The 493,453-nt window shown below is 39.2% G+C and overlaps 13 protein-coding genes and 3 long non-coding RNA genes across 56 annotated transcripts in view; 7 read left to right on the top strand and 9 right to left on the bottom strand.

The window, feature by feature from the left end:
* The first annotated feature begins 21,104 nt into the window (after positions 1-21,104).
* Positions 21,105-80,679, top strand: BRD10 (bromodomain containing 10). 3 transcript variants are annotated; one of them, XM_080574383.1, is made up of 8 exons: positions 21,106-21,776; positions 24,335-24,535; positions 31,128-32,560; positions 46,309-46,385; positions 53,032-53,121; positions 69,020-69,135; positions 72,881-73,068; positions 76,469-80,679. In XM_080574383.1, exons 1-8 carry the CDS (start codon positions 21,325-21,327, stop codon positions 80,104-80,106), a joined length of 6,195 nt encoding a protein of 2,064 aa, XP_080430509.1. In that variant the 5' UTR covers positions 21,106-21,324; the 3' UTR covers positions 80,107-80,679. The 3 variants fall into 3 exon arrangements, with proteins under 3 accessions (XP_080430510.1, XP_080430509.1, XP_080430511.1); XM_080574385.1 differs by lacking the exon at positions 21,106-21,776 and adding an exon at positions 30,424-30,456 and having other exon boundaries at positions 24,430-24,535; XM_080574384.1 differs by lacking the exon at positions 53,032-53,121 and having other exon boundaries at positions 21,105-21,776.
* Positions 80,680-92,307: 11,628 nt separating this feature from the next.
* MLANA (melan-A) lies at positions 92,308-98,054 on the bottom strand. The gene is made up of 5 exons (XM_080574469.1): positions 97,840-98,054; positions 96,894-97,013; positions 95,208-95,304; positions 93,681-93,782; positions 92,308-92,727 (listed from the first exon to the last, which is right to left on the bottom strand). Exons 2-5 carry the CDS (start codon positions 96,965-96,967, stop codon positions 92,659-92,661), a joined length of 342 nt encoding a protein of 113 aa, XP_080430595.1. The 5' UTR covers positions 96,968-97,013; positions 97,840-98,054; the 3' UTR covers positions 92,308-92,658.
* Positions 98,055-99,687: 1,633 nt separating this feature from the next.
* On the bottom strand, positions 99,688-106,978 carry LOC308186191 (monocarboxylate transporter 2-like). The gene is made up of 4 exons (XM_080575233.1): positions 106,223-106,978; positions 105,957-106,100; positions 104,016-104,816; positions 99,688-102,254 (listed from the first exon to the last, which is right to left on the bottom strand). The coding sequence occupies exons 1-4, from the start codon at positions 106,374-106,376 to the stop codon at positions 102,028-102,030; spliced, it is 1,326 nt and encodes a 441-aa protein (XP_080431359.1). The 5' UTR covers positions 106,377-106,978; the 3' UTR covers positions 99,688-102,027.
* A 187-nt stretch (positions 106,979-107,165) lies between these two features.
* Positions 107,166-113,740, bottom strand: LOC308185965. The gene is made up of 3 exons (XR_013943854.1): positions 113,219-113,740; positions 110,092-110,400; positions 107,166-108,313 (listed from the first exon to the last, which is right to left on the bottom strand). It is a non-coding gene; the product is annotated as an uncharacterized lncRNA (long non-coding RNA).
* Positions 113,741-124,004: 10,264 nt separating this feature from the next.
* On the top strand, positions 124,005-173,794 carry ERMP1 (endoplasmic reticulum metallopeptidase 1). Of its 8 annotated transcripts, none has more exons than XR_013943770.1 (18): positions 124,495-124,899; positions 125,213-125,514; positions 129,265-129,392; positions 129,737-129,842; positions 130,731-130,877; positions 132,392-132,484; positions 135,763-135,975; positions 136,912-137,132; positions 139,738-139,912; positions 140,141-140,331; positions 140,937-141,089; positions 141,659-141,861; positions 142,599-142,714; positions 143,203-143,366; positions 163,558-163,653; positions 166,503-166,607; positions 166,873-167,101; positions 173,780-173,794. XR_013943770.1 is itself a non-coding variant. In XM_080574430.1 (16 exons), the coding sequence occupies exons 1-16, from the start codon at positions 124,020-124,022 to the stop codon at positions 144,582-144,584; spliced, it is 2,589 nt and encodes an 862-aa protein (XP_080430556.1). In that variant the 5' UTR covers positions 124,005-124,019; the 3' UTR covers positions 144,585-147,285. The 8 variants fall into 8 exon arrangements, 3 of the variants coding, with proteins under 3 accessions (XP_080430556.1, XP_080430555.1, XP_080430554.1); XR_013943772.1 differs by lacking the exon at positions 173,780-173,794 and adding an exon at positions 167,212-167,382; XR_013943773.1 differs by lacking the exon at positions 173,780-173,794 and adding an exon at positions 167,182-167,382.
* On the bottom strand, positions 151,391-200,210 carry RIC1 (RIC1 homolog, RAB6A GEF complex partner 1). 7 transcript variants are annotated; one of them, XM_080574388.1, is made up of 26 exons: positions 199,804-200,209; positions 189,266-189,373; positions 184,099-184,175; positions 175,153-175,260; positions 174,316-174,458; positions 173,878-174,014; positions 172,696-172,784; positions 171,360-171,448; positions 170,264-170,408; positions 169,735-169,783; positions 168,466-168,618; positions 167,954-168,157; positions 166,584-166,622; positions 166,188-166,298; positions 165,594-165,683; positions 164,884-165,044; positions 163,728-163,866; positions 159,904-160,020; positions 158,320-159,048; positions 157,841-157,999; positions 157,597-157,730; positions 156,406-156,692; positions 155,416-155,610; positions 153,996-154,185; positions 153,662-153,850; positions 151,391-153,305 (listed from the first exon to the last, which is right to left on the bottom strand). In XM_080574388.1, the coding sequence occupies exons 1-26, from the start codon at positions 199,942-199,944 to the stop codon at positions 153,020-153,022; spliced, it is 4,269 nt and encodes a 1,422-aa protein (XP_080430514.1). In that variant the 5' UTR covers positions 199,945-200,209; the 3' UTR covers positions 151,391-153,019. The 7 variants fall into 7 exon arrangements, with proteins under 7 accessions (XP_080430514.1, XP_080430512.1, XP_080430513.1 ...); XM_080574386.1 differs by having other exon boundaries at positions 172,696-172,787; positions 199,804-200,208; XM_080574387.1 differs by having other exon boundaries at positions 172,696-172,787; positions 173,878-174,011; positions 199,804-200,208.
* Positions 200,211-200,352: 142 nt separating this feature from the next.
* LOC308185849 lies at positions 200,353-201,545 on the top strand. The gene is made up of 2 exons (XR_013943791.1): positions 200,353-201,067; positions 201,328-201,545. It is a non-coding gene; the product is annotated as an uncharacterized lncRNA (long non-coding RNA).
* Positions 201,546-220,118: 18,573 nt separating this feature from the next.
* Positions 220,119-235,803, bottom strand: LOC308186010 (programmed cell death 1 ligand 2-like). Of its 9 annotated transcripts, none has more exons than XM_080574808.1 (7): positions 234,094-235,803; positions 227,904-227,972; positions 225,690-226,052; positions 224,358-224,642; positions 223,628-223,770; positions 222,734-222,770; positions 220,119-220,545 (listed from the first exon to the last, which is right to left on the bottom strand). In XM_080574808.1, the coding sequence occupies exons 2-7, from the start codon at positions 227,956-227,958 to the stop codon at positions 220,463-220,465; spliced, it is 966 nt and encodes a 321-aa protein (XP_080430934.1). In that variant the 5' UTR covers positions 227,959-227,972; positions 234,094-235,803; the 3' UTR covers positions 220,119-220,462. The 9 variants fall into 9 exon arrangements, with proteins under 9 accessions (XP_080430934.1, XP_080430935.1, XP_080430932.1 ...); XM_080574809.1 differs by lacking the exon at positions 234,094-235,803 and adding an exon at positions 233,051-233,172; XM_080574806.1 differs by lacking the exon at positions 234,094-235,803 and adding an exon at positions 232,867-233,038.
* A 6,312-nt stretch (positions 235,804-242,115) lies between these two features.
* CD274 (CD274 molecule) lies at positions 242,116-261,823 on the bottom strand. Of its 6 annotated transcripts, XM_080574459.1 has the most exons (11): positions 261,602-261,823; positions 259,525-259,863; positions 256,842-256,943; positions 253,881-254,006; positions 250,776-250,844; positions 249,712-250,065; positions 248,944-249,225; positions 247,597-247,704; positions 245,119-245,175; positions 244,127-244,192; positions 242,116-243,160 (listed from the first exon to the last, which is right to left on the bottom strand). In XM_080574459.1, the coding sequence occupies exons 5-11, from the start codon at positions 250,828-250,830 to the stop codon at positions 243,138-243,140; spliced, it is 945 nt and encodes a 314-aa protein (XP_080430585.1). In that variant the 5' UTR covers positions 250,831-250,844; positions 253,881-254,006; positions 256,842-256,943; positions 259,525-259,863; positions 261,602-261,823; the 3' UTR covers positions 242,116-243,137. The 6 variants fall into 6 exon arrangements, with proteins under 6 accessions (XP_080430585.1, XP_080430584.1, XP_080430587.1 ...); XM_080574458.1 differs by lacking the exons at positions 259,525-259,863; positions 261,602-261,823 and adding an exon at positions 257,331-257,513; XM_080574461.1 differs by lacking the exons at positions 256,842-256,943; positions 259,525-259,863; positions 261,602-261,823 and adding an exon at positions 256,438-256,461.
* PLGRKT (plasminogen receptor with a C-terminal lysine) lies at positions 261,225-288,636 on the top strand. 2 transcript variants are annotated; one of them, XM_080574467.1, is made up of 5 exons: positions 261,225-261,408; positions 261,627-261,713; positions 281,685-281,815; positions 282,854-282,963; positions 287,482-288,636. In XM_080574467.1, the coding sequence occupies exons 2-5, from the start codon at positions 261,633-261,635 to the stop codon at positions 287,601-287,603; spliced, it is 444 nt and encodes a 147-aa protein (XP_080430593.1). In that variant the 5' UTR covers positions 261,225-261,408; positions 261,627-261,632; the 3' UTR covers positions 287,604-288,636. The 2 variants fall into 2 exon arrangements, with proteins under 2 accessions (XP_080430593.1, XP_080430594.1); XM_080574468.1 differs by having other exon boundaries at positions 261,394-261,452.
* LOC308185848 lies at positions 261,982-272,233 on the top strand. Its single transcript, XR_013943790.1, has 2 exons — positions 261,982-271,142; positions 271,319-272,233. It is a non-coding gene; the product is annotated as an uncharacterized lncRNA (long non-coding RNA).
* A 5,646-nt stretch (positions 288,637-294,282) lies between the features above and the next one.
* On the top strand, positions 294,283-297,176 carry LOC308185843 (relaxin-3-like). The gene is made up of 2 exons (XM_080574466.1): positions 294,283-294,691; positions 296,479-297,176. Exons 1-2 carry the CDS (start codon positions 294,466-294,468, stop codon positions 296,844-296,846), a joined length of 594 nt encoding a protein of 197 aa, XP_080430592.1. The 5' UTR covers positions 294,283-294,465; the 3' UTR covers positions 296,847-297,176.
* A 13,677-nt stretch (positions 297,177-310,853) lies between these two features.
* JAK2 (Janus kinase 2) lies at positions 310,854-403,763 on the bottom strand. 7 transcript variants are annotated; one of them, XM_080574397.1, is made up of 26 exons: positions 403,597-403,747; positions 368,443-368,504; positions 362,192-362,336; positions 358,848-359,098; positions 348,481-348,604; positions 347,572-347,689; positions 346,921-347,066; positions 345,332-345,653; positions 343,149-343,268; positions 340,388-340,545; positions 338,864-338,975; positions 337,086-337,272; positions 336,250-336,377; positions 335,638-335,772; positions 334,012-334,099; positions 331,884-332,011; positions 330,882-331,020; positions 329,541-329,692; positions 328,330-328,480; positions 327,515-327,651; positions 325,556-325,745; positions 324,684-324,808; positions 319,805-319,977; positions 318,739-318,856; positions 316,792-316,905; positions 310,854-314,959 (listed from the first exon to the last, which is right to left on the bottom strand). In XM_080574397.1, exons 4-26 carry the CDS (start codon positions 359,065-359,067, stop codon positions 314,852-314,854), a joined length of 3,393 nt encoding a protein of 1,130 aa, XP_080430523.1. In that variant the 5' UTR covers positions 359,068-359,098; positions 362,192-362,336; positions 368,443-368,504; positions 403,597-403,747; the 3' UTR covers positions 310,854-314,851. The 7 variants fall into 7 exon arrangements, with proteins under 7 accessions (XP_080430523.1, XP_080430520.1, XP_080430519.1 ...); XM_080574394.1 differs by lacking the exons at positions 368,443-368,504; positions 403,597-403,747 and adding exons at positions 362,420-362,539; positions 367,850-368,388; XM_080574393.1 differs by lacking the exon at positions 368,443-368,504 and having other exon boundaries at positions 403,597-403,763.
* Positions 403,764-416,759: 12,996 nt separating this feature from the next.
* On the bottom strand, positions 416,760-452,127 carry RCL1 (RNA terminal phosphate cyclase like 1). 4 transcript variants are annotated; one of them, XR_013943775.1, is made up of 11 exons: positions 451,874-452,126; positions 449,293-449,364; positions 448,324-448,499; positions 442,777-442,851; positions 441,342-441,466; positions 438,828-438,953; positions 432,719-432,875; positions 426,790-426,893; positions 421,363-421,445; positions 418,131-418,254; positions 416,760-418,051 (listed from the first exon to the last, which is right to left on the bottom strand). XR_013943775.1 is itself a non-coding variant. In XM_080574456.1 (10 exons), exons 1-10 carry the CDS (start codon positions 452,019-452,021, stop codon positions 418,238-418,240), a joined length of 1,083 nt encoding a protein of 360 aa, XP_080430582.1. In that variant the 5' UTR covers positions 452,022-452,126; the 3' UTR covers positions 416,760-418,237. The 4 variants fall into 4 exon arrangements, 2 of the variants coding, with proteins under 2 accessions (XP_080430582.1, XP_080430581.1); XR_013943776.1 differs by having other exon boundaries at positions 416,760-418,017; XM_080574456.1 differs by having other exon boundaries at positions 416,760-418,254.
* A 16,427-nt stretch (positions 452,128-468,554) lies between these two features.
* AK3 (adenylate kinase 3) lies at positions 468,555-483,581 on the top strand. 3 transcript variants are annotated; one of them, XM_080573630.1, is made up of 5 exons: positions 468,555-468,578; positions 473,084-473,203; positions 479,511-479,683; positions 481,637-481,755; positions 483,126-483,581. In XM_080573630.1, exons 1-5 carry the CDS (start codon positions 468,572-468,574, stop codon positions 483,247-483,249), a joined length of 543 nt encoding a protein of 180 aa, XP_080429756.1. In that variant the 5' UTR covers positions 468,555-468,571; the 3' UTR covers positions 483,250-483,581. The 3 variants fall into 3 exon arrangements, with proteins under 3 accessions (XP_080429756.1, XP_080429755.1, XP_080429757.1); XM_080573629.1 differs by lacking the exon at positions 468,555-468,578 and adding an exon at positions 469,070-469,301; XM_080573631.1 differs by lacking the exon at positions 468,555-468,578 and adding an exon at positions 469,528-469,663.
* Positions 483,582-487,858: 4,277 nt separating this feature from the next.
* Positions 487,859-493,453, bottom strand: part of CDC37L1 (cell division cycle 37 like 1, HSP90 cochaperone) — an 8,694-nt gene continuing 3,099 nt past the window's right edge. Inside the window, exons 3-7 of the mRNA XM_080573628.1 lie at positions 492,731-492,821; positions 490,499-490,614; positions 490,060-490,182; positions 489,337-489,492; positions 487,859-488,469 (exon numbers count right to left, since the gene is read on the bottom strand). Coding sequence (XP_080429754.1) covers positions 488,368-488,469; positions 489,337-489,492; positions 490,060-490,182; positions 490,499-490,614; positions 492,731-492,821 — 588 coding nt within the window. The 3' untranslated portion in view covers positions 487,859-488,367. The remainder of the gene's footprint in view (positions 488,470-489,336; positions 489,493-490,059; positions 490,183-490,498; positions 490,615-492,730; positions 492,822-493,453) is intronic.

The following is a 493,453-nucleotide window of genomic DNA, read 5'->3' as shown; positions in this document are numbered from 1 at the left end:
AAATAACTTTTCTAAGTTCTGAAGGACTGTACATAAGTTCAGTTATTTTGGGCTATTTTAACCAGCAGACACATCTAAAATGGAGAAAATATAAATGCTTATGTTAGACCTTCATGTTTGTTAGCTCTCTAGAAAAAATACAGCTCTCTACAGTAAATTAAAAACACACACTTCCAAGCTTCCTTAGTTTGAATTTCCTCACGTGACCCCTAAGATTGTGTGCAATATAAACACTCCCATTCTAATACCTTTCCTCTCCCACCATGTTCTTAGGTACATGTCACCTGCTCCTGCTTTTTACATTTTTACTTACAGTTGTTACTGTTGGGTGTTTCTCCCTGTGTCTGTTTCTTTGTTTTAATGTCTTTTCATGCCAATTTCTTCAGCTCATTTCTCTTCCTCTTCTGTAAGGTATATGCAGCTCGAAGAATGCTAGAAAGAACAGCATAGTGTTCTTGGCTGCAGACCTGGTTAATCACTGTTTGTTTTGGAGATTTCTGTTTCTTTCATTTTGTTTCACATCTATGCTAAGTGCAAGGGAAGTGGAAAAGTTGAGCTCTGGCTCTTTACACTGCTAAAATCAGATATACCTGAGTACGCTGCTGGTCAGTTGTAACAAGATCACCCTGAAAGCATACAAGGTCAGAAAATTTTTCCTGATCCATAGATCATATCAATTTATTTACATGAAAGCAGCAGAGAAAATCTGTTTTTTATATATATACATATACATATATAAAATCTGTATAACTTTTTTTGTTCCCTTAGTGCTCTCTTTTGTTCTTAGCCTTTATTCACTCTTCCAGCTGTCCCAGACACTTCTCAGTACATATAAACAGAACTTTAAAAATGTGGAGTTCATTCACACAGCAGTATGATCCATATATTATCCCATTCTGTATTGGTACATTCACAGCAAGCTATCTCTAAAAGATCAGATCTGTCTTTATTGAGTGTACTGGGTTGCAGCTGACAGTCCTGCTTCCAAACAATATAAGTAACTCCTCAAAGAGTCTTACATGTTCACAGTAGATTAAAAGGAACTGCTGCCATCCCATATAGCTAATAAATAACAGGATCATCATTTCTTTCAAATCAGCCAGTCTTAAAAAAAAATCTACAGACTATAAACTAGATATAGGAATATATGAAATAAGATGTAAAGCAGACTAAAGGAAGAGCCCTCAGAAGAAAAATTTAAAGTCAACTGAAAAAAAATCTGTATTTGCTGGACTCTAAACAAGCAGCATGATAAATAAATTCTTAATTTGAAGCATTGGAACCCATTTAAAAATCAGCTGCAATCTTCCACTCTTGCTTACCTTGTTGTGCCTGCTACCGTCTCTGTTGGGATACTTCCACCCAGCTGAATGCTAGAAGCAGCTCCGCTACAGCCAATTTATTGCCTGAACACATGGCAGGAAGCCAAACCTCATAATAAAAGAGAAGTCTGACGTAGACCCAATCTTTTAGATCTTTACATCCACTCAATTAAATCAATATTTTTTCTGTCTTTCACTGGAGAGGTAATTCTAGGACTCTGGAAAACAGCAAAAACAAATTTTTAAACTTTTATTTCTTTAAGGTGCTGTAGAAGCTGTCTTTGCTGAAACTTCATGCAATTTTTTAGCCAGTATTTCTGCATAGTGCTTGAATATCTCCATAAACACTGTTCAGATGTTCTATGTCACTGGTGTTGTTACTATCTACTGTTCCTTCAAGGGCTGACTGAAGGGCAGATGGTGGGTTTCTGACAATATTGACATATTAAAAGTAGGAGTGAAGCCTCAGTTTCAGGGAGCTTAAAACAAGTTAACTGCTTAAATATTTTCCCAGCTATTAAAACGGATTTGCAGTTCATTGTGCCAACTGCAATAACTGGACTGCTTCCAACATAGGAGTGAACTTGCTTAAAGCGGATGTGCTGTGTTTATTTGACCATAAAATCCAGATATTTTTTGTCATCAAAGAATTAGCTCTATCAATTGTCACATCAGTTACGTGCAGTAAGTTTATCTTTCTACATTCCTATCCCTTCACTCACCTATCAGTCCTCTCTATCCATGCACATATATTTTTCTTAATGTAATCCTTGCATTTATAAAGGAGTGAATCAGACATTTATATATGTCACTGAAGTAATGAAACTCGTCTAAAAGCAATTGCTACTTCCTTTTTGGCAGTTTTCTTAAAATCAAGATTGAGCAAATCTGAACAAAGCTACTCTTTTCATCTAGAATTTGTATACTGTGTCAAGAAAGTTCTCAATTTTACCTGTATTTGGTGTAGCAAATACCTTTCTTAGTTCATTAAGCCCCCACCAGACTCTGTAACTATACCAGGTCAGTAGAAAGAATTTGCTAGAAGATATACTTACAACAAAGCAATGTGAAAATTCAAAATCTCAGGTCTTTGTCTATCACTCAGGCAGACATAGAAATGTAGGAATGATTCTAAATGTTATCACGTAAGACCATCATTTCAGTGCAGGGTAAACACAACGAAAAATATAGTAAATGCATTTTTTTAAAAAATATGTTTTTTTCAGAGGCTGCATTGTGGCCGGATCTGATGAAGCTTGCAGCAGCTATGTTTGTTGTTATAGAGTAGATGGATCCAGGTTGCAAGATGCAGACTGTATGTCATGAGAGCTGTTCTGGCAGGCTGTGTCGGACTCTGGGCCCCAGGGAAACGTTATGGGTCCAAGTGAAGTGTTTATGCTCTCTACAGCCACGGAATTGCCAGAACAAATCTTAATTTTATACAAATGAACGTACAAACATCATCATGCAGTACACCAACACTATTGTAGAATAACTGAATAATAACATATGAGATCAGCAGCCACTAAAAGAAACTATTTTAAATTACTTGTAATTGATACAAGGTAGATTAAGTCATATAGATACTAAAGATGCATCAACATTGCAGCTGATCTTAGCCTTTGCAATTCATTTTAAACTTCTTTTTTCTTGTTTAGTCTGTAATTGGCAATGCTATTGATCATTTCTGGATCTGAAAGACTCTGAAGAGACTTGCTAAGTCCACATCAGTAAATGTGTTTAACAAGAAACTGAGGTTTTAGTTCGGTCTACCCCAGACCTTTTGCAACAGTATTTCTGCTGTGCTGTTCTTATGCTCTTGTTAATAATCTCAGAGACTTGCAACTGAAAACCCCAATACTGATGTTGTTACAGCAGGCCCCACAGAAAGCAATTGCCTTTCATGTTGGAAACACCCCTTCTTCTCCTCCCTTTACCTGTCATTTGGCTGCAGCTTCTGCTTTGCACTGCATGGCCCAAAAAAACACGTTTGCAGGAAGCTCAGCAACGAATCTGCCCTGCAGAACCTTTCCCACTCCACACATGCTTCCATCAGCAATGACTATCATATCATAACTACCATACCAAATGCAGAAACACCAACAGGGAATTTGTGCAGATCCTGATGAAAACTCTTGAGTTATTGTGGGGGAAGTACTACGAGGAGAAACACCTGCTCCAGTGGGAAGGGTGCATAGGGCAGGATCGTGCAGGATAGTGCAGAATGGTCCATAGGGCATCTGGGTAGCCCCTGGGGAGCATTTTTCTATTCTCTCTCTGCCCTTCCTCCATCTCTCCCTCTTTCTCCTCCTTGGTGCCCATGTCCCTCCCCCTTCCTTTCTGTCATTCCATCTCTCCCTCTTCTTTCTTGTTCTCTTATTTTCTCACAGCTGTAACTTCATCATTACAGTCAATGTGGTTCATCAGCTGTGGACCCCGCTAATAAATCTTCATTCACATGTACTAAGAACACTTTTTGTATCCCTACAGTTGCAATACTATGTCCAGTCCATCACTGGACATATCTTCAAATTCAAATGAATACTTCAAATTAAATTATATTTGAAAAAAATAACCTTTAGTAAACAGTTCATATTGAGGAAAAACTTCAACAAGATTACTATAGAGTCAATATGAGTCAGTATTAATACAGTTATTAGCCCTCCCCCCCCCCTTTTTTTTTAAAGTCTTTTAACAAAAGTTCTTATAAAAACCTGTTAAAACTTTTCACTATAATTTATGTTATTAGGCCAGGTAATGCTAACTTTTTTATGGTTGCCTAAGACAGCCCTGAAAACAATCTACTACTTTAGTTTTAGCTACATTAATGAGATAGAGGAAGACATAGGACGATAGTATGATTTATTTATTTATTAAGGTAAAAGGGCAATCATCTACAGAAAGTCAATATTTGCTGTAATAAAAAGGAGGAAAAAAATTCTTGCTACAACATGCTTGAATAATACTGAGCATAAAGTAAATATCAGCAACTACATTTTAACAGCCAATAAATTGCAAAGAATTTGCAGGTGAAATAACTCAAGGTCTCTCAAACAGCAACAAAACTGAAACATAGCCAGTGGACTGTACTAGAAAAAAAGATCAGATATAAAAACTTATTTTTAAACACGACTATAGTGTATTGACATATTTACACTGGGGAAAAGTTTGATGGCAAACAGTGCCATTCTAAATAAAGCCTATCCTAAATATTTTCAGTGAAAATGATTGAAAAATTCCAAATAGATGTGAAAGACAGCAATTTCAGATTTCGGAGACAAGAGGTTAAAAGTACTAGCTCTAGTTCTGAACATAGAATTTCTAATATAAAACTTAGTGACTTATCAGAGAATACAGGTTATATTTTCATTATACTAGGATTTATTAATATTTGTATCAAAAGTCCATGTTTTTCTTCACATTGAAGTCTTTTCTCCCCCAAAGTCATGAAGACACCAAATTCAATATATTTAGCAGCTTACTGAAACAAACTGACAGAAATGTAGAAGTACATTATTTTTTTCTTGGAAACTGTAGGTTTTTTTTAATATTCTAAGTACATCTTCGCATTAGCATGTAACAGTCAATTTTATCTTACTTCATATCCTGTTCACATGGCGTGCTAAAGACATATATAGGACTTAACTGAGTCTACTGTCTCCTATCTATTGGTTCCAGTACTTCCAAACTGTCATTAAGTAATTCTGTTTTACTCTACGGTGAAATTTTCTACTACTCAAAACTTTAGGCACTTATTTAAGCCTCTGTGTGTTTCTCAATAGAACAAAAGACTACTGACTTAGCAATGCCTACACTGAAAACTGCTACAGAGAAACCTCTGTTCTTAAAAACACACAAAAGTGAAAAACAGCATGGTATAAATGGAAGCTATTTTTGCTCCAACACCATTTGAATATTTTAAATATTTCTCAAAGTCTAGAGTCCTTGTACTGGATGTAATTGCAATTGATTTTTACTCATTATACATTATTATTACATCATTTTTGGTGCTTTCATGAGTTATAGAAGGCTGACATCGCTTGAATGAGAGATCATGAGAACTACACTCTAGTCAATCCTTAGGGACACACAGGTACACAGATGGGTTTGAGCAAAAGTGGTTCATTGCACAGTAATGTGCTGCAATACAGAGCAGCGAAAGAAGCCACATGCTTTCATTGCAAATAGAAAATGTGGAGGCTGTCAGGATATCTCCTTGGACCACAACAGGTTCTCTTTCATGAAGGCAAAATTGAGTAACATCAATTTTGGCTTTAGCCATTCTCTTCCTAAGAACGCTGAGAGTGGCAAAATATTAAGGGACTTTCCAAAATTTCGCATGTTCAAATTAAATGTTACACAAAGGGAGACCATGCTGCATCTTTAAAAAAGGTCAGTTCTTGTTTACATAGTTCTCTTGATTTCAATGAGGATTTTCAATGAGCAGCAATGAAGACTTCTCCTCAGTACAGAAGGAATCCAGCTGCGGTACTTTTAAAACAACAGGATATAAAAAAGACATTTGGGAGCCAACAGGATGCATCCAAGAGTGCTGAAGAAGCTTGCAGATATCATTGTGAGGCCATTCTTTATTCTCTCTGACAAGTCATGGCAACTGGGAGACGTTCCTGAGGACTGGAACAGAGCAAATACCACCTTATACCTCCAAGAAAGACATGAAGACAGATCCCATGAAGTAAAGAACAGTCAGCCCCATGTTTATCCCAGAGATACTGATGGAGCAAATAATACTAGAAACCATTTCTAAACTATGAAGGACAAGGAGATGATTGGGAGTAGTCAACATGCATTCATGAAGAATCACAGAAATCACAGAATGGCTGAGGTTGGAAGGGACCTCTGGAGATCATCTGGTCCAACCCCCCTGCTCCAGTAGGATCATGTGGAGCAGGTTGTCCAAGACCTTTCCAGGTGGCTTTTGAATATCTCCAAGGAGGGAGACTCCACAACCTCTCTGACCAACCTGTGCCAGTGTTCTGTCACCTAAACAGTAAAGTGCTTCCTGCAGACAGAACCCCTTGTGGTCCTGTTTGTGTCTGTTGCCTCTTGTCCTGGCACTGGGCACCACTGAAAAGAGCCTGGCTTCATCCTCTTTGCACCCTCCCTTCAGGTATTTGTATAGACTGGTGAGATTCCCCCTGAGCCTCCTCTTCTCCAGGCTGAACTATCACAGCTGTCTCATAAGGGAGATGCTCCAGTCCCTTGATCATCCTAGTGGCCCTCTGCTAGACTCTTTCCAGTATGTCCACGTCTTTCTTGTACTTGGGGACCCAGAACTAGTCATAGTACTCCAGGTGTGTCCACACCAACACCGAGCAGAGACCAAGGACCACCTCCCTCCACCTACTGGCAACACTTTGCCTAATGTAGCTCTCTTTGCTGCAAAGGCAAGCTGTGTCTTGTTCAGCTGGGTACCCAACAGGAACCTCAGGGCCTCTTCTGCTAAGCTGGTCTCCAGCTGGGTGCCTGGGATTGTTCCTGACCAGGTGCAGGTCTTTGCACTTCTCCTTGTTGAATTTCCTGAGGTTCCTGTCAGCCCATTTCTCCAGCTGTCAAGGTCCCTCTAGATGGCAGCGTGACCTCTGGCATGTTAACTGCGCCTCCCAGTTCTGAGAGGGTACACTGCAGCCATCATCCAGATCCTTAATGATGGTGTTGACCAGTATTGCCCCCAGCATTAACCTGTGGTGTGTACCACCAGTTACTGGCCCCCAAGTAGACTTCGTTCCGTTGGTCACCACCCACTGGGCCTGGCCATTCAGCCAGTTTTCAGTCCACCTCACTGTCTGCCCATCCACCCCACAAATCAGCAGCTTGTCTCTGAGGACCTTCTGGGAGGCAGTGTCGAAGGCCTTCCTGAAGTCCAGCTCGACAATATCCACTGCTCTCCCCTCATCTGTGAAGCTGGGCATTTTGTTGCAGAAGTTTATCAAGCTGGTCAAGCATGACTGCCCCCTAGTGAATGAATCGTTGCTGACTACTCCCAATGTTTTTTTTTTCCTTCATGTGCCTGGAAATGGTTTCCAGGATTAGCTTCTTCATTAGCTGCCCAGTGGCCAAGGTGAGGGTGACAGGCCTGTTATTCCCCAGGTCTTCCTTCTTGCTCTTCTCAAAGTTAGGAGTGACATTTGTTTTCCTCTCATCTTTGGGCACCTCTCCCAGCTGCCACTATAAATCAAAAATAATTGAGAATTGCCTTGCAGTGACATTTGCTAGCTACCTTAGCACTCACAGGTGCGTCCCATCAGGGCCCATGGACTTCTGTATATCTATTTAAGCATTCTCTGGCCTGATCCTCTTCCTCCAAGGGTACATATTTCTTGTTCCACTCTTTCCTCCCACATCTCTGGGACCTGGGATTCCTGAAGGCCAGTCTTGCTGGTAGACTGAGGCAGAGAAAGCACCCAGTATGTCAGCTTTTCCCCTGTCCTGTGTAACCAGGTCCCCTGTATCATTCAGCAATGGGCCCACTTTCTCCCTCGTCTTCCTTTCGCCATTGAGATACTTACGCAAGTAACTTTCCTATTGTCTTTGACATCCTTGGCTGGATTTAACTCCATTAGGGTTTTATCTTTCCCAGCTTCATCCCTGGATATTTGGGCAAAGTCTCTTTGTTCCACACAGGCCTCCTGGCATTTTTGCCTTACTTCCTCTTTGTTGGGATGGATCTCTTGATCTAGGAGATTATTCCTCAACATTAACCAACTTTCTCGGGCTTTATCCGATGGGAGTCTTCCAAGCAGATCCTTGAAGAGGCCACAGCCTGTTTTCCTGGAGTCCAGGGCTGTGAGCTTGCTTTTCACTCTCCTCACTACCCTCAGGATCCTGAACTCCATCATCTCATGTTGGAGGCAGCCAAGGCTGCCTTTGACCTTCACAGTCCCAACATGCCCCTCATTGTTGATGAGTATGAGGTTGGAACACTTCTCTTTGGCTCCTCTAGCACTCAGAGGTGGAAGTTACTGTCAATGCATTCCTAGATTGCTTGCACCCTGCTGTATTGACCCTCCAACAGATATCAAGGTGGTTGAAGTCCTGCATGAGGTCCAGAGCCTGTGAACTTGAGGCTGCTCCTATTTGTAGAGGGTCTCATTCACTTGTTCTTCCTGGTCAGGTGGCCTGTAGCAGACAACCACTATAATGTCACCTGTACCTGACCTCTCTTTAACGCTAAATTTTAAGCTTTCAATCAGCTCCTCATCCATCCCCAGGCAGAGTCCCATGTACTCCAGCTACACTCTCACATAGAGGGCAACTCCCCAGATCGTCCTTCCTAATGAGCCTACACATTGCAACACTTCAGTCATGGGAGCCACCTCACTAAGTCTCTGTGATCCCAACAAAATCCCCACACATACTCCAATACTGCTCAGGGGCAACCCAGCTGGAAAGCATCTTGGGAGAATTGGAACAGGTTGTCTAGAGAGGCTGAGGAGCCTGCATCCTTGAAGATACTCAAAACTCTATTGAACAAGGCCCTGAGCTGGCCCTGCTTTCAGCGTGGAGATGTTGGACTACAGACCTCCAGAAGTCTGTTTCAACCTCAGCTATGCAGTGGTCCTGTGAAATCAATATTCCAGAAATTTTTAATTGTTTTATTTATCTACTCGAGGATTTCTTTGGAAGTAACTGTATTTTTTCTCTAGATATAGAGTCAAAACAGATATACAGACAAGATGTGATTGGATGAGACTGAAGATTACTACCTTTTAAACAAATTTTACAGGTTGTTTCCTACAACTTTTAGAAAACACACCAGAACAAGCAGCAATAGTTGTACTTATTCAGAAATAAGTATCTTCATTTTAGTTCTTACCTTTCAAGCATTGTGAATTCTGTCCACAACCCTTCATTGACAGCCTGGTACAATAGGGATAGTGCCATCTTATACTGATTTTCAATGTGTCAGGTGCCTAAACACTGCCACAGCTTCTTTTGTTTGATACAAGCCACCAGATAGACACAGTGACGTAGAGTGCACACTGTATAATTGTTGATTTTGTGAACATTTTGGGAGTTCTCTTTTCCCCTAATTGAAGCAGACATTCATATCTAGGCACATGAAGTTTTAGCTCTGGTGCATAAGTGATATGTCGTCTCAAACACTGTAGAACGTGATCTTTATAGCTAATGATTAAAAACGAACGAAATGGCCAGTGAACAGATCAAATGTTTTAGTCATCTAAATATTACCTTTCTGTGCACATTTAATGTCCTTTCTACACTAAAAATTATATCTTTTCTTTTTTTTCCCGTTGTTCTGTTCTCTGCTCTTCTGCAATAGAAAAGGGAAATGACCGCCATTCCTATAATACCAGGACAAACAAATTTCAGCTCTGCAATAAGACATTGAAAGTAATAACTGTAAAAACTTGAATATAAATAAATGGTGTGTATGAAGCAATTTTGTAGCTACATTTCTCATATTGCACAGTTAGAGTGGAAAGATTCAAAATGTTGGAGATTACTATTAATAAATTCCCATTAGCCTGATTTCCTAAAGAACTGAGGATTAGGCAATTGTGCTGTCTGTCCTTCTGTGGTGGTTTTACCTTGCTAAGCAGCTGAACTCCACCAAACTGCTCTCTCACTCCTCCTCCTCCGAAGAGGAGGGGAAGAAGAAAAGGGAAGAAACAATTCACGAGTTGAGATAAGAATGATTTAATTAAAGGAAAAAAAATAAATATTAAGGAAGAATTATTATTAATTAAATAATTTAACTAAAGGGAAAAAAGGGAAAGCGGCAAAGGGAAACAAACAAACAACAAAAAAAAACCAACAACAATCAAAGGCCGTGTGGAAGTGCAGAGGAAAGAAATTACTCTATACTTCCCACCATTGAGCGATGCTTGACTGTGTCTTTGAAGCAGGGCCTCAATGCACGTAGCTGTTGTTCGGGAGGACAGACATTTTCACAACAAGAGCCCACCCCTCCCCTATTCTTTCTTTTTCTACCTTTTATTGCTGAGTGTGACACCACATGGTGTGGAATATCCCTTTGGTTGGTTTGGGTCAACTGCCCTGGTGATGTTCCTTCCTCACATTTTGCCCACCCCCAGCCTGCTGGCTCTGGAGGGGTTGGAGGAAGTCCTGATGTGGTGCCAGTATTGCTCAGCAGCAGGCACAACACTGGTGTGATACCACTGCTGTTCCAGCTACAGGTGCAGAGCACAGCACTGTATGGGCTCCTGCAGGGAAAGTTAACTCCATCCCAGCCAGACCCAGTACACCTCTCCAATCACTTTTGAAATGCCTGGATTATTTTGACCAGGTTTGGTGAGAGCACAGAAGAAGGAGCAAGCCTAACTGAAAAAAATGCACGTTCTTTCATATTTTATGAAAATTAGAAGCTGAATAGCTGAGAGGGAGAGTCTGAAATGTATTGCTGAATGAAAAACTGCAGTCTGATCTCAACAGGCCTTCTCTCTGACTAAGGAGTTAATTATTCAGCTTGTATGTACTGGCTGGCCAGGTGCAACAGTAAACGACAACCCACAGAGGACCTGAACAGTGAAGCTGATTTCAGAACCAAAGAGATTAGAGCTTCTATGTTACCTGATCATCTGACATACTGACTCACTTGCTCCCCTTCAGCATCACCATTCCTAGGTCTCAACTTGTTTTCTCCACAGAAAGGTCTCTGCCATTCCAGGATGATTTGGCAGAAAGTCATGTTGGTTCCTGCTGTTTTGTTTCTCACGGTTTTGGATGTCACTGCCCAAGGTTTAGTCCAGCTACTATCAAAATTTACAGCCAGCCTCTATCAACTGCAGTGAGCAAATAGCAGGCTTGTGCTTCAGAATTTCAAAGATCAGCCTCATATATTCACATACCCCCAGCACACAGACATTATCTTCTGCCTTTTAGCATGCACAACGTAAACTATTTTTTCATCTGTGATGCCAAGGCATGTACATGCCTGTACAAGTCACAGCACTGGGCCCTCCCTGTCAGTTGAAGGTATGGGAGGGAATGAGGATGCTGGAACAAACCAAAGATACTGTAGCAGAGTAACTGGGCACTGCTTACCAGTACACATCAGCACACATGAAACCAGCTGAGATTAGACTGACAGCTCAGAAGCCATTGTTAGAGCAACATGTCTGTTCTGCCCATCACACACTTGAAAAATAATTCTGCTACGCTGCTACGGAGAAAGAACAGCTGACACTAGGTAATTGAATTATAAAATGTAGAAGTATATAAAATTTTTATCTTTCATATAATATTTTGTATATTTATATAATTTTATAATTAATATTATACATTTTACTATATATATTAAAATTATGAAATTATAATATTTTAGCATAAAGATGACAAGTTCCATCACGCTGCTCTTCAGGAGGAGCCTGGTTTAGCAGTCTAACCAGAATTAGATAGCTCATGGAATAAGCTTCAAAGGTAATCTGGAATCAAGAAAAAAAAATATGAAAAACAATAAAGAAAAAAATTATTTTGTTCAAATGTTTTATTCTTTCTTTAGTTCTAGGAAGAGATCATAATGGAAACTTGAATCACAACACTTCATATTAATAAAATTAAATACTTATTCTTGATCTGTTTGTGAGATAATGGATCTTTGGTGTATTACAACACATAGTAAAATTCACTTCTGCTTTACTCTGAGTTGCTGAAAAAGACTTACTTTAAGGATAATTGTAGTTTTTCAGCCAAATATGCTGCATAACTTTGTGTGCAAAACAGCTTACAGCTTTGAGAACTCAGAAAAGGAGAATGTCTCTAAAGCTTAAAATTCAAGGACACATACTCTGTTTTCTGTCAGCTTATGTAACTAACTGGCAATGAGGATAGTATTAGCAATAGACAGCAGTACTGCATCCCTAAAACGTAAGGTCCCTAATGGTGGTGTGATGTGTGAGAGGATTAAAAATCAGGATTCGTCTGGAACATTTCAAAGATTGATTATTCTCCTCACGTGCCAGTTCCTCAATAATTCTTGCACAGCTGATGGAAAGAAAAACTCAGACGGCAGATCCTCAGAAGAAAAGACCTTTGAGAGTGCTTTCCAGAGTTTGGTGTTGTTTTTATTTACCATTATTTTATGTTAGTAAAAGGAGAATGTGATTATTTGGGCACACAGCTTAACTGTTTCTGCTGGTAGTGTTAATTCAGTCACCTCACCACGGACCCTTGGTGTGTGGGTTGTCATTTATGTCACTGTGGGGATCATCAGTAGCAGAAAATTTAATTTTTTGACCTCTGGATTTAATGTATGAACTAGAAGAAGCAGAATTAAAGTAACAGTAAGATAATCAGTCACTAGTTATGACACTGCCACTATAGAAGGAGAAGAAGAAAATGATTCACTCAGTGGACGTGTGCTATATGAAAAGTGGATTTTTTTTTTTTTTTGACATGTGGAGATTTTTATGTTCTGGCATAACATAAACTTGAAGGTGAGGGATAATTTTAGATTCTCCTTTCCTAGAAGCAAACAGCGTTATATCACAATTTGGAATGTCAAGGGATCGCTCAGAAAGAAATAGAAAACTTTACTCTTCTGCCTGACCCGTTTCTGTATTGCTACTGTAGAAATCACCCTTCTTTCTTCATCCCACGCCCTGACACAGGCAGCTTCTGACCTGCAGCACGATCTCCCGGTGTCCTTATACACGTATTTTAATTCTGCCAGCCTAAATGATGCTTTGACTGTGGTGGAACAGTGATATCATACAATCATGGAATCACAGAAAGGTTTGGGTTGGAAGGGACCCTTAAGGATCATCTCTTTCCAACCCCCCCGCCATGGGCAGGGACACCTCCCACCAGACCAGGTTGCTCAAAGCCCCATCCAGCCTGGCCTTGAACACCTTCAGGGATGGGGCATCCACAGCTTCTCTGGGCAACCTGCTCCAGTGCCTCACCACCCTCTGAGTGAAGAATTTCTTCCTTATATCTAATCTAAATCTTCCCTCTTTTAGTTTAAAACCATTCCCCCTTATCCTATCACTGCACTCCTTGACAAAGAGTCCCTCCCCAGCTTTCCTGTAGGCCACTTTAGGTACTGGAAGGCTACTGTAAGGTCTTCCCAGAGCCTTCTCTTCTTCAGGCTGAACAGCCCCAACTCCCTCAGCCTGTCTGCACAGCTGAGGTACTCCAGTCCTTTGATCATCCTCATGGCCTTTCTCTGGACTTGTTCTAATAGGTCCACGTCCTTCTTGTGCTGGTGCCCCAGAGCTGAATGCAGTGCTCCAGGTGGGGTCTCACAAGAGCAGGGCAGAGGGGAAGAATCACCTTCCTCACCCTGCTGGCCACTCTGCTTTTGAGCCCAGCATACAGTTGGCTTTCTGGGTTGCGAGCACACATGGCCAGGTCATATCCAGCTTCTTGTCAACCAACACCCCCAGGTCCTGCTCCTCAGGGCTGCTCTCAATCCATTCTCTGCCCATCCTGTATTCGTGTTTGGGATTGCCCCAGCCCAAATGCAGGACCTTGCACTTGGCCTTGTTGAATCTCATGAGGTTCGCACAGGCCCACCTCTCAGGCCTGTCCAGGTCCCTCTGGATGGCATCCCTTCCCTCCAGTGTGTTGACTGCACAACACAGCTTGGTGTCATCAGCAAACCTGCTGAGGGTGCACTCGATCCCACTGTCCGTATCACCAACAAAGATGTTAAACAGTGACAGTCCCAGTACTGACCCCTGAGGAACACCACTCGTCACTGATCTCCACTTGGACATAGAGCTGTTGACTGCAACTCTGTGAGTGTGACTATGCAGTCAATTCCTTACCCACCAAGTAATCCATCCATCAAATCCATGTCTCTCCAAATTTGAGACAAGGATATAATGCAGGACTGTGTCAAAGACTTTGCATAAGTCCAGGTAGATGATGTCAGTTGCTCTTCCCCTAGCCACCAATACTGTTACCCCATTGTAGAAGGCCACCAGATTTGTCAGGCACAATCTGCCCTTAGTGAAGCCATGTTGGCTGTCGACAGTCACATCCTTATTTTCCACGTGCATTAGCGTAGTTTCCAGGAGGATCTGATACACGATCTTGCCAGGTACAGAGGTAAGACTGTGAGAATAATTTTCTTCAGACAGGATCTTTTGTGAAGCTATTTTATTCATGATTGCAATGGCGGGTGTCCTGCAAATAGGAACACCTCATAGAAAGCATATCATAACCTTATATTCGCTATTACCCGACACTTGATTTCTCCTGTTTTCTCATTGGCTGAGTACTACAGGTTCACAACCTACTCGACACCCATCTATACCATACATGTACAATTTTATTTGACCAATCCTTTAATTTCTCCCTTTTCTTTTCTTTTTTCTTCTGTTTTCTTGTGATTAGAGAACTTGTGATTTTCGTTTTTTACTGTTCTTGCACTGCTCGTCCTGTTTTTCGCAGTCTTCCTCCTTACTTTGGAACAGTGAGGCCTTCTACTGTTCACTTATCTACTTAGCATTTCCCTTTGTTATGACTACACAACTACCTTTGAATACAGAAGGTTGGTTTTCTACTGCAGAAACACATTCTACTTCGAAAACCTGTTGTACTGCAAAAACACAATTTGGTTCCTCACAAGACTGGCCTACAGTTCCCTGGGTCCTCCTTTTTTCCTTTTTAAAAAATGGGATTTACATTTCTCCTCTTCCAGTCAGTGGGGACTTCACCAGACTGCCATGAGTTCTCAAATATGATGGATAGCGGCTTTGTAACTTCATCTGCCAGTTCCGTCAGGACCCACAGATACATCTCATCAGGTCCCATGGACCTGTGCACCTCCAGGTCGCTTAGATGGTCTCACACCTGATCTTCTTCTGCAGCAGGTGGTTCATCATTCTCTGCCTTTGCCTTCTGGGGCCCAGGCTATGCAGCTGGAGCTCTTGCTGGTGAAGACTGAAGCAAAAAAGTCATTGAGTACCTCAGCCTTCTCCATATCCCAGGTGACCAGGTCTCCCCTTTCCTTCCAGAGAGGGCCCACATTTTCCCTACTGTTCCTTTATCACTGGTGTACCTATAGAAGCCTTTCTTGTTGCCCTTGATGTCCCTCACCAGATTTAATTTTAGCAGAGCATTAGCTTTCCAACCTGATCTCTGGCTGCTTCGACAACTTCCCTGTGTTCCTCCCAGGCTATTTGTCCTTGCTTCTACCCTCTGTAAACTGATAACTTCTTTTATAAAAAGGCTATTGTCCATTAAAAAGGTTAGGACAGACAACAATTGGAGCTGGAGAGAGCCTGTGAATTCACAAGGTTTGGGGTAGTTTTTATAAACTATTTCACATATTTTCTGATAATTATGTATAGATCTGTGAGAGTGTATGTATTATCTGTCATTAAAGACAGACAATGCCAGCAAGTAAATTAGGGAGTTAAAACTTTTTTCTATGTGTCTTGCAATTCATCATATTGTACAATATTAATAGCCACTAGGTGTTCATTCAGTTTGAGACCAAATTTGAAAGCAAAATATCAGCTTAGGGCGCACAATGAATCTTTGTGATAACACCCAAATCAACTTGCAGAAAGTGCCCTTATTTCTAAAGAGACCAAGTATATACACTGTCAGTGGGTGTCTATAGAAGTTGTGGATCCTTTCACACTCTGCCTAAAATGCTCTCTTAAATTCAGATCCCTGAATTTGACCTACCTGACTTGCTATGGTTCCCTTACCCAACAGTTATACCACAGGTAGGGGACATGGTCACGTCTGATAGTTGCCTCTGTTCCTTTGCAAGATTATCCTATCCTTTGTGAACTGTGTATGGAAGATTATTCCTTCCCAAGCACATATCACATTTCTCCCTTTTATAGTATACCTTTATCCACCGAATATTTGAACTTTTCCATAACAACTTCATGCACTGTGGATAACATTGCAACTGCAAATGTTCTTGCCATCTTTGTATGCATGAAGGTAGACGGGCTCATTTAGTGTGCCATTCTGTCTTTTACAGATCATCCAAAGTCACATTTTCAGTTTTTTTAATTGTTAAAATTATGTAAATCTACATCACGATATATTACAAAAAATGTATATGTAATTGAGATGTTTTGGAAAGAAATCAGTATACAGCCCCTTCAAGTGTTCAATTTATAAGTGTTATTAAGTGTTATTAAGTGTTCAACTATATTTATTCTGAACTATGTTATTTTCTGTTATGTGGGTGATAGCCCTTATTCTTAATATTGGATGTGGCAAAACACAACTCCATTTTATCACTCTTACGTATTTTCTACAGTTTTTGTTTGCTTTTGCTGGAAATGGAGTCCCAAGTCTAACTTAAAGTAGACAGAGGGTGCGGTTTTTATACAACAGTGCACTCATGTGGCAAGATTTTCAAGTGCATTGATGGTCTATTTTGTGATTCTTTGAATGTAATATATTTTTAATTACAGAAGACAAAAACAACACATTAAAGTTGTTATGGGCAGATACTATAATCTGTTCTCCAGTATAATTCATTTCAGACAGCTTTTCACAGAATCACAGAATCACAGAATTGTAGGGATTGGAAGGCACCTCCGGAGATCATTGGGTCCAACCCCCCTGCCAAAGCAGGTTCCCTAGAGCAGGTTGCCAAGGTAGGCATCCAGACGGGCCTTGAATATCTCCAGAGAAGGAGACTCAACAACCACGCTGGGCAGCCTGTTCCAGTGCTCCGTTACCTTCACCATGAAGAAGTTCTTTCTCATGTTGGTGCGGAACATCTTGTGATCCGTTTTTTGGCCATTGCTCCTTGTCCGGTCCCCAAAAACCACTGAAAAGAGGTTGGCCAAATCTCTGTCTCCCACACTTAAGATATTGGTAAACATCGATAAGATCCCACCTCACTCTTCTCTTCTCCAGGCTGAAACGACTCAGGTCTCTCAGCCTTTCCTCATAGGGAAGATGCTCCAGGCCCCGTATCATCTTTGTGGCCCTCCACTGGACTCTTTCCAGGAGATCCCTGTCTTTTTTTGTACCGGGGAGCCCAGAACTGGACACAGAACTGGACACTTTGTCACTCTTTTATCCTACTATGATTGCTTACTTTGAAAAATTTCTCTTTTAAATGGTTTTGGTTATAAAAGTCACTGTTCCCAATAAAGGGTACTATCCTGATTTGTGATCTCTGCTTCCTTAATCTGCCTCCATTCTTTACATCCAATTTAACCTCAGACTGTAATCTTGACATTTATATTTCACTCACCACCACAGACTAAATATCAGTTTTCTAAGTGATACTTGACTATGGTTGAGATGTTATCACACCACAAATGAAGAAAATTACTTGTTGTGGCATGGTATTTGTTCATGAATTAAATGTGAAATTCTGACTACAAGTTCTCACAGCCTGAAGGCAAGGCCAAATGTGTAGCTACGAGCAATAACTTTTATTAGGTTACCTGGTATTGTTGGAGAATGTATAAAGGAGCTTCCAGGCAAAAAAGCCCTTCTTCAAATCCAAAAACAAAACAAAACAAAAAAACAACCAACCAACCAAAAAAAAAAAAAACTTACAAAGTTGAAAGCTAAACATACATTGAAAAAAACTGCTCTTATTTACTTAGACACACAGAATATGATATAACCACCCAATTTTGTCTCAGTCCTTACTCCCAGGAGAGACCTACCAAACACTTTGAGAGGAGAAGCATTGAATGAAAATTCATAACTTGTAGGAATACAAAAACAAACAAACAAACAAAAGTGGAAAATACTGAGTTTGTAGTTCATTACAGTCTCTCTTCCCAACACAAAGATGCATATTCCTTAGCCTAACAATTCTTTCTTATTTCATTAAGAGAGACAGCCACCTCAAAGAAATCATTATAGGCACCTGGGCACTGAGATGTTTTTGGCAGCTGGAGAGATGATCGCTGATTACCAGAAACAAGTCAAATTCACTTTATTTCTAGACAAGTTTATCTCCATTAGCTTTACTTCTAGTCTTTGTGAAGGCATTATCAAGCCAGGAAGAAAGTAGCCTTTTGGAGCACATCTGCCACACTTTGGGCAATCACAAGAGGATTGGTATAATGCAAGAGCCAGTGAGCAGCAGGAGTGGCAGCTCCACAGCAGAAAATTAGACAGGAGTCGAGACACTGCAAGGCACAAAGGGCAGAGCCCTCGCCAACAGGGGGTGCAGTCACACAGTACCCTAACAAGAGGAACATGATTCATAAATCCCATACTTTTACTTTTTTGCAGTTGATTTAATCTCCATGTATCTTGCCGGAAGACCTTTACCACTTCTGTCCTTGTGATGCTGACCCTGCACCTGCAGCTTGGAGTGGGAACTAGACGTGCTGAGCACTCTTACCAAGTTAAGTTATCAGAGAAAACATAAAACAGCATTCCCTCCATTTTTCACCGGGACATGCTGGTCCATTATGATATTTATTACAGTTAACACTATAAAGCAATAGAGAACAGTAATCTTGCAGCACTTCACATGCTGGGAACCGTGATTAGGGTAGCCCCAAATGGGTTCCCAGTTAGAGCACATCACACCATGCAGTCCCTGTCTGTGGAAGAGTTGCTCCATATTTGGTTATCCAGGTTATAACAGGATTTTCTTACAAGAAAATATCTCTATACAGCGTTTCTGTTCTGAAATAAGATACTGGCATGGGAACTTGTTGCTGCAGTTTTAGACAAAGGCAAGGACATGCAAGTGGCATAGCAACTGGTACAAAGTAGGAGCTGCCAGCCGTTCTCACAACGGGCTGTCTGGGTTTATCCTCAGGCGATGGGAAACGCACAGCACAATGCAGGCCCCAACACGGCACTGTGCATGGCTACGCTCACCTTATCTGATCTGTGGATTGCTAAATGCTTGATGAAAAAGGGTCTTCTTGTCAGGGTCACTGCATCGCCCTCCATGTTGGAGGTACGCCACTGCCTCAGCTCCACTACCACCTCCTGAATTTGGGGGTGTCTGATCTCATTCCATTCAAGTTTTTAATTCAAGAGGTTTTGGAGGATAAAGCTACATAGCTGTAATATCAGCTTCCATAAGCGCTAAGGAGAGATGGAAGGACCTAGGCAAATCAACCTCAGTGCACGGGTTGTACCAGAGCTTCACAGACTGGGGTTGGAAGACAAAGCTAGAGGGGGCTTTTGCTCATCTTCTCAGTCCGAAAGTCCCATCCTGTAGCCTAAACCTGCATGTAAAGTACATCAGCGTGAGCTGGGTGCCGTACCTACCGCTTCAGTCCTTCTAGAAAAACAGCCTGACAGGAACACTTACAAAAGCTGGCTCTGACCAAACAGGGGTGAACAGAGGGAAATTTCTTGGTGTCCTTAGAATGGAAAGGGCAATAATGATAGAGGAATGGTGCTGCATTACTTTGTCATATAGCATGATTTATTCCTGTCAAGAGTGTGTCATGAGCATGGTTTCTGCAATGACCTCTGCAGAAAGTTACCATTCGGAGAAGACAGTAATGCCCTAAAGGTGCAGTGGGCTGCACACAGTAAACATCCTTGATTTTTTTTTTATTTTTGTGCAGTCATTTTCTCTCATAACAAGGCACCCTAAGCTTTTCACATAACCATTTATGTTGGAGGGGATTATCCTGAAACTGCGAGTACAGTAAGTTTCTCACAAACGCTTGATAACAATACTGCAGGGCCCGCTGGAGCCCAGGCAATGTTCCTCAGTAAGTTGCTGCCCACTGTTGTGGTGGAGTAGGACTGGAAAGTGTCTAAGGGCGAATATGAAAAGATCATAGAATCATATACTCACTGAGGTTGGAAAAGACCTCAAGGATCACCTGGTCCAACCATCCCCCTGCCACCACTGTCACCCACTAAACCATGTTCCTAAGCACCAGGTCCAACCTTTCCTTGAACAGATCCAGGAATGGTGGTGACTCCACCACCACCCTGGGCAACCTGCTCCAGCGCCTGACTGCTCTTTCTGAGAAGAAATGTGTCCTAATTTCCAACCTAAACCTCCCCTGGCACAACTTGAGGCCATTCCCTCTAGACCTATCACTGGTTATCTGTGAAAAGAGGCTGACCCCCAGCTCCCGACACAGCAACCGGACCCTTGGGACAGTTCCATCTTTCCATTTATTGTTTCTAGCAGCCTCTGTTCCTGAAGCCGCAGCTGCTTCACATAGCATCTCTTCAAGTACTTCGACACGTGGAACCGAACGCTTTTACAAACTCCAGCTCGCTTCAGCTGCGGAACACCTTTAATGAGACAGACACAACGTTAACTCGGGACACGCGCTGGGAGGAGGTGGGGGGGCGTCCTCAGAGGGCGTCTCTGCACACCGCTCGCCGGGGAAGCCGCAACCTCTGGCAGAGCCCGGGGCTGCGAACCCAGCGGAGCGGCGACGCCCCCGCGCCGAGCCATCGCCACACGCCGGGACCCGCCCCTCCCCCCCTCCCCCTCCCCCTCCCCCCCCCCCCCGGCGCGAGCACGCGCACCAACCCCCGCCGCGCGCGGTCGCCCTCTGATGACGCCACCTCACCTGGCGCCCATAACACCCCCCCCCACCCCTCCCTTTTGCGGCTGGTTGCGCATGCGCGCTAGGCGAGGCGCCGCGTCCCTTTCTCTCGCCCCCCTCCCCCCCCCCCTCCCGCCCCCCCCCCAACGGCCGCGCGGGGCCGTTAACCGCCGGCGGTGCGCGCGCGGCCTCCCCTCACTCAGCGCGGGGCGGGGCCGGGGGAGCCCCCTCGGGGCGGGCGGGGGCGGCCGCCGAGGGCGAGGGAGCGGCCGCCGGGCGGGGCCGTGCGCGGGTCCGGGCACGGCAGGGGGAGGCCTCCCCCCCCCCTCCTCCTCCTCCTCCTGCTGCCGCCGCCCGGCCGCGGCTGGGGGCAGGGCTGAGGCCGCCGCCGCGGGGGAGCGTGGCGAGGGCCTGACGCGCGTCTCGGTGCCTCGGTGAGGCCCATGCCGCCCCTCCGCCCGGCCGGCGGCCCCTAGCTGCCCCCCGGAGCCGGCCCGGCGCTGGCGGCCCGCCCCGCCGCAGCCGCCCAGGCCCCGCGCGTGAGAGGAGCGGGAGACATGGACCCGGAGCGGCCCGCCGCCGAGGAGCGGGGCGAGGATGGAGACGGTGCGGGAGGGAAGAGCCTGGGCAGCGGCTGGGAGCAGAGCCTGAGCCCCGAGCTGCAGCAGGGGTACCGCATCCTGCGCGAGTTCCTCCTGGAGAAGTACCGGCCGCTGACAGCACCGTTTTTAAAGCCGCTCGCGGATCAGGCGTCCATAAAGGAGGAAGGAGGGGGTGGCTCCCTCTCGGGTCCTTGTAGCAGTCAGTCCTTGCCGCCGGCTGGAATGTGGCTGCTGAAGATGGAAGAGAAATTCCTCGGTGGGCAGTACGCAGGGATAGCAGATTTCGTGGGTGACTTCCGGCTCATGCTAGAGACATGTTACCGGCTGCATGGAGTGGATCACTGGCTCTCCAAACAGGCCCAGAAGCTGGAGATGATGCTGGAACAGAAACTGGCGCTGCTGTCCCGGTAGGTGTAGAAAACTCTATAGCGGCTCTGGCATCTGCCGTATGCATAAAGTAGAACAGGAGGGTATGGTGTTTCTTTTTTCTTTTTCTTTATTTTTTTTTTTGTAGAACATAACCCTCTGTTTCTCTTTATGTAAAAAAAAAAAATACTATTTGAATCGCTTATTTAAAAACAAACAAAAAACATTTGAATGGTTCCCGGTAGGATCAAACATTCAAGCTTTCAGCACTTCTACAAAGAGGAGTGGTGCCTACTGGGACCATTCAAATATTAAAAATGTTTTGGAAACACCAAAGCTGGACATGCTGAAATGCAAAATAGAGGTTAGCATTTCCTGACTAAGATTTTATTTCTGAAAGAAGCCTTTTAAGACTATGGAGACACAGTTGTTTGGACAAGATGTCAAATGCTCCTTTCTTTCCTTTATGCTGGTAAAAGCAAGTGACGCTGCCCAAATTCTGTATGACTGTCTCTTTAAAATTAATACCCTTCTCAATTTAAAGTAGATGATACATTTTGTATAGTTACTGTAGTCTGTGAATTTCTTACTGCCTTTGAGTAACAATAAAATGCTGAGCTGAAGCGCTTTCGTTGAAATAGGTAACTTAGTGTCAGAATATATTTTGGAAATATACATGATAAAACAGAAGGTAACACCTGGCATATTGTAGTTACAGGCTTACATGGCAAAATGGAAATTGTGATATGTTTAAGCATAAATGCCTGGCAGGAGCTTGTTTCTCAGCCAAAGCAGCTGACCATGGAAGGTTTTCAGGCCATATTGTACAAAGCCCAATTAAAGTCACAACTGAAATACACGTTTTCTCTTGAATTTGACATAAGCACAGCTTAGTCTCATTAAAAATATGGTGGCTTCTTACAGTGAAAGGTCCAGTAGTCTTGCATGTAACTTAATGTTTCTCACATTAAAGCTGAGATGTTTTTTTTTTTTTTGGGAGAGGGTGAAGGTGAACAAGAAGGAATGGTATTAGGAAGTACATAAAGCTGTCCATGTCCATCAAGCTTAAACTTGCTAGCAACACAGAGCCTTGCTGCCAGCTGGTAAGAAGAACCTTGTCTGTACAGTGGGAACACTTGAGTGCTGTGCAGAACTCAATTGAATAAGACTCTGTGAACATGTACTGTGCTGGTGTTTCAGCCACCATGCTTTTGCATAACAGTAGCTTTGGGACAATTTGGGAGTAGATGGGAAGAGCTGAACCTGTGATAGGATGTGAAGTTTTACCTGAGAAAATTAGCAATATCAATTTTTAAAATAAATAAATAAATCCTTGCTTAAAGGAATTACTGCTGGAAAATAAATAGCTAATCAAGCAGAGCTTGAAAGATTCGCCCGAAGTTCATTTCTGTGTTGCATGATGGCAGTGTCTCAGCTGTACTGAAGTGAAGGGTGTTTTGTGGAAGCCTTTGTTGAATGAAATGAATACTTACTGGACTTGATAGGACATGAGAGTGCTCAGTGCCTTTTTATTAGAAATCGCATAAGTCAATTTATGTGACGTGCCATCAAATAGCAATATGTATATTTACTGAAAGAAAATTGCTGTTGTCATTCTTTCACAAAGGCACATTCTTTTGTTTTAATCAACAAGAAATATTAAACAGCCTAAAGGTTATTCTACCTTGATATATAGTGAATCTTCTATTAACATTTCAGGGATTTGTAAGGAGTGCTTTTTTTTTTTTTTAAAGTCTGTGTATACTAGCTTGGAAAAAGTCTAAGAACTGTAGGAAATGGAAAGGATTCTGGAATCTAGAAGTCTCAAATTTTGTATCAGACAGATTTGTTTAACAGAATTGGTTTATTTGTAAAATGAAATACCAGAAGTAGTTCTTGTGATGATCATCTTTGCTTCCTTTCAGATCAGTGTTTCACTCAATGTTCCTTAACAGCAATAATGTTGATTGTATGATTCTCAGATATTACAAACCACAGAAAATTACCTCAGAGGGGAGGTTGATTTTGGGGGGCTGGATTTTATTTTTTTCCATCCTGTTTTCAGAGACTATGTGGTAGTGTCACTTCTCATAATGGCTGTGCTGCTGTACTTTGAAACATTGTATAAGATGAAGGGTAATTGCAGAACCAACTTTGTGGTGCGGTGGCCTACATCTTTAAATTTTCCAATTGAAATAAACTGTTTAAACAAAGCAACAACAATGAATGCATACATTTTCCTCAGTATTTTTAGGTATCTTCTGAAAATTCTAGTTTCTTATCTCAAGTCTTGCGGAAGTATTTTCTTTCCAAATATTTATGGCTTGAAGTGGGAAATCAATTTCCAAATAATATTTGGTTAATTGAGATAGGTATCCATCATTCTTAACAGATACGAAAATATCTTGTTAATTTATTCGTTTTAAGGTTTACAATTTCATAATGGAATTTTCAAAGTCAAAAAATGGCAACTCTGGTGAATGGCGGGTGAACAATAACTGTTTTAGTCCTGAGTAAATATGTTTGATCTATGGATGACGTTGAAGTACAGTTGGTAAGGGAAACAGTAATTGTGAATTGACTTGTATTTCTCTTGTAGGCATTTAAGAGAGAAAACATCAATAGCAGTAACATCTAGAGGATGCTATGGGCAGGAAGATGAGAAAGGAACACCATGCACTTCAACAAGACGTCGTTCCACACCTCGCAATTTAGTAGGCTTGTCAGCGGGCATGTTCGAGTCTGTGATGGTTCAGGTTCTAAGGCAAGAGGAACAGCTGAGAGCAAAAGAAGAAAAAAGGTAAAAGGGAAAACTATTTTGTTCCGTCTTGAAATAGCCATATCATCTTAATTCTCTAACAGAGGTAGCTCCTCAAGGCGCCTTTACATCACTAAACTTTGTAATGTTCTTTGTCTTTAATTCATGAATGAACCCAGACTTCAGCACAATGCATCCACAAATAAAGGAATTTGTTTTTGGTTTATTACCTTGTTGAAAAAAAAATAATAAAGCAATATAATCTTTAACGGTGCCATAATATAATCTTTAAGGGTGCTATTATTTTCAGATTTTGATACTTTAAATAGTAACTGAAAGCATCCACAGCAATATTTCTGGTTAGCTCAGTTGTGATTTATTGTAGTTCTTCAGCTGTTTTACATGCAAAAATTAGATTAAAAACTACCAAAATGATCACAGAACTAGACTGTAGCATGTCAGTGCTTCCCTCTCTGATAGCTGGAGGCAAATTATCTTTGCAAGTGCCATTCCTGTTATGTCACCAATGTGGCACTTCACCTTGCCAGTTAGGTAGCAAATTTACAGTGTGTACATAGTAAACTCTGTGGGATTTTGCAGTTTTCAAATCTCTTAAATTTAAGAGGTATGTAATTCAGGCAGTGTTTAAAGATGTTTGTGGCGTGCTTTGCTTTGAGAAGCTCATAAATGTGTATACCTTAATAGTAATTTGACAGACTGTTTCTGAATGTGGAGCGTGATGATAACTATTAGCTTTAGGAAGCAAAATGCTCCAACTATTTCAAACTTTACAGTTTTAGAGATTTTTCCCATATATAACCAACGCACGCTCATTTTGCAGGCAATCATCATTTTCAACAGATTTGAAGCAATACAGTTTGGCTGAGTTGAGTGTGAGACAGTACTTCTTTCCTAGATACGATAGTGTCTTTCTTCTAATCTACCTCATGCTTTGTGAAAAGCAAAGATCACTAGGGTTGTTATTTCTCTGGTAGAGTTCTCGTGAGCTGTGTTCAACTTTGTGTTCAAGATATCTGAATTTGGTCACACAGCAATGAAAGAGGACATCCTGATAGGATTTCAGTTAATCCATACAGTCAATAGAACCTATCTACTTAAGTTTTTTCCTTTCATACACCTGTTTTAAGCACATTCCTACAAAACTGTAATAATTACTGGTTACATCCACGGATCTGAATATACTCAAAAGTCCCAGATCCTGTGGGAAGGATGCTCCATGGCACTGATCTTACAGAATCTTCTACAAGAGCAGAAGAAGTTCATAACTAGCTTGCCTCCTTACGCCTTATGATTTTGCACTATGGCACTTACTAGTAAGTAAAAACAATGTGTCAGTAAATAGCTGGTTGGATATTACTTGGAGTATATTGATATACTCAAATAATCATGCTTTGGATATCTTTTTTTATTTACTAACAGGTTGACCCTGTAGTTACTTACACCTCTCTGTACCAGTTGCTTCTCAGCTCACCATAATGCTCACCATAATGCAGGTGTTCAGCAAGTACATTGTGAAAGTGTTTTATGAAAAAAGATTTGGAAATTGTAAGGCCTATAAAATTAGCAGTACATCATTTATATCCATGTACTATTGACAACATGTGCAATTTTCCTTAGTATTTTTTATATGTAGATGCACATTCTTGCAACACTAAGGTGAGGCACTGTTTTCCTTCAAAAATGTATTGCAACTTCCTAAGCGTATTTTGGATTATTGATAAAATAATGGATCATGTTGAATATATTTGTATCCGTTATAAGGAAAAAACGGTTAATCAGTTTATTTTTTAGAAATCTGATACACAAAGGTTAGTACAGAACAGGTACTTTTCAAAACAGCATGCAAGATTGCAGCCTTGGGTAGCTTACTGGAGTTTTCAGTGCCTTCCTTCTAGTTAACCCATGCCAGCATTCCATAGAGCTACAGAGTTCGTCGGTTGGCAGGTGCCCGTTTTCTTACTGAATTTGCCTTTCAGTCTCTCTTCATTTTTTGTAATGAAGTTGAAGTTTGCTGAGCTGAAGTTATTTTCATCTACTTAAAGCTTGTCCTAAATTAGCAATGAAAACTTAAGCAAAAATATGTGATAATTAACAATTATCCACCTGTTCTTCAGGCCACAAAATGTTAATGAAGAATTTATAGTTGTTTTAATGTATTGCAGTAATATTTATGGTGTAAACTATATTCTTAGAAGTAAAGCACTACTTGTTTGGATGCAGTTTATTTTATTGATTATTAGTATTGGTTGTTTCATTGAGTCTTTTATCACAGTTCCTAAAAAATGGAATGTCCAAATCTATTGCTGTAATATAGGCTATCCCATGTCTGAGTATAGTTATGAATGAATGTGATGCTCAACTCAGGTGGGTGAAGCATTTAAGTTTTTAATTTCTAATGTACTGAACTTTTCTTTCCTCCCAGTCTTCCTGTGTTGATAATTTTTTCCCATAATATTGTGTGTAATATGGTAGTATAACTTGTTTGTGTGTTGGCAAATTGGTTGTGTTTGGACAGGAACACCTGTTGTTTACCCCGTTTGAAAGTGGGCAGCTTGGCATACAAAAAAAGTACTTACTTTCTGGCTGTGCAGCTGACTTGTCAGCATACACATGCTTTTTAGCTAATAAGCGTCTTATTAGCTAAATAGCTTAGACTATTTAGCTGCCTGAGTTACATACTTCTAGCCCCAGGTAAGCAAGGTTGCTAATGCTGGAGCCTTGCTATAGAATTCAGCCTTGTTGGTAAAGAAATTGTCAATTGAGGTCCATATTAATATGTAATCCTTTGCTTTAGATACTTCCTCTCATAAGGCACAGGAATCTTATGATGGTTTCTGTTGTTGTTGGGTTGTGTTTTTTTATATAGCAAGCTTTTCTTCAGTTGCATGTTTTGGAAGAAAATCCCAAAGTGTGATTCTTCTGTTCTTTTCTGTAGTTAATTTTGTACAGATCCTGCTCTGAATCTTTTTGTTATTTCTTATATAGGTATACTTTGTAGATAATTTTTTTTTCTTGTTGTCTATCCACTTCTTGCACAGTTTTAGTTATTTATTTATTTATAACCTCCCCCAAATGATAAATTCATCATGGTAGATCCAACTTAGAAGATGCCTTTGCATTTCACTGTTTTGCAGCTGGTAGTTTCTATATGGCAGTAAAAGCACTTTTTTTCCAAGTACAATTATAAAAACATCTGATTTAGTTTTCTTGTCAATCTTACTTAGGAGCTATCTTTTTGGTAAATTGTTCTAATGATCAGAATATCAAATATCTTCTTTGAATTATTAGTTACATTTCTCTGAGGTTCTACTCAGCGGCTTAGTTACATGATACTTTAGTAGCATATTAATACAGATACTGACTTACATATTATTTAACAATAATTGAGGAATTACTACATAATTGGAAATGCTTGCCTCTTAAGGGGCACTTATATACCAAAGCATAGGTATGGATTCTTACTGAAATAGTTTAAAAACCCTAGTGAATAATAGAAAGTAAACTGGTTTATTTCAATGGGAATTAAGTTTCTGTTTGGCTTTGGATTGTTGAAAATTATATGAGGCACCTCATTGTCTTTATCACCTCTGAAAATGTTGTCCTTAAGTTTCACACGTTTGCTAAAACATTTGGAGAATGCAATTTAGGTTGCAGATCAATCATTTAAATTAGTAAATCTTTGAATTAGGTGTACTTATACAGTCTCAATTTTGCCTTTTATGAGGATGTTGTGAGCAAGGAATGAACTGGGTCCTGTGGAAAAATACTGAATATGTGATAATGTGATGGAAGACTTTACGGGTGTAGAATTAAAGTAACAAAGGCATCCCCGTATTTGCGTCCTCCTAACCATTAAATGTTAATTTAATTTAGAATAACGGCTAATATTACTATTTTGCTTTTAGCTTACTAGTTTGTTTTTTAAAAGAATGTTTGGAGAAACTAATTATTGTAGAATTAAAACAACTTCCTGTACCTTGCCATCCAAGTTTGAATGTGTTACCTTTTAGCATAAAGCAGTACGTTTACCGTGTTTGGAGCTGTCAGACAAATAATATGGATTCATAACCGAAAAGAGAGTTATGAAAAATGATTCAATTTCTTAGTGGTTTTAGGAGTAAGTGGGGGAAAAAGTGTATCTATAATCTTGCCTTCTTTCACATCCAAATGAAATTTGTTGCAGGTGAGAATTAATTAGCTGTTGAGATGTGTCCGCTGACTTAAGGTAGAAGATGGTAAGAAATGTGGGGAGTTGTATCTGGACTCTGTTATAGGTAATCCCTCTACTTAGGGAGCATGACTGCTGAGTTTTAAGGTCAGGTACTATGCTTTTATCCACTCAAGAGCTGCAAAACAACTGCTGCAGATGTGTTCCAAGAATATTTTGTCTTCTGTTCATCTGGAAATGTCAGCCTGACCTTAGGATGGTTTGTGTTATTATTATAAACACAGTGTAAGTCTGCAAACATATTCCTGATAAATGTAAATAAAACTAGGAAACAACAGTTTATTAACAATTGCTGTCAGCATAAAAGCCAAATGTTTGTCCAGAGGATTTTTCAATGTAAGGATGTTTATCCTGCTAAATATCAAATGTTTTTTTCTCTCTCCCCCCTCGCCTCCCCTTTTTTTTTTAAGGTGCTCACTTTACCGATGCAAGTAGTATTGTTGACTTTACTCGTTTATACACCTAAAATGGCAAGTGAGATTTCTGTCTTTAGGTCACATTCATTATATTTTTAAATCAGTACTGCAAAGTGGGATTTTGCCTTTAGATACCATTAGTTATATGGTTTGATTAGTAATGTATTGGGAGAGTGAAGGTGGGAATTTACTGACCTATTTGCATTTTAATTTTGTTTTACATGAATCCGTCTTAAGCATTTGATTGGTACATAAACAACAGGGATGCACATAATTCGTATTAAAAATTTCTGACCAAGTTTTGGTAACAAGTCACTTGAATTTTAATTATTTGTAGTAGATAAAACTGTTAGTGGAATCTTTCTATGTCACTTTAAACACACAGAGGATGAAAATTTTTATAGTTTGTGGTCATGGCATATTTCTCCTGCATGACACCAAAATGTACACCAAACTAGTTTTGTCACACTACTTGAGATTGACATGTTTAGATATTACTTTGAATGAGAATATGCTTATTCTTCATGCTAGAAAACCACTAGTAGGTTCACATCAAAAGAAGGATTTTAATATACCATTATTCTTTGGCTGAATTTGGAAAGCATTGCTGCTTTAAATGGTTACATGACATTTATTTGATACTTACCTATGAAGAGAAGTAATTGGAGGTTAGCAATCTGGAAATGAGGACGTGAATTCCAGTATTAGTTCACATCAGTGATGCATAGGTGACTGTTGCTAGCAGTGGACAGTGATAGAAGCTTTAGAGGAAAAGATATGAGAAGTTTTGGAATAGCTCTGAAAAAAAATATCCTGAAAGTACAGACGTATGCTAATCCTATCTGCTCTGGTCATGCCTTGGGGCAAAAATGTTTGTTTACCATTTAAACACGGAAGTAAAATTCCTCCTATTACTAGTAATCCTTGATACTGTTACAATTAATGCGGATGTCCTATTTGTCACTTTGGAACTAAATTAACATATCCTGTGTTCTAGTAAGTTAATTACCTTTAGCTTACTATCTGAAGTGGCAGCATTTTTTCCTCTTAAACTTGTTGCTTTTGAATGTCATGATGAATTTGCAAATAAAAGTAAATAGAAGTGCTCAATTAGTCTTTTCATATTAGTTTTGTATATTGCTGTCATGTTTCCTCTTGCTAGTGTTTTGTATAGAGTCCAAGATTTTTCAGAAGTTTTATGGGACTCTGATTACCGATAACCTCTTTTTCTGAATACCCACTATTTCTGCTCTATCCTTTTTTAGATAGGGGGACCAGAACTGAATACAGTTTTTCAGGTGAGGGCAAACCATTTATTAATGTAATGATGTTTTATTTCTAGTGTTATTTTCCATCACATTCTTCATGCATCCTAATATTTGTTTCCTTTTTGACCACCATTGCACACAAACTAGTAACAAGCCTATTCCTTGGAGAGAAATTCACATTCTTGTGTTTGAATGAAGCACTTAAGTTAGGCATTCATATTTGTATACTGAAGAAGGGAGTTAAAAGGTAGGTGACATGACACAAGCCATGGGGCAATAATTTGAAAGTAAGTTATCTGGCATTTGTTTTAAGAGATTTTTATATGGGTAGGTGACTACTAAAATACTGGTTTGTGGTGATACTGAATCCTGGCAAAAAGGAGAGATGTGGGGACTAAAGGGGATACATGTTAAAAATAGAAAAATGAATAAATAATTCAGCACATCCAAGCTGTTGCTATCTACCAGTTTTTTCTTATGTTTTCCCCTTTTTAAACTAGTGGTGATGAGAAATAAGGGTCTATAATTTCCCATTTTGGTGCAGTGGTGCATTGTGTAATACAAAACTAGATGAAAATTTTATGTATTGTGTTCTGTATTACTTTAAGATGTGTTTGTCATGCTGTAGTTCTGATCTGTTTTTCTTCCAGTTTCTTTTAATCCACCTGATACCTGAATTTTTGTTAACTTTCTCCTAATAGGATGAGAGAGCAAGAAAGAAAAGAAGCAGAAGAAGCTAGTCAGAAAGAAATAGAAGAATGGGAAAAGTCACTTTTAGCTCAAGCAGCACCTACAAGGATGGAAACAATGTGGGAGATTCCAGCTATTGGTCATTTCCTTTGTTTAGCACAACAGATTTTAAACCTACCTGAAATAGTGTTCTATGAATTGGAACGTTGTCTTCTGATGCCTCAGTGTAATGCTTTTTTATCTAAAATAATGACTTCTTTGTTAAGTCCTCCTCATCGCAGATCTACATTACATCGCAGGCCAACACTTTCTTACAGGACTTGGGAAGCAGCACTTAGACAGAAAGTTCAACACTGGTATAATGTTGTAGGGCAGACTGACAATCCTAATGGCTCTGCAGAAAAACTTGGATTGTGTCCCCAGTTTTTTAAAGTCCTTGGAGAAGTTAATCCCTTACAGGAAAAACCATTTCACGAACTACCATTCTACCAAAAAGTGTGGCTGCTAAAAGGTCTCTGTGATTTTGTGTATGAAACACAAAAGGATGTTCAGGATGCTGTTCTAGGACAGCCTATCCATGAATGCAGAGAAGTAATTCTTGGTTATGACTACTTGGAGAATGCTTATGTTCATTTTCCACAGTTCTGTGGTGCAGATGTTCGGATTTACAAACAAAAACCTTTTCGGGCTCCTGAATTCCCATCTCCTCCCATCAAAGTTAAAAGAGTGCCACGTATTAAAGTGGAGAAAGCAAAACATGAATATGTAAGGAAAAGCAACGGGGATGTCAGCTCTGGTGGTAGAGAAGAGCTGCTACCTCGTTCCAAGACAGAAGCAGGGAAATGTGTGGATTCCACTGTTAGCTGTCCAGAAAAAGATAAACGTTTAGATAGCTTTAGTGTCACTACAGAGATCAAGATTAACTGTGAAATGAAGACCTCAGGAGTCAGTGACATCAAAAAAACTGGTTGTTATAAAGAGAACTTGAGGAATTTAATTAGTTCAGGAGAGATTGTTGGCATGGCTGGTGACTTTAGTTCAGGAGAAAGAAAGCCTGCAGAGAATGGACAAGGTTGTGCTGAAATGGCCAGAGTAACAGTTGAGATCAGTCCATTCAAAGAGAACACGCTGAAAGCTTGCCAAATGCTTGTCAATGGCACTCATAATGACAACCAAGAAATAGATTACCACAAATCTGCTAAAGAAACAATGCTGGAGAACTCACTTCAAAAAAATAAGAAAATAAGTAAGTTGCGGGCAAAAAAGAAGAAAAAGAAAAAAAAGAAGTTGAAGGATATTCTAAATGAAAATCTACAGAAAAAAATTGATGATTTGCAAAGAAGGCGTGAAGTTCATCTTCATCCATTCAAATCTTACAAATCTGAGATCCAGAGCAAGTTGTTCATAATCAAAAAGAAAGCAAAACACAAGAAGCACAAGTCTGGTAAGTTGACACTTTTTACCCGTAATAAAAATTAGGGGGATACTGATTTGTTTTGAACTTTCCTTCTTAGCAGATTTGTCAGTATTTTGTTTTGTGAAATGGGACAGCATTATTGTGTGATGTTGTTCTGATATTAATTTTAGTGTGAATGCTTCCGTTCAATAACACAAGCATATAAAACAGGCTCATAAGGTAATTAAACCATGATTCATTTCTATAATTTATCTAGAGAGAACATAACTCATTGGAAGAGCTTCAGAGAGTAGTGTCAAGTTATTCTATATTATGTTATATCACATCAATTTTGGCAATGTTCTTCCCCTTTCTGATATTAGTACTTTATCCAAGTTACAGAGAAACGTAGAGTAATTGCATGAGATCATGATTCTAAAGTTGTTACTGCTAGAACTGTGCAGTCTTAGGTCACCAAACAACACTGCGTTGACTGTGGGCCTGATAATATTTCTGCTAAGTCAAACAATTGAGATTAAAATGCTATTTGCATAAATTCTCTATGACTGATGTGGACAGTATCTTGTTAAGTGTTTTAGGTGGGTGATACATAGTCCAGATTTCAGTTAACTTTAAAACAAATAGTAAAGTCATGAAGTTGTTGAGTCAGTTTAAATTGTCTGTTAGCTGCTGTGTTTTTGATGTCATGTGAACCACCATAAAGCTTCATCTGCTATCCTCTTGAGTCATGGTTTAAGCTACCTGTTTAAGGTTTTAGCAGACTGCTTCAAACACTGTATTTTAGGATGTAACAGTCCTGGTTTCAGAACAGTGTAGACTGGAAGGTGAAATACTGTTTCTAGCTGTAGAACAAAGAGACAAAAGCAAAAAACTGTACTTAAAAACCATCTTTTAAAGAATAAGATAATTCAGTGAACTGTTGCCAATGCATTTTAGCTAGAGCATGAGTGGAAATTTAAAGCTAAGAAAGCAGGTTATATTTTAGATGTCAAGTATTTGTGCAGAATACCCAAACAACTGTTTTACCATCTAAATCATGAATTCCTCCTTCCAGAAAATGTCAATGCCCACATCTAAACATAAATTTTAAGAGTTACAATTTATTTTCAAATATGTAGTATTTAGGAAAAGTAACGTATTTTGTATTCAATTTTGTGACTGTTAGCTCTCCAAATGTATTACTGTTTTCATCTTAAAAACAGACAGCAAAATAAGTAACGATCCAAATTGCAAGTAAGAACCTTTTCATTTAGAGAACTATTTAAAGGGGAAAAAAAGGGAGGGGCACCATTTTTTTTTTCTGAGGAAGTATTTAAATCATGTCACCTTCACTGGAGGCCTTATTATATGTTGCATGCTTAAAAGTCTACTTTCTATGAATTATGCAGTCCTGAGAACAAATGGAATGTTTATTTTTTTAATAGACTATGTTTTGAAAGACTACTACCGTTAGCAAAACAATGTCATATTTGGAAGGAGCTTTTGAAGTTAATTGTTAGAGGTGAGGTTTACTGTGATAACTGCTTTTCCTATGTCATTTACAAAAATATGGAAGGTTCAAAAAAGGTTCCTGTTTTCCTCAGTCTTGTTACCTGATATACTTAATAGCATGTTAGCAGAATTCTTTTATAGTTAAAAGGTTTTTTGTTATTAAGGATGAAGAGAAAAAAATTGAAGTGCTGTTGGATGAACTGTAAATGCTGACATGACTTTTTTTAAAGAAATGCATAATTAACAGTTCTCACAGAACAAATGTGTTTATATATCTGGTATATATTCGATGATGTAATTTCTGAATACTTTCTTATTTTAACTTCTAATTTGTGGTCTCTAACATTAAAGAATTCTTGGTCTTGAGTAGATCAAAAACTTAATCTTGCACTGCTGGTGGAAACTGTAATGCTAATTCTAATATAGTGAATAGCAATTCCTGAGTATAGACACGTCTTTCAGTTCTAATTTCTGTCTTTAACTGATACTCTCTCAAAAGAGAACCTTCTTCCAGTCAGTTTTCATTTTTGTATGTTGTGTTTGGTGCATTGGATAGTAAAAGTAAAGATGGAAATCCCTGGCTTTTCCTTAATCCTTACATATATTTACCAGTATAGCTAGAGCTTGGATTTTACAGTTTCTTAATTCCAAGACTTATCTAAAGTTGATCTAATACTGGCTTGTAATGGAGGTGATTTATCCAATTGTCATTTTTGAGCTTTGTGCTGAGTTTTATTAGAAAGTATTTTCATATTCGCATTTCACACACTTTACACCACAAAAACTGTGTGAGTTAAAACAGTTGTTCTTTCAATTGTAATGTGTGTCTTTCATGAATGAAGAGTAAATTCAGCGGTAGGATGCTATGTGCTTCGGTTTTTCCAATTCCATATTTTGTCATAAGGAGCTTAATGTCACCAGAGGTAACTTAATGCAGAAAACAATTCCTGTATATTTTAAAGTTTCTGTAACAGTAGACCAGTATCTACTGAGAAATAATGCAGTTAGTCATCTGAGCTTAGGTTTTAATTATATGTATTTTTGTTGTCAGAGAACACTGTGGTTGTAGAGTTACTCCCTTTGATTGTCACTTTCAGACAGGAAGAAAAGTGTGTTAGTACAGGAGGAAATCCAGAAGAGATGAGCAAAGCTTTCTGCCATGTGTTCTAACGGTGCTTGCTTGGAGTTTCGCAACCTTAACACAGAGCTCTTGTGTCATTGAATGACAAATGATGGAGATTCCTCTTCTCCACTTTGACTTTTCCTGTCTAACGACTTGATACACTGTATAGTCCCAAATTATGCTGACATGACATCTTTGTTTCCATTCCAAAGGAGAATGTGAGACATTGTTTGTCATCTGTAGGTGACAAGCAGTTCTGAGCATGATACGAAAGGTCCTACAAATTTGGTACTCATTTGTCTTTCCTCTCTTAATCTTCGGGGGATTTCCCTTGTTGTTCTGACCTTGCAGGAGGAAAGTTTTCTTAGAGGATTACGGATCTATGTGATAGTTTACCTTCCTATGCTTGCGAAATCTCCATTAGTCCTACATGTGTTCGGCTGAACTGGATAGGAGAGGATTAGATTGGAGGAAGGAACTCATGATAATGCCATGCAACAGAAATTGCTTCTTACTGTTTTGTCATTTTTAAGGTTAAATAGTATTCCTCAAAGCTCTTCTAAAACTTTTGTTTTCTTTGACAATATTCTTTCAGTGTAGAACAGTGAAAGTAACTTGGTAAAACCTCTTCTGAATTCACAAAAACACTGATTTAAATACACTCATAGCAATCATTGCTCTTTTTTCTCTCTTATACTTTTAAGGAATATAGTACAGATCATCAGGAATGGGGAAGTGAGTACCTTTCCTTAATTTTTGACAAGGTATTTTTTTTTCAGATGGATTTTCTAAGGCAGCTAAATTTGAATTACAGTTCATGTTTCAATTAACATGATTGCCAAATTACTGGCTTGCTGTAGCAGTGGTAAGGGGATACCCAAAACATGGTGTTTATGAATATAGATTGGCTGGGTAGTTTTTAGCTGAAAACTTTTCATAACTACTGTGAGCAAAACTTACTGGAGAATATGACCATGTTTTAACTGTTGCCACAGATATGGAACTTCTTTAGAAGTTATGAAATGGAAGATGTAATCATGTTATTGAATCCGTATCTTTGATACAAGGTTGTGATTATTACTGTGCCAGTGTTCTGAGTCAGTATTGCAGACAGTAGTACTGAATATGAGGGGATGTGTAATCAAGGTCTAACCTCAGCATAGATCAGAGTGTTTAGTGTTCTGAAGTCAGACTTTGACTTCCCACATCTTCACACCTAGAAGGTAATAACATTCTTCTGGGAAGCTCAATGTTTGTCTTGCTGTGCATGTAGACAAGGAGTGAAAAGGCATCTGAAGAGCAAACATTCTTATCTTTCAAGAAGGTGATGAGTTATAAACGGTTAAGAAGTGAATGTCTGTGATAGAAGGACAGACTCATGTGAGGGTAGTTCTGTAAGCAACTAGCATACTGGATATCCATTTAAAATAGATGTTATTACTGGATTTAGATGAACTAGGATGTAAAACCATGATTCGGATGGTGTCAATTGTAGTAGGCTTGATGGATCTTAACAGCTACACTGAAGTAGATCATGGGGAACAGCAAAGTTTGCAGTGCAAAGCACAATATAAAAGCACAAGAATTTTAACTGTGTACTTGAAACAGGGATTGGATGAAATTCAAAACATCCAGGGGGTTGAGAAAACAGGAGGGATGAGAGGCTGCTTTGATGTGCCTGAAGCAGATGTTGAAGTAAGTGTAATTTCAGTCTCTTATATTCCAGTTGGTGTAGAAAACCCCAATATAACACACATCTGCTGTAATTTCAGCAATTTCTTGAAAGATTATCCTTTAGAAGAACCTTAATGGAAATTCTATACCCTATACTTGTGCTCGAAAAGGTTAATAGCAATCTATCTGTTTAAACTTTATTTTACAGTATTTTTATTTCATCAGAGTATTTCTTTAAGTATTTGAGTATTTTTTTTTAATTTATTTTTTCAGTTTTGTGTATGAGATAGAGCTCTACCTGAATGTGAATGAATGAATTTAACAGCCTGGCAGCAGTTTTGTAGTATCTGGTATACTGTCCTTGGGGGTTTTGTCTTCACCTTTGTCTTCAGAGTGGAAAAAAATTTGTTCTAATGGTGTCTTGCCTCTGTATCTGGAACAGCCCATTAACAATGTTGAAAACTTTAAAGGAGGTATTCTACAAATATTTGTGGTTTCTTTTCTTTTGCAAGTTGTAACAGTGTTCTTGATGCATCAAGCCGCAGTGTCTGTCAACTTTAATAAACCTGGAAACATGTACAATTGGATTTAATTCCATTGTTCTGTAAGTCAGCATTGTTAATGCACTTGTTCAGACCTGCATTGCTGTTTTAACTATATAAAAGTGTATGCAAGGTCAATGTGGAAGATTCAAAAGTTTGTAGTAATGCTTCATTTTCCAGATCACTGCGTGTTATGTTTTATGAAAGGAGAGATGCTGGGTTCAAGATAGAAGATCAGGAAAGCAATAAGAAAGCAGGACATGTTCAGATCTTGCCAAACCTTTGAAAGACGTGATATTTATTACAAATTTGCAAAGAGGAAAACTCTTGCTGTTTTCTTGATTTGGGAACAGTGGAGTTGCATCTAGAATGCAATGAAGAAGCAGGAATTTTTGCAGTTTAATGTTAAAACCACCTTTCTTTTTCTGGGGAAATAAGGCTCTGCTGCATATGCTGCAAAAATTGAATTACTACTCTATGATATTGTCATTTTATAATTTGAAGCACTGATTGACGTCTTCAAACAGGAGCCATAAGGTCTTGAACATTCATAATGAAGTTCTACACAATCTTTAGAAATATTCCCATTTTCAAGGCAAGATGATTTACATTATGATAACTATAAATGGGTTGTATTGCTCTTGCTGAGGTAATTTACAAATGTCAAGAGCATTTCCAAGAATTTTCTCAGACCTGGTTAAAGGGCTCTTTTCTAATAAAATGTTGATTTCCAATAAATCTTAAAATAGAAGTGTTCAGACAGCATACTATTTAAAAGGAATAAATGTAAAGGGTCTGTGAACTCTTTTTTCACTCTCAGCAATGACTTTGTTAAACAAATGTCTTGATTAGAAATCATAAATCTGTAGAATCATAGAATGGTGGAGGTCGGAATGCTCCTGTGGAAGACGTCTTTTCCAACATCTGTGCTCAGGTAGGGTCACCCAGAGCAGGTTGTCCAGGACGTTATCCAGGCGGATTTTGAAGATCTACAAGAAGAGAGACTCCACAACCTCTCTGGCCAACCTGTGCAAGTACTTGGTCACCTGCACAGTTTAAAAAAAAAATAATTCACTGATGTTCAGGCGGAGTCTGCTGTGTTTCATTTTGTGCCCACTGCCTCTTGTCCTGTCACTGCACACTACTGAAATGAGCCTGGCTGTGTTTTTTTTTGCACTGTCACTTTAAGGATTTATATACATTGGTAAGATCTCCCCTTACCCTTCTCTTCTGTAGGCTGAACAGTCACAGCTTTCTCAGCTTTTCCTCATAGAAGAGGTGCTCCAGTCCCTCCATCTCTCTGGCCCTTAATTTGACTCTTCTCCACATCTGTGTGGCCAGCACTGGCTCCCACACTCCAGGTGCAGGTTCACCAATGCTGAGCAGAGAGGAAGGGTGATCTCCCACCACCTGCTGGCAACCATTTGCTGCAAAGGCAAGCTGTGTCTTGTTCAGCTGGGTATCCAACAGGAACCTCAGGGCCTCTTCTGCCAAGCTGGTCTCCAGCTGGGTGCCTGGGGTTGTTCCTGACCAGGTGCAGGTCTTTGCACTTCTCCTTGTTGAATTTCCTGAGGTTCCTGTCAGCCCATTTCTCCAGCTGTCAAGGTCCCTCTAGATGGCAGCATGACCTCTGGCATGTTAACTGCGCCTCCCAGTTCTGAGAGGGTACACTGCAGCCATCATCCAGATCCTTAATGATGATGTTGACCAGTATTGCCCCCAGCATTAACCTGTGGTGTGTACCACCAGTTACTGGCCCCCAAGTAGACTTCGTTCCGTTGGTCACCACCCACTGGGCTTGGCCATTCAGCCAGTTTTCAGTCCACCTCACTGTCTGCCCATCCACCCCACAAATCAGCAGCTTGTCTCTGAGGACCTTCTGGGAGGCAGTGTCGAAGGCCTTCCTGAAGTCCAGCTCGACAATATCCACTGCTCTCCCCTCATCTGTGAAGCTGGGCATTTTGTTGCAGAAGTTTATCAAGCTGGTCAAGTGTGGATCCCTGCTGACTGGATTGCTAGATGAGGAAAGTAGAAAGAAATGAGAAAGGTCAAGGGAGGTGATTGTCCCGCTCTACTCTGCCCTGGTGCGGCCTCACCTCGAGTACTGTGTGCAGTTCTGGGCACCACAGTATAAAAAGGACATGAAACTGTTGGAGAGTGTACAGAGGAGGGCTACGAAGATGGTGAAGGGCCTAGAGGGGAAGACGTACGAGGAACGGCTGAGGTCACTGGGCCTGTTCAGCCTGGAGAAGAGGAGGCTGAGGGGAGACCTCATCACAGTCTACAACTTCCTCGTAAGGGGGTGTCGAGAGGCAGGACACCTTTTCTCCATTAACACCAGTGACAGGACCCGCGGGAACGGGGTTAAGCTGAGGCAGGGGAAATTTAGGCTCGACATCAGGAGGGGGTTCTTCACAGAGAGGGTGGTTGCACACTGGAACAGGCTCCCCAGGGAAGTGGTCACTGCACCGAGCCTGTCTGAATTTAAGAAGAGATTGGACTGTGCACTTAGTCACATGGTCTGAACTTTTGGGTAGACCTGTGCGGTATCAAGAGTTGGACTTGATGATCCTTAAGGGTCCCTTCCAACTCAGGATATTCTATGATTCTATGATTCTATGAAGTAATGATGAAGGAAAATCAATAACAGTCAGCACTTAACTATCAGTTAGAAATCATCCTATCTATTGGAATTGAGAATAGAACAGATGATAGCTCAAAACAGAAGTAATTCACAGAAGTTGTATTTCTTCTGCTTCATTCACTCTGATGATCACCATTAATTTAGAATTTTAAATTAAAAAGCAGTGATGTAAAAATTGTTCACTTTTGAGTTATTTTTGTTCATTTATTCTGTTGGGGTTTTTTTGTTTGTTTATTAAATACTGTCTTTACCTAAGGGCTTGAGTGATACATGAAACCAGGAATACATTGTTTCAAGCAGTATTTCAATGAGTGCCCTCCCATAGAACATTCAGTTACTTTGAAATCTACTTTTCAGAGAACAGCATTTATTTCATATTTACTTTATTGCTTTCAGCTACCTCTGTTACTGGCTTATGCTGATACTCAATGTACAGGTTTCCTTCATCATCCTTCAAACTTCAAAACTTGTCTAGTGGGACAGGTATCTAGTATCCAAGTTAAGGTATCCAAGTTGTCCAGTATTCAAGTTAATGTTACTTGTGTGTGTTTAATACAGTTTGAAGCTTCTAGGGGTGAGCAGGGGCTTGCTCTGTGGGGAAAAAAAAAGTTATTTTCCTGCATTCCTGCTACAAGATGGAGTTTGTTTTTATTTAAAAAAAAAAAAAGGGGGGGTGTAATAGCTGAAGTGTTACACAACTGCACTGTCCTTTAACGTAGATTGAAAGCATATTGACAGTGTACTTGTTTCAGTTTGATATTCAAGTCGTCGTGTCAGCAGGTGAAGTCAGGAAATGTACCAATTCAGCTTTTGTGCTGTGATGCCACCAGCCCTGGATGTAGGTTGGTATCACATTATTGGAGAGAAATACTATCTCAAATTCCTAGAGTGTTTTTATTTTCTATCCATAGATAACTGAATTATAGTTTAATTTAGGTTAATATGTTGCAGTTTGCTTGAAAAATAAGATGTTTATTTTTCCCCTTTATTCTCTGGTAGAGAATGAAAGGAGCACTCATTTGTTGCACATTCTTGATGTGTTCACTGAACACGGAAGGGCACTTGCCTTAGATGTCTGTAGTTGTCCCTTCCCTAATCTCACAAATGGCTTAACTCTGGAAATGGAATACAAAGAGCTGATCCTCTGCTGCGGTATGGGAGGGGAAAAGAGATGAGAGTTGCAACTTCTGTCCAAGTAAGATGTCTCATATCCTCTTTTCGTCTGAACTGAAACCCAAGTGAGATATGGAGCCTGTTGGAAGAATCAGTGTGGAGACATACTTAGTAATCATGGCACACTTGAATCTTTGTAGTGGGTGAATAAAAGTTTATACAGGAATAATGTAGGCTGACATTTCCTAGCTTTAGAATACTTCCATTTGTAGCAAAGTAGAATTATTTTAACGTATTTTTGATCTGTATATATTTGAATACAAATCAGTCTTCCTTATTCAGTAATGTTATGGTATAATTCCATTAAGGGGAAATAATGCTTTTTTTTTTTTTAAAAAAAGGAAGTGCTGACTTTATCACAGAATCACAGAGTCATCTAGGTTGGAAGAGACCTCCAAGATCACTGAGTCCAACCTCTGACCTAACACTAACAAGTCTTCCACTAAACCATATCACTAAGGGCTACATCTAAACATCTTTTAAAGACCTCCAGGGATGGCGACTCAACCACTTCCTTGGGCAGCCCATTCCAATGCCTAACAACCCTTTCAGTAAAGAAGTTCTTCCTAACATCCAACCTACACCTCCCTGGCGCAACTTTAGCCCATTCCCCCTCGTCCTGTCACCAGGCACGTGGGAGAATAGACCAACCCCCACCTCATGAAAGCCTCCTTTAATGTACCTATCGAGAGCGATGAGGTCTCCCCTGAGCCTCCTCTTCTCCAGGCTGAACAACCCCAGCTCCCTCAGCTGCTCCTCTTAAGACTTGTTCTCCAGACCCCTCACCAGCTTCATTGCCCTTCTCTGGACTCTCTTGAGTGCCTTGATGTCCTTCTTGTAGCGAGGGGCCCCAAACTGAACACAGTACTCGAGGTGAAATTGAAATTGAAGTTGAACTTTATATAAAAGAAAAGTACAGTACAGTGTTAATCTTCATTATAAGTACTGCCATGTAGCAGAAACAGGAATAAGACTACACTAGTATCTAATTATTAATCTTTATAAAACATTTATTGAGTACTTGTCCAAATAAGTATTTCTCTACCAAACAAAAAATAACTTGTAACTATTGGAATGGAAGGCCATTGTTAGCGCCTCCAGATGGTAGGTGTAACAGTAACTTCCTTTATGTAGTTGCAACTACTGAAGGAGAAGACCTCCTCAGTATTTCAAGATCATCATCTTCTTCAGTCTTCTTGTTTTGGTTTGGGAAACTCTTGGTTTATTTTGATGGGCAGTGTTATCATTTCATTCTTATGTGATTAGGGAGGAGAAGCGTGAACAAATAGATTGGGTGAAAGCATTGTCTGATTTATGTTCCATCTCTGCAGTGCAGCCTAGAGTTACTGATTACTATGCGTTTGTTACTAATGTACGTATACCCTGCAAGGCAGTCTTTCAAAGAGCCCCGGGCATAGAAAAGTTGGTTGGAAGGAACCTCTGGAGGTCACGTAGTCTGGTTCCTTGTTTAAAGTACTACTGTCACAGATGCCAGATCATGTCAGCTGTGACTTTGTCTAGCTATGTCTTGAAGACCTCTAAAGATAGAAATCTATTTATTGAGCCACTGTTCCTCTGTTCCCCTATGAGAATTTTTGTACTGAAATGACTGGACATTCAGTGGCACAAACTGCCCAGAGAGGCTGTGTAGTCTCCCTCCTTGGAGATCGTCAAAATCTGCTTGGACACAGTAGTGGGCACCCCACTCTTGGTGTCACTGCTTGAGCCAGGGAGGTTGGACCAGATGACCTCCAGAGGTCCCTTCCAGCCTCAACCATTCTGTTATTTTGTGACTACTTTATCTCTGTGTAGAACTACTATTGAATGGTTTCTAAATTACAGTTAGTAAAAACAGGAGACTGAGAAATGGGAAACAGGCAGGGTATGTTGTGTCAGTACAAATAACATGAAGAAAGGATGCATATCAGCTTCTTTATTAGGATTTATTTTTTATTTATTTGATTATTATTTTTTGTTGTGTTTTTCTGGGTCTGATTTTTTTTCAGCAATTAAATGTGTACATTGAGTATGCTCTGAAAGGTACAGTGGGCTATGGTTCAAAATACATCTAGTTGCTCTCGGTAACGTCACTTTTTTTGTTAAGTGAGTCATTTAAGCCCTTTTAAACAGTCTCTTTACCTAGGTTTATGGGCAAGAAAGCTCTAGCAGATTTCAGTGGAGTGGTTTGAGAAATTGCCACTCACAGGGTGCCTGTTCAACCCCTTACTCTACATACAGGACTGGCGGTTTAGCTTAGTGACTGGGCTCTGTGGAGGTAGGGCTGACGTGTTCGCATGGCCGTGCTCTGTGTGACAGGGCCAGTACTAGGCAGCTGGTGGAGGCTGACACCCCTTGCCATTGCTGGTTTTGCTGAACGCGTCTGCTTGTCATTTTAGAATCTAAACTCCAAGATCTCAATAGATGTTTACTGTAGAAATCTAATTCTTCATAATTTTATTAAAAGACATTCCCACTTAAAACTATTCAAATTCACTTACTTGTAGGTACCAAAGTTAGTCTGGAAACTGGACACAGGTGAGTTTATCCCAGGAAGTACTAAGTAAAAGTTTCTTTAAATCATTCCTTTATCACCTTTGTTTTGTTTTGTTCTATTTTGAAGCAAAAGAACTTGGTGAATGAGGAAAACCATGAGGAAAAATAAAAAAAATACTTTTTTTTTAAGAGCTTATCAATACTATTGCTATAACTTTTCTTCTTTTGAATTTAAATGTGTTATTTTACAAGGATGTTATTAAGGTAGAAGATGAGTTTCCCAAAGTTAGTTTGCTATATATATATTAATTCTCTCTAGTAGTGCAAATACGTGTTGTTTTCTTTTGTTTTGTGATATGTGGTAGCACAGGACATAGGACATCTGGTGTGTGTATAGTCTTAAAGTGGGAATGAGACTGCAGTGCTACACTGTACACGTATATTATTAGTTCAAAGAGGATGTCAGCTAGGGAGCTAATTATGTGGGTCTTATGGTACATATATTCTATTAGCCATATTTTGATAATTCATAGATTGGGCTATATTTCATTTCTTTTTTTTACCACTTTCTTTTCTAAAAAGACTTTTTTTTTTTTTTAAATCTTGATTCAGATTACACTGTAGATTGGGCTCAATTTCCTTGTGCTTCTAATCAGTTTTTCTGTTCTTCTTGTTCTGTCTGTTACCCCGTATCTTTCCTACTGCATGTACTTTAGGTGTTGCTGCAAAGGAAGAAATATTTACTTAAGCTTTTGGCTATTAATTCTTCATTTTTCTGCTGTTTCAGAAGGGAGTACTGGGGCAAAGAGAGAACACGTGTCTGTTATCTACATTACATTTTTCAAACTACACTGCATCATACAGCACCTGAAGCTGAAAATATGAAATATTTGTTTTAAAATATGTTGAAAATACTGAAATAAAATTTTCATTTTAATTTTAATCATATTGAGATTAAAATTCTTTCTTTAAAGATGAAGCAGGATAGTATGGCAGTCCCATGTTTTTATTTCTTCATGTTCTTGCCAGATAACATTGTTTTATGGTTAAGTAACCACCATATGTCCAGACTTCTTTTTTAGTCAGTTTGTCAAGAAAGTTTGTATTAGATGTCTGCTTTAGTTCATTTATGAACAGCATTATTCTTAATCATAGCAAATACGTTTTGAATGCAGCTGATTCCTTAAAATATATAATAAAAATGTTGATAATTCATTTTTTTCATGTTGTCAAAATGTTTGGGTCATTGTTTTAGTAAAACATGTTTCTTTATTTTTATCACTTTTCCTGTAATGTGAAGTCTGTGATCACTTATTTTTGGTAGTTGAGAGCTCTTTAAATTTTGTTACGTGTTCAGTATATGGAGTTTCAAATCAGGGTTGACACCAGCAGTCCATCTATCCCTGTGCCCTGTCTTAACAGTGTTTTATTTCAGATTCAGGTACAATGTTCAGGAAACCTCACAATGTAATAAGTGGAAAATAAAAATTTGATTCCTCCCCTCCACCCAATATTGGTTAATGATTGATTTTCTATCTTGAGATATGAAGAATTTCTCAATGTGTTTTGTTTAATTATACATGTATAATTGTGTGTGTGTGTATGTACGCACATCTTTGCACACACAAACAAGCATCTATTAGGAAAAAATGCAATCCATGCCTATTTTTCATAAATACAAATACCAAATCTGACTTTATTTGTGTTAAAGCAAGTAGTCTGTGATGATTCTATTTGACAATTAAATCAGCATAGTTTGTATGACTCCTTAGGTTTTTAATTACTGCTTAGGACTCCAGAATGTGAGTACTGGAATAATCTCATGGTGATGGTTTTAATCTAAATGAATAGGTCAAAGTTTGCCATAAGAATGTAGAAATAACTATAAGAATCTCCATTATCTTGAGTTTATATAAGACTGGGTGATGCAGCCGCTTGTTTTGAGAAATGTGTGTAATCTGTTAATCCTGGTACTTTAGGCAGTTGACCACTTGCTTTGTCTTCAGGAAGTTTTGTTGTTACATCCATATACAGCATAATATAGCATAGCTAAGTTGGAAGGACCTTAGTAGGAAGGTGTTTTCTTCTGAAAACTTTAGGCTTTGCCACTACCAGAGTAACCATATCAGTAATCCGATTTCATTGGTAACTAGCATATCCGTTTAGTGATTTCTAGATATTGCTTGTGCTTTGAGGGTATTTTTTACTGTAACATAAAGAGGTCCCAGACCCTAATACGTAGTTCACTTTGCAGTGTCAGAGAACATACCTTGCAGGTAAGATACTGTATTTCTTAAGTTTGTGGCATTTTGCTTGTTCCAGAACACTGATGTGAATGTTTATTCTGTGAATTAAATTTCTTGCAGTGTTACCTTAATTTTTTGGTGGTGTATTATGAGCATTGTAATGGATTTGTTCTTTTTCTTTATTTTATTTTTTTTTGAGAAAAGACTTCCCCACAGATACTTGTAGTTTAATGTTTGCTATTGCTGCGTCTAGTTCTGATTCGTCATGTTTACGTGACTCACCGTCAGCCATCTGTTAGTTATAGTTTAACTTTAAAGTCTGTATGTAATTTGGTTTTATTAATGAAGTACAACAGCATTATGAAGCTTTTCTCTTTTAATCTTAAAAGGAAAAAAATCGGTATCTAAAAAAGCAATCACAAAGAAGAGGAAAGGTGTCACAAAGTCTGCCATACCAGAATTTCAGGTAAATGATTTTAATTTTTGTTTTAAATTCTTGAAAGCTGAATGCCTATATATTAAGTCCTTTACTGTCTTACACAACTTGGAAATCCTAATCAAAGGTAAATTTCCAGATTAAAAGGTTTAATTTAATAATGTTTTTAAACATGCATTTCACATTTTCTGAATAGAAAATATTTCAGCATTTTTTATTCTATGCAGCTTATGTAGTGTTTCGCAGTATTGTTTAAGGTCCCAGATAAATATGATGCAGGACAAAACATGGAAAAACAGTAGCTGTTCATGGAATTTATAAGGTAGATATAATTTTCCAGGATAAAATTACTTGTGTTATTTTTTTGTGTTGTCATTGTTTTTTGTTTTGTTGTTTGTTTGTTTTTTTTTTTTAGTGAGGTGTTTCATTGTGATCCTTGAATTGAATTCTAGCTTAACTTACTGAAGGCTTTGAAAAAAAATCTGTATGTCCATGTGTTCATCCTGTTTGTAACTTTTACCTCTTATCTGCACATGACCTTTAGACCAGAGAGCACTATGCAGAGAGTGGTAATTATAATAATGTGTTTTTTATGGTACTGTAACAGAAGTATTAACGTACGTAAGTTGTAAGTCACCATTTATGTATGCATACTTGCTTGAATTGAAGTTCTCCTTTGGTTTTAAGAATAAAACTTTTTTTTTTCAGAAAGCAGTCTGTGCTTTTCTGAGTCAATAGAATCTCATTAAGCTACGACTGTTCTGTAAAATCCTCACAATAAATTATTTTCATCCATTATGACAATGTGTTTCAGGTGGAGTTACTAGAATATCCGGTGATAAAATTGGTTAGTAGTCAATATTGATTAAGGACTGATATTTAAATGTATTCTGACTTTCCTCTGTGTATCTGTGGTAGTGGCTAAAATCATTCCAGAGAACTCCAAAAAGTAGGTAGTGTCTAAAAATTTCTGTTTTTTCTCAGCACATGTATTGCATGCCATGGATGTACATAGTTAAGTTAGAAATGGGTTTTACATTATTAAACTATTGCATTTAAATAGCCCATCTAAAGCATTATCTAAAACTTAACCTAACTTCTTGTCTAACCAAGGTAAAGTGTGTGTTTCTGTATCTATTTAAATGCAAAATTAACATTTTTACATTTACCTATGTAAAATGTTAATTAAAATTTAACAAAATAATCCCATCTCTTTTAATCAAATCTAGGCTTTAGATCTGGTTTAGGTGAAGGTAAGATCTGTCAGTATGAGCAGTTTAATCTTATTAGGGAACTTTTCAAACATTTAACTTTCCTTTTTCAAGAGGACAGGCAGGACTATTCTGACTGTGTTACAAACACTTGCAAATATTAAAACATTTCTATTTGCAATGCTCCTAAAACATTTAGAGCAGCGTAAAGCATGTGTCTTGATACTTTGCATACATAGATTGCCAAACTTCATAAGATCATGTAAATATTTGAAGATGAGACTATATTTTTAAATATTTGATAAGACAAGTCTTTACAGTGAAACATGTAAGGGAGGGTATAACCATAAAAGATGTTGCAATTCATATCTAAACGTTAGCTCTTTTAAGGAAGAAAGCAAAAAAATGAAACCTTTTTGAAAATTTATAAGCGGTTTTACGTGCCTGCAGTCTACAGATGTAAGAAAGAGAAAAAAGTAAAAGCCATAATGTACTTTATTTTGTAGGAATAGATCCCGCACCTTAGTGTAAATCCTTTAACTGAAAAATAAAAAAAAATCAAATCTGAGAAAATGAATCTTATTACATCTTTTAATATATGCAGTCACAGAGACCAAATGACCCAAGTTGTACAATAAAATTAACAACAACAAAGAAAATTAGGATATAAGTGTGTTTAATAATCCTAATGTTTATAATGCCAGTTTTAACCATCCTTTTGAGGAAACATCACACAGATTTTCTATTCTCTCATAGTTTGAATGTCATGGACAAAACAGTGAAAGCACAGATTAGTGAAGGTCAATGAACATCACTCCCTACTTATATGTAATTTCAGACCTTATACCAGGTTTTTAAGGCTGTTCTTAAAAAAGCAGTTGTCAATTAAATTCTCTTTACCAAATAAAAGCACACAAAACATACGCTGTTTTTAATATTTTGTTAATATTTTTAATGTTGTTGCACTTCTTTTAAAATAAATTCTGATTTACAAGGTTATAGTTACTGTTTCTTGTTAATGTTTTAAAGAAATGACAATAATTATACTCCTGTACAGCAAGGATACTAAGGTGGTTTTTTTTCTACCTCTGTCCCTGTTACAAAGTACCTTTATGTCCAGTAGTGTTTCCTCCCAGTCTTTTCCCATCCCTGTATACACATGTAGCTATATAGACCAGTGTGTACCATAACTAAAGAAGGAACACATGTTTCAGGGAACTGGGCTAACACTTTGGCTTTTCTGTAACTGTGTCTAACAGTTTCAGCTTTCATCAGCAGTGGTCTATATTAAATACAGAGCTCAAAAAGGAGGTATCTAGATATTTTCCACTTGGAAATTGTGGTAAGAAAAGAACAGTTTCATGGGAAAGTAACTTAAAATCATGCAGATAACCTGAATTTAGGCACAAAACCACACTGAAGTGTTCTATGTTTACAAAGCTTGGCTGAAGTTCCAACTGGTTAAATAGGGTCAAGGAGGGAGCATCCATGATCCAGGAGAGCACACTAGCTGTGTATTTATGAATAGATCCGCAGATTCCTTTTTTTTTTTATGACGACAAAATTCATGTATTAATTCTGAGGGATCACTGGAGAGTCCCAAGTTGGAATGGTGCTTGTCTTGCCTTAGAAAAATCTGGAGAGATTTCTTATTCCTGTCTTTCCTCCTTGGGGTTCTAGGAAGCAGTGAGGGTCTTTGAGAGATTACCAGGATCTGAGATTGTATCCTAATGGGAGAAGTTCAACACTGAATTTGAAAATTTACTGGAAAACTCAAAATGTGAAGCTTCCTTTGTGTTCAGTTGAAAAACAGAATGCTTATTGCCTGTGAAAGTTCAGCCCATATGTAGTAAGTCCCATGCCTGATCTGAAAATGCCTGTGTATAGTGAACATGTACATGACTGATGTACGTGACTTGTACATTTATGGAAATACTGACAACCCAGATATTTAAGTCACTGTGGAATGTTTTAGAGAGTAGGGAGTAATTTTTCACTCCCTTTAAGTCATGATGGAAATGTTTTTTTTCTCTTCAGATTCTTTTTCTCGTGATAGATAATTAGAACGCGTGTTCCTCAAGAGCAGTGTGTGAAACGACAGTGAACTATCAGAATGTGACAGGAACATTAGATTGTAACATCAATACCTTTCTTTTTGCATTCACTTTCACGTAACCTGTTTAAACATATAAACCAATTTACAAAGGGAGTATTGCTTGCAGAAAATTGAATTGCTAAGTTCATACAGTTAACAACCATAAGCAAAGAACCCTGAAACATATATTAGAGTCTCATTATGAGAAATACCTGCTAGATTATATATCAAGATGATCTAAAGAAAATTTTCTTTTATTGTGTTTACTGACAGTCCGTAGATGTAATGCAAAAGAAAAAGAAAGTTTTAAATTCTGTGCCTAAAACAATAATGATGTAAATAATTGAAAAGCATTATTTTTTCTCTTGCAATATATTGCAAAATAAATGAAGTCATAAGCTAAGCTTGTTGAAGTAAGATAGTAAATAAAGGCTTAAATAAGCTATTACTTATTCAACACAATTTTAGAAATTCTTGATAATTTTACTGATCTTAATACATCCTAATGGTTGAGTCATCCTAATGGCATCCTTAAAAGGCAGAGAGACCTGGGGCTGTTCAGCCTACAGAAGAAAAGGCTCCAGGGTGACCTCATTGCAACCTTTCAGTACTTGAAAGGGACTTATAAAAAAGATGGAGAGCGACTCTTTGCACAGTCAGGTAATGACAGGACAAGGGGGAATGGTTTTAAACTAAGAGAGGGGAGATTTAGATTAGACATTAGGAGGAAATTCTTCACTATAAGGGTGGTGAGGCACTGGAACAGGTTGCCCAGAGAGGTTGTGGATGCCCCATCCCTTGGAGGTGTTTAAGGCCAGGCTAGATGGAGCCTTAGCCAATTTGATCTAGTGGGTGGCGTCTCTGCCAGTGGCAGGTGGGTTGGAACTGGGTGATCTTTAAGGTCCCTTCCAACCCAAACTATTCTATGAGTCTATGATGAAAATTTGACCGTAAGTGCATTAGAATTTTTAGGCCAGTTGTCTAAAATTTGAGAAATTCCCGAACTACGTATCTTTGTAGGTTTAATTCCCTTCTGTTTTACATACAGAATGCACTCCACTCTTAAATCACTGTTCTTCTCATCTTTACTTCAAAACGCTGGCTTCATTATGTAAAAAATGTTGGCCAAATGATAGAATTTTCAGAAATAGCTCCTTCCCAAGCAGTGTATATCTTTAATATCTTATCTCAAATCCTGCTTTTTATAAACAAATACAGATTTCTTCATGAATGCTTTTGTAGTGTTTTTCAGCATAGTGTTGCAGTGTTTCAGACGCTAAACTCATTTTGACAATAAATCCTGTAATCTGAACTGGTGCCACCTTCATTGTTTTACCAGTGGATAAGTGGTACGCAGGTATTAGCCTTAAAGTACATCTGTTCTGATGCCAAATTGAGACATAGATTTGATTACTCTTCCCTGTCACTACCAGCCCCAAGACAACTAATTTTTATATATTAGCTGTGGTTTTTTTTTTAATGTTGATGTAATTTGGACTGATACACACTGACCATTTTGCAAATCGGATTCTTATGTCTCAAGTGACTGTTCTGAAAATGAGAAACAGGACTAGGACCTGTGACAAGTTTGGCAACCTGAATTGTCCGATGACATGTGGAAGCTGTATGGTAAAGATAAAATCGGTATTTCCAGGAAAGCATTCAACTAACATGATACTGAAGTCATCCTTCTTAAAAAACTCTTGCCTTACTACAAATGATCTTTTAGAGAGAAGTTCATACACTTCAGCAAATGAAGTACAGAGTTAAACGGATAGTATCTTTCTTTGGCTCATAGTTCTTGCTTTGTCTTTGATCACTGAATTAAACACATTTGATATGAGAAAATAAAAAGCAACAATACAATTCAAAAACTGAATTGTCAGTTACGTATGGAGTTGTATGTGGTTATAAAGGAGTGGGTTATAATTGTGTAAAGGGAAATCTCTACCTATGGCTTTTTTGAGTTACATCAAGGGCTTGATGTGACAAACTTGCACATTTTTGGATAATAATGCTGTATCATAGGTTTGTTTGCAGGCCAGATGGGAGAAGAAAAAACATTATTTGGCTTCTCTTTTATGTACTTGGAACTTCTTTACATGTAAAACAGATGTGCAATATTGAACCTCATAGAGTTGCCCATAGCAATAATATTTTCTGGATCAAGAGAGAAACGGTCTGGAAGTTAATTTTTACACACTTCGTCTACAGCAACACAGTGAAAATTTCCTTATTCATTCTCGATTTTGAACTTATGAATGTGAACACTGTAATCTTTTAGTTGAAGTTGCTCCATTTCCCTAATGCTCTTAAATGTACACAAATACTGTGAAAATAGTTACATGTATGATACTAGAGGCTTCTGAAATTTGTTTTGCTGAAATTGTCTGTTCTGTGTTAAAATAATGAAACAACTTAGTGTTTTTTGTATGAATTTACTCCAAATCTAGAACATCATGTGCAACTGAAGTAAAGATGTATTGTTGTGAATTACTGATTTGGCATAAAAAAATGATAGCAATTTTATCATAAGAGTGTATTTGTGGGCTTCTTGTGTTTAGTTTTTTTTTTTCCTACTTGGATTTAATTTTTTTTTTCTAAAGTTACTTCAACATGTTTTCAATAGTAATGAAAACATTTCCACCTAAGGGTGGAAAAGTCTTTAGATGCAGTGGCCTGAATGAATCTAATAGCTTAATCATTTCCAGGTTAGTAAGCCTGTAATTGCCCTAAGTGACAGTAAGCCAAAACTTAAAGGTCATTTGTGTTTCTTTGAAAATTTGTTCAAGCAAATAACATCCATATTGTGGAAGGAAAAATGTAAAAAGCTGTTTGCTAAGAACAGGAGTAAGAAGGAAGTCCAGTGCATTAAATATAGTACCTTTGCTAAAACAAAAGAGATTTGATAGACATAGATAAATTTTCTTTCTGGAATACTTCATATAAACCTACAAGGTTCTGTGCATAGAAAAGTTGTAACAAGTGCAATAATATTATAACCACAGCATAGTCCAAAGCTAGCACATATTAATTCACCAGGTTATTGTTTGATACTCAAGCCTGTTCTGACTCATTGCTATGCTTGAGATAAATTTGGTAATTTGTGTCATTCGCTGCAGTTTTGAGAAAATACCTACATTTTGGAATGGAAGCTCACATGCAGAAATACAATTTATATCTGAAGTGAAGTACTTTCTTAGTAATTTGATTTGAAGAGGTCCTGGTTTTTTTACATTAAATAATATAAGAAAATAAAAATCACATGGTTGGCACCAAGTAATAGCATGTGCTTTTAGATTTTATTTGACTTCATTGTGCATTTTCTAAGTCCCACATTACCAAGTGTTTATGTTCATTTGTTTTTTAGCTTATTTGCACTAATCTTGATGAACTCAGGGAATTAATCACAAAGATTGAGAATGAACTCAAAGATCTGGAGGACATTAAAAAGAAATCGGTATGTGACATAAAAAGTTTTCTCTTGTATGAGTATAAAACTATGCCAGTTATTTGCTGAGGCCTGTCGATTGAAGATTCTATGCCTTTTCAGTGATTGCATGAAACCTCATAAGGTTGGAGACCATAATCTTCATTTTTTCTGTGTGTAGTGCGCTGTTCACAATGTTCTTTTGATAAGTAAATTCGATAACTAATTGTTTGCACTTTTCACTGCCAGAATAAAATGTGAGTAGTGGTAATACCTTAGAAGGAGCAGTTCATTTCTGTTAAATATGTTCCTTGAGAACAAACTCTTGCCAACAGGCAAATACAGGGCAGGGTTCTCTTATCTGTCTATGCAGGACTGATCAGATCTTCTTGTGCCATGACTGTCAAGATGTTTATTAGGATTCCTAACTTTTATTTTGCAAATAAGTTACTAAAATTGGCTTTGCTTATGTTTTGTATTCAAGTAGGTTGTGCAGGAAAGCATGCTATCTGGGTTTAGATACAATATTGAGATAGAAATTTTCTGTGAAGTACCCTGAGAGTCTATGCAGCTGAAAAACTTAAAAGAGTAACCATTAGAAAGAGAATCCACTACGTTTGGGGTTTCATTAGGAGGCACTGATTCTCCCCAAGGTGCGGGCTGGCTTTAAATACATAAATTGTGCTCATTTAAATGTCCCTGAACAGCCAACTCTTGTTAGTAATGATTTTTTCACTGCAGTTTTCTTTATTAAACCTTTGGTGGGCATTTCTGTGTCTTTCCTATGAGCAGTAGTAGACAAAATTGTTGCTTTTTCTATACTTTAGAAATTAGGATGATAATTTATGTGAATATCCTTAGTCTCATGCAGAAACATTCTTTCTTTCTAATTTTTTAAATACAGGAGAGAGACACGGTATAGGAGAGGCACTGAAAGACAAATTTCAGTGAAGACACTTAACATAATAGTTATCTGTCTTTCTTTCTTTGGATATTGTGACTTCACTTGAAGTTATTTTGTAGTTGCTAAATTGCAGATTGGTTTTAAGATAAGAATGTCAAGAGGTTATCAGAAAGGCTATGTCAACAATAGAAGAAAAAGCCAAAAATGAGAGTACACATCAGCATATCAATAATCCTAGTATAGGTGAGACTTTTTGTACTAGTAAAACCATACCAAGACTTCTTCAAGGGTAGACAAATGCTAAATATGTCATAATTGCTCTTTGAACTGAAATCTGATAATGTCATTATGTAAATAAGTTGCATGACTTCAGCAGGAATACTATGTTTAGTTCTAATCACACCATCTTAAAAACCAGACAAACTCTCAAGTACGGGGGAGTTGAGATACAACTCAATCAGTGGTCAGAAGTTGTGAGGTAAGGACAATCTTTCTTTGTGCTTGTATAGCTCTATCTGATTATGATTCTGGGTCTTTAAACGCTTGTGATATAGAAGTACTACATAAAAAATAAAGACTAGGATTAATTGCTGAAGAAGTGATCATAAAGAAACAGTGAAGTATTGATTTAAAACATTGGGAAATTGCATACTTCTAAAAAATACAAATAAAAAGATGTTAAGTTAGCAAACTTGGCTAGACAAAATGTGGTTTTACTTTGCAAGGGAAGTTATTAGAGTTGCATTTTTGATGCCAGTAATGCCATGCATAATTAAGTTAGATAACTTTAGAAGAGAGGCAGACTTTTGTCTGTCAGCTCTGACACAAATGGCACTGGCAGTTCCAGAAGCATTCACAATTTCTTTCAGTTTTCTGTAGGGTCTCACATATTAAGTGAAACTGATTTGACAATGCAAATGTGGCCTAATGTGAAAGCTCATTTTAATATGATAAATGATGATAATTTTGAGGCTGTTCATGGCCTTTTCTTGTTTGGAACTGAAGGTGGTGGAGATGGTGGTGTTCTTACTACTTCATGGTATCTGTCTTGATGGCTTTTTTTTTTTCATGGTGAATCTTCTTCATGACTAGCTCTCTTGGTAATACCAGTTATAGTATTTGTTAACACATGTTACTGAGTTAAACTGTCATAGAAATCTTTAAAGCTCATGGTAAATACTAACATGTATTAAAACTATAGCTTTTCTAATTTACATTAAGACTTTCACATACAACCTTTTTCTTTATCCTAACTGTCCTTTGTTTCCAAGGAAATCATTCTAGACTACATAAAAGGAATTCCTTTTCCAGATTTTGGAAGTACTGGAGTCTATAATGAAAGAGCTGAACTATAAGACTTCTTTAACATGAGTAAACATACTGTTTGCTGGCATTTTTATAGATAGTTGGACTCATATCTGACACTTTTCAGAACATCATCTTCAGCCAGCAAATGACATGAGAGATATTTAGCTCAAACAAATTTCTTTGGCAAGTTAAAAGCAAATTAGAACAGGGTTATGTAAAGGAAAGACATGGATAATTTTAAATGTAGGCATTACTACCAATTCCTCCCACAACAGTGAAATAATAAACATATTTGAAAGAATTTTCACTACTCTTTTGTACATCTGCAATACCTTTTGAATTAGCTATGAATAGAACTTATCCATTTCACTTCTGCATCATTACTGTTGAGTTTTTTATAACAATGATGAGATTTGCATTAGTGCCAGTTTGCAGTAACTGTTTGGAGAAAAAAAATGAAATTTGACCTCAATTCTTTAATGCTAAACTAAAATTCAGTCTTAGTATTACTTCTTCCCAGACTGCTCTCCTGTTGAACGCTAGCCACAGTTCAGATGTGAGGCTGCATTTTCACACATGCTTTCAACTGACATAAGCAAAAACTGCTGCCAAAAAATAGTTCCTATTCTCCATCACTCCGGCAGCTTCTGTTTTCTCTGCCACTCCATAAGAGAGGGCAGCAAAATTCTTTGTTCAGCTGCATAGTGAGATTGAGTCTGCAATAAACCAAACATTCTTTTCTACAGCTGGTGAGGTGGTTTTAACCCAGATCATTTTCCTAGAGCAACTTATTGTGCACTTGCACAAATACCTCTCTGCTTGTCTTCTGCCACAGCTTGAAGGGTTGCTGTAAGGACAAGAGTGAGCATCTGGGAGCGAAAGAAATGGGACTGCTTTTGTCATGAGAATTGCTCTTTTGTGGCAGCTGAAGTTGTCAGGGATATTACAATCATCTGAGGCAGGGGTGCTCTAAAATTCTCTATCCGTTCAGCTACTAAATAATTCATATCCTCACGGCCTTATGAATTTCAAGATGGAGAAAAGAGAATAAGTTAGGCAGATTTGTTATTTATAGAATATTTAGATGGAAAAAAAGAAAGCTGGAGACGCATAAAGGGGAGTTGAGGGATTTGCATCAAGTGGAGGAAATCTCATCCCTGTGCACCATCTTGTAAAACGATGGTGGTTAGCTCCATCAAGAGTGTCTAATATAGAATGACTTCTGGCTCTGGTGCATGTCCTAAAGCATGTGTCCTGGCACATACATTGTGTGAGGAGCTGTAGAAGGAAAACCAAAGGGAATTTGGCATACTGTGACTCGAGAGGAGACTTCAGGAGGTGACATCGCCTTAGGTGAAGTCTCCTTTGTACCTTTGAAAGGGATGGAACCTTTCCACAAGGCACCTCCTGCAATCTGGGCAAAGAATCTATCGCCATTTTCTGAAATTACGTCATTGTAGCTGTAAAGAATTCTTTTTTTTGACTACTAAAGATATTAGTCTTTATTTCAGTCTGTCTTTACAGGAAAGTACACAGTGCTAAATCTCATTTTTTCCCCCTCATTATTCATGATTCTCAGAGAATGTCTTAAAGTTTTCGTCAGAAGGTCAAATGCAGCATACAGTGTGGAAGTGTCAGAAAGGTGCCAGCACTCAAATAGTACCTGCCTCTATTCAGTAGCCTTGTGTGCTGCTGAAATATAACTGTAATTTGCATCTGTCCTCTATTGCATTGAGTGCTGGGTATTGTCAGAATAGTATCTTAGATTTCTAGTTTGTAAACTGTTCTCTGATATTGCTCTATTTGACATCATGGAGCACTATGTTTTTTAATTATGGAGTTACAGTAGGCCAGACCCTGATGGATTGCCTTAAAATTGTCAGTGTAATCTGAAGGCTAAAGTTCTTGATTTTATTTTGCTATGTAGAAAATTTTATATCCTTAAAGGAAATCTAAGATCTAAAATCTGAGATAGGCTAATAGGAACCAAAAAGAAGCCAAGTAAAAAATGGCAGTTAACAAATGACACCTTTACAAATTAGCATATGTGAAGAGTCAGGAAGTAAGGAACTTGTTTTAAGTGAGGAACTTCCATTTTTTTAAATTAAAAAAAGTGTTACTCATTTTTGTGTATTTGTATGTGTGCACACTCATGTACATTGCACATATTTTTAAAAAGTATGTTTTGCTGTGCTTCTTAACGTTTCTGTGTATCACATTTGAAAAGTGATGTCCTTTCATTTTAAAGCAATATGAATAAAAAGTAGAGTAAAAATGGAATGAATATGAAAAGAAAATTTACAACAAGAAAAATTAGATTTTAATAAAAATTGTCTGTTTTGTTGCTAATACTATCATAGGTAAGATGCAGGGAAAGTCATCACTAGTCAGTAGACAACTGTGAATCTGAAATAGAGTGTTGGCTAAAAATCATTCTCTTGACATTTTACTCCATTTTTATTTCATGTTTGCTGAGAATTTGTATGTATAAGCATGACAGTTCATTTGAATGGGAGCTTTTAGACATTTGCTCTAACTAGTAAATTGATTAAGAAATGCAAAGTAGCACCTTTTATCCTGATCAGTATGCAAGATAACAACTAACAGTCTGAAATTTTTAATCAAATTTTTTTTTGTTTTCTGCTGTGTCAGGTAAAATGAGGGAGAGTTGCAGAGTGAATAGAAATTTCTTTACTGCCATCCAGATCATCACCTTCTTTAGTCATCTGAAGTCATTTTTGCATGAAACTGTTAATTGAGCTATTCTTTAAGTCAGTTGTATGTATTTAACTGTTGTATAGTACAGCAGAACTTGAGTATTTTTTAATCTCTTCTCGCCGTTGTGTAGTATGAAGCTGTGACAGGATTGTAGATGCTTGTATCAGATAGTAAATTTGGGGCTTTTCTGCAGATGTTATTTCTTAACCTGACTTTATAGTGAGCATGTTTGTTGTAAAGTGAACTGGGTTGCGACATGATTAGTTAACTCTAGACACTGTCCTATGTCTATGTTAGAGCTTAGGTCATCCGAAGAGAGCATAAACATTCAAAGATTCTTTGTTTATTGAAATGCAATACTTGGTTGTTAGTGCCATTGGATTTGAATCATTGCATGCAAGTCTGATTGGTAACTGCATAGATGTCTGCGGAGGGAGAAGAGAGACTGGAGCCCAGGATTCCTGAAGTTAAGTACACAAGGTTAAAATGATAAAGGGCAATATGTTCCAGAGTAGGAAGCCAGACTCTCCCTACAGGAAAAGTCAGACAAAGGTGAGGGGAAGGAGAGTTAGCTAGCTATTCAAAGGACACTAGCCAAGTTTACAACTAACTAGGGTTTGTAGGAAAAAGATTGAAAATTTAGCTGTTTTGCAAAGGTGTGTAACACTTTAATGTTCTTGACGTGATAATAAGAAAGATAAAAAACTCCTTCATAAAGGTTTTGGATTTTGCTGTTTTCTAATGTTGTTCCTGAAAGTTTAAATTAGGTAGCTGTGTTTCCCAACCCAGGTGAACATCTTGGTCTATTTTTAGGGGTGGATATATCTTCCAGGGCAGTATGATGGAACAGTGTCTTTTTGTTGTTGTTAAATTTGTTCATAGGAAATGGAAGTATCCAAAGTAAGAGAAGAGACTGACTTTTTTTCACTGCCACACATTAATTAAAAAAAAAAAAAAGAAATAATGCAAAATGGCTAATTCACTAAATATGTTTCTAAAATACTTCCTCTGTTTATAGTAAAGAAATGGGCAATATTGCCATCTGTTTGAAAATGTTTGGTAGGGGAACTGTGTTTGAACAAGACTGAACAAGTATTCCCAAGAATGCTTGGCAGAAACATATGCAACCACCAAAAATAGATTACAGCTTTTACTAATATTTCAGTGATTCAGACACCAGCTTTACAAATTGTAAACTGGAAAAAAATACAGTGTCTTCTCATTTGGGTTCTGTGGAAAATTTGTTGGTACCGGGTTAAATTTTCTTCACTTGTTAGCATGAGGTGGACTTCCTTCTCCCAATTCTTCTATTCCCTCCTCAGTGAAATATGCACTGTGCTTGACAATTTGGGATGTAAGGAGTTCTCTGTTATACATATTTGCATAGTATTAATATACATGCAAACAGATAATTCTACAGTCTGAGAAATCTGTGTATGCTTTTGATTTAAACTTTAGATGAGGAGATCCTTATCCTAAATCTTTAATGGAATAACATAATTTTAATAGATCTAGTCTTGCAGCTGAAACATAATATTTTAATTTCATCCCAGGTTCTGTATCACTATGCATCTTCTTCTGCAAAATATCTAACATACTCTTTTTCCATTCTTTGTCCTAAAAACTTGATTTGTGCTTTACTCACTTTCAAATAGTCTGTTATTGCTTCTTTCTGGCTTGTCTGCATCTTTAAAAATACTGCTATGATTCCAAAACATAGAATTTGGAGTCTGAAATAAGGTTTTGAAATTCACATTTATGTTTATGCTATTTCTTATACTCCTGAGGCAAGAATGAGCACATGGAGCTTTTGGAAATCCAAGCAGCTAATTAATTGCTTGCCATGAAGGAATATAGCCATTTATAGGCTTCAAATTTTGAAAGATTTCCTGCAACAATTACTTCTCTGCAATTTCTGTCTTGTGGTTATTTCATTAGCTTTTCATATTTTTGTCTCAGTCTTGAGTTTTTCATAGCTTCTCCAGTACTTCTTTTGCTTCCTATATCAGGTGTATTTTTTCACAGCTGTTTTCTCTTAACATCCCTTGATTTTTCATGCCTTTCCTAGTTTCTAGTCTAGTCCTCCAATAAATGTTTGCTAAGATGTTTCACCTAAGCCACTTCTATCATATATGTTTTAAAATTCTAGATGTGAAGGTGTGAGTTCTGCATCAAAGATATGAATAGATACTCATACATTTAATATGGAACGTTTTCATCAAAGAGTTACTGCTGTGTATTCGGGACATTTCACAGTGCTTTGGATTTTGGTCAGTTAGTATGTTATTTTGAAAAAGCATGCAAGGCATTCCTGTCAGCACACAGAGTTGAAATAAAACAGTTGATTTTAAGGTGTTAAGTTGAAGAATAGTGAAATATATATATGTATATATATATATCTCCAGAGTTAAGAAAGATGAAAAATTCAGCTATATGAAAGTCTGATGAGTTAATTAATTAAAAAGAACAACAGCTTTTTTAAACAGTTTAAGATACTGCATACATCCCATTTCTTCATGAGTTACAGAAGTATAAGTTAATTAATATCTTGAAGTTCTGATAATTAACAGCAAAATGTGACAGTTCAGTGGTATATAATTTGTCTTCTGAGTTAGTCTGGCAAAGATAGTAAGATAAATACTTAAAGGGGTCTTATAAAAAAGATGGAGGAGGACTCCTTACTCAGGTAGATAATGATTGGACAAGGGGGAATGGTCTTAAACTAAAAGAGGATAGATTTAGATCAGACATTAGGAGGAAATTCTTCACTATAAGGGTGGTGAGGCACTGAAACAGGTTGCCCAGAGAGGTTGTGGATGCCCCATCCCTTGGAGGTGTTTAAGGCCAGGCTAGATGGAGCCTTGGCCAATTTGATCTAGTGGGTGGCGTCTCTGCCAATGGCAGGTGGGTTGGAACTGGGTGATCTTTAAGGTCCCTTCCAACCCAAGCCAGTCTATGATTCTATGAACATGCTGATAATAAACTTTATCACGCATTTTTGTGTTTTATAGCTTTAAATGTGGGAAATAATCGATGCAATGATAATCATGTAGTAATTTTGCCCAAGGAAAATTAGGACATGGCTGAATGTCTGAAGAGTCATTTAATAGTAATGAGCTAAATCATGAGATAAAGACACATCCTGTAGCAAGAAACTTATTTTTGTGCTCTTGGGTTGTTGTGGGCTTTTTTTTTGTTTTGTTTTGGTTGTTTTTTGTGGTGGGGTGGTGGTTTTGTTTGTTTTTGCCAGTCCATTTGTTTGCAATGTTTAATAAGAGCTTGGGGTACCATTTCAGGATATAGCTTGGTTTGATTGGATTCATGTCATGGAAGTGCAAGTTGAAATCTTACCCAAAAAAAAGCCACAAAAGTTTGAGGGCTGACATAAGGTGTTCACCAGTCTTTTAATTAGTTACATGTAAATGCTCAAAAAGATAATTGATAAAGAGATGTCATGAGTGAATTTGCTTTATGATTTACTAGCAGTCATTCTTCCTGACTCCATCCCAGTTTTCTAATAAAATCAGAGGTTAGCAGATGATAGATAAAAAATTAAGAATGACATTGCTTAGGGTAAATACAAATTATTGGCTTGCAGGAACTTCAACCATAGAAAGTAACTCCAAGCTTTTTCAAAATGAAAGCACATTCAATTATAGATGAGTTTGTATAGTATGAGTGATCTCACTATTCATTCTTATTTAGTCAAAGCTTCCACTCAAGTGTCTGAAATTCTAGTAGTCGGCCCATAAGTTGGTTAATAACAGCATTCAATATCAATCCATCTCTGAATTGAAAAAGTTATTAATCTCTTTTCTTTAGGTATCTGATGTCCAAAGCAGCTGCAGATCATCAACTCCCTCTCCGTGTGACATCACTAGAAAACGGTAGACTGGTGATGTCACACATACCACAGAACCCCGCTGCAGAATGGAGCAGGCCTATTAAGGGTAAGGTAAGTTTTCTCCCTCCACCACCACCCCTTTTCAACAATATTGCATGGTTTTATAAGATTTCTAATTTCTTTATTTTATATCCCCAGGATATAAAGTAAAGACTAAAGAAAACCTTATAAAACTGCATAATATTGTGGTTGTGTGTGTGTGTGTTTATTTAAAAAACGAAACAAAAACTCCCTTACGAAGTTCAGTCCTTACCCCATATACCAATATCCTGGCTCCAGTCTGCTTTGGGGTTCCATGATGAATATGCCAGAATAGTGTATGTTGGGACATCACGGAGAGTGGAGTCAGCATTCCCTGGCTGCTCTGGATGTCAGAAACCTAATTTTAAAAGGTAAGTTTTCAGCCGAGAATGTGTTGAATGTCTCTCTTTGCTTACGTAGAAACATTCAACACATTTCTGATTTTTTTTTTGTTGTTTGCATTTTTAAAATTTAGTTGTAGCTTAACACAGCTTCAGGTAACATTTTGTACTCAGCCTCAGTCTAGGCCTTTTTATCTCATTTGCTTTGTTGTTAATACCATACGTTGTGTTTGCATAAAAAAATAGTGTTTTGTTCATCACTGCCTGAAACAAGACCATAACTAGCAGTCAGATAGTCAAATAGCAGTATAGAAGCAGTGCTATTGGGAATGTGAATTACCAGCAATGTAAGAATGTAATTCTGCACACATCCAAGTTAGTTACTGGATATTTCTGCATAAATAATCAGTTTGGAGTGTAGGCAGTAAAATCGTATCGAACATACAATTAGCTCAAGTAAATTGAAGGGGAACAACTCCTTTGTATATGTGTTAAGAGCAAGCCTTTCACTGATAATGAAAGACCTTTTTTCCAATAAAGACTGTCTTGGGTTGAGGTAGTTGTGTATTTTTATTCCATGTGTACTAATAAAATGCTGTTGAAGTTCGTATACACCGGAAGGTAGTACATCCAGATCTCCATCCCTACGTACCCCTCATTGATGAGAGGACTGAACTATGGAGCTGTAATAGCTACTCAGTTGTGTAAACCCTGCTGTTCGACTAAACCTCTCACCATGGATTTTCACGGGCAACTGTATTTTGATTACTCTGAGTAGAAAGGTCATGGCTATTCTGTGCTGATAGGCAACTTTTTTACCCCTGAGATCATAGAATCGTAGAATATCCTGAGTTGGATGGGACCCACAGTGATCATCAAGTCCGACTCCAAGAAAGTCAAGCAGAACCATGAAAGCAACACAATGCTGCATTCTATTCATCTGTTGATCCCGTTAGCACATCAGTTCATATTCAGAGGCTTTATCTTTCACCTTAAGAAATCCTCTAGTCCGACATTTGAAGAGATACCTTCAAATTTCATGGACCTTGAAGCAGCAGTACTGCTATTGCTGCAGTAAGTCAAGCGAGGCCTGCTGAGTTGAATTCTGAAAACATGAAGGAATGGCGACTCAACAGCTTTTCTGGACAACCTGTTCTAATGCCATTGGTTTCTGATAAAAATACATTTTCTAAAGTCCATCTTAAACCTCCTAAGCTTCAATTTGTGGCCATTTTCCTGAATTACACATAAATATTTGTAAAGGGAAGTTTATGTTGTATAGAAAGTAAGCTGCTACATATTGCTGAAGTAGGGAGCTAAGTCATAGCTTCATCAATCATTGATTTGCTTTTTTCTTGGAAAATCACAAGACTGTGTTGTAGTTTAACCCAGCAGGCAGCTAAGCACCACACAACCATTCACTCACTCATGCACACCAGAGGGAGAGAAGCATGGGAAAAAAAAAACAAAAACAAAACTCGTGAGTTAAGGGCAGTTTAATAGGAAAGAAAGAGGAGAGGAAAAAAAAGAAAAGAATACACAAAATAAGTGATATACAACACAACTGCTCACCACCAGCTAACTGATGCTCAGCCAGTCCCTGAGCAATGGTAGCGCCCTGCCCTCAGGCCACTACCCCAGTTTTATTGCTGATCACGATGTCATATGGTATGGAATATTCCTTTGGCTGGTTTGGGCACCTGTCCTGGCTGTGTCCCTTCCCAGCTCTTTGTGTCGCCTCAACCTCTTTGCTGGCAGGGCATCATGAGAAGCTGAAAAGTCCTTTTTCCAGTAAGCACTGCCCTGCAACATCTAAAACATCAGTGCTTTATCACCACTATTTTCATCATATATCCAAAACACAGCACCTTACCAGCTTCTATGAAGAAAATGTACTCTATCCCAGCTGAAACCAGGACACTATATTGGAGAATTAAATTGCGTAAAAAATGTAATGCTAAATTTTGTAGTGATGTGTCTCAAGCTCATAGACATTTTTTATTTCCCTTTTTATATTTTAAAATTTAAGGAACAATAGCTGATCGAACAGAACTACAAACATTGAAAAAATAAGGAACTTTTTTTCAAACTTTTTGGCCCCTATATGTTCTGTACTTTGGCTATTTCTGAGGGAAGAATATTCTTTCTGAGGAAAAGATATTCTAATTTGTGTGTGTTGTCACTACTAGATTTACTGCCAACTACTAAACCCCAGTAAAAAAGTGAGTAGTTGAAATACAGGAAAATAATTTACAAATTTGTAATTATGTAATTACATAATTGCGTAAAAATGGTTGGAAATCAAATTGGGTTTTCTAGAGATGGTAAGTAGAGGAGAATAATTTTCATTAGAAAACTATCACTAGAATTGTGTGTATTTTTTTCCTTTTTTTTTAAGCAAGGAGAAATGTGACCTGTTAAAAAAAAAAAAGAAAAAAAGAAAAAAAAAAGCTTTCCTTGAAATGATAATGAAGGCGGTAAAGTTCTGAGGTCTATTCTTGATTAAGCCTTCTACTTGTGTCCGGCTATTCGATGCATGATACAGGTATCACTTCAAAGTTTACTCAGTGATTCAGCTAGTATTTATCTGGCTCATAAATACAGCTTTTTTTCAGTGTAAACCAAATCTTATTTAACAATAAATGAGTTTCTTAGAAATTCACAATGTCTTGTTGTTTTTACTCTGTAGTCATTTTAATACTTTTTTTTCACACATCCCATTCTTTGCTATATCAGATCATGTACAGCATTTCTATATTCTGACAGTAATGATATAATTTATTTTTTGTTTTGACATAATCCACTGATACTATGTAGTATATAATCAATCACTTAAAACTCTGTAAAATGTTTTATATACTTTACAAGAAAGATAAATCTGTGCACATAATTCTCATAAATAAGCAATGAATTCTGTTGACTGCTAATATTAAGAGGTGATAATGATTGCCTTTGGTAGTCTGCAGTATACACAAAGGCTATTTCCTGTTGCAGTGCTCAGTGGCAGGTTTTATGCTGCAATGTGTTACATGTGCAAATATGACTGGTCACAAGTGGGGAAAATTAGAGCAGTTTCCTGGCTTGTCTGTGGGCTCAGCACTGTTATATGGTAATGTGGCATAATTTCCTAGTTAAAACCTTCTGATTTTTTTAATTTTAATTGAAGAATTTGAAGGAGTAGCTGCTCATTTTGCTGTGTAACGTATAAATGATTACTTATAAATAAGATATCTGGTCTTGAAACAAGCATTCAGCATGATTGGCCCTGCTGCACATTGGAGAGACCAGCTGAAATTTGTAGAAAGGAATTATTCCACAGTCCATAGAAAAGTCATTATTACAGACTGCTGGACAGCAGACGAGTTGAGCTTCATCCAGCCTTTCCTGCCGTAGGTTTCTTTGTGTGCTGGACCACAGGAAGCTGTTAAGTATATGAACTCTATCAAAAGCTGAAGATATGTATCAAATACATAGGTTCCCAAGTCTTGCTTCTTTTTCTTGCAGAACTGTAGTCTCTTTAGTTTCGTAACATCTCTGACAAGTCAACAGATGTAATTAATCCTCATTTATGTAAAATGCACTGAATTAGTTAGAATGGCAAAAGTACTATGGCATACCACATCTTTTTGTAGCTGTTCATATATCACTAAATCACAGAATGTTCTGCGTTGTAAGGCAACCACAAAGATCATTAAGTCTAAAATGGACTACCTAAAAGTTAAACCATACATCTGAGATCATTGTCCATATGCTTCTTGACCTCCAGCAGGCTCGGTGCCATGACCACTGCCCTGGGGAGCCCGTCCCAGTGCCCGACCACCCTCTGGGTGCAGAACCTTTCCCTAACCCCCAGCCTGACCCTCCCCTGTCCCAGCTCCATGCCGTCCCCTCGGGTCCTGTCGCTGTCCCCAGAGAGCAGAGCTCAGCGCCTGCCCCTCCGCTCCCCTCGTGAGGGAGCTGCAGGCCGCCATGAGGCCTCCCCTCAGCCTGCTCTGCTCGGGGCTGAGCAAACCGAGGGACCTCAGCTGCTCCTCACATGTCTTCCCCTCCGGACCATTCACCATCTTTGTAGCCCTCCTTTGGACACTCCTGGACACTCCGGTAGTTTTATGTCCATCTTAAATTGTGACACCCAAAACTGCACACTGTGGTTGAAGTAAGGCTTCACCAGCACAGAGTAGAGCAGGACAATCACTTCCCTTGACCAGTTAGCAGTACTGTGCTTGATACACCCCAGCTGACTCACATTCATTTTACCATTGACCAAAACCCCTAGATCCCTTGTATTGGGGCTGTTCGCTGGCCTCTCAACCTCCAGTCTGTATGTAATCAAGGATTGCCCCAGCACAGGTGCATAATTTGGCACTTGCTCTTAAGTTTCATACATTTGGTGATTGCCCAAATCTAATTTGTCAAAATCTCTCTGCAAGGCCTCTCAACAGGTCCTAGTTTATTATCATCTGGAACTTACTTAGTATGCATTTGAGTCCTGTGTCCAGATCATTCATAAAAGCAAACAAACAAACAAAAAAAAATGGCTCCAGAACAGAGCCCTGCAGAACCCCACTAGTGACTGTCCATCTGCCTGATGTAACCCATTTGAGCCCAACCTGTCAGCCAATTTTCATCCATCACATTATGTAATTGTCTAGGTGTATGCTGGACAGTTTATCCAGAAGGATACAGTGAGAGACAGTATCAAAAGCTGTGCTGAAATCCAAAAAGATCATGTCTACTGCTTCGATTGGTCAACTAAGTGGGTGATCTTGTAAAAGGAAATTAAGTTAGTTAAACAGAATTTTCCCGCTTGAACCTGTGTTGGCTATGAGAAATGACTGCGTTGTCTTTCAGGTGTTTTCAGTAACTCCTAGAATAATCTTCTCCATAATTTTACCTGGCACTGAACTGAGACTGACAAGCCTGTAATTACCTGAATCTTTTTTCTTACCCTTCTTAAAAACCAGGACCACACTTGCCAGCTTCCACTCAGCTGGGACCTCTCCAGATTCCCAGGACTATTGACAAATGATTGAAAGAGATTTTGTGATGACATCAGCCAGCTCTTTGAGTACCCTAGGTTGAATCCCATGGGGCCCCATAGACTTGGTGCATTCAGCCGGAGCAGCAAGTCCTGCAGAAGTTCAGAGTTAGCTGGGATGTTACTGTTCTGCAGTCATGGTCCTATAGCTCAGGGCTCCAGAGGTCCTAGGGCTCAGCATCAGCGCTAAAGAAGAGATGAAGGCATTAAGTGTCTCTCTGCCTTGCCTACATCCCTATTTGTGAGGTGACCAACCTCATCTGGTATGGGCTGATACTATCTCTGGTCATCCTTTTGCTGTTAACATACCTTAAAAAAGCCATTTTTGTTGTCCCCTGCACTACTGACCAACTTCAACTCCAGTTGAACTTCAGGTGTGCCAAATTTCTCCCCACAGTAGCAAACAGCATCTCTGTGTCTCTGTAGTCCTCCTGTGTCACTTGATCTTGCTTCCAATATCCGTACACTTTCCTTTTCCACCCAAGCTCTAGAAAAAGATCCCTCTTAGCTGAGCCAGCTTTCTGCCCTGCTTGCTTGACTTCCAGTACTTTGGAATTGCCTGCTCCTGTACTCTTAAGAGATGGCTGTTAAAAAGTGACCAACCCCAGTTGGTCCCCAACTTGTTGGACCCCAGTGCCTTCAAAAGCAGTTTCCCAGGGGACCTTAGTAACTAGTTTACTGAGCAGCCTCAAGTCTGCTCTCCCCATATCCAGGATTGAAATTTTAATGTCAAAATATGCATTGTTCATTTGCTTATGTAATAAACCAGAGAACTGCTACTTGGAAAAAATACTTAAGAGGAACATATATATATCTAAGACTGTTAAGAAAGATGTTTTGCCATATTGTGACCACTATGCAGGTTTTTTTCCCGTATCGTGTTTTGCCTACTTAAATGAGTAAAAACAAAGATAGTGCTGTGTATATACACTCTGATTGTTTTTTTACCATTATCTTTTATCCTCATTCAGCCTTTCCAGACTTAACAAACAATTCTTTATGGAAGATCATAAGATGACATATTTCAATTTGGATAAGAAAATAAGTTGTAATTACATGAGTTAAAAGCTTAAAGCTGTAGAGATAGGAAATTGCTGTCCATAGTCTGTTGTTTCATAAACAACCAATTTGCAATGCATTTCTATTAAAAATACTTTTATCTAAAACTTTGAATAAAATACAAAATTATAATGCAAAAACTGTGATTTTTCTCCCTGAAAGTTGTAGTAAATTGTTTTTGCAAATAATAATATAAATAGTATCATTTACTTTAAATGAAATTATTCTAAGATCTCCTGTAAGAATTTGGTTTCTACCTACTAAAAATGTAAATACATGTTTGGTATGAAATAGACTACTACATATATTAGTTAACAGCATGAATTAATTTAAAAACTTAGTGGTTTTGTAAGATGCTGCTTCGATTTTAAGTTTTGGCTATAAAAAAATAACATCTTTACAGTATTACTTTCTTAACTAGTATATTATCTCTCTGTAGCATAAAAAATGTGGAAATACTCGTTCGTCTTACATATGCTAAGGGTAGATAGACTAAGTGAAACTCACTAGTATTTTCTTTCAGTTGTTTTCTTTCTATATTGTATTAACATGTACCATGATTATTTTAGGATTAATACAAGAAAACAAGGTTCAAGTCTAATGCAATGATAAATAAATGGTGTTTATGTTTGCAGGGAAGATGGTACCACCGGAAGCAAGCAGTAAAGGAATTGCATGGTACGTTGATACGACTGCTTAATGAACTGTTACCATGGGAACCAAAGCTAATGAAAGCATTTCAAAGGAACAGGTAATTAGCTGCTCTTTTTTTAACAATAGTGCATGGGATGTGAAACAGAACAAAATGAATCTTTTTAAAGCTAATTAATATTAGTTCACTTCTCAAATAAACTAAGTGAATATACTTTGAGGATAGGAGGGAAGCATTGTCAATGCTTTAGATGAAAGGATTATTTTATGTTCCAGACTAAGTGTCTCTAAGTAAAGTTTAACTCCTAATTTTTTTCTTCTCTAAAATGGTCTAGAATCCTTAAGTATGCCTATCTCAATAGTTGTACCACAATCCGGCTAGGATTTGTATTGCTGTTTATTTTGCTAACAGATTCTGAAAACCTGTATCTACATAACTGGACCAGGACTTCTTATGACACTTTATGTCTGACTACATACTGTCTAAAGCTACCAAAACATGTTGCTTTTGAATTCTCCACAAAGCAATTCAAGTCAATTCTTAAAACATGGTTGTATCCCTGTGAATTTAGAATGCATCTACAATTATATTTGTCAGTATAGTGGAGACAGATAAGTAAAGGTGTTAATAGCAGTGAAGATTCTTTGAGATCTAGCACCCATATTCTAAGCCCTGGAGAGATCTGATACTGATTTTATGTCATTTGGTATTGAAGATTGGTGCCATTCTTGTCTGTTTTAGGTATAGGTGTTGACCTACAGACACACAGGTATTGCCCTATATATGTCCGTTTTGCCACATAGACACTGAAAGGGTAAATATAAGTGTGTGTTGAATTTTAGATATAGCTGCTTATATGTTGAGTGTGAAGGAAGCAACTTACACAGTTACATGGTGCAGAATTAATTCTGAAAAGCATAAAATATATTACATTAAAAAGAAACAAAACATATACACCAACGACAGTAAGAGGTGGTTCCTTAGTAGGTCACTTTATGGGTATCATTCATGAATGAAAGACCTTATTTCCTTATTAGGAAATTTAGGATATTTTTGAACACTTCACTTTAAACAATAGATCAAACTACAAGTTCTACTCATTTCTATTCTTTTCTGTTTGGGTTTCTATTCATTTTTGTCACTGTTCTTCCTGTCTGTAGCAATTCAGACTCATTTTGGAAAGTGACAGGTATACTGGTAGAAGGAATTTCAGTTTCCAGTATAGTGGCTCTCTAGTTTATCCTTTATCTATATTATCCTTTCTGTAAATTCTGCTGTAGAGTGGTTTTCTGCTTAGTACTTGTTTTTGTGTATTAACTCTGGCACTTATGGAAGTGGCTTCATAGTGTAAAGTGTCTTCACAGAAGTACTGTGTTTGAGGTAGGCCTAATATGAGGGGTTTTACTCGTGTTGGTGGTGATTTTACTCATACTGGTAGCTGAGGTCTGGCATATATGTGTGCTGGTAGAAGCATACATTTCAAGTAGAGGATAGTTTGTGAGGTGAACTTGTATTTGTCATATGTAAGCTCTGTATTGTAACCACAATTTCTGCAGCAATACTAGCCTTGGCATTTCTGTGACAGAACTTTTTGGACAGACTCACAGTACACCAGGGAAAGCTCAAGCTGAAAAACAGTCTTTACAAACTGGGGGTAAGGGAAAGAGAGATGTATGGGGGGATTCTATATCAGTGTCTCACTGTAGTTCATTATGCAGCTGCAAGACAGCTGTGTAGTACCAACGACAGTGGTAAAAAAAAGGTGTCATGAAAGGGAAAAAGCAATTGAGTGAAGACTGCTTATGATAATGTAAGCAGCAGCACTATCACAGTTCTAGCTGCAGTTGTAGTGTCCAAAGGGCATGTCAGCCAGTTAACTTCTGCTAATTGAATCACAGTGTTGGCCTGCTAGGTTTTCAATTGCTGGGCAGAGCTCTTTTCAGCACTGCAAGGCCTCAATATGGATTAAGAGTCTGGAGTTTTCCTTCCTTCCTTTTTGTTGTCTTTAATTAATAGAAGTACTCTTTATGACTGAAATGCTTTTTTCCCCTTCTGAGAGGTACTCTATTCCTTTCAAAATTGTAGAGTGTAGTGTTGAATGGTATTTGAATAGCAGCAAGGTTTAAAAGGAAAAGTCACTTGTACCTGCTGATCAGATTTGTTTACTGGCACCACGCCATAACTTCTGCTGAAGAAATGAAGGAAATTCCCATTCAGAAATGTTAATACATGTTAATACAGTAATGCTTGCCTAGTATCCTGCTGTAGTTCCCCAGTGTACTTCTGTAGTTCTTCCACACCTAGACTTAAAGCTCAAAATCCTAATGATAAGAGTTGATGAAGTATCACCACACTACATCTTCACACAGTCTTCAAGGTTGTTTTCGCTCAGTGAGTGTGTCAAAGCTGAGAGTACACAGATAGGTCTTACCGGTCCTGACGAACCTCACCCGGGTCTCCATCTACATCACATGCCTATGGGCCCAGGACCCCAACTTCAGGTCATTATGCAGCCTTCAACCTCTGCCATACAAATGTTAGTTTCCAGCTCAGCTACAGCACTGCCCCTGTCTGGTTATGGGTCTTGCAGATTTTGGCTGACCCTCAGACTGAGCTCAGTCCTGCGTCATCGTTGGGTCCAACAATGACTGGACTGGGTCTAACCCTGGCGGCCATCACTGGATCTGATCCTGACCTGAAGCTGTGAATTGACTTCCCAGCTTGACCTCAGACCTGCCTCATCACCAGGAACTTGCCTGTTGATTTGGGCTCATGGCTGAAACCAGATACCATCTCCAGGCCTGCCCTGTACCCCCACTCAGGGGCAATAGGGTGGTGTCCTGGCTTGTGAGTCTTCTGCCCTACCATCTTCAATACTCAGCTCAGCTCCTCCCTTCCCATCCCTTTGGGGACAGCTAGTCATTGCTGCACTCGATTCAAAAAATTATGTTTTTAACCTATAAGAATGGGTAAAATTAAGGTTTTATTCTTACTGTGACAAAGGCTTGAGTTTAGGTCCAGACTGGATTCTAGATTCTGTTCCACACAAGGTGCTGATTGCTATCACCTTATTCTTTTGCTAATTAATCCTCCTGAATATTGTATTGGTTACCACCAGCTGAATCATGCAGTTCACTGTATTTGTATGCTAAAATATCCCTCGATCTCATCTAAACAATTGCATAGAAGAAGGGACAATGCAAATACACAGCAGTTTAGGAGTGTCAAGATAAGTGTGCTATAAAATGGATGTGTTTCTGAAGAGTGTTCAAGTGAGTAAAGCAGCTGTGCAATTCCATCACATGCACGTTCTTAGTGGAGTGTGAACCTGTGGAAATGACAGTGGCAGCTGTTCTAATGGCCCAGAGAATAAGAAGTCCTCTTGAAGGAGAAAGGTACATTAAGGTCCCGTAGCTGGGCCAGAAGCATGATGCATTCAAGAAAATAAAATTTACTTAATTCTCTAGTTGACAGAGTTTTCAGAGGAGGAAGTAGACTTGTTACAGCTAATACTCAAGTTCATACAGATACGTTTGTCACAGTGCACAATGAAGTAAGAAGCAGAAAATTAATGCAGTTCAACATTAATAGTCATAATTGACTCAGTCTTTTTGCTTATAGTTAGAGGGCTTAATGGCATACAATTCATTTTTTTGGTGAGGAAAGAAATATTACTGTTACTTCATATTTATGGGGTTTAGAGACTTGCAGTGCTACCCTGAAAATTTTTGAAGGGCACAGGTGATTAGTTCTACACCAACTTCTTCTGTGGCAGCAAATACAAACAAAAGAATGTTAAAAGAAAGTGGTATTCTTTGGTAAAGTTAGTTTTGTTACTTTCAAGGTCTAGATTGAAGAAGGACTACGATGACTTTAAAAGACATCCAGACCATGATAAATTTACCAGAGAATTGTGGAGTAATGATGAAAGTGAGGTTGATGCTGGCAAAGATTCTTTTGCAATAGTAAGCAGTAAATCTTCAGAGTCTGCAGAACATGTGGAAATTCCCAGAAAAGATCACCCAGACAATGGTAAGCATTTAATGGAATTCGATAGCCTGAACTTGATCCATGAGCTGAATCAAGTTGATTAAGGAAATGAATTTCTCCATGTGAGCTTGCATCATAATTTTTACCTTAGCTAACATTTTGTTAATATTAAAATAGATTTAGACATACATCTGACAGGTGTAGGCTAGAAGGGGGCAGAACATGACCAACATGAGAGTTCTGATTCATGCAAGCTTTCGCCACTTTTAATGCTTAATTATTTCTGTGATCACATAATGTGCCTGCTCAGAATTTAATTTTGTGGTGGATTGACCTTGTCTGGCTACCAGATACCCACCCAGCTGCCCTCTCATTCCCTGTCCTTGGCAGGACAGAGAAGAAAATAAGATGGGAAAAGATAAAGATTGGTCGAGATAAAGGTGGGGAAATCATTTACCGATTAGTGTCACACACAGAACAGACTCAATGTGGGGAAAATTAATTTAATTGATTGCCAATTCAAGTAGGATGGTCAGAAACAAAGACAAAAACTAAACCACTTTCTCCCTACCCAGGCTGAAATTTACACCATTCCCAACTCCTCCACTTCCTTCCTGCACTGAGTGGCATGAGGTGGGTGGGGAATGGGGGTTGTGGTCAATTCATAGCAGTTTGTCTCTGCTGCTCCTTCATCTTCACACCTTTCCCCAGCTCTAGCATGGGTTGTTGCCGTAGGTAGCAGTCCTTCAAGAACTGCTTCAGTGTGGGTCCACAGGCTACACTCCTTCAGAGTAAGACTGGTCCAGTATCAGTGTTTTCCACAGCCCCTGGTACCTGTGAGGGGCCTGCTCCAGTGTAGGCACTCCACAGCCTGCAACTTCTTTCAGGCCGTGTACACCTGCTGTGGTGTAGGGTTCTCCATGGTCTGCAGTGTGGATATCCGCTCCAGCATGATCCTGTCCGTGGACTGCAGGAAAATATCTGCTCCATGCCTGGAACATCTCCTTCCCCTCCTTCTCTGACCTTGGTGTCTGCAGGATCAGTTGTTTCTCAGACATTGTTTTCTCACTTCTCTCTCACACACTTTGATGCAAAAGTTTTCACCCTTTCTTAAATATGTTTTCCCAGTGGTGCCACCAGCCTGGCTGATGGGCTCGCTAGTGTCTTGCCATGGGTCCATTTTGAAGCCACCTGGATCCAATTGTGTTTGGCACTGGGGCAGCCCCTGGTCTTTTCTCTGTTAAACCAGCCCTGCAGCTCCCCCACTGCCAACACTTCACTATGTAAAACCAATATAAAACTAAATTGGAAACAACTTGTTTAAAGAAAAATGAGAGGTGTAGTAAGGCTGATTAACAGTCATCACTTCAGAGACTGCTCTTCACAGTTGTCACAACAAATGCTTATTTATAAGGTTTAGGAACAGAGCCTCCTCCTTCAGCAACCCCAGCCCAGGAGTCCTTACCAGGCCACTGAAGCCCAGCTCAGTATTCCCAGGTGCCCGGGGTCTCTGATCAGGCTGAGGGGTGCAGCTACCGCTGTCCTTTAGCAGGTTCAGCCGGTGGCGAAGCTGAGCACGCATCCCAGAGAGAGAGATGCGTACACACACAACACTAACAGTGACACAGCCTGTCACGCAGGCTGCCACAGACAAGGTGCTGCCTTCAGCAGCACCTATGTTAAAGACTCGCGTAAAACATAATCACACAGCTGAGTCCACTTTCCTTTTTGGCTGGTAGAGATAGAAACCCACTGGTGAAGGTGCACACACAACACGCTCTAGGTTCACAAGCACGTGCAGATCCTCTCGGTACTAGTGTGGCCCTCTCTGTCCACCTGGTACCCCTGCCCAAATCCCGTGCTGCCTTACTTGCTTCACACATCCCCGTTACTCATTGCCTCGTCCAGCTTGGTGCTTGCTGCAAACACAAAGCACTCACACCCTCATCCCACAGGCACTCCACACTTGCAAATTCCCCTGGATGTACCAGCACAAACTGTCCACCCACCTGATACCCCAGCCAGGACCTCAGGCTCCCCTGCTCTACAGCTGGTCCAGCCTGAAGTTTGCCAGTGAATTATATGTGCACACCCCTACACACACCCAGTCTGGGGAAGATTAAGAGCCTTGGGCCCTCTTTTCTAGAGGCTGGCAGCAGGCACACTATCTGTGACCCACACTACTTCTCCAGCTGGCAGTGCTGAGTCCCTCATTCACACCAGTCCCCCCAGCAGCTGGTTTCAGGACACACACACCATTCCCACCCCACTGGCTGGAGGCAGAGACAACCTGCCGCATTCGCTCCAGTAGCTGGCACTGCAGACCAGGAACGCCTACACCCACAGTCTGACTCCTGTAGTTAGCCCCCAGTCTATCACCCAGTGTCCCCAGTAGCTGGCACTCCAGGTACAAAGTCTGCAGAACACCTCCTAGATTCAGGGCTCTGTGCCCCCTGCAGCTGCTGATGCTCAGGCCCCCACCCACCCCAGTAGCTGACACTGGGTCAGGGGCACCTACTGCCCTGTTTTGGTGCTAGTACTGGCACCAGATTTCACTCACCAACACAAGTCTCACCAGTAGCTAGCACTCATTCCTTGTAGCACAGACGCACATGGATGGGGTATGAGATTACACAGAGAGATCATTAGGAAAATATTTAATAAGAAGATGAAAGGTGAGACAGACTGTGGTGACCAGACAGAGCGCTCAGCCAAAAGAGAGAGTACTGACTGGCCCTGTTTTACAAGTTATGAGCCTCTTCTACTCCCTTTTCTGCCCACCCTTGCACCCCCACCCCATCTTTGTTACTCACAGCTGCCCCTTACCTTGCATATCCCTTCATGAATTTGTCTAGCTCTACTGAATCCCACACTTCCCACAAGCCCTCTGTCCATGATCCCCCTGGTTTACAGTCTAACCAGTTGCAAAGTCTGTAAAGTCCTTTTTCTCCTGAAAGTGGCACTTGTAGTTTCTTGATAGCCCATCAGTTGATGGGACCAGTGAGACTGTTTCTTGTCATTGTCTCCATGTCTCTTTTGTTAGGTCTGTGCCTCTGTATATTTTGTTTCTGGTACCCCCTTTTTCCATTAGTGTCCCAACTGGCCAGGTCCCTGATTAAGTAACTTTGCCTGAATCAATTCTCACGTGCCCTCATCAATTAGAATGTCTGACCAGGTTTGGTTTTCCTCACTTTCCCCAGTGCTGATCAGGTTTCTGTCCTTGTACGTTCTTGTTTATGGCTTCCTTCTTTTCTTGTTATCCCCTTTTTGCATTGAAAAAGGTCCTTGACCAGATACCCTTAAAGGAGCAGACATTCTGCTTCCCCATAGCCTTACACTTAAAAACTAGCATTTTACCTTCAGCTAAACACTATAAAATTGTTGTATAGAGATATCAATTGCAAACTTGTAAAACACTGTTTCTGTTTTAATATCCTTGCAGATGAAATGAAACTACTAGAGATGAATTTACCTGCAGGAAAAAGCAGACTTCTGAAAAAAGAATCAACTTCTAAAGAGATACAGAAGACACTGCCCAAATCTGTTAAACGACAGTCCAAGCAAAACAGTTGTCTGGATCAAAGCACTAATGAGCTTTCACCAAGGAAGAAAGCTAAGCTAAGCACTAGTGAGGCTGCGGTCCAGAGTTCAGAAAGTAGCCTACAGACAGACAGTTGTTTGACTGAGCTGAAACAGTTTGAAGGGTCACCTCCAGAATCATTTTCTTTGACAGATCCTGCAACATCGGTATCAAGCTTTCTGAAAGGGACCAAACCCATCCAGGCCTTGATTGCCAAGAATATTGGGAACAAAGTGACCTTAACAAATCAGGTGTCACCTTCACCAGGCATAAATGTATCTACTTCTGAAAAGCCAGTGTTATCACCTGTCGAATCATCACTGATAAAACCAGCATTGCCCTGTCAGACCAACTCAAAGACTCCTTTACAAGTGGTATACAAAATGCCAAATGGTCATTGTGTACCAATAGACCTTAACAACAGCTCTGTGAAAATTCAAATGCAACCCGTGATTGACCCTAAAACTGGAGAAAAAGTCATGCAACAAGTTCTTATTTTACCTAAGAATTTTCTTATTCAACAGAAAGAAGGAAAAATTGTGTCCAAGGACATGAATTCACTACAACAAAAGACTTCTGAGCTGCACTGTGCAACTTTACCAGAAATAACAAATGTCAGTGTTTCTTTAACACCTGTACTGGTAACAGCACCGGCAAATGTTGTCACTCACTCACCAAATACAATTTTTAACAAGAATACCACCAACTCGTCACAAGGGACTGGTCCCAAGAACAGCCTACAAACGTTGCCTGGTGTAACTTCAGCAAGTAACTTATTATCAACAGTTAAGGTTTGCCAAACTGAAACTGACAAAATCAAGACTACAGTTTCAACTACCACATTCCCTGTGTCTTTGACTTCACCTACTATTTCCACAGCTAGTCAGTCTTTGATATCAACAACAACATTAAGTACATCCACAAACACTGCTTCTGCCTTGCATTGTCTTGCCTCACAGCAGACAACTGAATCCTTTGAAACTAGGCAAGAATTGAAGACTGTGTGTATTAGAGAATCACAATCTATTCTGGTCACAACACGATGTGGAAACACAGGAATTGTAAAAGTACAGACAAACCCAGACCAGATTTCATCTACTAGTGTATCTTCTAGTTCAGTTTTCACATATGCACCTCAATTTCAGGCCTTTTTGGTGCCAAAAACTACAGCATTACCATCTTCTACTCTTCCATCTGTAGCAACAGCCACATCTGGTCTCCCACATTTTGGACAAACGTGTGTTTCTGGATTTACCCCCCCAACAGCTTCTTCTGTTAACATTCCATCTTTCCCAGTTGATTTTAACCAGGCAGTGGAGAAAAATGTCAAATTCACAGTACAGCAGCCTGCTGTTGGGGGCACTTTGGGTCAAGTAACAGAGAACACCAGCCAAGTGTGTCCTTTGTCCTGCATTTCATCAGCTAGCAGTTTAACATCAGCAACTCCAAAAAGTCCTGCTAGTGTGACTAGTGCTGGACAAAATAACACCATCATAACTCCAAATTCTTCCATGCAGCAGCAAGGTGATGCTAAAACTAAAACAAATTCTGTTATACAATATGAGTCTAGTTCTAGTTCAGCAACGAATGGGGATTTAATCAGTGGTACTCCAGTCCAGAAACTTGCCTTAGTCACAAACCCACCTATTTTATCTCCCTGTGGGGCATCAGGAGTCAATGTTATACCTTCTCTAGCATCCACTGGTATTAGTGCTCAGAAGTTAGTTTTCATTAACACTCAAATTCCCAATGGCCCATCAGTTACTAATATAGTTGCAGAGTCTCTGAAACATAACCTTCCTTCTTCCCTCAGCAAAACCTTTGATAACACCACAGAGCAACCACAGTTGGTTCTGATCCCGACTACAATGGGCGCACCAATAAGAATACATTCATCACCAACTATTGCTCAAGTAAAAGATGTGAAGATTGGACTTAATATAGGCCAAACCATTGTAAATACTAAAGGCAATGCACAGCAGACTCCACCAGTTAATATATTGCACTCTGCCATTTCTAAGGGAGAAGACAAAAAGAGCATGGGTTTGGCTTTATCTGTGACAACTAGTAGTAGTTTGGTTCCTGTGTGTTCAAGTTTTGTGAGTCAAAGTGCTGTGTCAGTTAATGAATCTGTATGTGTTGCAGCAAAAGCTGCAAATTCCTTTTCAGTAACAACAGCAAATGCATGTACAGAATCTGTTTCAGTAACACCAAGTGGGACTTCTTCTGGGACACGGCCTACTGTCTTAATTGGTGGAAATGATCCCTCAAGAATAAGGCCAATTCTGGGTAATCGACTGTGTACAGCAAATATTGGAAATACTGTGGGTATATCAACTGTGAAAACAGGACATCTTGCTTCATCTGTGCTGATTTCAACAACTCAGCCAGTGGTATCTCCTCAGAACTTAACACCTACTTTGCAGTTTCCAGTCATTAGCTTGTCTGGATCTGTAGCCACCCCACAGAAAGTGTTACATACAATTCCTCGTTTGGCAGCAGTTTCAGCTCCTCCTCCAGTACCAAAAAGCCAGCTGCCCACACTACTTCAGTTCCAGTCACCTGGAGTTTCAGCTGCTGTGCCAAGTAATGCAGGTATTCATAAACCTCCAAGTGTGTTGACCGCTGCATCTGCAAATACAGGTAAAGTCATTAGTTTTCCTACGTTTTCGTCACTACAGTGCCAGCAGGTGCCTCTCAGTATAGAGAAACAAAGTCGTGCTTACACTTCCACCATTCAGATGTGTGCAGCTTCACCGGCTGTAATGAGCAAGGCAGGAGGTCAGCCAAACGAACCTAGCATTCAACAGAAAATAGTCATTAACACCTGTATGCCTTTGGCACCCGGAACTCAGATAATGATTAATGGTACTTGTTTTGTTGTGCCACCACAAGGCCTTGGAGCTGGCAGCCACGTTCTTCTTCTGTCTTACAATACAAAACAGACTCCTCCTTTAAATATTAACCATGGCCAAGAGGCTCAAGGTATACCAATTGTTAATTCAATAACCTCGAAAATCATGCTAGCACCTAGTAATTCACTAAGTTGGCAAACATCAAAACATCCTTTGAAAAACTCTACAAAAATTGTGAACTCTTTTGGGTCTGCAGATGCTTTACCCGTTGTTCATGCAACACCCCAGGTATTAGCTACTCCAGCTAGTACATGTACTCCACTGTCCACAACAACACTGTCTGTGTCTTCAGTGATAAAATCTCCAGCTAATGTTCTAGCTCCATCTTCTGTAGTTTCTGCTGTTCATCCTCCAAATTCTCATTTACCAAGCAACACTTCAGTGTTTCACTTGGACACTTCTATCAAAAAACTGTTGGTTAGTCCAGAGGGAGCCATTCTGAATGCTATAAATACTCCAGCATCAAAAGTTTCTTCAGTGTCTTCATCACTGCCCCCTGTGGTTGTGTCCACAAGCAGAAATCCTACCGTCTTCCCAACATCTCAATCATCTTGCCTTGATAAACCTGACAAAGCTGCATCCTGAATTTAGAGCAAATGAGCCACTTTGAAGTTGCGGGGCATTCTTGACTTTGGAAGTTATAACTGTCAAATAATTTCTTACATTGTTCAAAACAGTTGATTACTCAAAATTACTCAAGATTACAATTCTTTACAGTTTACCTATGGGGATAAGAAGAAAAAATATATTTAGTTTGTCAGAGAGTTGTTTAGTAAAAAGGTCAGAAATGACCGATGATTTCATTAAACATTTTTGAAAAATCTAGCTTTTTGCACATGTTCCATCTTACAGTATGGACTGTTTGGCAGTGTGTTTATGACAGTATGTGTCTTCTTTTTATTTGTCAAATTTATTTTTGATTTGTTTCTGTATAAAATATTTATGCATTGTAAAAAAATGCAGTCTATGTTATAGAATTGTACATATTCACGAATTCCTAACAATCTGTACTAAACTGTATGTACAAAGAACTATGCTGTCTTATTTATGTTTTGTTTACATAATGTATAGTTTTTTAAGTATTTTAGTAACTTTGGACCAGTGTACTGTTTAGCAGCAATGCAGAAGAATCTGCATATAATAAATCAAGTTGCTGTACTGCATTGCGTTGGCAGTAGTTTAAAATGTGTCTATCTGTTAAACCATGGCAGAACACACACACATATATATGTGTGTCAAATCTTCCTAGTGCAGATGCATCTCAGTTTTTGGAATGTGGTCGAATGAAGTTATTTAATATCTTCTGCTGTTCTGTGTGGCTTTCATTTCACATGGGTTGGTGGGCGTTGGAAGGAAGGCCATCTTGTTGATCCACCGGGCACAGAGGCATAGCCCATACTTCATCCATTCCTGATAAATGTTTGATTAAATTGCCTAAAATCTCCAGTGAATGGGTAAGGCTAGAAATGGTTTCACAGACACCAGCCTAAATCACACTGTCTGCTGTTCAACACTACCTTGTTTTACATTGAGCTCTTGGATTTCTTGAAAATTCATTATTGCCTTTTTTGCAACCTTGTGTTAATTTTTGTATATGTGGTAACAGTAACAAGCACACTCATGGGTCTTCTTCAGTCTAGTGGAACTACCCATTTTTTTTCCACCAGTTTTGATGGTATGTATGTTTTCTTTAGCTTTTCATTAGTCCAAATCTTTATGAAAGGACAATGCTAAAACATCACATTAAAGGAGGCGTAAATGCTTTGGGCATAGTTCACCTATTGCATAAACCTTCCCTTTTTATGCACTATGTTCAATATGTTGGCTTAGGTTCAGCTTTTGGTCTGATAAAACCCTTGGGTTGTTCTCTGCAGATCAGCAGAGTTCATAAGTGCCTGCTGCAGTGCATACAGAAATGGAGAAGTTTTTTGTTAACTTTTGAGATTTTGGTGGGACAAAGAAAGGTTTCCTTTCATGAAGCACTTATTTTGTGGAAGATGATAATTTTAGAAGTGCTGTTTTTTTTCTGTTGATTGCTTGGAAGCCAGACTGAGGCCAAATATATTTGTATATGCAGGATTTTTTGATTTTATTTTATTGGGGGGAGGAGGGGAGGTGTTATTTGTTTATTTTTAGAAACTAGGAAACTAGAAGGGAAGATTCCAGCACTCATGAATGTCAGTTATCTTTTTAATTGTTGTAACTCCAAAGGGGGGGGATTAGATATCTGCCTTTAACAGCATTCTTAGACTTATTTTCGTAAAGATGAGGCTTAAGCTTTTGCTCCTTATCCTTTTGAGTTTTCTCCTTCCCCTCTCCATTTGCTGTATACAGTTTGGATCCCATCTTGGTTAGAAGAATAAAACTGCAGCTTACTTTCTTTGTGTCAGCTGCCCTTCATACTGTTCTGAAAAGCGGTTTGGTCACTAGTTTACTGGAGTTCTAGGGAAACAGCAGTAAGAAAAGCTTCTACCTTCCATAGGTATCTTCCCATTCTGCACTAATTTAAAAAAAAAAAAAAAAAAAAAAGCTTTTGTGGATCAGCAATCTCCATCTTATCTCAGGGCTGTGAAAGACAGAAATTGTCATTTTGGGGGGGTGTGTGAGAAGGTTTGCTTTTATTTTAGAAAAAGCTCTCTGATACACCTTACCTACTTGTCATTACAGGCATTCTGTAATCTATTTTGAAAATGCCTAATTGCAAATAGTGTCTGCATGCTGGAGTTTACAAAGGCGTTTTAAACATGACAACATTGTACAGTTGAATGCTATAGGTGACTTTCGTCTTTAAACAGAGGAGGGTGCTAGAGGGTGGCAGTTTCTTCATGGACAGATGAGGTACTCTAAAACCATGCATTCCAGCCATGCATTTTATTTATGTTTCATGGTAGAACCTTAGGACTGACTTTCATAGATTTTTCTTTTCTCTTAGAGTGTTGTTTTTTGTTGTTGTTAGTTTGTTTGTTTTCCTCTTACATTTGTAGTAGAGTGAATACCTACATTGTTAGGAAAACTTAAGAGTAAGTTCTACTATTGCAGGCTGTTTGGATGGAAAAACAAGTCTTGCCTGACATTTTTCTGTGCCAATGTCATAGAAAGATGTCTGCTATAATTCATGCTAAGGAAGAGCAAAATTACAAAAAGCTTTACTGTGGAACTGAGAACTCAAGTTACTTAGTGACTTGTTAGAAATTTTCTAGATGGTCTGATAAAGTTCTGTAATTTTTTTATAAATATTTTTTAATTTGACAAGTATAAACCTTACAACATGCAAAGTTTGACTCTGGAATTTTCATGGACATTTATTCTCTGTTGGGCACACATTCAGATTCCAAATACTATTGGGAAAAAGATGGATGCTACTGTATTTTGAATGGTTTGAATGATTATTTTGTAAAAAAAAAATCTGAGTCATTTTTTTGTGAATAAAATTCCTCATCCCAGCACTCTTCACTGATAATATATATGTTGGTCAGAGGAAGACTTTCTTTCAAACAAAAGTAAGTAGCCATTGAAAATTTGGAATATATCATGTCTTCATTGTACCAAGTGCATTGTGCTACTTACAGCACAAAAACAACTGTATAAAGGAAGACTGTATTCACAAGGGCAATGAAAAAGCAGAAGTGCATGCTTTTTTACTTGAAGAAAAAAAGACGTTCACTTACATATATAAACTAATAAATTATATAGAAATCAATCCGTGAAGAAAACATGTTCAGCTTTTCAGAGCTTGTAAAATGCCTTGCATTTAGACCACTTTAGACGCTCAGGTATTACATACAAAATTTTGTTTTTATTTATGACCTTCAATATTTTGGATGGTATCTTTGATTTTTAATTAAATGGACATATTTATACAATAATTTTGCTTTGCTGTGAGTAGAAAATTATATTCATTTTACCTCACTGTTCAATCCAAGTATTGATGTATACTTATCCATGCATGTGTGTGCTGCCATTTTCTTCTAGAGATTCTGCTTCTAGAAGCAATTAAATTTCACCAGTCTTGGCATTCACAGAAGTGTCTTTTGAAACTGAGTGTGTTACTGTCAAGTCATTCAAGCCCAGTCTGATTTGACTGTAATATAGGTAGGAGTTCAATGGGAAATGTAAATGCAAAAATTCTCCTGATAAGCAAGTGAAGAAAAAAAAAGGCCTCATTTAAGTAGGTCAGAAAATTACTGAATGCTGATATTTGAAGGGATGCCACAGGATCAAAGTATTCATCATAGAGATTGTTTCATAGCTGTTTTTGCTTATGTTTTGTGGTAGTGCAGAACAGTAGTAGTCCTAATTGGCTTTAAAGTAAACATATAATTGCTGATTAAAGTATGAGTGTTTGTTATAATGAGGCTGTTTTCTTTAAAGAGAACAGCAGAGGTGCTCACAAAGGCTAAAATTCCTGTAGCCTTTTCTCTGAAGCTGCACATGAAGTCCATGGAGAAGAGAGAGTCTTTGTCAAAGATGGTTTAGGTGAAGCAACTTGTGTCTTCTTTAACATCGTATTTCTGGAAGATCCTCAGTGTTCATTAGCAAGGCCAATTGTTCTTAGGGTACCCAACCCCCTGATTTGGAAGATGGAAATGAGGAGCGAGATGAAACTGGGAAACTGTAAGTGATCTCCTACGTTTTGAATATTCCTAAGTCTGTGGGGCCAGACAGGATTCATCCACTGAATGAGCTGGTAGAAGTGGTCACCAAGCCATTGTCAATAATTTACCAGCAGAAAGGCGGTGGATGTTGTCTGCCTGGATCTTAGAGAAGTGTTTGATGCTGCTTCCCGCAGTATTGTCCTGGAGAAACTCGCTATCCCTGGAGGTATTTAAGAGACATGGACGTGGCACAGGGTTTAGTGGTGGGACTTGGTGAGACAGCTTAGGTTGGCAGTTGGACTTGATGACCTGGAAGGTCTTCTCCATCCTAGATCATTCTACAGTTTTATGAAAATTCTTTTGCTCTGTATTGAAACACGGTGGCTAGCCACCCTAAGCAAACATGTGACTTTAGTGATGGCAACTAAGAGTGTTAGTGCTGGATCAAAGTAAAGGTCCATCTTTTCTCAGCATCATGTCTTTTGGAGCAGTCCAAATTAGTATAATAACAGGGCAAGCAGCTAGTGACATATTTCCTGAATAGTCTTCTAGTATCCAATAATTTGTGACCCAGCCTCTCCCTCAGCCAAATGTGTTTTTTTGGTTGGTTGGTTGTGGGTTTTTTTGTTTGTTTGTTTGTTTGTTTTTGTTTTATTTTTTATTTTTTTTATTTTATTCAATGGCTCTCAATGTACTTTTCATGATGAAATCGATCAATCCTTTCTAGAATTCTGCCTAAACACAGGTAAGCTATTACCATCCACAGCATCCTGTGGTAAAGAGCTTTCCACATAATGTGTAAATAATCAGTTTGTTTCTGAACATGACAGCAGCTAATTTCATTTGATGCTAGTAGTATTTCTAGTGGGAGACAATAAACCTTCACTCTTTATTAATTTTTCGATGCAGCTTATGTGGACCTTTGCCATGTCTCTTGATGTCTCTTTTCCAGAATAAAGAGGCATAGTCAATTCAGTTACTCTTGAGATGTGGGATCAGAATAGCGCACATTTCTAAAGATACAGGAGCACTATGAATCTGTCCTGTACTGACCTCTTCATAGAAATACCGGTTACAAACCAAACACACTTAATTGTCAAAGTAGATTTAGCTTATCCTATAAAACTACACTCACTTACAAAACATGATTTTAAAGACTTGACGTTTAAATGAGATTATTAAATCCAATGCACGTCTGGTGCTCTCCTCTCTCTCTGTAGTCCCTGCTTCCATTTGGTTTAGCTCCTTTGAAAATGTAGAACAAGCTAAATTCTGTAGTGATTTAGAACATGATGATTTTTGGACTCTGATGATTTTTGTGCTTAAGCTTTTGGACACAATACAAAGTTAAGTCTGTATATTAGGTGCATGATCACTCTATTCACTGGAACCCAAATAAAAGTTTTTGAGTTAAGAGGCTGCTTTTACAAATGTGACAGATTATGTTCTATTTGAAGTATTTGCCTTGAAACATACAATAATCTTTAAGATCTTGAAGATCTTTCTTCCTTTCTCAAAATACTAAATTTGCTTACAACTTTCTTTTTCACACTAGGGTATCTGGAAAACAGAATACTTTGTTGTTTCATATATGATTGGTTCAGAAACTGCAGGAAAGTGGTGTTCTTACAGTATCTTTTATTTCAGTCTCAGCTACACATTAAATGGAAATGTTATGTAAAAGCTAAGTAAAGGAAATGTAATGAATTAATTATATTGCTTATGATGAAATTTATTACACAGAAAGTATATTAAAATGTGCATAAATATAACTTTCCACCTTTTGCAAATGGTGAAAATTAAGTACAGATTTCTTCCTGACTCCTGTTCCACTATCCACTATTTTTACTATCCACAAGTAAATATTAGACAACTAGATTATTGCTCTGTTTTTCCCTATCCTTGCTTTTTTACCAAAGAAGAAAAATGAATTGGAAACTTAAATTGTTTTCAAGAATGTGAGTGGCACTGACAGTAGTATTTATAGAAAATAAAAAGTACAAGAAAACAAGGCAGGAAATGAGCCACTGTAACTGATTTTTGTGATTGTCCTTAAGCTTTAGAACTCTGCTTGTCACTATTGGTGTCATAGAAAGAAGACAAGATTCTTCACTAATTACTTGTTCACACTGGTTCCTTCTAGTAAATGTACAAGTGTAATATTAGAATATTTTTGCTATCTGTAGCCCATAGGCACCTACTGCCAAGATAGACATTGAGATCCTGTCCACTTATGTGCTGCTGTTGACACAATCGTTCCTCACTCCCCTTTTTTATAACTTGCAGCAGTAAAATAGAGTTTCAAAGAAGGATTAATGACTGGGTATAATGAAGAAGTCATAGGATGTCTTGGTTATAATGATAAGAAAAGCTGAATTGTGATGGAATCAGTTTATGCAGTATAATAAACATACAATTTTTAATTACTGGGGAGAAGGAATTGCTTACATCTGTTTAATAAAACAGACTTGTGAATTCACATCAGCAACATGTCAATACTAAAATTATGATAGTTTGAGGCTTGTCTAGCCAGTATGCTGCCGTTCAATTACACATTATGCCCTCAAAATACTGTTTTTACCTGTAGAGTGCGAAGTGGTCTTGGAATAATCTTTGATAGAGAGACTCAAAAAATGGAAGAGGCCTGTCCTAAAGATTTTCCCTTAGATGTCTGCATTTATTGGCCCAAAATGAAATGATAGTTCAGATCCCCCAAAACAAACAAACAAAACTCTTCAGTTGGTGTTTCTTTGAATTTCAGCTTGATTCCAAACCCGTGCATTTATGAGAGAGAGAGATCTTCAGTACCCAAATCTGGCAGCAGATTAGACAACTATCTCTTCCCCAAGTCATGAGAAAAGTACAGTGTAGGAAGGAGCTGTAAAAGCTCCTTCTAGAAAGTTTTCTTTCCCTCTTTGGCCTAGTAAATTGATGCAAAATCATAATTTTGTTCAAAGAACAGCTCACACTTAAACGTGAGTTTCTTACTTTGTTCCATGGAATACCAGCAACATGGCTGGTGCAGCAGCCCAGCCCTTGTGAAAGATGTGGTTTGGGCTGTGCATTTATCCCAGGATCCTCTCACTGTAGTGCCCAGTAGAGAATGCTTAGTGGAAAGGACCAAAAATAGATTAAGAATGAGTTAATTTTCCCCAGTATGCATACATAGCCTCCAGCAGTAATTCCAGCAAAATTATATGAAATCAACCTGGATCGATCTGTGTCATGAAAAAATAGACATTGCAGCCAGACAATTGGGGACTGGCAAAAGGTGTGTAGTAATTCAGAGAAGCAGAGCAGGAAAAAAAAGTAGGCATAAAAAGCTAAAACTGCTTCTTCAGCTAAAGCAATAGTGGGAGAGGCATATGAATGCCTGCTAAAAAGCACAAGTTCTAAAAAAGGAGTTGACTGTGAAACACTGTTGTTGCCCTTCTGTTGGTGAAGCCAAAAGCAAGAAATGTAGCGTACATGGAGTGCATATCCTGGGGATTACCAGTGCTGTAAGAAAGACAGCCTTCTTAAGCTGTGCTGACACCAGAAGAGTTCAGGAAAAGATTGCTGGAAATGCAGAAATATGAGTAACTTATTGCAAGACAGGCATCCTTTTAATCCTTGCAAGGATGACTCTATTGGAAATTAAAGTTGAGGGAATATTCACACATGCTATATGACTTTGCTGTTTTACCAAAAATTCTGAATTGGTTTAAAAGTTTTGTAAACAGGGTTACCAGATGAACAACAAGACTAAAGCTCCTACTGTAAATGACTCTAGACAGAAAATCTAGCACTGAGAACTGTTAGCCTGGACTTCAGTAAGGTCTTTGACACAGTCCACCAAAAGATCCTCAGGGAGAAGCTGTTGAAGTATGTGCAAGGTCAACACTGTGTCCAGTCTTGTTTAGCATCTTCATTAGTAACATAGATGATGAGGTAGAGTGCACCCTCAGTAAATTCGCTGGTGACACAAAAAGTGGTGGGAGCGGCAGATTCACCAGAGGACTGTGCAGCCACCCAGAGGGACCTCAACAGGCTGGAGAGGTGGGCTAAGAATCTCATGAAGTCCAACAAGGAGAAGTGCAGATACCTGCACCTGGGGAGGAACAAACACAGGCACCAGCACATGCTGGGGGCCACCCAGCTGGAAAGCAGCTTGGCAGAAAAGGATCTGGGACTCCTGGTGGACACCAAGCTGAACATGAGCCAGTAGGGTGCCCTTGCTGCTAAGAAAGCTAAAGGTATTCTTAGCTGAATTGGCAAAGTGGAAGCACCACTGGCAGGTTCTGTCTAAACACGGGGAAACACTTCTGTACTGTATTGGTGGTGGAGCAATGGCACAAGTTGGCCAGAGGAGGTTTGGAGTCTCCCTGCATGGAGATCTTCAAAACCTGACTGCACGTGGTTGTGGACAGCCTGCTGCGGATGTCCCTGCTTGAGCAGGGGGGATTCTGTGTCTAGGAGGGGCAGCTGTTTTTATTTTTTCCTGACGGTCAGTAAACTTACGTGGGGCATAAGTGATGGTATACAGAAACAGAAATCAATTATTTCTGCCACGGTAAATGGTAAAGGGCAAACTGACATATATTGAAAGATTAGACCTTTCATTTAAAAATACTCTCCATCAAATGTGAATGAGTTCTTTTCCAAAATAGCTACAAGAATGCAGCTGATGATTACAAGGTAAATTCAAATATAAATCAGGAAGGAGGAAGGCTGCTTTTCTGCGTAAGCAGAGAACACAGTGAACACGATGTTCAGCACAGAAGTCTGTTTCTCCCATCCTGAATTGAGAGCTAGCTGAGTTGAAAAGACCTGTCAAAATTAGTAGTAAAAGGCTAAAGTATTTGTATTAGGCCATCACTCCTGGTCCCATGATGTCATTTACTGATACAGTGTACCTCCCAGGGAAGGAACAAATAAAGCATGTGGTCTAGGCACATAATGGGGGCTGTACCTCTAAAATGGTTTAGAAATGTGAGAGCACATCTGATGCTCAAGCACTGATGCAGTTCTTGGGCCCTGTGAGCACAGAAAGAGTGGAGTGCATTGCTATCACCTGCTATCACTATTGCAGGGGAACAAGAGAAGTCAATAACTGTATCTTGTGGCTTAGATGTCAATAGTTAAAAACGCGTTGTTGGTGGATTCTGCATTGTGCCCTTTTTCTCTGCTTAAAAAAAAAAGGGGGGGGGCCTGCAGTCTCCAAGTCTCGTTTGCTGAAGGAATTTGAGAGGTGATTCAGACTTGCCATGAGCACAAGGCACCTGGGGACACGGCTGCCCCAGTGTTTTTTGCAACGTCTTTTGCACTGGCCCAAGAGTGGCACATATGTGGACAAAATTTCTTGAAGAACTACAATCTTGCAGTAAGAGAAGTAGTTCTTTCTGTTTGCTGGAAATCGAACCTTCTTTGAGCCATGGATTTTCTGGGGAAAGGAACTACAGTCAAATCAGATGATTGTGTAAGGGTGTGGAATACAGAGGGTCAATTCCAAAAAGCGCACAATGGCTGGATGTTAACTGTTAGACAGTAGCTGTAGACATCTTGTTTAACTTTTGCACTGCTACTAGTTGATCTTTTTTACTGTATGTAAAGTTCAGTGCAGAAGTAGGGCCAACGGCCAACACTGGAAGCACCTGTCAGTTCTACTGGACAAAAAATATGTTCAACGAAACAGTGTGAACAAGTCATTCTTCCAGCTTTGCTGCACAGCTCAGTGTGCAGTCAACAGAAATACACAACTTATTAAACACTGCTTCTCCGAAGCACAGACAAACTCACTAACCTTTCCCTTTACATACAAAGTGAAAATGTTTGCTTTTAAAGGCAAGAAAAAGTATGTTCCTTAATGGAAACGTTGTATGTTTTGTAAATATATGGACATGTATCAAGAGAGTGATGGATCTTTTACCAATATTAGGCATGAACATGAATCAAGATATGTTGACAATGTTTTACTTAACTGAAAAGTCACAGGCAATATGGTTGATGGCTGCAGCAGGTAATAAGCCAACGGAGATTACTGAGGTGAACATTCCTGTATTGTCCTGTCAACCGGCTGCATATGCCCCTCCTGTCCCCATAGATCTGTGAGACTCTCAGAAACCAAGTGCTTCCTGGTGAATGTCCTCGGTGCTTTCTTCTCCGGGCTCTCTGATGTATGTGGTATATATCCTCTGTCTCTTGGCACAAAGTCCATGTTTGTTGAGAATTATAGTTGTATTACAGGTGGTTTGTTTGCAGCCTGATTGCAAAAAGGATAAAAACACATGGAGCAGTAGATCTTTGACTTTTACACCCTCCCTCTGCATGACCATATCAGGGGAATTCTAAATCCAAATTTTGGAGACCAGTTATTACTAACACTGTGCAACTATTCGTCTCACATGAAAGTCTTTCCTGGACATTTGAAAACTCCATACCACAATCTCCATTTCTGCTAGTTGTGATGTTTCTATATATTTATCTTTCTCTATAAGGGTACAAACTTCTTAGAATGTTTCAGCTTGTCTTTGGGCAAGTGCAGAGCGTTTGGGTGCAATACAGAAAGCACATAACAGCTGGTTCTTGCAGCCTGCAACTTGGGCAGCTACAAGTCTCTTGCTTTTAAGTTCTGCCCTGTTCTTTACTGGTATTTTTTAATGGTTTGGCAGCCAGCCTCTTAATCTGTATATATTGAGTATAATCTTTCACAGCAATTACAGATATTTATTACATTTGAGCAAGTATATAATTTACTAATCTATATAAAAAATATTAAAAAAGAAACATTTCTAAAACTCTATGTCTTATTATGAGAAGAAGTTATTGAGAGCAGCCCTGCAGAGAAGGACTTGGGGTTTCTGGTGGACAAAAAGCTCAACATCAAGCCAGCAGTGTGTACTTGCAGCCCAGAAGGCCAGCTGCATCCTGGGCTGCATCAACAGAGGGATGGCCAGCAGGTCAAGGGGAGTGATTGTCCCCTTATACTCTGCCCTTGTGAGGCCCCACTTGGAGTGCTGCATCCAGGTCTGGGGCCCTTAGCACAAGAAGGATGTGGGGCTGTTAGAGTGGGGCCATGAAGATGATCAGAGGGCTGGAGCACCTCTCCTAATGAAAAAGCTCTGAGAGAGCTGGGGATGTTCATCCTAAAGAAGAGAAGGCTTCTGGGTGACCTTATTGCATCTTTTCAGTACTTAAAGATAGCCTAAAAAGAGATGTAGAGCAACGTTTGTTCAGTCGGATAATGACAGGACAAGGGGGAAAGGTTTTAAACTAAAAGAGGGGAGATTTAAATTAGAGGTTAGGAGGAGATTCTTCACTCAGAGGGTGGTGAGGCACTGGCACAGGCTGCCCAGAGAAGCTGTGGATGCCCCATCCCTGGAGGTGTTCAAGGCCAGGCTGGATGGGGCTTTGGGCAGCCTGGTCTGGTGGGAGGTGTCCCTGCCCATGGCAGGGGGTTTGGAACTGGGTGATCCTTAAGGGTCCCTTCCAACTCAAACCGTTCTGTGATTCTGTGATTCTCTATCATTATCACCATAGGCTTACTTGTGTTTAAAACTTTTGTTGTATTAAGGTGTTTGTGTTTGCCTGTTTATTTACTGAGAATGAATTGGGTTATTTACTAATTGCATTTAATAACTGTTCTGTTAAAATAGTTTTTTTCTGTAACTGCTTTCCTGTTTAATGAATATTGTACAGTTTTAGCTGCCTCCTATTGTAAGATATCAGGCCTTGGCTATAAACTTGCTGATCTGTGTATAATATTAAGTAATAATCTGGCAATTGTTTAGTTAAAGGCTAAGTAAGCAATAGCTGCCAAAGTAATGTACTTTAATTTACATGTATCACAATTCTTTTTTTTCTGTTATTGCTCTCCTTTCTTGCCAGGACACCGGTGCGATCATCTTTATACCCAATGACAGGTGTGAAATAATATGGCCTGTGAGCAGAAATTATTAAAATGCCTGTGTCATATTTTATGTTACATGAGGAATTGTTTCTTTCCAGATACCAGTGATGTGATGCTGCTGTACAAGGCTTCTGTAACATATAGTCTCCTTGGGCAGGTTAATTTTTAGAACTGCTGTTAGGGAAAATCATTTGTTTTTTTTTCAATAGGACATGTAGTCAAATATTTTTTTCCATCTTCTGACAGATTCTTGTACGTTACTTCCTAGGGAATAGTTTATTTATGTCTTTTTTAAAATAAAGGGGGAGTAAGTGGGGAAGATGTAAACAAAGTTGCCAGCACTTTCTATCTGGCTTATGGTGTGTATTTACTGTTGGTAGATCTGTGAAGGAGGCAAGATGCCCACAGTTCAGCACAGTGAATTAATCTGACCATAGGAAATGAAGAACTTAAAACAAAAGCACGTTCAGCTTTATTGAGGCATTTTAAGAACTAGTTCTGTAAACTATGCAGGAATAATTTTCAGCAGTTACTTTTGAAAGCATGTGATTTTTCTTACAGTTTTATCTTTAAGAAAGTTAAGCTTGTACAGGGAATTAAGAGGGAGCATGAAGAAATTGTACTGATGTTCTCAAAGTTTAAGGTCTGTTGCTATCATGGTGAATAAGGTGGTGGTAACTGATCTGCATCAATTTTTTCATAAGCTGGTGGAGCACCGGGTACCTATGGTAAGAAAAGTGGTGTGAAAGATTGAAAAAACAATTAGGGTACAAGAAAATGACATTAAATATGCAAGGAAGTATTTGCTTTCATATCAGGAGTTGTACTATAACTTAAAATAGCTGAGCTAATTCATTATGTCTTTATATTATTTAAGTTTATTTTTTTTTCTAACATGTTTTCTGGTTTTGCATCAGATTAAAATGATTTTGTTTGTATCATTCATCCTAATAAATAATTTTTAAATTTATTAAGTTAGAAATTTTATAAGGAAAGTGTTTTATATGTTAAGATTTCAGACTGATATATAAAACTTTAAGAGTCTCAACACATATATGTTATCTTATTTGCAATGTTAACAATTTGGGAAGCTTATTTAAAATTGGTTATAAATTACCCTTTTCACTATTCTCAAACTGTTTAAACACAACCATGACTTGACGCATAAATTTACCAATTAAGTTATTTTAACTTCTTAAAAATTATGTGTTTTTGAATGTTCTTCTTTCTTTCCACAGTGATTAGAGTAGCTAAAACCTTCAAGTGGTGCTCCCTGACAGGTTGTAGTGTACCAGAACAATCTACTTGCTGTCAGTCAGCACGGAGTAACATGTATTAGGAGTATCTATTATGTATATTTATTCAGCATATGTTAGCATTCACATGCTACATCATGCTATTAGATTGCATAATTATCAGACAACTTAGGAAAGGTAGGTGAAAGAGATTTTTCTTTAAAAAAGAAGAATTATTAATAGTATACTTTAAATCTAAATAGTAATTTAAAAATCACAGTAAAAATTTTACAAAATACTACTTAACAGTTATTGTAGTCATTGAAGACCCAACCTAGAGAGCACAACCAAAGAAAGAATTCTTTGAATGACTGTTTACCAAGATTGTCTTACCATATCTTACTATGTTTTAAGTAAATAAGGCCCCGAGTGGCAACTTACCACAGAATCAAAGTTTCTGTACTCCTGCAGAGCCATTTTGCAGTCCATTATTCTTCCTTCACCTACCACGGTTTGTATTGTGCCCATACTAGTGCTTTTGCTCTGTGACAGATCAAGAAGAAACATGGAGAAGGTGAAAGAAAAAAGAAAATGTGAAGCTGAAGTACACTAGTGAATGTGTCGTACGGTTGACTTGATGATCTAAAAGGTGTTTTCCAACCTAAATGACTGTGATTCTGTAATCCTTTAATATTTGACAGTATATTTACAGTATTTATTAGAATCTAGGATTAGGTACAACAACATAACAGCAGCAAGTAAGAGAGGCAATCTATCTAGTACTTCTGCTGTGTCTGCCAAGACATACTCTCCCTCCTATCTCACCAGTTATATTGCCAGCAAAAACGAGGATCTCGTTTTTAGGTCCACGGCCACTGCAGGGACCTTTTTTTCCACACATTTCTGTCTTTAATCTCAAACTTTTTTTTCCATTTTCCACCATGTTTTTTTTTAATTCTTTACAAGTTTTCCCCTTTCCAAAAATCCTAGCAAAAATAAGATTTCCAAAACCAGAAAGTATCTGCAGTGAAATGGAATTGAAAAAGACATTGTGTTTTTTACCATGATGTGCAGGCATGAAAGAAACCTGTTTATATGGCAGTTCATGTTTTATGTGTTCTTCTAGTTGATGTGCCTACTGGATAGGTCACTGGAAAGGTAATAGGGCAAAGTTGTTGGGAACATCAAGGAAATTGATTTGCTGACAAGAGTTATGTTTTTTAATTCAAAATGTTTGTCTTTTTAGAAATATTAGGGTAACTAAAAGATAGTTACCACTTACATGTTTAAAAACTGCCTCTTTCTCACAGGAGAGAGAACAGAGCTTCAAAGATAAAGCTTTGAGACTTTCAACAACAAATTTTGTGGGATGGATCAAATATAATTTTTTAAAAATATTTTTGAAGAAGATAGAAAATAAAATTTTAAAGTAGCTTTTACAAAGCAAATCTCAAACTCATCCTCCTTTTTTTTTTCAAAATCTGAAAATTGCAAGTCAGCTTTTATATAATTGTCTTCTTCATCATCTATATGAATGCAATACTAACTTAGTTCCTTAAAAGTGTCATTCGTCTTCTCTGCCTCCTAGACTTACTTTAATCATATCTGCCCTTACGTAGATGTAAATCTTATGAGTAGTGGAGATGTTACTTTTACTCAAACAAAAATTCCCAGAACACAACATGGTTTTATGTAAATTTAAATATAATGCTTCCTAGAGATCAGTTTTTCCACTGGTGGGTTGTGCAAAGCTGGGCAGTCGGCTTCACATCCCTGTGCTTCAGTTTCCTCTGCCTGACTTGCAAGTTCTGCAGGGTGGGTAGCGCTTCATATTGCATAGTATTACCCATGTATATGTTAGCCTGAAACAATGATGTCCTATGACAGGTTTGATGTTCTCTGCATTTATGTACTGCAAATAATGATAATATGTATTGAAAATAATAATATGCAAGCTGCCATACTTACCCGTAGACTTTTATAGCCACTACGTCTCTTGTAATACCAGCAGCCAAGGATAAATAGCATGGCCAGCACCAAAATGAAGATTCCAATACCCAGGGCTCTGTTGGGAAAGAAAACCAAAATAATTAACAGCAGAACTAGATGTATTATTTTGGGAGCAGGAATGGTTAGCACAAAAGCTTATATCTATATCACGTTATTAGAGGAAGGCATGAAGCAGGATTTGCCTTAGAAAACAGACAAAGTATCAGTAACTTCAGCCAGTGTCTGGAGATTGAGAAGTTTGTTCTCTGCCAAGATTGTAAACATTTTAAAAATGAGGAATATATAGCTTCAAAAATAATATACCTGTGACCAGTGCTTCTAAAAAAAGTCCATGCCTGTAAGTCCAGCAAACGGCATTGTGATATTGGAAGAGAATGAGAAATAATATAAATGCCATACGCGCAGAAACACATCTCATGTTTATTTGTTAAATTTCTCCAGGCGATAAGTATTGAGAAATGTATCCTAATTGCATCACTTTACAACAAATTCTGGTAGCAGAAGGTTGGCTTTTGTTGTTTGTTTGTTTGTTTGTTTTAGATACACAAAACACTACACAATCCCAAAAACGTTGTCAGAAACTTTAAATTTTTCATAAACAGCTCTGCAATTCTTTAGTTCTTGTTCCCTGTCGTACTAGGCGCAGTATTGATGTCAATGAGTCATTTTAGGGAAGGTAGTCTTTGCAAACTGTGCTGAGAGACATCTTTACCACTGCTTACCAGGACTTAGGATATTTGACATATTTCCACATAGTTCCACATCAGAAAGCAGGGTGACAAGGTAATTGCATATTTCCTTGTCATAAAAACCTCTTCCTCCTGTGCTAATTTGCTGTCTGTTAAGGCACAGAGCCTTCGATATGGAGTGAAGAGAGTGTCTTTCCCTTTGTTTATTCTCTGTGGATGCACATATAAAAACAAACATGTAGCAATACATGTGTGTATGGCACAAGTCACGAAGTTCGGAGTCCAGTGAACCACTACTAGAAGTACATTCCACATAAAGATATCCCAAGCACATTGGAAATATTTGTCTAAAGTAATAACACATCACCAGTGGGATAGTTTCTCTAGTAACCCAAGAAGCAACATATTTTATTGTAAGCCAAAGATCACAAAGTATTAGCTTGAATTAATTCTGCTTAACCAGAGCTTCAACCAGAAATGGTTTAATGAGAGACACATTTGTATGGCATTGATGTCTCTATCTGTTTTTTGATGGTGTTTTACCATTTCACTGGTGTTATTCTTTAGGGTGAGACGATGCCTTTTTGAGATTCTGAAGGGAGATGTGTAGACCTGGAGGTAAATCTTACTGTAAATATCACATTGCACCAGACTCAAAAGTGTAATTCTAAATGATCCTCAATAAGCCTGGCAATTTTATTGTAATGGCTGATTACCGGTGATCATATGATCAAACTCCATATTCTTGAGTTCTGCAGTTCTTATTTTTCTTAACCATTGAGTACACTTTTAGGTAATGCAATGACAAACGTTACAGAGAGCTATAAAACAGCCAAAATGCACTGCATCTATATACAACAGAGATTTTTTTTCTGTTACTATTTTGTAAATTTCTTTTCAATTTAAGTGTTTTTTTTCAGCTTACATGCTAAAATAGGTTTTGGTTTATGCTTACTCTTCTACTGCAAGATAGCTGTGTCCTTTTCCTCTGAAAAAGTTGCCATCTAGATGGTGGTTTCTTCTGGGCATTTTGAGAGTTTAGTCTTGTTCAAACCCACAGGACAGAACTATGGCCCTAAAGTGCAAGAAATAATTTGTTATCTTTAAGGTATAATATTATCAACTTTTTCATTGAGTATGATCATTTAAGAGAGATAGGACAGTCTGTTATTTTCAGAATGGAGTCCATATAGATCCATATATATTTGCAACTGTCCCGACTTAAGGCAAAACTCAAAACCGTAACTATGACCAGTTCCACCGTCACCAAGTTACTTGCATCTGAGTGCACCAGACAATGATTTGACATGGTCTCTTTAGGCACCAACTGATAACAGACTTCTGAATTAAAGTCTTTTAGGTATATAGGAAAAAGAAAAAAGGTATTTTGCCTGGACAGGAAGAAATATTTGGAAAAAATATACATATAGTATTATGCCTTCAGGGATGTGTTTCTTTATTTCTATTACTCTCTATAAATGTTCAAAGGCCAGATGTTCAGTCAACTTAAATTGTCAAAGAGCTGTTGATTTCAGATCATTACTAACTTATACCTGCTAACAAGCTGTATTTAGGCGTGCAGGGAAGTTATAATCTTAATTTTCAATTTTAAGAGAGTAATCTTCCAACTAAAAATAGTCTGAACAGTTACAAAGGAAAAATCCACAAGTAATCATGTTTCTGTCGTTTAAGCAGCACAACAGATCCTACTTGACAGTATCTACCACATCTACCTACCTTACTGGGGTAAGTATAAAAACTGGTGACCTTGCTGAAGAGAATTATAGCCAAGGAAGCAAAATATTTTTAAAATTCACTGAGTCAGTTAAGTCTCTGCTGAAACATAATTTTTAATCAAGATAGAAAAGTTTCAGTAGAATAAAAAAAAATGCAAATCTTACCTCCTTCAGACTTGTATTCTGTCTGTTGACTAAAAGCATGTACAGCTTTCTTTTCTTTGACTTGGTCTGTTTTTTTTTTCTTCTTTGATCTGTTCTCTTATGACTATCACGAGTTTAAATTCCTTTCAGTACAGCTTCTGAATGCATTAATTAGCGTGAAAGGGGCCAGTAGACAACTTTTCACTTTCTTCTCATAGTCTGTATCCTTCCCTCCTCACAAGCAGCTCAGAAGCCTGTTATTTCTTCAAGTTATTACATGCCTTCTTAGAAATGGCTCAACACTATTACTTGCCTAAGAAGAATGACTTCCTGAAGTGGGCAACATACTCCTAGATAAAGACACGTTTCGATTTTTGGCTGATTTTGTTGCTGAGGGTTGATGTAAACAGAGTTTTTTATCCATGCTTTTTGTACCATTGTAACACCAAGCAGAAAGTTCTGTGGAGCAGAATTCAAAGATGGATGCTCTTATGCCATGATCGAAGTGTCTTAGATTAGAGCAAGTAAGGTTTAATTCTGTACTGGCAAGCAAAGGCTGCAACAAGAAGAAACTGTCTTCCATAGGCTGCACAACTAATGGGGCCTGTTTCTCCATGGATTTTGTATGAATTATCATCGTCTCTGTTTTTATATGCACATACGCTAATTTTGTTCATAACATCAGACAAGAAACAACAGTCTTTAATTAATCCAAAGTTTCTGGGTTCTATGGTGGGCCAGAAGTGCTGGTAGCTGCCAAAACAAGATACAAAGACCACAAAGGTCCGTGTTCTGTTCACCCTTTTCCTCAGTGAAGCAATAATTTGGACCTCTCTCTTCTATCACAAATTTTTGCTTAAGTTTGAAGGACTTTGGTTATCTTTGAACGGATGAACTTCGCTCTAAATTTGGTTGACAAGTTCAAAAAACAATAGGAAAGAAGAGAGTGTGAAATTAACATCCATTTCCTTAGGAAATCAGATGAAAGTCTTAACATCAGTATTTTCAGTGAGCATGGAGCTGGGAAGAGCCAGATCATTTCTTCTGCTTATGTGTTCCCATGCTTTTTCCTAATGAAGGTAAAAATCTTATCTTGTTTAGATAGGATATTTGTTTGGATTATTTTCTGTGGTCGTGCCCAGTGCCAGGACAAGAGACAGTGGTCATGAACTGGAGCACAGGAGATTCCAGCTAAGCACCGGGAAGCACGTCTGTGCTGTGCAAGTGACCGAGCACTGGCACAGGTTGCCCAAAGAGGTTGTGGAGTCTTGGAGACCTTCAAAAGCCACCTGGACATGGCCTGTGACAACCTGCTCTGGGTGTCCCTGCTGGAGCTGGGGTTGGAGCAGGTGACCTTCAAAGGTCCCTTCCAACTTCAGCCATCTGGGTATTCTGTGATTAACACCACAAGACCCATTAAAGTCTGAAACAACCCTTTTTTTGCAGAGGGAGTAAAGGGAGGAAGAAAAACGAAAAACAGCGAGGAGCATAAATTTGCTTATTTACCTAAAATGATTTGGTGTTTCTTTTATAGTATTCCAGATGAATTTAGTGAGCGTTTCAAGTGTGAATGAGACACAGAGAAACTTTCTGTAGATACCTATGTAAAATGGTAAATATACACTATCAGTCTATCAAATTCCCAAAGAAACATGCTGGCCCTTGGGTAATACTTTAAAAATGTCACAGAGTTTCTTATCAAGCCATGTGTTTTGCTGAAGAAAACTTCACTTCTGGGAGGGAGTTCTGACTGAAGAGTATTCTTTGTTCCAGGATAAGCAAAGCTGACAGAGAAAATCCATGTGATACCAAAAGCAGTGGTTTCTGCTCCTTCCTTACCTCAAGCAGTGTTGGGGGGGGGGAATTTCAACTGATCAAATATTCTATGTCTGAAAGAATTTCTTGTTAACAGTAAAATAAAGGGGGTGGGAGGGTGGGATGGGGTGGGGTGAGGTGAGAGGACAACTTTGTCCTAAGTATGTGGTGCCGCTGGTATGTAAATGCACAATGCTGCTATTGAGAAATCGGATGGATGAGAAGGTGAAACACCATGTTCTAGTTCTGATCTTAGTTTCCTTACAAAACCCCATTTCTCTGAGGTGATGTTGCTGATGCCTTGAGTATACAGTCACTTGAATTTATGCAAGGATTTCACAGGTGTTACCTTTTAATACATAAAATTTCAGAGCAGAAGATGGAAGAGGAGGTATAATTACAAGAAACCCCAAAGAAATCCAGACCTTTTCTCAGAGCCAGCAGTCTGTGGCAAACCTATACACTGATGAATCTTGATGATAGGTATGGTAAATATGCTTCCACTGTAACTGAAAATAATATACTTGACCTTTTAAAAAGAATGGTGGTTGTTTTTATTCTGCTGACAGTGTGATTCCATCTTTCTAGATGAGATTTTTATTAATTTGTTTATTTCCCTTAATTGATAGTCTTTATTTTTCACTGGCATTTAAGGTTTTCTGTAGCAGGCAAAGCAAAGAAACATATGTACCTTGATAAAGGCTTTAGTTTTGTGTTTACCGGGAATTTCAGTAGAACCACTTCAGTATTTCAGTGCTGAATCTACTTCAGCAACAAATACAGTACATTAAGTGTGGGTAAGGGGACCTTTCAGTTATGATGAACATCCTCATCCTGATGGCTTGGGGGGGGGCAGAGGAAGCACCTCCTTTGATCTGACTGCCCCTGTGCCCACAGCCACAGATGCTGCTAGCTTTCTGTACTGCCCTTGGCAAATGTCAAGATGCCTCAAAACACAGAAATTGGAGACAGGGATTGTAAATAAAACATAGAATTTTAATTGAAAATGCAGAAGTTTAATAGAAAGGAAATGGCCTGTATTAAATGTTTCTCCATTCGTTCCCCCTCCAACAATTCCTCTTCCAATTTAAAAAACGAAGGGTTATTTTGAGTATCAGAACACTGCAGTGACTTAGACTTCTACAGAAAACTATGTTATTAAATTGAAATGACTGAAACATGTTTTGCCAGAAATTTCAAGTCCTTGCTACAAGTCTTCGCCTGGCCAGTTGTGTCTCTCCCACTGTGTGTTCTGTAATCCAGCCCTCACAGATAGTTAGTTTACTAGTAGCTCAGCTAATTTCCTGTAAAATAATTAAAATTTTGAAATTATTATTATTTCTATGTTATGAGAAATAATTATTGTAGATGAGTGATTGATGTTAAACTTGGCTACACAGATAAAATGTTTCAATGAAAAAACACTCTGAAGTTCATAAGTAAGGCAGCTATAACATTTGGTGTAGTTTGAAAGCCCTTAAGTGCTATGTTTTTTCCTTCTACTGTTTTTTTTTTTTTTTTAATGTGATCCAGTCCTTCCTCTCTTCTCTTCTATTACCTCTGCCGCAGATAAAATAAAATTACAAAAAAGATCTGATTTGGATACAGACTCTTTTTGTTCTCATAAATCAAATACGTGCTCAAAGAGCCTTAGGATAATTGCAATGTAGAACTAAAGAGGAACTCAGGAAATCATCTAGTCCATCCCACTATTCTGAGGCAGCACTGGGTATATTTAGATTCTCTCTCTTGTCTCATCTATTCTCTGATATCTCTATGCTATTTTATTCTCCCTATACTCTCTTTCTATGCTTAACTGTCTATAATGAGATTTATGTTTTTTTGTCATTGTTCTTTTTTTCCATGAGATAACACCGCCTTGCTGTAAATTATGCCATTTACTGATTGCCTAAATAAGAAAAAAAAAAATTTGTTTTCTTTATCTCAGACTATTACAGATTTGAAGGCTGTTTTCGTACTCTCTAAACCTTTTATTTTCTAAGCTGGACAGCCTTTATTTTTTACATTTTTTCTTTAAGCCTTTTTTTTTTTTAGCATTTCTCATTCTTGTTCCACTTTACACTTTTGCACTTTATGTATGTCTTCCAGTTAAAGCCTTGCAAGCATTTAGTTTAGATCATAGATTCTCTAGCTTGCTTATCACAGCCTTATGGGACTGTGCTGAAGACTTGTAAAGTTAAAATGGAACTTCAACATCAAAATAATATGGCAATGGTTACAGGGATTGTTTACTTGTAAATGACTGACTTTCTTCCTCTGTTTCAAACATTCCTACCCAAAACATCCACCATTTTAAAAATCCTACTAATATTGACTTTGGAGAAAATCAGACACTTTCATAAGTCCTGAAAAGTTGTAAGATGTCCAACGTAGTCACACCACTACATCATGTTCTTGATAACTTCTGTTCTGAAGTTTCAGGAAATGGAGAGAAGGGTATGGTAATGTTGACTTCTCTGGTTTAGTATTAGTCTGACTTCCTCTTTCACTTCTTTGTTGAAATTGATCTAAAATAACTAAAAATACAGCTGCTAGGACAAGAGTGGCTCCTGCCATGTAGAAGCCTGCTTTGTAATCTCCAGCCATGTCCACAATCAGACCTGGAAAGAAAAAAAAGACAGTAATGTGACTGATAGAAAATAGGCTAACGTGAATTAGCTCATCAGTGTGAACATATCCTCTCTTAAAGGGAGTATACTGGCTATATAACTGTGTTGCAGCTTTCTACACCATGAGTGCATAGAATATTGGTCCATTATAGCATTTTAAAACATAAAACACAATTCACTTCTCATTTACTTCATATGTGAACTTTAGCAAAACATAATGCTATACAGTTTGAAACACTTTCCAACCCAAAATATGATGGACAATAAAGGCAATGGCAGAAAAATAAACAAATCTTGCAGCTTTGTATCTTAGTAGCCCCATATTCTGAGGTGTAGCTATCATCAGATGCTGTAAATCAGACTTCAGCTGTAGACCAGGAGTTTAAAACAAGAAAGGATATGCCCTCTGCTGATAGGTTGCCTATAGTGCTGCTACTGACCTCTGCTCAACATTTTTCAGTCTTGGGCATTACTGAAACAAAAGACCCTGTTTTTTTAGGTAGCTTTAACCCAACTGAAACACCTAAGCCATTGTGCACCATGCAGAGGAAATAGTAGCAGTGCTGTAGCAGTGCATGCACTAATAATACTGGCTGCTTGGTGGGCACAATGGCAGTTCTCACTCCTATCTAACATCAGTCCTGCTAGGCAGAGGAACTCTGAAACCAAATCTTTGCGTTTTACTCTTAAAGTAAGAGAGAAGAGCTAGTAAAGCACTAATGGTTCCCTCTGCTCTTGTACCTTCTTTTTCGCTTGCTGCATATATGCGAAAGGGATCACACTGATCCCCAGGTAATCAGTGTTTGTGATCAGGCACAGTATCTGTAAGTCCTGTTATTGTTGTAGTTTTTTAAGATCTTCCTGGCATAACTTTGATACTATTTCTTCTGAAGTTCTCCTTAATCTTCCTTGTTTCTGTATCTTCAAAAGAAGATTAAAATGTTACAGTACTTACTCTGACCCACTTGCAGCCTTTTATGTGGTGTCATTACCACAGAAGTCATGGTAGTCTGTGAGCAGTGTCTCATTTTATTCAGCAGTCTTTGGATGAGGGCTCAGATCTACTTTTTAGATTGGTCATTTTTCTGCCATATCACTTCGTAAAGTCCCTACAGCCTGCAGCTGTTTTTCCTCACATTTTTCCAAGATGACTCTTGGTACTGCCAACCAATATCCTTGTGCTGTCTCATTGTCTGCTTTCTCTTCCCACTGTTTTTTTATGCTGCCTCCCCATTTATTATACTGATTACCTCAAATACTGCCTGAAAACAGCAGGCATCTCTGTGAATATTTCCTCGCGGTTCACATAATCTATTGTTTCAAGCTGTTAAATGTGACCTTCTGTATAAACCTTTCCAACAATACCAGCATTTATGCAACACCATTAGTATCAAAGTTCCAAAAATCCAACAGTATCTCCTCGGCAAGTATGGATCTGCTGCTTGCTCCAAAGGTACACTTTCATAACAAGAGAATGGGAGTCCATCAAGTGTGAATCAGGAAACAGGAACACCATATGAACCCTGCCATTCTTCCCTGCTTTCATGTTGAAGAGGTATCTCTAAAACCACAGAGAAGAAAGGAAGCAAGATATTTTTAGAGAAATTAAACTGACTCTTTGTTTTATTTACTTCTTGGTCCAGATACTCCTGAGCTAACAGAGGGCAAAATTTGGTCCAGATCCAGATTTTTCAGTCTGGGTTACCACTCCTCATATTCTTGTAAACTGTATTTAGCAAAGTATCAACTTACCAGCAAGAGGAGGCCCCAGAAAACCTCCAGTGCTTCGAATGAGCATGAAAAGCCCTAGAGCACTGTCAAAATCTGACATGCCCACAACATCCGCTAGCACTGTAATGTGAACGGCGACTGTTGTGCCAAAGAAGAATCCATAGAAGCCAGTGAATATTGCCAAGGACAAGTAATTGTTAGCCAGTGGCAACAGCATCAAGGAAGTGCTGATCAGTGTAATTGTCATTGTCAGTAAATGAATAGTTTTGGTAACATGGAGATTGGCATACCACCCACATAGCAGTCTGCCTGCAAAGTCCACCATAGCCAAAATGGATAGGAGGGAGGCAGTCCAAGATTCATCTATTCCCAGGCTGTAGCTAAGTGGAACTAAAAATAATGGAGGAACAAAAAAGCTCATAGCAGCTAATATGCCAAACATGGCATAAAGAACAAACTCCGGTCTCCTCACAAGCATCCAGTTGAAGGTTTTGTGGGTGGTAGAAGACTTTTCTTCTTTTTCTATCCTAGATGCACCACTGCCAGGTGGTGTTTCAGAATGGCTCGCCTCAAGGCAGCAGTTGCTTTTCAAGGGTCGCATCAGCACTCCACAGACACAGATATTGAGTTGGATGCCACCTATGATCAAGAGGGCACCTTTCCATCCATATTGGCCAATCAACCACTGGAAGAATGGCCCAAATGTAAATGCAAATGCACATTCTCCAGCACTGGCAATAGCATTAGCCAAAGCTCTTTTCTTGGAAAAATAATGGCTAACAATACTAATGGCTGGTGTCCATGAAAAGGAAATCCCAAGTCCTGAAAAACACCAATACAAATAGTGCCAGTTAGAATCTGATGAGGTATTCTGTGAAGCTGGAAATTAAAATAGTCAGCACTCTTACATTTGCAAAGTTTAAAAGTGGGAAAATAAAAATATTTTTTTTCCTAATGGGAGCATCAGTTCAGCTGTACTTTGTGTAAGAATGTATTTTTAGCATTTGTTCTGTAAGAATAGGTTTTAAGTTCAACTAAAAAAAAAAAACGAGTATAATGTATACACAACTGTATTCTCACCATGGGGGGGGGGGGGGGAATAAAAATAAAAAACCCACTGTTTTGACAAATTTGCCGTGAGATTAGAAATCATATGACTGTGGAGTTGAAACAAAATAGACTAATAGTGTTCATTCTGACCTAATTGAGGATGGTCCTAGATCAGATCTTTGGATTAAGTTGAGTTCTGTTCAGGGTTAGAAGCTGAAGGAGGATGTGAAGGAAGCTGGTGTATTACCTCTACTTTTCATTGTTTTGTCAGACTGCTTGGCTTCGATCCTGCTTTAATTTAATTTAATTTTAATGATTCTTTTGAAAGTACTTAGCAGGCTCAGGACTGCCAAAGGACTCAAATTCCAGACATTTTCTCAGCTATCCAGCATGGAACTGGGAATGGCTTATTTTATTCCCTGCCAGCCTTGCTTCCTGTTCCAGGAAAATCCTAGTTGAAAATAAATTTCTGGCCTGTTTTCACCTGGAGTGAAGCAAAGGATTTCAATCAACTGAAAGCCAGGAAAGGTGTTCAAAATGTAGTATTATGTGATAGAAAGTAAAAAATTTGGGATCTTTAGGTCTCTGTGCTTCAGCATTCATTAGGCTCTTCAGACCTTCACAGAGCTCTCAGCTCTGATTAAAAAGATAAAACACTTTTCATTTGCTGGTTGCATATAATTAGAAGGTAAAAATTACTAGCATCTAATTATTACTTTACCATGTCATTCAGTTTTCTAGCACGAATTCTAGAGTGGAACACGAGGGGAACAACTTTTAAGGATGGTTAAAGGTTCTAGATGTTTATAAAATCAGAATAGAAATCAGATCTTTAGAACTCCTACCATTAGCATCCACAGGTAAGGGCTCTGAGTTGCTAGTGAAAGAAACCTGTAAAGCCAAAAGTCATACCCTGTAGGAAGCCAGTTGTTGCATACATCCAGACCATGTTGAGCCCAAGAAATCCCAGTGCCATTCCTGAAAAAGCAAGGAGTCCTCCAGTGACCAGAACTGCCCGATGGGAGTATTTTACACATAGTGCGCTGGCAACGGGGGCTAGATCAGCAGCAAAACAGGAGCAAGACAAATACGTTAGGAACATTAAGCTGATTGACGTGACTGAGCAATCACATAAAGCACTCAAAAATGAAATAGCTTTCATTCAAAGAAGCAAATACCCAGTCTTCTGTTCTGTGGGGCCGTGGTGCATGTGTGAGACAATGCCACAGCCTGAATTCTGCTGTATTCTCCTGGACACGAGGGCTCATCAAGATCCTGCCTCATAGGGAAATGACAGCCCTGGCAACACAGATTCAAAAAGAAAACACACATATCTATTCAAAAAACATTAAGTGGATTTTTTTTTTTTTTAAATGGAAAGAACATTTCACTGTTTTCTTTGTGGAACGGTTCTACTGGATATAAAGACACAACCATGTGTCTTTTCTGCGTGACAGAAATTCGTGTAGCCTTTTAGCAGAAAGGGAAACCCCATCCTCAGAATCTCTAGGTTAATCTATAAAAATGTCTATCTTAATCTATAAAAATGTATTATTGTGAACATACAATTTATATGGCTGGCACAAAAGGTTTCTGGAGAACATCAGCTTTTTACCCTCTACACTTTGCAAAATCATCTGTTCATGAAATTGTGAGAAGTTTTATAAAGGACAAAAAGTTGAGGTTTATTTTTAGGTAATATTTTTCCAGGAATTATGCAGTTCATTTCTTAAATTTATATTTGACTGGTACAGTTCCTCTCAGCAGACTGTAGGAACTCTTCAACACAGAGAGGAAAAGGTGCGTGAAGTACAGATCTGAGGTTTTTTGCCTCAATCTCACAACTTGGTGCTGCAATTCCGAAAAAAAAAAAAATGCCAACAAAGAAATGTTAGGAATGTTTTTTGCTTAATCAAGGATCAGTTCTTGCCTAGTTGTTTTTCCACCAAGTTATAGTTGTATAGTATACTTTACGTGTATTTTAAAGGATACTTTATGGTACAGTATACATCATATAGAATATAGTATATGTAGTATATGGTATACCGTAAGGTATACTTTATGGTATACCTTAGTAAGACCATACCTGTCACCAAAAGGCACTCTCTGTTCTGTGCGGATGATGTCAAGTGCACGTAGTTATGAAATAATAATGGCCACTAGATGGAACCGAAGTAACACGGGACAAAACCCGTTGTTCGGTAGGGTTTCTTAGAGAACACAAGTAAGCTTCATGAGAGTTATAGGTATTTTGGACTCTGGAGTTCCGGGATGTAATGAAACTCAGTTAATGAAGGCTGTTGTTATAAACTGAAATAAGCGGTAAGACAATGAAGAGAGGGCAGTCAGCAAAAGAGGTTTTATAGTAGGTTGTAGGGGCAGGCTGTTTTCCATTCCCCCCATTAAGTAAGATACGAAGAGATTCCGGTAACTAAGACAAGTGAAGTAAACCTGACAGAGAGATATTAACAATCACAAAGGCTGCAGGATGCATGTTATCTGAGAGAAGCTGTACAAACCCAACATGTCCTATCAGCATTTACAACAAAAGTAAAATGATTTGATAAACACGTACGATTGATACTGGAATTCAGGTGTGGTTTGTAAGATGTAGTGGAAGGGATGAGATAGGATGAAGTGTATGCATTTGGAGAATCATACACATATGATGAGCAAAAGAAGAGAAAAGTAGGCTGAGGGTAACAAGAAAGATCCATAAAGTGCTTAATGATGAAAGATCTGCAATTGGAACAGAGCTACTACCACAGAGCAATTTTTTTAGTAGAGAAAGAGAAGAAACAGAAATTGAAGCCAGGATAGCAGGAAGAAGAAAGGAGCTAGTCACAGAACTGGGAGTGGAGAAGACACCAAGGGATCAGAGCTTGAAAGGATAAAGGGCAATGCTCAGAAAACTTACAAGCAACCACAGTGCCAAAGAGAAAGGTGGCAGGAGATACACATTACTACCAGGAAGAGGCCTATGCATGTGATGGAGAAATCCCTGCTCTGGTAAATTGAATGGCCTGTTGCAGACGCAAACCCCCAGGCAGAAATGTGCTCTCCTTCCATGAAAGACATGGAGATTCTGAAAAGATGTTGAAAAGATCCAAATGGGAAAAAATTAATAATTCACTGATCATCCTTCATACTGAGCCAAATGACACTGAAGGTTTCCCAGTGGGACATGTTAGGAAAGACTAAGCCAGGCCAGGAAAGATGCTCAAAGAACTGGAGGCTCAGATGATCTTCAGCAGAAAGTCTTCTGGTCCCTATAAATGAAGCAAAGGCAGGAGAAGAAGGAAAATTAATGAGTGATGCAAGAAATTGTGTAAAGCTATACAGAAAGGTTTCAGAATATTTGGCCATCAAGCTGTAAGAGGCTTATTTTAAAAGGATTTTGAAGGCTGAAAAACAATTTCTGCTGAAAATTACAGCTGCTTTCTTTGAAGTACACCAGCCTTACACCTGCTAGACAAATGTAATTTTGCTTGTTTATACATTGGCAATTTCATTTAATCTGTTCTATCCTTGAGACATTCCTATATAATGTAAATATATTTTAAAAATAAGCAAACAAACAAAAACAACAAAAAAAAACCAACATTTTTTTGAGTTCTTTTATCCTCCTTTTTTTTCCCTACACTAAATTCATATGCATGAATGACAAAATAGTATCACAATTAGGTCAGTGATAAGTGTAGTTTGTAAAACAAATTGTTAGATTCCCATTTATTTATTTCTGTAGACCATGAAATAGATGGAAAAGCAGAATTCTCATTGATTTTTCTACTTCAATTATTTCTGTCAGATTGAAACAATGCTGCGAATAAAGCAAGGATAGCAGTTTATGGAACTAACAAAATCCTGTCAATCCATATTTTGCTTTATCTTTTGACTTTGATTTTGAATTACTGTTTTGTTCTTCTTAATACACTTCACAAAGATAAATCAGTTGATCTTTGGAAGTAATGCAATGATAAGCAATAATATTTGCAAGTAGTATGATAATACTGGTAGGTGTGGACTGAGTAGGAGGTATATAATTGTACAGCATCTATGCAATGAAACCTCTTCACAATGAAAATTATGATAACATTTCTTACATAAGGATACTTACCTGTTGCAATTAGATACCCATTTGAGAATATGTATAGAGGACCTCACCAGTTCTATGCAGTTTCTGCCTGCCCATTTGTAATCTTCATTATAAAGGTGAAGGATGATCCAGTTTACAATGGCACAAAAGACTCTGTAAATGACTAAGTGAAGAGCCAAATGCAGTATATCTGATATTCTTCCTTCTTTACTTTGGTGAAAACAGGCATTTGGCCTGACCCAATAGCTCATTGACTGCATTTGACTGGTCTAGTTTACTCTCTCTTTCCTTACTGTTTGTATGGTCTTGTCTTCCCTTTCCTCTCTATAGGTAAGCTGATTTTTTATTTTTATTTTAACTTCATGAGCTTTCTCTCAGATCATTGACTTGGAACCAGTCTTGGCAAGGAGAGCCAGAACTGGCATTAGGCAAAAGGAAAGGGGAAGTTTGTGAAGTGAAAAAGGAGAAATGGGGAGGAAGCAGGGCTGAGAGTCACCATTTTGGCAGCAGATGGCTTATCTGATAGGCAGGGTCACAGTTCTTGTCATCAAGCACTTAGAAAAAGTGATAGTCACTGCAAAATCAGTGAATTTGCAAACTGGTTTAAGTGCTTGATCCAACAGGCTCTGAAGTTTTTAGGATTTCCTCCACTGAGTTTGATACGAAGCCTGTAGGAATGTTGAATCATGATTCTAGGTACATAAATTCTCTGAGGTCAACTGATTTCTTTGTATACACAAAGAGTCCTCACTAACATGGATACCTTTTTTTTTTTTTTTTTTTTGTAAGAGACAGAATAAGGTAGCATCATCTTTACATGCTTTGGTTTTGCATGTTTTGTTGTTGTTGTTGCTTTGTGTTTTGTTTTGTTTCGTTTTTAAAGAACCTCTTCAAAGTTTCTTGAGTAGTTAAGACCTTAAGACAAAGTGCTAGAAGATCACTTTTACCTACCTCCTAAATGAAAAGTGGCAATAGTTACTGACGTGATCCAGGAAATGGTGCTTGCAAGCTCATCAAAGTGCTCCTGGATTTCAACAAAGAATAGACCAAAAGTCTTGAGAACAGCAGCAGTCAGGCCCATCACCATGAAGGCTGACACCACCACAACCCATCCATAGCCGCCATCTGGCGGACTGCTCTCTTTGGCATGCACCTTTTCCATGTCTCAAATCTTCTCTCAGTTGTTGGTTGGTGGTTTTTTTGTGTGTGTGTTTGTTTGTTTGTTTGTTTCAGGAGTGGTGGTGAAGATTTTTAACAGATCTGCAAATTAGTAGAAGGCCCAGTGTTAAATAAATGAATTCAAATACTCTTGGAATGATTTATACAAGTAATTACCTAATGAAAATGCAATATGCATTTCAGTGGTTTGATTGAAAATATTAGCTGGGAAACAGATGCTCTAGGAGACAGAAAGAAAATTAGAAAGTAGAAGAAAGAAAGTAAAAGAGGAAAAGAAAAAAATGAGAAAAACATAGGCATGGGGGACAGAAGAAAAGAAGCAAGAAGAAATGAAAGTGAGAGGGAAGATGATCAGAAAAGAGATGGTTCTCAAAGACAGGTCCAGGATTCTTACTATTTTAGTTAACTTCAAGAGCCCTATCCCACACATTTTACAAACAAACACTTTACAGCAAGAAGGAGAAAAATTAACACCTGAGAGGATACCATGCTTCCTCATGTTCTCTGAGCAATGCAATAAACTTTACAAATTTTAAAATCATCTAGGCAGTTGTTTGTACACATCAGCCCCTGATCGTAAGTGTGTATATGGATGAAGCATAATTGTAATTTCTATGTTGCTCCTATGAGTCATACCTATGAGTCATATGAGACGTAAAAATGTGCTGCAGAAAACTTAAGGGTTACTAAATGCTTAAAAGTGGTCTCTGGCCCAGGAAGTCTCCAAGCTGCAAGTAGTCAGGAACTGGGAAGTATCACTTTATGCTTATTCTGTTCCTAATCGTAAAAATCCCCTTTGGGCCTAAACCAATATATTGACAGTGTGAGTAAACTTTCAGGGAACCATAGATAAGAACTTCACAGTGATCTTTGTAACACTTGAGCATTTATAAGTCTTGATGTTTCCAGCACTGCAAAGCATTTTTATCAGAATGCCTACTTGCGAAGGCATCTTTAAAGGTACAAGAATATCTTATTAAATGCAGTACTCAAAAAATGCGTTTCTCCTTAAAATTTTGTAACACACTTGGAGTAATCATGAAGTGCATGGAAGACGTGGGATCTGGCTGAGAGAAGGACATTCTTACTTTTTTCTTGCTTCTTCATGGACAGTATAAATGACTATGAGTGGGTATATTGTACTAAATGCAAGAGACCAAATAACACAGACATGGCATAGGAAGCAGCTTTGTTCTAAAAGTGAAAATGTGAGCTAAAAATGAGTTTAATATATTTATCTTCCATGTGTGCAGCTGAGAAAGATAAGGGTACCACTAGAAGCCATCCAGTACGAAGCAACAGTCACAAGTTCTGTGATTTGCTCCACTGAGGTACATGACCTCAGGGGGGCCTAAATAACTGAGAAAAGGAGGGGGAAAAGAAGCCATCAGACCCTTGTGGGGATCAGAAGCAAAATCATCCCACTGCCATGTGTCTGACTCAAACTTCTGGCTAACATATGGCACTGGATGCATTTACATGACAGACATAGCCAGACAGATTCATCAGTTGCAGAAGGTCTCAGACAACATCCTGAATATCTTAAAACTCAGACAGAAGAGAGGAAGGAATGCCTTGTGTTTGAGGTCTATATGAAGGAACCTGGTTTTCATTTTCACAGTTTGTGGGTGATCTCCAGCAAGTTATTTGATCTTGCTGTGGCTCTATTTTCTCAGTTGTCAAATGAAGCTAATACTTTCAAAGATCATGGATTTTGAAAATGTTACCACTTGTGTTAGTGCTCAGATACTGTAAGAAAATTCAGAAACTTGATCCAGCTGTAGCCATATCTTATATTCCTGGGCTCAAGTGCCGTGGTTGTAATTTGTTCTGAGGTAGTGAAGAACACTAAAAAAGGTGCAACACGCAGGCTAAATAAGCCTTCATGGGCAGAACAATACTGATATTTCTGCACTCTGCATGGATATGCTTGTGAAAGGGATTTTGATTTTTGCTGCAAGACAGATAGAAGAAATCCTGCTACTTACCAAGCAGCACACCAACTAAAACAAGCATGATAAAATCTACTTCCTGATACTACCCAGGACTCTTCACCTTCATTAAGCAAACTCTGCCCTAGGAGGAGTACAAATCAGGCCCCGCTGCTCACAAGACTTAAAGGAACTTTTTTTTTTTTTTTTCTGACTACAAATATTACTTCATGTCAAAGCTGAGAATTCATTCTCCGGACTGTTTTAATGATCACATTGCTACATGCATCTCCAAAGTGAAATGACTAAACTCAAAAGGGAAATGACTATTCCAGTAGCTTCCCAAATGAAACAACTATTTTAGTTGCTTGATTAATTAATGAAGTTATCATCTCCTGTGAGCCTTACAGATGTGAAAGCAGTGCAGCTACATACCGCAGGGAATTGCTGAAATGCCTGAGATGAGTAGAAGAAAGCTTAAATGTTGCAGTTGGTGGGCATGTTTCTGACACCATGCTCTGCTTTCTTCACTCCTTCACTTGTAAGTGAGAGCTGACTAAAAGCACGTAAATGAGACAAAACTCATCTGAGAAAAACATTAATGATGTCTTTTTACTCTTAACTATTAAGTAATGGCAAAAGGTATGTTTTTATGTCTTCACTTTTCCCCTTGCCCCAGAAAATGTGTTTTTAAGAGTAAGGGGGAAAAACCTGGAGGGAAACTGCTGCCGCACCTCCAAATACAGCAGTTGTGTTAGTTAATGCTCTTCAGACACAAATTCAAGAATATCTTTTAATAAATTATCCTTTTTTTACTTCATTAACATAATCTTAGTCAGAATATCTCTAATGAACATGATGTACAACACAACTTAATGACATATCATAACAGGATAGGAAAGAGCAGCTGAATGCTCTAAGCAGAGAGTTTGAAGTAATAAAAATGAAGCACTGCATAAAGAAATTACCTTATTCAGATAACCCAGATTTGTATGGGATATGAAGTTCCTCCTTTACCTTCTAGTGGTATGTAAGTTCTTGAGTTGTGCTGCAAACCACTGGGTCATCTCACTCATTGTTCCTTGTATGCACAGTCTAGATGAACAAGCCAATATCTCTCACTCAGGATGTGCAAATCGTCAGATTTTATAAGGATTCCCTCCCACCTCTACAAAAGTCATTTGACTCCACCTACACTCAGAAAACAAAGTTCTGTCCTGACTAGAGCTCAGAGAGAGCAAAATCAGGAATGGGTGAAAGGAATGGAGAAGGAAGGCAAATTTTATAATGTATCTGAATTGTACTGGTACTAGACTTGGATTACTCTCCAAAGTTTTTATTGAACTCAACTATTCAGCCAGTCAAAAAGTTAAGATGTATCAGTCAACTTCAAACTCCCTAGTATTTTGGGGCAGTTACTGCCAGTGAGTTCAACCATTAAATTAATTTGTCATTTCTCTTCCAGTTGTGCTGTTGGCCAGATGTTGGCTACTGCTGAGCATCACATAGCCTGCAGCAGCCACAGAAATGATAGGAAGCCTGAATATGCTGTCCAGATCTCAAGCCTGCAATATGCATGGTCAGAATGTTTTGCCATATCATTCAGGCATATTCCCCTTTGTTGTATGATTTTTTAAATTATTATTACTTTTTTATTTTTTTCAGGGATGTCATTTTCCTAAATACTGCACTTTTCTGCTAGATTTCGTACTGCTTTTATCTCCCAGATTCCACTGCTAGTTTATGGTGGCTGTTTCTGTATTTCCTAACCCTTGGCCTTGTACTATGCTCATGCTGGCTATAACCTGTTATTGTAATACCTTGTGGCAGGGAGCAGGGTGAGAGGTCTGTTGCAGTAGTTTGTCATTTTTTTGGTAATCTCTTTATTTACTTACCAGTGTACTTATCTTGTGACTTGACCAGTAATCTCTGAGTCAAGGGGCAGGACAAATGTATGGATTGGTTAGTTGACTTTGCATAATTAAGACAGAGATGAAAAATTTTGGTTTTATACTTTTTTATCCTCTGATGTACTGAATGAGAGAGAGCTATTGCCGTAGCTTTAGGACTGACTTTTGAGATGCTGAAGCAGTTCCAGCTTTTATCCAAGGATAAAACCTTCCAGCTGCCTTTGGACAGAACGGACAGCACAGAAAAGTTAATTTCTTGTAAGAAAGGATATGATGAGCTTCTAAGCGCTCAGTAGAAGAAAGAAGAAAAGAAGGGGCTACTATAGCCATTCACCCAATACAATTAATCTGAGTATATATTCAACTTAAGTTGTATCCTCTTGCTTATTTGGTTTTACAACTGAAATAAAAAAATAAGCTGCAAAATAGAGTGTAGTTCTATATGACAAGATTTCATGCAAGATATTGTTTGGTAGTATGTTCCTGTTGGTGCTGGAGAATCCTTATAACATGCTTCCAGCCATGAGGGATTAACTGCATCTCAGAAATGAATGATACTACTGGAAATTTCATATAGGGCAAGTAAATCGGGTGAGAGCTTATGTGCAGTTAAAGAGGTATGTCAACAGTATCACCTCACACTTGCTTCAGTCCAGCAGGAGAAACAAAGCCTAGGGTGTCTAATAAAAACTTCACAGCCTGACATTTAATTTCTTTACTTCATGATAGTTTCAATGCAAGTTGGTTGAAATATATAGAATGTAGGTTATCAAAGTAGACCTAGTAGTTAAATGTGTTAATTCACCTTGTGCTGTTCAAAGGCAGGATGGTGCCTAGCCTTTAGTGCCGTAAATTACTGAAAACTAAACTCAGTGACAGTCCTTTTTGTGTGAAATATTTTGAAATCTATGCAGCTGATGATCATTCTTTGATAAGCTCATATTTTCGGCCTTGGGATGTCAGCAAGTCCCTGTATATAGTGGTGACATTCTAATTTTCTTTCACTGGGATGATTCTCTATGACTGTTTTTTGGGGCTAGAGAAGTCAAAAGAATAGCAAAGAAAAATTATGTGTGTGTGTGTTAAGTGTGTGTAAGTGTCCATTGCTGACAGAAATGTTGCTACTATCCCTTCTTTGCCATGCTGCTGTCATGTGGTCTTTTGCACAGAGAACCACACTGGTAGATTGGTGAACTGATCCAGCTGGGCAAAACTCTCCACCGGGGTAGTTCTTCAATTTGGAGAAATTTATTCTGTGCCTTCAGAAGGCAGAAGACAGAAAAAAAGTGGACAAGAAGAAAACCTGAGAGATGAGGCTGCTTAATCCAGAGGAGAAAATCACATGAGAATTGTAGCACAATTAGTATATTCACACAACTTGGGAATCTATGATCCTGGAAACTCTGCTTAATAGGCAAAGAAAAGTATGTGACTCCAGAGGTATAGGTGTAGATTCCCAACTGAATTGCGGACTAATTTTAAGACAAAGTTTCAAAGTGACTTGTCAGGAATGATGTTGTTTATGCCTCCTTTCTCCTTCCTTCCCTTCCCATGTTGGAGGAAGCTATATATAATATTGCTGCACAGCTTCTGTCTGAAAAGCCTGAGAGGCCTTGAGCTGAAGACATCTTTATGCCAGATTTTCTTACAGCCTTATGTATATATATATATATAATATATATACATAAGGTTGTGTGTGTGTATATATATATATATAGTGGAGGACTTGTTAGTGTTAGGTCAGAGGTTGGCCTAGGTGATCTTGGAGGTCTCTTCCAACCTAGATGATTCTGTGATATATGTGCTAGATGAGTAGGTCTGGTTCTTACACAGAAGAATGTTCTTTCCATCCTAACTCTGTAGGCTTACGCTACCTTCTGGAGTCTCACTGTGATAAAATAAACCACCTGTATGTTTACAGGTGGGTGAAGCTAATCTGTGTTGTCCAGACAGCTATGCACATGATAGATGTTGGACCAGATGATCTGAGAGGTCTTTTCTAGCCTGAATGATTCTATGATTCTGCGGTGAGGACTGTGACAAACAAGACTGTATTTCTCGCTTAGAGCTATAATCCAAATGGAAACAAACAGCAGAACAAATGGATATTGTTCATCATAGCAGAGGCTAATATTCTGTAGTCTCTCTGGAAAATGCTTGCCAGTGTTTTACCACTCTCGTGATTTTGTTTTCCTCTGCATCTAATTTGAATTTCCCTTGTTGCAACTTATGACTTTGCCTGTTGTCCTTTTGCTGTGCCATTTAATACATGCCAGTCTGAGTCTGTTATTCCTGAAGAACTGTCCATTATCCCAATACTGTGTCATTTTTTAATCATGTAGGTTCAAGTCTATACACAAAATAGTGATCTCAGGAATAGTGCATCAGTCAGTCAGTCTGATTATTATTTTAATATTCTACTCACTGAAATTATAGGACGTTGTTGTGGCCTGTCATGACTGTGACTTAAAACCAGAATGTTCAACCTGACAGCACACTGAATACTCACTTTCTACATTCCATCTTACTCCATACTTTTCATCTTTAATCATAATCATGTAATTCGGGTTTCCCAAAACTGCTCTTACATATTTCTATCACAGTAAATTTTTGCTCAGTTGATCAGGATAAAAATCTATTTTCACAATTTTTTGTCAATATATGGAATGTTTATACTACATGTGCAGCTTTGTAAAGTACTTCTCCCTAATCGCCTATTTTTCCTCTTTTTCCTCTTTTTTTTTTTTTGAAATTCCAACATAAAATCTAAGCCTCCCTTATTTCCCCTTAAGAAATAAGAAAAAAAAAAATAGACTCCAGTTGTATAAACAATGTTTACACTTTTTCTTGTTTAGAATTTAAGAATGTAATAATACTCTAAGAGAGCTTTCAGGTTTCCATTCAAATATTGAAGAAAACACCTTTATTCCAGGTGGAAAGAAGATTCTCTTCTGTACAGATCTGGTTTGTCAGCTCAGATTTCACTAAGTCTGAGTACTAGTTTATACTTAAAGTGTTTGAGTAAGCACAAAATATGTTCATAGGTAGACTTCTACACAAAGTATTTGATGTGAAGTGAAATGAGAAACTGCCTGGAACATCTGTACTTCAGGAAATAATGGTGATTCATGATCAGAAGAGATTATGATTAAATTCTGCCCAATGAAGTCACAGAGAGTTATTTAACCATTCAGGAGCTAGCTGGTGTCTTGATTTTTACCATTAGACCTGTAGAACAAAATTAGCAATGATTTAATCATATGTGCCTTTCAAAACAAATTTTTCCTTCTAATCTGGAAACTGAGATAAGTGGCTTAATGGCTTTGCTGCTGTAAATGGTTGCCGTTCCGTCGATTTCAAAGATATTTAATCCCTTTCACCATCAGAAAAATTCTTCATTAATTTCTCTGTTGGAACAGGGCTGCTTTCATAGAGGATAGAACATACCTTTCTGTCTTTTTTATTATTATTATTATTATTGTAGTAAATGAGAGATGAGGTAAACAAGTCTCCAAATTGTAGTTCTTATTTAAATAAACTGGACAAACTTAAAAGGCCATCTTGCTATAAATACACAGAGATACACAGAGTCTGGCAAAGTCTCCTAACAGTCAGCTGTTCTCAGATGGAAGGGCTGACAGCTTATGAAAACGTTTCCTACGTTCAGCAGCCCTTGGTGATGATCATGCTCATCCCTCCAACTCTAACTACCAGCTCTTACCATGCACCCAGTCTTTTTTTTTTTTTTCCTGGCCAAAACCTTTATGAGAGCATTACATAAACAGACAGCAAGCCAAGATAAAATATTGCAAGGCCACATGATTTCTCAACTAAACACAATGTTTATCGAAATGATTGAATCAAAAAGCCTTTGCCTTTGGTTTGTGGTGTTAAGTGATTGCTGATGCAGTATGAGTAGCCTGAATATGAATTGTCTGAGGACTGTGTGTAGGGAGATGTTAGCATGGGAAAGGATTAGGAGACTATTATGGAATAAATAAATAGACTGACATTGCTGACAAAAACAGCTACGTGGGATGCAAAACCAAACTGGGTAAGAAATATAGGTGATCATGGAGTGGCCTGAAGCCTTGAAGGAAAAAAATGAGATAAATCTTGACGTGACTGAAGGAGAACCAGGGAGGTGATTTAGTTGCATAATGTTGTTAGGTTGATGGATGAAGGTGGCAATTTCTGTGCTTGTTTTCTTGTGTAGATAGGGTTGCTGGCAATGAGATTGTTGGAGAGGTGAACAGCAGAAAGAGGCAGCAATCAAGCTATTGAGTGAACAGGGCTTGATAGAAGCTGTCAGACTGTACAAGAAGGTGAGATACTTAATAGATACTGGAAGAAAAAAATACTTGTATTTAGAATGTGTTCAGGTTATCCTATTATCAGCTTCACAGAATCACAGTTTCATAGAATGGTTGATGTTGGAAGGGACCTCTGGAGGCCATCTTTTCCAAAACCTCTGCTCAAGAAGGGACACCCAGAGCAGGTTGCTTAGCTTATCAAATGATCATTAGCTTAAAATTGAACCTTTCCAGGCTGGGAGCAAAAGAAGCCTTCTGTCCTGAAATCAAGCAGAGGTGTCAACACTATTTCCCTGCCCCCGCCCCCTCTCCTCCAGCCATTCTCCTCCAAAGCCCTTGCCTCCCTTCAGTAACAAAGGGAATGCTGAGCCTGAATTAAAGAGTATCCTACTCACAGAGTGACACAGAGCCGTAACAGGTTATGAAGGGAGTATATGTCTATCTGAAGAAAGGTTGTTTGGGTTTTTGACAAGCAATAATCAGTTCATTTTCTCTAATTATTGGTTATGATTACAGCTCCCATTACAAAATAACAGAGTAAGGGAGAGATGGAGCACAGAAAATATGTATCTTTACACAAGAGGGAAAAACACTATTTAAGTCTATCAAAACAAAATGGCTAGGTACAGTGCTAATGCAAACAACAATCCACCTGTGCCCTATCAGTCTGGAAGCTATGGATGGTTCTTCTACTTGTAGTTGCTGAAATGTGTGACATGGATTCATCTCTTCAAAGTACAGGATGATTGTAGAAATGCCCAGTTCCTGGGGGTGTCTCGGGGGTTAATGAAGCATCTGCTGTTCTCATATCTTGGGAAAGAGATGGACATATTTAGTTAAATGAGCTCTGAATGACCTCTGGGTGATGTCTGGGAAAGATTTTTACACGGATTCAGCTGAGACCACAAACATCAAGGGATACAGGCTCATCTTCTTAAACTACACTGCCATACTCAACGCCATCTATGGACTAGATGTGGAGCTGTGTGATACAGTGAGACAATAAAGACTAAGAAGAAGAAATGCAGACTTCCTTGATGGCATGAAGTGTGCCTCTGAAGAAGACTTCTTAAAGTGAAGAACATCTGAGTTCAAAAATTTACCAGCAGTTCTGGCTAACTGGGGAGGTCCCAGTTGACCGGAGGTTAGCAAATGTGACTCCAATCTACAAGAAGGGCAGGAAGGAGGATCCAAGGAATTACAGGCCTGTCTTCCCTGACCTTGGCACCAGGGAAGGTTATGGAGCAGATCATCTCGAGTGCCATCACACAGCACACACAAGATAACTGAGTGGTATGAAATTTCCAGCATGGGCATGAAGGGCAGGTCCTCCCTGACTAACCTGATCTCCTTCTATGATAAGGTGATTGCCTCAGTAGGTGAGGGAAAGGCGGTGGTTGTTGTCTACCTGGATCTTAGTGAAGTGTTTGACACTGGTTCCCATGGCATTCTCCTGGAGAAACTGGCTGCTCATGGCTTGGACAGGTGTACAGTTTGCTGGGTGAAGAACTGGCTGGATGGCTGGGCTCAAAGAGTGGTTGCAGATGGAGTTCAGCCCTAGACTGATGGGCTGAGTCCAGTCATACAGCATTCAACAGAGCCCAGTGCCAGGTCCTGCACTTGGGTCACAACCCCATGCAGTGGTACAGGCTGGGGGAAGAGTGGCTGGGAAGTTGCCCAGCAGAAGAGGACCTGGAGGTGCTGGTTGACAGGTGGCTGAACATGAGCCAGCAGGGTGCCCAGGTGGCCAAGAAGGCCAATGGCATCCTGGCCTGCATCAGAAATGACGTGGCCAGCAGGACTAGGGAAGGGATTGTCCCCTTGTATGTGGCACTGGTGAGACCACACCATGAATATTGCATTCGGACTGGGGCTCCTCACAAGAGGGACATTGAGTTGTTTGAGTGGGTGCAAAGGAGAGCAACAAAGCTGGTGAAGGGACTAAAGAACAAGACATGTGAGGATCAGCTGAGGAAACGGGGGTTGTCTAGTCTGGAGAAGAGGCTGAGGGGAGACCTCATTTCTCTCTACAGCTACCTGAATGGTGCTTGTGGTATAGAGGGTGTTAGTTGCTTTTCTCAGGTAAGAAGTGGTAGGATGAAAGTAAATGGTCTCAGGTTGTGCCACTGGAGGTTTAGACTGGACTTTAGGAAGAATTTCTTCACAGAGATGGAGGTCAATCTTTGGAATGGGCTGCCCAGGGCAGTGGTGGAGTCCCCATCCCTGAAGGTATTTAAGAGATGTGTGGATGTGGTGCTTAGGGACATGGTTTAGTGATGGGACATGGTAGATCAGGTTGGCAGTTGGACCTGATGATCTGGAAGGTCTTTTCCAACCTAGGTAATTCTATGATTCTATAATTCAATACAGGCTACACAGGACTGCCCTGTACTATCACTAATGTAGATTTTTACAATATTATTTCTGGTTTCAAGACTAGGATAGGTACAGAAGAAGACCACTTATCAATTGAGTGCAATGCTAAATGTTTACTGAGTTTCCCAGATGAGCATTTTCAAGATTACAGTACACAGAGACAGAGGCAGGCCATAGTTTAGGAATGGGGATTGAACAGCAGGAGGTAATGACCAAAAAACTTGAAGCCATGGTAGAAAATTGATCCCGTATGAGCTTCCAGCTACAGCACTGTGGCTATATGAGTAATGTAACTAATGGATGTATATGATCAAAAAGAGGATAGATCCAATGCCTGAGGTGTGGTGGAGGAGAGAAGAGCTAGCTCTGTCATATGTGGGCAGAGACACTGTGTGAGATCAGCAGTGGTCCAACGCTGGCTGCAGCACAGGGAAGTAAGATTTTTCCAAACCCACAGCTCTCACTGGGAAGGGCTGACATCATAGTCCTTGTAAACTCGGGATGTTAGATCTAGTTTCTCCTCTCTGTGGGATTCCCTGCTTCCTGCTGAGTTCCATTTTCACTCAAATCTGATCTGGGGGATCCTGTCTGTCAAGCCATGTAACACTGAGTGGCTGACTGGGATATGCTGCTGTGACAGAAGCAGATTCCCAAGCCAGCTGGACAGAATCAACATTTGGACACCATGACCGTGTGCCCATGTTAAAGCAAACAAACAGCTCTGCCTCCCTGCAGAATGATGATTTTACCTTTATATTTGACACAGGTGCAGGTGCTGGAATATCACTTCTACTCTTGGTTCATCAATGCAGGAAAGTTAATGAAAAATTGAAAATAGCCAGACAACACTTAGGAGGATGGAAGAACTGGAAAGGTAACAGATTGAAGAGAAGTGTAGAAGGACACTTCATTGTGATGTGCTAATACATACACATACATACAAGATCAAAAATCTTGTAACAAAGGGATTTTCAATTTATCAGTCAAACATCCAATGGATGGAAAATTGAAGCTAAGAGATTAGTGATACAAATAAGTCACACTTTAATGAGGAGGATGTCTGATTATGGGAACAATTTACCAATTATTTGATGTATGGTTCATCATTGCTTATTTTTAGTCAATACTAAATGCTTTTCTGAGGACAGTGTTCTTGATCTCTTTTCCCTAAATAGGTGATTATGGCCTTAACCTATAAAACATTTGCATTTGTATTTATTTGTTCGGAAGAAAAAGTAATCCTGCTACTGTCTAACTTGGTTTTGCAAGTTAGAAAACAAAGCAGGCTCTAAGTCCCTGCAGATGAGATACTGGGTTTTTAATTTTTCTGCTTGTAAGCAGAAAAAAAAAATCTGCCTTTTTAGCTTATAAGTCATGCCCAGTGAACAAGGGATTTCCCTCTGTTTTGAGGTGAGAAAATGAAGCAGTGTCATTTACAAGAACTAGGTTAAGCATCAGTCTTCTTGACATAAAATCAAACTGAATATATGCTGAATCATTCGTTTGGAAATTAGATCCAATTATCTTAAATCGGTCATTCCAGACTAACAGAGCAATGACAGGCACTATATTTGTTGATGTATTTGACTCTGACGCTTCATTCATGTCAAAACGTGTATGCACTATACTTCCAGCTTAATTCATATTGCACACTGCCCTCCCAAATGCTGTGCTCAGAACAGATCATAAGAGGGCTGTCACCACTCCAACTATCAGAAGACTTTCCAATCTAAATGATAAAATTACTTCTGAATTTTGCATTGATGGAGCATTAAAAAATGTTATGTATCTGGGGAGTGTGACTGTCACTAAAGTCGGTAGAGTCCGGCCTGCTTCTTAACTGAGGGTTCTCAATACCCAGATGTTGCCCAAACAATGAAAGAAAAAATGACCACTGGGGAAAGAACGAAGTTCTTTTACAGCTCTAATCCTGAAATATACATAGAAACAAAATAAATGAATAATGCTTAGCTGCTGTTTTCTCACAGTGTGCATTACCCCTGAAATAAAGAATGCAGAGCCTGTTCTAACACAGTCAAATTGAGATTCAGCAACAGTTGTTCCTGGAGAAGAACAGTCCCTGCATAAAGCTGCCTAGGTGAGTTTTTCAGGACTGGTGGCCCCCCGTGCTTTAGCACTGATGGTATTTTACATGAAATGAAAATACAAGATGAAAGTCCATACTTAATTCCTTGTCTGATTTCTCTAAACAGATTTAGGACTTACTTAAGAATTTCAAATGAGAAGTGCAGATCTACACTGAATACCTGGCCACATCTTTCTTTAACATCACATCTTTTTCTTTATATTAGTATCTTATCATCATGCAGGTTATTAAGATGACATTTTCAAAGGGCAGCTTGAATATTTGTGTTGCAAGCATTTCCCTGGACTGATTACACACTTGCGTGCTTGAGAAAACATTTACATTGGAACTTTTCAGAGTAGAGCTGTTTCTAGTGTAAAATCTTCTTCTGAGAGCCACGTTTGGGCGTTTGTTTTTCCTCATCACGTCTAGTTGTGAAGAGAGAGGTAGCAAGATAAGTGAAAAAAATGAAGCAGGAAGAAAAACTGAACAAAAAAACTGAACAAAACAGAAATCAAACCTCTCGGCCCAGAACTATATTACTGGGTCTCAAATGTAGTAACAATCTAGGGTTGTAAGCAATATCCTTGTCCTTGATGAATTTGCAATGAAGCGAAGGAGAAAGCTCAGTAAACCAGAATATGGAAATTTACAAAAGCACCTGAAGACAGCAAAGAGCATAGTCATCACATTTTAATGCACCACTCCTTCAGACTTTTTTTTTTTTTTTCTGTCCCGAAGGGTATCACTACTGCTAGGAAGCTCCCTCCACGCAGCAGCGAGGAGGCAGCGCAGAAGACGGCAATGCTCAGAGTTTATCCGTACACCCAAACAGCCGTGCTCTGCTTCCTGAGCGCACCACACGGCACAAGAGACACATCTTTCCCTTTAGTGCCAGCCAGGTGAGGGGCTACGAGGCTATGACTGAAAAAAACGGCCATCCGCCCGCTGTTTCACGGCTCGGAGCGGGGCACGGCGGACCGCTCCCCACAGGTGCTCATCCCTCGGCGTTTCACGGAAAACCTGACAGAAGACCGTGTCATTTCACCCCGGGCTCCGAGCAGTGCGGTGCCAGGGCCACGGCATGCAGTTAGTTAGTAACACACTGAGGGACAAAGCGATGCGCAGCAAGGCTTCGTGGCGCCGCCCCTCACCGGTTCGTGAGGGGACCGAGCCCGCGCGTGTGGGGACCGAGCCTCCCCTCGCGTCCCGGTTTTACCGTCGCTGTTCTTAATGTTGTTATTGTTCTTAGTGTTTTTATTGTTCTCAATGATTTTATTGATTTAATTTTTTTTTTAGTGCTTTTAATGCAAGACTTCCACAGCTCCGCCTCCACCCCCGCCTGGGACAGCCGGCCCCACCGCTACGGGACGGACACCACCTCAGAAGCCGGTGCCGGGGCGAGCAGCTCGGCGACCGCCCGCCGCCGCCGACATAACGGCCCCAGCTGCCCGTCCCCTGCCGGGAGCCTCCGCTCCTCCCCGCGGAGGGTGGGCGCCGCGCGCTCCGCCCCCCACGTGAGTCCCTCCCGGCCCGCGGCTCCGTGTCCCGGCCGCCCTCCCCCGGCGCCGGTCGGGGCGGGCGTTGGGGTGCCGCCGCGCTTTTTGACCCTCGGCCTCTCCCGTACCGCAGCGAGCGCGCGGGGCCATGGAGCGGAGCGCGGCGGCGGCGGTGCGGCGGCTCCGTGCGGCCGGCGGGGAGCGCGATCGCGACCGGGAGCGCGATCGCGACCGGCGCCCTCCGGCACCGCCGCGAGAGGCCGGCGGCGACGGCGCCGCCGCCCCGCCGGGGAAGACTCGGGACGGGTCGCGGCGGCGGCCGCAGGCGCTGTCGGAGCGGCGGGCGGCGGCGCTGGTGCTGCTGTACCTGCTGGCGCTGCGGGGCCTGGCGCACGTCGCGCACCGGCACCTGCTGAGCCGCCCGCCGCGCGGCGGGCACCCGCACTTCAGCGCGCACCGCGCCAGGTACCGGCCGGGACACCCCCGGGGCCGGGACACCCCCGGGGCCGGGACACCCCCGGGGCCGGGACACCCCCGGGGCCGGGACACCCCCGGGGCCGGGACACCCCCGGGGCCGGGACACCCCCGGGGCCGGGCCAGGGGTTCTTGTTTCTCTGTGGGTCCACGCTGTGGAGGCGTAGTTGGGCGTAATTGGCATCTTTAGCCCTTTCTGCTTGTTGCGAGCCTTGAAGATGTACAAAAATGTTTAAAGTTTTAGGTAAGCTGTGCACTGAGTATCAAATGCGTTGGCTCTGAATGTGTAATTTCTCTCTTACAGGGGATATCTCGACAACATAACGGCGATTGGGCCCAGGACTGTTGGAAGTCCAGAGAATGAAGTTCTTGCAGTTAACTACCTCCTAGAACAAATTAGGGCAATAGAAACTGAAAGCACAGATGCTCACAAGATAACGGTAGACGTACAGAGACCGACAGGCTCCTTCAGCATTGACTTTTTAGGAGGCTTTACTAGTTACTATGCAAACATAACCAATGTGGTAGTGAAGCTGGAACCCCGAAACGGAGCTGAGCATGCAGTCTTATCCAATTGTCACTTTGATTCCGTACCGAATACCCCAGGTAGGTCCACATGCTCCTTTTCCATTCCTCTGTGTTACGTGAGCCACTGAGCTTGGCTCAGTGTTGTCTTATACCAAGTGCTGTCATAGCCACATGCTAGGACACTCTGTGTGTCAATTACTCTGTGCTTGATTTCAGTAAAATTCAGTATTTAGAATGGCAGGTTGGCCCTGTTAAGTCAGCATGTTTCAGGTTTTAACTCTTGTTTTCTGGTAGGCTTCAAATTGCAGATGTTATGTTTGGATTTCTAGGAAGTTCGGTTAAATCTACCTTTTTCTGTAGTTCATTTTCTAGGCCTGTGCTCCTGCTGCCTGTTGTTCAGGTCTTTCCGTACTTCTGTACTGATTAAACCTGGCTTTCCTTTAATAGGATACTTTGTGCTGAGGACAGTTCCGACCCCCACTAACCAATCTATTATATTCTCCTTTTTCCTGTGTCAGCTGGTATCACACTTATCTCAGATTTTTATTTTTGTACCCTTATGATATACATTTTCTGCATTCAAAGCTTCTGACTAAAAAATCACTGCAGTGGTCAAAAGTTAAGTTGATATGTATGCTTCTCACTGCTACTTTCATTGTTGTGTGTTTTCTCGTTCTTGTCCTACTGCATTTTTATAAATCTAATCATGGTAAATAATTATTGCAACATGGGTGTAAACAGCTTGGTAAATACATGGTTTAACATTGCCAGGAAGGTATGGAACTGGAAACCACACAAAAACATTTGTTGTAACTCATAGCCACAGGTATATGCCAATTATTGCAGCTGAAAAATATGTATAGGTTTCAGTCACTGACAGTGCTGTTTTTACTTATGATTTTTCATTTACAGCCTGCACTGCATTTTTATTTTGGAAGGCAAACTTTCTGGTCTTTAGCACACAAAAGTAATCACTATTAAGGAGAAAACTTGAGAATTAATGAGTTGAGTGTTAGAGAAACAACATTTGCTATACTCTTTGTGCCTTTTTTCTGTTAACAAGTAGTATACAGGACTTCTCTTTCTCCTCCGGTCATGTTTAGGCAAGATGGAGTTCCAATTAAGTATAAAAACTGTGTGATTGTTACACATTCACTGTGATTCAGGAACTGCATTGGTGGTAATTACTGCACTTACGGTCTAAATATGACTACCTAGACTTAAAGAATACTTCACAAGTGTAATGTAATGATGAATGAAAACTGTTTTCAGATTGATGCCTTGTATAAGTGGCATGTCTGTTTCTTTGGGTTGTTGCACAGGGTTATATGTCCATCAATTACTTTCGTTCAGGCAATGAAATATTTCAGTAGTCTTGCACAGAAATGCCAGAATATTAGTGATTTGTATAGTATTGGGTTGTACAGAATATGTGGAGGAGATAGAAAACAACCTGTGTGCTTGCCCTCAACCAAAAGCAGCCCCTTACCACAGCAGTGAGGAAATGCTCTTTCATTTTCCTTCAGTAAAACTTTTATATAGTATGAGCAAGAACCTTTTGTTTTCTATTTCTATTTTGTTTTCTATTCTCCTGTATTTCTATAAGTTCTTTGCTTACAGCTTTTTTTTTTAATTACTAAATATGTGTAGTTTAACCAGAATCAGTATGACTCATTGATACTTCAATGAGTAGCATACATGACAAATCAGATAGAAATAGATAATCTGATGTTGATGCTTATAGATGTGCTTTCCTGGCATGATTAATGGCCAATGAGCCCAATTGTGTGCTGATGGAATAGATATCAAGTCTGTATAAAATTTTTTGTTTCCTTTGGGTGTTAGTATTCACACCCTTACATTAGTTTGGGCGTTAGTATTCACAAACTTATCCCCCAATTGTTTTAAAGTGTTACCAAGTATTTTGGTATTCAGACATTTAAATTATCTTTGTTACCTTGAACTGATGTTCTTGTGTACTTGTTTCTTGGCAAGCAAGGCAAATACTTTTCACTTCTGCTAATAGTACAGCACAGTGCAGTATTAGGGAAACAGTTTAAACAACAAACAAAAAAAAGGAGTAAAGATAGCTCAGTAAACTATCTGAGCTTCAATGTTAGAAAGCTTTTGTCTCTTTTTAGCTAAAGAAGCAGGTGAGGAAAAAAGCTTGTGAAGGAAACATGTAAGCTATAAGCTCCTAATACATTTCTCTTGTTCTGATAGGCCATCTAAATGGAAATTAGTACTATTTGATTCTTCTCTAATAAACCTGGAGGTGGAAACACCCTTGCAAGTATTGGTATAGATGTAGCTTGTGGCATGGGTTTTTTGTATTACTGATATTTTCCATAAAATCTGTTTTAAGTATGACTATGGAGCTGCTTCAGTCTGATGTAAGCGTGTGTGTGTATTTTGAAACCAGTAAGTCCTTTACTTTTCCCAGCTTCACAGTAAGGTAGACAAGTGATTACTTTTCAGCAAGGCTTATCACTTCCTTGTTGAGTTCTCATCACAGTACCAGTTAGATAAAGAAGAACTTGGTGAGGCTAAGAGTAGGCTACAGATAAACTTTGGGAGTAATATAATGAGGGGTTTAAATCCAACATTTTTTTGGAGCTTTTTGGAAAGCCTTTGGCAGAATGAAGTATTCTGAGAACTAGATTAAAGAACAGTGTATTGGAAACATTTTCTTTGTGTATGTGTTTGTTTATTCTAAAGTACATATATATAATAGACTAAGGCTGAAATTTTGATTGAGGTTTGTGTTTATATCAGGAATACTCACTTCTTTTTTGGAAGGGGCAAATGTCTTTTTCCAGGTTATGAGCTCCAGAAAAGCTACTTTTTTATATATACCTTAAACAGTTTCAGCAGCTAATGAGCCTTCCTAATATCATGCTGGAACGTACCGTGGCAAATAATGCTGAACAAACCGTAGTCATCATCTCAGTGCAAACTGGCGTTACGTATGCAGCCCAGGCCAACAGGAATGATGTTAAAGTTCTCTGTTTGCTCCCAAGTTTGATTGGTTGGAGTGGGGTAGGGGTATGCTATGGCTTGCACCAGAGTGAGGGAAATGGGGCAAGGGAGACCTAGGCTAAAAGATGGATACTTAATCATGATGAAAAACTGGTGGGCGGTGTGTTGGGGGAGGTGTGAGGAACTGGGTGCAAGTCTAGGGTAGTGTTGGATGAGGAATGTGAACAAACCACTGAGGTCAAAGCAAAAAAGGTCTTTCTACAAAGAAACCAGAAAGGTGGCAGACAGCATCCGGTCATGAAACTACTGCATTGCAATGTATACTTTCACTTTAAGAATGTTTTAAAGGTGTGAATTCTGATATATGCTTTAATTTGCGATCTTCTCCTTACGTTACTTGGAGGATTTGTCCAGTTACTGAACTGCATTGTAGCAGCGTAGAATTCCTTTGTGTGAGTAGTGTGGGAATGTTCAATTTTTGTAACTGGAGTATGCTGTAAGTGAAAGTTATGTCCTTGTTTATTCATACTGATCTTAAGCAAAGTGATCATTATCTATTTTTCTGTTTAGCACTTAGCCTAGTTTTTTGAAGTGTAGTACTGAATTTGATACCCTGTACATCACTTGTTCATCTTTTGAACATTAGTTTTCTTTCCACATTGCTTCTACCTAGCATAAGTACCAGGTACAGGCTGTAGCAGAAAATATGCTAAAGTTTGACGTAATCATGCCATGGTTAGATTAAATGATTGAGAGGACACAAAGCTTTTTTTTTTTTTTTCTCCTCAGGTGTTAGTTGCAATTCTGTGCATTTGTTGTAAACCATGCTGTTCTGCTGGTTGTTTTTAGGTGCCAGTGATGATGCTGTTAGCTGCTCAGTGATGCTTGAAATACTTTACACTCTCTCAAAATCATCAGAACCCTTGCAGCATGCTGTCATATTCCTGTTTAATGGAGCAGAAGAAAATATTTTGCAGGTAAGAATATACCAGAATTATAAAATGTGTGTCAAAGCTGTTAATTAAGACTCTGTCAAAAGAAAGAGTAACTGCAGGTATGGCATTTATTTAATCTGTTGCTGTATTAGTTAAATGCCAGTGTTAACATTCTGAGAAAAATATATTTTCTATAAAAGGGAAAAATAGATTAAGACTGTTTTCTATGTTAATTTAATTAGAATACTTTGATGTTCTGTTTTGTTTGTGCTGTGAGTGATCTGGCTGCCTTGTCTAACCTTGATTTATAATCATACATGATGGAAAATAACTCTTAGATTGGTATGGAAAGGATTTGACCTGTATTTTCTTTGTTTCTCGTCAAGGCTAGTCACGGCTTCATTACACAACATGAGTGGGCCAAGTCAATTAGAGCTTTTATTAACCTGGAGGCAGCAGGTGTAGGAGGAAAAGAACTTGTTTTTCAAACAGGTAGGAGCACGTATTGTGTCCAGTTTCTACACTGTGATAATTTGATCATGAGCAACGTAGACTTGAAAGAGTATTGAAAGTCGCTCTCAAACAAAAGATAGAACTGCTATGCCTCTTTATCAACCCTCCGTAGCAAGTAAGTTGCTCTGCATCTTTACATGCATGTAGGGTAAAGCACTGCAGCAGAAGTTCCCTTGTAGATGGGAAACCTGTGTAGAACAGAACTAAGGAAGTTTTATTTCTCTCCTACATCAGGGTAATAAGGAAAAAACATTTCTTTATCTCTTACATACTCATACTTTCATATGCTTTTTTTTTTTAATTTTCACATGGCTCTTCCAAAATCTTTGCAGAGAGATGTTGGCAGTAGAACTCCATTTGCTGCTTGGAGAGCAGCAAAACTTACCACATACACTGCTGTTAAACTTCTGCTCCATCCTAGTTGGACTGCAGACTTCCTTCTACTAGTGCGGCTGCTTAATTTTTTACTTGCATTGAATGCTTTGATGGAGAGACTGTTCAGTAAAGAATTTTTATCTATGATAAAGAATGTTGTGTTTAATTGGATTTATCATCCAATTTTGATGATAAACTGGAAATTCTGCTAAAGGCTGTGGTTTCTGCTTGGTCTTCGGTAGATGGTGTATCTACCTTGCCACTGAACACTCAAAGCATTAATGTTTTTCCCCTCAAAGTGTGACTGATTATCTCAAGTATGCGAGTGCTTCAACTGACACAAATGAACTTAGTACACCTTGTGGGGCAACAGCATTACAACTCTAGTGAGTTCCTATGTGTTTTTTTTGTTGTTGTTGTTGTTACAATAAAGTTATTGTAATTGAAGTTCAAAAAATAATTGTTCTGAGCTTTCTGCTCATCTTTTATTAGGACCTGAAAATCCTTGGTTGGTACAGGCATATGTATTTGCAGCCAAACATCCTTTTGCCTCTGTAGTGGCACAGGAAATCTTTCAGAGTGGTATTATCCCAGCAGATACAGACTTCCGGATCTACAGGGACTTTGGTAATGTTCCAGGTATGTTATCAGAAGGCATGTCCATTTACCTGAGTATATAACAAGTAGACTGTTCTGTTGTTCACTACTGTTCTGTTGTTCACTATGTGAAGGTCCTCAAATTTGGTTTGGGTTGTAGTCTGGGAGCAAACTTTCCTGTCTTTTTCCTAAGGCAATAGCCTTCAGCTTTCCTGTGTCATGTAGTTTTTAAGAATGTTTTCGGAGACTGCTGTTTTCCAGAAAGAAACTACATGGTAGAAAATTAGTCTAAAAATTAGGGAAATGCTCCAGGAAATAGCAGTACACTTAAATACTTTGTTTTTAAACACTTTAGTAATGGTGCTAATAACTTGCTTGCAGGAATTAAATAACTAATGAAAAAAAATCTAATGAATAAACCAAAAGCAGCTTGTTTAAGACAGTGACTTAGTAAGTAATGCATTTTCATTATTTGGGGGGGAAGGAGGGAGTGGAAGGCCAGGGGATAATTAAGCACAAGACAGTGAAGGAAAGTTTTTTGGTTTTGCGGTGTGGTTTATAGAGTCTTATTCATTCTGCAGAGAATTGCCAGTGGAAAAAATGTGGAACACAAAATGATACCTGAACAAACGTAATTTAAAAAGAAAGTAAATGTCTGTTCCTCACTATCTGGCATGAGTTGCCATTGGAGTTACTTCCAAGAAAAGTGATCTTTCTGAACTGGTTCTCAGAGAAAAACTTATTCTAAACTGTTCTGAAGTACATTTGTAGCCTGAAAATAAAATAGCTAATTTTCTACAATTTGTTCTGTTACTTGTTTGGAATTGTACCTGGATCATAAATGGTAAATGAATTCTCACTAACCTCGTCTTTTTCTAAACTCACAAAAATAATTGAGCTAGAAAAGTAATTTGTAACACTTTATCCACTGGCAGAATTGAGGTGTGATTTGTTAAACCAGTGCAAAATCTTGAGGAGTCAGATTGCTGACAGGAGTTTTTTGCATATGCAACTGAGCGTGTGCGTGCTTTGGATGTGCTGAATATATATATACTTTTTTATCTTTACAAATTATTTGGTCATCTGTAGAGCTTTCGGACTGGCCATCTGAAAAGCTGTTTACAAATCCATAGTAAAAAGAATACACCTGGCATTTTGAGAAAGTGTTCCACAGTACTGCTTTTTATTGTTTTTCACAGTGGATCCCTACTGATGTTTTAATAGTAAATATTTGGAAAACAAACATGTTGTTTCTTCTGAAGCTGACATGACTAAGAATTTCCATGTGTTTCTCCAGTAAAGAGATGTAAATTTGAGTACGGATGTCATGTAATCAATAAATTAGTAAGGACACATTTTTAATTTGCCTTTTTTTAAAAGTAGGTGGAATTCTGGTTAGTCCTGCTTCCATAAAGCGGACTGTTTTGTTCATTTATGAGGAAAGTACATGTGTTACAAAGTAGACCAGTATTTACGTGAAATTTATCTTGAGTGTTTCACATTTGCTTTGTGTTTTTAGGTTTACATAATTTCTCATGCTTTTCCTCTTTCTGTAGGAATAGACCTGGCTTTTATTGAAAATGGCTATATTTATCATACAAAATATGACACATCAGACAGAATTTTAACAGATTCCATTCAGAGAGCAGGTTGGTATTTCTAAGATTTCAATAACTTACTTGTTTCAATGACTCACTTGTTACTTTCAAGAATTCAGTAATAGTTACTAAGTCTTAAAAAAGGACTACATAGTTTTGTCTTCATTTTGATGTATGGCTACCATCAATAAATTTATAATGTTAAGAACTGCTTGACCATCTTGGTAAGAACAATGTTAACTGAACTCATGCCTTTAAAATACATAGGGAATATGTTTGAGGAGCTCTGAAAAGTAAACTTTACCACCATCCAATGATGTTGATTTGAGAGTAATTGTGGAATCTAATTAAGGTTATAATCTAGCCATTTGTGTAATTTACATTCATTGATACCTGCTTGTTCAGCATTTGACATTCCTTTTCTCTTGGTAATTCCCCTTATTGATTAATGTTCGTCATGAGAGGCTTATGGTTAAGTAAATAGCATAGAGATCAACTTGCCAGTAGAGATTTTTCTTTCAGAATAAGTCTCAATTGACCTAACATGGCAGTATGCTGACTGGATTGTTGGCAAATAACATTCATTTTCTACTAACAGATTGGATGTGTAACAGGTTATTTCACAGATTTCAGTAAAGAAAATTACAGTAAGACTCTACCTAAGTAAGTTTCTCAGAAAAACTAACACAATCCTAAGCAGCTCCAGGTTTTTGACCACTGTCTTCTTTAAGCTAATAGAAGTCCACTTAGTGGACCAGCATCAGTAAGAGCTTTAAATGCTTATTTGCACCAACACAGCTGTAAGACAAAAAATAACAGTTTCCTCAAAATTCCTGTTGGAAAGTGGATTTTACTGCTCATAGTGGTTAGGTAGACCATTTCTTGGTAAATATTTCACAGTTTAAAAAAAAAAAAGACAAACAACAACAAAAAAAAACACAAACATGTGGTTTGGGCTGTATTATGAGAGACAGAAAGGTGGTTCGTACCTGTACAAAAGAAAACAACTTCCTTGTTTACTTACATTACTGTCATCAAGGGAAAGGAAGGCAGGTAATTCATAATGAAACATGGAGTCAACTACTGGGGGCAGGGACAAGAGGAAGAAGGTAAACAGAAAATTAAACTCCTCTCCTGGTGAGGCCTGAAGTCTACTGCTTATGGGCTGAAAGAGACATTGTCCGAGCAGCCAGGGATCAAGATAGGAAAGCCAAAGCCCTTTTGGAATTAAATTTGTCCAGGGACATCAAGGGCAACAACAAAGGCTTCTGTGGGTACATCGCTGGTAAGACTAGGGAAATTGTGGGTCCTCTCTGGAAGGAAAAGGGAGACCTGGTTACCCGGGATAAGGAGAAGGCTGAGGTACTCAATGACTTTTTTGGCTCAGTCTTCACTGGCAAGAGTGAAGACACATAGCCTTGGGCCCCAGAAGGCGAAGGCAGGGACTGTAAGAATGATGAACCACCTGCTGTAGGAGATCAGGTTCAAGACCATCTAAGGAACCTGAAGGTGCACAAGTCCATGGGACCTGATGAGGTGCATCCATGTGTCCTGAGGGAACCGTCTGATGTAGTTGCTAAGCCGCTATCCATCATACTTGAGAAGCCATGGCATTCTGGTGGTGCTCTCACTGACTGGAAGAGGGGAAACATAACCCCCATTTTTAAAAAGGGTAAAGAGGAACACATGGGGAACTACAGGCCAGTCAGTCTCACCTCTGTACCTGGCAAGATCATGGAGATGATCCTTCTTCAAAAAAATATGCTATGGCACGTGGTAAACAAGGGTGTGACTGTTGATAGCCAACATGGCTTCACTAAGGGCAGATTGTGCCTGATAAATCTGGTGGCCTTCTCCAGTAGGGTTATAGCACTGGTGGATAGGGTAAGAGCAACTGACGTCATCTGCCTGGATTTGTGCAAAGCACTGGACACTGTCCCACATAATATCCTTGTTTCTGTATTGGACAAACATGGTTTTTATGGATGGACCAATTGGTGGGTAAGGAGTTGGCTGGATGGTCACACTCAAAGAGTTGTGGTCAATGGCTCAGTGCCCAGGTGGAGATCAGTAATGAGCGGTGTTCCTCAGGGGTCAGTACTGGGACTGGCACTGTTTAACATCTTTGTTGGTGACATGGACAGTGGGATCGAGTGCACCCTCAGCAAGTTTGATGAAGACACCAGGCTGTGTTGTGCGGTTGACACACTGGAGGGAAGGGATGCCATCCAGAGGGACCTGGACAGGCCTGAGAGGTGGGCCTGTGCGAACCTCATGAGGTTCAACAAGGCCAAGTGCAACACCCTGCACCTGGGCTGGGGTACCTCTAAGCACAAATACAGGTTGGGCAGAGGATGAATTGAGAGCATCCCTGAGGAGAAGGGCCTGGGGTGTTGGCTGATGAGAAGCTCGACATGAGCTGGCCATGTGCACTGGCAGCCCAGAAATCCAACCGTATGCTGGGCTGCATCAAAAGAAGCATGGCCAGCAGGTTGACAGAGGCGATTCTCCCCCTGTTCTGCTCTTGTGGCACCCCACCTGGAGTCCTGCATTCAGCTCTGAGGCCCCCAGCACGAGAAGGACATGGATGTATTAGAACAAGTCCAGGGGAGGGCCATGAAGATGATCAGAGGGCTGGAGCACCTCTCCTGTGAAGACAGGTTGAGGGAGCTGGGGTTGTTCAGCCTGGAGAAGAGAAGGCTCGAGGGAGACCTTACAGTGGCCTTCCAGTACCTAAAAGGGGCATACAGGAAAGCTGGGGAGGGACTCTTTGTCAGGGAATATAGTGACTGTACAAGGAGTAATGGTTTTAAACCAAAAGAGGGCGGATTTAGATTAGATATTAAGAAGAAATTGTTTACTGTGAGGGTGGTGGGGCACTGGACAGGTTGCCCAGAGAAGACGTGGATGCCTCATCCCCAGAAGTGTTCAAGGCCAGGTTAGACGGGGCTTTAAGCAACCTGGTCTGGTGGGAGGTGTCCCTGCCCATGGAGGGGGGTTGGAATGAGATGATTCCTAAGGTCCCTTCCATTCCAAACCATTTTATGATTCTCTGATTCTGAAGATCCGCTTCCTCCCTTCATTGATGCAGTATTTACATATATGAAGCTTTCCAAGTATACTTACTTTAGGGACAGCTGTGTAGATTACCTCATGAAAATGCTGTGCAGTGCTTACGATCAAATTGATATTCAGAATAATCAGTTGCATGTTCATTTTTCATGTTAAGGATGTTTCAATACAATTTTGTTTTTAAGTACATAGAAGAATGCTATGTGCTAATTCATCAACCCTGGTATAGTTATGTTGTGTATCTGCTTTTTTAACAGGTGACAATATTCTAGCTGTCCTAAAATACCTAGCAACATCAGATAAGCTGGCTAAATCTTTTGAGTATAGACATGGAAATGTTGTATTTTTTGATGTACTTGGCTTATTTGTCCTGGCTTATCCTGCTCGTGTTGGCACCATCATGAACTACATAATAGCAGCAATTGCTTTTCTTTACTTAAGCAAAAAAGTATTACAGCCCAAAACCAGAGGTAAGTCTAGTGTTTTGTTTTGTTTTTGTTTTTAAGAAATCAATCACATTATTATTTAATAACAATTAGTAGATCAAGAAGTACTCAGGAGATGATGGCAAATGATCTCCATAGGTCCGTTCCAACCATAACCTTCTGTGATAGTTCTCTGATGTGATAAACTTAAGGAATAAATTTCAGGTGTGCAGGAATTGTTTTTTAAGATATTAAAATTCTGTTGTGAATATTTATGATGATGGAATTACAGGCCTAGATGTCTAGCATTTATGAATTACAACTATGTCTTTTATCCTTTCTTGAAGATTTAAACTAAATCTTTTAAAGATTTGAATATGGAAAAAAAAAGTTTACCTACCATCTGTATAAACTCTTTGTTCTATTAATACGGGTAGGGCTTCAGAAACGTGGTTCTTGAACTCCTGGCCATAGGCAGGAGCAAATAACAAAACAAACAGGAAAAATTGTATCAATACTTAATAAAGGGTGTAAAAACTTAAATCCTCTAGTTACACATTTTCATTTGAAGCATAGGAACATACCTTAAAATAAAATAAAAAATCCAGAAAACATTTTTAGAGTACGAAAAAGTTACAAGAAAAGCAACTCTGACATTTGTTGAGACTTTCTAGATTGTAGTCTCTTCACTGATTCCTTAGACAAATTTTTATTATCAGGAATATGATAACCTAGGAAATAGACTAGTTCTCTGGGAATTAATCCTGTAGTGAGGAAGACTGAAAAGGACTTACAAGGGGAGTAGGCTAAGTGATACAAAGACCATTCTGTAAAGAAATCTGCAGAGTGCACTTCTCATCCAGACTTCATTTGGTCATTACAGCCATTATACAGAGGGTGGTTTTAATATTGATGATAATATGCAGAAGAATAGATATGACTGTTGAATTAAACTTTTTTTTTTTTTTTTCATCTTCACAGCTATTAATAACCTGAAGAAATTCTTTACTGCATTTGGCTTAATACTATTAAGTTGGATCTCCACACTAGTAACTGTGCTTATTGTGGCAGTGTTCATCTCTCTCATTGGACGGTCTCTTTCTTGGTATACCCATTTCTATGTTTCTGTGTTTCTGTATGGCACTGCAGCTGTAGCTAAACTCATCCTTGTGCATACTCTAGCCAAGAAGTTTTACTACAAGGTAAGCCTAACTTCATTGCCAGTTTTGAGGGGTGGTGAGTGTAGTGTTTAATCTCATTTAAACATAAAGATTACTGCTGTGTTAAATGAGAGTTAACAGCCCCATGATTTAAGTCTTTGGCCTTGGTAATGATTTGTAGCAATTCCTTTTTGGGGCTGGGGGTGACAGACGAGCTTTGTAGAAGACAATGTAAGGTATTGTTTCTTTCCTTCTTTTCACCCTCCCTTTCTCCTATCGCTTCATTGATAAGAGATCAAAGTAACAGCTGGATAATTGAGTTTTTTGGTATCTTCCAGTGTTCTTGATACTTACAGAATCCACATCTGTTCTTTGAATCTGAACAGATGCTTGTTTCTGAATGTACATGTATAACTGAATGTCCCTCAGTTTGTTTATTTTGGTACTTTTAATGAATGTTTGAATATTTTTGTTCTTTATTTCATCTAATGTGCCATGTAAACTTTTATCATGAAACCTGGGATACCTGCTCTGTGTTGTATTCTACCCTGTTATTGTGCACGTTTGTTTGGTAGGGCCATTAGTATTCATTGCCTTCTAAGCAAAATTTTTTCAGATTGTTCATGTGAAAGCTTTTTTCTTACAATCATCAGAATCTCTCATTCTGTAATACCTTCTTGTAATGCAATAATTTGTGCTGTGTACAGCTTTCTAAATGAAGCTTATGTAAAAATTTGAGTTTTCAGCCTGCCATCTATGGTTATTCTGTATGATTATTCTGATATTTGTTACTTGTTTTGACCACAACTGGACCTGAAAGAGAACTCTTTATGTTCCACATTCTTTTCTGCCGTAGATAAAGGTCCTTTAGGCCCCTACAAAGTTTGATTTAGGTTTTGTTATGTTACCTTTTCATTGCTCACATTTGTCATAATTACTGCATATCTATCTTTTTTGTGCAAAATTCTTCTGTGTGGACTAACCAACACAATGTAACTTGCGTACTAATGTCATAATTATAGTTCATAATAATCCCAAATGCCTAGATGATGGTTAAATTGTTTTGTATTTCTGTTGTGCCTTGAGGTATCTGGCAGATGGTGCTCTTAAAAGGTGGAAGTCAACTGCTTGAGCCTGTTTTAGATTTACAGGTTTTAGACATTATGGTGTTTAGTCATTCAGCTTACCATTACTTATCCTTCTCAGCCGTTTGTACAAGCCTACGGTGGTGGAATTTAGGAAACCTAAGTTGTCAGTCAAATTCAACTTCATCCAAGTACTTAAGTTTAAAAACTTACTGATGTTTTGCTTGACTGGTGTACATTCTGAGTGTATCCATCATTTCTTCATCTGGAAGTTGATTGTTTGTTTTGTGGAGGGGATATTGTGTATGAATACTTAAAAATAATAAAGCTAGTGACTTTTTATTGAAAAGATGAAACATAAAATAGATGGGACATTACCTTATTCTAGTCTTTTGGAATAGAGGTTCATACTGACAGGAGAGCTTACTTTGCCTAATCATTCAGCTGTTTCAGGTGCTGTATCTAGTTCTTACCTGCTGATTGTCTGAAGAACAGATCAGATGACTAGATACCATGCATCTCTTAATTTTCTTGGCGCGCTATAACTTGCAGTATTCCCCACTTTATGCTGCCTCAGTAATTTACATTGTCCCTAAGAAGTGTTGCATAAAAATTTTGGAAGCTAATCTGTTACTTGGCTATTACAGGCAATGCCTAGGTGTTGATGAAGCAGCATGTTTTCTGTTACTGGCTCAAGAACTTGTGACGTAATAGCTTTTTGTTTTGAAATATGTTTGGTAACCCAAAAGTTTCTTATCCCTACTGCCCAACTTTTTTCACAGCCCAAAACTCAACTAAGTGCTTTCTGATAGCTGTTATAGCTGTTCAGGGAGGCAGTCCTTCTTGCTGTTAACAGCATTCACGATTAAAAATCTTGTACTGCAAACAGTGCAACACTACATTTAACTAAAAAAAAAAAAAAAACACATTTTTAAGGGTAAACTTTTTTTTTTTTTAAACTTATCTGGTATTAACTCAACCATGCATGTCCTCTTCAAAACAAATAATGTGTTAAAAGAGCCGAATTCTGAAGTGACAGCTGTGGTGTGACATAAAAAAGCACCAGTGTAGTATTTATCCAGTAATAACAGTACTTGCTTAAGTAGTAGTATATTAACAGCTGCTATTCAAAAGCAGTTCAGAATTTCAGGAGGTATATGTAATTCTTTTCACACATAAGTACATAACTTGTTGATATGCTTCACAAATACCAGTGCTTTTTATAAAAAGACCTTACTGCATATGTACCTGAAACATTAGCCTGCCATCTTCTTGGTATTGTAATTTGTACTCCACTCCTACTCTGTCCATCCCATGCCATGTAATCTCTTTTTCAAACTAAGTCAGAGCAGACGGTTAAGAAAAGGAAAACACCTGCAAATGAAAACTGTCATGAGTAACTCTAAATGGCAGAGAGAATCGTGAGATGGTAAATGTTAAAATTGCTTTGTCCACGTCGAACAATTACATACAAGAAATCGGAATTTTTGTGTGTGTTCTTATGAAACGTGATACACAAAATATTTCTGCTCGGCAATAATTGATTCCCTTTTTTGTTACAGAATATGAATGACCTGAACCTGGGAGATGTGTTTTTTGATGCCTCATTGCTGATTTGGACTATAGCATTGGCTGTGATTACTCAGATGGGCCTTTGTTCAGCATTCATTTGTACATTGTGGGTGGCATTTCCATTACTCACTAAACTGATGATCCATAAGGAATTCAGACAAAAAGGTATGAGTTTGTCGGGGGAGGTAATTGCAGTGTTTGGAGCAGAAAACCTGTTAATTTCTCTTGTAAGAGTAGTTTCGCAGTGGTTTTGGAACAGTTATATTGGCATCAGCTATGTAAAATGGGGTCCTTTTTCCCTATCCATCTCAGGGGTGAGGACCAGTATTGTACATTGGGCCTTGCAGCAGTGTTTGGATATATTATTAATGCTATGTGTTTTATGTCTTGTAGGTGCCACAATTAAGTTTGTTGTCATGTACATGCTGGGAATGTTTGTTCCCTATCTATATATGCTGTATCTTAGTTGGACTATATTTGAAATGTTTACCCCTATCATGGGACGAAGTGGTTCAGAAATTCCACCAGATGTAGTGTTGGCAGGATTTATTGTGGCCATCACTATGATTCTGTCATCTTATTTTGTAAGTAGAATTTTTAAACGTTGTTTAAAACTTCTAAGCTTTCTCTAGAGTTGAAAAAAAAAGGTTTTTCCATACTGCTGTTTGAAATTAATGTTATTGTACAATATCTCAAGTGTTAATAACAGGAAATTCTAGGAAATATGAAGGATCCCATGTTTTATGTTAGAGAGAAGTAATTAAAGCAGGGATTACAAAAATTTATCTGCTCAGTAGTGATGTAGTAATAATTGCTGTAAAATACAAAAAATTGGTGATGGCATTTGAACAGGTATCCATTTTAGGTGAAGTGTGGTATGTGGCTGAATGAAAAAATGTACTACATTTCCAAAGAAGAAAAAAATGTGATTTTTTTATGCTGCCCTTGCTGCAAAGTTTTTAGGACTTTTTTTGGCAGATGTTTTTTAAAAATTAATTTTTTGAAAGTTTTGGAAAGTAGTCACTTTTTTTTTCCGTTTGGTTTTAAATATTGAGATTGTGAAGTTTTCCTGTGTCATGTAGCATTTGTAATATACCTTCAATTTCATAAGTGAATTTTAGAGTTACACATGTGTCTTTCGTTTCTCAGTCTTGTAGTTTTATAACTGGACTGTCTCTTTGTTCTCTAGATTAACTTCATTTACCTTGTCAAAAGTACAAAAATGACGCTAGTAAGTTCAACTGCTGTGTTTGTAGTCACTCTGATTCTCGTTTGCAGTGGAATCTTCTTTCCTTACAGTTCTGATATGGCTAATCCAAAGCCTAAGCGAGTCTTTCTCCAGGTAAGAAGAGTCTTGCATGTCTAATTAACTCTGTGCTGCATGCAAGAGGGTTCTTTAGTTGTTTGGTTTTCTTTGTTTTGTTTCTTGCTCGTTGTTACTGTTTTTAAAAAACTTAAGCCCTTAAGTAGTCAATTCTCCATTGCTTGCTTGATTTAAATTCTAACATTTTTTTCTGGATTTGAAAGAATTGCTGTTGTTCCCCGTGTTTAATTTGTGTGTTTAGTTTTCTCAGAAGAATAGGTATTTTTAGGTGTATTTAAGTATGAGAGTATTCAGTTGTATTTAAGTATGAGCAGCGATCGTTACAGAAGTGAATGCAATGGGAGATATCTAAATATTTACAGGCACAGACATCTTTTCAATTTATATGTTTTTATGGTGTTCTGTTTAATCTGTGTAATTGTATTCATAAATGTTTACATCTATGTTGAGTGCATACTGAGAATGCATTAGACATCAAGGGTTGATATGGTGGATATCTCAGAATTACGTCTGACTTGTAAACTGCACAGGAATAGAGGTTCCTTAGCATCTTTCTGTGTATCTTCTTTTTCTACTTCTACTTCCAGCACACGAGCAGAAGATTTCATGATCTAGATGGAAACCTGGTTAAAAGTGACTCTGGTATATGGATTAATGGATTTGATTATAATGGAATATCTCACATAACTCCCCATGTACCTGAAATCAATGACACCATTAGAACTCCGTGTGAGGAGTGGGCTCCTTTTTGTGGCCTGCCTTGGATACTACCAGTGCATTTCATGTTCCGGTTGGTGCTTAATTTGAGCATTTGCTACAAAGCCCATTGATTATGCAGTTTATGCAATCTTACTTGCATAAGGGACAAAAATAAGGCTAATCTTGGCCCAAAAGTAAATCATCCTTCGCCTTCAGCAGATGCTTGTGAACTTCTGTGTAGGTATAGTGTCATCTGCCACAATCTATGAGAGAGGTTGCTGGGTGTGCTGGAGGACTTCTGGATGTTGATGTGTGGGAAAACAGATGTTGGCACCAGTGGAGAAAAAAGTGAGGGGGAGCTTCTAAAGGGCACTTCATAGTAGGAGTACATGTGTTTCTTCCCTTCTTCCTTCCACCTCACCCCAGCTGATAACAGAGGAAATCTAGAGTAGCTAGTTTCCCCAGAAGAAAACTAGCTGCCGTGCCTAATTCTCATACTTCAGGAGTCTTGTGAACAGAAATGTAGAGTTTTATATTTTTTACTTCTTAGTTATTTTTTTACTTATTGTTTTGTAAAGTAAGGCAGATCAAGGTAACGGATAAAAACACCGGTGACTTGTTCTGTTACTGTGTCCTTTAAATATTTGACTGGCTGCAAGCTGTTAATTTTTAACTGCTTTCTGCTACCATAAATAGCTTTTGAGTATTTTATTTATTAACAATGCAGTCAGCTAAGCTATACAAAAACTTATTCTTCTCATATTTTAGTACCTCTGGTTGTTGCATTGAGATAAAGTTATAATCTTATTTATTTATTTATTTAAACAGGAAAAACTGGTATCTTCCTGCTCCAGAAATTTTTCCAAGAAGTCCCATTCACTTCAAAGTTCTGGCCAAAGAGCTAATGCCCTGGAACTCTGTGAGGTTAAGCTTTGAAGTATCTGGTGAGTGACTGAAGCTTCTATTTTGTGATTTATTTTCATGCCCATAATAGATCAGGTTTTAACTCCAGTACTGCAGGTTACAGTGCCATTCCTAAGATGGTGAGCTTTGTGTGATTGGCATGAATTAATTCAGTTTCATAACACACTAGAAGCTGTGGGTGTTGTGTTGCAGTTGTTATTTGGGGGACTGATATCTTGTCTATTTTAAGTAAGCTTTGATCATTTTTAGCAAGTCCCTTCTTAAGGTTCATTTTACACCTCTGTCCATTCGTTACATCATCATCTAATTGGTCTCACTACTTAGAAATAATTGAAGCTTCTCTAGAGAAGACAGTATAGCTCTATCTTGTTTTGGAAGATATGGGTAGTAATACATACGTTACGTGTTACTATTCAGGGAAATATGTTATTGGAATGAAAGGAAGCAGGGCAAACGTTTTTTCCCCTTTCAGCTGTTCATACATCTTGATACGTTTCCCTGTCTACAGGTCCAAGTCACATGTCACTGTATATTCGGCCACACGAAGGGTCAGCTCTGTCCACCTGGTCTCTTGGAGACGGAACGCCAGTTGCTAGCATAGGAGGAGACTACTTTGTATTTTACTCCCATGGGCTGCACGCTACGCCATGGAACTTCTGGATAGAGCTTACAGTAAGTATGCTGCTGTTGGAAATGTGGTGACCCCTTGGTCTTCTAATTTGTCCCTCTACTTTATGTATCAGCTCACACATACTTTGATGCTTTGTCTTCTAACTTGCCATTAAGTCAAAAGGAGAACGTTTTCCTTGTTTACACAGGCTTAGGCCTTAAGCTTGGATTTCTCTCATTTGAACTCATAGTTCTTGAAGTTTTGTCTTTATTGCTGTTATTTCACAGATCTTTTTCCTTTTGTAAACAGTTTCCATGTCGTATACTTAGTCAGGGGGAAATTACAGGGAGTCCTTGGTGGGAAAGTTACCCGTCTTGATGCTGAAGAAAATCATAAAAATTTTGTCTTCTGTACTTTACTTCTGTTTGGAAGCAAGGCTTCCAGCATTCCTGTTCCAGTGGGATTTATGATCCCTCGTTCCCACTGTTAAATTGCCAGTGAAGATTTTTTTTTTGCAGATCTGTGAGTTACTATCATGGTTTTAACAATGAGGCTTATTATAGGTTTAATTTTGAGGAAATATTACCAGAACCTGTGGAAGTTCTGAAAGTTTGTTGTTCCTTCCTAGGTCATACATTATAAACACGTAACCAGATAATCCTTATGAGGGTACTTGGTAAGGGCAGACAGGAATCTACAGCATAACAAGTTTTGCAAGATCGATAAGAACAAAGCCTAGGCATAAAAGGCTTTTCATTCTAAGGGTAAACAGTAGAAAGATCAGTGAAAATACCATGTTAGTGTCCATGTCTTGATTTATATGTTAGCAAAACATATAAATACAAATGTTGAATTTAGAACATGCAAGTTTAACATGTCATAGGCCCTGCGATGTAAATACCTAGTTGCGATTTCCATTTAAATTTAACTTCTCATGATACTGACACACTATCATGATAGGAAGATAGGAAATGCTTTAACTTACAGAACAATAACCTGTGGGATGTAGTTTGTTGCATAGATAATAAGTCTGTAGAAAAGTATATCTGGACTGGATTTACGTTTTAAACTCCATGAACAGTCATAAATACCATGTTGCCCTTTCTCACTTGCAGGCCTCAGAAAAGCATTCTGATGGAATAGTCTCCCTTGCCATAGCAGCACACTATTTTTTTGGGGAAGATCAAAAATCACCTCAACTCTATGCCTTACTGGAGAGATTTCCAAACTGGACGTTTTCTTCTGGTTGGTCCTGCACTTACGACCTTTTTGTATTTTAATGTTAACAGTAATGCAACGCTGATAGGGTGATCTCTCCAACATAGGATGCTGTCATAGCAAACATCCTAACAAGATAGCACAGACTTTCACAGTAATTTAAAATACGTTGGCTGAAAATGGTGTTTCTTTGGCAGTTGGGCTATTTAAAGGCTACAGCTGTCTTCGGGAAAAGGTGATACCCTGTCAATATAAATACAATTGAGCTGGTTCTTCCACTGAAATAGCAGTTTGACTAGTGTGTTTCTGAACATGAAAACTGCATTTTAGGAAGTAACGTTAACATAATACAATGGGAACTGTAATGAAAGGGCCTCATTAAATTATTTTGATGTAACATAACATATGACTGTACTTCACACACACCCTTCGTCCACTCAGGGGAGGTTCAGACTGGACATTAGGAAAAATTTCTTTCTTGTGAGTGTGGTCGAACCCTGGAACAGGCTTCCTAGAAAGATGGGCGATGCTTCATTCCTGTCAACGTTCAAGAGACATTTGGATAATGCCCTTAATATGCTTTAACTTCTGATTAGCATGGTCAGGCAGTTGGACTCAATGGTCTTTACAGGTCCCTTCCGACTGAAATACCCTTCTGTATGGGTAGTATCATGTGCCAGTCCTATCCGTCCTATTAAAGTAAGGCCTTCAGACTTACTTACAGGTGGTTGTTTACGTGATGGGGGAAAGAGGCAGCAAAGTCCTAAACACTACTTCTGTCACTGGATGAAGTCACTGAAAGCTCTGATGCCTGTAAAGGTTGCAAACGTACAATGCAGAAAAGCCCATATTCTGGAATACGGTAATTATTTATCCAGATTAACTTTTCCAATTAATACGTTTATTTTAAAAATTTGGTTCCTACCTTTTGCCTGTCTTTTCGGTGTTGAAACTTGGGTGGGTAAGTTTGACCTGTCTCCTTGTGCAGGTGTTCTTTTAGGATCTTTTAGTATCAGCATACAAGCATATGACTTGCTCTTGTATGTAAGACTGCCAAGAAACCACTCCTTTGAGTGGATGTCTTATAATTAATCCAATCTAAATTTCAAGTTATCTTCTAATTTATTAGAATTAGCGAACTTTTGGTATCTCCTTTGGAGAGACTTTTACTAACGTGACAGTATTGCACTTTGCTGATACATATAACTGTTTCTTTCGAATATGGTTTGCTTTCCATGAGGAATAATAGCAACGGTCATCTTTAAAAGAATGTGTGATATCTCTGGGTTGCTTTTCTTGTTTTTATTTCCACAGGATGAGTTTATAAATGTCTAAGTGATCTAGAGTATCTTCCAGTTTTAACAAGCTTTGAATTCTGAAGCCACTTACCTGTTGTTGTTGTTTTTTTCCCTTTACACCCTACAGTGGTTTTTTTCAGTGCACTTAATAATTGATGCTAGTTTCTGAAATTCAAAGAGCTCTGTGCACTTGAAGAAACTTTATATTTTTTTTCCAAACTAAATATAAAACATTGTGACATCAACACCATGCTGTGAATTATACAGATTCATGTTTTGCCTCATGAGCATTGCCAAATAGCATGCAAAGCAGATTTTGTGCATGCATCAGCATTTCAAGTAGAAACATGCTAGTACTGGGAAGCTTACAGGGCATATGGAAGAAATTTGTGACACTTTAATTTGTGTGAGCTGTGATAGATAGCAGAGCAGTTGCCCATTCAGGTATCATCCCTTCAGATTGGCCTGTAGTTGTGTAGGTAAGTGGCAAGAAACAGTTATATTTATTGCAAGGTCCATTTGCAAAGATTGTTGACTGATTCATGGAGTAGGGGCAGAGGTTTAATTACTGTATTTATACTGAACTGGACATTGGTATCTTAAAACCAGTGTCATCCTACATTAACGTGAATTGATCATCACTCGCTTGATTGTATCTGATTTGAAAGTACAGTCTGTATACTATGCATTCATATGTAAAAAACAAACTCGTGCTATTAATGTTTTGGGGAAAAAAAAAAAGCTTCAGAACTGTTAAGTGTCTTGAATCTCAACAAATGTTGTGTGTTGTGCTGTAGCCAATGCACAGCTGGTTAACTAAAGGTGCACTGATATTTACTGTCTTCCCCTGATTTGATTTTTATTCTGTTTTGCATCTGATTTATAGCTTTTTAAAAAGTGCTGTGTGAAGAAGTCATACTGAGAGCCAAAAATGTCAAAATGCCTGTTAGCAATTTCTGGAACTTCCGTGAAGCAATAACTGTTGCTAACTCAGGATTTAACCTTTATTAAATAATTTAATTATGAGGGATGTCTAATTTGTTGTAAATCTCTGGATTTATAAATAAAAGTGAACCTTAATCAGTAAAACTTGATGGTAAGCATGATTGTTAAAGACATATTTGAGTTGTCTTTATTTTTTGTGCTAATGTATTTTTGTTTTGAGTGGAGGTATTCCTAAGTGATGCTGGAAACATCTAGAGTTAGAGCTATGTGGAATACGTGCATGGCCAAGGAATGTAAAAAATCATCTGAGCTGAGGACTCTGGCCCTAGTTGCTTGGACAGAAAAGTTTTCCTTGAAACAAGATACGTTTTGGAGGAGGAATTGGTAGCAGAGTTGCAAATACTTCTCAAAACTGGTAGTTGAGAACAAACTTCATGTTGTTGATCACAGGCAGAAAAACACTGGAGAAAATTCTGCTGTCTGTGTGTCTGTTTCCCCATTTAATAAAAGCAGATTAGCCTGCTGCTGCTGTGGTTTCTTAATTCTCATACAAAGAACTGCATGTCTTACTCCGTGAAATAAACACAAAGAAAGCAGGCGGTGATTTTAAGGATAGCAGGGCATAGGAATAGAAAAAGGTTTTATTCTGAGTGGGGCAATAAGCAGCTAGTTGACTGGAATTCATCTATATTAATCTGAGATAGTTTACATGCACAGCCTTTTCTAACCTGCTTTGCTTTATGTTAATACTGGTTCTCCCCTAATTTTGATGTCTTTAATAGTCTGTTACATTATTTATTAACATACATCATTCTCTGTTACGTATCTACAGGGAAAAGGGCTTCAGAAATAAGTTGCTTATCAATTTAAGCATGTGTTTGCAAAGGAGGCCTGTGTTTGTTGTGATTGTGCAATCTAATGCAGCATTAGAATGTGTCATGGTGCCTTCAGATTGCATGTCAAGTAAAAGTATGCATTTGGAGAAAAAATGTTGGGATAAGTGCAATGAACAGAAGAGTTTCAGGCACGATACATAAAAGAACAGGCGACTGAACTAGGTGGAGCTGTTCTGTATTAGCAATACCTCTTTTAATGTCTGTTCAATTTAGGTTGGGTTGTAAGCCTGCTGGAAAACGCTAATCAAATAGACAAGATCTAACAAGTCTGTACAGACCTAATTGTAGCATATAGGACAGAGCTGCTGAAGAGTGCTGGATGTGTTGTAATGTTGTTCAGTAATTTTTTTTTCCCCTTTTCCCTTGGGCATGGAGCCTAATTTGGTGCTTGATAATGATCTGGAAGGAGTTGGCAGGATGACCCATCTTAGAATCTGATATGCAGCAGTGAAGGATGGTTGTAAAAAAAAACAAACAAAAAAAACCCATGGAATATCAGTAGCCCTAAATTATGTCACAAAACTGTGTGGTTAGAGCATATGAAATTGCTTAACCAGGGCTTTTATTTTGAACTCAGAAATAGTCCTGAAGGTTTGTAGTAGTTAGCCTAGAAAGGAATCATTCTGTCAGTCTGGTCTGAAACTCTGGGACAAATACCAATAGGTTCAAACGACTTTTTAAGTAAGTTAATTACCCAGTAATAAATGAAGCTTCAAAGCCAATAGGTATGAATGGATTTAAGTAAGTGTTTTAGTTGTCCATGCATGTTTTGTTTGGGGATGTTGGTTTTGTGTGTGTGTGTTTTGTTCCGATAATTGATCAATATTAGAGAACTTTGTCATTTAGCTTCAACTTTCAGTTCTGGGTTTCTATAAAACCTCTTCTTGGTGTTACTAATTTCAGATGGTACATGGTACATAAAGAATTCAGTAAGATTTCAGGTTGCATCTTTCTTTCAGAGCTAACTTACAGTCATATGAGAAAGATGCTTGGAAGACAAAATTTAAGGTGTGTAGATACACAGTGGATTTACGGTCTCTGTTCTGGAGACTAAAAAGTAGCTTATTTAGTACTGAACTTTGATCTGTCACTTTCACCTTCTGCTCTTTTTGTTTGCTGCCTGACTTTGGCTACAGATGTGTTTGCTACAACAATGCTGGGGTTGAATTTTCCTTTTCTTAGTGTTTAATTTTCCTTTGCTTTTTTTTTTTTTTTGTCTTCCTTTGATTTGGTATGTCTATAAAGAAAAAAATCTTAGCTCTTCCTACCTGTTCTTGGATTGCATTTCCACATAGGTATTCGCATTATATTTGTTACATGCCCAACTTTCTCTTTACGTGATCAAGAGTTGCCTGCCAGGTACGGATGAGAGAGTATCCATTGGTATCTATTCCTAGTTCGAATAACCCATCTTTAGAGTTTTCTGCACTTTAACCTCATTTATGAAAATGTAGGTAATTAATAGTATACAAATACAGCAGCACAAAATCAGAAGGTCAATACATGGTCCTTCCCTACCTGTTACGCGTTCAAGCACTGGGGTTATTCTTGCCAGTCACTGTTAGCTAACATTCATCTCATTAACCACTAGAATCTTTCAACAGTCTTCAGCTCTCAGCGATAGGATAAACTATTATGAGACAGTAAGTAGTATCTGTGGCCTTTTTTTTTTTTTTTTTAAGGCTTTTTGTCCCTTTGGTTGTTGCAGCTTACTGCCCTAAACAGTGGGTGACTATCTATTGTTTTATAATCTTATTGTAGTGGTAGACAACTTTTTTTCCTCAATTTATAAGAAAAAAAAAGGCCTCTTTTGTACAGGTCCGAGCTAGATTATGGATTTATATATTCCTGTCTACTTAGCAGTGGATCTCAACCTATAGCTTATAGGAGCTTCAGCTTTAAAACCAGCTTTTTAAATTTGTTGCTTTGCAAGTGGCTAAAACAGTAGTAAAAAAAAAAATCAAAAAAAATTAATCTACTTTAGCTGACCAAAGTGATGGTGAAAACTTTCCAAAGAAATATTACTTGAATCATTCAGTTTTGCAAGTATACTATGTGAGATTTTCAGTGAGCAGCAAGGAACCTAGCACTGTTGCTCTTTTTCAGACACCATGAGTGCTGTACAGGATGAGACCCAGATCAAGAAAAGATGCTCATCTGCAAATGCTGATGAAGGATGAAATGAGTTATCCTTAAATATAGACATTAAATAGTTATGTAGGCCAAGCTGGCAAGAACTAAGGCAGCCTGCTTTATGTTAGCTGGGTAAACAAAGTGAGAGGCAAGACGGAATGCCACGGAAAATGTTAACGCTTAATGCGTTAAATAGGTATTTTCTCCCCTGTTTAGGTTGAGGTAATAGCTCTTATTTGCAGAAGACTAAATGTGTGGGGAGTTAACCTGGGCTGGCATTCAAGCTGCTTTCCCTCTCCTGAACAGGATGGGGGGAAGAACGTAAGATGAAAGGGCAGGGAGATCACTGCTGATTACCATCACAGGTAAAACAAACTCAACCTGGGAAAAATTGATTTAATTTATTCCACCCCCACCTTCTTCCCAGGCTCAGCTTCACAACTCCCTATTCCCAAGTCCTCTGCTTCCTTCCTGGCAGCACAAGCCAGGCTGGGGCAGTTGCTGCTGCTCCTTCCTCTTCAGACTTCTCTCTTTCTCCACTGTGGGGTCCCTCCCACAGGTCAGGAGAAGGAACAGCTCCAGTATGGGTCATATTCCTCCAAGAAAACTATCATTCCCCCCCGCCACCCCCATCTAGGCTGGCAGTCCTGCTGGGAGCTTGTGCCTTGCATGGGCTCGCAACGCACTGCAGCTTCCTGCAGGGTGTATCCACTGCAGTGGGGGTGTCTGCTCAGATATGGTCCCCCCAGCCTGCAGGAGAGAACCTGCTCCCCCATGGTCCGCTCCCCAGGCTGCAGGACACCTGCTGCTGTAGTGCCTTGGTGTCAGTGGGGCTATTTCTCATTTTTTCTTCTTCACACCTCCCTCTCGCTCACAGCTGCTGTGCAGTGCTTTTTACTCTGTTAAACGTTACCACAGTGGTGCTCCCAGCATCGCTGATGGGCTCAGCTTTGGCCAGCAGGGGTGCTGTTGGAGTTCGATGGAAGTGGCTGGCTGATAGTGCAAACAAGGGGCTCACCTCGTAACAGGGGCCACCTCTGCTACCACAATCTTGCCAAATACAGCTAACATCTCTTTTCAAAACAATGGGTGTATTTAACTTCCAAGATACACTAATAAAACAATTTTCAACTTAGAAGCCCAATACCTTCATTCTGTGAAACAGGTAGGCCGCATGGAGACAATGCAGCAAAGTAAAACAATTCATCTGGTATTTTCTGTGAGAGTTTAGTTTCTCCAGGACAACATGCAGGAATTCTGGTAAAGTTCACTACCACTGGCTTGAAGTGTGATCTTCCACAGCAGTAACTTCAAGTAAGGTTGAATACATTTGTCTTTTAATTACAACAGCAGTGGGATTGAAATACAAAATTAGCACATATAATTTGCATAGAGATAATTACTACTAAAGAAGTACAAACTTCTAAAATTTCAGAACTAAAAAGATTTAACTGCTAAACAACAGCACAGTAGTAAGATGTTTAATATCAAGAATCTTAGTATATCAGTTAATGCATGTGTTCACTTGTACAGATCCAACCCTGAACAGCAGGAAGATGGCTGGGCTTACAGCATTACCACAGAATCACAGAAAAATATTAACTTGGAAGCAGTTTTTATTTGTTTTAACATGAAAACTTATAGATTAAATATTTTTTTCCATAGAAAAGCTTTCTAAATATCCCCTTAAAACAATCGATTCTGAAGTCAGATCACAACAGGCTCGTAGGTACTAATTTGGAAGGAAGTATGATAGACATTATCTGTAACCAGTAGCTATAATGCATACTAAACTTAATGCTGGGACTCAAACTGGATTTCTTTGCTGTAAAACTTTGATATTAGTTTCAACGCTTAAGTGGAGATCTGAGCTCCATTCACTAAAATCTCCAGCTTTCCAAGTAATACTATTATTGCACTTGTACTGGTTGTATTGGCTTAATAAAGCCATTTTAAAGCAACCATTTAATATTTGTACATTTTAAAGCACTTGATCTTACCTGCAAAGGAAATAAAGACAATAAAACCACGATTTATTTTAACTTCATTGTGAATGTTGCTAATTTTTAGAGTTTAAATAGATGTGCGTTTTGTAACTACGCTATGAAAGCAACAGATGCTGTAACTACCTTTTGACGACTTGTTTGGTCCATGTCAGTAATCAAGTGATGTTATAAAAAATAAACTAGTTTATTTTGTATAAAATGAGCAATGTTGCATTTTTGTTCAGATTGCACAGTACAAACAAGCTAATATCTAAATTAATACTGTTACAGGTAGTTATTACATAGGGACAGCAGCTAGAAAAAATAAGGTACCTCAAAGCAACAGACTTTTGCAGCCAGCTTTCCATAACATTGTATGAAAGTTAAATAAGTCTTAGTTACATGTATATTATAAAATGTTTGAAAATTGTTTTAAGTATGAGCTGTTAAACTAATTTTTCATAGCAAGAGTATATGATGAGTATTTACATTTTAAAAATCCATTTTTTTTTTCAGAAAAGAATTTACAATGAAATAAATAACCTTCAGCAATCCCTTAAACCCAACTATAAGATCTGTAAGTGGCAGTTAAAAACAAAAGAAAACAAAAAAACAGATAAGCCACCTTGTGTCACTGCTAGGTCAGTAAAGTATGCCTCATACAGAAAGAAGTGCAACTCTGCTTTGTCTTTACTAGGAATCTAGAAACATGCACGTTACATATGGGTACCTTCAAATATGGTACAACCTTGAATATTTGTACAAGAGTATTCACAAAAACATACAATATATTTTACACTCCTTTCATACAAAATATTGATATCAAACCAATCTGCATTGATCAGACATTTCTTAGGCAGGCAAGGTGGGAAGGAGAACAACTTTTAGTCTCCACTTTACCTTTTAAACTCAAGCAAGAGATAAGATTGTAGCTTCTCCCGAGTATGCTGTGATGTAGAGGGACTGATGAACATTAGCTGAACCTGTATACATATGTATTTGCTGTCTCTCAGCACTATTAAGTATCAAAACCTAAAGCTGCAGTCTGAAGATTGCATCAAAAAAAATCTTGCCTTCTTCTGAAGTTGTTAGATGAAACTGCTTCTGAGTTACATTATCCCCAATATAGACTTGAAAGATTAAAATATAAAAAAAAGTTCAACTCCAAAACACGGAAGCATGTCTAGAGCTGGTTTGCTTCCTTTCACACCTGATGTTTGGGAAGTAGTTCATCTTTCATTTAAGACACAATACAGTCATAACTGCCCTCTTGGAATGAATCCTCATCCTCTGTCTTAGACTTGTCCTCTTCGTGTCTGCTAGCACTGCTGTTGCCAGCATCACTCTGAGGATTAGTGCCGTGGCTAATCAAAGTCCTGCTTTCTTCAACTCTGGTGTTTGCTTGTTCTGTAACTTTAGAAGGATTCACTGGCTGAAAAGCTTCAGGCTGTACTTGCTCTTCTGCTATTTCACTTAGCTTCTGGATCTGTGGTTTGATGATATTTAGAAATGGCTTGTACCCAGGGCTAGGAAAATAAAGGTATAGAACATCTTTAGTGAATTAGCAATGGTACTTTTGTCAAATGCCTGAAAAGCAGAATTTCTTGGGAGATACTTGGTATAAAGAGGTGTGTTCTAGCATCCTTCTTGTACAGAAGTTGTCTATTTTTTAAATTAAAAAAAGCAATCATAATTGAACAGTAGAAATTGGTGGTGTTTTTTTCAGGTTGACCCCAACTGTATTAAGTGACCGTCCATAAATTTCGTGCAAGTGTATTAAACGATTGTTTTAACTTGGGGCTGAGATGACTCCCAAGTTATTTCTGTGGGTAACTAAGTATCCACAACTGGAACAGAAAGGAAGGTGGAAAATAACACTTACCAGTCTGTAGAAGCCCATTTATCAACAGCATATAGGCCAGCCTTGATATTCTGACAGATTTCTCCATCAATATCAGAGGATTGCATTACACTGAAAACTTGGTTGATTACTGAAGATTCTCTGAGGATAAGACCTATGATAATACACCAGTCCAGACATCCTGCTTCCATGAAGATATGTAGCAAGTACCTGTATGAAAAAACACTACTTAGTTCTTTTCCCCCCATCGAGAGACAAAATCCCAAAGTGCAAGCAGTATAGAAACACTGCATACTGTTTCCTTCTCATAATGCTGGGTACTAGTCATTCCAAGTTTCAAATGCAAAATACTTACCGCAGCTGGACTTGTGACTTGTGTGGCCCTTTACTGGCCAGTTCTAGAGAGATATGTTCAAGCTCTGACTGAGTTAGACTTAGGCTGGAGAAGTTCTCGTCCACCATGGTCCAGTCACCATCCACCATAGAACTCGTTTCAGTCAGGTCTGTTGCTGAACCAATGCTGCATTCATCACCTATCAAAAACACTCAGAAACATAAGGGGAAAAAAACTACTCACTTTACTAAGACTCAGAATTTCTTAACTACTTCCTACAGAAATTGATTAAGTACACAGCAGTTACCCACTGTGATGAGTAATTAGATTAGTAATTAAATTATTATTAGAATTCACCTGGCAGTATTTCAAAGATTATTAATTCACTTTAAAAACAAACTGCTTCAAAATGCTTATCAAAGTCCATTGACCTCAAAGGTCTTCATTCAGCTCAGAAAAAGGTGAGATACTTGTCTATAGAAATAACAGTAGTGGCAGGCAGCAGTACAAGTGCAGAGAGATTTTTTTTCTCATTCTGTTTTTTTGAGAGTTGTGTGACAATTTAAGTCCAATACATTTTTGCAGTCTCAGAAGTAATAAATACAACAAATAGTAATGAAAGTAGGAAAAAAAAAAGGAAAGAAAGGCAGTGCCCAAGGAGAGGTACAGAACCTCATCCTTCATTTTTTAGAGCCCATCAACCTGTTAAATAGTAGCTCCAAGTGTTTTTTTCTCTTACAGGAGGCCCTAGCATCTTGGAGAGATTGTACTTCACACAGTCTTTGCCCTAGTAAAGAGGAAATCACAGGATATAGACACGGTTGAAAATGTTGCTCAGTGCTTGAGGACAAGAGGGAGTAGAAAAAAAGATGAGAAATCTTTCAGTCTTAACAGCTGTCTCTTACTGGTCAGAAAATGCACAGAGGATCTTATTTCCTCCTGTTTTCTCGAGCTCATTATACATTTGAACTTTTACAAAAGTGATAAAAACGAAAGTTCTTGGGAAAAAATGAACTATATCAGACCATAATTTCCTCAAATTCCTTATTAAAGAATGTATCTAACATCTTTCTAAAGAAATCCAAAAGCCCAAAGTTAATGCACTAAAACACTGCTGACCTGTGCAAGAGGCAAAAATAAACTTCAAACGCTCTTCTCAGACAGACCAAAAATATTAAATTGCAATTTACTATCAGGGATAGCAACACTTCAGGTATGAATTTCATATTCTACTTCAGGTACTCACAGATGTATGACATGAGTATATCTCTGTTGTAAAAATTTCAGGTCAATTTTCAACAGGTCCTCTATTTTTTCACCTGCATTATGGTATCAGCCGTCGAGAAGCAACGATACAGCAGTCACATGCAAATACCAGAACGCAGGTGCTTATTTCCAGGTGTATTTTTCCAATAGGCAAGTAGAGGGAAGAGTGACTAACCTTTACTTAGCAAAGGAGACAGGAATGCATCTTGCATGTGTGGTCCATGGGATGAAGCAGTGTCAATTTCTCTCTGAGAGGAGCCGATAGTGCCAAGCCAGCTGCGACTCCTAGGTGTGCTTGAAACCCCTGTGTCCACTTCCATATTTACAAAGGTGTCTGCAGACTGAGATTTTAGCAGCTGTTCCCCCATGGCTTAAAAACAAACAAAAAAAACACACCAAAGGACAGATCATGTAAACATCAAAAAGGAAGTTTGGAAAGTTCTCTCCAGGCATTTAGGAAAGCTAAAACTTGTAACTAAGTCAATAGTCAATTAATTTGTTGAGATCACCAAGAGCAAGGGAATGCAGTAAATTTTGGTATTTCAAGAACTTCTGGTCAGCTTTTTATGTCAGCACTAGCATCAACAAAACATCAGCTAATAAAGTATTAGCATCAATAAAACTAAGTAACAATGCTGCTACTACTAGGCAGAGGAAGACTTGGCAGCTACTATCAACTTTGCCCTAAGAAGGTAAACTAGAGACTAATAACGCAAAGAGGTTTACAGCAAGCTTTCAAAATTCTAGTCCTCTACCACATGGGAGAATTTCAAAGATTAGGAACATTATTTTTTTAATATAAAATAATTAAGCAAATTACTATCTAAAAACTGTACAAGTTTTGATTTTTTAATTTTCCATAGCTATACATCAACAAGCAGTATCCCAGTTCAACTTACTACCTGCACAAGTCATATCCACTCCAGTGCACCTAAGAAAGTAAGAAACCTCAGAAGAAACAGTAGTGTAGTCAGACTGTACAAGAGATGAGGTCTATGCTAAACAGAATCCCTTCAAAAAACACACCCTGTATGAGAAGGCTGTGCAGGTCATAAGCCTCAGCCTGTTCTTTGCTTGGCTGAATTGAGGAAGGAGATATTCAGACTGATGGGTGTAGGATTGCAGAAGAGAAACCTAGTCCAAATCAACTCAGATGTTACAGCACCTGTCTTGTACTTTCCGTTCTTGAAAGGTGAATTAATGGATGAAGCCGGTATGACTGGGAATGGCCAGAGGAAATCCTTGTGTAGCTTTTTCAAAGCGAACACAAAGTCTTCGACACGAGCAGCTCTGGCTCGCTCCTTGCACAGCCAGCCAATCAGCTCAAAGCCCAGCTGTGCAGCAAAACAACCAAGGTCTTTCAGCTTGATTTCTTCTAGCAGACGCCGAGCATGCCGCCAAAGCATCATGTCAATGTACATGTTCTCAGCACAGTCACTGTCTTTACTCCACCTATGGACAAATCAGGGAACAGTCACATCAGGTGCTGGACTGAGTTGTAAGGACTGTTGGCCACAGCCACAGTACAAGTGGCCAAAGCAGTTTCCACCATTCCTTCCTGCTTGTGTTCTCTAAAAGATCCCATTGCCACAACCGACAAGTGAAATAAAGGAAGAAAATTACAGCAGCAAAAGCATCCATAGAGTATCAAACCATTCAAAATGCAGAAAAAAATAAAGATAAGAAACCAATGCCATTGCAAAGTGACTTCTGAGATACAGGTTTAGAAAACAAGACTTGCATTAACCTCAGACACTTCCTTTCAAAACTCTTCTGATAGAACTATCTATGGAAAATTACTATCCAAAAGAATTACAGTTGGTAATGAGATTGTTTTGAAAGTCTTATATAGGAACAAAACAAAACCAAGATAATAATGAATCCTACCTCACTGCTTCTTCTAAACATTAATACTCATCAATATGAATTCTATGTACAGCAGTTTGAGACAGATCCACCCAAATGTATAAAAGCCTTCATGGCTCATCAACACACTGCTAGATCAAGATACACACAACAGCACTGTGCAGTGTATTTTATGAAACTGTGAGGTCTTAAAGACATTTTTCAGCAGAACAGATCCTCCTAATATGAGGCATGCGTTCTCACTAGCTATTTAAATTACTACAGGGGCATCCGCTGGATTTTGGTGAGCAATATCCATTTAAGTGTGTCACTATATAAATACACACATGCACACATGTGAATATATCTTCTCCGAGGAGCATAAGGCTGTGGAGGGAGGTGATGACAAATTTGTCTCTAGAATACAATACACTTCGATAGCTTAAACTGGGAAGAGAGCTAGTACATTACCAAACAAAGTAGGGAAGGAGAGAAAATTACTACCAGTTACCTTTTTCCAGATGGGCCAGAGGGCATACTCAGTGTTTTTGTCAAGTTAAATTTGCTGTGGAGATTCTCTGCTGATTGGGATAAACTAATGCTGCGATGTCTGAAGAATTCAAAGCCACTACTTGAACTGGGTTCCTAAAACCAAGAAAACGCAGACTTGAAGTCAACTGAGTAAGCATGCTACATGATAGCAAGATTAATCATGCAAGTTTTGATGCATAGTATTTACTACTTTCACCACAGACCTGAGTTGTTGGTGTAGCTGGAGGTGTCTCTGTTTCTCCAGAACCAATGGCTTTAAGAAATCTGATCATATGACGACAAAGATCCCACTTTCCCTGCTCTAAGGCAGTGTTAAACAGGAGAGTAGCATGTTGTCTGCTAACTGCTGGAACTTCCATATTCTGCAAATAACAAATAATAATTAAGTCACTTGCTTTTACCGTCCCATTGTTGAGCAACAGAAAGATCAGTAAGTCAAGTCATACCATGTCACATTCAAAAATAAGAGAGATTAGAGGAAAGACCTTGCTTTCTGCCCCCTTTTTTTTTTTCCAGCCATAAGCTAACTACTCACATTGCCTGATATTGCCCCCCTCTCAACTGGGCATAGTCATTGAACTTAAAATGTGTTTAACCTGTGTAACTTTGGAATGACAACAATTTTAAAATAATATAACCTCAGTGAATACCACCTCTCTTACAATATATGGGGTACCATTACCTGTAGGATAATAAGATAAGAGGCAGCTGTGTCCAAGTCCTGGGCCATTAAGCACTCTTCAAATAAGTCCTTTGGGTTTCCAACAGCAGCAAAAAGGTAATTCCACAGGGCATACTCTGTCTTCCTAGCACAATGAACTACTGTCTGCAGGAAGAGGGGGAACTCTGTAATGAACTTCGCCACAGTGGGAAGCAGAGGGTCGGGAATGGGTTCCCGCGAGGTAGCTTCTTCTTCCAGCACTTCATGAAGCATCAGTTCTAGTACATGAGGAAAGTATGGTAATGTGGCACAGGAGTGAGCCAAAAGCAAGGCTTGTTCACCAAGGTTCCTAACCAACAGCTGGCGTAAAATGTGATGGAGGTAGATCTGAGAGGTTCTCTCAACAATGGAGAAAGGAAAAAGAACCTCTAAATGTTCTCTAGCACTGGTTTGAGTGTATAAACAGTCATAGAGCACAGTGTCATTAACAGCACCAAGAACCAAGGCATCTTCAAACAAAACAGCCAGTGGGTATATGTTGATGTGGAAAGGCAGCATGATCCGTCTTGACAGAAAGGAATGTGGTTTTCGATGATCTCTGGGAAACAGGGGAAGCCAGACTTTCATACCTGCCCCACCACAGCTGAGCCAAAGAGCTTCCAATAAGTGGCGTTTCTGTTTGTTGATCCTGCAAGTAGTCCACACATTTTCAACAGACTGGGCTAGAACAACTGGAGCACAGAAAGGCAGCTATAAAAAAAAAAGTCATATTTCATTGTACCTTTTTTTTTTTAAAACCCTTCACAAGAGCTCTTCTTTCAGCTAAGAACCGTTCTCTCTCTGCAAAGCACCTGTAATATATTACTTATATTAACTCAATAGACACTTCTTTCCTTTTTCTAACCACCTTATAGTAGTCAGGAAACCTGAGGGGCGAGGATAAGGGAGTAAAGCAAAAACCTGCTCTCCGCTTCTTCAGTTACCGAGAAGTCCAATGAAGAAATGACAGAATTACTACAAAGAGAAAATCCGCTAGTGTTTGATTGAACTAACAAATGACTCTTCATCTAAACTTTTCAAATTTCACTTTCCTGAAGTCCTTGTTTCATGTAACCAAAGGGTTTTTCAACAGCACAGAAAAACTAGTACTTGAAAATTCAGTATGTGGTTTTTATTATTGTTGCTTCTAGAAATTTTGTAGATGTAGTCTGCAAAAACAACAACATTCCATAAACATATAAAACAGTTTCAGATAGACTGGACACTTTCTGTTATTACTGCATACCAAATGTTGCACAGGACCTTTACTCTTAAAAACTTACATCTTTCATTGCAACACAAGTAGTAAATACTTGTAGTAAAAACAAGTAGTGAGTACTTTAGTTAGATATTTACATAAGTAAGTAGTAACTTTTCATAAATTCTTAGAAAAACATCATGGGAATTGTAATGTATTTCCAGCTAGCAATTAAGCTTGTAAGTGTAGACACTGCCTTGTGTAAATACTTTTTTTTTTTTTAAACTCCTGTACTGCTTCCTTTCATAAATTCTCCAGTCATTGACATCTTTGAAGCCATACACAATATTACATATAAATTCACTCACATGCTTCCTTTGATTAGGATTATTATCCTTATCCCGTATCTGGGGGCCAGATCGATCCCGTTGCAACATGATGAGTTGTCCTGCTAAGTTTAGCATAATACTTTCAGCCTCACAAGCCTAAGGATAAAACAGTGTTATGCAAATCACTTGTTTAAGCTTTTTGCATGGATCATTTTATCCATAACCATAATATAAACCCAGAATAGAAAGAATAAATTAACTGCAAAGCCTCTGCAAAGAGAGCTCACAACTATTATCCATGGACTATAAGATGCTACATTTTTAGTTACCCTCCAAGAGGGATTCTGACCAGAAAGGGACTAGTACAGTGCTCAGCTTCTGCTTCTCAGGAAAAAAAAAAAAAGAACACCAAAAACAAACAAACAAAACCCTATCGAACAGGTTCCCTGCAGATTTGCTTTCCAGAACTTGCATGCATAAACAGGGCACGTCTGAACTCCACACACTGCTTTCCTTGGATGTTTTATACCGGGAGCTGACAAGTTACAAGACAAGTTGGTATGTAAACTTACAAGACATCAGTTACCTAGCTGTAACTATGTTAAAGCCAACAGCCACCCCCAGTAAACTTAGCACTCTGTTCATACATGCCCACAGTTGATCAGATACTTCACTAGGTAGATGTAGACATGTCTCAACAGTTCTTAATCTGAATTACATAATGCCCTATTTAAAAAAAATAAATTCATACAATTTTTTTTTTTTTTAAACACACATCGCACATAGGGATGCTGGCTTCAACCTAGACTGCAGCAAAGCCTTTGACAGGGTCTCCCACAGTATTCTCGTGGAGAAGCTGGCTGCCCATGGTGCTCTTTGCTGGGTTAAAAACTGGCTGGACGGCCGGACCCAGAGTGGTGGTGAATGGTGTGAAATCCAGCTGGTGACCGGTCACCAGTGGTGCTCCCCAGGGGTCAGTGTTGGGGCCCATCCTCTTTAGTATCTTTATTTATGATGACGATGAGGGAATTGAATGCACCCTCAGTATGTTTGCAACTGGGGAGAAGTGTTGATCTGCAGGAGGATCGGAAGGCCCTGCAGAGGGACCTGGACAGGATGGGTCAATGGGCAGAGGCCAATGGGATGAGGTTCAACATGGCTAAGTAACGGGTCCTGAGCTTTGGCCAGAACAACCCCATGCAGCACTACAGGCTTGTGGGAGAGTGGCTGGAAAGCTGTACAGAGGGAAAGGACCTGGGGGTGCTGGTTGATGCTCACCTGAACATGAGCCAGCAGTGTGCCCAGGTGGCCAACAAGGCCAACGGCATCCTGGCTTGTGTCAGGAATAGTGTAGCCAGCAGGACCAGGAGGTGATCATCCCCCTGTACTCTGCTCTGGTGAGGCCACACCTCAAGTACTGCGTTCAGCTTTGGGCCCCTCACTACAAGGAGGACATCAAGACCCTGGGGTGTGTCCAGAGAAGGGCTACAAAGCTGGTGAAGGGCCTGGAACACAAGTCCTGTGAGGAGCAGCTGAGAGAACTGGGGTTGTTTAGTCTGGAGAAGAGGAGGCTCAGGGGAGACCTTATTGCTCTCTACAACTGCCTGAAAGGAAGGCATGGGGAGCTGGGGGTCAGCCTCTTCTTGCAGGTAACTAGTGATAGGACTAGAGGGAATGGCCTCAAGTTGTGCCAGGGGAGGTTGAAGTTGGAAATGAGGAGACATTTCTTCTCAGAAAGAGCAGTCAGGCATTGGAACAGGTTTCCCAGGGAGGTGGTAGAGTCACCATTCCTGGATCTGTTCAAGGAAAGGTTGGACCTGGTGCTTAGGAACATGGTTTAGTGCGTGACAGTGGTGGCAGGGGGATGGTTGGACCAGATGATCTTGGAGGTCTTTTCCTCTAGGCAAACAACACTTGAAAGAACTGTTTTAATTGGTTTTGGTTTTCTGTTTGTTTTAACACTAGGCCTTTCTGCCCAAGTGAACTCAATAGCTTCTCAATCCATATAGAGATGGCTAAAAGTCTAATTCAATGCAGAAGGACTCAGAAGACTCAAGCACAACTAAGTACCTACAGGTATATTCATTTATACAGGTCTTGTGCCAAAGAGTAAATACTGGAGTTTCTGTTTACTAGAATCCATGTTTATTTTCTATTGCCTAAAAGTAAGAGGGTCTTATGATGTCAGCTAGGCCTGTTGACATGGGTAAGCCACCAGTATTTTAAGATAAATAAAGCTTTGCATTCTTATCAGTATCACCACTACATGCTAGCATCTTACAGCAGATTAACATTGGTAAATGTGCCAAAAGAAGTTTAGCCACAGTTGCACAGTATCTCGAACCTAAACCTTCTAAAAGCTACTGTTGAAGAAAAATATTTTTAATTAGGTGTATCAAGAAAGCAAAGTATTGTTTCTACAGATTTATTTACCTGTTTCATGTTAATCTTAAACCAAGTCACTGGAGCTTCTACTAGGCTATGCATTAAGTTTAATCTGCATGGATAGAGGGCCTGCATGGTAAATTTGCAGCACCAGGAAATAGGCTCACAAATTGTTAACAACACTGAAAAGGCTGACATATTAAGTCAGGCTCACTGCTTTGTCCAAAGGGCAGTGCAACTTCATATTCAGTGCTAACATTAATGCTTTTATTTTGATCAGTACCAACTTTTAATATTAGTCTCTGACATCATTTGCTGGTATAAATATGCTGTGTAACTACTGGCTTGACTGTGTACTTGCCAGTCTGGGTTGTTTAAATCTGACCATTTGACCACTCTGAGAGCTAGTAAGTCTTCCCAGGACTTACTAGACAACAGGTAAAGATAAAAATGAAACAATTTTGGCACAAGGACATAACCAAACAAGTGTAAGGACACACAGCAAAACAGACTAGAAAATCACAAGTATGTTGCCTTTTACACTCTTGTCCAAGATCACATGAAAGTCTTAGGATGCATGTTCAGCACACTCAATTAGAATACACTGGAGAAAGCAATGCAAACCTTTGGATTTTACATCTGTGCTAGTGCTTCGGTATCTGCCAATGGCTTTGCTATGTGAAGAAAAAATACATGTCTTACATATCCAGGGCCCTAGCTCACAGATAACACAACTTCAGAACTATCTTAGAGTAGCTGCTGTGAGGTTGTGAGGTAATATGCTTCATAATGCAGCTAACCAAAAAATTAAGCTTTATTTATTTATACCACAGACAACAAAAATCCAATTTCACTCTACACTGTGCTTTCCAGTGGCCTTAATTATTTCCTAGAGTTAAGACAGAGCATCAACTTCACACCGCAGACATCATTTGGCTGTTGACCTATCTCCTGACAACAAGTAGGAACAATTATCTTACTTATCTTAGTGTAGTATGAAATTGACTAGAAGTAACCTTAAGGTGATACGCAATCTTTTTTCTATGTATTCTCTTGCAGTTGACTTATTGCTGTAGAATAGGCACTTCCTAGTGCCATGCATAGCTCTGGTGTGCAGCGTTTAATACTTAACTAGTATGTTTTTTTGTGTATGTTTATTTATTATTAAGTTATTATATTTATTATTAAGTTGTTAAGTAAACATACTAGCATAGTTAATTTTTCCCCCAATATTTGGTCCCAAACTTTACAAGATGACAAGAGAAGACATGAAACAGAAATAAGAATTTACTTTTTTTCCTCTTGCAGCTCACGAAGTCTTCATAATAAGCACCAGGAAAAAAAAAACACATCTGGCATTTTACCACACAGAAGAACCACTGACTTATGATTTTCATCAGTCAGGTAAGTGTTGAGAACTAAGCTAACAAATCCAGGCAACAATTTCTTTTGAATTTTGAGCACTATAGTCTTTGTACCTGCTGAGGCATCTTCAAGCTGATGCCAGTCTCTGTCCTCACCGATGTCAACGTAACAGACACTACAAGAAAAGGATGGGGGATGTATCGAGACATGGACACTTCTTGAAGAACTTGGACACTGGCAGTAGGGTTAAGACTGAAATAAAAGATGACAATGGTTAGCAGTTGTTTAATAGTATTTAATATAAAATCAGTATTATGAAGCAAAATGAAAATAATCAACTTAACTTAGCAAACGATTTACTCTACAGATCACAGTTACTTCCCTTTAAGCAGAAATCTTATAGGCCCAGATACCAACACTACCTAAAGTTACCAAATAAACCTACCAAGCTAAGCTCCTGTATCTTAATAGTTTTGGGGAACGGAGCTGTATGCGCGGAGAGAAGACAACATCAGATAATTCAGAATAAGACTCTAGTCAACTTCCAGTTTTGAGTTTTTCTTTCAAAAACATTGCAAATATTTTCTTCTGAAGTGGGTCAATAGCTTACTTTCTGCTAAAAAAGTCCTTTCTTGCTGAAACCAAAATACCATATGGAAGAAAAATCACCTGTTTTGACACTCAAAAACTATCTGGGAATCTGTCTCTCGTCTATGGTCACTAATCTTACCTGTCTGAAAGTATCTGGCTCTTTATTGCTACTAAAATAGCTTCCCACAACCACAAAACAGGCCAAACTTTTTTTCTCTCTTCATCTTTGCTACTCCACCAATTCCTACTTCTAATGTTAGAAATATTTTCTTGTTAAAATATTCAGATACATGGGTGTCTTTCAGTACCTTTTTCTTCTGTTTACATTCAGTTTTCAAGTTATTATCAAGTAGAAGCAGCCACATGTTTCTGCATACATAGCTGGGAATATGCATGCCCCCATGCATACCCCCACACCTAACGTATGTATTTGCATATATCCGAGTGACAAGACTCATGAATTATCACTTGTGCATACGAGTAACACTTACTTCTCTGACGCTGTATTTAAAATTTTGACTCAACAAGTTGTCAAACAACTTTATATTGCTGAATATAAATACATATATATATTCATTTATATATATTTATAAATATATACATATATATATGAATTTCTCAGACTGAGAACCGATTTACAAAAACTTTACCAGAAAATGTTTAAATGCTAATACTCACCCTTCAGGCCTTCTCTCAATACTGTAAAGGCAAATGGAACAATCTGCTCTGAACAATATTACGATGTCCCGGAAGACACTCAGTAGTAACGTGTTTGCTTGCACTTTGGTGATGTGTGCAAATGCATTGTCAAGGTTAGATGTTCGCAGGTAGATTCTCAGCTACAAGGAAAACTAGTAGTGTAAATATAGGTTCTGTTTACTAACAAAGTAGTAGCACTTCCACGTTTTTTTTTGTGGGATAGTTGTCATGGATTTCTAGCAAGATACATTACTGTGTTTGTTTTAACAGATGTTTTACGCATTGCATTATACTATTGCATCCAAAGTTGTTGAAGAACAGTACAGCCAAGTCTGAAGTACTGAACAACAACCACAGGGGAGTTTCATTCATTAGTTTAAAAAGAATTTAAATATTACATAAACTCTCCCTCTTTCTGTAATGGAAACCTCAAAACAAGCTTTGTGTTAACATTTAAAAATACCATAAAGTTTTTATATCAATGAGCAGATTCACGGTTCTCAGCAGAAAACAGTTTCTAATAGCAATAATAAACTTATGTGCAAATAATTATTTAAGTATTAATATATAATTTTTGAAGATGACCTGAAGTCATCTATAACTCAAGTTACTCATATTTATACTACTGCTTTTGAACAATCTAATATTCTAAGCAAGATTTAATAATTTTGAAGAAAAAAATACCTCACCTCTTCCTGATGATCATTTAAATTGTAACATCCAAGAACAATGAAGTCATTCCACCATGCTAAGCCTCCTGTAACAATCATATTTTGCTCCTGAAAGAAAAAAAAACACAAGGCAAACTTTATTGATAAGAGTAAGGCAATCTGTTGATACGAAGTTTTGGCTGTTTGAAAATAACAAAGTACTAAAGAATAGTATGTGAAGGACAAGCTTCATCCTATGAGACACAGCTCTACTGTTCTCTAGTCTCCTGGCATCCCTGAACTCTCTCAACTTAGCTTTCTGCTTTGGGCCCGAATTTAAAGCTTAACATCCAAAGCTGGGTTTCACACAAACTCTCAGATAGTATGTATGGTAGCATCTGACTAAATGTAGTCATATTTAGAAACAATTAATAATCAGACATCAACTATTGCACCAAAACCACAAGACGTTTCAGCTATTTTATGGAAAATGTGGAAAATCAACTACCCTAATCCCAAGTGCATCATCAGGTTGTTTATCTGGAAAAGATACTTTTATTTTTTCTCCAAGAATCACATTCCAACAAATTTATTCTCCCCAGTATACCCAAATAAAATTCCATAGCCTCTCACCTGGGTAATGTTTCCGAACAGCTTCCATTTTTTGGTGAGTAAAGAATAATGTGCAAAACCAAACTTGCCAACAACAGCTACATTCTGCCCAAGCTTGTCAATAGCTGAAAACTGGTCAAAAGAAAACAAAACAAAAAAACAGAACCTCAGCAGAGAAATAATCTAAATGGTATATCTTATCCAAGTACATTACAATATGACAATAAAATGTCAGAGTCAAAACTTGTGAAGTATCTTGTTTTTATCAAGTTTTCTACTTTTCCTGCCCAACACATTCTTCTTACTGTAACTTAAAACAATGTTTTCATCTTTCAGAGGTCATCCAACCCTATAGGACAGTTGTTAAGAACCTCAATACCTTTAAGAAAGCGAGAATATAATCTTAAAATCACTCACCCTTATAGGCCAGTTGCTCTCTAGGTAAGTACTATGTATCTAAAAAAGAAAGAACACCAAAACAAAAAATTACCATACTCAGAACCATTGAAGTAGTGATATAACTTCTCAATGTTGTATTTCTTTTAACTACAATTACTTTTTTTTTTTCCAATTATGTTCCCGAATCATACATGTTAAATTGTTTTTAATACGAGAAGTGTATTAACAACATACAACAGGTAATACAACATCACAAATTAACAGTCAAAATTTGCTGCTTCCCCCCCCGATACGTCTCTTTCATCAGAAACTTTCATGGGAAAGTACAAGCTTTAACAAACACAGCCGCCAAGAAGGACTTCCAGCGTTGCAATGAAATTTCTAATCCAACCAGAAACACACACCAGCATGGTCAAGAGCCCTGTTAGGAGAACACTGTGATGTGTCAAATTAAATCTTGATCCTGGACTTGTCACGTAACATGGGATGATACAAATCCAGGATCAAACTTGAGTCCCTGGTCTAATACAAAACAGGTAAGCGCCTTCATTGTTCACACAGGTACGCTGATTCCCACAAAAATTCCAGTTGTCTTAATTTTTTTTTTCCAATACAGAAGGAAGACTTAGACCTTTCTCTGTTTCAGAGCACAGAAGTGGTATCTGGCCAGCTAAACTGGAAATTCAGCAGTATCCAGAACCTGATATACATGCCTACTGTAACATGCTGTTTAATAATACTAATTCATGCACTGTGAAAAACAAGATGTTGGTACATATTTTTCTGAATAAAGGTTTTTAGAAGGTCTAAAATTAAAGTGTGGAAGATTACAATTGCATTTCAGGTTAAACGTTATTTATTTTTTCATCTGTTGCAGAGAAAAGAGAATCTGTGCTATGATTACCCCTGTAAATAATTTCTTCTTCCCAAGCTTTATATTGTGATGTTTTAATTACATGCTTAGACAGATGCTGTCTAAGACTGCTTGAAAATACAGCCAAGGTCCTAAGGCTATATTCATCAGCTGAACATGCTTAAAGCAATCTGCAAAGAACAACAGAACTCATCCCTAAAGTGTTTCTTGCATGTCACACTTGCTTTCCCTTTCAAAGCACAGGAAAGGAAATTAATTACTCGTTCATACAGTCAAAAGACATTTTGATTTTCCTATTAGCTAGACTGCAACACAAGGTTGAGATGGTCAACATTCCTTTACCATTTGGCAATAAAAAGAAGCTGTACCAGTCAAAACCCAGAACGAAATAAAAAGGTAACAATTTCACCATCGAGAAAAAAGGTATGGCAGAGAGTGGTAAGATTAGCTGCAAATTCCAGCCCCATAAACTCCAGCAAGCTCAGAACACACAGAGGCAACCAGTAAGAATTACCTGTACGACATGCCAATGCCGGTGTCCTAGTAAAGTGCTTAAACCCTGAGAATCTAAATTGCCATCTGAAAATGGACCTCTTTCCCTGGTAGGCTTATGTTCAGAGTGTGCTGAAGTATTTCTGGGGTTCTGGGTCTGTGTTGCATCTCCACAGTTCAAATACAAGCGATCTTCTCCTTGCAGGAGGACTTGTTCCTGGTTACTCTTTTAAAAATAAAAGACCAAAAAATGCCAAATAAACCTTCACCTCCATGTACAGGGAAAAAAAAAAAAGAAATTATCACTGTATTAAAAGTTAATTTAAACAACATGAAAAATAGGTATTAAGGCAGTTTTTAATCTTTGTATCACTGTATACTGACTGATAGGTTTTATTACATTAGTGCATGCCAATATTTTCAAAGTACCATTTTAAGATTTTATGATAAAATCAATCTAACAAAAATAACTAAGAAAACCACCACTAACAACAACAGAAAGAAAACAAACAAACGAAAAAACAATACCCTTACCATACAAGGATTAACAGTGAGTGCACTCTTGATGAAATGAAACTGCAGAATACCAAACTGTTGAGGTTCATTTTTTGCATCTCTGTCAGGCTTAGTGTTTTGAGAAGAATTCCCATCAATGACCCACAGATGATACCCTTCTGAACCCCAGGTCTGAAAGCAAAATAATAAAAAAACAACAGCATTCATTCTTAGTATTACAAGCAAGGCCAAGAAAAGGCTTTGTGTGCATACTTGATGATCAGGCATAATACGTGTAAATCATCAGCTGTCCCCTCTTCCCTTAATACAATATTTGTGTTAGGAAGAATAGTAAAAGCATCTTACTCATTAAACGCAATAAAGCCAGTTTGCTTTTCTGAAAATCTTTCTTAGAATGGGTTGGCTTGGAAGGGAACTTAAAGACCATCTAATTCCAACCTCCTCCCATGGGCAGGGACACCTCCCACCAGACCAGGCTGCCCAAAGCCCCATCCAGCCTGGCCTTGAACACTTCCAGGGATGGGGCATCCACAGCTTCTCTGGGCAACCTGTTCCAGTGCCTCACCACCCTCTGAGTGAAGAATTTCCTCTTAATATCCCATCTTAAATTTCCCCTCCTTTAGTTTAAAGCCATTCCCCCTTGTACTATTACTATGCTCCCTGACAAAGAGTCCCTCCCCAGTTTTCCTGTAGACCCCCTTTAGGTCCCGGAAGGCCACTGTAAGGTCACCCCAGAACCTTCTCTTCTCCAGGCCGAACAACTCCCAACTCTCTCAGCCTGTCATCCTAGGAGAGATGCTCCAGCCCTTTGATCATCCTCATTGCCCTCCTCTGGTCTTGTTCTAGTAGGTCCATGTTCTTCTTGTGCTGGGACCCCCACGACTGAATGCAGAACTCTAGGTGGGGTCTCACAAGAACAGAGTAGAGGGGGAGAAGCACCTCCCTTGACCTGCTAGCAACACTGCCTTTGATGCAGACCAGGTTTTGGCTGACTTTCTGGGCTGCCACTGCACACTGCTAGCTCATGTTGAAATTTTCATCAACCAACACCCCATGCCCTTCTCCTCAGGGATGCTCTCAAGCCATCCTCTGCCCAACCTGCAATTGTGCTTGGGATTGTCCCAGTCCAGATGTGGGACCTTGCATTTGGCTCTGTCGAAAATCATGAGGTACACACAGGCCCACCTCCCAAGCCTGTCCAGGTCCCTCTAGAATTATTTTACTAAAAATAATTTAAAAAAATAACAGCTACTCTCCTATTACAGTATTTTTTACATTTATATTTACCATAGAACTGATCTTTAGAGGGTCCTTTTTAGTACCATCAGACTGATACCTTAAAAACAGAACAAAAGTTTGAGTTTAGTACTACTTCAAAATAAGAAATTATCTTCCTACCTTTCAATTGTCATTTGATGCCATATTTTTACCCAACCTCTAACTAAAAAGCATAAAAGGCAAAGCAATTGTCAGGTGTCTAGAGTAAACTGTCTGAATTTTGATTTGTGTGTTGGCAATTTTTCAACAAATACATACTGGTACTAAAGGAATTTTAATAATATTTGCCTGTAGAGGCCTAGCTTTAGGGTAGTTTACTTTTATGGCCAAAAGAGATCACTACAAAAAGAAGATAATACGATTTTGTTTATTTTCAAATGATCTCTTCCTAAATATCATTCATTGATTCATACATCTACAGAATTACAATAGAAAGAGATAAAAAATCAGTTAATTTCTAATTATGTATATTTTAATTAGAAAAATAACTTTTCCTAATAAAGCATTTTACAATTTCATTAGAGAAAGATATACTCACGCAAAATCACCTCCTAAAGTACAGATAAGCTGAGCACCAAAAACACTCCATAAAGACAAGCCTCCACATTCCCAGGTCACCATAACAACACAGCTATCAGGTGACCATCTGATTAGTTTAACAGGTCCTGTTTTATTCCAAATATCTGTTTAAAAACAGACAGTAAAATACCATGTGAAAAATGTCATGTCCTTCAACTGCGCTCATCTTAAGAGTAGAAACAAAAATATACAGAAATACTTGATTTTTCAATAACTTTTTGCTGCATTCATTGAAATGAATAAGCAGCAAAGTAAGAATTCACATTTTCTTTCAAATGTTTGGTTTCATAGAAAACTAAAAGCACATGAAAGCAGGCCAAAAATACACTGTGCTATAACAACTATGTAACTGCAATTCTGTCAGCACAGTATTTAGGGGAAAAATTTTATAGCCACTCTTGAAACCTCTTACTTTGGCAGTTTGCTGGACTATAAAACTTTTATTTACTGATTTTTATTTATTTATTGTTAAGTCACAGATTTTCAACTGAGGATGAAATTTACCCCTTTATACATTCCTTGCTCACAAGTCAGCAATACTTATCACTACACTACATGCAAAATTCACTGAATTTTTGTTCACTGCAGTTCAGGCAAGGGATTGATAGATTACTTTAAAACACTTGTAATTTTGGGACCCTATACATAAGTTGTTTCAAGTTGACTACTGCCTATTTTAAACCTCTATTACACTCATTATCAGTTTTGACAATCATTTTCCTTGATAAATCATAGAAAAGTAATCCAAAGACTATATGTGGGAACTACAGAGACCTGCAACATTTAAATAGGCACCACATGACAGCAGCATGACCTGTAACCTACTAACTCAGATACAGAATCAGACCAAACCAAAACACTCACACATGAAACACATCCAAATGACAGTTAAAAACAAGCAGCAAAAAGAGCAAATGTACAACACGTGCAAGAGTAAACAACTAATGCTGTCAGTGATAATAGAAACAACAAATAGTTGTTAACTAGTAAAAGAAAGTTGTTCTCTGTTCTTCCCCAAAAACAGCTGGAAAATTCTAGCAATAAAATTAGCTCACCAGGATATTGTTTTGGTGTCAGCTCCAATTTATGAGAAAATTGCATGGCTCCAGTGGTGGTATCTATTGTATAAACCTGCACAGAGCCACTGAAAGAGATTACACATGCTTCAGATTACAAACCATTTGGATTTCTCATCAGTTTCAAGATGTTAATAAAAGCTGTTACATATTATCTGAAAGCAGTGTTCCCACTCTCAGAACACAGTTCACTCTTTATATACACACACGTTATAAAAATAATTTTAAAAATTTATCAATGCAGATAACACAACTTTTAGGCTGGATTGATTTTGATAAAAGCCAAGGACTTTTATAAATATCCACTTGTCCTTCTAAAATAGGAATAAAAAAATTAATACCTTAATTTTTACGTCTGTTATTTTCTCACTTGTGCAAAACTCATCCAGAACAGACATACTATGCCAAGTAATACTCATAGCACTTTACAAAACATATTTATAAGATGTATTTAATAAGGCAGTGGAGGACCTGAAAAGCCAATCTTATGATAACCAAGACTATATTTTCTGAAAACATCCATGTATACACAAACCACATATTTCATAGCTTCCAACCACGACAATCCACATAAGCAAACTCATTTTTTACTAGGTGCTAAAGTTTCATCAGGAGCGTAGAAGTAAATAAAAAAATTATTACAGTAACTATTTTTCAAAGGCAAACACCAGCATACTGTGTTGTTACTATAACTGAGAATACTATTTCATCAGACAGTTGAAGACTAAACCACGTAGATCATCACATCTTATGAAATGCTCTGAAAAACAAATAATACTTTTTAAAAAGCTGCACTCAAAACTATCTGGAACAATATTATATAGGAGGAAGTGTCTTGAAGGAGCAGTAAATCAAACACTAAAACCACATTTTTTCAAGTTTAATTTATAAATATTCCTAGTTATTCAAATAGGCATAATTTTTCCTGACCAAAAGAGATCATTCTGTCAGCTGTGCACGAAGTGCTACTTTTTGTCCAGTATTATTATGATTAATGGCTTAAAATTGACTTATAATCCTGCTTTGAAATTAACTGGGACAGTAACACATTTCCAGTCCTCGCTACTGGTCCAACCACTTTTTTTTTCTCCTCCCCAGAGCAGAAAAAAGCATCAACTGCAATTTCAAGCAGGCATTTAAAAAAAAAAAAAACAACTTCCCTTCTAATTTCTTGGCACAGCATATCATCCTAGGAAGACTGACCATTTTCATCTTTAAAGCTTTTGCAACACAAGTTGGTAAGAATAAATTAGTACTTGTGTTTTACGAGGAAAGACTTTTTTACCCCCCATTGAACCAGCCTTGCAAAACTTACTTGGCACATCCAAATGCCATTAGTCTGTATTTGTTATTCACTGCCACACAAGTTCCATCAATCACATCTTGTGCCCAAACACCATGGAGCTGCTGTAAAGAAAGGAAGTCAAAAAATTTGGGGTTCAACAGTGCTTTTACTCATGCTAGCCACTTTCTATCCACATGCTACCTATGCACACGATATAACAGATGTGCCACTTGACCTTCATCACTGGGGTAAATTTAATTTCAGATAACAACATTAACTGACACACTTAAGAAGAACAGTTTACCTATGTACTCGCATCCTTCTCTTTTTTTTTTTAATTATTAGAAACAGTGAAACCAGTTTTATATGCAATAGTTTTTGTTCATCACAGCTCTGAATAACCAAAGCAAGTCAATATTTATAAGGCAAGTGTATCCTTGTACCATCTAAAAACCGGTAGGTGGTACCAAGGACAGAGGCAAAACAAAAACCAGAAAAATAAAATTCCCATCTCCAACAAATGAAACTGCAGCATTTTAAGAGTGTGAAGGAGTTTGGGACTGAGTACACAAATTCTTATGATTTTTTTTTTGTACTTAAAATAAATAGAATGGTTCAGTTGGAAGGGACCTCAAGAGATCATCTAGTCCAACTGCCTGACCACTTCGGGCGTAACCAAAAGTGGAAGAGATTGAATGCTAAAATGTAGTATGGTTTGTAGGCTGAATTACAGGTAAGAAAGTGCTTAGCTTAGAAAAGTTTCCATCAAAAAAAATCTGAAACATGCTTGTCACTATGAAAAGAGTAATTACAGCTTAATTACAGCTGAAAGCTAGAAATAGCACCTATGATACTTTGCCATAGGAGGAACCACTTTGTATAACTATACCAGTGGCTGGTAAACAGGAAGTCTGTCACAGAAATAGTAGTAAGACCTCAGAACTATGATGACATTCTGAGACAATGAACAATTAGAAATTAAATATACTACTAATTATGTTCTCCCATAGACATGTACTAGCCCTAAAAGAATCTAGTTCAAGCTATGGTATGAAATACAGTACTGTTTCTATGTTCTCTCAAAATTTTGTTATCTTTTTTTATTTCTTTGTAGCTGAACATAAGTTAAAATGGAAAGCTAACTGGAATGCAGAGACCAGGGGAAAAATATCTGTTGAAGAATGCATGCTAGAAATACTAAAGGAAATATACCTCAGCAGTGAATCTACTTGACATTGGTGTAATGAAACCAACTCTGCCATCATTAAAAACAACAGCAAAACCATCAAGTGTGGCACAGTATTCCATATCTCTGATGTAAACATCTTCAAAGCCCAAAAATGAACCTGCTGAGAAAATACCAGTAATTTAAAAATACATTAACATCGTGATATTGAAAGCCAACAGACTTTTGAGTTGTTTATATGCTACTTCACAGCAAAAGCTAATTTAAACTGGCTACTTTGTCCACATTTACAAAAGGCAATTTTTTCTCATCTCTGTTTGAGAACAGACTGGATTTTATATTACACAGTATTTGTCCAATAGCTTAAGATCACAAAAACAAACAAAAAGCCACAAACCACCAAAGAAACCACAAATGGCCACAAAACAAACAAACCAGAAAAAGCGAACAAAACACAAACCTACCTCGAGAAGACTGCAGATCCACAGAAAATGGAACTGTACACAGGTTGATGGCCTTCCTTCCATTGGTCATACCATCCCAGTGAACAAGATGGAGAAATCCATCAGCAGTAGCAACAAGTAGATCCTCTAACATGGACTGCAAACTAACAAATGTATTTGTCACTCTCTAAAAATCTCTATCTCAAACCCATATCATAGATTTATCAATTAGCGTAACAAACACTACACAACTGCCTTTTCTATAATGAATAACTTGAGAATTTACACCAAATAAGTTATAACTTAAGCGCGTAAACCCTTTATACAATAAGGTATCAAGCATATAAAATACAGTGCATCTCTGTTTTTCTCTAGGAATCAGAAAATCATGAACAGGTCTGTATTGTCAGAATAATTGTTCAGCTAGTACACAAACCACTGAAGATCATTTTCATGCTTTTGATAGGGAATAGGGAAGGCAATCACCACAAAAAAATGAAACTTTTTCAGAAAAAAATGGGGATCATCTGCAAACAGCTGGAGAAATGTTAAAATTCTGCCTACAGTTTCGCTCTGATGTACCTATATTTCCATGAAATCTCTAATCCATACTTTGAGCCCAAGTACAGTAACATTTATAGTAGTATAACGTAATACTGAATATAAACATAGCCTCTTCTTCATGCTTCTACATACAAACAGTACCAGCACAGGCAAACACAAAGAAATAATTCCTAAACAGCAATATACTTTCTCAACTTCTTAGGCTTATGAGAAGGTTTTTTCAATCCCCTTCCTGTTTTTAATGAGAAACTTCCGTAGGGAGATATATTCTAAACACATGATTATTGAGCATACCTTGTGATAGAAGCTTGCAGATCCAGCACTTTCTTCATTTCTAGATTTAAAGAAGGAGCACATTGCTCTTCTTTATAATGTGGTGTTCCCTTGAGATGCGGGCTTCCTCTAAAAACAAGGAAAATATTAAAATTGAAACAAGATGGCAGTCAAAAAAGGTAAGCGTTAGTTTTCCATTTCTCACTGACTGCTTACTTTATATTCACCTACAACCTGCCACAAGGAACACTTGATATATAAAACGTAATCATAGTGGAAAAAGCTTAATCATCCCAGATGCCTAAAAGGAGTAAGTAAGCAAAATAAGACAATGAACTAATCTAATGCCCACAGATGGTACACTTGCCTTAAACATTAAATTATTAAAATGTTTGGTTTGCATTTCAAAAGAAAATTCATTGCAAAATACAATTGACTTTAAAAAAAAAAAAGCCTTCATGGAAGCTAGCTATCATGGAGTGACAGAAGGCCTGAAATATACAAAAATTGAGTAGTTAATACCAGCACTGTGGGTCTTTTTCTAATGGCCCTACATTTCTTCTAGACTGAGTCCAGAGGAGGGCCATGAGGATTGCCAAAGGGCTGGAGCACCCCTCCTACAAAGACAGGCTGAGGGAGTTGGGGTTGTTCAGTCTGGAGAAGAGAAGGCTCTGGGGAGACATTACGGTGGCCTTCCAGGACCTAAAGGGGGCCTACAGGAAAGCTGGGGAGGGACTCTTTGTCAGGGAGTGGAGTGATAGGACAAGGGGGAATGGCTTTAAACTAAAAGAGGGGAGATTTAAATTGGATATTAAGAGGAAATTCTTCACTCAGAGGGTGGTGAGGCACTGGAGCAGGTTGCCCAGAGAAGCTGTGGATGCCCCATCCCTGGAAGCGTTCAAGGCCAGGCTGGATGGGGCTTTGGGTGACCTGGTCTGGTGGGAGGTGTCCCTGCCCATGGCAGTGGGTTAGAACTGGGTGGGCTTTTAAGGTCCTTTCCAAACCCAACCATTCTATGATTCTGTGATTCTTGTACATTTCTGAGACCAAACCCATCTGATCTGGCTTGGCATCTTCTAGAATCAAGAGCTTTCTCAGATTAAAAATATAGTATACAGAATTAATTTCTCCACATCTGTCACTATCTGCAGAGGTATCATCCTGAAGGTTGGAGAAGGGGACAGAACACACCCAGTAACCCCCAGGTACTTGAATGCATGCCTTTCAGTCTATGCAGACATACACGTCCAGACAGTATAGTCCCAAGCAACACAAAAGGACTGCAGCTTATCAAGAGTCATTGTTACAAATGAATTTTGTAATGAAACCAAAGAAGGTGAGAGAAAAGCGTTGTGTAATATTTCACTCTTACTGTTATGTATATGTAACACACCACGTAACATGAATCTTGTAACTCACTGAGGTACATAATGAAGTATAAACTCTGTTTCTGAAGAACACAAATTATAAAACCAGAATGGGAACACCACAGTTCAAGACATTTTTCGCTGAAAGAGAAACTTCCAGGGGGGCAGGGTTCTTTTTCTTTAAACACCTTTGATAAAAATAGTTTGTAAGACTATTTGAATGTTTTCAATTTCATGCGCTAGTTTCAGCCAATTTGTTACTAGCTGCAGAGAATATCTTTTGCCACTGTGCCCCTATTGTCAGGACTGAAACTCAGAATGTCAGCATTTTAGTTCATTACCTATGATTATGTCAAATTCATCAATTCAACCTAAACCCTTACTATGGGTTCAGGGTGTATACAATCCAAAGTACACTGTGTTCATATAGTTCACATCTGCATGAGTCAGCCTTACTAGTTAAGCTACTTTGACCTTTAAATGAAGAACGTGCTCTGCTGACGAAGGCAGGAAGGAATGTTTGGTCTGCATTGCCACATCAGCATCTGCTACCGTTGTATCCAAATTTTAAGTAACTCTTTTACACAAGAATTGAGAGGAATGGATACATCAGGGTGACCAACTAGCTGCATGTTGAAACAAATGTAATTATTTCACTTCTATTCTTATTTCAGTACCTAGGTAAAAACACTGTCATAAAGGTAATGAGATTGTACCTGAAACGACAGGGAAGAAATTTTAAGTGAAAAACCTTTTCTCTGTCCCTTAGGTTCAGAGTTCATTCTTAATTCCCATATGCAGCTGAAGGGTTGTCAAAACCTCATGTTTTGATACTTCATTCATTCAATTTAAAGATATTGGCCACATCTGTTAATGTAACTAAACCTTTGAATAAGTCTATTCTCAATTCTGAGTGCTAAGACTGTCCCATTGCACCCCGATCCAAAAAAAAATATTAAAAAAAAAAAAAAACAAAGATCATCAGTTCCTACTATTCAACTTAGAGATGCTTGGGAAATAATTGACACTCTTTATTGGAAAAGACGTTAACAGCTGAAAGCACATTAAAATATATTAAAAGATAAAAACATGAACAGTTCTGAAACAACTTTAAAAAAGTTGCACTATGAGCTCTGACTTCCTTACAACTTTAGCCTTCTGACCTCTAAACGTACGTATCTCCACCAGATATTGCAGCCAGCCACCAGCAGAAGATGAAATATGTCCAGCTTAATCCATAGCTATATGCACACAGATTACCAGAAGCTAGACAAAACTTTAGAGAGAGCATATGGAAACAGCTATAAAGAATGAGGAAGGGTTTAAAAAGGTAATTCTCTATACAGCCTTTTCTACCAAAATGAGTAATAATATGTTTCTGTGGTTTGAGAATAATAACCAGCTAGCATATTAATCAACTATTCATTTTCAAAAGTGAAATGGTTTAACAAATTATCCAGTTTCAAAGATTTCTTGATGACATTTTAATCCTCCTGAACCACATCCTGGGCTAGTAAGTGCCATAATGTTTAATAAAAATTCTGCAACTAATCTAGTTTTAAATATACATTATCCAACCAAAGCCAAAATCATCTTTGTTGTTTTAATAGGGAAAAACCACACAGTTAATTTTAGCACGAAGTTAACTCCCAAGAAAAATTATTTAGTAAGTTAATTAACTGTACACCTCATCAGTTACCCATGCAGAGTTGAAAGTTCAAAACATTTGTACACTCTAATCTTAAGTCCACTGAATCAGGAAAAAAAGTCCTCAACTGATGAGGTAATTTATGGCACCTATAAACAGACTTATTATAGGAAAGAAGAAAGGTTTGAAAAATGCCAAAAAAAAGTAGGACATGAATACTCTAACCAGACGCATAAGCAACAATACAAGAATGTAAACTGGCATATGAACACTAACTTGTTCAAGTACTCATGGTGGTTAGAATACAACATCTATTTTTAAGCTTATTAGCCACATAAAATTTGTGGTTTTTTGTCTCTTTGTTTTGATTTGTTTGTTTGTTTTACGACAAGAATATCCTCAGCATTAAGCGACTGCACACACTCTTCACTGAAAATCTTACATAAATCTCTTTGCCAAAATTCTAAACAGAAGTAATTAACAGATCAATACAGGGAAGCCTCTGTTGTGATGCTGTTGCATATCTCTTCCCTATGAAGCAATTTATGCAGTATCTGTACAAATTCCTTCAGGAACTCCTCGAAGAAATATTACCATACCTTGCCACAACTTAAAATGTTACAAACATCCTTGTGTGCACTGCCACTTTTCTTAAGTGTATCACATGTGGACATTAATGTCCACGTTATATTTTACCATTCTATTATTTTATACTTATATATTCTTCATGTTTTATTTTGTTGTAATTTTAGTAATATGGTGATAAAATTAGAGTGAACTAATTGAAGCAGGACTTTGTACTTGTGTTCACTGCAGGGAAGCATCCCAGGATGTGGGCTAATAGCCAATACTTGATTCTCTTCCAAGTCTGCTATGAACTGGAGCAAAGATTTTAAGAGTTGGAATAGTTGCAGACTATTCTGGCTCAATTTAAAAAACAATTATTGTTTTTTTATCTGTTTTTAGTGTCCTGCTTGATTTGTTAGTCTAAGTTTTCACTAAGCATTCACTCCAAGAACAAGCAAGTCCTAGCCAAATACAAGCAGAGTCAGAAATATTCCCTTCAAGAGAGCAATTTCAACTCCTAACACTCCTAAAAATCTTAGGATTTGACATACAAACAAACAAAACCAATAGTAACAAAAACAAAACTAACAAAAAAAATACAAATACCACCACTATCAAGTGACTCCATCTCAAGCGTAAAAAGCTTCCCTTTTAATCTGGAAAAAATACTCGGAATTCACGCAGAACTCTGCATTTCTGACATATTACTTTTAAGACATTAAACTAATTTTAGCTTTTATATAAAATGTGCATAACGTTGAACCAGTCAGTTCCTTAACCCTTACATCATCTACATCTAGATACAATACAATATCAAGTACATTTGAAACCAGTTAAACTTCAAAAGGTATAACACACCTAAAATTTAAAAAGAATTGCTCATTCAATCATCTTAAAGTATTTAATGAATTCTTAATTTCATAAGATTTATGCCCTCAGGTATTGACAGAATGAATTTAGAATGCTTTGTAGGCTCCAGCTTCTCTAATCTTGAATTCCAACACTTTCATTAAAATGCCAAATTTCAGAATATAAAGACCATTACAATAGGTTGATAAGAAAAGGAGGAAGTCATGCTAAATGGGCATTTTTCAACAGGAAATCAATTTTCCTAGATTCCAGTTCCTGTCTGGTTTTAAACAAACAGTAGCAGCAAGGAAGTTTTTTTTTCTCCCCAGTCTTACTTTCCAAAAATCTGGTTATTTTTACATGACTAAAAGACATGGGAAGGCAGAGATTCTTGCATTCATACACGAGATTTTAGTCCCAATTCACACTTTACCTCTTCTACTAAGCCTGTGTTGATTAAAGTGGAAGAGAGACTTGGCCCTAAAAAAAAAGTGTCATAATCAGATATACTGCAATGTGTATTGAGGTATAAGCAGCAGAAGTGTTTCTGTCACTTCCCACTACTTCCCATGCAGCTTTTTTTTTTTTTTTTAGGCATTTGTTCAAGCTGTACCAGCAAAAAAATTTTGCATGCATAATTATGGTTTACACAATAACTGTATGCTGGAGTAGTTCTGTTAACATTTCAATTACAGACAAACTCTTCTGGATTATCTTGATCAACAGCCATATATCATAACAATTTTACATATAAAAAAATTAAATTGTAAGGACTGTATCTCTCTCCCACAGGGATGAAAGAGGTGATTTTTATTTTCAGTGACTCTTTTGGTCCATTTCTTCAAGCGAAGGCTAAACCATTATTTGGACATTTCAACTATCAAGTAAATTCTTAAGCAATTCTTTCAAAACTACTAATGCTGTAACCTCACTGCACCTATCAGTGTCCTAAAACAGAGGAATGCAAAAACCTAAAGTTGAGAAGGTTTATCGTATATATTAGCACCTGTTTTTTGTTGTTTTTTTTTTTTTTAAATTCTTTATTTACTTTCAGTAAGATGTGCGGTTTTTTATATGAGAGCTAAGCTGACAGAATAATTTGAACACAACATTTCTTACTTTTTTTCATCTGTATGGGATCAAACGTAAACACAAGCTCAACTTCAGAATACTGCTTAAGCAAGAACATCTTGCTTCAGGATTCTGGTGAAGAGCTGAGGATGTTGCTGGTATGTATTTCCAGTACACCACAATCTCATTATGGTTAGCTGCAACACATAAGAGTTCTTTTCAACATGAAGGTGTGTTAAGAGAGTTTTGCTTTTAGCTTATTTTTTTTTTTTAGCCATGATGTTCATCCTCTATGACTCAGTCAGAACTGGCCATTATTACTTAAAGAAAGAATACTGAAAATCTGGCGTCATTCTGTTTACAAAATGTTAGTAGATATGGACAGATCATCAGCATTAATCAGATTTTCAGAATTTTACAAACTACAGCAAGTCCATCTTTTAGGAGCACTGACACAAGTGTGCCCATTAGCTAGAAACAAAACAGAACTGATAATATTCTGTAACATCACTTAACTTTCTAGTATGTTGTGGAGGTAGCCAAAGAGAAAATGGTAGAGGAAAAGGAAAAAAAAACACTTTACCTAATATATGCAAAGTGTGTGGACCTACAATTGAACCTGTTTTTCATCCATTTCACTGTTTCTAATGACTTGTTTCTAGCATCTGATAAGACACAGTCCTATCATACCCATAATATAAGGACAGCCTTAAATCTTCCTTATACTTTGCAAAAATCACCACCCTTCCACTCACAGATAACTTATATAGGTAACTATGTAAGACAGAGCTGGACAAGCCAGAATTAATATCTGCATGACAGATAAAACAAAACAAGCAATTCCTTCATCATGAACTAAAGAGAATCATCACTCAAGTATCACTGCTAAATCCTGCTAAAAAACAAAGCTGTAATGACTGCTTCCTTGCACTCATTGCTACTTCAAGGTCACCAGTTTCTAATACCAGCCCTCTATTATATTATATGAGAGCCTGTAAGCTAAGCTACTAGAATCTGGGGAAGGTAAAGAAAGGAGAGAGGCGGGTTTAGTTTCCCCATGGGGTCAGCAACCTAGCTTGCCTTAAGGCTCAGCGGCATTATGACTACTGCCAACATAAAGGAAGGAGCCAAGAACACCCTGCTACAGTGGGAGAAAACAGTAAGATGACCCCTTTCATACACCATGCAAGTCACGTATGAGCCCTTACAATGATTTTTCATCATTTCAAAGTTAACAGAATGCTTTTTTTTAATACTGTTTGGTCCAGTAGAAACAAAATCCAGTGTTTCAGTGAAATAATCTACTCTTTGGAAAACAAACGTATCCCAAAAGAAAGTTAGTTTCAATCCAGAGATTTTGGATTTGTTAGTCTGTTCTTTTTTTCTTCATTTGTTTAATATTTGATATACAAAAAAGAAACTATGAAGAACTACTGAAACTGTCTACAGACAAAGCAATGCAGCTGCACAGAAAATTCAACCCCTCATAAGAGTTTATAGAAATTTGAAGTTAATCACAGCAGATAATTTACACACAAACGCTATTGGGTTTGTGTCTTTCTTTTGATGAATATGACCAGAACAGTAGTAATGTTAAGTAGGTTTTCAAAATTGAGAACTAAATATAGACAGACTAGTAATCCCAGTAAATTCAGTGAGATCATTCATCTTCTTAAAGTTAAGTCCATGAATTAGTCTTAGGAGGTTGTGAGCAACCCATCATAAACACTCTAGGGACATTCACCTTGTTCTTTTCATCCATGGAAAAAGCCTTATATCCTTTTGGCTAGACAAACACATCTTAAATATATTGCCATTCAACACACAGCTCAGCTAACAGATACTTTTTCATAAAACATACACTTTTAGGTTTACAACAAAAAACACAATGTTTTTATATGAAAGTTAAAGTGGTTAGTCATTAAATGCTTAATAGGTATTTTGAAACCCGCCTTCATGTGGCATGTCTAAAATTTTCTAAAATTTCTTTCTTGCTTACTGTGTTTTTTATACAGACTTCCATTCAGTTTTAGATTTTAACAGTTAAAAATTACATTCCCAAGAGCATACCATCAATTATTGTTTAGTCTTCTGCTTTATGTGCAGCTGTAGATATACTACTATTCCTTTATTCATTTCAACAGGTTTTTATGAAGTTCAATTTCTCTTTTTTTCCTTCGTTTTTTTCTGATGACAGTAAGTCAGATGTGAAAAGTCAGCGTGAAAATTTGACCTACAGTGTCAACATTTGTCTCAGAAAAGGCAAGTAATGTAATATAACTTCTCTATATTAGTCCTAAATTTTTGGAAAACAGACAAATATGGAAAACAGTAAACTCCACTTAATTCCAGAGCTTTGAGGGCTGTTTCAGAGGCAAAAAGATGCATTACAGTATTGTCACACACACAATTTTCCACTTACTGAAGCAAGAACTAATTCAGTTTGAAATCATCTACTAGCTGCTAAGTCATTTCTTCCTATAAATACTTGTAAATGAATTAAGATTAAAAAACCCAGATCTTCACAAAAATTAAAATTTTAAACATTAATGATTTAACAGTTATTTTTAAACGTTTTCTTCTTATATGACATCATAAGTTACCCAACGCTCTTCACAAATCTCTACTTGCAGACACCTACCCATCAACTTCGTATATAACTTGTTATATAAATATGAAAACATACATAAACCATAAAAGAGCATTTTACTATTCCTCTGGGCAAATTTGATCCTATCAATGACTACAGATTCTGCCTATGTGAATATATAAAGACACACAAATACACCCCTTAAGGTTTTAATTTCTCCCAAACATTTTCCAATTTTGCCAAATCGTATTAGAACTCAAAGAAGTCAACCACAAACATATGCAATGTGATCTCACTTTACATTTTAACACAAGAAATGTATTATGTAGTTCAAAATAAGGAAAATAAGATAATGACAATATAACACATTACAGCTAAAATATTTGTATATTCTTACTATGAACAGTTCATACTCTTTCTCTGAGAATTCCTTCCCTCTTTGTTTCAAAAATCTCTAAATTATTACAAAGTTGGAGGGAGGACAGGAACTTTTAAAAACCCGTACCCAAGTAATTTCTAAGAAACATGATTTATTTAATTGACCTATTCTAAACTAACTATTAAGGCTTGTGACAAATCAGAAATTCAACAGACTGCTTTAAATCAATTACAAAATTAGGTGATTTCAACCATGCTATTTAGAATTTTGAGAGCTCATAAAATCAACCTAAGGAATCCTACCAGAGAACAGCAAATCAATTAAATCAGCTTCCTTCTGAATTGACTACAACTCGTGAGAATGATGCTCCGTATACTTATCAATGTTTAAAACACACACTGGAAGAATATGTTTTTAATCATATTGTCTGCCTACGACTTGTCTGGTTGTGTTTTTCCACATTGTGGGGATGCAAAAGAAAGTTTAAAATACTTACTTTGGATACATTGGCTCATAAAGATACTTGTCTCTTGCTGATGGGATTTCAAAAAATAAGATGTATCCATTTGCAGTCTGAAAGAGAAATACTGATAAAACATACATCTGGTCTAGAAGCATGAGTAAAGTCTATACAGATTCTTTTCATTTCTATGTATGTCTCACATATATTAGGCACAAACATACACTTGTATCAACTTTCAGACATATTGAAAAAATGGTACTTTGAAATTAATTCTAGTTAAAATCCATACTACCCCTTAAAATCCACTGAATGGATCACTCAGTAGAAAAAATATGAAAAAGACATTGTGGATGTATGTGTCCAACAGAGATTTTCCCCTGATTCATATAGATCTAAATACATAAGACTAGACAGCTACATCAGATATTCAGAACTGGGGCACCTAATTCTCAAAAGGAGAAATGAGCCTGTAGAAATGGCAACTTGTGCTTTGAATAGGAGAGAATGAATTATGCTTTTGCAAACGAGAGGGTTAATGCAGTAAGCATCTAGTAGTATGTATCAGGCCTGCAGAGCAAAACTTCCATCTACTTGAACGCACATGGACATTACAGAATCACAGAATGGCTGAGGTTGGAAGGGACCTCTGAAGATCATCTAGTCAAACCCCCTTGCTGAGCAGGATCACCTAGAGCACACTGTGCAGGACGGCGGGTTTTGAATGTCTCCAGAGAAGGAGACTCCACAACCCCTCTGGGCAACCTGTTCCAGTGCTCTGTCATCCCCACAGTGAAGAAGCCCTCTCATATTCAGCCAGAACCTCCTGTGCTTCAGTTTGTGCCTGTTGCCTCGTCCTGTCGCTGGGCACAACTGAAAAGAGACTGGCTCCATCTTCTTGATACGCTTCCCTCATAAATTTGGACACAACAATGAGGTAGGTCTCCCCTCAGTCTTCTATTTTCCAGGCTAAACAGGCCCAGCTCTCTCAGGCTGTCCTCATAGGACAGGTGCTCCAGTCCTCTAATCTTTGTAGCCCTCCTCTGGATTCGCTCCAGTAGCTTCATGTCGCTCTGGTCCTGTGGAGCCCAGAACCGGACACAACACTCCAGGCGAGGCCTCACCAGGACTGAGTAGAGGAGCAGGATCACCTCCCTCAGCCTGCTGGCAACACTTTCAAATGTAGCCCGGGGTACTGTTGGCCTTCTTGGCCACAAGGGCACATTGCCGGCTCATGGTTGCCCTGCTGCCCAACAGGACTCCCAGGTCCCTCTCTGCAGAAGACTGCAAAGAAGGTAGGCACAGCCTTTCATTGTTAGTCATCCAGGTAAGTTTTGAAAAATTCTCCTGTCAAATAGTATCTTTAGTCATCATAATGCCTTTTTAAAACCTTCCAGTGCCTGAAAAAAAGTTCTACTATAATCTAATACCAAGACATATTCTGTTATTCTGGAAGACTGACTTTAAACTACAATGCTATTCAGAGAACAAATATAAATCATTTAGTTATCAGATGTTCCAGTCATCAGTAGAAGCTGATCAAGTGTTTGTATAAGCACAAGACAAGCAGATGACCAGTAAGGTTAGTTGTTTGAAATTAATATATAAGATTTGTTTAAAGCACAAATTCGTCCTTCTGGCAAACACATTTCAGTTAACCGGTATTTCCATACAAACATTTTAATGAGCTAGGCATGTACCTAGTGCTTTAGCACTATTACTAAAAGACAAGACGCACTGAAATGCTTAGTTTCAAGTTGCTTTGCAAGGTTGGTTTCCTTTTCCGTGAATAAAGGAAACAGCAATACTTGTTAGCTTACTTTATCAGTTCACAGAAGCCACTTTTTACCCACCCAAATATTTTGCTTTATTGCAAAAGAAATTTGTCTTTCAGCTTCATCAAAGTCAAGAATATAGTTAAAACACAACTGTTTTCATTCAAAGCAAATATTTTTCTTATGCAAAACTAAAATCCAAATGATAATGGTCATCTTGAGACAGGTTGAAATTAAATGGAAGATTTTCCACATGCAGTAATATCATGTTCAAGCATTATGCAGTAAAGAAACATGCTCATTTCTAACATCTTTACAAGTTCTTTCCATTACATCATTAATTATTTAACCTGTAAGTTACCTTATACTGGAAGGTAAAGTAAAACAATACTCTGAAGTAATCTTTATACTGATATTAAGGGACAAAGGCCTTAGCTGAATCCCATTCAAAGCACAACTTGCTATTGTTACAGCTTCATTTCTAGATAGAACCTCAAATTCCATGAATAGTTGGCTGAAATGCAGAAGCATTCAACCATGCACTTGTTGCAAATTGATTAGGGAACGTGTGACAGTGCTGGTTACTTCAGTGAGTTTCACTGCAGCACAAACATTTCTAAAGCAATATAAAAACCTATCTGAATGAATATGATCAAAGTACAAACATTCAGTGCCTCGCAAGAGACTTCACTACACAGTTTCTCATGTGCTACAGTATTTAATAGAGCTCTGCTTTAGCTATGGGAATGGACCCTGAAGAGTAGCTTGTATCAGAGGACTGCCCACACCAGGGGAAAGACAAAATACCAGGCATTTTATCTCTACATTGAAGCATTTTGTTTCACTTCACAGGTTTATTAAGGTAGTAGAGTTAGCTACTATGGGTGTATATACTAATCTAGACAGAGTAACACTAGAAAAATTACAAATACACCAATATGAGAGAAGAAACTTCAAAATACTGGGGGGGGGGGGGGGGGGGGGGGGAGTTCAGAGTTTGATCCTAGTCACTTTCTACGAAAATCAACAATATATGAATAATGATAGTGAATATGTGATAGTTCAAAGCAAGACAGTCAGTTTAAAAATGTGCCAAGAGTTTAGCACTAAAAGATACTATTAGTAATAGAAGCTAGAATTTCTAGAGGATGATGACAGTGTGGGAACTGCTTAAGCTTGTTTAACTGCATACCATTAAAGCTACCTGAGGTATTTTATAATGCCTTACGTGTTAGATCAAAGTTTGCCTTTAGTACAAATAATAATCACCTCACAACAAACGCTATGAAGTAATTTTTTTTCCGAGACTCTCAGAACACTTTGGCAGAAAGAAAGAAATAGCACTGTGGATCACTGCTCCTGACTCCCAACTCCCCTGCTCAGCATTATGTCACTTAAAAAGCTTTCAAATTAATATTTTTAGCTATAGCATAGGACTACACTAATAACTTCAACAAAACTAGAAGTACAAAATTATTTATTAGCTAGCCTTGCTATCAGCTCCTTCATTTGTTCCTATTCCTGTTCTCCTTAAGGAAAAGTCACAAAGAATAGACACAGTACTTTTTCTGTTGGAAAGAAGTTCATAGTTTTACTTGGGGACAAGATTACCATGCATTAGCAGAAACACCTTCTTAATTAGGCCTCCCAATACTGCCTTTCATCCACTGTCTCTCTATAACAAAAATATCTGCATTTTCAAGAGTGGTCTTCTCTCTTTTAAATTAAACCTCATACGTGTTTCAACAGCTTATTAAAAAAACTTGATATCCAAAACTGGTGTTAAAACTAGCATAACAAACATGTTTGCCTACACTATTTGTGTGTGTAATATATATACACACACACACTCAGGAAATGCAATATTAACATAAGAAACATGAATATTAGAAAAGTCATGACAGTTATTTTTTAAACTGACCATTTTGAGTTCTATTTTGTGAAACTTAAGTTTACAAACAGACTTTAAAATACAGGCATGTACAACCTGATGTCATTTGCAGAAAAGAACACAATGCTTTTAGCTGCAGAAAAACTTAAAAAGTGCAGCAACTGAACGGGCAAAAAATAAAGCTCGTCTGAATGTTAGCTGAACAATAATGTCTCTTCAGCAAATTGATCCCAATATCGCAGAAAAAATAATATACAAGCTAATTAAATTTTAATATCTAAATCTCTTCTTAATTCCGGCATAAAGATGTAATTGAAATGGGTAGTTTACTTGTGATTATATTCTGTGTTTTAAAAATCAAAGAATTATTTGTTTATTCACTGTAAATGCTACAGAATTCTCATTTTTTCCCTTTAGTGGTAACTATTAGCATATAAGATCTGAGGATAAAATCTTACACTAATAGAAACACTTTCCTGCATTGGTTTCATCGGATCCTTTTAGGCAATTTAAACATTCTAAATCAACTACTGATAAAAGTCTACCCCAGCATTACATGCACAAAAATGTTATCACCAGAAGTTTAGTTGATTTAGAGTCATGAAGGTAATGGTAGAGGCAGGAGCTATTCCATAAACCATCTGATATTTTCCACTATAACAATGCCTGACTGATTTAAAAACTCCAAGACACTACAGGCATCATTTTAAGTACAAAGAGTGGTTTATATCAGGACATTAAGCTACTGTACCAAACAATTACAGTAGCTACTATCTGATTTGCAATTCCACATGCCCATCTTCTGATGGATCATTTTAATGATTTCAGTCTTCCACACCTTCTCACAACAATAGCCTTGATTTAAAAAGCTATTAAAATTAACACATCTAAACTTAAGATCTGGTACCAACAGAAGACCTGGCCAAAAGTTGCAAGATACTGTGTTCTGACTTCCAAAATTTCTGCTCCTACCTTTCCTGTGTCTACCTTGCACCTCAAAATTACTTCTGAATACTGGCGCTCAAATAGCCCACTGAACTTCTGTGAGCACAGCACTAGCAATGAAACATGACTAAATATATTTTCATATGCAAGACAAGATTTCATCTTTCCATGCACATTTTCATCCACTTAAGACCCATCTTTCCGAAATATCTGTAAATCCTATTTATCAAGCTACACATGCTTATGTCACCTAATTCCTTAGTTATTTCTTTTATTCACATGCCTGTAAATTCCCTTGTTATTTGTGATCAGTTTACTAAAATAAAGTGATGCTGTATCACCCCTAGCAAATACATCACACGTCATTTTAATACAAAGAACCGCAGTTCATTTTTCAGGGGAAAAAACGCACTAAAATTACTTAAGAAAGCTTCTATCATCCAAAAACCCATTTCGTACTATTACATATTTGCACACAATAAGTTATCAGTTAAATGCACATACCGTCTACAGATCTCTGAAAGGAAACTGGTAATACAGAACTCTCTTTGCAATAGTTTAACGCCAATAAAAAGACAAAAACCCTACTTACTGAAACAGCTATCATGGTGCTGTCAGGCCGCCATTCTGCTTGTTTGTATGGTCCAAACTGAGAAGCTGCTTTTGACAGTTCCTTGTAACTCACAATTAATACACTGGGCTGAAAGGAAAAAAAAGAAAGCAACACAATAGTAATTACATCTTCTGTCTAGAAGGAATGGAAACTATAAACAGTTGTTTCCTTATCAGTATATTTCTCTTGAAAAGGGAAGTTAAAAGATTAATGAGTATTTGACAATGCATAATACAGTAGCGGTTTCAAAGAGAATCTATGGTGAATTCTTGCCACACTGTCATTCCTAATCTCAGTCTTCTAAATAAAGGGTACTTGAATAAAATAGTTCATTTGCCCAGTCATTACAGAGTACAAAAGTAGATTCAAGTTACACAAAGCATAACTGATACATAAGATGAACAAAAGTGTCTCTAGTAGGTTCTAATAATGAAAAGGACTGTCAAATTAGCTAAGATGAAACATTCTACATAGAGGACTTGGTACAATCTATCTGTATTGTTTCTACTAAATGAATGGACCATTGTATTAAATAGAATGATAACCAGAGAATTTGTTTTATATCTCTTCAAGAAAAGGTTGCCAGAAATCATGCAGAAAAAACACATCTCAAGTTCATTGCAGAGATTTTGCATATGAGACGCAACTGTTGGCACCTTTCTTCTTGGGAATGGAGAAGAGCTCTGGAGTCAAGAGGCCCAAAAAATGCTACCAAAGGCACCAAGCCTTCATTCCCTTTCTTGAAAACGATTTGGAGCTGTGACGTAAAAACCTAATGGAAGGCTATCTTCTCTTGCTCCTATGCTTAGAAACAGATCTTAAATATATTTATGGAGGAAGAATGTTTGCACTTTCTTGCTCTTGAACCAATAACAACTTTCAGCTTAGATAGGTATTCCCGTCTGCTACACTCCACCACTGGGAAAGAGGGAAGCAGAAAGATATGTGCTTACACATTAGTCAGATCACAATTGTACATCCTCAACTTTCAGCTAAATTAAACAGGCCATGCTTTTCGTAAAAGAAACTCCTCCCCAGTGTTGCAGGAGATGAACTTTCCCTAACCATATGAATGCTGATTTTTCTTCAGAGCTTTAGCAGCAAGCTCTGTACCAACAGGAGCACACTTCTCCAGCTGCTGGAAGGGAAAGAAAAGGCTGAGTAACAAACACCCTTTTTGCCGAAAGGAGTCACAGATCCATCTGGCAACACTCATCACCTGCCATGAGGTCCAGAGATGATGGCAATTTACTACTGTTCTTCGTCTACTAGCTCAAATGGCAAAAGCTGGCACAACAAATCTAAAAAGATTAATTCTACCCCAAAATCATGTCTGTCTGCACCATACCCCAGAATTAGGGGAGTATCTTATACCATCACATTTGGAACCAATTGCTTCAGTTTCCCTTCAGAATATGCAGAGCTACAAACAAATTAGCGTGAAATTAAGTAATCAAATACTTTCACCATGCATATAAATTAGGAGTTTAATTAATGGTACATAGGCCTTGGTAAATTTACAGTATAACCTTGTTTTCTGTAAACAGTACCATCACTTAAATTTTAAAGCTACACAGAACCGAATTACCACAAATACAGTTCAGTATTTACACTGGAAAATATAACAAGCAAATTAAATCTTAACTAAGAACTATTTACACCGGCTTTTTCAATTCAGATGGCTTCTTTTGCCGCTAGTTGTGAATCAAGTAAACTAACGTTAAATAGACTACTCTTAGCAGAATCTTCTTGCTTGTTCTTCTAAGTACATAGCCTTTCACTTAAACCCAGGTCAAATGCCTTAGATAAAGTGCCTTGTGACAGCACAATCGTGGTAATCTGCTCTAGTGATTAAGACCAACCTCTGAGCACTCCTGTGCTTCAAGCATTTTAGCAGCAAGCAAAAAATATTTCAGAACCTCATTAATGCACAATGATTTTCTTCCTATATTCTTACTTTCACAAAACATAATGACAGTATTTATACTGTAATGTTCTTGTGACATTTATTTATGAGAAAGCTGCTATTATACCTCAGAATCTGGAAGAACATTCTACTTACATAGCAGCTGTAAAATTTATACAAAATAGACATCTAGATTGATTTCATTTTGTGTTTTGCAGATGAAGAGTAAAGGAGTTATCATTAGGAGTACATATAAGCATTTTGGATCTTTCTGCAGATTCAGTAGCCTTCTTTCTTATTAGCAAGCAGTTCCGTTTCTAATTCAATAGGTCCAAAAGTCTACCTAGCTAATGGTTAAACTGTAATTATTTCACTAATGCAATTTATTTCCACATACAGAAACTCAAAAAAAAAAAAAATCAATCTTCCTCTGTGAAGAAAACACCTGACTCATAGACTTTCACTCCACAGGTTTACAGCACAGCTACAGGGCAACCTGCTCTCCTGCTCTGCTCTTGCAGAAGAAATAGAAGCAGCCATTTTACATCTGAAGCCATTTCTTACTGAAAAAAAGAGTGACCTAACAGGTGTCAGAGCACAGAATTCTGTTTTATAAACAGGAGTCTATCGGCCTAACTTTAAGTATTTGCCTCAAGTGAAACAACCCATTCAACACACATTTAAACAAAAAAACCAGATGGGTCTAGTTAGTACAATGCCTTTCTCTGGTTAGTATTAGATAGTTAAGTCATAGTCTGTACAGAAGCAGTAGTTATTTAGATTTCATTACACAGAGTTTTTCCTAAATTTTAACATTTGTTTCTGTTGTGAAAACCAACTCCCTATAGCACCTTCATAACAAACCAAACCAAAAAAACACGTGGAGTTTTGTCCTCTTCACATTTCTGCACCACCTATTGAAAACTAAAACAAATCTAGTTAAGCACAACTGTAATGAAACAGTCTCAAATAAGTCAAGCCATTGATTCTCCTTCTTTGCAATGCTTAAAATTTCCTTTCACTGAAGTTTTAATGGCTGAGTCCCAACTTTTGAAGAAACTGATGTTTCAAGAAACACAGGAAGTGACCTAGCAAAAAAAACCACAGTTGTTCAAAAAAATTGTCTACTTATTGAAAATAAACACCTTTGGTTTTTAAGGAAGGAAAAACTGAAGACATTCTGTGCAAATATTAAGTAATTCTTTCACTCAAACTGCAACCTAAAGCTAGCAAAAGCTTTCCAAAATAGATGAGAAGCGTATCTGGCATTTCACAATCTGCTGCAGAGAATATCTAGCATTTTGATATAGCTTGCTTTGCCTCTCAGGAAGGAATATAAGGTCAGCCAAAACAGAAGCCGACACTCACTTATGAATAGAACAGCGTGGGTGGATGCTCAAAGGACAACGAAAATGAAGGAGGGGGAGGAGGAGGGAAAAAGATAACCTTAAAAAGAATATACTAATATCATCACCAAAGAGTAAACAAATTCTCCAGCGTGCTCCAGGATTAAAAAGATGGCAATACAATACAACTTCTTGTTCCCATAGTTCAATATATTTTATTTCCTTCCCTTCTTATCCACCGCTCATCTATCTTGCTTCCATCCTCCACCCTTTCCACAGGTCCCCTACTCTGAAATCTTTATGTTTCTCAATAAATACTTCCCAGCTTAAAAAATGCCTTTTTAAAATTACTTATGTCAGATTACGACAGCATTCATAGCAGGCAGATGAAAGCAAATATGATGACCAATTCTGAAATACAGGAGCTACATCATTTATAAAACAGTAATGTAGCAAACCAGCTTAACAGGCAAAGACACCTAATTCAAAAAACTACTTTAAAAACCCCCTTTTGTTTCATTGTAAGTTGCTGAAAGATTATTCAATAAGAATTCCTTTGGACTTCCAACTCAGAAATATGAACTCTTCGTCAACATCAGGCCAAAACAAAACAATACTACAACAAACACAAAGTGAAAGTATTTTAAAATTGATGGGTTTATTTAACTCTACCTGCCAGAATATACCATATTTTCCATATCCTTTCTTTAAGCAATAAATAGTCCCATAAGACTGCATCATATGAAGTGGCTTTTGCAAAGAGATCTATCAAGATATACAAACCCTACATCAAAATCTCTCTGCATGCTAGACGTGGGATATTCCTGGTCTACTTCTTCAAACACAAGCATTCCACAATATGTGATGTGAATGCACATTGAGCAGACATTTAAATCCCAAACTAAGATATGAATGCTGCTCTGAACTGGCTCTCTTTAAATAGCACAAGTAGCACAGACTTGAACAGCAACCCTCACAGGAACGAGCGACTGTCTTTAATCGAGGTGTTTAAAAGCATTAAAATATAATAATACATTAGGCAACTGGAGAGAGGTACAGTCATTGTTTGACAGAATATACTATAATGAAAACAAAGGTTTTCCTTAATTTAGATTCTGTGGTTTGACTGCTGCAGGCTAACAGCAAATTGTGCATGTAGTACATTTAACAAGTTAAGTAGGTCAGCAAATACAGTGTAAAACTACTGCACTAAGTCTGAGAATTAAACACCTAACAGCATCTTTGGATTCAGATCCTGAAGCCTGTTAGTGTTCCTTAATTTTCAGTCACTCTCTTAACACTAATTCACTTGAACCCAGAAGAAAAGAGAGAAAGAGCAGGACAGGAACATTGCCATTTATAGTCATCCCAAAAATTAATAAAACTATGAAGTAACACACTCTCTCAAGCTTGTAGATGTACCTGTCAGACACCAGCAGACTCTTAATTTTTACACAAAACAAAGAAGTAGTTATTACAGTTGTATTAAATATGAATAGCAACACTGTATCCTAGGCAAGGATAGCAATGTCTCAAGCAGTTTATAAACTTATGCATGGCAAAAAAGTTACATGAATTCTTAAAAATACTGATAAAGTTTTACAGAACTATGTAATTTCTGTCCAAATAATACTTAAGAACTTTGCAAAGTTCTGGATGTTTTGCCTAGCCTATACACATCCAACATGTTCAACTCCAAACCACATTTTTTTTCTGCCCTTTTTATTCTAAATATAAATCCAGAGGAACTTGAATTTTTTTTTTGAACACAAGTTATGCAATCCTTAATACCTCCTTTTCTTTCTTTTATAGGATTCTACTCATCAGTTCTCCTCCATCAATTCACTTCTACCGATTTACTTACGGAATAATTTTTTGCATTTAAATTATAGTTGCCAAACACCAAATATCTGGAAGACAATCAGTCTTCTCACAACTGCCATGTCTAGGAAGAAATTCTTACATGTGCTGAGAGCATGCAGTGGTATCAGCAGCTAACAACATAGTATTATGTACATTTTTTTTCTTCTTAACAGAACCAGTAAGAATCCTGCATGGCCACAGATAAATGTAAAAACCCTTACATTCTCATCCTTTAACAATTCAGTATTCTAAACATTAACATTTAATCTCACTCAGAACCAGGAGGCAATTTCTTTCAAAAAACACAGATGATCTGTTTTGTCTTACAAGACAAATCTTTCAATGCTGTGTTAGGCTGTAAGCACAAGACAAAAATCAAACGTACACTGTTCTGATGAGCTTACAGTCTAAGTGACAGGCTGCAAGAAAACAGACCCAAGGGCTGGTGAAATTGCACATTGTATTTTGTCACTAAATGGCTTGTGCTCCACTTTTAAGGTTGAAGCTTCATGGGTTTATAAAGTTATAAAAGGTTAAATCGAGAAAGAAAAAGTACACCAGCATAAGAAAGGAAAATTCATTGGTACGGACCACAAGAAGAAGAAAAGAACACAGAGTATGAATAGCTATTTTGTAGTTAACACAAATACAAGGTAGTGGTAAAAAAAAATTTCTTAAAATGTGCTTAATTAGAAAAATATCGCTTAAAGCTTTAATTGAGTTTTAAAAAACAGCAGAAAGTTTAGAATCAGCAGAGTATCCATCCAAGAAGCATAACACGCACAACTTCCAATGACATGCTTCACATAAGCTGCTGTGAAAGAGCAAAAAATGAAGTGCATCAGAACCATCTAGCAGATGACAGTCACTGCCTCTCACAAGCAAAGGTTTTCAGTTAATCTACTGCTCAGAAACGCTGACAATATGAAAGGTCATATTCTGTAGTTTTTTGCTGTTCCGCAGACCCATGAACTATAAAGTGCTTAAAGTTTAAGTTAAATAGAACTCCATGATGAAGACCAGATTCACGAAAGCTCTAACCTCATCTCTGATCTTGTACTGGCAAAAAACTTCATGAGCAACTGCTTGCAAAGTCAAAACCCACAGCTGAAGATGTTCTTCTCTTCATTCACGTAATTCTACAATGTTTTTGAAGGGTCATCTATTTGATATTAAGATAGGATAAACCAAAAACTGTAAAGATGTACTGAATATTAACATGAGAACTTTATATTTCATGTGACAAACTCATCCGTCTAATAGGTATTTTCTCTCTCTTTTTTGTTAGTTACCTAATCATAAATGCAACTTCATAATAGGTGCAACAGCACACCCAGTGCTCTTAGTAAAGTGCAGATAGAAATGGCCTTCTCAGACCAGTACCAGATGGGTATCTGTAAGAAGTCAGCATTTCAGAAGTTAAATTACCATGGAAAAAAAAAACACAACAGAAGAAGCAAGACACGGTAGTTTGCACTGATGCCGTCTGTGCCATACTGTTCACAATAAGCAACCACATGCGTCACTATGAAGATGTCTGTTGTCCATTTTCCAATCAAATTTCAGATAAAATGCTACAGATTGTATCTCATCCTACCTAGGAAAAGGCCACATACAGTAATTCAACAGTTATTTTGCTTAGAGTTTTGAGACGAATGCATGATCCTGAAAGCATAACCCTGGAAGCCTAGTTAGTTTTTTCTTTTAATAGCCACCTGTAATAAATAAGATTAGAAAAAAAGTGCAGTTGTTTCTTTGAAGCGTCTATTTACATATCACATTAACTATAAGCACTGGTATTACAAATAACCTCTTTTATACTGTGCCAAAATTCCAGGTTGGAGAGAGCATTTCTCTAAGGGAAGCACAGATCCCTGTTTTCAATTTGTTTCAAGCATGTAACAAGCTCTACTCTAACACTGAACCAGTTAGAGACTGAAAAGCACAAGAAGAGTGCATTAGAAGAGTTGCCTGAACATAAACTAATTCAGCATTCAAAACAAACAGATTATTCTGTCATCTAAGATTCTGATATGTACGTTTTCCCATAAGCTTATAGTTCATTTGAGTGATCTCATTCTATGTCAGATTACCACAAAAACCAGGAATATTTAAACACAAGGGTAGATATAAATACTAAGTTGGTAAACACCTAGGCAGTTAGGAAATTTTCCTCAAAATGAATAATTGAGCAAGCTATTTGGACACCAAGGAGCTTGCAAAACTGGTTATGACAGGCCGTCCAACCACCTCCAATAGTTTTCATTAAATATTCAGGGCCAGTACTTATTACTGTCAGGAGTCTGTTAAGATTAAAGAAAGGAAACACTGGACTATATTTGTACATACAAGTGTGCCATCAGACTATTTCTGTTCCACTTACTTTGCTGTTCAACATTTACAGGGGGAATTCATCTCCACACCTCTGTCACATCTCCTTCAGCTGCACACAGCTTCCCTCAGTATCTAGTGCCCTGTGGGTGAATATCTAGGATTCACTGAACTGCCTCAAGTTCTTACTTCATGAGATAACCAAACTGATCTAAAATTAAAGGCCACTGCTGTCAAAGGAGTAATGCTTTCAGTGAGCCAACTACAATGCTCCTTTGATCCCTCCATGAGCAGAAAAAAGCAGGTTTCTATTTGTTCAGCAAACTGAACAGCCTCATAAAAGCCAATACCAGCTCCAAAAATACAGGTCTAAGCAGGAAAGATGACGACCCTTCAGACTGCACAACTGCCTCATGAAACCCTCACCTGCAGTACCCAAGCCAATTAACTGCCTCCTTTTAACATTTCAGAAAGTTTCTTTCATGAACTGAAGTTTCGCATTTCAAACGCCCCAGTACTTAACATTAGCAGAATAAAAAACCCTCAACAAGCTTTCCACTTCTGTCAATGAAAACAGTTTCAGTGGCTTTCAATGTCAATTAATCTTCTAAGGTACCTAAGCCATAAATTTCTTATGAAATACTGAATAAAACCACTTAGATCAGCTGTCTCCAAACTGGGGCATGTGCCAGACAATACACTGGAGAGCAAGAAAAAAAAAAGTTTATGCCAACGACAAATAAAAATTAAAAGTATTGTTTATTTCATCTTTATCTCATTCTTTTTTAAATCCTGTTTTGTGTCTGTTTTATAACATACAAATAAGTATACTACTAAACATATACAGTTTGTAAGGAAATACACACACATTGGGGGTGCATGCCCAAACATCTTTTATCAGTATCAGCATGCAGTCAAGTAAGTTCACCGCTCATCAGTGGTCTTTGTATCCACAATCCAGTCTCCCCCTTCAAAACAAGTTAAATTGTCTATAACTTTTTGGCTCAAAGTCACCAGGAGAATTCCATCTGTTTTTACACACATCATGTAAATCAGCTTCTAAGCTTATCACCTATATGGCTTCCAAACCAGAAAACAATCCACACTTCGGCATAAACTTTCCCTAATGTTCGCTCTTAACACACAGTAGATGAAAAGGAGCTTTAAACATTACTACTTCACTTGAAAAACACACAACACTGAATATAAGTTCACAAGCCTGAACGTATTTCAAAGGGCCCCTTGTTCTTGAAAACCTCAAGACAGTTTCGCCAGCCTCACATCCTTATTCTTACAGGAAACCTTTCATATATATTTGAGACAGTAATAAGTCTTAACAAGGACATTAGCCTAAAGGCTTTTCCACTTCGCAAAACTGAATTAGTTCAACCTGACCAGAACTTAGCCTTGTTCTAAAGATACTTCTGACAAATGGTAACATTTTCTATAATGTAAAAATTTTTGTTTGTTTCACAGAAGTTCAACATATGACTTTAATATTCACCTGTTTAAAAAGAAGTAAAAAAAAGAAAAACAACACACTATGTTTAACAATAATGCAAAAGATTCTCATAAAGAGACTACCACATTTTATAGTCTAAACTCAGTTACTGACCAAGTCTGGCAAAGTCAGCATGTTCCTTAAAAACACCCATGACACACTGGAACCAAAACGTGTTGAGAAATTTTTAATGACCCGTAAGTTTGCTCAGCCTTTTTTTTGCAACAAGTGAATTCTTCCAGCGTTCTGCCTCCTGCCAATTATACCTTGTTTAACATTTCAAAACAAGTCCAAACTTGTAACGTAATGAAGGCAGTCCTCAGGAACGGACCATAAAGTAAACTGCCTTCTGGACAATAGTACGCATCTACAGAAGCATTCTACAAGCCTGTCCTCATTTATGCATTTTCCCAGAAAAGGCCATCAATTATGCTTTGTTGACAGCTACAACTACAGCTTTAACAGCTAGAAGACTGTGTAATTTACCTACAGTAGGTGCCGTGAAGCTAAGGGACCGCAGGCCATGCGATGCTGTTCACACAGCATAGTTACTGGGCTGACACTCCCTGGCTGGATACTTGTCGAAGTTAAAAAAGACAGCCACAGCAGCAACCCACCCAGGAACCAATTATCAGCCACACAGAGCAAAGCAGAAGGCAAAGTGATGAAACCTCCGCATAAATCAAAAGAGGATTTTAAGGCTGTGACTGTTGTTTGATACCTTTCTATACCGGCTTTCTAAAATTGGATTTTTACTTTTCTCTGTAATCCGAGATGAACTCTGAAAATTATCTGGAGTCGCAGATATTTTTATACAGAGAGGGAATCTAATTAAGGCAGTATTTAAGAAGATCCAGCATCAAAATTTAAAGTCAATACCCTAGTTGTTTCATAAGACTGCGTCAAACCAAATTGACATGCAGCACTTTTATGTCACCAAACTAATTCAAAGCTCATTTAAAGCAACGCATTTGATGTCAATTGTACACGGTTTCAAAACTGGATGTTGCTAGAGCAGCAACTTCCATTCAAAAGCCGTGTCAATTCTTATGTTCACGGTCACAACGTACCTGACTTGTAATGGTAAAAGGGAAAGTTATTTAACTTCTTATGGGTTATGTAATTGTGCAGTGTTACAGGCAGTTCTGCTTTGCAAAAGTAGGTGCTTCGTTATGTTTTGTTTGTATGATCTCTTACGTAAAACGCAAAACATACGAACACGAAATCCATGAAGCACACTTGCAAAACCTGCATTGCTACGAGCACCGTCCGCGTTAAGCTTGCCTGCCACTTAAAGTCGACGCTTAAAAAAAAAAAAAAAAAAAGTTGGGCAGAAGTCTCATTTTTGGGAAGAACCGATGCCAGCTCCGAGCAGATTTACCTTACGCGTCTTCCCAACGCCACAGTGCTACTGGTAAACACCTCGGGTTAACGGCACGGGTCCACCCCAGGGGAGGCCCACCCCCGGGGCCCTGGGGAGCTCTGCGGGCTCCAGCCCCAGGTTTCGCGACCCTTTTACCGACGAGGACGGAAGAGGGGGGCCGGGGCGGCCGGCCGGGGACGCACTCACCCTGCAGTACCAGACGCTGAGCTGGGACGGGGCCAGCACGGCGAAGAAGGCTCTCTGCGGGTCGGTGCGGATGTGGAGGGGCCGCTCGGGGCTCTCCAGCGGGCACAGCAGCCGTTTGGGCCAGCCGCTGAGGAAATACATGGCGACGGGCTCGCGGGGCGCGGCTCTCGGCGGGCTCTAGCCTAGGCGGGGGGCGGCGGCGGCGGCACCAACCGGGGGGCGACGGTCACCTGCAGCCGGTCACTGCTCGGAGCGCGGCCGGGGCGGCTGCGGGGCCCCCCGCTGCGGCTCCTCGCTGCCGCCGGTGCCTCGCCCGCCCGCTGCCGGCGTCGCTGCGGGGCCCGAGGCGGCCGCCGCCATGTCCGTGCCGCCCGCCCCCCGCTCCGGCGTCCGGGCGCAGCGCGGCGGAGGAAGGGGGAGGGGAGAGCAGGGGGCGGGGCCGGGCCGGCAGCCGCCCATTGGCCGCGGCGGCGGCACCGCGCGGAAGTGGCGTCAGAGGCGGGCGAGGCTCCCGCCCCCGGGGGGCTCCGTGTGGAGGTTCCGGGCGGAAAGGCGCGCGGGGAGGGGGCAGCGGGGGGTTGCGCAGGCGCCGAGAGGGGCGGTGTGTGCGCATGCGCGTGGGGCGGCGGCGGGGGCCCAGAGCAGAGCAGGCTGAGGGGGGGCATGATGGCGGCCTGCAGCTCCCTCACGAGGGGAGCGGAGGGGCAGGCGCTGAGCTCTGCTCTCTGGGGACAGCGACAGGACCCGAGGGAACGGCATGGAGCTGGGACAGGGGAGGGTCAGGCTGGGTGTTAGGGAAAGGTTCTGCACCCAGAGGGTGGTCGGGCACAGGGACAGGCTCCCCAGGGCAGTGGTCACGGCACCGAGCCTGACAGAGCTCAAAAAGCAATTGGACAGCGCTCTCAGACACATGGTCTGATTTTTTGGGTGGTTCTTTGGGGATCCAGGAGTTGGACTCGATGATCCTTGTGGGTTCCTTCCAACTCTGGAATCTATAATTCTGTGAATACATAAACGTGAAGGCATCAGTGCTGGGATGAGGCTTCTCTCCTGGTTCTGCCACTGACAGGAGGACAGGAGTACGGCTGCTTGCTTGCACTTCAGCCCTGCGAAGCTTTGGAGTGTCTCAGGACACTGAACTGCAAGACCCTTTGCAGAAAGTGGGTCCTTTCAAAGCAAGCCTGCAGCTTAGGAAATGAAAAAAATCATTTAGTGACAACGGAGATCCAAGAAAGATTGTAATTGCTGCTAAAGATAGATTTGGGTAAGAAAGACAGATCTGTGAGTTATCAGAGAAGGTGGTGTCATTGAAACTGTGTTTTGGGGTTTGTGGACAAGAGGAGTACAGGTGGAGGGAATAATCACACTTGCAGTGTGTGTGCAGCAGTGTGGTTTTGGCACTGAGTTTCTGCCAGGTGCTGTCACAAGTGTTTCTCCCACCAAGTGATGAGTTAGATTAAGGAACTAACCCATCTGGAAATTATATACATATATATTTATATATATATATTTTTTCCCCTCTAGGTTATTTTTCAGCCAACACCTGTTCCCTCTTCTTGTTTCCAAGATTGTCCAACTGTTTTTATTCACACGTTAAGGAGAGAGCAGGAGCATGTGGTGAGAAGAGTGAAAAGTAGAAACTGAGCGCAAGGCAGCCTTAGATGTAGTGACAGAGGCTGATTAGTCTCTTGTAATTGGAGGAAAAAAAAAAGACAAAGGAATATCATAGAGGATGGAAGAGAAGTGACAGCGTTTGTGCCATTGCAAGGTCAGGTCATGTGTTGCAAAGATACAGCTACAGATAGAAGTAATTAGGGAAACTTACTGAACAACTCTGTCTGTTCAGTAACTTACTGAACCACTCTCTCCTGTTGCAGCAATTCCTCTGGACTGTGGTGTACAGGTAAACATGTCTAACTGCCTCGGTATTACCTAGTTCCCTTTAAAGAATGTGGCTTGTCCCCACACCTAAGCTGTGTTCTCTCCTAACATCTTTTCTTGGTAATAAGTCATAGAATCACAGAATGGTTTGGTTTGGAATGGACCTTCAAGATCATCTCATTCCAACCCCCTGCCCCAGGCAGGGTCACCTCCCACCAGACCAGGTTGCCCAAAGCCCCATCCAGCCTGGCCTTGAACATTTCCAGGGATGGGGCATCCACAGCTTCTCCGGGCCCTCACCTCCAGTGCCTCACTATCCCCTGAGTAAAGAATTTCTTCCTTATATCCAACCTAAATTTCCCCTCCTTTAGTTTAAAGCCATTCCCCATTGTCCTATCACTACACTCCTGGACAAAGAGTCCCTCCCCAGCTTTTCTGTAGGCCTCCTTTAAGTATTGGAAAGTTGCTACAAGGTCCCACTGGAGCTTTCTGCAGGCTAAACAACCCCAACTCCCTCAGCCTGTCTGCATAGATGAGGTGCTCCAGCCTTTTGATCACCTTCATGGCCCTCCTCTGGACTTGTTCTAATACATCCATGTCCTCCTTGTGCTGGGGGCCTCAGAGCTGAATGCAGGACTCCAGGTGGGGTGCCACAAGAGCAGAACAGAGGGGGAGAATCGCCTCTGTCGACCTGCTGGCCACGCTGCTTTTGATGCAGCCCAGCATACGGTTGGATTTCTGGGCTGCCAGTGCACATGGCCAGCTCATGTTGAGCTTCTCATCAACCAACACCCCAGGCCCTGCTCCTCAGGGACGCTCTCGATTCATCCTCTGCCCAACCTGTATTTGTGCTTAGAGGTACCCCAGCCCAGATGCGGGCCCTTGCACTTGGCCTTGTTGAACCTCCTGAGGTTCGTACAGGCCCACCTCTCAGGCCTGTCCAGGTCCCTCTGGATGGCATCCCTTCCCTCCAGTGTGTCAACTGCACCACACAGCTTGGTGTAATCAGCAAACCTGCTGAGGGTGCACTTGATCCCACTGTCCGTGTCACCAACAAAGGTGTTAAACAGTGCCAGTCCCAGTACTGACCCCTGAGGAACACCACTCGTCACTGATCTCCACTTGGAAATTGACTGCAGCTCTTTGTGACCATCCAGCCAACTCCTTACCCACCGAGTTGTCCATCCATAAAAACAATGTTTGTCCAATTCAGAAACAAGGATATTATGCGAGACTGTGTCAAATGCTCTGCGCAAGTCCAGGTAGATGATGTCTGCTGCTCTTCCCCTATCCACCAGTGCTATAACCCAGTTGTAGAACTCCACCAGATTTGTCAGGCACAATCTGCTCTTACTGAAGCCTTGCTGACTCACCAATCACCTCCTTGTTTCCCATGTGCAAATGTTTGTTGTTCCCATACAAATACCATGTTCCAGCTGAAGTCAGTCTGAACGCAGACGTGAAGAGAAGTGAGTTTTCATGATGTATATTTTAGAGCCCAGAAAAAACTAACATCTGTTGAAAAAATATGTAGTAAGGAAGCAAAGCATCAAGATATTTCTTATCCTCGATCTCTGAGTAGGTAACCTGGAAATGTCTTATCATCAAATTCCCATCTCTCAGACAGATGCCAGTCAGTGCTTCTGCTACAAACATCTTCTTTGATATAGGTTCTTCTCTGAACCCCTTTTGGACTGCTTTTCTGATAACTAGCCTCCTAAATTAATAAATCGGATTAATTAGGAGCATAGCAGCAACTCATTTTTTAACTTCCTTTCTATTCCTTATATTAGGAAATAAATGCTATGAAATACACCCCGAAGAATAGGTATGACTTTTAGAATCATCTTTCTTCTGGATTAATTACATTTTTTCACCTTACTTAATGAAAGGAAAGTACAGATAAACTTGACAAAGAAAATTCAAAAAAAAAAAAAAAAGAAGAAGAGACCTGCATGTCTTCTGCAGCTCCTCGTAGCTTTCTTAGTTAATGCTACAGCGTTGTAACGCATATGTATGCATAGGAGGCAAACATGCCTCCAGATCATGCTGTTTCTGGTGAACAATACCAGGTTGTATGCTGAGAACAACATCAATGAAGGAAACTACTGCAGTCAACAGCAACTAGATTTTAGGATTTTGTTGTAACAGTGCAATGTCCCAAAAGTAAAGGCTGAAGTCTTCATAATGTTTGCGTGATTGCTGTTGTTGCTGTCTGTGGAAAGGCATGGGGCACACAATAAAATCATAAATAATGATGGTGCATTCACTGGCACAAATGGTGCAATGTTTCGTTCTAAGCTATGTCATTTTTGGTACAATTTGTGGGCTGAATCAAGAACATACTTTGATGCCTAGGATGGTAATTTGGTGACAAGGTAACAGACTTGTGAATCACAGGCTGTTTGTACTTGAAGGCAAATACGTAAGCACATTTCTCAGTGTTGCAGTACAGGAACATAAGTCATACTGCCCTGGGAGGTAAAAGATTCGTAGAAATGACAAGCGTGCAGACAAACAATCTCACAGAACTTCTTCAGCAGATCCGGCGACGGCTGCCAAAGCACAATGACAGGATGTAGCAGAGAGACTATGATAACACGGCTGGACGGAACTGTGAAAGCCCTTCGTGCACAGAGATCCAGTTGTCAGTTGTCATCAAGTTCACCTAGTTAAGATAAGATACACTTGCTTGCAGCTGCCTACACAATGACAGTCATGTAGTTTTGGAAACTGCACCCTTGAGATAACTGTCCTGAAAGGAAAGAGCACATGCAGAGGTGTGGGAGCATGCAGGGACGCTGAAATATCATAAGCCTAGATAGGTCTCCATACAAGCAGGCAAGGAAGGAGGGGACACTGCTGAGGCAGACCAAGGGTGAAAACACTGCAGTGGTGTAGGTGCTCTGCACAGCTGCCCCTGTTAGACTGTTAGACTCCTGGCATTGAGTTACCGCTGTTGCCACAAACCGTCATGTAGATTGTGCAGTGAGCTCTCACCTAAAGCTCTATCTGCAGCGGTTGTTACAGCATGCCTGCGTGAACATGGAGGGTCAGTCCTTGCATGTGGGGGGAAAAAAAACGCACCACAACCACCGCCAATATTACCACTACCAGCAGCATAGCTTAGGCCCAAGAAAGACTTACAGAAAGACTGGTAATGAAGTGTGGCCATAGTCAATGGCATGAAGCTTTTGCCAGTCTGCTTCGTGATGTCGCATAAACAACAGACGGCATGTGACAATGTGTGAGCATCTCTGTCATGTACATCAAAAGGTACTGGTTTATCTTGGCTTCTTAAAGCTATTCGTGGAACAAGTCGTTCACCTTGCAGGAATCTGGTGCAGAAATGTGAGAGCTGCCATAAGCTAGCCTGTCATTTAAACTGCCTGTTCTGTTAGTCATCCCTTGACCAACCAAAAATGTTTGTTGGTTTTTTTTTTTTGTTGTTTTTTTTCATTATCAGGAGATCCATATGAACAGAATGAAGCAGGGCAAGTATTCAACTCACTTGCCTGTAGAGCATCTACTGCGATGATTTCAAAGAGAGTTATCATGGTTGTTACCATCCTTAAAGACGTAATCTAAAGAAACATCAAAATGTTAAAATCAGAAATTTAAGGAAAAAAAAAACACGCTAAAAGGGAAGTTATTTGCTACAAAATGACAGGAAATTTTAATGTACTTTTAAGAGGAAAAGAAAGCTATCATAAATAGAGGGAGTTTCTTGTGAATTATTAGTGGCTCTTAACCTTAATTTCATCTTCCACATCTCTTCATTTTAGGCACTTTTCTGGACTGAGAAGTACACTAAATAATCTGTGACAGGGTATTAATTTGCACTTGGCATTGGCAGTGTCTTCTGCAGGCTTTTATCTAGTAAGCGAAAGGAGCTGTAGTAACCACGCTTTACTTTGATTACATATTTATTCTGGTTGAGCCAGTTCTTTTAAAATATTTTGCTAGTAGATCATCATAGGAACTTTGGAATTTTATTGCCAAGACTGCCCAGGAACAAACACAGTGTTTTAAGTGAACATCCATAAAGCATTAAGCAAACAAATTGCGGTCTTGTTTGAAGAGCCTGTTTTCCTATCAGTTTGTGTTTTACAACTTCACTGCACCCTGAACAACAGTAATTCCAGTTCCCGTCTCTTCTCCCTTTAGGAGCTTATTTCTGTCTATACTGAACTGGATGTGTCTGAAAGAAATGGCTAATCAATTCAATTTTTAGTTCCTTGTCAGTGACTACACTGAAAAAATAGTCATCTTTTTTTTATAAGGGCTTTGCATCAGATTCAGCTAAGTTGTTACTGAGGGATATCTGTCCCAACATTGCTAGAATACAGCTGCAAGTAAAACTGAAATTGTTTTTGTCACTGTCAGAGAGGGTATCAAATTTTAATCTGTTTCCTGTTCAAGTACAATGCAAAATAAATGATATTTGAACTCTGGTTTTTGCCGGTTTTTTTCCCCATTTATTACCCATCACAAACTTAAAATATCTTCCAGTTGCAGGAGAAAATTTAGAAATTGATTATCTCATGGTAAATTACATGAAAACGGATTGCTTATCCCATGCCATCATTGATTAAAAGTTAACCCAATCAACACAAGAATATCAGCAGCATAAAGTAAAGCCCTTTCATTATTGTAGTAAATTGTTCTTCTTTGTCCTTATCTCCTGCACATTAAACAAAATAAATAAGGAGGCTCAGAACAGTGAGGACAGTTATATGCCAAGAGTTCTGTCTTTTGCTCTAAAACCATACAGGGACATCTTTGTGGTCTTTAGGAAGTCACCTAGGCCTTTTTTATTAAAATCTTGCTAATAATGCACGCTGTATCAAACTGTACTGTATGCAAATTAATTAAAGAGCTAGGAGTCCAAGTTCTTCGTCAAGCAAAAGCTCACATTTGCTTCAGATGAAGATCTGAGGGGGCAAAAGACGCAGTATTATGCTTAGCTGGTAATATGCATACGCATGAGAAGAGTGAATGTTGTCACTTATATTCTTAGATGAACCTCGTAAATATTAAATAACCCATCAGAAAAATAAAACCATTAAAGAAGAATGCAACAGAAAAATTCTAGAGAGTTGTTTATCCTTATCCACGCTTAGAAAAATCTTCAGCGAACGATCCTGTGGCCTACCTAGAGGTTTGAAGTTATAAATAAACACTGGGTGGAGCTATAGAGCTTGTTCTTCTGGATTTGTAAATAGGCATCAGAACAGCAAACTAAAAGAGGAAGAGCTATCTGAACTTCTGCTTTTAGGCTACATGCCAGTAGTCACACTTTTTTTAATCACTGAACCATGCCACCCTTTCAGCAGTTCCTTGACAGAGTTAAATAGGCATTTTCCTAAATGTAATCACAGCATATGCTTTCAGTGCTATGATCTTAAAAAAAAAAAAAAAAAAAAAAAAAAGAGAGAGATGTTGTTTCAGTTTTGTAGGCCATGCCCACAAAACTATAAAGTGGGAAGCAAACTGGATGAAATGCTGGCAAAACAAAATACAGTACTTCATATCAACTCTTACTTATTTTGGTAACTGTTATGTATTGGTGGAAGCCGTATGTGAGTTGAGGGCATGCCTATGTTTCGCTATTACCCTTCAAGCATGATCAGCCGGAGAGAAGGAACTGGATCAGGTCACCTGCATTATCCATGCTTATGTGAGCATGGTTTGCATTTATGCAGCAAACATGGAAGGCGCTGTTTTCTGTCAGTGTTGATCTTTGTGGCTGGCCATGTTTGTATCGTGTGCGTGTGTTTGCAACTTCAGGTTACATGCTCAGCCTTGTTACCGGCTGGACCCAGGGCCTTGCCAGTCTGGTCTGGAGGACTTGGCAGCAAGCAATCCCCTACATCTTAAAAGTCCACTGCATTCAGCTCCGCTTAACATCAGATATGGAATGACTTCCTTACATGGAACAGCTGAACAAACTAGGATTATTTACCATTGAAAATAAATAAGGGGGGAAATGGCAGAATCTGTCAAATTGATTGGTGTGAGTAGGGATCTGTTTTTCATGTTCTCTCCCAGTATAATACCTAACGAGCATCCAATGAAGCTTCCCCTTTTGTAAGTACTGAACAAACAGGAGGAAGTCAGTGGATCCACTACATGTGTAGGCACAGCAAACACTGGTGCTGTTATGCTGCAGATTTGTTTTCTCCTCATTTTATGATTTTTCCATCAAAAGGGTCAGTCAATATCTATTGTTCCTTGAAGAGCAGGAAGAGCCTTTAATATAAGGGAAATGAATTATAATGCCATGAACCAAAATTACTGTCATTTCTGTGCCACCTCCATCTGGGCTGTGTAATACAGAGTCCAGGAACAGTCCCCAACATTAAATGAGAAAAAGCTCGCGTGCTGCATCCTCACTACCCAATGGTCTTCCTTCATTTATTTTTTTTTGTTTACTTGGTTTTGGGTGTTTTTTTTTTTTTCACACAACACATTTCAGCATGTCCTGTTTGTGTTCTTTGACAAATTAGCCTTTTTTTCCAGAAACCATGTACAAGTAGTAGAGAGCATTCAAATTAATCTCTGTTGAAATGAAAAAAGCAAACCTTAGTGATTCAGCAATTCCAAATTAATTTTTAATTTGCAAAATTTCATTTTCAGTTTAAAACTGAAAGACACCTGAGCATGTATGGGAAGGCACACAGACAAAACTGCTCTTGCAACACTTGCTTTTTCAACTGGAAAAAAGTCCAAGCTTGCAAGGCTTGTAAGCACAGAACAGGTATTACTGAAGTCAGTAGAAAAACTAAGCTTATAGACCTTGAAACTGTTCAGTTTTTGCAACTTCCACTGAACATATATGGTCTTGTAACTGCTCAGTGCCTCTCAGGATTCAGCTCTATGTATACATGAGAAAAACAGATAAGCCATTGCTCAGCAAAAGCTGGAGAAAATCTAGGTTCAATAGAAGTGCTTGGTCCTGTGCAAGTTCTGCCTTGTATCACATGACATGCTTGGCCTTGTGAGATTTGTCTTGTGATCCTCTTCCCTAAGTTATATAATAGACCTTGAAAGACTGACATTTCATACCACCTTCCTTCATACTCCCACAGATAATTTGTTTTCAAAATAATCTGCCCTTTACTGAGACAGCAAAATAAAATGTCCATGATACACACAGAGTCCTGAACTGTTGCAAGTGTGGCTGTATAGGTCTGAAAAGAAGTTTTCAGGTATTATGTGAAAATCTGAATTACAGAGCTGAAAACTGAGCTGCAGATTTTTGGCAACCTATTTCATAGTTTGGGGAGAACTAGCATCACAGTTACCCTCTGTCATTGTCTTTTTTTAACAGTACTTGCTTTGTTCTTGCATGTTGCCATGTTTTTTTTGTTTGTTGGTTTGTTTGTTTGTTTGTTTTTGTTTTTCTGTAAATGATATTATTATTATGGGATCTTACTTACAATTCTCAATTAGGTCTTTCTGTAATACTTGAGGTGATGATTTATTCAACTGAAAATCCCTTAGCTCTGTAACATAATACCCGTATAAACTTTTATTTAAGTTAAAAGGCCTTGACTGAGCACGGTTGTTGAGCAAAGGCAGAACTAGTGCAAGGAAGCTCTCTACCATCCACTATTATGTTATCAGTCCTACTGATGTTCTGGTCAACAGTGTTGTGGGAAGTTGCAAAGCTGCAAAGTCATGCTGTGTAGCTATCGGAAGCCACCCTGAGATGGCATCTTTTTAGAGAAATTTAACTAAGTTTGCCTTGAAAAAGACAGAAGTGAGTATGCCTATAAAGCATATAACCTATCTGCCTAATGTGAGATAAAATCTGTTAGTAACATTATAGACAGCTGAACAGAACTTAACTACACAGAGCTAGGTCTTCTTGACAACTTTTGTTGTCTTGATGACTTTAATATTTTCAGGGAAAAAAAGTCCATGTGAGTGGATACGGGGATCAAGTCTACAGCATTTCTTCTCAGATTTTCCAAATCTCTACTCAGAGATCAGGCTATTCCTGTTTTCCTCAGGAATCAATCATGCTGCTGTGCAAAGAAAAGCAACTGGAAGTTAATTGAGTTTTAATTTCTTGTAATGCCGGTTATATTTCAGTATGAATATAATAGTTTGGTGCATCATCCCCTATTGCAACAAACAAATGAACAAACAAACAAACAAAAAACTTCATATATGAAAATGGGAACATCCAGGACTGCAGTTAAATATCACAGTTAAAGCAGAAGGAGCATAGATATTGCAGAAGTGGTTGCTCTAAGAATAAGTGGCATGGGAGTTTTTCTGCTCTTGTGCAAAGATGATTTCTATAAAAACTAGTAATAACGAACATGTCTTACACAAGGCAACAGACTCCCTACCACCAGAGGCACGTTGTGCAGCAATAAGCTTCAGCTGCTCTGGCCAGCCTCATTGGTGAACACACCACGGGCCCAGGAGCCCCATTCGAGGTCATGCCCAGGCAGCTGAGCCTTGCTCGAGCTGAGCTGTATGAAGGTCTGCTCCCAGTACTGCTGTCCTGACTTACTCCCAGCTTTTCCTAGCTGCCCTGTCTCCAGGCCTGTCTGGCTGCACCTAACCAGATGCCCTGGGTGGTCCTCGGGCCTGTCTCATCGCCTGGCTTTGCATGGGGTTGTAGAGGAACTGTGTAAGCAGCCCAGCTCCTGCTCAGGCCCTGCGGGGCTGTGCCCTGCTGGGCAGGGCATGGTGCTGAGGATGCCATCTGTCCCTGGTAACTCTGTCACGGGGCAACCCCACTCTTGCAGCTTGCTGACACTTATTTTGCCTTGCAAAGATAGCTTAACTACCTATATGAGGGTGGGAGTGAAACATCAAGAGATGTGGGTTTCATTCCTTTGATGCCCTTCTGTCTGCTTTTTTTAGGCAATTTATTAGGCATTTTATTAGGTATGCCTTCTCCTCTCCATCAGTACAATTGCATAGTAGTGTTTACAGACACTTGGAAAACACTTGGAGATTCTCAGATTCTCAAATAGGAGATAGTGTATTGATGCTTTAGTAGCTTACACAACCATGAATTCAGCTAATTAAACCCCTTTCTCAGGAAATTCTATGCTTCTTACAAAACAGATCAGATAACAAATAGCAAAATATTGTGCAAAATCAAAAAATAGTCCCTATCTTGAGTCCTCTTTTGCAAACTCATACCCATGATAGAAAACAGGGCTAAAACAGACCTTCTTTATCCTTCTGAGAGCAGTTGTCTGAATTTTCGTTTGCTGTTACTCCTGCTTTTTCAGGAACAAAGTCAACCATTTTGCTACTGCTTTTAGCAGTGACTGTTTGTCAAAGCTGGAAGTTGATACTATGACCGTGGAGTGTACAGCCTACTATTCAGGCAGATACTTTATGAAAGCAGGTAAGTAATTCCTTACATTCAAGAATGTTTTCTGCGATAAGGTCTACCGTACTTCAGTGGGCTTCTGCAAATGTATCACACCTGCTTGTCCAAAGCAGCTTACAGCTCCAGCATCTCCAGCTGCTAGTTTCTGGAGGAAAACAAGCACCTTAACCTATTGGCCCAACCTTCTAAAAACCTGAGGACTTCTTTTTTTTTTTCATGAACAAAAGTGGATTTTTAGAAGATGCTGTATCCTGCTAAAACAATAATACAAACAGAACAAAGCAATTCAAACATCCCCCCCCCCCCCCCACTGAAATGGAGAAATTCAAAGAATGAAACTGAAAATACAAACCAGATCCTAACTTGTAGTGATTTTGTTTCTCTTAGCTCCCTGTCTTTCTGTCTTATATACATATATGCATATTTTATTTTATTTTTTCTGGGGGGAGAGGGGTGGGGAGGACAGAGAGGCAGGGAAAGAGATGGTATTTAATTTATTTAATTAACAATTTAATGAATTTAATAAAGTTCATTGCCACAATAAGGGTTTTAAACTGGGTTATGTCACTTTTACCCCCTACACAGAGCTGCACAGACTGTCTAGCACTATTTGTTCTGAGCTTATCTTCCTGGCCCAAAACTGAATTCTGCAGGAAGGCATGCTGCGTTGTCTGTCACTTGCATACATGAGTGTTAGCTGGCCAATGCCTGCAGAATGAGAGCAGTGAACAGGTCAGTTATTAACATTTCCTCTGTGCCAGTGCTCCTGCTGTCAGGCAGTTACGAAATGAAAAGCTGGCACACAGCAAGCCTGAGCGTCTGCCTGGACATGAGAGTTACTAGCTCACAGTGGTTGCAACATATGACAAAAGAGCAGTTTGCTTTGTTCCTTATTTCTGCTGTGAGACTTGCAGTTTCCCCACCTGCAGCATCATTCTTTACACGAGCATTTACTTTATGACGCTGCAAGACGAGCGCTGTTTCTCATGACAAATAGAGTTTCAATATATATCAAAACAGTGCACATGTTCTCGTTCTCCTGGGAAAAGCCCAGATTTGAACAAGTGTCTGGCCAGGCACCAAGGGCAATTTTTTAAATTAAAACAGGGCAATTTTTTATTGTTTATAGGCATAAGCAGTCAGGATCTCTGCGTAAGTACTCTGAAGTGGGTGACTGCAGCCCCTATAAAGCGCCTATATTTTGTTGTTGCTGTTGTTCTTCTTTGCCTTGAACAAAGGGAAATGAATACAGGCAACACTTACTGAGTGGGAAACAGTGTCTTGGAAGTTATAACTCCAGAAGACTCATGTCCTCACAAGTACGGACCTCAGCATGTAGCAAAAAAAAAAAGGATTCAATGATCTTTAAGTCAAGGGACACAGAATCAGGGAAGGTCTCTTCATTACCAGGTCCAGGAACCTGATGTCACAAGACCCAAGACCCCTTCCAAGAACTTACCGATCTCTAGCTGTAAACAGGTTTGGGTTTTCTCTACCACTTTCATTGAACAGCTTCTTCTGAAAAGTCAAATCTCTTCACTGTTTTTAGCACAGAACAACTTTATACCTTTGTTTCTGTGCCAATATGGGCTCTCCATCCTGGTAGACTATGCCTCCCATATCCTAAGTGAGATTTTTTTCTGAACAGCAATCGTGGCCTCCTTCTCAGTCACTACTTTGTTAGGCTAAACAAAAATATCTCTTCTGATTTTCTCCTGTGTATGTTTGTTCTCTCTTTTTCCACATCATCCCTATAGTGAATCTCAGTTTCTGTCCCACTTTGAGTTCAGCTTCACTGACAGAAACAGTTAAAACTGTGCACAGTGTGTCTGGGTGGATTGTAAACCAGCAGGCAAAGTCCAAAGAGTACTTCAAGGGCAATGATAAAAGTGACAGGCTTGGAAACAGGAAGCTTTACTATCACAGTAATAATCTTGTTTTGAAATAACAAATCAAGGAGCAAGTCATACATGTAGCCATCACTGGAGCTAAGTTATATATGCAGATATGCTGCTATAACTGACAGGATACCTGAGTCTGGTGAATTAAAGAATGAAGCTGAAAATGTGAAGGCAAACGAAGGACCTTATGTCAAGATCCAGCACAGAGAAGATGCATAGTTGAGGACCTTGACTTGAGAAAATCCTTGGCCTTCTCTACACGGGACTGTGAGCCCACCTGCCTAGTTAATCTTGCTAATCACTTCCTACAGTTCCTAATAATTTTCCCTAACTGAGTCTAGAACCTTTATGTTTCTGCCTCTTACTACTTCTTCTGTCAGGCAATATGCACAAAAAAAGTATCCACGTTTCCAACAGTAGTCAGTCTCCTGGAAGCACCAGGAATATTAAGCTACCTCAGTGCACAGTCTGGCTTCTAGCATAATAGTGCCTTCATCTGAAGGACCAGAGAATGGGCAAGGTCAGCAATGACTAACTAAGCAGAGCTGGCTCATGCCCTGAGATGTCTTCCAGAGTGTGTCTTGTTCAAGATTGTCTTGACTGGTGAGAGAAAATTTGTAATAGCCTTGGGTTTTTTCCACCTTCCTCTCCAGTGTGGGGTACAACTGAGCATCTCACTATAACGGAGATCCTGGGAATACCTGACCCAACCAACTTCCTCCCAGTAGAGGGGACTGTGACTGTGGTCTTCTGGTCTGTTGCAGCAATTGTCATACACTTTCAGTTTTGGAAAACTGAACAACTTTGTAGAGGTGAAGTTTGAAGGTTGTTATAAAGAACCTGAATAACACTTCATAAGTGGTAAAAAAGAGGCAATTAAAACCACTTGTCAGTGGTCTCTTCAGGATTTAAACTATGTTTAATCTATGTTGCTGATAGAATTTATGGAAATGTGCAAATAGTTCCCATTTGTAGCATATAATAATCTTCATCCATCTCCGTGAAATTTGCACACTCAAGTAAATAATCTTCTCAGCTGGGAATTCTCCAGAATCTCCATCTATAAATTCACTGAATCAGGTCCTGCTCCTGGCTTTGAGCATGTAACTAGTCCAGAAACAGGCTCTATGTCTTACACTTCTCTTTAAAAACAGTGTCTTGTTTTCTAAGGCCTAGAAATAGGAGCCTTCAGGAAGTCACTTAAATATCTCTGACATCTTCACTTATATCCCAGCAAAGGTCCACACTCTGTGGTTTACATTTCACTTCACAGCTCTTTAGGGGCATGAAAGGCATGCACTGTAAACACATAGAAATTCAATGATTTTGCAAGAAGATGTAAATATGTTGCTTTTGCTCAAATAAATTTCACAGGATCAGAGAATGACTGAGGTTGGAAGGGACCTCTGAAGATCATCCAGTCCAACCCCCTTGCTGAGCAGGATCACCTAGAGCACACTGTGCAGGATGGCATCCAGGCAGGTTTTGAATATCTCCAGAGAAGGAGACTCCACAACCTCTCTGGGCAACCTGTTCCAGTGCTCTGTCACCCTCACAGTAAAGAAGTGCCCTCTCATATTCAGCCAGAACCTCCTGTGCTTCAGTTTGTGCCCGTTGCCTCTTGTCCTCTTGCTGGGCACAACTGAGAAGACACTGGCTCCATTCTCTTGACACCCTCCCCTCAGATATGTATACACATTGATGAGGTCTCCCCTCATCTTCTCTTTTCCAGGCTAAACAGGCCCAGCTCTCTCAGCCTATCCTCATACGACGGGTGCTCCAGTCTTCTGAGCATTTACAGGTATGTTACTGCTTCAGGTTTCTTGCAAAGTGGAAACAGCTCCCTGGGCTAGGGCTGCAATATTTTGGGGATGTACAGGCACAATTCTCAGCAGTTCATGGCTTATGATATGAACCAGGAAATTCTTTGAGCTGAGAGTGCATCATACAACTTCAGTAGTTCTCACAAGTATTCTGTGTCCCTCTTGAAACAAAAATTGTTGACCTTCTCCTGTTCCCTCTTCCCACCTATAGCTTCTCCTTTCTCACTGATCATTGACATTTTCAAGTGTATGTCTCTTCACTGATATCTGATTTCTTTATTCTTTCAGGTTTTACTTTACTACTCCATGAAGAGAAGGTGGAAAGAGTTATTTCTCCTTTTTGCAGCTTTGCATGTTGGTACAGCTGTTACCAAGCTTTGCTAAGACTGACAACTGTCTATTTTTGGTCGGGGAAAAATATCTTCCTCACCTCATCTGAAAAAAAAGTTTTATTTCTTACACAAATGCAGTCATCTAGTAGCATAGGGACCTTCTTGATAGTAATGGTTCTGTTGCAATTAAAGTTCTAAATTTCTGACTAGATGGATTACTCGCATAATCACAGAAAGTCGTGTCTTCACCAGCTGAGACTCATTGTCATCTGGTCCTTCTACTTGAAAACCACATTTGTGTAAGAAATGCACTTAAACCCACTCTTCAATTTATTAATTTTCTACTGCATTTGCCTTGTTTTATTTCCTCAAGTAATGTGGTTTGTGACACAGATTTTGCATGAAAGACATTTCACTTCTCGCTTGGAAAAGCCCATTAAGTAAAGTGCGCTGTGAGTAAACAAACCTCAGCTGCAGGAAAAAAAAAAAAAGGCAGTAAACATAAAACCCAAAAGCAAATACATCTGAGTGTGATTGATGTTTCTTTGAAGTCAGTTCTTAGCAATGTTTGCACAGTACACTTACCTGTGTCAGCTGCCTTTTGCCATATGGCTACACATTCAAGTTGAGTGAAATATTACAGTGCGCTAGCTATAACAGTATTTCAGGGCACACTTGACAACATACTGAGGCAAACCAGGATGTCCTGTCAAAACAGATGGCAGTTTGATCTGGGGCTATTCTCTCAGGCCACTCTTTCATCAGAGATTAGGTCATCTAATTACAAAGTATACTGAACCTAATTTGAATTACAAATTTAAAAGTAAATATCACTCTAGGTTAGAAGAGACTTCTGCAAGTCACGTAGTTCGACCCCACCGCCACACGAAGGAAAGCCAACCTTCAGGTTAGATTTGTTCTGTTAACCGTGATTCTTTACAATACATAGATGGCTTGCAAAACTTTTCTCTTTGCTGTTTTGTGAAGTACAAGAATATTGGCTTTAGTGGTAAACAGCACGTTTCTGTCAGGTGAAGGAAGAAATTTGGTAAGAAAAAATAATTGCACCCTTTCTTTAGGCAAACTTAGGTTTTATTCACTGGCGATCTGTATATCTAAAAGGCATTTCCAACTGCTCCCACTTGGCCATGGTCGGAATTAGCTGGTAGAGTTTCCTTGCATGCAACCATAAGTCTTGTATGTTTCAAGTGCCAAAATAGAATTCCTCTCCTACCCACGGTCTTTTTCCAAAGATATTAACAGTCTTAATGTCAGCCATAGCTTGCAGCCATATCTGTGTTAATGCAAATCAACTACTTCAGTGATACTATGTCAGTGCCAGTACAAAAGTGAATGTGATAAAGAACGGAGAGCTGGTCTTACTCTCCTCTGTGCTTCTAATCACAGAACAAGCTGCAGCTCACAGACACTAAGACTGTTGCTGTGGTAGAAAAACCTATACCAACCTACTGCAAGTCCTACGAAAAACAGCAGGTGAAGAATGAGCAGGAACACTAGTCACCCAATATGTCATTCACTTCTGTGCTAAAATGGCTAACATCTCACAGTAAAACAATTCAGAGGATTGCAAAAGCAGTGTTCCTTAGCCAGGCAAGAAGAATTCAATAATTAAAAAATATTTTTTGCATACATGTTTGTGAAAAATGGTCATCATTAAAATTCAGTGAGCTATCTATGATTTGAGGAATTCAAACCAATGAGTGGTATTAACTTTCCACCAACTTTAACTGAACCCATACCTTTTTACAGTACACTATCATGCTATTGCTTATGGCATTTTCCTTGTTGGGACAAATTTATTTAGGGGAGTAGACAGGATATATATCAAGAAAGATAACGGAATTGTCCCATGCAAGGCATCCACTACACCACTTTAAGATACAAGCTGAGAGTAAGTTTTAAAGTCTATCCCTAGGGACCAATTCTTGCATAGTATCCAAAAATTTCGCGGTGTTGGTCTAATACCAGTTCTTTACACTGTAAACTTCAAAACTGTGGGGAAAAAAAAAAAAAAGAAAAACAACAAAAAACACCTCTTCAAACATTTTGCAGGCAGTTTATCTCTATCCAAAAACTCTTGCTTCAGCTGATTCAAGATAACAAGCTTGTAAAGTAGCAGCTGAAGCAGAAAGAACAGAGACTCATCATATCACATGCATATCATATGCTCAGTGGCTTACAGTAAAAAACAACTCATGCATGAGATTGTAGACGCATATAGATGGGTCAGGCAGCTGACAAGCTAACTTTCACTTATTAAGCTGTGAGAACCATCCTGATCTATTTTTCCTGTAGTTCATAGGTGTCCAGTGAGAGCTGGGCATTCTTAGGGGTATTACAGTAAGTAGTAATATTGCTCCTTTAATATGAAACGGAGTGGATACGATACCAGATTGTTGTGCAAAGCTGAGATGCCTCTGCCTAGGGATGTCAGATGAAACCATTCAGTGTTAAGAATGGTTCCCATTAAGAGGAAAAATAGGGTTGTGTTTGTTATGCCTGTAAAACGTGCAGGAAGTACTACCCATACATGTTATTCTGCACCCACCTCAAGGCAAAATTTATTCAGCAGAGTAACATGATATCAGGTTGACTTTCATTTCAAATAAGATCAATGGTTACCACCATAATGGTAATCACCATAATGGTTATCACCTCAGAGACAGAGGTGAGTGGAAGCAGGTTCCTGTGCAGCGCAGCAGGCAAATCCAGCAGGCGAGCCCTGGTGTCTTCAGCACCACCGATGGGCTCTGGGACCCCAGCTGCCCTGAGTTGGAGGACCATCACTGCGGGAATGATAAACTCCCAGTTAACCCTGAACTTGTGCAGGATTTCCTGGTCCACCTGGATGCGTACAAGTCCATGGGGCCTTGGATGTGTACAAGTCCATGGGATTCATCCCAGGCTGCTCAGAGAACTGGTAGATGTCATCACAGGACCTCTCTCAATTATTTTTCAACATTCTTGGGAATCCAGAGAGGTCCAAGATGACTGGAAGCTGGCAAATGTGGTCCTGGTTTTGAAGAAGGACAAGAAAAAAGATTCTGGCAATTACAGGCCTGTCAGTCTCACTTCTGTGCCTGGTAAAATCATGGAGAAGATTATTCTGGGAGTTATTGAAAAACACCTAAAGGACAATGCAGTCATTGGTCAGATCCAACACAGCTTCTCTAGCAGAAGGTCATGTCTAACAAACGTAATTTCCTTCTACAACAAGATCACCCAGCTAGATGACCAAAGGAAGCCAGTCGATGCTATCTTTCTGGATTTCAGTAAATCTTTCTATACTGTCTCTCACAGTATCTTTCTGGATGAAATGACCAGAATACCAGATAAAAGCATAGTAAGATGGGTGAACAATTGGCTGACAGGTCGGGTGCAGAGAGTTCCTGTAAATGGGGTTACATAAGGCTGGTGACCTGTCACTTGTGGCATTCCCCAGGGCTCCATTGTAGGACCAGTCCTCTTCATTGTTTTCATAAACAATTTGGGTGAAGGACTCGAAGGTTTTCTGAGTAAGTTTGCAGACGGTACCAAATTGGGTGGAGCTGACTCCATGCCTATGGGGAAAAAGCAAAAAAATGGAAAAATGTGAAAAAAAGCAGTCCTTCCAGGAGCACAACAGGCTAGAGTTTTCAGTGTGGCTAACAGAAGAGGTTTATACTTCCCAGCAGAGTACAAACCTGGCATGGGAAGAAATCACCTGATCTTAAGCACTTAATTTTTACTAGATGGTGCAAGTTAGGGCAGTCCCCAAGCTGCTATACATTGCATGTGAAGCTAAGCACTGCATCACAAAGCTGCTTCTGATTCTCTGACATCTATCTGATTTCGTATGTCAGCAAGGTCATGGCAAGCCTTGTGTGGATTCATCTTAGCTGAATCCAGTGGCTATAACTGTGTATTTGAAGGTACAATACATAGATACCCAAGTAGATGTGATGTTAGGGAGATACTTTGTTTTCTCTTTCTCAAGTAAAACCACTGGCAGCCTTGTTTTTATAAAATCACCTGTCACGGTGAAACAAAAGAGGTTATAAAAGGTTATAAATGCTGTACTTCAGATCTCTTAGCAGCAGTAAGTCCATTTTGTGCTGGGGGAATTAGCTGCAAGTGGCACTGGAGAGGCAACTCCCATCTATACCCAAAGTGCTATGATGAAAACCTTAACGTTACTGATAAGATGTTTTTTGCTGAAACAGCACTCTTCCAAGAGCAGAATAATGACAGAAATAGTTTCCATGTGGGCACCTCTCTTTAATCTTGTTATGCCTATCTTAGTAGAGAACACAGCTCACCAGAGCCAGTGCACTTTGAAAAGAATATGCCAAATTCAACCCTGTGCCATTACTTGGCTACGTGATGACTATCTCAGATGCGAAGTTGTTGCATTTTTTGAAAACTGGCATTGTAGAAGTTACACCCAGCATGCAATATATTCAGAGTTAAATAAGGTATTTTTAGGCATTCCTGTAATGGGAAGTAAAACAGATAAGTGCCTGGAATGGAAAAGGCTCATCTCTTCCTCTCAGAAAAGTTAAAATTACTGTTTAAATATAATCTGCAGGGAAATCTGGCTGAACTTCATTTTCACTTTTGCTTCTAAATTCCTCCTAAAGAAAATTCTGTTGAGTAATCAGCTCAGATGTAAAACTCCTTATTGTCTTGTAGCTACAGCATCACAGTTCATAGTTTTTCACCTGGCTTACTTATAGAGTTTTACATAAACTCTACATTAATATTTGCTTCCATGATATAATGTTGATTTACTGTTTATTTTTGTTTGTTTGTTTTGTTTTGTTTATTTGTTTTTAATGACCGTACTTTGATTTAACTTCAACCTCCCATTGGTTTTGTGAAATGAAATATGTTTCATATATTGCCTTGCTGGCGGGCACTTGTGTTAATTTCCAGTTTAATATGTTAGAAAGTTTGGAAATGAGATACTTGCATATAAATGTCTTCACATTAAAGATGTTTAGACACAGGACAGCATGTACAGCTTTTATTCAAATTCCCACATTCATGAGACCATACCAGTTAACAAAAGCACTCCTGAACAAAAATTCATTGAGCAACAATATGCCCAAACATAAAGTGAATCAAAGACACTCAGAAAACCTTTTCCCAGGAGTAAACCATATTTAATAACAGCACAATTCTCAGTAACTTCAGGATACTGTATCTGAAGAAGCACAGCTGTCCATTAATCTAGTGCAAACAAACTCCCACAAGTTCATTGTTCATCTGAAGCTAAAGTGCTGTAACATTCTTCTGAAGTCCTCAGAAACAGGTATAAAAAGTGCAAATTCCAGCATGTGAGATGAGGAGTTCTCACAGACTCACATTCCCACTGTCTCTAGAAAATGTGGCAGTTGACAAGTATGCAGCTTCAGTTTGAGGGCTATAGTCATCTCCTTAGAAAAAGAAGAAGAAAAAGCATTACTTTTAAAATCTACAATAATACAAGCAAATAAATCACTTTAATTTACAATTGAGTGATAAACACTGAGGACCCTATCTTCATTCTATCTTCATTACATGTGAGTTCCGGGTATGCTGAAGTACAGTGACTCCTTAAAGCTGCTGTTAACTCCAAAGACATCCAGTTGCAATCATTTTAGAGAGAAGAATTCTCTCTCTCTGTGATCCAAATTCTGAATTTTCTATTATGTCAAAGCTATCACTGACAATCAGTCATGCAAATGAAATAACAAAACTGAAATCTGGTTAGACAGCATCCACGGGAATGCTTGTTAGTAAAATCTGTGCAGCTGAAGAAACATTTGCAGAACTGGGACTTCAGTGATGAGGTAAAACGGTCTGCATCTTCAGTGCTGGTACAGCTCAAGCTGTAAGTTAAAATGATAACATGAACAATCCTTGTTCCTGTAACCAAGGCCATGTGGGTCATTTCCAAGGCTCTCTGGTAAAGTATCTGTGGCTTTTGTGCTTCAACTGCATACTCATCATGGAAAAAAGGTTCTTTCCAGTGTTTCTTAAAAATATATGGTGCTGAGAAATATAAATGTTTGTGCAACACGCAGTAAGTCATATGACAAAGATTTTCGGTCATTAAAATGAAGAAGTAAAACAAAACCACAAAAAGCAGCTACCTCTCCTTTAATTTCTTCATTTCAGTAAGTGCTAAGAGGAGACCAATGCTTACAAAGCGAAAAAAATCCTACAACAGTAACACAAAAAGCCACAGAAAGCCAGTCTGTGTTCAGACAACGTGCACTGAAATTATGTCTGGGCATGCACCAGAGCTGTACTCCAAAACACTGCCTGCCTCGAGCTTACATTCATTTGCACATGGCCTGGTTCCACTGTAGTTTCACACCACCATATGGAAAGTGAAAAAAGACCTTTGACTACAGCAAGTTATGATTTGTGAACAGGTGAAAGTGCTTTTCTGAAAGTGTCATTTTGTGTTTGAGATCTACTGATGCTGGTGGGTGGGATGGCTAGGGGTGAAAGGCATGCACCATGACCGGAGGTGAAGTGGAAGTCAGTGAAGATGTCATTCTCCATCTCCAATTCCCAGTTTTTATTTCTCCTACAAAGTTTTCTTTTTAACTTGGTGATTTTCCAATGCTTTTTTTTTTTTTTTTTTTTTAAGTAGTGAGAAACCAGAGTGGCTTCTCAAGTAAATCCTGTCCTTGGAAAAGCCCAAACCTCTCTGTGTGTCCAGAAAGCACTCTGTGCTATTTCCTCAGGTCCTCCATCAGATGTATCACAGTTTTGCTCCAGTTTTGCTCCTTGCACAGCGGTAGGGTAGTCTTTTGTCTTCCTGGAGTATATCAGGTAGCCTCGGGGCAGTCCTCAATAGACATCCCTGGCGGCTGCACCAGGGAATTACAGCTGTACCCGCTATCACTATACCTGACACTGACCACAGGCTCTCCCCTGACAATACAATAATCTATCAGACTTCTATTTATAGTTAATTAAAGTGATTTATATATGTAGGTGTTTTAAGAGCTGTCTTATATTGCTTTACAGATTTATTTTTCTCTTTTATTTTTTTTCTCCAGTTCAGTGTTAGTACAGGATAGTCACATGCATCCTGATGCTATTAGAAATTACCTTTCCATTGCCATGTAATAATTCCTGGGTGTCTAGGAAAGTCACATACTATGATGAGAAGTGGCTCAGAAGATCATCTAATGCTCCAGAGAAATCAGATGTCATTTTATTTACTGACAAAACTTGTGGCTTGAGCCAAAAACATAACAGACAATTGCTACAAAAAAGCTTTATGCCTTCCAAAACAACCAGTTGTCCCTGTGCATCCTACCCAACTGAGAATACTAGAACAGCAATTATTGTACAGGGGTGTACACAGAGATATATATGCAGGCTATCAGTGGCAGGGAATAAACATTCATTATTTTTACATAGAATGTGAGAAGGTCATTAAGTTAGATTTATAACTTAAATAGTATTGATACTAGAGTTTTAGAAAATTTAAGAAAAGTTTAAATTTAAAACTAGCCTCTATTTTGATGTAGCACTATTTAAGTTCCTGTTTATAGATTTACATAGCTCTTACCTGTAAGGAAGAAAAAGCTGTAACCATAAACATAAAAAGTTATGACTTACTGTTCTCATCTGTCAGGCTAGGGTTCAGTTTTCCTGTCTGTTAAAGTAAATATAAACAAATTTGTAAACAAAAAAACTTAAACATTTCAAAATTTGAAAGACTGTATAATTAAACTTTTATATTAATTAGGGTTTTAAACACATTTAAATTTTTATTGTTAATCCATAACTAAATATATATAATTCCCTACAGATTTTTTGTTTTACAAATTTTGGACCAATTCTGAAGAACTTAATAGCAAAGCTTCTGTCAATCTAATTTTGTTACAATAATTACATTTGCCTGAGTTTATTGTAGTCCATTCATATGCAAGAAAATACTAAAATAATTGCCTGTTTGCATTATTAAGTTTCAAGTATTGCACTTTCAAGACAGGAAAAAAAACAAACACTCTACATAATAGTTACACAACGTAGTACAGCTGGACACCATTTTAGCTAGACAGCCTTAATGAAGGCTGTAAATAAAAGTTCTATGTCAAGTGTTGTAGCTATGGTGCCTTTGTAGCCAAGATGAATAACAGCAAGACAAAGGCTGTAAGAAGAGCTAATGCCTTTTGTCAACTTGTTGGTATGGATGAAAAAAATATGTATCAGCAAACTATGTTTTTACAGCCATCCTCATCCAAGCTAAAACTTTCTTGTATCCTTTACAGATCTGTAGATGTCCAAATAAAAATATACATCCATACACCTTGCCTCACCTAAGTGAAAGGTGAGAAAAATAAAGCCCAGCTCATATAAGGCAAGATCTCATTTTGGAACAGAGTTCCTCTAGAAATAAAATGTGGCCAAAGTCCAAGAAGCATTCCTAGGGTTATTAAAACTTCCAAGACTTCATTCACAGGAAAATAAAAAATAAGAGAAAAATCCATTGTCTAAAGTAAAATGTACCTTTTTTTTGGCATGGCATTTCTTGAACGATTTTCTCTTTTGAAAGATTATTAATGCAGAGAGAAGGACTGTTACTATCACACACGTGGCGATGATAAATAAGATCAGGGATTTTTGTCCACTGTACAGTGTACTCAATAAAGCTGTCAAAATAAATAAAAAAACAAACATGAAAAGAAAGTTAATTTATAACTTACAAACAGGAATAGTTTATAAAGTTACCAATTCTGATTCTCCAAAGTCTTGCTCTGACTGAACATAGGATTCTTAACATTTATCAAAATGTGGTGTTTAACATTTTATGGATACTTTATTCTGCAATACTACTATAAGAATATCTGCAATACACGAGTCACGTCTTTCATTTTCATGGCATTTGAGCAAGCACTACTGCAATTTATCTGTATCCTATTTGAAGAGTGATTAATTAGAAGTCTAGGTCAGGAAAGACAGCCATGAAGATTAAAAAAATTAATCGGCAAAATAATGGGAGCCACCCTAAAACTAAAATACACCAGAAAATGACCGGCTGTTTTTTTGTGATGTGAGCTAGTCTAGGTTTCAAAGACATAAATAACACTGACTTGTTTCTTTTCCAGAGCATCAGTATTACATTGCTTGCTAGAATCAAATTCTGGTGATGGATAATAGGTCACGGTGTATATAGCAAAGCACATAATCATTTTCAACACTCCCTCTCTCTCTCATACAAGTTCAAGGTGATATGAACCTAAAGTGGAAAAGTGAGCTGAAGTTTCTTCATTCAGTTCTTTATTCCAGAAAATGCAGCTGTAGTTCTCACTCGTGTTTGGCTTGAACATGAGGATGCTGGTGACATTGTAGAGGCCATCTGCAGTCAGCATGTAGGTGGTATTTGCAGACCCAGTGAGACTGATGTTCTTCTCATTTTGCCAGAATACCTCTGCCAGAGGAAAGCCTTCTGACTGACATATAAAAACAAACTTTTCTTCATTCCCTTTTCTCATTACTTGAGTGTTTATTATCCTGTAGGATGCTGCATAAGAACAAGCGGAGTGAAATTATTTTATGCAATGATATTAATTTTTCCACTTCACTTTCCCACCTTCCCTTTATTGTCATACTACATCTGTGTCTGTAACTGAAATGGCAAAGGAAATTTTGCAGAACAACTCTGTAGTATTAGTTCAATCCTTCTCAGGCCCACAGTGACAGGGCTTACTCCACTACTCTATCCAAGGCAGCAAATAACACTGAATTTGTATTTCATCAGCACCGAAGAAATAAGTGAAATCTCATGGGGCTCTATTTCCCCATCCTGAATACACAAAATTGTAGTTGTAGTACAAAAGAAATCATTCAAGCCACTTTAAGAAAAAGGTTGTTTTTACTGTTTGTGTTTCCATGCTTTATAAACAAGCATATTTTCATCATATGAGAACAAAAAGGACTTAGAATTTATGTAAGATCAATTCAGAGGGACTGAGATAGGCCTTAAAAATGGCTGTGTCTCTTTTTGCGTTTGACAACGTTTGTTATTCAAATGCTTGCATGGGAAATAAATGCTGCCTCGTACCACACAGACATACAGCAATTGGTGGGAAATGCCAGAGGCCTTTCAAAGGACTGTTCTGCAATGCTATCCAGTCATGTATGCATTTATTGCTGATGTCCATTTGGCTTTGACAAACACATAAAATCACGTCCTTGTCCCGGGAGCTGCAGTCACTGTGGGAATTCCTAGCCACTTGGGTACTTGCAGCAGGGCTCATAGGTGAATTAAAGCACATCTGAAAAATGCTTGGGAATGGCCAGAGGTGGCCCAACAGGGCAGTGGGGTGGGGGGACCACAGAATAGGGTGTGGGGATAAGACGAAGGGGCCCCCAGAGAAGCTCAGCTGCCATTGAACCAAGGGCTAGCTGTCACTGAGACAAGTGCTTTGGTGCACCTGGGGGCTGAGCACAGCGTCTTGGTGAGAGACTTAGCCACGAATTCCTGCCAATTCTTGATTTCCTGCTAGTCTGTAGGAATTTAGTTGAGACATCTCAATGCGTATGCACGCACTGTCTTTCAACCACTAACCTGTTACTTCCAAAGTAATGTACTTGTAGTCGGCACCCTGGTAGTCAATAAGACAAAGGTATGATCCCGCATCTGTGACCTTTACGCGGGTGATTTGAAGGATAGCTCGTCCCGATTTCAGTTCGTCATGTAACAGTGCTGCTCTTCCCATGTAATCATGATGCTGGGATGGAGGGAGCGCTTGCCCCTTGTGAAGTGTGTACACGTCTCTTGATTCTGGCTGACCTTGCCTCTTCTGCTCCCAGACAACACTTAAGAGTCCCAGGTTCAATGAGCCATTCACAGGGAATCTGCATTCCATGGTCACATTGCTTCCATACACAGCAACGTACAGCTGCTGAGGAACTTCAACTGTAAATAAACCTAAGGTAGGAAAAGAAAACATGTTCTGTTTGCTGTACTAAAATACATTCTGATTTTTTTAAGCTTGGGCAAGCAGTTTTCATATAGTCGGGCATATAGTTACTAGTTTGACTGAAAGCTTTAAGCATTTCTATTCCCATTCACACTAGCATTTTTACCATGTCAGTCTTATCTATAGAAAATCATCTCTATTCTGTATTGCTTACAGAGTCTGAAAGATAAGGACAAGACAAGCAATTTTTTTTCCCACATTTTAGAATTAATTTAACACTGAGTCAGTGATTACATACTAAGCACTTTTCTGAAATTAAATCTGTATGTGTATGTTCTTTTAAGTTCTCATAAAAACGACAATTAATTATGCAAATAAAAAAGCTTAGTTTTGTTATTCTTTAATAAGTGAAAATCCAGTATAACTCCTGAGAAACACATACATTTGCATGAGGTAAGTAAGTGTAACATGCAAGAATTGCTACCCAGAAACTGTGGTCTTCCACAAGCATGAGACCATGTGAGTATCATTTGATCCCACACAACCTCAGAAATGTACAACACTATTACAAAAACATGCCAAAATAATCTTCCTAACCACTCACCAAACCTGAAATTCATATTGTTATGAATAGTTTATCATTTTAAAGCGTACTTGATAAAGGAAAGCTATTTATAATTCTTCATTCAATATACCTTGTTACTACCTTCTATATTGGATTTGCCATATATTGGTATATTTAATTCAGAATCACTTGGTCACACTGACAGTGGGAAAGCTATTTATAATTCTTCATTCAATATAACTTGTTACTACTTTCTATATTGGATTTGCCATATATTGGTATATTTAATTCAGAAACACTTGGTCATACTGACAGTGACATTCAAAAGAGAAGTTCATGCAACTGCTCATGCATTTATTGGTTTTTAATCATCTGTTTGTGAAATACTTACAGGGAAATTGCCAATTCCTATTAGCAATGTTTATTCATTATAATACAACAGTATTTAATACAGTTGATACACTGTTTAATACAACAGAAAAATCATATAAAGAACTGCCAAGCTTTACTCATTTATATTGTTATTTGTCATTTTGTGTCTGCACAGAACATATGAGTTCACTAACCTAAGATAAGTTAAATAAGGAGTCTACATTGCTATATATTTGTCTCAAGATCATTAGAAAAAAGAAAGAGGAAGACTTATCCCTAGCAATTATAATAATACCGAATTTTTGAAAGAATACAAAGTGTGCAGATGGGGAACAGAGCTGGCTCTTGCTGCTTACAGCTGGCCTTAGGCTGGGAACCTGCAGCTCTCTTCTTGCAATTCCTCATTTTGCACTGCCACATCACCAGGAATCCACTTCACTTCACAAGGAATCCAGTTTACTCTGCAAACTCCTTTGTGCACGGTGGCCACCCAGGGGCCAGGTACAGAATTATTGCAATTTTATGTGCAGTGCTCCTCACTTATTTTTCTCCCTCCATGGTCCCCTTGTGGGTTTTAGTCAAGCTGCTCCTGTACAGGGATAGATGGATAAGGTTGCTGTAGTTTGCAATTGGCTTACGATGTTTTCTCATTATCTTTCTCACAGACATGTAATTCAGGACACCTCCACTGCCAACACACCATGCTTTCTTCTTGAACGATCATGGAAAGTGATGGACATCTGTCCTGTGCTCAATGCTTACCCAATGCCTTCTATGAGACATTGCAAAGCACAGGCTCCAGATGCCACCAGCCATTCACGTAATTATCGCTGGAGATGCTGCAACCCACGCTCTGAGGGCACAGCAGTGTCTTTACATTGGTCCTAGTGATGAGATTGAAAGGCAGTCCAGTTCCTCTCACCTGAAACCACCCAGAGCTGCATTTCCAGCAACAGCATTGTCAGGATTTGGAACATTTTCTCGGGTGGATCTGAAATAAAAGAATTGCAACTTAACAACAGCTACCTTCTCTTGCAGAGGTGTACTAGAATGCTGTCATTAAAAGCCTTTCAACCCTACAGAACACCTCACAGCTATAAAAAAGTAAAAAACCAACCAAGCAAACAAAAAAAAACTACCACTAGAAACAAGGAAAATCCTGATTAAAACAACCCATTCTCATACACAGAATATGAACCACTGAGTTATATCAGTGAAGGGAGAAAAAGCGTTTCTACAATTTTATCCTTGAGGTTTTCAATATCTGAAACTTGCAGACAGACTTAAATAATCTGATGGGGGTATTACTTTTACAACAGCTTCACGAGCTTCACATAGATTCTGTACCTATGAATAATAGAAGCAATTGCATTTGGCTTCTCACATGTCAGGGCATTATAAACACACAAAAGCAGACTTCTTTAACTGCTTGCACTAATTCCTGATCTAGCTTACAGATCACCTGATCTAGCTTGAAAAACATCACTGATCCTGATTTTGTTTCATCTCAGTTTTGCATACTTCTTTGAGTATACCTGTTATCTGGGTTTATTATCTGAGTTCTTTAACCTCACAACCAGCAGATATCTGACACTCAACATGTGGTACTGGAAATCTCAGGGCGGGGTAAATTAAAGCAGGGCTGTGTGCTGCTGATTTTGCACATAGTAGTGCCTGGCACGTATGAAGTACCTTGCATTGCTGTCAGTAAACCAACAGCCTTTAAAGGAGAAAGTCCAGTCTTACAGTTAGTGTCTTCCTTTTCCAGTAACAAGGAAATACTGTTAGAACTTTTGTATACAAATCATCCTAACTAAAACAAAAACAATCAAACAAGAAAACCTAGGGATATTTGTTACTAAACAAAAGAGACAATAGATAAGAATGAAGAATTACTTTTAACAAACAAGCTCTCATATCATAGTCTGAAAAATCTCTCTTTTCTTCAGAAAAAAAAAAATAAAAAAATCTTTCTGGATATCTCTGAAACAGATCCAGAAATCAGCATAAGGAAGTAAAGAAGAGAAGGAACAATTTTAGACTTCCCCAGAGCTTACTGGAGAAGGTTTTAGATTTTACTTCCCTGTTCATTTGCAGCTCAGCTTGAAACACTCTGGCTCTGATTTTCTCAGGTGCTGCATTTCTCTGATTGCTTCCACCTTTGAGCTTTCAGTACCTCAAGGTTTTATCAAAGTTAGCAACTGATATTAGGGGACTTTTCCTGGAAATAGAGACTTTAAGCTGTTGATACCACACAGGTGGATGGACAGCTGTAGAGAGCAGGTTAATTACATGTAAATGAAAGCTAGTTACCTTTTTCAGAGGACTAAGATGACATTATTCAATGTGTGATAAATCATGATCATTTTAGTTGTATGAGAAAGGAGCTGATAAGTAGTATCAGCATTACTATTTCCATTTCTTGAATGCAGAAAGAAAGATCCTGCACTGCCCTTACAGCTGGGTTAAATTTCACTTATTTAGTACTACACAGAAATTTACCACCCTCGATCTCCTGCTATGCTCACACACAGCCTACCTAGAAGCAGGTGAACACAGGGGGAAGAAGTGAATGAAGAATGGAACAGTATCTCACACTAACACTTAGATCCTTGGCTTAGCCTTGTGTGGGATACTTGTGGTGAATCTACTCTCTTTTTATACCTCTGGGTACATCGAAAGTGCAAAGCACATATCTGGTATAAAATAGTGGATGGGGCTTTTTAAAATACCTGTTACTGAGAGTAGTAGAATAGAACAAAAAATACAGGAATACATAATTAAACACCAGCAGATGGAAATCATAATTAGTATTTATCAAATAAGTCTTGCCAGAGCAGAAGGATTAGTGTGAGAAGAGCATAAGACACACCACAGATAAGTAGAAGAATCCAAACAGAGAAATACGTTTTCATTTGTTATACTGAAAGCAGAGCCCTGGAATGTTTGTGGGAATCTGTAAGCATCTGCATTAATCTTTCGTTATTCCCATGATCTTACTAGCAGGCATCAACCCGCTGCACTTCCTCAGTGCAATCTACCTGTGCAAACTAATAATGTAGCTGCACCAGGCATCCTGACACATTCCCATAAAAGATAAATAGATAAATAAAAAATCTCCACCAGCAACTGGAAAGTATTTTTATCTGAGCTGACTGTATCAGCCACTCATTCTGTTACACAACAGCAATCAATTATTTCCTATCTTTTGTAAAACGTACAGCATGTCCTGTCATGCAATGGTCTCTGTACACAACTATCCTAACAGGTTCACGTGCAACACTTGTTCTCAGATGGTAACAGCATTTCCTTTCAGCAAAAGGCCATTTATAAAGCATATTCATCATCTGTCTGTTACAACTTCATAGAGATACAACAAATAAACATTGCGCCCTAAAAACCAGCAACTACTGGTTCTGGATTTGGAATCCACATATGAGAACATGAGGAAGTTGTGTGACATTTCAACAGCAATTCAGATCCTCTCAGTAAATGAATTTCCCAGACCAACCTGCAGAAGAAAAAGCAAGTTTTCACACAGTGCTGTGTGATTGTGAAAACACAGCTGAGGAAAGCTTTGAGTTTTGAGGTTATGTAAACCATAGCACCACACATCTAAAAACTATTATGGCTTTTTATGACTTGTAACAGTTCCAGTTGAGTGGGAACAGTGAAAACAAAGTCATGGCAATATGACTGGGAAAATGGAGAAATGTAATCTTTTTTTATATAGCTTTCTTATATTACTGAAAGTACTAAGTTGAAACCCATGCTTTACTTTTCTTGGTCCAAAAGGAACATATTCTGATAAATTTTCTTACTGAGTGCTGAGTGAAACCCTGAGGGAGGTGACAATAAATTGCTAAAATCCCACCACTAGGTCAAAAGTACAATAGGTATAGGTTTCCTCCTTTTGATTTGCTTGATCATGCCTATAAGTTGAGTCTTGGCCCCAGCTGACATACCCACAGGGTTCATAACACTTATCTGTAAAAACAGAAGTAATTTTTGGCCAAAGGAATGCACCAGATCACATAAAATCTGAAGCAGTTTCCCTAAATTTTCCAGGTAATGAGAAAGATGTTTCTTGTTCCTTCAAAAATTTTAGACCCAACATTCCTATTTCAAATAGCACAAGTTAGGTATTTTAGGCCACGATACTATTTTCAACATACTATTTCATTTTCTATATAGATTTCATTCATTTCTCTAGACAGGAAAAAAAAAAAAAAAAAAAAGAGGTGCTTATCCTAGCAGCTGTATGGTATGAAGATGCTCTTATGAGGCAGAAGAGGTGGCAAAAAGGGAACATCAAACTCTGATTCAGCCATGGAGCTACCAAGCAAAAGCTGGGATACTTGCTTAACGTAGCTATGCTTTGTATAGATTTACTTGGCACATGTATGCCTCCTGGATCTTATTCTGGGTGAACACTCAATGTTGCCAAGAATGAAGAATTTGCAAGAAGCTTGGTAAGCAAAGGAACATGGAAATCAAAGACTATTTTCACAGAATCACAGAATGTTCGATGTTGGAAGGTACATCTGGTACCCCCCTGCTCAAGCAGGGCCACCCAGAGCAGACATCTTTGCAATCTACTCCTAAGTAATAGAGATTGAGGTCTACTTCTGTGTGACGTGAACTGTGAATTTAGTTTTATTTCCTTCATCCATGCATCTGAAAGATCACAGTGTTTTTCTCAGATAAAAGGAACGTCTTAGTATAAGACCTCAGTAGAAGACCCCTGGCACCACCAATGCTTAGTAGCCTTGCTATGCTTGCTGCCACATTAAGAACAACAAAGGATCCTGGGAAGGACAGAGCCTGCTTTACGCTCTCCACTAAACAAACACAACCCGGGATACAGCCACTGATTCAGGACCCTTATAGTCTAACAAATCATGCATAACCCTTTCTTGGAAACACCATTTCAAATTTTGTTGTTGTTGTTGTATTCCAGAGAATGGATGATTAGTATGCACATTAAGCATTGATGTAATGACACTTTGCAGCACTAAGCAAGAAGAGTGTTATAGACCGAGGGCAGATCTTTCACTAGAAGAACCAGAACTGTTGGAGAACCTAAACATGTTTCCAAGCTCTTCTTCAGGTTTAAAGCAGAAGTCAAAAGTACTTGCAAGTTCAGAATAATAGCTGAGACTTCAGTCTGAAAGATTAAAGGATTAAAGAACTAAGAAACCATTACTCGGTACCTCTGAAGTAGGTACTGCAGACAGGTGGACCCTGTGGACCAGCCTAGCACATTGGTAGTGCCTGCAACGTTACTGCGTGCAGCTGTAGCCGGTAACACACAGTATTATTGTACTGCAAAGTTATGCCCATCACAAAGCAGAATGTAATGCACTCTAGAAATATCACAGAAAGACAAACGCAGCTGAACACCTGGGCTCCATTCAGCCAGAAGGAAGTATGAAATCAATACCAGGCTCATATGACTATACCACTTCTCATGCCTGTGCTCGTTTGTTTTGAGGTAATTCAGACCCTCCTGCATGAAACAGAGTTGCATGCTCCTTTTTTGTATGCTCATTTTGAAAAACATACTATTTTCTTATACATATAAGTAATACTGCATAAGATTGTGGGGTTCCAGTCATTGTTTGCTTTGTCTTTCTCTGCTACTGAAACTCTTTTGTCTTCTGTGTTTTTATATGCTTCAGAAATCTTTCTTCTAGCCTTCTCACATCTGCAAAAATTCACAAGCTTTTCCACGTCCTCATGAAATGACTAAACTAGTTTGTTTTTTTTTCCCATTCAGGGAAGGATCCAGCTTCTGTGTCTTTAAGCTTAAAATCTCATTTAAAATAATAATAATAAAATCATTATTAGATACTCATATAAACTACATCTGTTCTATATCTTACCAGCATACGGAATGTACTCTATTTCCATTTGAGGTATTTTATTTTAAAAAGAAAAATCTTAATAAAGTAAAAGCTAACATTTGTTCAAAGTCTATTTCTCAGGCCTTTGCTATTAAGTCTCCGTCCTGTGGACTCAGACATCTGCCCTCATTCTCTGTAACCCCTCACCCACATGCCCTCTCACCTGTTGTTTGCTCTCAGCTGTTGCACCCTTATTGCAGTCCCTTGTCTGCCTCACTATGCAGTCAAGCTAGTACTGGCCCATTGCTTCGTCTCTGAAGTTCACATCACCTGTGACAGCCTATTTGCATCATTTCAGTACGCTCTCCATCTCACTTCAGCTTTCAGGTGAGAGGATAACGTTTCTCAGTTCCTTCTTTGTTGTTTCTTGCTGTTACTTTTCACTCTCACTGCATTGTTTACCATGTGCCTATCACTACAATTGCAGTATACAAATTACAAATACAACTAGCGCCTATTTTATCTGTCATTTTTTTTCCAATGTAAAATATAGCAATACTAATAAAATCTCAAATTAAATAATGAATTGTCACAGAGGTTAGGATAAGATTGGACTGAAATCTTTGTTAAAGAAAATGTCATTAACTACATTAAAACTAATGCAGATGTGCATTCTAGAGAATATGTGCCTTCCAGTTATTAGCAACAGCACTGTACAATACAGGCTAACATTTCAGTGTGATTTCCAGCTTTACAAAAAGAGAGACTTTTCCTGGGGATGCAGAATGTGAAACTCCACAGACTTGTTGTATAATCAAAACAGCCCTGCAGATACTAAGGCATTAATAACAACCAAAGGAAAGTAACCAAAAACCTACAGACAGAAATATATACATTGTTTTGTTTTTTTTTCTCCTTACAGCTCTTCCCTGATATTCAGAATGAAAGATTTACAAACAGCAACATCCCAGTTCATAAGTTATAGATGTTCACTAGCACCACTGTTCTGTCTTTGCCTATGACAGTCACAAGACTGAGTTGGAGACTCAGGTTCAGTTTCTAAAACTCTTCCTTCTCCGAGATCTGAAGTTACATGGACCTGTGTTTTAGGATCTGGGACTTATCCAGTCTCTGGTTCAAAATCCACTCCCTGCAAATCATTTGAAAATAAAATTAATTTAAGCAAATGTTAAGAATCTAGAGCAAATCTGCAGTCCATCAGCTAGAAGTAAATATAGATCTGCATTTTATCAGTGTTATACTCACATGGGGTATTTATGCAACCATTGGAAGAATCAGAAGGTTCACATAACAGCGAAGACTGTCAAAGTTTTACAGACAAAGCAGCTGTATCCTATTTGCATGATAGCAACGGCTACTCATCCAGCTCTCATAACCAGTTTAACATAAGCATCAACAATGAAGCTTGTGTTCTTATTCAAGCTTTATGCCACAAAGCAAGTGACTGTGTTAAAAGGAAACCACCAAGTTTCTTAGGAATTTATGAGCAGTTCCAGTTTCATTTTGATGCTTCGTTATGAAAGTACTCTGAGTTCAATGCTGAGAACATGCATCCAAACAAGTTTATTCAAAGCATTATGCAGAGTTTATAGGCTCAAATTATGCTTTTAATTACACTCATAATTTTTTACCGGATTTATACCCACTTAGGGCAGTATACAGCCCTGGATTTTGAACTTGCATTTACTAGGATTGTTCTGCATTCCTGAAACCACCAAGTTATATCATCTTAATTTTTACCAGAATAATTTTTAAAAACTTCCTCAAGGGATTACCTAACATTTGCAGAATACATTTGCTGTTCATTTTCATCCATTTTCATCTATATCCCCATCTATAAGAAAGCATCCTTTCACAAAGAAGCTAAGCAAACATTGGTGTCCAGACGGGTTGTGGAACCTCCATCCTTGAAAATATACAAAACTTGACAGGACAAAGCCTGATCAATTGGATTTAAGAAGTCTTGTCTGTAGAGGGTTTATGTAGCAAGGTTTTGGTAATGGAAGGCTGTAGGGGTGGCCTCTGTGAGAAGAACCCAGAAGCTGCCCCATGTCAGTAAGGGCCATTTTCAGCTGGCTCCAAAGGGACCCGCCACTGCTCAGAGCAGAGCCAATAAGCAATGTTGTTTGTGCCTCTGTGAGAGCAGATTAAGAAAGGTAAAAAAAAAATAAAAATGTCACACAACAGCAGCTGAGAGAGCGAAGAGTAAGAAACAGCCCTACAGACCCCAAGGTCAGTGCAGGAGGGCAGGAGGTGCCCCAGGCACGCAGCAGCAGTTCCCCTGCGGCCTGTGGAGAGGCCCCTGGTGGAGCAGGCTGTCCCCCTGCAGCCCATGGGTCCCACACGGAGCAGATCTCCACACTGCAGCCCGTGGAGGAGCCCCCGGTGGAGCAGGTGGATGTGGCCTGGAGGAGGCTGCGGCCCATGGAGAGCCCCCGCAGGAGCAGGCCCCGGGCCGGAGCTGCAGCCCGTGGAGAGGAGCCCACGCAGGAGCAGGGGGTCTGGGGGGAGCTGCCGCCCGTGGGGGACCCGTGCTGGAGCAGTTTGCTCCTGGGGGATGGACCCCGTGGTACGGAGCCGTGTGGGAGCAGTTCTTGAAGAGCTGCTGCCTGTGGGCAGCTCCCTCAGGCTCAGTTCGGGAAGGACGGCATCCCGTGGGAGGGACCCCACGTGGAACAGGGGCAGGGAGTGACTGTGAAGGAGCAGCCACGATGAAGAGTTACAAGCTGACCACAGTCCCCACTTCCCCGTTCCCCTGAGCTGCTTGGGGGGAGGAGGTGGAATAGTGTGGATGAAGGGAAGGTGGTTTTAGTTTTTCTTCATTTCTCAGTTCTCTAGCTTGTTAGTAATAGGTAATGAATTTCTCTAACCTCCCTATGCTGAGTCTGTTTTGTTCGTCATGATAATTGTTGAGTGATCTCCCTGTCCTTATCTCAACCCTTGAGCCCTTTTCATGGTATTTTCTCCCCCTTTCCCTTTGAGGAGATGGTGTGAGAGAGCTTGGCTGCCCAGCTGGGTAAAACCAGCACACTGTCCAACATAAATTATTCTATAATTCTGTTAAACCTCATCAAACTCACTGGGTGTGCATTGTACAGTTACTTGGTACTATTTACCTCCATACAGCACTTCATCACTCTATCTTTTAATTTATGACCATATCATGAGCGGGAGACATAGAAGAGGATACAGTGGTCTCTTCCCAGGTTTCTCAGAAGCTTTGGTGCTACAGGTGTGGCACACATACTCCTTCATCTCCAGTTAGTTTCTCATCACTTGGAAGAATTCTACTCCAGGTCAACACAAATAATAGTTGTGGCTTTTGTCCCATGTCTCATACATTCAGCAGAGAAAAGGTGTTATCACTCATGAGATACAATAGGGTTAGAAAATAGGATCCTGTGGAGGTGGGATAGCACTTTTCCGGGGCCTATTTTCTTATATTGAGTAGCCATCTGAGACATTGGGGTGCCAGTGGTTCTGGTGGTTGGGGGAGGAAAGGCATTAGCAATCCCCCACCGGCCCCTTCTCAAGAAGGTCTTGGGACACAAGCTTGGAGTGATTAGCATACAAAGTGAGAGCTGGAGGTAGGGACTGACTCATAAATAGCAGAACTCAGAGGTGCCATGTGTGCACCCACCACCTCCGCAAGCACAGCAAGAACTCAACCAGAGAACTCACTGGAACCCAGGGTGATGATCTAGACCTCTCCTCTACTTCTACCTTTCTAACTTGCTCTCCCTCTCTCTCTTTCTTCATTGTATGTTATGGGCCATTCAGCCCTTGTAAAATAACAAGGTTCAAATATCTTCTGTTATAAACAACAAGGTTTAATCAGTTTCTGCCAGAAATAGCTTCCGCTATCAATAAAACCTTTCAATCAATTATTTGTTGTTATGTCACCTTAATTGTCACACCCAAGGATACTTCAAACATCAGGGGCCTCCAAGTGTGTCATCCAGGATGGCCCTCTCCAGGCTCCCAAAATGGATCCTGGCTGCTTTGGGAAGATATATGATGACTGCATCACAGTTCCAGTCTGACTGAGACCTCCTACCTGGTGCAGAGCAATCAATCTCAAAGAAATTTGGGTAGACCTGTGTGGTGCCAGGAGTTGGACTCAATGATCTTTATGGGTCCTTTCTAACTCGGGATATTCTATGATTCTATGATTCTATAAATTACTGATATCCAGTAGTAGTAGTAGTAGTAGTAGTAGTAGTAGTAGTAGTATCTCCTCAGTAAACATATCCTATGAAGCCCTATCACATAAAGTTATTCTTGGGTTGCCTGAACTTCTTCCAGAGAAACCCTAGTGACCTCTTTGGCAGCTGTCAGAAGTCAACAGTTTGGATGACTGGACACTTGAAAGATGGAGAGAAGTCCATAGGGCCAGAGTTGAACATGATCTATGATTTACAATCGAAATTAAGTTTGTCTGAAATCCTAACACTTTCAGTAAAAGCCAAGGGTAAAAGATATCAGAAAACTGAGGTCTGTGCTCTTTTTGCAAGTATGTGAAAGCAGTGGAAATTAATCTTTCTAAAACACTTCTTCCTGACTGATACTTTTGTCTATTGTTTCTCTTAATCATAGAATCATCAAATATCCTGAGTTGGAAGGGACCCACAAGGATCATGAAGTCTAACTGCTGGCTCCACACAGGACCACTGAAAAATCAGACCCTATGTCTGAGAGTGTAGTCCAAACACTTCTTGAACTCCCTCAGGCTCGGTGTTGTGACCACTTCCCTAGGGAGATTGTTCCAGTGCCTGACCACCCTCTTGGTGAAGAACCTTTTCCTAACACCCAGTCTGGACATCTCCTGTCACAGCTCCATTCTGTTCCCTCAGGTCCTATCACCATTCAACAGAGAGAAGAGATAGAACTATAGAATCAAGAATCACAGAGTCATGGAATGGTTTGGGGTGGAAGGGACCTTAAAGATCATCTAATTCCAACCTCTCTGCCATGGACAGGTACACCTCCCACTAGACCAGGTTGGTCAGGGCTTCATCTAAACTGGCCTTGAACACTTCCTGGGATGGGATATCCACAGCTTCTCTAGGCAACCTGTTCCAGTGCCTCACCACCCTCATAATACCACCCTCCGCTCCCCTGTTGAGGAAGCTGCAGGCTGCTTTGAGGCCACCCCTCATACTCCTCTGCTCTGGGCTGAAAAATCCAAGTGACTTCAGCTGCTCCCCATATGTCTTGCCCTCTAGACCCATCACCATCTTCATAGACCTCCTTTGGACGCTGTAATAGTTTTATGTCCTTCTAATAGTGTGGTGCCCAAAACTGCACATGGTACTTGAGGTGAGGCCATACCAGCAGGGGGGGGAGCAGGACAATCACTTCCTTTGACCAGCTAGCAATGCTGTGCTTGATGCATCCCAAGATCCAGCTGGCCTTTTTGGCTGCCAGAGCACCCTGTTGACTTGTATTCAACTTGCTGATTACCAAAACCCCCAGATCCCTTTCTGTGGGACTGCTGTCCAGACTTCTGTCCCCTATTTTGTACATATACCCAGGATTATCACTTCCTAGATGCAGAATCCAGTACTTGCTCTAGTTAAACTTCATATTGTTGGTGACTGACCAGCAGTCTAATTTGTCAAGATCTCTCTGTGAAGCCTCTATACCCTCAATGGAGTCAACAGATCCTCCCAATTTACTATCGTCTATATACGTCTTAGTATACCTTCATGTCCTGTGTCCAAGACATTTATGAAAACATTAAAGAGAACTGGCCCTAAAATGGAGCCCTGGGAAATCCACTAGTGATCAGCTGCCAGCCTGATGTAACGCCATCTACTATAACCCTTTAAGCCCAACCCATCAGCCAATTGTTCACCCATAGCATTATGGTTTTTATCTAGCTGTATGCTGAACATTTTGTCCAGAAGGACACTGTAAGAAACAGTATCTGAAGCTTTACTGAAATCCAAAAAGATTAAATCAACTGGCTTCCCTTGGTCAATTAAGTGGGTGACCTTGTCATAAAAGGAAATTAAGTTAATTAAGCAGGACCTTCCCTTTGTGAACCCATATTGGCTGTGACTAGCTGCTCCGTGGTCCTTCATGTGTTTTTCAATGAATCCGAGAACAATTTTCTCCATGATTTTACCAGGCACTGGTGTGAGACAGACAGGCTGTTAATTACCAGGGCCTTCTTTCTTGCCCTTCTTGAAAACTGAAACAATGTTTGCCTGCTTCCAGTTGACTGGGATCTCTTCAGATTCCCAAGACTATTAAAAATAATTAAGAGAGGTCTCATGATGATATCAGCCAACTCTTGGAATGCCCTCAGGTGAATCCCTTTGGACCCCATAGACTTATATGCATCAAAGTGGAGCACCAAATCCTGCACAAGTTCAGGTTTGACTGGGAGTTTATCATTCCCACGGTCATGGCCCTCCTACTCAGGGCACCTGGGGCCCCAGAGCCTAACCTCAGTATTGAAGACAGGTAAAGAAGGCACTAAATGTCTCTGCTTCGTCTATGTCTCTGAGGTGACCATCCTCATCAATTAACAATGGACCAAGGTTTTCTCTGGTTCTCCTCTTGCTGTTAACATATTTAAAAATAATAATAATAAAATATCTTTTTACTGTCCCCCACAGTACTGGGCAGCTTCATATATAATTGGGCTTTGGTGCACAAATTTTCTCCCTGCAATGGCAAACAGCAACTGTGTAGTCCTCCTATGTCACCCCAATGTGCTCCCAGCAGCCATACACTTCCTTTTTCCACCTAACCTCTAGAAAAAGACACCTGCTCAGGCAAGTTAACCTTCTGCCGTGCCTGCTTGACTTCCATCATTTTGGAATTGCCTGTTCCCATGCTCTTAAGAGGTGGTACTTAAAAATTGGCAGGCACTTAAAGACCCCAATGTCTTCAAAAGCCATTTCCTTACTAACTAGTTCCCTGAGCAGCCTGAAGCCTGCTCTCCCCATATCCGGGCACTTTCAAACTGGTTGTTCAAATTCCCCATGAGGACTAGAGCGCGTGAACATGAGGCTCCTTTTAGATGTCTTACAAAGGCTTTATCTACTTGTTCTTCCTGACCAAGAAGTCTATAGCAGACACCCACTACAGCATGATTATGTTGATCTGCTTGACCCCTAAGCTCTTGACTGGCTCCTGACCCATCTGAAGGCAGAGCTCCATACGTCGCCAGTGTTCACTCACTCAAAGGCTAGCTCCCTCTCTTTGTCTTCCCAGCCTGTGCTGCCTAAAGAGCCTGGATCCATCTGTTGCAGCACTCCAACTGTGTGAGCTATCCCACTATATCTCTGTGATCCCTGGGGGCACACAGCACAGTATCTGCACACAGTCTTTTGTAAGTCCTCCTGTTTGTTCCTCATGCTGCGTGCATTAGCATAGAGGCATTTCAAGGAGCCACCTGAATATCTGATTCAACAGAAAGAGCACAAGAGCTTTCCCCAGAAGGCTGTTCTGCTGGCAGTTCTTTCTTTACATGCCTGTGCTTGATGTGATTGCACTTCAGCATCGATTGCTTTGTTCCTTTTGTTCTGATCACGCCAGGCTCTTTTCTTGCCTACCCCATCCACGGTTTCTTCACTTATTTGATGAGGAACATCTCCCTCCCCTGCATTTAGGTGTCTAAGTTTTCCTTGATGGCATTGAGACTTCTGGAAAGAAAACAAAAGTGTTTCTTGTTCCCTTCCTACTGGACAGAAAAGTCCCAAAGTGATGCCATTGTCACCATCACAATCTTTTACTCGTTCTGAGCCAGCCCTGGCTACAATAGTTTTCATTCATGTGTTCCTCTTCTGTGACAGGAAGTCAGTGAGCTGACTTGGGCATCTCCTGGACCCAAAAGTACCTCGCAGGGTCTTCACAGGGACAATCACCTAGATTACCCGACCAGAGGAACAGGAGTGGGAGACAAGGAACTAGGAAGATATGCTGCACAAGCTGAGTCTCACTCCTAACATCCATGCCTTTTTGCTGGTTAACCCACGCTTGGATGATACATCATTGGGGCATGTCAGTGAAGGATATTTCCAGACAAAGAGAGGAAAGGGATACACATCCTGGATACAGCTTGTTGGAGCCCTGCAGGTCCAACAGCAATTATTCTATTTTCTTCATAGTAGTTATACTTTAATGTAAGTATTAGTAGTAGCTTTAGTAGCAGCCATATTTTACAAAATGAAATACTACGTTGCTAAACTGGTTCAAACTGGTACATAATTACATTTTTCAAATGAATGATTGAAAATCATTCAAATGCCAGTAAGACAATTTTGACTGTGCACACGGACCAGGCTTTTCTTAGCAATTCTGGACCTCTAAAAATGTTTGTCAGTGATAACTTATCTTTTCCCTTTCTAGGAAAAAGATAAATGTAGCAGTTCCTGATGATCTGTGGGGTTTGATAAGAAAGACATCAATTTCAGTTCATGACATCAAGCACGCACTAAAAGCACTGCCTTGTGAAGGGTGAAAATAATTTAAAGGAGTAGCTTTTTCACTTTTACTTCAGCACGCAAACAGCTGCTGCAGTCTCAAATAGGAAGTAGAAAACGAAGAGGTTTTCTGAGGGGCATTATTTATATGGTAATATGAAACCATATGTGTGTGTAGAGATGCAGTGCATTTTCTGCACATGGTCATAGCATTTCTAAAGCAATTCTTGCACTCCAGGAGTAATTGAAAATTGGTCATTGCCTTCAGTGACAACAGGATAGAGGCTTCAAAATACATTTTGGGAAGCCGAAGGGGATGTCCAAGATCACATTGCATTCTTGGAGTCAAACAGCATGAATCAGTATGAGAACATGCAAGCTCTGCAATGAATTAATCGCTTTATAGTAACTATTTCACTTAACTTAGACCTACCGTCTCAATTTTGATTATGAGAAGCATTTCTCTGTATACTCTGCTCTGTAAGGCAGCTTACTTAGACATACTAAATACAACTTTATATTAGCTAGATTGAATACCACTAGCAATGAAGACCTGGACTGAGGCCTGCATTTGCATCTCTAGGAATGCACAACAAACTAATTTATTTTAAACTGAAAAAATATAATTTGAGTCCAGTGAGATTCCAGATCGTCACTGTCTTGTCTTTCTGAGAGCCATCAGAGACTATATGTCTCTAATGAGACACATAGAGAACAGTGTGTGTCTACACCCTAATCTTAGGTACCTGAGTTTCCCAGAAACAGCATGAGTAGTCCTAATACCACATAATGACAAGTCAAAGATGGAAAGAAAAAAAAAAGCCACAAGAAAAATGAAACATTTTATTAAAAAAATATAATGGAATATAACTGTGAACAGCGTTGCAATAAATAATTTTAATCTGTGTATGACAAACAAACAAACAAACAAGCTATGCACCTTGAAAAATGTAACAAAGCAATAGCTTTAGGAAATGGGATCCAGGAGTACATTCAGTCAGCATTTCTGAACTAATCACAAGAACATACATTTCATGTCCTGACAGCAAGAAGGTTCCTCTTCTGTTTCCAGGATGAAAAAAAGGTAGTCCAAATCAAGAGCCTGTTCTTTCTGAAGGTCCAAAGAGTTGCATTATCCCCAAATAGTAAATCAGAAGAGTAACAAGCAGTAACCAAGTAGTGCCAGCTATATCAAAAGGAAATTAAATCCCCAAAACAACTTTTTCAGAGAAAGGAGCTTAGTATTATCTAATAGTTTCCCAATCACAGTTGTCAAGAAGGTTTCAATGCCCATTTCAGACTTAGCTCTGAGTAGCCAATATTTTAAGATCTACAGCTAAGACAGAAAATGCCTGGTATGTATGGCACCTTTTCCTGTTGCACCCATGATCTTTTATGTGGATCAAAGTATTGAAAACATTCTTTACAAGCTGGAAAAAAAATCTCTACACTGAACTGAGAGCTCAGGCAGGTAAAAAATAAAATAAAATAAAAAAAGTCCAGAACATGGACTATTTAAGAATTAGCTATGAAATTCCTTATGGTCATGGACCTAAAGTGCTTTACCTTAAAGATATTTTTAAATAGGATGTGTCCTTGAAAGTGCATAAAATTGAGAAAGCAGAAATGTGGACATTTAAATAAACACTTTCATACATATACAGAGGCCTGAATCTAAGGGCCTTTTATGCTATGATAATTCTATTAACTTCATTGCAGTTTTCCTGAGTTACAATGATATGGAAGAAGGTTGCAACCACAGAATAAAAACAAAATATTAGTATCTCCCTGAATACACAGAGCACAGAACAGCAGAACCATCAAACCTTCAGAAAGCTTCCCCTGCTTTCTCTAAGTCTTCTCAATCTGTATATCTGTAAAAGGAAAAATTACATAAAAAAAATTATCAAATCACAAAATGATAAAATAACAGAACATTTCGTGGCTTTGTGACTCTTTCATAGAGTTTAGTGGAACCAAGAAAAATTCCTTCATTGTCAAAATGAAAGATCTAAAATGAAATTAATATAAAGGTCACGCAGAGGTTGAACATAGCAGGAAGTAAAGTGGTAGTTCAAACACACCGGTGGAAAGTGCTCTCCTAATAAATACAGTGATATTTCTGCGGCTTAAGTCATTCTTTCCTTCAAAATCCAATACATTTTCCAGTGCCCTATTGTCAGTATCCCTAGCAGTGTATCCTTAAGCCCTAACATTTTGGCTCATAGATCTAGACCTGCTTGACCTTGTTTAGGTGTTCGTAAAGCTTAACAAGGAGGGATGTGGAATGTAATTTAAGTGCTTTAGAGGTCAGAAAGAAGGTGAAAGAAAAACTTCAATAATTTCACTCTTTTGTTTCATACCAGGATCTACTTCAGAGGTTTCAGAGATTCAGTTACTTATTTTCTTGCTTTGCTGTGACAGAATCTCATAGCCTGATACAGCTTGAGTGGTAGTGATCGGTTAAGGTCTCCCTCCCCACCATCATCATCATCACTCCTTTGGTTTTGCTAGCACAACTCTTTTTGTAGCAAAAATATGAGCTAGATACAAGACCAATTTGTATATTTATATACCGTATCTTCTTTTGCAGGGCTTTTTTATTTTTTTTTAAACTAGGTTAGTTATTTTTATATATCTCCCAGCAGACAAATAGTGCTGATGGTGAGTTTCTAAGAGGTAATAGGAGGCTATACTCTTGAAGACTCTGTCTGTTGAAACAAAGAACTAAATAAAGTAGCCATGAATCAAGACTCTTATGGTCATTAGACGTGATGACAACGAATGATTTATGCTGTGTGAAATTTGCCACTATTTTTAGCATTATCATTTATGCTTACATTTCAACTCTTCCTCTTCAAAAGGAGGACCTCTCCAGTCATGTGTATCCTTATCTTTTGGCAGCTCTTAAAACAAACCATAGACATACAGGTAACAGTCAGCACAAATTAAACTACTCATATAGTGATAAATCTTCATAAAAAGGTGCTGTCTCAGGCCTTCCAGGAAGCATGTGACTTAAACACAGGCCAGGGAAGAGACTAATAGCAAATATTGTGTCCATTTGGGGCAAGTATAGTTAAAAAAAGTTTTCTTAAAACAAAAAAACAAACAACAAAAAAACCAGCCTATATGAACTAACTTTCATAGAGTAGTATAGTTTAAAGCAGTTTCTAAATAAAACCAAACAACAAATAAAACACACACAAAAAAACACCGTAAGCCACCACAAGAGAAGGCTAAAGGATTTTAATCTCTTCTCTCCCTCTTTAAATATCAACTCTCTCCACTTTCACTTCCATTTCTAATTGTCATGGTGGTACTGGTCGTATAGTGAGCTTTACTAACTAGCAGCAGTATCTCAACAGGAGGAAAAAGAAGCTATTAGGGAACTTCTTTCTGTGATCCTCTCAACAGCCTCAAATGCACGTTATAATACTGGAGATAACATGATCAAATCAATGTAACTAAAACTCCAGTTCAGATTCTATGCACCAGGATGTGCTGCCATCCAACATACTGAGGTGTACGTTCCAGGCAGCAGGTCCCATCCTGTCACTGACTTCCTAAATCACAGACTGTACCTGCTCCTGGAACAGGTATGTTGGTTTTTTTTTTTCATGTTTTCCTTTCCAGAAGTTAACAGAGTAATCAAAACTGACTCTTCAATTTCTAGTTGTTACTTAAACAGAAAGTAGAAAGCAAAATGACAGCTGAATGTAGTTTTGCCTATTGTTGTCACCATGACAGAATGAATTCTCAATTACAGAATCATTTCTCAATTATTTCCCCAAGAGTCACACTGAGATAGATTTATGCCGTAAGTACATACTTGCTGTATTCACTGATGAGTTAGCCATGCACGTTCTCTTGTCCTTACTTGTACTAGCTGAAAAACAATAAGAGAGAAAAATCAAATCAAAAGCAAAATACTCATTTTAGATCTAGTAGGGTCTTAAGCACACTGGCAGGAAGGGTACTCTTAGCATAGTGTCATCATTGGTTCTCAAAACTCTCCGCTTCTTCAAAGGCTTTAAGATGTACTCTTTAGTGCCTGCAGTCTGCCAGTTCTCCTTCTCGTTTCCCTTCTAGTTGCAAAGACAGAACTCCATTGACATCATACACTAACATGACAGAAAAGTACTCGTTCAAAGGGTTTTTTCACCCAGAATTTGAACACACTGGGCAATAGAGAACAAGAAGGGAGTCAAAAGGGGGGAAAAGCACATCTTCCAGGGAGGTTCTGTTCTTAAACAATCACCTGGCTGATAATCTAGGATGGCTTGGGTTTTAAAAGAAAAACACTCTCATTAGTACTTTAGCTCAATCCATTTGTCGTTTATGACATATATATATGGCGTAATCATGTTAATCACATATATCATGTTAATCAAATATATCATGTATATATATATTATCATGTACACATGCACATGATAAAGAAAACTCAAGCAACCTAGGAAACTTCTGACCTTCACTGAAATCCCCAGATGGGAATCTTCAGAGAAGTCAAGGATTTTGCTGTCCCTTCTTCCACTTTCATGTTCTGCTCCTGTTCCTATCATGTTCCTAGCAGTATACTCTTAGACGTGTAGGGTTACGTACAGCCTTTCTGCAGCCTGTTAACATCTCCTGCAAGCCTGCTAAGCTTTACAAACACTTCTCCCAGGACATGTTTCTATAGCACCTATGCATGAGATGAGTTTGTAAAGTGAATATCCACATTAAATTCTACCATGTATTTCATGGATTTTGAACATGAAGACTCACTGTAGATGTTGTGTTTTTGTGCAATTTGCAGCCAGAAACTAGTGCTGTTTCTGACTTTCACTAGAAACGAGAGAGCTGGCAGACAGGAAAACCAGTTCAGATGCACATCCTGAGAAAGCACAGTTCTCTTAGTGTACAAAGTTTTGAGATAACACTTGAAAAGACATTGCAACTAGCCCTTGCATTAGTTTCAGCTTAATTTCATGGCAGCTACCCATTTACATCTACTACAAAATTGGGGAGTTTGAAGAGAAGAACTTAGGTTACTGTCTTGTTCATTTTCATCTGGTAACATTTAACTGAACCATGTGAGTATGGTATTACAATGCTAAGAGTACTGTACCAATGCCTCTAGTACTTTTTCTCTGCATGCAGCTTGACAAGAAAAAAAAAGCTCGAAAACTATTTGGAAAGAAAAAAAAAAGTAGCTATAGATAAGCTAAAAAAAAAAACCGCAAATGTATTATAATTTGAGGAAGAGTTCCAGCCAAAAACAGAACGTTCAGAAAAAGACACTTTCCTTCTGATATTTTCAATGGATGTTCTGAAATCTGCATGACTTTATTGTATGTGTTATAAAGTAAAAAAAGTATCACTGATTACAAAATCCTTGAACAAATCCATCATCCCATAAGGAAGGGATGTATGTGTGTGTGTGTGTCTGAAGTACTTACTTCAGGTTATGCAACACATTCCAAACTTTTTTTTTTTTAATCTTGGTGCATAAGTGTATTATTTTCATGCTTGAATACATTAAAATTAGTTCTCCAAGGTTTTCCTCTGGCTTGTAGCAAATTAAAACAAATTACTGCCAATGCTTTCAGCACAGTGTGATGCTGAAAATATCCAATTCCAGTCAGTCAAGTGAAATGAAAAACCTCAAAACTTAACAAAGAAATGAAACAAGTGGTATCAAGCTACAGTGGGAATCTCTTGTGAAAAAAAAAAAACTTTCAGACTCAAAATGTTGGACATATCACTTCATGTGTAATGTACCATTTTAATGGTATTTTAGCCAGAATGGAGATATATCTACAGTCCATAACAGATCACTTAAAAAAAAATGCACACAGTTCAGAGATTGCAGGAAAAAATCTTAAAAAAAATGGAAGTGCCCTATCTGCTCTGAGCATTCATATCCCCAGTTAAAAGGGAGGTCACAGAATAGCTTCCATTTCTGGCAGGTGCAAACTCTGCTTTGGTGTTTCAATAGATTAAATACTAATCATATTGCTCTACCTCATTACCTGTAAGAAAAAGTAATGGTAATTTAAAAAAAAAAAAAAAAAAGAAAAAAAAAAGAAAAATCCATGGTAAATGGTCTGTGAGGGGCTGACAACCTCTTCCACTCTGCTAACTTAACAGCTAGCATCTGATTAGGTCAGGTGAAGAAACAGAAATAAATTGTGGTAAAAACTGAGTGGTTTCAGGATGAAGGATCTAAGGCAGGCTTTTATTATTTCATCTCACCTCTGTGAGGGTGAATCAACAGAACAGACTGATAACAACTGCAATACGCCAAAATAAATAACTTGAATACCTTTTCTTATGCAGAGAATAAATAGCACTGATCCAACGAGAGCAGTCACAACGAGAATTGCCCCAACAAAGCGTCTGCTCTCAGTCCGCAGCACATCATCAGCTGAATCTTCAGGAAAAACGAGTAGGGGAAAGACATTGCAGAATTACATAAGCTTCTCCCTTTTTCTTTCATTTTCATCCAATTACTTTTGCTATGAGCATTTTAGATTGACGTGGTAACAGACTTTTAGATTGCATCTAAGGCCTGGTGCTGATGATGCACTTCAGTGTATCTCGTTACCCCGATAAAGGCAAAAGAGATAGAACATATTCATATCTGTCTTTTCTTCCTGCATTCCCTATGATAGTGCCTTTCCTTCCTGTCACAAATCCTGTTTATCACCAAGGTGCAAAGTCTACATCCAGCTTAATGTCCTTCTGTCAGGACTACAGGAAACAGCTGCTAGAGAAAGAGAGTCCCTTTGTTGTGTAAACCTATGATGCATACGGGTGTCTTCCTTGAAGCCCAGACGCATTTCTTGTCAGAACTGAACTCACCCTCTCACCACCCTTTGAAAGGTTGACTTAGCTTTCCTACTCTGAGCTGACTGTTTCCACCCTCGTCACTCCCAAAAAACGTGTCAGCACCATCATTTTTAAGACTGCACAAGGAAGTGGACCAGGGAAATGTCTGGAGTAACAGTCTGATAAACAGTAATATTGCTTGTGAGCTGGATCTCCAGCCTAGTTGAACCATATCACAGGTACAATGCAAAAAGGAAGAGCAAGCAAAAGCAGTAGGTGTGGTACCCAATTAAAAGGTCTAAAGGGAAATCGTATTCGTCTTTATACATCTTCCCTCAATCCACATTTTATCAGGAAAAATATTTGTGTAAAATTTGTTAAATTTAAATATGGCCACAGCAAAATCTGTATTAATAGGAAAAGACCAGTACGTTCAAATTCACTTGGCAATTCTCATCATCAAAACAGAATGGTTTTTGAAAGGTGTATTTAATTTACACGGAAGAGTCTTATTTCTAGACTTTTTTGAAAGCTTTAAAAGCTACAAGCTTTTCAAATAATTGAACATTTTTTAACAGGTTCACATGCAATTACCATTTAGGTGAAATTCATGTAGGTCATGCAACATTTTAACCATGGAACAACTAGATCCATCCACACAAGCATAATGAACATGTTGGTATGGGAGAAGTGTACATTAATAGCAAAATGTAACACACAGGTATTTCTTTTTAGCCTTTTCAAAATTATACAGGAAAAAGAAATAATGGCTGATCCAACTGGGACAAAATTACATAATATCTTAAAATGCATTACCTTAAATGTAATTTAGAAAAGTTACCTGCTATGTATAAAATTGCAGATGTATTTTTTTGAAGCTCCTTATTCCAGAAGATACAACGAAAATTCTCGTGAGTCCTGTTTTTGATTGTGAGTGTACTTGTCACACGATACAGCTGGTCACTTCCAGTTTCATAACTTGTATCTGCCTTATCAGTCAAATCCTCATATTCTCCATTTTGCCATATCACTTCAGCTTTAGGGTATCCTTCTGACTGACAGGTTAACTTCCATTCCTTGTCTCCTGTGCTCACCACTCCTTGGGTTATGTTTCTATAAGGAGCTAAAGAAATTAAATAAGATGATTACTAGGAGGAAGCTAAAAGAATAGCATATATAAGCAAGATACCTTTTGCTTATCCCCAAGGATAAGGCCCTTGGGCCAAGTTTCTGTGCTTGGGCCAAGTTTGTCCTTTGTAAATAATACCCCTGACAGAAAAAGTAAATATCACTATAGTGTGTCTCTATAGTAATTGAGGTACAGGGTTTATTACAGTGTTGACACTGTTCTGGAAATTGCAATAGCTTTCTGATCTTTGCTCTGTCTAAATGGCTTTTGCCACACTACACGTCTGGAAAATAAAGGACAGAACATGGATTACACATAGATTAAAACACACGGTTATACAGCTGTGCAATGGCCATGAGGCTTCTACTGTCTCCGGAGAGCTTTCTTGAAATGCCAGCGCAGACATGCCGTCCTTCCAGAATGACCCCAAAATCTTTCAACAGTATCATCTAGCAGTGAATGTCCTGTGGTAGAACTCACCCTGAACCTTCAGATTGATGGTCTTGTAGTCAGCTCCCCCATAGTCAATAAGACAGCGGTAAAACCCTGCATCTCTGAGCTTCACATCCATGATCTGAAGGAGAGACTGCCCCAGCTTCAGATTCTCTTTCAACAATTTTATTCTCCCCCTGAAGTCACTGTGCTGACTTTTGAAGTCTTCCTCCCCTTTGAGAAGTACATACACATCCTTTCCAAGTTCTTCTTTTTTTTCCCAGCTGACACTTAAATCTCCAAACTTTAGTTTCCCATTCACTGGAAATGTGCATTCCATGGTCACGTTGTTGCCTAGTTCCACGGTGTAGAGTGACTGGGGAGCTTCAACAGTGAATAAAGCTGAAAAACAAAATTTGAAAGAAAACTTAATTTTCCAATTATAAGCCTAATTTTGAAAGTCATGCTTTACCACACACACACACAGAGTATATATAAGTATAAATGACATTTTAAGGACTAGAAGTATCTGCCATGTTCTTAAAGTTGAACTTTTTTGCATGCATTTTCTCAAGTTTGGGACAAACAGGGTTATTTATACCTGCAGAAACCTGCTTTGTGCATAAATGCACAAAAAAGCAGTATGTGTATATTAAAAATAGCAGTATGAGTGTGCACACCCCCTCAGGTGTTGCTTTCAGAACACCACTATAGTAACAGGCAATTCTTAGTGCCTCTTACGAGAATGTTCTGTTCATATAAATGTCAATTCTTTTTACGTAGGATGTTCAAAAATACGTAACAATTCCCAAGCCTCACACTGCCACAAAAGAAAATTTTGTGTAATGCAAATAGTACCTTGTCTTAATTGGTGTCTGGGCTGAAACGCTGACAGGGATTTTAACCTGCCCCATAGCAAACCATCCATATTAAGCACATGGATCTAGTTTAATGTAAAAGCATATGATGACCTTTCTATGTAAAACAGTAAGCTAAACAACCCCAAACACCAGCACCTGCAGGAAAACTGAGAGGTTAACATTTCCATGCCTACACATAGAAAAGAAAGACACTTAAATAGTTCTGCTACTTCTTACAACTCAGCTTCTTACCATTTAGGAAATGCCAGTAGAATGAAAACATACACAGAAGCAAAGGCTTTTCCATGATGCAGGTAGAACCTAAAATGATAAAATAATCGAAGAACGTAAATATCTGCTTGTTTTCTAACTTTCACTGTAAAATATACTTCACAGTCACTCCACACAAAGAACTGAACACAAGGCACTGAATTCCGCTCTAGCAAAGGGATCACAAAATTGTGTGTAGGTCAGGCAGAAACCTTCCTGGATGGGTCCAGGAAGAGCAACTACGTTCATTTCCTTTAAACAAATTCCTTGCTTATGGTGAAACATGTATTTTATCAGTTCCATCAATTACTAAATGATTACTCACAAATTCCTAGATGTTCCCATAAACTGTAGAAGGAAGTGTCGTTCCTGCTCAAAGAGGAGGGAGGATTTTTTCTACACCCGTTCACTGGAGGAAACAGAACTCAGTTCCTCCCACCAGTTGGCCTTACTTTAATGTACTGTGAACACAACCCACTTTATGACACCTGGTTTCACAGTCCTGATCACAGGGCTTGTGAAGTTGCATATATTCTGAGGGGAATTTATGTGGTAAGTAACAACTTCATGAGCATTCACACAACAGTGCCTTTGTAAAACAGTGACACAGTCAGCCTACAAACTCTGCTTTCTTGAACTTCTGCTGCTTTACCTCTGAGCACACAAATTACATCAATTTTCCATGAGATTTCCTCCCCTCTTTACTGATATGGCTTTTATACTCCTAGACAACACTTAAACTTACAAAACACTGATTAATGTCAATTTTCACGCTCACCTTCAGGTGCCCACTGCACTTGCTAAGCGTGCATTTTCAGTCAGAGCAGTACTAGGATCAAACAGTGCCATCATTTTTCAAATCACTCTCAAGAAAAAATTAAACTGACTTTAACGGAAGTCTTTTGTGAGTATAGAAAACTCTAGGTTTTTATCTAAATAAAACTCACATTTTGGATACCCAAACAGCCACAGAAATAAGGAAAGATTGCATTCAACCGTTTTCTAGTGGTGGTTTCAGCATTTGCATAAGAAATTAGGCAACTGTGATAACCATCAAACTTCCTAACTCTTTAAATTCTCACTGGACTGCAAATCCTACCATTTTAACTGTTTGTCTTTCTTTGGTTTTCACCATTAAGATGATAAAAAATTAACAATATTGCCCTGAGTCATTACGACATGTGACTTTACAGTATCTTGGATTAAGAGGATTAGCCTCAAAAGAATTTGATTCAAGCTACTCTTTTCCTCTGACCGATGCTCCCTGATGCCTACAGGACATTTGTAGAAGGCAATGCAGATGGAGCTGAGAAAGGGATCCAATCTAACACATTGGATGTTCTCCTAAAAGGAACATGAAAAAACAGAGACCCTCATGATGAAAGATTTGTTCCGTTGATGAATAAATTCTTTATGTGGTTAGGTACCCAATTCATTCTTTAACCACAAATGATGTTCTCAAAAGCACTAGCAACTTGCTGCCTGTGGGTACCTAAGAGTTTCTGGTGATGCACATGCATCAGAATGCCTTTGTCATTATGCCTCTGCCTAAGAAACAAAGCAGGTCAGCACTCCAACTAAGCTCCAGAGCAAAGCTGCTCAAACAAGACAGTGAAATACTGGTCTCACAAGTGTGCCCTGACCATACTTACTCTGACACATCCTACAGCAGAGTGAGCCTCTGACACTGACCGAGTAACTGTGCAGGCGCTTCTGTGCCCCCGGTGGCAGGATGACCGGAGCTGCAGTATGCTCAGGCCCAAAACACAGTCCACTCTCCTCAAAGCAGAGAGAGACCAGAGCTGAGAGGCTGCCCAGAGAAAAACAGCATGTGGACTACTGTCATGGGATGATAACCATACCTGGGCATGCATCCCATACCCGCTTTTGTGTAGGCATTACCTCCAGGAGAGATGTTCTGCTTAACTGCTGGGAGAGGCATGATAATGATAGCAAGTAAGCTCTTCTATGGTTCTCAGACCTGCGATTCTATCCTGAAATTGCAAAACTCTAATTTTTATGCTTTCTCCCATTGCAGAGGAAGACAAGCCTTGCTACACACAAAAAATGTACAAGTATTACTTACAAAATTCCTCAAGACCAGGAAAGTATGCTGTTGTAATCAATTTTTCACTTCCAGTGAGAAGAAAAGTAGGTCCACGTCAAATCCAAATGCACGTGAAAAAACTTGCTGCAGTAACCATTACAGACCTTTCTTCTGTTTCACCCTGAGCAGAAGCAGACGCTAGCTGGCTCAGTTGAACCAGCTTGAGACCCAGATGCCAATCAAAGATCTTCACCAAAGCTCACTGTTTTTCTTACAGAACCTACCAAAATGCCCCTTCTTTCCTCCTGATGATTTCTGGTATCTATGGATAATACCGTTCTATAAAAGCAAAAAGATATTCACAGCGAAAAATAGTCTTCAGTGTTGCTGGCTGTTTGGTTCCCTCACAATCCAATGGAGATGACAGGAAGAACAAAACTATTTGCCCAAGTGTTCTTGCGACAGCACTTAAATGTTGATTAACTCCACCTACTCCTTCAGGAAACTTCCCCATGACGGGAAAATTCCCCACTGGGGAAAATTCTCTATTGCTACCACTGGTTCACAGTAACAAGACACTGTTGGGAAAATTAGTACATAAAATGCCATAGGCATTTTAAGAAACATATCATCTCATTAGAGCAACATGTGAGCAACAGCCCTTGGCATGTTAATACCAAGTGACAGTTTTTACCATGTGTGGTGCTGAACTAACAATGACTGGAAATTTCTGCACAACGTATCGCGTGAGTGAAGGTCATAAATAGGAATAAAATGAAGAGTACCATCTACCCTTCTCCGGGATAACAGATCTTTGCTCTACAAGATCAGACCATGGTAATGCCCCTTGCCGTGCCACTGTGTAGTACAAGACTTGTTAAGACTGTGTTTTAGTTTAGCAAAAAACAAACAAACAAAAAAAAAACCAAGCATGAAAAGCCAAAAGATGCTACTTACATTAACCTGCTCACTCTGGTGGGATAAACTTGTCAACAGCACAAAATATGACTTTAAATGTATTTCAGTGCAAGTTTACTCACCTGTGTTGCCTTCACTTATCTCAAAAAACGTTTAAAATTCTCAGAAGAGTTAAAATACTGTGAAATGACCACTTCAAAGTTTTCAGGAAATGTTTTCTTCTTTCCACCTGGCAGCCCACTCAGTACCTGTCATGGAAGCAAAAGCACATAATAGACAAAATTGGTAAGAGCTGGACTTTTTGCTTCAAGCGTGGGAGGAACATGACAGCAGTACGTGAAACAGCTGAATGTAACCTTTAGGTTCTGGTAACCTGAAACTACCTTAGCAGGCTGAGGGGGTGGATTTCCACAATAGGTGAGACCGATGAAGTCTTATTTCCACCGTTTTCGTCTGTGCTTAAAAACATTTACTGACATTTCATTTTTTTTTCAGAAACAAAGGCACAAAAAAAAAAAGAAACCCGAAGAAATCTGTAAAATTATGACTTTGAGACCACAAAAGCCATCGCTGTAGCCAGCTCTCAGAGTCATTAATTCAGTTTCCCCTTTTTCATTGCTTGCCTTGAGCTCACAGAGCTGGACTTTCCATCCAAGTGTTTAGTAGCAAGTAAAAGACCATGGAGGTTATTTTTACAGTTATATATATATATGTTTGTATAGGTAGATATGCAGATACAGATTTTTATATATTATTATATACAATGTATTAAAGCATAAATGATGTGTATATATGTGTGTGTGTATATGTATATATATATACACATTTTATAGCACAGATAACTACAGTGGTGACCTTTTTTTTCTTTTTTTTTTTTTGGGGGGGGGGGGGGGAGGCTTTTTTCTTTTTTCTTTTTTTTTTTTTGGGTGTTGCTTCTGCCCCACAGCACAGACGGAGACCTCCACCCTGTGTCCCATGGTGGCCGGGTGGTGGTCCCGGCCCCACCGCCGCGGCCCCACCGCCGCCTCCCGGCCCGGCTCCCCCCTACCTGCCGCGGCCGCCTCGCTCCCTCCCGGCCCCGTCGGCTGCTGCTGGGGCTCTGCGGGGCGGCTGCAGGCGGCTCCGGCCCGCCCCGGCCCGGCCCGGCCTCCCCGGGCAGCGGCAGCCCTCAGCCCCCGGCCGCCGGGAATCGCTGCGAGCTGCGGTCCTCGGCCGACGAGGAAGGGGCCTGAAAATCACCCCCGGGCGGCTGATGCATCGCGCCCTGAGTCAGGCAGCTGCCCCCGGAGGCTTTTCCATTCCTGAAAGCCCGGCGCTGACGGTAAATAAAACCGAAAGCGGAACGGCCTCGCCGGGCTGGGGCAGCTCCAACCTCGGCCCCCTCGGGGTGAAACCCCGGCACCCCTGCCGCCACGTCCTTCCCGGCCATAGGAAACACAACACCGGGTGCGTCGGTCCCGTAACTTTCCCAAAAGACATCAGCCCCAAAGTAAGAACGTTACTCGGGACACTCGTGAGTTAAAGAACGAAAGTATGTACTGAGACACTGCTGAGTGCTTCAGCACTGAGCACACGTACAGGGTAGGACACCAAGGAAATTCAAAAGTAATCCGCGGCATCATGCACGTGGCACAGAAGTGGGTACTGAAGTGTGGGTACTGAAGGATCCTGAGGGTGATCTCTGCTCCCTCTGCCATAAATGTCAGGCACTGCCATCTCCTGCACACAGTTAGCAATTATTTTTTTTTTTTTTTGCGGGGCTGTAAACCAGCAGATGGTTGACAGGTGAGCCACCCCTCCCAATCAGCCAGCAGGTTTTCTGTTGACACAGTGCTGCTGTGGAGATGTGCAAAGACCTGCTGCACTCGCTGACTGGCTGAAATCAGGTAAAGTGAACCCCTCTGACGTGCAGCACCAGCTCATACTACAAAAGCTCCTCTGCACCCCCACAGGGGGGCAATGTCGGGGGGAGCCCCAGCATACGCTGTCCCAGGCCCACCACAGGAGCCACCAGCCTGCCAGAAGCCCACCTCCACAGAGGAGCACAGAGGCACACAGGAGGGTGGGAAGCCAAGCTGAAGGCTCAGAGGAAGGGACACCCTGCCCGGGCCCCCCAGGGCTGTCCCAGAACCGTGGGACATTATCGGATGCTGGGGAGAACACTTCAGGGTTGCACTGGGCTTATTATGGAATATTAAGGGGAGGAAAAAGCACATATCAGGGTGGCTGAAGTCCCCCATATGAGGACCAGGGCTTGTGAACATGAGGCTGCTTCTACCTGTCTATGGAGGGCCTCATCTGCTTGGTCTTCCTGATCAGGTGGCCTGTACCAGACCCCTACTCTAAAGCCCCTTGCCCCTGCCATCCCTGTAATGCTGACCCATAAGCTCTCTGCCAGCTCCTCATACATCCCCAGGCAGAGTTCCAGGCACTCCGGCTGCTCATTGACAGAGAGGGCAACAACCCCTCCTCATCTCCTCTGTCTTTCCTTCCTAAAGAGCATGCATCCCTCCATTCCAACACTCCAGTCATAGGAGCCATCTCGCCATGTCTCTGTAATGCCGATGAGGTCATAGCCCTGCAGGCTTGCGTACATCTGTACCTACTTTTGTTCATTCCCCATGCTTTGTGCGTTAGCATGGAGACATTTAAGTTGGGCCCCTGATGAAACTGACTTACTGGCTGGAGTGGCTGGGATTCCTTTATGCTGCTCTTCAGGTGCTCTCCTGCTGACCCATGACCCTTCTCCAGGCTCTGTGCATCTATTGCTGACACTGCCATCAAACTGGGAGGAGCGGGATGCATTGAAGTTCCTGTCACCTGGCAACTGTAGTTTAAAGCCCTCTTCACAACCTTAGCAAGCCAATGACTGAAGATGCTTTTCCCTTTCTCTGACAGGTGGACCCCATCAGCCCCCAACAGACCAGGTTTCTCAAAGCAAGTCCCATGGTCTAAGTAGCCAAACCCCTATCCATGGCACCAGTCCTGTAACCATTTGTTGATTTGCCAGATTCGATTGGCCCTTTCAATCTCCTTGCCTTTGACTGGGAGGACTGATTAAAAAAAAAAAAAAAAAAACATACCTGTGCTCCAGAGTCCTTCACTGCTGCTCCCAGGGCTCTGTAATACCTCTTGATATTTCTCAAACTGCTCCTGGCTGCAACATTGGTGCCCACGTGAAACAGCTTAAGAAGAGTTGAGTAGAAACAAAAAATGAAATGATAAACAATTCTCTATTCTTACAGTGAAAAACTATTTTAAATTCAACTTGGAATGGAGAAGAGAATCAGACCTGGTTAACATATACAGCACTTGTCATATAAGAGTCCCAAATGGAAACCAAAATGAGCAAATATGAGCTAAGCAAACATTATTCCTGGGCAAACATTAAGCAGCAGCATATCTTTTTAGGAATGTCTTCACTTTGAAATTACAAGGTGAAGCAGATCTGTTCCATACTTCATTATCTGTTTTGTCCCCATCCAAATGTAGATTTTACCACCTAAATTAACAATGAAATTTGGATTTTGATTTAAAAGATCAGGAATTTGAGGAATTGGAATCATATTTACCCATTCAGTTTTGTCCTTTCAGTCCAGATTGGTGCCGGTCATGGAGGTAACTAGTGTAACTAATTAATCTAATATTTTCATACATTTAAAATTGCTTAGTAATAAATACATCGTTAAATGGCATATTTAAAAGTACTTAAAGAGATAGGTACTGTACCTAAAAATAAAGCTACACAAAAGCAGACAGGTCTGAGAAGTCTCTTTCCAGTCAGAACAAAAAATGACTATGAAAACATTCCCAGAATGAAGAGGAAGCTTCTCGTTTAAGTGCAACATTACTAGCTGATAAATTAACTTAGAGGATTAGATAACACTGGGACTTCCCTTATTGCGAACAAAAAAATTGCTGTGTCAAAGCCAAAGGTTTATATTCAGTCTGTGTACATGCTTGGATTTTCAAAGTTCATGTATCTATATACATTCATTTACTTCCTTTTCTCAAAAGACAAACCATAATAGGAAAACAAAAAAATCTTCAAGGACTGAAATATTTTTTTTCATTAACCTAAGATAGTAAAAATCTGGATTTTTTGCTGAACAATCCTTCCCAAAAGAGAAATAAGCAACTCCCACAAGCCAAAGAATTAATTACCATGGGATTAAAAAAAGTATTACAGTCATTCATGTTTGCAGTCAGTACATTTTTAGTTACCCTGAAATGAAATTAATTAAGCAGACTGACGCAGACACAAATCTCCTTTTCAAATATTTATACCACAGGCTATCTCTAGCGTGATTTGATTACTTCTTAATTTTGTTTATGAAGTCGAAATTGTTTTACAAATTATTACAGTAAAATTCTAATAGATTCTTCCCACTGCACTACATACAAAGATAAGAGAAAACATGCTTGCTTTCTTTCCATCATTTCATCTGGTTTTGTTTGTTTTGTTTTGTATTGTTTAGGCTCCTTTTCTTTCATGTCATGCAAAAATCACATTTAATTTATCCAATGAACATCTAAATTGGCACAAGTAACAATTATTTCCCCTTTATATCTGGTCAGAAGTATTTTATTCCTCATGTAATTTAGGGCAGATAACAAATCAGAGGAGAAAATTAAATATGTTTCATCCATGGTGTAGTTCCAGTGACTTTAATGGAATAATGGAGTAACAGAGACAAATCATCTGGGTGAATTTGGCCCAGCTATGGCTTTAGGAGTGTGTTGCATTAATCCATCTGCTTTGGCCCTAAAGCAAGTATTTCCAAATTATTACTGCTGCTAATTTACATGGAAGTCAAAATTAAAATTGCATTTGTATGTTAAACTGGTTATCAACAGGCCATAGCCTGGAGCATTTGAACAAGAGCCTTTGCTTAAACATAGGTTTTATACTGCTGTGATCCACAGGACAATTTTTCTTGGCTGATGATGTGCATAAATAAGGCACAGTACCAAAGTAGACTCGGCAGCATCACTTTGACCCAATCTCCGGCTCCCTGATTTTGCTTTTGAAGCACAGTAGTACCAAGGCAGTGATGGAGCGGTAGACAGGTTATCAATCAGCCCAGCAGGATAGAGATTCTGGATTTGATTGTGGCTCTTCAGAGTGTTTATGATTTCCTGTGAGCAATGTGCCTTAGGGAGGTGGAAGGTGAGAAATAGGACAGAACATGTCCCACACTGATCCCATGAATTCATAGGGTACCATGAATATTCACAGTATCAGTGAAATTGCTCAGCTTGTTTCTGGAGCAGCAAGCAGGTGTCAGTAAGGGAAGGCAGGAGCCGCTGTCTATGTTGCATATGGGCTCCTCTCCAGCAACTGGAGTCTGGCGTAGCTCAAACCTGCCTCCCCTCCACATGCATAAACCACAGTGGCTCTGTATGCCTCTTTCAAAACTAGTCTTCTTTCTCTCCACTTCTTCAATCTTCAACCCTTTCTTCAGAAACTAGCCCCATTTCTCTAGCATGCAGCTACAGTTTCTCCCTATTCTTTATTCTGGGAAATTGAAAGGTGCTGCCTCATCACGTTACCTCCTCCACAGAAACCAGACCTTTGCAATACAGAGGTCTACCATAATTGCAGCACAGTGGTTTACTGCACACTGGAATATCAGTCTGCTCAGGAAAAGAAGAAATATGGACAGACTGAAATGGTTTTCTTGGCTGAAAGGGGGTCGGTGAGTGGGGGTGGATGACATTTTTGGTAAACTGCTTGGAGGGAAATTGGCATTCTCTGAAATTTACCAGTGAGAGACCCCTCAACCATGATTGAGGCCCTGTGAAAGAGGTATCTGTCTCTGCCTTGCAAGGGGAGGACTGCCATCTTGCGTGGAGCTGGAGTATAGCAGGAAATTTCTCCCCGATATCGCTGCAGCACAGTAAGCACGACCTCAGAGAGTTGGTGCCACCTTCCTCTTCACTTGGAGGCTGTAGTCTCCTGCTCATGCCGAGGTGGGCCTCTATCTTTATGTCTGAGAACGTTTTGAATCTCGGTACAACCTTATGCACGTATATAGTGAAGTCTCAGTGAAGTCTGCCATAACAGGAGTTTTCGATGTAGAATTCCTTTCCTAAGACTGGCACCTAGCATTTTAGGAAAAAAAAAAAAAATCAGGTAAGCATTTTTGTTCAAGTGAGCACTACAACCACTCCCGTATAATTATTAGCTTTTGGTAAAAAACCTCGCTTTCAAGGGTGTATGCAGAATCTTGTGCTGTAGATCTTCATCCTTACAAGTGTTCACACCTATAAGCAGTTAAATCAACAGACTTATTCTATACTGTAAAATGACTTTGTGAATTAGGTGGACTACTCTGCCAAACATTGTGAGTTGAAAATACATCCTACCATCACCTTTTTAATGGCTGTATCTCCTCACAAACTGTGTATGTTCAAGAGATCAAACATTTTCAGAGGCATTTTCAAGATAGCACAAAAAGGGTACCTGCAAGTTTTTAGAAAGACCCGAAGTAAAAATGTTAAGTAATTTTTCATATTAGAAAAAATAAATATTTTTCTTCTTTATCTTTCTCCTATTTTTGCTTTGCCATTAAAAAATTAAAGGAGGGTCATCATGGAGATAACACAAAAAATAATCCTGTGAGAAAAAGATGCCTTCTTCTCAGACATTTAAAAAAAAAAAACTTGCAAAATATATGTATTTAGAAAACATACGAATACTGACAGCAAGAATCATTGTCAGGTTAAGACATTAGCAGATGCGAGAATTTTAAAATGACAGTCACTACACAGAATCAGATTCATAGGAAAGTCCAGGTTAGACAGGACGGTGGAGATTACCTGGTCCAAGCTTTCATGGTAAAAGCAGGCCCTATACAAGATTGTCTAAGACTTTGAACAGCCAGACCTTCAAAGTCTCCCTAAAAGTCTCTGTGAGGTTGAGTTTGAGGTGCTGCACAGTCCAACAGACCGGTGTTAGACTCCTTAATGAGATACTCTTCAGTTCTGAAAGAAGAGTCCTGGGGATCCTATCCAGTATTTCTATCACTGTGTAAAACCTTATTGGCAGGGCACATGTTTTACCTCTACACTTTTTTAAATTATGAAAATTTCACTTATTTGGATTTGAAAGTCAGCCTTTAATTGTGGTTGACGATGCCTTGAAAACATTCTGGTACTTTACGAAAGGCAGAGTACGACCAGAAGCCTACGTGTAGCTCGCGCTTTGCACCTGGACAGGTCACACCTGAGCTGCGGTCCTGCCACGGCGTGCGGGTGTGCTTAATGAAGGGACAAGGTCCGGGAGGTTCCCCTGGAGTGTTTCTATAGATTAAAGTGAGGGAAGGGAAGGGGAGGGGAGGAGAGGACGCAGGTGTCCGCCCCACCGGCTGAGGCCGATAGCGGCCGCCCTTTTTTCTGCCACCCGCTGTAAGACGCGGGGCGTTCACTTGAAGCCCGCTACGGAAGGCGGCCGCCCCGCTCCGCCCGCGGCGGCCATCAGCCGCCGAGCCGCGGCCCAGCCCCGCTCAGGCGGCGCAGCCCGGCCCAGCGCCGCGGCCCGCCCGGCTCCGGCGGCCAATCGGCGGCCGCAGAGGGCGGGGGCGGCGGGCGCTGACCTCCGGCGGCTCGGCGGCGCGGCCCGGGGACGACCGGCGCCTTCCCCGCGAGGTGAGCGGGGCGGGGCCCGGCCGGGCCCGCGGAGGCCTCCCCGGGTACGGGCGGCGGGGCCGGCCCCCAGCGAGGGGCGGGCGGGGCGGGATGGGTCCCGGTGCCCGGCACGGCGCCGGGCGGGGCGGCCGGGAGCCACGGGTAGGGTCAGGCCCGGTGGGGTCAGAGGTTTCCCCCCCGTGCTAGGTCTCACCTGCATTGTCTCTTCTGCGCTCCAGGACAACATGGGGTTCGTCTTCTCCAAGTCCATGAACGAAAACCTGAAAGCTCAGCAGGAGTTTATGCTTATGAACTCGCGGCTGCAGGTAAAGCACACACGCCTTTGGTGCCCACGAAGGTCACCGCTCAGAGGCTGGGCTGGGGGCTTCAGGCGTTGGGCATTGCCCTCCTTCCGGAGTTTAAGGTGCTCTCTTTAAAGTCAGCTAATTCAGATGTGTTCGTCTGCCACAGCCGATTCAGGTGCGTGAAGCACCACAGCCCTGGATCTCATAACTTTCTGGAAGTCTGTGTTAACAAGTTGCAGAGGTAGAAACCACGGTAGCCAGACCTTAAAAGTGCAGGTTTGGAAACTTCCCCTGAACAGACCCCTGAAGCCCAACTGAACTACTCCATTGTAAAGCTATGCGTACATGTTAAACCAAATCAGCAACAGCATGGTTAATAAAACACAGATACTATTCTTCTAAAATATGCGAATAAATTATGCTTCAATTCTCACACTATACAAACTCAAACAGCTCTCTCTGGGTTCAGTAGCTGCAGTTATTCCACATTACTGGGAAGCCACTATGTGGATTTTCATTTGTTCTAGAAACCAGAAAGTAAATAGGGATTAGGGGATCACTTACTCCTTTTCATAAAATAGTAAAATGTCAGGTGAAAAAGAGAAGGAAAAACAGTTGGACGAAGGTTCAGAAAGCTAAGCTGAATAGATGGTACAATGTAGCTGAAGTTACAGCTTTGTGATTTGTTGCCAGAATTTGTGCTCTGTAGCTTGTTCCTGTACTAGACTACAGTATTAGTAGTGCCATCCAAGTAGACTTAAGTAGAGTTTGTCGCTTTAGTTTTGCTTTTAAGTTGAATGCAGGTAAATTTAAAATGTTTAAAGTAGTGATGGTTGAATTTTCTATTCATTAAATTGTCAGTAGGTGGCATACCAGTTTTCAAAGCTGCTGAGGTACATGCTGATCGTAGGTTTTGTAAGGTTGCATTTAAACTGAACTCTGGAAGTGACACTAGAAATGTGGCTAGGAAAGAAAGCATAAAAAAATAGTATAACAAAATACTAGATAACTGACTTTTTGCAAGATTTGCAAAAATCACTTTTGTCTGTGCTGGATTATAGTTTTCTCAGATGCAACTGCAAGATTTGTGTGTATGGTTTGGGGCTGTTTTTTTTTTTTTTTTTTCATACAGAGGTAGGTCCTTCCACTCCTGAAGCTTTTGGAAATCCAAATGGTGGGAATGTGTTTAGTTTCAGAGAATGATGATGAAGTGGAGGCTTGTTTCGTGATCTGCTTCTCTGCTGTGCAGAATGAAAAATAGAGTTGAGAAAACAACTTGAATTCAGTCTAGCTTTTGTAAGGTGTTGGGGTCTTTGGCAAACACTATTTGGCCTTTTGACCCCAGGTGACTAACAACTCTAGTTCTAGCCCAAATGTTCAGACTAACATCAAAAATCAACTTCTTTCTCTTAGGAGAGTTACGAAAAAAAATCCCTTTCATGATCACACACAAAATCTTTGCAAGTCACTCTTTAGGAATTCTCTCTGTGCAGCATTTCATCTTTTTGAAAATACCATTAGGCAACGTAGTAGGTTTCTTTCTAACAGCAAGAATGCCTGAACACATAGTCCATGTTAGAAAACCTGCACCTATTACAAATGCATGAAACGGTCAGTTATGTCAGGTGCAAATGATGCAGTGGGCTCAAGGGGAGAACTAAATGTTGTGTCAAAAGGGATGGAAAAAAGTAGTTCTGCTCTGAGCTTAGGGAGGAAGAAGAGAAGACTGCCATTTGTTTTTTGCATATGTGAGTACAGTGTGAGTAAAACCTGTGGTCTCTCTGGAGTCCAGTGTTAGACAAACTGCTTTCAGGCTGTGTGTGGAAAACGGTGTATCCTGATATATTTACTTTTAGACAGAAATTTTAGCTAGGAATTCGCAGAGAAGTTAAGTCGTGTTAGGACCAGCATGAAATAGGTTACCTTAAAACATTAGATATTCTCTCATGTATTTGGATTTGAATGCTGTCAGTTCTCCCATCTTCCTCTGAAAACCTTCGTGTTTCTTAATAAAATAGAAGCTTTCACTTCAAGGAATATGATATATTTGCTATGAGAGGTTCAAAAATACTTGTTTGTTTTAAATGTGAAACTGTCCAAAAGCAAGATGTGGGGTCAGAACCTCATGGAGCTTTTCAGTTTCTGAATGTACTTTGGAGAGCCCTGTGATTACAGTGTTGGGGGGAAGGGACACTATTCTTACTCAAAGACAGCTGGGGTGGATCAGGAAGTCGCCAAAAACTGTCACAGAATACCCTACATAATAACAGTGATGGTGCGTCATTGCTCAGGAATGAACTATTCAAGTCATCGGGTTGACGTGGAGAAAAAAACACAGCGGGTGCTGGTGAAACAGAATCTGCAAAGGCTTCTTGTGTATGTGTTCCTTGCATGTCATCAGAGTCATAAAATTCCTGTAAATTGTTTGGAACGGGAATTCTGTGCTGTGAATCTCCATGAAGGAACAATTGGATTAAAAAAAAAAAAAAGCATATGCTCTCTTCCAAATGGAGAGAATAATAAAAAAAAAGCTGCTTAGTCATTAATACAGGAAGGTGAGTAACATGATAGAATTTGACAAAGAACTCTCCAAATCACAAGCCTTAGTGCATCCTAAATCTGGTCGATTTTAGAGTCAGTCTGGTGTGCTGAACACCCAAAACAGCTTGACTACGTTCAAGTAGGAGAATGTTAAAATGTATCATAAAGTCATGTGCACATTTCTCCCTTACACACTTTTTGGGGTAACTCTGCAAAAATAAGTGATTGTGGCCTTGTAAATTTTATCGTATGCTTCTGGGGAAAAAAAAATAAAAGCCAGACTGTCAGGTTGCCTTGATGTTGAAGGACTTACCAGTTGTTTGTATTGTGTCTTGGTGTGGCTCCAGAAAGAAATACCAGTCTCTATCAAGAGAAAACTGTTTGTGATAGAAGTTTGTTGAGACTTCATTTTTATCATAAGCCTGTTCCTTAAAGTGTAACTTGCAAAATTCTCTCTAAACACCTAATATATCAGATCTACAGCTCAAGCCTATCACATGGCCTTGCTAAATGCTTTTAACGTGGTTGAGTGCATAAGAGGAGGTTCCAAATCTCAGGGCATGTATATTGGAGTATTTATTGTCATGAGCTTGGTGAGTGCTCTTAACACAAAATGAGGTACATTCTTTATTTCTTTCTTTGAAGAACTATGTTCCGTACTTCCTGTTCTATTAGATATTTGTCCTATGCCATTTTTTGACAACAAAAATGTATACCCTCAAAAAGTAATTGAAATAACTAGTTAAATTATGAAGCTATTTTCACATGTACAAAGCAACCACAGAAAAAAGACATTTTGAAACTGACAGCTAGGAGTGCAGCAGTATTTGTAGTTGATTATACATTCCTCAGCACAGGTTGGAACACTTTAAATATAACTTTTTTTATTTGGTGTTTGTAGACAGTGACATTCCTTAACCATCAAATGGGTTTTGAAATAGGAAACTCTGAATTCACATACTTTGCTGAAGCTTGCTGAAGACTTAATTGTGATAAGACCAGCTTAAGTATGATTAGTGCATAATCTTAAGTACGTTATCTTCAAACAATTTTTAAAAAGTATAAGAAAACTTGTACACTATATAGTGATATTTAGAGTAATAAGAAGCAAAATGATGGTAGAAGGTTGTGGCACAGTACATATGAAAATTTTAAACTGAATCTCTTACTGTTAATGAACTTGATTCCTAGACTGTGCAGAGCAAAGCTTACTAAATTTATTTTGCACTACAGAGGAATATTTTTATGTTGATTTGTGAAAGAGATTTTAAATGTATATTAAAAGCTCTTAATTCAGGGAATACCTTAAGCTCTCCTGTGAATTTTTTGTTAAACTTTCCCTTGCATAGAGGAATCCAAAAGGCTTTATTTTGTTTTGAATGAAACCCCATCAACTCAATATTATGCCACTCCCTCTCTGTGTCACCCACCCACCCACCTAGTCTTAGCTTTTAGTTTATGCCCTTCTGGGGGCATATGTGTAAGCTGGAGGTAGGAACCACCTACAAAAACAGAACTCTAGGTATGTAGGGATGGTCTAACTCATCTAAAGTTGCTGCTTTTGAGGGATATCAAAGGGTAATAAGAGGAGCTTCAACCACTACTTTTGCAGTAAAATGCTGAGGAAGGAAGGTGTGGGCACATTGAATGTGACAGGCAGATTAGTTGCAGCAGACACAAATAAGGCTGAGGTGCTTTGTTGTTGTGGTCTTGCAGGCCTCGTTGTTGAACAAGGCCCGTTCAGCTTCTGCAGTTCATGACAAGAGTTCAAGGAGGAAAGGAAGTATCAGCAGTAGGTGAGAATGGAGACAGGGAATGCTTACTCAGTACGCAAAAGTCCGTGGGACCTGACAGGCTGCACCCAAAGGTGCTGTGCAAGCTGACCAATGTCACAGAAAGATTGCTTTCTATAATCTTTGAAAGGTCGTGGAGATCAGAAGAGGTCCCTGGTTACTAGCGAAAGTAAACTCTTACTTTCTAAGAAGGCTGAAGGGTGATCTGGGAACTGCAGGTCAGATGGCCTTTGGTGTCATGGGAAATCATGGAGCAGCTTGTCTTGGAATAGGGATCGGTACACAAGGAGAAGGTAATGACTGGGAATAGTCAGCGTGGGTTTACTGATAAGGGTATATTATACCTGGCTAGCTCGACTGCCTTTTCTGATGAAATCACTCAAGTTGTGGAGGGTAGGAGAGCAGCATCATTTACCTTGGCTTTAGCAAGGCTTTCAGCACTATCTCCCACAGTATCCAAGTCCCAACCGTTCAGTCTGGGTGAGTGGACAGCAACATCTGTAAAAAGTAATTGCTGGATGGTAGGTTAGGAGGATTTTAATTAGTGAACTGTAGTCTACCTGGAGGCTGGTAACAAGTTAGGTACTGACAGGGTCTGTCCTGGGACCTGACTAACATTTCTGTCAGTGCCATGGAGGAGATGATGTACACTCAAGGGCATGGTTGATATTCAGAAAAACAAGGACAGTTGGGAGGAAAGGGCTGACAGGATCCTGATGAAATTTTGTGAGGACAAATGCGGAGTCCTGTCCCTGGCCAGGCAACAATATAAGCTGGGTGCTAATGGGAGCAGCTCCGCGGAGAAGGCCAAGGGAACCCTGGAAGACAGAGACTGGAGCATAAGCCTGCAGTCTGCTTTGGCTGCAGGGGGAATCCAAAGGGGCAGCAATGAGGGCTTGATACAAATACTAGTGTAGCCAGAAAGTTGGGGGGAAACAAAATGGCTGTCAGCTTCTATTCAGTACTTTGTTAAATGCATTTAAATACTGAGTCCAGTTTTTGTCTTTTCCACACCTCCCCCTAGGAAAAATGTAGCTGACAAGGAGAACGCTCAGCACAGGACCATCAGGGTGGCCCAGGTCTGGAGCACTTCTTAGGAGGTGGTCCAGTGAGCTGGACTGATTTGATCAGTAGGAGGGTTCATTTCTGGTGTACAGGATCTAACAACAGCCCCACCAGTAACTTTTAGGAGGCTATCAAGGAAACAGAGCCGGGCTGTTCACAGTGGTGTGCACAGTGGCTGTTCAAAGGAGGGTGAGAGACAGTGGGCATAAAGTGAAACAAGGCTGGGGAGACTATGAATGTAAGGAGAGACCTTTTTCCCCACATGGACAGCCCAGCAGTGGAGCAAAAGCCGAGAGAACCTGTGCCACCTGCATCATTGGAGGTTTTCAAGACCTCCCTGAACAATGCCCTCAGCAGCCTGGTCTGATCATACAGCTAATACTGTTCTGAGCAGAACCTGCTGAGCTCTCTTCTGACTTGAGTTACTCTGTGATGCTCTGGCCACTGTTGAAGAAGGCTTAGGCTGTGGCCCACTGTATTTTGTGTATCCTGTGAGGAAGTATTTCCTCACGTCTGCTTCTTGCCAGACTGAAAATTGATGTCTGCTCTCTTCTTGAGTACCACATGCACGGTTCTGCAGTCTGTTGAAATGAGCTCTGACTGGCCTAACTTTTAACGGTGTATTAGGTAGACTTCCAGGTATATGTGATACCGATACAGAGATAGCATTGTAAGAAAAGGAATTCAGAATTAAAGCTTCAGCATGCCCTGCATGCCAGGTTGCCCGCCCAGCAAAAACTAAGCAAAAATCTAGTTTCTGTGGGAATCATTTTCTTGAAGAAGAATTGTACAACCTCCTTATATTTTGAAATACAATTGTTTTAATTCTAAAATATAAATTACAACAATTATAAAAGTTTAAAATAGAAAGTGATACTATAAAATTTGAAAATAAAAACATAATTATGAGACCTGTATAATACATATTGCTATATTAACAGTTAAGTTTCCCAGCACTGCTCTGTATTATGTGTCCAGCTGTAGCACATATATTAATTTGTCAAAATTGGCAATTGCAGTAAAAAGCTACAACCATTATTTAAATACAATTTACTATAAACGTTTTGTTTTAATGTTACAGCAGGTTGGCTCTGGCAGTCCTTCAGGGGCAGATCAGCCTGATAAGAGTGGAAGACTGGAGGGCTTGAAAAATCTAAGTTTTAGAAGAAAGTAATAAAGGCGAAAGGAAAAATCTCTGAAGGTGCTGGAAAGAGGAGGCTAGGTAGTGCTTAGGGCTTATCAGTGTTTCTGTAACTTACATTTTGTTTGTTTATATTGGGGGGGGAGCAGTTCAAAGTGATTTGGAGTTTTCTTTGGTTCAGTTTTGTTGTTTTTCTTTTCTAGCAAGAGAATTCCTTATCAGACAAAAGGATATAGTTTTCTCTGTGGGAAAGCTTAATTGCATTCAGGAGTCAGAGATAATCCTCCAAATTAATCTTTGATGGGAGCCACATAACCTTTGAGATAATAAACAGGCTAGGGAAATAATATACTTCTGACAAATCTTGTATTTACCCATAATAAAAATGTTTGATTATAACCTCCTGTCTGCAATATGAATCTCTGGATAGTCTCACTCCCCTTCTTCTGCCATCCCTTCTCCCTATTTTATTATGTCAGATTGTAAAGTGCATTCTTCTCCCCAGGTAATCTTGGATAGCCACGAAACAGCCACAGATCTGCTTTCATAGCAGTTAGTTTTGGGAAGTTATAGTTATTAAACTTTTTCCCTGTATGTTGCCTGTGTGGGCATGGAAAATATTCCATACTTTGTGGAGGAAAAAAAATGCCAATATCAAGTAAAGCTGGAAACGTGGGGGGTAGATAATCCAGTTCTGACAATGCAGTGACAATGTATCTTTTGAAAAACAAAAGAGAGGCTGATACAGTCTTTCAAAAATCTTTTCCACCTTTTGGGGTCCTGAACAACATAAGTTCATTTAAAGCCTTTGGAAGACTACAGTATTCTGTTCTAATCCTATTGTAATGTAGGCCAGCCAGTGTTACTGAAGCTCTCCTGCAGTTCTGTATTTAATCTGATATATTGATGTTCTTTTTCTTTTTTTTTCCATGCTTTATATTAACAGCTCCTTTGAAGATTTGGAAGTATTGCAAAGTTAAACAGGGAAATAGTGACATTATAAACAAACCATTTTTTCTAGTTATTAAAATTGTTAACTAGCTGGGCAGATAATTTAAAGCACTATTAGGTAAACGCATCCTCCAATGCAATGATGCATATTCTGAATTTTTAAAGATGAAAAAAAAATGTAGTAGGTAGTTCTGTAACTGAACTGTTCTTCTGGACATAACTCAGAAGTGTGAAAAACATACCAGACTCTTGCCAGTTCTGTACCTACAGAAATAACATAGTTCATTGAGTTACAGATCACAAGATACTTACTTCTGAAAAAGACTCTCAGATGTCCTTCAGTTCTTGCCTACAGAGAGAGGTGCGTGCGTTGTACACTGAATGTGTGAGCTATGGCACATACATAGCTAGAAGTGAAAATCCTGCTGGTTGCTTTCTGTGTGTGTAAACAGCTATAATGCTGTTAGTCTCATAAGAATACACTTTGGGACATTATTTCACTATAGCATGAATGTGTAAATGTTAATTTCATTAGATCGTGATCTGATATTCCAAAAGAAACACGGCAACGATATTTGTATGTGGAAAAACTGACAACAAATCAGCAGAAGCATAGAAACATGTAACTTTATATCACATATTTTCTTCACTCTAAGCTGTCAGCACTTGGCTGGAGGTAAAAGACAATGTGACTCCATTACTTTCCAGCCATGGTTGTGTTTTCTTAAGAAATTTGCATTGAGTGGCAATAAATGAAAGGAATGAGGCAGTTTTCTCAACAGTTCATGTTCAACATTTCATCCTTAAATAGGAAATGAAAGTATACCTGTACCCTATATAGGAAGCTTCTTGATAGACCATGTCTTAAGACCAAATGACATTGCATTTTTTTCTGAATTAAAGTAGTATTAATAGTAAAGTAAATAAATAGATAAAGTCAGGCCTATTATAAGAAGTGATGGAAGAGGACCAGAATATTTGAATTTATATCCAGACACTCAGCAGTTTCTCAAAATAAAATCGGGCCATCATTCAGTGAAATACTCATTGCATAAAATTGTAGATTGGAGGATTGGTTTAGAATTCAGGTTGTCATGATGAACTGCAAAATGCCTGAAATAATAGGAAATGGAATAGAATGAATGCTAGTCTGGAGCATTACATCCAGGAAGGAAAAGTTAAATAAATGAATCAGGTATAAGTGATTAGACTCCGGGAGCTTAAATAAAGAGCTGTATATTATATACTGTATAATATACTGATATATAAATATATATATAAACTGCGTCAACAACACAAATTTTCAGAAAAAGCAAATGTCATTGTGGATTTATTAACCAGGAGTTAAAATTACTAAGTTTTCACGGCTGATGACTTTGCTGGGAAAAAAAGATTTTAATGCTTCTTTTAATAAGCAGACAAGCTGTGAAAAGTTCAGAGAATGGTGGTAGAAATACGAAAGGACCTATGGGGAAATTTTGGAAAAATTATATTTGGATGATGCTATAAACACATCTGTTACGTATTTAAAGCATGTATGTGGTGGTGTTTTTATTTTAACCCCTCCCATATTCAAATGTGACTTTCTAGAGACCTTATTTTCCATCCATTTACTTTTCAAGAAGCAGAAGTTTCAGTGGTGAAGTTCGTGACAGTATATAGTGAAAGAGGCACCTTTTTTAAACATTTGTTCAAGTGAAATGAGATTGTTTGGATTGCTTGTTCAGCATAGATAAATACAAGCAGCGTTTTTATCTGTGTATTTATGAATCACAGAATCACAGAATGACCGAGGTTGGAAGGGACCTCTGAAGATCACCCAGTCCAACCCCCTTGCTGAGCAGGATCACCTAGAGCACATTGCAGAGGAGGGCATCCAGGCGAGTTTTGAGTATCTCCAGAGAAGGAGACTCCACAACCTCTCTGGGCAACCTGTGCCAGTGCTCTGTCACCCTCACGGTAAAGAAATGCCCCCTCATATTCATCCAGAACCTCCTGTGCTTCAGTTTGTGCCTGTTGCTTCTCATCCTCTCGCTGTGCGCAACTGAAAAGAGACTGGCTCCATCCTCTTGATACCCTCCCCTCATAAATTTGTACACAATGATGAGGTCTCCCCTCGGTCTTCTCTTTTCCAGGCTAAACAGGCCCAGCTCTCTCAGCCTATCCTCATGCAACAGGTGCTCCAGTCTTCTAGTCATCTTTGTAGCCCTCCTCTGGACTCACTCCAGTAGCTCCATGTCCCTCTTGTACTGGGGAGCCCCAAACCGGACACAGCACTCCAGGTGAGGCCTCACCAGGGCAGAGTAGAGGAGCAGGATCACCTCCCTTGACCTGCTGGCAACACTCTTCCTAATGCACCCCAAGATCCCATTGGCCTTCTTGGACACCAGGGCACAGTGCTGGCTCATGGTCAGCCTGCTGTCCACCAGGACGCCCAGGTCCCTCTCTGCAGAGCTGCTTTCCAGCAGGTCAGCCCCCAGCCTGTACTGGCGCTTGGGGTTATTTCTCCCTAGGTGCAGGACCCTGCACTTGTCCTTGTTGAACTTCATGAGGTTCCTCTCGGCGCAACCCTCCAGCCTGCTGAGGTCCACGAAAAATAATGTTTTTATATTTATATATATGCACCTTTCTTAAGTTATTGCTTTTGTGAGATTTGAATTGAATAATGGAATATACTGTTCTTAAGGTATATAAATATATAACTTTTTTCTCAACTTCCTTTACTAGTGCAGATACTGAGCATTTTGTGAGGGAGAGATGAGCAAGTCCTGACTTATTTATCAGGCAGCTCAATGATCTCTCCTGTTTCCCCTCTGCTCAGGTAGTTTTAAACTGGGAAAGAATTTGTATTTGAGGTGTAGGTCTTAATATGCACGATTTTTATTTCAGTTCAATACAAAATGCATTAAGAGTCTAAAGAAGCTGTTACAACATACGTCATTAGAAGTTTTAGGACAAACTAGACATTGGGTCCCATTCTGTTTTAGTCATTCTTCTTATGCAAAAGTGCAAAATATTAAATAAAACACCAGAGGAGGAAAAAAAAAAAACCAACTGTGGAAAGGAGAAAACATTCATGTCTGTCCTTTATGTGGTAGACTAAGAGTTTTTCAACTTAGACAGGTAAAATGAATTGACCTAATAAGCCTATTGTTTTATTCTTGGTAGGGACCTGTATGTTACACATGTTCTTAGCCTAGGACAAACTTAAAGCTTACTCCTATCATATTTGAGCAATGAGCTAAAAGTATGAATGCAAAAGAGGAGTATCAGAAGGGGCAGGGGGAACTGCTGTCTGTTTTATTTGAAGGTGAAGTATAGTGTTGTGTTCTTTTTTTCTTAATAAATTCAATTAACCTGTTAGTCAACATACTGTGGATGGTTATTCAACATACTGTGGATGGTTTATCAGCTGATGATAAAATAAGGTGGCTTTTAAAAGGCACACATGTAACTATGTTTTGGCTCTTAGCAGGAATTAAAATGGCTAATAATGGAATGGTTTGGGTTGGAGGGGACCCTTAAATATCATATAGTCCAACCCCCCCGTGTTAAAATGCTGTCAAGCTTCTGAACAATAAAACTCCTTATGCTTTATCACTTTCATTAATCAAAAAAAGGAAGAGAACTGAGATGTGCTTCTGCATAGGTGTCTTTATATAGACTCCTTCCTGTGACTAATGCAACTTTGTGTGATGACGTTCTTTCTATCTGCAGATTTGCCAATTTATCTTTGTTAGTTAAAAATGACTTATCACGATGATGATACCTGAAAAATTTAATTTTTCTTAATGTTTTAGATACGGAGTAATTTTCTGCCATTTTTTTTAGTTCCTTAGCCTTTTTCCACTCTAAAGTTTTCACTGAGAATTGGTCTAAAGGATTATAATTTTTTTTAAGTTCTATTACAATAAAAACAATTGTTCCCTTTCTTCCCTGCGAAGTAAAATGTAAGCAAACTTTCCCTTTCTTGACTACTACCATCCTTTTCCCTTTGGGGTGGGAAGTAGCTACATTTGTTTTCTATTGACAAGATACTAGTAGCATTTATGGCATTTCTAATGCATTTGTCTTGAAGCATTAGAAAAATTGTTTTGCCCTCTAGGTGATCTGGGCTTAATTCAGGAAATAAATGTTCTCTGGTAACAATTCTATATCCTTATTAGTTTGCGTGCATCAAATGGAACAGAACAAGATGAATGATATCTGTGTTGAGGAAGATTAGAGCAATCTGTCTCACAAGAAAAAAAAAGCCATTTTGTTTGGAATTAGCTGCAGTGATCAGGCAGAGTATACAATACTCTCAAAAAATAAATGCAGTGTTTTACAAAGAGCAAATATTAATTGATATTTCTAACATGCAAGCAGTACCAGCAAAAGATGCAGAACAGACCGATTGTTCCACCAGTAATGAGACAAGTGTTAAGTTCATCTCTTCAGTGGAATCAGTCTTGCCAGTCTTTTCTCTGAAGAATATCTGTGACTAGTACATCTTATTATGAATGCAGCTTATAATTTGTCTTGCTCAGAGGTGCACCTTCATCCAACCCTTACACATGTAAGGCTTAGGTCACTGGGGGGATTTACCTCGTTTCAAAGGAAAAACGCCTTCTGAAGCTGCTTCCTTTAGTGGTATGAGTTTTCTGAAGTTCCTTCCTTGTTAATAGAGCAAAGCTACCATTTCAGTCTTCAGTTACGTCCACTGAAGTCAAATCTGGCCATTTGCGTATTTTTCTATGAAAAAATATTTTATGAATGCTAAGTTTGAAAAAAAAAAAAAGGGGGGGGGAGCTCTATCAAGCAGAACTTGTTAAGAGCTCAGGATGTAAAATGGATAAATAAAGAGATCTTACATCTATTTTAATTCTGTAACAAAGTGCTGTAAAGAGAGCAGCAATGAGTGATTTTGCAAGAATCTGAAATGGATAGGAAGAAACATCATGTTTGTAGATTTTGTTGGTATTGTAACAGCCTTTCATACAACAGTATCATTTTGCAGCCATTTCTTCTGGTGTTCATTTTTGATTCAATACCAAATCTCCGTTTCTTTAAAAACTACAATGAAACAAGCTATAAGAGGCCACAATGACCATACTTAGAGAAATTACCGAGGAATGGATATAATAAATGGACTAGTTCCTACTTATTCAGCTATTAGTCAGATTTTTGAATTACTTGTAATGTTAACTGTCTTACATTGCTTTATCTATATTGCTATTTCAAGCTCTCTTTTGACGTAACTGTCTATCCAAAGACTTTGGGTTGTCTTTACAGCCCATGTATAAAACTCCTGAGATTTTTAAACACTGATACGGTGTCCAAAAACTTAGCTTACTCTGCTAAGATTCTTCAGTGCAGGTGGAAGACACCCTTCTACACTCACTGTGCGTTCTTTGCTCTAATGCCAAGAAGCAGAAGCACAGAAATACTAGGCTACTACCAAGAAACCTTACTTTTGTATAGCAGCCCATGGACTGGAGCATCTCCTTTGCACAGCCTAAAACTTCAGATAGATTTACATGCTTCTTAGGTTACTCTTTTTAAAAGGCATGTAATTCCGTTAAATTATTGACAATAACAGAAGCATATGGGGTATTTTTTCAGTGCAGGTTACATTCTGGCATCTGGCTGATGTTTTGAGACCCCTTTTTGCTTGTAAATATTTTGTGATGTCTTAGCAATTGGAAGCTTTAAAAATTGAGTTTGCTTTTTAGAGAGTTTAATTTCTTGCAGTGCTAATAATTTTAATTGCTCTGCGTACTATAAGTGAAATATATTTATAGGCAGGCTTTGAAGCTGCAGGATAAAACATTTAAGTCTGATTTATTTTAACTGTTTGATCTGGAGGCCTATTTCCTAATACTTCTATGTGCATGTTGGTCATAGAACTGAGCAAATGCTGTGTAATTATTACAAGTTATTATCTCTGTATTGCACTCTAGTGATTTACTACATAGGTGTAAATATAGGTATCACTATTCTATTTTCGATTTATTTTTGCTAAACAGGTATTTGTAGCAGCTTCTATTTTTGCACATTGATTAGGTAGGATGACACCTAGGACGAGTCACATAAGCCTTAATCTTTAGTCTGCCTAAGAAATGACTAGTGCATTTCTACTGTAAGGTGTTTATGCAGTTATTTAGCTAAACTACGTGTAGACCAACTTTTCTGTATGCTTTGTAAGCGGTTTGTAGGTTTTTATATGTGACCGTCATATATTTGAAAATTTGTCTCTCTTTTTCACCTTGCCCCTGAGTACTCAGAAATTAGAAGTCAGAAGTTGTTTAAAGAATGCTTTCAGACTCTCTGACCATGGAAAAGCTGTCAGTGGAAATAACCTTCTGTTACAGCCACAGTAGCCGTGGCCCCTACACCTCTAACGGATGTGCAAGGGATTAGGCTGTGACAGAGCTGTAAGTTCTTTTAAAATGACTGTAAGGATACTGCAGTTTCTTCATGTTTCTCTTTTGTTAAATTTATATTGTGAGTTGTAGAACTTAAGTGGAGGCGTGTGTATATTTACCTGGCTGATAATTCCTTCTAAGGTAGATTAATTACTTTCCTGTCTGAATATCTGTATACAGGACTGTCAGCATAATTGTGTCTTAATGATGGTGACATGAAATGCAGTTCCCTAAGTAGTTCAGCTGCCTTGGGCTGCTCTCAAGCTGACTCTTTGCTCTGCTCGCTCTTCTGGAGGGGTTGGGGAGAAGGGCATATCCGCCAGGAGAGCCATTAAATGTATTGCGTAATGGAGGCTTTATCAAGGGGTGGTTACTATGTCTTCCTCTCTCCAGATATATCAAGCAAGTGGTATTTAATGCACCTAGACAGCCAGGAGGGAGCATTTTGCACTGTCTGCGGCTTCCACTGTTGAACCTTTGTACACCACCTTGCATCCTATTCGTTTTGCTTTTGCACATCATCCTAATACAGGACCAAAGTAGTATTTGTTCCTTCCTACAGCATGTGAACGTGAAACTGAAAGGCATAAAGAAAGAGAGAAAATAAGCAGTCTAAAGCATCAGAAATTTCCAATCTTACCTACCAGTGCCGATGTAGCTTGCAATCCGAAGAGGGATGTTTATTTTATTTTATTTTTTTTTTTACAAGTTGTCAAAGTTGATTAAATTATTTCAGATGAGAATTTTCTCCCACTAGATTTTAATCAATGAAATGATGGCATACATGCTCTTTTCTATGGTTTGACATCATGGTGTGAAGAATAATCAATTGAAACGATAAGGCTGGCTACCACTGACTAGTGTATTAGCATTATCAGTTTCACAGTAACTGACCTTTTCCCTCTCCGCCTCACTTCTCTTCATCTGTCATGTTTCATTTTGTCAGATTGATTTCCTTTTACTATAACAGTAGGTATGTGTCAGACTTCAAATGCTAATCAGCTCTTACACAGTGTTGAGAAACCACTAACTGTATTTTTTTTTTAAATGGGAAAGTTAATTCTAATTTGGTCCTCCTGAGAGTGTTATAAAATATAAAATGTCACTTGCTACTAGAACCCATTTTATTTTGAAATACTGAACTTGATTTTTAAAATGATACCATCAATATTTGTTACCAATAAAGAAGTTGGTACTTTGATTTAAGAAAGCCTGTTTGCTATGGATTTAAACTCACAAAAAAGTGTCACTTTTTTTTTTTAATTATGATACTCACTTACTTTCATATGTGTCTTTAAAATGTGATCCGATTCTTGTAGGACACGATTTCCGAACAGTAATAAAAAAGCATACTTGGGTGTGTACCCATGCATCCACATCACAGCTTTAGCTCTCTTGTGCCGTGCAGAGCAACCTGAGCGGGAAGCTTAGAGCACCTCCCTTCTTCCCATAATAAATCTGCACCTGAGTCCCTTTAAGCTGTATTTTTTATACAAGTGCAGTGATATAAATAGTCCCTGTCAAAGGTTTTTGGCTATATCAGTGGGAAGCCTAAGTGTTTAAAGTTAAATATAATTTATACCCTGGGAAATGGCACTTGAACAGTGGAGTGTTGTTCACCTTTGTGCATGATACACCACTATAGCTTTTTTCCTCAGAAGTCAACTTAATCATGTCAGTGACATAATGCTAAGTAAGCCATAGCACAACTCCTCTAAGTATGAATAATAAACTTTTTTTTTTCCCCTTCTGATCTTCTGTAATGGGAAAAGAAATTATCTTAAACTTCATTGCAAAGTCTTAAGGGTGTGGGACCTGGCCTTTGTCATAAAATCTACATGTTAATAGGTCAAAAGTCTTCTCTATCCTTTCACTATGACAGCATGGCTGGCATTTTCAATAGAACACATGTGGAGGAAAATAAGACACAATTATTAAGAAATTAACAGGTGAAAATGGGATATTGATTTGAACTGCAGTCAAACACGATATGGTTTTGTATCTTTCATCTAATTTGGAATCATCTTTTGTGGTGGGTTCCTGAATCTTTCCCTATATAGATCTGCCGTCAAGTCCTGACTTGCTTTAGGTTAAAGTCACAGAATCAGAGAGTGGTTGAGGTTTTGCCTTATGATCTACCAATAGCTGTTTGCCACTGTAAAGTCAGCCTATCAGGCTATCCAATTCATGCAAAACTGTGGGAGCTTAAGATGTTCAATTAAGATTGGCGTATTGAATGGGCAAGCACCAAAGTATTATGCCTGAATGTCCTAAAGATTGAAGTACACAGGGACTGCTTGAGTTCCCTTGCAGATGCTTAAATTCTTAAATGAGAGCATCCAAAATGAATTTAAAATGTATTTACACTTTCACTGGCAAACATTGCTAATAGAAATCTGTTTTGTGAGCAGACGGTGGGTTATGCTCTTAGGACATGGTCATCTGTGTGGTGCTCTGCCTCCTATCTGCTTTGTCAGAGTCTGACAGAGGGGCATGCTCTGAATATGTGTTCCTGTGCTTGGAATGTGCCAGCGGCATTGGCCCATGTCATTCAGCAGCGCACTGGCTAGAGCACTTCCCAAGAGCTCAGACATTCTCCAAACTGATTTTCCTGCAATTATTCCAGGAAGTTGTGTGATGAAACTCTGTGTTCTGGGACAACTTTGGCCTTAGCTGTTGCTCGGTTTCCACTTTTCTTTTTACTTAAGTAAAGCTTGAAATCCGGTGAGGCCGTTGCAGAATTGCCATGGAACACTAAATCTCTCCATTACTCAGGTTTCCATTACAGTCCTACTGCTACAGTACTACAGCCCTTTGTTTTGGCAGGATAAAACTTTGCCAAGTGACATGACTGATATTGGTGTGGAAGAAATGGGAAGTAAGAATGAAGATGTGTAGAATAAAGGAGGACAGAACAAAGGGTATTTCTGGTGTTTGGGAGATGTATTCCTGGGTTTGGCATAACATTGCACAGATTCAAAAAGATAATAGAGCATCTTTAGTGATATTTGTGTATTTTTATTTGATTTTCTTCATATAACTTTTTACTAAATAAAAATCAGTTTAACTACTTACCATCTCCAAAAACATCTTCACACTTTCTTGGTACAAAATTTTGTGTACAAGAATAGATCTCATTTAATAAAATTTTCACTGTAACATTGTGCAACTTGAGTAATAGCAAAAATTAAATTATTAGTTTAGCTAAATGTCACTCGTTGAATAGAATGTAAACTTTTTGCAGCTTTCTGTACATGAAGATTCCTATGAAACATTTTCTTCCTGATTATGCCACATTTTCCTGCATACACATAAAATGCTTGTCTTAACATTCATCAGTCTAAACTTCCCCGCAAAAGCATCCTTTTTAAAGAAATGAATTTAAATACAATATTATGTTCCATAGAGGCAAGATGCTATGTCCACGATGAAGAAGTCTGCTCAGAGGAAAGGAATTACGAGGGTTTTTCTATGAAGTTTTCCTGCTTCTTTTTGGATGGGGCTACCGTGTAGAAAGTTGAAGGCTTTACAAATAGGGAAAAAAAATATTCTTCTGGTTAAAAAAGAATATGAAAAATTGTATGAGTATGTTATCTGACTGCTGCTCATAAGGTACAAAACAAGTTGTTTCCATTTATACTGTTATTTTCATAAATTACTTGTTATTTGTATTAAATATACATGAAAGTAGCCTTGGGCTTTTGAAATTTGATAGGAGAGGCTCCTACAGAAAGGTCTTTGTGTGACCTCAGTGTCTGTGACCTGGTAATTATCTTTTTTTAAAGTCTGGGGTTATAAAGGGCTGCTGAGCAGTAACTGAATTATTTTTTTAAAGAGGTCATATTTTAGTTTACTCTTGTAGATTTAAAATTAAAACTTTTATTTATATAAAAGTTATTTATATAAAAATTTTTATTCCATGTTTACTTCCCACTACTATCCATGCATAATAAACTGTCGAGTTTTGTTCTCCTGCTCCAGTAAGTTTCCTTTTGTCAAGACCTATATTTCATAAGCATAACCTCGTCCCACTTCCTCCCCATGTATGTCTTCAAATTGAAGCTTATTTACGGTACTGCTGTGCGTTTTGGAAGCGTAAACTCCTCATCTGTGCCAGCAAGCAAACAAAGGACCCTTAGTACTTTTCACACGTGTGCAAACTACATACATCATCAAATTGAAGGGAAAAATAGAGATCATTACACTGATATTACATGTCATTATTTTATCTTGTCACATCAACCCTCAGCAATTTACCAGGCTTAGGACATTTGGGTCCACAATGGGGCTAATTAACGGGCAGTGTGCTTGCTTACTTTAGAATTTCCAAGTCTCTCGTGGGTGACAAAATAAAATCTAATTATTTTGATATTTTATTAAGTGGTTTGTCAGCCGCTATGTAATTATTTGTTCTGGAAAAAAAGTGATCTGAAAATTATGGATGTCAGGAAACTAGAGCCTGTTGATGATATTTTTGTACAAACAACAATTGCAATGTAAGTCTTGAGGAAAGAGATGAAACAGTATTGTGAGACTACAGTGAATGTTGTTTTTCCTACTGTGTACAATTATATGTAATTAGATCTGTCCTTTTTTTATTATGCTGTCTAAAAAATTAATTCTACCTATCTAGATACTGAATGACCTTGTAAATAAGATAGCAAGATCAACATAGTCTGAAGAAATAATTAGTAACAATTTAACAGAAAGTGTTCTGTTCAGGCTAAATCAATAGTAATGGAGATGAATAAATGGTGGAAACCTTAAGTAATTACAAATCTTTTAAATTATTCTTGAATTAGAAAGCAGAAGAAAAGAACAGATTTAATTACTTACTTTACAGATGCATGAGAAGTGAACTTTCTGAATTCTCTCTTTCTTCTTTCTTTTCTAGAATACATTTCTTTAGGCAGCTGGTGTTCAGTTTCCTGTACCTTGCTGGACTTTTACGCAACTCACTTAGCTAAGCTAGGCATACCAAATCAGGTACTCTGCTTTTTCCCTAAACTGAGTTACAAATATTAACGGGAAGAAGCAGACTTCTTATTGTGTTAACTAACTTATATATTCAAGTTTCAGACTGCTGATTTTCGGCACAATTCCTATTTTTGGCAGCACTCTAAGGAGGAAAAATGATTGTGCTTTTTGGTGTACAGTAGAGAAGAACTTTTAAGAAATACTAAATTTTTAGTATTTATTTAATGGAAATAATAGAATGGCTCAGATTGAAAGGGACCTTGAAGATAATCTGGTTCTAACCCCCTGCCACGGGCAAGGATGCCAGCTGCCAGATCAGGTTGCCCAGGACCCCGTTCTGGTCTTGAACACCTCCAGGGATGGGGCATCCACAGCCTCTCTGGGCAAATATGAACCAATATATTTAGACAGAACATCTGTTTTTTAAAAAATAAATAGTCTGTGGTTTGGTTTTTTATGTTTCTGTACCATGGAAGGTTCTTTGATCTGTTAATATATTGTCCAGATGGTACTTTTTGCATTATTGTTTTTTATTTTGGTTCCAGAAGTATTTCCTCAGGGACTATTGTGATGTATTCCATTAGCTTTAAAAGGTGTGATATCTTCGCAGTCTTTTTCTGTATTTATAAACTGTGCTGTTTTGCAATATTATCCTGATGATGCATCATTAATGAGAAAAGAAATTCTCAAAGGGGAAAAAAGTGTCAAGGCTGACCCTAAAGACACATACTGACAGCTACAAGCAGAAAAAAAACGGAGAGCAGGATGGTACCCTATGGATCACTGTGGAAATGCAAAGGTCAGAGAACCTTAACCTAGGGAGTGCCAATGAGACTCAGGGAGCTCACAAAACCTAACGCTGGTATTTTGATTTTCTTGACCATGTGAAAGAGCGTTAGAAAGACTATACTAAAGCATTTGCTGGTTGACCTTAGTGTTTTCTTGGTGTAAACTCTTCATAGATCATTCTTAGTCAACACCTATGAATGACTGCAGTAAAAGAACAAAAAGGAAACCGTCTTACTTAACGGTTTGGATTATAGACCAATGAGAGATTGACTAATCTTTAAAATAAATGGATGACTTAATTTTGTTTAACCTCTCTCCTTTCTTTTAGCTGGAAAGGCAACTACTGATGCAGAATCAGATGAGAGAGAGACAAACAGCCATGCAGATTGCTTGGACACGGGAATTTCTTAAATACTTTGGGACATTCTTTGGACTTGCTGCTATAGGTTTAACAGCGGGGTATGAAGTTTATTTTCTAATAAAAAATGTAAATTGATTACAATTATATTTTTGTAGTGCTGGATCTTCCTTTTACATTTTATCTGGTAGTTATTTTTATCCAGTAACTGCTCAGAGGTTGATGGAATAACTAAGTGACTCTGTTGATTTCTGTCTGCTTCTGAATGTGATTTAGTTATGTCTGTACTACATATTTATATATTATGTCTGTACTACATACTTATATAAAAGCAGAGACCTGTGACCTGACAATAAAATGATATAGCTGAACTACTAAAAATTTGATGTAAAACAAAAATCGTGTATGTAACAGGAGGGATTTTTGAAAACCATACTATTTTCTTGTCTGAATTGTGATTTAATGAACTAGTCATTAGGTACAAATACTCCATCAGCTGAATTTTTTTAATGTCAGTGAACAAGTACATATATTCTGAAATCTGGTCACTTAAAATTTGAATGAAGAGTGCAGGTTTCTCGTGGGGAGAAAAATACTAGCTAAAAATGTGCATTGCATGTGGAAGAACTTACCTGATAGTACTCTTGTTAGGTAATACGTTTTTCTTGTGCTATGAAGTGATTAGAGGAAATGTAGGAATATTTGTAGTTTTGTGTACATACGACAGATAAAATGCATCTTATGCATTAAGCATTCTCTGTGCACTAAGATGCATTTGGAACAGATTGTAAGGTCTCAATTACAACATGTTGCATGAGGCTAGATGGATATATGCAATGCAACACTGGTTAGATTATCCCATTTCATGTTAAATGTATTAAAAACTCACTTGACACATTTTCTCTAATACCTTTGTGTTGATAGTTGAGCACAGAAGGTCACACAAGGTGACCAGAAGGCAACCAAATTCTTTCAAGGAAATTAAGATGACTTCTTCTTTGATTAAATAGTGTAGAAGGTTATGCAAGTCCTAGACTGTCAAGATCAACCTCAACTAACAGTGCTGATATGCTGAATGTCCTAAATAATTATGGATTTCCTTCTTCTTGTTTTTTTTTTTTTTTTTTTTTTTTAAACAGAGCAATAAAAAAGAAGAACCCAGGAGTTTTACTGCCAATAGTTCCCTTAAGCTTTATATTTGCCTATCAGTATGATATGGGCTATGGGACACTGTTGCAAAGGATAAAAGGTATGTGTGTATGAGTCTGTCTGGTTGATACATAGAACCAAACTTAATATTTCAGATAATCTCTTGCCTTTTTAGAATGACTGGGAGAGAACTTGAAATAGATTTTCTCTTTTTCAGACAAAAATCTCACCCTTTTTTTTCTTTTTTTTTCTTCTGTTACCGTCAGGTCCTTTCTCTGTCAAAGGTTTCTACTTTCATAGCCTTTCCCTGCAGTTCAAACTGTGTTCTGATTTCTCTTTCCCTGATTCAAAAAAAATAGAAAAAAAAGTTTGAAGTTCTAAATAATTCTAAAGTTGTAAATACAGCTGAAGTAAGCATTACATATTTGGAAGCAGTGACACATGTAGTGATTTCCTTCCATATTGCATTCAGATGCTGCTGTTTTGGCAGAGGATAGGGATGGTAAGAGCAGATAAAGGGATACAGACAGGAATCATGCCCTTACACCTTCACGATCAAGGACAGTCATCAGCTGATCATCTTGCCACAGTGCCCTGCTAAGATGGAAAAGAGAAAGGTGAGCCCCAGAAAGTGGGGTCTTGCCTCATGGTTGCCAGTGGTGGACCTGATTAAATGATCGATGTTGAGGATTATGGAAAATCTGATAGATGCTTTAATGTTCACTCTGATTCCTAGTGAGCGAGGCATGCTAAGACAGTGTTCACTGTATGTGAAGACAACACTGGGCCATGGCGTGTCACCTTTGTAAATCATTTTAATTAACTGGATTGACTTTGCATTCTGCTACTGAAACAGACTGCTCTTGGTCTTAACTTCCAGAGCTAAGAGCTAGGTTTCCTAGCTGTGTGCATGTACTTCATTGAAAATAATGATAGAGTAATTAGAAAAACTAAAATATTTACAGCTCTGACAGATGCAAATATATTTGGGCAACACAGCAATGTATATCTATGAACATTTTTAAAACCCCACCAAATACATTTCTTATTTTTTTTTAATATGAATAGGCAGCTAAGCATTGGGAGAAAAATTGTGTGGCTAATGAAATTAATGTTGAAAAATAAAGTAGTACACATTCAGTGGAGAAGCAAAACTTGGAATTTAGGATTTGTTAATTTTTTTTTGAAGAATGTAATTTTCATCCAAAATCTTATGATAATGCAGGTCCCTTGAAAATAGTATATGATATGTTTAGTGAGTTCATGCAGTCCTCTAAAGGGGTACCCCTCACTACCCTCTCAGATAGGTAATGTGATACCCTGTTCAGGTATCACAGTGGTGGAAAGTCATCTTCTTAACTTCAGATCGATTATGGCAACTTCAGTGGTATGCAAGGCATGTGACAAGGATTTTAGAGGAAAGAATAAGAAAAGATATAGAGCCAAATGGACAAGAAGATAAAATGAAGTTTGCCAAACTGCGTATGTCTTTTCCTGGAAAATCAGTTCCGTTTTCCAAAATAAATGTGGTAGATGTACTATAAACTCATGAAAGCATTTAGTGTGGTATGAAGATTAAGTTAGCATGAAGGACATTGAAATCAGTACAAAGGTGAGCACTGGGGTAAAGAGGAGATGTCAAAGGTTTGTGCTTAACATGGATCGCTTGGCTTTAGCAGGATTATAACGAAGATCCTCAAGATTTGGTCTGGATCTACTTTTGTTTCGTATTTGAAATTGTGAGTAGTTAATACTAATACAATTTGTGGATGACAAACTTGATTGATTTTGTCAAGGGAAAGCTGTAATACAAGAACTGATGACCTGAAGAACTGAGATGAATTAGAATTCAATTTGATAAGAAGGACAGCAAGAAGATAGAGACTAATAGGAATTTCTACAATCAGAGCTCACCAGCTGGAAGTAATGAAGAAAGGGTGAAAAACCCCAATGTATTAGGTAATCAGTGAATAATTATAACCCAGTAGTGTGATGAAAATGTAAGAGGATCAAGCAAAGTCTGGGAACATCAGGTGAGAGGTTTTCTAGTGTGGAATCATGGAACGGTTTAGGTTGGAAGGCACGCCTGGAGGTCATCTGGTCCAATCCCCACACTGCTTAAGCAGGGCCAGCTAGAACCAGTTGTCTAGGGCCATGTCCAGTTGGCTTTTTGAGTATCTCCAGGGTTGGAGATTCCACAACTGTAGTACAAATAAAGAATACAGACAGGAAAGTATTGATGCAGAAAAGAGTAATACGTCCTTGGTATTTTCTACATAATTCGGATCACTTCTGTATGAGGAATCTAGAATTAGTGAAGAGTTAAAATTATCAGGGAATGACAAGCTGCCTTGTGAGAGAATTTGAAGTCTGCTTAGCCTTGTAAAAAGACAACAGAGATTTGGGGCTACAGGCCCTGCTTACAGGGTAGGGTAGAATAAAGTAAGGGAGGGAAGTTAATTAAACTTATGACTAATATCAGCAGCAGAATAAAAGGGAATGAGCTAGCTTGAATGAATCTAAGTTGAAAATCAGAAAAAGGTTTATAATTACGTAGAAATCTGGTTCATGAGTTTATTTTTATTTCAAGGTAAAAATTAAGTAGCTGAAGAGAAGGCCTTATGACACAATTGACCTACAGCCACAATGCTTGTTCTTATTACTCAGCTGATACCTGTGCTCATGCCCAGGCTCCTTTCTCAGCTACTTCTCTACTTGCCCATGTGTTCTGTTGGTTCGTGCCGTGCTTCATCTCTGTGATGTTACAAGGGTATACACCATTCCTTTTACTGTTGCCTCTTTAACTGGTCTCTTCCCTCTAGGGTATGCCTGTGTTCAGCCTTAGAGTCAATTCCCCTCTCCTAAACTAACTGCAATTCTTTCAGTATCTCCACAGTTTTCCATTTATCTGTACCACCTTGATCAATAGCCCTGCATCTGCTATCCTTCATTATTTGGAATCAGTCTATGCCCCTAGAAAGTTCCTCTATTTCTGTTTCACCAAGCACTTTTGTCTTTGACCTTGCTTATATTTAATTTACTCTGTCTCTGGTCTACTTGTTCACGTATTTCCTCATGACGTGCCTTTTCAACCACATTGAATTTAGAGGTGTTGGGGTTTTTTTCTGTTGTATAGCTTGGAGTAACTAAAGGTAAAGCTGAGTATATAGGAGGAAGTACTTGTTTTGAGTTCTGTATATGCTGTTGAAAAGTTGTTAGGGTGCCAGGGCCATATCAGACTCACACTGTCGTTTTAGCAGTCACTGGAAGTGGTAACTAGTGTCGTCCTTTTGGATAGTACTGATATGGAGATCCCAAGCACTGTAATACTAACCAAAATTGCAGCTGGAGATTTCAGCATTCAGATTTGTTTTATGGAATGGCTGCAGTCTAGACTGCATGACAGTATTCAGTCAGGTTCATTGCACGGAAGTAGAGCTTCAAGTCACATCTGTAATGATCAAGCTAGGAGATAAGGCATAGGTAAACAAGATTTTTGGCATTGTACCAAATGGCATCAGCCAAAACACATTCTTTGCCTTATCTTCATCCTTTATTATATCACAGTGGACCACCACAACTGATGTATAATGTTCAGACTATATCTTTGTTTTTTGGATTCTCTGTCCTAGATGTTTTCATTCTAACCTTACCCAGAGCGTTCTGCACCCTACAACTTTTCCCTGCTATGCTGCTTAGACTGTATGTTTGGGTAACTGTCTTAGCAAACATTTTTTGTGAGTAGTATGCTTTGGCCAGTGCTTCTTCAAGTCCTGTATTATGCACTTTGTGCCTGTAGACTAACGTTGCTTAGCCTAGATGTGCGACAAGAGAAAGGGCGCCCAAATATGGCTTATCTGGGATAGCGTGTACAGGAAATTTCCTTCTTAAACCATATATACTCTTTCACGTGCATGTGTGACCCACCCTTTTCCCAGACTCACCGAATTCGTGAAATACAGTACAGGGCTGGTGTAAAGTACACCTTTTCCAAAGCGTGTGTTTCATACACCTCTAGGAGACAAATGGCGATAACTCAGTGTAGTTTTTAGGAGAAAGGGGCTAACACAGACAGCAGCAACAGCATAATGGATTGTTTTGGCTGAAGTTCTTTCAAACAAATGCAGCCTGAGGCAGACACTCATTTCAGATCAAACACTTCTGTGTATAGTTATTCCACTAGTCCAAAATTCCTTAAAGACATCTTTGATACTATGATGTCATCAGCTCCTTTGTAAAGTACATAGCTGCAACATGGTATTTTGTTATTCTTGCCCAAAAAAGAATAGCTAAATCAGCTTTTTTTCTCTCTCCCTCTTTCTCTCCCTCTTTCTCTCCCTCTTTCTCTCCCTCTTTCTCTCCCTCTTTCTCTCCCTCTTTCTCTCCCTCTTTCTCTCCCTCTTTCTCTCCCTCTTTCTCTCCCTCTTTCTCTCCCTCTTTCTCTCCCTCTTTCTCTCCCTCTTTCTCTCCCTCTTTCTCTCCCTCTTTCTCTCCCTCTTTCTCTCCCTCTTTCTCTCCCTCTTTCTCTCCCTCTTTCTCTTCTTCCCACTTCATTTGCTTTCTCACAGTATGGGTGAAGAACTATATTTATGTATTTAATTTTTTATTTTTTTCTAAGGTGAAGCAGAAAACATATTGGACACGCAGAACGCTTTGCTAGAACCACCAAAGGGACCACTCACTTTTGAAGACCTGGAAAAAATCAGAAGATCTCAGAGCAAGTTCTTCATAGAAAAATAGGAGGATGGTGTTGAAGTTTAGTATCTGAATTGTAATTGTAATGGTGTTTTGGGACTTAGATGGATCATTAAAATATTGAGAAAATTAAGTGTTTTAAGTGAAAAGTAAATCATTTTTAAAAAATCAGTACATTCTAAAGCAATGATTTTCATACCGGATGTATCTCTTGAAAATATCCATTGTTACGGTAGGATATTTTTCTTGTTCAGAGTGAAATACTGAATTTCCAGTGTCTATTGAGTCTGAAAATAACTTTCACCTGTAGTAAAAATGTGTGGTGCTGACCAAACTGACTATAATCGACAAAAATAAGTTAATTGGTAGTTACAAATTTGTAAAAATATTATTATAATTTTCAAATATATTTGAAGATGCAGAGATCAATTTGAAGTCAGGAATAGACAGTCAACTTCTTTGAAAAACAAGACACTTTTTAGTTGCTGTTCTTTAGGCAGTGAACTCACCATCTCTGCTTCAAATTCTGGAATAAACAGCTTTTATCAGAAGTAGGTTCAGAAGTAAACACGTCACTCACTAACTGTGTGTTTTACTCTTATGAAAAACTGTATTAAAGTATAAGCAGAGATAATTTCTGAAAAAGAGAAAACAAATTATGTAGCTATTTCCTGAATCTTTTTCATGCTTGTTTGACATTCTGAAACTCAGGATAATTTGTTTACATGAAATCAGAGTTTCACTACTAAGATGAATATTAACACAGACTAGCAGCAAGCAAAACTATTAATGTATGTTTTTGTAATGGGTACATCCAAGGGGCCTTACAAGTACTGAAAAACTGAGGGAGTTTTGCATGCCTTTACTGTAGCATGAAATACACTGAGAGAGAATATAATTTTAGTGTATTTTAGTATTCTGATGTTATACTTGGTAAAAAATGCAACTTTCTGTATTGGAAATCATGTTTAAAAATGGATTTTGCTGTGTGTTTTGGATGGAAACTCTTCTAGCATTAATCTAATTGTGGGGATTAAAACAAATGTCCAAAAAGTATCCAGTAAAGAATTAAGCCAAAGTCTTCTGGTGATGTTTTTTTAAACTGCAATTTTAGTATTGACAATTTTATTTTAGTTAAAAATTAAATTCCAGCTGGAGATAATGCCCCAAATCTGTTTTGGAAGATGACTGAGATTAGGATATTGGTACAGTAAGACAGGTGAATATATCATGTAACAAGAGCTTTTCAAAGTAGACGAAATTAATACCACAGTTTTCATAGCTGTATACGATGATTCCTGAAAGTGCATTCACTTCTACATTCAGTCGCTTTTGTAATTGGTTCTGCGTTCCTCTCTCATATTCATGTTAACAAACTGCATACACTTTCAAAAGTGATACATTTCATTGTGCAGAGCAGTAAAATGGGTTATAATAGCTTTGGTTTCAAGAGCTTGGTCTACACTTTTGCCACACCGGATTTCAGGCAGTGATTTTAATCACCTTGGAAGGTATGCCTCAGCTCAGCCTGTGGTGCTTTCAGGTGTGTTCTGCCAGTCAGTGCACTTCTGCACACGCACAAAAAGCAGCTCAAGACCACCTCACGTTTTCTGCCTATCCTATAATACAATCTCTCACCACAAAAACATGTCCTAACTTGCTGCTATAATCTGTTCTATTCTTGGGACATAGGCATCCCTGCTTACTTGTTTTTATCTAGGTAGCATATCCTCTGCTACCTTTCCTCCAGGGGCTGAAGTAGGCCTAGCTTTAATTCTGGAGATGTTCTAACAAGCTTTTATGTTTTGATCTCTATCATCTCTTGATACTCTTTCTTCCAAGAAAGAAAAAAACAATTACACAGTTTGCATTGGTATTTGTGTGTCTCCACCAGTGCGTTTTAATCTACCTTTTAATCCTATGGAAGACATTCTACAAGAGAGCAGTTTTAATAGTCCATATTGTAGTTTTACTTACAAGTGTTAGAAAATTAGGAAATATCCTAATCCTACCCACTGAGAATTATAAATTAGTATCTGTGTGTTTGTGATAGATTGCTGGCTATGGTGTTTGATCAAAAAGCAGTGTTAAATGAAGCAGACAGGTTAAGCAAAATAATGACCAAGATAGCAGTTTTAAGAGGGAGTCGGAAAGCTACTTATTACTTCATCCTAGCTAAATTTGATTTATTTATTTTTTCTCTCCAGGGTTAAACTTAAGATCATTGCAAGAGTGTGTCCCCAACTCCCCCCCCACACACACACACAAAAGTAAGATAAGGCAAGTTTCATTCAGTGTTATCCAGTTGGTATCAGTGAAAGTTACTAAATTTATAGGGGAAAAGGATGAACATGCTAACGTGCTCTAAACAGGACAGTCTAATGCCAAACCCAGAAATGCATTTAAATGGGCTACATAGAATGTGCCAAAGATTGTCAAGATTTTAATGGTTTATTCACCTTTCTTTCCTGATATTAGCTTTATTCTGGTTTTGTTTGTTTGTTGTTTTCTGGGTAAATTATGGCTTTGTTTTGAAGATCCTCGTTCTGTGGTACTGAATATTTATTTCACTGCCAGTGCACTAAAGGAAATGCTTGTGTATGCCAAACGCAGCCATATCTGTCACATAGCTATCCAGCTATAGAGTGGCTGAACTGTATAATTCTCTTCAGAGAATAATGAAGGAAAGTAGAGAAGCTTACCTTTGACAGAACCTACTTCGGGGAAATATATGTTTACAGCACAAGTTGCCCATAATCATCATATCAGCTGTATTCAGAAACAAATACATGAAACATAAAACATCCTGATCTCTTCTGTCATGGGTGCTCAGCTGGCTTCAGCTCTAAGACTTCCTTTAATGTATCACAGCAACTGTCTCTGTTTTCAAGAATCATTGGGGGAAGAGAAGGAGAATAACTGCAGGGAGAACTTGTTCTAACCCGAGAGCTACTCTTATCACCGTAATCCTGTTGTCATTCCGGGCCATAATGTCTTGATAGCCATGAAACCTGAATCAATGTCACTCAGAACAGGATTTTTCAGAGAAAGTGAGAGGTAAGTCATGATTAGGTTGTCAAAATTAAACTATTTATGTTCTTGTTATGGATATGTCTCATTTAGAATCCAAGGAAGTACATGCTACTTGTGAGCCACAACTGCTCATCCCGCACTTCTGTTGTTAATCTGATTTTGATAGGACACATAAGTACTGCTGAGAAAGAAGTAAAGTTATGTCGGGGGGTCCAGTCTGCTTAGATGAATGATTTATCTTTTCCAAACCCTCCCTTATAATAGGAAAAGACGGTTCTTACAAGCTTCTTCCTAAGTGTTTTGAGGTTATTTGCTGACTGTGACTGCATCTCGCTGCTCTTAAAAGTAGTGGGGTGGAAAGCACGTATGTGGACAATATACAAGCAAGATATGTTCTGCATTATTATTGAGTCATTTAATCAGTCTTGGAATGTATTATCTAAAACACTTGGATTTCTTCATTTTTGAACTATTAGCTTCCTTAAAGGTGAACTGCTGTTTTCTAAAACCCAGTCATTTTATGATGAAGCTCTACATAGATACCTGGATAACACTAACACATAATCACCAGTCACATGCATAAAGTGACATTTCTCATTTGTTACAGAATTCTGTCTGGTACAATCTTAAGAAATATTTAAAGTTCATGTTTGAGCAACTTCCAAAAACTAAGTAGTTCTTGCAGCACTGGACTCCATGAATTTGAAATGAAGTCTCTGAAAAGAAACCAATGAAATCTATGCATTTTTGTCCTGACCTTCTGTGTAGGCTGTCTGATATTCGTCAGGGGAATAAACATTTTGTTCGAAGTACTGAAGGTTATCAAGGTACTGTTGAAGGGTATATCTTTTATTAGCCACCTGTTTTCATGAATCACACTACCCTCTGTACAATTTGATTGCTATTGGCCAACAGATTCAAAATCTAGTACAAGGGAGAGAAATGGTACAATCATCTTTACCTTATTTTAGGAAATAGAAAATGAAAAAATACTTGCATTGAGACAGTATCTATATTGCAAGATCCTGTAGATTTCATTTCTTTGCTGTGCCGTTGTCTGTTCTTCATTATAATTCATTATAATTCAGACAGTAAGAAGGTGGATAGTTACTTCAGATTGGTTGAGCTACTATGTAAATGTTCAAATTAGTTATTTTCTTCTGTGTGTATTAGTTTGAACAGAGGTAGTTTTTCTCGCTATGATAAACAGCTAAACCAGCTTAGCCTCTGACTTGATTTAAATTCATGGCAAATCACTGAAGGATTGCCAGTTAGACTTTTCTATATAAAATCCTGTATGATTTAAAGTTATATGACTTACCTAGTAAGTTTCTTTATAACCTACTATTCAAATCACAATAGATCTAGTCAAAAGCCCTAGGTGCAAAGGCAGCGTTATTAAAATATGGCTGGAGGAAAAATACTGAGTAGTACACCCTACTGGTGAAACAGCACCGAGCGTAGTGACATTAAGCAATGTCAAACTACTGCTGGCTCATTCAGATATGATCCTTTATCAAACTCATTAAATCACTGACTTTTGTTGCGGTCTTTACTCCTAGTAAAAGAGGATTTGTAGCCTGTGCTTTTCAACAAGGAGTGATGAAGAGTGCTGCAGTGTGAGCTCCCCCTGAGGAATTATGGATGTCTCAAAAAGACATACCCTCCGAGGCCTCTTTGACAACCTATGCTCGATCACCTACCAAAAAGCACAACAGAAAACATAGACGGTATTCTTTTGCATTCGGTAGCCTTGAAGGAGAAATGTGTGAGGTCAGAAAACTTGTTTTGAACTTTTTGTTTTCCAGTCTTTGGAGTGGTTGCTTTTAGCAGCTGTAGTCAGAGGGTACATGCTTCAGACAGTTGCAAAAATTAGGTTCTTGTGAAAAAAATGAAGATAGTCACCCTAAACCCTACCTTTGATAAGGGAGAGTTAGATGTGGTATCACAATAGCAGATGTTCTAGTTAAATTTGAAACTAGAACACGTGGAGAGTCAGAGGCTTTACAGCTAGGTTGACCAACCAGTGTGATAGTACCTGCCTCAAAATTCCCCAGGGAAAAACTGAGAAAGACACGTCCTAGATTTTACTGCTTTTACAGACTGGATCCGATATAGGATATGGGCATCAGGGTATAAAATAAATTGTATTAGTTTACAGATTAAATAAGTCACTGTGGTCAGTCACTGCCTAACTCAGGAGATACCTTCCTTAATTGCCCTGAAAATGCACTTGTAGATGATGACAGCTCTCCAGCCACACTAACTGAATTCAGTTCCCCTGCCTAAAGGCTTCTTGCAGTCCAGAAATAAGTTCACCTGATGTGATGTATATATTCAGGAAAAGTCTACTACACCAACAAGATCAAGCTGTTGCTTCCTTTAAAAATGCATGCTGTGATTACCCCTCTTCAACTTCTGTGTAACAGAATAGCAATTAAGACTTTAACCAAAAGATAAACAGATGGATGTTTAGCCCTTGGGAAATTTCAGAGTGTCAGCTTCCACTCCTGAGGACTGCATCCTAGTAACAGCCTAGATAATAGTTTGTGTCTGCTGTTGAAGGTACACTGGTCCAAAATGTTTCAGACTTGGCCAAAAAGAAAGTCCAGGTATACACAACGTTGTAGCTTCCATACTTTCGAGATCCAGCTAGGTGTAAAACACGAAAGTCCTCCTTGAAAATGTAATCCAGTCTGTGTCTTCTCTTCCAGTGCAAGTGAATCATTCTCCTTTATACATTAGTCTGTAGACATGTTTTCTAGGTGTTTTCCTTCTAGATTGAGTTTTGAGGCTTTTCTATATGCAAACAGTTCTCAAGGAATAGAAAGCATAGCCCTCACACAAAAAGATCCACAGAACACTGCCTTACTCTGTTTTTTGACAGATGAACTTTTTCTGTTTTTCCATAGTATGGCTTTTTAGAAAAGCGGATGGCAGCTATTTCTTGTCCAGTTGTGCTGGGTGGAAAAAAAAAAAAAAAAGTTTACTTTCACAAGGAGTGTAGCCTACAAGGTGAGTCCAAAGAACCCTTATCAGCAAGAGGCTGCAGGGGCCTGATGGTGGAACACACAGACCCAGAGCTTCAGAGCCCTGGGAGGCCGCTATCAGAGCCAAGGTGGCCCTGAAGCTGGGCTGCCCGCGGCCACGTCTGAGCCTCGGCCTTGAGAATGACTAACTCGGGAGGAATTCGAGCTCTCCAATCGCACCTCAAGAGTCTGGTGCTCAAACAGTTCCGAGGAGCTGCCTGTGTTCTACTTTACTTCCTTTAACATCTTTGCAAAATACACCTTAGTCAGGCACTGGGACGGGTTGCCCAGGGAGGTGGTGGAGTCACCGCCTCTGGGGGTGTTCAAGGAAAGGTTTGGATGTGGTGCTTGGGGACATGGTTTAGTGGGTGACAGTGGTGGTAGGGGGACGCTTGGACCAGATGATCCTGGAGGTCTCTTCCAACCGTCAGGATTCTGTGGTTTTGTGATCTTTGCTTCAACCAAAGCGTTTAGGACGACCTTCTGCAGGAGGGGCGCGGCGCCCCCAACCAAACGGGGCGAGCTCGCCCTGTCCTTCACGCCTCCCCGCTGCTCCCTGGGGGCCCAGAGGGGCGGCGGACGCCAATTTCAGAAGCGGGGCCGTGAGCGGCGGGGGCAGGGGGGGGAGCCTCGGGGGCGACCGGGGCGGGGTAGGAGCTCGCCCCGGCCCGAGCCTCGTCGGCGGGGCCGGTGCCGAGGCGGTGACTCAGCGCCGCCCTCAGCCGATAAAAAGGCGGGAGGCGGGCGAGGAGCGGCGGCGCGGTCGGTCGGCCGGCACGCGGGGCGGCGGCGGTCAGGCTCGAGGCCGCGAGTGGCCGGCGGTCGGGCGGCCGTTGGGGGCCGCCATGGGGGCCAGGCTGCGACTCGCGTGCGCCGCGGCGGCGCTGCTGCTGTGCTGCGCCCCGCCGGGGCAGCCCGGAGCCCGGGGCGCGCTGCTGTCGGCGGGCGACGGCGACGGCTACGGGGTGAAGCTGTGCGGCCGGGAGTTCATCCGCGCCGTCATCTTCACCTGCGGCGGGTCCCGCTGGAAGCGGCTCTCCCTGCTGGCCGCGGAGCCGGCGCCCGCCGTCGGTGAGTGCCCGAAGGAGAGGGGAGGGCTCTGGGGGCGCCTCGACGCCTCCGGGTGGGGGCTGCCCGCGGAGCCCCCCGCCGGGAGCCCTCCCTCCGCGTCCCGTCAGGCTTTCCCCTCGGTCAGGAGGTGTGGAGCGGTGCTCCTGAGCTTTCCGAGCTGGGGCATGGGGGCTATAGAATATGGAGTTTTATCTTTTTTTTTTTTTTTTTTTTTTTTCCCTTACTGCTCAGCTTGCGCGGTTCTGTGCGACTTGCACGTTGAGGAACTGGGGGTCTCTCGCTTGGCGCTTCGGGTTCCGATCTAAACACAAAAACTCAATTTTAAGGGTCTTTGGTGGAGTTCCTGGCGGGTAAAATACTCCTTAGGGTTTCCTATCACAGGTTCTAAGACAAATATATTAAGAAAGGGTAAGCAGGTATTTTTTGACTGTTTGCAAAATACAGTAACGCAATAGTAATTCTAGGCACTGGGTCTCATTTATATATTTCAAAAAGTGGAAATAACACTTTTAAGCAGGAAAGAAGATGGAATTACAGCTAGTACTTGCAAAGAAAGAGGTTTTTTCTTCCATAAGCATACTGTTAATGAAGTAACATTTTACTTGTGCTATAAATGAAGCCAGTATTTTGGGTTTATTTTACCTTTTTCTTTAACAAATAGAGTAATACTATGTAACTTGTTACAATTCTAAAGGTAAGACCTCATGAACGGCCACCAAAGTTCACAGGAAACTTTTTCTTTCTATTCTTGAGCAGTAGCGTCTACGAGCATCAGTCACAAAGGAGACCCCACTGTGCTCTGTACTATCTAACTGGAAGTCTTTCTCTGCCCCAAGTGACTACTGAATATTAGTAACTGTTTGACTAGTAAAGTAGCTACAACTATTTTTTATTTTTTTTTACATATCTGGGTAGCTGTTCTATCTGAAAGTTAGCTTGTATATGTTGATTGGCTATATTAAAGTAAATCTAATGTTCACTTGATGTTCTCATGTTCTTTCAGCTTTCTGAAACAAAAATACGAAACCAAATTAACAGCATGCAGACCACATGGCAAACACCTATTTCAGATTTTTTTTAACTTAAGAACTAAAAAAGCTGCTTTTCCTCACGTCAGCTGAAATATGCAGTGCCACTTGCCTTGCAGAAGCAAAAACAAGAGAAACAGCATGAGGTGAATGGAAGTAGTGCTGGATTTTTGAGAAGTCTAGGGTCAGTGAGACCAAGTGTGTTTCTAAGTAAATTCTGCAAGTCTTGAGAAACGAGTGGCAAGTATCAGCTGAAATAGCTGTAGAAAAATACCATCTATAAGAGTATACATAAAATATTTGCTTACTGAGTCTAATACTCAGTCCTTCTCCCCCCATTTGTTCTTCTTATGGTACTGGTTTGTGTGCATGGGAAAGGAGTGGTCTAATCTGATTTGTGAATTGCATGACACAATTTTATGCAGTCTCTGGATACATCACTTTACAATTTTCTTTACAGAAGGGCTGACACATCTCCATATGTAACAGTGCAGGCGTAATAGGATGTGTATACGTCAGTGACAGCTGTCACAGCATACTTCCCATGTCTAATAGGCAGCATAGCCTTCAAAACAAAGATTGCCCGAGAAGTAATCTATAAGTAAATCATGAGCGGAGGCTCTGCAGCACCAGTAGCTGTCCTAAATAAAAATGCTTTGCTTATTGCTAGCCAAATAGGCTTTTTATTGATGATTTTTAGAATTCTGTGCTCTTTTTGATATTCCTGAAGTCTTACCTTTAAGTCTTTTCTTTAAATAGATTCCTCTCAAGCAGAAAGCAACAAACTTCTGGGAAACTTCAAGTTGCAATCAATGTTGGGTCCTGAACTGGAACAGATGCAGAGAAGCAGCCCATTTCTTGGATGGGAGATACTGAAGGACTTGTATAGTTTAAATGACTATAATGAATATGAGCCTGTGGCAGATGACTTCAAAGAATTTCTTCAACAGGTGGAAGAAGCTGCTCAGAAGGACAGGGGAGGAAAAGGAATTGCAAATCCTGTGGGATCAAACAGTTATCCTTGGGCCAGATATCCCAGAAGAAAACGTGAATCTCTGGGTCTGGCAGGAATGTGTTGCAAATGGGGCTGTACGAAAGCTGAAATTAGTACTATATGCAGAGTTTAAAATACTATCTGCACTTATGCATGAAATCTATGTTAGTTGCAGTGCTACTTGGTTGAATGCTGTATGGAGGAATAAAACTCTTACTGTATTTTATTTTGTCTGTAAGTGCCAGTCAGTACTGCTGGTTTTCTTTAAACAACAAAAAAAAAATCCTCAAGTGTAACTGTAATAACTTTGTTTTGCTGCAGTAACTTTTAATCTATATTTTTTTAATAAGTCTTTACAGTTCATTTTAATGTCCAGCCTTTACTCTTATATTACAAATGTAATATATCTTTGTAACATGTAAGGAAAAAATCAAGTGTTTAATTAAAATGTAATTATACTAAGTGTTACAGAGTTATTCTTTCTCTGACAGAAAGAACACCTGGAGATATTCTTGAGATGAGATTCATGCTACAGAGCTGTACAAAAAGGACATTCTGCATGAAGCTCCACTAAACACCTACTCAGCTTGCTGATTATTTTGAACGCACTTTCCCCCTCCCTTACAGTTGCAGAATTGTTTTATGCAATACCCTTCTGCATTTTTACCTCAATAGAATACTTGCAGCCTAAATATTTCTTCATATTCATAGAAGAACCTAATTAGTTAGGAGCTGAAGTATTAACCCTTGTGTTAGTTCTTATTTACCTTTCTCATTTTTTTTTCTACTATTGCTTAGTGAGACTGTTGGATGTGCTTCAAATGACTCATTATATAGACACTTTCCCATGTCTTCCTACACTATGGTGTTCTACACTACTTCAGGCGTGTTCCTAAATTGATAATAGCTACTGCATTTAATAGCTGCTTTAATCTTTGTAGTTCCTAAACTTTTTGTTTTTCACTAAATTCTCAGCTGTGACAAGTAGCACTTCTAGCTACGTTGTTGATGCCTTAAGGTGTTTGTTTGTTTGTTTGTTTTTTCTTTACCTTAATGATGCTCATGGCAACTTCACTTCTCTGTGTAGCAGTAGTTTACTCAGTATACTTCATAGCTTAGACTCATTACCTTTGGCTGATGGTGCTTCATTCTTCAGATTGTCTTTTGAAAAGTGTTCTTTGATCAAAATACTGCTTAATGAGATTGTAGCCTCACTTCTTTATCCCTTTTCCTAAGGTACTGTTATTCCAGCACTTAGGCATCTATTGATCCTTTTTATTATTTTTTTCAAACCATGTCAATTTTAGTCAGTAAAGACTGCGCAGAATGTGCATTCATTACAAATGTTACCCTCCCGCTGAAAAGCACCACCTCTTTAGTCATAGGGATAATGCTGAGCAAGAATTGAGGTATCTTCTCCCACACCTCTGTTTTAGTGAATGTAAGATGCTTCTTATCAGTTTGAGTGAGGAAGGTAGCTGGGTAAAGTTCTGCTGTAGTATTTTTTGCAACAGCCTAGTTACACTTCTGTAGCTTCTGTAGCTTATCTTCCAGCTTCCACAAATAGTTTTGGTGCTAGAGATTCCCTAGTTCAGCTAACGATTTCCTAGAAGAATACAGGAGGAGTCTGAGGGGAAGCATTCCTTATTTTTGAGTAGGATCAAGGTTTTTGGGAGTTAATTTTGTTTGTTTGTTTGTTTTTTATTAAGGTAGAGGCTAAGCAGTACATAGAATCCCTGATAAAAGGGAAAATGTGAAAATGAAAATTAGCCATTGCTTTTCTCATTTTGCCAGAAAACCTCCTGCTAAACTTTCAAATAGAAATATGGGGAAAAAGGAATATGCTGCTTGTTCTACTTTGTTTCCACAGATCTGTCCAGGTACACAGCTTGTAGGCCAGCCATAACAGATATCAAATAAGTTGGATTAAGTTGAAATTCAGTCCGTATTTTGCAGTGATGAAGTAGCTGTGTATGCGTGTGAATACTCAAAGGTTTTGTTTTAAAGAAAATGTAGTCCTGAAAGACATCTGTGTGGTAGGTCACATCTTATAGCAGCTTCTTTACAGTGAAGCCAAGTGTGACCATTAGGTGTCACTTGGTTGCAACAGGACTAGCCATGCAGTAGGATGCCATCTGCTGCTGATTGTATGACTTGGTGACCAAACACAAAAACATTAAAGCTTTTTTTAAGACCAGAAGCAAACCTGCCCCATAAAATGACATGTCTGACCAGCCACACAGGGGAAATTATCATGTTTTAAAGCAGACATCTCATAAAATCTTTATACGCTCATATAAAATCATTATTGAGTTAGCATATTGATCCAAATGGCAAACCTGAAGGACCTTGTCTCTGCCAAAAGCTCCCCTGGGAGTACTGCCATACATATATAGCAGCATAAATATGAGCACAACATTTCAAAGCAACACATTGTGCTTATCATTATAGCTGTTCAAAAACACACCTCCTGAAATCAGCTTTTTTTTTTTTTTTTTTTTTTTCTCTTTTTCACATTTCACTCAGTGAGCAATTAGCTATGGAGAACACCATTGTTTTAGCATCTCACTGCTTACAGAAATTGCAGTCCCATTGACGTGGTCTTAACTCACAGGAAGTGGCCAATTTCTGAGTAAACTATTAACAAGTGTGAGCCATCTTCTATACAGTTATTTCGAGTTTGTGAGTAAAAAATGATACATTATCATGTTGCCATATTAGCACTGCTATTTGTGTCTGCAAGGGTTTATTCTGGGGAAGTTCAGGATTTTTTTCACTGTGGGTGAAGTCTGAATCAGGTCTGATTATGAACTCATTAAAAAACTGACCAAATGAGGATAATCTGTAGCACTATATACAACAGGTTTTCCAGCTCTATTCCCTGTTTTCACCTTGTTCAAAACCTGCTAGAATTCTTTGTGTAAATTCTTAAATAATATGAATCAGTATGAATTGTGATATATCTACAGTCAAGTACCTCAGGTAATGATATAAGTCTGATGACACCCTGGAACAGAATTTAGTGATTCCCTAATTTTCAATGTGAGAGTTAGAGTTTGGGTGATGGTTGAATGGGAATTTTCAGGACTGCGTTTTCTCATACCAAGAAACCCCCAATGTCCTGTTTAGGAGCTTCAGTATCTTTTTAGCTTAGATTGTGATTTGTCCAAAGATTGCATTCCATGTCTGTAACAAAGAGGGGCTTTGTGCCTGTCTCTCAATTCCTAGACGGTACCTGCTCACCAGACAACCTTGCACATCATCTCATTCTCTATGTCACTGAATTAAAAGGGACACAACTGAAGACTTTACTAGCATCAAGATGTGCAGATGTTTCTGAAACATGCACTGCTTAACTGTGCTGCAGAGAGCAATCTTAAGTCCTAGAGACCTGGAAGACAGCAGTTCCTTCTACATCTAGTCCTATTTGGTCAGCTGCTTACCTCACCCAATCTTTAAGTAAAACATACAGAAAATTCTAGTCTTATGAGTTACCGGAGTATTTCTACAAGCTGACAAAGTCAGAAACAGACCTCAGGTTAACACACTGAGTTACTGAAAAACTTTCTGAGACTACAGTCTCTTCTCCTCAGCAAACAGCAGAGACAAAACAGGAAACAAACTCCTTTCCTCCTCAGAAGAACGTGGATAGATTTGTACCCGTGTTGCTGCTCTGCAGCCGCTCACTATTATCATCAAGTAGCTGAAAGAAGCTCTTTTTCTCATTTATGCCACGAATTGCCATCATATGCTGAATCACTTTTCTGTCACACAGCTCTTCTATATCCTGGGAAGCTGGGAGCTGTTGGCTCCTTTCCGTGGACTTTCACTCCAACAGAGTTACTTGACTGTTACAGCCACCCACTTTGTGGTCAAGACTTGGTATCACATACTGTGCCTCCACAGTGTGTTTGTCCAGGACTATTTTCTGACCAGACCTGCTAAGAAAGAAAGCAAATTAGGCAGTCTGTGCAAACTCCTTTTTCTTCCACCTAACCTCCCTTACACCTATATTTCTCCTGCCCTGGAATTTTCCTGTACTTGATATGCAATACTTAAATTCCTTCAACTGCAGCCTTCTCCCATGTTTTAACCTTGAAATGCTTAAAGCCAAATCTGTACCCATGAAGCGTCAAGGTGTTTCACTGTTAACACAACTGCACAAGGTAGCAAATATCACATAGAGAAACTCATAAGAGAAACAAAAACTGGCTTCCAGCCTTTGTACTTCAAAAAATACTGAGAGCTGTCCTTCCAAATGGGCCAAAAGAACAGCCCCCAGCAGGATGTGTACCTTCTCTGGATTATGCTGCTTGTCCCAAGACTTTCCAGGTACTTGCAGTTTCTGTGAAATCTCAGCTGGCGAGTGATGGATCCTTTCTGGCACCAAGGAGTGCCTCTTCAGGAATTGTTTTGTCCCGATGAGCTGAAAGCAAAGTACAGTAAGATGACAGTTTCTGCCTCTGCACCTGAGTTGAATCACACTGGTTTCAGCTCTCCGGTTACTGTTCTTCAGTGGGTTATTCAATACTAGCATGAAGTTGTTCCCTGCGTCAGCAATCTGGTGTAAAGCGCTTGCCTATGACTGTGCTTCTGGCACTGCAGAAATCTTTGGGCTCAGCACCAACCAGTCTTGGTATTAGAGGCCATCACTGAAGTGTTTCTTTGTCTCTGTCGTTTTACATCTTTTGTCCCTGTGCCAAGAGATGAAGTCCCTTCTAAATGGGGTTTTTCCCATGCAACAGCACCATGTGACAGCGCACATTTCACCCCCACCCTTTTTCATTTGAGATCAAAACAGTGGGCTGAAGGTTACAGTGCAGTGCCAGGTTGACCCCAGCTGTCTCGTGCCCTCTCTGCAGAGCTCCTGAGGGACTGAGACTTCAGTAGTCTGGTCGACCTTTCCCTGCTGATAAAATGTGATAGTTTTGGTATAGAACTTTTTTTTCCAATAACAGGCTGCTGTGTTCTACCATGTGTGTAGGCCAAGTTATCTGACCAACTAGACAACTTTCCAGAACCTCTTAAGGTTTGTAGCAGTGTTGATACACTTAGAGGAAAGTTGGATACTTTTCACTGTTTTGTCAGTTTTCACAGAATCACAGAATGGTTGAGGTTTACAAGGGACCTCTGGAGATCATCTAGTCCAACTTCCCTGCTCAAGCAGGGTTCCCTGCAGCACATTATCTGGGATTGTGTCCAGATGGCTTTTGAATATCTCCAGAGCAGGGGACTCCACAGCCTCTCTGGGCAACCTGTTCCTGTGCTCAGTCACCCTCACAGTAAAGAAGTTTTTCCTCATGTTCAGACAGAGCCTCCTGTGTTTCAGTTTGTGCCCATTGCGTCTTGTCCTATCCCAGGGGACCACTAAGAAGAGCCTGGCTCCATCCTCTTGACATCATCCGTTCACATACTTATATACATTGATAAGATCCCTATGAGTGTTCTCTTCTCCAGGATGAACAGGCCCAGCTCCTTCAACCTTTCCTCATCCAACAGATGTTCCAGTCCCTTGGAGCTCCAATTCCCTCAGGGCCTTCTGCTGCACTCTCCAGTAGCTTTATGACCCTCTTGTACTGGGGGACCCCAAATCAGACACACAGCACTCCTGGTGTGGCCACACCAGAGGTGAGCAGAGGGACAAGATCACCTCCCTCGACCTGCTGGCAACACTCTTCCTAATGCACCCCGGGACAGCATTGGCCTTTTTGGCCACAAGGGCACATTGCTGGCTCATGGTTACCTTGAAGTTCACCAGGATGCCCAGGTACTTCTCCAGAGAGCTACATTTCATCAGGTCAGCCCCTAGCCTGTACTGGTGCATGGAGTCATTCTTCCCCAGGTGAAGGACCTCGCACTTGCCTTTGTTGAATTTCAAGAGGTTCCTCTCTGCCCAGCTCTCCAGCCTGTTGAGATCCTTCTGAATGGCAGCACAGCACTTTGGGGTGTCATCTACTCCTCCTAGTTTTGTATCATCAGCAAACTTGCTGAGGAGGCACTCTGCCCCTTCATCCAAGTCATAGATGAATTAATTTAAACAATACTAGCTCCAGTGCGGACCCCTGGGGGACACAGACAGCTACAGGCCTCCAGCCGGGCTCTGTGTCCTTGATTACAACCCTCTGGGACCTGGCATTCAGCCAGTTCTCAATCCACCTCACTGTCCACTTACGCAGCCCACACACCTTGAGCTTGCCTATGAGGTTATCATGGGAGACAGTGTCAGAAGTCTTGCTGAAGTCCAGGTAGACAACATTTTTCCCATCATAGAAGGCAATCTGCTTAGTTAAGCATGATTTCCCTTTGGTGAATCCATGTGACTACTCCCGACCACCTTCTTGTCTTCCACATGTTTAGAGGTGGCCTGCAGGATAAGCTGTTCCATCACCTTTCCAGGGATGGAGGTGAAGCTGACTGGCCTGTAGTTCCCTGCGTTCTTCTTGCCCTTTTGAAGAGTGGTGAGACATCTGCTTTCTTCCAGTCCTCAGCAACCTCTCCCATTCTCCATGATCTTTATAAATATGATTAAGAGTGGCCTAGCTATGATGTCCACCAGGACCCTCACCTCTTGTGGGTGCAATCCCATTAGGGCCCATGGACTTGTGGATGTCAGTTTTGCCTAAATGATTTCTAACCTGATCCTTCTCAACAAAGGGAAAGTCTTCCTTTCTCCAGATGGTCTCCCTGGTCTCCAGTGTCAGGGATTCCCAAAAGCTAATCTTGGCAGTAAAAGTCAACCCAAGTCAGCAAAAATCAAGAAAAGTCAGCATAGAAATGTCCATACTGTCCATATGAGCAACAAGGGAACCAATAGATATAGATTATGGGCTAAGCCACCCTAAACTGACACAATAAAAAGCAAACATACTAATAACCATATGGAAAATTCATAGTACATTTAACTGGACAATTTGTATGTAGCTTCCCTGACCAGCAGGGGTACAATGTTAGAACAGAGAGGAGCAGAAAATACTTAGAGACCAGTGAGTGAGTTGTTATAGCTGTAAAATAACATAGGACAGTGTAAGACGTTTAAGTTTACTAATGTTTACAAACTAAGTACAGGAAAAATAATTAATTTACTTTAGAAGAATTGTGTGGTGATCTGTATACTTCATTGGAGGAGGCAAAAAACTACAACACAGACACTCCCTAACTGTAGGGAGATCATCAAGGGACAAGGCTCTTCACACTGGTCCATGGCAAGTGAGTTCTCCATTCTTATCTCAATTAATGAGTTTTGCATTTTACTTTCTCCCTACATCTTGCTGAGGATGGGGAGTGAGAGAACAGCTGGGTGGGTTTCTGGTGGCCAGCCAAGGTCAACCCATCATAATCCCCCAGGCTGAAGCCTTAAATTCACTGATACGTATCTGTGGGAATTCAAAGTGGGAATTCAAATATAAGGTCTGTTTAAAAATTAGACAAAGAATTACAGAACAATCAGTCTGACTGCAATTCAAGGGGCAAGCAGAAACATAGCAAAGAGTCAAACAAACAATATGCTGGTACACAGAAGGTGATGAACAACCACCATCACGGATTTGTGGGAAAAAAATAATCTTCCAAATCTTGTGGTTAGGTAAGTTGTCTCATATGTTGGCAGCAAAAATTTTTACACAGACTTATCTGACAATCTTTGCAAGTAATCCAGGGTAACAAAAACTGAACTAAACCTTTAAGAAGAAAAACACTGTCAGAGTCTCTCAGTATTGTATTCCAGCCATTTATCAAAGGTGTACTGACAAGGAAGAGAGACTACTGACAAAGAAGATCTTCTAGGTCTGGTACTATTTGACATTTTCGTTAATTGACTGCATGAAGGGAAACAATAAATATGCAGAAAGAACTAGAGAAATGCTACAAAAGAATTCACAGATGGCATTTAGAAGTAAGGGACTGGAATTATTTTAGAAGATAAAGAGTTGAGACTGGTTTTCAAAAATTAGGGAAACTATTCCCTACATTTAGAAATAATTGAAAACATAAATACAAGCAATTTCTGTCTATAGATAAGAATCTTGGGTTATGGATGATCACAAAATGAGATAATGGTATCGTATTGTTGCAAAAACAGGCAAATGTCATAGAGGGACATATAAATGAGAATTTTATCTTTAAGATATGTGAAATAATTCTTCTATTGTGAACAAGTAAGGCCTGCAGTACTGTGCCCAGTTTTGGACACTACCAACTGGCAAGGAGACAGCCTGTCAAAGAGTAACAAGAAGTATCAAAGATGTAGGAAACATGGCTATAATGAAGAAAAAATGTGGAAATGGCTGTTGTTTTATACAGAGAAAAGAAGACTGAAGCAAGAACACACAAAGTTTTTAGATATGTAAAGACAACAATAAAAATGAAAGAAAGAAAATTTACATAAGCAGTGTAGGTCAAAGAGTGATGTGTGTAGACTATAGAAAGGTGTTTTAGAACCAGGAAAGAGTTTTGAAGAGTTAGGAAAAGTAATCACTGGAACAGATTTCCTGTAGAGGTTATGGGATCCTCACTGATGAAATGTTTCTGCAACATGCTAGAGAAGTACCTGTCAAGGAATAACTTCACTATAGCAAGAGAAGTAGGTCTGCAAAGAAACAATTAAAAAGAAAAAAAAAATCAAGGAAAAAAAAAGACCTCATCTCTTTAATGCCAACTTCTTTATAAATACTAGAAAATAATTAGTTCAGGATACATTCTTCATAAGTGGCTTGTGGTATGAAAAAAGGACTTGATTGTGATACTCTCTTTCAATATCCCCATCCATTAGTCTGAAATACACCTTAAAATTTAAGTGCTGCCTATGTTAGTTCATTTAAAATTCACTTGACAGTCCTCCCATTTAATGAATTTGGTGTTCTCCCATCTTGGGAACTCTCCCTGGATTTCTGAAATTATCCAAATTTTTTCCCATCTCACCCTGTTTAAGGATTTGGTTTGCAATGGGATTCCAACCTGTTTGGTTCTTTTTTTTTTTTTTTTTTTTTTTTTTGAGTTGCTCTGAAAAAGATAGCCGTATCTTTCACTAACGGAGGAATTCATGTCCTTATGGCAGATACTCTTCTACTGAAGGCTGAAGCCAAGCTTAGACTCAGCCTTAAATTTTATTTGAGGTCTTTTGAGAGCTCTATTCAGTTGTAGGTGAAATCCTCTGTGTTTTTTTTTTTTTGTTTTGTTTTGTTTTTTTGATAAGTCATGTGCTTCAGATATGGAAGCTGCTGTACACAGACTCGGTATTAAGTTTGATTTACCTTTTTAATTGTTTAATTTACCTTTCTAGATCAGCATTTCTGAGGAAGAGCCACTTCTATTAGCGAACTGAGAGCTTCTAATGACATAGCCAGCAAAGACCAGAGATTTGGCTAGAGCTCAGTCAGCTGTGGCTCAGGCAACACATTTACCATCCACTTTTAATAGCTGCTCTTCTCTACTCCTCTTGATGTAATTGTCTAACTTTAGTTGTTCCGTTGTTGAAATCAGATGCGTTCATTAACACACAAAATGGTAGTTGCTAACTAGAGTTCATGTTGAGGGGAAGTTACTGCAATTTTATATGAATTGCAATATGCTTAGGCTATATACTCAGCTATACTTAATTAACTAATTTAAATGACTGATTTACTAATATTTATTTTCTTAATGACATTTTACTCTGTAAAATTTGTTACAGAGATATGAAGATTACAGTTAAAATAGTTTGTCTAAGTTTAGTAAAAAAGTAGATGGTTATAGTGGCAAAACAAAATCACTAATAGATATTACATTTGTAGGACTATTTTATTATTATTATTATTTAGGAAATCAGTAATAAGACAACTTACAGAGAGAATGAAATACAGCGTTAATTCTCTCCCACCATGCAGTATTCAAACATACACCACCAAGCTAAAATTGGTTGTATGTACCTAAAATATATCCTGATCACACACTTGAACTTGAGCATGACTTTTATTTTTGCTGTCCTCATCTAGGTAGTCTGTAGCCCCAGGTCCCCAGGGGCCCAACAGTTCCAGTACAGAAGGCTAAAGCTCCTTTAGGGCAGCTTCTTTTTTCCACACCATTTTGTTCCCGTAACTGCGTATTTGTCTAGACACTTGCATCACGGGATGTCCCAAATGTCTTGTAAGGATGTCATGGTATTACCATATCAACTTCACATAGTGTTATTAGCCTTAGGGTTGTACAGTTCACAAAAAAGTAATAAAACCTTTCTTAAGCCCATGAAATGAAGGCTCATACCTTGCTGACATACAAGTATTATTTACCTTGATCTTCCCCACAGATTTGAAATTTGTTTTGTCTTGCACAGACCTTTCAATATTGGATGCCATTCTGCTAAGAAAAAAACCACTATTACAAATTAAGAGATCACGAATACAGAAGCAAAAAAAAAAAGAGAAGACCACTTCCAGCTGCCCATTTATTAACCTGTGCATTCACATTCTAAATACAAGCTCCTGCTCCTGAATTCTTGTTCATTTTGTTCACTCTCCAGTAACCTGCATTCTTGGGTTAGAAGCTCAGATGTGCTTTCTATAACTTTTGCTGTGGTTCCCCTGGCAGTTGCCATTTAGCTCAATTAGTATTATTTGTTCATTTATCTATTTAATGATAGCATTACAAAAAATGTGACATATTCCCCCTGCTCCAATAGGCACCATGGCCATGGTACAGAAGGACACACTCCTGAGGGCTCACAGAGGCCTCACGGAAGTCCTCTGCACAACATCCCTGCAAACACCTGGCTGTCACACAGCTGCTTGGAGATTCAGGGGTCCCCAGCCTGGAGCTTGTCCCTAGGGACGTGTGTGTGCATTGCCCTGGTGGCAACAAACTGTGAATCACAACTGCTAGGAATGCAAAGTTCTCCAAAACCCCCTTGAAGTGCCCGGCACAGAGCACCCTGCTAGAAGGGGATCCCATGCAGCGGGGGATCCCTGCCCCTCTGGCTGCTCCAGCGGCTCTTGCATGACGAGGCAATGCCAGCAAGCACTGAAGTGCCCGGTCCTCCTTTGCTCTGCTTTGTGTTTCTTAAGTCCTGTAAAGTCTCTGTGTCAGCAGCACTTCAAACCATAGCTCAAACACTTCTTTGAAGGGGTTTAAGTGATACAATCGTTTATCAGCTAGATACTATCCTCTAGAAAGGAAGAATTAAACATGACTTGGTTCATGAGTGACTCATGTCTCTGCTCTTACCACTTATTGCAGCATTTTTCAGATTTAATTCTTCAGGTCCTCTTGCTTTTTTACCTGTTTGCAACAGCAGCATCTGGCTTTGTGAATTGTATCCATAGGATTATTATACACCAGGATTTTTCCAAGTTTTACTTCTTAGTCCAATTTTCTTTGGCTTTAATAAGGTAATTGTTACCTTCTAGGCTGCTATTTGCCATCAAATTCCAGTTTTCTAAAGTTAATACTGTAGCATATCACACACTTCACAAAAGTGTGATACTGATGTGGAGCGCCATCAGAAACACTGTATGCCCTCATGAAAGCAGATAATCCCTGCAGTTGTACAGGAAGTAACAAGAACAGAAATCCCACTTTTTCTTTGTAGTCTCAGAATAACCTTGACAAAGGGAAGAAAGATACATTGGCTGAAGAATTCCAAGTATCTCACTACAGAAATAGCACAATTCAGAGGAGAGGCAGCAGGGCATTTAACAAAAAAAAAGAGGGGGGGGGAGGGAGGAGGAGGGGCTTTACATGTCTTCAGTAAAACTTATGCAGAATGAAAAGACCAAAAATGGATCCTAAAATAATGGCTCCATTACTACACAGACTTTCAGTAGTGATCTCATGTTGTTGCAGAAATGACTATTTCACTCCTTTTTTTTTCAGTCAACTTACATGAATGTGAATGTATTTTTATAAATTCACTAAAAGTTTCACATCTTTGTAACACTAGAGGGAAAATTACTAGCAGGAAACAAGTGATATAGAGGTATTTTTACAGATGCATTTTTATTTTTAATAGATATTTCTCACTGAGTTGAAGTTTTATGGCATGGCACCATACAGCAAATGCAACCAAACACAGATAAAGCAAACAAACAAAACCACAGTTCTATAAATTTTATCAGAATTCAGTACTTGCTGTGCTATATAGTATTATCTGCCTACAAGTTCTGGAATCCTTTCTATTCCTGATGCTTCCATATTGCTCAAAACAATTAGTCACCTAAAACTTCAAGCATTTTCAACTTCATCTTGTTCTACTTTTACGAGCATTTCTTAGTTAATACCTTAAAATTTAATGTTTCTGTACTTCCTCCTACCTTATGTGGTGGTTTCATGCCAAAGAGCAGCTCAGCACCACCATCACACCATTTCTCACTCCTCCTCAAAGGAAAAGGGGGAGAAAATATGAAAAAAACTCATGGCTTGAGATATCATCAACTACTGTCACAGGCAAAACAGACTCAGCATAGGGAGATTAATACAATTTACTGCCTATTACTAACAGCCTGAAACAGTGAGACACTAAAAGAAAACTAAAAACACCTTCACCTCCACCCACCCTCTTCTGTGTCCTCCCACCAAGTGGTGCATAGGAACAGGGAATGGGGGCTGCGGTCAGTCCCTGACGCTTCGTCTCCGCCGCTCCCTCACGGTCCCTCTCTGCCCCTGCTCCCCGTGGGGTCCCTCCCACGGGATGCCGTCCTTCCCGAACTGAGCCTGCGGGGGCTGCCCACAGGCAGCAGCTCTTCAGGAACTGCCCCAACATAGGTCTGTACCACTGCAGCACACTGGTCCAACACGGGTCCCCCGTGGTCAGCAGCTCCCACCAGACCTCCCGCTCCACCGGGGGCTCCTCCACGGGCTGCAGCGTGGAGATCTGCTCCGTGTGGGACCCGTGGGCTGCAGGGGGACAGCCTGCTCCACCAGGGGCCTCTCCACAGGCCGCAGGGGAACTGCTGCTGCATGCCTGGAGCACCTCCTGCCCTCCTGCTGCACTCACCTGGGGGCTGCAAGGGTTGTGTGCAGGTCTCGTGCTTTCCCACCACCCTTCCTTCAACCTGCTCTCCCAGAGGCCCACCCAGCACCGCTCCCTGTCCCGGCTCTGGCCAGCAGCAGGTCCCTTTTGGAGCCATCAGGAGCTGGCTCTGATGTGACATGGGGCAGCTGCTGGGCTCTGCTCACAGAGGCCACCCTGCAGCACCTCCCGAACCCCCCACCCCAGTTACCCAAACCTTGCCAAGTAAGCCCCAAATCATTATATTTATCACAAAGTACAGGCAGAACATCACACTATTTCAAGAGCATGAAGAGGAACTGAAGGCTATATCGTGCCACACTTACTACCATGCAATATATAATAATCACATGAGAACATCAGTATTTTCTTCTAACTTTTTGCTTAGCTAAAATTTGTTTCCTATAACAATTAAAGATCCTCAATGATCTTTAGTAGTTGTCAGGAGGAATGCTGCCTACAATAACCTTTAAAACTTCATTAGGGTGCTGTGAGTTGGAAGTGGTGACTGAAAAATGTTTTACTTCCACCACAGTATACCAGCTTAAGCATATATTTGTGTATTTATCTGCAGATTCTGTGTATTTATGTGTGTATTTTGTGTTTTGTCCATGCACTTCTCAAAATGTAATTAAAAAAAAATCTGCATCAGCTCTTTCCAAGATTAACTGGTGATAATCTTCATGTATCTCAGCAATTCAAAATTACAGGAAAATCCTATGATAAAGACAGTAAATTAATGAAACAATTTCTTGATTTGCATATTTGCATAATAGTTTACCAGTGTTAGAAATCCTGAAGAACTATACTCTGGTACCAGTCAGTCCGTTAGTTCTTCTTGGCTTACAGACTTGCCTCTCACTAAGTACTGAAGGTAAAGGGAAGTGCTTCTTCATCCCAAAATAACCAGTTTAATAAGAATTAGATAAGATCAGTCTTGTTTAAAGGGCGCACCCAAAAGTCAGCTTTTTCTTTGGTACATAAAGATTCCTTACAAAAACATAAACACTACAAACACTACATATAGCTAATTCTGCGAAAGTCACAAAGTTGTGTGTGCTCTATTATACCCCTTTAAACAGAGCAGTTCTCTTCAATAGCAACTTAAACACCAGAAAATAATTTTAAGTATTATATAAATGAAAATCTTGGCAGGCATATGCCTTTCATTGTATTTAGTTATTTTATTTTTACTAACCATACTCAAAAGAAATGCACAGTTTTCAGTTATTAATACACAGTTTGCTAGAAAATATCCCCTTCACGTTCTCTTCAATAAGCCATGTGCTCAAATGTTTGCAGTCCAACTACAAGTAGCACGTGTTTTCTTCTCCCTTCCCCCAAAGGGACTTTTTCTACTTTAATATAAAGTATTGTAAACCTCTTATTCAGAAAGCAAAATTCAGAAAAAAACCCTTCTTAGTCAAACATCTTTCAAAATTGCTGTCTGGCGTTGCATAACTTTATGCAGTTTCTTTTGGTATAGCAACCCTTGCATTTTTTCCAACAAGTTAGGTCTCTGTGAGTATTTTACATTTAAGGCAGACAATACACAGCCAAGAAATACATCATCAAATATTTGTCGTGATATGGCATTTTCAGTAGACGTTATCAGTTTTTCATAAATCATCGTGCATTTCTTATTTCAGAAAGCTTCTTTGTTGTGTAACATCAGCCTTTTTCTAACAGTCTTCTTGTTCTTCCGAACTTCCATTCTTAATCTCAGAAGTCTGTCCTCCAGGTCTATCCTCCAGATCATACATTCCTGAAAAGCTTGCTTTCTTTACACAAGAGTTACATTTCTTCATACCTTATGCAGCAACATCTTTTTTCACACATATCAAGACAGTTGGCCATATCTCAACCAAATGTAAAAATCAAAAACTTGATTTCTAAAAATAATTTTACATTTTTTTACAGTTATTTGTCTGTACATATAATAATTATAATCTCAATTATGGAAGCTTTTAATCAATACCATGACTTGACAAAATTTGGGTTTCTTTTCTTGAAAATCCATTCCTCATCTGCCTTATTACATGACTGTTGCAAGGTTGTGGAATATGTTTAAAATGGATTTTGAAGCTTAGCATATTTATACCGATAGGCAACAAACCAATATTAGACAATACTTGTTTGCAGAGATTTTTTAAGATACATTGTGCACTTACTGAAAAATTCTTTCACTTCAAATATAAGTGCAAAGCAGTAGTTAGGATTTTAATTCTACATCATAGCAGCAGTCATGTATGCATAAAACAGCACTTTTCCTACAACAAATCACAGCATTTTGAGTAGCATATTGATTACACTAAAGTGTGACAAATGCAATGCCAACTGAAGAAAGATTCTAAAACAAAAACTGATGCCATTAATACAAAGACTATACAAAAATATGGCATTATACAACTCTACTGTAGATCTGAGAGCTTCTGAATTGCAGGGTTTTTTTTGTTTTTTGGTTTTTTTAAAAGGTTACATTTGGCGTTAGCAAATTCAGCAAATCACTGCATTTACATCTTCAACAGCTTTTTGAGAAAAACCATGATTCTGTCTGCACCAGGACCTAAACATTGACACTGCAGGTGATCACACATCCCCTGAGTCCTAAGCACTACTTGGTCCTATTCACCCAGCTGAGAATACTCATCCTGAATGATCAAGCCCTTTGCACAGACTTGTTACAATGGACTAAATATGTTCCTGACCAACAGCACACAATTATACTGCAGTGTAAAGATATGGCTTTCTCTAAAATTATAAAGTATTTAAGTAAAAAATCCACAAAAACACTTAAAAATTATCCTTGAGTTCCACACTATATCTAAGCAATCAAATAGACTATGTAATCAGTCATACTGTAGTAGAACAAGCAAAAGACTTTTTATTCACTTGAAAAAAGAGCAGACTGGAAGATCTCTTCATTGCATTACACAAACCTCCCTGAGATTTTTACATAAATTATGTTTAGTCTACTATATATTGGAAACCAATTGGCTATTCAGTGTCATACACTGCAAATTTTAGATAGTTCCTGCATATGTTATCCCAGCTAAAATGCTGTTTCAATGCTTTAAAGCTTCTTCTCTTGCTACCAAAAAAAAAAAAAACCACCACATACACACAACTGAGACTAAAAATTCAAAGACATTTCTTGCATGAAATTTTTAAATCATCTTGAAAGCAATGTATAGAAATAGAGAAAACATGTTAAATTGAACAAAGCACTTTAAAATTATTTGCAGCTTGAAAACTGCTTGTGAAATTAGTTTAAAAATTATCTATGCAAGTGTTTGGTGGCAAGAAAACCAACAGAAAATTTTATTAAATGCAATGGGCAGAAAGAGGGTTGATGTTGCCCCTTCACTACTTAGCAATCTCCCATATTATACAATCAGAATTTGGAACGAGTGATTGTGGGAGAGAAACATCATAGTGGTACAAAACTTTGCAATACTGGCACAATGTTAATTGAATAAGGAATTTTTACTTTTTCTTTTTAATTGAGGTACTTAAACTTCTGATAAGATGGATGTATTTAAATCATAAATCTTAAGGAGGCCTCACAGTGAAGTAACTCCTCTATTTCACATATTCACTGCCACAAATTTCAGAAATGAACACTTCATTTTAAATACAAATGTGCATTTCAAGAGTTTGCCAAGTTGTGTAGCTTTGATTGAGCCTCTCTCAGCAAACATCCAAGAAGAACCAGCATTGTTCTTTGCAACAATATCTAAGTAAAAAAAAAAAAAGATTATTTGAATTTAAAATAAACAAAACCTGATGCCTTTACTGCTTTGAGATACGAAATTATTCCCCAAGTTTTATGCTTGGAGGCAAAAACCAAACAGTTGCCTTGTCTATAAATTTGTTAACTTATTTCAAAAGTGGAATTACACACAGTAATCTGTTCAAGTAGCTTTAACCTCCTTCCAGTTATCAATAACTGGGATCATGTTCTTGCCCCTAGCTGATTGTGGAGCAACTGCGCTTACATTTCCACCTTCCAAATGGTCTTACGTTGGGTTTCACCACAGAAGAAAAATGAGATAACTTTGGGTCAATTCACTGGAAAATTGACCTAAGGTGTTTGCAACTGGCCATATCAAATACTGCGACATAAGCATTATTTTAGGGTACTGGAAGGAATGTATAAGATGATGATCATGACATCAAAGTGAGCAACTGGGAAAAGGAGGGCATTTTCTATATTTTTAATTCTGTTTTAAAGTTTCCAATTTATAGATACACTGAGAACTACATGAAAATTACAAAGATGGAAGGAATAAAAGAAGTATTTAAAAGCAATATGTTTGGCTTTTTAATACTCAGAAACAAACTGAAGACACTGTCTTGTATAAAATGGCTTCAGTTCTACTTGCTATATTACATCTTCAGATATGTAAAGGGTATCCAATATTTAATCAAGACAGGAAAAGAAGAGTAAGAAAAAAGAAGAATATTTGCTTTTTCATTTTAAATTAAAATTTTCATATGGATAAGTTTTCTGGCTGTCCAAATGAAAAACAATTTGCTCCCTTCCCCTAAAAATACTTACATCACACAGCCTATTCTGTCTCTTTGCATATATTGCTGACCAACAACTGATTCAGACAGGCACAGTAAAAGTTGCCAGATTACATAACCACTTCCATTTCATTATACAGAGAAGCCATTTCTGCATCAACAATGAAAGTTATAAAAGTGTATTAACAAACACAAGCCCTTGTGCAACACACAAAACAGGGTGCCAAGTCACTACAGACTCGTAGTGAGAAGACTAGGAGTCTTTTCTGTGCATCTCCGTTTCAACAAGGAAATACACTGTCTCTTCATTTCTTACTCACACCATATTTTCAGTCACCTCTTTTTTGCACTGCCAAGTAAGGCAAATAATGGTGTTGTAGACTGACCATATATTAGATTATTTTGTTTAGAAAAATAATTTCTCTCCCTATTGTTCTCATAGTAACAAATATATCCTGATAAAGAAAACCAGCAGGATTCCTCAGTTTGCAGATTCAGATAGGATATTTGCCACACAGATTTTACTCCCAGGAAAGATAGATGCACAAGTGCACATATGTCAATTATACACAGCAGACCAAGTACATTTTGTTCTGCATCACAATGCATCCTCTTAAGGAGGGACAGTTTTCTTATCCACCCATGTTGTCCCTTATATGATCCACTCGTTGAGCAAGATCCCTAAAGGTGGGGCGCTGGGTAACATTGTTGTTCCAGCATTCTTTCATGATAGCATAAATCTGGAGGAGAAACAAAGAAAATCAGTATTAGGCAAACAGACATTACAGTTAATAGTTACTCTGAACTGGTCCAAGAACTTTAACGTACATTTCTCCACATTCTTATATTAAATTCTTCATTATCCTTGATATCTAATCAGAAAGACAGAACAAACTGAACCTACTTCTGGTAAAAATGGATTTGAGTGAACTTTTTAAAGATATTTCTATTACAACAGGCATTTGGCCACACTCTTTTCCTACATATGCAATTGATACCTGATCACAGAACAGGGTTTCTATGCCAGCCTCTTTATCTATACTCTTCTCACTAATTTAACCCAGATCATTACCAACTTCTCATACTTCCAACACTTTCTCAAGTATTGCTGAGGAACTCCCTGCAAGGCTCGCAAGACAAATGTAGCTTTCAGTTCTTTCGTTTTGAGCAAATCTGGAATTCCTGCATTGACCTGAAACTAAAGCAGCTTGTATGTTACAGACATCCAGAAGATTTAAGATCTGTTATGACTACCCTCTTAGGATCAAAATGGGAAGAGCAGTTTCTGACAGAAGAGAGGCATTTCCATCTTGCTTTGATACCTGAAGTATTGCAAAGATTCCAGCGTCTGATATTTAGAGTATCAATAAAACACATTCTGTATTATCATATAAATACAACATTCAGGTTATCTATGAAAAGCTAAACAATTCAATAATTGTGATTCAACAATTGTTGTACTCATATGTATAATACAAGAAAGGTTACTTCAGAGACTTCTCCTTTAATTTTCTGTATACTAGTTCTTTCCCAATGGCTTCTCTGCCCCACTTGAACCATTCTTTTTCTTCTAGATAACTTGACACTGATCTCTCTCCTGTCTCTAGGTTTGAATGAATTATTTCAGGACTTACTGCCAAGCGTGTCTGATCTTAAAGGGATGCAGGATTTGGTCTGAGCTAGAAGTTACACAAATAAAACATTCTTTCCTTACTGATTCACTTACCCAGCCCTACTAGTTTGACTCAAGCTGAAGTGCCCCCTCCTCTAAAGAACGGAGAATTAAAAGACTTAGAAATAGTAAGTATTTTTTAAAAATACCTGGAGTATTAGCAAAATAAAAGAACACTGAATTAATGTGTGTGCTGAAGATGACTTTACAGGCATATAAAATTCAATATCTATGAAAAACTTGCATACAAATCTAAAGGCCCTGACCATATAAAATCTGATTCATATACTTCATTGTGCCTACAGACTTCAGGTAGCTCCTGGCTGAGAAAGCTTGACAATGAATAATATACATGATAAACACGGGTTGTTTTCCTCTGCTTGAGGAGGAAAGAGCAAGAGAAAGAAAATAATCAAGATAAAGATTTTTTTAAATCTTGGAATTAAAAGTGATTAATTAAATCTGAAGAAGCTTTTTTTTTTTTTTTTTGCTAAACTTTAAACATGTCAAAAAATCCACTGTGCACAATTTTCAACAAGAATGTTTATATGGAACTTCTATGGAACAAATTCCATATGCTAGCTTCATTGCTTTAATAAATTTACATTTTTGCAGTAGAAGCCTGAGTGCTCCACTATAGCAGTCAGCCACAATAATCCTATTTTGTATATTTAGAAGGACTACATACTAGGCTCCTGAGGGAATACAATCTAAAGAATCATAAAAGAAATGTGATTATACTCATCATGTAACTGATAAAATAACAGCACAACCATTCAGGCTGTATAAATATTTCAGTAATCCGTGCAGAAGGAAACACAAGGTTCGCATTTACCATGTACTCACCCTTACTGAGCACCTTTCAGACTATAGTAATGCATTACTATAATAATACTTCACCTCATCAGGGCATCCATCTGGTCTTGGCAGTCGTCCATTATTCTTCAAAAGCTCTATCAAATGAAATACAATCATCTGCCCTTGTTTATCATTGCCAATCATGCGCATGAATTCCTGAAACAGAAGGCCAACTATTGTAAATAATATTTGAAGGGAAAAAAACAAGATCCTGAAAAATCATTACCAAGGCAAAACTCTTCATAAGAAAAAACTTAGAAATTCTATAAGTAGCATAGTATATAGCAATGATAAAATTATAAGTCCAGACAAATATTAATAATCACCACTTTTTTTGTGTGGAAGAAAATAGGTTTTACATGATACATGACTTAAAGCAATAAATGATACATGATTTAAAGCAATAAATTAAAATCTTCTTTAAAATATTGATCATCAACTGATGATTACCTACTTTTAAAAGGATAAATCTTACTGCTAATTTTAAAGAGCTTCCTGAAACATTAAAACAAAATCTTGATGCTTTAAAAATCCTTAACAAACAGAAAACAGGCAATAACTTACTGATGTACTTAAAAAAAAAAGACAAACTGGATTAATCAGTAACTACAGGCCAGAAAGAATGGCATAATTAAAGCCAGCCAAAATGGTTTAGATAAATCTTGCTAGCCAAAATGAACGTAATCCTGAAAGTAGATAAAAATATTTCTCAGAATGTCAGAGATCAAAAGTAAATAAGCAAGTATATATAATATATATTATATAATTTCTAAATATTCTGAAAATAATTTCTAAGTATAATGTAATGGAACTGTTACTCATCCAGTGCTACATATATTTCTTTAATTATGCTTGATATGAAAGTGTGAAATAACTGTTCGTAGAACATGCAAACAGACAACGTCAATAACACAATGAATAATCATAAAGATGATGAAAGACTGCTTTGGCTAATTGGTACAAATGATTTTTTGTTGATGCATAACAGAGCAACATAACCCAAAAAGTTGATTTATTCAAAGTACATTCCACCTGAGCCCATGACTTACTCCATTACTTTCCATCTCATAGTCCCTTTGAAGAACTCCAGATGTCTGCAATGTTTGTTCCTACCCAGGGAGAGCTGTCCTTGTTTTGAGAGCTCTTCCTTGATAGTTTAGTAATTGTATCAAATTACTGACAGGTCTGCTGAGGTCAATGCAGCAGTCTTCCAAGTACATTTTTACCTATAATCATTGTTGAGCTCTCAAAATTACATTTGCCATGACTGAGGCACTAGCCAACAGTGAGGACAGCTCCACTACATATATAATACTCAACTCTCCTCTGTAATGCCTGCAGAGCAATGCTAGGTATAAGTAACATTGTGAATCTCACTTCCAACTGGAGAACTGTTCTGCAGCGCAGAAGTAATATTTTTCTGTTTAGTGTAAACTTGTCTTTAAAAGCATCTGTAAAGAGTCTGCAAAAATTATTCCCTTTCTTTCCTGAAATTCAATATATTATTAGCTTGGGTTTGAGTAACATAACAAAATAACTTTAAGAGTAACTACATTTAAAACAACTTAATGTTTAAGTAATTGTTTGGCTTAGCCTTCAATTAAAAAGCCTTTCATTAAAAATACTTGTCATGTTGCAAAGAAACAGTTGCATCTGGGATCACTCTCCATGATGGATAAGAAAGATGAATCTATACTTATGAGACTTTAAAATCTTTCCCAAACAGTTGGGAGTTACAGTGTGGATAAAATTTGCACAGACTATCAGGTGACTTTCCAGATCTCTTTTGCTTCTTATGCCTTGATAGTAACGTTTCTCAGCATGCTACTGCTTCTGATTGGATGTGGTCTCAAACATGAAGGCGTCATCTGAAAAGGATCAGTAACTCTCAAGCTATTTAAGTACAGCAAAAATCTATATCTTTCATCTATATCTTTCTGAAAAATTAAATAAACAAAAACCTCTGAGAACCATTCATTATGTACTTACAGCTGGTGGGCTTTTGCTCTTTTCAATATAAGTGAAGAGTTCATATAAGACTACACCAAAACTCCAAACATCTGAGGCCACAGAAAATTTGCTCTCTGTCAGAGATTCTGGAGCATACCTGCAATACATAGTAAAAAAAGAATATATATATATACATATATATATATACTGTTCTGTGTGACTTGTGGCTTTTTAGTTTTGAAGGTATTTCTTTTACTAAGACCAGTATTTTTCACAAGTATGTACCCTTTTTACACAGGCATTAGCATATTCTCGTTTCTTTCCATTACTTTCACTAGTAACTATACTGTTAATAGTAACTAAATGGTACTGAAAAACACAAACCAGCTTAAACTAACACAGCTAGTGATTACTATATCCAAGGCTGTTTTTTTGTTTGTTGAACAAGATTTTAATATGAAAAGGACTGGAAAGAAAGACAATTCTAGCCAGTAAGCACCCTTCCATCACTTTCAATAAGCTTTGAATTGTGTCCCAGGTACTTCTGAACTCTCAAAAACATCGACTGTGATGCCATTTTATATTATTTTATTCATCCTTTAAATATTACATTTTGACAGTGCCTACAGCAGCTACATAGACAAAAATCACAGGTATGAGATTGCATTTTCTTTCATTGTCAAGACAGAAGATGGTTTTATCACAATTATCTGTGAGAATATTTTCTAAGGTACTCCTGTGTCTTCAGTATATGTTCCGTATTCTGAATGTAGTTGTATAGGATTTACATGGCAAGGTTTTAGTAGCAGGGGGGTTGCAAGGGTGGCCTCTGTGAGAACAGTCCAGAAGCTTCCCCTTGTTAGATAAGAGTCAGCTCCTAAGGCATCTTTTAAATAACTGTTTAAGTATTTTTTTTTTCATGAAAATATGTTGAGAATTCCTACATTTATATGCTGTAGAGTCATATATCATGAGTGGGACCTTCGCAGTGCTTTCACAACTGACTTGGAGTTTGCGCTTCATAAGTCTACAATATGCAAAACTATTTGCTGAAAATACGAAGCTGAAAATGTGCCATTATTTCATATATCAAAAGGAAACTTACCAAAATATAGGGCTTTCACCAGGTTCTTTCACTTTGTAGTACTCCTTATCTTGTGGCAAGACTTTAGTCAATCCAAAGTCTCCAATTTTAACTCTGTTCTCATTCTCCACTAAGATATTTCTTGTTGCTAAATCCCGGTGAACGTATCTTTTTGTACCCAGATACTCCATACCCTAAGCATAAAGTTCACAGACACAATAGAAAAGAAAGTTACTTTTAGCATTAAGTGACTGCACTTCCCCTAAAGGGATGAATTAAGGACAAAGTTAAAACCAAAGACTGTTGAATATTTGTCCTCTCTAGTGAGTTACTCTTCCAAATGCAGGGTTGTTACTTAACTGATGGCAGCTACATAGAGTACCTCTCAGAGACAATAGTTTATGATTACATAGCTAGATAGCTGTTACAGCTCCTTTCCATGTCCAAATGCAATTTGCCAGTAATAGGTAAAAGGGAACAAAATTTGGGCTAAGCTACATAATACAGGGCATATGAAAAGCCTTTGCTATTTCATTACCCATTTCTATTAATCTTCTTTCTTCGTTTTCCACATCCTGATTGCTTTATCAAACTTTATGATTCCTTGGATCTGACACCTGTTCTCTGGCTATATTTGCAGTTGCCTGAAGCCATGTCTTCTTTTACTGCTGTTGCTGTTCCCTTCTTACCAATACACATTCTTATTTTTGCTATCAATGAAGTGTAGAAGGCGGCAGTGAGTGAAGTGACTACCAGGCTAAAGTATTAGAGCATTACAAAAAAGAAAATCTTGCTTACACAGCTATAAATGGTGGACAGAGCACAGTGTTAAAAATGCCTGACTCTCACATGTGAAATAAAACACCAAGCAGACTGTCAATTTTACAAGACGACACGTCACTCCAGCAACCAAAAAGCAATAAATGATGCTGTAGTATTGCTAAACTCAAGTGTTTTGGACATCAATATTATAGATTTATTCTCTCCAAAAGATTTACCTCCCTTTTTGTTTTTTAAGTGAAAAACCTCAGAAAAATCATGAATCCAAACTCTTAACTTTTCTCAGATTCTTGTACCTAGTACCTAGCCTAGTACCGCTAGATGGCATTGCTGTTTATTTAGAACATCTCATTCCAAAACAGGGTTCAAAACTGCCCTGTTCCCCATTAATCACCTATCTGCTGCCATCCTGAAAAATACCAAATCTAGCTTTTTTTCAAAGCCAGACTCCTGGGTTTCATATACAGTCAACGGAAATGCTATACCTTTTTATTACTATTAAATACTGCCCTGAAAACAGTCCTAAAATTTATCTGATACTAATAAGTTTCCTGTTACAACAGGTATTTTCCAGGCTCACAGAGATGGTTACTTGAAATGATGCAAATTTTGAGTGGTAGTCATAATCCTGTGGCATTACAGGAGTTGAGTTTAATTACACTGTTTCAAATGCTTCCATCTTTATTGTTTAAGAGCTAGCTGTGGGGCTCTTCAGTAAAGACACATGAAGTACTTTAAGCATTATGAGACGGAAAAATAAATTTATTCTTAGCTTCTTCCCCTATCAGCAAACATTAAAAAAAATGTGGGGCCAACAGAGCAAAAAAAAACCATCCCAAAAATCAGATGTACTGAGGGGAAAATATATATATATATATATATATATATATATATATATTTGCTGTTCTGTTGCCAAGATTCTTTGAAAATTTGACTGTAGAACCCTATTGCTTGCCATCAGACAAACAGCACTGCTGACACAAGCCACACCCAACGATAGCTGTACTGATTTACATCTACAGAAATGTCACTACTAGCAAATGCCATCTCTGAAAACGCTGCTTTTCACAGTATGAGATGTGTACAAAAAATGTCATCTGTAAGTCAGGACAATTCTCACAGATTAGTAGTAAGGAACCAAAAATAAGCAACTACACTCAACTCAACCCTCAGGTATGGGCCATGCCTTCATTTCTCTCTCACATATTTGAGGCAAGAGCAACAAAGAAGAAGGAGAAACATTTTTATACAACAAAAAAAATGTAACAAATTCACAGCAGGAAAAATAGATTTGAGATTCTGATAGTACCAAACATTGCAAAAGAAACAAATACCTAAAGGAAACAGGAAAAGATGTTAAGCTAAAAGAAGAAAAAGTATTCAGATTCCATTTTTGTAATATTAGGCACTCACTACATTTTTAATATATTGTCATAAATCATAACTTGAGTACTTTTGTCACAGTTCAACAACCAGCTTTGAAGATCCTTTTTTTTTAATTCAGGATTCCAAATTAAGCACAGAACCACTAGCCCTCTAGATTTTATCGACAGTAAAATTTTGCATTAGATCCTATGAGGAAAAAGTTAAGATGTTTTGAATCACAGAATCATAGAACTGCCTGGGTTGGAAGGGACCTTAAAGATCACGCAGTTCCAGCCCCCCTGCCATGGGCAGGGACACCACCCACTAGATCAGGTTGCTCAGGGCCACATTCAACCTGGCCTTGAGCACCTCCAGGGATGGGGCATCCACAACCTCTCTGGGCTACCTGCTCTAGTGCCTCGCCACCCTCTGAGTGAAGAATTTGAGGCAACAGAATACTGCAGAAATATTAGAGCAATCGATATAACCTCTGCTTTACAGGTAGAACAGTGAAAAGAGGTCAAAGCAAAGTACATCCATTTTAACTCTTGGGCTTTGCCTCCCTTAGATGTTAGCTGCAGATACTTCTTTAAGAGTAAAAACTGCATGCGAACTTCCCACTTTCTGGTACTGTGTGCACCCATGCTTTGTCACACGAAAGCAGGAAGTTCTCACACTTAAGTATCTGCACAATGCATATTCTAGCTCCCTTCCTCCTGGTGTCTGCTACTTAGAAAAAAGTCATTCCATCTCCTTTCTGATTTTTCAGCACCATCCTGCAGACCTGTAGTACTTTAATGTTTCTCTTACGTATGTATTTATATATGCATACGTATATGTATGTACACACACACACAATGTTTTTCTTTATACCTTCTTGACCTTAATTCCTTTTCCAAAGTTTCCTGCCATACTTGCACTGCCTGCAAAAGCCAAAATCTACTTTTCAATCCACCTGTCTGATACATCTGTCTAAGAGGCCAGGGTCCCAAAAACTGTTGCTACTGTGGCGCTTTATTAAAAGCCTGAAGGCTTGCAAAATACAAGCTTTCACAGCTTCTTCTGGGAATGAACAGTGCAGATATCTTCTGATCCCTCAGGGTCTGCTGAGATGGCTACAGAATAAAACAAGTAAGCGGCTGCTGCCTTTGCCTGTTCAAAGATCCCTGATTATTCTATGAAAAATTCAGTCACCTTCTTCCTAGGTGGTGCTGAGTTTTAGACTTTTCCAGATCTTTGCTTGAAGGACGGTTGTTTAAGGTGATTTACCAGCACTGATACCAAGCTATTTTGTGGCAGAAATAGCGAGAGAATTTCTAATGCTTGAGACCTTTTACTAGAGAAAAACTTATTGTTTTGGACCCCTTGATCAGAGGACTTTTTGAACCCTCTTTCTGTGGGTGGTCACATGTTCAACACTTCCTCTTTGTGAGAAGACTGACACTTGCCATAGACCAGAAAACATTTCCTGTTTTCAGCTATGCTGCAGACTGCTTGCCCATCTAGGAGGCTTTGCTAGTGACAACCCACCTAGCTTTATTTCAGTGAATACACGAATAGGTAGAATCGGCTGCTAAAGAAGCATGCAGCATCCACCTGTACATGCTCCAGGTTCAGTAGCTAAAAGGTTTACCAAGTCAGTCCAGTTACAAGACGGAAACTATCAAGCTGTGTTCACCAGATGAAAAGTTTGAATGCCTGGAGAAGATCTTGCTTTTTGCAGAGACTCTCCTGCCTCGTTCTTGTCAGGCCTATTCTAGGGATAGTGCAGACAGAAGATGCCCTGAATGTGGCAGGATGCAAGTTTACTGTATGTAAAAATAGGTAGGGGCTACGTACCCTGAAGAATACTCACTAAATAACCTACTCTTTCCATGCTTGATGTGGAAAACAGGGAAAGGAAGTTTAAAAATATTTGTTACACACCTTGGGGAAGGGAAACAGGGAGGAGAAGAGTGTGTGTGGTGTGTGTGTGTGCACGCATGTCTATCTATTTGTCTGCTTTGCTCTTCTTTCTTTCTTCAAGCTACTGAACATGCAGAGAAATCTATAGTGTCCATAGTTCCTCATATCTCAAGCACAACAACAGAATAAAGCTAGGGCAGGTATATGCCCTGCTTCTGAGGAAACAAGGCATCTACAATGGAGATCAGATTTTTGCCTCCCTTTTCAGAATTTTATGAAGGATTTTCAGGGGCAATCTGTAAGACTAATTTATTACAGCTCTGGGGACTTCCATGGACTCTATTTCTTCACATAAAAATCATATATTTTTGCTCCAGTAGATTAATAAGGTAATAGTATTTGCATTTTAAAGTAAATTCCTTAAGCGTATGCATGCTCTTAATAGTGGTTTTATAGCTGAATATCTAAGTCCTGAAAAATCAGTTACAGTATATCAAGAAGTGTTTGCTTGGACAAGTATACTAACTCTTTCAAAATTCTATTCCAGCTCTCATTAGGGATAAAAGAGTTTTTAATTCTTCTGAATGAAAATATGAACTAAACAAACAGTAAAATAAACAAAAGTAAATGGCAAATATTCTCCCTCAGTTAGCAGATGGATGAGCCAATACCACTGAGATACTCAGAAATTTGTAAAGTTCTTGAATATATGAATGTGCATTGCTATTTTTTAGGGATATGTTTTGCTAGCAGCCCAACACTATTATAAGGGATACACCAAAACAATTAATTTCTGTACAAAATGGAGAGATATTGTTGAAAAATATTAATCATCTGAAAGCCCTCTTACTTTGCATATCTGAGATGCATACAGCAAAAGCTTCTTGTGGTCCAGTCTTTCCTTGTGTTTCTGCAGATAATCTCGTAAACTTCCATACGGTAAATATTCCATAATTAATCTCAGATTCCTACGACCTTTGACAACAGCAAAGAAAACATATAATTTTTCTGTCATTTTCCAATACAAAGTTTTTATTTCAGTGTGTTTACAAATGAATAAAAGTAATAGAGACGTCTTACTACCAAAACACACAATTTATTGTGTTCATCACTAAGCAATTTTTCATCTGTTAGTTAACTGCATTTGTTAAAGAAATGCCATTTATTTAAACATAGCAATTATGTGGATACACATCACCTCATCAGGACTTCATCTTCTATTGCTAAAGCTAAGCAGAAGTGCCACCCATATATGTCTGTGTTTTATATCATTCCTCTTCATTGCTGAGGTAAAACTCAGAATAGTAACTGACATCATCTGTTCAGCAATTTTGCCATCTTTAAAACTTAGTCAGATTTTGAACACAAGATTTTTTTTTCTTATAGTAAGACCTTGGGCAAAAAAAACACGTTATCACTCATTTTCAACACCATAAACAATTAACTCAAATACATCTGTTTCTGAAATTTCTTCCCGTCTTCTGTTATACAGGCTGTATGAGAAGTGGTATTATCCACTCTGGAACATCACATTAAGTGACAAAAAAGCAACCATTAAAAAATGGTTACATTTTCCTACTTAACCCCAAATTCACTTCTAGGAAGACTTTTGTACTTTAAGATAAAGAAAATGGGTTACTTTCATAAACAATTCTCTCTCTGAATTTCTCACAGTATGCATGCTTAGGTGCATAGCTGAAGGTGTATTCAGTAAGCACATACCTGCACTGTAGCATACTCCTTTGTATTTAACAATGTTATCATGCTGCAGAGATTTAAGTATTTCAATTTCTCTTTCGAAGTCCCTAAGGTGCTCTTCTGTGCTATGTTGCAGCTTTTTCACAGCCACCACCTCTCCAGTATTATCCTGTAGGGGGTCATATCGGCACATCTCAACACTGCCAAAATTTCCCTAGATCAGAAGTAGAAATACTTGAATTAAAAATGAGTCCACACCATTCTCTTTCTAATAGCCTCGGTGCTCAATGTACTAGCATTAAGTAATGCAATTATGTAATAAATTTCTTGTAATACCAGACAATTACTTAAGTGAAATACCACAAACCCTACCCGAAAAAAGGTAGGAGTGCAGGATCACAGGTCACAGCTCTGTAACAACTGTCTATAAGAAACATGCTCTATAAAAGGAAGCAAACAGCACTGGAGGAAAGGAGGGTGACCTACATGCATTTTCTCCCCCTTCTCCACAGATTTCTACCTACAATTCCATGATACCTTCTGAGATAGCTCTTTTCCTGAACTTGCAAAACCACATCAGATTAAGGCTTCTCCTGGCTGTTTTCTTTTTCTTTTTCTTTTTTTTTGTAGTTCTTCCCCAAGCTGTTTCTCTGTTTTACTTTCTTTCCTCTCTCTCTTCGTATTTTCTTTACCTTCTTTTTTGCAGTCATTACCTACAACTATGTTCCTCTCCCTCTGCCATGTTGTTGTTTAAAGTCAACAATTACCCGCAAATAAAAGTAGTTCTGCTACTTTGCTTTCAGACTTCTTTTCTCTAGTACTTGGAGTTAAATGATATGTAGCTATCATGTCAATAGCAATACAAAAAAGCAAGAGACCATTCCGGAAAAATGATACTTGGGTAACGCCGTCAGCTCCACTAAGTCATCTGTCTAGGCATGCTTTCCACAGCCAGCCTGCAATGACTTGCAAAACTAGCAATGAAATGATGATTTCTAAAGTCTAAAATGTTCAAGGTCTACGTATATCAAAGACACTACTCAAAGACACTACTGAGTTCAGAGACTGCATATGCAGATATCCCAGAATATGCACGTACAAAAAAAAAATCTCACTAGTTCTATGCAAGAGTACTCTGGAACAATTTCAAATGAATCTCATCTGACAAAAAACAAGTTTCAGATGCAGCTGTCCTGGTTTGGGCTGGGATAGAGTTAATTTTTTTCCTAGTAGCTGATAGGGTGCCATGTTTTGGGTTTAGGACAAGAATAATGCTGATGTTTTAGTTATTGCAGAACAGTGCTTACACAGAGCCAAGGATTTTTCTGCTTCTCATGATGCCCTGCCAACAAGGATGCTGGGGGTGCATAAAAACACGGGAGAGGACACAGCCAGGACAGCTGGCCCCAACTGGCCAGAGGGATAGTCCATACCGTATGGTGTCATACTGAACAATAAGCTGAAGTGGTTGGCCAGGGGCTGGGGGCTGCTGCTCAGAGACAGGCTGTACATCAGTCAGTGGGTGGTAAGCAATTGCATTGTGCATCACCTGCCTTGTATATTATTATCATAATTATTTTCCTTTTCTGCTCTAATAAACTGTCTTTATCAGTTTTTCACACACATACACTCCACTTGTCTCCCCCATCCCACTGCAGGGGTGTGGAGTACACAAAAAGATGTATAGTGCTTAGCTGCCTGATGAGTTAAACCACAACAGTTCAGCATTATTAAGAAATAATTGGAGAAATTAGCCTTTCAGTGTGACTGGATTCATTGTAGAAGCCAGCCACATTTTTTCTATCTAATTACCTTGTGAAACTGAAAAAAAGACCTGAAAGGAACTTGAAAATTGCGTTGTGACTCAAAATTATTAATTTCTGTAATTGGAGTGTTCAACGTCACATGTATATGGGGTCATTAGAAGATAACTGAAAAAGATATCTCTTTTCTAGGCATTTAGAGAATTTCCAAACAACCTACCTTGCCAAGTTGCTGTAAAAACTTAAGATGTCTTTCTTCAAATTGTGTTGGGTCCCGATCTTCAAAAGCCCCAGAAAATCCAAGTGCTCCAATTCGCATATTTGGCAACATATCGTTTTCTGTCAATAACTCATAATCTGAGGGGAAGGAGGAAGAGAGAAAGGGAGAAGGAAGCACAGAGAAGCAAACAGGAGAATGAAAAAAGATATTACAATGCTGGCATGTTCTACCTCTGCTAGGCATACCCTGAGCTTAGTGGAATATTAACAATTCCCTTAATTTCTACATAGTAATTTCCAGTCATAAAGACAAAGAGCTATTACCAAACAGCCAAATAACTTCTCTTAACACATAATGAGTGTTGCTGTAATTTCCAAATACAATTTTTTACAGGCCCATTGTACTTCAAAGTTAGCAGCTATTGTGCAGTGACCCCACAGCTGTGGAGGAGAGAAATGAAAACCTTACAAGAGCTTGTGAGAATGCGCATCTTTCTCTTAGTAAAATAAAAAATGTCTATCTATTTTCAGAGACAAAACAGCTTCACAAGTATTCTTGGTTAGGAGATTAAACATTTATGATAGACACTAATCAAACCAAAAAAACTGTTTTGAATAATAATGCTAACTTTTAATGTATTCTCTTAGAGCAAACTAAACAGTAGTAATATAATATTGTTAACTTAATGTGTTTGTGTTTGAAAGAGGTTGTAGATTAACATCCCAAAACTGAAGGCACTATGTGAAAATGAAACAACAGAAAGCAGGGTTCTTTTTCTCTAGTGCATTCTTGTTGTATCACAGACTTGGACTCACCTGGAGTGAACAAACTATTCAAGTCACGTATAATTGCTCTAAATGAAGGCCTGAAATCTGGCTCGTAATCCATACAGTTGTTTATAAGGTTTGCTAGCTCTGTCCAGTTTGGTGCAGGAAGTTGGTGTCTATCCTCATAAAACTGTAGTTTCTGGAATTAAAGAGATAAAAATCACTTTAATATATCACCACAAAGAGTTGCAGTAGCCATAACATTCTGACCAAAGCAGCCAAAAAATACAGCTCTCAACCTAGGCTTTTTATCTCACCAACATGCACTTCTGACCAATTTATGTCAAAAGCCAAGACTGACAATGTAGCAAAACTGGCAGAATTTAGAGTAATGAGTTGAAAAATTCCCAGGCAGTTACTGGTGGAAGGTAAGAGAGAAAGATAATGAGAAAGATGGAGTCTCCTTTGTTGGTAATTTCATGAAACCTAAATTGGATGAATCCAACAGAAAGATTTGTCCATCTTCGTGCTATGTGAGCTTCTTTAGATATAAAAAGTTTCATTGTTATTAAAAAAGCATGTGGATTAGTAGAAGAGAGGAGGGCAACTTCTGAAATACATAGATATCTAAAAGCTAGGTCTAAAGTAGACCTTGGAGTTTATTGTAAGAGCTGATTACAACACCTGAGAAATTGGATCAGACTTTGTAAGAAGTAGTAGTCCATTTATAATGATATTATAAATCATTTTAGAGAGTAGTAATAATCTTTTTCCTTCCATCTAAGGAGTAATTAAATACAGAAGTAGTAGTATTTTTTGTGGAATATGTTTCCCTCACACATCCCACCTCGTGTTGAGACAAAGTTAACAATTCTGGTTTAGATAAAATAGAATTGTCAGCAACACATACAATCTTACAGAATTTAAGGTGTTCAATTACAGCGTAACTAGAATAATGCCAATTAAAAGCCATGTACATTGTTAGGAATGCTTTTTCTTTAAAATTATATACTGTTGTAACAAAGCAACAGAAATGTGGGCAAGATAATAGTGGCAAAACTGTACTTGTTCCCATAAAAATCAAAAGCAACAACATAAAAACCATCCTCAAATCATCACTTCTGGTCACTGTCTACTAGCAAAAGTATACTTTTGCTTACAGTCATGGGCCACACCATTTTACATGCTGACTAGTTACAGCAGCAGATGTTTTAAATTATAAGTATCCAACTTATTACTGCAGATCCAGTAATATTTACCCTTGAAGAATCCAGTGCACTCAGAGGTTTATCTCCTCCACTGCAGATTTCCCACAAAGTAGTACCAAAACTCCATTTATCTGTAGCCAGGCTTAATTGTTTGGGATTCTCAATACATTCAGGTGGAACCCATGGTATTCTTTCAAGAAGAACTGTGCAGTTGCACAATGGAAACATCATGTTAAGATCAACAATAAAACCAGAAAATTTTATAACGTATTTGATTCAGTAAAAATTATTTTAGTATACATAGATATTTCATTCTGTGAAATGTTTTTAATGACTTTCCAAGTTTTTGTTCTTTCCTAGAAAATGCTACAGAATATCTATAAAAATAATACTTATGAACCCGAATAGAGAATGATTGATTTTATTGTCAAATTAGACTAATGTTCTAAAAATTTTTAAACCTTATTTTCAAATTATATTTTTGTTCTGAATTTAACGTTTTCCCCAATGTTATCAGGGTTTAGTAGCTGCCATGAAGTAACTAGATTGCAAAGAGCCAGAAGTACTTTACTAGTTGTCGATACATTATGGCACAGCAATATAAAGGAGCCATAGTGAGAAATTCCCTACTTTTTGATTTTTGAACTTTTGGTACTGAATCTAGTAACAGGCTAAAATATGCTGTAGCACTGACGAAGATTTAAAGCTTCTTAAAATGAGATCTTGTAAGATTAATGAAGGCTTCTTATATTAAAAGGGGGAAAATTCATTGGAAAATAATAGCACTATGCTGCTTATAGTATCTTAGATGCATTATTTCTTTTGGTATGTATAGAATCAACAAGTCCAAAGTATGTTCATCTTTCCATTAAAAAGACTATATAAAGAATAATGTTACTTCAATTTCATTAGCATAACAATCTTGCAAGCATAATGATTTGCACATACTACGTGTTTCTTTTAGACTGAATTAATTTTGCTGTTTATAAAGCAATGAAACAGCCTCAGTGGCAGAGGCTTACTTTTACCATTATCAGTGACTTCAGGTATTCGCCAAGAAATGCAGTGGAGATAATTTAACTTAATTTTCAATTTAATGCTGATCAATAATAGGATACCTACTCCAGCAGCAACCTGCACGCTTACTTGTGGTACATTATAGTATACTAATAGCACTACCAGTAAAAAAATACTTCTTCAGACTGAGGACAGCAGGAAACGCTTCCACAATGGGTAACTGTGTGACTGCTGACTAGAACTGCAGGGATTATTTTAAAGGGACAGAAGAATGAAGTAACTTATTATGACAGCAATGGTGACGAGAAAAAAAAACAGCAAAGCTTAATTTTCAAGTCTTAAGCAATAAACAAGAAAGTTGACACAAAGACTTACTATCTCTTGGCAAAACTGTAATACTGATGCCAGGATCACTTAGTTTTATAAAAGGAAGGTTTCCAGACTTCCTGTCTTCCTCTCTGATAAGCAAGATGTTTTTTGCACAGACATTTCCGTGAACAAGGCCTTTATCCTCCTGATGAACAGAAATGCATCTTTTATATACAGACAAAAAAAATCAACCTTTGAAGAGGTATTTAAAAAAACAATCAGTACTTCACAGCATGAGGGAAACAAAACAAATAATGATCATAGATAAGGCAGATCAAATTTCAGAACTTTCCCCAGTTCCTCTCAAAGTTAACAGTTTCTAGCCAACTAACTTTCATTTTAATTATCTACATAAACTTTTGAGTTAATAGCTATCATTATGTACGATACGTATAAAATTATAAGGATTGGAAAGGACCTCCAAGATCCTCTGGTCCAACCGTCACCCTACTAGCAGTGACAGCCACTAAACCATGTCCCTAAAAGAACAGTTAAATTCCGTTAAAAGGAAAATTAATCTAATCACATATTCTGTTTCAAATAATGGTCTTTATGCTCAATTAAACAGATAGAAGATTGGTACCTAATGCACAAAAAGAATGTACTGGCCCTTTTAACAGGGAAATGCTTTTTCCTTCCAGTGGTTAGCTACTAACACTACCAGAAAAGAGTTTATATGTTCAGCATCATGAGCTGAGGTGGAAAATGCAGGAAGAAGATTATTGCTGGAGGAATAACTTTTCCAGAATTATTGCTGGAAAAGTGTTTTTATTTCACACTGAAAGTAAAAGTATTTTAAAAAATGAAAAAAAAAACAACTACATTTTGCATATGATACAAAGGTCTGTCCTTGGCTATTCACAAATATCATCTTATTTTCATACACATCTTATTTTCAGAATACCCATTTGGTTTCAAGAAGTAGGGTAATGGCTTAGTCCCTCTATATACATTAACATGGAACACTTGAATTCAACCACTAACAAAACTGAAGAATAAATTACCCACCAGGAAATGCATGGCTAATGCCAATTGTTTGGCTACTTCCAGCTTCCACACAATATTGATAACATTTTTGTTCTTTTTCAAATACGTGTCCAAGGATCCAAATTTCACATACTCTTGTACAAGGATATCTGATTTAAAATGTTAAAAGAGTAACAATTAACAGAAAATAAATGATATTTCAGGCAGACACATTACCCTAGTATTACACACCTCTTTCTTTGATACATATTGGTGAATTCACTATAAATTGAAGCTTATATGACATCTTAATATTGCCGTAAACGTTCTGTGCTATTTACATTTCTTCAGGGTGTGAAAGTTTGTCTAATTTCTTCTAAAATGCAAAATTACAAGACTTAATAAGTCCTTCTGTTGCAAAACAGGTTTCAGCGTTAACAAATCCGGTGAGCATCCATCCTCACTCCACAGGCACAATAAATAATGTAGCTTCTGATAAGCACAGTACTGCACAATAATATGAATGTAATAAGTCAAATAACATCCATTTCAAGTCACTCATTTCTTAGTTGCTTACAGTCCGCAATCTTACTGGAAAATGAGGTGTTTTTTTCTGAAACAAGATGGTCTTGAAAACAGACCAATAAAAATTTGCACTAAAAAACATGCGCATATGTATGACATATGTCTCCATGCAGTCATGCAGCAAATAACCCACAAAACAAGATCCTCTTCATACTGCTGCACAGTCTTCAACAGTTTCTATATAAAAAAAACTTCAAATTGCATGACTGAACTCTTGTCTTCAGCTGCAAGATTAGGATAGAATCAGATACAACAGTTCATTTGGAAGGGACTGTCAAAGATCATCTAGTCCAACTGCCTGACCTCTTCAGGGCTGACCAAAAGGTAAAACATTAACAAGGGCATTATCCAAACGTCTCTTGAACACTGACAGGTATGGGGCACCTCTCTAGGAAGCATGTTCCAGAGTTTGGCCACCTCCCCTGAACCTCCCCTGGTGCTGCTTTGTGCCATCCCCACCTGTCTTGTCATCATTGACCAGGGAGTCTGGCACCTGCCTCTCTGCTTCCTCTCCTCAGGAAACTGTAGAGAGGATGCTCACATTGTCATGCTTTTTAGACTCTGAAGACACTAGAAACTACCAGTATTGTATTTAGTTAATGAAAATAAACTGATTTTCATAATGTTTATTTAATAGTTGGAAATTTTTTTAAAAAAGAACAACACAATTATATGAAGAAATTATTCTCAAATCTGTACATCAAATGTCTGACATGGGATAAAATATAACAGCTTCTCTTCCCATTTCTTAGTAACTGCCTCTTACTAAAACATAGCAAGCCTCTTGCCTTCAGAATTAAAACAGACTATGGAGGACAACTGTGATCTAAAGGAAAAATAAGCAACCACATCCATTCTTAGGTAACTGGTTTGTTCTTTTTGTTTGTTTCAAAATAATACACTCCTTATATCTGATTTTATATACTGTCCTTGTGCATGATTCCATGAATAAAGTAGGAAAGCAACTTGTGGGTTTTTTTTTTTTTTAAAAGAAAGTGGTATTTTAAGTTCTCAGCCACACACCATGCTGCCTTTTCCAACCTCCTAAGAGAAGTGACGTCCACTAAAACACCCCCTGCCTGCTTTGCAAATGCCCTCTCTCTGAATGGAGCCTGCTGTCTACATAATAAACAGTTACTGTAAAAATGCTTCAATTTGTTATAGATTGCTAAACACAGGAAAAAACGTGTTTTTACTGCAAACTGGCATCTCTGCCAAAGACTGAATTAAGACAGAAACCGTTAAAGTGAGATCCAGCAATGTGAATTCAAAGACAGCATACAAAAATTGGACAGCTGTCCAAAATTAAGATTTCATTATGACGACTGTTATTCCATCATCATATAGATGGATGTTCTATATCGGGTGTTTTTAGAAACATAGTAATAAATAGTTACAATGCAGTAGGTTAAACTAAACATTCTACTTCTGTAGAAAATAGAAAGATTTTTACTATTATTAACGTTTGCAGAGTTTTTGTGCGGAACAGGTTGTTTTAATTTTTTCCTTGCTTTTACAAGGTTCCAACAGCAAACTAATGACAGCTGCATAAAATTACTGAAAAAGGCAAGTTATTTCTACTTACTCTCCTCTCCGCACACGCAGACTCCATAATTTAATACCAAATGCTTGTAAGAAAGTTGGCTCATCATACTTGCTGCCTCAAAGAAGGACTTAGAAAGAGAAAGTGAGAGAGAGAATAAATCAGTGAAAGCAAAACTGCAATACATTATTTCTAAAAACTTTGTTAGAACCATGCATATTTCAAAAACCATTTCAACTCCTACCTCATTGCAAAGACCCTGTGTTTTGTTTTTGTTTTCTTTTACATAACAATCCACACTCAGAGAGGTTAGCAATCTTTTTTTCTGCAGGCAGGTGTACCTCCACATTTTAAAGAGAATCATTTCTTCTACCTCAACTAAGTAAACAATGCACAAATCCATGATGCACTATTCAGTTTCCAATTTAATCTTTCATAATGCACTATTCAGTTTCCAATTTATTTCTTCAAAGAACATTATTAAGTTAAAAGACAAGAATTATTATATCATTCGTCCAATACCGTGAGACCTCACCTGACCTCGTCAGGAAAGTTTCAGACACTTTTATTTCTTTAGCCATTTTTTAATCTTTTCAGTTGTATCTCCAGCTAAGCTTGCTTGTGTACCGATTGTTTCCCCAGTAAGATGAGGTCAAAATTAGCTTGTTTTCCTTCAGGTGATTATATTTCTATATTCTTAAGGTACCTTTAACAACTGATTTTCACTTAACTTGAAAATGTTAACTTCTCTAAATTCAAATACAGGATATTGCTTATTATTTTCAAATGTTAAGTGTATGTCTATACATTGCTTATGAATATTAGCTATTGGAAATGTCTTTTCCTTTTTGCTCACACTTTAATATAGAATTCGCGCTAAGCAGTTGAAAAGTTCACTGAATAAGAGATTGGCTCTCTTGGCTTGCTGCAAATACTGCCAGGCTAATCAGGAATTTGAAACAATTATATAATCAAAATATATAATAAACAGATGTATAAAGTTACACTAATATAGTGAAAATTACCACATTTGTTAATTTCTTTAAAATTAAATTTTCCCATACAGAATCTTGAAATATTATATTACCAGAGTATTGGTTTATGCAGAAGAGCGTTTCAGGTTTGCTCACAGCTTCACTCAAACATTGAGAAGCCTAACTGAATATGGATGATTCTACAAATGTGTGTGTCATACATTAATATTTCTGATGTTTTATGACTTGATGTGAAATGTTTATTTTATTGGAGAATTTGTAAGATTCCAAAAACCTGAAGATAGTAAATCAAGAGAAAGTATTTTTTGTAAATGTTGGTACCTTGTCTGTATATAATAAATGTACTGATACAGGTAATTCTGTGGTCAAACTGTTTATCCTGTGCTACCTGCATGGTACAAAAAAACAAAAAAACAACAACAACAAAAAAAACCCAAGCAAACTACTCTCTGGCTGTCTGTGGCTAGCTATGAATTCTCTGAAAGTGAGGAGAGAGGAAACAAAGCACGCAGGTGTACTTCTCAAAGCAAGTCTCAATCCCAGCGTCTCAAGGCCAAGAATGAGCTTGGTTCAACAAACAACCCTCTACCACATAACATGTTCACGTTGTTTTTTGTAATAAAAGTAACACAGGATGGACAAATATTATACAGCAGCCAAAAATCACACCAACCTCAGAGTAGTTTCTATGCACTTTATCCAGCACCTTTAAAAGAACTTCAGTTTGATGGAGCTGGCCATAGTCTCCCACTTCTTTCCTTATACCTTTGAATATTTTAGTAAATGTGCCCTGTCCCAGACTCTCTTCCTGAAAGAAAAAAAAAAAAAAAAAAAAGACAGGGAAAATGAGAAATCTCTACCTGTTCTGTGAAAGGTGTACAACTTCCACTCTAAGTAACGCATATATGCAAAACTGTACAGGTAGCACACCTCTAGAGTCAGATTAAGGTGACAGAGAAGCAACCTAATCTTTGCTCTTTTTTTTTTTTAAAAAGTATTGACTTGTCCAGGGTCTCAGGAAATAAACTGCTGCAAGAATTGCTATTATGAAGATGTATTTAGACAGCCCTTGAAGTAAAGAAAACAACAAGCACTACCACAGTCAAAAGGACAAAATAATGTTAATAATAATAGAAAGGTTAAAAAATTCCTTTCCTCTTTAAGGAGAGATTACAGAAGAATCTCTTAGTTCAGATAATATTCTTTTAAATATATATTCAGTTCTAAAAATCTAGTATATACTAAACCAACCATCTGAAGTTAAAGAAGCAACTAACGGACTTACAAAAATCAAGTCCTCATTCCGGATTTTGTGAAAGACCATCTGGTTGACATTATTGTGCCTCTGTAGCGTTGGTGATGAAGGTACATCAGAGACACTATTACTTCTGAAGACTAGGAGATTTGACTTATCTGGGAGAAAAAAGAGGACAAAGAAAAGTTATACAACACAGAACTATTATATATTAATATATTGTTTCAGAAAGATTATTAATGAGAAGGTGTTATCTAACAAAAATAAGATATCTCACTAATACCAATTTATTCAAAAAGCCATATAATATAAAGGAAAACATTTAACATAAACTAAAGAAAAATCCACTCCTCTGGCAGGGAGTATTCCATGTCTACTTTTCAGTGTTAAAGAGAAGATGAAATCACAGTGCAGCCTTGGCATTATTCAGCTAAGATGTCACCAATCAGTTAAAGAAATTCACTGGAAACATGCCATTATTGTTTCTATTGCTTATGGATCTATCCACAGTGAGAAATGATACTTTTAGTAGTTCTTTCCCTTTCAAGACTTGAAAACACTTGATTGCAGAAGAAATGCTTTTGCACACAATCCACTGCAAATAAGAAACCAGTTTTACTTCTAATAATGAAACTGTGATAGTTACTACAATTTCTTCTGGAAGACCATAATGAAGTAAAATTTGGCAGACAGTATGACTGGAAACTCTGACCAAGAAGACGAACAAATAGTAAGTGAAATAATAAGAACCCATACAAGCCAATACATCTACATAACTGAGAGTCATTTATCTGTTGTTTCATTTTAAAATCTTTAACCAAAAACTTGAAAACACTCCTGTTTAGAAATAAGCTACGTTCTCTTACCTTTTGGTTTTGGTGGACAGCACTTGATGAACTGGAAAATTATGCTGTCTGAGCGGACAGTTTCTGTCTGGTAACAGGTCAACAGATCCTTAAGATTACCAAAACTTCTCTTGGTTCCACTAAGATTATATTCCCCATTCTCATTCTTTGTAATCAAGCAGTGTTTATAATCAGTGGCATTCTCACGCTGCACAGATTTTTTTCCCATTAAAAAGAAAATTGATCAATAGTTAGTACTTTAAAAAATATTTAAATGCACAGCTTTTTTCTAACTAAAGAAAGAATGCTTCAGCAAAATATTACCATGATTTGTTATTTTGTTCTCACAAGATAATAGTGATTCTGAGAAAACTAGACTCTACTCCCATCACTGGAGTTAGTATGCTGATGCTAAGCACAAACATTACTGAATCTCCAGAGATGGAGCCGAGAAAACAGATAAAGAATCCTAGGAAGGTCCTTCAGACCTAGTAATGAAAATTTCTTCACCTTTTCAAGGTTGCAAGGGGTAATCTAAAAAAAAATTAAAATCATTGAAAAAATGTTGGAAGCAATAGCTTTTTCTGCTGTCTATACTGCATTTCTAAGGAATCAGTTCCTAGTACAAATTCTCAGTATGCACTGAGATGAATCTTGAAAAGATCCCATTAGGTATTTTTAAGCAAGAGGACCTCTTAATGGCACTTCCATGGTTCTTCCTGTTAATGCTGTGAAAAAATGTCCCAACAAATTCTGTATCTCAAATGCTTGCCCAGAAATAACAACAAGAAAAAAAAAACACATGACCAGGTCAATTAATGGCTGGCTTGATTCTCAGACTTTGACTCAAGGCATGCTCAAAGTGATATCTCAGCCTAAAAAAATCCTATCAAACACACTTCACTAACAGGACATACAATTTTACTGAAACTGGTCTCAAAAGGGCTGTTTACTTCTCCATCCATGCATCAACATTATTTTGTCATTTTCAGAGATTTACATACTTCTGACAGTATTTAGTAAATTTTCTAGCTTGCTGCAAACAAGTAGGAAAATACATATATTTTTACCTTCCCTAGTTACAAACACAAGGTAGCTCTGTTAATTTAATTAAAAGAAGCCCATCCTTGGCACAAAATCAATACTGGAACAAGATCATGTAATTATGTAACAGCAAAATTAAAGTGCTGTATTTATCACTAACCGCAATCTCATAGAGCAGAAGTACATCTGGCTCTTTAGTAGCATGAGAAATGCAGGCATTTCAAGCATGGCTTCCACTCTAGCTTACACCAGATATCCCACAGGAGATCTGCCTTGATACAACAGTTGCCAGATAATCTGACTAGCCCAGCACAGGGGATGGGGGACAAGACCCAAACCTAGAAGAATCTCTGAAGGACAGACACCCTCAGATCACCACAGGAATCAACAGTGTCTACCTCAGTCTAACTATGGTGGAAAAAAAAACAAACCAACCCACCACCAGAAAACTACACACCACCACCTAAGCAATTACAACAGTACAACAGTCCTAAGAGCCATGTCCCAAACCCAGAACTCCCTCTCCTGCTCTTCAGGGTGTATATTATGTGCCATTAGTGAATTCTTTACCATGAATGCATTTTCGTATGTTTCTCACACAACCCTGAAAGCTGGCCTGATACAACTAGCAGTAGAAGAAATACACACATCACACAAACATCTTGAACAGGACACACAATCATTTATTGCATGTCATGCTGCTTGTTGTAATGCAATAGACATTTTGCAAGTACTGTTTATGGCAGAATACAAACCTCTATAGCAAAGGTGAGGAAGTATTTTTTAAAATCTTTAGGACTGCAACGAAGAACGTAGAAGCCAGTCTGATTACCCGCTTTCTTCAGTTTACTGATAGCAAAGTCCATGCTATAGTAGAAAGAAAGTGTTTAATATTGCACAGTTTCAAAAAACAAGATTACATATTGACTGATGAACGCTATTATAAGATAACTAATATAAGGCCAATTCAAGTTCTTTGTTTTAGAATCTCCTTTAAGGTAATCTTTTTGTCCCTTTATCTTACAATAATCAGGGTGGGCTGCTTGCGTATAGAGGAATATTCTAAAAATTCTTAATACTGAAAACACCACAGTGATCTACCTGATGAGAAACTTTGCAGACTTAAAAAGTATTCTGCTAGGTTTATGATATGACTTTCGGCCTCTGTCATGGAAGAAGCTGTGGTAAAACTGCCTAACAACCAACCTAAAATTAGAGAAGTATTTGTGTGCATGGAAAATGACTAATTTAATTGGGAAAAGGCTAACAAGAAATAGGATATGAAAAAGAAAACTTCATTTATTACTACAAGAACTAATCTCGCCCTAACAAGTCTTTGCTAACTATTTTTATCCATCTCAGGGAATGAGGAACAGAATGGCTTGGAAAGGTCTACGCTCACTGCACGTCCTTCTAAAATAAAGATCAATATACAGCATTAGTCTATGTTTGCAAGGTGCAAGAAACAGGATTTGAACTGTAGAAATCTTCATTCTTCTCTTTCTTCATCTCCTCCAAAAGGTACAGCACTTATTCTCTCGCTGTCGCTGGAAGAATTCCAGAAGCATTCTGTACTAGCAGAGTAGGACAGTGATAGCTTTATGGAATGTATCTTGCACTTATCTTTTCAAACTTCCTGCGGCTAAAGCAAATACCCATTTTTTTCTATATAATAAAATATTTTTAAGTTCTCATGTGTGGCTCGGCAAAAAAAAAGGACAATATTATATGAACTGTTAAAAAATTATATAAAGCTGTTAATTTCTTCCCTAAAAGTACAGAAAAAGTGAACAAGGAGACAATGAAACAAACCCTCCTAGTTACATGGTTAGCAGTTTACTGTAATCCTTGCTCAAACCCTGAAGAGAATGGTATTGAATTTGTCTTTTTCCCCTTTACTCCTCAAATACTGTAATTGCTCAAATACTGTAAATGCAGTGAAAATATAACATCCTCTATGACATTATACATTGCTGCCCTGGTTATAACTGTAATTTAGTAAAAATCAGCACCATGACTTTGCTGTCTGTCACATTTGAAGAAAAAAATGAATTCTAAGAGGAGAAATTAAAACTACAGTCTTTCATTTCATTTTTAATAATATATCTAGAAGGTATTGCATTCTGAAAAGTGAAAAACAAAAGCAAGAATGTAACGCATTTTATGTTACTTGAATGGAATAAATACGCATCTCAGGATGTCCATCATAGTTCACAATCAGCTAAAGTTAACCTTTCAAAAATCATAGCAACTTGTTATGCTGCTGAAAAAATGCTTACAAAATTGGTCCATGGCAGTTGCTTTGGATATTTTCAAGCACTGATGGTGGTGCCACTTCTTTACAGAGATAATGGTGGGCATCTGCAGTTAACCTGTAATATCCATCAATTAACGATACAAAGGAGAGAGCTTCTCTTAAAGACTGAAATTCAGCCTCCTGTTAAATTGCCAGGGGAGAAAAAAAAAAAGAGAGAGAGAAAAAGAGTGGGAGAGAAAGAGAATGAGAGTTTAAATTCATAATAGGCAATGCAAAATTCCTGGATATGGCAATGGTATAACAGATACAAATGTGTGTACATTAAATATATCCAGAATGTTTTTAACTACTGTTTACATAGTTCTACGTCCCAGGTGCCCAAAATTTGTCAGCAATATTCAACGTTCAAAATTCAAACCCAAAACAAATCTGCCAAAAACACACACAAATAAAAAACCTTAGTCTAAATACATTGAATAGCAAGGGTTGCTGACAAGAGAGAACATTTGAAAAGGAAAAACTGAGGAGATACTGTTCAGCATGGCAAACACCTACTGTGCTGGCAGCACAGAATATTTTTTTTCCTAAAGGGAAGCCTCTACTTATCAAAGATCTATGGGGCTGCACTCGAGTAGTAAAGAAAAATTTCTAGAAAAGTATCTTTCTGAAAATTTATCTAGTCATCACCAAATCTAGTAACTTAAGCTGGACCACAGAGAGAAGCTGACCTTTGACCACTATGAAGAGAGGTGCAATGGAGGGAAGCAGAGAGGAGAATAACGTGGTCAAAGGAAAACCGGGTATGGTAAAGGTCTATACAGAATACTTTCATGGGTAAGAGCAGTACAAGATTAAATCCGTCACTACGTATTTATTACTACCAAATACATAAAAAACAAATAAAACAAAACTATTTTCCTTTAGTTACCCCTATTTCCTTAATCTTTTGACACTTGTATGAGAGCATTAAAGGCTCTCTTTACTTCAGCTGAGAAGTGTTATTTCATTATCTGCAAAGTTGAACTAGGTTTCATTCGGCAGCATAGCCAAATAGAATCAGCATTATTGGTACGTGCTGCACAAGCTTCCCCATGACTCTGGGGACAGACACACTTAGTGGCTGTGCATGAGTCCTCGGCAACTTCTTTGCTAGCCAGCAACAAAAAAGATGGTGCTCTTGATCCAGTGCCAAGAACTTGTTTGGAATCTTTGGATTCTATCTTAAAGTGGACCTGTAAACAACGGCCTTTCCAGTTGTTTCAACCGAATTGGAAAACCCCACAAACAACATGTTTACAACTGCAGCGATTTTAATTGAGCCATCTATCCTAAAACTGTGTGAAATACATTTTTATAATGAATTTTAGTGATACAACAGGTAAAACTAAATCACAAAACGTAGTTTACACATCGGCTAATTCTGATGTGCAAAATGTCCACAGGAAAGTCATAAGCAACACAGAAGTTACTGCACTTCATTTTCCTACTCTGTCTTACTCTTCAGGAGCTGTTTTCGACAAGCTTTTAGAAAGTTACTTTTATCCTCAGAAACATATGCAGTCAAGAACCTTGCTCTATTGCTATTGAGAATTTAAGAGAACTTTCATGGCTCAAGGTTAAGGAATTCTCCTTCACCTATCCAAAATATTTTTATACTCCTGGCAACATAGATATATATCACTGATATCCTCTCTTTATCAATTAAAAACATTGAAAAGAATTTAAATTCTTAGTAGGTCATTAATTCTAAGCCATTAACACATGAAATGAATGTGAATCACAATTTGACCATAAATAAAACAAACCATATGCCTTCCTGTCCAAAGAATCATTAGAAATATATTTTTAAAAATGATTAATGCTCTTATTTTATTATTATTATTACTTTTACAATGAAGTGCATAAGCTGTATGCAGCTTTTTTACACACATAGCAGGAAGCCCTCTAGACACACAAAGTTAGAGATCGTAAGTCCTGAAGACCCATAAACCAGTCATGGAAGAAACAATTATGTAGCACTTGCACCTGCTGGAAAGTCTGATTCAAGAGCATTGCTGGAGTTCATACTGAAACAACTGACTTTTTTACACTCATGTATTCTGTTTTACACTCATGTACTCATTCTTTCCCAAGACCTTCTTCATATAATTTTAAACAGTGAAAGCAACAATGTTAATTTTGTGCCTATACTTATTTTCTATGTATAATCATTCCCTCAGAGCATCCTGAAGTCTTTTTCAATGTGTTGGTCACTGGCAGCTAGCTTACCATGACATCATACAAACAGTATGCTAGATAACTAAAAACACAGACTTGGGTTTAAGACTCTAAACGAAAGAGCCTATCTGTGTATCAGAAACCATCCTTAGCTGTAAGCATCTACTTCAGTCCATGCACAAGACCTTCAGTGTTCTAACTTCTGAACTTCATTGCAGTGAAGGCGACAGAGCACTGGAACAGGTTCTCAGAGAGATTGTGGAGTCTCCTTCTTTGGGGATATTTAAGACTCCCCTGGATGCTTTCTTGCTCAACCTACTGTAGGGAATCTGCTTTTAGCAGGAGGGATGGACTTGATGGTCTCCAGAGGTCCCTTCCAGCCCCTACGATTCTGTGCTTCTGAGTGATTTTGTAGTAGGCTGCTTGTACTGCCAAAATGCATTTAGTTTTATCTCATGATTAATTAACACGGTGACTGGCTATATAATACCATAAATACTACAGCAATCAAACAGTCTGCTCAAAGCAACATCTATTTGAGAAAAATAGGCAAAGTATGTACATACCAGATTTTTGCTGTCTTGTTTGTGAATGGTCACAATTCTTCTCTCACTGGAGCCTTCTTGACTTGCTTGTTTAATGCTGACATCAATGATATCAGGAAAATCACAGTATGTTTGTAAATCCTACAATAAATGGTGGTTATATAAGGTTAACAACATCAACTTCAGCTGAAAAAAACCACACCTATCTGCAGCATTAGAATTCCTACAGCTCTAAACTTGTAAGCTAGCAATGAAGAGGGTCAAATAAACATGCTATTAAAACTTAAGAAAGGAGTCGTGTGTTTACAGGACCTTCACTAGAAGCACCAATAAAAAATGCACAATGATCTAGCAACTTTGAAGGGAAATATCCATATTTGCTCCGTAAAGTGGAATTTTGTGACAATTCACAATTTTTCTCTCACTTTTTTTTTTTTTTTAAGCATTCTGACTGGATAGCCTGTTAACATTCCAAAACATCATGGCTTCATTCGCAGCGACACGAGCTGCAAAATCTGCTATCTGAGATGGATGTAGAATGGATGGAGAAAGGGTCTAAGAGAAGATTTTCCTCTCAGCCGCAGTCATCTCTGAGTAGGTAAAAAGGTTCAGGAAGAACCTGTCCTAACCACATGAGAAATCCACGACATTTTCCTTTAATGTCAAGTTCAGGTAGTTTTTGGTACTATGATATTCCATATCACTTGGACTGGTCCTTTTGTACGTCACGTAAGTCATATCTTATTTTGTTTTCTGTGGAACTTCAGATGCTAAGTAACTGCCTTAAATAAAGATATATGTATCTATCTAAAATTATTCTTCCAAAGCAAGTATTTTATTCAAACCAGAATATCCCATTTATATGGCTGCAAGCATATCCTAATACATAAACAGGTATAATATCTCTACTGAGCCTTACAGCCATGATTATCTGCAGGCATAAATCAGCTCAAATGAATTGAAGTTCCTGAAGCTGTATTAATTTATCTGTTGGAAATGTGAACTGGCAAAACAAATTTCCTCATAACCTACCCTATGTATATCATTCAAACCTTCAAAAAAATTAAATTCTTGTTTCAATTCAGCATCTCAATAAACTTTCATCAGTACCATTTGCTGAAAGAAGAGTTATGATCACATTTACTGGCAGACACTCTTTTACTGAATTTTCACAACCAATTTTATAAATGGTGTCTGTACCAATGAAAATATAGTCAGCCTAGTCAGCCTACATCTTGTCAATAAGTGAGGATGCTAATACTATCAATTATGAAAAATAATTCTGAAATCTCTATACGAATAATGATCAATTTAAACACTATTCTGATTAAAGGTTTGGTTGCCATGCACAAACAGCACAGTATGCATAAATTCTGTACACCTACAACCAGAAGTTGCAGGAATATGGCATTTATATTAGCTCTTGCCCTCTGAAGCTACATTGCTGGTGCTTACAGGCAAATTAGGAAAGATAGAGGGCTGACACATAACGACTTTGAAGGAGGTAACTGGACCTAACATCAATCTACAAGTATTTTAAGAAAAAGAAACTTAGCAAATCTGGGAATGTAATCATTTTTTTTTTTTTATGTTTTAGGAAAAGGTGGCGTTTTTGCAGATTATTACACACCATTAAAATGTCACTTATTTTGTAGTTTGGTCTTGAGTGCTACACATTATGCGTAAAAACAACCTATGTAACAGATGCAATTATTTTGGAAAACTGACATCTGCTTCACTTTGCCTTTAATTTTATCTTTAGAAAACTCCCACATTCTCAAGATATACAGCTGTGAGTTAGTATCAGGTTCTGGTAAATTTGACAAAAGAATAGTCATGCAGACAAACCATACACAAAAGAAACAATACAGATAAATAAAAATGCAATGGCATAAGGTTACCACAAGTTATTCATTCATTTAGTATATAATTCCTGAACAAAGAGTAAATAGACTGCAGTCATAGAAATGTCACTTTAAATTTGCTAGCTTAGATACTGGTAGGAGTCTAACTGCAGCAATAAAGAGGTACAGGGAAATTTATTCTTTTTTTTTTTTTGTAGCCCTTAGAACCCAGATTTCAAAGAGAATTTGAGGACACAATGCATTTCCATCTAACTAATTCTAACACAAGCTTATCAGTCTGTCATGTTATAAACTGCACAATTATTAAAATAATAAAGTGGATATACCCAAAGCAATTACCTGCTCTGCCAGGGTCTCACAGTCTTTCAGTTTTCCTCTTGAGCACTGAATTCCACCGTTTCCAGTTATTACAATAGTTGCAAAACTTTCCTCTCCAGAAGGATCTCCACCAGGTTCTTTTACTTCAAAAACTTCTGAATAGAAGGCGGACTGAAGAGTTTCCAGATTTATGAGATACTTAAGTTTCAAGTTTCTGGCAGTAGCTTTGCATTGGCCAAACTGTTGTATAAATTTGCGGAACCTGTATCGTATCCTCTTTCGGGTCAAAATGTGGTAGTCTTGGATTTTTGCTCGCACACATTTAGGCAAAAACATTTTGTAGCTGCGAATACATAACCAGCAAAAAAACCCTACTGATTTTACCCATTAAATCCAGCAAAGATATTTATTTCGGTGTTAAACAAGACAACATGAAAATATCTTCTCCACTAAATATTAAGACTTGCTTTTTAAACTCTAGGACAAAAAGATCCTTTCTTCAGTCTGTAGTACATTCTTTCAAATACAGCCCCATCTCTTCTTTCATTTTCCTTTTCTCCCCCTTCAGCTTAGTTTCAACATATATTAAATAATGCATTATTTTCCATTAATCCAGACATGCCTGCTTTAGTCATTACTGAAGTTTGAGGCAAGGTAGCAGGAGAAAAGTCCAACTTACAGAGTTTCCTTGTTTAGCTCAGAAATTGTAAAGTGGATATTTCATAGACAGAGGCCAGATTTCCTTGCTGAAAATACATGTGGTAGAATACAACACTATGGCTGGTTCCTACTTAAGCTTCCTATTTCACAGTCCATATTCTATTACAGGGCAAAGGAGTAGTTTGACCAAGTCTATCTCATTCTATTTAACTCTTTCTGTTAGTTTTCATGAAAAGACAAACATTGAGCAATTAGTACCAAGTAGGGAGAGAATTTAACTCAGCTGGAGTGGAAACTGGTTATGTTGATAAATTGAAGTGAACTGCTAAACTGAAGGAAGTTTAGCAGAGAGCTGCTACAGATAGTTAGGAGCTTGATAAAAACAAAAAGATCTAAGAGAGCTTGATTTGTTCAGTGTGGAGAAAAGGCTCGAACAGGGTGTTCTAGTAATTGTCTCCAACTAACAAGTTATGGAAAAGACTGAATTAGACCCTTCTCAGACATGCACAGTAAAAGGACAAGAGGCAATGTACAAACAATATCACAGAGGGGAGACTGATGAGGTAACATTAAAATCCTCTTCAGTGAGGGTGATGTACAGGTCAAAGCTACCCAGAGATATGGTACAATCTCCATCCCTGGACATTTTTAGAACTTTGAAGGATGAGGCCCAGAATAACATCATCTAACTTTGAAGTTGACCCTGATCTGAGGCACACAAAATCCATGTATGGAAAAACATAAAGAATGGCTACTGTGATACAAGCTTTCTATTGATTTCAGTAGAAATCAATAATGATTCCATAATTATCATTGTAAAGTAAATTTATGGAATCATTATGCTAGACTAAATCAATTCTCAATAGTTGAATATCCCCACACAGATGCTAGTAAGTAAAATTATTGTCTTTAGATACCAGGTGTGACACAGTTATGAAGTATGGAGTTACCTGACCGAGTTGTAAATAGCCAGTGGGGTTTGGTCCCTTTCTTTCGCCACTCTCATCATATCCAGAACGGCCATTCCAAGGCATTCTTCCTGTGTTTCATGAGTAACAGGCATCTGTATCCATCCATTCAAAAAATCATCTCGCCACTAAAAAATAAAGATGCAAGAAATCTCTTTAAAATTGTAGCCATGCTGTTTAACAATACAGATTTTTTTTTTTTTTTTTTAAGACAGTACTCTTCTGAATGAATCTTTTTTTCCCAGAAGATTGCATACATTCATATCGGATATCAGGTACCGTCACACTTAAAAACTGTTCTCAAAATATTTCATTTTCAAATCTTGACAATGTCTATATGTGGGAGATGTTATTCCACACTGTATCAGTCCAAAATGAAAAGTCACACTGAAAGAGTTCCACATAGTAGTGTCAGCAGAATGGAGCTGCACAATCTCACTGCGCTCCCTACAAGTGCCATTTGAGCTTCACCTTTCCAAAACCAATATGACACACACTTTCATTTCCATCTTTAAAAGTAAGCTTCAAGCTGTCAAAAGAGCTTGCATAGCTACTATCAGAAGATGTGAAAGGGAGAAAATACTATCAACTTTTACTAATCTGCATTAAAAAAAAAAATCAAGCAAATCATACCTGTGCAAATAGGTAAGACATGACAAGATCATCAAGAACAGGGCTTTCTGCACCCCGAATAATGCCATACCGATATGCTCTGCTTGTGCCATTGCAATACCAGTGGGGAAAATAAAACCTATTAGGAAACATTTAAGCAAATATCAATAAAAAGATACTTTTTACCAACACAAAGACATTATTCCATTCATAGATATGTAATAGTTAGTGCTGACTGTTTTGGAGGACCAATATGAAGCCAACCAAGTGAACAGAAGGCTTTGGATCCAGTTCTTGATGTGTAGTACAACATTTAAGCAGGGTGAGAAGCTGAACTGGTAAGAATGAAGAGATCTTCAAATTTATCTTCACTAGTAAGAATACACAGAATCTTGTGTTACTCTTCCAGTTTCCTTTGAGACAATTCCTAAAGAAACACTCAGGCTACATTATGCAATAAATTGAATAAAAGAAATAAAAGTCTTTTCCTTAAGGAAAACTGTGACTCTAGCTTTAAAATTCCACATTCAAAAATCAGATCAAACAGAAGTGGTTCTGTTGCATACATCCTCCTGTCTACACAATTATTCTGAATTTCAGAACTCCTACTTACTCTAAATGGGCAAGCATGGAAGAGATGAGCTGTTTTATTATTAAGAAAAATATTATTTTAACTTTTGATAAATTTCATACATAATCGTTTCTTTCTTCAACCTGAAATGGCATATGTATGATATGGAGGCAACTGACAAAATAAGTCATTTAGGCCTACTCAATCAATTTTTATTCTTTTATCTATCCAAAATCTCACCCACAATCTGTCTGTAACTTCTGAGAGAAATTATGGTTCAAGTAAACACCTTATTGATTGTGTTTTCTCACATAATTTTGTATTAGCATGAAAACTGCATAATGTTTGCTTTAAATTACCTTATCCGGTACAGCAGGATGAGTCTGGTTGCTTCATCTACATGGAAGATGTGATTTGGGGGATACCAAATTCTCTCTGTTTCACTCATGAGTGCAAACATGTTATGATACACTGGCATGATACCTAAACACAGAACAGGGAAGCATACATTTATAAGAAATTGTTTCCATAGAGAATCAACTTTATTCTGAAAAAATAACTTGCAGGTTAAAAGTAACAGGTAGGCACATGTTCTCCAACTGTTCACTGCACTACTCTACCACTGTCAGCAATGTTGCAATGATGACCCCAAAACCTGCAGCATTTTTGCTGGTTTATTTTCTCATTCTTCCTTCATGTTCTCTGACTGATGACTGAATTCACTTGTTATCCCATATTTGGTTTAATTACAGGGCTTTATCTGTATGGCATTTAATACAATGTGTTCTTAGCCTCTCATTTCAATTAAGAAGTAACAGCCAACAACAGTACATTAACTTTTTCCTTACCTTGTCTAAAAACAGATGTAGGTATTGATTTCATTATTTTAGACTGATGAAAAATTAGAAGCCATCATGACTAGAACAACAACCTGACTTCCACGTTTTAGAAACTCAGTTAAGAACAAAACCAAACGTACACAAAACTGGAAAATACCCTCCTCCCTCTGCCAAAACAAAACAAAAACAACACCACCTATTTTAATGAGAACTGAGAAAGAATCTTACTTGATCACAAACTATGTAAACTATGTAATTCAGTTGAGCAGCAACTCTTCAGTAGCACAAGAATTATTATTTGGCTCAGGGGCTGCTAGCTGCAGGTACGGTCTAACACAAAAGACAGATGCTACAGCATTGTAATATGCCATAGCACTGTGCATCCAAGGAATGCCAATGGCATGATTTGGAGAACAGGTTAATTGTCTGAGACTTCACAGCATTAAGTGAAGAACTTCAACAACTGACAAAAAAAATTTGAAGACAAGGTGATACAGGTCTACAGGTCACATAGTAGGATGAAAATTTGCAGAGAGAAACTCACAGTAGGTCATAAAGAAAGAAAACTATCTTTTTGTTAAAACTATATACTTTGGGGGAAGAACCCAAAAATATTTAAAGGAAGGAATAGATAATGACTACAAGAATAAATTAAAATGATGTTAAGAGACAAAAGAATTCTGGGGAAACGCTAAGTACTCACAATGCTCTCCTGAAGGCTTAGAATAAAATCACAGAAATTAACACAGAAAAACAGGAGAAAAAAATCCGTTACGTATTCCTATTCATAAAAACGTCTAAGTGTATATAACTGTTAGAGGAGGCAGACCTATATTTCTTTCCTCACGTCTAAAGCACCTGTAAGACAACTAACCAGTTAGGAACCAACTAATTGACTCCAGATATAAAACAACATAAACTTGTACAACAAAAAGAAATTCACTCCTGAAGAACAGCAAGCTTAAACTTGTTACAAAACGGGGGTATGTCTCTGCAGGGAGCCAGCAACAGGGTTTAGAACAAGACCCCTATTGTGCAGCTGTCAGATTAAGCTGTTGAAGTCTACAGGTTAATCATCCGACACTTGTTTAAACTACAACTCACCAAAACATGCCAGAACTGCAGGTCCTGACACATGACTTTCAGAGAAAAGGAGTCATAGACTTACAGGAAAGTAAAGAAATGGAAAGAATTATGTAAAGTAATCAAAGAGAAACCAAAACTAAACAAAAACCCCACAGCAATAACCTCGAACAGATTAGTAATTGAAAGGTTGGCTGTAAATCAGGATGCTGCAAATTTAGTGCAGTAATAAATATTAGATCCATCTGAGATTTGAGAAATACCAAACTAACTACATTTTATGGAGTTAAGAATACATCTATCCTATGCAACAAAATGTGGTCCTCGCTCAGCGTGTGAAATGGGATCAGCCAGATTACATGACAGATCAGTTGTCTCTAAAGCAACAGTAACTGCCTTAGCAGTTCTGAGGCTGTCTGGTGCCTGCACCCCAAATAATCTCAGAACAATTACGGTACAATGCATGTGAATCACCAACCTATTTCAGGATTCTAGCCAGATACCACTCAGGAAAGTGATGAATATTTACTTAGTCTCACTAATATATTAAAATATTAGTGACATAATATATTATCAAACTATTAAAATCCCATATAAGCACACTGAACAAGAAAAAAAAACATGTAATTTTTAAATTCAAATGTTAAGGTGCTATATTTCATCAAATAAATTAGGGACAAAAAATAAATAATAATTAAAAAAACAACAAAACACCCACGAGTGCATTTCAATCATGCGTTTCAACTCATGATCACATCGCTGCCATTCTCAAAAGAAACTAACTGTTTTCGTAAGTAAGGAACAGGACTTTGGAACTCCTTCTACAAAGCAGAAATGTATTAACAAAATAACAAAAAAAATCCTCTTCAATTCCCTCCTATGTAGGAAAACTAAATTGTGCACTCAACCATTTATTATACTTTAGCATCTATAATTCCAGACGGAAACCAGCAGCTTTCACTACCGCTGCCTAATGACATACAGTTCACGCGTTTTTCAAGAAAAGGTGTTAATTGTCTTAATCCCCTCCCACCCACCACTTTTGTTTTCCTCCTTAAGAATTATGCATCAGTGCCAAAATATTGCCACACTTGAAGAAGTTCAATTGTTATACATATAGAGAAAATCCCCTTATTAAGGTCTTGAAAATTGTCCATACGGGCATGATGAAAACTGAGTGGTCAGAAACTCCCTTTTCATGTAAATTTTACCAGCAGTATTAATTGCAGGGACTTTTCAAGCACCTAATAACTGCAGCATTTAAGTGTTTTCTCCAGAAACAATGAAAACCAAAAGGGGTTGGAGGGAGGTGGGGTGTCAACACACTTCTGATGAAGCCTAGACAAGTAAACAATAGAGAACATTTCTGAGAAATATGTTTTCAATACAAGTAAAATCAGAAAAGGTCATTCACCAGAGGTACTAAAAACCTCCCCTGGATTTCTGCACTGCACTAATCATGTTAACAAATCAAACAATGAATAGTTAGGAGAAGCAACAATGACTCAGTAGACATAATAAATCAGAATTGTTCCCTGTTTTGCATGTCCAGCAAGGGCTATTAAAGAGATTTCCTGGACTACTGCAAAGGCAAAAACAGGATTGTCTCTTGGCAAAGCACTTCATTTAGTAGATAAGGCTAAATAAAAATGCCTCCTCACTCTATACGGTTTGTCAAGTAGCATCATGAAAGGCAGTAACACAGTTTTATTCCTTAAACATCTGCCTCAACCCAAAAAAAAATCCCACAATGATTTACATAGAGCTCCTTCCTTTCGTCTTTGTGCTTTTAGACCTCCACATCCACATTGGTCATGCTACTGCATTTACACTGAAACAGCCAAAGGAGTAGTGAAATACATATTAGTTATACACCTCCTTTGTTGGCATAAGGTACTTTTTCCCCCACACAGCACGATCTCATTTGGTAATTTCTCCCTGCAATGGGAAGAAAAAGAAAAAAAAAGCTGTAAATCATAAAAAGCCATGACACCACCATACAATGTGGACAACACACTTAGTCCACAGCCAAAAGTGTCTTCTGACAGTGTCAAGCATATAAATAAAGCTTCTGTCTGTATATGTCTCACATTAGTTGCATGCAGAGTATCATTAAAAAATAATGCTATTTTCAAAGCCCAATACAAACATTAGTCTGTTCTCACACACAACGGTCAAGTAAACTATCTCAAACTTACAGAGTCTTGCATGGAAAATTCCTTGGCTTTTCTTACCTAAAAATAGAATCTTACTCTTATTTTTTATACAATCTGGACACTTATCAAACTTTGACGTACCATTCAGTGTTGTTATCCCATCAACAAAATGTTTTCTGAATAGTTAATCAATCAAAGAACTTGTTTCCTTTCTTGCCAGAAACAGAAGAATGAGGGTGATGAGGCAGTGGCACAGGTTGCCCAAAGAAGCTGTGGATGCCCCATCCCTGAAGGTGTTCAAGGCCAGGTTCGATGGGGCTTTGGGCAACCTGGTCTGGTGGAAGGTGTCCCTGTCCATGGCAGGTGGGTTGGAACTGGGTGATCTTTAAAGTCTCTTCCAACCCAAGCCATTCTGTGATTGTAAGAATCATCTGGAGTTTCAACTACTGTATTTTCTCACTATATTTTAAAAAAAAAAAAGTGTTGGGAAAGGCTACCTAAAAAACACAACCAATGGGCAGATATGGTCAATGATAACTTTAAGGTATGTGAAAACACAGTGCTCTCAGCTTCCTTGTTTTCCTCTATGGCCATATGAATTCTGGAAATTTAATATGTTAAGGGTAAATCTGCTTAAAATTTTCCACCTACTAATAAGGAATATCCTCTGAACAATACAAGCAAAGAAAATACCATTACCTAAGGAGGTAAGACAGATCGCCACGATCATCCCATCACAAATACAAGTAGCTTCCTTGAAAACATTTGATTACAGATACTGTCAGTGTTTAGTCACACTAAATGTTTTGTAATGTTGCGTTTTTACTTTGATAAGGTTAAAAATTCTCTGCTATCTTATAGCTTTCTTCCCTTACAAACTGTGGTTGCCTACCAGAACCATGGAGCTTCCAATCAATTTGCAAATCAGATGGAAACGACTAAAAGGCTCCTCGGTGGAAGTTCAAGACAACTACATAAAACACACAGAAGCCAGCAAACTCAAAGTCTTTTGGTAACTGCTAGCTGTCTGTAACCCAGCAACCCAGTCATGACTGTCTAATTGGTTCCCTCTTGGGATTTTAGATGCATTAAGAAGTTAAAACTTTGGGGTTTAATGATCCTAACAGAAGGGGAAAAAATAAATCAGAAAAAAGCCCTATCAGGAAGATGATAAAGTGAGATATGCCCTATAGAAACTGAGGGTTCATATACATTGGGGAAACAAGACACAGCAGAAATGCAGTAAGCTGAACAAAAAATTATGTTCCTTGGCTGATTTTGCCAAAACATTTTTTAGTACACTATATAAAAATTACAGTTACATTCCAAAGGTCCTATCTCTGCATACTTCACTAGTAATTTATTATTATTAAGATTTTAGGAACAAAGATGTATTTGGCTAATGCTAAAGCAATGCTTTGCTTATAGTTGTAACTATTAAGCTATTTAAACTGTGATTTACAAACTTACTTGCCTACTGAAACATAAATATCCTCACTTTTTAACTTTAATTCAGTAACCACACAACTTGGATTATATGCACGTAATACACGCATTTTTTTACTCATACAATTCAGCTGATGGAATGAGTCAACAAAATGTTACTTTAAAATTTAAAAGAAAACTATTTTCCCATGAAATACTGATCTTGTGTATAATGTATCATCCTGGTTAATTACAGCGTACAGTCCATAGACTTTTGGAATTATTTTATCTGATAATAAAAAATCTAAAATCCATTTACAAGGAACTGGGTAATATCTTATTGAAAATCACAACTATTAAGTAATTATGCCAACATAGTATACAAAGCATCCCTATTTCCATATAAAAATAAATACTTCCATGATTCATATTTGAAGACTTCAGATGGTCCCAGCAGTCTGTATCTGATCTACCTGTACCACAAAAACATCAGTCCAATGATAGCTTCAACTACATCTTCCAATCTCTAAAGACAGATTTCTAGGTTTTTAACTTACATTTTGAGTAAAACAAACTATAAATGAAGTTTATAATTGTTCTTTAAACCATTCTTCTGTACAATGTCACATTGAGCTTTCCTTAATGCTGTCTCACAACATCTCTGGTGCTTTCTTCTGAACCATTACTACTTGTGTTTGTACAGTCTTGAATACTTGACTTTTTTTTTTTTTAATAAAATGAATATAAATACACTAAAACAAATTAAAAGTAACTTCCTTTTAGATTGATTTGGAGGAAAGGAGAAAGTGAAAGGGTATAAAATGACTTATGAAAACAAGTCTCGGATACTGAATCTAGAAAATGAATCTAATACAACAATGCTATAACCTCTAGAACAATTTGTCTGTCACGTTTTGGGCTGGGACAGAGTTGATTTTTTTTCATACGGCTCACACAACGCTATCTATTGGATTTTTGAAGAAAGGAGTGGTGATAACACACTAATATTTTGTCACAGAGCAATGCTTACACAGAGTCTTTCCTGCTTCCCATGCTGCCCTGCCTGTGAGGAGCATGGAGGTGCAGCAGGAGCTGGGAGGGGACACAGCCAGGACAGCTGGCCCCAGCGGACCATAGGGTTAGTCCATACCATCATACTGGACAACATAAGCCAGGATAAAGAAAGAAGAAGGGGCGGTCGATGGGAGTGATGGTGTCTGTCTTCCCAAGAGATTGTTACACGTGATGAGCCCGGCTTTCCTGTCAGTGGTTGGACACCTGCCTGCTGATGGGAAGTACCAAATGAATTCCTTGTTTTGCTTTGCTTGCACGTGCAGCTTCTGTTTTGCCTAGTCAACTGTCTGTATCTCAACCCAGGAGTTCTCACACTTTTACATCTCCGTTTCTCTTCCCCATCCCACCTGGGGAGGGTGAGCAAGCAGCTGTGTGGTGTTTAGCTGCCTCAGGGTTAAACCACAACACTGTCTCATTCTATTTCTACAGTCAGTTACTTCCTCTAATATTTTTTTTCTCAGGCTGAGGTCTGAGGCTTGTTTTTGGTGTGACATTTATAGCTCTTCAACATGGCAGACAACAAACATACTGGTACAGCTGATCCCTGAAAATGACTAATGTAAAAATCTGAACAACCTCTGAGAAGTACCTTATTTATTATATTTTTCCCAAAATGAAAAGTTTTTTTTGAATACAGCAAGGAAAGACTTAGCTTCTACATGCATGGCTCAAACTGGCAAGCAACTACAGAACAATATTTATGCAGACTAATATTTATATAGCCAATACATGCCACATACAACAGATCTAAAGCCAAGTCAGCAGAGATTGGAAAACCTTCAATTGTTTGAACTGTGTAAAAGGTACATAACCAGGTTGTCTCTCTGCTGTGTTTGCCTAAATCCAATCCTGCTTGTCACAAGTAACAGCCATACTTTGATGTAACCAGCTCAGCTGTCAAGAGATCTAGCAATTGCTCAAATCACGGAGAAAGTTCATTAACATTTACCAAGTTTATTGTATTTCAGACATTCCTACTACCTACCTAAACCATTCACACTTTTATGAAGTATACTGATTCACAGAAAATTCCTGAAAGAAGAGTCTTGCCAACATAAGCACTGTTGGAGTACATATGCTTTGCAGACCTACGTGTTCTGCCTTACAAGCATAAAAGCTCCTAGAAAAAAGAGAAAATAACAAGAAATGGTGGGTTGTGATTTAAGTACTAATGACTATTATGAAAGAGAACAAAAACCTACAGCCATCCTTTTCCAGCAACTCAGAAGGAAAAGTTACAAATTCCTCTGATAAAAAAAGGTTGTGTAATAATACCATAGCAGCAGCCAGGCAGAAACCACTCTTCAGAAGACTTTCTCGGCCTCAACTCTACAAGGATAAAGCCTCAACATGATAAAACATTTTCATTTATAGAAATGAGTACAAAAGCACTACCAATGCAATTTACAACCTCTGGTGAATAATGATGGAACAATAGATAAAAAGTTAAGAAATGCTTAGTAAGGAGTACTACTCATACAAGATTATTTTTAAAAGAGTCAACTATAAAAGGATACATCTAGGAGCTAGGAACCATTCCTACAAAACAGGAGCAAGTACCCCAAAATGCTAGAAGACTTTAGAAAGTTTGATGAGGTCTGAGAAATCTTCCTGAATTACCAGGAATTAGTTTTTATGTTTGTGATATGAGTGAGAAGAATATTGCACATTGCCTGGTCTGAACATTTTACTGGGAAATTGGAGATGGTGTGGGAGACAGACAAAAATGAAAACACTTAATACATTTAAGCTAAGGAAATCTACCAAAAAGCTTTAGCAAAAAGAAGATCTAAGGTAATTTGATGATGGTAATATAAGTATCTCCCGATATAGGTATTGGTGACAGGGAAAGACTGAAAAAAACACAACTAGAACAAATATCTGAAAATTAAGCAAGGAAAATTCAAACCTGAGAAAAAGGAAGAAAAAAACTGTGCAGACCAGCAATAACAGTAAAAACTGCTAGTCAAACTACCAAGGTAATTACTATTCCAGTGAATTCAGACTAGGTTGGGAGCTTTTCTGGAAGGTGAGAGTTTTAATTAACTCGTTCATCAGAAAAGTTAGAAAGATTTGTGATTTTTCTTTTTATTCCCCTAAGACAAAACAACAACACACCATCGCAGGATAAAAAGCACAGGAAGCAAGGTACCTGATGTCATGGATGTTGATGCAGTATATTCCTTCAAGACCATGGTATTTTGAATATACTAAGTTTGATAGATATAAGACCTCATTGATTTAATATCCTGGCAAGTTAGTACATGAACATCAAAGTTAAAGAAGCATTTTTTCTCACAAGTATCTAGCAAAATTGTTCTCCAGTTCACTCCCTCAGCAATGCCTCATCACTACACCAGTATTTATTTTCACAAAAATATTTAACTAGCTAATGTAAAATCAATACCATTCTAACACTCAAAAAGTGAAGAACCTTCACACACACACACGCAGCACCAGCCTTACATACTTTTAGATGCTGTACCTGAGGGTCTGACATGCAACAGAGGCAAAACTGAAGCCCAAAAAGTGTTGTCATCAATGCCAAGCAATGTATTCTTACTACAGAACTCACGACAGTGGGGAAGTCTCTGAGGGCATGTTTTCCGAAGTGGGGAGACAATACTTTTTTTTTTTTTTTTCCTTCTAGTGGAGGAAAGATACTATAGCAGCTTGGGGAAACACTGAAAGATACCTGGAAGATATTGATCCAAGATACCATCAAAACGATACTTCAGTTTCCAGAACACTCTCAGGTCTATCTGTCATTAAAGCAACAGAATCTCACACTGCTACTAAAACTTTGCAAATCTTTAAATACCATACTACCTCATCATGGGTGTCCCAAAATGAATCCCAGTCAATGCTTCTGCCAAACTCATTAAAATGTGCCTATCTGCACAAAGCTCTTGGGCTTATAAAGATATCACAAGAACAACAACTGTACCGACTCAGCTCTTAGTTCGACTCCATCACGCCTAAACAATTCCAAGGAGCAGTGGGGCTTAAATCCGGAGGAAACTTTGTGAAAACTACAACATGCAAAAAAATCACCAACTCACAGCATGCAACTCAGTACAAGACATTCAACAGCACAGGAAGAACAAACAGACCACTGCCAAAAAAAAATAAAAATCAGTAAAACCATGCTTAAATACAGTACAGCAATCAGAAGACAAAACCACCGAAGTATAAGACACTTAAGAGACAACAAAATGTACAGAGTCAGCAGCTTGTGACTCACTGGAAAAGAAATATTTGGAATTATGATCCTTTCTTTTAAATTCACTTACACCTGAAACACAGCACCTGTAAAGCTAAAAGACAAGTCCAGCCTCATACCACTGACAGCCCATAAAAGATGTATAATGACTCTGAATATGTGTGTATGATGTATGTGCACACATGTGGATAACAAAGAATTGCTTTAATATCTGGAGTTTTTTGAGATTAATTTTCTTCTTCCCAAATAGCCCAAATTCACAGATTCAACCTACTTTTGTAGTGAAAGTTAAATGCCTGTACCAAATGCATGTTCGAATTATCTTACTACAGGTCGTAGCATCTGTTCGTGGTAAAGGTATTAACTATATATAGAATTTTTATTTATTTTTCAAGTTTACTACTGTTATATTTACTTACTTCATTTCATAAATGATTAGGAAAAAATCATAAACTTAAGGAGCCGTATAATACTAATGGAACAGTTTCCATCTAAAAAGTGATTGAAGCATTTATAACAAATTATACATAATTGTCAGAACCAACCTCTTTTGCAGGGTTGCATCAGAATGTAATTCAACAGATTTCCAGCTCTCGCTGTGATTTAACTATCCAAGCTGTATCTCAGCTCAGGGAAAACTTTTAGGTAAAGGATAATATACCTTCAAATTATTTGGAAAAAAAAAAAAGAAAAAGATGGCAGTGACCTGATGACAACCTGATAACCTCAGCTTCACAACCTTTCCAACAGCAAGACTTTTACAGCCTTGTGCTAATTACTTCTGATATTGACTACTTCTAAAACATCAGAGGGATTAGCATTTCAATCAAAACACCACCATTTTGATGAGCTCTGGATTATTAAAAACTCTTGCATAAAGTTGAATTTCAGTTTCTCATTAGGAAAATTATTGTGTACATACTTACCACAGGCTTTACAGGCAACAGTGCAAATCTCTTCTGCAACATATTCTCCAGCTGGAAATTGAAGATAATCTCCTCCTGTCTTCCCAGGAGAATGATAAAGGTACACTTGAAGCAATGGTTCTGTCTGCTTGGGTGCACTGGTATTCCCAAGGATGTCACCATTCTGGTGGACGGTAGAAGTTGCTGTGCCTTCCATATTTGTCATTGTAAGACAGGCCATTGTTTGTTCTGGTTCTTTTCAGAGCATTTCCCTAAAAGAAACGTAAGGAATACTCCTTGACCAACTGTATTTGGTTTTGCTTGTAATACTCCTATCTAATGATGGTACCTTTCTGACACATGGAAGACATTAACACCTACTGCTGAGGACAGGAGACAAGTTTAAAAGGTTTACTGAGAACTGAGCTGCACTTTGACTTTCTATACAGCCCTAATTCTGAAAAATTGTATATAATTCAGTTTATAAGGCTTACTTTTATGATAACTGTGTACCAAGTAGCTACCACCTAAAATTCATAATTTAATATTTTTAAATGTGGAATAGGTATAAACAAGCCACCAGTTACAAAGAGTAGATTTTTAAAACGTTACTGTTAACTTAAAAAAGTCTATTGCCAGATGGGTGTTGCATTCCTAAGGTGCAATTTACAATAGCTTTTGTTTATATTGAACTATGTTGCTTTATCATAAAAGAACTGTTTGGAGAATGGTATTTTATTTTTTTTGCTCAAAACTACAATTACCGAGGAAAGGATGAATGTATGATTATACATTTTATGTAGGTTAAAGATGACTTGTTCTATGGGAAAGGATCATAGCTAAGTAGAAAAAAGGCTTAACATCATAAAGGAAGAACGCATTAGCTTCATGAACTATGTGCTAGATAAATATATTCAATTACATATACAGGAGAAGAAAATTACACTATCTTAATGGTAATTAAAACAAACAACCACCAATCCAACACCATCATCAACAGAAAAATACATCATTTAAATCCCCAGATTGAAGCAACACAAAAATCCAGTATATCACAGAAATATAAATCTGAATTTACAGGTGCAAGTGTCATTTAATACATTATTTGGGCCCTGATCCCCTAGGCCTGAGCCACAGAGTCAGGCACCTTAAAATGAAAATACTTGAGTTTTCAAGTAGCAAAGATTGCACAGAGGTAAGAAGTAAGTGTTCAGTGAAGTTCTAGAACTTCGTGTTTCATTGAAGAAAATAACAATGACCTCACTAGAAACATTGTCATGCTTATAAGATAGCTCACTACATCTGTCAACAATCTGGAAGAGAATAATCTTTGTGTTTTACCGTTCGCTTGTATAAAACTTTTACACCTTTAATCTCCAGTGCAAGCCTTCTCTAACTACCAAGAATTTTTTTCTGAAATACTCTAATATTAATGATCTACTGAATTCAAACCTTCACCTAAATTGGCAGATACTTTTATCTTGGTCATTTGGTATTGCTTTTCTCTGACACTCAATGGATTGCCATCATCTCCCCAGTCTTAACAGGACTAACTGAAAAGTTGGCCAATTTGAAAATACTCAGACATGCTTGTGCCTAGGTCTCCTTCATAAAGCTTGCATCTTTACAACACATATGCCAATTCAAAAAAACTCATGATTCCTTGTTATTATATATTTATATGTTTAACACCCCCCCCACACACACACAAGGGAACATTCTTGAATCATATCTAAGAATGGGAAATCAAGTATCAACAATGTGCAGTAAAAAAATTCAGAGTAAATACTGGAACAGACTACCCTACTTTCCTCTTTTCTTTTTTGCACTAATGTCAAAGCTTCCATGAGACAATAGTATTTTGAGATTTTTCACCTGCAATCCATTTCTGTCACCACTTCAATTTAATCATCTTTAAGTTCAAACTTTGTCTTTTATGTCAAAGCACACATGAAACAGGGGAAAGTAAAATATCCCTGAAACATCATTTTCTTCGCTGAAAAATAGAAAACATGTTTTCGTGGCCTTTGTCCTACACGTCTAAGTAAAATGTTTCTAAGAAATTCAAGAGAGCTTCTCACTGAAACAGATGGTCACCACTCACAGGTGGTATGAAAGAGCTCACAATTAACAAAATTGCTTTCACTTTTATTTCTTAACAACAAGTCTCCAATTGGACACACTTTTCTCCCTTCTTTGTTCCATCCACAGATCACTGCTTTAGTGCAGCAGAAAGATTAAACGTGGCAAAAAAAAATATTAATGCATTAACTTCCACAATTGTCAGAACCAAAGGCCATGTTTTAAATATTTCCACATAGACAGAAATTAGAGAGTAAAAATACTGGGATACATTAATCTACCTGTTTGCACAACATATCCGAGTATCATTTTCTGGAGTACACAAAACAGATTTGTTATCATACTGTAATTCAAAAAGAATTTCTGTGTTTGTGTAAAGAATTTCAACATTCCCGTGGCAGCAAAGAAGATTTAATATACACAGAGTGGGACATTTGTAGGTACGTTACTCATGGTCCCCACAGAGGTATTTGTGCAATATACAAGGCCCACACTTATCTATCTGAAAGTTTACGTCCAACATGTAATTAGAACTCAGTGAAAGTCAAAAATCACCTGTCCATCATTTATACACATAGCAAAAATGTTTATCAAAATCTTCATGGAATACGAACATGTTGATTGGGAGATCAAAGCTGGTAACTATAAAAGATCTGATTCTGGAACTGAGGAACAATGAATTTGATCCAATATTTATATTTCTAATCTTGATAATACTACAAATCTGAATTTTTAAAGGAGTAGATTAATTATTCCTCATATTGCTCAAACAACAGTCACCATCATCTACAAAGCAATGTGTTTATATGCAATTCTCTATTCCTCTCTGTGCCTCCGAATGCACCTAAACATTTAGGTGAACATTTATTTTAGCTGCCACACTGGCCTGCACTGATTCATATAGTCCTTTTAACTTCTGCCAGGAAAAATGTAATTAACCAGACTGAAAACCACCATGATGCAGAAAACTCCATCAAAATGTAGAGGGCATACAAAGCCTTTATGATTTAGTAACGTGCAGCATTCACAGCCCAATTCAGAATATCACTGTTTCTCTTCTTACAGACAATTTCAGTTATGAGGTCCACTAATTTTTCGAAATTTAAACTCTCCTCTTGAAAATAATGCCCCCCTCCCTTTCAGTTTATGTCTTTTTGGTTTTGTGGGTTTCTAGGGAAACCTCCAGTGCCACCATCTGAAGCCATACCACTTCAAACATACACCTTTGAGGATTCAAAATCAGAACACTCTCACTACAGATGGCTCCCCTGGCTGTTAATTACCTTTTATCACTTGAGAAAGCGCCGTATGAAACATAAGAGTGATGAAACCCTTTAAATGAGAACATCACAAGTCACCCACTTGCTGTTGGTATCCACAGGTGGTCAGACAAAGCAGGCACACAGACTGTGGTAGAACATAAAGTATCTGCAATAGAAACATACTTAACATTAAAAAAAGGTTAATGGCTGTGAGCAATACATAATATGTCATTACTTAAGAATTCACACCCGTGTTGCATTTCAGTTAGTGATCCACTCCTATCTCATTTGCCTGAATTCTTACTGTCTTCTTCACCAGTAACTTTTCAAAAACAGATTTTTGGTTCTGGTAGACCTTGCTGCTCAGTCCTGTCGAGAAATTCCTATATGACATGGCCACTTGACTTAAAATACAATTCCTATTTTTTTTTGCAGTCATGTTTCTTCCCTTTCTGTAAATACAGCATCAGGTGTAGAAAACTGATAATATTATTACAAAGGAAAGATAGAGAACCAAAAATAGATTTAAAAACTGAAGGGGGGAGGGGAGAGAGACACGACAATGGAAGTTCAACGGGGATAGTATTCAGAAATTCAGAATATGAAAACTCTTCAAGTTTTAGATTTGGTGACTTCAGACAGAAATCTCCAGGACAGGAGCAAAGAGAAAGCAATCAACATCATTTCCTCAGCGCCATTTGCTGTCTCCTGAGTCTATCATCAACACCCTGAGAAACAGAACCCATCTCAGTGAGAAGTCAGACTGTTCTGGAAATGGTTAGTGGTTAGCGTTTCTCTCCTTGCAGTACAGGCTTTAGAGATAAGCAGTTATGCCTTGTCTGGACAGCTGCGCATTTCGTATGCACCTCCAGGGATGCTCCTTCAAATGCTGTCTAGTCAGTCAATTAAGATCTGATCCCAAGTCCAGTAGAGTCAATGTGAGTTTTCCAGAAGAAGCTGTCTGGGGACCGGGTGCAGTCTTTCACTAACCTTTTGAGCACGTGTTTCTTGCATGCTGATCTGACAGCCCCAGCTTCCAATGAAGCACAAGACCACTACCTACCTGCTCAAGCAGGCTTCAGACTTGGGGGTACTCTAAATTGCTTGTTTTAAAAGTGCTGCTTCACGTCGTAACTGCTCTGCATTCATCTCTCCTAGCCAGGTTTTTGACTCTGAGACACACCACATCGAGATTTACCTGACTGTAGTTAACTGTGAACTTTTCCCACAAACTTCATATCAGTTGCACAATGTGATTAACTATGAGACAGCTGCCAATGAGGTGATGGAACAAACCAGGTCGAGCTGAGAACTCAAGCCACTTCCATTCTCCAGCCAGCAGTGCCCAGTAGAACAAGGGTTGCAGCATTTGAGTAAGCTCGGTAACACTGCAGCTTGCATTTCAAATGCTACAATTGAATAAAGCAGCCTAATATCAAGTCTCTCCTACTTCATGTGAGAAACAGAAAAATCACTGCTTGCTTTTGAAAGAACAACTCACAGCTCTGGACAAAAAGCATTGAAATTTAGGGAGTCAAAGCTGAACAAGCTTAGGGTGGCTTATCGTAACATCTCTAACTCTTGCTCAGAAGAATGAGAATCAATCACTTCTTCCACACGTGTTTGCAGACATACCTATTTACAAGATCTGCATCAAGGCCTCATAAAACTACCAGGTTTACACACTTTCAGGCTGAGTAAGTCTTGTCTGACACAACTTGTTCTTCTAGCAGCAGAATTGCAAAGGATGTTACCTACATTCCTGGTCGCACCAACCTGAGAGCACACCATCTTGCCAGCAATCTACCTCTCTCATTTCCTCTTTTCTTCCAGTTTGTTCAAGTTTATACTAGTCCACATTTATGGCAGCTGCAAGGACTTAAATGCCCAAATGCAGAACAAACTTCAGAATCTAATGGAACCATCAAAACACATTTGTCCATCATCTTCCAGTTGTCAGTACTTGCAAAGAATACAATACAGAACTTAATATGCAGTAGAAACTTTACAACCTGAGAGGTCACTTCTCAGCAGGCTTTCAGAATTCCCATAAACGCAATTAGTGTTTATTGTACCTGTGCTACTGTGCACCTTGAATACTCAATTTACAAGCAAGTGAGGAGAAAGATTATAATAACATTTTCTATTATATTACATTTCTAAGGCCTTCAAGACATAGGTTGCCTCCCAACAACTCAAGATGTTTATTGCTAGTAAAGTAGGACATCCTGTGTAAACTTTAAAATACAAAAAACACACACACTTTCCACCTGCTTATACACACATCCTTCTTTCAAGAAATTTGAAAGAACACTGTAAACATCAGTCACTAATGCCTTCCCAAGTAATGGCAGATAGGTTGTTACAGGGTAGGTAAGAGTGTCACAAAAAAATCATAACAGATGTCCCATTAGTATGTACCAATGGGAGAACATCATTAGTAAGTTCTAATGAGTATTATGGATCTTATTACAAGACCACTGAAATAAATTTTACCTTTGAAAATAAGATTGGAGTAAGATGAAAAGTCAGTTTCCAACTTCTGATTGCTTTGGTTAACTTGTTTGGTTTACACATAAAAATTATACTTAATATTTATATTCAGAGTATCTTTACAGTTCAGTTTGAACATAAAAACAAACGGTGCACACAACTAGATCTTCTCATGACATGTGTCCAGCATGGCCTGTTACACTATGAAAACTTTAACATCTTAAACAATAACAACAGCATTCATATTGTGCATACAACATGCAGTATGCAGCAGTCCTTGCACATGTGGTGTGATTTGCTTTGTTGAAGGTTTTTTGGGGGGCGGGGTAGATGGACGGTGGTCAGAAAAGTATACTAAATTCAAGGACCATTGTTTAACTAGGATTGAAATGTATCTTCAAACCGTCAGTACATGCACAAGTACCACTAGTCCTTAAAGGACTGACAAAATCTTAAGTTTTTGTTCTGTCAGAACACAGTCATACATCAGCTAGTATTTCACAAAAAATTCACAGCAACAGATTCCTATCTTTCCACCACATGTATTCATGAAAAAAAAGTAAAAAAAATTCTTCTATTTTCATTAACTTTATCAAACTCACAGTATTCAGCAATACCTTCAAAAATACTTCAGTAACCTGGAAAATCTGAGAATTTCTTCCATTGCTTAGACAACAGATGCCATGTTTCCACAGAAAGTTAATTAGTGCTTTAATTGTATAATGTTCTAGAATAAGAAAACTCTGCTTTCCTTTCCCAGGTAAGGTGTTCCAACTTTTAAAACAGCTCTTACAAAAGTATAAAATGTGACCTTAAAATGTATTTAAAGACATTCTGTAGGGAAAGACCATCTTCAGTTATCATCGCCTTTTTCTCATATGCTTTACTTATTTGGGGGGAGCTAAAGTCGCCGCAAGGTTAAGCTACTAACACAAGGTAAACAACTGCTCATAGAAGAAATAACTGCAAAAAGTTAAGCAATTCCAAAGGAATTTTTCCTGTTTCATCAGCTGTACGTTAATATCACACAAGGATTTTTGATATATCAGAATCTGAATGCACTTGGTAACAAGCAGATACAGGACGAAGAAACATCTCTAACATACCAATAACAAAACATATGCTATAAAACCCAGAGAAGCAAAGATAACATTTGCTTACAGTTTTCACTTGGCAAACCACTGCCTGTATCAGCAATTCAGCAAGAGTCCATGAACTTTTGCACAAGGAAACAATAATGATCCTGGCCTGATCTGCCTGTACGACACAGGGACTAGCCAGACAGAAGCTGCTGGCATGATAATTTTAATCTTTTTCTTCTGATTAGAAATAAAACCTGGGATTTTTAAGTTCTTCACAACATAATGAAGCCCCTGCTTTATGTTTTCGTATAAATAAAGCTACCTAGAGGTGCTGTATGAAAAGCGGAATGAAAAACACATCCTAGAAGCCTGGGCGTCACAGTAACCTTCCAAGTAGGTGCGTTGCCAGAAAAGTAATCAAATCAAAGGCAACAGCTCTGCTTAGGTTCCATCTGATCCCTGGCAAAAGTTGGTCTGTATCTGCAAAACATTTCAATTTCACCATGCTGATAAATTTCAGCAAAAGACTATTTCATCAGAAAATTTCCAAGCAATTCAAATGGTTGCCTAATTGTTTTGGCAAAGATCGTCTCCTGAGACAGTGGCATCTGAGGATCTTTAGTACGTTCAGAGCCACCATTATCTGCACAGCTTTACATGCAAGGCAGACGTGGGAGCAGTAACCACAATAGGTCAAACAGACCTTTCGCATGAGGCATGTGAAAAATGTCATCAATTTCACATGATTCCCTTACACATTTCTCTCAAATTCTTACAAAGTGATGCAATAAGAGATGACAACAGCATGAACTAGGACAGAATAGAGCAGGTCAGTCTGTACGTATGTGCTTGCAACTGAAGTGGAGGAAAATAGGATCTCCAGAACATCCTCATTGTGTGATGGGTATTTTTCTTGCAAATATAGCCTACCAGACCTGGAGACTGAAGTGGTATTTCCCCAACTATGCCACATTGTGCAAGACTTTATGTTCCATGAGCTATACTGAAAACTGAACTCTATTTAATAGACCAGACCATGAAATATAAGGGTTAATTAGGAGAGTATAGAACTTTCTTAATAGATTCTTCAATTTCTTTCCAAAACATAAATATATATATATAAAAAAAAGGAATTGCCAATGTTCCTGTGTGCCTGGAACAACTTAATTCAAGGTAGAAAGTATTTTTGAAGGTTGCTATTTGGTAGTCTCATTCTGCCTGATGGCTTTTGGTTACAAAGTGCTGAACCACTTTCCTACATCAAACAGTCAAAGTACCAGCTTCTGCATAAAAACACGTACTAATAAATTACCAAGAAGTTAGGAAGTAATAAAGGTAAAAAAACAAAAACAAAACAAAAACACATTTCAAAGTGGAAAAAAAAATACTCTGACTCACCACTGAAACAGAAAGAAGTATTTTTCTATTAAAAGGCATTTTTGTCAAAAACACTGTTTAGGGGAAAAACCCGTCAACCAGCTCTGGAGCATACAGATGACGGTTATAGCTACATTCACAGGTTAAAATAAACATTGAAAGTGCAAACAAAAGCAAAAAGTACAACAGCAGCAGCAGCAAAGTCATCTGTCAAACTGCGTGGATCTCAAACACTGCGAGGTTCCTGGTATGGCCACACCAGGTAGGGGGGAAGCGATGCTGGAAGACACTTTTGAAGAAGGCAAGTTAACCTTTTCCAAAATGCAACTGCCAGCGTCACAACTGAAGAAGGATTTGTCAAAACACGAACTAACAGTTGCTACAGCACTGTGCTGCCAAAGAATAGCATCAACAGTTACAAAACAGATGCCTGTTCAGCAGATGCTGTCGAGAACCAAGCAAGCAGCACTACGCTATCAGAAGCCATGCACATTGCACGCTGCAGTCGGACAACACTGGCCATATCACGAAGGAAAAGGTCTCAAAACTGTCACTCTTCTCCCAGCCTCCAAACACCTGCCCCTCTCCTGTGGCAGGCAGGGATTTCTCAGGTAAGGAAATGTCTGCTCTCAACAGCTTAACTGTGGAAGAAACAGAACAGCCGAGACCCACCACTTGCTGTAGTTTGGTATTTCCAAAGGGCAACAAACTCAAGAATGTTCTTTACCTCCTCCAGCTATGGGAGTGCTCTGGAGCTCCAGGTCTACAAAAAAAGGTATCTTCTAGGCATAGTACAACACAACAGCTTCATCAAGCAGAGTTATATCCTGGCAGAAAGCACAACGTTCTCTTCCTTCACCGAAGATAAAGTGTTTCTCATGACAATTCTGTGAGGAAAACTAGTCATAACTCTCTCCAGCTACCATTGATGATCAGGATAAATTGCCCAGCCTGTGGTTCAGAAAGCTTTTCCCAAGACCTGGATTTTAAAAAGTTAAAGTCTTTGGGGCTTTCCTTCTGAATTCTGACATCTCCTTTTCTTGTCCTCTTATCTCACTTCCCCAGTTTGGCAACTTCCCTCCCCAGAGGTTAGTAAAACTACTGCTTCTGAAGTAACTGTCATATGCATTTACATGGTGTGCAGAAATTCACAAGGGTCGAGGAGCTAGAATTTCTTCCTGTGAAGGAGGAGCAGAAGACTACATGGGGTGGGGTGCAGAAGTACTGCCAGACTCTTGTGGGCAAGTAGGAAGCATGCAGAAAAAGGATGAACAAAAAAGTACAGACGTAAAGTGTCAAAACAAAGCTTAAAGACCTTACTTCTCTCCCATGAGTTAAGCCACTTTTCTTTAGCTGTTTATTCTCTTCCAACAAATCTAGTACTGTTAAAAAAAATGGGAAAAAATGAATCAAGTATAGAAAGATCTTGATTATTGGCCAAACATCAGAATAGTCTAAGAAAAAGTGTTAATCAGACCTCAAAGATGGATTACACAGGTTTGCAGTCTCCTTAAGTGTAGTGAGAAGTCATATCACAGAACTGTACCGCTATGCCTCTGCTATACTGTCCAAGACGAATTGCTGACTCCAGGTTCAACAACCAGGGTATCATAACTGAGACTACTCCCCTGTTGCACTTCTGAACCTCTACCTCTAGAGGCTAAAAGTATACTTTCACACTTTACCATATGGGGTAAAGTATCTTGGAGAATATCAACACACCCCCAACCACCTTTTCTGCATACAAAAAGAGAAACAAGATCAAACACATTCTTCACAAAATTATATTTACAAAACATTCCCTCCTGCTGCTCCCATGTCTGTGTGTTCTTTGGTTTCTTTCTTCTTCCCATTTTCGTAACTGGACAAAAGCAGAGGGAAAAGTGGTCTTGGACAAGAACACTGCATAATATGCTGCTGCCTGATAAACACGCCTGACCTTGTCTTCTCTAATATTTTTTCAGTGAAAAATGGGGGGAGGGAAAAACTAGTAAATCTGAGACGGCATCATCAAAAACATGAAAACATCTGGGTGAATGAAGTTACCCCCTTACTTTTACAACAGCTGAAGAGAACCTGAAAACATGTGTTTTACCAAATTAGCCCTTTGCAGAAATAACTGTCAGAATGTAAACAGGATAACATTTAAGTCAGAGTGAATCAGCAATCTCCACAGAACAGCCAAGAGGAATAGATTCGCACCTTCATCCTCAGCCTTCCCTGCTTTTTCAGCTTCCCTTAATTGCCTCAGTTTAGAAATCATACATGAATAGATCAGACCTGTTGCAAATTTCATGCATGAATTCCCTCCTAAGTGTTTTTTTAAGGACTTTTAAAAAGTTCTTACAGTTTTTAGACAAAATAAAAGTATTTACAATGACATACCAGCTAAACTAACTAGAAACACTATTTTTATTTACAAGTGTTTAACTTTGCATTGTATGAAATTAAATTTCTACAAAGTAAATTCAATCTAGATAAGATGCTGTATGTTCGTATTTAAGTCTTCTTTGGTATTGCAATGGCAAGTAAAAACCTAGTGAAGACTAGACCAATTAGCACCTAATCAGAAACCCGCCCATAAAAACAAACAAACAAAAAACACAGAACACTTCCCTCCTCGTTCCCCAACTTAGATCCTCAACAGATGCAATATGGCTAAAAATGTGCATTGTGCACAAAGCAGATCACGTATTCAAGTCCTTATGGAACCAGGGCCTGGCTACCTAAGGAGACACAACTAAAGACAAAGACCCTCTAAGACATCCAGGCTGCAATCTTGTGAGACAATGACATAGGAATAGCTGGAAAAAAAAGTGATCTTTGTAAATGGAAGTTTAATACTAATACTCCAAAACCCAAACCCATATAAATGCATTCAAAAGCCTAACAAATAGTGATTTAGAGTTCAATTACCACACCTATAAGAGAATAACAGAAAATGCTATATATAAGCATTGAAATATGTTAAAAAAGGAATAAGTTCTTTTTTTAAACCATACTTTAATGGTTTACGTTGTTGAATAGTTTGTGATAGCAATGTTGACATTTTATCTTTATAATTCAGGAAAATGTACTTGCATGATAGTTTACTTAATGCTTCTTTAATCACCAATGGTCTGAGACCTCTCCACTTGTTCCTTATCTGAAATACCAGCCAGCTTCTGCAAAGATACAGCACTATATGCTTTGCCAAGATCACGTTATCTCTACAAACACAGATTGTCAGAAAAAAATTGAAGCAAAAAAAAAAAAAAAGGACTCTGAAAGTAAATAAAGGTTTGTCATAAAATATACCATTAGTGGAGACTGCAAAATTCTGATGAAAATGATCAACTTGTTTAAAATGAAGGGCAAAAATAGAAGTCTAATTAAGACAACCATATTTTCCCAATGCAACATTTCAAATACCCTGTGTTCTCTTGTAAATTAAAAAAACATCTGACTTTTCCTTTTGCACTGGAGAAGAAACAAATGCTCATCATATGCATCTAGTATTTACAGAACTGTTTTGAATAAGATTATTCCAATTTGTTTGCTTTACCTTTAAGTAAAAAGAAAATGTTTGGAAATAAGATATATTTATAAAGAGCTCCCTATATCCACCTTGCATATTTTCCCAAGTTCTAAGGTGATTGACACTTTTTTCATGATTCTTGATGTTAAATTCTGATAAAAACATTAAGAAACATTAAGGAAATTGCAGAAAGCATGAGCATGAGAACTGTGCCCCAATAATTCAAAAAGCTCCAGCAGGCTACCTGAAATGAATTCAAGGAAAAAACATAATGGAAAAGCAAGTAATGATTCAAATAGAGAATACAGTGGCTGAAGATTAAAGCCATATGAATGCCTATCTGAAATACAATTTTTCGTTCTCTCAGAAATAAGAATATCAAACTACTGGAACAAACAGTCAAGAAACCAGTAGATTCTGTAGTTCTTGATTTTAAAATATCACAAGTAGATACACTGTTACAAAATAGACTTCAGATAAACCCAAATTACTGGGCTGCACTCAGAAGGAAATCCAAAATGTAACTGCTCTATGATATACAGAAGATCAGATAAGAAGATAGGGTGCTCTTTTCTGGATTTCAAAATGTGTCGCTAGAGATTGTGGTATTATCAGTTCCTTTGCAAGAAGGCATCATAAAATAAAGATGAAATATTTATAGCATGACTGTATTTTTAAACCGATAAATTGTTTAATTGTTCATACCAAGTAACATTTTAAAATTCCCACTGAACTTTTAAGAATTCAGCTATTCTTAAAAGTCACTCTGATGACACAAAATCTGAAAAAAATAATCAAGTCTCTCATTATATAAATTCCAGCAAAGGCTTTGCCTCTGAGCCATTAACTTTGCAGCTTCCACCTACGTTTCAATTTCAGACGAGTTCCCACTACTCTAATGAAAATTCTGTGGATGTAACCACTCTGCAATGCCTTCCAAGACACATCAGTTCTTCCTGATAAACTCCACTCCCAATCAGAAACCATGTTGTTTTATCCTTGCCTGAAGGTGTTATTTTCCCACCAACTGCCACTCTACAGTGGACAGAAGAATATCCAGATCTACCTAATGTGATCTGCTCAAATTTTAGGGTATTATACTCTCTAGATAACAGAATGAGAAGGACTTTTTCCTAGATCAGTCTCAAAATCATGAACCACTTCAGTTTTCTATAGAACTTTTCAGCATAATATACAATACTTATTTGTATAAGTATTATACACTCAGTTAACTCGGTTCTGACAAGCTACAATTTCAGATTTTGCTGCAAGGGTTAGGAAGGAGCTGCTACAAAGGAGTAGACCTTCATGGACTTCAAGAACCACATCCCAAGGCAAAACAGAAGACTAAGTATTAATACATAGCTAATGAAGAGATTACAGCAAGCTATGACTGTGATGCAATGATAAATTCAGCTAGCCCTCCCGAAAATGCCTGTCAGAGGCACAGAAGCCTTTTTGATTTATTTCATTGAGTACACTTACTTTTAGTTAGATTTAATTAGAAACTGGATTCTAGATCTAAAAAACAAGACAATACATTACACCCAAGGTTTGGGTTTTTTTTTTTTGAACTTGGAAACTGAACAGAATAAGACACGTCTCCAGATGAGCTAGTCACTAAGACATTTTTGTGTATATGTTTGCAGATATAAGGCAAATTGCTGAGACCTCCTGAAGTCAACTGGGAGTTTTACAAATGACCACGGTATCTAATCTTTATGCATATTTTGGGCTCCTGAATATCTACCCTACATATGCAACAAAGCAAAAATTGCTATAAATACTGTTAGAATACGTATATTTATATATATTTACATCAGTATAAATACTAATAGTAATTAGATTTTGTCAGCAAGCTCAGTCCATCTGACATCCTAAGCAAGAATTAAAATTGTCTGAATGGACCACTTCTGACAAGGCATTTCAGTTGCTATAAATGGACATCCTGCTACCCCTTCCCACCCTAAGTGTTTGCCGCATCTGGTCACCTACCAGTAAATGACTTTTTAAATAGATTTTTTCATTTCTTAATTGGCACATAGTAAGGACTTTGACTGCCAGTACATGCAAGAAACAGTCCACCCACACCTAGTTCCAAACCAAACATCAAGATATCCATCTGCCAATTCATCAAATAATAACTGAATTGAGTTTCATTTTGTTAAAGCAAGTAAGAAGGTCATAGTGGAATTACGTCCTTCTGCCTGGTACACAGAGAAATGAAAAATGTACAAAAATCAGGAGAAGCCAGACTATGTCTTATTTTTTAAGATCAGTGATAGCATTTATTTGGTATCAAATCTAAAAACAAAACACCACAATGCAGCACTATTGTGATGACAGAACACGATTCTGTCACTAACAGCCTCAGCTCCATCAGATTGCCTAGAATACTGTTAAAGATTACCTCCAATTTGCACAAGTGTGTGATGATGTATAGTTATTTTCATATTTCTAGTCTGCATTGCACTTCAGTACCAGTGTACTGAAAGCAGAAATATAAGGAGTATGAATTATTTACCTAATTTCACACTGTGATACACTGGTAGCAAATCAGATATAAAGACAACTCTTTGTCTTACAATATAGATAATAAAATGAATTTCTATTGTAAAGAAAGAACTACCTCATAATTCCTTTCAAGGAAGATGAATAGTTGAAAAATTAAGTAACACCACAAAGGAAGTGCTGTTGAAATCTCCAAACTGATTAAACATTGCAAAAGAAAATCCATTTTAAAATTCAGCTCTTACCATAAGTCTCTCCATACACAAGGTCTCAGTTTCATTTTTCAGTTTTAGTATATAGAAGAAACCTCAAGCAGGGGAAAGAAAAATAATCTTTCCTGAATGCACAAAGTTCAATATAAAGGGCATGTGTAAGAAAAAAATGAGCTAACCTGTACCAAAGAAAAAGCATTAAGAGGGAAAGACATAGATGAGAGACATTTAGTATCTCAAAGCAAGGAATATAATAAGATGATTCTGCAAACTGTTTCCAAGATTTCTGTTCTCTATTACTCTTTAGAGTTCAGTAAAAAGAGAATTATATAACAAAAGCGACACTACTGTGAATATCTCTATCAAGGGCTGTGGGTGTATTGTTCAGTACCTAACAGATGACCAAAACATTCCTCATGCCTTCAGCAGGAACAGGATTCTTAGTGCTTCTGTGGTACTGATTCAGCCTAAACGCCCTTACTATGTAGGCCTAACTCTGCATTAAGTATCATTAAATTAAACAAGGTCACAGAAATGGGCTCTTGTTATTTTTCCATTCCCATTAAGGACTGATGGGTACTAAATGAAGTGAAAGTTTATCTCCTTTACCAGATGCTGTATCTGCTCCCCTCAAACTGTTCATAGACAGTATCACCATTTAACACTTGACCTCATCACCCTACTGGCATAAGCAGCATACGTCACCATGACCACATGTAAGGGTAGTACACAGTGGGACAGATCATGACAGTCACTTCAGACAGACAGTCAGAACTCCATACAGCGGTATATCAGTTTCTTTTTGAGAAAAGGAGTTAAGGTAGTTTGAAGACTCTCATACACCATAAGGTTTGCTAGTGACCACTCTAGAAGCAAAGTAACAAAAGAAGTGTCAGGGCACAATAGTCTTTTCGCACTTTATCAGCCACATGCTTTTGTTGACAGCAAGACACTGTAACGTAAGGACTCATCCTCTGGCGAATGATTCCATCTCACCTGATGCAGAATCTTTCTAAAGCCAAATTATCCATCTCTCAGACTATCTTCTGTTAAGCTATGCATGCACAGCAGCTGAGTCACACACAAAGACTTCAGCAGGCACTGTGTCTGCTCTCTGCCAGAAAGAAGAAAAAGAATGAGCAACAAGAAAAACAAGCAAATCCCTGGGCAAAAAAGAGAGATGAGAGCAAAGAGGATGGTATGAAATGTAACAGAAACCGGCAACTACAGCAAAATGCAAAATCTTCCCCAGATAAAGACAGAGAATGCCTAGCTCTAAGCATAGATCAGTATGCCGAGTCTGAGCCCAGAGGTCTCAGAAGACAGCGGCTTTTCTGCTCCCCCCATCCTTCCTCCTCTCGCTAAGCTTTCCCAGCAGGGAAGACATTCTCCTTTGCTCTCTTACCTTCCTATCTACAACTGCATAAAACCAGGTTCATACTTCTAACGGAAATCAACTCTGTCACTTAGTATTTACTACGCCTTATTTAAAATTAATTAAGTGACAGTGTATTACTAATTAAGTGACAGGCATAATCTCAATACACGCAAAATGAAACATATGATTGTGCATACGCAGATGCAAAATGTAGCAGGTTAGAGCCTGCTTGACCCCAGAAAGCACAAGAAAATACACTAACTACTTAGCATGACCAGAAGTCTAGACTCAATTCGATTCCTGGAAAATTTCAGAAAAGAGGAAGGAAATGAAGGCATCCTGCCACAATCAGCGACTGCGAAAGCATTTGTTTTGTTAATGAAAACTTGGGAAGAAGTTTAAACTACTACTGAGAAGAAGATAATTTCTCACAGTGATTACTTGCAGTGACAGACGCCAGATGGCTGAGATATTCCATGATGGGAAAGGAAGTAAAGGCAAGAGCCTCAGTTCAAGTGGAAGATAGAGACAGCACACTGAATTGGTGGTACAGAAATCAAGAAACCTTGCAAAAGGTGGTTGTCTGTCCCACTTTATCTCCAGCACCTCTACATTCCTGCCTTACAAGAAAGCTTTTTCCTTCCCCTCCCTTCTCCAGCAGAGAAGGATTTGATCACATTGCAGAGCCTCGGTGGATGGTGGTAAGGATCTTTATGGTGATAAGAATCTTTAAGCCAAGGATGGATTTCAATAATTTCTTCCTCTCTAAACATGGGTAATAGTTGTGAGACATCTCCATAGCCACTAATGCCAAGTATAAAACTGCACATCCCTCTCCTGTAGCTGACATTTGCAGCCCTTTTTCTTCTGATGGCAGAACAAATGAAACCTATGAAATCATATTTTAAACTGACAGAAAATGAGAAGCAGTAGGAGAAAAGGTATTTTTGAGAAAATCAGACCATCAGGGGTGGTTCACAGGAGAAGGCTTAAAGGAATCTTTCAGTAGAACACTTGAGCAAGACTAAGCTAATACAGATCTCCAAATTAACTTATCATGGGATCACAGAACGGCTTGGGTCGGAAGGGACCTCAAAGATCATCTAGTTCCAACTGCCCTGCCATGGGCAGGGACACCACCCACTAGATCAGGTTGCTCAGGGCCTCATCTAACCTGGTCCTGAACACCTCCAGGGATGGGGCATCCACAGCCTCTCTGGGCAGCCTGCTCCAGTGCCTCACCACCCTCTGAGTGAAAAATTTACTCATAACTTCTGAACCTTCTCACTGTTTTGTGCTGTGTCTAAAAAATAACAGTGAAGTTGACTGTTCCTCAACAAACTTGAGATAGAGTGGCACATGGATGTGTATTCCCAATGAGAGAACAAAGAATGTTTAGAATATCAGCTGTTGACAAATGTATATCTGTCACAGAGCCAACTGGTCTTATGGAAAGAAATCACAGCAAGTAATACTTGTAGCAACACGCTCCTCCAGAAGAGCAAATCTAAACTCTGTGGTTCCAGCAACATCATGATCTGCCGCTCTCAAGCAGAATGAACTGATTGGGAAGCAGGAGTATTTTTTTCATTCCACCTGGGATGCACAATGAGCCAAACTTGAAACGTTACTATGCATCTGCCTGTCCCTCAAACACATACAGAGCAGAAGAGAACTGAAGAAATGGTGCTGCAGAGACCACCAGCTCTCATGTGGGAATTTCAGAGGTGGACAGCGAACTGTTCAAATTTTTCCTTGACAGCCTACACAAACATCTGCTCAGAAGGAACAGTTTTGCATCTTCTTGGACAAGGAATTACCTGGCTTTCCCCAGAACTTTTACAATGTGCAGCCTGACACAAATGAGTTTCAACAAGGTGTGCCAACTATTCACATAAATCTTTGAAAAGGGGTGTAAAATACACCAGTGTTTGCTAGCTGGTTTATTCTCCAGCCAAGCAGACATACAGCCAGCACTAAGAGTTCCAATGGGGTACTCACTGGTGGTGTTCTTCACACCCAGCCAGCTTTCAGAGCAGCTCCTCACTTCCTCCTTTCTTGCCCCTGGGCTTCCACTCCCACCCCGCCCTTGTTTTTGTAACATGAGTCTGGAGGATTTGGTACCACAGGGAAGGCTGAGAGGTCGAAGGAAGCACAGGCTGAAGACACCTGGATGTTGAGAAGCACTGCAGGCATGGGCAACACAATTAGCTGATCCCCACCTGCTGATGCTAAATTAATACTGGTCTTTCTACAGCCTGATTCCTCAGCCATGTGCTTCATTTAGGTTTGAGAGAGGTTGCATGGTATCCAACACAGCAAACCCTCCCACACTCAGTGGTGTATGTTTCACCTATTCACTGAAGTGGCTGACAGAGTTAATTAAATACACTTGTGGTACCTCTCCTTCCCTGGGCTGCTTTACCTATCATTATCATAATGTATACGGCAGATTTATGAGAAACTAGAGATAGGTACCTGCTGTTTAAGTAGTTCTTTTTTTGAGCCTTTGGAAAAAAATCTGAGACCTGCATTTTACCTCAAGCACTTGAGTACATTGTAACACTAGTGATTTTTTGGTTTTAGTAACAGTAAATAGTTTTTACAAACAGTAGGTATCACAGCAGGAGACAGTTCATTACAAATTATTTTGTGATTATTAACCATTTTCCCAGACTACCAATGTGATGAACCTAAAATTCTCTTTAATTTTCTTTCAGTCAACAGTACACGATGTGAATTTCTTACTGCCTAGATTCAGCTACCTAGTGCACAGGAACAGGAATTGGCACAGTGATGCCTGGTAAATTCCTAATTAAGACTTCTCTGGATGTTGCTCACAGCAGCTGGTAGAAGCCCAGTGACCACTGTAATCATACCAAACAAACAAAAAAAAAAGCTGTTATGGTTTAAGAACTGATGGGCAGCTAAGCTCCATCACGCTGCTCTCTCACTTCCCCTCCTCAGAAGGACATGGTGAGAAAACATGATGAGAAAAAAACTTGTGGGTTGAGATAAAGGGCAGTTTAATTAGAATTACAGAATCACAGAATGGTTTGGGTTGGAAGGGACCTTAAAGATCATCTAATTCCAACCTCCTTGGCATGGGCAGGGACACCTTCCACTAGACCAGCTTGCTCAAAGCTCCATATTTGGGGCTAATTAAAGGAAGAATAAAAAAGCCAAGGTCATGCAGGAACAAAAGGAAAACAAATATTCTCTACTTTCATCAGCAAGCAATGTTCAGCCACTTCCTGGAAGGCTGGGCCTCAATACTGATAGCTGTTGCTTGGGAAGACAAACACTTTCATAATGAGTCCCCCCTTTTCCTTTTTCCACTCTAGCTTTCATTGCTGAGCACGACATCATATGGCATGCAATACCCCTTTGGCCAGTTGAGATCAGCTATCCTGGCTGTGTCCTCTCCCCCCCTCTTGCCCAGCCCCAGCATAGCGGCCTTTGATGGGGCTGGAAAGCCAGCCTCAGTGCTGTGCCAGCACTGCTTGGCAAGAGCCAATACATTGGTGTGAGATCAGGGCTGCTCTGGCTACAGGTGCAGAGAACAGCACTGAATGGGCTGCTGTGGGAAAACTTAACTCCATCTCAGTCAGACCCAGTACAGCGAGCTTTTGAAAAAAAACTCTAATAGACTGATACTGTGATTGCAAGCATTTCCTTCGTTGAGACTGAAGCTATTCTCTACTAGAACAGAGAGCTCAAGAGAAATTAACTAGTGCTTGTGGCCATGCCATTTTCAAATATGTGAACTTACAACAAAGATAACAAATGTGGGCCATAGTTTTTGAAAAGACACATAAAAAGCTGTTTTGTTGCCCATATTCTGCACTACAGCTATTGCCTAACAGCCTGCTTTTCATCCATTTCCAATGAGGTCTCAGGACATTCATATTCCTTGTTTAAAAAGCTAAACTCCTATATGTTTGCTTCCTCCCACGTAAGGCCCTTCTCTCTTCAATACCTCTTGATCTCTACAGTCCAAGGTGTTGCTTTTAATCCTAAAACGAAGGAGTATGAGTAAATATTTCTAGAAAACCTACACTCCATGATAACAATAACTAACAATGAAAGAAATGCTCAGTTCTTCACGCTCACTGTTTCTGGAACGGTTCTTCTTTAGCCTATCACTTCCATTAGTTTTAGCTATTTAAAGCATTAATTCTTTGTTTTCCTTGTGGACTGCTATATATCAACCATTCTAGACCATCTAGAAAACTAACTACAGTATTGAAATATCTTGAGAAAGTTTAGCTACAGCAATCGAAGCTCTTTTACATCTTTATGAAAATACATTTATAGCATTTTTGAAACAGTTTTGACTCTTTCCCCTGTTTACACTCAATGCAATGAGTCATCTTTGGCTTTCCATAGCATTCTGGTCTTAACACACTTTTTGCTTACTGGCAGACATGAAGACAGCGTGTTTCAGAATCACCTGTACGACCAAAAGTAGAGAGGTCTTTCCTCACAGCCTCAATGTTTTGCACATTGTGTGATTTCAAACTAGTTTTGCTTTGCAACTGATCACCAAACAATTCTGTTACTTGTATTTGTTCTGCACCCAAACAACAATAGGAGTACATGATTTTCAGAGTTAATTCTCTCTCAGTACAATTTTTCCAAGCCATTCACTTGCCCACTTGTTTCAGGAAAGGTAATTAGCAACAGACCAAAGGCACAACTAGCTCTTCTTCCAACAGTGGCCAAGAATAAATCCCCACAAACATGCACGTGAACAGGACAAGCCTGCAACAATCCTTTACCAACATATTTGCACAGGGATTTGAGATTCACCAGCTTCTTAAGCCCAGAAGAATACAAAATCATCTTTATGATCATTATAAACAACACCGGAAAAGAGGTAGAACAAACAATTGTTTATCAGGTTCTTTATAACTACTGAAGTTCTTGTTAACACCACATTCAAGACTTCCTCACATTCCTGTAGGTTCAGGATTAAGCTGTGATTAAGACAGAAGGGTATTTAATCATTTGCAGGAATTGCCTTCATACATCCTACTCATTTCTTTCTTTCCTGACTTTAGAAGAGTCAGATTTTCTACAGTAAAGGTGTTTTATTTGAGCATTAAGATCATTATTTTCCCCCTATATTTTACTTCATATCTACATGATCTTATACATTACATTTTCCACCAGTATCATTGTTAGTAATAGAAGAAGAAATAATACAATATTGTTTAATATGTTACATTTGCGATGTACTGTTCCGAGGCTGCGCTTGGAAGATACAAAATATATGTGCAAGGGTAACATGAGAATGCACCAATTCATGATGAGGAGTAAGGAGGATTAAAAGAATGCTCAATTTGCAAGACATCTAGATAACTGGGGCTTCTTGGACCCTGGGAACTGGATCAAACCAACCTTGCGGTTTGGACTGAGACCAAGGGCTCAGAGAGCATGCGTGAGAAGGAAAGGTTAAAAAGTTCAACTCTGATGAAGACATCTTACTTCATCCCGACGACCACCCAGACGACCACCAGAGAGTAGTACGCAAGCGCAGAAGGACTGATAAGATAATTAGCATACGAAGCAAGGCTAGGCAGAGTTAGGAAATGAATATGCATAGATGAGTTGTGAAACCTAATGCATATGTAATATCTTAGGAAATAAAAGAGAACTAAGAGAACAAATCAGATGAAGTTAGATTTGGGCAGGCATGCCCCTAACTTCCAGCGCCTAATAAAGCACCTTCATATAATCACTTTGTGGATTATGTGTCTTCATGAACGCTAACATCATCAGTATCATTCTTATGTCACTGCCAAAAGCCTATAGCAATGTTCTGATAATCTAAAAAAAAAAAAAAAAGCCCACATTCCCACATTTCATTTTCTTTAGTCAGTTTTGAGTGAAAAGTGACTGACCTGATGAAAATTTCTACTGTTATGCTATTATTATATATATTTTTGGTTATACGATACAATTTTTTTAAAAGAAGAAAAAATTCATTTTATTTTTTGAAAAAAAATCTTTTGAAGTGAAATAAGATATATTTTTACACAGATGGATTAAATTAGCCTGAACTGTCTGATCAATCTGTGACTATAGTGAACATTAAAGAATGTTCCCAATTCCAAGCATTTTTTTAATGCAAAATTATTAATACAAAATGTTTCCAACTTAAAAGCCCAACAGATTATGAATTTGGTTTGTGTTACCTGTATGGAGAAGAGATTTTTATGCTGCTGTACAATGCTCTATGCCCTGCTCTTAGCATCTATAATACTCATCACATCTTTCCAATCCTCAGCTTCCAATCATTTCAATTCCTTATTGTAATATCCGCGCCCATAAGCAAACAGCTCTCTATAGTTCTCTTCACAGCCCATATACTTTCCACTTCTGACCCTTAGTCAGCTTTTTTACCACATCTCTCCTCTACAATCAGACAATCAGACAGTTCTACCCATCAGACATTCCGAACTTCACTCCATCAGCTCTTGCCAATTCTCATTTGATCTTCTTTCTGATCTGTTGTTAGTCTAGTCATACACTGAACACTTGCTATTATAGGAACAGTCCCTAATATAAGACGGACATAAAACTATTATAAAAAATATTATACCCAAAGGACATTATTAGTGTGTCCAAAGGAGAGCAAGGGCTACAAAGATGGTGACGGGTCTAGAGGGCAAGATGTATGTGGGGAGGCTGAGGCCCCTTGGTTTGCTCAGCCCAGAGCAGAGCAGGCCGAGGGGAGGCCTCATGGCGCCCTGCAGCTCCCTCACGAGGGGAGCGGAGGGGCAGGCGCTGAGCTCTGCTCTCTGGGGACAGCGACAGGACCTGAGGCACGGCATGGAGCTGGGACAGGGGAGGGTCAGGCTGGGTGTTAGGGAAAGGTTCTGCACCCAGAGGGGGGTCGGGCACTGGGACAGGCTCCCCAGGGCAGTGGGCACAGCACTGCGCCTGCCAGAGTTCATGAAGTGTTTGGACAATGCTCTCAGGCACATGGTCTGATTTTTGCTGGTCCTGTGCAGAGCCAGGAGTTGGACTCAATGATCCTTGTGGGTCCCTTCAACTCTCTTTCTCTGCTTACCCCTTTACTTGTCCCTTTTTCATTACACACAACCCTCCCACATTAGCCCTCTCACTCTCACCTCACTTCAGCATCTCAACTAACTTCTGTTTCCACTCTTAAACTAAGGACCTTAACAGTATTATAGTTTTCTACTAATCTTATTCTTATTTTATTTAGTTTCATATAATTATAACTTTGTTTCAGTTCTAACTTCTAAGGCAGATGATGATGGCCTTTCTGAGGCCAATAATACAAGTTTAAGCACTACTCAGTTTCAAAAATGTACCTGTTTTTCTGCTCACAAAAAACGATGACATGGAAAAATAAGAGCTAACATATTCTTATTGGGATATTTCTAATCTGCAAAGTAGATTCAACTTTTTTATCCATTTTCCTGATATAAAAGAACTACACATAGCAACACTTCAGTTAAACACATATCTATCTATATGGGTTCAGCAGGCTTTTGCAATGATTTCTTTAGTTTCCACTATATTCCACTTCAAGAAAAGTTTTAGAGACTGCTATGCATTCTAACTAGAGCCTCAAAGTAATTAACTGGTTATTCAAACATTTTCTTTTGTGTAAGAAAATACATTGTTTCCATATAGGAGCAAAAACGAAAGTTGCAACTATTATGCATGAAGATGCCAAAGGTCAATATCATGTCAATTAATAACAAGAAATCAGAGTTTGAAAACGACCTCTGGTGGTCATTTGGTCCAATACCCCAGCTTAAAGTAGGGTAAAACTGTGTCAGGCTCAAAAACCTGTCTAGTGAAGTTTTTAATATCTTCAAAGATGGATATTTCACAACCACTCTGAACAAATTGTTTCAACATTTGACCACCCTCACGCTGAAACAAAATAAATAATAATACCTCACAAAAGCATCTTGTGTCTCTCATCCAGTCACCAAATATACTCCAGTTGTATCTTCTTTATACAGTCTCCCATTAGGTAGCTGAAGACAGCAAACAGATGTCTACTCAGACTTCTCCAAACTGAACACACACAGTTCTCTTGGCCTCACGGGCTTCACCCTGAAAATCTTTGGTGGCCCTTTGCTGGACTCATTCCAGCATGTCAATGTCTGCCTAGTACTAAGAAGGTCTGAACTGAAATAGCATAATCAGACAAAACGACTGTCTTTCTCACATTAAAAACGAAAAATTCATTTCAAATCCAACCTTAATGATTCTATGAAATAAAAAACAGTTCATTTCAAAAGAAATACATTTTAATGATACAAATGCAAAGTTAGATATGCAAGAATAATGCAGGCTACACATAAAAAACAATCCGGTGTCCTGAAAAGTAGTAGTTATGATAACTGAAAAGACATAGTGAGAATGAATTAAATAAAAAATTTCCAGTATAATTCAGCAGAAAGCATAAAAATGTGTACGTGCGTGTGTGTGTATATATATATATATATAAAGCAAAATAGACATAAAGAGGCATTAAGGGACGAGATAATTTTATCTTTACACACCACGTGGCTGAAATCAGAAACTAGATTACAGCTCTATAGTCCCACAAGGAGTGACACTTATTTAACATTATTCTAGTTTGAAGGCTATGTAGGCAATAAGTCATAATTATTAAAATGCTTAACATTTGCAAAAAATTCAAGGACTACTCAAAAGAAAAAAAAAAGTCATTTATAGGAATTCTGGAACCACTGAGGTTGTAGGCATTTCACACAACCACTGAACTTCCCAGAACAGCTTCTGATTTGCAGAATTCTGTGAAACAATTACAGGGCCTGCACAAGAAAGGAACAGTAACACAAAATTCTACTCTTAAGTAGGAATGGTGCTATGCAAGGAAAGCAGACACAAAGTGGCTGGATCAGTTTTAAACTTTCTTTGGACTAACACAATTGAATAATGTTTTCTCATGCAGTGCAGACCAAAATTCACAGTGAGATTATCCCACCCCTCAAACTTGAAGGAAGTTTCATAGTACTTTGCAATACACTTTGATAAACTACATGAGAAACTTATTATTTTACACACTCTAACATAATGACCAGCAAAGTTAATTGGGGGGGGGGGGGGGGGGGGGGGGGAGTTAAAGCAGAGACAGAGACTAATTCCTGAATATGCATGGTAGCTTTTGGGATTCTAGATAAGGTTTCTTACATAAAAAGGATTCAAAACCACTCTTCCTGCATTTTTGATACCTGGAATAGGTCTTAGGATGGTTACAGCCAGTACGCTCCATCTGACAATAAAATGAAAATGATTCTTCTCTGAAATTATTTAGTGAGAAAGCGATGTTCCTAATTGTGAAGTGTTTGGGGATTAAAGGACTTTCATCACTTCACAATGGCAAGAATATATTTGTCTTTCTCTGCATATTTTGTCTGCCAACAAATACAAGCAAGGCCTACAACATTTTCAGTTTCTGCTGTCCACTTAGAATCAAAAAAGAATACTTGAATCATAGAATCATCTAGGTTGGAAAAGATCCTTGAGATCATTAAGTCCAGCTAACATTACCAAGCCCACCACTAAACTGTGTCCAAAGCTCCACATCCATGCGTATCTTAAATACTTCCAGGGATGGGGACTCCATTACTTCCCTGGGCAGCCTGTTCCAACGCCTTACCAGGCTTTCAGTGAAGAAATTCTTCCTGATATCTAGTCTAAACTACTGCTGGTGCAACTTGAGGCCATTGGCTCATGTCCTATCACTTATCACCTGAGAAAAGAGGCTAACATCCTTCTCACTGCAATCTCCTTTCAGGTAGCTTTACAGACCAATGAGGTCTGCCCTCAGCCTCCTTTTCTCCAGACTAAACAACCCCAGTTCCCTCAGCCTCTCCTTGTAAGTCTTATTTTCTAGTCGCTTCACCAGATTTTTTGCTCTTTGCTGCTTATGTTTAAGCAACTCAATAACCTTCCTGTAGAAAGGGGCCCAAATCTAAACAGAGTACTTGAGGAACATAGCACTGGTAAGACCATACAAGGGGACAATCACCTCCCTCGTCCTGCTGGCCACACTATTTCTGATGCAGGCCAGGATGCCACTGGACTTCTTGGCCACCTGGGCACACTGCTGCTGTTCAGCTGGCTGTTGACCAGCACCCCCAGGTCTTCTTCCACTGGGCTACCTTCCAGACACTCTTCCCCCAGTCTGTACCCATCTCACATGGTTGTTATGACCCACGTGGAGCACACAACATGTTGCATGCCGTAAAATCAGATGTGGCTCATCACTCCAGCCTATCCAGGTCCCCCTGCAGAGTCCTCCTACCCTCAAGCAGATCAACAGTAACACCTAACTTGGTGTTGTCTGTAAACTTACTGAGGGTGCACTCCATCCCCTCAAAATCATTAATGAAAATGTTAAGCAAAACTGTCCCCAAAACTGAGCCCTGGGAAATACCACGTGACCAACAGGATTTAGCTCCATTCAGTCCTTTGGGCCCAGCCATCCACTCAGTTGTTTGTTTTTTTTCCCCAGCAAACAGTACATCTGTCAAAGCCACGAGCAGCCAGTTTCTAAGCCAGAAGTGGCTGTGGAAAACAGTATTGAATACTTTGCTAAAGTCCAAGTAAGCAACACCCACAGCCTTTCCTTTGTCCACTAAGCATCTGATCTTGTCATAGAAGGAGATTAGGCTCGTCAGGCAGGACTTGCCTTTCATAAACCAAGGCTGACTGGGTCTGATCACCTTGTTGTCCTGTATGCAGCATGTGATGACAATCAAGACAACGTGCTCCATAACCTTCCCTGGCACCAAGGTCAGATGGACAGGTATGTAATTCCCAGGTCCTCCCTCCTGCCCTTCTTGTAGAACAGAATGATGTTCACCAACCTCCAGTCAACTGGGACTTCCCCTTTTAGCCAGGACTCTTGGTAAACTATTGAAAGTGGCTTGGTGAGCACTTATGCCAGCTCCTTCAGCACCCCTGGGTGGATCCCATCCAGCTTCATGGATTTGAAGATGCTCAATTGGTGTAGTAGGCACTAACCACTTCCCTTTGGATTTTAAGGGCTTCATTCTGTTTCCTGTCTCTGTCTTCCAGCTCAGTAGGATGGATACCCACAGAACAACTGATCTTACCAATAAAGACTGAGGCAAAGAAGGCATTAAGTACCTCAGACTTTTCCCCGTCTCTTGTCATTATGTTTCCCCCCATATCCAATATATGGTGGAGTCCTATATATAATGGTCTCCTTTGTCCTCCTTATTTAAACATTTTTATAGTCTTACACTGTAATAGCCAAGCTAAGACCTAGCTGGGCTTTGGACCTTCCGATTTTTTCACTGCATAACTTCACAACATCTTTGTAGTCCTCCTCAGTTGTGTGCTCCTTCTTCCAAAGGTCATAAACTCTCCTCTTCGTCCTGAGTTCCAGAGGCTCTCTTTTCAGCCAGGCCAATCTTCTTCCCCACTGGCTTATCTTTAGGCACATAGGGGCAGTGCTTCCTACTTTCCTACCCCTAGCCCTCCGTCATCATTGGAGGATTCAAGTCAAGTGGAACAGTGAGTTTTCCCTCACCTCTTCTCAGCATTTCATTTGCATTGTAAAAAAGATTTGGGATAAGGAAGCTGTTAGACATACACCAAGAACCTAAGGGCATTAATAACAAACAGCAGGAGTTTGAAGAACAAAGAAATGTTCTTCAAAGTAACAGACCAAGGCATACTAAATGTTTCCATGCCTCAAAAAAAGCTATCTTGTATCTAGTATAACTTTTTAATTTCCTCAGCAATAACTCAGAAATCAACCTTATTAAAAAAAAAACAACAACAAAAAAACACTCCTGCTACATAAAATCTGCTTAGATTTATTCAGCTGCCAGTTGAGTCACAAATATTACTCAAACATTTTTTTCATCATGTCTGCATAGCTCAAAATGAAAATGGAAAAGCATTCAAATTAATTTGGTTGATTTCATAAGGCTTTGACTAAAAGCCAAAATAGCAAAAAATATTTGAATCCTGACAGGAAAAAAAAAAGATAGATATCAAATGAAACAAGCTGTAGCTCAGTCAGATTAGGCAGTCTAACATGATTGATTGCTATGCAAAAAGGAAATCTATCTAATGCATTTTGCAATTTGAGTCTCAGGTGTTGGATATTTTAAACTAGGTAAACATCAGAAATTAGGTTTCTAATGATAATATTGAAACTTTTGAATACCTGTAGTTTTAATATATGCAAGAGGTACAGTCAGGCTGCAGATCCTCTTTAATGGCACCCAAAATCTATCTGCTTCACGAGCTTTAACCACATAGGCATTTATAATTGTTTTGCTCTCAACATACTGTATGCATCTTATTTTATACTGTATGTAATCAAAATAATCAGTACTTTGAAGACAGCCACCTATATCTATCTCCAGAACAGTATTTCCTTGAATTCCTTCAACAACTGTAACCATATTGTATAATTGGGTGAAAGACTTTGTCAACCTAATGCCTGCCACTTGTTACTGCAGCAGCTCTTCTAGATCTAGATTGCTCTTATTAGCAATTCCACTCCATAAGCAAACAAAAACAATAAACACGTGTGCTGTTTTTCTCCTTTATACTCTGTTTTTGTGTGTTTTGCATAACTGACATTTCTCATAGGACACTTTTGTCACATCATTAATATGAGAGTTAGAGCTAGACAATCAAAGGCTTCAGGTGTCAGTGCCCTGATCCAGGTGAACAGACAACATGTTTAATGAAATAAGTATATTTTCATCCATGGCCAAAACAGTCGAAGTGCCGTCACATCTTTTTCCTTTCACAAATTCAAAGTTGTCCCACACAAAGTCCAACCATCCTCCTGGGGCTGCAGTTACTTTCAAATCAGTCCTTTCTATACTCAACTGCTGAGGAACCCCTTTACGTGCAAGTAATTAATTTTCTGAGTTTTCCAATGCAGTAGCATGACACGAATCACAGAATCGTTGAGGTTACAAGGGACCTTTGGAGATCATCTGGCCCAAGCTCACTGCCAAGCAGAGTCACCTGCACCCACATTGCACAGGATGGCATACAGGCAGGTTTCAAATATCTCCAGAGAAGGAGACTTCAGAACCTCTCTGGGCAACCTGTTACTGTGCTCCGTCACCCTCACAGTAAAGAATTTTTTTCCTCATGTTCAGACAGAGCATCCTGTGTTTCATTTTGTGCCCACTGCCTCTTGTCCTATCACAGGGGACCACTAAGAAGTATCTGGCCCCATCCTCTTGACGTCCTCCCTTCAGACATTTATACTCGTTGACAAGATTTTCCCGAGTGTTCTCTTCTCTAGGCTAAACAGGGCCAGCTGTCTTGGCCTTTCCTCATATGAGAGATGCTCCAGTCTCCTGGTCATCTTTGTAGCACTCTGCAGGACTCTCTCCAGTAGCTCCAAGTCTCTCATGTACTGGGGAGCCCAGAACTGGACACAGCACTCCAGGTGAGGCCTCACCAGGGCAGAGTAGAGGAGCAGGATCACCTCCCTTGACCTGCTGGCAACACTCTTCCTAATGCACCCCAAGATCCCATTGGCCTTCTTGGACACAAGGGCACATTGCTGGCTCATGGTCAGCCTGCTGTCCACCAGGACGCCCAGGTCCCTCTCTGCAGAGCTGCTCTCCAGCAGGTCAGCCCCCAGCCTGTACTGGCGCTTGGGGTTATTTCTCCCTAGGTGCAGGACCCTGCACTTGCCCTTGTTGAACTTCATGAGGTTCCCCTCCGCTCAACCCTCCAGCCTGTTCAGGTCTCTCTGGTATATCAGCCACTCCTCTCAGTTTTGCGGTAAGTGACTATTTCTCCCTCTACCACCAAACAAATACATTGCCTGCAGATACATTGCCTATACTGGGCTTGCAAAGCCTCACAATACTCTTCAAGTTGAGACTCCAGTCCAGCAGTACTGTAATTACATTGGCAGCTAGATCCCTTTCAACCTTTTCCTCTGATTTTATATTCTTCCCTTCTCTTCTGTACAACATAATTCACTTCCCACCCCAAAAAGCAGAATGAAAAGAGAGCAGACATAGAAAGAAAAGAACATACACCCCCTCTTCTGTCCCCTCCTCTTTCACCTGTCCCTGCTCTATTCTGTAATGTTCTCCACTTTAAATGTCCTTTCTGTTATTTATTTTGGGCAGTCTCCATTTCCCCTCTCCTTTCCACTCCCTTTTTAACATCAGGATTCCTCAGAGGAATCCATTTTCATCTTTGAAAGTTTGTTTTATTCCTTCTGTAGAAGACCAAAAAAAAGCCAGTTTTCCCTAGTATTTCATTTTGTTGTCACTCAAGAACAAGAAGTTGCTTTTGGAGTTGATAATCTGCAATGTCTTCTTGTATAACAGTTGTCAAGTCAGTAATTAGAAATAATCCATTAGAAGCATAAATTATTGATCAGACTATTTATGTGTGACCACAGAACTTCAGAAGATTATCTGCAGACAGTATCCAGTCAGACTGACTTCTACATAAATTTCTATGTTGTTTCCCCATAAAACCCTAGAAATACTAATATGAAAGGCTTCCAGTAAATTAATGTTACCATTAAAGATAGTGTTGCCAGATTTTTCTTGCTGCTGTACTGCAAATCATTTCAAATCAAACCATGATCTAGTTTAGATTAGTGTTACTTTTATTCACTACACCAATATTAGTGAGTTATGGAAACACAAAAAAGTGATTTTTTTTTCAATCTGCTACTTTCCATGTGAAAAGAACAGATTGCAGATCTCAAATGATGCGTTACTGTTACTGAGTCTAGATATCATGCATTTGTTCCAAAGAAACAGGCTAATTATTGTAGTAATCTTGACAGTAAACAAGATGACTGGAGTTCTTTACTCAGCCATGATTTCCACATTGCAAATGCAAAAATGAAAAGATAGACAAATGAACAAACTGACACTCCCACACAGACTGTGTAATCTACAGTTGACCTGCCATTTCTTTCACTGCCTGTAGACACCATTTAACACTTTAAATATGGCTGTAATCATATAATGAGATTTGCTAAAGCCGGGCTTTGTGTGAACTAGTCCAACTGGTATCTTGATGATCTACTTGCTAAACACGAAGAATACTTTTCAGATATTTTGAAACTAGCAGAAGCAGTAACATTAGTAATAACATTTTCAATGCTTTGTTCAGATTTTGAAAGCATGTCAAACTTTCTAACATCTAATCTGATGCAGATTACACCCATGTTCCATAAACCAGAGATATGTTATAGTTTTAAATATGGAGTAAAAATATTTATATTCATGCATGCAATGGCACTACACTAGAGATTCCCTCTCATAAATATACAAACTGCATAGTATTTTGCTGTAAACATCGCATGCGTAATTATGTATTTCTGAGTATAGGGTTGCTTAAGTAACTTTAAAAGTTTTACTGTTCTTTAGCAATTCATAACCCACCATTCATGTGATGTGATATTTATGCCTCCAAAAGGACCTCACCCATTACAAAGATAAAAGCAAAATATAAGTATGTAGGAACAAACAAGAAAGGAGAGATCACAAATAACGACTGCAAAAACTAAACCTGTACAAAATCTGTGACAGTAAAACAGAGATGTGAGAAAACAAAAAGGTTTGTTAAACTACTACTTTATTCCATCCCACAATCTAAATAAGGAAAGGTCTGTAATCTGAAATGTGTCTGCTCATTTCATAGTTAAGAAAATAAAAAGCTACTGGTGGAAAAGAAGCAAGGGATGCGTGCATGCATGCTAGAAACTGCATTTGCTGAAAGATTTAATTCTAGTTCTTTTTAGAGATAGTTTTACCTTAAACTATGAATTTTTAATGCTCACAAATGGTCAGTGTCTTGCCCTCAACCATCATGAATCAAAAGCGCAAGTGACACTCATAATGAACAGCAGCCTCCCAAACACTACCAGTATCAATCTTTTTCCAGATCAACTGTCTCTACTGAAGTTACAAAAGAAAATTTCCAAATTCTTACCACAACAAAACTCCTATATTCTCCATTATCAGCCCTGCTGAAATTTGAAATTACACGGTACTTTTCCAACTGCTATAATAACCTCTAGAATAATTAAACTTGTACACAAAACCTTAAGATTAAAAAGACACACACAAGGACTTGCCCTGTCTGCATTTCCAGTACAAAACCACTCATCCACCCACACTTTCTTGTACCCATTTCTCATGTTTTTCTTATACATAATACATTTTGACTTTGCCTTCCATCATCCCCTCCATTTCACACTAAACATAAATTCTCTTCCAGTCTACTGCCAAGCCACCTGCCAGTCTTGCTTCCTTCCAGAAAAATATTGATTCTTCTCATCATCACTTTAACTTCTAATCACAATACCACACCCTTCCCTACTGAGACTAACAGTGTCAAGTCTCCTCACAATCTATTTTTCACAGTTTTTTTCTTCTACTAACAAATCAAAGTTAACTCCCTCCAAAACCATCAAGAGTTCTCCTCCAATTGAAAATCAATTTTCCAACTACCTAGACAGTTTCAATATAGCTATAAGCTGGGCTAAACAGTATCTGGCACACAGCTTCTGATCTTAGCGTTTCTTTTATGCAACTGTTCTTTTGGGTTATTTTTTTTCCTATTTTCCCATTCAAATGCACTCACAATTGACTGGTGAGTTGGACCGAGGAGAAGTATTCTGTCTCAAATGGTAGATGCCAGAAGTCTGAAGATGATGGATCCAAAAGGACAAAAGGTGGTATCAGCAAGGTAAACAGAAAGTCTAAATGCTTGGCCGTGAAGTTTGGTTCCAAGTAGGTCAGACTACTATTGAGATCAGGAAGGTGTCTTAAAAACTTCTTGACTCCAGGATCAACTCAGCAGCTAACGGCTCTTTTATTAATGGGAGGAGAAGAAGGAACAAGAACACAACAAAGCAACCCACAGTAGGAAAGAAGCCACTGAATACAACAGGAAAAAAAAAGTTCTGAAAAAGAAGAGTACAGATGCAGTAAAAGGCAAAAGGCAGGGAGACATCTGGAGGGATAAAAGGATAAAGCTGTTTACATACTTGCTCCCTCCTTGCTTTAAACCATTTTGTTTCCAGAATCCTACTGAGTTCCCGCTTCTGCCTGTAAACTCACCTGCTGCTTCACTACCGCAAGGAAAGACAGCAGCAGTATTTTTACTGTTGTGGGAAAGAAAGACAATTCCTTTTTACATATCACAGGAAACATATCCACTTAGAATAAGAAAAGAGATGTTATGTCCTCCCCACAGTGTCTTTGACTGATTTTTTTTTTAAATTTGTCAGTTCAAAATAGTTATTGTGTACGGTGCAATACCATTCATATCAGAACGTCGGCCTCTATAATTTTAAGTGTTTTTTTTTTTTTTTTTTTAAACAAATCTGCTATGCAAGCTTACTAAATGAATATACAAGTCCACTTAACTCTGTTGCTACATCTTGTTTTTGCCCTGGATTTTATGTTTTCTTGCTCCTTTAGTCCTTCTTTCTTCTCTGTAACGTGTTATCAGGAAGGATGATTTGCTATCTTATTCTCCTGACAGAAGGTTGTCCATGTTTTGTTTGCCTTGTTTCTTTCTCTAGAGGCTCAATGAGTAACTGGAAATGATGACAGGATGAAAAAGACACTGTACCAATCAACAGGTTTGTTGTTCTAAGTTGTTGTAATGGTTTACAATAAGTTAACAGCTAGATGAGAATTTATATTTGCTTTAACTGGAAATAAGCAAAGATGGTTTCATCTAATAACACCACAGAGGTAATACATGCATGCTTACTGCTTCCAAATGGATTTATTTATCAAATGAAAAGAATTAAAGAAAGGTATTTGGCTTAACAATTAAATTTGTGATTTCTTACATTGCATCCTCCTTTTTACTAACATTAAATTGTTAAAAAAACAGCCTAGTACTTTATCTCATCTTAATTTAACAATAAAGTAAGTGCAGCAACATGGTATTTAAAAAGCAATACAAAATAAAAGATACGGAAACAGAAGGCAGGTGTTTCACATATATAACATGCTTCTCAAGTACAACAGTTAAGTCTCTGAGAAACAAAAACTTCAGGAATACATAATACCAATGATACAATCTCTTATTAAACAACGGTTTCAGCCTGGAGAAGAAGAGGCTGAGTGGAGACCTCATCACAGTCTACAACTTCCTTGCGAGGGGGAGTGGAGAGGCAGGTGACCTATTCTCCATAATCACCAGTGATAGGACCCGTGGGAATGGTGTCAAGCTGAGGCAGGGGAAGTTTAGACTGGACATCAGGAAGAGGTTCTTCACCGAGAGGGTGGTTGCACACTGGAACAGGCTCCCCAGTGAAGTAGTCACTGCACCAAGCCTGTCTGAATTTAAGAAGTGTTTGGACTGTGCACTTAGGCACATGGTCTAAAATTTTGGGTAGACCTGTGCGGTGCCAGGAGTTGGACTTGATGATCCTTATGGGTCCCTTCCAACTCGGGATATTCTGTGATTCTATGAAAGGTAGTAAAGTCATTAAATGATACATAAGAGGGAATACATTTAGGTTCCTTGAGGTGAGAAGTTGACATTCCACAATTAACTCATTTCTAATTTACTAGTACAAAATAGCTTACAGGGCTACTGTTAAAAAATACAAATACTAAAACTAACTTGATTTGTGAATTCATAACCAAGAATTCAGAGTGGTAAAAGAACCATCTCCCAGTGGAATACCCCTGTAACTAACTCTAGATAACATCCCAGAAAAGAAAGCATATTTGTCTAAAGTGGTTGAAGTCTAATAACTTGACAAAAGCAGAAGATTGTAATACTCCAAAAATTCCAGTTGGCCTAACAGTCCATGAATCTTAGAGAACCAAAGAGAATTAAAAAAATAAATAAATCAACTATAAATATACACACAACTGTATAAACTCTGTACAATTAAGTATTCAACAGTCTCAGGGCAAGACAGATTGATTTATTCAAATTAATTTAAAATTGCTTAAGTTATGATTAAAATTGGAAGGAACATTTGTTATAAATCATTTTTGGTTTGCATTTGTGATTTTTAAGCTGTTGTTCTGCAGTTAACCACATTTAATCACTGACCCAGTCAAATAATACTTCTTAGCACTAAACTTGATTTATCTTTTTTTTTTTTTTAAAATTAAAGAAGACACATTGCATTCCATTGCTTCTTACAGGAAAATGCAATGTAATGTGTTCAATCTAGACTTGGGTGTTTAATTACATTATGCTCACAAGTATGTTGTCTATGATTTTCAAGACAATGTTTTTAAACATATCTGGCAAGCTACATTTGGAAAATAGAAATATAACAAAAATACATAAATCTAAAAGACATTTTTAAGTTGACTTTAAATACGACACTTCTAAAGAAATGACACATAACCAAATACAGTTGTCAGAACACATTTTACACTTCAAACTGAGCAGTTCATTACAGAAGGGAAGCACTACCCTTATGTGAACTGAACAGATTGTTTCTGGTGACACTGTCCTTCAATGGCTTAAAATGAATACATTTCATCATTTTATGTTTTTTGTTGTTGTTGTTTGTTTTTGTTTGTTTGTTTTACACATAAATGGGAAGAGTAAAGTGTTTGTCCTTTGGTTGTTGGAGAGTCCTTGACTTCCTATTGTCTTGGCTTTCTCTAAAACTTGGACAATGTTCATATCTTATCTGAATTTAAAACTCATGTGCTCGGTCTCTGTCTCAACCCATCTCACCGCTACAGAAAAAACACTGAGAAGCTGGATAGAGTGAGTTCACAGCAGGGGCCACTGACATGGGCACATGAGGACAGACAGACTTGGGGAGCTGGGCATGTTCAACCCAGAGAAAAGACAACTTCAGAGGACCTACCAGCAGCCCCCAGTACCTACAAGGAGGTTAGTGGGAAGACAGAGCTTGGCTCTTCACGGGACAAGAGGCAAGAAGCATAAGTTGAAACACAGGAGATTCAGACAGGACATCAGGAGAAAGCGTGTCATCCTGTGGACAGCCCACCAGTGTAACTGGGACACAGAGAGGACGTGCTGTCCCTGGCCTTAGAGTTTTCACGACCTCACTGGATACAGCTCGCCATTACTGATGCCGCTCTGGATGGGAGCTTGGAGCAGAAATCTAGTGAGGTCCACTCCACAGTCCACTATTCCATGATTCTATGAATACAGTATCTTTATTTAACCAAAAGTTACATTATTTGATTAAAGTTCGGTGTTAGCAGAACCATTTTAAGGAAAACCATTCAGAGGCAGCTATTACAAACAGTTATTTAAGGAAATCCTGTTCATTCATATTAACTGTTTGTCCACCCAACATCAGGAATGACACGCTCTTGTTTTCCTTCTGTTTGTCTACTTAAGGTGAAATGAGACAGCCACTTTTCCTGGCTCTGCACATATTTAACCTACTGTTAAATAGATTAAATTTGTTTGTATGACAAAGGGCACTGAAGGTCTCTTCCCCTTAGGCATTCTCAGTCTGAAACACTTCAGCTACATTGTGGCATGTCAAAACAATACCGGGTTTCCTAGCCAAGACAGATTTCATACAGGGAGGAAAGAGAAAAGTAATTTGACATATTAACACAAAGCACCAATTTAAAACTAAAGCTTTTCCATATTTCCTGAAAGAGTTTCAAGTAATCTAAATATAGAGCTGCTCAAAGATATTTCACAGAAGTCACAAAGAGCAGCCCACACGGCTGCTTTCCAATAAGAAACTAGACAGACGACACTGAAATGTGGCTATTTGGCGATATCCTTTCAAACAACATAGAATAAATACTTGAAAACAAGTAGCTCATAACACTTCTGCAGCTGTCACATCCTAGCATATCACGACATGTCACTAACTTGCTGCAACCTCAGGTAATAACAAAAAAAAAATCTAAAAAATCTGACAGTAAGAAATGCCACTTCACCAGCAGGCTCAGTCTTCGAATCACAACGTAATAACATCTTAAGACAAAGCATTCTGTATTAACAACTTATCAAAAAAAAAAATCTCACAAGTTCAAGAGCTCCAAAAAAAGTGTCAAAACTCACAGAACCAGTATAAAACTGACATATAAAACAACAGAGTTTTTACAAAACAAGTACATAAATAAAATCCCTTATGTTGTAATGTTAGCTTAGAACTCGGTCTTGTGAGTCCACAGGCAAAAACATTGACAAGCTATCAGTCTAAGCAAATGGCTGACCTCTGGGAAGACAGACTTGGAAAAGTACCAAAACCCAAGAAAATTATGGTACGGTTTAAGTCTGCTGCAGCCTACAGATACCCTTGTAAACACCATTAATGTGCCAGAACCAGCTTTGGTAGCAAAAACAGCATGAAATTGGCAGTGTCCTGCACAATCCCTCCAGCTTTCAGCTGCTGAAATATGAGCTTGTTCTACCTTAATCCACATGTGTTAAAATCACACATGCAACTACATTGCAGAAATAGTTTCTAATTGATATGGCTCTCACTTATACCGATGTAATCTCATCAACCTCAACCAAACAATCCTCCTTTATCTGTTCTATGCTGTGGTCTGAGTCTACTTCATCACACTGCTTTTACGTCTGCAAATGTGTAACAATGAAAAGTGAAGATTCTACCTCATTTTTTACATCCACCTTGCTCAGGCCTGTAAGTTCTACCAACAGTTTTACTTTCCCATCATCACAAACTTAAGTAAAACACAGTTCTACTCAATTTCTGCAAGCATGCTCTCAAAATGTTCATCAGAATTCAGTGCAACTTCACTATTCTTTCAATGTCCGAAACAATTTTAGTGTGCCAGTCTCCAGTTTTAGGGATCAAAAGACTTTTCAAAAAGAACATCCTAATTGTAGCTAGTTACCTTGAAATCATCTTTAATTGAAGCCAAGTTAAGATAAAAGCAACCAGAAGTATTTAATCATAAAATCCCTGATAGACAGCATAGTTGCAAAGGGTTATGAAGGCACAACTGTAGAGCAATTAAAAGATAACTATGCACCTATTTACACAGTTGTTAGAATAGTTCCAAAGTCTCAACCTTTTGGAAGCCAGCTGTTGGACTGACACATGCTTTATTGCCCACAGCTGAGCATCTGTGTCTTGTGCAATCCCATGTCCTCAGATTCCACTGGGAACCCAAACTTTCTTTTGTAGCTCAGTTCATCTTTGGGGTTATCCAGGATGTGGTTGCACAACGTTTTCTCTGGCACTGTAAACCAGTTTAAGAAGTTACCCTGTCCATTCCCCTTCCCTCTTGCCACTTGTTTCAAAGAGAGAAAAAAAAGTCTTAAACTTAGGTCACAGTTGTGATACAGTTTACAGCACAGTCCTACAAAGAGCTGTTGTGTTTACAAAGCTGATGGAGCAGCAAATTCCAGAGTTTATGAGAGGCTGAGGAAAGAAACTTCTTGTGTGGCATACACTTAAAACATCAAGAAACTCCAACCCCTAGCTTTCTGTCAGATCTCTGGGATTTCTTGGTGTATAATTTCTGACAGAAAGGCCAAAATTCACTTTGTCTGCTCAGATTCTCATCCATTTTTCTTAGCATTAAGAACTCTCCTATCCCTTGGCTAAGCAGGTAGTCTGCTTCCTGTCGCTCCAAAGGGCAAAACCTCAAGGTATCAAAATACATATTAGGGGGAAAAAAAAAAAAAAGAAAAAAGTGTCACTGTTTACTTAGTGCAGAAATCAGAAAAACTTGCATAGCAGAAGATTTGTCAACCTAATAAATTAAATCAGTTGCTTAAAAACTGCATAATTAACACTGATCTCAACTCACAAGAGTAGGTATCCAAACTTCACACAAGCGATCTTAGACTCTGAAGAGTACAGTCTTGTAAAGCTGTATTAAATCTGATTGTACATGACAACAAAGCTGCACACATTTCTGTGACTATATTATGATATGACTAATATATTCTACAGTAGAATTTCTAATGGTTCAGAAATAATCCAAAGAGAGAAGTTGTACCAACAGTACTATAAAGTATGTCAAAATAGCGTCAGAAATAAGGCCAGAGATGCCAATTATAATTTCCAAAGTCAGTCTGTACAAGAAGTACTTGTCTCCATGTGAGGTACATTTCATTGTGAGAGAAAGTATCTTTCTTTAGTAGTTTGATGATAATGTTGAAAAACAGTCAAGCTTTCAAGTGCATGTATCTTCTTGGCAGCCTTCACGCAACAGCCAATAAAATGGAAGTAGTTTGGCTTTGTGTCCAATTTCGATTCTTTCAACTACAAGGAGAGAGTTTTAAAAAGCTTTCACTTCATTCAACTCCTTTTACTACCCCCATTTACAGAGGAGAGCAATGTTTTGCCTTCTTCACCTTTGCAGTCTGTAGGATTGGAATAAGACTGTTTTTGATTCTGCTTTTCCCTGCGAGGATGCCAGCTCATAGAGACCAGTTGCTATTTGGCTTCAACTCCAGATTTCCCAGCACACTGGAGTACTCCTTCGTACAGATGGGATATAACAAACATGTAGGTGGCTTTATTTCCCCTCTACATTTCAGTAAGCATTTGTTCCGTTGCTTCACAGAGAAACATGCAGAGAGTTGGGTATTACTGTCCCTTGCAACTATATTCCATTTAGTTTATGAACAAACATAACATAAACTTAAGAAACAAACAGTATTGCTACCTTTTGTAGAACCAGAACTAAACATCACAGCACATCTGAATTCTTCACAACTGAGAAATGCTGCAAAAGAAAGGATCTTTGCTGGTGTATACTCTCCAATGTCATAAACAGTACACCAACTATGCCACACATAGCAGACTTAATTTTATGTTCTTTTTCTGAACATCATTCTCCAACATGAGCCTCCACTTGAAGGCTGTACTGTTAAGAGCCTTTTGTCTTTATAACCTCAACAAAGCTTCCTATGTTATTTGACTATCATTAGAGCTTTCCAAAGCATCTTTAAAAAAAACAGACAAAAAAATCTCTTTCATCAGGAATTAATAGTGTTTTTTTTTCCAATAGCCTTAGCCTTCAAATGTTCTTGTGTTAGGCTTGTAGTCAAGTTTTACCGATATACTCAGAGAAATTCAGACACCACCTGTGACCCTGTTTCTATAACTGAGCCCATGAAAGTAATCCCATAATTTCATATTGAAGTCAACAGGGCTCCCAATCTAAATGCACTTGAACAACTGAGGCCTCCCAGGATTGCTTGAGAAATAAAGGTAGAAAATCTACTGTATATTTTTATGTAGCAAGATAAGATATTTAAAAGTAAAAAGATTTTTTTCTTATTTTAAAAATACCTTACAGTTCTGGAAACACAAGGAGCAGCACAACACGCCGAAGAATTACAAACATTTTGCTCGTAACTAAGAAGTCCTTAGCTGTTGACCAAGATTAATGGAGAACAAAGACTGAAGATATTCATTTAAGGCATATTAGATTTCATTAAAGATCAGTTTATTTCATACATGCAGAATATCAATGTTAGGACTAAGAAATGTTAACACCGTTCTTATAAAATATTAAAAAACAAGAAATTTTTTTTTCATACTGTTTTTCAAAGACGGGCTGACTGCAGAAATAAAAAAGTCTCACTAATTGATTTAAACTGATTTCCTAATTATTCTTAATAAATACTATAAAAACAAATCTTTAGGACCAGTAAAGTCAAAGAACCATTTTCTGATTTGTAGTTTATATATGCAAATAACTTTAATTGCATCACTTTGAACATACATAATCTTTAAGACACTTGTAAAATACGTTCTTAAACCCTGAAATCTATTGCAACCCCTCGAGCACATAAGCAAACTGATAAAGATTCAGCTAAGCTAGCTCGACTAGACTGTCAATACAAATTTCACATCAAGAACACATAGCTCAGGAACCACAATAAATACCAGAACAAGTTCTACGCGGGTATGCACACAAAGCAAAAAGCACCATCCTATACACACGTACGCAAGCATATAAACTCTTTCAGAGTTCCAGCCTAAGTAACCAATTTTTAGTTTCTTAAGGCTGTAAAAAGCTCCAGTTCTATTTCCCAGGCCTGGTACTGAGTATGTTTTTCAACTTTCACATAAGTACTGAACAGCAGCTTCAGGACATCAGTGGTGATAACTGGTCAACTTAGAATATCTTGATTTTGGTCTAGTCTTAACAAAATTGAGAGCTAGCCAAATGAAGAACAGAAGACAGATAACATTTTATGTAAACAAATACAGACCATTAAACTCCTAAAAGAATAGTGTGCAGCTATTCCCACATGGCACTGAATTTTAAGTCAAATGTAAGCTGTTAAAACAACCATGCAGCAGGATATGCAGTTCAACACTCTCTGCTAAATATAGGCACATGCAAGGCAAGAAACAGTGTTCCAATGAATGAAGAATGGGATCAAAAACATTCAAATTTCATCTGACATCTTGTCTTTTGTGACATTACAGAAAACAGAAAAACAGACTCAATTCATAGAAAAGCAACACAGATTTATTTAATCTATGGACAAATACTAACGATTCTAGGAAAAATACAGAAGGAAGTGCAGAAGAAGGGACAGAGGCATGGAAAAAAAATCAAAACACTGAATACTAATGCCTCTCTTCCTAACACAAGAGAATGTTCAACTTTGACTAAAAAGTGATCTATTAAAAACATAAGAAACTGTGTAATAGTACTGTAGAAGTCACTGTCATAAAGACAAAAATGCAGAGACAACTCACATCATAAAAGGACAACATCTTTACTGGTTTAAAAGAAAATACCTATAGTTAGGCTGCACCCTTCAGGATTTTTTTTTCCCTACAAGTCCAATTTAAATAGTTACGTTTGAATGTTTAATACAATGACTGCATAACCAAAATTACAGAGGCAAATACCCTCCAGGCAGGTCATTCTACTTGCCTACTCAATAACCACCTACGCTTTCCACCAAAGATAATTGCTTTCCAGTACAGGTCAACAAGCAGAAGTAAAGTTAGAAAATACTTTTAAAGATCAAATCAGCTGTACTCAATACCCATGATAACACTAGGGGATTCTACTTTTTTTCCATTTGATTCAGGTCTCTCTGTGTTCAGTACTGTATAACAAGAGAGTTGGTTATGGAGTGAGGAATCACCTTTTTTCTTCCAGCATCAGACAAGTTACAAACGACAGAACCAAGACACCTTACATTCGAGTCCTGTAGCTCTCAGTGTATTCCGATGGTCACCCAAGTGACAGATATCATGAACTGTGTAGATCAACTCAGCAATACAGCCAAAAAGCACGTCTGTGCGTGTACCAAATAACCGACTACAGTTCTACCAGCAGAACTACTATAAGGAAACTTTGTAGTGTACATATGTTTTCACTTTGCTTTTCAGGTCTCCAAAAAGATCTACCATATCGAATAGTTTGCAAAATCTCATATCCAGAAATTCAAGAAAGCTGATTATTTATCTTCTGATATAGAAGTCACATCTGAAACAAGTTAGAGAAATACAAATACAAGCCTGAGCTCAAATGTTGACTCAGATCTTGCTAGTCTTACTCATATTAGTCATCTTACTGGGCTCATGCTGAGAACCCTGTGGGTGGACACATGAATTCATACAGAACCCACTGAAATCAGTGCACAGACAGGATCAGATGCTCTGAAATAGCAGCTCCATTAAGTTAAATGGAAAAAGTATAACTGTGTATTGCCTAATAACAGTGTTAATGTTTGCATGCAAGCCTTAGTGAAAAGAATGCGGGGACAGAAGGATGTTTATAATAGAAATGCTAACTTGTAATAGCACAGTACCACTAGCACAGGATAATTCAGGTTAAAAGGTACCTCACGAGGTCTCATCTAGTTCAACCTCCTACTCAAAGCTGCAGTTATTTTTATTTTAAAAAGCCATGAGGTTTTGATTGCTTATTCAGTATCAGTTGTTCTTTTTTCAAAATCTCATTGCTACAGATATATTTTAGTTGATGCATGAGTAATTATTTTACCCTGCTTTTCAATGAAAGTTTCATAACTTCTGATAGTAGCTCCCTTTTAGGTACAAGTTACACGATTTAACTCACGCATTTGTTTAATGTTAGTATATATGTGAATCTTGTTTATTTCCCCTCTTGAGGTTCTTTCAGCCAAGATAGTCGAACATTTCCTGTTACTGCATACATTTTCTCCAAGCTTTTTGTTTACTCTAAGTCATACAGGAAAAATGCCCCAGAACTGAGATAAAGAGACCAATGTCAAAAGTTACAACCCTGTTCAGTAACTGCTGCTCCTACAACTTCAGCAAGAGGATGCCACTGCTAGTACAAGATGGCAGTGACATTCACTTCAGTCATACTCCTGGTCACGCACAACACCAGCTCCGCACAGTTTAGAAATGGTTATTCTATTAGCCCAATCACCACTCCTAACAGTTACACGTGAGAAGCAGTAGTCTCCTTTCATTTTCCATTCTGCAGTTCTAGTCAATCCGACTCCAGTCAACAAGGATGTTGAGCCATTTTCCACCTTCTGTAAACTTCTTGCTCATTAAAATTTCCCCTCCAGAAGCAAACACTACTTCCCTGTGTTGTTGTCATCAACATTTATGAAAACGAAAGAGCTCTTGTAAATGGTTCAGACTAAAGGCTTCTCAAGAAAGCACGCTTGCCGCCACTACCACTTCATACTGTAATACTACAGTTACTGAATACAATATTATTTATTCACACCTCTGAAGTCACTGGGGACTCACTGCCTTCAAAGCAGAAGACAGTAGGAAAAAGGTAGCTATCACTGAGTCTTCAAACTACCATGTCATCGACTCTAGTCAGGGAACAAAACCAGGCACCTCTGAAGAACATCACTACCGTGTTACCCCCGTATCAGTTACGGGAAAGAGTGAGCAGGGCAAGGAAAAAAAATTAACCCACATAATCAGTCCAAGCTACCACTCCACACCGTGAACATAACCTCTCTACAATCTCCTGTCAATATTGATTTTCTATAAAACACACAATTCAGAAATACTTCTCTCACCTGAACTGAATTAGTCAACATTAACTGTATTAATGCTGGCTAACGTCAGAAACAACGGAGAGCTAGATGTTAAACTGGGAAGCTGTACGGGGCTAAGATGTCAGAAACACTGGCTATTAACCAGCTAGTCCTACCTGCAAAATCGCATTTGAGACTTTAAGCAGCCTTCCCGGTTATGTTTCCCTCTGGCAAGCAACTAGAAAGGATAGCCTACGTCCCTCTGAACACAAGGATTTTACGGAAAACCAAAGCAAGGTGTTGTTTTCTCCCCTGACATAGAGAGTTGGGAAAGGAAATTTGAAGACAGAGCCAATTAGGCTGACACTAGACACACACAAAAAAAAGGAGGGAGAAGTTTTACGCGCAGTTTTTTACTTCGTAGTAACAGCAATAATAGTCATTCATCTCGTGGAAGTTAATGAAGTTCACCAACAAGCGAGCATTTCCGCGCCCGGCTGCCAGCGCAGCGCAGCGCAGGCACGCCGCGGGAGCACCCCTCCGCTGCCGCCTCCCCGCCGCAGGCAGGCAGCTCCCCGCCGCGCCGCGCCGCAGCCCCGCGCCCCCGAGGCAGCGCCCCGGCCGCCCAGCGCCGCTCCGACAAGGTGCGGCGGCCGGCCGGGGACGGCGGCGGCGGACTGCCCGCTCCCTGCGCCGCACGGCCGCCCGCCCCGCAGCCCGGGGCCGCTCCCGCCGCCCAAGCGGCGAGGCCCGCCGTGCCCCCCGCCGTGCTCCCGCCGCAGGTACGGCCTACCCGCCGCCGCCCCGGCCCCGGCCCCGGTCCCGGTCCCGGCGGCGCCGTCCAACCGCCCGCCAACCGCCCCCTCCGCCGAGGCCAGCGGACAACCGCCGCCGGCCCCACTCACCCGGCGGGGGCTCGGCGGGGCGGAGCGGCGCACGCAGGCGGCTTGCCCCTCAGCGCCCGCTCGCTCTCCATGCACGGCGCCGGGGGAGGCGGCGGCGGTCGGCGGCGTGGTGCCGAGCCGCGCCGCGCTCTGCCCGCAGCCTCCTCGCGGCCGCCCCGCCTCCCTCCCCCCCTCTTCCCTTCCCTCACCCCCCTCCCAGCAACGGGCGGGGGCCGGGCCGCGGGGCTCCCGCCGCCTGCGTCATCACGCAGCTGCTAGGCGACGGGGCGGGGCCGCCGCCGGCCGTTACTCGCCCCGCGGGGGGGGCGGGTTGCCCCGTGGCCGTTGGGCGGCCGTTGGGCGGCGGGTGTCGGGCTCCGCCTGGGGAGCGGGGCGGGGTGCGGGGGTAGCCGCGGGGAAGGGTCCCCCCGCTCCCGTGCTGTTCCTCCGGGGAGCGGAAGGCTCTCGTCTCTCTCAGGTTTCCGTTTTCCGTCGCCAACCGGAGCCGCTGTGAGGTGAAAAGTGAAAGAAAGCGAGGTAAAGAGCCGCGGACCGCGCCGCCGGGCTGACCTCGCCTTGGCCAGGCGTAGTAAACAGCAGCTCCCTTGGCAGCCGTGTGTGTTAGCCGGGGCAAGGGGAGAGTGCGCCTTTTTTTCAGGCGATGTTTGTATCTGCTATTTCTGTCCTAGGTCTGGGCTTATTGCACAACCCTTAACTTTGAAAAAGTACGCTTTTCTGTAACTTGTGTGATGACTGTGCTCCTTGTTTTCTTGCCCGTGCCAAGTAAACCTGCTTCAATTAAAACTCTGAAATAGGTGAGCTAGGTTGTCTGTTGGAACAAGCAGAAAGAGAAGGAGCTTGACTGCTGACCTGAAGAGATAGCGAGATAAGGAAAAACGCCAGTATCAGAGGACTCAATCTACAAAAAAGCACCATGAAGTCTTTTCCCAGGAGACAATCGAGAGAAGGACTGGGAAGAACTAAAAAGACAATTTGATCTGACATAGATTATGACTGAAAACCACCAACAGATGCATGCGCAACTCTGACCAATTCCAAAGCAGACTGTTACCTGTCTGCTAACAGAATTTGGTACTGTTAAAGAAAAAAATGTTCTTTAAGGCAAACTTATCACTGCCATCTCCAGAGTGACATGTTTTTAACTCTTTAAGCAGAAGAAAAGTGTCGCCTGTGTCATATGACATCATCTTATGGAAATCTAGGGCAATTCAGAATTAGAATTTAACTCAGCGTGTACATTGCTTTGCATATTTGGCTTCCTTGAATATGCAGTTTAAAGGACACTCAGTGATTTTGAAATAAAATCTATTATTTCTTATATCTGTCTAGTCCCCTATCTCACTGGAAGTCTCTTTGGTACTACATCCTCTAATAATTTGCCTTTCTTTTTTAATGCCTTTCTCTCTTTCCAGGCTGTCATGTTGAAAATTCACACAAGCACCTACTCCTGTGACACTGAAAACTTCTGACAAATTGCAAAATAAAATAGTTCTAATTCATCCAGAGTATAATTGCCACTGGTATCCAGACCGCTTAAAAGATCAGGAGAGTAGTGTAGTATGTTGGTTGTGCATCAGTGCATATCCAAGACTCTGCTCATCAAGATCTCTGTGGACGGAACACTGCAAGTGCAAAGAATTTTACAAAAGTGGATGGGAATTCCTTAAATTATTGTTTGTAAAGCTTCCACATTTTAACAGTGTCAGGTATGGTTGGACCTTGAGAATCTGCCAAACTCTTGACTGATAAGAGAACACTGTCAGTTGATAGAGATTACAGAAGTCCTGTCTACATTATGACTCCCAACACTAGTTTACCTAGCAATACCAGACATTTTTGCTTGTTTGTGTTCCATTATATTTAATCACAATATAGCATATTCTGCTGTGAAATGTTTTTTTCACTAGGCTGTTCAGGGTTGTTCATTATTTTCAACAGTGTTCCTGCTACTATGTTCATTTTTAGCAAGTCCTTTCAAAGGCATCTGCACTGAAAACAGAATTTCGGATTTGCATCTTACTCTCATTAAAGCATTCCCCTTTCCTTTTGTCTTTGCTAAATGACCATATACACTTCACATACATTTGCATATTAACATGGGTACAATGGTGTCAGCCTGTGACACATGGCAACTTACTCTTTTTAAGAGTGAACTATGATACAGCTTCATCCTGTTTACACCTGTCATTCTACATTTCCATGCTAAATCAAACACAAATATGTGTAAGCTGTACTAACAGGCATAACCACAACATTCTAAATTAAACAGGTATGTAAAACACTCAGAGACAGAAACTTCCTAAACGTCCTCAAATAATGGACAAAAGTAACACTAGTTACATATGAACCATTAAGTTACAACTGTTTTAACAATTTCCCTTCAGAGTTAGTCTGTTTGTTAAAGCAAGTTACAATTCTTGCCACCTTTGCAGAAGACTTGGTTTTACTTCCTTGATACTTCTGTGTTCCAAATTCTGAAGTTCAAATGCAGACAAGGAAATAGATTTTGTTTCATTCTCATGTTCAAACAGCTAAAAATGATAGAAGCAGTTTCATTGTAATTATCGCAAACATTCTGCTAGTTGTGGTTAGCTTTGTCATTGTCCGCTGAAATTAAATTCAAAGTCTGTTCTTTATTCAGGAGGTTTTGGGGAATTATTTGCAAAACTTTCATGACTTAGAACAAGACTAGAGAAGTTAGTTGCTTGTTTAAGTAATTTCTATGAAGTCAGAGTGCCTGTATGTCACTTTTTCTTCTACTTTTGGAATCTTTCAGGATGTAAAGTGCTTAACGGTAAATACATACATTTTTAATGGTTTTCCTTCCCCTGTTCTGGTAGGCCCAGCATTTGAGAGAAACAAATTCTGTTTAGAAACGTGCTCTTTCTTTAAATATCAGTCACAAAGAGCACTTCAAAGAAGTTTTTTCAGTATTTTTAGTCATTCTCAGAAAGCTATTTTTTTGAGCGATATGAGCAAATACCCCGTTGCTGAAGGAAAAATAAAATAAAAAAGAGGAAGAAGCACATGTAAATACGGTCTTGCATTCCTGAAAAATAGATAAATAAAATTCCTGAAAAATAGATAAATAAATAAATAAATAAATAGAAAGAAAAAAAGAAAACACCACAACTTTAATTCATCCACTTTGAAAATAAAGACTAAGAGAAAAGCCATCTCTTGGTCTTGATACTCTCAGTTTACACCTGATTTTGTCCCATTTTAGACACGGTTGGCCCTCCTGGCTGCCAGGGCATGCTGCTGACTCACATTCAATTTGCCATTGACCAGAACCCACAGGTCCCTTTCTGTGGGGCTGCTTTCCAGCCTCTTTTTCACCAGTCTGTGACTGCCAGGGTTGCCCAGTCCCAGGTTCAGAATCTGGCACTTGCTCTTGTTGAACTTCATACTGCTGGTGATTGTCCAGCTCTCTAATTTGCCAAGATCTCTCTGCAAGGCCTCCCTACCCATGACAGAGTCAACAGCTCCTCCTGATTTAGTGTCATCCACAAACTTACTCGATACACCTTCAAGTCCTGTTTCCAAGTCATTTATGAAAACATTGAAGAGAACTGGTCCTAAAATGGAGCCCTGCAGAACCCCACTAGCTGATTTTAATAGTTTCTGACAGGTTTTATGCAAATAGAGAAAGATTAATTTTTTTTTTATTAATTCTTTAACAAAGCTGACTGCCTCTTGTGAAGAGCAATGCCCACACCTATCTCCGTGACTCTTTAAGTGTCCCAAGACTTTGAAGCCTGGCAGTCGTGTGGCTCAGCACATGTTGGTGTGGTTCTGATCTGGTGACAGAGTAAACTCATTTCTTGCCATGTTAGTTGAGTCACAATTCAGTAGCAGCTTGGGGAATCCTTATAAGGAGCATGCGCCTTTCTCCCACTGTAGGATAAAACTTAGTGTGCTGCCAAGAGTCGTGTGGATGAAAAAAGACAGCAGGCAAATGCAAGCAATTGTGTTAACTACAGTGCTTTTTGAATTTTGAAATACAATTCACTGATGGGAAATGGCTTGGTATAATTGGCATTACAGGGAACCATAAAATGCTGTCACTCTGACTTTCAGAGCTTTTTGCTGAGTGTCGGAGTGAACAGATAATGTATGCTAGCACCATCCAGCAAGGGAAAGTGTCAGAAAGAAATGCCTGAGGTTCTTCTTCCCTAATAAAATCTACACACAGAACAAAACAAGACAAAAAATAAAACTGCAACCTGAGTTGAAAGAGAAGACACAGACAATGAGAATCTCAGCTTGCAGTGTTTTTTAGTGGATCTGAAGTAAAAACTCCTGGTGTCCGCAATACAGACTCTTCTGGAGTCCACCGGAGTGGAACTCCATTAAGTTATTGTGGAGTCCGCCAAAGTAGGTCTCCACTGAGTTAAACACACACTTCGTTTTGTATGTAATCAAGTTCAGCTTTTATACAAATAGAATATATTTATAATAATGAGGAGCTAAAATTGTACTATATTGGATCTAATTATCACCAGGAAAATAGAATATAATGCCAACAGAATGTCTTATTTGAAAATACTTTGGAAGTAGGGAAGTCTACTGGCTTGAACATCTCTTGTAGCAGATTTGTGGGCCTACAAGGTTTTGGTTGGTGTTTATGGTGACAATGATGTTTTTTATGTTTTTGTTTTTTAAATCTAAGCAGAATCAGCTTAAATCTCCTTAAAATAGTCAAGCATGGAAAACTTCCTTCATATGAACAAACTACACTTCTTGTGTTCAGCCCTGAGTTTCCATTTATAGGGATTCAGAAACTGACATGAAGTACTGTAATGCAAAATTAAGGTTCTAGACAAAGTTTATGTAAATACATTCTCATCCTGGACAGTATTCAGGACTGTATAATGACTTGAATGCACCTGGGATCAGTTTGTGGAAAGGAAGTTTGTTATTTGAAAATAAATATTTTCACGTGTACATACGTTCATTTTTTTTTTTCTTATGTTTCAAGATATTTATGGACAGTTAGATGGAAACCTCTCTTTAGTACTTTTCAAATTGAAGTTTCTAGAAGTTAAATATGTAGTGAGTAATGATATTGCATTTTAAAATGCAGTAAACTGCATCTCTATCCAGGTTCTTTTTGAACGAGTGGTGTTCCTCAGGGGTCAATACTGGGACTGGCACTATTTAACATCTTTGTTGGTGACATGGACAGTGGGATTGAGTGCACCATCAGCAGGTTTGCTGATGACACCAAGCTGTGTGGTGCGGTCGATACACTGGAGGGAAGGGATGTCATCAAGAGGGACCTGGACAGGCTTGAGAAGCGGGCCTGTGTGAACCTCACGAGGTTCAACAAGGCCAAGTGCAAGGTCCTGCATCTGGGCCAGGGCAATCCCAAGCACAAATACAGGCAGAGAATGAATGGAGAACAACGCTGAAGACAAGGACCTGGAGGTGTTGGTTGGTAAGAAATTCAACGTGAGCCTGCAATGTACACTTGCAGCCTGGAAAGCCAACCGTATGCTGGGCTGCATCAAAAGCAGCAAGGCCAGCAGGCCAAGGGAGGTGATTGTACCCCTCTACTCTGCTCTTGTGAGACGCCAAGGTGAGAGGACAAGGACCAATACAAACAAGTCCAGAGGAAGGCCACGAAGATGATCAAGGGTCTGGAGCACCTCTCCTGTGAAGACAGGCTGAGGGAGTTGGGGTTGTTCAGTCTGGAGAAGAGAAGGCTCCGGGGAGACCTTACAGTGGCTTTCCAATACCTAAAGGGGGCCTACAGAAAAGCTGGAGACTCTTTGTCAGGGAATGTAGTGATAGGACAAGGGGGAATGGCTTTTAACTAAAAGAGGGGAAGTTTAGATTAGATGATAGGAGGAAATTCTTCAGTCAGAGGGTGGTGATGTGCTGCAATAGGTTGCCCAGAGAAGCTGTGGATGCCCCATCCCTGGAAGTGTTCAAGGCCAGGCTGGATGGGGCTTTGAGCAACCTGGTCTGGTGGGAGATGTTCCTGCTCATGGCAGGGGGTTAGAACTGGGTGATCTTTAAGGTCCCTTCCAACCCAAACTATTATATGATACTATAATTCCATGATTTCATGATTCTATGCTTCCTGAACTTCTTTGGCAGCACTTATCTATCTGTGAAAGTCATGAAACTTCAAACGTTAATGTTTATATAACTTCATTTCAGCCAAACATTATTTTCTCATCCTGTTTTTTTTAATTATTTTTATTTTTATTTTTTATTTTTTTCATGTTTATATAACCTGTTCTTGTAATTTAATTTGCCGTAGCTGGTGAGACAGGGTGTGAGTATCATAGTGTCATACAGCTAGTAATAAAAGGGACAAAAGACAATAGAATTAACTTCTGTTAATGGTGAGGGTAACTAAATCCTCTTAAGGTCTACCATTGAAATTGTGGAATTTTCTCACTGGAGAGATCAACTTTCATGATATTTTTAACCACTTTTTTGCACTTCTGTGTACAAGTAAAGTACAATTACCAGGTTGCCTGAATGCAATATGAAAGTTAACGTCACAAAACTGCATCAAGCTTATCTTGTACTTTTTCCATACTGCCTACAGTGTCCACATCAATCACCAGAGACCTTGTAGAACAAGAGCCTTTAACACACACACACACACACACACACACACACACAAGTATGTGAACAAGAATTATTCAGGAACTGTTTCTAAAACTCTTTAAATAGCTCACAGCAAAACCAAAGTAGAATATGTCATTTGTTTACTTATAATTTTTCCGTTTACTCTTCTTATCTTCATATTAGACAGTGAAGCTAATCAATTTCACCCTTGTTTCTACTTGTTTTTATTTCTAGTCCTTAGTCCAAAGCAATAACAAGTTGTGTTTGGGCTCCCAGTCCTGGAAAAACAATGCACAGACTTTAATTTAAAATCAGAAACATATTTCAGTTTGAAATAAAGTTATAACAATATGCATTGTGCTGATTTTTCACAAGCGTTACTTAATGATTGGTCACATGACAGTATGTATTAGACACTTTGCTTTATAGAATCATAGAAACATCGAATCATTTGGGTTGGAAGGGACCTTAAAGATCATCTAATTCAACCCCCCCTGCCATGAGCAGGGACACCTACCACTATCATTATTTCTGAAGAATTGACTTCATTTTGGGAGCATCTAATATCAGTGTTGGTATCAAATGAGAACACAGTGGCAAAACTGTAATATCAAAATACTTTAGAGTAAAAATAAATTACTACGTATCTTTAACATAGCTGTTTTCCTTTTGAATCTTATGGCCAATTTCAATTAAAAATGGCAGAAGCGTAGGTGTTCCACAAATAAGTAAATTTCCACAAGTTTTGTGGAATATTGTGTTCTCATCTGATTAACAGATACCACCAGACAATGAAGAATGACACAGAGGAAAAGTAACAGGGAACAAGACCAAGGAAGAAGATACCTTAAAAATATTCTTACATGATATGCTTCAGTTAGATTTCAGAGATGTAAGCCACTTGATTTTAATGCTTCTGGAAGTGCTGGTGAAAGATAAATGGAGCCGGCACATTGCTGGCAGACAATGGAGGGACTGTGGATCTTTACCATCTCTAAAATAACTTGGGGCTCAGAACCTCTGTATGGATTGGATATGGGTCTGGACCTCATAATCAGCTCAGAGCCACCCCATCTTTTGGAAGCCACCAACTGCTGCCCAGCTGGGGGCTTACTGCCAGCCCCTCTCCAGGTTCAGAAAGGTGCACCACCCGTGACATGCACAAGCCAGCAAAGAAGCATTTGTGCTAAGGAGAGAGGTCTCTTCCCCTGGCCACCACTGGAGTAGCCCTGCTTTAATTAATTAATTGTGGGGTCAGGCTCCACATCATTTTAATTAACTACTAACTTTCACTGTTGCTGTGGAACAAACTGGTACAAACATCATCAAACCTGTGTTAGTCCCTCTTCTTTTTCTCCTTTTATTTCTGAACTCCAACCACATTGGCTGGGTCTTTTCTTTGTAACTAAAACAATAAATTAGCATTCAGCTGTTTTCATTTCTCATTTCCAAAGAATGGCACCCAGCAGCTATTACATTTAAAAACATAGGTTCCTCATTCCACTTTTGTAGTGTAATGGAAATAAACCACATGGTCAAGCTCTCAGGGAGAGCATTTGGGGATTCAGAAATAGCTTCCACAATCTCCTCTTCCTGGAGGAGGAAGGATTTTTAAATGAGCAGTTCCAGCAAGTGTTCCCTCACAATGAGGCACAAATGCAAAATAAAGAACGAGAGGTCTCCCCGAAGCAGAAAGGTACATGTCATCAGCTGTTGGGCTTCCTGACCTGACTTCTAGTCGATTACGGAAGACACCGCTGAGGCAGTTGCATGTGAGGTGTGGAGGCAGAGGCAGCAGTTAGCTCTGCTGGATCATCACAGGGAGTATTCTCCAAACATTTTGTTCCCAGGGAAGATTTTGTGCAAAGGACCAAACAAATTTCAAGTGTTTACCTAATTGCATGAAAGAGTACAACTAGTTCTCATCCAGAGAAACGAGGGAAAGCTGTTTTTTGCCATGTGTTAAATGCCATGTCCGGCATGGAGCAGCATTGAGCCTGGCTCTCCTCTGGCCAGAGGAGCCACAAGAGTGAGGCTGGGGCACCTTCTTCCAGAGGGATAGATCCGAGGACAAATCAAGCCCTCACAGGTGAGTTGAGCCCTGTGAGCCAATCCCTCCTCATTTTGGATGTATTTTCTCTTGCATCCTCTGCTGCTGTGCAATGGAGTTAGCCAGAGGTGGAAAGCCCAGAGCTACCAGCAACCTGGCTGGAGATATTTTTTGACAAGCAGAAGGAATATGCCACTACAATTGTGAACAAGGGACCCACTTTGTGTAGAAGAGATGCTGCAGCAGGCAACATAAATATTCTACTGATTTATGGGAGGGTTACCATTCAGTAAACGACAGAGGAAGCAAGCTGAAAAGATTGCCAGGAAGGCTGCTTTTACTCAAAACCACCATTTTTCTTCTTCCCCTCAAAAGTGAAACTAACATTATGACACACACACTGCTTGCTGAACGGAGTATTTGGCTAGCAGCTAGAGTAACACCAGCAGGAATGTCTTGTCCTGAGGAGGGTGGGTGAGATACAGCTACTGAAATCCTACTGAAATTGACATTTCTTGGTTTGTTATATGAGGGGATGCTGCAAAAATATTCTGTCAAGTGTTGTGAATTATTTTTAATCCCTACAAAATGTTAGTGGGATAAAGAGCAATATTTTAAAATAGTTTAAAGTATTTTAAATATGAGGAGATAATGGAATCACTAGCACGTTTACCCTGTTTTCTTTCATTATGCGCTTTTGTATCTTTGTGATATTTTTCCACTCCCCTACCCCCCCACCCCCACGATTTGTATTCCTGCCCTGCTTCCTTTGAAAAGCAAAGAACTACAAAGTTGTGTTGGTCCCCAAAAGTCCTACTCTTAAACAAGTGCCGTCTTTGTGTAGGAAATAGTCTTTCCAATGACAGTGGTATAAACCTTATTTAATGAATACACAATGTTAAAGAGAGAAAACTCCACAACATTGCTAAGCAAACACAACACTAGGTAAGCTTCCATCACAGAGGTTCCCAAAATAACAGAGTCTTTCGGCTTTGTAAGTGTGGACCAGATTTTAAGATTTTCTCTTGTGCAACACACAGCCCCTGGACTTTACAAGAAAATGCCCATTGTCTGTTTATTAGTGTGATGTGCCACTGATTTTAAAGCAGACCATACATTTTAGTAACTAGCGAGAAGCTTTGATTTTTGCTGTTAGGTAGTTTGGTTTCTTGGTCCCCTTTACAACTCAGAGGATTCATCTAGATGACTCTTAGTTTCCTTAAGTGTGTCAGATACGTCTTTCTGATACCAAAGCGGAAATCTTTTTACTTTGAGGTCTTTCAAAGAGTCAAACATACAGGATACCAAGGGCTCTCTGGTGTAGTACAGACCAGGAGCTGAAAGCTGACCAAGTAAAATAAGTACTTGCTTTTAAACAGTACGTGATTAAATGCTAGAACAAATTTTCAAAAACTGTGTAAAGGAAATGCCATATCTCAGTTTTTCTACTGAAGACTTGAGGCCCTCCTGAACACTGTAATTTCCTTTGAAAGAGGAAGAATGTACTAGTATACTCTAATATACTCTGTACCTGGAGTCTGGAGGCCAGACTCCATGTAATTAGCAACCCCTCTTCATCCTAAACTTGACTTCAAGATGACAAGCCTTCAAGGAGACCTCTGAGATGGAAGTGATGAAGAGAATCCTTTTGTTTCCACAGCAGGGATCAGTAAGGCACATTTAGTTATGCAGAATTCCAATGTATCTGGCAGCTTTTCCATTTTCTAAAATCTGGATGAGAGTCCTCACAGTGATGCAGATAAGTGAACGGTATTCGTTACAATTTAATCACTGGACAAAAGAGACATGCATCGGCTGTGTGAGTGGCCAGAGACAGCCTGCAAAGAAATCCATGGAAGTGCCAGCAGACAGAAGGGAGATGAACCAACAACTCAGAGCCCTGCAGCGTCATGGTGGAGGCTGTTCTTCCAGCCTGTATGATGGAGGAATGGCCATGGAGATTACAGAAGTAGGAAGAATGGGTCAGCAGAGAAAGACGTCAGCTAGCACTTAGGATGCACCACAGAGGAAATCTTTCTCCAATAAAAGCCGCAGGGTTTAGTCTTTACAAGAATCTAATACAGACAAAGTAACACAAACAAATCCTATGAATAAACCAAACAAATGAACGAACCAAATGGACAAACAAACAGACAACGACAACAAAACAGAAAAAGAGCAGAAATAAGCCAGGGAAATCTGGGCCTGTAGAGATGCAATCTGTTTATAGCGCTCCTAATGTGAAGAAAATACTTAGACAGTTCTGAGAATCTGTGGATCTCAGTGTTTTCTAGTCCAGCTCCCTGTGGGATACAAGAGAGACATTTCATTCTTCTGTACTCTAGGCACAAAGGCATTTCTTCAGAACACAGACTTATGAACAGTAGGATAAAAATCTAAAATGCCAAGAGATTCATTACATGAATGCAAGCAATGCACCTTTTTATGTTTTTATGCTGAAGGCTTGGGGAAAACAATTCAAATATTTCATTAATTAAAAGAATTACTCTTGCCTGGGGAAGACACATAGTGGAAGAAATCAATGAGGGATTTCACCAAAATGTGAATAGGTGTGAAAGCAGAAGTTTCAGTCAAGTTCTCTCAGAGCAGCTCTTTGAAAGCTGGGTCAGTAAAGAAAGTGCCGTTACTATAAACACAGTCAAGTTTTTACTCTGTGTTTCATTCAGGCATTTCTGATCAAACCGCTCAGCTCTTTTCTGTGTAGACCTGTTGGGCTGGGGAAAAGAAGACCACGAGTATTCTCTAATACCTGCCCTCTTAGCTATCAGTTACACCTTTTCATGAACACTTCTTAACTTCAAGTTTTCAAGCCATTTGCTTACAATGTTTATTTAACTCTGCAAGCCAAGTCAGACCTGTTCATTTAACTTCCTTCTCTGGAAAAGTTATGAAGATTGTCCTAGGGGATACTTGAAAGTCAGTTAAAAAACAAAGCTATTACCAGGCGTAATCAACATGGGATCATCACAGGGAAGTCCTTAGCAATTTATCTCCTTCTACAGTAAGATCATCTACTTAATGGACGAAGGGAAGGTGGTGGTCGTAAAATTTCTGCATTTCAGTAAGGCCTTTGATACCATCTCTCATGGTACTGTTCTGAACAAATTGTCCGACTATAAGATGAATGGGTACATGCTACACTGGGTGATGAAGCAGTTGAATAGAGCTCAAAGGGTTGTAGTGAAGGGGGCTACATCTGGCTGGTGGTCACTAATGATTTTTCCCCAGAGCTCAATTCTAGGTCGAGTCCTGTTCAACATTTTTATCAATGATCCGGATGCAGGAGTTGAATGTTTCCTTAGCAATTTGCTGATGATACTAAACTTGGAGATGCTGTTGACTCCCTGGAGGGACAAGAGGGATCTAGATACCTTGGATCATTGGCAATCATCAATGGCACGAAATTCAGCAAAGGTGAATGTCAGGTGTTGCGCCTGGGACAGAGTAATACCAGGTATAGACTGGAAGACGAGCGGCTGGACAGCAGATCAGCAGAAAGGGATCTGGGTGTGCTGGTCAACAGTAAGCTCAACGTGAGCCAGCAGCGTGCCCTGGCAGCCAAGAGGGCAAACTGTATTTTGGGGTGCATTAAACACAGCAGAGCCAGCCCGTCAAAAGAGTTGATCCTTCTGCTATATTCAACATTGGTTCAGCCTCACCTTGAATATTGTGTGCAGTCCTGGGATCCGCAATATAAAAAGGATGTTAAGGACCTTGAAAAAATCCAGAGGAGGGCAATAGAGCTGGTGAGAGGGCTGGTAGGCATGTCCTATGAGGAGAGGCTGAAGGCACTTGGGTTAACTTCTCTGAAGGAGGACAAGAGGTGACCACATTTCTGTCTACAACTTCCTCTCTTCTCTTCCAACAAGGGGAAGTGCTGGCCTCTGCTTCCCGGTCACCAATGACAGGATGTGTGGGAATGGCACAAAGCTGTACCAGGGAAGGTTCAGGCTGGACTTTAGGAAAAATTTCTTTACCGTAAATGTGGTCAGTCCCTGAAACAGGCTTCCTAGAGAGGTGGTTGATGCCCCCTGCCTGCCAGTGTTCTAGAGACATTTGGACAATGCCCTCATTAATACACTTTAACTTTTGCTTAGCCCTGAAGTAGTCAGGCAGTTGGGCTAGACGATCTTTGAAGGTCCCTTCTGACTGAACTATTCTAAATAAATAAATAAATAGATCTTTATTTGTACTTCAAAACTGAAAATAAAGAAGAAAAACTACTTGGGCAGCTGCCACAGCCTTCCTTTGACAGGGCTGGCCCCACATGGTGTAGCTTTAGCCTGTTCCACCCTCATCGCCCTCTTGTTGAGTAAAAAGCCGTTAAGGAGTCTGTGAGTTGTATAGAAGCCTGCTCTTCTAAGATGTTCTGCATACTGTGGAAAAGGCCAGATCTTTTCAAATCAGCCTCTCTTCACTTTGAATACATAGGTCATTACCTAGAACAGACTAGAACAAGATATTGACACTGTTTCAAGGGAAAATTTGCTACTGACATCAGTAGTAAGAGATTAAGAAACAGAATTTTTATTAACAACCTGACACACACATTTCCAAAAGAAACAGGAACAACACTTTTTAGGCTCTCCTGTTGAGCTCTGATTTATGGTGGATATTTTTTTCTGAAAGTACATTACATACATAAGTTACAAAAAAACAAAGTGAAAATAAAAGGTAATACACTTGCAGCATGAGTTACGATGTTGATTTTTATATTCAGTGCTCAGGAACATTTCATAGCAGAAGCCTTTTCCTTCACATTCTTCATCTATAGATGTGTTTCCAGATACAAATACTTAAGGAAATCTCTCAGGAAGCACTACAGAATCAAGCACCTTCTGAATGCCGAAACACAAACAAACTGCAAGCTTTTTATCTGTTTTTCTACTTAAACTTTGGTAACATTTAAAAAAAGACACACACACTAAATAATCAAAATTCATGCATATTTAGACCTGGCTTGCAGATGCTCTTTAGTACACAGGAAATACAGGTCAGGTTACTCTTCCTGGTGTATACACAGTAATCTTACTAGTCCATGAGAGAGATTAGCACTCATACCTAACATGTACTGCTACAGATATACTACAAATCACCTTAACAAATCTGTCTCAACTATAATATCATAATTTATCAAGTGTAAGTGCTACTTGGACATTGTGATGCTTTGACACAGTGCATGACTTCACTTCGTGACATGCACAGTGCTATCACAGCAGAGTTCAACCCACACACTCTTCCTTGCAGGACTTTTTTTCCCCTCCCACTGACAACGCAGTGGTGCTTTTTTTGTTTTGTTTTTGGAGCTTGTTAGCACTGCTTCTAGATCAGACCCAAGGAAAATTGTACGTGTTGCACCCACCAAGAATGGTCTTTCAAGAAAAAGGTTACTAAGAACTAAACAGCAACTGTAAAAGATGCCCCTTCCCCCCCCCTTTTTTTTTTTTTTGGAAATTCATGGTTGCTTTGACATAGAAGCAGCCTTACTCAGTATTCCCTAGGATAAATAGAAATGATTTCATCTGACATGCAAAATGAATGTGGGGTGATAGTCACACAATATCAAAAATTGAGCAAGAAATTCATATGTAAAATTATGCCTTCTGACAGCTGGTACTTTTCTTTATTGTCTTTTTTTCTCCACCTGCTCTTGCTGTCTCAAGGGCATGATTGAAAAACTGGGAAGTGAATGTCATAGTTTGCAAGCAGCAGAAGTATGTCTCAGTGGCTTGAAACAAAATCCATTTGACTCTTAATATCACCTGTGTGGTAGGGAAAGAAGAGAGAGAATATACTCTGGCAGTAACATAATCACCATTTTGAAAACATTACCCAGGACAGCCATGTACTTACTGTTTTGGCCTAGCTAACTCACCTACTCTGTGCTTCCCCAGGCATTTATTGCACTGGCTTCCAGCCATACACCTTCAGTAAACTGCGCTGTCTTGGACTGAAGCAATTTCACCTTCAGCATAATCTCTGCTACTCCGGAATCAGTTCTATAGCAAGTTAAAATGAATTTTCCGATGTAAACACAGAATGGACAGCACAGTTACCATCACATCTCAGAAATGGAGTAGTGTTTAACAATACACATTAGGAAAGTGGAAATGTGTGCAAGGTAAACATACATTTTTCAAATACTTTTCACATCACCACAATAGTAGCCTTTCCTGTTAGGCAAGTTTAAAGAAATAGATTCTCCATTTAATGAGTTACTCTGATTAGTTCTCTGTCAAAACATTTCTCTGTGCTTCGTTCACCCTGTCCACACTTGAATGTTAAAATTACTGCAATTAAAATGCACATTGCAAAATACTTCTATTAACTAGTCCTTTCCCATACCTATACCCCTTGTTGTCCATCCTTAAAGCTTTTTGTAAGCAGAAAAGTTTTCAATCACAGAGAAGGGTATTACTTCAGCTGTTAACTCAAAAGGATGAACTAAATTGATAAATAGTGCAAGGAGTACAAAATCATTCACATACAAATTCAAGTAACCAGTTTTAAATCTACCATGACAGACTGAGATTAAAACCTCCTCGTAACAATCATCCTTACGACAAAGCCTGTGATTATGAAGAATGTGAGTTGTCTTCACCAGAAACTAACTTCTTCTGTACAGCTCGAAAATGAAGCTGCCTACTGCATATGGGATCAGTCTACCAACACAGATATTAATCACCATTCTCCCAATAAACAAACAGATCTTATCTGGAGGATTTACAAATAACTACTTATCACACAATGTAGAAGTCAAACAATTTTAAGAAAGCTCTTAGCTAAAAACTCCTTTGTAATTGTTCCTCTTTCTCCAGAGACCGTCTGTTCTAGAAGACTTACTCCTGCTACATACATGTATTTTTCTGAGTAAAGTAACCAGCAATTCTGAGTCAGAGCAAGCAGTCTGTTGTAGAGCTACACAATGGTTGTTTTCTCTCAGCAGATCTAAGGGTTAGCAGCCTAACTTCAACACTGAGGTGTAGTTAAACGTGTAATTTTTTGATTTAATTACTGTATTGCTAAGGAATCTGCTACCTGGGCAACACACTGCCCTTTCTATGTTTGGTGCAACTGGAACGTTTGAAAACACTGTCACAACTTCAAAAGCTGAGTTTTAAAAGTTAAAAGGTAATTGAGCTTTTTGGTTTTGAAGTTGTGACAACACTTCCAAATTTTTATTTAGGCTGATTTTAGAAATCTGAGCTGTGCTGCAAAATTGCATCTTTAATTAGCATAGGTTTTATACATTCATTCTGGTCGCCATCGATCTCAGCTTGTACATTTCAGCTTTTGGACCAATGGCTCCTCGTATTTAGCATAATTTTAATTTGGAGAGTTTCCAGCTTTTATTGCTTAGTTTACAAGGGGAAGCAATGTAAGAAGTTATTATTCTCCACCCACAGACTTTTTCCTGTTGCAATTTGAAATAAAAAAAAAAAAAAAAACAGAAGTCAAATAATTTTATTTTGCTTTTAACTAAATTATTTTGGGTTTGCTTATCTGCAAATCAAATTTTAGAAGAGTAGTGAGTTATAAAAATGGCCTCACACTTCCAACTACATGCCCACCCCCCCCCAGATTGTTCTTTAACTGTTTAAAATAGCCATTTATCACTTGAGGTACCATCATACAGTGATGGGGAAAAGGTTAGTTGGTTTGTTTGTTTTTAAAGGGGAAGAAATATTTTTTAGGACAAAATACTTTATTTTTTTTTTTCCCAAAACATGTTCAGGCAGATGTAACAAGAACAAAGTACAATAAAAAAATGACTCATGGCCTCCAATAGTTCATAAAGCACTAATTAAATACCTAATGTTTTGTCAAAGTTCTGTTCAGTCCAATATACATTTTTCATATTACAGAGGTAATGCCCACTTTACAGTGGCATCAGATAAAGTTTGTAAGACCATTATAACACAGTCACTAGTACTTGCTCTATAAATATACCAGCTTTTGACATGGTTTTATTTTACTCTAAACACACTGAGTGTAGTCTGAAGTCAAGTATAAATATCTTTCCTTGTGTCAGGAGTTCAGCACTAAGCTCAACAGGTTTGCATGGAATCTACCAAAACTCTTTCTCACGTAAGTATTTATTTCATGATAGGAACTTTTAGCACCAGTCAATCCAAACAATGCTCATTGACTGTAACTTCTCTTTCAAAATGGAGAAGATGCACATAACTTGATGGCAATAAATGAATATATTTTTCTTCATGAAACCCTGCACAGCTTTTTTGTTACCTTTCAAAACTAATTGTGAACTACAGTGTGTCACATGCCAAACATGAAAAGAATGTTTGACAATTCAGAAACTGTCAAGGTTTCTCCTCCCATGCCATCTTTGCAGAGAAGGATAAAATAAATCAGTATAGACTGTGATCTCTTCTTCAGTATTCTAGCATTAAAGAAAATTAGAAGGCATTTTTTCCCCTCCTGCAAAATTAATTTAGTCAACATAAGTGGGAGTGAAGCATTTGACAAATTCTATACACAATGTATGTTGCGCCAGAAATAATAGTTCCAGCTTGTACTTTTACTTTCATGCCAATATTAATTCCACAGATAGCTCAAGAATGTAATGTATCTGTTGTGACCATCTATTTTGTAGGGCAAATCTCATTTTGGTCAATCTTTTTTCCCCTTTCTATCTAAACCATTCAGAAAAAGCTAAGAGAGAAGTTTGTAGATAGACGTAACTAGAGCACCTACTGCATTTAAGGCTTGAGGATGCAAGAATAAAGGGCATGGGGACAAAAGGGGCACGTCTGTCCCCTGTAGTGGAATACAGTGCAAAGAGCCCCAAGCCAGCTGAGACTCCAGCCAGCCATTCCATGCAATACAGAATAGTGGCATTACATTTGCGAAGAGGACAGGTCTAAACAGCCTAAAGTCAGCTTTATTGTTTCCATGCAGCAAGCTTGAGTACCTCTGCACTGGTTTTCCTTGTGCCAGAATAAGCACAGGGGAAGATGTTTTTTAATCACATCTTTGCAGTCTTTTCTGGCACCCCATTTCCTAGTCTGAAAATGTTTCTTATCTTATTGTTTTGCTAAGGTTGGAAAATCCAATGCCGACACACGTCATTAAGACTTTTTCCCCACCCTTGTGTTCTTCTTCAGGGGACTTCGTTTCAATTTTAAACATGATCTGGAAGAAGCTTCTCAGGTGTCGCAGAAATTCAATTCTGAGGGAGAAAAAACAACAGAATTTAAGAAACAAAACAGAAAGCCCATCAGCAGTACCTACCAGTGCTGATTCCAGCAGTAAGCACAATGGGTACAATACGCATGAGAAGATTGCTTAGTACAGAGAAATAGGTCTACAAGCTCCAAAAATTCTTACTTGCGTTGTTGCTAGTGATCCCTACTGAAATCACCATATGCTCTATATAAGCAGACAGAGAAAAAATGCCTGCCAACAGCAAGACAAAACAGTGATGAAGGAAGAAATGTGATGAAGGAAGACAGGAGAAAAAAAAGGTGTAGCCAGGCAAGGTCACTTACCCATGATGCTGACTCTCCATCAGGGCCATATGAACCCAGTACCAACCTATGGTAATCCTCTCCCAATATTTAAAGCAGAAATAAAAGATGAATAGGAATAGCCAAGAGGTTTGCATACGTCAAAAAGAGACATCAGATCCTAAAGCATGTGTTTGATTTGTACTGCTAACTATTCCACTTCTGGGTTACGTGTTTCTTTAGAATCACTTCCAGATTCTTCATTCTTCCTGTTTTTTCATTAGTAATATTAGGATATTAGGAAAAATTTCTTTCCTGTGAGGGTGGTCAAACACTGGAACAAGCTTCCTAGCAAGGTGATTGATACCCCATGACTGTCTGTGTTCATTTGAGTAACGCCCTTTAATTTTTAGTTTGCCATGAAGTTGCGAGGCAGTTGGACCTGATGATCTCTGTAGGTCCCTTTCAACTGAGCTGTTCTGTTCTATTCTCTGCTGATTTTCAGGGGGAAAAAAAAAAAAAGTAATTTCCTTTCATCATTTTAGAAGGGGGGCATAAAGAGCCTAAATGGACACAGTACTTCTAAATGCATACTGACCAGAGGAGCAGCAACAGGAAAAATAGTGAAAAGCATAAAAAAGAACTAACAAACAAACAAAACCAGCAAAACAAACAAACAAACAAAACAGTTGAAGATGACATTCCTACTGGCTTCTTCAAAACAGGGAATAAGCAGTTACACCGAAGTGTTACAAACATAAAAATAATAATTGCTCATGACAGAATTCTAGTCTCTTCGTGTCACAGTCACAGGCAAGTCAGCAGCCTTGAACTAATATTTAATCTCCTATATCAATTAGCATGTAATATTTTTAGGTTAAGTTTCACCTTTGAAGAAAGAGAATGTGTACACCCAGTCCACACATTTGTACAGCCAGCAATCTGAAAAAAGCCTCTGCTTTGCATGCTAAGAACATCATCACAAGCTTATCACACTTGTGTCATAACCCTAAATCAACAGAAAGTACCCACAAAATGCTAAGGAGTAGACCAAGAGCACAGTACAGTCCTCACTTAAACACCACAGGGCCTCCTGGTACCTCTTAATCACAGAAATTCAGGAGTATCCAAACATGAAGCACAGTGAGAGCTGCAGGAACAGAATTTGCTTTACCCACTTGAGTGTTGCTGCTCCTGTGCTTGGACACATGCATGGGGAGAGGAGGGGAACAGCAGTAGCTTGGAAAAGAGAGGCTCCTGTTACCGACACTGGTCTGTGCTTGGTAAGATCTGTGATTCATCTCTGGAGCAGTCAGCTGAATACCTCTGCAGGGTGAACATGGGCACATGGCTCCTCCAGTTATGTAAACCTTTTCACCCCACCTTCCTGGGCTAGTGACCAGCCAGTTACAGGCACCAGCTCTCATTTCTTGAATGGGTTAACAGTTTAAAGGAAGAAATGAAGAGTGCCTTTTCTCCCATGCCTCCCCAGCTGCAAGGGTTCTGGTTGCTGCTATAATAGGCAAATGGGCATACGCTGGCACAAATGCTTCAGTAAAGCTGACAGGCAAAAGCTGTGTACCAGCCTCCGTGTTAGCTGGGTCCTTTCCCAGAGCTTTGGCAGTGTGACATGCAAGCAGCCAAGCCCAAAACAGCAGGAACACAGTGTTGAATAGCAAGGAGGGCACAGAATAAGCTGCACAAATGCTGCACAAAGGCAGCATGGAACCAAAATCTTTGGGGAAAAATCCTTGAAGCTGACCAGCAAGATCTGCAACATGTTCATGGGATTTGTTCAGCCTGTACCTCTCTTTGTATGTTTGTAGACTTCCATGCTGATCTGCCTATTCTTTTGAGTAAAGACAGAGTGAAAAAGCAAAAGGGCTTTGCAAAAGGGAATGGGAGAGAAAGGGAGGCTGCCTGGAGACCAGGAAGGAGAATTTTTGAGCAGTGGGAAGAGGTAAGAACGCTGGAAACAGGACAAAAAGAGGGGGAAGAGACAAGGATAGGTGACAAAATGAGGTAGAAAGTGGTTTGGTATTAGCTTGAGGCTGATACAGGTCTGGTATGAGAAGGTCTACATCCCAAATAACAGAGGTGGCTGCATCAAACACACATGTACAGACCAGAGGAGTGATGGAAGGACTGAGAAGTATAGCACAGTTTATTTTGCTGGAATTTTAGTCTGTATCTTCAGGCAAGAACAAGGCAGAGCTGAACACTTTCCTTTAAGCCAAGCTAATTGAGCCACACCTGAGATATTCCTCAGGGCAAGCCACCTCCAAATTAAAAATCATTGTACTACCATAAAAAAGAAAAAAGGCATAAAAGTCTGTTTACAGAATTGCCATCTTTCCCAAGAAGCCTGCTAAACAGCAGAGATAACACATCCACTTCACACATTTTAGCTTGCTGTCATGGCAAAGTGACCAGCTTGCCAATCACCGCCAGAGAAGACCTGGGCACCACCAACAGCTTCCTTGCTCCTCTACCCCAAAAACAGAGCAGGGCACAGGGGAGCTCACTCACAGTCCCCCCAGACTGTGCCCATCACACCAGGGGACACAAGGGTGCCAGAGCTGACCCTGCCAGACCTGGCCTGAAGTCTCTGCTCTCAAGACCAGACTAAGTTGCTCCAGAGTACCAGATCCTAGCCCCCACCTGCTGCCACCCTGGCCCATCACGTGGGGAAGGGGAGGCCTTGGTCATGGCCCACCCAGGGGAGGAGGGAGAAGGGGCAAGTGAGAGAGCAGGGGGGCCGTGCCTATTCCCGTTCCCTCTGGCTGAAACCCCCAAATGGCCTTGGAGCCGGGTCTGGGGGTCAGCTTAATGGGGCTGGGGTAGAACACTAGCATGCCTGCAGTGAGTGTCTGTGCCACAAGCCATGCCACAGGCCCTGCCCAGCCAACAGTTTTTTCCCTGGTGGCAGCCGAATAAACACCAATGGTGATGATCGAGCAGCGGCAGGTGCCACCTTCTGTGGCGAGTCTTCCCTCAGGCTGTGGCTGCCTTTTCTTCCTTCACTCATCTCGGCCCTGTCAGGTTTTCCCCTGACATTTTTGGTGGCCTGCGTGCCACAGCTGTTGAGCAGTTCTCAAACGCAGTTTGTTCGTACTTTTGCTCCAAAGCTTTTTCCTCCCTGAGGCCACTCAAGCTGGCAGCAATGCTTTCTCGCTGCTCTCCTTCATGTGTCCTGCTTCATGCCGATTCACCTGCACGCAGACTAGCCCATCCTGCAAGACCTTCATTTCTTGCTTGATTTAAAATGTGTTGTTGTGCACAATTCAGCAAGGTGGTGGCACAGCCAGCTCCCAGTATTAAGCTCAGCTTGACAGACATGCACGCACTTCTGTGAAATCTGGAATATATATAGAAGACAATCCAGCTGGCCTCAGACCAAGTGGTCTTTTGGGGAGTAGTATCCCTCCTCAGGACAACGTTGCTCATGGCATTGCCTCCACGTTATCAGGGGCAAAGGACATCTACCAGGGAAATGCACAAATGTGGAACACATTTCCTCATTGTGGTGGATGTATTCCAGAGTACCATATTCCCCTCACAGTGCTCTAATCCACCAGGTGAACTGTCACATTCATGCTACATTGTGCTAGGCGGGGAACTTAGTCTAGTTATATGGTTTATACACTCCAGCTTTGGAGTCTGGAGGTTAAAGTGTTAAATGCAGTCATGTCACAGTCCCAAGAGAGGAAAGGAGAGACAATGAAATGGAACACGACAGTAATTTAGTTCAAAAACTTGTGAATTAATGAGCCGCTCAAGGGCCAAATTTCTCAACCCTTTACCAGCTGCTTTAGTGAGGGCTTGATCTCACTTGAGATCATGAGAGTTGCATGATCTCATGTGACACATGCTACTCCAGAATGGCTGCTACTGACCTTCATCCCTGTCATACACTACCTAGCCTGTCAGAACTGACAACCCACGCATTTGAAATCAGCCTGCTTACAAAATAAAATAGTGTGTTCGCATGACTTGCATGGTATTAAAAAAAAAAAAAGGGCTGAGCAATGCATGTCATTGCTTTGTTTCACCTTCTTAACTGTGCACTTCAAACACTGGTATTTACTACTTCGTATGCCTTTCACATGCATATGCTCTTCAGATGGGATTACTTTACCCCTGCAATGGGAAGCTTTCCTGTCTTCCTCCTCAAAATCTGATGAATGTTATTTCCAAGATAATAGGTGTTGAGAATAGCAGTTAGGCAATTTCTAGAGCTTATGTGATGGCACCACCATTCTTCAGTTATCACAGTACTGTACCTTTCACGTATACAGCACCGGTACCATGATAACCGAAAAAGGACAGTTCATAGTCTTATTGTTTGACACCATTGCCAGATAAACACCCCCCACCCCCATCTTGCTTAAAGAAAAAAACTCTTAGTCTCTATGAATAACTGTCAGCCACTTGTCATTCTGCTAGAGCAAATGAATTTTTTGATGCTGGATTCCCTTTACCTACCTGCATGTTGAAACTAACGATATGAGAAATTTATTCTTTTTGTGTCCTCTGAACAAGTACCAGCCACAGACAAATCTTTAACAAAATTCAAGACTAAAGGACATGACTAAACTCCACTGTTCAACAGGGCTAAAGCTCTAGGGCTGCACATAGCTCCAGAAAGTGAACTCTTGAGCTTTTTCCTTCGGACAGTCACAGCTTTAACATTTGGCTAACCATTCAAAACATGCCATTTAATGCCACAGCTCCAGAGAAATCACTAGGAAAACAAGGTAGTGTATGCTAGGCAACAAAAAGCTAACTGACGTACGCATACAATACGAGACCAACAACCAACAATAAACTCCATCTCTGTAATTTTCATTGCCTCAGAATCAGGAATAATATAGAACAGTAAGGAAATAATCTTCTAACATGTAGAAATAAATATAAGGTAACTTACACCACCTGTTTCATTTGAAGATGGGTACAAGTTGTTCTGTTGTTCTGACTTAGATAGTATCTTCCATACAGAAAAACATCTGTCATAAAACTACCAAATTAAACAAGACTAGGTAATTAAACTGAACAAAAACAACTTACGTGTATGGAGACAGAGGTCCTAACAGGACTTTGGAAACATCCTGTTGTCCAAGGGTCATGAGCAGCAGAACAAGGCTCTGGTTTGTTGAATCTACACAGCCTCCCTGCAAACCAAAATGTTTTAATAATTAATCTCTGTACAAACCAGAAATTGGGATGGGAAGAGAGTAACAGAGGAGAAAGATACACTGAATTAGTGCTGAATTAGTGCTCTCAATTTTCATGGCCCAAAAAGATAAAAATCTACATTTTGTAATGATGATACATTAATTTCACTTGACAGGCTGGGAAAGGAACAGAACTCAACCAAAAATCAATAACCATGTCACACTAAAAAACGCATCCATTTTTCCCAACTTATTCTCTTCTAACACTACCAAAATTGAAACATTTCTGAACTCTAGTAACAACCATAAGCAGGAAGGTGACATGAACTTTTGCATTTCCACTCCTTGTAGTAAACTGAAAATAATTTAATAAACTGTAGCACAGCACATATAAAGATACCAGGATTTGCAGTACCTTATGGTAAGTATAAAGTATTACATTTAGACAAATAATAGTTCAGCCTTAGCAGCTGCAAAACAGTAAGTTAAAAGCTGATCGACATATACCCTCCTAAGCACCTACTGTTAATTTTTGTGGTTTTGCATATGTTTTCTCTCCATATTTATAATAGAATGGAATATTTTTATCACTTTGTGAAAGAGCCACTATGTAGAACTACATATACAACAGTCAAGTAAGTACAAGAATAAGTCATACATGCATGGTAAATTGTTTTGTATGCAGAAAGTGTTAACTATGATGAATATGAAAATTGGAATATGCAAATTAGGCTTTCCTTGTTTACAAAACTTAAACAAATTAAAAGGGTAACCTTCAGTCAATACTAGTGCAGAGAGAATTTACTAGGTATGACTATGCAAACACATGGAAATAAGAGACATAACATTATTCTGTATTTTCCTCATGTTCATCCTGATCCAAAGCCCCACAAAGTCTGTGAACAGTTTCCTGCAGGTTCAGGTTCAGGTTCAGATGCTAAACCCTCTACAAGCTCTCTGGAAAAAGCAAAACTGCAGAGCCATCCTTTTAAAACTGAACTCTCTAATGAGGTAAACTGGCAACTACCTTTCTGGGCAAAGAGAAAACTGTCATCATTTTCAGAGCTATCACCATTCAAACAGGCAAGGGAGGAGCAAAATAAATTCTGGAATAGATAGACTAAAAAAAAAATGATTTGACAACTTGAGCATACTTGCCCATTAAGAGTACAGAAAGAAGGACCTTTCCAAGGAGAGATACCGAATGTTTAATTTTCAAGATGGCCTTGTATCAGTATGACAAGCCTCAGCCCCATCCTTTTAAAAAAAACAAATTCTGCACTTCATGTAACAAGTAGTATACCACAATCAAGGAGACATCTTCATTACATATTCCACCATGATCTAACTCATAGGAACACACTTTTACAGCAGCTCTTGTCATTTAAACTAGGTGAACCTACTACACCAACGTTGAGAGGTTCATGTATTCAACCTAATGCTATCTACAGGAATGATAAAAATTATGTTTTCTCTTGAATGAACAAAGCACCACCAGAATTTGCTAGTGCAACCTAGAGCCACAGCTCTCACCAGCTGCACTTGCAAATCTGAAACACGTAGAAGAAGCAGATGAGCATTTGGAAAGATGTATGCCTGATAAAGCACTTTTTATATCTGTAGTCATCTACTAATTCAAAATGCTCTTTACCATTTGGATGAAAACTTTACCTTTTGATGATTTTTTTTTTTAAAGCTGAAAACATTATAAAACGTCTATTTTTAATCCCTAAATTTATGACCTAGTATACAAAAAAAGCTTCAATTAGCAGAGACAACCATGTCCTGTACGATATATCAACACATGATGCATCCATCAGATCTTAGCTGCCATGTCCTGTACGATATATCAACACATGATGCATCCATCAGATCTTAGCTGCTCACAAGATCTCCCTTGCTGCAATGAGTCAGTCATCCCTACTATTGAGCATTAGCAATGTATTGTCATGCCCATTCCCACACAGGCAATTGCCATACAGGCAAATTAAGTGATTTGCTTGTAATCTAATGCTGACAGAACAGTAGCTTGTGTCAAATTAAATACAAAGAGATGCCACTCCCAGGGAGGCCAACTTTTCTCCCTCAATCTACCTGCTGCTTACTCAGGAGTGCAAAAAGAACAATCCTCCCACTAGAAATGGGATGGGCAAAGTCAGAGCTAAACTGCTGACATTTGTTCCAAAACAGCCGTCACTGTTACCAGCCTAGGATGCAGTTTGTAGTTCATGTTGATTCAGTTTATGGTAGTTTCTCCATTACTGTTTCCACTGACAACAGAGCCAGATCCAGGACATAAGTAGAGACACAGGCCACTTAAAATCCAGTCAATTTTGAAATGCTGCAATACAAATATCACAGTCTATATGTACAAACAAAAATAACTCTGGGCGTTTGACAACAGTGTTTTGAAAAGGATTATTCTTCAGAGCTTGAACCCAGCTTGAATTAAGTCTTGCTAACACTTTAGGATACACACAATTTTCTCTCTTACATGTGTGGTGTATACTTGCATGCCTCAATACACCCTGAGGTGTATCATTCATTAGGTGAAATGCAAAACTGTTTTCAGTGGGATAGAGCTGAGACATATCCCACTGAAGCAAGGTCATCTCCAAAGTTAAGCCTTCAGTGAAATGCTTCACTTGTATTACCTCTAGTTACACTGAACAGCCTTACCCCTTACACCCTCCCAAGCTCCCGTAACAACTCTAACTTTCCTCACAGAAGAGCTCAGACTTAATTAGGTATTACATCCTCCCCAGTTTCCCCTGATCACTAGGGATATAAGCATTCATTTCATTTCCAGTTCTTCCAGGCCCTTCCACCCTGTCAATCATCTACTATATAAAGTTCCCATAACTAGCTCCTTTCAAATGCGTGAAGGGACGCTTACTTTATTGCCCTTCTACAATTAAGCTTATGTAAGAATTGCACACAGATTTCTAAAGACAAAACTAGTTACTCCATGTCCCTCTTTCAGGGCCCCTGTAATTAGCACTGTGCCATTTACTATTAGTCAATTAGCTCTGATATCCTTCCTTCAACAAAGATACATTAAAAAAAGCTCCACAGACTCCCAGAATCACATGCCCTCTTCAATTTCTTTTTGAAGGTTTAGTAATAGGCACCATTTAGCACTTAGTATAGCAAGACTCAACTCCTTAGATTTGCTATGTGGTAAAGTTCATCTAATAGCAAGCATTAAGCAAGCACTTCAAGAGATGCCTGTGAGCCCCTTTAAACAGTAATGAACTCCAATAGCAGTGTGGGTGACCCTGACTGCTAAAACCCTCTGCAGAGAATCATCTTCAATGCTGCCAGGATGCTCTTTTCTGATAAAACCTCTCCAGCCCCCGCAGCACAGTACCTACAGATAAGGCACAGATGGAGAAACAGTTTCGAGCAGAAAACAGGCAATTGAAGCACAGGGAGAACAATTCTCCCAAGCCCTTTTTTCAGTGAGTAACAAGTGTAAAGAGAGTGGGTCTTAAGGACTGCCTGCTCAAAGCAGTCTGTTCTTGTCCCATGCACAACTTTCCAAACTTTTTACTGTTTCACCAGACATGTTATATAGGCAAAGAAACAACAACAAAATACACAGTACATTCAAAACAGGCAAACATCACACACTTTGCAATGTGTTTTTTATACCCTCTCTTGTGTCAACACTGGATCAAACTGACCCAAGCTTGAAAAGAAAAACATTTTTTTTTAATTGTTGGTGAGCACTCTGTGTCATAACATAAATTGCTTAACTCAAGTGCCAACTTTGTCATGGAAGGCCACAGCTAACAGCCTCATTCACTAAGAGTCTGATCTTCAAAAACAGTGAAAACCCATGCCCCATCAGTTCATCATTCAAAGACTTGTCTGTTCCCCAAATACCTTTTTGTGTTGTCCTGAGATATGTACTATCTAGGTTTGCTTTGCAGAATTTGACTGAACACATTTAATGGCTGCAGTATGTCCAAAATTAAAATCATCTAGTCATGGCCTTTTCAGTCCTCTTCATTTTGGTAGTTCTGACTTCTGACTCCACAGAAAGTATATCATCTGGACAGACTCCCCCCAATAGTTTCAATCTGTCAAGTGCTGGACGGTTTTCAAGGGAAAAGAGAAGCTATTGCTGCTGATAAAAACATGTAGAAATTGGATTTTCATGCCTGCTTTAATCTGACTACCTGAACATCTTTTCCAAGAGGTCTACGCAAAGTAACAGGTGTACTGAATTTTACCTGTTTTTTTTTTTAAAAAAAAAAAAATGAAGATTTTACAATTCACCCCTCAAAAATAGCTAACTGTTGCTACACAATCGCTTGTAGAAATGTAGAGATGGTTTCACTGGCTGTTAGCTCTCCAAGCATGCTAGACTTTCAAATGCAAGGGGTCTGACCTGTACCCAGGAAAAAAATCTGTTTGTGGCACTTCTGAGATAAGAACCCTGGACTAGAAATGATCCTTTGCAGTTTTACCAATAACAGCATTACCAGTCTGTATAGACAGAAGAGTGCTTGCAAACCTCTAACAGTACTTGTATTCTTTGTCTCTCCGAATGACACAGTCCTTCGTAAGCATCTATATAGCTGTTTGGGAAGGGAAACTGCAGAGTATTTTTGGAATCTTTTTCATTGCTTGCATCTAAGAGGAGAGGGAAAGTCCTCTAGCAACATGGTGCATGTAAGACAAGTTTTAAACACAGCAGGGAATACATGAAATACTTTTCGGTGGCAATGTTAGGGTTATACTTGAGTTCTAGCATATACTAAAAAAAATAAAGAAATAGTTGAAGACTGGAACAAGTGGGCAGGTTGGTAATTCAGACAGATAAAGAATGTGTTTGCAGCAGAGAAAGCAAAAGATAACAGATGAACAACCTATCCACTGGCATGGATGTAAGGTCTAAGACTAAGGGGTATTTTTATAACTGACTACATTACCTAAAACAGGCTATTATTAATGGCATTTTAAATAATTTGCCATGTCCTAACAGGTTATTCTACTTCAGAGCAAATAAATCTTTATTTATTAAGACATTGAGTACAATTTGTAAATGGCTGCCTCCTAAAGGCCAAATGTGTTTTGTCAGCACTAACAACTGCTTATTTTAACATCAGTGGAGATACACAACGAGAGTTGATAGGTTCTTTATTAAATCAGAAGCTCAGTAATTGCTAAATAATTTGTTAGACTGAGAGGTGGTCATCTATTAGAAGTCTCACCACAAATGAAAACAAGCATTTTAATAAAAATAATCATGCTGTGGGAAATTGTGATGCACTTAAGATTCTTACGGAAACTCTGTCCTACGTCCTTTCTAACAAACCATTTAGTCAGTTCCTCATACAACAAACCTCAGGACATTTGAGTTTGTTATTGCCACAGTGAAGTGGCCAGCATTGAGGCTAGCTACTTTTTTCCTTCCTTCCTCTTTCTCATACTTTCCCACTCACAACACCCCATTGCTACTGCTAGTGCATTAACACTTATGTCGTATGATTAGAAATGTAAGGTGACCACATGAAGCCAAGTGACCTCTGCTGCAGACAGAAGGCAATGAAAGCAAAATTTGTCTCTACTATGATCTGTAGTAACATATCCTGGACACAAGAAATAACATGGCAGAGTAACTCATTATACCAGTAAATGATCCATTCAAAACCACTCCTCATCTGGATCAAGAATACGCTTGTAGCATCAGATCACTTTTCTGTTTGGAACTCAGCCTGTCTGAGGGTACCCCCAAATCACCTGTTGCTTCATCAATATATCATCACCTTCTTCCCCTTCAGCTATACACACAAAACATATTGGCCACTTACCCTATAGATCTCCTCAAGCAACAGCTTAGCACAATTCTGGCCAAGTTCCTCAGGAAGCACAGCTGCTCCTTGGCCCTGAGGGTTTGAAGCTAGCTCAGCACTGAGAATAGTGCCGTTGATGGTTTCTGCAATAAGGCACATGCCAAATCCTGGAGATCTGTAAGAAAAGCACATTTGATTTGAAAACAAAATTGAATAAGAAGCCAAGAAGAAATGTCAACCTCCTCCTCGATTCACAGGCAGCTCCACTCATACGACACTACTGGAAATGTGGACTTACTGACAAAATTCCTGTTCTATACATTTCATTCATCCTGAAAAAAACATTAATTTAGAAGTTAAACCCACTATCATTAGCGCCAAATATACTGTGCTGGATATTCCTGGCACAAACTCTTTAAAAAGAAAAGTAATTAAAAAAACAAAACAATCAAGCCTCAGAATAACAATTTTTGTTAAAAAAAAATTTGATGAACATTTCTAAAGTATCTGGAGTTTCTTCTCTGTTATGTTCAAAAACAAAAACAAAACCGACTTTCTTTAGGAATCCATCTCTTTCCCTGGAAGCTTCGCCACGTAGCAAGATCAGACCCATAGCCCTAGCATCAAGAAGGAGGATAAAAGAACCTGATTCATATTACTTGAATTTCCAGTCACTTCTTTTCACTTACAGTTCAATATCATCCAAATCATTACAACCACACAAGAATTCTGAACATACAATTTGAAGAAAAAAAATGCGTTTTACTGAGAGTTTAGGATCCTAAAAAATGCTACTGTGAGTGTTAAGAAACACTTTTGCTACAACAAAGTAACAGATGTCTGAGTATGGCTTGCTGAGAAATCAGATAGCTATAACAAGGGAAAAAAAACATAAGATCTTTGTATTTATAGACTCTAGAAGAACACTAACAGCTAGCCATTCAAAATAAGGTTAGCTTCCCTCCACTTACAGGATTTCCCACAGTTCTGGACTCCTGCTGCCTCCACTACCCAAACTTAATTAAAACAGTCCCACTGACCCCAAACCTACCCAGAACAGTAAGGAACACCACCGACACCAACAAATCACAAAAACAAAGCCTAATCACCAGTAAACACATGTACTGGGTCTGGCTGGGATGGTGTTAACTTTCCTTGCAGTGGCCCATACAGTGCTGTGCTCTGCACCTGTAGCTGGAACAGCAGTGGTATCACTCCAGTGTTGTGTCTGCTGCTGAGCTGTGCTGGCACAGCATCAGGACTTCCTCCAGTCCCACCAGAACCAGCAGGCTGGGGGTGGGCAAGAAGCAGGGAAGGGACATCACCAGGGCAGCTGACCTAAACCAACCAAAGGGATATTCCACACCATGTGGTGTCACAATCAGCAATAAAAGGTGGGAAAGGGGAAGGAGAAGGTGCAGCTGTTGTTATGAAGACTGTCCTCCCAAACAATTGCTACATGTATTGAAGCCCTGCTTTCCAGGACGTGACTGAGCATTGCTCATTGATGAGAAGTAGAGAATTTTTTTTCTTCCCTTTGTGTTTCCACATGGTCTTTGCTTGTTCCCCGCCCCCCCCCCCCCCCCCATTTTCTTTTCCCTTTAATCAAATTATCCTTATTTCAATCTTTGAGACTTCATTTCCTTCCCAGCATACTTTCTTCTCCCTGCTCTTCTTCTGAGGAGGGGGAGTGAAAGAGTACTTGTGGTGGAGTATGGCTGCCCAGCAGGGTAAAACTACCACAACACACTCTTCCAGTGTCAAAGAAGAACAAGTCCTTTACATGCAATTCAGTAGGGAGTGAACAAAAAGCTATCAGTGATTCCCACATATATTCAACTGCCTGTACTTGCTAAGCAACACAGAAAATATGTTAAAGATGTTTCTCTTCTTCTTTCCTTCCTGTGAAAGACTGAGAGAGATCTAGACAGCAAGACAAGAACACTGTCAAAGATGTTATTTCTTAGGGGCTACAGCTTCGACATAAATCCTTTAGTAATTATACCTACAAGCAGATTTTGTTAGCGTTCAGTAGCATGTGGCAAATTGCCTAAACAAAAAACAAAATCATCTAGTGCCTCATCCATACGCAGACAGGATTAGGAAGTATCTGCACAAACATTCTTCTGCAAATTCTATAAACAGAACCAGAAAGTTTTTGTTCAGAAAGACATTACAGGTGGAAGAAGATGCTCAGATCTATTTCCTGAAGCTTCTGTCACTGTGCAAGGGATATAGTTCAAGATCCTGTATTCTGAAATCAGAGCTTGGTTTGGGCTGGGCACAGATAGGCCGCTGTTCTTACTCGTCCCTGGGAATTAGCGTTGGAAACAAGACATGTTTTACTTTCCTTCCTTGTCCTGCCAACACATATACACACAAGTAACAGAACCAGGTAATAAGAAAAACTTTTCTGAAGTGTCACTATAATCGTGCTCAATGAGATAGCACAGCAGCAGCAGAGAGTGACAGGCACCAGCAAGATGGAAAGGGGAATTCATTTTTTCTTCCCCTACTATTATATATTCCTCTGCGTTGGTTAATCATGCAAGTAGAAAAAGTAATGGTGCAACCCAAGTTAATTTCAATTTTCCACTTTATAGAGAGATACAAAAAAAACAAAACCCATGACGACAACAACAACAACAAAAGACCCCCAAAACTTCACACCTCCCAGAAAAAGAGGTTTCAAAATTTCGTTTACTGTTAATAATCTGGAGCCACAAGACTTACTATCCTGGAATATTAAATATGATGGAGAATCAGAAAAAAAGGAAAAATACTTTAAAGTCAACAATTTTAGATGTGTACGCTTATGAAACTAAAATAGTATCTCGAAGGTAATACTTCACGGAGAAGAAACAGTGAAAAAGCGTGCATGCTTGGATTTGAGCATACAGAAAAAAAGACAAATAAAACAGTTATCCAGATCTTCAACCTCAAAGAAAAGCGACAAGAGGACAACAAAGCTGACAGGTATCAGTAAAATTGTCTGAATCATATGCAACACATCTGTGTTCTTCGAGCAAACAAAAATCTGTGGAAGTACAGTAAATTAATACTTCAAATAAATGTTCAGTTCTTCTTGGTAAAAGGACGCTACTGCAGCTGTTTATGTCACGGTAAAGCAGAGGACAACCCATATAGCTCAAATACTTTAGAAAACAGCTTTGTCCCATCCTTAATACTACCATTTCCATCAGAAAGTCTAGAGTCATATTTAAACATTAGTCCAATGCACCTCTGACCATAATTTCACTCACTCCAGAGTAACAGGATTAAAACTAAACAGAGCTCAGCCTGTCTTTTAGGGCAGAAACAATGTACTACATTCTTTAAAAAGACACAGAGTTTATAACCCTGTACCATAAGGGGCCGCCGGTAGCCTAGCAGTTGCACCACTCGCCTCCCACGTCACTGCACACGGGGATCGCAGGCTCAAACGGGCTTCTTTGGGGGTCTGTTATAGACCACCAAACCAGGATGAAGGGATGGATGAGGAGTTATATAAGCAGCTGGTGGAAGTCACTCGATCGCCAGCACTTGTTCTCATGGGGGACTTTAACTTCCCAGACATATGCTGGAAATACAATACAGCACTGAGGAAGCAGTCTAGAAGGTTCCTGTTGTATGTGGAAGACAGCTTCCTGACACAGCTGGTTAGTGAGCCTACCAGAGGGGGTGCCCTGCTAGACCTGCTGTTCATGAACAGAGAAGGACTGCTGGGAGATGCGGTGGTCAGGAGTTGTCTTGGGCAGAGTGACCGCAACATGGTGGAGTTCTCTATTTTTGGTGAAGTCAGGAGGGGAATCAGTAACACCGCTACCTTGGACTTCCGGAGGACAAACTTTGAATTGTTCAGGACACTGGTATGGGAGTCAGCCCTGAAGGACAGAGGGGTCCAGGAAGGTTGGATGCTCCTCAAGAAGGAAATCTTAAAGGCACAGGAGGAGGCTGTCCCCACCTGCCATAAGATGAGCTGGCAGTAGAGAAGACTGGCCTGGCTGAACAGGGAACTTTTGCTGTGTGTCTGGGATAAAAATAGAGTTTATGTCTGGTGGAAGAAGGGGCAGGCAACTTGGGGAGAGTACAAGGAAGTTGCCAGGATATGAAGAGAAAAAATCCAGAAGGCCAAAGCTCAACATGAGCTCAACCTGGCCACTATGGTTACCAAAAAATGTTTTTATAACTATATTAATGGCAAAAGGAGGGCCAAAGAGAATCTCCATTCTTTACTGGATACAGGGGGGAACATAACTACTGAGGATAAGGAAAAGGCTGAGGTTCTTAATGCCTTCTTTGCATCTGTCTTTACTAGCCAGACCACTTACCCTTGGGGAACTCAGCCTCCCGATCTGGAAGTCTGGGATGGGGAGTAGAAGAAACCCCCACAGTTCAGGTGGAAACAGTTAGAGACCTGCTGCTCCACCTGGACTGTTAAAAAGTCCATGGGGCCAGATGGGATCCACCTGAGGGTGCTGAAGGAGTTGGTGGATGTGACTGCTGGCCTGCTTTCCATCATCTATCAGCTGTCATGCTCATCTGGAGAGGTCCCAGAGGACTGGATACTTGCTAATGTGACGCCCACCTCTAAGAAGGGCTGTAAGGAGGACCTGGGCAACTACAAGCCTGTCAGCCTGACCTCGGTGCCAGGAAAGGTGATGGTACAGGTCATCTTGAAGGCAATCACACACCATATGGGGGACAACAGGGAGACCAGGCCCAGTCAGCATAGGTTCATGAAAGGCAAGTCCTGCCTGACCAACCTCATCTCTTTCTGTGTGCAGGTGACCTGGCCGGTGGATGAGAGAAAGGCTGTTGACATAGTCTACCTAGACTTCAGCACAGCCTTTGACATGGTCTTCCACAGTATTCTGGAGAAGCTGGCAGCCCATGGCTTGGACAGGTACACTCTTTGCTAGGTTAAAAACTGGCTGGACAGCCAGGCCCAGAGAGTGGTGGTGAATGGAGTGAAATCCAGCTGGCAACTGGTCACCAGTGGTTTTCCCTAGGGGTCGGTGTTGGGGCCCACCTCCTTTGATATCTTTATTGATGATTTGGATGAGGGAATTGAGTGCACTCTTAGTAAGTTTGCAGATGACACCGAGTTGGGGGTAAGTTTCGATCTGCCGGAGGGTAGGAAGGCCGTGCAGAGGGACAGGTTGGATTGATAGGCAGAGGCCAATGGGATGAGGTTCAACATGGCTAAGTACCAGGTCCTGCGCTTTGTCCACAACCCCATTCAGCACTACAAGCTAGGGGGAGAGTGCCTCAAAACCTGTGCAGAGGAAAAGGATCTGGGGGTGCTGACTGATGCTCGCCTGAACAGGAGCTGGCAGTGTGCCCAGGTGGCCAAGGCCGACAGCATCCTGGTTTGTATCAAGAATAGTGTAGCCAGCAGGACAAGGGCGGTGACCGTGTACTCAGTTCTGGTGAGGCCACACCTCAAGTACTGTGTTCAGCTTTGGGCCCCTCACTACAAGGACACTGAGACCCTGGACCGTGTCCAGAGAAGGGCTACGAAGCTGGTGAAGTACCTGGAGCACAAGTCCTGTGAGGAGCAGCTGAGGGAACTGGGGTTGTTTAGTCTGGAGAAGAGGAGGCTCAAGGGAGACCTCATTGCTCTCTACAGCTACCTGAAAGGAAGGTGTGGGGAGCTGGGGGTCAGCCTCTTCTTGCAGGTAACTAGTGACAGGACTAGAGGGAACAGCCTCAAGTTGCACCAGGAGGGGTTGAGGTTAGAAATTAAGAGACATTTCTTCATAAAGAGTAGTCAGACACAGGAAGAAGTTGCCCAGGGAGGTGGTGGAGTCATTGTCCCTGGGGGCGTTTAAGGAAAGGTGGGACCTGGTACTTGGAGACATGGTCCAGTGGGTGACAGTGGTAGTAGGGCAATGGTTGGACCAGATGATCTTGGTGGTCTTGGAAAAAACCTTGATGATTCTATGAGTGAAACAATGGTTATCTAGTGAATCATTCCATTTTCTCCTGTAAGGAATATTTATTTCATGTCAGCAGAACAGAAAATCATAGTCTAAAGCTCAGAAAAATTACAGATTAGAGCATACTAGCAGACAAACAAATGCCAAACTGAATTTCTGTTGCCTGCGAATAATTGGATACTCACTTTCCAGAGCTGACCCCCTTCATATGATCTGTGTAGATATAAATGTCTGGGAGGAATTTATTCAGGATGCCCCTTGCAGATTCCACCATTCTGTTTGCCATCTGTGGTGACACTCTGACAGAGTATCTACATTTCTGAGCTAAGGAATTGTGATCATGAAAAAAAAAATCAGAGAGACAAAAGTGGTCAAGAGGTCACAACGCATTATTTCAGAAAACATGTTTTTGTCCTATGCATTCATCCATGAAAGCTACTCCACTTTCCTAGCACAGCCGGTATTTAAAGAACATATGCTTAGTGCTTTCTATAGTCTTTTCATTGATATATCTTAGGTGAAATGCACACAAGAACCTATTATGTATGACTAGGAAAAAATTTGTCTTAAAGATGCCCTTCAATGATTTTAAATAGCTATTTATTCATCCTGTAGTTTCTTATGATGCAGGAAGTCCTGCACGCTGTTTATATCTTATGAAATGATATTGATGGGTGAAGTTTCTCTGAATTAGCAGCAAGAAATCCTTTCTTTTCATTTCCACTGGGGAGAAACTGGACAGTTGAAATTATGTTTTTACCAAAGACAAAATTAAAAAAAAGCTAAAGGAAAAAACTTTGCTCTCTCCAACTGTTTTGCAGTGCTCTGAAAGTATTAAATTTACTGGTTATCTAGTCACTCAGCATTCAGAGATAAATGTTCTGGGGAAGAAGAGACTACCACCTTTCTGCACATGCTTTGTGCCCTTTTACTCACATGCTATTTCAGTGATATTCCCAATAGATTTTCAAACATGTAAGACACATTTCTACTCCCAATTCCATCCCATCTAGTACAGACTCATGCTCTGCATTTAACCAGACACCTATACCTACATGCACATGGCAACACAGAAATCATCTCTCAAACCTACCAGCTGGCTGAAGAAAACCTCCTTTTATGCAAGTTTCTATTGTATGCTCTTGTGGAGGAGGCAGACCAGAAGTGTTAAGTTCTTAAGGGCAAAATCAGTAAATAATAATCAGAGAACTGATCGTTCTTCAGTTGCTGCACTCATCATTTTGGGTGAGTATAAAAAGCTGCTGCAACACACGCTCCCCAGCTGTAAGGGAGCAGAATTGTTCAGCTGCATCTTGAAGGGACAAAAATGCATATATAAAAGACCAAAACGCTTGTGTCTAAATGTTTTGTTTTCTACTGGCTTGAAGGACCACTTCAAGTCCAAACTGAAATAAGTGGGCCCCTCACCTGGCTTACCAAAAGCAGGCCTCTATCCCTGAGAAAAAATCCAGGAGAAGTCAAAGGAAAGTGGGAGATCGAAAACCTGTAGTTCACATACATCAATCAACTCCAGTAAACGTCACCCAGGACCGCACTGTATATTTAAGTGAAGTTATAAAAATATCACTAATGCCATGACCATTCCTCCCTCCATCACACAGAAACATAGAACTACTTAGTACAGATATAAACAGGGCAAAAAAAATTTACTTTCTTCATTGAAGACCATGAAAACCAACAAGCACACTGACCTGCCCCCTTTCTTTTTCAACAGCCCATGCACACAGTAAAACTGCTCTCACTTGGCAACACTGCACTCATCCAAATGCTGCAGTTAAAGAGAGAGGTCAAAGTGTCCCATTCTTGCATACAATTACGACGGCATACTGTAAAAGGAGGAATAGGCTGCAAGTCTGTGCCTCTGGCAGGAAACCTGCCCCCATTCCTGCTTTCCTTTTGAGTGATCAAAGTCAGACCACATTTGAGATTCTTATAATTGCAAATCAAACTACAAGTTGGATAACTCTCAAGAGAGCTGGAGCTCCTGAATTACAACATTCAGTATACCTTGCTGTGAGGGATTTTTACCTTCTTCCTATGGTGACAGCAGGTTCATGACATATCGTACAGAAGCAATAAGCAAAAGAGAAAAAGACATTGACTATGTTTTCTGCCCTTTTCTTTGTGAGGGAGTAAATCCCTCCCCACTTCTATCTCCAATGATACTTCTGCAGACAAAGAGCTAACAAACTGGTTTTGGTAAGACAACCGAAAGCTTAGTTCACATGCGTGCAGTGAGGTGTAAACTGAACTCAAATTTAAATTCCCATCCAACATTCTGCTAGACTCGTCAACTGCCAAGATGCCAAGTATCTGACATATAACAAAACTACATTTGTTACTCCTGGATTTACAGACAAAACACATCTATTTTAGTGCTGTTTTGTATATCATGGAAGGTATTTTAACTATTTTTTTTTGCTATTGAAAAGGTTGTGAAAGGTACTGTTCAGTTTTAGATTTATTTACTTGTTCACTATTGCTTTTTGAACAGTGTTGTGAACACAGTGCTTTTGAGACATGCTGGTGGAATCCGATTTTGTTTTTGTTCTGTGGAAAGTCACTGTGTGTTGTCTGCATGTGTACTCAGTGACACAGGTATGCTTCTGGGACTTCTAAGCTGGGAGACTTTTTTCTTTAAAAGCAATTTTTTAAAAAACAAGGTAAGAGAAGGATACGCAGTTCCTCTGATGCGCTTGATTTTGCCTGGGTCTGTGAACTGAATAGGCTGCAAGACCTTTCTCACTGGGCAAGCAAACAGTATCTCTCCACCCCCTTTGGGAGGCATTCCTCTCCGGTTGATCTAAAAACAGTAATGGAGGAGAAAACAGGTTAGTAAAGAACACAAATAATGTATATACATGCTCAAAAATTATAGCTTTTATTTCACATAAAATAAATTGTTATCATTACCAGCACTATGTGAGCGCAGGTGAGAAAAAGACATCCTAAAAGCAGAAAGGTTTTTTTTTCCACCAAACATATAAGCAATAAAAGATTTATTTTTTCACTCCTCACCTCTCTCATTTCAAGTATAGTAGGCATGGCTTCTCAGTGGTGGAAAAACAAACACTAGAAAACACCATCAAAAACTAAGAATCAAACAACCCCCCCCCAGCCTTTACTAGGGAGACAACACTGGCGTACTACTTGTCTCTAATTGCGAATTTGTACCTCACTGCTGAAGACTGAAGAAAGCATCATTTCTCTGATGCTTGACATGCTTAGGTGAGACCAAAATGAACTCACTCCCACAAAAAGGCCTGGCCATCCCAGGCTGGTCCTACCACCCTAGCCAGGGGTCAGCCCTGGCCCTGGTCATTGGGAACACCCACAGGGACAGGATGGAGAGGGCTGTGGGGATCTGGAGACCAGCAGTGCTGTAGCTTCGCTGGTGCAGGGCCTGATGGTTGCAGCAACACTACAGTGGGGTTCTGGGCCACTGGCAGGGTTAGCGGAGGAACTGGGAGGACATGGTGGAGCATGTAAAGACTGTTAGCACAAGCAGGGCCTTCATACATTTTAAATGAGCGTTCTTAATTTTGAAAGACTATAATTTCCTCTTGAACCTAAAAACCTATTCCTCACTCAGATTTATTGAGCCTGTGAAATGTGTACTCTTTATAGAAAAGTTTATTTACTGTTATTTCCTAAACTGGAAGCAAACATTAATCAACCAAATATGGATCCAGCTCCTCTGCTGGTAAAAAAAAGACTCGATTATTTCTCACTAGCTCTAAGCATGGGACAAAAACAGGTGGAATGAACAATACATTACATTAACTGATGAGGAACAGGAAAGCAAAAAGGCTTCTTAATTTGCAAAAATCTCTAGGAAACAAAGAAGATCACTCATATTTGATATGTTCTCTACCCATAGCCTTCACATGTCTTCTACTACAGACCAGTACTCACTGTGGCTACCATGCTATTTAACACTTACCAAGAAGGAGAGGCAATTTAACGTGTGATGTGACTAGATATCTGCTAGAGAAAGAGCAGCAAGCACTGCCCTTCTCTGCGTATGGTTACGCTGCCCAAAAGCGTACAGTCCCATGAAGCTGTTCAAAGCATCATTTCAACCTGTGCTGGCAAAGAGAAATATTTTCTTACCTTGATTTCCAGACCTTCACCATCAATTCCAAATTTTTTCAGTAGGGGTAGAGCTGTGGCCTTAAGGTTATCAACCTACAAAATATAAAATTTAAAAAGCAGACTCTCTATTGGAAGTTACTTAAGTCAGTAATTTAAAAATCATTGAATTATGAGGTTCCTAACAAGGATGAGGCTTTTCTGTCCTAGGTATTCTAAGGGCAGACACAGGAATGCAGCACAGGTATCAGCTACTCAAACTGGCACGAGATCTCACTACTCACAAAATTTGCCACAGCAAACTATGGAGATGGAATTTCCTATTCTGGATTTCTTCCTCAGTCTGATTTTTATTAGGTTTTGGCTAAAACTGCTCATTTGTTTCTCTGAGCAGTTACCAGTTGTTGATGAACAGTTACCCAAAAAAATGATATTCTTATGACATTGCTAAAAAATTCCTATAGCTAAATCTGTGATGAGAGCAAGAACCTTCATATTTTGGAGGAAGCCCTTTGTTTGCCGGGAGGGACTTCATCCTTTTGTCAAGAGCTTCTCTCCATCTGCTTCTGGGAAACAGAAGCTTCTAGGTAATTCCAGTTGACAAAGGAGAATCTGAAGTGGGTGACAAATCATCCACATACTCCCTTTGAGCCAGGTGCTCACCAAATCTGGGTCTCAGCAGGGTCTTCCTTGCCACTGGTACTTCTGTTTGTTAACTAAGACAACAACTGTCCTTTGTCGTCATCTTTCTTCTGCTGAAACTTTAGTAGCATTGCTGAAGGTGACAAAAATGATTTAGCAGTGCAACAGCAGAAGGAATTACACAAGACAAACAGCTTGGGAGAGATGGGACCAGTACAACATGACCGAAGAGGAACTAGAATTCAGGTGGAGAAGAAAACAGGCACACGGTAGACAGCACTTTGAGTAGTCAGAAAAAAGCACCCTCCTTTCCATGCTTTCAACCAGAATCCACGATCCTTGAATTTCATTCTCTCTGCTTTGCAGACAGTACAAGCCATTGACAAAGTACTAGCATATACCTCATCTACAAGGCTATAAACAACCTGTTAGTGCTGAGTTGCTACAAGTGTATGCTACAGTTCTCGTTTTTCAAATTCTTCTATCCAGCATATTTTGTTTCTCACAGACAGGGATTTGGCGTTGCTTTTAATGGTAGAAAGTATCAACATTTTAATGTCTTCATTAAAAAACAGTCAGAAATTTATTTATATAAGAAATACAAGTTACAGCCCCTTACTACCTTAATCCAGCCTCTTGGTATTATTCATTAATCACACATACTTGACTTTTGGAACAAAACTCTTCACTAACACGCACATGCACACACATGGACACACAGGAATACCACTGTCAGAAGTGATGAAATTTCAATGTGCTTGTCTGGCTCGCCTAAGGTTACACAATATTTATCCCTTTTTCTTCTGAAACAACACGTAACAGTGAAAAAATAAGAGCTTCACCGTGTAGGATATGAAATCCCTTCCCCTCCTCCATATCCACTTTTGTGATTCTAGGGACTGAAGCCTACCTCTGGAGAAAGCCTGTTATGGCAACATTAGGAAGCTGGATCAATTTTGAGTCTGGTTTGTCTGTTTCCAAGATTTTCAAGACTTGCTGTAGTTTTCAATCCTCAGACAAGTTCCAGGCATGATACTTATTGGGTACCAGACAGATACACAGTAAGAGACTGTTCCAAATTTGCAGCCTAAGCAGAGAAGGTAACTGGCAGTGGAAAAGGTTGTTCTGATCAACAGATGAGTCCAAGTTTATGCAGAAGAGGTTAAGTACTTCACTGGAAATGAAGACAGCAGCAGAACTGAGACTAAAAACTCTATTTTCTAGGCTCATGCCTATCACTCAACCATAAAACCATCTTTCAGTTCACCTTGGAGGGAAGTTATTCCATATTCAGAGCAGACAACACATCATCAAGTTTACCATAACAAAGGCTTCAAACAACTGAGGGCATACCTCACCACAAATGCCAGAAAGCTGCAAGTTTCAAGTCCCATTGCTTGTTCACAAACTAGTTGGTGTAAATACAACCCTTTTACCTTTAAGGAAGTCAATGATTAAAAGAAGAAGTCCTCAAAACAGTAAAAGAATCAAATGGTTTGCAGAATCCCTTAACTAGTGCAAAGCTGAAAAAAACACAACCAAACACAAAGAAAAAAAGAAAACAACAGAAAAGAGACCCAACAGCACGTGCTTGTCCCTTTCCTAGGTAGCCATTAGCTGGTCTACATAGCCATTAACACTGCACAGAACAGAATTTATCCCTACCATACAGCACTATGTTTGGTTATAGGGACCTAGACTGTGTGCGTGCACCGGAGTTTAGCAAATTAAAAAAAAAGAGAACACTCAAGTCTGTTGGAAAAACTTTTTTCCCCCTGGAATTACAGACAACTGCTGAATTTTGATTAACACTGAAATTTATTGCTCCCAAGCCAAAACTTCATATGCTAGTCTCATGCCATCATGAAAATCATTTCAACTGAAAGTCCCAAGGCACAGCTATAAAACGCTTCAGCACTTGCAAGCCTGAACATTAAGAACAGTTATTCTAAAACTAGGTTACCACAGCATTGTATTATCTGTCCGAATAAAACACAACACATAGAGAAGGAAAAGAAACTAAGACAGTGATGAGTTGCACGGCACCTCCATTCCCTTCAAAAAGGCACTTAACAGACGCTGGGGGGGGGTATGGGGGGGTATGTCTTTGTAAAGAGAAACCCAAAACTATAACACCTCTGCATGCCAGTCCCATGCATGACTGGCCCCATAAGCTATTCAGGGTTAGGTCCCACCAGTGGTTGTGTAGAAATACACAGTGCATGATGCAAACATAGGCTTCCAGTCAATGGTTAGGCTAGTGTTCTGAAGCCACATGGAGATCTCTTCCTGACAAATGCAAGCAAAGCATTATTTCATTTTCCTCTCATTTAGGATGCAACACACACACACATTATCATCACTATGGTCCAAACTGGCTAAAGTGCACATTCCCCTGCATTTCAGAGGCCATGCTATCCCTCCAATTACTGCTTGCAGAGTTATCCCTAATGGTGCCAGCTGTGAAAGAGCTTTTCATTGCAACCCACTGGTGGGCTATTAGTATATGTAAACAAACACATAGTCGATTTATACCCCAGGAACTCTGCCTGAACCATGCCTCACTGAACTCAGCTGAAGGCTTTCTTTCCACTAGCCATCCTTTAGAAACACCCTCTCTTGCCTGGTCCACTTCTACTCCCTGCAGCAGGAGATCTACTGTGATCCCTCTGTCTGTCCTCCCAACCAGAGGGTGTCCGGCAAAGAGCAAGCTCAAACTCACAGCACAGCAATTGTATCCAACATATATGCGAGGCTGTCTTCACAGATGTAAAAGCTGCAAGCTCAGTGCTGACAGATTTCAGAATGCCCACTGGGTCAACCTACTTGCTCACTGCTACCATGAGGGAGAAGTCCCACTTCTATGGCTCCCTCTGTGTTCCTGCTACTTAACTTAGGGATGCTTTCACTCATGGAAGGATATTTCCTGCAGACTTCACCTAGCTCCAAAATAAAGATACATGTTTAAGAACATGATATTCCTCTTAGAAACTAAGCTAAACTTGGAGAAAAGCAAAACAAAACAACAACAACAAAAAAAACCAAACAACAACTTGCAATAAATATAAGCAGATACTTGCTTATTGTAGCTACTAACTTGAGATTGAGAGGTTTTTACATGAAGAGCACCAGGCAAAACTCCTTGAATATTTTAAACGACCCACAAGTATTCACTGTGGTTTTCTTTTCCTTCTTCCCTTTGGACAGTCAGAAAGTGTGTAGATGGATAGACAAATCTGAGCATCCCTTTTGGGGCATGCATAAATAATAAATTTTCACCCAGCTGCTAAGCATCTTCTGCTTACTGAACAATGAGAAGACAAATCAATTTAAAACCGAGTTTCCTGAGCACAAAAATCATTTAAGACAGCACTTGAAATTGTGCTTTTAGTTTCAGCAACTTGCAGAGGCATGTGCTGTACAAAGTATCTTGTAAAACTCCTCAAAGTTGTTGATCAACGTTGTTTAACCCAATAGGCAGCTAAGTACCACATAGCCTTTTGGTGTCTCTCCCCCTGAGGGAGGCAAGGGAGTAATCAGAAAAAGAAGTAAAGCCATTTAATAGGACAGAAGAGGAAATAAAGGAAAAACGACGACAACAACAAAGGAATACATGAAACAAGTGATGCACAATGCAATTGCTCACTACCTGCTGACCGAGGCCCAGCCAGTCCCCAGACAAGAGTTAAATTCCAAAATCAAGATTCAGCTGCTTAGGTAAGTGTCCAAACTGACTTGAAAACAACATTCAGGTTGGACTAGTCTTCCTCTCTAAATTCTTCAATAAAAAAAAGTCTCCCTTGTGGTGAAAAAGATGCAGTCAGCCAAAAAAGACAACTTTGATTCTTATTGCCTACTATTTCTATGACATTTTTAATAATGGTGACTGAAAGATTAGAGAGCATGCTTCCCTTTTTATTTTGTTTTTGATTTATTTTTTAAACAGCACTTCAATTATCCTTTGGCTCGTGGGTGTTTCACAGAGCCACAGGTGAGAGAACACAGTTTGTAAAGTGACAAGATAAATGCAGTTGAAAAGCCCTAAATAATAGCAGGACTCAGAGGCTTGTGAAATATCTGCAATTATATTTAAACAGTTTAAAATGATTACAAATACTGTTAAGTTTTCTGATTACAGTGTTCCCCTCATCTACTCAGAGGAAAATAGGCTCTAGTTGGCATTTGAAAGGAAAAAAAAAAAAAAGGAGTGCTGTTCTCTAAAAGCCATTACGAAAAAAAACAACCAACATAACCCATAACCATTACCTCAGTGTTTTAATCCCATGATCCCCATAGATAATTCTTGTAACAAGACTATTTAAACAAAGGACTGTAAACCATCAGTAACAAATCAAAGCAAACACCCCATAGTTATTTGATCTACTTATGCCATTTAGCTTCTTTCTGAAGAATCAAGACAATTACATGCAGTATTTTCGCTACTTTCATTTGTTACTGCCATGTGACTTTTAACAGAAAGAAGGCTCCACAGCGGCATAATTACAGCTATATCCAGCATCTATCAGGAGAGGAAGATTCCTTCTGTCACATTCAAATTTCATAGATAATTTCTTCTTCTTCTTACAGTAAATGCGTGAGTGGGGTGGGAGAAACAACGCATCTAACTTCTAAGAGAACTGGAGAAGTAAACCAGTGGAAGGTCCTCACATCACACTTACAGTTTCCAAATGAGATAACAGAAGCAGTAGAAAAGCAAAACTCCAAAGGTAGATTACCAAATGCAATTTAGAAAGATCAAAGGGAACAGTTCAGTAATGTTTGATTCAGAAAGCTTGCTGACAGATGCAGTAATACCAAATACTTCTTGATATGAAAGATGACAGAAACACAGTATATTTCAGAGATTTCTTCCTGAACTTTGTTTAGAAGAAAAAAAATCTCTGGTACTTAAATTTTATTACTTACCGAAGGATCTACTTGATCATTTGTTACTCCCCTCAAGACAATCTTCAGTGGATGTTTCATGAAAGGTGCCAAGCAGAGCAAACTTTCCAGGTAGTAGCCAATACTGCGACTGGGGCTGCAGTCATGTTCTAATGAGCCCCCATACAGAAGACCAGGCTGATAATATAAGGTAGTACCTGGGGAGGAGGCCAAGGGGGAATCAAATTAGAGTGCTGGCAGCACACTAGCCATTACTGCAGCAAAAAGACACTTTGCAACAATGTGAACCAGCACACTGGGAACAGAAGAATTTATACAAAATGGGCAGCACTTCCACCACCACCGCTTCTGTGTCTACGTTTAATAAATGGGTCGAGGCAGATGACTGCCCATTTATCTTGCACATCATTTCTCCTGCTTTCCCTTCCTCCCCCCATATCAAGAACCTCTCAACAATTGCCAGAATGCTGAAACAAGCAACTAGCATCCTCCACAGAAACTAAATCTTCAACAGACTTGAGACATTGCTGTCTCAGCATATCTAGTGGTATGCCATCTGCTTTACTGACCAACAAGCCTTAAAATCCCCTGTAACACAGAGAGGACAAGAACCAGCTGAGATTTCTACATGGGATGCTTCTCACTCAAACCAACTCCTCTCTGAGCATGTCTGGGCAAGTACAAACTTTGCCTTGTACAAAACCCCACTCTGGTTCAGAGAGACCTTCCACCACTAGGAGATCCCACATACCAAACAAACATCAGTCTTCAACTTGAGCAATACAGTTTCCTTATTGCACTGCACTGTGGTGGAGCACTGATGTTCTTGTGTGCAATCTATTAGCATAAAGCTTCTCTCCTTGGTTATTACTAATCTACTCAGTCAATGCTATCTAAACACTTACCTGTCAAGCTGTAGCTTTTAATTCAATGAAGCAAGTGATACAGTCTGGAAGACTGGAACAGAGTAAGAAGAGAAAAAGGTCTCACCTGTTTGGTTTATCTCAATCCTAGAGCCATTGGTCACTTTGTCAATGAGGCGAATAAAACTTGCTTCAAAGTCTGAGGAGTAGAACAAAGAAAGAATTTTAAAGTTACTTAAAATTTACTCCTGAAAACAGTAAAAAAGGTCACAGGAAAAATATGTGTTGATGACTCTCCCTTGAAGGCAGTAAGGCTACTCTTTACTCTTCAACTTGTAGTTTAATTTCACCACATGAGAAAAGGCAGTTCACATGAGAACAAAGGCATTCATTTGACTCTTAATGCTTACAGATGTCTCAAATCAACTCAGATGCACTTAGAGATAACTGCTGGATTATCCACATAGCTCTCCCCTGCACACAGCAAAGGGAGAGCAAGTGATGAAAGTTGGTATATTTGATCATAGTGGTCTAAAGGATCACTCAAGTCCAGGATAAAGCCTTTGACAATTTACATTTTGCTCAATACAAAAGTCACTTTTGCATATATGCAAAAATCCTAGCCAGCAGGACCCTGTGTAGTTAAGTACCACAAGCTAATCACAGCTTCCCATTACCCTCTGCAAAGTCTTAACGAAGCTGTTGTTCAGTTGTGAAGTGCTACAGCCACACAGCTGTTCCACAAACACAGTCACCACCGGCTATCTGCAGATCTCATAGTTTTTCATTTCCAAAATTATCAACAACATAAGTAAGACTAGAGAAACACAAGTCTCCCCATCACATCGCTTTGGCTTAACATGCGCCCTAGAGCAGCTTACTCAGCTAATTACTCAGTTTCTCCTGTTTGTGTGGAATCCTGCTCACAGATGTGGGAAAGAACAAGCACATATATTAAAAAAGCGGCAATAGTCTCATTCTTAGGGATCCCAGGTTGGTATAGACTTGGCACAAAAGACAACAAAATTTACGCAGAGTTCAAAAATCAGTTAGTTTTAAGACCAAATACACCTGCATAACGGTCAGTAAGTTGTAGTTTTATTGCTAAGGAAGTTCTATCTCACTTCTTAGACAATACTCTGATTTTTCTTCCCATGTAAGCTTTTAGGATGCAACGAATATTTAAACAAAAGAGCTATTTGCAGACATTACAGTTTGTTAATATTTGCATAATACTGTTGATGCACTAGTCACACAATGCTGGTTCTGCTCTCTGTCATGATAATTTCTAAACTCATAGTTTGTATGACAGCAGTGGGACCTCTCCCAGCACAAAAGTGCATCCTTGTGAACACATTTCCCTCTTGGAATGCAAACTCATAGAGAAGTTTTCACTGCAAATGCTCTGGTCATGAAAAGCTGAGAGAACTGCACGTTGAAGTACCAACATAAATCAGCGTTTGTTGCTCTTTTTCTGTTATGGTCATAGCTTACATTTTAGTCCATGCTTGGAAAAGGACCTCCTATAAATTTAGCAAAAATCACAAAATTCATCACCAAACTTTTTGTGGTAGTAATAAATACTTTGGCTCTTAGTATATGTTAAGTCAAGTGCATACGAATATTCTGACAGCTTCAGAGGAGGATCTTTAGCTGTGAACCGACCTTATCGCTCTCTACAGTTACCTTAAAGGAGGCTGTAGAGAGGTGGGGGTTGGTCTGTTCTCCTACGTGCCTGGTGACAGGACGAGGGGGAATGGGCGAAAGTTGCGACAGGGGAGTTTTAGGTTGGATGTTAGGAAGTACTTCTTTACCGAAAGGGTTATTAAGCATTGGAACGGGCTGCCCAGGGAGGTGGTGGAGTCACCATCCCTGGAGGTCTTTAAAAGACGCTTAGATGTAGAGCTTAGGGATATGGTTTAGTGGAGTACTTAGTGTTAGGTCGGAGGTTGGACTCGATGATCTTGAGGTCTCTTCCAACCTAGAAATCTGTGATACTGTGAAGCATCCTCAGAAGGCAGAGCTGCATCAATGTTCTCACCCATTCTGAACCTCGCACTTTACCTAAAATTGAACTGAGTGGCGACAGCCAGCCCTCCTGCTTCTGCCACCACTGCGAGCTTTCAACGGGTATGACGTGTTGGTGACTGTCCCGCTCACTGCAAGCGCTGCACCCCGCACCTGGCTGGCACCATCAACCCACAGACACGGGTCCACGCGCACACCAACACGCGCACACCAACACGCGCACACCAACACGCGCACACACCAGCGACCAAAGCCCACGCTCAAAGGCAGCTTTTTACACCCGTACACGCCTCGGTACCCGTCACACCGCCCGGGCGCATTCAGCGTAGGGGTGACGGGGATACCGAGGGACAGAGGACGAAGCGCAGCTCCCTGTGCAAGGCTTCCCTCGGAGGGATCCACGTGGTCGGAGCCAAGCGCCTTCCCTTCCTTTCCCATTCTCCTTCCCCCCCCTTCCTTTCCCTTCACCTCCCTTCCCTTCCCTTTCCCCGCCGCCTGCCGCCCTCGGGCACGAGCCCCCTGAAGCCCAGCTCCCTGCGGCCACCGCAGCCACGTCGCCACCTCCGGCACCCCCCGACGGGTCCCGGGCACGCCGCGGCCGCCTGCTTTCGGCCTCCGTGCGCTCCGGCGGCGGGACGGGGAAAGCCAGGACCCCCCCCCCGCCCTGCCCCGGGGCTCACCGCGGAGCCCGGGGTCCTCCTCCCGGGCGCGGATCTTGCGGATCTTCAGCGGCCGCCCGCTGAGCGTGGCGAGCACCAGGCGCTGCCGCAGGAAGTTGCAGCCCGCGTAGCTGAGGCACTGCGAGGAGGAGCCGCCGCCGCCCGCCATGCCGCGCCCCGCCGGTGCCGGTGCCGGTGCCGGTGCCGGTGCCGCGGATCCCGCCGCGCCCACGTGGTTGGGAACAGGAAGCGCGGGGACAGCGGGGAGTCAAAGGGCGAGGGGCGGGGCGGCGGCGGCCGCTGGGCGGGGGCCGTGAGGGGGCAGCCGTCGGGGCGGGGCGGGGGCTGAGGGGGCCTCGTTCCGCCCCGGCCGTGGCTTGGTTCGCTGGAGCTCGGCCCCCGCGTTCCTTAACTGGGGTTCGGCTCTGCCCCCTGTGGGGCGCCTCAGGTCCTGCGCGCCGGCGGACGAGCCGCCAAACCCCGATGAAACGCGGGGTACCGGGGTCCTCTCCCTAGATGAAGGAGGATCAGTTGCTGGGAACACGTTCTTGCAGACTTACTTACTTACTTACTTATTTATTCCCCCCCCGGTAATTTATCACTGTCTCTCCTAAGGAAAACTAATCAAAAAGCAGGGTCTGATTTCCAATCTTCTGGTCGTGCCATTCCCTTAAATACAGTGGTAGAGACCGGCTGTCGTAAAACAGGAATCTGAGTAAAGCTTTACTTAGCTGTAGTGAGTGTTTTAGAAATCTGTGTTTTAAGAGAAGCATGCGTTACAGCGAGGGTGACAGAGTTAATTGCTGGGCTATGTTTATGTGTACAGGGAAGAAAGCTCCTTGTGTTAAGCAAAAAGCGAAAAAGAGCAAGAGTGATCTGACAGAATATCCCAAGCTGGAAAGGACCCAAAAGACAGTATTTTCCGAAGATACGTTCTGTGTCTCCCTCCCCTGCATGAACTCGTGTCTGATCTCGCTCCTGAGTAAATGCAATCTATGTATTGCTGTGGATGAGGTCAGATTGTTGCCAGTGAGCAGCGGGATCCGAGCTGCTCTGCAAGCGGGGATGAACCAGGAGCCATGGGTGCACAGCCTGCACCGTGCCCTCACTGAACAGGGCACCATGGTGCAGCATTTGAGCACGGTGGGCAGCACAGGGCACTGGGTCCATTGACAGTCCCAGCATAACCTGTCAGATGTAGGATCCATCTAGCAGATCCAGTTGCAAAGAAGATGGGCTAGAGATAAAGCTGCACCATAACTCTGAGGAGATAGGACACGACTGGCGTCCTGCTAGGATATGGGACTGGAGGTAGTTAAATCTACAATGTACTTTAGGCAAGGATCTAAAGCTCAGACTTGAGCTTAACTGGAGCTCCCAGGCCTGTAGGCAGAGACTACTGGTGAAGATGCTGAGAGCAATTAACACCTGTCTGTGCATGTAGGATCCCAACAATCGTCCTCAACATCTGAAGTGAGAAATGCAGGCCCTAGGAAGCAATTCTGCTTCTGATTTTCTTGCGTGCAGTCCTTGCACAAAGTCAAGGTCTTCTCTCTTGCTACTGCTCCCCCACCAGCAAGGAGGCTGGGTGTCTGCAAGAGGTTGGGAGGGGACAGCCAGGACAGCTGACCCCAAATAACCAAAGGGTTGTTTCATACCATATGACATCGTGCTCAGCAATAAAAATTGGGAGGAGAAAGAAGGGGCGTTTGGAGTTGTGGTGTTTCTCTTCCCAAGTTACCATTACATGTAATGAAGACCTACTTCCCTAGAACACGGATGAACATCTGCTGATGGGAAGCAGTAAATGGGTTTCTTATTTTGCTTTGCTTGCATGCACAGCTTTTGCTTTATCTATCAAACTGTCTTTATCTCAATTTGCAGTTTTTCTCACTTTTACCTTTCCAGTTCTTTTCTCTATCGCACTGGGCAGGGAGGAAGTAAGTAAATGTGTGGTGTCTAGCTGCTTTACCAGGGTTAACACAGAACAGTATGGAAATAGCATTGCAGTTACTTGTCTGCAGAATTTCAGTTGTGAAATGAACAATTTTATATGGTTAAACTTGGATTATTACTGAATCTTGCAGTAAACATGCATCCCAAATCATAGACTTGTTCCTGAATGAACATGATGCGATAATTTTAAATTGGTGTCTTCTATATTTTAACATTCAGATATATGCCTTTTTCTACTTTTAAGCCTGCAAATGTTTTTTATACATCTTCATTTATTTTTTTGTGCTTTCACAGAGTCACAGAATGATTGATGTTGGAAGAGACCTCTGGAGGTTATCTGGTCCAAGCCCCCTGCTCAAGCAGGGACACCTAGAGCCGATTGCCCAGGACTGTGTCCAGATGGCTTTTGAAGGTCTCCAAGGACAGAGACTCCACAACCTCTCTGGGCAACCTGTGCCAGTGCTCCATCACCCACACTGTAAAGTGTTTTGTGATGTTCAGATGGAGCCTCTTGAATTCTGGTTTGTGGCCACTGCCTCTTGTCCTGACACTGCACACCACTGAGAAGAGCCTGACTCTGTCCTCTTTGCACCCTCGCTTCACGTAATTGAAGAAATTGATGAGATCCCCCTGAGCCTCCCTGAGCCCTGATCCCCCCTTCTCTTCTCTGAGCTAAAGAGTCCCAGCTCTCTCAACGTTTCCTCACAGGAGGGGTTCTCCAGTCTTCCTATGTTGAAAATACAGTCATTCTGACAGTCTTAAAACCTCTGGCTAAAGCACGTTGTTCAAAGCTGGAGTGCTAGTTAAAAACAAATAAAGAGAAACCCAAGATGCATTTGTCATTTTGAAGAGGCTATCGGAAAAAGTCAATTGCTTGTAGTAATAAAAGTTCTCATCTTTCTGTAAGCTCAAAGTGGAGTTTTTGTATCAGCACTTTAACATCATTTTGATTTATTTATTTTTAATCCTCCATTCCAAAATATTGCTATCCAGGTCAAGAGATCTGAGGAGTTTACAATCAAATATTATTATTTATAAAGATGAAATCTGTTTCAAGTAAATCTGTACTATATAGATGATGGCCTATTTTTCTATAATAATCATGCTTCTCAGACATTTTTTCTTCCTTGATGTGCCTTAAAGTGCTGATTATTTCACTATCTACGGTATCTTCTCCCGCTCCTCATGAATTGTCTCTATAAGGAGTGAAGAATGACTGTAACTTGGATTGTTGTACAGAAACTGTTTATTCTTTTTGATAGCTATCACCTTCCAAAAACAAATTACAGCTTCTTTGAAAGGAGTTGTAACAGAAAGGAAAAGCCCGTCATTATATCAAACAAACTCTGTTAAGAGAGGTTAACAGTGAGAGGGTTGACAGTTCAGAAAACAAGCACCTAACACGGTACTTTAATCTTGGTGTAGATTTGAAAGGCAAGAATATAAGGCAGTATATATTATACCCTGTAGGTACTCTTCTTTAAGTTCAGTTCATTTTAATTTGATTGGTGTGACATCAAAAGTTTAAATCAGTTGTTCAACTGTCTGGATAGCTGTTTTGTGAAATAAGTAGTAAATTATGCTAGCTGTAAAGCATATTAAATAAACATTTGAGAATTTGGGGAGAGCTGTATGTAGGAATTTTTGTCAAAATGTTTAAAATTGTCGCATTGTAAGAGAGGAATACTGTAACTACAGTTTTTGAGATTCTTTGTACAAAAATAGTTGTATACTGGTGCAAATTGTATAAACTATGGTTATGTGCATCTGCACGTATATAGTGACCATTGCTGTTTGGTCTTTAGAGGAACACCTGAGTAATGTGGCCTCAGGTACTTACAATAGTAAACTCTGGGGAAGTAAAAAGGAAGAAAATCTCAGTCAGCAGAAGATTCATGATTTATGAAAACACTTACTCTTAGAAAGAAGAATGGGCCATGGTTTGTCTTGAACTTGGATATGCTCAAGATTAAGTCATTTACCTGAGATTTAAGTGTAAAGTGTAAGCAAATTTCCCCAAAATGTAAGTGGATGATCCTGGAGGATCTTTGTAATTCCCAGCCTGAAGTACTAAATTGTCTTGATTTTCTTCAGCCCTATAATAAGCTTATGAAAATATTCCTTCTAAAAGGACTAAATTGTATAGTTTTGAAAGTTCTTGGAAAAATACCACTCTTACTAAACTCCCAGTTTCAAGAGCATAGGAGTCAGAGGTATGCTTTTCATGTAGTTGACGGTCACTAATTATTCCTTATATTCTGTGAGTTGTTACAGATTGAAATAATAAGGTGTTATTTAAAGGACTTGGGGTCTGTCTATGTGTGTATTTTGCAAGTTAATAGGTAAGCCTTCAGAAGCATCTCATTCAGACTTGTTTTTACTGACTGTGTTATACTTCTAGGGTGAATATGTCATACCAGCTAGAATTCCTCCTGTAACTGTAGCTTTTTTTTCTTAAAGCCCCTGAATCGCGGAGCAGTCTAATTCAAATCAAGGCATTAAAGCAGAGAAGGTCATAACTGTTGTTCTGAAAAACTATATTTGAAAAGATGTAAAGCACTTTGAAATGCGGTAAAGTTTTCCTCTCTCTACAAGTATCTGAGTTTGTCTTAACACTGTACTTCTGTATCACTTTTACAACAAACCTCTAGAATGATGTTGGATACAAAGTGCTGTGAGTTATCACTGGCTCTGACTTTCTCTGCCAAGAAGGTTGTTATTGCAGTCTGAGTTTAGGGAGCCGAAACTGATATGATGGTGAGAACTGGAGGTCCAGCCAGCTAGGGAAACAGCCCTAGCCTGTAAAGAGAGAGCTTCAGTTGTGTAGACAGCCTTCTGGGCTCCACAGCAGGATTGCTCAACAGAAAGGAACACAGCCTTGTCAGCACTACCGACTTTGGCAGCACATTCTGCCTTTTGATTTGGGTGGTGATTACCAATATCCAGATATTTGATAGCCCAGGCCATCTAGAAGTATTAGAAATGGACAGTAAATCTGCACAGGTGAACACACCACTGCTGACCTACATGTGAAGCTCAATTACACATGAAAAATGTAATGCTGTGTATCCAGAATGCCTGTCCTACAGTTTGGCTACCCAATGTACAAGTACAGGTACTAGTGCCCATCACACACTTCTCAGTGGAGAAAGCCTTTGCCACTTTTTGAGCTACTTGGATACCTGTGTCTAAACAATAATGTTTGGTGCAGCTCTAGTATATTTAGGCAGGGCTTACTATGTACAAGTTACTCCTGGTATCTGGGATACTTACTTAACCAAGTCTTTAACATGTGTTATAGTTGTCATAGAATAATGTTCTTCGGCTGATTTGAGAATGGCTGCCACATACCCTTCCTTATGTTTGCTGTATCAGCAGCACAGTTCAGGGAGCTGTGGTGGATGAAGACTGCCCTTTGTTTTGGTGAGTTAGTTTTCATTGGAATCAGGTTCTTGGACAAGCTTTCCATGACCTAGTGGTTCCAGAAGGGGAGTAGAGATGCACTGATGTGGTTAGGAAGCAGGGTGGGATTTAGTGGTATAAAATGTTGTGGAACAACACCTGAAGAACTGGGATTAAAGCAATTGAAATAAATACTTTACGCCTGCCTGCATGTACCTTCTGTGAAGTTCAGTGTGCTTTGTGATTTTCCTGTGTAGACATAACTTCAGACTGTGTTTCACAACATGAAGTGTTGGATGGTGTTGCTAGATAAAGGAGGCCCTGGTGCCACATCCTCCCCATCTTCCCATCACAGCTATTTCTTGAACCAATTTAAAAACTCAGTCATGAAACTGACCTACTCTGAAGTGGAGAAGGAGTACAAAGAAGTTAACCTAGTGTTCAGGCTGATCTTTTCATACTGAAGCCGTGTGCTAAAGGTAACTCCTACCAGTCTGTTTCTCCTGTTCTCACTTCCTCTTGCCTTGTCTTTTGCTGAGGATACAGTTAAAGCATCTAGATAGACAAATACTGATGCTGAAGACAATGTACCTATCCTTTACCCAGCTTGCTGCTCCCATCTTTCTCTTTTGTTTGTTCTGATTCTTATTTTTCGCATTCTTTCAAGAAAAATTTGATTTTTTTTTTTTTTCACAAGATAAACTCATCAGCTGATCAGGTGAGTACCAAATTTGTCATAGGACAGAGCAACCACTTTTCTCATGACCTATTTGACTAGGGCACCTGATCTCATTAAGCACATTTGCTTTCTGTTTTCACTGGCTACAGTTGAAATGCAGTTGAAATGTAGTTGAAATGTTAACCCTGAAAAAATTTAGCCCCAAAGTCCTTTGTGTTCTTCCTGTATTTTGTCAACAATTATTTTGAAGACATTTTGAAAGCTGAAGAGTTCCCTGTTTGGAAATCATTGCTTTATTTTGCCTGAGGTATAGGGAGTGAATAGTTAAGGAAATCTATGGTTTATCTCTTGCCTGAACGGCTAGATAAGATAGTGGCTTCCTCACTCTGTGTATGTGGGAAGCTTTTATGTAAGTGATACAGTGGCTACTCAATTTGCAGGCTGTCAAGCAAATTAATGATAAAGAATATTCTATCATAATTTTGATTTCCTGCCTTGCACTTAAGAAAACCAAAATTGAATTTTACCTTCTGAATTCCTGCATTCTGGGAAAGATGATTTTGGGTCCATTTCTAATCTGTAAAAAGCTGGTGAGGCAAACAAGTAAATTACAGAGAATTACTTAATATTTGAAAATTCAAACTTAACCTAGATGAGTACTTGCTGTTAACATAGTGCCTGGACACGTCAAAAAAACTGTTTCTGATAGAGCTTGGAAAACAGCTGTGAAACATTACATTCCTATTGGCAGTCTTTGTAAGAGAGAGGTTCATAGAGGAATAGGTGAAATATCTGTTTCCTTGATTTAGATTATGATGTCAAATATTTAGAAGTAACTTCAAGATCTGAAAATAGAAAAAGAACAATCAAGGCTTACAGATGTAACAAAGTATCTTCAGCATTTGAAAAAAGAAGGGTTGGATTTACATTCAAGTCTGACTTGAAATTACTTTTTGGTACTAACTTAAGCTATCAAATCTGCATTCCGGGCTTTTTTGAAAACTCTGCAAAGCTTTGCCATGTTATCTCTTGAATTCATCAAGATCAGCTCCCTGCTTAGTTGCCGTAATCATGGCTCTTAACACAGCTGGGAGTAGATTCTTCACTTGCATCACTGCATCTAGAATTGAATTTTTCCTCACAGCAATCTCCATTTTAGTGTTGGGCCCTTCTTTTCCAAAGGATCTACTTACTAATGTCTGGTAATCTACTGCACAAATCTGTTGAATTGTTGGAATCATAACAACAAAGCACACCAGGAGCAGTGCTAAGAGGGTGTGGAATTACAAAAAAACCTGTTACATAGTCAAGAGAAGGATGTTAACACTCACCATCCTCACAGCTTAGTAGTGGCCATGTAGGAGGAGCTTTGATCACAGGTCAGCTGTCATGAAACCAGGATGATCCAACTTTATGTGCTCTAAATAGTTGACTAAAAAGTGATTTGGAACTATGGTTAGATTTTTCAAAACCATGACCAGGTAGCATTGATCCTCTTTATGTGTGATGCTTTTGAAGGCAGAGAACTGAAAATGTGATAGAATCTGCAAGGAAGAGTCACAGAATTGTTAAGGTTGGAAAAGACATCCAAGATCATCTGGTCCAACCATCCCCCTACCACCAATGTCACTCACTTAACCATGTCCCTAACCACCACGTCCAACCTTTTCTTAAACATCCCCAGGGACAATGACTCCACCACCTCCCTGGGCAACCCGTTTCAATTCCTGACTACCCTTTCTGAGAAGAAATGTCTCCTAATTTCCAACCTAAATCTCCCCTGGTGCAATTTAAGGCCATTCCCTCTAGTCCTGTCACTAGTTACCTGCAAGAAGAGGCCGACCCCCAGCTCCCTACACGTTCCTTTCAGGTAGCTGTCGAGAGCAATGAGGTCTCCCTTGAGCCTCCTCTTCTCCAGACTAAACAACCCCAGTTCCCTCAGCCGCTCCTCACAGGACTTGTGTTCCAGGCCCTTCACCACCTTCATAGCCCTTCTCTGGACACGGTCCAGGGTCTCAATGTCCTTCTGGTACTGAGGGGCCCAAAGCTGAACAAAGTACTCGAGGTGCAGCCTCACCAGAGCTGAGTACAGGGGGACAATCACCTCCCTGGTCCTGCTGGCTACACTATTCCTGATACATGCCAGGACGCCGTTGGCCTTCTTGGCCACCTGGTAAGTCATTTAGGAGTAGACTTTTTCTTCACTTATATTTCCTCACCAAATAATGCACAATTTTAGACGTTTTAAGTGGACTGGAGAGCGCGCGGCGCAACTGCAGCTCTGATAAAAGGATGTAAGCAAGGCAAGGAGCCGCTACTCAGTGAGTACAGCGCTCCCAGTGTCTGAAGGCAGCAAGCGGCCGTCCATACGTACCAGCAGCACCTTCAGACGTGGCTTTAGTGACATCTAGTGACAGACAGTGTTACTGCACGTCTTCAACATCCACACCATCCGGGCTGCAAGAAGGGTGTATGTTTTCCTTACGAGTAGGGATCAAGCGAGTAGTGTCTGAAGTTGTTTTATGGCTTTGGCTAAGTCTGTGAAGGACTTCTATACGAAAATAACATATTCAAAAGTCAGTGTATTTTGTGTGTTATTTCACCTCTGGTAGTTTTGGTGAATACGACATATGCTCAGGTGTTGAAAGACCCTTAGCTTTAGCTCTAACTGTCCTTGCTTATCTTGGTTAAGGTGACATGCAGCCCTTACCATTTATGCAGTTTTATTCCTTTGCTATACCTTTCATATGAAGTGTAATACTAAAGGATTTTTTTTTTTTTTTTTTTTATAATACATGCCTTTTAATACATTTTATAATACATGCCTTGATGAATATAGATAATTTTCAGAGATTGGATGTATGCCAGAGGAAACAGCATAAATTTGGAGTTCCAGCTTTGGTATTTTTTTTTTTTTCCCATTCCTGGTAATCTGGTGGGATCATAGAAGTGGGTTACTTCATAATAATGATGCAAAGGCTATTTCTATATACATGAAGACTTACTCTTCAGTTCATATGGATCCCTTAAGTTAAGCATCTTACTACTTAGAAAAGCTTTGTACTGCTAGCAGACCTGACCACAGCATGTTTGTTTGGAAGGCACGTTAGGTCTCAGTGCAACAACTCCTTATTTGCATAGATATCAACACATAGCTGACACTGCACACATCTAGGGAGATGCCTCAGTGTCCATGCTATTTCAACTTTACATAACTATTTTCCTCAAGAGACAAAAATAATGTTCAGTGGAGACCATTTCTTCTTCTTAGCTGAAGGCTCAAAATGCCAATTTAACTTTATTCTTGAAGACTTCTGAAGTTCTCCCTTTATGTTATGAACATTTTCACATTTTCAGGAATTTCCTAAGCAATTCCTCTTACAGTGTTGAATTCAACTGGTAAGTTTTACCAAGTTTATATTAAATTAATAAATTTCCTACTTAAATAATTTTAAGTTTACAAGGTGTCTAAAAATAAGATTAACATATTAGTGAATGGCATGTACTAGAAGGAAAAAACAAACAAACAAACAAAAAAAACCCAACACCTTGAAAATACACCTGTTGATCTTCTGTAAGTTCTGCACTGGGACTTAGAAAAACAAAAAATAGCAGCAAAAAAAAAAAAACTCAACCCATCTCCTTCAATATTGTTGTGTTACTTATTAGGGAAATCTGTGAAAGCGTGTGGAAATATATTTATGCTCCATTGTAATCAAGGAGACTAAATATTTTTTTAAAAGGCAAAAAAAAATAAAACAAGAGGTACTCTCCACCCAAACCAAATGAGCACATCTGTACTGAAACAAAGCATGAGAAATATATATATACATATATATATAAAGAGGAACAGAATATGAAAGCTGGAATACAGTTTTAGCTCAAGTGTAAGTGCAAGACGTTTTAGACATGGGCAAAGTGTGCAGAGCTATTCTTGTACACAGCAAAACATCTGAATTTTTGGAAAAAGTTTTTTTTTTTCTTATGTTTTTAAGGAATCAAAAGAATATAGTTTTCTATGTGTCAGAAATTTATTCTCACACATATCTCTGTTTGTGAGAAATTTACCTCTGACCAAGGATATGACAGAAGAGACAGTGGACCTTGTGCAGCTGAAAGCTGAAATTCTGTTCAGCAACACAGTGAGCAATGCTAAGGGAAAATTGTGAGTGGGAGGAAGGTCAAGAACATATTTCCCATCATAGCTCCTCCAACCTAATAAATCAATGTCCAAAAGTCTCTGCACAAAAATTATTTAAAAAATCTTGATAAATTGCTGGTTGGATTTCCAGCTTGCACACAATTAGATTCTGCCAAATCTCTGCACAGTTCCTTCAGGTTTCAGAATCTGGGAGGCATTTTGGAATTCAAGAGCTAATAGTGTCAAATGCATGATAGTAATTAGCGGAAGGGATGTCTAAGACTTAGTGTTTCTTATTTTCAGGGAACTATTTTGTCTCCTTCTTTCTGTATTTGCAGACCTTACAGACATAATTAAAAGGTACTAATTAAGTAAGTTTGCTATGAGGTGATAGATAAGGAATGTGATAGAAATCAGGAGGGTCTCTTGTGAAGACAGCTGTATAAAATGCTTTCAGATGCTGCTACTGGAACCGTAAACGTTTTTTACTGCATTGTCTGAACTTTGCATCAGTGAACCCTTTGATTTGCATAACACGTGTCAAGATCATGTGTCTAGTTCAAATGAACTCCCTGGCTTATTTTCATTCTTTTGTGTACTCCCTTGATCTCCTGTACACATATTTTTAGTTCTGTCCATCTCATCACTCTGCTGGAACTTCCGATGACTGGCTATCATCTGTTAACAATTTGCAAGTATCTGTTTCATGTCAAGACATGTGAAAACAAAACCAGGAAAACAGTTTTCCTCAGAAATGGCTCACTCCTCTGCAGACAGAATGTTCTTGTGTAACTCTGGTAAGACATTTTAAAAAACAGCCTCTGACAGACAGACTGAAAAACAGTTCTCAGCTGGTACAAGTATACCTACAGTGAAAGCTACACATCGTGTAAGTGTCTAATGCCACTGAAGAAGGAATTCCTTCCCCTAGCAACACAGGTAGCTTGTCCTAGGAATTCAAGGATTTCTGGAATCAGGATGACAATTTTTAGTAACTGCCTGGAGGTACCACAGAGAGACTGAATGTCAGGTTGTAGATATCTTATTAATATAGAATCACAGAATCATAGAATGAGGTGGGCTGGAAGGGACCTTAAAGATTATCTAATCCCTCTGCCGTGAGCAGGGAAGTTGGAAAGTCTTCATATAAATGATGTGATCTGGATAATCATTATAATTTAATCTCATAATGTAAAGCTATTACTGGTTCGTCTTTAATACTTAGGAAATATGGTTATTTTCATGAAGGAAATGGCTGCGGAATATGTCAGTCTCCTGATATTTTAATTCATTGTTGGGATAAAAAATGCAGAAATTTTGAAGAGAGCTCTGCTTTCTGCTAACCTAAAAGCCCTCCAAGTCCAAAAAGGTAATGCTATTTTCTAAATATTTGTTGGTTCACATATATCCCACGTGTTTTCACACAGGCTCAAAAACACAGCTGTGTAACCTCTATCTTACTTTAATTTGCTATCTTTTCCCATTAGCTGTATTTTGAGGAATGTCTAAGCAATCTGTGATTAGTGTTTTTTATAGAATTCAAGTATGATTATTTCATTACAGAGTACAAATACATCTCAAAAGAAAGACTGGGAAGACAAATGTTTTGCAGACAAATAAAACACCGTATTTGACAGTTATCAGCATGTAATTATGTAGCCCTGTGATAAAGTACTGCCATTTCTAGTAACAGCCCGTAAGATTTGTACTAAGCTTGCAAGGCCTCAGAAAGCAAGCTTGTCATACTTGCTCTGTCTAAACAATTTTTGGGCTGCTTGCAGCTTTGCTTTACTTGGTTTAACTCTGACAGCATTTTCTCCAATTGAGAAGTAATTTCTTTTACTTCTGTTATCTTTGCATGGTATGACCATACCATGCTGTAAGTTTAAATAAATAGCAGTAAAAAGCAGTTGCTCTGTGTAGATTTATATTTACGACTGTAATATAGTGAAGTAATACAGAGAAATGCAAGTCTAGTACAATATCCAAGCCATGAGAAGTGTACACACAGGATACAGCATACACAAGCTGATAAAGGACAGTGGACAGAGTTGGCACTGAAGACCCCACAGCTATAAATGGTTCACCAGTGGTCAGTTAAAGAAATAAAGAACAGAAGACAGAGAGCACTGTTTCTAGGGATAGGAAAGAGGACAAAGAAACTATCTCATATTTGTGGAAGGCACTGTATATAGTAAATTCAGATGTCATGTGGAGCTGCAGACCAGTGTTGAAAAAGCAAAGTGTAAGAGCATGTTAGCAAACATGCAAAAGTGACTCTAAGTGGACCCCAGAGGAAGAAACCATCAACATGAACATACACCTGCCCCCTCACCCATATGGGACCACTGACCTTAGAGCCAAGGGAAGGAAAGAATAGTGAACGTAAGACCAGCAGAAGTGTGTGTGTGTGCACACACGTGTGCCAATATTAATTGTATTATTGTTGTCACTATTGATACTTTTTCAGTGTAGACATATTCTTTTTTTTTTTTTTCTGTAACAATTACATCTGTATTAATGATAATTCTTACATTAGGGTCTTATTATTTCAGTTATGCTAACAATAAATTCTCGACTTTACAAAAGAGGTGTGTTGTGTTGTATCTTTGCCAGAAATAAAGTTTTAAGTGTAACACACTTGTCATATAGACAGTAAATTTCTGTTTCAGAAACATCTCCTAGGAAAGTTAAGAGTTTTGGGAGAGCTGTTGTTATAGATAGCTTTTAATTTACAATACTCAATATCTGGGAAAAACAGTACATTAGAATGTTTAATAAAGTGAGAAATAATACCACCAAAGTGACAGTGTTTTACATGTCATTGCAAACGATAAGTCTTTATTTAAACATAAATGAGGAATCACAGCTGGTTGTGTTTGCTTTCTAAAAAGTCACGGATTTGCTACTTTAAGGCAAGAAATTGCAGCTATCGATATTTCAGACTAAATATTTCAACCTATACCTAATTAAAAAGGAAGAATTTTTCCCTCAAGAGTTTTTGATGGTATACTTTTTTTGAGAGAGAATTCACAAATATATTGTATATGTGTGCTAGCCTACATGCAATAAATACTTGATGCTTTTTAATGTAATTAACAGGGTATCTCATTAAAAAAATACAGCATCACAGACGAATTCAACCCGTGGCTCAAAGCAAGGTCAGACTGGATTGCTCAGGGCTTTATCTAGTTTGATCTTAAAAACCTCCATGAGTCCTGCCACACACCTTAGTAGAGAGCCTGGCTCTGCCTCTGCAGTAACCCCCTCGCAGGTGTTGGAGGGCTGCTGTTTGGAACCCGTGAACCCTTCCCTCCAGGTCGAACAAGTACAGTTCCCTCAGCCTCTGGTAGTGCCTGCTCTCCAGCCCCAACCATCGTGGTTGCTTCCTGCTGATCCTGCTCCAATTAATCAACGTCTTTCTTGTACTGGGGGATCTAAAACTGGCCATAGTATCCAGATGTAGTCGGAGGAGTGCCTAATGGAGAGGGATAATCATTTCCTCTGATCTAGTGGCTAAGCTTCTATCGGTATAGCCCAGGATGTTACTGATCATCACTGCCAGGGCACATACTAGGCTGTTTATCTCTGTTTATCTTGCTGTCCACCAGCACCTACCTGGTTTTATCAGCAGAGCTGTTACATTCCAGGTCACTCCCCAGCCTCTGCTCCGGCAAGTAGTTAGTGCACCTGAGGTGCAGGACTTTGCACTTGCCTTTGTTGAATTTTATCACAGTCTTGCTTGGCCCATCTCCCCATCTGCCTAGATCGCATTGTGCATCACTTTATTTGTACATTCTTTCATAATTATTACTATTTTCTTTTCCTTTTCTGTCCTATTAAACAGTCTTTATCTCCATCCATGAGTTTTTACCTTCCCCCCCCCCCCCGCCCTCCCCGATTCTCTCCCCCGTCCCACTGGAGCCTGGGGGAGGGCAGAACAAGCAAATGACTGCATGCTGCTTAGCTGCCTCATGGGTTAAACCACGACAGCAGGCTAGGAAATGTGAACCACTACAATTTGAGCTTGATTCCAGCTAATTTTCACCAATCTAATTTTCCACCCCTCCAGACCAAAACATCAGAGACGAGGTACAAAATGATCTGGGAGACCAAATCAAAAAACCTTACTAAGGTCAGTGTAATACTCTAACTTCTTTATCATAGAGGAAACCATTTTGGTGTAAAATAGAAAGCTTAGGAAGTAATTACATGAAAGTACTGAAGGAATTCTTTATTAAGCTCAAAAGAATTTAGAATCACAGAATCACAGAATCACAGAATCACAGAATCACAGAATGGTTTGGGTTGGAAGGGACCTTAAAGACCATCTACTTCCAACCCCCCGGCCACGGGCAGGGACACTTCCCACCAGACCAGGTTGCTCAAAGCCCCATCCAGCCTGGCCTTAAACACCTCCAGGGATGGGGCATCCACAGCTTCTCTGGGCAGCCTGTGCCAGTGCCTCACTATCTTCATAGTGAAGAATTTCTTCCTTAGATCTCTAAGGAGAAGACACTACTGGAACTCCTTTAACAATTTAGCCATAAATAAGGAACTTTAAGGAAATACTCATGTTTGAAAAACTACTGAGAAATCTGAAAGACTCTCTGTTGGAAAGAACATTTCGACTAGTTTAAAACAATGTTCTGATTCCTATTCAGCTACCATGAGGGCAACTTCAATAATCTCACTGAACAATAGTCAGGACTTTAACTTACATGTGCATGCTACTTGTGTGAGTAAGGCATCTGGTCTGTAAGCAGGAAAAGGTAAATTCAGAATACAGTGCAGGTTGTATTAATTAAGCCTTGGTTACTGTGCTAAGATATGAATAATTCAGTCTGAATGAATATAATGAAATGTCACATTCCAAATGTTAAAATGATGCTGCAAAAGAAATTGTGCATGTTTTTACATGCAGGACTGTTTTTACATACTAATAAACTATCAGTCTTACTATTACAGATCCTCCCACTATTCCTTTTAGCACTTCTGATTATGTCACAATTATTGCACAAATTTGCTAGGATGAGGGTTGTACTCTGACAAAGATAGCTGAGGAGAAGTGAATAATAATTTATTTTACTACATAAATTTTGTAATGAAGTTACCCATATTTTGTTCTGCAAAGATCTTATGCTAGTAAGAGTGTGTCTGTGGCGGGAAGTGCCTCTCCATGGATAAGTGCCATTAGCCATTGCCTATCCTTTCTGAAGTCCAGACACGTTTCTAAGTCGTCATTAACAGCAGGATTATTTTTGCTGTACTCTGTAGTTTTTCTGAGCTGCTCATTAGTGCTGCACGGGTGATGACCCCCAGGTTCCTTCTTTAACATACAGATAAATTGTTTCTGCTTTTTAGATGTGGTGACTTTGGAGATAAGGTTTACTGATCTTTCTGACAAATCTAGCATTTGTTGCCTATTAATTTCGTATTATATCTTCCCTTTCCCCACAAATTTGCTTTAGAAACACTCAGATCTCTTCTACACATTTTGTGAATTTCCACCGTTCAAAAGGTTATGTGAAGTGTTAAGCTGCAAATAAATAGCATGGCTTCTAAGGTTTAAATATCTATTTATTGCCAAGTTGTGTTGCAGCCTGTGAGTGCAACTGGTGCTTTGGCAGACTGAGTTGTTTCCCTGGGAACACCCCTAAAGCCCTAAATGTTTCACTCTTTCTGTCCTCCTGCATTCTAGAATAAAGAAAGGTAGTGATAGGTTCAGTTATGGGGTTTACTCAGTGTATTAAGATTTATGCTTATATACCCAGATTTCTGTGCTCAGCCAGTGTTTTCATACTTGAATGTTAAGGCTATTCATCTCCTCTACTGACGGTTCTTTGGGCTGTTTTCATACTGTTGTTAAATACCACATGTCCATTGGAGTGTTTTTCTCTTGTTGTTGCAAAGGACTCGTAAAACTACTTCAATTAAACAAAGCTATAAAAAGGATAGCTGAATTTCATTAATGTGCATTTTCTCTTTAGTTCTGCTTTCTGTGAGATACCCTTTCACTTCTGCTATCCTTCCTCACAATGGCTGAGATCCAACTGCAAGATCTCCAGAACCCTTACCTGGAAGGCTTATTCTTCCTGCTGTGGACATGGCAATGAACATTTAACACTCTGTACTATATTCACTTTTGGTGAAAAGTGTTCTGCTGAGAATCACTGAATCGTAGCGGTGGGACGGGACCTCTGGTTATCATTGAAACAGCAGTGCTCAGACCAAGGACAACTTGCAGCTGTGCACATTCAAGTATCTTTAAGCTCAGGCCCAAGTATCTTTAAGCTCAGGCCACGTATCTGCCCACTACCATTTGGTCGGAGCTTTATGACGAAGAGCGGCGAGTGCAGAGCTGCTGCGTGAGGGTGAGTGAGCCCAGAGCTGAAGTGACCACAGCACAGCCACACGGCACCTGAGTGGGGGCGAGCAGAGCAGGGCAGTGACAACAGCAGCATGTGTCAACAGCCCAGCCATCGCTCAGTGACAGCCAGATAACAAGCCACATCCAAGGCTGATCTGGGAAATCCAAACAATGCAGGGTGAGGACTGGGAAAAGGCATTCCTATGGCCAGGGCAGGGACCGAGGGGCCGTGGTGGAGCTCCTGCACCACGGGCAGGGTGGGGGAGGGCCTGGGAGATGCCTCAGGCTGTCACAAGGGCTTCTTGGTGAGCAGGAGTGTGGACATGATGGGGGTTGTAAGCATCAGTGGGCACGCTCCCCGTTTCTTGTATTTTTTTGGGAGGGTGGCAGTAATATATGGTTGTTTCCTTGTCTCAGTGCTTTTGTCAGGGGCTCTCTGACGCTTCCCTTTTTAACGTGGCTTGCTTCAGTCTCGATATTTTGTGGGCTATTTCTGGGCTTTCACGCGAAGCTCCTTCCCTCCTCTGCCCCCGGGGCTGACTGACGGCGACTCGCCACCACAGCTGTCACCGGGACCCCGCTCCCCGCGCCCGCAGGCCCCAGCCCGGCTCCCCGCCACCCCCGGCCCCGCTCGCGGCCGAGGCGCCGCCCGGGGAGAGGCGGTGCCGCCGCGGGCCGCTCTCCCCCTTCTCCCCGCCGCGCCACGCCCGGCGTGGGCCGTGGCGGCGAGCAGGGCCCGGCGGCCGCCGCGGAATGGTGGCGCCGCCGCTGCTGCGCGCCGTCATCATGGGCCCCCCGGGCTCCGGGAAGGGCACGATCTCGGCGCGGATTATCAAGCACTTCGGGCTGAAGCACCTCTCCAGCGGGGACCTGCTGAGGGACAACATGCAGAGGAAGACAGGTGAGCGGCGGCGGCGGAGCTCCCGCCCGCCCCCAGCCACCCGCGGGGGCCAGGAAACTCCCCTCCGACCTCCTTCCCCCTTCCTCTTCCTGGAGCTCCGCGGCGGAGCCCCTCCGACATGCCGGTGCCGAGCGGGCGGGCTGAGCGCTGCGGCGGTTTCCGAAAAGCAGTGGCGACGTTTTCAGGCCGTTTGCCTTCTGTTTATTTGTTTGTTTGTTTTAATTAGTTACCCTGCTGCTAGGTCGTGGCATCTTGTGTGTGCGGGCTCGCCGGCATTAGGTGGTGGTGCGAACTACGCTTACCGTGTGGTCCTGGATCTTACCCTTCGTCTCTCCACCGAGATACCCCCACGCGCCTCTCTGGTGGGTTTTTGCAGTGAAGGAAGGTCCCTTTCTGGCATGCACATCAGCTGTATTCATGTTGTGGTCGGAAATCTTGGGAGGACTGTTTGAGGCTGTGTGTGGTGAGGTGAGGGTGGTGGTGTCGCCAGCACCGGGAAGCTGTGGAGGGCTACCTCAGCTTCACCAATACTGCAGTAGGTTAGGTAACAGGCAGGCTTGGTTTTGACAGCTCGTAAGCATGTTTGAAGGTGAAAAATTGTCCGTATTATGAAATCATTTGGTTGTTTTTAATTTCCACATCCCTTTTCACACAAACTATGTTTGCTCTGTAAGAATAATGACTTTGGCTTAGTTGACTGACCTTGCTATGTTTGGTGTCTCCAAGTTAAATATTTGCTCAGAGCACCAGTTGTGCAGGCATATCTGAACACATTCATGCTTTATCCGTTTCATAGTGCTAGGGTAAGTTGTTCTCTGTAGGGGCTCACAAAACCAAAATTGGTAGTTATGAACCTTCAGTATAAGTAATATCTAGCGAGAAGGGAAGGTGTTACAGAAGAGGAAAGAAATATGCCGTTTATGAAATGCTTCAGTTTTCTGCTCTTGGCAATGAGCGTTATACCTTGGAAGCAAGATCAAAGAGTATCAAAGTCAAGCTGAGGGGTGTGTCAGAAGAATAAGTGGCAAGTGGAAATACCCCATTGCTTGCTTTGATGAGGGAACCATGAAGCAGTGTAAAGAAAACTGCAAAATGGACTGGACAGATGAAAGGATGTGAAGGAGAATGGAGATGTAAAAATGAAGTGCAGCAGACACGCTGAAAAACAGTGTGTGAGGACAGAAGTCAGTGTAAAATGAGATAAAGTTCACTCAGCATTAGTTGTCATGGAACCTAATCTGCTACAGAGTTTCCTGCTCACTAATTAACCCAGATGAAACTCTGTCTTAATGTTATTGAAAGTGAGCTGCTGTTTGCAGCAATGGTCTCCAAACGTGAGATGAGCACTGAGGTAGCAGGAGCAGATAGTGTGCTGAGGAAGGTAAAATGGTACGAGAGGCAGCTTGGAGAGCTATGATGAGCATAGTCGAGGGAAAGAAGAAACGAGTTTTGGTGATAATACAAGGGTTCTTCAGTGCCCAGTGCCTTGGGAACCGTTAGGCTAGATTGAACAGTCAAAACATATTGAAAACAAAATACAATTAACAGGAGCTGTATGGGGCTGTTATTAGCATTTACTGTCTTTTGAAAGTGGTCTTTGTTGAAAAGTCCTGTTAAACACGTGTCCTTAAGCAAGTTGCAGTTATTGCCACGTTCTGCTGCTTTGGAGGATGGAGAGTTGACGACAGCCTCTCTTGTAGCGCTAAGCAGCCTGCAGTCTGAGTATGGCTAGAGCTTGTTCGCTGTATGCAGTTCGGACATGCCTATCTTCTGCAAAACCTTTAAGCAGAGATACCTGTTACCACCTAGACATGAAAGAAAAAGGTGTTGCCTTTAATGCCAAAGACTGCCATACCTGTAGTGGTTTCAGACACAAGCTTAAAATAAAACAGAACAACAACAAAAAACAATCCAAACCCCACTAGTTCCGCCCCCCCCAACAGAAAAAGGTAAAAACTTTCTTGTCCTAGCATAACTATTCAGTCTTATGTTAATAGTCATGCCTATTTTCTCTTCCTGCAATAGTTGGCTTTCTAGATGATCTGAGGTTTGTAGCGAGAGGCAACGTGTTTCCCATTCTGCTGGTCTAATAATAGGGCCTGTGTGCCTTAGAACTCACCATACGCTAAGCCTCTCTATGCCCAAAAGCTCATCTTTCCAAAGTATGTTGATATTGCTGTTCTCTCCTGAGATTGCCTTGCACATATTCTTAGGTAACTGTGGCTATAGCAATACTGTGATGTAAATCAGTAACAGCTTTGGGCATCAAGTGCATGTTAAACTATCTAGATGTAGTTTATTCCTCTTTCCAGACTGTTTTGCAGGTACATAGTTCTAAGTGCACTAGGATAATAAAAAAGGTATGACTTACTGACCTTGAAGAAGGGAGGTATGGAAAAGAACAGGTACTTTGTACTCAAACAGGCTGTCATCTTCTTTCCAGTTTGCTGTGCTGGGGGACTCAAAGCATCTGAGTCTGGCTTTTTCTGAGTCTGACTCTTTTCCACATTGTGGCAATTATTTGAAGCCTGACCATGGTGCACTGTGCATATTTTATACTGTTTTAAGTATTTTCAGATTTTTCAAAGCCTATCTGTAGATGTGAACATCCCATATGGGGAAGTTGTCCTTCTATTGCCCCCCCCCCCCTTTTTTTTTTAACACCAAAGCTACTGTTTGCATTACTTGAGGGCATCTAGTGCTTTTCATTGGTCTTGTCTGAAGAAGAGTCATTGTACATTGCACTTTTTAATACTGCATTCAGTGATGGGGCTCACATTTTTCAGTGCTTCCTGCTGACAGTGGTTGTATCAGTAATGTCAGTCCATCCCATTTTCTCTTCCATTTACTGTAACTTGATTGTCCTGTAACTAGATCTGAATTAGCCTCTAGTAAATGCTTCAGCAGCTCCACAACTGAAAAACAATTTAGCTGCTATTCAGGGTGACTCACAGAATTAGGTAATTGTTTTATAACCTAGGGTCATGGAGGCTTTGTGCTCAGAACACGGCCCAGGCAAATGGATTTCTTCTTGGCAGAAGCCATGGCTCGGGTGACCTACAGCACACTACTGCATGTGATGTCAGAGCATGGTGTGATTTCCGGATCTGTGATGCGTGTATGACATTTTAGAAAGCCAGTGGGCTAAATGACTGGTATTAAAGGTTAGTCGGTGCCATGGGAAAATACTAGTGACTGTGCACTTCTATAAATAGTTTACAATGTCTATAAACATCCTCTTGTAACTCTAGTAATTATAAAAATATGTTTCTGGCAAGCGTGTCCCATTGCATACTGCTGTCTTAAATACCAGTGGAGTTTCTTTTCATACTGAAGTCATAAGATGATAACTGGCCACTACACTGAGAAAATAAATTCCTCAGCAGGAAGTCTGAGGGCTGACATCTTATTGAGCTTGGATGCTTTAAATTTCATCATTATTCTTTTGAAGACTCTTTCTGTTTCTAGTTTTTGGAACTTCATCTTTCAAATGGTTACTAGTAACATTATTTGGGGGTGTGTGGGAAAAGAAGTGAGCTGAATGCCCCATTGCTGTCTGTGCAACTACAGACTGACCAAATTAGTCTGATACACATTTGTAAGGTTAGATCCCAACTGATTATCTCTTGAAATTCAGCAAGCGTACAGTCTGTCTGGTTAATGGCTTCACCATTCTGTGCCATCTTGATCAAAACAAAGTGTTTACAGTGTTGTGGGCTTTTTTTCTTTTTCAGTTGCTGGAGTTCACAGGCACTGTAATGTGATTCTTCTTACTTTCACAGAAGTTGGAATCCTTGCCAAGTCCTACATTGATCAAGGACGGCTTATTCCAGATGACATCATGACACGGCTGATGCTGAATGAACTAAAAGGTCTAAATCGGTACAACTGGTTGCTGGATGGTAGGTTAACATATTGGGATATCACTATGGAAGGAGAGGAAATCTTGGACTGCTTTGGTCACTAGTGGGTAGCTGGGTTCCAGTAGCCACCCTTGAGTCATAGTGCTCAAATATGTAGTATATATGCTTATGTATATGCTCATATATGCTCGAATATATATTTTCAAGTACAAGTGTGTATTCATAGTACAGCGTGTGTTGTGAGCTTGTGGTGAACCGTTTGGCAGTCAGTCTGCCCCGGTTTCTTTGGCTGTAAAGAGCACAGGATCCATCCTGCCTTCAGAGTGTTAAAGGGATGTTTAATTTACATTGAAAAGGCCTTTTTACTCAAAAGGGTAAGATTTCAAAACTGGAAATTCTGTCAATCCTTATGTTTTATTTCCCCTTTAGTAACAGAGGCATGCTTTAAAATATGCCTTGAGAAGTGCATTTTTAAAGCCTCTTCTTTTAGAAGTCTCTGGAAAATGGAACACTTCTGACGAAAGGGGCCGAGGAGTTATGTAAATAGAACGGTAGGCAGGCATGTGATGCAGCAACAGGGCAAGTATGGAAAAGGGAGCATTACAGCAGTGCCGTGTGTAATATACTGCCAGTAAAACCATTGCTCAAGTGTTCTAAAAGGTCTCTTTCATTTGGTTATTGGTTCTGCTCTCTAGAGCAAATAGTACTGGAATTCTGCATTGTAAGCACATAGCTTCAGCATTCAGAATTGAGAGAAAATCCGTTTGCCACTGTCATCTTGGACCAAGTGGCTTTTGCATCTCTAGCCCTCGGCAGTATGGTTGGATGTGCATCACAAAGATAGAGTCTAGGGTGGATGTGTGTGTTTTCAGATTCTGGTCACAACTTGTCTCAGTAGATAAAACTAAAAAACCGTTGGTGTGGCTTTTGGTTTGCAGGGTGTGAAACATCCACAGTCCTCTGTGTTAGTGATAAAAGGAAGACGAGGGAAAATGTGGGCCCTCTCTGGAAGGAAACAGGCAACTTGGTTACCTGGGTTATGGGTACTCGATGACTTCTTTGCCTCAGTCTTCACTGTTAAATGCTCTAGCCATACTGCCCAAGCTGCATAAGGCAAAGGCAGGGAGAACTGCCTGCTGTAGGAGAAGATCAGGTTCAAGGCCATCTAAGGAACCTGAAGGTATGTAAGTCCATGGGACCTGATGAGATGCATCCGATGGTCCTGAGGGTAATGGTGGATGTACTTGCTAAACTACTGTCCATCATACTTGAGAAGTTGTGGCAGTCTGCTGGCGTTCCACTGACTGGAAGAGGGGAAACATAACCCTAGTTTTCAAAAACGGAAAAAAATGAACGCCCAGGGAACTACAGGCCAGTCAGTCTATACTTCTCTGTACCTGGAAAGACTGTGGAGCAGATCCTCCTGGAAAATATGCTGATGCACATGGAAATGAAGGAGGTGACTGGTAACAGCCAACATAGCTTCACTAAGGGGAGATCGTGCTTGACAAATCTGGTGGCCTTCTCTGATGGGGTTACAGCATTGGTGACTAGGGAAAGAGCAACTGACATCATCTACCTGGACTTGTGCAAAGCATTTGACACTGTCCCCCATGATATCCTTGTCTCTAAATTGGAGAGAATGAATTTAATGTATGGGCCACTCAGTGAGTAGGGAACTGGCTGGCTGGTTGCACTCAAAGAGTTGCATGGAACCCCTAAGCACAAATACAGGCTGGGTGGAGAATGGACTGAGAGCAGCTCTGAGGAGAAGGGCCTTGGGTGTTGGTTGATGAGAAATTCAATGTGAGCCAGTCATGTGTGCTTGCAGCCCAGAAAGCCAACTGTATGCTGGGCTGCATCAAAAGCAGCGCGGCCAGTAGGTCAAGGGAGGTGATTCTCCCCCCCTACTCTGCTCTTGTGAGACCCTACCTGGAGTCCTACATTCAGCTCTGGGACCCCAAGCACAAGTATGACACGGACTGATATGAATGAGTCCAGAGGAGGGTCATGAGGATGATCAAAGGGCCAGAGCACCTGTCCTATGAAGACAGTCTGAGAGAGATGGGGTTCTTCAGCCTGGAGAAGGCTCTGGAGAGACCTTACAGCAGCCTTCCAGTACCTAAAGGGGGGCCTACAGTAAAGCAGGAGAGGGAATACATTATCTTTGTCAGGGAATGTAGTGATAGGACAAGGGGTAATGGCTTTTAACTAGAAGAGAGTAGATTCAGACTAGATCGTGGGAGGAAATTCTTTACTCAGGGTGTGGTGCCACACTGGAATAGGTTGCCCAGAGAAGCTGTGGATGCCCCATCCCTGAAACTGTTTAAGGCCAGGCTGGCTGAGGCTTTGAGCAACCTGGTCTGGTGGGAGGTGTCCCTGACCATTGCAGGGCGGTTGGATTGAGGAGATCTTTAAGGTGCCTTCCAACCCAAACTATTCTGAGATTCTCTTCTATGACCAATACACAGCAAACAACAGTTACTGTTTCTAAATGTCATAAAGAACACAGCAAAGTGCACCCAGGCAAGTTCCCAGACAGTACCATGCTGGGAGGGGCATTTGATATGCCAGAGGGCAGAGAGACCTCAAATGGCTGCACAAATGGACCGTCAGGAGTCTTGTGGAGTCCAACAAAGGTAAATGGAAGCTCGTGCACCTGGGATGGTCTAACCCTGTACAATAGTCAGTAGTGACTGAGTGCTGTCTTGTTAGAAAGTAGCTTTGCAGAAGACCTGGGGGAGTTTGGTGAGCAGGCTGAACCTGAGCCACCAGTATGGCCTTTCAGCAAAGAAGCCCAGCCACATCCTAGGCTGTTAGACTGCAGCTAGTGGGTTAAAGAAAGTAATCGTTTAATTCCATTCAGCACGTGGGAGACTACATCTGGAGGGCTTGGTCCAGTTAGGCTCTCCAATATAAGACAGAGATTGCCAGATCGGACAGGCCAGCAGAGGTGCATCGGAATGTACATGGGGCTGAAGCATGGGTGTCATACAAAGGAAGGCTAAGAGAACTGAAGAGGCTGAAAGAAGTAGATGAGGCCTTCTTCAAATAACTGGAAGAAGCCTGACTTCACAGGCCCTGGTCCTCCTGCAGCACATGAACGAACCTGATTTTTGCTGGAAGGACAACGTAGCAGGGTTCAAGTGATCTAGATTTCCAGACTGCAGCGATTACAGCAATTACAACTTCCTAGCATAGGCAGTCAAGGAGCCAACAAGTATAGGTGCTCTCCTAGACCTGATATTTATAACCTAGGAAGAACTGGTTGCAGATAAGAAGGTTGAGGTCATCCTTGGCTGCAGTGACCATGAGATCTTGAAGGTCAGCACCCTGAGAGGAGGTATCAAGGCAAAAACCAGGACCACAGCCCTGGATTTCAGAAGATCCGATTTTGCCTCTTCAGCAATCTGCTTAGAGGAAAAAAATAAAATAAAACAGGAATATTGTCCTGGAGAGAAGAGGGCTGCATGAGAGTTGGTTGATATTCAAGGACCATCTTCTCCAAACTTAAGGAAGGTCCATCTCAACATGTAGGAAATTGAACAAAGGCCTCCATGAATGAGTAAGGAGCTCGTAAATGAACTCAGACATAGAAAAGATGTGGCTAAGAGGTAGAAGCTGGGCAGGTGACCCAGGAGGGTTATCGAGTTCCTGTCTAGCCTTGCCAGGTATAGCATTAGGAAAGGTCAGGCCCACCTGGAGTTGAGTCTGCCAAGATTTCTGGATGTGAAGGGTAACAAAAAAAGACTCCACAAGTGCATAAATAGCAAAAGAAAGACTAGAGAAGATGTGTGCCCATACTGACTGGGGCAGAGGCATTGGTGACAAAGGCCATGGAAAAGGCTGAGGTATTCAGTAGCTTTTTTGCCTTGGTCTTTACCAGTAAAACTGACCATCAGGAATCCCAGGCCTCAGAAAACAGAGGAAAAGTTTGGAACAAATAAGACATTAGCCATGGAGGAAGACCAGATTAGAGAGAATGTAACCAAACTGAAAATATGTAAGGTCATGGGGCCTGAGATGTTGCCTCCACAAATGCTAAGGGAGTTGGCTGACATCATTGCAAGTCGACTCTCAAATATCTTTGTGACATCAGAGCAATTGGGAGAGGTTCCTGAAGACTGGGAGAGAGCAAATGCCTCTCCTGTAGTAAGCAGGACAAGAAGAAAAATGCAAGGAGCTACAGGATGTGAAGCTTCACTGCAGTCCCTGGGAAGGTAACAGAGCAACTAGTCCTAGAAAACACAACGAAGGATATGATGGTATTCAGACGTAGTCAGTGTGGATTTATGAAGAGGAAGTCATGCTTAACCAACCTGATAGCCTTCTACAGTGAGGTGACTGGCTTGTTGGATGAGAGGAGAGCAATGGATATTGTTTACCTTGACTTTAGTAAGGCTTTTGACACTGTCTCCCCTAACATCCTCAAACTGGCAAAGTACGGGTTAGTGTACAGTGAGGCGGACTGAAACTGGCTGAAGAGCTGGGCACAAAGTTCAGCTGGAAGCAAGTCATTCTTGGTGTAGCACAGAGGTCAATACTGGATCCAGTATTGTTTAACATCTTCATCAGTGCCACAGAGTGCACCCTCAGCAAGCACCCAGACAACACAAAACTGGGATGCATGGTTATTTCACAAGATACTCTAGATACTTCCATCCCAAACCATTCTATAATTTCATGATTCTTTGTCCTTTAGTGCTTTATTGTAATTTTCTAGTGCAGTGATCTATTTCAGTGGCTTTATTCCCACTTTTGTTCTGCTTTTGTGAAGACAAAGTCTTAATCCTCACAGTGGAGACTGCAATGGAAAATAATCAGTAAAGGAATGTTAACTTAATTCCTGGTCCTGTGTACATGCAGTTCCAGTCTTGTGGATCTGCATGTGTAGCAGTATAGCTGGGCACTCTGGCAATTATTAACAGCCAACTGGAGGATGATATGGAGAGCATGAGAAAATAAACTTATTTCTGTTGCATGTTAATGTGCCGCCTTCTTTAAAGTTCCGGAGCAGGAATTTTGTCTCAGCTCAAACAGAGGTTTGGTGAATTACACTGGTTGATAGTTCTGGCATAAACAGCTTTATAGGAACAATAGTATTCTGTTGAAATATGTTAAACGGAAGGTCTTTAGTTTGATAACAGCAACTCAAAACAAACAGCTGAGGTCAGCCAGGTCAGACTGAATAGAGCTGGTGAGCTGCTTGTGTGCATACATAGCCAGATACATATTTCCGCTGGTGGCTTCTAGAATCATAGCAGATGTAGCAATCTGAGTTGTGCACGTGGGTATAATCTGCTTAGATTTATCTGCTTTATAATTACGGCATTTCTCTGTGTGTTCCTAGATTCTTCCCAGTTTATCACATCTTGTAGATTATTTTCTCTGTAATGAGAAAACTCCGTATGCAGCAACTGCTGGTTTCACTGAAATGCTTATCTAAAGGCACTTATTTTTGTCAAGGAAGTTTCTCAGAACAGTCTAAGGAAAACTCATTTTTCAGCTGCATAACTAAGATGTATGGTGGCTGAATAGCTTGTCAGTAGTATGAAAGAACAGCAAGTGCTGGAGTCCTCACTCTCCCTCTGCTTTAAACATTTAGAAGCACTTCCATGTGCTTATGGGAACATGAGAGAAATGGGATGAGGGCAGTCAATGACTGTGATGCAAACCAGGTCAGTCAGCCAAGCAAAAGCTTGGCTCGAGTGAATCAGTTCTTTCTTTTGAGATACAGTGGACAAGACACAGAAGCCTTAAGACAATAGAGTATTACCCCTTTTTTTTTTGTAAGACTAATTTTTAGCTAGTTTCGTACTTGGACAATGCTTGCATTAATCAATGCCATGCAAAGATGAGTTTCTTAACTTTGTATCTATCGGTACTTGCCTTTAAGGAGAAGATTACTTGTATAATGAAAATTACAAACAACTGAAAAGTGTGAGACCATGCAAGAATTTAGTGGGTAGAGGTGTTAGTCTAGTGAGTCTGTGTTGCAATAGCGTGGTCTACAGCAGCTTTGACCATTAAACTCGTGGTCAATTTTTCATCATAAAGTCTTTGTGGAGACCTTGCTTTTCTTTTTCTCAATTTCCCCCCCTCTTTCTTAAGTTACATTAGATTTATTTACTAATAACATGAGCCTTTGAAGGCAGTCCACTGGAGCCATTGAGTTCATAGAGCAAAGTGCAATGTCTTGTAAAAAAAAATCTGATGTCTCTTCAACCTTTACAGCATGATAATGCATTTTTTTTGTCTGACTGGTAGTTTCTCTAATGATCAAATCCAGCTAATTCTGACTATAACTCTGTCTTTGGATTTTTATGGAGTCATTTCCTTTGAAAAGGTTTCCCTAGAACGGTTGCTCAGGCAGAAGCCCTGGATAAAGTTTGTCAAATAGACACTGTGATCGACCTAGATGTACCATTTGAAAACATAAAATGTCGGCTCACAGCACGTTGGATCCACCCTGCTAGTGGCAGAGTCTACAATCTTGAATTCAGTCCTCCTAAAGTGCGGGTAAGCAGTACACATATTAATGTTGGTGCTAAATAAATGCTGCACTGCATTTGATGATTGTACTAAAATATTATGCATATGTTGTTGCAAAATACAGTAGCTCGGAAGAAAACTGCTCATTTCATCTCTTAAGTGAACAGAAAGTGCCTGGTAACACACTGCCTCTCAGGGTATGCCAGTGCCTTGTTAGAAGCTGAAGCTGATGGGCAATGTGCTTATCCTCTGCAGAGTGAAACACCATGGTGCCAATTCTGCATACTGTTTCATAAGCTCTTGTTAGTTGTTCAATGATGTGGAAGACTTGCACACTGGCATATGAGCTGGGCATATTCTCAGCCTGCTCTGCAGTTGCTAACTGTAAAGTCCAAAATGTGCAGTTTCCCTTCCTCCAGAGATTGATTCTTTGTATCTAGGATGCACACTTAAGTCAGGTACTACTACCTAATCAGAGGGATCCTCTTAATGCTTTCCCTGTGTTACTGTTTAATCAAGATGAAAATTTTCAGAGGAACCGTTGTCGTCATACTGCAAAATTCGATGTAGAAACTTGGTAGTCGGAGAAGCTTCTCAGCAGAAGAAAGAGGTTATGGCTTAAGACATCATAAGCAAGAATAGTAAACAGAAAGATAATGAATATACATTATTACCCTAAAAATTTTTGAGGTACTGAGATTAGCCTTGGTGCATCTCTGCTTAAAGCAGTGTTTCATCCTTAACTCTAAATGGCTTACCTGTTGCAGCGTCACATTTTACCTGCAAGTTCTAATAAGTTGAGTCAGAATCATAGCAGGCTTTGTATTTTTGAGTTTTCAGTGTTTCAGGAAAAGAGACCAGCTAAAATAACAGGTAAGCGCTTTAAGTGAGCAACTGTAAACACTGCCTATGTATTGTTTAGAACATGGTGTTTAAGTTATGGTTATTTTTAATTGCAGAAGAATATAGGCAAGTAGCAAAAGTGAATTAACAGACATACCAAAGGGTGGCTTTCAGCTGTGACAGCTTTGCTATGAGGAATACTCCACTCTGCTTTTTACTTAGTTAGTGAAGCAAGCATATCACAACATATTAAAGTAGTTTTTAGAGTATTTAAGTGAAACCGTGGAACGGAGCTCAATAGCTGAAATATAGTTGTCTTTGTTATCTGGCAGACCTGAAAAAAAATTTAACTGCTTACTTGCTCAACAAAACTAAAGGATTATGGCTTTACAGTTAATACAAAACTGCAGGCTGAATATTTAATAGGTACAACTAAGGCACTATTATGGCTGCCTGCACAGAAGTTAGATAGAAACCTTTGAGAAACCCTTCAAGAAACTGGTTGTGAAATGTGTACTAAAGTAGTTGGTACTAAAGTAGTTGTCATAGTTCACACAGCAAAACCCTGCCTCTGTTTACTAAATCATAGAAAGATTTTTGTAGGCTTCTATGCCATATTTTGATGTACAGAGTTGCTAAATATTAAGCTTTCTGCAGTGTGACTTAAAAAGATCATTAATTCCTTTCTCTGTTTCACTGTTGTCAAACAAAGGCCAAGTTGTCCTCTTGCTTGTTTGCTGTTGTGCATTAGCATGTTACCAACAATCTTCTTTTCCTTTGTAAATCCAAAACACGGTATCATGTGGAAGAAGAAAATTAACGCTATCCCAGCCAAAACCATGACAGTTTTGTCCACATATTCCCAGTATTCAACAAATGTTTCAGAGTTCAAATTAGTCAAGTAACTATAACCTGATGTTCATTGTCAATACTGAGAAAATGTTTTTAACTGGTGGACTGTCTTACCTGAACGTCAACATCTTATATTCCAGATAAGATATAGATGGTAACCTTTCTCTTTCTAAGCAAAAATCTATACTTGGACTAAATGGAAGCTGATTGCAATTTAAACAGAAAGTTACACAAAACATACTTAAACAGAAATATACATCGGTGTTTGCTTTTAACCATAACCAGGGCATTGATGATATTACTGGAGAACCACTTGTTCAGCGAGATGATGATAAGCCAGAGACGGTTACCAAGAGGCTGCAGGCTTACGATGCAGAAACAAGACCTGTTCTAGAATATTATCGGTAAGTAGTAAAATACTATGCTGCTTCCATGTTAGCACAGCAAGGAACAAATTTCTGCAGTTACAGAGATGATATTATTACAACAGCGAACATGGTATGAGTAGCAGTGTATCTTTCATCAGCTCTGTAAGAAATAAAACCAGTAAAATTAGTATGATTTTGACTGTTGCTTGAAAACTGTTCAGGTGCTAGCTTAGTGAAAGAGCCTTTAACTGCAACTGTATTTAGCTTTTCAAAGAGTACTGTGCATTATTCACTAAGTTATATTGGTGTTCTGAGCAACATTGCTGTGTTCAGTAGGGCAACAGAGAGTTCTCATCCTGGAAACTTGGACAGTATTTTCTCTTTCTGGATGTGTAAGTAGAAGCCCTCATAATAGACAAGGGGTCAAGAAACTGATATATTAATAGAAGAAACTGTTAATGGGAATTCAGAAGTGGCAGTTATAAGAACAGGACTGTGACATGCACAGCAGGCAAGACTCTTAATAAATAGATATTTGAGAATACTAGAGCCATTAGCACTTTGGAATGATAACAAATCATTAATTCTTTTAAAGGCCAAAACTGTATACAAAGACTCTCTTCATGTTAAGCTGGTCTGCTGTGCAAATAAAACATTAGTAATATATACATAATACTATATCACTGCATAGAGGCTTGCAGTCTTATTGTGCCTAGACAAACATACCAGATTTTTTGTAACAACATCCTGAAGTGACTGTCCTCTATCTTTCCATATCCACCGCTCTTCCTTACTCTCTACTAAAACTGCTGAGTGGAAAACTGAAAGCTCCATCTTTGGATTGGTTCAGTTTTAGAGAAGGGATTTTTTTCTGGGCTGACAATGATTTTTCCTGACCAGTAGCTTTACGATGTTTTTCTGCCTCAAGGCACCACAGTAAAACACAGGCCTAAGCTAATATTATTAGTTATAACAATATACTTTGCAGATAAAGCTAACTATTGGAACTAATTCAAAATACCTTGATTGTGTCTGCGTTGCTTGCTTGTGCTGATGCATGTTCTTTGATCCTTGAGGTCTGACTTTAAAATTCACAGTTATTTGGATGGCTGCTGTGTAGGATGTGCTGTACGACTTGATTACTTCTTCATATTTTTACTCATCATAGCTTGTTATTAAGCACTCTGTGGACAGCTACCAGGTTTTTGAACTGATGTGGCCAACAGCTTATATCTGAGGAACAGAGTAATGCATGTCCAACCTACATTCCCAATGTTGTGACTGCTCCTGGCATTAAGTCCCATGTACTAGCATGCTCTGCCATGGCAATCTTAAGAGTGAGGTGGAGATCCTGGAATGCTCAGACAACTTGACTTCTGTAATGCTTTTTTCTTTTTCTTCCTCAGGGAAAAGGGGTTGTTGAAATCCTTCTCTGGAACAGAAACCAATAAAATCTGGCCACATATCTATGCTTTTCTCCAAACCAAGTTGCCAGATGTGAGCCAGAAAGATGCTGCCACTCCCAGGTGAAATTAGGTCTATCTTCTGCTCATCTGTCATAGCACGCACATGATCATGAGATTCAGCAGTCAAGAATTTCTTGAAGTAGTGTACCAGACTGATCAATAATTAAGTTCTGCTGTTGTCCTCAACCTACCTTTTGATAAAACTTTGTCTCACATGGGTCTCACTTTAATGCTGTATTTGTTTTTAATATTAGATATGCCTAACTTTTGTAATATAGTAACTGTCTTTAACAAAAGCACCTACTGCCGTGTCTCTGTTAATCAGAAAATATTCATGTTTGGCAATACTGAATGGTGAAGGAAACACATTTCAGAATACAGCTTAACTACAAAGCATCTTGGTTGCCTTAATCATTCATGAACTGACTACCAGTCTGCAAAAAGTACTTTCAGACCAGAACTGGCATGGAAACACAGAATAGGTCGGAAGGAACCTTTAACAATCATTTACTCCAAACTCCCTGCCACAGGCAAGGATGTTTCGCTTGATCAGGTTGCTCAAAGCCATGTCTAGCCTGACTTTAAACACCTCCAGTGACGGGACATCCACAACCTCTCTGGGCAACCTCTTTCAGCTCCTTACCACCCTCCTTGTAAAAAATTTCTTCCTTATATAGATAGAGGTTGGAAAACGGTCACTTCCTTTAGCTAGGTTAATTTTGCTGGGTTTAAGTTGCCCTTGACACTTGCTTTGATGATTTGCCTTACTACTATGATTCTATTTCTGCCTTCAGCTAAATTGCTAGCATGAAAAATAGTTTAATGATGTGTAACATACTTGGTAAAGCCTCTGTCTTTGTGCAGTTGTGTAAGACATTTTAGTAAAAAAAAAATAAACAGCAGACACTGAATCACTAATCTGGTAAGCCTGTAGCTAGGCAATCTTGACCAGTGAACGTGTCTTTATTGTCTTCGGAAAAATATGCCTTCATAGATGCCAGTGCCATGAATTCCCTTGGTCAAATTAGTAAGTTGTTTTTTTTTACTGTAGTAAGTTTTATTGTAGCAAGTGTAGTTTTCATGAGTTTATGCTACGAATTCAGGTCTCTGACCAGTTCTTGTATTAATTTATTCTCTAAATAACTGGGTTCACAAACCTCCATAGGTCACACTTTAAAAGTCAAGGTAATGCAGATGTTGCTGTTCTTCAGTAAACTCTCCAAACCCTTTTTTTTATGCCCACCAGATGGAGAGTTTCAAGATAAGTCAGCAAAACCTGAAGATGAAACAATTCTATCTAAGTGATGTCTGAGGTGTAGCTGCCTCCTCCTACTAATGTAGGTCTTAGTCTCCTCTTGCACTGACTCATTAACTACAAAGCTGTCATACTGAGGACTACACTTTAATGTCTAACTTTACTGTTATAAATACTGACACAGTCTAAAAAAGATAGATGCTGTAGAATTTGTAAAGCCTTCCCATTACATTTTTGCTTATTTCTAATCATGCATTTTCACTTCTACATAAAGCAGCTATGCTTGCTTTATTGCTAGTCTACGTAAGTTTCAATTAGCTGGAGAAGGAATGGGGAGGACATCTCCTTACGATTTGAGACTTATTCCCACACTGGTCAACCAATTTTAATTACAGACTTCAAAAATAACTTACAGTGTGTCACAGGCTGCTAGATAAATATGGCTCTACTGCTAGTGGTAGCAATGCGCACAGCATGAGGAACAAGCAAGAGGATCTAAGGTTGTGTTTTGTTTTTTTAAAGTATGTTAACAGCAAAAGAAAACACTGGTGCATTATTTGATGAGAGTGGTCAGCTCACAAACAGGGACATAGATAAAGCAGAGATGCTTAATGCCTTCTTTGCCTTTGTCTTCAACACTGATGGTGTTGAAGTTGTCCATGGTCCCAGAGCCCTGAGTTGGAGAACTGTGACTGCAGGAATGATGAACTCCCAGCCATCACTGAACTTCTGCAGGATCTGGGTACATATAAATCTACTGGGGCCTGATGGCATTCATCCCAGTGTACTCATAGAGCTGGCTGATGTCATCACGAGACCTCTCTCAGTCATTTTGCAACAGTTTTGGGAACCTGGAGAGGTCCCAATTGACTGGATAGTGGCAAACATGATTCTAATTTTCAAGATGGGCAAGAAAGGAGACCCTGGTAATTACAGGCTGGTCAGTCTCATTTCAGTGCCTGGTAAAACTATGGAGAAAATTGTTCTGGGATTCACTGAAAAGCACCTGAAGGACCTTGCAGTCATTGGTCATAGCCAAAACACGTTCATGAGGGGAAAGCCCTGCTTAACAAACTTAAGTCCCTTTTATGACAAGTTCCTAGCTGACCAAGGGAAGACAGTTGCTTCAGCAAAGCTTCAATAGTGTTCCTCACAGTATCCTTCTGAACAAAATGTCCAGCATACAGCTAGATAAATATGTAACATGATGGGTGAACAATTGGCTGACTGGTTAGGCTCAAAGGATAATAGTAAATAGGGTTATATCAGGCTGGCAGCCAGTCAGTAGTGGGGTTAGTGTTCCCCAGGGCTCCATGTTAGGGCCAGTTATCTTTAATGTTTTAATAAATGACTTGGACATAGGACTTGAAAGTATATTAAGTTAGCTTGTGGATGACACTAAATTGGGAGGAGCTGCTGGCTCCATCAAAGGTAGAGAGACTTTGCAAAGAGATCTTGACAAATCTGAGGGCTGGGCAATCACAAACCACATGAAGTTCAACAAGTGCCAGATCGTGCACCTGGGAAGGGGCAACCCTGGCTATCCGTACAGATTGGGGGACAAGAGGCTGGAGAGCAGCCCCACAGAAAGGGACCTGGGGGTTTTGGCCAACAGCAAGTTGAATACAAGTCAACAGTGTGTCCTGGCAGCCAAAAACACCAACTGGGTCCTGCGGTGCATCAAGCATGGTGTCACTTGCCAGTCAAAGGAGATGACTGTCCTGCTCTGCTCTGCACTGCACTGGTGTGGTCTCCCCGCAAGCACTGTGTGCGGTTTTGGGTGCCACAATATGGAAATGACATTAAGCTATTAGAAAGAGTCCAAAGGAGGGCTACAAAGATGGTGAAGGGTCAAGAGGGCAAGACTTATGAAATCACTTGGTTTGTTCAGAGCCTGGAGAAGACTGAGGAGTGACCTCATGGCAGCCTACAGCTTCCTTACAAGGGGTGACCACAGAAGGCGGCACTGATCTCCTCTCTGGTGACAGTAACAGGACCCAAGAGAACAGCCTGAGGCTATGTCAAGGCAGGTTCAGGCTGGATATGAGGAAAAGGTTCTTTACCGAGAGGGTGATCAGAACTAGAACAGGCTCCCCATGGAACTGGTTATGGCACCGAGCCTGTCAGAGTTCAAGTAGCATTTGGACAATGCTCTCAAACATCTGTTATGATTTTTGGGTAGTCCCACGTGGAGCCAGGAGTTGGACCTGATGATCCTTGTGGGCCACTTCCAACTCAGGATATTCTATGATTCTATGAATTGTAAGTCACGGTGCCTTTCACTGTTCTTATTACCCTTGTATATAACAGAGAAATTGAATTAAAGAACAACCTGAAGTCATTAGTTTCTCTTAATAATTAACTAATTACTGTGTTTACTCTTCCTCTCTGGAGTGTCTGTCAAACTTTATATACACTTAATACACTTTGCAGCTGAAGCTGTATATCTCTAACTTGCATCTGGGACAGAGCTACTGCTACTTTATCCTGTTTGTCTGCAAAGGACCTGCTAGAGAATGCAAGTATTAGGAACAAGAAAAGGCACTTCCATCAGTGGATCTGAAGCTGCTGTTTCTGATACTGCATTTATACTTATACTTGCTGTGGTTCATACGGCAGAGTTAAAACTTTGCTTTCTCTGCGCTATAGCCCACAGCTGAAAATAGCTGGATCTCAGCATAGCTTTTGCCTGATTCTCCAGCTGTAGGTAGACTCTGTTCATCAAACTACTGAAATCTAGATACCTTCCATACCTTAAACACAGAACAATACAGTAAAAGACCAAGAGTCCTTTAAAGGATGAAGGGACCTATACCACTACTTGAAATGCAAGCTGTCTCCACTGGACCATTCTAACTACAGTGTACATTTTTGTATGTAGAACTGCTGTAACAGTAGCAAGTTGGAAAAGCAGGGTAGAATTTTGGATTGCAGAGGTTCTATGGAAGACTTTTCTCTCTAGAGTTTGAACTTCCAGATCCTAAAACAGAAAGCTTTAAAAATTTTCCACTTTAACTGTTTGAGTTGACTATTTCAGAAACCCACTTTAGCTTAGTACCGTATGAAGTTCTTTTCAAACACTCTCAGACACCTTGCCCTATGTGAACTGTGACAAACCTTTCTCTTCAAAGTGTAGTCTTTTCCTAACCCTTTTACCTCAAGTTCCATCTGTCCCCTTCATCAAATACTTCTCCACATACTGAAACTTAGCTTAAAAAAAATCTTAAGTTACCCTTACTAATAAAAGGAGAGACAAACTCTCTGAGATCATAAAACTTGGCACTCATATGTAGACAAGTGTTGCTTATGTTTTAGGACAAAACCAAATCCTTTTTAATGAAAGCACAATGTAACATTTAAATCCCCTTAGTAGAGGTAGAAAGCCAGTGTTTTAACCTAATCCATTCCAGATCTGAAATACTGATACCAGGTATTGATTTATTGCTATTAGTGATAACCAAATTTGAGAGCTTATAATGTCAACAAGGTAGCATGAATACAGTTGTGATCTCCAATATTCATAGAGTAAGACATGTCCACATCTGTAGTAAGACAATAGCAGATTCTACCAAGAATCTACTGCTTCTTGTAAACATTGTATTTGTGCAGATTTGTTTTCATACTTTGATTTCTAAAGTCATGAAAGGCAAGGTTAGTAGCAGAAAACACATCCAGTTTCACATTCGGCAATATGAGAACCCTGCTTTTCAAGGACAACCAAAAACCTAGCAGCACATTTTCAAACAATATTACAAGTTTTTCTGAATTACCCACCCTTCAAACTCCCCAAACAAAAACAACAACAACAAAAAAATCTGACACCAAAAATAAAGTGCAGTACCCAGAAAAATAAGTGTCAAGAAAATAGCCATGTTCTTTTCTTTGTTAAAAAAAAGAAAAAAGTACTTGGCCTCAGTCTTAACAATACTATACTGTGTCCATCATTTTGGATTCTTCTTCATCTCTTTGTATCACAGAGTTTAAATTGCAGACATTTGTGTTTATGGAACCTTGTAGACCACTTGTGTTCTGCAACAGATGAAAAATTGACAGCTTAATTCCCCACAATTGTATATACGGAGATAGAGAGAGAGAGAAATAGAGAGAGAGAGAGAAATAGAGAGAGAGAGAGAGAGATTTTAGCTTAAGGTGGACTCTTCATGTTGTCTATCTCAAGAGAAGTTTGCAATAGTAAGAAAATAAGCTCTTGAAAATTATCACTAGTAATACTGCACTGTGCCAAGATGCTCTTTTAAATTTAGCTGGCATAGCTTGTATTTCATCTCAGTATTTCTAGCACTTGTCTGTACATTAACTTAGAATACAGCTGTTGAATCTTACTTAAAAGGTACCTTAACCAAATTATTTCAAGTTAAGTAGTTTCAACTGTGACTTTTTCCATAATATTTAATTTTTGAAAATCTCTGAAGTTGCTTCTTCATTCCAGAATGTGGCCTTCACTAGTACAATAACAAAAGATGTAAGCACCCTCAGTTTCCTTTGATCACAACAGGAGATTTTCTTCAGGCTTGACTTAGCTGAAGGATTCCATGAATTGGCATAACCATTTTACACTGAAAACCCATTTCACTGCTAGTGGTAAAGAGTGTGAATACAATTCTAGCTTCTCATCAACTTTATGATGCAGTGTTTATTTTTAAACAAAACAGTGCAATGGCACTGAATTAGCATATGCTTTTGACCTTACCCTGATACGTTCTGAATCCCAGCAAGCAGAAAAAAGCCTACATATGCCTTGCATATTGATAATACATCCCATTATACCCTGAGTACTGGCAGTTCTAGGAACAGTCGTCTTTATATTTCAGAAAGGTATAGCTTCTCAGCACAGGACCCAATCCTAATTTAGTTAATTTTTGGACATAATGAACCTACCTGTGACAAAGATGTCAGCTGTCCGATAAGACTAGGATTGACACTGGGATCTTGTAGTAAGATACCTTGAAAGCCATGTGATTGTGACAAGACTCTCACTCTTGTCTTGAATGCCTCAAGTTCACTTTTAAAAGCCTCAAAATACCCTTCTCCTGTCTGAAAAGAGAAAAATTAATAGTTTCACTTAAAACAGATTTACTTTTGAGTTGTAAACATTTCATTCAGTGGACGTCATGAAAATGTTAGTCAATTTAAAATGAAAATCCAGGTAAAATTTCTTTTCAGGACAAACTGTAGTATTTATATGCAGAAGCAAAGTCATTTATTCATCTAAGGACATTTAAAAAAAAAATAATCTAATTTTAGCCCTTCCTTTATTACGACTCAGAAGCTAGTGCTCTTGTGCTTGCTGTGGCACTCCGGCCGAAAGTAAAGCACAAGTTGACTTGCATTTTAACTGAATGGCTTTAAAAGCAGTACTAAGATCCATCAATCTTGAATAACTGCATACACTCTAAGGTAAACCACAGATTCAGTCTTCCCACATTTCTCCTGTGTTTTCAGGACTGGAATTACACCAAAATAGTCTGTCTAGAAAGAACTGCTAACAAAGATCTTTCCCATAAAACTAAGTCAATAAAATATTTATCATCTTACGGTCAAGAAGAAACCTGCTCTAGAACACTGGTCCGTTGTACAGCATCATTACGTAGGTTGACTTACTTTGGCTTTTTGGAAAAAGAGACGAAAACAGCCTCTTGGATCCACATTGCAACTTCTGGCAATTTCTATAATAAACTGCATTACAACTGCCTGGTGTGCTACTTGTTCCATCAGAGCTCTTTTCTGAAAAAAATAAAATAAAATTAGAGTTCTGATTTAAAGATGTTTCCTGGAATTGTATTTATAAAAGTCAATGTAATTTCCTTTTATTTCCTAAAGGGATGAGAACTGGTAGTCACAGAAGAAAGGGGACTGATTGTTTGCAGGAATTAGACCTAATGTTAAAAGATGTTACAGAGTTGGTTTGTTTTTTTTCTTCCCTCCAACTAGGGTAGAGAGAGTGGAGGAAGAAAAGTTAAACACCTAATGAAGTCAGGCAGCTTTTACATAGTGAAAGTGGGAAACTGCATACTTTCAAACAATTCAAAGATGTTCATACCTGTTCAGCTTCTAGATGAAAGCACCATAACATGAGATATTTAGACGTTTCTTCGCATACAAGATATGGGTGGTCAGACAAAAATCTCTGACTATCATCCCATCTGCTCATCATGCCTGAAGAGAAACAGATTAAGATATTTGAAATGGATAGATGACTTAATGTAGCAAAGAAGGTTTTTTTTTTGCATTGATACCCCTGTATGTATACCATCTGCATAATTCACTGTCTTCAGAATGCACATGAAAGCATACAGCTACATTTAAGGGTTTTATTTAGACATCTAACTAGCACTGAAAGAACGTTACCAGAAGGTACAATCAGATCTTTAAGATACTAAAAGAAAATTTAACAATTTCCTATATTTTAATGCATCTCTAGCAGCGTTGACAAGTTATTTTTAAACAGTTCTCCCATATACAGTATCAAAGTAGTATAGGCGTATCTAGTAGTCACATCATCAAGTAGCTTACAAAACTTATAGATTATTCAGAGATTCTAACAAATACAAATCCTCTGGAAGTCTGCAAATAAAGCACAAAGGAAGCATGTAATCTGCTGAAAATGCAAGTGCCTCTAACGCATGATTTTCTAGGTGTTTCGGAAATTTGAATGTAATTACAGAAACAGCTTGATTTCAATAGAGTAAAGCCACATTACTATTTGAGAGTTAACTTGAAGATTGAATTTCAATAGCATGAGGCTACTTCATTTGAAGAGATGAGTTTAAAAACCAGAACTCAATACTCAGACCACTTCTGAAAATCATCCTTCATGTATCACTGACAGTCAAGTCATTTACTGGCAATAGGAACCAGATGCACAGTTTTACCGATATATCAGCATAAAAATATAACTTAATATATAATTCATATATAATAATGAATATAATTCAATGGTAATGACCTAAACTAATCTTAATTCTAGCAAACAAATGCCTAAATAGTCATCGCTGGTTTCTCCTCCTTTCAACTGTTTTTAACAGAGATGTTATGCACAAGTTCTTTACTACCTGAGAGGTAGAGCAGGATCCAGAAAAGGGACTTGGGCTGTATGGCTAGTGAAGTCTACACTGCTCTTTGACAGCAGATAGCACAGAACAAAGAGACCTGAAAGAGCATTAATGTGCTGTCCTTACAATGCTCTTAAGTATTTAAAATTAAAATAACAACATCGCTTTGAATTTAAGAGGTAGGAAAAAAAAACTGATGAGCTTTTGTAATAAGGTTGTTACTATAACTGCTTAATCTGAATTTAGACAGCAAAGTAGTTTTGCCCAGCTCCTAGCCTGGAAACACAAAAGAAAGCCCATTTTTTTCTGCTGAAATGCATAGCAGAAGAGACATCTTCTGGACACGTCACTACACTTGGCAGTTCAAGTATTTGAGAGAATATATGCCTGTTGTTACTATTTGCATACTCTGACAGCATTGTGCCTCGCTTGGTATTTGCGAGGTTTGCTGAGACCTAGAGGGCCAGAAACCCTTCCTCTAAAAAAAGTTTAAGATCCCTAGATGCCAAATAGCTTAGTAAAACCCAGTTTGTACAATCAGGTGAATTTTGTCAACTCAGTCCTTTTATTGATGGCTCTGGAATTCCAAATATGGCCATACTACATCTTTGTCTGAAAACAGCATGCAACTAAGAGTGGGAAGTTCTTAACAGAACCATTAACATTTCAGATTACTTTGTAAAATGAGCTATGCTTACGGGGACAACAATTACAATGGAGCTGAAGTGCCACCTAGCGGATAGTTAAATATCATTTAAAGGAACACAATTCCATGCACACACACTCAGTAGGCGTTTCCAGATGTTTACCTTTAAATCAATCATTCCTCCTGCAGCTTAATAGCCACTGGAAAACCACTTATTAGAAGGAGACAGATACAGGCAATCACAAGCACATTTATATACAAAAACTCTGCGAATAACAGTGTGCTCTCCCACTGAGCAGCAAAAAAAAAAAGTTGCTAGAACATAAGTTTTGAGGTCTTAGGCCCATTTGAGTACTTGGTTTAGATTAAAGTTCCTACTAGTTAACAGAAGCTAAGAAACTGCTGTAGTTTACATATTATTTCACTTTGAAATGATTATTACCTTTATTTTATGACAAGAAGACAGCCTGTTAGGTATTTTGTTCGTTAGCTTTTGTTACATACAGGAATAAGGAGAAAACCTACATAAATTTTGTAGAAATCTGAACTGCAAAATGTTGGAGAAAGCACTCACCAAAGTGTCTAATCTTTTGTTCGTGTTTTTGCATAAATGATTCAGACAAGTCTTCATCTTCTGTTTCTTTTCTTTTTTGATTAATGAAACTCTGAGGAATAAAAAAACATATATATATATATTACTATCACAGAAATCTCCAAACATATCTTTTTGTGATATATATATTACATTTCAATACGTTACCATCCAAAGGCCAATATTCTAATTTTAGAGTCATGTCATATGCTTCAGAAGGCTTTCTTTTTTTAAAATGTATTACCTAAGAATAGAATTGAAAAGTTTCATTATAGAAACATAGAATGGATAGGTTGGAAGGGACCTTAAAGATCATCTCATTCCAAACCCCTGCCCTGGTCAGGGACACCTCCCACCAGACGAGGTTGCCCAAAGCCCCATCCAGCTTGGCCTTGAACACCTCCAGGGATGGGGCATCCACAGCTCCTCTGGGTAACCTGTTCCAGTGCCTCACCACACCCTGAGTAAAGAATTTCTTTCTTATATCTAATCTAAATCTATCCTTTTTTTAGTTTAAAGCCATTCCCCCTTGTCCTATCACTAAACTCCCTGACAAACGTCCCTTTCCAGTTTTCCTGCAGGCCCCCTTTAGGTACTGGAATAGTACTGTCTTCACAGGAGAGGTGCTCCAGCCCTTTGATCATCTTCATGGCCTTCCTCTGAACTCATTATAATACATCCATGTCCTTCTAGTGCTGCGGGCCC

Source organism: Anser brachyrhynchus (genome assembly GCF_964034855.1).
Source record: "Anser brachyrhynchus genome assembly, chromosome: Z".
Classification (NCBI taxonomy): Eukaryota; Metazoa; Chordata; class Aves; order Anseriformes; family Anatidae; genus Anser; species Anser brachyrhynchus.
This window is presented reverse-complemented; position numbering and strand designations above follow the sequence as displayed.

Bases quoted from the DNA above. Each gene is read 5' to 3' on its own strand.
- RIC1 (XM_080574386.1), bottom strand. From the start codon at position 199,944: ATGTATTTCCTCAGCGGCTGGCCCAAACGGCTGCTGTGCCCGCTGGAG. The intron at 184,176-189,265 runs GTAAGTAGGGTT...TTTCTCTTTCAG, and splicing joins GCACCATGATAGCTGTTTCA to ACTGCAAATGGATACATCTT. The intron at 172,788-173,877 runs GTATATTTCCTT...CTTTCTTTACAG, and splicing joins CAAGTAGATTCACTGCTGAG to CAGCTCCATGGTGTTTGGGC.
- JAK2 (XM_080574393.1), bottom strand. From the start codon at position 359,067: ATGGCCTGTCTTACAATGACAAATATGGAAGGCACAGCAACTTCTACC. The intron at 331,021-331,883 runs GTGGGTAATTTA...TCTGTTCATCAG, and splicing joins CATTAGCCATGCATTTCCTG to GAGGATAAAGGCCTTGTTCA. The intron at 319,978-324,683 runs GTAAGAGGGCTT...CTTTATGCTTAG, and splicing joins ATGCATCTCAGATATGCAAA to GGTATGGAGTATCTGGGTAC.
- RCL1 (XM_080574455.1), bottom strand. From the start codon at position 452,021: ATGGCGGGCGGCGGCGGCTCCTCCTCGCAGTGCCTCAGCTACGCGGGC. The intron at 449,365-451,873 runs GTGAGCCCCGGG...TCTACTCCTCAG, and splicing joins GGAGGACCCCGGGCTCCGCG to ACTTTGAAGCAAGTTTTATT. The intron at 448,500-449,292 runs GTGAGACCTTTT...CCTCCTCCCCAG, and splicing joins GATTGAGATAAACCAAACAG to GTACTACCTTATATTATCAG.
- ERMP1 (XM_080574428.1), top strand. From the start codon at position 124,583: ATGGAGCGGAGCGCGGCGGCGGCGGTGCGGCGGCTCCGTGCGGCCGGC. The intron at 132,485-135,762 runs GTTGGTATTTCT...CTTTTTTAACAG, and splicing joins AGATTCCATTCAGAGAGCAG to GTGACAATATTCTAGCTGTC. The intron at 141,862-142,598 runs GTTGGTGCTTAA...TTATTTAAACAG, and splicing joins CCAGTGCATTTCATGTTCCG to GAAAAACTGGTATCTTCCTG.
- CD274 (XM_080574459.1), bottom strand. From the start codon at position 250,830: ATGGAAAAGCCTTTGCTTCTGTGTATGTTTTCATTCTACTGGCATTTC. The intron at 250,066-250,775 runs GTAAGAAGCTGA...TTTGTTTTTCAG, and splicing joins CTACTGGCATTTCCTAAATG to CTTTATTCACTGTTGAAGCT. The intron at 243,161-244,126 runs GTAAGCATAAAT...TTCCTTTTACAG, and splicing joins TGAAGAGGAAGAGTTGAAAT to ATATACAGATTGAGAAGACT.
- BRD10 (XM_080574383.1), top strand. From the start codon at position 21,325: ATGGACCCGGAGCGGCCCGCCGCCGAGGAGCGGGGCGAGGATGGAGAC. The intron at 32,561-46,308 runs GTAAGTTGACAC...TAATCTTAAAAG, and splicing joins ACACAAGAAGCACAAGTCTG to GAAAAAAATCGGTATCTAAA. The intron at 69,136-72,880 runs GTAATTAGCTGC...GTTACTTTCAAG, and splicing joins AAAGCATTTCAAAGGAACAG to GTCTAGATTGAAGAAGGACT.
- PLGRKT (XM_080574467.1), top strand. From the start codon at position 261,633: ATGGGGTTCGTCTTCTCCAAGTCCATGAACGAAAACCTGAAAGCTCAG. The intron at 281,816-282,853 runs GTATGAAGTTTA...TTTTTTAAACAG, and splicing joins GCTATAGGTTTAACAGCGGG to AGCAATAAAAAAGAAGAACC. The intron at 282,964-287,481 runs GTATGTGTGTAT...TTTTTTTCTAAG, and splicing joins ACTGTTGCAAAGGATAAAAG to GTGAAGCAGAAAACATATTG.
- LOC308185843 (XM_080574466.1), top strand. From the start codon at position 294,466: ATGGGGGCCAGGCTGCGACTCGCGTGCGCCGCGGCGGCGCTGCTGCTG. The intron at 294,692-296,478 runs GTGAGTGCCCGA...TTCTTTAAATAG, and splicing joins GGAGCCGGCGCCCGCCGTCG to ATTCCTCTCAAGCAGAAAGC.
- AK3 (XM_080573629.1), top strand. From the start codon at position 469,154: ATGGTGGCGCCGCCGCTGCTGCGCGCCGTCATCATGGGCCCCCCGGGC. The intron at 469,302-473,083 runs GTGAGCGGCGGC...TTACTTTCACAG, and splicing joins CAACATGCAGAGGAAGACAG to AAGTTGGAATCCTTGCCAAG. The intron at 481,756-483,125 runs GTAAGTAGTAAA...TTTCTTCCTCAG, and splicing joins CCTGTTCTAGAATATTATCG to GGAAAAGGGGTTGTTGAAAT.
- LOC308186010 (XM_080574806.1), bottom strand. From the start codon at position 232,894: ATGGAAATAGAGTACATTCCGTATGCTG. The intron at 227,973-232,866 runs GTAAGATATAGA...CTTTTATTTCAG, and splicing joins AGAGTACATTCCGTATGCTG to ATCCACCCGAGAAAATGTTC. The intron at 223,771-224,357 runs GTTCATATCACC...TTATTTTGACAG, and splicing joins AGCTCACTTTTCCACTTTAG to CTTTATTGAGTACACTGTAC.
- LOC308186191 (XM_080575233.1), bottom strand. From the start codon at position 106,376: ATGTGTGTTTTCTTTTTGAATCTGTGTTGCCAGGGCTGTCATTTCCCT. The intron at 106,101-106,222 runs GTATTTGCTTCT...CTGCTGATCTAG, and splicing joins CCCACAGAACAGAAGACTGG to CCCCCGTTGCCAGCGCACTA. The intron at 102,255-104,015 runs GTAAGTTGATAC...TTTTCTTTCCAG, and splicing joins TCTGGGGCCTCCTCTTGCTG to GTCTGATTGTGGACATGGCT.
- MLANA (XM_080574469.1), bottom strand. From the start codon at position 96,967: ATGCCCAGAAGAAACCACCATCTAGATGGCAACTTTTTCAGAGGAAAA. The intron at 95,305-96,893 runs GTAAGCATAAAC...CTTTCCCAACAG, and splicing joins AGCTATCTTGCAGTAGAAGA to AGCCCTGGGTATTGGAATCT. The intron at 93,783-95,207 runs GTAAGTATGGCA...GATCTGTCACAG, and splicing joins GTGGCTATAAAAGTCTACGG to AGCAAAAGCACTAGTATGGG.